This window comes from Phyllobates terribilis, unplaced genomic scaffold (genome assembly GCF_046119375.1).
Source record: "Phyllobates terribilis strain yellow unplaced genomic scaffold, ASM4611937v1 Scaffold_13__5_contigs__length_258822181, whole genome shotgun sequence".
In the NCBI taxonomy this organism is placed as follows: domain Eukaryota; kingdom Metazoa; phylum Chordata; class Amphibia; order Anura; family Dendrobatidae; genus Phyllobates; species Phyllobates terribilis.
Genome location: NW_027362773.1, coordinates 140,348,050 through 140,924,765, shown reverse-complemented (window position 1 = coordinate 140,924,765; position 576,716 = coordinate 140,348,050).

The window sequence follows — 576,716 nt, the reverse complement described above, 5'->3', positions numbered from 1 at the left end:
ACAAACAACATGGCTGCGGCATTACAGTGACTGGCTGGCAATCCCTACATGTTCTTTGGCTCTGTAAAGAGCGCCAAACGTGCAGGGCGGAGACCCGAGCTCCCGCCCGAGTAACCCGGAAATGCTCGGTGCTCGCCGAACATCCCGAGTAGTGAGATGCTCGGGCGAGTACCGAGCAGTGTCGAGCATGCTCGCTCAACGCTAATCCTCACCCACTGATCTCAGTTGTGCAATAACTTCCAGCATTGCATTTATGTGCTGTGTGAGGAGTACCATATTTTTTGGACTATAAGACACATTTTTACTAATAAAAAATCTTGCTATAAAGTGTGTGTATCTTTTAGTCCAGATGGTAACTTTCAGTAATGGAGAAGAACACTGACAAGAGTATCCTTCCTGATGACTGAGAAAACTGATCTCTCTCCTCCTGCCCTACACTGATCTAGTTGATTAGTGCACTGCAGGAGAGAAAGATACTGGGACCGGCTCATCACTAAAGCTGCACAAATGCCGCAGGTTCTAATTAACTGAAGATCTTTCAGATCATGTGATCACTCACATACAGTGGCGTACTGCCAATAGTGGCAGGCCACGGCACTACTATGGGCCCGTGAACAGGCACTGACACCGCGATACCATCCGCGCCCGCACTGCCAGCACAGAATGATGGGGTGGAAGCGTCTGCTGATGCCTACTCCTTCATTATCATTGCTTGTGCTGACGACCAGAGGGGGACTCCAGCCGTCAACGCGAGCAATGATGATGGAGAAGTGAGTGTCAGCAGATGCTTCCACTCCCTTCATTCTTCCTCGGCATCTGACGTGTCAGAGCAGCGGCATCGATGATATCATTATGGGGCCTGCTGCTCTGAGATGTGCGACGCTTCACACCAAAGGCTCAGCAGATCAGAGCATCATGTGGAACGAAGCGAGTTAAGTACTGTATTTATTTTTTTAAATCAGTGACAAAAGAGTATGGAGGACCAAGGGGGGTGTATTATATTGTATGGAGAACCATGGCGGGTGAATTATTTTGTATGGAAGACCATGGGGGTACATTATATTGTAGGGAAGACCATGGGGGTGCATTATATTGTATGGAGGACAACAAGGGTTGCGTTATATTGTATGGAGGACCATGGGGAGTGCATTACATTGTATGGAGGATTCATTATATTGTATGGAAGACCATGGGGGTGCATTATATCGTATGGAAGACCATTGGGGGTGCAGTACACTGTATGGAAGACCATGGGGGTGCATTATATTGTATGGAGGACCATGGGGGTGCATTATACTGTAGGGAAGACCATGGGGGTGCATTATATTGTATGGAGGACAACAAGGGTTGCGTTATATTGTATGGAGGACCATGGGGAGTGCATTACATTGTATGGAGGATTCATTATATTGTATGGAAGACCATGGGGGTGCATTATATCGTATGGAAGACCATTGGGGGTGCAGTACACTGTATGGAAGACCATGGGGGTGCATTATATTGTATGGAGGACCATGGGGGTGCATTATACTGTATGGAGGACCTTGGGGTGCATTATATTGTATGGAGGACCATGGAGGTGCATTATACTGTATAGAAAACCATGGGGGTGCATTATACTGTATAGAGGATCATGGGGAGTGCATTATACTGTATAGAGGACTATGGGGAGCGCATTATACTGTATGGAGGACATGGGGGGTGCATTTTATTGTATGGAGGACCATGGAGGGTGCATTATACTATATGGAGGACCATGGCGAGTCCATTATATTCTATGGAGCAGCATGAGGAGTGCATAATACTAAATGGAGGATTATCAGGGGCCATTATACTGTGTGTTGGGCTGTTTGGGGGCCATTATACTGTTTGGAGGGCTAATGCGGGTCATTATACAGTGTGGGAAGATGTGCGGCCTATTATACAATGTGGGGCCATTATACTGTATGGAGGACCATGGGGGGTGCATTTAATTGTATGGAGGACCATAGGGGTTGCATTATATTGTATGGATGACCATGGGAGGTGCATTATATTGTATGGAGGACCATGGGGGTGCATTACACTGTATGGAGGACCATGGGAGTTCATTATATTGTATGGAGGACCATGGAAGGTGCATTATATTGTATGGAGGGTGCATTATACTGTATGGAGGACCATGGGGGGTGCATTATACTGTATGGAGGACCATGGGGGGTGCATTATATTGTATGGAGGTGCATTTTACTTTATAGAGAACCATAGGGGTGCATTATACTCTATAGAGGATCATGGGGAGTGCATTATACTGTATAGAGGACTATGGGAAGTGCATTATACTGTATGGAGGACCATGGGGATGCATTTTATTGTATGAAGGACAATGGGGCGTACATTATACTATATGGAGGACCATGACAAATGCATTATGTTCTATGGAGCACCATGGGGAGTGCATTATACTTTATGGAGAATTTGAGGTGCGCATTATACTATATGGAAGACTATGTGGGGCTATTATACTGTATGCAAGCAATTATACAATGTGAAGGTTTGAGTGTGGTCCATCATACTGTGTGGAGGGCTGTGTTGGGGCCATTATACTGTTTGGAGGGCTAGAGCGGGTCATTATATAATGTGGGGCCATTATACTGTGTGGGGGCCATTATACTGTTTGGAGGGCTAGTGTGGGTTATTATACAGTGTGGGAAGGTGTGCGGGCCAGTATACAATGTGGGGCCATTATACTGTATGGAGGGCTGTGTGGGGGCTCATACTGTGTTTGGGTCACCATACTTTTCTTTGGGAGTTGAGGTGGGGTACAGTAGGGTCAGTATACTGTGCATGTGGAGGAATTCACCACGGGGGTATCATACTCTGTTTGGGGGGCACTTTTATTGGCATCATACTTTATGGGATCAATGAAAGAGGAATCTAGGACTTCAGCAGGAGGGAAATTACTATGTAAAGGCTGGAAAGTTGTGAAATCTGCTCTTCTGTGACCCCCGACAAATATTCTTTTTTTTTGGGGGGGGGGGGGGGCAATTAAAAATTTTGCTATGGGGCCCCATGATTTCTATGTATGTCCCTCCTCACATACCGGCAGGGGATTTTAGTATACTGTAATGTATACAGTGTGTGTGTTGTAGCTGAGCTGTGTGTTTTGAGGATATAGATGAGCTGATTGTGGTGTAGTTCAGCTGTGAGTGTGTTTTGATGATGTTGCTCAACTGAGTATGTTGTAGCTTAAATGTGTGTTTCAATAATATAGCTGAGCTGAGTATGTTGTAGTGGAGCTGTTTATGTTTTGATGATGTAGCTAAACTGAGAAAAGTGTAGCTGAGCTATATGTGTTTCGATGATGTAGTCGAGTTGTGTGTGTTGATGTAGAAGAGTTGTGTGTGTTTGTAGCAAAGCTGTGTGTGTACCATTGCCGTGTGTGTGCGAGCGCATGTAGCAGAGCTGTGAGTGTATAAGTACAGCTGTGTGTAAATACACACATGTGCTGTGCATGTAGCAGAATTGTGATTATTCCTGTGCCAGTAGTGTAGCTACCGGGGTAGTAGAGGGGGCGGTTGCCCCAGGCCCCACGGTCAGAGAGGCTTATCTAGAGCTACAGATACCCTTAACTGTACAGTCATGAGCAGCCCGACGATTTATAATTGGGGTCTGCGGCAGAGCAGTGAGGCACGGTCTCCCAGCACTACTGCTCAGCCTCTCAGCCACGGCAGGATGATGTTGTGGCGCCGGCACACGCATAGGATGTCAAAGTCCCGGTCACGTCTTCTCGCCGAGTCAGGACTCTGATGTCCTGTGCCTGCATCGGTTACTCAGCCACTGCCATCATCCTGCCGTGACAGACAGGCTGAGTGGTAGTGCAGAGTCATCGACACGTTGGTCCACCTAGTGAACTGATCGATATCTTGGATTAGGTGAGTATATGATGTTTTTTATTTTACTTCATACTTTTGGACTGGGAGGGGGGCTCTTACATTTTAGGGTCTAATGTGAACTGATCGATATCTTGGATTAGGTGAGTATATGATGTTTTTTATTTTACTTCATACTTTTGGACTGGGAGGGGGGCTCTTACATTTTAGGGTCTAATGTGGGGGGGGGGGCACAAAGTTTGGAGGTCATTGTACAGCATGTGAGCTAATGTGGGGGCCCTCATAAGGTTTGGTGGCTAATGTGGTGGCCATCATATGGCATGGGAATTAATGAGTGGGGCCCTCATACAGTATGGGGGTTAATGTGGGGACCATTATATGGTAGGGGCCCTCATACAATATAGGCACTTATGTGGGGTCCACCATATGGTGTGGGACCTAATGTTGAGGCCTTCATGCAGTTTGGGGGTTAATGTGGAGGCTATCATATAGTGTGTGAACTAACATTGTGGCCCTCATACAGTATGGGAATTAATGTGGGGGCCATCATATGGTGTGGGAGCTAATGAGTGGGGCCCTCGTACAGTATGGGGGCTAATGTATTATTTTAACGAATATATTGGATACTGGGCTGTGACGTGCAGTGAAACACCGCCCACAGCCCAGTCAATCAGGGGGGATGCGTGCAACTGGATCACACCTGGGTGAATCAAGGAAATCTGGAAGTTGATGTGACATCAGCAGATGTCAGCGGTGGCTGCAGCTGGGGTCAAGTGATGCGGACTGAGCAGTCAGTGATACCGCTGCTCATAGTCACCTATGGCAGCAGAAGGTATTTTCAAAAATACTTCTTTACAAGGTTTACATCGATAGGCAAATTATATATTGTAGTGGACCACTTCTTTAACTAGTTTGTACATAGAGGTATATGGGTATATAGAGCTGTATCTCTATGTACCTGTACAATGTGCCTATATAAAGAAGAATATTAAGATTTGAGAGTCCTCACTGGTTGATACCTTTTAATGGATAACTGAAAAGATGGTAACAAATTGCAAGCTTTGAGACTACTTATGCCTCTTCATCAGGCATAGAATAACACAAAATCTGAAGAATCACATATTTATACACAGCAGGGCACAAGAATAATGCAATAGATGAGACAACTGACGTGAAGCAGAACTATGAGTATGGGAGGGACGAGAAAGAGTCGTGGCCTTAAATATTGGAGCAGTTCATAGATAAGGAGTGTGATAGTTAAATTGTCCTGTGATTGAAGTCTGGTCCATGGTTATGATGATCCCACAGGTCTGAGGAGCACGTTCCTTAGCTGATGTACAATGACAAAAATCCATGCGACACATTAATTTCTGCACTGAGTGTGTCAAAGTTTGTCATGAGTTTGTATTCCCAAATTTTTCTGTCTCTCTGGGATTTGAAGTTACTTTTTAACCACTTCGCGCCAGAGCCTGTTTTTGCCTTCGTGACCGGGCCAATTTTTTCAATTCTGACCACTGTCACTTTATGAAGTAATTACTCTGGAACGCTTCAACGGATTCCCCTGATTCTGAGACTGTTTTTTCGTGACATATTTTACTTCATGATAGTGGTAAAATTTCTTCGATATCACTTGCGTTTATTTGTGAAAAAATCGGAAATTTGGCGAAAATTTTGAAAATTTAGCAATTTTAAAACTTTGAATTTTCATGCCCTTAAATCAGAGAGATATGTCACACAAAATAGTTAATAAATAACATTTCCCACATGTCTACTTTATATCAGCACAATTTTGGAAACAAAATTTTTTTTTGTTAGGAAGCTATAAGGGTTAAAAGTTGACCAGCGATTTCTCATTTTTCCAACAAAATTTACAAAAACATTTTTTTAGGGACCACATCTTATTTGAAGTGACTTTGAGGGGCCTTTATGACAGAAAATACCCAAAAGTGACACCATTCTAAAAACTGCACCCCTCAAGGTGCTCAAAACCACATTCAAGAAGTTTATTAACCCTTCAGATGTTTCACAGGAGTTTTTGGAATGTGGAAGAAAACAATGAACATTTAACTTTTTTTCACAAAAATGTTACTTTAGACCCAATTTTTTTTATTTTCACAAGGGTAACAGGAAAAAATGGCATACACAATTTGTAGTGCAATTTCTCTTGAGCGCGCTGATACCCCATATGTGAGGGAAAAACACTGGGCGCACTGCAGGGTTCGGAAGGGAAGGAGCGCCATTAGACTTTTTGAATGTAAAATTTGTTTGAATAATTAGCAGACGCCATGTTGCATTTGGAGAGCTCCTGCCAGGGGCGGAACTACCGCCCGTGCAGCCGGTTCATTGAACGGGGGCCCCGAGGGAGAGGGGGCCCCTCCAGCCTCCAGCAGGGCCGCCATCAGGGCATGTCTGCCCTGACTCCAGTGTGGGGCCCAGCCGGTAGGGGCCCCCTTGGAGCCCCGTTGGGGGCCCCCTCTTGTGAGTCTCTCTCCTCATGGGGCCCCCGGCCCCATGCTAAGCGCCGGGTCCGGGACATCTCAGCGCTGCGCTGCGCTCCTGCGGCAGCGCCTTCATGATTCCCCTGATTTCCGGTCATGTGACGGCACCGTCACATGGCCGGAAGTCAGGAGAACCTGGTGTCAGCGATTTGGACGAGCGCCAGGATTCTGCAGGGATCGCATGGGGGTAAGTATAACAAGTTTTGTTTTTTTCAAAATACAATTTACTAGGAGTGGGGGGAATGGGAGGTGTGTGTGTGTGTGATAAGAGATGCATGGGGGGGGGGGGAGATGATAAAAGATGCACATGGGGTGGGGGGGATGAGAGAGGTGCACATGTGGGGGGAGGGGGATGAGAGAGGTGCACGTGGGGGGGAGGGGGATGAGAGAGGTGCACGTGGGGGGGGGGATGATAAAAGATGCACATGGGGTGGGGGTGGTGAGAGAGGTGCACATGTGGGGGGGGGGATAAGAGATCCACATGGGGGGGAGATAAGAGATGCACATGGGGGGGAGATAAGAGATGCACATGGGGAGGGGGATAAGAGATGCACATGGGGGAGGGGGATAAGAGATGCACATGGGGGGGAGATAAGAGATGCACATGGGGGGGTGAGAGAGGTGCACATGGTGGGGATGAGAGATGCACATGGGGGGGATGAGAGAGGGGCACATGTGGGGGAGGGGGATGAGAGAGGGGCACATGTGGGGGAGGGGGATGAGAGAGGGGCACATGTGGGGGAGAGGGATGAGAGAGGGGCACATGGGGGGGTGGTGAGAGCTGCACATGGGGGGGATGAGAGAGGGGCACATGTGGGGGAGGGGGATGAGAGATGGGCACATGTGGGGGAGGGGGATGAGAGAGGGGCACATGTGGGGGAGGGGGATGAGAGATGTGCACATGGGGGGGTGGTGAGAGCTGCTCATGGGGGGGTGATAGCTGCACATGGGGGAATTGGGAGAAAATGAGCTGCACATGGGGGAATTGGGAGTAGGGGGATAATGAGCTGCACATAATGAATGTGGGGTGGGGGAGAGTAAATGATAAATGACGATGGGGTGGGGAGAGCACGGACATGATATAATGAATTGGGGCAGGGGGTGCATGTAAATAATGAATGCGGGGAGCAGGAAGTATAGAGTAGAGGTTCTAATTAAATTATATATTAAGTGCCTATTTACAGTTAATGGGGGCACCGTGGTGGATTACAATTTATATTTGGAATGGTAGGTGGCATAATAACTAACCATATATTGATGGTGGATGCACGTCTGTATTCAGCTGCGTAATGTAGAAGTTGGGGAATGTGCTCTAGATAACTGTGTTATTTTATGCAGAGACGAGTTCTGGCTGGAAGACGTGATGGCGGTCTGTGCTGGATGAAGGAGAAAAGCGTAGCTGAAGGACTTCACCTAGAGACGTCACCAGTGAGTCAGTGCATTACATGTACACTTACACTATATACTATGTACCGGGCTCCTGTGTATAATGTCACTGGTGATCACTGTATTACCTGTACACTATATACAGAGCTCCTGTGTATAATGTCACTGGTGATCACTGTATTACCTGTACACTGACACTATATACAGAGCTCCTGTGTATAATGTCACTGGTGATCACTAGATTACCTGGACACTTACATTATACATACCATGTATAGAGCTCCCGTGTATAATGACACTTATGGTAATATTAGTAATGTGGTGGTAATATTAGTAATGTGGTGGTAATATGTGGTCTGGTCATGGTGTGGCAGTTTTTCTCCCTTCTGTGTGGTATTATTCGGTCACTATGTTGTGGTAATATGTGGTCTGGTGATGGTGTGGCGGTTTTCCCTGTATGTGGTATTATTGGTCATTTAAAAAAAAAATGTATATGACACATTCCCTTAAAGAAAACTAAATAAAAATATATCTAAAAAGAGTATTGGATATTTTAAGAAAATTTTAATAGGTTATAGTAGGGCCCGGCCAGAAGAGTCTACCTTATCGTGGTGGCGGCTTTAAAAATCTTTTGGCCAAAACAAAAGCTGTTGGCTATGTATGTGGCACCGTCACATGGCCGAACGTCAGGAGAGCCTGGTGGCAGCGACGTGGACGAGCGCCAGGATTCTGCAGGGATCGCATGGGGGTAAGTATAACAAGTTTTATTTTTCTTAAATACAATTAATTAACTAGGAGTGGGGGGGATGAGAGATGCACATGGGGGGGATGAGAGATGCACATGGGGGGGATGAGAGATGCACATGGGGGGGATGAGAGATGCACATGGGGGGGATGAGAGATGCACATGGGGGGGGATGAGAGATGCACATGGGGGGGATGAGAGATGCACATGGGGGGGATGAGAGATGCACATGGGGGGGGATGAGAGATGCACATGGGGGGGATGAGAGATGCACATGGGGGGGATGAGAGATGCACATGGGGGGATGAGAGATGCACATGGGGGGGATGAGAGATGCACATGGGGGGGATGAGAGATGCACATGGGGGGGATGAGAGATGCACATGGGGGGGATGAGAGATGCACATGGGGGGGATGAGAGATGCACATGGGGGGGATGAGAGATGCACATGGGGGGGGATGAGAGATGCACATGGGGGGGATGAGAGATGCACATGGGGGGGGATGAGAGATGCACATGGGGGGGGATGAGAGATGCACATGGGGGGGATGAGAGATGCACATGGGGGGGATGAGAGATGCACATGGGGGGGATGAGAGATGCACATGGGGGGGATGAGAGATGCACATGGGGGGGATGAGAGATGCACATGGGGGGGTGAGAGATGCACATGGGGGGTGAGAGATGCACATGGGGGGGTGAGAGATGCACATGGGGGGGTGAGAGATGCACATGGGGGGGTGAGAGATGTACATGGGGGGGTGAGAGATGCACATGGGGGGGTGAGAGATGCACGGGGGGGGATGAGAGATGCATCGGGGGGGGTGAGCTGCACATGGGGGGGATGAGAGCTGCACATGGGGGGGTTATGTTTACATAACTTTGTTGCCTTATGAAGCGCAGGGGGGGGGGGCCCCCAAAAATTTCTTGCACAGGGGCCCACTACAGTCTGTGTCCGCCCCTGGCTCCTGCTGTGCCTAAACAGTGGAAACGCCCCACAAGTGACACCATTTTGGAAACTAGACCCCTTAGGGAACTTATCTAGATGTGTGGTGAGCACCTTGAACCCCAAGGTGCTTCACAGAAGTTTATAATATTGAGCTGTAAAAATAAAATTTTCACATTTTTCCCACAAAAACGTTTTTCATCCCTTAATTTTGCATTATCATAAGGGTAATAGGATAAATTGCACCATGAAGTTTGTTGTGCAATTTCTCCTGAACATGCCGATACCCCATATGTGGGGGAAAACCACTGTTTGGGCGCACGGCACAGTTTGGAAGGGAAGGAGTGCCATTTGACTTTTTGAGTGTAAAATTTGCTTGAATAATTAGCGGACTCCATGTTGCATTTGGGGAGCCCCTGATGTGCCTAAACAGTGGAAAACCCCCACAAGTGACACCATTTTGGAAACTAGACCCCTTAGGGAACTTATCTAGATGTGTGGTGAGCACCTTGCACCCCCAGGTGCTTCACAGAAGTTTTTAATATTGAGCCGTAAAAATAAAATTTTCACATTTTTCCCACAAAAAATGTTTTTCATTCCCTAATTTTGCATTATCATAAGGATAACAGGAGAAATTGCACCATGAAATTTGTTGTGCAATTTCTCCTGAGTACGCCGATACCCCATATGTGGGGGAAAACCACTGCTTTGGTGTGCGGCAGGGTTCAGAAGAGAAAGGAGCGCTATGTTGGCTGGGATAGGTTGCAGACACCATGTCACATTTGAAGAGTCGCTGACATGCCGAAACAGCAGAAACCCCCACAAGTGACCCCATTTTGTAAACTACACCTCTCAATGAATTCATCTAGGGAAGTAGTATTTTTTAATTTTTTAATTTATATCATTGGGCAGTGAAAAAAACATAATTATATTTTTACCACAAAAAATGTTTTACCCCCAGATTTTACATTTTCACACAGGGCAATGGTAAAAATGGTGCCGAAATGTGTCACACAATTTCTTCTAAAAGTGGCAATACCCCATATGTGGCTGTATCGTACCGCTTAGCCTTACGGCGAGATCTGGGAGGGACGGAGCGCTATTTGACAATTTGAGAACAAATTATTGTAGAATAGGCATTTGGATTTGGGAGCACAACATTTTCTGAATTTTTTGGGGACAAGGGCCATTTCGCTTTTCCAGAGCCTTTCTGCTACCAGTAACTTGGAATATTTTTAACAGATGACGGACCTGAGTGGGGACTAGCTTTTTTTGAGGACTGAGTTTAAGCTTTTATTGGGAATATTTTACGTAACATTTATCCGGCACTCGAGGCTGAGCACTTACATCGGGGTTTCCATCTAAATTTCCAAGTGATGTAATTCAGATGAAACCCTTGTGGGATCCATTCACTGTAATGAGGAAGCTGAGTTACTCTGGACTCTGTCTGGCCTCTGTTTAGTGGTGTCCTTTTTTTCAGAAGTGCACAAAACTGTGGCCATCTGCACTTTTATGCACGCCTAAAAAAACTGACACCGTGGGATCACAGGCCAGATGGCATCCACAGTGGCCTATATCTGCCTCATTACAGGGAATCTTCCGTCATGGGTTCCGTCTGAATCACGTACTTCAGAGATTTACACGGAAACTCTGGTGTAAGTGCTCAGCGCAGAGCGCAGGATAAATGTGAGCAGAGCCTTACTGCGATCTTTAGGAGACATAATAAACAAATCAGTAGCAGGTGAAGAATTGGTTTTATTTATTTTTTACGCCGTTCCTCGTGCGGTATAAGTGATGAGATTACTTTATTCTTCGGGTCGGTGCGATTACAGAGATACCAGATTAATATCGGGTTTTTATGATTGACAGTTGTCACACGCTAAGAGACGCTTTCTTTTGCAAAATCTAGTTTTTCCATCGCCATATTTTGAGAGCTATAATTTTTCCATATTTCGGCCGACAGAGTCATGTGATGGCTTGTTTTTTGCGGAAGGAGTTGACATTTTTATTGGTACCATTTTTGGGTACGTGACATTTTTTGATCGCTTTCTATTCCATTTTTTGGGAGGTAAAATTAACAAAAACCAACAATTCAGGAATTGTTTTTTGAGAGTTTTTTTTATGCCGTTCTGCGTGTGGTAAAAGTGATAAGGCAGCATTATTCTTCGGGTCAGTACGTTTACAGCGATACTACACTTACTGAATTTTTTTTATGTTTTGGCGCTTTTACACAATAAAACAATTTTATAGAAAAACATTTTTTTTTGCATCGCTTTATTCTGAGAGCTATAACTTTTTTATTTTTCGGCTGATTGAGCTGTATGGCAGCTTTTTTTTTGCGGAACAAGATGACGTTTTCAGCGGTACCATTTTTATTTCCATTTTGCTTTTTGACCGCATTTTTTTCCACTTTTTGTTTGGCAATATGATGAAAAAGCATAGTTTTTTGCTTCGTTTTTTATTTATTTTTATTACGGTGTGCACAGAAGGAGTTAATTAGTGTGACGGTTTTATAGATCGGATTGTTTCGGACGCGGCGATACCAAATATGTGTACTTTTTTTGTTTTTGCATAAATATACGGATTTATTGGTTTAATATTTTATTTATTTATTTTTAGTTATTTTGTGATTTTTTTTAACAGTTTCAAAACATTTTTTGGACTTTTGTTTTACATTTTTACTTAGTCCCTGTATGGGACATTCATTTTTAATTTTCTAATCACTGATCTCATGCAATGCAATAGATATGTATCTATGCTGACAGCTTCACACTGTCTGTCTCCTGCTGGACTCAGCTTGCAGGCTGAGCCTAGCAGGACACCATATATGGCAGATCTGGAGGCGGTCATGTGACCTCCAGCTGCCATAACAACGGCAGGTCCTGGAAGACATCAGGGGGCCGTCGGAGAGGTAAGTGGACGACCCCCTCTCCTCTCATTATCTTCTATATGCCGCGATCACTATAGATCGCGGCGTACAGAAGATAGCAAAGGGTTCACATCATTGAGACCTGATCCAATCAGGTCCCGATAATGTCCCCTGTTAGAGCTATCGCTCTGCACCGCACCCGCAGCGCTTGCTGAACCCTGGGGGTCCTGAGCGCTGCTGGACCGCCCACCGTTTTTAAACGTCGGCACTGCACAGAGCCCAGACAGCGCAGACGTTTATATACAGTGGGCGGCTGGGAAGAGGTTAATACCCGTAACTTCATGTCTCTGCTGTCGCAGTCCTATCTCAGATCTTCTCGGCTTGACCGTCGACGGTAGTCTCTCAGGCTTGGGGTAAGGTGATCCAGACCTCGGCTCTTGACAGGTGACGTCGGATTCCGGGAACTTACTCAGTGTGGGGCGCAGGTCCTGACTCTAATCAACCTGCACAGAACACTTCTGTGAGGAGTCCGGAGCATATCAGGCGGTGTCCGGCTCTTGTGCAACACAGGCCTCCGGCTGAGGCCTGTCGCGCTGGGCTCTGCGGTACCTCTGGAGCACGTCTGCTCCACTCTGCAACCCGGCACCAAATCTGCTTGTGGCTTGGTGCACTGGACTTTTATATCCAGGAAATCCTTCCTGGAGGTCACCTGATCAGGTCCGGCATCTGAATTTGCTCCCCCTTCAACTCTTCTAGCACAACTTGGTTCCGCTTGATTTCATCTGGCCAGCAGATGGCAATCTCTCCTCATCTCTGGCACATCCTGCAAGAGTTCTCCTGATGGTTCATTGCCTTCTACTACAGGTATGCCGATGATCAGGGCTGCCACCAGGAATTTCAGGGCCCCATGCCGGCAAAATTTTCGGATCCCCTTGAGACTCCGCCCAGGCTTCACCCCAGCCAAATCTCCGCCCCTCAACCTTCCTCTGAGTCACTGACTGCAGACTTATGAATCTTCACTTTTTATGCACTGTGAGGATTTGCCAGTATCAGAGCCGGGAACGGCGGTCACGTGATCAAGGTTTTGAAATGCAGTCTCCCAGCCATAATCCAACTTGAGGAGTACAGCCTCACTTAATGCAAGTGTATTGAGTGGGTCTGCAGCCATGTGATCACCATTACCGGCTCTGATACTGGCAAATCCTCACAGTGCAAACAATGTGAGGATTCACAAGTCTGCAGTCAGAGTGATGCAGAGAAACTGCAGACTTGTGGATTTAAACTGGACAGCACCTTTAAGGCTCATTCAGCCGTCGTTGAATATCAGTCTCCATTTGGACTGGCCACAGGTCTCCTGACCTGAGCTCAGCAGCCTCACAGCATGTATGAGGATGCGGGTCATGAGACTGGTGCCCAGTCCACGCACTGAAGGCCGAGCGCATCTAATAAAGATGTTTTCCAATCATTTATACCCACCTACATCAATCATTCCATCCCCCCTTCAAACCTACAACCAAAATTTATAAGCTACTGGAGAATCCTGAGCGCTGCTCACTGATGTTGTAATTTTGCACTGGGTCTTGCAGCAGCGTCAGGATCATCCAATAGCTTATACATTTTGGTTCAGGGATGAAAGGGGGAGGGTAGAGAATGATTGTATCCTACAATCACGTACTGAGATGATGGACAAATGAATACATGGACTTAAGTTAGCTACTCACATAGCCAGTGGCTCCGCCGCGCCCGCTGCCCAGTCAAGCTGAATCTAATGGCCGCCTTAGCCTACCCACCACCTCAGCCTGCCTACCGCCTCAGCCTGCCCACCGCCGTCGCCTCAGCCTGTGGTCATCGAATTAATAAATGTAACCAGTGTATTGTATTGCGTATATATTCACCGAATATACACCACTAAAAATATCTTTATATGTTGTGGCAAGACGACTCATTCGGACGTAGACACAGGTACGGTTACGTCTGCAGGTTTATTATGTCAGCATAAAGCACTGAAGACTTCAGCAAAAATAAACTCATCCTTCCTGGCATAAAGGTGAAACAAAAGACAAATGGAAACACAGTCCATATTTGTGCGGGTTGCCCTGCACCAGTTTGCAGCACCTTCAACTCCTCTCTGAGCTGAAGTTACACAGCCTGGAGACTTGTCTCTCAAGACTTACCAACAACAATGAAAAAAAACAGTACTGAACATTAAAACCATGCTCAGCCATACCCTGAGGGGAGGTATGGTGAATGACGTCCCTCCCGTCTCTATGTCATTCACATAAAACCACACCATTTAAAAGAGTTAACCCCCAGAATATAACATGCTGGGGGAAATACATTAGGTCTCAGTTCACGCAGGATAGCAACCTGAGTGACACATACCTCCCCTCATATATCACACCAGTGACTCTGTCACAAAGTATTCATTAAAAACCTATAAATTCTAGAATATAAATAAAAATACACCTCAAAACATGATAACTCAAAAAAGTGATGATATAAAAAAAATATCAAGTAGCCAAGAGTAAAAAGGGTGGGATCACCCGATTTTTCAACTACTCTTGTTCCTACCTTCTGGTTGGCACTCTCTTGAACGCAATCCTTGTCGACTAGCCTTTGTCATCTTAACTGCCTCCTCACCAGAATCTCCTCAGCAGCCTCCCCTCACTGACACAATCTCCTCAGCAGCCTCCCCTCACTGCCAAAATCGCCTCAGCTGCCTCCCTTCACCACCAAAATGTCCTCAGCAGCCTCCCTTCACACCAGAATCTCCTCAGCAGCCTCTCCTCCCCTCGCCAGAAACCCCTCAGCAGCCTCCCCCAGTCCTCATACATTGCCCGCTACTGCCGCCTCTTCCTCCTCACTGTAACACACACTGCCTGCCTCCGCCTAAGCCTGCCTGTCTCGGGTCCCAATAGACGTGTGGCACGCTACTGCTCTGCTCCGGAATAAAAATGAGCACGCAGCATGTCACGTGACCGGCGTCAGGACCTTGATGCACCCAGCCGCGGATTAAAGGTATAGCGGTCATTTCCGGCCGCTGGGAGCATTATGCTCTGAACTGTTGACCCTGACTCCCTGAGGCCGGTGAGTAGAAGCAAAGAGAGGGGGGTCACCTTTTTACTTCGGTTCACCGGGCCCCATACAGTAGTAAGGGCAGTAATTCCCTGATGGCGGCCTTGCCGATAATTACTGCAGGACTTGCAGCTTCTTTCTCTCAGTTGCTCAGTTTACTCTGTTGCTGGCCTCTTCTCTTACTGATCACAATTATATATTCCAGGTCCTTCAGCTTTGTGGTAGCAGGTAACAGGTTTCCCCGACACTCCATGTGGCTCACAACACACACCGCTCAGTACTCTTTATCAGTAATGTGCTATATATCATTGCTGCACCAAAGCCATTTAGAGGTCACAGTAATACATTGCAAGCAACACAACAAAGTATAACATATATTACATTACAAGAGAAAAAAAAACACCCTATATTCAGTAATTTAAAGGCAGACTGAAAAATTAAATAATTGGCAATAATAAGTGTCATTATGGGAACCTGACAGGTCCCCCATACCCTCCAAACCACCGGCATGTAAGAGACACAAAATATAATGTCCTAGAAGAGGTTATTGAAAGTAATGTAATTTAATTAACTCTTCTATGGCACTTTGATAGTCTAATAATGTATAGAACACTTTTTACTACAGACCCAGCCAATTCCAAAAAAGTGAGCAGAGCATGGGCAAGACAGGGTGTGGACGCGACCGCCTGTCCTATTCATGAAAAGTTACATCACTTTAGTTGCGTCACTCACACCAGAAAGATTAGAAACTGGAGTAATATTTCCAGCAGAATACACAGAGGCAACACCACTGAGAAGATGTGATTAATTCATTAATAAATTTGATGCATCTAACTATAAAATACTCCTTCATTAAGACTGGAGAGTAAAATGTCCATCTTAAATGGAAGGTGCCATGATTTTATTTAGGTATTAATATAATTATTAATTATATAATCAATTATTTTTAATACAAAATTAAATGCACTGGTTTAATATTTTTTAATTTATTAACTTTATCTACAGCCACAGTGGTCAGCCATATTAGTTTGCTGGTGTGTAAATGTCTGAGCACGACACTTACACACTTCAAATATGGCAGCCCCTGTACATAGGAGACTGCGTACTGTGTCCTACTGCACCTCCTGCATTGTGGCTGCCTCCTGCTGTGACCTAGGCACGCCTCCTGGGCTGTCCAGGTCACAACTGTGGGAGGAGATCAGCACTATGTTTTTTGAATCCCACAGCTGTACAGTGATCTACACTTTCCCCCTGTCACCATTCACACTGCTCAGTGCGAGCAGTGACAGGAGGCACAGGGATGCGGTGAACGCTGAGCGGAGGTCCAGGATGAGATGAGTATCGGCGGTGGTGAGCAGTGTTCTGCAGCCTGACATTAGCAGAACAATACTGCTGATCACCGCTCTCAGCCACTGTCACCGCAGTGTTCAGTAGACATATAGCAGGATAGGAAGTATTTCTGCGCTCTCCGGAATACGACACAAATGTTGGTAATAGAATTGTAGGTTTATTGTCAACGCGTTTCAGAGTTCACTGACTCCTTCCTCATGACAACCATACATAACCAGTTACAGGCATACATGGTTTAAATGCAGAAAAAATAAAAAAAATGGCGCCAAGTGCAGAGGGAGGGGTAAGTACAGTCACATGTCTAAATACCGTGTAGAAAGCTATTCTACCATTTTTCTCTTTTCCGCCATTACTAGCATCATATCTCCTAGAGTATTTACAATTTTTTAATCACTTTATTTTGAATTAGAATTAAATATAAGTATATCTTCTTGTTATTTTCTAGAAAAAAATCAATCATATAACTTTATACACGGTATTTAGACATGTGACTGTACATACAGCGGGTACGGAAAGTATTCAGACCCCTTTAAATTGTTCACTCTTTGTTTCATTGCAGCCATTTGGTAAATTCTAAATAGTTCATTTTTTTTTCATTAAAGTTCACTCTGCACCCCATCTCGACTGAAAAGAAACAGAAATGTAGAAATTTTTGCAAATTTATAAAAAAACAAACACTGAAATATCGCATGGTCATAAGTATTCAGACACCTTGCTCAGTCACTCATATCCATCCACTTCTATGAGAACAGTGGTGTAATGTGTGACCCCTCTCCATCCACTTCTATGGGAGCAGTGGTGTAATGGGCGTTAGATACACGGCTCTGGGTTGTATCACATGATTGGTGTTAGATACACGGCTCTAGGTTGTATCACATGATGGGCATTAGATACACGGCTGAGTCAGTGTGATGATTACTCTGCTGTGCTCTGAACACTGGGGTAAAGAAATGCAACAGTGCAATAGGGTCTTACCCACGTGAAAGGTTTGGTACATTTTGTTCATACATAAACAGTTACAGGCATACGATAGGTTAAATGGAGAAGAAATTCAAAAAATGGTGCCAAGTGCAGAGGGAGGGGTACAGTGGGTATGGAAAGTATTCAGACCCCTTTACATTTTTCACTCTTTGTTTCATTGCAGCCATTTGGTAAATTCTAAATAGTTCATTTTTTTCTCATTAAAGTACACTCTGCACCCCATCTTGACTGAAAAAAAGAAATGTAGAAATTTTTGCAAATTTATTATAAAAGAAAAACTGAAATATCACATGGTCATAAGTATTCAGACCCTTTGTTCAGACACTCATATTTAAGTCACATGCTGTCCATATCCTTGTGATCCTCCTTGAGATGGTTCTACTCCTTCATTGGAGTCGAGCTGTGTTTAATTAAACTGATAGGACTTGATTTGGAAAGGCACACACCTGTCTATATAAGACCTCACAGCTCACAGTGCATGTCAGACCAAATGAGAATCAGGAGCTCAAAGGAACTGCCCAAGGAGCTCAGAGACAGAATCAGAATTGTGGCAAGGCAAAGATCTGGCCAAGGTTACAAAAGAATTTCTGCATTACTCAAGGTTCCGAAGAGCACATTGGCCTCCATAATCCTTAAATGGACGAAGTTTGGGACCACCAGAAGTCTTCCTAGACCTGGCTGTCCAGCCAAACTGAGCAATCGTGGGAGAAGAGCCTTGGTGAGAGAGGTAAAGAAGAACCCCAAGATCACTGTGGCTGAGCTCCAGAGATGCAGTAGGGAGATGGGAGAAAGTTCCACAAAGTCAACTATTACTGCAGCCCTCCACCAGTTGGGCCTTTATGGCAGAGTGGCCCAACGGAAGCCTCTCCTCAGTGCAAGACATATGAAAACCCTCAGAGTTTGCTCAAAAACACATGAAGGACTCCCAGACTCCTGGTCTGATGAGATGAAGATAGAACTTTTTGGTGATAATTCTAAGCGATATGTGTGGAGAAAACCCAGGTACTGCTCATCACCTGCCCAATACAATCCCATCAGTGAAACATGGTGGTGGCAGCATCATGCTATGGGGGTGTTTTTCAGCTGCAGGGACAGGACGACTGGTTGCAATTGAAGGAAACATGAATGCGGCCAAGTACAGAGATATCCTGGATGAAAACCTCTTCCAGAGTGCTCTGGACCTCAGACTTGGCCGAAGGTTCACCTTCCAACAAGACAATTACCCTAAGCACACAGCTAAAATAACAAAGGAGTGGCTTCAGAACAACTCTGTGACCATTCTTGACTGGCCCAGCTAGAGCCCTGACCTAAACCCAATTGAGCATCTCTGGAGAGACCTAAAAATGGCTGTCCACCAACGTTCACCATCCAACCTGACGGAACTGGAGAGGATCTGCAAGGAAGAATGGCAGAGGATCTGACGCGCCCCCTGGGCCTGTGCTGCTGCTGCTGTGCAGGGGGAATACCCGGAGCCGGATCGCTGGGGGTTGTAGTTCTCCGTGGCGGTGACCCGGTCCGTGCCCAGGGTGGTCAAACCAGTGGCAGTCTATTTGTATGGTAATAAGTGTCCGACTGCGCCACCCGTGGATTGCGGTCAGTGGGGACCGCCGCTGCGCTGCAGACCGCTGAGGCTGATGTTGTTTGCGCAGCTGAGTATGGGATGACTCCCCACAGGAGAAGTATTGCCTCAGGGCAGCTAATGTGGAAGATGATGGGAGTGATGGTGTGAGGGTCCCAGTGCTAATCGTGCTGGAGCGGCAAGGAATCACAGAGACGTGAGGTGCAGTTCAGGGTCTTTACTGATGGTACAAGGCAGACCCTCCCGGGAGTACTGGCTAGTATAAGGGGCCTGGTCAGTCTGCGAGCAAGCAGGAGTTCCCCTGGTCAGGTGGAGTTGTAGGCCTCCCCGTTAATCTGCACTCTTCCTGGCTACCTTGCTGTCAGCGGTTACAAGTAGCCCACGTCCCTGAGTATACCGTGTGGTGCTCACCCGTATGGCTGGTGACTTGGGGCCTTCTGTTAGCCTCCGCTCCTGGATGGCGGCGCTGGTCCCTTCTCTGTGACTGAGCCTCCGGGCTTCTATGGCCAGAGGACCTGGAATCCCCTGCCGGCTGGTTTCTGCTGCTGGGTGTAGATCAGTCCCCACAGCCTCGGACTCCTGTGTCCGGTTTTAGTGTCCTTGTCCAGGGCGAGCTCTGCTCAGCTCCAGCCCCTGGACTTCTGCTACTGCTCCTACAGAGCTCCTAGTTCTTCCTTTCCCTCTCCAGGCTCTGACTCTGTCTCCTCTAATCCCGCCCCAGACCCAGTTTAAAAGGGCAGATTCCTCCCCTCCCAGGTCTGGGCGGACCGTGTTGCATGCTTAGGGATCCTGACCAGAGAAACCTCCCACTTGCTCTCAGACATAATATCTCTATTACTGCGGCAACCAGACCCCTGGGGTGTCGCATTCCCCCCTAGTAAATTTTAGTACTCCGGGACTAAACACATTTTTAAAGAAACATAAATACAAGGTATAACAATAACAAGACAACATATTTACAAGAAGCTTTAGTCTGGAGAGGTCACGGCGTTTCCGTGACCGGGTGTCCATATCACCCAAGGTGAAGTTTATGAAACAAAGGGGGTGTCCATGTCACCCAACAAGGCGAAGTCTTGGCACAGAATAGGGGACCTGTCCAAAGCAAACGCCTTGCGTTGTCCTTGGGCGTGGCTGCAAGGCTAGAGCTAGCTACTTTGGGCCGCAAGTAGGCCACGCCAGACAGGTTTTATCTTCCGCGGCCGTCTTCGCAAGAGGCACCAAGGTGCAACTATCTACAAAACTGTTCCGGTTATCCAGTGTCCATAACCTGTTAGTCCAAATAAATCTGCAGGGTAACTGAAAAACATAATTAGTAACAGGCAACAAACATAAACCATAAACATTTTTCAATAAACAGTCAACTTTACAGTGCATTGGTTTAGATTCTCCAGCGAGCGGGCATCTGACCTCTAGTGACTCTAGTGGACCTACGGAGCTCACTAACTGGTTCTGCACTACAGGGTGTAGGAGGTGTTATGGGCAAGCTGGGCAGCTTTCTGCGCACTCTTTGGCTCACTAGAGGCACAGCAGGCTCACTACTAGCAGAGGGTTGATCCTCCTGTACTGCTGGTGTGGACTCTTCTGCCTCTTGGGCCGGCTGCTCTTCCAGCTCTACCGGTTCCTCTGTAGGCACTTGCGGGGCTGGCTGGAGAAAGGTGAGGACGGGTACCACGACAGCGCCGTTTACTTGTGTCCAAGACCGGGGGAAGTCTCCGAGTACGGTACTGATCATTTCTTCCCTTTCCTCTGCGGGTTGAGGGTTTTCTTGATCTTCTTCAGGGCTTTGCAGCTGCTCGGGACACTTCTTCAGGTGGTCTCTGGAGACAATGGCTGTGGTTTCTCCTCCATCCTTACTGATTACGCAGATTTTTGGGTTCTCATGGCTTGATGGCAGTACGGTGTACGGGTCCTTCTCCCACTGGTCGTCCAACTTGTGGAGCCGCCTCTTCCTCTTCAAGACCTGCTCTCCAGGTACCAGGGGAACAGCGGGAGCATACTGGTTATAAGCCTTCTCTTGCCTTTCTCTAGCTTGAGACAGACTTCGCTCGACGCTCTCCTGTACTTTCCGATACTGCTGCTGCCGTTCTGTATCCCAGTCTGCCTCTGGCGAGGTGTCCTCAGGCGTCAGGACTCCCATATCCAGGTCAATAGGCAGCTTACCAGGTCTTGCTCTCATTAGGTAAGCCGGGGTACAGTTGGTGGAACCAACAGGGATGTGGTTATACAGGTCCACCAGATCGGGCAGTTTCTCAGGCCACAGACTGCGTTCTTCCAGGGGCAATGTTTTTAGCAGATCTATCACCACCTGGTTCATCTTCTCGCAGAGTCCATTGGTTTGAGGGTGATAGGGCGTTGTTCTTATCTTCTTGCAGCCATACAGGTTGCAGAACTCCTGGAAGACCTCCGCTTCGAAGGCTGGTCCTTGGTCTGTCAGCACTTGGTCCGGGTACCCGTGTGGATGGCAGAAGTGCTGCTGGAAGGCTCTAGCTGCTGTTTGAGCCGTTAAGTCCTTGACCGGGACCACCACCAGGAACCGGGAGTAATGATCTACGATTGTGAGGGCGTAGACATACCCAGATCTGCTTGGAGCCAGTTTCACATGGTCCAGGGCTACCAGTTCCAGTGGCTGTCTGGTGATGATGGGCTGCAGGGGAGTCTTCTGGCTGGTACGGTCTTTTCTTCTCAGGTGGCACAGGCCACAGTCTCTGCACCACCTCTCGATGGCTCCTCTCATGCCTACCCAGTAGAACCGTTCACGCAACAAGAACTCCAGCTTCTTCCATCCGAAGTGTCCTGCTCCGTTGTGGTATGCCTCCAGAACCATAGCCGCGTCTCGTCTTGGGACCACTACCTGCCAGGTCAACTCGTGTTCGAGAGTTAACCATTCTCCGGCACAGCTTCTCCCTGTAGAGGAACAGCTTACTTTTCTCCTTCCACAGTTGCTTGGTCTCCTCCGGAGCATCTGGGTCAAGACGGGCATCGGCCTGGGTCAGCATTTCCTTCACCAAATGGACTGCGGGATCACTGTCTTGCGTCTCCGCCCAGTTGTAGTGGGGCAAGGGATTGAACGTCACGGAGCGCCTGTCCTTCACACGGTGGGAATACAGGGTAATCCCATGACGGTGGAACGCAGGGAGCTCAACTTCTTCCAGACCTTCTGGATCTTCCCCTACGTCTGGTAAGTTCGGCATTCTAGACAGGGCATCCGCGTTGGCATTTGAGCGTCCTGCCCGGTATTTGATGGTGAATTCAAAGTTGGACAGGCGGGCCATCCATCTCTGTTCCAGGGCACCGAGCCTTGCAGTGTCCAGGTGTGTCAACGGGTTGTTATCCGTGTACACGGTGAATTTGGAGGAGGCAAGGTAATGCTTGAAACGTTCGGTCACTGCCCACACTACTGCCAGGAACTCCAGCTTGAATGAGCTATAATTCTCAGGGTTCCTCTCCGTGGGCCGTAGCTTTCGGCTGGCGTAAGCGATTACCCGTTCTTTCCCTTGCTGGATCTGGGACAGTACGGCTCCTAGCCCGATGTTGCTTGCGTCCGTGTGGAGGATAAAGGGCTGGCTGTAGTCTGGATATGCCAGGATTTCATCCCCCGTGAGGGCCATCTTCAGCTGGCAAAAGGACTCCTCTTCCAGCTTTTCCCACCTGAAGGGCGGCTTCTGGTTTTTGGCTTTCCGAGATTGACCTATCAGGAGGTCCTGCATAGGGGCTGCCATTTTGGTGAAACCGGGAATGAATCTTCAGTAGTAGCCTACCAACCCGAGGAACTGCTGCACTTCCTTTATGCTGGAGGGTCTTGGCCAGTCCTTAATTACGGTGATCTTATCAGGGTCGGGAGCCACTCCGTCAGCACTCACCACGTGTCCCAGGTACTGCACCTTTGGTTTCAGGAGGTGACACTTGGAGGGTTTCACCTTTAGGCCGTAGTTTGCCAGAGCTTCAAACACTTCTGCCAGGTGTTTCAGGTGGTCCTCATAGGTCTTGGAATAGACGATGACATCGTCCAGGTATAACAGGACCGTCTCGAAGTTCCGGTGTCCCAGACAGCATTCCATCAACCGTTGGAAGGTTCCTGGTGCGTTGCAGAGCCCGAACGGCATGCAGTTAAATTCACTGAGACCCATCGGGGTGGTGAATGCGGTCTTCTCCCGGTCCGCCTCTGCTACAGGAACCTGCCAGTACCCGCTAGTGAGATCCAAAGTAGAGAAGAAGTTAGCAGATTTTAATGCAGCTAAGGACTCTTCTATCCTTGGTAACGGGTACGCATCTTTGTGTGTGATACGGTTGACCTTCCTGTAGTCTACACACATTCTCATGGTGTTGTCTTTCTTTTTCACTAAGACTAGTGGAGCTGCCCAGGGGCTACAGCTGTCCCTGATTACCCCAGCCTCCTTCATGTCTCTAAGCATCCCCTTGGCGTGTTGGTAGTGTGCCGGGGGTACGGGTCGGTATCTCTCCTTTATGGGAGGATGGTCTCCCGTGGGGATGTGGTGTTCTACCCCCTTTACTCGCCCGAAGTCTAGCGGGTGTTTACTAAACACTCTCTCGTACTCTCGAACCACCCGATAGACTCCCTGTTTCTGGTGTGAGGGAGTGGAGTCAGTACCCAAATGCAGTTGCTGACACCAGTCCTCCATTGGTTTCTTAGAGCCGTTACCTTCCTCTGGTTGAGATGGAGGCAAGGGTTCCACGGCCTGTACAGAATTCTGGTTTATGGTGAACAATTTGGCTAGCGTGGCATACCGGGGCAGGTGTACTTCTCTCTCCCCGATATTTATGATGCGAACGGGCACCCTTCCATGGCGTACATCGACCACCCCCCGTGCTGTCAAAATGGTGGGCCTACTGTCTGAGTAGACGGGTTCTACCATTGCTTAGTAGTCTCTACCTCTTAGACCAATAGCTGCCCGGCACCAAATCATCATCTCACTTTTTGGGGGCATGGCAATAGGGAACGGGTCACACATTCTCACGCTACCTATCTCACCACCAGATAGTTCCACCTGTTGCCGCTTCATCAGTGCCCGGATCTCTTTTTGGAGCACACGCTGCTGGCCGGAACTGGCGTTCTTGGCAACCTGCTGTAAAATGAGAATCACCTCTGCAAGACAATTTTCAATCACATTAGTTCCCAAGGTTATTCTAGGGTGACTCTCATGACGGTCTATGTCCACTATTATCAGTCCTTGTGCCGCCAGTTCGACTTTACCGATCTTAATGGTCACCTCTTTGAATCCCACCTGCGGCACGGGCTGACCATTGCTGGCGATGATACTCAGGTCGTCATCTGGGTAGCGGGTTATGTCCGAGTCATTCCAGTACTGCTTGAAGAGCACGTACGGGATGGTGGTGACCTGTGACCCGGTGTCTAGTAGGGCACTCATAGGAATGCCATCCAGTACCACAGGCAAGATTGGACGTCCCCCTACGTATTTATCATGCCAGTTTGATGGGCCTGATGGTCTTATGCCTGGGGGTTGGCCCTTTACCCCAGGTTGTGCCCGTTTAAATGACAGTACCTTGCTACATGTCCGGGTTGATTGCAGCGGCGGCAGATGGGTCGTCCGTCCTCGTTGTATCTGTCGCTGGGTCTTCCTCTGGCCGGTGGGGTCCTCCTCAGTCGGCGCCACGGGACGTCCTCCGGTCCGGATGCCAGCTGGATCTTTCCTGGAGAAGAGACCTATAAAGACTGCACAGTTCTGGTTAGCGCGGCAACACTCTTAGTCAGCTCTTGGACCTGATGGTGCAGGTCTGTAGCCGGGTCACTGTTTAAAGCCTGCGCATCAGCTCCCACACGCCCTGCAGACAAGGGCGCCGTCTCCTGGTGGTAAGTGATAGCAGGGCGCCTGTGGGTCACAGCGCCACCTGGTGCCGGTTCTCGGAGCACCCGGATGGCTCTGTCCTTGAACTGTGCAAAGTCCAGGTCAGGGTCCTGTAAGGCCATTGCCCGCAACTGGGTTCGGTGGGCATTGCACAGTAGACCCTCAATAAATTGTTCAGTCAACAGCTTATCTTCATTTCCCACGCTGTCAGGGTCTGCCTGCTTAATGGCTCTCAGGGCCTCTTGTAAGTTTAAAGCATAGTCTCTTATACTCTCATGTGCTCGCTGTTTGCACCCGTAAAATCTGAGCTTTATTTCGGCTGAGGTGCGGGTGTCAAATGTGTCTTTCAGCCGGGTTAGTATGTCTCTGACAGTCCTCTTCCTCCCAGGTGGCCAGGACTTTACCTCCCTTTGGGCTGCCCCGATTAATTGGGCCACCAGGATGCTCACTTTTTGCTCTTCTGTGAGGGGGTACACCTGGAAGAGGCTATCCAGTCTTTCTCTAAAGTCATTTAGGGTATGTGACTCCCCTGAGTACTGGGGTAGCCAGGCTGCCCCCGGGATATAGGGCATGGTGAATGGCATGACTGTTGCAGCGGTTGCGCTGGCTGTGGCAGTGGAGCTCCCCTCGGTATCCGGCATCCTCCTCCCCCCTAGTGGACCGTGGCCTACCTTGTGATGCTCTTCTTCCGTAGGCCGCGGCTCCGCAGTCGATCGTCGGGGTTGAGGACCTGGCGTCGCGCTCCGATGACGTCAGCGTCGCTCTTCCTCCCTTCCAGGACCTTGCGCAGCGTCAGAGCGTGGGGCGGAGCGTGGGGCGGAGCTTCGGATCTCGCGCGCTTTCGGCGTCCACGCCCCTCTTCTTCCCGTGCGGCGTCCCGAAGATGGAGTCCGAAGGCGGGAAGCAGCTGCGGATGGCGGGAAGAAGGCAGAAGACGGCGGGAAACGGTCCAAGATGGCGTCTGATGGCGGGAATCGGCTCCGGATGGCGGGAAACTTCACCACAGGTAAGTATAAAAGTCTCTTTTTCAGGCACGCAGTACCCGGTGGTTGCGGGCACGAAATCCTGCCGACTACGCCAAAGTTGACGCGCCCCCTGGGCCTGTGCTGCTGCTGCTGTGCAGGGGGAATACCCGGAGCCGGATCGCTGGGGGTTGTAGTTCTCCGTGGCGGTGACCCGGTCCGTGCCCAGGGTGGTCAAACCAGTGGCAGTCTATTTGTATGGTAATAAGTGTCCGACTACGCCACCCGTGGATTGCGGTCAGTGGGGACCGCCGCTGCGCTGCAGACCGCTGAGGCTGATGTTGTTTGCGCAGCTGAGTATGGGATGACTCCCCACGGGAGAAGTATTGCCTCAGGGCAGCTAATGTGGAAGATGGTGGGAGTGATGGTGTGAGGGTCCCAGTGCTAATCGTGCTGAAGCGGCAAGGAATCACAGAGACGTGAGGTGCAGTTCAGGGTCTTTACTGATGGTACAAGGCAGACCCTCCCGGGAGTACTGGCTAGTATAAGGGGCCTGGTCAGTCTGCGAGCAAGCAGGAGTTCCCCTGGCCAGGTGGAGTTGTAGGCCTCCCCGTTAATCTGCACTCTTCCTGGCTACCTTGCTGTCAGCGGTTACAAGTAGCCCACGTCCCTGAGTATACCGTGTGGTGCTCACCCGTATGGCTGGTGACTTGGGGCCTTCTGTTAGCCTCCGCTCCTGGATGGCGGCGCTGGTCCCTTCTCTGTGACTGAGCCTCCGGGCTTCTATGGCCAGAGGACCTGGAATCCCCTGCCGGCTGGTTTCTGCTGCTGGGTGTAGATCAGTCCCCACAGCCTCGTACTCCTGTGTCCGGCTTTAGTGTCCTTGTCCAGGGCGAGCTCTGCTCAGCTCCAGCCCCTGGACTTCTGCTACTGCTCCTACAGAGCTCCTAGTTCTTCCTTTCCCTCTCCAGGCTCTGACTCTGTCTCCTCTAATCCCGCCCCAGACCCAGTTTAAAAGGGCAGATTCCTCCCCTCCCAGGTCTGGGCGGACCGTGTTGCATGCTTAGGGATCCTGACCAGAGAAACCTCCCACTTGCTCTCAGACATAATATCTCTATTACTGCGGCAACCAGACCCCTGGGGTGTCGCAGATCCCCAAATCCAGGTGTGAAAAACTTTTTGCATCATTTCCAAGAAGACTCATGGCTGTACTAGCTCAAAAGGGTGCTTCTACTCAATACTGAGCAAAGGGCCTGAATACTTATGACCATGTGATAGTGGGTCTGAATACTTTCCGTACCCATTTGTACCCCTCCCTCTGCACTTGCCGCCATTTTTTGAATTTCTTCTGCATTTAAACCATATATGCCTGTAGCTATTTATGTATGGTTTTACTGAGGAAGGAGTCAGTGGACTCTGAAACGCGTTGACGATAAACCTACAGTTCTATTACCAACATTTGTGTCGTATTCCAGAGAGCGCAGAAATACTTCCTATCCTGCTATTAAAATCTACTGTTTTTGGAAGCTGCTGTATAAGTGTTGTGTCTCACACAACCACACAAGGTGAGGGGTTCTGCTAATAAATACCAAGTCTTTCAGCGTGGGTAAGACCCTATTGCGCTCTTGCATTTCTTTGCACCAGTGTTCAGAGCACAGCAAAGTAATCATCACGCTGATACAATCTAGAGCCGTGTATCTAACGCCCATTACACCACTGCCCCTATATTAGTGGATGGAGCGGTGTCACACATTACACCACTGCCCCTATATTAGTGGATGGAGCGGTGTCACACATTACACCACTGTTCCCAGAGAAGTGAACGGAGCGGTGTCCCACACTTCACCACTGTTCTCATAGAAGTGGACGGAGCGGTGTCACACATTACACCACTGTTCTCATAGAAGTGGACAGAGTGGTGTCACACATTACACCACTGTTCTCATAGAAGTGAATGGAGCGGTGTCACACATTACACCACTGTTCTCATAGAAGTGGACGAAGCAGTGTCACACATTACACCACTGTTCTCATTGAAGTGGACGGAGCGGTGTCACACATTACACCACTGTTCTCATAGAAGTGAACGGAGCGGTGTCACACATTACACCACTGTTCTCATAGAAGTGGATGGAGCAGTGTCACACATTACACCACTGTTCTCATAGAAGTGGATGGAGCGGTGTCACACATTACACCACTGTTCTCATAGAAGTGAACGGAGCGGTGTCACACATTACACCACTGTTCTCATAGAAGTGGACGGAGCGGTGTCACACATTACACCACTGTTCTCATTGAAGTGGACGGAGCGGTGTCACACATTACACCACTGTTCTCATAGAAGTGGATGGAGCGGTGTCACACATTACACCACTGTTCTCATAGAAGTGGATGGAGCGGTGTCACACATTACACCACTGTTCTCATAGAAGTGAACGGAGCGGTGTCACACATTACACCACTGTTCTCATAGAAGTGGATGGAGCGGTGTCACACATTACACCACTGTTCTCATAGAAGTGGATGGAGCGGTGTCACACATTACACCACTGTTCTCATAGAAGTGAACGGAGCGGTGTCACACATTACACCACTGTTCTCATAGAAGTGGATGGAGCAGTGTCACACATTACACCACTGTTCTCATAGAAGTGGATGGAGCGGTGTCACACATTACACCACTGTTCTCATAGAAGTGAACGGAGCGGTGTCACACATTACACCACTGTTCTCATAGAAGTGGATGGAGCAGTGTCACACATTACACCACTGTTCTCATAGAAGTGGACGGAGCGGTGTCACACATTACACCACTGTTCTCATAGAAGTGGACGGAGCGGTGTCACACATTACACCACTGTTCTCATTTAAGTGGACGGAGCAGTGTCACACATTACACCACTGTTCTCATTTAAGTGGACGGAGCGGTGTCACACATTACACCACTGCACCCATAGAAGTGGATGCAGCGTGGTCACACCTTATATCAGTGCTCTCAAGTGGAAAATATGGAAACTTTTTAAATTACTTTTCATACTTTACTCTATTAACCCCTTCATGACCTTTGACGTATAGGTACGTCCAAGGTCGCGCATCTTACCCCACACATGACAGCTGATCATGTGCCTCTAACGGCTAACAGATCCGAAATACACCGCTGTTGTTAACCAGATAAATGCTGCTGTCAATCACTGACAGCGGCATTTTACACTAGCGCCAGCCGGAAGAGCATCACATGTCCCGCCCTTCGGCGCTCCTGTCACTGTGAATCTCCTATGAATGTGGCGCGTGGCCGGCATTCATTGGAGATCGCGAGTTTTGCTACAAATAGCAGAGCTGAAGCCTTGCTATGTGAAGCACAAGCGATCAGATGATCGCAGCTTCAAGTCCCCTATGAAGACTATTGAAGCAAGTAAAAAAAAAGTTTAGAAAAATATTTAAAAAATAAAAAAAACACAAACGTTCAAATCAACCCCCTTTTGCCCCATTGAAAATAACACAATTAAAAAAATAAATAAATAAACATAATTAATATCGCTGCTTTTAGAATCGCCCGATCTATCAAAATATGAAGTAAATTAATCTGATCGGTAAATGGCATAAAGAGAAAAAAATCGAAACACAAGAATTACGTTTTTTGGTCGCCACAATATTGCAATAAAATGCAGTTACGAGCGATCAAAACTTCGGATCTACCTCAAAATGGTCTCAATAAAAACGTCAGCTCTGTGCGCAAAAAATAAGCCCTCAGCCGGCCCCAGATCCCGAGAAATAGAGAAGCTATAGGTCTCTGAAAACGGCAACATAAGTACTTTTTTTTCCTTATCAATTTCAGATTTTTTTCCACCACTTAAATAAAAAAGAACCTATACATACATAGCATCTGCCAACTCGTAATGACCTGGAGAATCATAATGGCAGGTCAGTTTTAGCATTTAGTGAAGATGATTAAAAAAAGAACCACTGGTTGAATTGCACTTTTTTTTGCAATTTCACAGCCTTTGGATTTTTTTCCCCGTTTTCCAGTATACAATACGGTAAAATCAATGGCGTCGTTCAAAAGTGCAACTCGTTCCACAAAAAACTGGCCCTCGTACGGCCATATTGATGGAAGGATACAAAAGTTATGGCTCTAGGAAGAAGGGGAGCAAAAAGTGCAAAATGGAAAATCACAAGGGGTTAAAAACAAATGTTAAAATTTAAAAAAAAAATTAAAAGTAACAGCTTAGATTTTTTCAATTGTTGAAAAAATTTTGAGGGCACATTCCCTTTAATGAATGTCCTGATATGATATTTAATGAAATTTCAGTCCCTCTGTATGTAAATTAAAGCCGTGCCCTCAGATTATCTCCACAGCTTCATATTATAAGCAGAATTACAACACGCACATATGAAATACACTGCAGAGAAATAAGAGCATACTGTCCTTTTAAATTCAGTGTGTTACATAACACTGGTCAGCAGCCAATAGGATCGCTGGATTTGAATTTGAAAAAAAGCAAACTGTCATTCATCCTCAGTCTGTTACAGGACAGTGAGCGGTGAAGATGGATGTCAGTGATTGCTCCCATCCCATCATCTGATGTCACCGATTCCACCAAAATTCAAAATAGGAGAGAACGGCTGCTGTCACCTGCCACTAGGGGGAGCTATCAGTACAATATATATTTACTGGTGCACTGTGCTCCCCCTAGTGGCTGCAGGAAAGCAGAATTGTATCATTAGGTCACACAGAACACTTTGCTGCCAGTAGTATTTATTGAGGGAGTTTATGCCACTATTGTCAATGGGATGAGTGTGCTGGCACTGATAATGGGGGTTAGGCTTTATCCGCTGTTAATGAAGTCACTTTGGCAGTTATTTTTAGGGAGTTACCTGTACTTATGGGTATGAAGAACATAGAAATACATGAATGCCATATATCTTTATTTACACCCAGTAAAGGCAATGCTCCATGTGGTCATATTGACTACATATAGGAGTGTAATGAGGGTCCGATACCGGGGGGATGTTCACTATGAATATGTGTGGAAAGCTGCGCGGTTTGTGTCTTTATCAGATCTGTGACTAAGTCTTTTTTGGATTCACAGCTTTTCCTATGACTACTGCAGAAGAGGATAGCTACAGGATGGCCGCGAGCCGCAGATCTTGGGGGGTCAGCAGCTTTATTATAACCGGACCCCTTGTCCTATTCTTCATCCCTGGTGAATGATAAGTGGACACTCATTGGATTCTGTTTTCCTTAGGACGTCTACCTCCAACAGGAATGTGTCTTCGGACCTGGACTCTTCTCATGTAAGATTATTTTTTTAAATAAAAAAAAATTCCATTAATCTGAAAATATTGTGCCATTCCTTTAATCCAGCATTTGATAATGCAGACCATCTATTAGTTCAATACTGAATTGAAACACAATGTAGATTGAGCAGAAAGTCCGTTAGAAGACAGTTTCCAATAGTAGATTGTATGCTTTCTATGCTGGGAATCATTCCGCATTTAGCAGGTCACCTTGATGTTCGCAGGCTTGGACTGGCCAACAGATGAAGAGGAGAATCCTCCGGCGGGCCACCACCCTCTTATATGAGCAGTGCTCGGCACACTATACTTGAATCTCTATGTACAGACAAAGGCAGCATCTTATTCACTTAACAATCTACCCAGTTCATTGTTATATAGATTTGTGATTGAGGATAATGTTACGTTAGTTGAAAAGTGGGGTCCTGCAGTTGGTTACTGGTGGGCCGAAACTGGATGTTGGGTTAAATAAATTTACCTGTAATTTAAAGATTTGATACCTCTGGGCTTTGTATGATTTATCCCATTATCTGCTTGTTTTTTCTTTCTAGCTTGTCCAAGAACAAAAGAAGAAAGAGATCAGCAACTTCTGCTATACTGCATCAGATTCCTGCCATCTCCGATCTTCAACATGGAGGTCTCTGATCATACCGCAGATTATGCCATCCATGTTCTGTCCAAAAATCTCTTCCTTTCTTAGCGCCTCATGCCGACCAACAGAGAAGCCCAGAAGAAATATCTACCTTTTCCTTTGGATGAAGAAAAACCTGAGCCAACATCAATGATGCCAGAAGAGCCGAAAGAAGAGGAGATGAAGGAGGCAATGAAGTATTGGGAGGTAGAAGAAATGGAAGTAGATGAGACCGAAGACACCAAGGCGAAAGAAGAAGATAAGGCAGAAGATACCAAGGGGAAAAAACAAGATAAGGCAGAAGATACCAAGGGGAAAAAAGAAGAAGATAAGGCAGAAGATACCAAGGGGAGAAAAGAAGAAGATAAAGTAGAAGATACCAAGGGGAAAAGAGAAGAAGATGCTAAAAAATCAGAAGCAAAAGAAGAAAAGAACAATACCTGGGCCAGAAGAGTTGAGAACCAGCCGGCAGGAAGACACAAGATCCGCCAGCAGTCCATCCTTAAATACGTCAATACCAACCTCAGAGGAAGGAGGAACATCATCTGGACCATCCTCCTCAAATCAATGAGACGCTGATGGACTCTATGTCATCCACATTCCAGCTGTAGTAACATCGACAGCTTCAAATCTAAAAATAATAAAAATAATAGACATAAAATAGTTATTATTAGATTAAGAAAGCTTAAAAATGTAGTAAAATCATAATAAAGACTTTAATAATATTAGGAGCAGTAATAATAGCAGTAATATAATAATAATTGTGTAATAATGGTAGAGACATAAAAATAACATCAGCAGGTTTGATCCAGGGTTCTAGGACTGATCGCCTTTTCCCGGGGTCAAGAAGGAATTTCCCCCGAGACACCAATTGGCTGAATGTGTCCAGGGTTTTTTGCCTTCTTCTGGATCAACAGCTTAAGGAATAATGACCTAGGAATTAGTAAGATTATAGTAGAATTAGCACTAGTGGAGTAGTAATATAATATAGTATAAAGTGTAATATTAGTGACCATAAAACAGGAATGATGTCACTAGTAAAGTAATAATAAAATTATACTATAATATTAAAAACAAAATATTAATAATAATTATTACAATTTGAATAAGTATTGGGAGATTTGATCCAGGGTTCTAGGACTGATCGCCTTTTCCCGGGGTCAAGAAGGAAATTTTCCACCATGACACAAAATGGCCGAACGTGTCCGGGGTTTTTTGCCTTCTTCTGGATCAACATCTTTAGGAATTAGGATCCAATTTTTAGTTTTAGTAAAATATCAATACAAATGTTAGAAATAATGGTAAGAATAAAATAGCAATAATACAAAAATATCTAGAATAAAATATTAAGAGTAGAATATTAGTAATATAATAGTAATAATATCAGTAAAATAGCAGGAAAGTAAAATAACACAAAGAATAGAAATACAAAAAATAATATCTAAGGTAATGATTATAATATTTAGTAAATAACTAATATATATTAGGGTTTTGATCCAGAGTTCTAGGACTGATCGCCTTTTCTCGGTGTCAAGAAGGAATTTTTCCCCTGTGACATAAATTGGCCGAATGTGTCCAGGTTTTTTTTGCCTTCTTCTGGATCAATAACATTAGGAGTAGGATCTAATTAATAGTAACTAGAGAAATAATAGAAATATTAGTAACAATAATTATAATATTAATAGTAAGTAAAAAAATAGAAATAAAAAAAAAAAAAAATAGAGGTAGTAATAAAATAACAATATAAGTTATAATAGTATAGCATTATTAGAAATAGTATAATAATAGCATAGGATATTATTAGGCATCAGCAGGTTTGATCCAGGGTTCTAGGACTGATCGCTTTTTCCCGGGGTCGAGAAGGAATTTTTCCCCTTGACACTAATTGGCTTAATGTGTCTAGCGGTTTTTACCTTCTTCTGGATCAACAGCTTTAATTCTAGGGATCTCATAGTACTAGAATAATAATAGCAATAATAAGTATAATAATATTGTAATAATAATCAATAGATTGTGAGGATAATAATAAGAATAAGATAAATACAATAAATAGGTTAGTTTGTTAGTGTAGGGCCCCATCTGATGAGGCCGCCTTGTCGCTGGCAGATGGGCTTGCACAATTTGATCAAACTGTGCACTAAGAACCTCAAATTTATAAGTTTAAAGAATAAGGAAGTAATAAAATACAGAAGATTATGAATGTAACTTTGTCTTGCCTCCTTTATTTTCCTGTAATCAAGAAAATTTAGCACATTTTAGACATTTGTATTTATGTGTCGTAATCATAGCAGGTTAAAATCGCAATGTGACAGCATAAGAAATTGTTAGATTCTATTTTGCAATGAGGCGCACAATGTAAACGTCACCTGACACATGCCTCCATGTAACTCTAGCATAAAATGTATTAAAGTAAAATGTATTAATTTATTTCATAAACCAATAGTACACGTGAAAATAAGAAACTTTATAATATATTTTTTTAAAGAGATCTGCTTTTTTCTCCTCCTGGACTGATCATTCATTCTCAAAGTCCTTAATTCTTGGGTAAAATCTTCAGTGAATGCAGATTTTCCCATTACTGAGATAGAAGATGACAGTTGGTGCTCATTAAGTTCTATGAAGGGAGGAGGGTGGAGTTAGAGGCGGAGACAAACATTCTACTGCAAGTTCTCCTGAAACGACAATTTCACTCTAATGTGTAAATCATGATAGTTATCGTATATTTCAGACTATAAGATGCACCTAGGTTATAGAGGAGGAAAATAGGAAAATAAAAATTTATGCACAAAATGTGATTATGATGTACTGCTATGAAGGGGGGGGGGTCTGCTGCTGACACTGTTATAGGGGAAATGTACCCCAATTCTATACTAATATCCCTCATCCTGGTATGTACAGTGCGGGAAATAAGTATTTGATCCCTTGCTGTTTTTGTAAGTTTGCCCACTGACAGACATGAACAGTCTATAATTTTAAGGGTAGGTTAATTTTAACATTGAGAGACAAGATCACATACATAGCCAGCAGCTTTTGTTTTGGCCAAAAGATTTTTATAGCCGCCACCACGATATGGAGACTCTTCTGGCCGAGCCCTACTCTAACTTATTAAAAATTTCTAACAACATCCAATACTCTTTTTTCGTTTATTTTTATTTATTTTTCTTTAACCCCTTTACCCCCAGGGTGGTTTGCACGTTTATGACCAGGCCAATTTTTACAATTCTGACCACTGTCACTTTATGAGGTAATTACTCTGAAACGCTTCAACGGACCCCACTGATTCTGAGAGTGTTTTTTGTGACATATTGTACTTCATGATAGTGGTAACATTTCTTCTATATCAGCGATTTCTCATTTTTCCAACAAAATTTACAAAACCATTTTTTTAAGGACCACATCACATTTGAAGTGACTTTGAGGGGCCTTTATGACAGAAAATACCCAAAAGTGACACCATTCTAAGAAACTGCACCCCTCAAGGTGCTCAAAACCACATTCAAGAAGCTTATTAACCCTTCACGTTTCCCCCCAGAATTTTTTGGAATGGGGAAGAAAAAAATGAACATTTAACTTTTTTCACAAAAATGTTACTTTAGACCCCAATTTTTTTATTTTTGCAGGGGTAACAGGAAAAAATGGACCCCAAAATTTGTTGTGCAATTTCCCCTGAGTACGCAGATGTAACATGTTGACATGTCTTTCTGGTAATGAGCTCATATTTATGACAGTGTAAATTTCTCCTGCAATGACTTAGTCCGGCCATTAGGGGTCAGCAAGAAACAAGTAAAGAAAAAGCACGGGGATCTGTAAAAAGCCCGGGAAAACAGAGATCCAGGATGTCGAGAGAGAAGGCGACATGCGTGCGGGCTGATGCTGTTTTTGACGTTGGAGAGCTTATACCGACTGGAGCCAGACTGTGTGTTCAAGGAGCTGTGCCTTGTGAGTAACTGAGATATGTGACCGGTCACCAACTGTGTAGTCAGTAAGGGAAAGCTAGTTAGTGATTCCAGTGTGCTGAGAACTGCCTGGTGTATATCACTGCTGATGGACTGAGCAGGCTTGATCCAGAGATTGTGAAGGATCTGGTATACGAAGACTGTGCACGTGGATACTACAAAGGAGCCCTGTTGTGAACTACACTTTGAGGCTGTGTGCCCACGTAGCATTTTTCAAGCGTATATGCTGCGGAATTTCCGCAGCGTAAACGCTTGAAAAACGCATGTATATCCGCACCCCATGTTCCCCAATGGGATTCCGCAAGTTCTATGCACATGCTGCGGATTTTTCCGCAGCGTTTATGCCGTGTTCAAAAATCCGCAGCATGTCATTTAATTTTGCGTTTCCGCAAGCGGAATTGCCTTTGTCCAATGCATAAAAAACGCAAGGCAATTCCGCATGTGGAAAACGCGTGATAAACGCGCGAAAAATGCGCGATAAACGCATGCGGAATTCCGCATGCGTTTTTCCGGGAGAGGACTTGCATTTATGCAGCAGAAATTTTCTGCTGCATAAATGCAACGTGGGCACATAGCCTGAGACTGAGATTGATTCTAATTCCTGCTGACACCTGGATGTGCTGAAGAGCTTGGTGAGAAGGAGAAGCAGATCACACCCTGTGGCCGGAGATCAGGGTCTAGTTAAAGGTTTAGTTTAACTGTTTGTATATGGATTAAGTCTGAGAGATTTCTCTTTGCTCTTGTGAGAAGAGAAACTGTACACTGTATGGGTAACGCGTTGGTAAAATATATATGAGTGTTCTCTAAGGGGAAAACAAGGGTACCCAGATCTCATTGTATTAGTGTGGGAGGGGGGTGTAAGGTTATATTCCTGGGAGGACCACGTGCCACGTCCGCGGTAACTTCCTGGGTAGGTCCTGTACTGAATAAGGGTGGGAGCGGCATAGCCCAGGGGTAGTTTGGCTCATCCCCACGAGATTGGCACTTGGGCTCTCTCGGGCTGCATAACTTGTATTTTGTGTTAGTGGCTGTTGTGGCCCATATTTTGTAGAATTCTTTAACCTTGTCATTCTTGTGATCAGTAAAAAAGAAAGTGTTCTGCCACTTTACAGGGTCGGAGTCATTCATAGCAGCGCCGTATTCCTCATACACATTCGACCGGCGTTCCGGTCGTTACACACATACCCCATACGTGGGGAAAAAACACTGTTTGGGCGCACAGCAGGGCTCAGAAGGGAAGGAGCGCCATTTGACTTTTTGAATGTAAAATTTGCTTGAATAATTAGCGGACGCCATGTTGCGTTTAGAGAGCACCTGGTGTGCCTAAACAGTGGAAACCCCCCACAAGTGACACCATTTTGGAAGCTAGACCCCTCAGGGAACTTATCTAGATGTGTGGTGAGCATCTTGAACCCCCGGGTGCTTCACAGAAGTTTATAACATGGAGCCGTGAAAATAAAATTTTCACATTTTCCCACAAAAATGTTTTTCAGCCCCCAGTTTGCATTTTCATAAGGGTTACAGGAGAAATTGCACCATGCAACTTGTTGTGCAATTTCTCCTGAGTAAGCAGATACCCCATATGAGGGGGAAAACCACTGTTTGGGCGCACGGCAGGGTTCGGAAGGGAAGGAGCGCCATTTGACTTTTTGAATGTAAAATTTGCTTGAATAATTAGCGGATGTGCCCATGATGTGCCTAAACAGTGGAAACCCCCCCACAAGTTACACCATTTTGGAAACTAGACCCCAGAGGGAACTTATCTAGATGTGTGGTGAGCACCCTTAACCCTCAGGTGCTTCACAGAAGTTTAGAACATGAAGCCGTGAAAATAAAAAAATCTAACTTTTTCCACAAAAATGATCTTTTTGCCCCAATTTTTTAGTTTCACAAGGGTAAGAGGAGAAAATGAAACCTAAAAACTGTTGTGCAATTTCTCCTGAGTACGCCAATACCCCATATGTGGGGAAAATACACTGTTTGGGCGCACGTCAGGGTTCAGAAGGGAAGGAGCACAGTGTGACTTTTTGAATGCAAAATTGCCTGGAATCAAGAGCGGACACCATGTCACATTTCGGGAGCCCCTGATGTGCCGAAATAGTAGAAACCCCCCACAAGTGACCCCATTTTGGAAACTAGACCCCTCAAGAATTTTATCAAGGGGTATAGTGTACATTTTGAACCCAAAGGAACGACAGAATTTGATAACATTAGGTCATTATATTGAATAAGTTGTCATTAGTCTTGAGCACAAGTGCTCGCTACTTGAGTTTGCATCGGGTACTCGGGTATGCACCAAGTATCGAGGGAGCACGAATGACATGCTCAAGTCCCCGCCCCGCATGTTTCACGGTTGTTAGACACCCCAAAAAAAATATGCGGGGATCGCTCGTGCATGGCAGGCGATCCCAGTAACGTTTTTTTTGGCCTCGAAGCATATAGGGCAGAGACTCGAGCATGTCACTCGAGCACCCGCGATACTCAGTGCATACCCGAGTACACGATGCAAACTCAAGTAGCGAGCACTTGCGCTCAACACTGGTCGCCATATTGCCATCATTTTTTTTTTCTTTACTTTTGAAAAAACCCAACCCTAATATAACCCCAACCCTAACCCTAGCCCAACCTTAACCCTAGCACAACTGTAACCCTAGAGTTTATTTTTTTACACCATTCCTCGTGTGGTATAAGTGATTAGACGACTTTATTCTTCGGGTCGGTGTGATTACAGCAGTACCAGATTCATATTGGGTTTTTATGACTGACAGCTGTCACACACTAAAAGACGCTTTTTTGCAAAGACTAGTGTTTGCATCACTATATTTAGAAAGCTATAATTTTTCCATATTTTGGCCGACAGAGTCATGTAAGGGCTTGTTTTTTGCGGGACAAGTTGACGTTTTTATTGGTACCATTTTCGGGCACGTGACATTTTTTGATCGCTTTCTATTCTGATTTTTGGGAGGCAGAATAAACAAAAACCAACAATTCAGGAATTTTTTTTTGCGTTTTTTTTTTTTTTTTTTTTATGCCGTTTCGCGTGTGGTAAAATTGATAATGCAGCATTATTCTTCCGGTCAGTGCATTTACAGCGGTACTGCATTTATATCGTTTTTTTTATGTTTTGCCGCTTTTACACAATAAAAACGATTTTCTAGAAAAAAAAATTTTTTTGTATCGCTTTATTCTGAGAGCTGTAGCTTTTTTTTTTTCAGACAATGGAGCTGTGTGGTGGCTTGTTTTTTTGCGGGACAAGATGACGTTTTCAGCTGTACCATTTTTATTTACATTTGTCTTTTTGATCGCGTGTTATTCCATTTTTTGTTTGGCGGTATGATGATAAAGCTTTGTTTTTTGCTTGTTTTTTTTTTACCTTGTTCATTAAAGGGGTTAACTAGTGGGACAGTTTTATAGGTCAGGTCGTTGTGGACGCGGCAATACCAAATATGGGTACTTTTATTGGTTTATTTTTTTTTTCATAATAAATAAATATTATGGGTTTCATATATTTTTATTTTCGGGGGATTTTTTTTTTTTTTTTTTTTTTTTTTTTAAATTTTTTTTTTATTTTTTTTTTCATTTTTCTACATTTTTTTACTTTTACACATTGTCCCACTATGGGACTTTCACTTTTTGCAGCCTGATCGGCTGCATGGCATAGAGAGCAGCAGCTCTCTTTGTCATGCAGCCTGTCAGCGCTGCACACAGGGGAGACATTACTTTGGTCGCGCACTGCGCATGACCAAACTAACGTCCTGCCTCCTGATGACCCAGATGTTGTCATGACGACATCAGGTCATCATGGCAACATCCGGAAGCCGCCGCAGACATCGCTAGAAGCCGGCAGGAGAGGTGAGTATACCGATCACCTCCCCCCTTGCCACCGCAATGCTGCAATCGATTTCAATCGCAGCATTGCGCGGTTTAATGTGCCGGGAGAGGTGCGGGACTGCTCCCTGCATATAGCACCGGGTGTCAGCTGTGACAATCAGCTGACACCCGGCGGCGATCACCCCGCACCGCTTGTGTGCGGGCACGATCGCTGCACGCGTAATAATACGTAGCTGGTCCATAAGTCCCAGGGCACAGCTACGGACTATTACTGACATGGTCGGAAAGGGGTTAAGGGAATGTGTCATATACATTTTAAAATGACCAATAATACCACATACAAGGATCAATTACCACCACACCATGACCAGACCACATATTATCACCACATAGTGACCGAATAATACCACACACAAGGGACAAAAACCACCACACGATGACCAGACCACATATTACCACCATGTTGTCACCAAATAATACCATATACAAGGGACAAATACGGCCACACCATGACCAGACCAAATATTACCACCACATAGTGACCGAATACTACAATACTGATCATTAACAAAAAAAACACAATACTAATATTACTATAAATGCCATTATAAGCGGGAGCTCTGTACATGGTATACAGTGTATAATGTAAGTGTACAGTTAATATAGTGATCACCAGGGCCGGCTCCAGGTTTTTGTGGGCCCCGGGCGAAAGTGTCTCAGTGGGCCCCTTTAATACATACCACGATTCATGATGCACAGATACCGCAGAGAAAAAAAAAAAATATATATATATATATATATATATATATATATATATATATATAGTACAATGCAAAGATTTCACTTCTTACAGTACATGAGCGATATCTATTGTAAATTCCACAATAGCTCATAAACCGGCGAATCGCTCCACACAGAATACTGGCCCCCATATAAGGCCCCATACGGAATACTGGCCCCCATATAAGGCCCCATACGGAATACTGGCCCCCATATAAGGCCCCATACGGAATACTGGTCCCCATATAAGGCCCCATACGGAATACTGGTCCACATATAAGGCCCCATACGGACTACTGGCCCCCATATAAGGCCCCATACGGACTACTGGCCCCCATATAAGGCTCCATACGGAATACTGGCCCCCATATAAGGCTCCATACGGAATACTGGCCCCCATTTAAGGCTCCATACGGAATACTGGCCCCCATATAAGGCTCCATACGGAATACTGGCCCCCATATAAGGCTCCATATGGAATACTGGCCCCCATATAAGGCTCCATACGGAATACTGGCCCCCATATAAGGCTCCATACGGAATACTGGCCCCCATATAAGGCTCCATAGGGAATACTGGCCCCCATATAACGCTCAATACAGGATACTGGTTCCCTTATAAAGCTCCATACAGGATACTGGCCCCCATATAACGTTCCATAGAGGATACTGGTCCCCTTATAAAGCTCCATACAGGATACTGGCCCCCATATAACGCTCCATACAGGATACTGGTCCCCATATAATGCTGCATGCAGGCTGTTACCCCCCACATAATGCCCCATACAGGCTGTCCTCCCCTTATAATGCTCCATGCAGGCTGTTACCCCCCACATAATGCCCCATACAGGCTGTCCCCTTCATATAATGCTCCATGCAGGCTGCCCCCCCCCTTATAATGCCCCATGCAGGCTGTTCCCCCCTTATAATGCCCCATGCAGGCTGTCACCCCTCCTCTTCATAATGCCCCATGCAGGATGTACCCCCCCCACTTTATAAGGCCCCATGCAGGATGTCACCCCCCCTCTTTATAATGCCCCATGCAGGATGTCACCCCCTAACTTTATAATGCCCCATGCAGGTTGTCACCCCCCTCTCTTTATAATGCCCCATGCTGGATGTCACCCCCTCTCTTTATAATGCCCCATGCAGGATGTCACCCCCTCTCTTTATAATGCTCCATGCAGGATGTCACCCCCCCTCTCTTTATAATGCCCCATGCAGGATGTCACTCCCCCCTCTCTTTATAATGCCCCATGCAGGATGTTACCCACCCTCTCTTTATAATGCCCCATGCAGGATGTCACACCCCCCTCTCTTTATAATGCCCCATGCAGGATGTACCCCCCTCTTTATAAGGCCCCATGCAGGCTGTCACCCCCTCTCTCTATAATGCCCCATCCAGGATGTCACCCCCTCTCTCTATAATGCCCCCTGCCCCATGCAGGATGTCACCCCCCCCTCTCTTTATAATGCCCCATGGAGGATGTCACCCCCCTCCCTTTATAATGCCCCATGCAGGATGTCACCCCCCCTCTCTTTTTAATGCCCCATGCAGGATTTCACCCCCCCCATATTATGCCCCATGCAGGATGTCACCCCCCATATTATGCCCCATGCCTCCATACATTAAAAAAAAAAATCAAATACTCACCTCCCTCCTCCTCACCTGCTGCCCGCTGCTCGGGTCCGGACTCCAGAGTTGCCGGCGTCTTCCCGCTCTGCACTCCCTGTGACGGCTCAGGGGAGCGCTCGGTGGAAAGACATCACCGCACCCTCTGACCTGAGACGTCACAGGGAGTGCAGAGCAGGAAGACAGTGGATCTGCAGAGGCACGGGGAGAGGTAAGTATCCGGGTGCCGGGTCCCTGAGCAAGCGGGGGAGAAGGGTGGGCGCTGACACCGCTCTCCTCCGCCCATAGCCCAGCGGGGTGTGCGACCGCCAGTTGGTCCCCCTGCCTGCTCAGGGCCCCGGCACTTGCCCGCGTGCTGACGCCGGCCCTGGTGATCACCGGTGACATTATAAACAGGAGCTCTGTATATAGTGTCAATGTACAGGTAATACAGAGATCACCAGTGACATTATACATGGGAGCTCTATAGATAGTATACAGTGTATAGTGTCAGTGTTCATGTAATACACTGACTCACCGGTGACATCTCTAGGTGAAGTCCTTCATCTTCGCTTTTCTTCTTCATCCAGCACAGAACAACATCACTTCTTCCAGCCAGGACTCGTCTCTGCATAAAATAACACACAGCTATCTAGAGCACATTCCCCAATTTCTACATTACACAGCTGAATACAGACGTGCACCCACCATTAATATATAATTAGTTATTATGCAACCCACCATTCCAAATATAAATTATAATCCATCTCTGCTCCCCCACTAACTGTAAATAGCCACTTCCCCACCTAATAAATATATAAATTAATTAGAACCTGTACTCTTTCCCCCCTATTTATTACCAGTCACACTCCGTCACCCTCAACGCCCTCCATTCTGTACCTCCTGCTTCTCCGATTCATTATATTTATATGCATCCTCTGCCCCAATTCATTATGTCATGTCCACGCTCTCCCCACCTCCACCCTCTATTCATCATCATTTACTCTCCTCCACTCCCAATTCCCCATGTGCTCTTCCCACTCTCCCTCCATTCCCAATTCCCCATGTGCTCTTCCCACTCTCCCTCCATTCCCAATTCCCCATGTGCTCTTCCCACTCTCCCTCCACTCCCAATTCCCCCATGTTCTCTTCCCACCCTCCCTCCACTCCAAATTCCCCCATGTGCTCTTCCACTCTCCCTCCACTCCAAATTCCCCATGTCCTCTTCCCACCCTCCCTCCACTCCAAATTCCCCATGTGCTCTTCCCACTCTCCCTCCACTCCCAATTCCCCCTTGTGCTCTTCCACTCTCCCTCCACTCCAAATTCCCCATGTCCTCTTCCCACCCTCCCTCCACTCCCAATTCCCCATGTGCTCTTCCCACTCTCCCTCCACTCCCAATTCCCCCATGTGCTCTTCCACTCTCCCTCCACTCCAAATTCCCCATGTTCTCTTCCCACCCTCCCTCCACTCCCAATTCCCCATGTGCTCTGTGTGTGTATGTTGCTAGACTTCTGGTTTTTCAAGGTGCATAAAAGTTCACAATATGTAATGGATGACTAAAAACATAGTGCAAGCACAAATATGTTCACTGTTTGTATATATAACTTATTACATTCATATCAAACAGACCAGGGATGTGGGAACTTACAAAAATAGAACCACACGCAAGAGCTTGTCTTATGGCTATTAACTGGAAAAGAACCATATAAAAACGAAGGGTTTCTGTTGAAAAATAAGCGCTAAATAAATACAAGCAAGGAATGTACCAGCCCAAAAGGGTAGTGTATACCTGAAGCATCCCCACAATGGGCTCGACCTTTGAGAAAATCTGTATGTACAATACTGTGCAAAAGTTTCAGCCACTGGTGGAAAAAATGCTGCAAATTAAGAATACTTAAATAAAAGTGTTAATAGTTTATTTGTATCAATTAACAAAATGTAAAGTGAATGAACAAAAGAGAATTATGAATCAAATCAATATTTGATGTGACCGCCTTTTGTCTTAAAAACAAAACAGCATCAATTCTCTTTACACTTGTGCACAGTTTTTGAAGACTCTCGGCAATGAGGTTGTTCCAAACATCTTGGAGATCTAACCGCAGATCTTCTGTGGATGTCGCTTGTGTGAATCCTTCTGTCTCTTCATGTAATCCCAGACAGACTTGATGAGGTTGAGATCAAGGCTCTGTGGGGGCCATATCATCACTTCCAGGACTCCTTGTTCTTTACGCTGAAGATAGTTCTCAGTGACATTGTCTGTAGGTTTGGGGTCGTTGTCCTGTTGCAGAATAAAGTTGGAGCCTATCATTTGCCTCCCTAATGGTATTGCATGATGGATAAGTATCTGCTTGTATTACTCAGCATGTAGGACATCATTAATCCTGACCAAATCCCCAACTACATTTGCTGTTAAAAATTAGAAGAAAAATTGCTTCATGGTGAAGAGCTGACAAATAACATACATCTCACATGAGGTTGAAATGCATAGCATCTCAAGTAACATAGTCTTAATTACAATCATGTTTATCTATATATTCTCACACTGTGGCTGTGCCCCTATTTTTCTCTGCTTTTCCTGTTGGTTATTAGTTTTTGAAATTTGGTGCACCTGCATTTGCTGAAATGCAGCCCCAAACATGCAAGGAACCTCTAGGATGCTTCACGGTCGTCTGCAGATGCTCATTATTGTGCCGCTCTCGAGTCTTACGGCAATCAAACTGCCGATATTTTCCTATAACAATTTCACATTTTGATTCATCAGGCCAGAGCACTTGTTGACAATTTCCTGCACCCCAGTTCCTTTTTGAGCATGATTGTGCCACTTGTCCTTGTTTCTGTGCTGAAGATATGGTTTTATGCTGCATTTGCATGAAGACTAATTCTGGCCAGACATCTCTGAACACTAGATGGAGCCCAGTAGTAGATGCCAGTTCTCAGCTCAGGGCACTGTTGGACATCATAAGATTTTAAAGGGAAGTAAGAATGTGTCTTTCATCTGCTGCACTGCTTCCTTGGCTGACCACTGCGACTACAGTCCTCAATGTTGCCTATTTTTTGGTGCTTTCGGTACTGAAAAATACAGGCAGATCCATCATGCAATACTATCAAGGTGGTATGTGATTGGTCCCAAATTTATTTTGCAGCAGAACAACAACCCCAAACAAACAGCCAATGTCATTAAGAACTATCTTCAGCGTAAAGAAGAGCAAGGAGTTTAGATGTAATTATATGGCACAAAAGAGCCCTGAACTCATCATCATCGAGTCTGTCTGGGATTACATGAAGAGACAGGAGGATTTGCAAAAGCGACATCCACAGATCTGTGGCTACTTCTCCACGATGTTCCTTCACTGTGAGCAAGTGACAAGTAACTAGAAGAACTGATGCAGATTTTAAGAAGCCCCTGGAAGAAGTGTAGCACCCCGAGGACTCGGCTGCTACAGGAGTATTGCACCTCGAACCAGAGGTGTGGTATTCCACTCCCGGGTAAGGATGGAGTGTGGACCAGGGCTCAGTAAGCTGCATGCACCACACACACCCCATTTCCGGGGGACAGATCTACGGTACTCCCACCAGATAGATGTGCAGGTACGACAGCGTCTGTCCCTGGCTGGAGTGGGGAGGGGGGGGAGGAATATCCCAGTGGTGTAGGAGCAGAGAGCGGAGGGACTCTGGGCATAGGTAGCAGCCCATTGGGTGCTAGTCACCTGGGCTCGGGTGTCAGAAGGGAGTATATAAGGTGGGCACCATGATAGAACAGTGTGCAGTCCCGGTTAGTTCAGTTCAGAGAGGAGCTCAGCCAGAGAGGGCTGACAGGGAGCTGTGGCTCAGTCCGGGTCCAGCTCCAGAACTAGGCCTGAAGTGGAGGCCTGAGGCAGAGAGAGAGAGAGAAGGAAGAAGAAGAAGGAACAGAAAGGAACAGGAACACAGGGAAAGGCCCAGAGACGCAAGTGAAGAGGGAACCCTAAGATCCCACGAGATAACGGGTGAAGGGTTGGCAGAGCAGGGTACCGGATCCCAAACTGGTGGAGGCCAATTATCCTTAGCCAGGAACCGGAGGTCGTGGTCAAGTCTTGGCGTGACCCCTCACCATATCCACCAGGAAGGCACGCCATATAGGGTCAGGGAAATCGGGAGAGATTTCACCGCCAGAAGGCCCGAGGAAGCCGGACATAGGTGGGTCCCTGGTGGGGACGGCCAGTAGAGAGGAAGAGAAGGGAGCTCTGAACCACGCTCTGGACTTGCCTGGGAGTTGGCCGAGTCCCGTACCTGGTGGACGCAGCATGGCTCAGGTGGTCACTGCTGGCCGAAGTGATCTGAACAACAACAGTGAGTAAAGCTTTGAAAACTGCAACACACGTCTCTGAGGTTCCTTGTCGCACCAGCACCATTAGTGCGGGAACTACCACAACACCACTATCCCCATCATCCACGTCCGCAGCCCTGAGGCCCTACCCCTCCCGTTGGGGGTTATACCATCCACGCTGCACAACCGTACCACCGGCCTCAGCGGTCTGCCCTGCAGCGGCGGTTTCATAACCGCATTCAACGGGTGGCGTAGTCGAACTCTATAACATCCTATTCTAAGTTCTGCCACTTGGTTTGACACCCTGGGCACGGACCGGGTCACCGCCACGAGGACTACTACCCCTATCAGATCCGGCTCCGGGTATTCCCCGCATGCGCAACGCTACACAACATGGCCCAGGGGGCGCGTCAGAAGCATGAGGCAAAATGTCGTCGGGTGTTGGGAACACATGTCCATAGGAGCAGGAACACCAAACTAAGACCAGTCTATTAAGGTATATTACATTATTTACACATCCTTTATAGTCATTGGGTTCTTTGGCTGTATTATTCCCATCGTAGAGATATTCACAGCATGTGAATAGTGCACTTGCACTTTATTATTTATACATAAGTTTTCTGCTTGTGGTTAGACCAGGGGTCCTCAAACTATGGCCCGCAGGCCACTTGCGGCCCACGGAGGACTTTTATCCGGCCCGCCGGGCTATGAGCGGAGGAGAGGGGAGCGGTGTCAGCGCCCGCCCTTCTCCCCCGCTTGCTCAGGGCCCCGGCAGGTGGATACTTGCCTCTCCCCGTGCCTCCGCAGATCCGCTGTCTTCCTGCTCTGCGCTTCCTGTGACGTCTCAGGTCAGAGGGCGCGGTGACGTCTTTACACCGCGCCCTCCCGAGTGCCATCACAGGCAGCGCAGAGCGGGACCGCGACGCTGGAGTCCAGACCAGAGTAGAGCAGCGGCAGCAGGTGAGGAGAAGTGAGGTGAGTATTGGATTTTTTTTTTTTTATGTATGGAGGCATAGGTCATTATATGGGGGGGGTGACATCCTGCAAGGGGTATAATAAGGGGGGATGACATCCTGCATGGGCATTATATAGGGGGTGACATGCTGCATGGGGCATAATATGGGGGGTGACATGCTGCATGGAGCATAATATGGGGGGGTGACATGCTGCATGGGGCATTATATGGGGGGTGACATCCTGCATGGGGCATAATATGGGGGGGGTGACATGCTGCATGGGGCATTATATGGGGGGTGACATGCTGCATGGGGCATTATATGGGGGGGTGACATGCTGCATGGGGCATTATATGGGGGGGTGACATGCTGCATTGGGCACTTTATGGGGGGGTGACATCCTGCATGGGGCATTATATGGGGAGGGGTGACATGCTGCATGGGGCATTATATGGGGGGGTGACATCCTGCATGGGGCATTATATGGGGGGATAAGGGACATCCTGCATGGGGCATTATAAAGACAGGGGAGTGATATCTTGCATGGGGCATTATATGGTGTGAGAAAGGGACATCCTGCATGGGGCATTATATGGGGGGTGGCATCCAGCATGGGGCATTATAAGGGGGGAACAGCCTGCATATGGCATTATAAGGGGGAAACAGCCTGTCTATTGGGAACATTTACCTGCCTATTGGGGACCTATGCTGCCTATTGGGGATATTTACCTGCCTATTGGGGATATTTACCTGCCTATTGGGGACATTTACCTGCCTATTGGGGACCTATGCTGCCTATTGGGTACATTTACCTGCCTATTGGGGACCTATGCTGCCTATTGGGGATATTTACCTGCCTATTGGGGATATTTACCTGCCTATTGGGGATATTTACCTGCCTATTGGGGACATTTACCTGCCTATTGGGGACCTATGCTGCCTATTGGGTACATTTACCTGCCTTTTGGGGACCTATGCTGCCTTTTGGGGACCTATGCTGCCTATTGGGGATATTTACCTGCCTATTGGGGATATTTACCTGCCTATTGGGGACCTATGCTGCCTATTGGGGACATTTACCTGCCTATTGGGGATATTTACCTGCCTATTGGGGACCTATGCTGCCTATTGGGTACAGTTACCTACCTATTGAAATACCGGTTGATTTAACTTTACTTGTTCTTCATTTTAAATATTGTATTTGTTCCTGTATTGTTTTTTTTACTACAAAATAAGATATGTGCAGTGTGCATAGGAATTTGTTTATAGTTTTTTTTAAAAACTTTATTCCGGCCCTCCAATTGTCTGAGGGACCGTGAACTGGCCCCCTGTTTAAAAAGTTTGAGGACCCCTGGGTTAGACCATAGATGAATGTGATAAATTTAGGATTTAGATATACATTGCTATTGATTCATATATATTGATATACATTGATCTACTTTCTATTGTTTCATATCTACCATATATCCTGGCTAGCCTCCATAGGCCACATTCACCATAGACCTATTATGCATATTTTTTTGGTTCTTTTAAAAAGCACTGGCACTTTATATTTATTACTATAATGAAGTCTTTGATATTCACGTTACTCTATATATCTTGGATTGGGAGCACTATATGATTTTTTTTCATTACTTACCATCATCATACTATTGCTTATTAAATATATTTTGTGATTGCCCCAGTAATCATATCAGCTCTATTAGCTTGTCATGTGTCCCCCTTTTTTCCTTGAGGTTTACCCCTATTTTTATATATATACTGTAAGAAGGCCCCGGACATGTCCTTGAGGGGAGATATGTGTCAACGAGGTTAGTAGCTTCGGTGATGTAAACCCAGGAAAAGCATGCTCCAGCACATATAGTGCTGAGAGGGTTAATAGAGCATATCAGGGCTGTTTTTTATGAGCAGTCATAAGAGGTGGGAGGGATTGACTGCTCACATATTCCCACCCCAGGGCATTTGTCTTGCAAATAAAATGGAGACCCAGCATCTCATTCAGTGTCTGTGGCTGGAGGTGTGGAGACCTCCAGCGTGTCTGTGCTAAAGGACACTGACCGTGAGCGGGCAAACCCGCAGCACTATATGGACTGTTTATCATTCTGTTTTGTTACTTTGTGCCAGACAAGGCTGTGTATTGTTTACTTTGAAAGTGCGGTTTATGAAGTCTGAATAAACCTGCCTTGGAAATTTTTAAAGAAACCGACTCCTGTGCCTAACTCTAAAGCAGCTGAGTGAGTACCAAACCTTACAATACATATATTTTAATTATTCTCAATAAAAAAATAATTTTCAAAAATATTTTTCGCATATATCTTTTCTTTATTCTGGGATCATACATTTAGCCAGGTTGTTTTTGCTCATATGTTAATGAAGTGGTATGCACTAATTATATTTGGGACCAGTTGTTTAAATTATTAATTAAAGTATACTTGAAAATAGATTAGATTTTGGCATTACATAGATAGGCATTTAGGATGAAAATAAATTTGTGTTTTGGACCTTCCCTTAACCCCTTCACGACCTATGACGTATAGTTATGTCATAGGTCGTGTCATGGCATTTGGTGCGGGCTCCGGCACTGAGCCCGCATGTTGTCAGGCACATGACAGCTGATCTGTTCCGCTGTCATGTGTCTCTAACAGTAGCGGGTGGAATCGCGATCCACCCGCGGCTGTTAACATGTTTAATGCCGCTGTCAAATTCTAACAGCGGCATTTAACTGGTGCAAACCGGCTGCACGTCACTAGCTCCTCCCATTGGTGCCACTGTCACATGATCGTGGGGCGCCGATGGGTTGCCATGACAACCCAAAGTCTGCAGGAGACGCCTCTGGTTGTCATTGCTGATTTCCAATGAGCAGCGCCCTGTGGCCGGCGCTCATAGCAGATGCTACACATAGCAAGGCTGAAGCAGATAATGGCAGCTTCAAGTCTCCTAAAGAGACTATTGAAGCAAGTGAAAAGTAAAAAAAAATATTTTTAGAAAATATATAAAAAATTGAAAAAATATAAAAGTTCAAATGACCCCCCCTTTTGTCCCATTCAAAATAAAACAATAAATAAGACACATATTTGGTGTCGCTGCGTTCAGAAATGTCTGATCTATCAAAATTTAACAAGAATTAATCCGATCGGTAAACGGAGTATCGAAAAAAAATTAAAACGCCAGAATTACGTTTTTTTGGTCGTCACAACATTGCAATAAAATGCAATCACAGGCAATCAAAACATTGTATCTAAGCCAAAATGGTATCAATAAAAACGTCAGCTCAGGGGCAAAAAATAAGCCGTCACCCGGCCCCAGATCCCAAAAAATGGAGACGCTACAGGTCTCAGAAAATGGCGACTTTTTTCTAAAGTGCAGAACCAGAAAGACAAAGGCAGAGGCACAAATGTGTCAGGAATCACCATCCAAATACAATATACAATGTAACATTAGAAATGGTTACAAGCATATGATCATCAGGGGGTCACCTGGTCTCAGCAATTATCCCCCAAACTATACAACTGACACAAAAGTCTGTAAGGAGATGACAATGACCGGAGCGCGACTGCTGCCTGAAGTGAATCTGGCCCTGAACTACACGCCCCAAGAAAAGCTCCATGTGAATATACCCTGAAATTGGCCTAATACGGCAGCGTCCAGTGGAGCAATGCTTCATAGACTGTGAGGCGCCACCTAGTTATTATCAGGCACAGCAACGGCCGGGGGGGGGACAGCTTTCACAGCAGTGATGTCTGTCTGTTTTTGAGTTTCATTTGGACGGTGAAAATGATGCAGTAAAAATGATCTGGCAACAGGATTCTCCAGGATAGAACAATACAGTAATAGCAAACATGCCGAGGTTTTTAAACACATTTTTACTTTGATTTTTATTTTAATCCTCATAGGGAACTTGAACCTGCAAACATTTGATCACTTGTACTCTATACCATGGCAACTCATCGGCCATCCGCGATGGATTGACGGGGTCGATGGGTGCCTGGTACAGTCATTTGGGCAGAATCGCATGATTTCAATGCTGCGGTTAATGATTGACAGTGACATTTAACAGGTTAACAGCAGCAACCGGACCACGCTCTGGTCACTGCTGTTGATGCTGGCTGTGTAATACAGCCAGTATTTGCCTTGTGTGGAGCAGTATCAATCCATACACCCGCATTAACTCTATTATTTAAAGTATGTCATTGGATGGGAAGGGGTTAAACAGGCAGTTTTGATGACATCACAAAGCACATAAACATCATAGATATCATATGACATCACAATTGGAATAGAATGTACCAAGTGCAACACCTGAGCCATCTTGTGTCCCTAGAGGCAGCAGCTTGAAGAAGACAAGGCCAGGTAGGTAGCTGTTCACTGAACACTAAGGTCCCATTCACACATTGTGTAGCTGTTGGGTGTTTGTAGTGAAGTTCAGAACTGCATCATTTACCCTTAAGAAATCTCAGCAAATATCTCTGATTGACGTGATTCCTTAAATAGGATCATTAAATCCTCTTTTCTGGAATGATAGGTGTTATGTCAGCTGTAATGAAGCACAGACAGATGACGGAGGTGCAGCAGGATGGCCGAAAAGAAACAACGGAGAACGTAGCAGCTTGATGGCACCAGGAGGACCAGACCTGGAACCACTCTGTGTACAGGCTCAATAGTAAGTCTATCAGCCTGTATCCCACTCTGTGTACAGGCTCAATAGTAAGTCTATCAGCCTGTATCCCACTCTGTGTACAGGCTCAATAGAAAGTCTATCAGCCTGTATCCCACTCTGTGTACAGGCTCAATAGTAAGTCTATCAGCCTGTATCCCACTCTGTGTACAGGCTCAATAGTAAGTCTATCAGCCTGTATCCCACTCTGTGTAGAGGCTCTAAGTCTATCAGCCTGTATCCCACTCTGTGTACAGACTCAATAGTAAGTTTATCAGCCTGTATCCCACTCTGTGTACAGGCTCAATAGTAAGTCTATCAGCCTGTATCCCACTCTGTGTAGAGGCTCAATAGTAAGTCTATCAGCCTGTATCCCACTCTGTGTACAGGCTCAATAGAAAGTCTATCAGTCTGTATCCCACTCTGTATACAGGCTCAATAGTAAGTCTATCAGCCTCTATCCCACTCTGTGTACAGTCTCAATAGTAAGTCTATCAGCCTGTATCCCACTCTGTGTACAGGCTCAATAGTAAGTCTATCAGCCTGTATCCCACTCTGTGTACAGGCTCAATAGAAAGTCTATCAGCCTGTATCCCACTCTGTGTACAGGCTCAATAGTAAGTCTATCAGCCTGTATCCCACCCTGCGTAGAGGCTCAATAGTAAGTCTATCAGCCTATATCCCACTCTATCAGCCTGTATCCCACTCGGTGTACAGGCTCAATAGAAAGTCTATCAGTCTGTATCCCACTCTGTGTACAGGCTCAATAGTAAGTCTATCAGCCTGTATCCCACTCTGTGTACAGGCTTAATAGTAAGTCTATCAGCCTGTATCCCACTCTGTGTACAGGCGCAATAGAAAGTCTATCAGTCGGTATCCCACTCTGTGTACAGGCTCAATAGTAAGTCTATCAGTCGGTATCCCACTCTGTGTACAGGCTCAATAGTAAGTCTATCAGCCGGTATCCCACTCTGTGTACAGACTCAATAGTAAGTCTATCAGCCTGTATCCCACTCTGTGTATAGACTCAATAGTAAGTCTATCAGCCTGTATTCCACTCTGTGTACAGGCTCAATAGAAAGTCTATCAGCCTCTATCCCACTCTGTGTACAGACTCAATAGTAAGTCTATCAGCCTGTATTCCACTTTGTGTATAGGCTCAATAGTAAGTCTATCAGCCTGTATCCTACTCTGTGTACATACTCAATAGAAAGTCTATCAGCCTGTATCCCACTCTGTATACAGGGGCAATAGTAAGTCTATCAGCCTGTATCCCACTCTGTGTACAGGCTCAATAGTAAGTCTATCAGCCTGTATCCCACTCTGTGTACAGGCTCAATAGAAAGTCTATCAGCCTGTATCCCATTCTGTGTACAGGCTCAATAGTAAGTCTATCAGCCTGTATCATACACTGTGTACAGGCTCAATAGTAAGTCTATCAGCCTGTATCCCACTCTGTGTACAGGCTCAATAGTAAGTCTATCAGCCTGTATCCCACTCTGTGTATAGGCTCAATAGTAAGTCTATCAGCCTGTATCCCACTCTGTGTATAGGCTCAATAGTAAGTCTATCAGCCTGTATCATACACTGTGTACAGGCTTAATAGTAAGTCTATCAGCCTGTATCCCACTCTGTGTACAGGCTCAATAGAAAGTCTATCAGTCTGTATCCCACTCTGTGTACGGGCTCAGTAGTAAGTCTAATCAGCCTGTATCCCACTCTGTGTACAGGCTCAATAGTAAGTCTATCAGCCTGTATCCCACTCTGTGTACAGACTCAATAGTAAGTCTATCATCCTGTATCCCACTCTGTGTACAGGCTCAATGGTAAGTCTATCAGCCGGTATCCCACTCTGTGTACAGGCTCAATAGTACGTCTATCAGCCTGTATCCCACCATGTGTACAGGCTCAATAGAAAGTCTATCAGTCTGTATCCCACTCTGTGTACAGGCTCAATAGTAAGTCTAATCAGCCTGTATACCACTCTGTGTACAGGCTCAATAGTAAGTCTATCAGCCTGTATCCCACTCTGTGTACAGGCTCAATAGTAAGTCTATCAGCCTGTATAACACTCTGTGTACAGGCTCAATAGTACGTCTATCAGCCGGTATCCCACTCTGTGTACAGGCTCAATAGTAATTCTATTAGCCTGTATCACACTCTGTGTACAGGTCAATAGTAAGTCTATCAGCCTGTATACCACTCTGTATACAGGCTCAATAGTAAGTCTATCAGCCTGTATCCCACTCTGTGTACAGGGTCAATAGTAAGTCTATCAGCCTGTATCCCACTTTGTGTACAGGCCCAATAGCAAGTCTATCAGTTTGTATCCCACTCTGTGTACAGGCTCAATAGTAAGTCTATCAGCCTGTATCCCACTCTGTGTACAGGCTCAATAGTAAGTCTATCAGCCTGTGTCCCACTCTGTGTACAGACTCAATAGAAAGTCTATCAGCCTGTATCCCACTCTGTGTACAGGCTTAATAGTAAGTCTATCAGCCTGTATCCCACTCTGTGTACAGGCTCAATAGTAAGTCTATCAGCCTGTATCCCACTCTGTGTACAGGCTCAATAGAAAATCTATCAGCCTGTATCCCACTCTGTGTACAGGCTCAATAGTTCGTCTATCACTCTCTATCCCACTCTGTGTACAGGCTCAATAGAAAGTCTATCAGCCTGTATCCCACTCTGTGTACAGGCTCAATAGTTCGTCTATCACTCTCTATCCCGCTCTGTGTACAAGCTCAATAGTAAGTCTATCAGCCGGTATCCCACTCTGTGTACAGGCTCAATAGAAAGTCTATCAGCCTGTATCCCACTCTGTGTACAGGCTCAATAGTACATCTATCAGCCTGTATCCCACTCTGTGTACAGGCTCAATAGTAAGTCTATCAGCCTGTACCCCACTCTGTGTACAGGCTTAATAGTAAGTCTATCAGCCTGTATCCCATTCTGTGTACAGGCTCAATAGTAAGTCTATCAGCCTGTATCCCACTCTGTTTACAGGCTCAATAGTAAGTCTATCAGTCTGTATCCCACTCTGTGTACAGGCTCAATAGAAAGTCTATCAGCCTGTATCCCACTCTGTGTACAGGCTCAATAGTACATCTATCAGCCTGTATCCCACTCTGTGTACAGGCTCAATAGTAAGTCTATCAGCCTGTACCCCACTCTGTGTACAGGCTTAATAGTAAGTCTATCAGCCTGTATCCCATTCTGTGTACAGGCTCAATAGTAAGTCTATCAGCCTGTATCCCACTCTGTTTACAGGCTCAATAGTAAGTCTATCAGCCTGTATTCCACTCTGTGTACAGGCTCAATAGTAAGTCTATCAGCCTATATCCCACTCTGTATACAGGCTCAATAGTACGTCTATCAGCCTGTATCCCACTCTGTGTAAAGGCTCAATAGTAATTCTATCAGCCTGTATCCCACTCTGTGTACAGGTCAATAGTAAGTCTATCAGCCTGTATCCCACTCTGTGTATAGGCTCAATAGTAAGTCTATCAGCCTGTATTCCACTCTGTGTACAGGCTCAATAGTAAGTCTATCAGTCTGTATCCCACTCTGTGTACAGGCTCAATAGTACGTCTATCAGCCGGTATCCCACTCTGTGTACAGGCTCAATAGTAATTCTATTATCCTGTATCCCACTCTGTGTACAGGTCAATAGTAAGTCTATCAGCCTGTATACCACTCTGTATACAGGCTCAATAGTAAGTCTATCAGCCTGTATCCCACTCTGTGTACAGGGTCAATAGTAAGTCTATCAGCCTGTATCCCACTTTGTGTACAGGCCCAATAGCAAGTCTATCAGTTTGTATCCCACTCTGTGTACAGGCTCAATAGTAAGTCTATCAGTCTGTATCCCACTCTGTGTACAGACTCAATAGTAAGTCTGTCAGCCTGTATCCCTCTCTGTGTACAGGCTCAATAGAAAGTCTATCAGTCTGTATCGCACTCTGTGTACAGGCTCAATAGAAAGTCTATCAGTCTGTATCCCACTCTGTGTACAGGCTCAATAGTTCGTCTATCACTCTCTATCCCACTCTGTGTACAGGCTCAATAGTACATCTATCAGCCTGTATCCCACTCTGTGTACAGGCTCAATAGTAAGTCTATCAGCCTGTACCCCACTCTGTGTACAGGCTTAATAGTAAGTCTATCAGCCTGTATCCCATTCTGTGTACAGGCTCAATAGTAAGTCTATCAGCCTGTATCCCACTCTGTTTACAGGCTCAATAGTAAGTCTATCAGTCTGTATCCCACTCTGTGTACAGGCTCAATAGAAAGTCTATCAGCCTGTATCTCACTCTGTGTACAGGCTCAATAGTACATCTATCAGCCTGTATCCCACTCTGTGTACAGGCTCAATAGTAAGTCTATCAGCCTGTACCCCACTCTGTGTACAGGCTTAATAGTAAGTCTATCAGCCTGTATCCCATTCTGTGTACAGGCTCAATGGTAAGTCTATCAGCCTGTATCCCACTCTGTTTACAGGCTCAATAGTAAGTCTATCAGCCTGTATTCCACTCTGTGTACAGGCTCAATAGTAAGTCTATCAGCCTATATCCCACTCTGTATACAGGCTCAATAGTACGTCTATCAGCCTGTATCCCACTCTGTGTAAAGGCTCAATAGTAATTCTATCAGCCTGTATCCCACTCTGTGTACAGGTCAATAGTAAGTCTATCAGCCTGTATCCCACTCTGTGTATAGGCTCAATAGTAAGTCTATCAGCCTGTATTCCACTCTGTGTACAGGCTCAATAGTAAGTCTATCAGTCTGTATCCCACTCTGTGTACAGGCTCAATAGTACGTCTATCAGCCGGTATCCCACTCTGTGTACAGGCTCAATAGTAATTCTATTATCCTGTATCCCACTCTGTGTACAGGTCAATAGTAAGTCTATCAGCCTGTATACCACTCTGTATACAGGCTCAATAGTAAGTCTATCAGCCTGTATCCCACTCTGTGTACAGGGTCAATAGTAAGTCTATCAGCCTGTATCCCACTTTGTGTACAGGCCCAATAGCAAGTCTATCAGTTTGTATCCCACTCTGTGTACAGGCTCAATAGTAAGTCTATCAGTCTGTATCCCACTCTGTGTACAGACTCAATAGTAAGTCTCTCAGCCTGTATCCCTCTCTGTGTACAGGCTCAATAGAAAGTCTATCAGTCTGTATCGCACTCTGTGTACAGGCTCAATAGAAAGTCTATCAGTCTGTATCCCACTCTGTGTACAGGCTCAATAGTAAGTCTATCAGTCTGTATCCCACTCTGTGTACAGATTCAGTAGTACATCTATCAGCCTGTATCCCACTATGTGTACAGGCTCAATAATAAGTCTATCAGCCGGTATCCCACTCTGTGTACAGGCTCAATAGTAAGTCTATCAGCCTGTGTCCCACTCTGTGTACAGACTCAATAGAAAGTCTATCAGCCTGTATCCCACTCTGTGTACAGGCTCAATAGTAAGTCTATCAGCCTGTATCCCACTCTGTGTACAGGCTCAATAGTAAGTCTATCAGCCTGTATCCCACTCTGTGTACAGGCTCAATAGAAAATCTATCAGCCTGTATCCCACTCTGTGTACAGGCTCAATAGTAAGTCTATCACTCTCTATCCCACTCTGTGTACAGGCTCAATAGAAAGTCTATCAGCCTGTATCCCACTCTGTATACAGACTCAATAGTAAGTCTATTAGCCTGTATCCCACTCTGTGTACAGGCTCAATAGTAAGTCTATCAGCCGGTATCCCACTCTGTGTACAGGCTCAATAGTAAGTCTATCAGTCTGTATCCCACTCTGTGTACAGGCTCAATAGTAAGTCTATCAGCCTGTATCCCACTCTGTGTACATACTCAATAGAAAGTCTATCAGCTTGTATCCCACTCTGTATACAGGGGCAATAGTAAGTCTATCAGCCTGTATCCCACTCTGTGTACAGGCTCAATAGTAAGTCTATCAGCCTGTATCCCACTCTGTGTACAGGCTCAATAGAAAGTCTATCAGCCTGTATCCCATTCTGTGTACAGGCTCAATAGTAAGTCTATCAGCCTGTATCCCACTCTGTGTATAGGCTCAATAGTAAGTCTATCAGCCTGTATCCCACTCTGTGTATAGGCTCAATAGTAAGTCTATCAGCCTGTATCATACACTGTGTACAGGCTCAATAGTAAGTCTATCAGCCTGTATCCCACTCTGTGTATAGGCTCAATAGTAAGTCTATCAGCCTGTATCCCACTCTGTGTACAGGCTCAATAGTAAGTCTATCAGCCTGTATCCCACTTTGTGTACAGGCTCAATAGTAAGTCTTTCAGCCTGTATCCCACTCTGTGTACAGGCTCAATAGAAAGTCTATCAGTCTGTATCCCACTCTGTGTACGGGCTCAGTAGTAAGTCTAATCAGCCTGTATCCCACTCTGTGTACAGGCTCAATAGTAAGTCTATCAGCCTGTATCCCACTCTGTGTACAGGCTCAATAGTAAGTCTATCATCCTGTATCCCACTCTGTGTACAGGCTCAATGGTAAGTCTATCAGCCGGTATCCCACTCTGTGTACAGGCTCAATAGTACGTCTATCAGCCTGTATCCCACCATGTGTACAGGCTCAATAGAAAGTCTATCAGTCTGTAAGCCACTCTGTGTACAGGCTCAATAGTAAGTCTAATCAGCCTGTATACCACTCTGTGTACAGGCTCAATAGTAAGTCTATCAGCCTGTATCCCACTCTGTGTACAGGCTCAATAGTAAGTCTATCAGTCTGTATCCCACTCTGTGTACAGGCTCAATAGTAAGTCTATCAGCCTGTATCCCACTCTGTGTACAGGCTCAATAGTAAGTCTATCAGCCTGTGTCCCACTCTGTGTACAGACTCAATAGAAAGTCTATCAGCCTGTATCCCACTCTGTGTACAGGCTCAATAGTAAGTCTATCAGCCTGTATCCCACTCTGTGTACAGGCTCAATAGAAAGTCTATCAGCCTGTATCCCACTCTGTGTACAGGCTCAATAGTACATCTATCAGCCTGTATCCCACTCTGTGTACAGGCTCAATAGTAAGTCTATCAGCCTGTACCCCACTCTGTGTACAGGCTTAATAGTAAGTCTATCAGCCTGTATCCCATTCTGTGTACAGGCTCAATAGTAAGTCTATCAGCCTGTATCCCACTCTGTTTACAGGCTCAATAGTAAGTCTATCAGTCTGTATCCCACTCTGTGTACAGACACAATAGAAAGTCTATCAGCCTGTATCCCACTCTGTATACAGGCTCAATAGTACGTCTATCAGCCTGTATCCCACTCTGTGTAAAGGCTCAATAGTAATTCTATCAGCCTGTATCCCACTCTGTGTACAGGTCAATAGTAAGTCTATCAGCCTGTATCCCACTCTGTGTATAGGCTCAATAGTAAGTCTATCAGCCTGTATTCCACTCTGTGTACAGGCTCAATAGAAAGTCTATCAGCCTGTATCCCATTCTGTGTACAGGCTCAATAGTAAGTCTATCAGCCTGTATCCCACTCTGTGTAAAGGCTCAATAGTAATTCTATCAGCCTGTATCCCACTCTGTGTACAGGTCAATAGTAAGTCTATCAGCCTGTATCCCACTCTGTGTATAGGCTCAATAGTAAGTCTATCAGCCTGTATTCCACTCTGTGTACAGGCTCAATAGTAAGTCTATCAGTCTGTATCCCACTCTGTGTACAGGGTCAATAGTAAGTCTATCAGCCTGTATCCCACTTTGTGTACAGGCCCAATAGCAAGTCTATCAGTTTGTATCCCACTCTGTGTACAGGCTCAATAGTAAGTCTTTCAGTCTGTATCCCACTCTGTGTACAGACTCAATAGTAAGTCTATCAGCCTGTATCCCTCTCTGTGTACAGGCTCAATAGAAAGTCTATCAGTCTGTATCGCACTCTGTGTACAGGCTCAATAGAAAGTCTATCAGTCTGTATCCCACTCTGTGTACAGATTCAATAGTACATCTATCAGCCTGTATCCCACTATGTGTACAGGCTCAATAATAAGTCTATCAGCCGGTATCCCACTCTGTGTACAGGCTCAATAGTAAGTCTATCAGCCTGTGTCCCACTCTGTGTACAGACTCAATAGAAAGTCTATCAGCCTGTATCCCACTCTGTGTACAGGCTCAATAGTAAGTCTATCAGCCTGTATCCCACTCTGTGTACAGGCTCAATAGAAAGTCTATCAGCCTGTATCCCACTCTGTATACAGACTCAATAGTAAGTCTATTAGCCTGTATCCCACTCTGTGTACAGGCTCAATAGTAAGTCTATCAGCCGGTATCCCACTCTGTGTACAGGCTCAATAGTAAGTCTATCAGTCTGTATCCCACTCTGTGTACAGGCTCAATAGTAAGTCTATCAGCCTGTATCCCACTCTGTGTACATACTCAATAGAAAGTCTATCAGCTTGTATCCCACTCTGTATACAGGGGCAATAGTAAGTCTATCAGCCTGTATCCCACTCTGTGTACAGGCTCAATAGAAAGTCTATCAGCCTGTATCCCATTCTGTGTACAGGCTCAATAGTAAGTCTATCAGCCTGTATCATACACTGTGTACAGGCTCAATAGTAAGTCTATCAGCCTGTATCCCACTCTGTGTATAGGCTCAATAGTAAGTCTATCAGCCTGTATCCCACTCTGTGTACAGGCTCAATAGTAAGTCTATCAGCCTGTATCCCACTTTGTGTACAGGCTCAATAGTAAGTCTATCAGCCTGTATCCCACTCTGTGTACAGGCTCAATAGAAAGTCTATCAGTCTGTATCCCACTCTGTGTACGGGCTCAGTAGTAAGTCTAATCAGCCTGTATCCCACTCTGTGTACAGGCTCAATAGTAAGTCTATCAGCCTGTATCCCACTCTGTGTACAGGCTCAATAGTAAGTCTATCATCCTGTATCCCACTCTGTGTACAGGCTCAATGGTAAGTCTATCAGCCGGTATCCCACTCTGTGTACAGGCTCAATAGTACGTCTATCAGCCTGTATCCCACCATGTGTACAGGCTCAATAGAAAGTCTATCAGTCTGTATCCCACTCTGTGTACAGGCTCAATAGTAAGTCTAATCAGCCTGTATACCACTCTGTGTACAGGCTCAATAGTAAGTCTATCAGCCTGTATCCCACTCTGTGTACAGGCTCAATAGTAAGTCTATCAGCCTGTATAACACTCTGTGTACAGGCTCAATAGTACGTCTATCAGCCGGTATCCCACTCTGTGTACAGGCTGAATAGTAATTCTATTAGCCTGTATCACACTCTGTGTACAGGTCAATAGTAAGTCTATCAGTCTGTATCCCACTCTGTGTACAGACTCAATAGTAAGTCTATCAGCCTGTATCCCTCTCTGTGTACAGGCTCAATAGAAAGTCTATCAGTCTGTATCGCACTCTGTGTACAGGCTCAATAGAAAGTCTATCAGTCTGTATCCCACTCTGTGTACAGATTCAATAGTACATCTATCAGCCTGTATCCCACTATGTGTACAGGCTCAATAATAAGTCTATCAGCCGGTATCCCACTCTGTGTACAGGCTCAATAGTAAGTCTATCAGCCTGTGTCCCACTCTGTGTACAGACTCAATAGAAAGTCTATCAGCCTGTATCCCACTCTGTGTACAGGCTCAATAGTAAGTCTATCAGCCTGTATCCCACTCTGTGTACAGGCTCAATAGAAAGTCTATCAGCCTGTATCCCACTCTGTATACAGACTCAATAGTAAGTCTATTAGCCTGTATCCCACTCTGTGTACAGGCTCAATAGTAAGTCTATCAGCCGGTATCCCACTCTGTGTACAGGCTCAATAGTAAGTCTATCAGCCGGTATCCCACTCTGTGTACAGGCTCAATAGTAAGTCTATCAGTCTGTATCCCACTCTGTGTACAGGCTCAATAGTAAGTCTATCAGCCTGTATCCCACTCTGTGTACATACTCAATAGAAAGTCTATCAGCTTGTATCCCACTCTGTATACAGGGGCAATAGTAAGTCTATCAGCCTGTATCCCACTCTGTGTACAGGCTCAATAGAAAGTCTATCAGCCTGTATCCCATTCTGTGTACAGGCTCAATAGTAAGTCTATCAGCCTGTATCATACACTGTGTACAGGCTCAATAGTAAGTCTATCAGCCTGTATCCCACTCTGTGTATAGGCTCAATAGTAAGTCTATCAGCCTGTATCCCACTCTGTGTACAGGCTCAATAGTAAGTCTATCAGCCTGTATCCCACTTTGTGTACAGGCTCAATAGTAAGTCTATCAGCCTGTATCCCACTCTGTGTACAGGCTCAATAGAAAGTCTATCAGTCTGTATCCCACTCTGTGTACGGGCTCAGTAGTAAGTCTAATCAGCCTGTATCCCACTCTGTGTACAGGCTCAATAGTAAGTCTATCAGCCTGTATCCCACTCTGTGTACAGGCTCAATAGTAAGTCTATCATCCTGTATCCCACTCTGTGTACAGGCTCAATGGTAAGTCTATCAGCCGGTATCCCACTCTGTGTACAGGCTCAATAGTACGTCTATCAGCCTGTATCCCACCATGTGTACAGGCTCAATAGAAAGTCTATCAGTCTGTATCGCACTCTGTGTACAGGCTCAATAGAAAGTCTATCAGTCTGTATCCCACTCTGTGTACAGATTCAATAGTACATCTATCAGCCTGTATCCCACTATGTGTACAGGCTCAATAATAAGTCTATCAGCCGGTATCCCACTCTGTGTACAGGCTCAATAGAAAGTCTATCAGCCTGTATCCCACTCTGTGTACAGGCTCAATAGTAAGTCTATCAGCCTGTATCCCACTCTGTGTACAGGCTCAATAGTAAGTCTATCAGCCTGTATCCCACTCTGTGTACAGGCTCAATAGAAAATCTATCAGCCTGTATCCCACTCTGTGTACAGGCTCAATAGTAAGTCTATCACTCTCTATCCCACTCTGTGTACAGGCTCAATAGAAAGTCTATCAGCCTGTATCCCACTCTGTATACAGACTCAATAGTAAGTCTATTAGCCTGTATCCCACTCTGTGTACAGGCTCAATAGTAAGTCTATCAGCCGGTATCCCACTCTGTGCACAGGCTCAATAGTACGTCTATCAGCCTGTATCCCACTCTGTGTACAGGCTCAATAGTAAGTCTATCAGCCTGTATACCACTCTGTATACAGGCTCAATAGTAAGTCTATCAGCCTGTACCCCACTCTGTGTACAGGCTTAATAGTAAGTCTATCAGCCTGTATCCCATTCTGTGTACAGGCTCAATAGTAAGTCTATCAGCCTGTATCCCACTCTGTTTACAGGCTCAATAGTAAGTCTATCAGTCTGTATCCCACTCTGTGTACAGACACAATAGAAAGTCCATCAGCCTGTATCCCACTCTGTATACAGGCTCAATAGTACGTCTATCAGCCTGTATCCCACTCTGTGTAAAGGCTCAATAGTAATTCTATCAGCCTGTATCCCACTCTGTGTACAGGTCAATAGTAAGTCTATCAGCCTGTATCCCACTCTGTGTATAGGCTCAATAGTAAGTCTATCAGCCTGTATCCCACTCTGTGTACAGGCTCAATAGAAAGTCTATCAGTCTGCATCCCACTCTGTGTACAGGCTCAATAGTAAGTCTATCAGCCTGTATCCCACTCTGTGTACAGGCTCAATAGTACGTCTATCAGCCTGTATCCTACTCTGTGTACAGGCTCAATAGAAAGTCTATCAGCCTGTATCCCATTCTGTGTACAGACTCAATAGAAAGTCTATCAGCCTGTATCCCACTCTGTTTACAGGCTCAATAGAAAATCTATCAGCCTGTATCCCACTCTGTGTACAGGCTCAATAGTAAGTCTATCAGCCTGTATCCCACTCTGTGTACAGGCTCAATAGAAAGTCTATCAGTCTGTATCCCACTCTGTGTACAGGCTCAATAGTAAGTCTATCAGCCTCTATCCCACTCTGTGTACAGACTCAATAGTAAGTCTATCAGCCTGTATCCCACTCTGTGTACAGGCTCAATAGTAAGTCTATCAGCCTGTATCCCACTCTGTGTACAGATTCAATAGTACATCTATCAGCCTGTATCCCACTCTGTGTACAGGCTCAATAGTAAGTGTATCAGCCGGTATCCCACTCTGTGTATAGGCTCAATAGTAAGTCTATCAGCCTCTATCCCACTCTGTGTACAGGCTCAATAGTAAGTCTATCAGCCTCTATCCCACTCTGTGTATAGGCTCAATAGTACATCTATCAGTCTGTATCCCACTCTATGTACAGGCTCAATAGAAAATCTATCAGCCTGTAATCCACTCTGTGTACAGGCTCAATAGTAAGTCTATCAGCCTGTATCCCACTCTATGTACAGGCTCAATAGAAAATCTATCAGCCTGTATCCCACTCTATGTACAGGCTCAATAGAAAATCTATCATCTTGTATCCCACTCTGTGTACAGGCTCAATAGAAAATCTATCAGCCTGTATCCCACTCTGTGTACAGGCTCAATAGAAAATCTATCAGCCTGTATCCCACTCTGTGTACAGGCTCAATAGTAAGTCTATCAGTCTGTTTCCCATTCTGTGTACAGGCTCAATAGAAAATCTATCAGCCTGTATCCCACTCTGTGTACAGGCTCAATAGTAAGTCTGTCAGTCTGTATCCCATTCTGTGTACAGGCTCAATAGTAAGTCTATCAGCCTGTATCCCACTCTGTGTACAGAATCAATAGTAAGTCTGTCAGCCTGTATCCCACTCTGTGTACAGGCTCAATTGTGCGTTTATCAGCCTGTATCCCACTTTGTGTACAGGCCCAATAGAAAGTCTATCAGTCTGTATCCCACTCTGTGTACAGGCTCAATAGTGCATTTATCAGCCTGTATCCCACTCTGTGTACAGGTCAATAGTAAGTCTATCAGCCGGTATCCCACTCTGTGTACAGGCTCAATAGTACGTCTATAAGCCTGTATCCTACTCTGTGTACAGGCTCAATAGTACATCTATCAGCCTGTATCCCACTCTGTGTACAGGGTCAATAGTAAGTCTATCAGCCTGTATCCCACTCTGTGTACAGGCTCAATAGTAATTCTATCAGCCTGTATCCCACTCTGTGTACAGGCTCAATAGTAAGTCTATCAGCAGGTATCCCACTCTGTGTACAGGCTCAATAGTAAGTCTATCAGCCGGTATCCCACTCTGTGTACAGGCTCAATAGTAAGTCTATCAGCCTGTATCCCACTCTGTATACAGGCTCAATAGTAATTCTATCAGCCTGTATCCCACTCTGTGTACAGGTCAATAGTAAGTCTATTAGCCTGTATCCCACTCTGTATACAGGGTCAATAGTAAGTCTATCAGCCTGTATCCCACTCTGTGTATAGGCTCAATAGTAAGTCTATCAGCCTGTATCCCACTCTGTGTACAGATTCAATAGTACGTCTATCAGCCTGTATCCCACTCTGTGTAGAGGCTCAATAGTAAGTCTATCAGCCTGTATCCCAGTCTGTGTACAGATTCAATAGTACGTCTATCAGCCTGTATCCCACTCTGTGTACAGACTCAATAGAAAGTCTATCAGTCTGTATCCCACTCTGTGTACAGGCTCAATAGTAAGTCTATCAGCCTGTATCCCACTCTGTGTATAGGCTCAATAGTAAGTCTATCAGCCTGTATCCCACTCTGTGTATAGGCTCAATAGTAAGTCTATCAGCCTCTATCCCACTCTGTGTACAGGCTCAATAGTACATCTATCAGTCTGTATCCCACTCTGTGTACAGGCTCAAAAGAAAATCTGTCAGCCTGTATCCCACTCTGTATACAGGCTCAATAGTACGTCTATCAGCCTGTATCCCACTCCGTGTAAAGGCTCAATAGTAATTCTATCAGCCTGTATTCCACTCTGTGTACAGGCTCAATAGTAAGTCTATCAGCCTGTATCCCATTCTGTGTACAGGCACAATAGTAAGTCTATCAGTCTGTATCCCACTCTGTGTACAGGCTCAATAGTAAGTCTATCAGCCTGTATCCCACTCTGTGTACAGGCTCAATAGAAAGTCTATCAGTCTGCATCCCACTCTGTGTACAGGCTCAATAGTAAGTCTATCAGCCTGTATCCCACTCTGTGTACAGGCTCAATAGTACGTCTATCAGCCTGTATCCTACTCTGTGTACAGGCTCAATAGTACGTCTATCAGCCTGTATCCTACTCTGTGTACAGGCTCAATAGAAAGTCTATCAGCCTGTATCCCATTCTGTGTACAGACTCAATAGAAAGTCTATCAGCCTGTATCCCACTCTGTTTACAGGCTCAATAGTAAGTCTATCAGCCTGTATCCCACTCTGTGTACAGGCTCAATAGAAAATCTATCAGCCTGTATCCCACTCTGTGTACAGGCTCAATAGAAAATCTATCAGCCTGTATCCCACTCTGTATACAGGCTCAATAGAAAGTCTATCAGCCTGTATCCCACTCTGTGTACAGGCTCAATAGAAAGTCTATCAGTCTGTATCCCACTCTGTGTACAGGCTCAATAGTAAGTCTATCAGCGTCTATCCCACTCTGTGTACAGACTCAATAGTAAGTCTATCAGCCTCTATCCCACTCTGTGTACAGGCTCAATAGTAAGTCTATCAGCCGGTATCCCACTCTGTGTATAGGCTCAATAGTAAGTCTATCAGCCTGTATCCCACTCTGTGTGCAGGCTCAATAGTAAGTCTATCAGCCTGTATCCCACTTTGTGTACAGGCTCAATAGTAAGTCTATCAGCCTGTATCCCACTCTGTGTACAGGCTCAATAGAAAGTCTATCAGTCTGTATCCCACTCTGTGTACGGGCTCAGTAGTAAGTCTAATCAGCCTGTATCCCACTCTGTGTACAGGCTCAATAGTAAGTCTATCAGCCTGTATCCCACTCTGTGTACAGGCTCAATAGTAAGTCTATCATCCTGTATCCCACTCTGTGTACAGGCTCAATAGTAAGTCTATCAGCCGGTATCCCACTCTGTGTACAGGCTCAATAGTACGTCTATCAGCCTGTATCCCACCATGTGTACAGGCTCAATAGAAAGTCTATCAGTCTGTATCCCACTCTGTGTACAGGCTCAATAGTAAGTCTATCAGCCTGTATCCCACTCTGTGTACAGGCTCAATAGTAAGTCTATCATCCTGTATCCCACTCTGTGTACAGACTCAATAGTAAGTCTATCAGCCTGTATCCCACTCTGTGTGCAGGCTCAATAGTAAGTCTATCAGCCTGTGTACCACTCTGTGTACAGACTCAATAGAAAGTCTATCAGCCTGTATCCCACTCTGTGTACAGGCTCAATAGTAAGTCTATCAGCCTGTGTCCCACTCTGTGTACAGGCTCAATAGTAAGTCTATCAGCCTGTATCCCACTCTGTGTACAGGCTCAATAGAAAATCTATCAGCCTGTATCCCACTCTGTGTACAGGCTCAATAGTTCGTCTATCACTCTCTATCCCACTCTGTGTACAGGCTCAATAGAAAGTCTATCAGCCTGTATCCCACTCTGTGTACAGGCTCAATAGTTCGTCTATCACTCTCTATCCCGCTCTGTGTACAGGCTCAATAGTAAGTCTATCAGCCGGTATCCCACTCTGTGTACAGGCTAAATAGTACGTCTATCAGCCTGTATCCCACTCTGTGTACAGGCTCAATAGTACGTCTATCAGCCTGTATCCCACTCTGTGTACAGGCTCAATAGAAAGTCTATCAGCCTGTATCCCACTCTGTGTACAGGCTCAATACTACATCTATCAGCCTTTATCCCACTCTGTGTACAGGCTCAATAGTAAGTCTATCAGCCTGTACCCCACTCTGTGTACAGGCTTAATAGTAAGTCTATCAGCCTGTATCCCATTCTGTGTACAGTCTCAATAGTAAGTCTATCACCCTGTATCCCACTCTGTTTACAGGCTCAATAGTAAGTCTATCAGTCTGTATCCCACTCTGTGTACAGACACAATAGAAAGTCTATCAGCCTGTATCCCACTCTGTATACAGGCTCAATAGTACGTCTATCAGCCTGTATCCCACTCTGTGTAAAGGCTCAATAGTAATTCTATCAGCCTGTATCCCACTCTGTGTACAGGTCAATAGTAAGTCTATCAGCCTGTATCCCACTCTGTGTATAGGCTCAATAGTAAGTCTATCAGCCTGTATTCCACTCTGTGTACAGGCTCAATAGTAAGTCTATCAGTCTGTATCCCACTCTGTGTACAGGCTCAATAGTACGTCTATCAGCCGGTATCCCACTCTGTGTACAGGCTCAATAGTAATTCTATTAGCCTGTATCCCACTCTGTGTACAGGTCAATAGTAAGTCTATCAGCCTGTATACCACTCTGTATACAGGCTCAATAGTAAGTCTATCAGCCTGTATCCCACTCTGTGTACAGGGTCAATAGTAAGTCTATCAGCCTGTATCCCACTTTGTGTACAGGCCCAATAGCAAGTCTATCAGTTTGTATCCCACTCTGTGTACAGGCTCAATAGTAAGTCTATCAGTCTGTATCCCACTCTGTGTACAGACTCAATAGTAAGTCTATCAGCCTGTATCCCTCTCTGTGTACAGGCTCAATAGAAAGTCTATCAGTCTGTATCGCACTCTGTGTACAGGCTCAATAGAAAGTCTATCAGTCTGTATCCCACTCTGTGTACAGATTCAATAGTACATCTATCAGCCTGTATCCCACTATGTGTACAGGCTCAATAATAAGTCTATCAGCCGGTATCCCACTCTGTGTACAGGCTCAATAGAAAGTCTATCAGCCTGTATCCCACTCTGTGTACAGGCTCAATAGTAAGTCTATCAGCCTGTATCCCACTCTGTGTACAGGCTCAATAGTAAGTCTATCAGCCTGTATCCCACTCTGTGTACAGGCTCAATAGAAAATCTATCAGCCTGTATCCCACTCTGTGTACAGGCTCAATAGTAAGTCTATCACTCTCTATCCCACTCTGTGTACAGGCTCAATAGAAAGTCTATCAGCCTGTATCCCACTCTGTATACAGACTCAATAGTAAGTCTATTAGCCTGTATCCCACTCTGTGTACAGGCTCAATAGTAAGTCTATCAGCCGGTATCCCACTCTGTGTACAGGCTCAATAGTAAGTCTATCAGTCTGTATCCCACTCTGTGTACAGGCTCAATAGGTCGTCTATCACTCTCTATCCCACTCTGTGTACAGGCTCAATAGAAAGTCTTTCAGCCTGTATCCCACTCTGTATACAGACTCAATAGTAAGTCTATTAGCCTGTATCCCACTCTGTGTACAGGCTCAATAGTAAGTCTATCAGCCGGTATCCCACTCTGTGCACAGGCTCAATAGTACGTCTATCAGCCTGTATCCCACTCTGTGTACAGGCTCAATAGTAAGTCTATCAGCCTGTATACCACTCTGTATACAGGCTCAATAGTAAGTCTATCAGCCTGTACCCCACTCTGTGTACAGGCTTAATAGTAAGTCTATCAGCCTGTATCCCATTCTGTGTACAGGCTCAATAGTAAGTCTATCAGCCTGTATCCCACTCTGTTTACAGGCTCAATAGTACGTCTATCAGCCTGTATCCCACTCTGTGTAAAGGCTCAATAGTAATTCTATCAGCCTGTATCCCACTCTGTGTACAGGTCAATAGTAAGTCTATCAGCCTGTATCCCACTCTGTGTACAGGCTCAATAGTAAGTCTATCAGCCTGTATCCCACTCTGTGTATAGGCTCAATAGTAAGTCTATCAGCCTGTATCCCACTCTGTGTACAGGCTCAATAGTAAGTCTATCAGCCTGTATCCCACTCTGTGTACAGGCTCAATAGTACGTCTATCAGCCTGTATCCTACTCTGTGTACAGGCTCAATAGAAAGTCTATCAGCCTGTATCCTACTCTGTGTACAGGCTCAATAGAAAGTCTATCAGCCTGTATCCCAATCTGTGTACAGACTCAATAGAAAGTCTATCAGCCGGTATCCCACTCTGTTTACAGGCTCAATAGTAAGTCTATCAGCCTGTATCCCACTCTGTGTACAGGCTCAATAGAAAATCTATCAGCCTGTATCCCACTCTGTGTACAGGCTCAATAGAAAATCTATCAGCCTGTATCCCACTCTGTGTACAGGCTCAATAGTAAGTCTATCAGCCTGTATCCCACTCTGTGTACAGGCTCAATAGAAAGTCTATCAGTCTGTATCCCACTCTGTGTACAGGCTCAATAGTAAGTCTATCAGCCTCTATCCCACTCTGTGTACAGACTCAATAGTAAGTCTATCAGCCTGTATCCCACTCTGTGTACAGGCTCAATAGTAAGTCTATCAGCCGGTATCCCACTCTCTGTACAGGCTCAATAGTAAGTCTATCAGCCTGTATCCCACTCTGTGTACAGATTCAATAGTACATCTATCAGCCTGTATCCCACTCTGTGTACAGGCTCAATAGTAAGTGTATCAGCCGGTATCCCACTCTGTGTATAGGCTCAATAGTAAGTCTATCAGCCTCTATCCCACTCTGTGTACAGGCTCAATAGTAAGTCTATCAGCCTCTATCCCACTCTGTGTACAGGCTCAATAGTAAGTCTATCAGCCTGTATCCCACTCTGTGTACAGACTCAATAGAAAGTCTATCAGCCTGTATCCCACTCTGTGTACAGTCTCAATAGAAAGTCTATCAGCCTGTATCCCACTCTGTGTACAGACTCAATAGAAAGTCTATCAGCCTGTATCCCACTCTGTGTACAGGCTCAATAGTAAGTCTATCAGCCTGTATCCCACTCTGTGTATAGGCTCAATAGTAAGTCTATCAGCCTCTATCCCACTCTGTGTACAGGCTCAATAGTACATCTATCAGTCTGTATCCCACTCTATGTACAGGCTCAATAGAAAATCTATCAGCCTGTAATCCACTCTGTGTACAGGCTCAATAGTAAGTCTATCAGCCTGTATCCCACTCTATGTACAGGCTCAATAGAAAATCTATCAGCCTGTATCCCACTCTATGTACAGGCTCAATAGAAAATCTATCATCTTGTATCCCACTCTGTGTACAGGCTCAATAGAAAATCTATCAGCCTGTATCCCACTCTGTGTACAGGCTCAATAGTAAGTCTGTCAGTCTGTATCCCATTCTGTGTACAGGCTCAATAGTAAGTCTATCAGCCTGTATCCCACTCTGTGTACAGAATCAATAGTAAGTCTATCAGCCTGTATCCCACTCTGTGTACAGGCTCAATTGTGCGTTTATCAGCCTGTATCCCACTTTGTGTACAGGCCCAATAGAAAGTCTATCAGTCTGTATCCCACTCTGTGTACAGGCTCAATAGTGCGTTTATCAGCCTGTATCCCACTCTGTGTACAGGTCAATAGTAAGTCTATCAGCCTGTATCCCACTCTGTGTACAGGCTCAATAGTAAGTGTATCAGCCGGTATCCCACTCTGTGTATAGGCTCAATAGTAAGTCTATCAGCCTCTATCCCACTCTGTGTACAGGCTCAATAGTAAGTCTATCAGCCTCTATCCCACTCTGTGTACAGGCTCAATAGTAAGTCTATCAGCCTGTATCCCACTCTGTGTACAGACTCAATAGAAAGTCTATCAGCCTGTATCCCACTCTGTGTACAGTCTCAATAGAAAGTCTATCAGCCTGTATCCCACTCTGTGTACAGACTCAATAGAAAGTCTATCAGCCTGTATCCCACTCTGTGTACAGGCTCAATAGTAAGTCTATCAGCCTGTATCCCACTCTGTGTATAGGCTCAATAGTAAGTCTATCAGCCTCTATCCCACTCTGTGTACAGGCTCAATAGTACATCTATCAGTCTGTATCCCACTCTATGTACAGGCTCAATAGAAAATCTATCAGCCTGTAATCCACTCTGTGTACAGGCTCAATAGTAAGTCTATCAGCCTGTATCCCACTCTATGTACAGGCTCAATAGAAAATCTATCAGCCTGTATCCCACTCTATGTACAGGCTCAATAGAAAATCTATCATCTTGTATCCCACTCTGTGTACAGGCTCAATAGAAAATCTATCAGCCTGTATCCCACTCTGTGTACAGGCTCAATAGTAAGTCTGTCAGTCTGTATCCCATTCTGTGTACAGGCTCAATAGTAAGTCTATCAGCCTGTATCCCACTCTGTGTACAGAATCAATAGTAAGTCTATCAGCCTGTATCCCACTCTGTGTACAGGCTCAATTGTGCGTTTATCAGCCTGTATCCCACTTTGTGTACAGGCCCAATAGAAAGTCTATCAGTCTGTATCCCACTCTGTGTACAGGCTCAATAGTGCGTTTATCAGCCTGTATCCCACTCTGTGTACAGGTCAATAGTAAGTCTATCAGCCGGTATCCCACTCTGTGTACAGGCTCAATAGTACGTCTATAAGCCTGTATCCTACTCTGTGTACAGGCTCAATAGTACATCTATCAGCCTGTATCCCACTCTGTGTACAGGTCAATAGTAAGTCTATCAGCCGGTATCCCACTCTGTGTACAGGCTCAATAGTAAGTCTATCAGCCGGTATCCCACTCTGTGTACAGGCTCAATAGTAAGTCTATCAGCCGATATCCCACTCTGTGTTCAGGCTCAAAAGTACGTCTATCAGCCTGTATCCTACTCTGTGTACAGGCTCAATAGTACATCTATCAGCCTGTATCCCACTCTGTGTACAGGCTCAATAGCAATTCTATCAGCCTGTATCCCACTCTGTGTACAGGCTCAATAGTAATTCTATCAGCCTGTATCCCACTCTGTGTACAGGCTCAATAGTAAGTCTATCAGCAGGTATCCCACTCTGTGTACAGGCTCAATAGTAATTCTATCAGCCTGTATCCCACTCTGTGTACAGGCTCAATAGTAAGTCTATCAGCAGGTATCCCACTCTGTGTACAGGCTCAATAGTAAGTCTATCAGGCTGTATCCCACTCTGTGTACAGGCTCAATAGTAAGTCTATCAGCCGGTATCCCACTCTGTGTACAGGCTCAATAGTAAGTCTATCAGCCTGTATCCCACTCTGTATACAGGCTCAATAGTAATTCTATCAGCCTGTATCCCACTCTGTGTACAGGTCAATAGTAAGTCTATTAGCCTGTATCCCACTCTGTATACAGGGTCAATAGTAAGTCTATCAGCCTGTATCCCACTCTGTGTATAGGCTCAATAGTAAGTCTATCAGCCTGTATCCCACTCTGTGTACAGATTCAATAGTACGTCTATCAGCCTGTATCCCACTCTGTGTAGAGGCTCAATAGTAAGTCTATCAGCCTGTATCCCAGTCTGTGTACAGATTCAATAGTACGTCTATCAGCCTGTATCCCACTCTGTGTACAGACTCAATAGAAAGTCTATCAGTCTGTATCCCACTCTGTGTACAGGCTCAATAGTAAGTCTATCAGCCTGTATCCCACTCTGTGTATAGGCTCAATAGTAAGTCTATCAGCCTGTATCCCACTCTGTGTATAGGCTCAATAGTAAGTCTATCAGCCTCTATCCCACTCTGTGTATAGGCTCAATAGTAAGTCTATCAGCCTCTATCCCACTCTGTGTACAGGCTCAATAGAAAATCTGTCAGCCTGTATCCCACTCTGTATACAGGCTCAATAGTACGTCTATCAGCCTGTATCCCACTCTGTGTAAAGGCTCAATAGCAATTCTATCAGCCTGTATTCCACTCTGTGTACAGGCTCAATAGTAAGTCTATCAGCCTGTATCCCATTCTGTGTACAGGCTCAATAGTAAGTCTATCAGCCTGTATCCCACTCTGTGAACAGGCTCAATAGAAAGTCTATCAGTCTGTATCCCACTCTGTGTACAGGCTCAATAGTAAGTCTATCAGCCTGTATCCCACTCTGTGTACAGGCTCAATAGAAAGTCTATCAGTCTGCATCCCACTCTGTGTACAGGCTCAATAGTAAGTCTATCAGCCTGTATCCCACTCTGTGTACAGGCTCAATAGTACGTCTATCAGCCTGTATCCTACTCTGTGTACAGGCTCAATAGAAAGTCTATCAGCCTGAATCCCATTCTGTGTACAGACTCAATAGAAAGTCTATCAGCCTGTATCCCACTCTGTTTACAGGCTCAATAGTAAGTCTATCAGCCTGTATCCCACTCTGTGTACAGGCTCAATAGAAAATCTATCAGCCTGTATCCCACTCTGTGTACAGGCTCAATAGAAAATCTATCAGCCTGTATCCCACTCTGTATACAGGCTCAATAGAAAGTCTATCAGCCTGTATCCCACTCTGTGTACAGGCTCATTAGAAAGTCTATCAGTCTGTATCCCACTCTGTGTACAGTCTCAATAGTAAGTCTATCAGCCTCTATCCCACTCTGTGTACAGACTCAATAGTAAGTCTATCAGCCTCTATCCCACTCTGTGTACAGGCTCAATAGTAAGTCTATCAGCCGGTATCCCACTCTGTGTACAGGCTCAATAGTAAGTCTATTAGCCTGTATCCTACTCTGTATACTGGCTCAATAGTAAGTTTATAAGCCTGTATCCCACTCTGTGTACAGGGTCAATAGTAAGTCTATCAGCCTGTATCCCACTCTGTGTATAGGCTCAATAGTAAGTCTATCAGCCTGTATCCCACTCTGTGTACAGGCTCAATAGTAAGAATATCGGCCTGTATCCCACTCTGTGTATAGGCTCAATAGTAAGTCTATCAGCCTGTATCCCTCTCTGTGTACAGGCTCAATAGAAAGTCTATCAGTCGGTATCGCACTCTGTATATAGGCTCAATAGTAAGTCTATCAGCCTGTATCCCACTCTGTGTACAGGCTCAATAGTAAGTCTATCAGCCTGTATCCCACTCTGTGTACAGATTCAATAGTACATCTATCAGCCTGTATCCCACTCTGTGTACAGGCTCAATAGTAAGTGTATCAGCCTCTATCCCACTCTGTGTACAGGCTCAATAGTAAGTCTATCAGCCTGTGTCCCACTCTGTGTACAGACTCAATAGAAAGTCTATCAGCCTGTATCCCACTCTGTGTATAGGCTCAATAGTAAGTCTATCAGCCTGTATCCCACTCTGTGTATAGGCTCAATAGTAAGTCTATCAGCCTGTATCCCACTCTGTGTACAGACTCAATAGAAAGTCTATCAGCCTGTATCCCACTCTGTGTACAGGCTCAATAGAAAGTCTATCAGCCTGTATCCCACTCTGTGTATAGGCTCAATAGTAAGTCTATCAGCCTCTATCCCACTCTGTGTACAGGCTCAATAGTACATCTATCAGTCTGTATCCCACTCTATGTACAGGCTCAATAGAAAATCTATCAGCCTGTAATCCACTCTGTGTACAGGCTCAATAGTAAGTCTATCAGCCTGTACCCCACTCTGTGTACAGGCTCAATAGTAAGTCTATCAGTCTGTATCCCATTCTGTGTACAGGCTCAATAGTAAGTCTATCAGCCTGTATCCCACTCTGTGTACAGACTCAATAGTAAGTCTATCAGCCTGTATCCCACTCTGTGTACAGGCTAAATTGTGCGTTTATCAGCCTGTATCCCACTTTGTGTACAGGCCCAATAGAAAGTCTATCAGTCTGTATCCCACTCTGTGTACAGGCTCAATAGTGCGTTTATCAGCCTGTATCCCACTCTGTGTACAGGTCAATAGTAAGTCTATCAGCCGGTATCCCACTCTATGTACAGGCTCTATAGTACGTCTATCAGCCTGTATCCTACTCTGTGTACAGGCTCAATAGTACATCTATCAGCCTGTATCCCACTCTGTGTACAGGTCAATAGTAATTCTATCAGCCGGTATCCCACTCTGTGTACAGGCTCAATAGTAAGTCTATCAGCCTGTATCCCACTCTGTGTACAGGCTCAATAGTAATTCTATCAGCCTGTATCCCATTCTGTGTACAGGCTCAATAGTAAGTCTATCAGCAGGTATCCCACTCTGTGTACAGGCTCAATAGTAAGTCTATCAGGCTGTATCCCACTCTGTGTACAGGCTCAATAGTAAGTCTATCAGCCGGTATCCCTCTCTGTGTACAGGCTCAATAGTAAGTCTATCAGCCTGTATCCCACTCTGTATACAGGCTCAATAGTAATTCTATCAGCCTGTATCCCACTCTGTGTACAGATCAATAGTAAGTCTATTAGCCTGTATCCCACTCTGTATACAGGGTCAATAGTAAGTCTATCAGCCTGTATCCCACTCTGTGTATAGGCTCAATAGTAAGTCTATCAGCCTGTATCCCACTCTGTGTACAGATTCAATAGTACGTCTATCAGCCTGTATCCCACTCTGTGTAGAGGCTCAATAGTAAGTCTATCAGCAGGTATCCCACTCTGTGTACAGGCTCAATAGTAAGTCTATCAGCCTGTATCCCACTCTGTGTACAGACTCAATAGAAAGTCTATCAGTCTGTATCCCACTCTGTGTACAGGCTCAATAGTAAGTCTATCAGCCTGTATCCCACTCTGTGTACAGACTCAATAGAAAGTCTATCAGTCTGTATCCCACTCTGTGTACAGGCTCAATAGTAAGTCTATCAGCCTGTATCCCACTCTGTGTACAGGCTCAATAGTAAGTCTATCAGCCTGTATCCCACTCTGTGTATAGGCTCAATAGTAAGTCTATCAGCCTGTATCCCACTCTGTGTATAGGCTCAATAGTAAGTCTATCAGCCTCTATCCCACTCTGTGTACAGGCTCAATAGTACATCTATCAGTCTGTATCCCACTCTGTGTACAGGCTCAATAGTAAGTCTATCATCCTGTATCCCACTCTGTGTACAGGCTCAATGGTAAGTCTATCAGCCGGTATCCCACTCTGTGTACAGGCTCAATAGTACGTCTATCAGCCTGTATCCCACCATGTGTACAGGCTCAATAGAAAGTCTATCAGTCTGTATCCCACTCTGTGTACAGGCTCAATAGTAAGTCTAATCAGCCTGTATACCACTCTGTGTACAGGCTCAATAGTAAGTCTATCAGCCTGTATCCCACTCTGTGTACAGGCTCAATAGTAAGTCTATCAGCCTGTATAACACTCTGTGTACAGGCTCAATAGTACGTCTATCAGCCGGTATCCCACTCTGTGTACAGGCTCAATAGTAATTCTATTAGCCTGTATCACACTCTGTGTACAGGTCAATAGTAAGTCTATCAGCCTGTATACCACTCTGTATACAGGCTCAATAGTAAGTCTATCAGCCTGTATCCCACTCTGTGTACAGGCTCAATAGAAAATCTATCAGCCTGTATCCCACTCTGTGTACAGGCTCAATAGTAAGTCTATCACTCTCTATCCCACTCTGTGTACAGGCTCAATAGAAAGTCTATCAGCCTGTATCCCACTCTGTATACAGACTCAATAGTAAGTCTATTAGCCTGTATCCCACTCTGTGTACAGGCTCAATAGTAAGTCTATCAGCCGGTATCCCACTCTGTGTACAGGCTCAATAGTAAGTCTATCAGTCTGTATCCCACTCTGTGTACAGGCTCAATAGGTCGTCTATCACTCTCTATCCCACTCTGTGTACAGGCTCAATAGAAAGTCTTTCAGCCTGTATCCCACTCTGTATACAGACTCAATAGTAAGTCTATTAGCCTGTATCCCACTCTGTGTACAGGCTCAATAGTAAGTCTATCAGCCGGTATCCCACTCTGTGCACAGGCTCAATAGTACGTCTATCAGCCTGTATCCCACTCTGTGTACAGGCTCAATAGTAAGTCTATCAGCCTGTATACCACTCTGTATACAGGCTCAATAGTAAGTCTATCAGCCTGTACCCCACTCTGTGTACAGGCTTAATAGTAAGTCTATCAGCCTGTATCCCATTCTGTGTACAGGCTCAATAGTAAGTCTATCAGCCTGTATCCCACTCTGTTTACAGGCTCAATAGTACGTCTATCAGCCTGTATCCCACTCTGTGTAAAGGCTCAATAGTAATTCTATCAGCCTGTATCGCACTCTGTGTACAGGTCAATAGTAAGTCTATCAGCCTGTATCCCACTCTGTGTATAGGCTCAATAGTAAGTCTATCAGCCTGTATCCCACTCTGTGTACAGGCTCAATAGAAAGTCTATCAGTCTGCATCCCACTCTGTGTACAGGCTCAATAGTAAGTCTATCAGCCTGTATCCCACTCTGTGTACAGGCTCAATAGTACGTCTATCAGCCTGTATCCTACTCTGTGTACAGGCTCAATAGAAAGTCTATCAGCCTGTATCCTACTCTGTGTACAGGCTCAATAGAAAGTCTATCAGCCTGTATCCCATTCTGTGTACAGACTCAATAGAAAGTCTATCAGCCTGTATCCCACTCTGTTTACAGGCTCAATAGTAAGTCTATCAGCCTGTATCCCACTCTGTGTACAGGCTCAATAGAAAATCTATCAGCCTGTATCCCACTCTGTGTACAGGCTCAATAGAAAATCTATCAGCCTGTATCCCACTCTGTGTACAGGCTCAATAGTAAGTCTATCAGCCTGTATCCCACTCTGTGTACAGGCTCAATAGAAAGTCTATCAGTCTGTATCCCACTCTGTGTACAGGCTCAATAGTAAGTCTATCAGCCTCTATCCCACTCTGTGTACAGACTCAATAGTAAGTCTATCAGCCTGTATCCCACTCTGTGTACAGGCTCAATAGTAAGTCTATCAGCCGGTATCCCACTCTCTGTACAGGCTCAATAGTAAGTCTATCAGCCTGTATCCCACTCTGTGTACAGATTCAATAGTACATCTATCAGCCTGTATCCCACTCTGTGTACAGGCTCAATAGTAAGTGTATCAGCCGGTATCCCGCTCTGTGTATAGGCTCAATAGTAAGTCTATCAGCCTCTATCCCACTCTGTGTACAGGCTCAATAGTAAGTCTATCAGCCTCTATCCCACTCTGTGAACAGGCTCAATAGTAAGTCTATCAGCCTGTATCCCACTCTGTGTACAGACTCAATAGAAAGTCTATCAGCCTGTATCCCACTCTGTGTACAGTCTCAATAGAAAGTCTATCAGCCTGTATCCCACTCTGTGTACAGACTCAATAGAAAGTCTATCAGCCTGTATCCCACTCTGTGTACAGGCTCAATAGTAAGTCTATCAGCCTGTATCCCACTCTGTGTATAGGCTCAATAGTAAGTCTATCAGCCTCTATCCCACTCTGTGTACAGGCTCAATAGTACATCTATCAGTCTGTATCCCACTCTATGTACAGGCTCAATAGAAAATCTATCAGCCTGTATCCCACTCTGTGTACAGAATCAATAGTAAGTCTATCAGCCTGTATCCCACTCTGTGTACAGGCTCAATTGTGCGTTTATCAGCCTGTATCCCACTTTGTGTACAGGCCCAATAGAAAGTCTATCAGTCTGTATCCCACTCTGTGTACAGGCTCAATAGTGCGTTTATCAGCCTGTATCCCACTCTGTGTACAGGTCAATAGTAAGTCTATCAGCCGGTATCCCACTCTGTGTACAGGCTCAATAGTACGTCTATAAGCCTGTATCCTACTCTGTGTACAGGCTCAATAGTACATCTATCAGCCTGTATCCCACTCTGTGTACAGGCTCAATAGTAAGTCTATCAGCCGGTATCCCACTCTGTGTTCAGGCTCAATAGTACGTCTATCAGCCTGTATCCTACTCTGTGTACAGGCTCAATAGTACATCTATCAGCCTGTATCCCACTCTGTGTACAGGCTCAATAGCAATTCTATCAGCCTGTATCCCACTCTGTGTACAGGCTCAATAGTAATTCTATCAGCCTGTATCCCACTCTGTGTACAGGCTCAATAGTAAGTCTATCAGCAGGTATCCCACTCTGTGTACAGGCTCAATAGTAATTCTATCAGCCTGTATCCAACTCTGTGTACAGGCTCAATAGTAAGTCTATCAGCAGGTATCCCACTCTGTGTACAGGCTCAATAGTAAGTCTATCAGGCTGTATCCCACTCTGTGTACAGGCTCAATAGTAAGTCTATCAGCCGGTATCCCACTCTGTGTACAGGCTCAATAGTAAGTCTATCAGCCTGTATCCCACTCTGTATACAGGCTCAATAGTAATTCTATCAGCCTGTATCCCACTCTGTGTACAGGTCAATAGTAAGTCTATTAGCCTGTATCCCACTCTGTATACAGGGTCAATAGTAAGTCTATCAGCCTGTATCCCACTCTGTGTATAGGCTCAATAGTAAGTCTATCAGCCTGTATCCCACTCTGTGTACAGATTAAATAGTACGTCTATCAGCCTGTATCCCACTCTGTGTAGAGGCTCAATAGTAAGTCTATCAGCCTGTATCCCAGTCTGTGTACAGATTCAATAGTACGTCTATCAGCCTGTATCCCACTCTGTGTACAGACTCAATAGAAAGTCTATCAGTCTGTATCCCACTCTGTGTACAGGCTCAATAGTAAGTCTATCAGCCTGTATCCCACTCTGTGTATAGGCTCAATAGTAAGTCTATCAGCCTGTATCCCACTCTGTGTATAGGCTCAATAGTAAGTCTATCAGCCTCTATCCCACTCTGTGTACAGGCTCAATAGTACATCTATCAGTCTGTATCCCACTCTGTGTACAGGCTCAATAGAAAATCTGTCAGCCTGTATCCCACTCTGTATACAGGCTCAATAGTACGTCTATCAGCCTGTATCCCACTCTATGTAAAGGCTCAATAGCAATTCTATCAGCCTGTATTCCACTCTGTGTACAGGCTCAATAGTAAGTCTATCAGCCTGTATCCCATTCTGTGTACAGGCTCAATAGTAAGTCTATCAGCCTGTATCCCACTCTGTGAACAGGCTCAATAGAAAGTCTATCAGTCTGTATCCCACTCTGTGTACAGGCTCAATAGTAAGTCTATCAGCCTGTATCCCACTCTGTGTACAGGCTCAATAGAAAGTCTATCAGTCTGCATCCCACTCTGTGTACAGGCTCAATAGTAAGTCTATCAGCCTGTATCCCACTCTGTGTACAGGCTCAATAGTACGTCTATCAGCCTGTATCCTACTCTGTGTACAGGCTCAATAGAAAGTCTATCAGCCTGTATCCCATTCTGTGTACAGACTCAATAGAAAGTCTATCAGCCTGTATCCCACTCTGTTTACAGGCTCAATAGTAAGTCTATCAGCCTGTATCCCACTCTGTGTACAGGCTCAATAGAAAATCTATCAGCCTGTATCCCACTCTGTGTACAGGCTCAATAGAAAATCTATCAGCCTGTATCCCACTCTGTATACAGGCTCAATAGAAAGTCTATCAGCCTGTATCCCACTCTGTGTACAGGCTCATTAGAAAGTCTATCAGTCTGTATCCCACTCTGTGTACAGTCTCAATAGTAAGTCTATCAGCCTCTATCCCACTCTGTGTACAGACTCAATAGTAAGTCTATCAGCCTCTATCCCACTCTGTGTACAGGCTCAATAGTAAGTCTATCAGCCGGTATCCCACTCTGTGTACAGGCTCAATAGTAAGTCTATTAGCCTGTATCCTACTCTGTATACTGGCTCAATAGTAAGTTTATAAGCCTGTATCCCACTCTGTGTACAGGGTCAATAGTAAGTCTATCAGCCTGTTTCCCACTCTGTGTATAGGCTCAATAGTAAGTCTATCAGCCTGTATCCCACTCTGTGTACAGGCTCAATAGTAAGAATATCGGCCTGTATCCCACTCTGTGTATAGGCTCAATAGTAAGTCTATCAGCCTGTATCCCTCTCTGTGTACAGGCTCAATAGAAAGTCTATCAGTCGGTATCGCACTCTGTATATAGGCTCAATAGTAAGTCTATCAGCCTGTATCCCACTCTGTGTACAGGCTCAATAGTAAGTCTATCAGCCTGTATCCCACTCTGTGTACAGATTCAATAGTACATCTATCAGCCTGTATCCCACTCTGTGTACAGGCTCAATAGTAAGTGTATCAGCCTCTATCCCACTCTGTGTACAGGCTCAATAGTAAGTCTATCAGCCTGTGTCCCACTCTGTGTACAGACTCAATAGAAAGTCTATCAGCCTGTATCCCACTCTGTGTATAGGCTCAATAGTAAGTCTATCAGCCTGTATCCCACTCTGTGTATATACTCAATAGTAAGTCTATCAGCCTGTATCCCACTCTGTGTACAGACTCAATAGAAAGTCTATCAGCCTGTATCCCACTCTGTGTACAGGCTCAATAGAAAGTCTATCAGCCTGTATCCCACTCTGTGTATAGGCTCAATAGTAAGTCTATCAGCCTCTATCCCACTCTGTGTACAGGCTCAATAGTACATCTATCAGTCTGTATCCCACTCTATGTACAGGCTCAATAGAAAATCTATCAGCCTGTAATCCACTCTGTGTACAGGCTCAATAGTAAGTCTATCAGCCTGTACCCCACTCTGTGTACAGGCTCAATAGTAAGTCTATCAGTCTGTATCCCATTCTGTGTACAGTCTCAATAGTAAGTCTATCAGCCTGTATCCCACTCTGTGTACAGACTCAATAGTAAGTCTATCAGCCTGTATCCCACTCTGTGTACAGGCTAAATTGTGCGTTTATCAGCCTGTATCCCACTTTGTGTACAGGCCCAATAGAAAGTCTATCAGTCTGTATCCCACTCTGTGTACAGGCTCAATAGTGCGTTTATCAGCCTGTATCCCACTCTGTGTACAGGTCAATAGTAAGTCTATCAGCCGGTATCCCACTCTATGTACAGGCTCTATAGTACGTCTATCAGCCTGTATCCTACTCTGTGTACAGGCTCAATAGTACATCTATCAGCCTGTATCCCACTCTGTGTACAGGTCAATAGTAATTCTATCAGCCGGTATCCCACTCTGTGTACAGGCTCAATAGTAAGTCTATCAGCCTGTATCCCACTCTGTGTACAGGCTCAATAGTAATTCTATCAGCCTGTATCCCATTCTGTGTACAGGCTCAATAGTAAGTCTATCAGCAGGTATCCCACTCTGTGTACAGGCTCAATAGTAAGTCTATCAGGCTGTATCCCACTCTGTGTACAGGCTCAATAGTAAGTCTATCAGCCGGTATCCCACTCTGTGTACAGGCTCAATAGTAAGTCTATCAGCCTGTATCCCACTCTGTATACAGGCTCAATAGTAATTCTATCAGCCTGTATCCCACTCTGTGTACAGGTCAATAGTAAGTCTATTAGCCTGTATCCCACTCTGTATACAGGGTCAATAGTAAGTCTATCAGCCTGTATCCCACTCTGTGTATAGGCTCAATAGTAAGTCTATCAGCCTGTATCCCACTCTGTGTACAGATTCAATAGTACGTCTATCAGCCTGTATCCCACTCTGTGTACAGGCTCAATAGTAAGTCTATCAGCCTGTATCCCTGTCTGTGTACAGATTCAATAGTACGTCTATCAGCCTGTATCCCACTCTGTGTACAGGCTCAATAGTAAGTCTATCAGCAGGTATCCCACTCTGTGTACAGGCTCAATAGTAAGTCTATCAGCCTGTATCCCACTCTGTGTACAGACTCAATAGAAAGTCTATCAGTCTGTATCCCACTCTGTGTACAGGCTCAATAGTAAGTCTATCAGCCTGTATCCCACTCTGTGTACAGACTCAATAGAAAGTCTATCAGTCTGTATCCCACTCTGTGTACAGGCTCAATAGTAAGTCTATCAGCCTGTATCCCACTCTGTGTACAGGCTCAATAGTAAGTCTATCAGCCTGTATCCCACTCTGTGTATAGGCTCAATAGTAAGTCTATCAGCCTGTATCCCACTCTGTGTATAGGCTCAATAGTAAGTCTATCAGCCTCTATCCCACTCTGTGTACAGGCTCAATAGTACATCTATCAGTCTGTATCCCACTCTGTGTACAGGCTCAATAGAAAATCTGTCAGCCTGTATTCCACTCTGTGTACAGGCTCAATAGTAAGTCTATCAGCCTGTACCCCAATCTGTGTACAGGCTTAATAGAAAGTCTATCAGTCTGTATCCCACTCTGTGTACAGGCTCAATAGTAAGTCTATCAGCCTGTATCCCACTCTGTGTACAGATTCAATAGTACGTCTATCAGCCTGTATCCCACTCTGTGTACAGGCTCAATAGTAAGTCTATCAGCCGGTATCCCACTCTGTGTACAGGCTCAATAGTAAGTCTATCAGCCTGTATCCCACTCTGTGTACAGACTCAATAGAAAGTCTATCAGCCTGTATCCCACTCTGTGTACAGGCTCAATAGTAAGTCTATCAGCCTGTATCCCACTCTGTGTATAGGCTCAATAGTAAGTCTATCAGCCTGTATCCCACTCTGTGTACAGGCTCAATAGTACATCTATCAGCCTGTATCCCACTCTGTGTACAGGCTCAATAGTACATCTATCAGCCTGTATCCCACTCTGTGTACAGGCTCAATAGTAATTCTATCAGCCTGTATCCCACTCTGTGTACAGGTCAATAGTAAGTCTATCAGCCTGTATCCCACTCTGTGTACAGGCTCAATAGTAAGTCTATCAGCCGGTATCCCACTCTGTGTACAGGCTCAATAGTACGTCTATCAGCCTGTATCCTACTCTGTGTACAGGCTCAATAGAAAGTCTTATCAGCCTGTATCCCACTCTGTATACAGGCTCAATAGTACATCTATCAGCCTGTATCCCACTCTGTGTACAGGCTCAATAGTACATCTATCAGCCTGTATCCCACTCTGTGTACAGGTCAATAGTAAGTCTATTAGCCTGTATCCCACTCTGTGTATAGGCTCAATAGTAAGTCTATCAGCCTGTATCCCACTCTGTGTACAGGCTCAATAGTACGTCTATCAGCCTGTATCCTACTCTGTGTACAAGCTCAATAGAAAGTCTTATCAGACTGTATCCCACTCTGTATACAGGCTCAATAGTAATTCTATCAGCCTGTATCCCACTCTGTGTACAGGTCAATAGTAAGTCTATTAGCCTGTATCCCACTCTGTATACAGGCTCAATAGTAAGTCTATCAGCCTGTATCCCACTCTGTGTATAGGCTCAATAGTAAGTCTATCAGCCTGTATCCCACTCTGTGTATAGGCTCAATAGTAAGTCTATCAGCCTGTATCCCTCTCTGTGTACAGGTCAATAGTAAGTCTATTAGCCTGTATCCCACTCTGTATACAGGCTCAATAGTAAGTCTATCAGCCTGTATCCCACTCTGTGTACAGGCTCAATAGTAAGTCTATCAGCCTGTATCCCACTCTGTGTATAGGCTCAATAGTAAGTCTATCAGCCTGTATCCCTCTCTGTGTACAGGCTCAATAGAAAGTCTATCAGTCGGTATCGCACTCTGTGTATAGGCTCAATAGTAAGTCTATCAGCCTGTATCCCACTCTGTGTACAGATTCAATAGTACGTCTGTCTATCAGCCTGTATCCCACTCTGTGTACAGGCTCAATAGTAAGTCTATCAGCCTGTATCCCACTCTGTGTACAGATTCAATAGTACGTCTATCAGCCTGTATCCCACTCCGTGTACAGGCTCAATAGTAAGTCTATCAGCCTGTATCCCACTCTGTGTACAGACTCAATAGAAAGTCTATCAGCCTGTATCCCACTCTGTGTACAGGCTCAATAGTAAGTCTATCAGCCTGTATCCCTCTCTGTGTACAGGCTCAATAGAAAGTCTATCAGTCGGTATCGCACTCTGTGTATAGGCTCAATAGTAAGTCTATCAGCCTGTATCCCACTCTGTGTACAGATTCAATAGTACGTCTGTCTATCAGCCTGTATCCCACTCTGTGTACAGGCTCAATAGTAAGTCTATCAGCCTGTATCCCACTCTGTGTACAGATTCAATAGTACGTCTATCAGCCTGTATCCCACTCCGTGTACAGGCTCAATAGTAAGTCTATCAGCCTGTATCCCACTCTGTGTACAGGCTCAATAGTAAGTCTATCAGCCTGTATCCCACTCTGTGTATAGGCTCAATAGTAAGTCTATGAGCCTGTATCCCACTCTGTGTATAGGCTCAATAGTAAGTCTATCAGCCTGTATCCCACTCTGTGTACAGGGTCAATAGAAAGTCTATCAGCCTGTATCCCACTCTGTGTACAGGCTCAATAGTAAGTCTATCAGCCTGTATTCCACTCTGTGTACAGGCTCAATAGTAAGTTTATCAGCCTGTATCCCACTCTGTGTACAGGTCAATAGAAAGTCTATCAGTCTGTATCCCACTCTGTGTACAGGTCAATAGTAAGTCTATCAGTCTGTATCCCACTCTGTGTACAGGCTCAATAGAAAGTCTATCAGTCTGTATCCCACTCTGTGTACAGGCTCAATAGTAAGTCTATCAGCCTGTATCCCACTCTGTGTACAGGCTCAATAGTACATCTATCAGCCTGTATCCCACTCTGTGTACAGGCTCAATAGTACATCTATCAGCCTGTATCCCACTCTGTGTACAGGCTCAATAGTAATTCTATCAGCCTGTATCCCACTCTGTGTACAGGCTCAATAGTAAGTCTATCAGCCTGTATCCCACTCTGTATACAGGCTCAATAGTAATTCTATCAGCCTGTATCCCACTCTGTGTACAGGTCAATAGTAAGTCTATTAGCCTGTATCCCACTCTGTATACAGGGTCAATAGTAAGTCTATCAGCCTGTATCCCACTCTGTGTATAGGCTCAATAGTAAGTCTATCAGCCTGTATCCCACTCTGTGTACAGATTCAATAGTACGTCTATCAGCCTGTATCCCACTCTGTGTACAGGCTCAATAGTAAGTCTATCAGCCTGTATCCCTGTCTGTGTACAGATTCAATAGTACGTCTATCAGCCTGTATCCCACTCTGTGTACAGGCTCAATAGTAAGTCTATCAGCAGGTATCCCACTCTGTGTACAGGCTCAATAGTAAGTCTATCAGCCTGTATCCCACTCTGTGTACAGACTCAATAGAAAGTCTATCAGTCTGTATCCCACTCTGTGTACAGGCTCAATAGTAAGTCTATCAGCCTGTATCCCACTCTGTGTACAGACTCAATAGAAAGTCTATCAGTCTGTATCCCACTCTGTGTACAGGCTCAATAGTAAGTCTATCAGCCTGTATCCCACTCTGTGTACAGGCTCAATAGTAAGTCTATCAGCCTGTATCCCACTCTGTGTATAGGCTCAATAGTAAGTCTATCAGCCTGTATCCCACTCTGTGTATAGGCTCAATAGTAAGTCTATCAGCCTCTATCCCACTCTGTGTACAGGCTCAATAGTACATCTATCAGTCTGTATCCCACTCTGTGTACAGGCTCAATAGAAAATCTGTCAGCCTGTATTCCACTCTGTGTACAGGCTCAATAGTAAGTCTATCAGCCTGTACCCCAATCTGTGTACAGGCTTAATAGAAAGTCTATCAGTCTGTATCCCACTCTGTGTACAGGCTCAATAGTAAGTCTATCAGCCTGTATCCCACTCTGTGTACAGATTCAATAGTACGTCTATCAGCCTGTATCCCACTCTGTGTACAGGCTCAATAGTAAGTCTATCAGCCGGTATCCCACTCTGTGTACAGGCTCAATAGTAAGTCTATCAGCCTGTATCCCACTCTGTGTACAGACTCAATAGAAAGTCTATCAGCCTGTATCCCACTCTGTGTACAGGCTCAATAGTAAGTCTATCAGCCTGTATCCCACTCTGTGTATAGGCTCAATAGTAAGTCTATCAGCCTGTATCCCACTCTGTGTACAGGCTCAATAGTACATCTATCAGCCTGTATCCCACTCTGTGTACAGGCTCAATAGTACATCTATCAGCCTGTATCCCACTCTGTGTACAGGCTCAATAGTAATTCTATCAGCCTGTATCCCACTCTGTGTACAGGTCAATAGTAAGTCTATCAGCCTGTATCCCACTCTGTGTACAGGCTCAATAGTAAGTCTATCAGCCGGTATCCCACTCTGTGTACAGGCTCAATAGTACGTCTATCAGCCTGTATCCTACTCTGTGTACAGGCTCAATAGAAAGTCTTATCAGCCTGTATCCCACTCTGTATACAGGCTCAATAGTACATCTATCAGCCTGTATCCCACTCTGTGTACAGGCTCAATAGTACATCTATCAGCCTGTATCCCACTCTGTGTACAGGTCAATAGTAAGTCTATTAGCCTGTATCCCACTCTGTGTATAGGCTCAATAGTAAGTCTATCAGCCTGTATCCCACTCTGTATACAGGCTCAATAGTACGTCTATCAGCCTGTATCCTACTCTCTGTACAAGCTCAATAGAAAGTCTTATCAGACTGTATCCCACTCTGTATACAGGCTCAATAGTAATTCTATCAGCCTGTATCCCACTCTGTGTACAGGTCAATAGTAAGTCTATTAGCCTGTATCCCACTCTGTATACAGGCTCAATAGTAAGTCTATCAGCCTGTATCCCACTCTGTGTATAGGCTCAATAGTAAGTCTATCAGCCTGTATCCCACTCTGTGTATAGGCTCAATAGTAAGTCTATCAGCCTGTATCCCTCTCTGTGTACAGGTCAATAGTAAGTCTATTAGCCTGTATCCCACTCTGTATACAGGCTCAATAGTAAGTCTATCAGCCTGTATCCCACTCTGTGTACAGGCTCAATAGTAAGTCTATCAGCCTGTATCCCACTCTGTGTATAGGCTCAATAGTAAGTCTATCAGCCTGTATCCCTCTCTGTGTACAGGCTCAATAGAAAGTCTATCAGTCGGTATCGCACTCTGTGTATAGGCTCAATAGTAAGTCTATCAGCCTGTATCCCACTCTGTGTAGAGATTCAATAGTACGTCTGTCTATCAGCCTGTATCCCACTCTGTGTACAGGCTCAATAGTAAGTCTATCAGCCTGTATCCCACTCTGTGTACAGATTCAATAGTACGTCTATCAGCCTGTATCCCACTCCGTGTACAGGCTCAATAGTAAGTCTATCAGCCTGTATCCCACTCTGTGTACAGACTCAATAGAAAGTCTATCAGCCTGTATCCCACTCTGTGTACAGGCTCAATAGTAAGTCTATCAGCCTGTATCCCACTCTGTGTATAGGCTCAATAGTAAGTCTATGAGCCTGTATCCCACTCTGTGTATAGGCTCAATAGTAAGTCTATCAGCCTGTATCCCACTCTGTGTACAGGGTCAATAGAAAGTCTATCAGCCTGTATCCCACTCTGTGTACAGGCTCAATAGTAAGTCTATCAGCCTGTATTCCACTCTGTGTACAGGCTCAATAGTAAGTTTATCAGCCTGTATCCCACTCTGTGTACAGGTCAATAGAAAGTCTATCAGTCTGTATCCCACTCTGTGTACAGGTCAATAGTAAGTCTATCAGTCTGTATCCCACTCTGTGTACAGGCTCAATAGAAAGTCTATCAGTCTGTATCCCACTCTGTGTACAGGCTCAATAGTAAGTCTATCAGCCTGTATCCCACTCTGTGTACAGGCTCAATAGTACATCTATCAGCCTGTATCCCACTCTGTGTACAGGCTCAATAGTAATTCTATCAGCCTGTATCCCACTCTGTGTACAGGTCAATAGTAAGTCTATCAGCCTGTATCCCACTCTGTGTACAGGCTCAATAGTAAGTCTATCAGCCGGTATCCCTCTCTGTGTACAGGCTCAATAGTACGTCTATCAGCCTGTATCCTACTCTGTGTACAGGCTCAATAGAAAGTCTTATCAGCCTGTATCCCACTCTGTATACAGGCTCAATAGTACATCTATCAGCCTGTATCCCACTCTGTGTACAGGCTCAATAGTAATTCTATCAGCCTGTATCCCACTCTGTGTACAGGTCAATAGTAAGTCTATTAGCCTGTATCCCACTCTGTATACAGGCTCAATAGTAAGTCTATCAGCCTGTATCCCACTCTGTGTATAGGCTCAATAATAAGTCTATCAGCCTGTATCCCACTCTGTGTATAGGCTCAATAGTAAGTCTATCAGCCTGTATCCCTCTCTGTGTACAGGCTCAATAGAAAGTCTATCAGTCGGTATCACACTCTGTGTATACGCTCAATAGTAAGTCTATCAGCCTGTATCCCACTCTGTGTACAGATTCAATAGTTCCTCTATCAGCCGGTATCCCACTCTGTGTACAGGCTCAATAGTAAGTCTATCAGCCTGTATCCCACTCTGTGTACAGACTCAATAGAAAGTCTATCAGCCTGTATCCCACTCTGTGTACAGGCTCAATAGTAAGTCTATCAGCCTGTATCCCACTCTGTGTACAGACTCAATAGAAAGTCTATCAGCCTGTATCCCACTCTGTGTATAGGCTCAATAGTAAGTCTATCAGCCTGTATCCCACTCTGTGTATAGGCTCAATAGTAAGTCTATCAGCCTCTATCCCACTCTGTGTACAGGCTCAATAGTACATCTATCAGCCTGTATCCCACTCTGTGTACTGGCTCAATAGAAAATCTATCAGCCTGTATTCCACTCTGTGTACAGGCTCAATAGTAAGTCTATCAGCCTGTACCCCACTCTGTGTACAGGCTTAATAGAAAGTCTATCAGTCTGTATCCCATTCTGTGTACAGTCTCAATAGTAAGTCTATCAGCCTGTATCCCACTCTGTGTACAGGCTCAATAGTACGTCTATTAGCCTGTATCCTACTCTGTGTACAGGCTCAATAGAAAGTCTTATCAGCCTGTATCCCACTCTGTATACAGGCTCAATAGTACATCTATCAGCCTGTATCCCACTCTGTGTACAGGCTCAATAGTAATTCTATCAGCCTGTATCCCACTCTGTGTACAGGTCAATAGTAAGTCTATTAGCCTGTATCCCACTCTGTGTACAGGCTCAATAGTACATCTATCAGCCTGTATCCCACTCTGTGTACAGGCTCAATAGTAATTCTATCAGCCTGTATCCCACTCTGTGTACAGGTCAATAGTAAGTCTATCAGCCTGTATCCCACTCTGTGTACAGGCTCAATAGTAAGTCTATCAGCCGGTATCCCTCTCTGTGTACAGGCTCAATAGTACGTCTATCAGCCTGTATCCTACTCTGTGTACAGGCTCAATAGAACGTCTTATCAGCCTGTATCCCACTCTGTATACAGGCTCAATAGTACATCTATCAGCCTGTATCCCACTCTGTGCACAGGCTCAATAGTAATTCTATCAGCCTGTATCCCACTCTGTGTACAGGTCAATAGTAAGTCTATTAGCCTGTATCCCACTCTGTATACAGGCTCAATAGTAAGTCTATCAGCCTGTATCCCACTCTGTGTATAGGCTCAATAATAAGTCTATCAGCCTGTATCCCACTCTGTGTATAGGCTCAATAGTAAGTCTATCAGCCTGTATCCCTCTCTGTGTACAGGCTCAATAGAAAGTCTATCAGTCGGTATCGCACTCTGTGTATAGGCTCAATAGTAAGTCTATCAGCCTGTATCCCACTCTGTGTACAGATTCAATAGTACCTCTATCAGCCGGTATCCCACTCTGTGTACAGGCTCAATAGTAAGTCTATCAGCCTGTATCCCACTCTGTGTACAGACTCAATAGAAAGTCTATCAGCCTGTATCCCACTCTGTGTACAGGCTCAATAGTAAGTCTATCAGCCTGTATCCCACTCTGTGTACAGACTCAATAGAAAGTCTATCAGCCTGTATCCCACTCTGTGTATAGGCTCAATAGTAAGTCTATCAGCCTGTATCCCACTCTGTGTATAGGCTCAATAGTAAGTCTATCAGCCTCTATCCCACTCTGTGTACAGGCTCAATAGTACATCTATCAGCCTGTATCCCACTCTGTGTACTGGCTCAATAGAAAATCTATCAGCCTGTATTCCACTCTGTGTACAGGCTCAATAGTAAGTCTATCAGCCTGTACCCCACTCTGTGTACAGGCTTAATAGAAAGTCTATCAGTCTGTATCCCATTCTGTGTACAGGCTCAATAGTAAGTCTATCAGCCTGTATCCCACTCTGTGTACAGGCTCAATAGTACGTCTATTAGCCTGTATCCTACTCTGTGTACAGGCTCAATAGAAAGTCTTATCAGCCTGTATCCCACTCTGTATACAGGCTCAATAGTACATCTATCAGCCTGTATCCCACTCTGTGTACAGGCTCAATAGTAATTCTATCAGCCTGTATCCCACTCTGTGTACAGGTCAATAGTAAGTCTATTAGCCTGTATCCCACTCTGTATACAGGCTCAATAGTATGTCTATCAGCCTGTGTCCCACTCTGTGTACAGGGTCAATAGTAAGTCTATCAGCCTGTATCCCACTCTGTGTATAGGCTCAATAGTAAGTCTATCAGCCTGTATCCCAATCTGTGTATAGGCTCAATAGTAAGTCTATCAGCCTGTATCCCACTCTGTGTATAGGCTCAATAGTAAGTCTATCAGCCTGTATCCCACTCTGTGTACAGGCTCAATAGTAAGTCTATCAGCCTGTATCCCACTCTGTGTACAGGCTCAATAGAAAGTCTATCAGTCTGTATCCCACTCTGTGTACAGGCTCAATAGTAAGTCTATCAGCCTGTATCCCACTCTGTGTACAGGCTCAATAGAAAATCTATCAGCCTGTATCCCACTCTGTGTACAGGCTCAATAGAAAATCTATCAGCCTGTATCCCACTCTGTGTACAGGCTCAATAGTAAGTCTATCAGCCTGTATCCCACTCTGTTTACAGGCTCAATAGTAAGTCTATCAGCCTGTATCCCACTCTGTGTACAGGCTCAATAGAAAATCTATCAGCCTGTATCCCACTCTGTGTACAGGCTCAATAGAAAATCTATCAGCCTGTATCCCACTCTGTGTACAGGCTCAATAGTAAGTCTATCAGCCTGTATCCCACTCTGTGTACAGGCTCAATAGAAAGTCTATCAGTCTGTATCCCACTCTGTGTACAGGCTCAATAGTAAGTGTATCAGCCTGTATCCCACTCTGTGTACAGGCTCAATAGAAATTTTATCAGTCTGTATCCCACTCTGTGTACAGGCTCAATAGTAAGTCTATCAGCCTGTTTCCCACTCTGTGTACAGACTCAATAGAAAGTCTATCAGCCTGTATCCCACTCTGTGTACAGGCTCAATAGAAAGTCTATCAGTCTGTATCCCACTCTGTGTACAGGCTCAATAGTAAGTCTATCAGCCTGTATCCCACTCTGTGTACAGGCTCAATAGAAAGTCTATCAGTCTGTATCCCACTCTGTGTACATGCTCAATAGTAAGTCTATCAGCCTGTTTCCCACTCTGTGTACAGACTCAATAGAAAGGCTATCAGCCTGTATCCCACTCTGTGTACAGGCTTAATAGTAAGACTATCAGCCTGTATCCCTCTCTGTGTACAGGCTTAATAGTAAGACTATCAGCCTGTATCCCACTCTGTGTACAGGCTCAATAGAAAATCTATCAGCCTCTATCCCGCTCTGTGTACAGACTCAATAGTACATCTATCAGCCTGTATCCCACTCTGTGTACAGGTCAATAGTAAGTCTATTAGCCTGTATCCCACTCTGTATACAGGCTCAATAGTAAGTCTATAAGCCTGTATCCCACTCTGTGTACAGGGTCAATAGTAAGTCTATCAGCCTGTATCCCACTCTGTGTATAGGCTCAATAGTAAGTCTATCAGCCTGTATCCCACTCTGTGTACAGGCTCAATAGTAAGTCTATCAGCCTGTATCCCTCTCTGTGTACAGGCTCAATAGAAAGTCTATCAGTCGGTATCGCACTCTGTGTATAGGCTCAATAGTAAGTCTATCAGCCTGTATCCCACTCTGTGTACAGATTCAATAGTACCTCTATCAGCCGGTATCCCACTCTGTGTACAGGCTCAATAGTAAGTCTATCAGCCTGTATCCCACTCTGTGTACAGACTCAATAGAAAGTCTATCAGCCTGTATCCCACTCTGTGTACAGGCTCAATAGTAAGTCTATCAGCCTGTATCCCACTCTGTGTACAGACTCAATAGAAAGTCTATCAGCCTGTATCCCACTCTGTGTATAGGCTCAATAGTAAGTCTATCAGCCTGTATCCCACTCTGTGTATAGGCTCAATAGTAAGTCTATCAGCCTCTATCCCACTCTGTGTACAGGCTCAATAGTACATCTATCAGCCTGTATCCCACTCTGTGTACTGGCTCAATAGAAAATCTATCAGCCTGTATTCCACTCTGTGTACAGGCTCAATAGTAAGTCTATCAGCCTGTACCCCACTCTGTGTACAGGCTTAATAGAAAGTCTATCAGTCTGTATCCCATTCTGTGTACAGGCTCAATAGTAAGTCTATCAGCCTGTATCCCACTCTGTGTACAGGCTCAATAGTACGTCTATTAGCCTGTATCCTACTCTGTGTATAGGCTCAATAGAAAGTCTTATCAGCCTGTATCCCACTCTGTATACAGGCTCAATAGTACATCTATCAGCCTGTATCCCACTCTGTGTACAGGCTCAATAGTAATTCTATCAGCCTGTATCCCACTCTGTGTACAGGTCAATAGTAAGTCTATTAGCCTGTATCCCACTCTGTATACAGGCTCAATAGTATGTCTATCAGCCTGTGTCCCACTCTGTGTACAGGGTCAATAGTAAGTCTATCAGCCTGTATCCCACTCTGTGTATAGGCTCAATAGTAAGTCTATCAGCCTGTATCCCAATCTGTGTATAGGCTCAATAGTAAGTCTATCAGCCTGTATCCCACTCTGTGTATAGGCTCAATAGTAAGTCTATCAGCCTGTATCCCACTCTGTGTACAGGCTCAATAGTAAGTCTATCAGCCTGTATCCCACTCTGTGTACAGGCTCAATAGAAAGTCTATCAGTCTGTATCCCACTCTGTGTACAGGCTCAATAGTAAGTCTATCAGCCTGTATCCCACTCTGTGTACAGGCTCAATAGAAAATCTATCAGCCTGTATCCCACTCTGTGTACAGGCTCAATAGAAAGTCTATCAGTCTGTATCCCACTCTGTGTACAGGCTCAATAGTAAGTGTATCAGCCTGTATCCCACTCTGTGTACAGGCTCAATAGAAATTTTATCAGTCTGTATCCCACTCTGTGTACAGGCTCAATAGTAAGTCTATCAGCCTGTTTCCCACTCTGTGTACAGACTCAATAGAAAGTCTATCAGCCTGTATCCCACTCTGTGTACAGGCTTAATAGTAAGTCTATCAGCCTGTATCCCACTCTGTGTACAGGCTCAATAGTAAGTCTATCAGCCTGTATCCCACTCTGTGTACAGGCTCAATAGTAAGTCTATCAGCCGGTATCCCACTCTGTGTACAGGCTCAATAGTACGTCTATCAGCCTGTATCCTACTCTGTGTACAGGCTCAATAGAAAGTCTTATCAGCCTGTATCCCACTCTGTATACAGGCTCAATAGTACATCTATCAGCCTGTATCCCACTCTGTGTACAGGTCAATAGTTAGTCTATTAGCATGTATCCCACTCTGTATACAGGCTCAATAGTAAGGCTATAAGCCTGTATCCCACTCTGTGTACAGGGTCAATAGTAAGTCTATCAGCCTGTATCCCTCTCTGTGTACAGGCTCAGTAGAAAGTCTATCAGTCGGTATCGCACTCTGTATATAGGCTCAATAGTAAGTCTATCAGCCTGTATCCCACTCTGTGTACAGGCTCAATAGTAAGTCTATCAGCCTGTATCCCACTCTGTGTACAGATTCAATAGTACGTCTATCAGCCTGTATCCCACTCTGTGTACAGGCTCAATAGTAAGTCTATCAGCCTGTATCCCACTCTGTGTACAGACTCAATAGAAAGTCTATCAGCCTGTATCCCACTCTGTGTACAGGCTCAATAGTAAGTCTATCAGACTGTATCCCACTCTGTGTATAGGCTCAATAGTAAGTCTATCAGCCTGTATCCCACTCTGTGTATAGGCTCAATAGTAAGTCTATCAGCCTCTATCCCACTCTGTGTACAGGCTCAATAGTAAGTCTATCAGCCTGTATCCCACTCTGTGTAGAGACTCAATAGAAAGTCTATCAGCCTGTATCCCACTCTGTGTACAGACTCAATAGAAAGTCTATCAGCCTGTATCCCACTCTGTGTACAGACTCAATAGAAAGTCTATCAGCCTGTATGCCACTCTGTGTACAGGCTCAATAGAAAGTCTATCAGCCTGTATCCCACTCTGTGTATAGGCTCAATAGTAAGTCTATCAGCCTGTATCCCACTCTGTGTATAGGCTCAATAGTAAGTCTATCAGCCTCTATCCCACTCTGTGTACAGGCTCAATAGTACATCTATCAGTCTGTATCCCACTCTGTGTACAGGCTCAATAGAAATCTATCAGCCTGTATTCCACTCTGTGTACAGGCTCAATAGTAAGTCTATCAGCCTGTACCCCTCTCTGTGTACAGGCTTAATAGAAAGTCTATCAGTCTGTATCCCATTCTGTGTACAGGCTCAATAGTAAGTCTATCAGCCTGTATCCCACTCTGTGTACAGACTCAATAGTAAGTCTATCAGCCTGTATCCCTCTCTGTGTACAGGCTCAATAGAAAGTCTATCAGCCGGTATCCCACTCTGTATACAGGCTCAATAGTACAACTATCAGCCTGTATCCCACTCTGTGTACAGGCTCAATAGAAAGTCTATCAGTCGGTATCGCACTCTGTGTATAGGCTCAATAGTAAGTCTATCAGCCTGTATCCCACTCTGTGTACAGATTCAATAGTACGTCTATCAGCCTGTATCCCACTCTGTGTACAGGCTCAATAGTAAATCTATCAGCCTGTATCCCACTCTGTGTACAGATTCAATAGTATGTCTATCAGCCTGTATCCCACTCTGTGTACAGGCTCAATAGTAAGTCTATCAGCCTGTATCCCACTCTGTGTACAGACGCAATTGTGCGTTTATCAGCCTGTATCCCACTTTGTGTACAGGCCCAATAGAAAGTCTATCCGTCTGTATTCCACTCTGTGTACAGGCTCAATAGTGCGTTTATCAGCCTGTATGCCACTTTGTGTACAGGCCCAATGGAAAGTCTATCAGCCTGTATCCCACTCTGTGTACAGGCTGAATAGTAATTCTATCAGTCTGTATCCCACTCTGTGTATAGGCTCAATAGAAAGTCTATCAGCCTGTATCCCACTCTGTGTACAGGCTCAATAGTAAGTCTATCAGTCTGTATCCCACTCTGTGTACAGGCTCAATAGTGCGTTTATTAGCCTGTATGCCACTTTGTGTACAGGCCCAATGGAAAGTCTTATCAGCCTGTATCCCACTCTGTATACAGGCTCAATCGTACATCTATCAGCCTGTATCCCACTCTGTGTACAGGCTCAATCGTACATCTATCAGCCTGTATCCCACTCTGTGTATAGGCTCAATAGTAAGTCTATCAGCCTGTATCCCACTCTGTGTACAGGCTCAATAGTAATTCTCTCAGCCTATATCCCACTCTGTGTACAGGCTCAATAGTAAGTCTATCAGCCTCTATCCCGCTCTGTGTACAGGCTCAATAGAAAGTCTATCAGCCTGTATCCCTCTCTGTGTACAGGGTCAATAGTAAGTCTATCAGCCTGTTTCCCACTCTGTGTACAGGCTCAATAGTACGTCTATCAGCCTCTATCCCACTCTGTGTACAGACACAATAGAAAGTCTATCAGCCTGTATCCCACTCTGTATACAGGCTCAATAGTACGTCTATCAGCCTGTATCCCACTCTGTGTATAGGCTGATTAGTAAGTCTATCAGCCTCTATCCCACTCTGTGTACAGGTCAATAGAAAGTCTATCAGCTTGTATCCCACTCTGTGTATAGGCTGATTAGTAAGTCTATCAGCCTCTATCCCACTCTGTGTACAGACTCAATAGTAAGTCTATCAGCCTGTATCCCACTCTGTGTACAGGCTCAATAGTAAGTCTATCAGCCTGTATCCCACTCTGTGTACAGGCTTGATAGTAAGTCTATCAGCCTGTATCCCACTCTGTGTACAGGCTTGATAGTAAGTCTATCACTCTGTATCCCACTCTGTGTACATGCTCAATAGAAAGTCTATCAGCCTCTATCCCGCTCTGTGTACAGGCTCAATAGTAAGTCTATCAGCCTGTATCCCACTCTGTGTACAGACTCAATAGTAAGTCTATCAGCCTGTATCCCACTCTGTGTACAGGCTCAATAGTAAGTCTATCAGCCAGTATCCCACTCTGTGTACAGGCTCAATAGTACGTCTATCAGCCTGTATCCTACTCTGTGTACAGGCTCAATAGAAAGTCTTATCAGCCTGTATCCCACTCTGTATACAGGCTCAATAGTACATCTATCAGCCTGTATTCCACTCTGTGTACAGGCTCAATAGTAATTCTCTCAGCCTGTATCCCACTCTGTGTACAGGTTAATAGTAAGTCTATTAGCCTGTATCCCACTCTGTGTACAGGCTCAATAGTAAGTCTATCAGCCTGTATCCCACTCTGTGTACAGGCTCAATAGTAAGTCTATCAGCCTGTATCCCACTCTGTGTATAGGCTCAATAGTAAGTCTATCAGCCTGTATCCCACTCTGTGTACAGGCTCAATAGTAATTCTATCAGTCTGTATCCCACTCTGTGTATAGGCTCAATAGTAAGTCTATCAGCCTCTATCCCACTCTGTGTACAGGCTCAATAGTAAGTCTATCAGCCTGTATCCCACTCTGTGTACAAGCTCAATAGTAAGTCTATCAGCCGGTATCCCACTCTGTGTATAGGCTCAATAGTGAGTCTATCAGCCTGTATCCCACTCTGTGTACAGGCTCAATAGTAAGTCTATCAGCCTCTATCCCGCTCTGTGTACAGGCTCAATAGAAAGTCTATCAGCCTGTATCCCTCTCTGTGTACAGACTCAATAGTAAGTCTATCAGCCCGTATCCCACTCTGTTTACAGGCCCAATAGAAAGTCTATCAGCCTGTATCCCACTCTGTGTACAGGCTCAATAGTAAGTCTATCAGCCTGTATCCCTCTCTCTGTACAGACTCAATAGAAAGTCTATCAGCCTGTATCCCTCTCTGTGTACAGACTCAATAGTAAGTCTATCAGCCTGTATCCCTCTCTGTGTACAGACTCAATAGTAAGTCTTATCAGCTTGTATCCCACTCTGTATACAGGCTCAATAGTACATCTATCAGCCTGTATCCCACTCTGTGTACAGGTCAATAGTAAGTCTATTAGCCTGTATCCCACTCTGTATACAGGCTCAATAGTAAGTCTATCAGCCTGTATCCCACTCTGTGTACAGGCTCAATAGTAAGTCTATCAGCCTGTATCCCTCTCTGTGTACAGGCTCAATAGAAAGTCTATCAGTCGGTGTCGCACTCTGTGTATAGGCTCAATAGTAAGTCTATCAGCGTGTATCCCACTCTGTGTACAGATTCAATAGTACGTCTATCAGCCTGTATCCCACTCTGTGTACAGACTCAATAGAAAGTCTATCAGCCGGTATCCCACTCTGTGTACAGGCTCAATAGTAAGTCTATCAGTCTGTGTCCCACTCTTTGTATAGGCTCAATAGTAAGTCTATCAGCCTGTATCCCACTCTGTGTATAGGCTCAATAGTAAGTCTATCAGCCTCTATCCCACTCTGTGTACAGTCTCAATAGTACATCTATCAGTCTGTATCCCACTCTGTGTACAGGATCAATGGTAAGTCTATCAGCCTGTATCCCACTCTGTGTAAAGGCTTAATAGAAAGTCTATCAGTCTGTATCCCATTCTGTGTACAGGCTCAATAGTGCGTTTATCAGCCTGTATCCCACTTTGTGTACAGGCCCAATAGAAAGTCTATCAGTCTGTATCCCACTGTGTGTACAGGTCAATAGTAAGTCTATCAGCCTGTATCCCACTCTGTGTACAGGGTCAATAGAAAGTCTATCAGCCTGTATCCCACTCTGTGTACAGGCTCAATAGTAAGTCTATCAGCCTGTATCCCACTGTGTACAGGCTCAATAGTAATTCTATCAGTCTGTATCCCACTCTGTGTATAGGCTCAATAGTAAGTCTATCAGCCTCTATCCCACTCTGTGTACAGGCTCAATAGTAAGTCTATCAGCCTGTATCCTACTCTGTGTACAGGCTCAATAGAAAGTCTTATCAGCCTGTATCCCACTCTGTATACAGGCTCAATAGTACATCTATCAGCCTGTATCCCACTCTGTGTACAGGCTCAATAGTAAATCTATCAGCCTGTATCCCACTCTGTGTACAGGGTCAATAGTAAGTCTATCAGTCGGTACCCCACTCTGTGTACAGGCTCAATAGTAAGTCTATCAGCCTGTATCCCACTCTGTGTACAGACTCAATAGAAAGTCTATCAGCCTGTATCCCACTCTGTGTACAGGCTCAATAGTAAGTCTATCAGCCTGTATCCCACTCTGTGTATAGGCTCAATAGTAAGTCTATCAGCCTGTATCCCACTCTGTGTACAGGCTCAATAGAAAGTCTATCAGCCTGTATCCCACTCTGTGTACAGACTCAATAGTAAGTCTATCAGCCTGTATCCCACTCTGTGTACAGGCTCAATAGTAAGTCTATCAGCCGGTATCCCACTCTGTGTACAGGCTCAATAGTACGTCTATCAGCCTATATCCCACTCTGTGTACAGGCTGAATAGTACGTCTATCAGCCTGTATCCCACTCTGTGTACAGGCACAATAGTAAGTCTATCAGCCTGTATCCCACTCTGTGTACAGGCTCAATAGAAAGTCTATCAGCCTGTATCCCACTCTGTGTACAGACTCAATAGTAAGTCTATCAGCCTGTATCCCACTCTGTGTACAGGCTCAATAGTAAGTCTATCAGCCGGTATCCCACTCTGTGTACAGGCTCAATAGTACGTCTATCAGCCTATATCCCACTCTGTGTACAGGCTGAATAGAAAGTCTATCAGCCTGTATCCCTCTCTGTGTACAGACTCAATAGTAAGTCTATCAGCCTGTATCCCACTCTGTGTACAGGCTCAATAGTAAGTCTATCAGCCTGTATCCCACTCTGTATACAGGCTCAATAGTACATCTATCAGCCTGTATCCCACTCTGTGTACAGGCTCAATAGTAATTCTATCAGCCTGTATCCCACTCTGTGTGCAGGTCAATAGTAAGTCTATTAGCCTGTATCCCACTCTGTATACAGGCTCAATAGTAAGTCTATCAGCCTGTATCCCACTCTGTGTACAGACTCAATAGTAAGTCTATCGGCCCGTATCCCACTCTGTGTACAGGGTCAATAGTAAGTCTATCAGCCTGTATCCCACTCTGTGTACAGGCTCAATAGTAAGTCTATCAGCCGGTATCCCACTCTGTGTACAGGCTCAATAGTAAGTCTATCAGCCTCTATCCCACTCTGTGTACAGGCTCAATAGTAAGTCTATCAGCCTGTATCCTACTCTGTGTACAGGCTCAATAGAAAGTCTTATCAGCCTGTATCCCACTCTGTGTACAGGCTCAATAGTAAGTCTATCAGCCTGTATCCCACTCTGTGTACAGGCTCAATAGTAAGTCTATCAGCCGGTATCCCACTCTGTGTACAAGCTCAATAGTAAGTCTATCAGCCTGTATCCCACTCTGTGTACAGACTCAATAGAAAGTCTATCAGCCTGTATCCCACTCTGTGTACAGGCTCAATAGTAAGTCTATCAGCCTATATCCCACTCTGTGTATAGACTCAATAGTAAGTCTATCAGCCTGTATCCCACTCTGTGTATAGGCTCAATAGTAAGTCTATCAGCCTCTATCCCACGCTGTGTACAGGCTCAATAGAAAATCTATCAGCCTGTATCCCACTCTGTGTACAGGCTCAATAGTAAGTCTATCAGCCTGTACCCCACTCTGTGTACAGGCTTAATAGAAAGTCTATCAGTCTATATCCCATTCTGTGTACAGGCTCAATAGTAAGTCTATCAGCCTGTATCCCACTCTGTGTACAGACTCAATAGTAAGTCTATCAGCCTGTATCCCACTCTGTGTACAGGCTCAATTGTGCGTTTATCAGCCTGTATCCCACTTTGTGTACAGGCCCAATAGAAAGTCTATCAACTTGTATCCCACTCTGAGTACAGGCTTAATAGTAAGTCTATCAGCCTGTATCCCACTCTGTGTACAGGCGCAACAGAAAGTCTATCAGTCTGTATCACACTCTGTGTACAGGCTCAATAGTTCGTCTATCACTCTGTATCGCACTCTGTGTACAGGCTCAATAAAAATTCTATCAGCCTCTATCCCGCTCTGTGTACAGGCTTAATAGAAAGGCTATCAGCCTGTATCCCACTCTGTGTAGAGGCTCAATAGTAATTCTATCAGCCTGTATCCCACTCTGTGTACAGGTCAATAGTAAGTCTATCAGCCTGTATCCCACTCTGTGTACAGACTCAATAGTACGTCTATCAGCCTGTATCCCACTCTGTGTACAGGCTCAATAGAAAGTCTATCAACCTGTATCCCACTCTGTGTACAGACTCAATAGAAAGTCTATCAGCCTGTATCCCACTCTGTGTACAGGCTCAATAGTAAGTCTATCAGCCTGTATCCCACTCTGTGTATAGGCTCAATAGTAAGTCTATCAGCCTGTATCCCACTCTGTGTACAGGCTCAATAGAAAGTCTATCAGCCTGTATCCCACTCTGTGTACAGACTCAATAGTAAGTCTATCAGCCTGTATCCCACTCTGTGTACAGGCTCAATAGTAAGTCTATCAGCCGGTATCCCACTCTGTGTACAGGCTCAATAGTACGTCTATCAGCCTATATCCCACTCTGTGTACAGGCTGAATAGTACGTCTATCAGCCTGTATCCCACTCTGTGTACAGGCACAATAGTAAGTCTATCAGCCTGTATCCCACTCTGTGTACAGGCTCAATAGAAAGTCTATCAGCCTGTATCCCACTCTGTGTACAAACTCAATAGTAAGTCTATCAGCCTGTATCCCACTCTGTGTACAGGCTCAATAGTAAGTCTATCAGCCGGTATCCCACTCTGTGTACAGGCTCAATAGTACGTCTATCAGCCTATATCCCACTCTGTGTACAGGCTGAATAGAAAGTCTATCAGCCTGTATCCCTCTCTGTGTACAGACTCAATAGTAAGTCTATCAGCCTGTATCCCACTCTGTGTACAGGCTCAATAGTAAGTCTATCAGCCTGTATCCCACTCTGTATACAGGCTCAATAGTACATCTATCAGCCTGTATCCCACTCTGTGTACAGGCTCAATAGTAATTCTATCAGCCTGTATCCCACTCTGTGTGCAGGTCAATAGTAAGTCTATTAGCCTGTATCCCACTCTGTATACAGGCTCAATAGTAAGTCTATCAGCCTGTATCCCACTCTGTGTACAGACTCAATAGTAAGTCTATCGGCCCGTATCCCACTCTGTGTACAGGGTCAATAGTAAGTCTATCAGCCTGTATCCCACTCTGTGTACAGGCTCAATAGTAAGTCTATCAGCCGGTATCCCACTCTGTGTACAGGCTCAATAGTAAGTCTATCAGCCTCTATCCCACTCTGTGTACAGGCTCAATAGTAAGTCTATCAGCCTGTATCCTACTCTGTGTACAGGCTCAATAGAAAGTCTTATCAGCCTGTATCCCACTCTGTGTACAGGCTCAATAGTAAGTCTATCAGCCTGTATCCCACTCTGTGTACAGGATCAATAGTAAGTCTATCAGCCGGTATCCCACTCTGTGTACAAGCTCAATAGTAAGTCTATCAGCCTGTATCCCACTCTGTGTACAGACTCAATAGAAAGTCTATCAGCCTGTATCCCACTCTGTGTACAGGCTCAATAGTAAGTCTATCAGCCTATATCCCACTCTGTGTATAGACTCAATAGTAAGTCTATCAGCCTGTATCCCACTCTGTGTATAGGCTCAATAGTAAGTCTATCAGCCTCTATCCCACGCTGTGTACAGGCTCAATAGAAAATCTATCAGCCTGTATCCCACTCTGTGTACAGGCTCAATAGTAAGTCTATCAGCCTGTACCCCACTCTGTGTACAGGCTTAATAGAAAGTCTATCAGTCTATATCCCATTCTGTGTACAGGCTCAATAGTAAGTCTATCAGCCTGTATCCCACTCTGTGTACAGACTCAATAGTAAGTCTATCAGCCTGTATCCCACTCTGTGTACAGGCTCAATTGTGCGTTTATCAGCCTGTATCCCACTTTGTGTACAGGCCCAATAGAAAGTCTATCAACTTGTATCCCACTCTGAGTACAGGCTTAATAGTAAGTCTATCAGCCTGTATCCCACTCTGTGTACTGGCGCAACAGAAAGTCTATCAGTCTGTATCACACTCTGTGTACAGGCTCAATAGTTCGTCTATCACTCTGTATCGCACTCTGTGTACAGGCTCAATAGAAATTCTATCAGCCTCTATCCCGCTCTGTGTACAGGCTTAATAGAAAGGCTATCAGCCTGTATCCCACTCTGTGTAGAGGCTCAATAGTAATTCTATCAGCCTGTATCCCACTCTGTGTACAGGTCAATAGTAAGTCTATCAGCCTGTATCCCACTCTGTGTACAGACTCAATAGTACGTCTATCAGCCTGTATCCCACTCTGTGTACAGGCTCAATAGAAAGTCTATCAACCTGTATCCCACTCTGTGTACAGGCTCAAAAGAAAGTCTATCAACCTGTATCCCACTCTGTGTACAGGCTCAATAGAAAGTATATCAGCCTGTATCCCACTCTGTGTACAGACTCAATAGTAAGTCTATCAGCCTGTATCCCACTCTGTTTACAAGCTCAATAGTAAGTCTATCAGCCTGTATCCCACTCTGTGTACAGGCTCAATAGTAAGTCTATCAGCCTGTATCCCACTCTGTTTACAAGCTCAATAGTAAGTCTATCAGCCTGTATCCCACTCTGTGTACAGGGTCAATAGTAAGTCTATCAGCCTGTATCCCACTCTGTGTACAGGCTCAATAGTAAGTCTATCAGCCTGTATCCCACTCTGTGTATAGGCTCAATAGTAAGTCTATCAGCCTGTATCCCACTCTGTGTACAGGCTCAATAGTAATTCTATCAGTCTGTATCCCACTCTGTGTATAGGCTCAATAGTAAGTCTATCAGCCTCTATCCCACTCTGTGTACAGGCTCAATAGGAAGTCTATCAGCCTGTATCCCACTCTGTGTACAAGCTCAATAGTAAGTCTATCAGCCGGTATCCCACTCTGTGTATAGGCTCAATAGTGAGTCTATCAGCCTGTATCCCACTCTGTGTACAGGCTCAATAGTAAGTCTATCAGCCTCTATCCCGCTCTGTATACAGGCTCAATAGAAAGTCTATCAGCCTGTATCCCTCTCTGTGTACAGACTCAATAGTAAGTCTATCAGCCCGTATCCCACTCTGTGTACAGGCCCAATAGAAAGTCTATCAGCCTGTATCCCACTCTGTGTACAGGCTCAATAGTAAGTCTATCAGCCTGTATCCCTCTCTCTGTACAGACTCAATAGAAAGTCTATCAGCCTGTATCCCTCTCTGTGTACAGACTCAATAGTAAGTCTATCAGCCTGTATCCCTCTCTGTGTACAGACTCAATAGTAAGTCTTATCAGCTTGTATCCCACTCTGTATACAGGCTCAATAGTACATCTATCAGCCTGTATCCCACTCTGTGTACAGGTCAATAGTAAGTCTATTAGCCTGTATCCCACTCTGTATACAGGCTCAATAGTAAGTCTATCAGCCTGTATCCCACTCTGTGTACAGGCTCAATAGTAAGTCTATCAGCCTGTATCCCTCTCTGTGTACAGGCTCAATAGAAAGTCTATCAGTCGGTATCGCACTCTGTGTATAGGCTCAATAGTAAGTCTATCAGCGTGTATCCCACTCTGTGTACAGATTCAATAGTACGTCTATCAGCCTGTATCCCACTCTGTGTACAGACTCAATAGAAAGTCTATCAGCCGGTATCCCACTCTGTGTACAGGCTCAATAGTAAGTCTATCAGCCTGTGTCCCACTCTGTGTATAGGCTCAATAGTAAGTCTATCAGCCTGTATCCCACTCTGTGTATAGGCTCAATAGTAAGTCTATCAGCCTCTATCCCACTCTGTGTACAGTCTCAATAGTACATCTATCAGTCTGTATCCCACTCTGTGTACAGGATCAATGGTAAGTCTATCAGCCTGTATCCCACTCTGTGTAAAGGCTTAATAGAAAGTCTATCAGTCTGTATCCCATTCTGTGTACAGGCTCAATAGTGCGTTTATCAGCCTGTATCCCACTTTGTGTACAGGCCCAATAGAAAGTCTATCAGTCTGTATCCCACTGTGTGTATAGGCTCAATAGTAAGTCTATCAGCCTCTATCCCACTCTGTGTACAGGCTCAATAGTAAGTCTATCAGCCTGTATCCTACTCTGTGTACAGGCTCAATAGAAAGTCTTATCAGCCTGTATCCCACTCTGTATACAGGCTCAATAGTACATCTATCAGCCTGTATCCCACTCTGTGTACAGGCTCAATAGTAAGTCTATCAGCCTGTATCCCACTCTGTGTACAGGGTCAATAGTACGTCTATCAGCCTGTATCCCACTCTGTGTACAGGCTCAATAGTAAGTCTATCAGCCTGTATCCTACTCTGTGTACAGACTCAATAGAAAGTCTATCAGCCTGTATCCCACTCTGTGTACAGGCTCAATAGTAAGTCTATCAGCCTGTATCCCACTCTGTGTATAGGCTCAATAGTAAGTCTATCAGCCTGTATCCCACTCTGTGTACAGGCTCAATAGAAAGTCTATCAGCCTGTATCCCACTCTGTGTACAGACTCAATAGTAAGTCTATCAGCCTGTATCCCACTCTGTGTACAGGCTCAATAGTAAGTCTATCAGCCGGTATCCCACTCTGTGTACAGGCTCAATAGTTCGTCTATCAGCCTATATCCCACTCTGTGTACAGGCTGAATAGTACGTCTATCAGCCTGTATCCCACTCTGTGTACAGGCACAATAGTAAGTCTATCAGCCTGTATCCCACTCTGTGTACAGGCTCAATAGAAAGTCTATCAGCCTGTATCCCACTCTGTGTACAGACTCAATAGTAAGTCTATCAGCCTGTATCCCACTCTGTGTACAGGCTCAATAGTAAGTCTATCAGCCGGTATCCCACTCTGTGTACAGGCTCAATAGTACGTCTATCAGCCTATATCCCACTCTGTGTACAGGCTGAATAGAAAGTCTATCAGCCTGTATCCCTCTCTGTGTACAGACTCAATAGTAAGTCTATCAGCCTGTATCCCACTCTGTGTACAGGCTCAATAGTAAGTCTATCAGCCTGTATCCCACTCTGTATACAGGCTCAATAGTACATCTATCAGCCTGTATCCCACTCTGTGTACAGGCTCAATAGTAATTCTATCAGCCTGTATCCCACTCTGTGTACAGGTCAATAGTAAGTCTATTAGCCTGTATCCCACTCTGTATACAGGCTCAATAGTAAGTCTATCAGCCTGTATCCCACTCTGTGTACAGACTCAATAGTAAGTCTATCGGCCCGTATCCCACTCTGTGTACAGGGTCAATAGTAAGTCTATCAGCCTGTATCCCACTCTGTGTACAGGCTCAATAGTAAGTCTATCAGCCGGTATCCCACTCTGTGTACAGGCTCAATAGTAAGTCTATCAGCCTCTATCCCACTCTGTGTACAGGCTCAATAGTAAGTCTATCAGCCTGTATCCTACTCTGTGTACAGGCTCAATAGAAAGTCTTATCAGCCTGTATCCCACTCTGTGTACAGGCTCAATAGTAAGTCTATCAGCCTGTATCCCACTCTGTGTACAGGCTCAATAGTAAGTCTATCAGCCGGTATCCCACTCTGTGTACAAGCTCAATAGTAAGTCTATCAGCCTGTATCCCACTCTGTGTACAGACTCAATAGAAAGTCTATCAGCCTGTATCCCACTCTGTGTACAGGCTCAATAGTAAGTCTATCAGCCTATATCCCACTCTGTGTATAGACTCAATAGTAAGTCTATCAGCCTGTATCCCACTCTGTGTATAGGCTCAATAGTAAGTCTATCAACCTCTATCCCACGCTGTGTACAGGCTCAATAGAAAATCTATCAGCCTGTATCCCACTCTGTGTACAGGCTCAATAGTAAGTCTATCAGCCTGTATCCCACTCTGTGTACAGACTCAATAGTAAGTCTATCAGCCTGTATCCCACTCTGTGTACAGGCTCAATTGTGCGTTTATCAGCCTGTATCCCACTTTGTGTACAGGCCCAATAGAAAGTCTATCAACTTGTATCCCACTCTGAGTACAGGCTTAATAGTATGTCTATCAGCCTGTATCCCACTCTGTGTACAGGCGCAACAGAAAGTCTATCAGTCTGTATCACACTCTGTGTACAGGCTCAATAGTTCGTCTATCACTCTGTATCGCACTCTGTGTACAGGCTCAATAGAAATTCTATCAGCCTCTATCCCGCTCTGTGTACAGGCTTAATAGAAAGGCTATCAGCCTGTATCCCACTCTGTGTAGAGGCTCAATAGTAATTCTATCAGCCTGTATCCCACTCTGTGTACAGGTCAATAGTAAGTCTATCAGCCTGTATCCCACTCTGTGTACAGACTCAATAGTACGTCTATCAGCCTGTATCCCACTCTGTGTACAGGCTCAATAGAAAGTCTATCAACCTGTATCCCACTCTGTGTACAGGCTCAAAAGAAAGTCTATCAACCTGTATCCCACTCTGTGTACAGGCTCAATAGAAAGTATATCAGCCTGTATCCCACTCTGTGTACAGGCTCAATAGTAAGTCTATCAGCCTGTATCCCACTCTGTTTACAAGCTCAATAGTAAGTCTATCAGCCTGTATCCCACTCTGTGTACAGACTCAATAGAATATCTATCAGCCTGTATCCCACTCTGTGTACAGGCTCAATAGTAAGTCTATCAGCCTGTATCCCACTCTGTGTACAGGCTCAATAGAAAGTCTATCAGTCTGTATCCCACTCTGTGTACAGGCTCAATAGAAAGTCTATCAGTCTGTATCCCACTCTATGTACAGGCTCAATAGTAAGTCTATCAGCCTGTTTCCCACTCTGTGTACAGACTCAATAGAAAGTCTATCAGCCTGTATCCGACTCTGTGTACAGACTCAATAGAAAGTCTATCAGCCTGTATCCCACTCTGTGTACAGGCTCAATAGAAAGTCTATCAGCCTGTATCCCACTCTGTGTACAGGCTCAATAGTACGTCTATCAGCCTGTATCCCACTCTGTGTACAGGCTCAATAGTAAGTCTATCAGCCTGTATCCCACTCTGTATACAGGCTCAATAGTAAGTCTATGAGCCTGTATCCCACTCTGTGTACAGACTCAATAGTAAGTCTATCAGCCTGTATCCCACTCTGTGTACAGGCTCAATTGTGCATTTATCAGCCTGTATCCCACTTTGTGTACAGGCCCAATAGAAAGTCTATCAACCTGTATCCCACTCTGTGTACAGGCTTAATAGTAAGTCTATCAGCCTGTATCCCACTCTGTGTACAGGCGCAACAGAAAGTCTATCAGTCTGTATCACACTCTGTGTACAGGCTCAATAGTTCGTCTATCACTCTGTATCCCACTCTGTGTACAGGCTCAATAGAAAGTCTATCAGCCTGTATCCCACTCTGTGTACAGGCTCAATAGTAAGTCTATCAGCCTGTATCCAACTCTGTGTACAGGCTCAATAGAAAGTCTATCAACCTGTATCCCACTCTGTGTACAGGCTCAATAGAAAGTATATCAGCCTGTATCCCACTCTGTGTACACGCTCAATAGTAAGTCTATCAGCCTGTATCCCACTCTGTTTACAGGCTCAATAGTAAGTCTATCAGCCTGTATCCCACTCTGTGTACAGGCTCAATAGAAAATCTATCAGCCTGTATCCCACTCTGTGTACAGGCTCAATAGTAAGTCTATCAGCCTGTATCCCACTCTGTGTACAGGCTCAATAGAAAGTCTATCAGTCTGTATCCCACTCTGTGTACAGGCTCAAAAGAAAGTTTATCAGTCTGTATCCCACTCTATGTACAGGCTCAATAGAAAGTCTATCAGCCTGTATCCCACTCTGTGTACAGGCTCAATAGAAAGTCTATCAGCCTGTATCCCACTCTGTGTACAGGCTCAATAGTACGTCTATCAGCCTGTATCCCACTCTGTGTACAGGCTCAATAGTAAGTCTATCAGCCTGTATCCCACTCTGTATACAGGCTCAATACTACATCTATCAGCCTGTATCCCACTCTGTGTACAGACTCAATAGAAAGTCTATCAGCCTGTATCCCACTCTGTGTACAGGCTCAATAGTAAGTCTATCAGCCTATATCCCACTCTGTGTATAGACTCAATAGTAAGTCTATCAGCCTGTATCCCACTCTGTGTATAGGCTCAATAGTAAGTCTATCAGCCTCTATCCCACGCTGTGTACAGGCTCAATAGATAATCTATCAGCCTGTATCCCACTCTGTGTACAGGCTCAATAGTAAGTATATCAGCCTGTACCCCACTCTGTGTACAGGCTTAATAGAAAGTCTATCAGTCTATATCCCATTCTGTGTACAGGCTCAATAGTAAGTCTATCAGCCTGTATCCCACTCTGTGTACAGACTCAATAGTAAGTCTATCAGCCTGTATCCCACTTTGTGTACAGGCCCAATAGAAAGTCTATCAACCTGTATCCCACTCTGTGTACAGGCTTAATAGTAAGTCTATCAGCCTGTATCCCACTCTGTGTACAGGCGCAACAGAAAGTCTATCAGTCTGTATCACACTCTGTGTACAGGCTCAATAGTAAGTCTATCAGCCTGTATCCCACTCTGTGTACAGGCTCAATTGTGCGTTTATCAGCCTGTATCCCACTTTGTGTACAGGCCCAATAGAAAGTCTATCAACCTGTATCCCACTCTGTGTACAGGCTTAATAGTAAGTCTATCAGCCTGTATCCCACTCTGTGTACAGGCGCAACAGAAAGTCTATCAGTCTGTATCACACTCTGTGTACAGGCTCAATAGTTCGTCTATCACTCTGTATCCCACTCTGTGTACAGGCTCAATAGAAATTCTATCAGCCTCTATCCCGCTCTGTGTACAGGCTCAATAGTAAGTCTATCAGCCTGTATCCCACTCTGTGTACAGGCTTAATAGAAAGTCTATCAGTCTATATCCCATTCTGTGTACAGGCTCAATAGTAAGTCTATGAGCCTGTATCCCACTCTGTGTACAGACTCAATAGTAAGTCTATCAGCCTGTATCCCACTCTGTGTACAGGCTCAATTGTGCGTTTATCAGCCTGTATCCCACTTTGTGTACAGGCCCAATAGAAAGTCTATCAACCTGTATCCCACTCTGTGTACAGGCTTAATAGTAAGTCTATCAGCCTGTATCCCACTCTGTGTACAGGCGCAACAGAAAGTCTATCAGTCTGTATCACACTCTGTGTACAGGCTCAATAGTTCGTCTATCACTCTGTATCCCACTCTGTGTACAGGCTCAATAGAAAGTCTATCAGCCTCTATCCCACTCTGTGTACAGGCTCAATAGTAAGTCTATCAGCCTGTATCCCACTCAGTTTACAGGCTCAATAGTAAGTCTATCAGCCTGTATCCCACTCTGTGTACAGGCTCAATAGTAAGTCTATCAGCCTGTATCCCACTCTGTGTACAGGCTCAATAGAAAGTCTATCAGCCTGTATCCCACTCTGTGTACAGGCTCAATAGTACGTCTATCAGCCTGTATCCCACTCTGCATACAGGCTCAATAGTAAGTCTATCAGCCTGTATCCCACTCTGTATACAGGCTCAATAGTAAGTCTATCAGCCTGCATCCCACTCTGTGTACAGGCTCAATAGTAAGTCTATCAGCCTGTATCCCACTCTGTGTACAGGCTCAATAGTAAGTCTATCAGCCTGTATTCCACTCTGTGTACAGGCTCAATAGTAAGTCTATCAGTCTGTATCCCACTCTGTGTACAGGCTCAATAGTAAGTCTATCAGCCTGTATCCCACTCTGTGTACAGGCTCAATAGAAAATCTATCAGCCTGTATCCCACTCTGTGTACAGGCTCAATAGTAAGTCTATCAGCCTGTACCCCACTCTGTGTACAGGCTTAATAGAAAGTCTATCAGTCGGTATCGCACTCTGTGTATAGGCTCAATAGTAAGTCTATCAGCCTCTATCCCACTCTGTGTACAGGATCAATAGAAAGTCTATCAGCCTGTATCCCACTCTGTGTACAGATTCAATAGTACGTCTATCAGCCTGTATCCCACTCTGTGTACAGGCTCAATAGTAAGTCTATCAGCCGGTATCCCACTCTGTGTACAGGCTCAATAGTAAGTCTATCAGCCTGTATCCCACTCTGTGTACAGGCTCAATAGTAAGTCTATCAGCCTGTATCCCACTCTGTGTATAGGCTCAATAGTAAGTCTATCAGCCTGTATCCCACTCTGTGTATAGGCTCAATAGTAAGTCTATCAGCCTCTATCCCACTCTGTGTACAGGATCAATAGTAAGTCTATCAGCCTCTATCCCACTCTGTGTACAGACTCAATAGTAAGTCTATCAGCCTGTATCCCACTCTGTGTACAGGCTCAATGGAAAGTCTATCAGTCTGTATCCCACTCTGTGTACAGGCTCAATAGAAAGTCTATCAGTCTGTATCCCACTCTGTGTACAGGCTCAATAGTAAGTATATCAGCCTGTACCCCACTCTGTGTACAGGCTTAATAGAAAGTCTATCAGTCTATATCCCATTCTGTGTACAGGCTCAATAGTAAGTCTATCAGCCTGTATCCCACTCTGTGTACAGACTCAATAGTAAGTCTATCAGCCTGTATCCCACTCTGTGTACAGGCTCAATTGTGCGTTTATCAGCCTGTATCCCACTTTGTGTACAGGCCCAATAGAAAGTCTATCAACCTGTATCCCACTCTGTGTACAGGCTTAATAGTAAGTCTATCAGCCTGTATCCCACTCTGTGTACAGGCGCAACAGAAAGTCTATCAGTCTGTATCACACTCTGTGTACAGGCTCAATAGTTCGTCTATCACTCTGTATCCCACTCTGTGTACAGGCTCAATAGAAATTCTATCAGCCTCTATCCCGCTCTGTGTACAGGCTCAATAGTAAGTCTATCAGCCTGTATCCCACTCTGTGTACAGGCTTAATAGAAAGTCTATCAGTCTATATCCCATTCTGTGTACAGGCTCAATAGTAAGTCTATGAGCCTGTATCCCACTCTGTGTACAGACTCAATAGTAAGTCTATCAGCCTGTATCCCACTCTGTGTACAGGCTCAATTGTGCGTTTATCAGCCTGTATCCCACTTTGTGTACAGGCCCAATAGAAAGTCTATCAACCTGTATCCCACTCTGTGTACAGGCTTAATAGTAAGTCTATCAGCCTGTATCCCACTCTGTGTACAGGCGCAACAGAAAGTCTATCAGCCGGTATCCCACTCTGTGTACAGGCTCAATAGTAAGTCTATCAGCCTGTATCCCACTCTGTGTACAGGCTCAATAGTAAGTCTATCAGCCTGTATCCCACTCTGTGTATAGGCTCAATAGTAAGTCTATCAGCCTGTATCCCACTCTGTGTATAGGCTCAATAGTAAGTCTATCAGCCTCTATCCCACTCTGTGTACAGGATCAATAGTAAGTCTATCAGCCTGTATCCCACTCTGTGTACAGGCTCAATAGTAATTCTATCAGCCTGTATCCCACTCTGTGTACAGGCTCAATAGTAAGTCTATTAGCCTGTATCCCACTCTGTGTATAGGCTCAATAGTAAGTCTATCAGCCTGTATCCCACTCTGTGTATAGGCTCAATAGTAAGTCTATCAGCCTCTATCCCACTCTGTGTACAGGATCAATAGTAAGTCTATCAGCCTGTATCCCACTCTGTGTACAGACTCAATAGTAAGTCTATCAGCCTGTATCCCACTCTGTGTACAGGCTCAATGGAAAGTCTGTCAGTTTTATCCCACTCTGTGTACAGGCTCAATAGTAAGTCTATCAGCTTGTATCCCACTCTGTGTACAGGCTCAATAGAAAGTCTATCAGTCTGTATCCCACTCTGTGTACAGGCTCAATAGTAAGTCTATCAACCTGTATACCACTCTGTGTACAGGCTGAATAGTAAGTCTATCAGCCTGTATCCCACTCTGTGTACAGGCTCAATAGTAAGTCTATCAGCCTGTATCCCACTCTGTGTACAGGCTCAATAGAAAATCTATCAGCTTGTATCCCACTCTGTGTACAGGCTCAATAGTAAGTCTATCAGCCTGTATCCCACTCTGTGTACAGGCTCAATAGAAAGTCTATCAGTCTGTATCCCACTCTGTGTACAGGCTCAATAGTAAGTCTATCAGCCTGTATCCCACTCTGTGTACAGGCTCAATAGAAAGTCTACCAGCTTGTATCCCACTCTGTGTACAGACTCAATAGAAAGTCTATCAGCCTGTATCCCACTCTGTGTACAGGCTTAATAGTAAGTCTATCAGCCTGTATCCCACTCTGTGTACAGGCTCAATAGAAAGTCTATCAGTCTGTATCCCACTCTGTGTACAGGCTCAATAGTAAGTCTATCAGCCTGTTTCCCACTCTGTGTACAGACTCAATAGAAAGTCTATCAGCCTGTATCCGACTCTGTGTACAGACTCAATAGAAAGTCTATCAGCCTGTATCCCACTCTGTGTACAGGCTCAATAGAAAGTCTATCAGCCTGTATCCCACTCTGTGTACAGGCTGAATAGTACGTCTATCAGCCTGTATCCGACTCTGTGTACAGACTCAATAGAAAGTCTATCAGCCTGTATCCCACTCTGTGTACAGGCTCAATAGTAAGTCTATCAGCCTGTATCCCACTCTGTGTACAGGCTCAATAGTAAGTCTATCAGCCTGTATCCCACTCTGTGTACAGGCTCAATAGTAAGTCTATCAGCCTGTATTCCACTCTGTGTACAGGCTCAATAGTAAGTCTATCAGTCTGTATCCCACTCTGTGTACAGGCTCAATAGTAAGTCTATCAGCCTGTATCCCACTCTGTGTACAGGCTCAATAGAAAATCTATCAGCCTGAATCCCACTCTGTGTACAGGCTCAATAGTAAGTCTATCAGCCTGTACCCCACTCTGTGTACAGGCTCAATAGAAAGTCTATCAGTCGGTATCGCACTCTGTGTATAGGCTCAATAGTAAGTCTATCAGCCTCTATCCCACTCTGTGTACAGGATCAATAGAAAGTCTATCAGCCTGTATCCCACTCTGTGTACAGATTCAATAGTACGTCTATCAGCCTGTATCCCACTCTGTGTACAGGCTCAATAGTAAGTCTATCAGCCGGTATCCCACTCTGTGTACAGGCTCAATAGTAAGTCTATCAGCCTGTATCCCACTCTGTGAACAGGCTCAATAGTAAGTCTATCAGCCTGTATCCCACTCTGTGTATAGGCTCAATAGTAAGTCTATCAGCCTGTATCCCACTCTGTGTATAGGCTCAATAGTAAGTCTATCAGCCTCTATCCCACTCTGTGTACAGGATCAATAGTAAGTCTATCAGCCTCTATCCCACTCTGTGTACAGACTCAATAGTAAGTCTATCAGCCTGTATCCCACTCTGTGTACAGGCTCAATGGAAAGTCTATCAGTCTGTATCCCACTCTGTGTACAGGCTCAATAGTAAGTCTATCAGCTTGTATCCCACTCTGTGTACAGGCTCAATAGAAAGTCTATCAGTCTGTATCCCACTCTGTGTACAGGCTCAATAGAAAGTCTATCAGTCTGTATCCCGCTCTGTGTACAGGCTCAATAGTAAGTCTATCAACCTGTATCCCACTCTGTGTACAGGCTCAATAGAAAGTCTATCAGCCTGTATCCCACTCTGTGTACAGGCTCAATAGAAAATCTATCAGCCTGTATCCCACTCTGTGTACAGGATTAATAGTAAGTCTATCAGCCTGTATCCCACTCTGTGTACAGGCTCAATAGTAATTCTATCAGTCTGTATCCCACTCTGTGTATAGGCTCAATAGTAAGTCTATCAGCCTCTATCCCACTCTGTGTACAGGCTCAATAGTAAGTCTATCAGCCTGTATCCCACTCTGTGTAGAGGCTCAATAGTAAGTCTATCAGCCGGTATCCCACTCTGTGTACAGGCTCAATAGTACGTCTATCAGCCTGTATCCTACTCTGTGTACAGGCTCAATAGAAAGTCTATCAGCCTCTATCCCGCTCTGTGTACAGGCTCAATAGAAAGTCTATCAGCCTGTATCCCTCTCTGTGTACAGGCTCAATAGTAAGTCTATCAGCCCGTATCCCACTCTGTGTACAGGCTCAATAGTACGTCTATCAGCCTGTATCCCTCTCTGTGTACAGACTCAATAGAAAGTCTATCAGCCTGTATCCCTCTCTGTGTACAGACTCAATTGTAAGTCTATCAGTCTGTATCCCACTCTGTGTACAGGCCCAATAGAAAGTCTATCAGCCTGTATCCCACTCTGTATACAGGCTCAATCGTACGTCTATCAGTCTGTATCCCACTCTGTGTACAGGCTCAATTGTAAGTCTATCAGTCTGTATCCCACTCTGTGTACAGGCTCAATAGTAAGTCTATCAGCCTCTATTCCACTCTGTGTACAGGCTCAATAGTAAGTCTATCAGCCTGTATCCCACTCTGTGTACAGACTCAATAGTACATCTATCAGCCTGTATCCCACTCTGTGTACAGGCTCAATAGTAAGTCTATCAGCCGGTATCCCACTCTGTGTACAGGCTCAATAGTACGTCTATCAGCCTGTATCCTACTCTGTGTACGGGCTCAATAGAAAGTCTATCAGCCTGTATACCACTCTGTATACAGGCTCAATAGTACATCTATCAGCCTGTATCCCACTCTGTGTACAGGCTCAATAGTTATTCTATCAGCCTGTATCCCACTCTGTGTACAGGTCAATAGTAAGTCTATCAGCCTGTATCCCACTCTGTATACAGGCTCAATAGTAAGTCTATCAGCCTGTATCCCACTCTGTGTACAGGCTCAATAGTAAGTCTATCAGCCTGTATTCCACTCTGTGTACAGGCTCAATAGTAAGTCTATCAGTCTGTATCCCACTCTGTGTACAGGCTCAATAGTAAGTCTATCAGCCTGTATCCCACTCTGTGTACAGGCTCAATAGAAAATCTATCAGCCTGTATCCCACTCTGTGTACAGGCTCAATAGTAAGTCTATCAGCCTGTACCCCACTCTGTGTACAGGCTTAATAGAAAGTCTATCAGTCGGTATCGCACTCTGTGTATAGGCTCAATAGTAAGTCTTTCAGCCTGTATCCCACTCTGTGTACAGATTCAATAGTACGTCTATCAGCCTGTATCCCACTCTGTGTACAGGCTCAATAGTAAGTCTATCAGCCGGTATCCCACTCTGTGTACAGGCTCAATAGTAAGTCTATCAGCCTGTATCCCACTCTGTGTACAGGCTCACTAGTTAATCTATCAGCCTGTATCCCACTCTGTGTATAGGCTCAATAGTAAGTCTATCAGCCTGTATCCCACTCTGTGTATAGGCTCAATAGTAAGTCTATCAGCCTCTATCCCACTCTGTGTACAGGATCAATAGTAAGTCTATCAGCCTGTATCCCACTCTGTGTACAGGCTCAATAGTAAGTCTATCAGCCTGTATCCCACTCTGTGTACAGGCTCAATAGTAAGTCTATTAGCCTGTATCCCACTCTGTGTATAGGCTCAATAGTAAGTCTATCAGCCTGTATCCCACTCTGTGTATAGGCTCAATAGTAAGTCTATCAGCCTCTATCCCACTCTGTGTACAGGATCAATAGTAAGTCTATCAGCCTGTATCCCACTCTGTGTACAGACTCAATAGTAAGTCTATCAGCCTGTATCCCACTCTGTGTACAGGCTCAATGGAAAGTCTATCAGTCTGTATCCCACTCTGTGTACAGGCTCAATAGTAAGTCTATCAGCTTGTATCCCACTCTGTGTACAGGCTCAATAGAAAGTCTATCAGTCTGTATCCCACTCTGTGTACAGGCTCAATAGTAAGTCTATCAACCTGTATACCACTCTGTGTACAGGCTGAATAGTAAGTCTATCAGCCTGTATCCCACTCTGTGTACAGGCTCAATAGTAAGTCTATCAGCCTGTATCCCACTCTGTGTACAGGCTCAATAGAAAATCTATCAGCTTGTATCCCACTCTGTGTACAGGCTCAATAGTAAGTCTATCAGCTTGTATCCCACTCTGTGTACAGGCTCAATAGAAAGTCTATCAGTCTGTATCCCACTCTGTGTACAGGCTCAATAGAAAGTCTATCAGTCTGTATCCCGCTCTGTGTACAGGCTCAATAGTAAGTCTATCAACCTGTATCCCACTCTGTGTACAGGCTCAATAGAAAGTCTATCAGCCTGTATCCCACTCTGTGTACAGGCTCAATAGAAAATCTATCAGCCTGTATCCCACTCTGTGTACAGGCTCAATAATAAGTCTATCAGCCTGTATCCCACTCTGTGTACAGGATTAATAGTAAGTCTATCAGCCTGTATCCCACTCTGTGTACAGGCTCAATAGTAATTCTATCAGTCTGTATCCCACTCTGTGTATAGGCTCAATAGTAAGTCTATCAGCCTCTATCCCACTCTGTGTACAGGCTCAATAGTAAGTCTATCAGCCTGTATCCCACTCTGTGTAGAGGCTCAATAGTAAGTCTATCAGCCGGTATCCCACTCTGTGTACAGGCTCAATAGTACGTCTATCAGCCTGTATCCTACTCTGTGTACAGGCTCAATAGAAAGTCTATCAGCCTCTATCCCGCTCTGTGTACAGGCTCAATAGAAAGTCTATCAGCCTGTATCCCTCTCTGTGTACAGGCTCAATAGTAAGTCTATCAGCCCGTATCCCACTCTGTGTACAGGCTCAATAGTACGTCTATCAGCCTGTATCCCTCTCTGTGTACAGACTCAATAGAAAGTCTATCAGCCTGTATCCCTCTCTGTGTACAGACTCAATTGTAAGTCTATCAGTCTGTATCCCACTCTGTGTACAGGCCCAATAGAAAGTCTATCAGCCTGTATCCCACTCTGTATACAGGCTCAATCGTACGTCTATCAGTCTGTATCCCACTCTGTGTACAGGCTCAATTGTAAGTCTATCAGTCTGTATCCCACTCTGTGTACAGGCTCAATAGTAAGTCTATCAGCCTCTATTCCACTCTGTGTACAGGCTCAATAGTAAGTCTATCAGCCTGTATCCCACTCTGTGTACAGACTCAATAGTACATCTATCAGCCTGTATCCCACTCTGTGTACAGGCTCAATAGTAAGTCTATCAGCCGGTATCCCACTCTGTGTACAGGCTCAATAGTACGTCTATCAGCCTGTATCCTACTCTGTGTACGGGCTCAATAGAAAGTCTATCAGCCTGTATACCACTCTGTATACAGGCTCAATAGTACATCTATCAGCCTGTATCCCACTCTGTGTACAGGCTCAATAGTTATTCTATCAGCCTGTATCCCACTCTGTGTACAGGCTCAATAGTAAGTCTATTAGCCTGTATCCCACTCTGTGTATAGGCTCAATAGTAAGTCTATCAGCCTGTATCCCACTCTGTGTATAGGCTCAATAGTAAGTCTATCAGCCTCTATCCCACTCTGTGTACAGGATCAATAGTAAGTCTATCAGCCTGTATCCCACTCTGTGTACAGACTCAATAGTAAGTCTATCAGCCTGTATCCCACTCTGTGTACAGGCTCAATGGAAAGTCTATCAGTCTGTATCCCACTCTGTGTACAGGCTCAATAGTAAGTCTATCAGCTTGTATCCCACTCTGTGTACAGGCTCAATAGAAAGTCTATCAGTCTGTATCCCACTCTGTGTACAGGCTCAATAGTAAGTCTATCAACCTGTATACCACTCTGTGTACAGGCTGAATAGTAAGTCTATCAGCCTGTATCCCACTCTGTGTACAGGCTCAATAGTAAGTCTATCAGCCTGTATCCCACTCTGTGTACAGGCTCAATAGAAAATCTATCAGCTTGTATCCCACTCTGTGTACAGGCTCAATAGTAAGTCTATCAGCCTGTATCCCACTCTGTGTACAGGCTCAATAGAAAGTCTATCAGTCTGTATCCCACTCTGTGTACAGGCTCAATAGTAAGTCTATCAGCCTGTATCCCACTCTGTGTACAGGCTCAATAGAAAGTCTACCAGCTTGTATCCCACTCTGTGTACAGACTCAATAGAAAGTCTATCAGCCTGTATCCCACTCTGTGTACAGGCTTAATAGTAAGTCTATCAGCCTGTATCCCACTCTGTGTACAGGCTCAATAGAAAGTCTATCAGTCTGTATCCCACTCTGTGTACAGGCTCAATAGTAAGTCTATCAGCCTGTATCCCACTCTGTGTACAGGCTCAATAGAAAGTCTATCAGTCTGTATCCCACTCTGTGTACAGGCTCAATAGTAAGTCTATCAGCCTGTACCCCACTCTGTGTACAGGCTTAATAGAAAGTCTATCAGTCGGTATCGCACTCTGTGTATAGGCTCAATAGTAAGTCTATCAGCCTGTATCCCACTCTGTGTACAGGATCAATAGTAAGTCTATCAGCCTGTATCCCACTCTGTGTACAGGCTCAATAGTAAGTCTATCAGCCGGTATCCCACTCTGTGTACAGATTCAATAGTACGTCTATCAGCCTGTATCCCACTCTGTGTACAGGCTCAATAGTAAGTCTATCAGTCTGTATCCCACTCTGTGTACAGGCTCAATAGTAAGTCTATCAGCCTCTATCCCGCTCTGTGTACAGGCTCAATAGAAAGTCTATCAGTCTGTATCCCACTCTGTATACAGGCTCAATAGTAAGTCTATCAGCCTGTATCCCACTCTGTGTACAGGGTCAATAGTAAGTCTATCAGCCTGTATCCCACTCTGTGTATAGGCTCAATAGTAAGTCTATCAGCCTGTATCCCACTCTGTGTACAGGCTCAATAGTAAGTCTATCAGCCTGTATCCCACTCTGTGTACAGGGTCAATAGTAAGTCTATCAGCCTGTATCCCACTCTGTGTATAGGCTCAATAGTAAGTCTATCAGCCTGTATCCCACTCTGTGTACAGGCTCAATAGTAAGTCTATCAGCCTCTATCCCGCTCTGTGTACAGGCTCAATAGAAAGTCTATCAGCCTGTATCCCTCTCTGTGTACAGACTCAATAGTAAGTCTATCAGCCTGTATCCCTCTCTGTGTACAGGCTCAATAGTAAGTCTATCAGCCCGTATCCCACTCTGTGTACAGGCTCAATAGTACGTCTATCAGCCTGTATCCCACTCTGTGTAAAGACACAATAGAAAGTCTATCAGCCTGTATCCCACTCTGTATACAGGCTCAATAGTACGTCGATCAGCCTGTATCCCACTCTGTGTACAGGCTCAATAGTAATTCTATCAGCCTGTATCCCACTCTGTGTACAGGTCAATAGTAAGTCTATCAGCTTGTATCCCACTCTGTGTACAGGGTCAATAGTAAGTCTATCAGCCTGTATCCCACTCTGTGTACAGGCTCAATAGTAAGTCTATCAGCCTGTATCCCACTCTGTGTACAGGCTCAATAGTAAGTCTATCAGTCTGTATCCCACTCTGTGTACAGGCTCAATAGTAAGTCTATCAGCCAGTATCCCACTCTGTGTACAGGCTCAATAGTAAGTCTATCAGTCTGTATCCCACTCTGTGTACAGGCTCAATAGTAAGTCTATCAGTCTGTATCCCACTCTGTGTACAGGCTCAATAGAAAGTCTATCAGCCTCTATCCCGCTCTGTGTACAGGCTCAATAGAAAGTCTATCAGTCTGTATCCCACTCTGTGTACAGGCTCAATAGTAAGTCTATCAGCCTGTACCCCACTCTGTGCACAGGCTTAATAGAAAGTCTATCAGCCTGTATCCCACTCTGTGTACAGGCTCAATGGAAAGTCTATCAGTCTGTATCCCACTCTGTGTACAGGCTCAATAGTAAGTCTATCAGCCAGTATCCCACTCTGTGTACAGGCTTAATAGAAAGTCTATCAGTCTGTATCCCACTCTGTGTACAGGCTCAATAGTAAGTCTATCAGCCAGTATCCCACTCTGTGTACAGGCTCAATAGAAAGTCTATCAACCTGTATCCCACTCTGTGTACAGGCTCAATAGTAAGTCTATCAGCCTGTATCCCACTCTGTGTACAGGCTCAATAGTAAGTCTATCAGCCTGTATCCCACTCTGTGTACAGGCTCAATAGTAAGTCTATCAGTCTGTATCCCACTCTGTGTACAGACTCAATAGTAAGTCTATCAGCCAGTATCCCACTCTGTGTACAGGCTCAATAGTAAGTCTATCAGTCTGTATCCCACTCTGTGTACAGGCTCAATAGTAAGTCTATCAGTCTGTATCCCACTCTGTGTACAGGCTCAATAGAAAATCTATCAGCCTGTATCCCACTCTGTGTACAGGCTCAATAGTAAGTCTATCAGCCTGTACCCCACTCTGTGCACAGGCTTAATAGAAAGTCTATCAGCCCGCATCCCACTCTGTGTACAGACTCAATAGTGCGTCTATCAGCCTGTATCCCACTCTGTGTACAGGTTCAATAGTAAGTCTATCAGCCTTTATTCCACTCTGTGTACAGGCTCAATAGTAAGTCTATCAGTCTGTATCCCACTCTGTATACAGGCTCAATAGTACATCTATCAGCCTGTATCCCACTCTGTGTACAGGCTCAATAGTAAGTCTATCAGTCTGTATCCCACTCTGTGTACAGGCTCAATAGTAAGTCTATCAGTCTGTATCCCACTCTGTGTACAGGCTCAATAGTAAGTCTATCAGCCTTTATCCCACTCTGTGTACAGGCTCAATAGTAAGTCTGTCAGTCTGTATCCCACTCTGTATAAAGGCTCAATAGTAAGTCTACCAGCCTGTATCCCACTCTGTGTACAGGCTCAATAGTAAGTCTATCAGTCTGTATCCCACTCTGTGTACAGGCTCAATAGTAAGTCTATCAGCCTGTATCCCACTCTGTGTACAGGCTCAATAGTAAGTCTATCAGTCTGTATCCCACTCTGTGTACAGGCTCAATAGTAAGTCTACCAGCCTGTATCCCACTCTGTGTACAGGCTCAATAGTAAGTCTATCAGTCTGTATCCCACTGTGTGTACAGGCTCAATAGTAAGTCTACCAGCCTGTATCCCACTCTGTGTACAGGCTCAATAGTAAGTCAATCAGTCTGTATCCCACTCTGTGTACAGGCTCAATAGTAAGTCTATCAGTCTGTATCCCACTCTGTGTACAGGCTCAATAGTAAGTCTATCAGCCTTTATCCCACTCTGTGTACAGGCTCAATAGGAAGTCTATCAGTCTGTATCCCACTCTGTATACAGGCTCAATAGTAAGTCTATCAGCCTGTATCCCACTCTGTGTACAGGCTCAATAGTAAGTCTATCAGCCTGTATCCCACTCTGTGTACAGGCTCAATAGTAAGTCTATCAGTCTGTATCCCACTCTGTGTACAGGCTCAATAGTAAGTCTATCAGTCTGTATCCCACTCTGTGTACAGGCTCAATAGTAATTCTATCAGCCTGTATCCCACTCTGTGTACAGGATCAATAGTAAGTCTATCAGCCTGTATCCCACTCTGTGTACAGTATCAATAGTAAGTCTATCAGCCTGCATCCCACTCTGTGTACAGTATCAATAGTAAGTCTATCAGTCTGTATCCCACTCTGTGTACAGGCTCAATAGTAATTCTATCAGCCTGCATCCCACTCTGTGTACAGGCTCAATAGTAAGACTATCAGCCTGTATCCCACTCTGTGTATAGGCTCAATAGTAAGTCTATCAGCCTGTATTCCACTCTGTGTACAGGCTCAATAGTAAGTCTATCAGCCTGTATCCCACTCTGTGTACAGGCTCAATTGTAAGTCTATCAGTCTGTATCCCACTCTGTGTACAGGCTCAATAGAAAATCTATCAGCCTGTATCCCACTCTGTGTACAGGCTCAATAGTAAGTCTATCAGCCTGTACCCCACTCTGTGCACAGGCTTAATAGAAAGTCTATCAGCCCGCATCCCACTCTGTGTACAGACTCAATAGTGCGTCTATCAGCCTGTATCCCACTCTGTGTACAGGCTCAATAGTAAGTCTATCAGCCTTTATCCCACTCTGTGTACAGGCTCAATAGTAAGTCTATCAGTCTGTATCCCACTCTGTATACAGGCTCAATAGTAAGTCTACCAGCCTGTATCCCAATCTGTGTACAGGCTCAATAGTAAGTCTATCAGTCTGTATCCCACTCTGTGTACAGGCTCAATAGTAAGTCTATCAGTCTGTATCCCACTCTGTCTACAGGCTCAATAGTAAGTCTATCAAGCTGTATCCCACTCTGTGTACAGGCTCAATAGTAAGTCTATCAGCCTGTATCCCACTCTGTGTACAGGCTCAATAGTAAGTCTATCAGCCTGTATCCCACTCTGTGTACAGGCTCAATAGTAATTCTATCAGACTGTATCCCACTCTGTGTACAGGATCAATAGTAATTCTATCAGCCTGCATACCACTCTGTGTACAGGATCAATAGTAAGTCTATCAGTCTGTATCCCACTCTGTGTAGAGGCTCAATAGTAATTCTATCAGCCTGTATCCCACTCCGTGTACAGGATCAATAGTAAGTCTATCAGCCTGCATCCCACTCTGTGTACAGGATCAATAGTAAGTCTATCAGCCTGTATCCCACTCTGTGTACAGGATCAATAGTAAGTCTATCAGTCTGTATCCCACTCTGTGTACAGGCTCAATAGTAAGTCTATCAGCCTGCATCCCACTCTGTGTACAGGATCAATAGAAAGTCTATCAGCCTGTATCCCACTCTGTGTACAGGATCAATAGTAAGTCTATCAGTCTGTATCCCACTCTGTGCACAGTCTCAATAGTAAGTCTATCAGCCTGTATCCCACTCTATGTACAGGCTCAATAGTAAGTCTATCAGTCTGTATCCCACTCTGTGTACAGGCTCAATAGTAAGTCTATCAGTCTGTATCCCACTCTGTGTACAGGCTCAATAGTAAGTCTATCAGCCTGTATCCCACTCTGTGTACAGGCTCAATAGAAAGTCTATCAGTCTGTATCCCACTCTGTGTACAGGCTCAATAGTAAGTCTATCAGCCTGTATCCCACTCTGTGTACAGGCTCAATAGAAAGTCTACCAGCTTGTATCCCACTCTGTGTACAGACTCAATAGAAAGTCTATCAGCCTGTATCCCACTCTGTGTACAGGCTTAATAGTAAGTCTATCAGCCTGTATCCCACTCTGTGTACAGGCTCAATAGAAAGTCTATCAGTCTGTATCCCACTCTGTGTACAGGCTCAATAGTAAGTCTATCAGCCTGTATCCCACTCTGTGTACAGGCTCAATAGAAAGTCTATCAGTCTGTATCCAACTCTGTGTACAGGCTCAATAGAAAGTCTATCAGCCTGTATCCCACTATGTGTACAGGCTCAATAGTACGTCTATCAGCCTGTATCCCACTCTGCATACAGGCTCAATAGTAAGTCTATCAGCCTGTATCCCACTCTGTATACAGGCTCAATAGTAAGTCTATCAGCCTGTATCCCACTCTGTGTACAGGCTCAATAGTAAGTCTATCAGCCTGTATCCCACTCTGTGTACAGGCTCAATAGTAAGTCTATCAGCCTGTATTCCACTCTGTGTACAGGCTCAATAGTAAGTCTATCAGTCTGTATCCCACTCTGTGTACAGGCTCAATAGTAAGTCTATCAGCCTGTACCCCACTCTGTGTACAGGCTCAATAGAAAATCTATCAGTCGGTATCGCACTCTGTGTACAGGCTCAATAGTAAGTCTATCAGCCTCTATCCCACTCTGTGTACAGGATCAATAGAAAGTCTATCAGCCTGTATCCCACTCTGTGTACAGATTCAATAGTACGTCTATCAGCCTGTATCCCACTCTGTGTACAGGCTCAATAGTAAGTCTATCAGCCGGTATCCCACTCTGTGTACAGGCTCAATAGTAAGTCTATCAGCCTGTATCCCACTCTGTGTACAGGCTCAATAGTAAGTCTATCAGCCTGTATCCCACTCTGTGTATAGGCTCAATAGTAAGTCTATCAGCCTGTATCCCACTCTGTGTATAGGCTCAATAGTAAGTCTATCAGCCTCTATCCCACTCTGTGTACAGGATCAATAGTAAGTCTATCAGCCTCTATCCCACTCTGTGTACAGACTCAATAGTAAGTCTATCAGCCTGTATCCCACTCTGTGTACAGGCTCAATGGAAAGTCTATCAGTCTGTATCCCACTCTGTGTACAGGCTCAATAGTAAGTCTATCAGCTTGTATCCCACTCTGTGTACAGGCTCAATAGAAAGTCTATCAGTCTGTATCCCACTCTGTGTACAGGCTCAATAGAAAGTCTATCAGTCTGTATCCCGCTCTGTGTACAGGCTCAATAGTAAGTCTATCAACCTGTATCCCACTCTGTGTACAGGCTCAATAGAAAGTCTATCAGCCTGTATCCCACTCTGTGTACAGGCTCAATAGAAAATCTATCAGCCTGTATCCCACTCTGTGTACAGGCTCAATAGTAAGTCTATCAGCCTGTATCCCACTCTGTGTACAGGATTAATAGTAAGTCTATCAGCCTGTATCCCACTCTGTGTACAGGCTCAATAGTAATTCTATCAGTCTGTATCCCACTCTGTGTATAGGCTCAATAGTAAGTCTATCAGCCTCTATCCCACTCTGTGTACAGGCTCAATAGTAAGTCTATCAGCCTGTATCCCACTCTGTGTAGAGGCTCAATAGTAAGTCTATCAGCCGGTATCCCACTCTGTGTACAGGCTCAATAGTACGTCTATCAGCCTGTATCCTACTCTGTGTACAGGCTCAATAGAAAGTCTATCAGCCTCTATCCAGCTCTGTGTACAGGCTCAATAGAAAGTCTATCAGCCTGTATCCCTCTCTGTGTACAGGCTCAATAGTAAGTCTATCAGCCCGTATCCCACTCTGTGTACAGGCTCAATAGTACGTCTATCAGCCTGTATCCCTCTCTGTGTACAGACTCATTAGAAAGTCTATCAGCCTGTATCCCTCTCTGTGTACAGACTCAATTGTAAGTCTATCAGTCTGTATCCCACTCTGTGTACAGGCCCAATAGAAAGTCTATCAGCCTGTATCCCACTCTGTATACAGGCTCAATCGTACGTCTATCAGTCTGTATCCCACTCTGTGTACAGGCTCAATTGTAAGTCTATCAGCCTCTATTCCACTCTGTGTACAGGCTCAATAGTAAGTCTATCAGCCTGTATCCCACTCTGTGTACAGACTCAATAGTACATCTATCAGCCTGTATCCCACTCTGTGTACAGGCTCAATAGTAAGTCTATCAGCCGGTATCCCACTCTGTGTACAGGCTCAATAGTACGTCTATCAGCCTGTATCCTACTCTGTGTACGGGCTCAATAGAAAGTCTATCAGCCTGTATACCACTCTGTATACAGGCTCAATAGTACATCTATCAGCCTGTATCCCACTCTGTGTACAGGCTCAATAGTTATTCTATCAGCCTGTATCCCACTCTGTGTACAGGTCAATAGTAAGTCTATCAGCCTGTACCCCACTCTGTGTACAGGCTTAATAGAAAGTCTATCAGTCGGTATCGCACTCTGTGTATAGGCTCAATAGTAAGTCTTTCAGCCTGTATCCCACTCTGTGTACAGATTCAATAGTACGTCTATCAGCCTGTATCCCACTCTGTGTACAGGCTCAATAGTAAGTCTATCAGCCGGTATCCCACTCTGTGTACAGGCTCAATAGTAAGTCTATCAGCCTGTATCCCACTCTGTGTACAGGCTCACTAGTTAATCTATCAGCCTGTATCCCACTCTGTGTATAGGCTCAATAGTAAGTCTATCAGCCTGTATCCCACTCTGTGTATAGGCTCAATAGTAAGTCTATCAGCCTCTATCCCACTCTGTGTACAGGATCAATAGTAAGTCTATCAGCCTGTATCCCACTCTGTGTACAGGCTCAATAGTAAGTCTATCAGCCTGTATCCCACTCTGTGTACAGGCTCAATAGTAAGTCTATTAGCCTGTATCCCACTCTGTGTATAGGCTCAATAGTAAGTCTATCAGCCTGTATCCCACTCTGTGTATAGGCTCAATAGTAAATCTATCAGCCTCTATCCCACTCTGTGTACAGGATCAATAGTAAGTCTATCAGCCTGTATCCCACTCTGTGTACAGACTCAATAGTAAGTCTATCAGCCTGTATCCCACTCTGTGTACAGGCTCAATGGAAAGTCTATCAGTCTGTATCCCACTCTGTGTACAGGCTCAATAGTAAGTCTATCAGCTTGTATCCCACTCTGTGTACAGGCTCAATAGAAAGTCTATCAGTCTGTATCCCACTCTGTGTACAGGCTCAATAGTAAGTCTATCAACCTGTATACCACTCTGTGTACAGGCTGAATAGTAAGTCTATCAGCCTGTATCCCACTCTGTGTACAGGCTCAATAGTAAGTCTATCAGCCTGTATCCCACTCTGTGTACAGGCTCAATAGAAAATCTATCAGCTTGTATCCCACTCTGTGTACAGGCTCAATAGTAAGTCTATCAGCCTGTATCCCACTCTGTGTACAGGCTCAATAGAAAGTCTATCAGTCTGTATCCCACTCTGTGTACAGGCTCAATAGTAAGTCTATCAGCCTGTATCCTACTCTGTGTACAGGCTCAATAGAAAGTCTACCAGCTTGTATCCCACTCTGTGTACAGACTCAATAGAAAGTCTATCAGTCTGTATCCCACTCTGTGTACAGGCTCAATAGTAAGTCTATCAGCCTGTATCCCACTCTGTGTACAGGCTCAATAGAAAGTCTATCAGTCTGTATCCCACTCTGTGTACAGGCTCAATAGTAAGTCTATCAGCCTGTACCCCACTCTGTGTACAGGCTTAATAGAAAGTCTATCAGTCGGTATCGCACTCTGTGTATAGGCTCAATAGTAAGTCTATCAGCCTGTATCCCACTCTGTGTACAGGATCAATAGTAAGTCTATCAGCCTGTATCCCACTCTGTGTACAGGCTCAATAGTAAGTCTATCAGCCGGTATCCCACTCTGTGTACAGATTCAATAGTACGTCTATCAGCCTGTATCCCACTCTGTGTACAGGCTCAATAGTAAGTCTATCAGTCTGTATCCCACTCTGTGTACAGGCTCAATAGTAAGTCTATCAGCCTCTATCCCGCTCTGTGTACAGGCTCAATAGAAAGTCTATCAGCCTGTATCCCACTCTGTATACAGGCTCAATAGTAAGTCTATCAGCCTGTATCCCACTCTGTGTACAGGGTCAATAGTAAGTCTATCAGCCTGTATCCCACTCTGTGTATAGGCTCAATAGTAAGTCTATCAGCCTGTATCCCACTCTGTGTACAGGCTCAATAGTAAGTCTATCAGCCTGTATCCCACTCTGTGTACAGGGTCAATAGTAAGTCTATCAGCCTGTATCCCACTCTGTGTATAGGCTCAATAGTAAGTCTATCAGCCTGTATCCCACTCTGTGTACAGGCTCAATAGTAAGTCTATCAGCCTCTATCCCGCTCTGTGTACAGGCTCAATAGAAAGTCTATCAGCCTGTATCCCTCTCTGTGTACAGACTCAATAGTAAGTCTATCAGCCTGTATCCCTCTCTGTGTACAGGCTCAATAGTAAGTCTATCAGCCCGTATCCCACTCTGTGTACAGGCTCAATAGTACGTCTATCAGCCTGTATCCCACTCTGTGTACAGACACAATAGAAAGTCTATCAGCCTGTATCCCACTCTGTATACAGGCTCAATAGTACGTCGATCAGCCTGTATCCCACTCTGTGTACAGGCTCAATAGTAATTCTATCAGCCTGTATCCCACTCTGTGTACAGGTCAATAGTAAGTCTATCAGCTTGTATCCCACTCTGTGTACAGGGTCAATAGTAAGTCTATCAGCCTGTATCCCACTCTGTGTAGAGGCTCAATAGTAAGTCTATCAGCCTGTATCCCACTCTGTGTACAGGCTCAATAGTAAGTCTATCAGTCTGTATCCCACTCTGTGTACAGGCTCAATAGTAAGTCTATCAGCCAGTATCCCACTCTGTGTACAGGCTCAATAGTAAGTCTATCAGTCTGTATCCCACTCTGTGTACAGGCTCAATAGTAAGTCTATCAGTCTGTATCCCACTCTGTGTACAGGCTCAATAGAAAGTCTATCAGCCTCTATCCCGCTCTGTGTACAGGCTCAATAGAAAGTCTATCAGCCTGTATCCCACTCTGTGTACAGACTCAATAGTAAGTCTATCAGTCTGTATCCCACTCTGTGTACAGGCTCAATAGAAAGTCTATCAGCCTCTATCCCGCTCTGTGTACAGGCTCAATAGAAAGTCTATCAGCCTGTATCCCACTCTGTGTACAGACTCAATAGTAAGTCTATCAGCCGGTATCCCACTCTGTGTACAGACTCAATAGTAAGTCTATCAGCCTGTATCCCACTCTGTGTACAGGCTCAATGGAAAGTCTATCAGTCTGTATCCCACTCTGTGTACAGGCTCAATAGTAAGTCTATCAGCCAGTATCCCACTCTGTGTACAGGCTTAATAAAAAGTCTATCAGTCTGTATCCCACTCTGTGTACAGGCTCAATAGTAAGTCTATCAGCCAGTATCCCACTCTGTGTACAGGCTCAATAGAAAGTCTATCAACCTGTATCCCACTCTGTGTACAGGCTCAATAGTAAGTCTATCAGCCTGTATCCCACTCTGTGTACAGGCTCAATAGTAAGTCTATCAGCCTGTATCCCACTCTGTGTACAGGCTCAATAGTAAGTCTATCAGTCTGTATCCCACTCTGTGTACAGACTCAATAGTAAGTCTATCAGCCAGTATCCCACTCTGTGTACAGGCTCAATAGTAAGTCTATCAGTCTGTATCCCACTCTGTGTACAGGCTCAATAGTAAGTCTATCAGTCTGTATCCCACTCTGTGTACAGGCTCAATAGAAAGTCTATCAGCCTCTATCCCGCTCTGTGTACAGGCTCAATAGAAAGTCTATCAGCCTGTATCCCACTCTGTGTACAGACTCAATAGTAAGTCTATCAGCCGGTATCCCACTCTGTGTACAGGCTCAATAGTACGTCTATCAGCCTGTATCCTACTCTGTGTACAGGCTCAATAGAAAGTCTATCAGCCTGTATCCCACTCTGTATACAGGCTCAATAGTACATCTATCAGCCTGTATCCCACTCTGTGTACAGGCTCAATAGTAATTCTATCAGCCAGTATCCCACTCTGTGTATAGGCTCAATAGTAAGTCTATCAGCCTGTATTCCACTCTGTGTACAGGATCAATAGTAAGTCTATCAGCCTGTATCCCACTCTGTGTACAGGCTCAATAGTAAGTCTATCAGCCTGTATCCCACTCTGTGTACAGGCTCAATAGTAAGTCTATCAGTCTGTATCCCACTCTGTGTACAGGCTCAATAGAAAATCTATCAGCCTGTATCCCACTCTGTGTACAGGCTCAATAGTAAGTCTATCAGCCTGTACCCCACTCTGTGCACAGGCTTAATAGAAAGTCTATCAGCCCGCATCCCACTCTGTGTACAGACTCAATAGTGCGTCTATCAGCCTGTATCCCACTCTGTGTACAGGTTCAATAGTAAGTCTATCAGCCTTTATTCCACTCTGTGTACAGGCTCAATAGTAAGTCTATCAGTCTGTATCCCACTCTGTATACAGGCTCAATAGTACATCTATCAGCCTGTATCCCACTCTGTGTACAGGCTCAATAGTAAGTCTATCAGTCTGTATCCCACTCTGTGTACAGGCTCAATAGTAAGTCTATCAGTCTGTATCCCACTCTGTGTACAGGCTCAATAGTAAGTCTATCAGCCTTTATCCCACTCTGTGTACAGGCTCAATAGTAAGTCTATCAGTCTGTATCCCACTCTGTATACAGGCTCAATAGTAAGTCTACCAGCCTGTATCCCACTCTGTGTACAGGCTCAATAGTAAGTCTATCAGTCTGTATCCCACTCTGTGTACAGGCTCAATAGTAAGTCTATCAGCCTGTATCCCACTCTGTGTACAGGCTCAATAGTAAGTCTATCAGTCTGTATCCCACTCTGTGTACAGGCTCAATAGTAAGTCTACCAGCCTGTATCCCACTCTGTGTACAGGCTCAATAGTAAGTCTATCAGTCTGTATCCCACTCTGTGTACAGGCTAAATAGTAAGTCTACCAGCCTGTATCCCACTCTGTGTACAGGCTCAATAGTAAGTCTATCAGTCTGTATCCCACTCTGTGTACAGGCTCAATAGTAAGTCTATCAGTCTGTATCCCACTCTGTGTACAGGCTCAATAGTAAGTCTATCAGCCTTTATCCCACTCTGTGTACAGGCTCAATAGGAAGTCTATCAGTCTGTATCCCACTCTGTATACAGGCTCAATAGTAAGTCTATCAGCCTGTATCCCACTCTGTGTACAGGCTCAATAGTAAGTCTATCAGCCTGTATCCCACTCTGTGTACAGGCTCAATAGTAAGTCTATCAGTCTGTATCCCACTCTGTGTACAGGCTCAATAGTAAGTCTATCAGTCTGTATCCCACTCTGTGTACAGGCTCAATAGTAATTCTATCAGCCTGTATCCCACTCTGTGTACAGGATCAATAGTAAGTCTATCAGCCTGTATCCCACTCTGTGTACAGTATCAATAGTAAGTCTATCAGCCTGCATCCCACTCTGTGTACAGTATCAATAGTAAGTCTATCAGTCTGTATCCCACTCTGTGTACAGGCTCAATAGTAATTCTATCAGCCTGCATCCCACTCTGTGTACAGGCTCAATAGTAAGACTATCAGCCTGTATCCCACTCTGTGTATAGGCTCAATAGTAAGTCTATCAGCCTGTATTCCACTCTGTGTACAGGCTCAATAGTAAGTCTATCAGCCTGTATCCCACTCTGTGTACAGGCTCAATTGTAAGTCTATCAGTCTGTATCCCACTCTGTGTACAGGCTCAATAGAAAATCTATCAGCCTGTATCCCACTCTGTGTACAGGCTCAATAGTAAGTCTATCAGCCTGTACCCCACTCTGTGCACAGGCTTAATAGAAAGTCTATCAGCCCGCATCCCACTCTGTGTACAGACTCAATAGTGCGTCTATCAGCCTGTATCCCACTCTGTGTACAGGCTCAATAGTAAGTCTATCAGCCTTTATCCCACTCTGTGTACAGGCTCAATAGTAAGTCTATCAGTCTGTATCCCACTCTGTATACAGGCTCAATAGTAAGTCTACCAGCCTGTATCCCAATCTGTGTACAGGCTCAATAGTAAGTCTATCAGTCTGTATCCCACTCTGTGTACAGGCTCAATAGTAAGTCTATCAGTCTGTATCCCACTCTGTCTACAGGCTCAATAGTAAGTCTATCAGTCTGTATCCCACTCTGTGTACAGGCTCAATAGTAAGTCTATCAGCCTGTATCCCACTCTGTGTACAGGCTCAATAGTAAGTCTATCAGCCTGTATCCCACTCTGTGTACAGGCTCAATAGTAAGTCTATCAGCCTGTATCCCACTCTGTGTACAGGCTCAATAGTAATTCTATCAGCCTGTATCCCACTCTGTGTACAGGATCAATAGTAATTCTATCAGCCTGCATCCCACTCTGTGTACAGGATCAATAGTAAGTCTATCAGTCTGTATCCCACTCTGTGTAGAGGCTCAATAGTAATTCTATCAGCCTGTATCCCACTCTGTGTACAGGATCAATAGTAAGTCTATCAGCCTGCATCCCACTCTGTGTACAGGATCAATAGTAAGTCTATCAGCCTGTATCCCACTCTGTGTACAGGATCAATAGTAAGTCTATCAGTCTGTATCCCACTCTGTGTACAGGCTCAATAGTAAGTCTATCAGCCTGCATCCCACTCTGTGTACAGGATCAATAGAAAGTCTATCAGCCTGTATCCCACTCTGTGTACAGGATCAATAGTAAGTCTATCAGTCTGTATCCCACTCTGTGCACAGTCTCAATAGTAAGTCTATCAGCCTGTATCCCACTCTATGTACAGGCTCAATAGTAAGTCTATCAGTCTGTATCCCACTCTGTGTACAGGCTCAATAGTAAGTCTATCAGCCTGTATCCCACTCTGTGTACAGGCTCAATAGTAAGTCTATCAGTCTGTATCCCACTGTGTGTACAGGCTCAATAGTAAGTCGATCAGCCTGTATCCCACTCTGTGTACAGGCTTATAGACTTGCACAAATACACACAAACACATATATACCGTATTTTTTTGATTATAACACACTTTTTCCTCCAAATATGGGAGGAAAATGGCGGGTTCATCTTATAATCTGAAGTAAGGTTACTGGGGGGAGTCGGCGGTGGTGGAGCGGGGTCACAGGAGGCACAGTCGGTGCTTCAGGGGGCCGTCGACAAAAGGAGTGTGTCGATGCTGCAATGTCTGGACGCTCATTAGATGTCGGCGCAGATGAGTGGAGCCCCCTTTCCCAATCCTTTCCCTAAGGTGGGCTTCAGGAAAATGGTCACTAGAGGCGGCATATGCGCAGACTGAGATCTCGGCAGACGAGATCTCATTTCCTGAGAACTCAATCTGCGCTTGCGCCTCCTCCAGTTTCCATTTTCTTGAAGCCCACCTTAGGAAATTGAATGGGAAAGGGGAATCCGCTCACCTGTGGCGACATCTAATGTACATCCAGTCATCGCAGCAGCGCCCCACTTCTGCTGCCGCCGTCGGCCTCCTGAAGCGGCGATTATAAGACACACCACCAATTTATTTAAAAAAAATGTTTTCATATTCTCCACCCCAAAATTTGGTGTGTGTCTTATAGTCCGGTGCGTCTTATAATCCTCAAAATATGGGGTATATGTGTATATATGTATGAGGTCTGATTCTCACAGACTGACAGAATGGAGAGGGTGTTGAAATTTTTTTTTTCCTTCTCCATGTCCGAGAAACACTCATGCCACTCTGGCCAAACTCTTATGAAGGTCTGATCAGAGTCTGCAACTCCATTATATTATATTATATTATATATACGTCTGCAGAAGCAGGGGGCATAGGCTGCTAATATTCTCTGCAGCACATGTCCTATTTACACAGGATAATGTTCCGTTAAGAACGTTAATCGTTTTGTGCAACACAAAACATCCTTTCACCTGACAAAGGAGCGTTTTGCTCATTGATTGGTGGATCGGCAGCCTGTTTGAACACCACAATTATTGTGAGCGAGCGTCCCTAGGAAACTTGTTCGCGATAATTGTGCAGCATAATATCTAAGCTCTCAGGGGCAGCCTGTCTATTGTATATTAGATTGTAAGCTCCTTGGAGCAGGGTGTATATTAGGCCGGTTTCACACATCCATATGTTTCCGGTACAGTAAATATCCGTGTCGTGTGTATCCATTTGTCCGTGTGTATCACATTTGTGGCAACCCTGGGCCGCCCGTATGCCACATCATGATCACATGGGAATCAGTGGACAGTTAGCGCTGTTCCCAAGAGCCAGGTGCTGAACACTGCCCTCATCATGGTTCCTGCGGGCGCTGAGATCAGCACCAGCAGGGACAATGATGAGGATAGTAGTAATCTTCTCCCGCAGTGTCCTTGTGTAAAAATAAGAATAAAAAAATAAAATCCTAATACTCACCTGTCTGAAGTGTCCCTCGCTGTAATCATCTGATCACCAACGCCGAGGTGTCAGGGAGCGGGCCCCTGAGCTGCGCTCATTGAGTAACAGGACACTGCTCCTGAGCTCAGCTCCGGCCCTGCTGGTGCGGCTTATTCTCCCCGGCTCCTCGGCTTCAGTGGGACACTTCGGACAAGTGAGTATAAGGATTTTATTTTTTTAATCTTATTTTTACACAGGGACACTGTAGGAAAAGACTACTACTAACCTCATTATTGTCCTTGCTGGTGCTGATCACAGTGCCAGCAGGAACCATGATGAGGGCAGCATTCAGCACTCGGCGCTTGGGAACAGCGCTAACTGTACACTGATTCCCAGGCGCCGGTACATGTCACACTGATGATACACAGATGTTATCCGTATGTGTTCAACGGAGACACTTTTTCGAACCGTGAAACACAAAAAAACGGACCTCTCTCCGTTTGGAGCACAAGGACACATGGTCCATGGAAACACACTGACATGTGTGCAGACCCATAGATTTGAATGGGACTGTGTGTGTTAGTGTCTCCAGTACGTGTGGAAAATGTCACCACAAGGACTGGAAACACGGATGTGTGAAAGAGGCCTTAGTCTATAAGCTCTCAGGGGCAGCATGTATAGTGTATATTAGATTGTAAGCTCCTAGGAGCAGGAGGTAGATTATTCTGTAAGCTCTCAGCAGCATGTATATTGTATATTAGATTGTAAGCTCCTCTTGAGCAGGGTGTATTTATCTTTTCATTTCCAAGTCGGCTCTCCTGAGCTTATAATACATGCAGAAATACAGCAATATGCAGCAGGACAGACGTGATCCAGGGAAATATCCGATCGCCACAACTGGGGTCAGGAAGGAATTATTTCCCCCCCTGAGGCAGAACTCTCCGGGGGGTTTCTTCGCCTTCCTCTGGATCTTTGGGTCCAGTGGCTCTCAGCCGGTCCTCAATGACCACATCTAGTTCTGTGGTCTCCATGGGGTCTGACCTGAGAGTCATTGTGATCATGGTTTAATTTCTTAAAGGGCCGGTAATAGTTTTATTACAATGTTGCTTATTGCTATTTCAATAAAAAAAAAAAGAGAATGAAAGTGTCATGTGAGTTTTTTTGTCTTGACTTTTTTGTTAACACTGTTACAATGATGGGAGTGATCATTTCTACCCTCACTATTCCACAAGTACAATCAGAAATTATGGGGGATGTCATTTACAGACGGCAGACCACATGCAGTGGGGAAAATAAGCATTTGATACACTGCTGATTTTGCAAATTTTCCCACCTACAAAGAATGGATAGGTCTGTAATTTTTATCGTAGGTACACCTGTGAGAGACAGAATCTAAAAATCAAAACCGGAAAACTCCATTGTATGATTTTTACATAATTAAATTGCATTCTATTGCAAGAAATATGTATTTGATCACCTACCAACCAGCAAGACTTCTGGCTCTCACAGACCTGTTAGTTTTTCTTTAAGAAGCCCTCCTACCCTGCACTTATTACTTGTATTAATTGCACCTGTTTGAACTCATTACCTGTATAAAAGACACCTGTTCACACACTCAATCAATCACACTCCAACCTCTCCCCCATGGCCAAGACCAAAGAGCTGTCTAAGGACACCTCTGACAAAATTGTACACTGGCATAATGTTGGGATGGGCTACAGGACAAAGTAAAACAGTAAAACACTACGCCGTCATGGATTAAAATCCTGCAGGACATGCAAGGTCCCCCTGCTCACACCACCACATATCCTGGATCGTTTGAAGTTCGCCAATGACCATCTGGATGATCCAGCGGAGAAGGTCATGTGGTCAGATGAGACCAAAATATAACTTGTTGGTATCAACTCCACTCGCCGTGTTTGGAGGAAGAAGAAGGATAAGTACAACCTCAACAACACCGTCCCAACTGTGAAGCATGGTGGAGGAAACATCAAACTTTTGGGGAGCTTTTCTGCAAAGGGGACAGGACGACTGCACTGTATTCAAGGGAGGATGGATGTGGTCATGTATCGTGGGATTTTGGCCAACAACTTCTTCCCTCAGTAGTAGCATTGAAGATGGGTCGTGTCTGGGTCTTCCGGCGTGACAATGACCCGAAACAGACAGCTAGGGCAACTAAGGAGTGGCTCTGTAAGAAGCATTTCAAGGTCCTGGAGTGGCCTAGCCAGTCTCCAGACCTGAACCCGATAGAAAATCTTTGTAGGGAGCTGAAACTCAATGTTGCCCAGCGACAGCCCCGAAACCTGAAAGATCTGGAGGAGGGGCCAAAATCCCTGCTGCAGTGTGTGCAAACTTGGTCAAGGACTACAGGAAACGTCCAACCTCTGTAATTGCAAACAATGGTTTCTGTACCAAATATCAAGTTCTGTTTTTCTATTGTATCAAATACTTATTTCATGCAATTAAATGCAAATTAATTATGTAAAAATCATAAAATGTGATTTTCAGGATTGTTTTTACGATTCCGTCTCTCACAGTTGAAGAGTACCCACGATAAAAATAACAGACCTCTCCGTTCTTTGTAGGTGGGAAAGCTAGAAAAATCGGTAGTATATTAAATACTTATTTTCCCCACTGTATTTTTCCACCCATAGTGGTATCATAATCTCAACTACTGTCCCAAGTAACATTTTAAGTGTTATGGAGGCCAATCTCTGTTATGGGGTAGGGCTCTAAAATAGTATACCATATTTTGCTGACTATAAGACGAACCTTTTTCCCAAAAAATTTCGGAGGAAAATGGGGGTGCATCTCATCTTCCGAATGTAGCTTACCGAGGGTGGCGGCGGTGGAGCAGGGTTACAGCAGGCAGGAAGCCGGCAGCAGCAGAGTGGGGCGGTGCGGCGGCAGGAGTGGGGCAATGCCCCCTCTCCCCTGTAAGCTATATTCAGTCTATAAGACGGACCCCCATTTGACACATTAAAAATATTTTTTTCTTGTTTTCCCTCCTCAAAATTGGGTGCATCTTATGGTTCGGTGCGTCTTATAGTCCGCAAAATACGGTATGTCCTACACAAAAAAATACCTGATAGAAGACTGAAGACCGGGACACAGAGCCAACGATAAAAAGAGACACAAGGTTCTTGTATAAAAGTAGGAAACAGACTAAAGAGGTCTGCAACAAGTGGCCCTGGGCAATACTTAGAGGTAGGTTTTATATCTCATTCAGACATCAATGATTTTTCTTGTATACAAACAATAGTCTGAGTTTGATCGGTAGTTTTTATCAGCATGTCATCAGAGTTTGCTCCGTGTGCCATCAGTGTTTGGTCACAGTTTCAACAATTTTTCTCGGATGAAAAAAAAAAAAGAAACAATGAAGGTTTCTCGAGCTTCTCATATCAAACCACAGTGGATCAAGATTGGACATATCTCCGTGATTGTGCAGACCACTCGATCAGCAAAAAACACACAGACATGTGAACAGTTCCATGGACTATAATAGGTATGAGTTCTCTCTGTGAACAACATGGATAGAACTCGTAAGTGAAAAACTGATATCTGAATGAGGCCTAAGGCTTTGCTCAGCAATGGCCACTATTATCAGATCATGGCCAACATTTACTAAAACTAAAATATCTTATTTTATGCATCTTTTGCCAAGCTGAAGTGTTTTGTGACAAATTTATTAAAAGGCGCACCAGACTTCTGCACAATACAACTGATGGTCCCAACCCCATTTATAAGGCAAGAAATCCCACTTATTAAACCTGAGAGGGCACACCTGTGAAGTGAAAACCATTTCCGGTGACTACCTCTTGAATCTCATCAAGAGAATGCCAAGAGTGTGCAAAGCAGTCATCAAAGCAAAAGGTGGCTACTTTGAAGAACCTACAATATAAGACATATTTTCAGTTGTTTCACACTTTTGTTAAGTATATAATTCCACATGTGTTAATTCATAGTTTTCATGCCTTCAGTGTGAATGTACAATTTTCATAGTCATGAAAATACAGAAAAATCTTTAAATGAGAAGGTGTGTCCAAACTTTTGGTCTGTACTGTATGTACAAACATGCAGGTCAACAACACCTTATGCAACCGGGGGGAAATTTGAGTCCAAGTTTTTTGGGGGGGCAGAGGAGCTTTTGAACCCCCATCTGATCCCTTAGTAACTGTTTGTGACCGCTTGATGCGTTTTCCACCCTGCATCTTGTCTCCTGGCTGAACTCCACAGCGCATGTCAGCTGAAGACGTCTCTCACAGACACAGACAGGAAGGGAGTGTGGGAGATGTCATAGCTCCCAACTGTCCCGGATTCAGCAGGGCTGTCCCGATTTGAGGGCCCAGTCCCACCACTTCTAATAGTCACCTATCTCCAAAGTCATCATCGCTCTGTGGTTCCTCCTCCTCGAGGAGTGGGGCTGCATCTCTGCTCTCACATAAATTAAATAAACTATTCCCTTCTTTTGTGATCAGGATGTTGGACACTATTACTGGAAGGGGTCCAGAATGGTGAATATTCTTACTGGAAGGGGCTCAGGATGAAAGACATTATACCAGGAAGGAGCCCAGGATGGGCGACATTAGTACAGAATGGGGGACATTAGTACATTATGGGGGGGGGACACGTATGCCTTTATAGGCTTTAGATTGGCACAAGGACTAATACATCTGACCAAAATCTAGGTGGGGGCCCAGGTCCAAATTTTGTACCTGGGCCCATCGGACTGTCGTTACGCCACTGCACATAGATATGATCAAAACCGTGGCATACTGCCAATTGCGGCAGACCATGCAACCGCTATGGGGCCCGTGATTCGGGGGGGCCCGGCACCAGGCCCCTTCCTGCATCGTACTTTCAATTGTATCGGCATCCTGGTTCTGGATGACTTTACACTTTAAAACAATGATGGGAGAGGAAGCCGTCAGATGACGCTCCCTCTCCCATCATTCTCCCTCTGCGTTTGAGCTCTGTGACTTCACAGCGCAGAGGGCACGATGATGTCACTACAGAGGGTCAGAAGACGTGCTGCAGAGACCGGAGCAGTGGGGGCCATTATACAGTGTGGATGGTTATGTTGGTTCCATCATACTGAGTGGAGGGATGTGGGGTCCATTATACTGTACAGCGGCCCATTATACTGTATAGAGGGCTGTGTGGCAATCACAGTTGGGGCATCATTCTGTGTTGGGGTCACTAGACTTTTCCGGGCGGAGGGTTGAGGGGGAGGTGGGTATAGAAGGGTCATCATACCATGTGTATGGTTGGTACCAAGGAAGAATTCACTGTGGGGGTATCATACTGTGTTTCGGGGGGACACTATAGTTGGCATCATACTTTTTGAGGGCAATGAATGGGCAATCTAGGGGCTTCAATAGGAGGAAAATTACTTTGTAAGGGCTGAAAAGCTGTGAGATATACTCTTCTGTGACCCTGGCAAATATTAAGGGTTTTTTTGGGGGTGAGCCCAATTACAACTTCTGGTATGGGGCCTCAAGATTTCTGTGTACGCCCCTGGGTCTAAGCAAAGCTATGTAAAATAAATATGAACAAAGCCCCCAGCCCACAGGAGCTGCATCTAACAGCTCTTAAGAAGCTCAGCCCCATTACTGCTGTGCCCTTGTACATAATTTATAGAGACTCACTAGTGACTGGTACTGTGCCGAGCAACTGGCACAAAGCTAATATGGTGCTCATTATTAAAAAGGGATTATATATATAGGACTATGTGATGGAAAGTAAGTATTATAAGTTATAGCCAGTATGGTTTTATGAAGGACAAAAGTTGTGAAACTAAAATGATGAGCTTTTATGGAGATGTGAGTAGAAACCTGGACAGAGGGGTATATGTGAATATAGTGTTTGTAGACTTTGTAAATGCATGTGACACTGTCCCACACAGACGCTTAATGAGTAAATTAAAGTCTATCAGTTTAGAAAATAAGGATTGTAATTGGATCGAAAACTGGCACAAAGACCCAAGCATAGATTTGTGGTGTATGACTCCTATTCTGAATTTTCTCCAGTTATAAATTGTGTACCCAAAGGTTCAATGCTGGATCTGCTATTATTCAACTTATTTATTATTAATCCAAAAGATGGTATAAATAGTGGTATTTCTATTTTTTGCAGATGATCGCAAGCTATGTAGTATACTGCAGTTTACGGAGGATGTTTATAATTCACAAATCGACTTGGAGAAACTCAGTGTTTGAGCATCCAAGTGGATGATGAGGTTAAAAGTGTAGAAATCTAAAGTTATGCACCTGGGCACTAATAAAAGGTGAACATCATACATTCTAGGGATAGTAAAATTAGGAGAGTCACTTGCAGAGGAGGATCTTGGTGTACTTGTAATGACAATGTCTTCTTAGAATAATGGCATTGGGGGTCTGAGAACATTAATCCCAGGACATGAAGACTATGGTTCTAGAACTTTTTTATACAAATTGAACATCTTGACACTTTTCTCAGTCCCAGAACACTGACATAAAATTCCACCAAGATTAGATGAACTCCTTTAAAACTTCCTTACCATTTTGTGTCTGTAGCTCCATTTGAGTGTTGTTTTTTTCTTCTGCATATAGGTAATTTCATCTGAAAGGGAGTAAAGATACCCTGAGTTTGTTTGCTCTCCTTTACCACGAGTAGATAAGTGAGATGAATAAAATAAAACATTCTGCAGGTGGACATACCTTCAAAGCCGCCATAAAGCCATCCAAGCCCACAAATCTTGGTGGAACTGGCTAAACATCTGATGTGCATGTACAGTAAATTTAAAGTTACAACCCTTTTATTCTCCTGGTAGATAAGCCACCACCATAGGCTTACACTCTCTCCCCATTGGATTTAGAGTAGATACAGAGAGTTAGTTGTCGGATGATCAGCCAGCAGCCATCTAAGCTTTAGACTACTGGTGACAGAAGGAATAGCAGAATTTTATTTGCATAGTGATTTTCACTTTCATGTTGAGTAGTGTTACTTTCTTTATCTATCTTCTAACGTTCCTGAATCTTCTATCGTGACCTGATCTCATCTACAAACCTGTCTCTCTATGTTGGATGATTGTGATACAAAGTGCAAAGTAATCTAACAGAATTTTCAAACTTGTCAATTAAGTTCTGACTAAGTTTTTTGTCTTCTGGGGATTAAAAAATATTACCTACTATGGTTGTTGCTTTCATGTTGTCCCTGAAGAATTCTCTATGGCTCATTCAATATAGAAGGTTGAATAAAATGATACCGAAATATCTGCAATCCGAGGTCTTATTCCAAAGAAATCCATTGCCACGTTATTGCCAGGGACAGTGGGCACCTACTCTGTCCCTCGAGCTAGGGGAACCCTAGTCTATCCCTTGTCCCCCGGATTACTCCTGATGGCAGAGATGCCAGGGTCTCGTACCTTGCTGTGCTCCTATATTAACACTGATCTATTCCTCCCATGAGCGGAAGAAGTTAATAGGATAATACAAACCAGACAGGGGTAAACAGACAGGGATAAAAGAAAACTACAATCATACAAATACACTCACAAAACTACTGAGTGGGAAAAAGGGGAAGGTAAAGCAGGGACAAACCAAATGGGAGAGAATAAGAGGGAAAACATGCAAACCAACTCCATGCATAAATCTCCTGAAAATCACTCCAAAAACTTGCTACTAACACTGAACTTCTCCTTCAATTCCAAACCAGGAAGTGGTAAAACTATCACTGGCAAGGAAGGAAGTCAGGAGGTGGGTTTTAAAACCTGCAGGGAGTAACAAACTCTGAACAGCTAATACAATAAAGACAGAGAGAGTCCAACTAAGCAGTTTAACTCTTGCAGCAACAGAACAATGAAAGCCAGAACTGCTAATAGATCGGTGAAGCCGTTCTAACTACCGCAGGTTTATGCGTCACCGCATGCGATTGTCCGACCCCACTCTGTCGCGGTATTCCAGTGAATCCACTTTTTGTAATATGCAAATTAGCTAATAAAAATCTATGGGCCGGACATAGATCTCCCTGAGAATCAGCCTCCAGAGTTTATTTTAGATGTAATGGAGCGTTACTAGTGTGAGACATGTAATGACTGACAGTCTGCTCTTGTGATCTCACTGCGGAGCTGTATGTTATTATAACTAACACAGTACAGCAGAGCTGAACTTTGTCTCATTACAAATAAACCCTAGGGGCCTGTACTCCACTTCCCCTAGGTTGAACCAATGCTTTATGGGTATATACAGTATATTTTATTTTTATCATACTGAGCTTTTCTGTATCTGCATTTTCTTTTTTTAGCTGTTCACTTGCTGCCTTGAGACATTTGGGTATGTATCTATTGTATGCCATTTTTTGTAGGACTCTGTTCCACATTAATACAGTTAACTTGTGTCAAAAAGCAAAGGTATGTCTTTTTAATATATGTTTTTGCTTATCATATGTGATTTTCTTCCCTGAAGAAGTGGGGTTTCTTTGTTCCACACTCCAAATTGTATTCAGTTTTTAGATAAGTTGCTACTTTACTAGTAAAGATTACATATATATATATATATATATATATATATATATACACATACAGGGGTGGATTAAGAGTAGCAAGGGCCCCGGGCAGTTTAGAAGGCGCGGGCCCCCCACCCCACACACACACACCTGATGTATCACGTGACATGTCACATGATCCCCTGTGATATATCATGTGATAGTTCATGTGAAATTAATTTGGCACAATATTAATTATAATAATTTTTTTTAGGCTGTGTGCCCACTACGCGTTTTTTAAGCGTTTCCGCAGCGGCAATTCCGCTGCGGAAACGCTTAAAAAACGCTTGGTAGAAGGTCTGCCATGTTCCCCAATGATAATCCGCATGTGCTGTGCACATGCTGTGGAAATTTCCGCTGCGGATTATCATTGCGGAAAAATCCGCAGCACTAACAATTATTTTGCGGAAGCGCGGCGCTTTCGCCGCCATTGACTTGCATTGGAACGCATGTAATCCGCAAGACTGCATCTGTAGATGCAGAATCCATGCGTTTCAATGTGCGGATGGTACCCGGGTTTGGAGAAGAGGAGACTCTCCTCCGGACCCGGGTACCATAGAACCTGTAAAAAAAAGAATAAAATAAAAAATAAATATTATACTTACCTTCTGATGGCCCCCGGTGTCTTTATCTGATGCGTTCTGGCTTGCCGGCAGCTCGCGATGGTCGGAAAAGGACCTGCCGTGACGTCATTTAGTCATGTGACGGGTCACGCGACCGCTGACGTCGGCAGGACATCAGAAGGTAAGTATATATTTATTTTTTACCATTCTTTTACGGTCACACTATATAAATCCATGCTGGTTGCATGGATTTATATAGTGTGACCAAGTTGTCAAGCACTTTCCAAGTGATGCTAAAATCGCTTGGAAAGCGCTTGTCAACCCGCATGCGGAAATGCATGTGAAGAACGCTTCACATCCGCATGTCCCTGGCAGGAAAAACGCATGTACAATCCGCATGCGTTTTTTCTGCCAGGGAGATGCAGAAACGCTCAAAAAAAATCCAAAAATCCATTTCTGCATCGTGGGCACATAGCCTTACATTAATTGTCTGACTCAATATTGAGCACCCGTAGCCATCTATACACAGCAGGAGGCCGCACTGAGCCATCTATACACGGCAGGAGGCCGCACGGAGCCATCTATACATGGCAGGAGGCCGCACGGAGCCATCTATACAAAGCGGGAGGCCGCACGGAGCATTCTATACACAGCGGGAGGCCGCACGGCCCCCCCTCCAGAGACAGCCGGAGGCCGCACGGCGCCATCTATACTCAGAAGGAGGCCGCACGCAGTCACGCACACAAACATATACATACACGCATAAACACATTTGAAACACAAAAATACATATAAACAGACATCACACAATGATATCTGCCTGCACACACATACATACATACACATACACACACTCTCACACATACACACTCTCTCTCACACACACACTCACCATCCCCCGGCTCGGCTCCAGTCCTCCTGGCTCCTGTTCCTCTCCGGTGGTAAGTAGCAGTGCAGGCCAGGCGCGCACTGCGTGACGTCACAGCTAGGAGACACGGCCGCGCACAGGGCCGTGTCTCCTAGCAGTGACGCGGCCGGGCCAGCACACAAGGAAGTTAACTGCTGCAGTGCTGGCCCGGCCGAAGAAGAAGCAGCGGCCGTGCACCGCTGCTGGGGGAGTGGTCCGGGAGCCCCCGGACCGCGGGGGCTCCCGGACCGCGGGGCCGCACATATAATGAGGCCAATCCGTCCATCATTCCCCCGGAGCCCCGGGTCCTATGGAGACCCGAGGCCCCGGGCGGTAGCCCGGATTGCCCTCATTATAATCCGCCTATGTATATATATATATATACACACACATTATATTGGGTGTTTTGCTTCCATCACTTATCGTTTATTTACTGTAGTTTATTTGGGTGTATCCCTTTAAATAATTTTTGGGCCGTTCTCTTAGGGTATTGTTGCTAACAAAGGAAGAAGTGGAAAATAAAAAATCACCAGAGTGCTCCTTTAAGACACTGCTGCTTAGAATAGAAGAGCTTAAAAGTCTATAGGGAAACCAACTCTGTGTCAAAATCAGGAATGAATTACTGAGGAGCTGGAAGAAATAAGTGGTTTGTTACCGGATACACTACGACTTTCCCACCAAAAAATGTCAGACAATGAAACTACATGTGTAGAGTTCAATAGCTTTAACCCCTTTACCCCCCAAGGTGGTTTGCATGTTAATGACAAGGCCAATTTTTACAATTCTGACCACTGTCACTTTATGAGGTAATTACTCTGGAATGCTTCAACGGACCCCACTGATTCTGAGATTGTTTTTTCGTGACATATTGTACTTCATGATTTTGGTAAAATTGAATGGAAAATCGTCTCAAATTGTTAGCGGACACCATGTTGCGTTTGGAGAGCCCCTGTGTGCCCAAACATTGGATCTCCCCCACAAGTGACCCCATTTTGGAAACTAGACCCCCAAAGGCACCTATCTAGATGCATAGTGAGCACTTGGAACCCCCAGGTGCTTCACAAATTGATTCGTAAAAATGAAAAAGTGTTGTTTTTTTTTCACTTTTTCATTTTTACGAATGCAACAGCCGAAATGAGGAAGCGTATACCCATGTGTGGGTGTGAAGCGGTGCATGGGAATACACGTCCCGAAATAACACAGTGGATTTGCCTTTATGTTACTCTGCTGTCATTTGGTGGTGATGAGAAGTCTGGCCCGATCCAGCCCTTGTTCATTTTGATAAGGGTCAGCTTGTCAGCATTGTCAGTTGACAGGCGAGTGCGCTTATCAGTTATAACTCCCCCAGCGGCACTAAAAACACACTCCGATACCACGCTAGCGGCAGGGCAGGCCAGGACCTCCAAGGCGTACAGAGCGAGTTCATTCCAAGTGTCCAGCTTGGATACCCAATAATTAAAAGGCACAGAGGAATCACGGAGGATGCTGTTACGGTCAGCAAGGTACTCCCTCACCATCTTTTGAAACTTTCCACTCCTTGTGAGAGTACCCCGCGCCTCAGGGCCTGTAAGCTAGGCGGGTCTCAGAAAACTGCCCCAGAACGTTCACAGTGTTCCCCTGCCTCTGCTGGATTGGAGTTGCGTCTCTCTCACCTGGACGCCTTGGTTGGGCAACGAACTGTGACCTCTGCCGCTAGCGTGTTCAGATGGGAATTTTTTTAACAGTTCTGCAGAAAGGGCCTTTTGGTACTGCCCCATTTTTGTAGACCTCTCCACCTCAGGAATAAGAGAGTGAAAGTTCTCCTTGTAGCGAGGGTCTAAAAGTGTCACCAACCAGTAATGACTGTCACCCAACATTTTGACAACACGAGGGTCACGGTTAAGGCAGCGTAACATAAAGTCAGCCATGCGTGCCAGACTGGTAACGGGCAAGACTTCCGTGTCCTCACCAAGATGACGACTGACCATGCTCTCCTCCTCCTCCTCCCTGTCCTCAGACCACCCAAGCTGAACCGACGGTATGACAGTTGTACAGGTACTACAGTCTACAGCGCATGATACCAGCTCCTGTTCTTCCTCCTCCTCCTCTCTCTCATTGTCCCCCAATGCACGTTGGGATGAGATGAGGCTGGGCTGTGTGTAATCGCCCGCTACGGGTCTTGATCCATCTCATCATACTCTGGCTGCAATGCCTCCTCTTTAATTCTCTGCAGAGAACGTTGCAAAAGACAGACAAGTGGGATGCTGACGCTAATGATGGCGTCATCGCCACTCACCATCTTGGTGGACTCCTCAAAGTTTGTCAAGATGGTACATATGTCAGACATCCAGGTCCACTCCTGAGGTCTTATGTGTGGAGTCTGACCTGAATATCGACGGCCTTGTTACAGCTGGTACTCCACAACTGCTCTCTTCTGCTCACAAATCCTTTGCAACATGTGGAGGGTAGAGTTCCAACGTGTGGGGACATCACACACCAGTCGGTGTGCCAGAAGTTGCAAAAGCTGCTGCAACACAGCAAGGACGGCGGAAGCTGTAGCCGACTTCCGAAAATGAGCTGACAAGCGGCGTACTTTGACGAGCAGATCTGGCAACTCGGGGTACGATTTAAGAAACCGCTGAACCAAGAGGTTAAGCACATGAGCCAGGCATGGTACGTGTGGGATCTAGTCTTGCCTCAGAGCCACCACCAGGTTACGGCCATTGTGACACACGACCATGCCTGCATGTAGGTTCAGCAGTCTCAGCCACAGATCTGCCTGCTCTTTCACAGCTGTCCACAACTCACAAGCAGTGTGAGGTTTATCACCTAAGCTTATGAGTTTCAGCACAGCTTGTTGCCGCTTGGCTGAGGCAGTACTGCAGTGCTTCCAGCTTGTAACTGATGTGGTAATATCTGAGATGGCGGTTGAACATGGGGAGGAGGATGATGCGCAGGAACTGTACACTGTGGGGGCAACTCTGACTGACATAGGGCCCGCAATCCTCGGTGTGAGGAGGATGTGTTCCGTCCCAAGGTCCGACTGGGTCCCGGCTTCCACTATGTTTACCCAGTGTGCCGTCAGGGAGATGTACCGTCCCTGGCCACAAGCACTTGTCCACGTGTCCGTTGTCAGGTGGACTCTCCCAGTAACTGTGTTGTTGAGGGCACGGCAGATGTTTTGGGACACGTGCTTGTGTAGTGCGGGGATGGCACACCGGGCAAAATAGTGTCGGCTAGGGACCGAGTACCGAGGGACGGCCACTGCCATAACGTTGCGGAAGGATTCCGTCTCCACCAGCTTAAAAGGCAGCATTTCCAACGCAAGCAATCATGAAATTTGCGAATTTAGGACTGTGGCCTGTGGGGCGTTGGATGCGAATTTGCGCTTTCGTTCAAAGGTCTGGGATATGGACAATTGAACACTGTGGTGGACGTGGACGTTGATGCAGTCAGTGACACACTCAAACTGTTTTTTTTATGGAAAAAAGGCAAGCAGGTTGATAACACCCAGATTGGAACCGTGGAGGAGGAAAAACACAGTTCTAGTTCTCTGGCCTACACCAGACTCTTTTAAACAGATATATTGGTGTCTGAACAGTCAGCGAGACACTGAAAATGTTTTTTTTTATGCAAAAAAGACAAAAAAGTGGACAATACAGAGATTTGAACCGTGGAACTGCACAACCACAGTTATAATTTCGTGGTGTATACCAGACTTGTTAAAATAGATATATTGGTGTCTGAACAGTCAGCGAAACACTCAAACTGTTTTTTTTTTATGGAAAAAAGGCAAGCAGGTTGATAACACCCAGATTTGAACCGAGGAAGAGGAAAACCACAGTTCTAGTTCTCTGGCCTACACCAGACTCTTTTAAACAGATATATTTGTGTCTGAACACTCACAGACACACTCAATTTTTTTTTTTGGGGGGGGGGGAAATACCAAAAGGTTAATAAGACGGGATTTGTACAGTCTGACTGAGGGAAAAAAAAACAAAACAGGATTTAGATGAAAAAAAAAGGATTTTTCCTGGCCCCTGAGACCTAGGGCTAAGTCTAGAAATTTGACCAGCAGGAGCACACAGGACTGTAATGCAGTGTTTGCTGGTATAACCACTGCGTCTCCTATACAGCCTGCCTGATATCTGGGATGGATATTAGTCCTGAGAAGTACTGTTTGTTTGATTTGGCAGACTTTAGAGACCCTACATTAACTATTTCGCAGTATAAATCTCTCCCTAGCTCAGCAGCACTGACCCTACACTGTCTGATCCGGAGCGACTGTGTCCAAGATGGCGGCGCCCGGTTTTCAATACTCGAGGTGACGCTGTGCGGCCAGCCAATCACTGTAATGCCAACAAACAACATGGCTGCGGCATTACAGTGACTGGCTGGCAATCCCTACATGTTCTTTGGCTCTGTAAAGAGCGCCAAACGTGCAGGGCGAAGACCCGAGCTCCCGCCCGAGTAACCCGGAAATGCTCGGTGCTCGCCGAACATCCCGAGTAGTGAGATGCTCGGGCGAGTACCGAGCAGTGTCGAGCATGCTCGCTCAACGCTAATCCTCACCCACTGATCTCAGTTGTGCAATAACTTCCAGCATTGCATTTATGTGCTGTGTGAGGAGTACCATATTTTTTGGACTATAAGACACATTTTTACTAATAAAAAATCTTGCTATAAAGTGTGTGTATCTTTTAGTCCAGATGGTAACTTTCAGTAATGGAGAAGAACACTGACAAGAGTATCCTTCCTGATGACTGAGAAAACTGATCTCTCTCCTCCTGCCCTACACTGATCTAGTTGATTAGTGCACTGCAGGAGAGAAAGATACTGGGACCGGCTCATCACTAAAGCTGCACAAATGCCGCAGGTTCTAATTAACTGAAGATCTTTCAGATCATGTGATCACTCACATACAGTGGCGTACTGCCAATAGTGGCAGGCCACGGCACTACTATGGGCCCGTGAACAGGCACTGACACCGCGATACCATCCGCGCCCGCACTGCCAGCACAGAATGATGGGGTGGAAGCGTCTGCTGATGCCTACTCCTTCATTATCATTGCTTGTGCTGACGACCAGAGGGGGACTCCAGCCGTCAACGCGAGCAATGATGATGGAGAAGTGAGTGTCAGCAGATGCTTCCACTCCCTTCATTCTTCCTCGGCATCTGACGTGTCAGAGCAGCGGCATCGATGATATCATTATGGGGCCTGCTGCTCTGAGATGTGCGACGCTTCACACCAAAGGCTCAGCAGATCAGAGCATCATGTGGAACGAAGCGAGTTAAGTACTGTATTTATTTTTTTAAATCAGTGACAAAAGAGTATGGAGGACCAAGGGGGGTGTATTATATTGTATGGAGAACCATGGCGGGTGAATTATTTTGTATGGAAGACCATGGGGGTACATTATATTGTAGGGAAGACCATGGGGGTGCATTATATTGTATGGAGGACAACAAGGGTTGCGTTATATTGTATGGAGGACCATGGGGAGTGCATTACATTGTATGGAGGATTCATTATATTGTATGGAAGACCATGGGGGTGCATTATATCGTATGGAAGACCATTGGGGGTGCAGTACACTGTATGGAAGACCATGGGGGTGCATTATATTGTATGGAGGACCATGGGGGTGCATTATACTGTAGGGAAGACCATGGGGGTGCATTATATTGTATGGAGGACAACAAGGGTTGCGTTATATTGTATGGAGGACCATGGGGAGTGCATTACATTGTATGGAGGATTCATTATATTGTATGGAAGACCATGGGGGTGCATTATATCGTATGGAAGACCATTGGGGGTGCAGTACACTGTATGGAAGACCATGGGGGTGCATTATATTGTATGGAGGACCATGGGGGTGCATTATACTGTATGGAGGACCTTGGGGTGCATTATATTGTATGGAGGACCATGGAGGTGCATTATACTGTATAGAAAACCATGGGGGTGCATTATACTGTATAGAGGATCATGGGGAGTGCATTATACTGTATAGAGGACTATGGGGAGCGCATTATACTGTATGGAGGACATGGGGGGTGCATTTTATTGTATGGAGGACCATGGAGGGTGCATTATACTATATGGAGGACCATGGCGAGTCCATTATATTCTATGGAGCAGCATGAGGAGTGCATAATACTAAATGGAGGATTATCAGGGGCCATTATACTGTGTGTTGGGCTGTTTGGGGGCCATTATACTGTTTGGAGGGCTAATGCGGGTCATTATACAGTGTGGGAAGATGTGCGGCCTATTATACAATGTGGGGCCATTATACTGTATGGAGGACCATGGGGGGTGCATTTAATTGTATGGAGGACCATAGGGGTTGCATTATATTGTATGGATGACCATGGGAGGTGCATTATATTGTATGGAGGACCATGGGGGTGCATTACACTGTATGGAGGACCATGGGAGTTCATTATATTGTATGGAGGACCATGGAAGGTGCATTATATTGTATGGAGGGTGCATTATACTGTATGGAGGACCATGGGGGGTGCATTATACTGTATGGAGGACCATGGGGGGTGCATTATATTGTATGGAGGGTGCATTTTACTTTATAGAGAACCATAGGGGTGCATTATACTCTATAGAGGATCATGGGGAGTGCATTATACTGTATAGAGGACTATGGGAAGTGCATTATACTGTATGGAGGACCATGGGGATGCATTTTATTGTATGAAGGACAATGGGGCGTACATTATACTATATGGAGGACCATGACAAATGCATTATGTTCTATGGCGCACCATGGGGAGTGCATTATACTTTATGGAGAATTTGAGGTGCGCATTATACTATATGGAAGACTATGTGGGGCTATTATACTGTATGCAAGCAATTATACAATGTGAAGGTTTGAGTGTGGTCCATCATACTGTGTGGAGGGCTGTGTTGGGGCCATTATACTGTTTGGAGGGCTAGAGCGGGTCATTATATAATGTGGGGCCATTATACTGTGTGGGGGCCATTATACTGTTTGGAGGGCTAGTGTGGGTTATTATACAGTGTGGGAAGGTGTGCGGGCCAGTATACAATGTGGGGCCATTATACTGTATGGAGGGCTGTGTGGGGGCTCATACTGTGTTTGGGTCACCATACTTTTCTTTGGGAGTTGAGGTGGGGTACAGTAGGGTCAGTATACTGTGCATGTGGAGGAATTCACCACGGGGGTATCATACTCTGTTTGGGGGGCACTTTTATTGGCATCATACTTTATGGGATCAATGAAAGAGGAATCTAGGACTTCAGCAGGAGGGAAATTACTATGTAAAGGCTGGAAAGTTGTGAAATCTGCTCTTCTGTGACCCCCGACAAATATTCTTTTTTTTTGGGGGGGGGGGGGCAATTAAAAATTTTGCTATGGGGCCCCATGATTTCTATGTATGTCCCTCCTCACATACCGGGAGGGGATTTTAGTATACTGTAATGTATACAGTGTGTGTGTTGTAGCTGAGCTGTGTGTTTTGAGGATATAGATGAGCTGATTGTGGTGTAGTTCAGCTGTGAGTGTGTTTTGATGATGTTGCTCAACTGAGTATGTTGTAGCTTAAATGTGTGTTTCAATAATATAGCTGAGCTGAGTATGTTGTAGTGGAGCTGTTTATGTTTTGATGATGTAGCTAAACTGAGAAAAGTGTAGCTGAGCTATATGTGTTTCGATGATGTAGTCGAGTTGTGTGTGTTGATGTAGAAGAGTTGTGTGTGTTTGTAGCAAAGCTGTGTGTGTACCATTGCCGTGTGTGTGCGAGCGCATGTAGCAGAGCTGTGAGTGTATAAGTACAGCTGTGTGTAAATACACACATGTGCTGTGCATGTAGCAGAATTGTGATTATTCCTGTGCCAGTAGTGTAGCTACCGGGGTAGTAGAGGGGGCGGTTGTCCCAGGCCCCACGGTCAGAGAGGCTTATCTAGAGCTACAGATACCCTTAACTGTACAGTCATGAGCAGCCCGACGATTTATAATTAGGGTCTGCGGCAGAGCAGTGAGGCACGGTCTCCCAGCACTACTGCTCAGCCTCTCAGCCACGGCAGGATGATGTTGTGGCGCCGGCACACGCACAGGATGTCAAAGTCCCGGTCACGTCTTCTCGCCGAGTCAGGACTCTGATGTCCTGTGCCTGCATCGGTTATTCAGCCACTGCCATCATCCTGCCGTGACAGACAGGCTGAGTGGTAGTGCAGAGTCATGGACACGTTGGTCCACCTAGTGAACTGATCGATATCTTGGATTAGGTGAGTATATGATGTTTTTTATTTTACTTCATACTTTTGGACTGGGAGGGGGGCTCTTACATTTTAGGGTCTAATGTGAACTGATCGATATCTTGGATTAGGTGAGTATATGATGTTTTTTATTTTACTTCATACTTTTGGACTGGGAGGGGGGCTCTTACATTTTAGGGTCTAATGTGGGGGGGGGGCACAAAGTTTGGAGGTCATTGTACAGCATGTGAGCTAATGTGGGGGCCCTCATAAGGTTTGGTGGCTAATGTGGTGGCCATCATATGGCATGGGAATTAATGAGTGGGGCCCTCATACAGTATGGGGGTTAATGTGGGGACCATTATATGGTAGGGGCCCTCATACAATATAGGCACTTATGTGGGGTCCACCATATGGTGTGGGACCTAATGTTGAGGCCTTCATGCAGTTTGGGGGTTAATGTGGAGGCTATCATATAGTGTGTGAACTAACATTGTGGCCCTCATACAGTATGGGAATTAATGTGGGGGCCATCATATGGTGTGGGAGCTAATGAGTGGGGCCCTCATACAGTATGGGGGCTAATGTATTATTTTAACGAATATATTGGATACTGGGCTGTGACGTGCAGTGAAACACCGCCCACAGCCCAGTCAATCAGGGGGGATGCGTGCAACTGGATCACACCTGGGTGAATCAAGGAAATCTGGAAGTTGATGTGACATCAGCAGATGTCAGCGGTGGCTGCAGCTGGGGTCAAGTGATGCGGACTGAGCAGTCAGTGATACCGCTGCTCATAGTCACCTATGGCAGCAGAAGGTATTTTCAAAAATACTTCTTTACAAGGTTTACATCGATAGGCAAATTATATATTGTAGTGGACCACTTCTTTAACTAGTTTGTACATAGAGGTATATGGGTATATAGAGCTGTATCTCTATGTACCTGTACAATGTGCCTATATAAAGAAGAATATTAAGATTTGAGAGTCCTCACTGGTTGATACCTTTTAATGGATAACTGAAAAGATGGTAACAAATTGCAAGCTTTGAGACTACTTATGCCTCTTCATCAGGCATAGAATAACACAAAATCTGAAGAATCACATATTTATACACAGCAGGGCACAAGAATAATGCAATAGATGAGACAACTGACGTGAAGCAGAACTATGAGTATGGGAGGGACGAGAAAGAGTCGTGGCCTTAAATATTGGAGCAGTTCATAGATAAGGAGTGTGATAGTTAAATTGTCCTGTGATTGAAGTCTGGTCCATGGTTATGATGATCCCACAGGTCTGAGGAGCACGTTCCTTAGCTGATGTACAATGACAAAAATCCATGCGACACATTAATTTCTGCACTGAGTGTGTCAAAGTTTGTCATGAGTTTGTATTCCCAAATTTTTCTGTCTCTCTGGGATTTGAAGTTACTTTTTAACCACTTCGCGCCAGAGCCTGTTTTTGCCTTCGTGACCGGGCCAATTTTTTCAATTCTGACCACTGTCACTTTATGAAGTAATTACTCTGGAACGCTTCAACGGATTCCCCTGATTCTGAGATTGTTTTTTCGTGACATATTTTACTTCATGATAGTGGTAAAATTTCTTCGATATCACTTGCGTTTATTTGTGAAAAAATCGGAAATTTGGCGAAAATTTTGAAAATTTAGCAATTTTAAAACTTTGAATTTTCATGCCCTTAAATCAGAGAGATATGTCACACAAAATAGTTAATAAATAACATTTCCCACATGTCTACTTTACATCAGCACAATTTTGGAAACAAAATTTTTTTTTGTTAGGAAGCTATAAGGGTTAAAAGTTGACCAGCGATTTCTCATTTTTCCAACAAAATTTACAAAAACATTTTTTTAGGGACCACATCTTATTTGAAGTGACTTTGAGGGGCCTTTATGACAGAAAATACCCAAAAGTGACACCATTCTAAAAACTGCACCCCTCAAGGTGCTCAAAACCACATTCAAGAAGTTTATTAACCCTTCAGATGTTTCACAGGAGTTTTTGGAATGTGGAAGAAAACAATGAACATTTAACTTTTTTTCACAAAAATGTTACTTTAGACCCAATTTTTTTTATTTTCACAAGGGTAACAGGAAAAAATGGCATACACAATTTGTAGTGCAATTTCTCTTGAGCGCGCTGATACCCCATATGTGAGGGAAAAACACTGGGCGCACTGCAGGGTTCGGAAGGGAAGGAGCGCCATTAGACTTTTTGAATGTAAAATTTGTTTGAATAATTAGCAGACGCCATGTTGCATTTGGAGAGCTCCTGCTGTGCCTAAACAGTGGAAACGCCCCACAAGTGACACCATTTTGGAAACTAGACCCCTTAGGGAACTTATCTAGATGTGTGGTGAGCACCTTGAACCCCAAGGTGCTTCACAGAAGTTTATAATATTGAGCTGTAAAAATAAAATTTTCACATTTTTCCCACAAAAACGTTTTTCATCCCTTAATTTTGCATTATCATAAGGGTAATAGGATAAATTGCACCATGAAGTTTGTTGTGCAATTTCTCCTGAACATGCCGATACCCCATATGTGGGGGAAAACCACTGTTTGGGCGCACGGCACAGTTTGGAAGGGAAGGAGTGCCATTTGACTTTTTGAGTGTAAAATTTGCTTGAATAATTAGCGGACTCCATGTTGCATTTGGGGAGCCCCTGATGTGCCTAAACAGTGGAAAACCCCCACAAGTGACACCATTTTGGAAACTAGACCCCTTAGGGAACTTATCTAGATGTGTGGTGAGCACCTTGCACCCCCAGGTGCTTCACAGAAGTTTTTAATATTGAGCCGTAAAAATAAAATTTTCACATTTTTCCCACAAAAAATGTTTTTCATTCCCTAATTTTGCATTATCATAAGGATAACAGGAGAAATTGCACCATGAAATTTGTTGTGCAATTTCTCCTGAGTACGCCGATACCCCATATGTGGGGGAAAACCACTGCTTTGGTGTGCGGCAGGGTTCAGAAGAGAAAGGAGCGCTATGTTGGCTGGGATAGGTTGCAGACACCATGTCACATTTGAAGAGTCGCTGACATGCCGAAACAGCAGAAACCCCCACAAGTGACCCCATTTTGTAAACTACACCTCTCAATGAATTCATCTAGGGAAGTAGTATTTTTTAATTTTTTAATTTATACCATTGGGCAGTGAAAAAAACATAATTATATTTTTACCACAAAAAATGTTTTACCCCCAGATTTTACATTTTCACACAGGGCAATGGTAAAAATGGTGCCGAAATGTGTCACACAATTTCTTCTAAAAGTGGCAATACCCCATATGTGGCTGTATCGTACCGCTTAGCCTTACGGCGAGATCTGGGAGGGACGGAGCGCTATTTGACAATTTGAGAACAAATTATTGTAGAATAGGCATTTGGATTTGGGAGCACAACATTTTCTGAATTTTTTGGGGACAAGGGCCATTTCGCTTTTCCAGAGCCTTTCTGCTACCAGTAACTTGGAATATTTTTAACAGATGACGGACCTGAGTGGGGACTAGCTTTTTTTGAGGACTGAGTTTAAGCTTTTATTGGGAATATTTTACGTAACATTTATCCGGCACTCGAGGCTGAGCACTTACATCGGGGTTTCCATCTAAATTTCCAAGTGATGTAATTCAGATGAAACCCTTGTGGGATCCATTCACTGTAATGAGGAAGCTGAGTTACTCTGGACTCTGTCTGGCCTCTGTTTAGTGGTGTCCTTTTTTTCAGAAGTGCACAAAACTGTGGCCATCTGCACTTTTATGCACGCCTAAAAAAACTGACACCGTGGGATCACAGGCCAGATGGCATCCACAGTGGCCTATATCTGCCTCATTACAGGGAATCTTCCGTCATGGGTTCCGTCTGAATCACGTACTTCAGAGATTTACACGGAAACTCTGGTGTAAGTGCTCAGCGCAGAGCGCAGGATAAATGTGAGCAGAGCCTTACTGCGATCTTTAGGAGACATAATAAACAAATCAGTAGCAGGTGAAGAATTGGTTTTATTTATTTTTTACGCCGTTCCTCGTGCGGTATAAGTGATGAGATTACTTTATTCTTCGGGTCGGTGCGATTACAGAGATACCAGATTAATATCGGGTTTTTATGATTGACAGTTGTCACACGCTAAGAGACGCTTTCTTTTGCAAAATCTAGTTTTTCCATCGCCATATTTTGAGAGCTATAATTTTTCCATATTTCGGCCGACAGAGTCATGTGATGGCTTGTTTTTTGCGGAAGGAGTTGACATTTTTATTGGTACCATTTTTGGGTACGTGACATTTTTTGATCGCTTTCTATTCCATTTTTTGGGAGGTAAAATTAACAAAAACCAACAATTCAGGAATTGTTTTTTGAGTTTTTTTTATGCCGTTCTGCGTGTGGTAAAAGTGATAAGGCAGCATTATTCTTCGGGTCAGTACGTTTACAGCGATACTACACTTACTGAATTTTTTTTATGTTTTGGCGCTTTTACACAATAAAACAATTTTATAGAAAAACATTTTTTTTTGCATCGCTTTATTCTGAGAGCTATAACTTTTTTATTTTTCGGCTGATTGAGCTGTATGGCAGCTTTTTTTTTGCGGAACAAGATGACGTTTTCAGCGGTACCATTTTTATTTCCATTTTGCTTTTTGACCGCATTTTTTTCCACTTTTTGTTTGGCAATATGATGAAAAAGCATAGTTTTTTGCTTCGTTTTTTATTTATTTTTATTACGGTGTGCACAGAAGGAGTTAATTAGTGTGACGGTTTTATAGATCGGATTGTTTCGGACGCGGCGATACCAAATATGTGTACTTTTTTTGTTTTTGCATAAATATACGGATTTATTGGTTTAATATTTTATTTATTTATTTTTAGTTATTTTGTGATTTTTTTTAACAGTTTCAAAACATTTTTTGGACTTTTGTTTTACATTTTTACTTAGTCCCTGTATGGGACATTCATTTTTAATTTTCTAATCACTGATCTCATGCAATGCAATAGATATGTATCTATGCTGACAGCTTCACACTGTCTGTCTCCTGCTGGACTCAGCTTGCAGGCTGAGCCTAGCAGGACACCATATATGGCAGATCTGGAGGCGGTCATGTGACCTCCAGCTGCCATAACAACGGCAGGTCCTGGAAGACATCAGGGGGCCGTCGGAGAGGTAAGTGGACGACCCCCTCTCCTCTCATTATCTTCTATATGCCGCGATCACTATAGATCGCGGCGTACAGAAGATAGCAAAGGGTTCACATCATTGAGACCTGATCCAATCAGGTCCCGATAATGTCCCCTGTTAGAGCTATCGCTCTGCACCGCACCCGCAGCGCTTGCTGAACCCTGGGGGTCCTGAGCGCTGCTGGACCGCCCACCGTTTTTAAACGTCGGCACTGCACAGAGCCCAGACAGCGCAGACGTTTATATACAGTGGGCGGCTGGGAAGAGGTTAATACCCGTAACTTCATGTCTCTGCTGTCGCAGTCCTATCTCAGATCTTCTCGGCTTGACCGTCGACGGTAGTCTCTCAGGCTTGGGGTAAGGTGATCCAGACCTCGGCTCTTGACAGGTGACGTCGGATTCCGGGAACTTACTCAGTGTGGGGCGCAGGTCCTGACTCTAATCAACCTGCACAGAACACTTCTGTGAGGAGTCCGGAGCATATCAGGCGGTGTCCGGCTCTTGTGCAACACAGGCCTCCGGCTGAGGCCTGTCGCGCTGGGCTCTGCGGTACCTCTGGAGCACGTCTGCTCCACTCTGCAACCTGGCACCAAATCTGCTTGTGGCTTGGTGCACTGGACTTTTATATCCAGGAAATCCTTCCTGGAGGTCACCTGATCAGGTCCGGCATCTGAATTTGCTCCCCCTTCAACTCTTCTAGCACAACTTGGTTCCGCTTGATTTCATCTGGCCAGCAGATGGCAATCTCTCCTCATCTCTGGCACATCCTGCAAGAGTTCTCCTGATGGTTCATTGCCTTCTACTACAGGTATGCCGATGATCAGGGCTGCCACCAGGAATTTCAGGGCCCCATGCCGGCAAAATTTTCGGATCCCCTTGAGACTCCGCCCAGGCTTCACCCCAGCCAAATCTCCGCCCCTCAACCTTCCTCTGAGTCACTGACTGCAGACTTATGAATCTTCACTTTTTATGCACTGTGAGGATTTGCCAGTATCAGAGCCGGGAACGGCGGTCACGTGATCAAGGTTTTGAAATGCAGTCTCCCAGCCATAATCCAACTTGAGGAGTACAGCCTCACTTAATGCAAGTGTATTGAGTGGGTCTGCAGCCATGTGATCACCATTACCGGCTCTGATACTGGCAAATCCTCACAGTGCAAACAATGTGAGGATTCACAAGTCTGCAGTCAGAGTGATGCAGAGAAACTGCAGACTTGTGGATTTAAACTGGACAGCACCTTTAAGGCTCATTCAGCCGTCGTTGAATATCAGTCTCCATTTGGACTGGCCACAGGTCTCCTGACCTGAGCTCAGCAGCCTCACAGCATGTATGAGGATGCGGGTCATGAGACTGGTGCCCAGTCCACGCACTGAAGGCCGAGCGCATCTAATAAAGATGTTTTCCAATCATTTATACCCACCTACATCAATCATTCCATCCCCCCTTCAAACCTACAACCAAAATTTATAAGCTACTGGAGAATCCTGAGCGCTGCTCACTGATGTTGTAATTTTGCACTGGGTCTTGCAGCAGCGTCAGGATCATCCAATAGCTTATACATTTTGGTTCAGGGATGAAAGGGGGAGGGTAGAGAATGATTGTATCCTACAATCACGTACTGAGATGATGGACAAATGAATACATGGACTTAAGTTAGCTACTCACATAGCCAGTGGCTCCGCCGCGCCCGCTGCCCAGTCAAGCTGAATCTAATGGCCGCCTTAGCCTACCCACCACCTCAGCCTGCCTACCGCCTCAGCCTGCCCACCGCCGTCGCCTCAGCCTGTGGTCATCGAATTAATAAATGTAACCAGTGTATTGTATTGCGTATATATTCACCGAATATACACCACTAAAAATATCTTTATATGTTGTGGCAAGACGACTCATTCGGACGTAGACACAGGTACGATTACGTCTGCAGGTTTATTATGTCAGCATAAAGCACTGAAGACTTCAGCAAAAATAAACTCATCCTTCCTGGCATAAAGGTGAAACAAAAGACAAATGGAAACACAGTCCATATTTGTGCGGGTTGCCCTGCACCAGTTTGCAGCACCTTCAACTCCTCTCTGAGCTGAAGTTACACAGCCTGGAGACTTGTCTCTCAAGACTTACCAACAACAATGAAAAAAAACAGTACAGAACATTAAAACCATGCTCAGCCATACCCTGAGGGGAGGTATGGTGAATGACGTCCCTCCCGTCTCTATGTCATTCACATAAAACCACACCATTTAAAAGAGTTAACCCCCAGAATATAACATGCTGGGGGAAATACATTAGGTCTCAGTTCACGCAGGATAGCAACCTGAGTGACACATACCTCCCCTCATATATCACACCAGTGACTCTGTCACAAAGTATTCATTTAAAACCTATAAATTCTAGAATATAAATAAAAATACACCTCAAAACATGATAACTCAAAAAAGTGATGATATAAAAAAAATATCAAGTAGCCAAGAGTAAAAAGGGTGGGATCACCCGATTTTACAACTACTCTTGTTCCTACCTTCTCGTTGGCACTCTCTTGAACGCAATCCTTGTCGACTAGCCTTTGTCATCTTAACTGCCTCCTCACCAGAATCTCCTCAGCAGCCTCCCCTCACTGACACAATCTCCTCAGCAGCCTCCCCTCACTGCCAAAATCGCCTCAGCTGCCTCCCTTCACCACCAAAATGTCCTCAGCAGCCTCCCTTCACACCAGAATCTCCTCAGCAGCCTCTCCTCCCCTCGCCAGAAACCCCTCAGCAGCCTCCCCCAGTCCTCATACACTGCCCGCTACTGCCGCCTCTTCCTCCTCACTGTAACACACACTGCCTGCCTCCGCCTAAGCCTGCCTGTCTCGGGTCCCAATAGACGTGTGGCACGCTACTGCTCTGCTCCGGAATAAAAATGAGCACGCAGCATGTCACGTGACCGGCGTCAGGACCTTGATGCACCCAGCCGCGGATTAAAGGTATAGCGGTCATTTCCGGCCGCTGGGAGCATTATGCTCTGAACTGTTGACCCTGACTCCCTGAGGCCGGTGAGTAGAAGCAAAGAGAGGGGGGTCACCTTTTTACTTCGGTTCACCGGGCCCCATACAGTAGTAAGGGCAGTAATTCCCTGATGGCGGCCTTGCCGATAATTACTGCAGGACTTGCAGCTTCTTTCTCTCAGTTGCTCAGTTTACTCTGTTGCTGGCCTCTTCTCTTACTGATCACAATTATATATTCCAGGTCCTTCAGCTTTGTGGTAGCAGGTAACAGGTTTCCCCGACACTCCATGTGGCTCACAACACACACCGCTCAGTACTCTTTATCAGTAATGTGCTATATATCATTGCTGCACCAAAGCCATTTAGAGGTCACAGTAATACATTGCAAGCAACACAACAAAGTATAACATATATTACATTACAAGAGAAAAAAAAACACCCTATATTCAGTAATTTAAAGGCAGACTGAAAAATTAAATAATTGGCAATAATAAGTGTCATTATGGGAACCTGACAGGTCCCCCATACCCTCCAAACCACCAGCATGTAAGAGACACAAAATATAATGTCCTAGAAGAGGTTATTGAAAGTAATGTAATTTAATTAACTCTTCTATGGCACTTTGATAGTCTAATAATGTATAGAACACTTTTTACTACAGACCCAGCCAATTCCAAAAAAGTGAGCAGAGCATGGGCAAGACAGGGTGTGGACGCGACCGCCTGTCCTATTCATGAAAAGTTACATCACTTTAGTTGCGTCACTCACACCAGAAAGATTAGAAACTGGAGTAATATTTCCAGCAGAATACACAGAGGCAACACCACTGAGAAGATGTGATTAATTCATTAATAAATTTGATGCATCTAACTATAAAATACTCCTTCATTAAGACTGGAGAGTAAAATGTCCATCTTAAATGGAAGGTGCCATGATTTTATTTAGGTATTAATATAATTATTAATTATATAATCAATTATTTTTAATACAAAATTAAATGCACTGGTTTAATATTTTTTAATTTATTAACTTTATCTACAGCCACAGTGGTCAGCCATATTAGTTTGCTGGTGTGTAAATGTCTGAGCACGACACTTACACACTTCAAATATGGCAGCCCCTGTACATAGGAGACTGCGTACTGTGTCCTACTGCACCTCCTGCATTGTGGCTGCCTCCTGCTGTGACCTAGGCACGCCTCCTGGGCTGTCCAGGTCACAACTGTGGGAGGAGATCAGCACTATGTTTTTTGAAGCCCACAGCTGTACAGCGATCTACACTTTCCCCCTGTCACCATTCACACTGCTCAGTGCGAGCAGTGACAGGAGGCACAGGGATGCGGTGAACGCTGAGCGGAGGTCCAGGATGAGATGAGTATCGGCGGTGGTGAGCAGTGTTCTGCAGCCTGACATTAGCAGAACAATACTGCTGATCACCGCTCTCAGCCACTGTCACCGCAGTGTTCAGTAGACATATAGCAGGATAGGAAGTATTTCTGCGCTCTCCGGAATACGACACAAATGTTGGTAATAGAATTGTAGGTTTATTGTCAACGCGTTTCAGAGTTCACTGACTCCTTCCTCATGACAACCATACATAACCAGTTACAGGCATACATGGTTTAAATGCAGAAAAAATAAAAAAAATGGCGCCAAGTGCAGAGGGAGGGGTAAGTACAGTCACATGTCTAAATACCGTGTAGAAAGCTATTCTACCATTTTTCTCTTTTCCGCCATTACTAGCATCATATCTCCTACAGTATTTACAATTTTTTAATCACTTTATTTTGAATTAGAATTAAATATAAGTATATCTTCTTGTTATTTTCTAGAAAAAAATCAATCATATAACTTTATACACGGTATTTAGACATGTGACTGTACATACAGCGGGTACGGAAAGTATTCAGACCCCTTTAAATTGTTCACTCTTTGTTTCATTGCAGCCATTTGGTAAATTCTAAATAGTTCATTTTTTTTTCATTAAAGTTCACTCTGCACCCCATCTCGACTGAAAAGAAACAGAAATGTAGAAATTTTTGCAAATTTATAAAAAAACAAACACTGAAATATCGCATGGTCATAAGTATTCAGACACCTTGCTCAGTCACTCATATCCATCCACTTCTATGAGAACAGTGGTGTAATGTGTGACCCCTCTCCATCCACTTCTATGGGAGCAGTGGTGTAATGGGCGTTAGATACACGGCTCTGGGTTGTATCACATGATTGGTGTTAGATACACGGCTCTAGGTTGTATCACATGATGGGCATTAGATACACGGCTGAGTCAGTGTGATGATTACTCTGCTGTGCTCTGAACACTGGGGTAAAGAAATGCAACAGTGCAATAGGGTCTTACCCACGTGAAAGGTTTGGTACATTTTGTTCATACATAAACAGTTACAGGCATACGATAGGTTAAATGGAGAAGAAATTCAAAAAATGGTGCCAAGTGCAGAGGGAGGGGTACAGTGGGTATGGAAAGTATTCAGACCCCTTTACATTTTTCACTCTTTGTTTCATTGCAGCCATTTGGTAAATTCTAAATAGTTCATTTTTTTCTCATTAAAGTACACTCTGCACCCCATCTTGACTGAAAAAAAGAAATGTAGAAATTTTTGCAAATTTATTATAAAAGAAAAACTGAAATATCACATGGTCATAAGTATTCAGACCCTTTGTTCAGACACTCATATTTAAGTCACATGCTGTCCATATCCTTGTGATCCTCCTTGAGATGGTTCTACTCCTTCATTGGAGTCGAGCTGTGTTTAATTAAACTGATAGGACTTGATTTGGAAAGGCACACACCTGTCTATATAAGACCTCACAGCTCACAGTGCATGTCAGACCAAATGAGAATCAGGAGCTCAAAGGAACTGCCCAAGGAGCTCAGAGACAGAATCAGAATTGTGGCAAGGCAAAGATCTGGCCAAGGTTACAAAAGAATTTCTGCATTACTCAAGGTTCCGAAGAGCACATTGGCCTCCATAATCCTTAAATGGACGAAGTTTGGGACCACCAGAAGTCTTCCTAGACCTGGCTGTCCAGCCAAACTGAGCAATCGTGGGAGAAGAGCCTTGGTGAGAGAGGTAAAGAAGAACCCCAAGATCACTGTGGCTGAGCTCCAGAGATGCAGTAGGGAGATGGGAGAAAGTTCCACAAAGTCAACTATTACTGCAGCCCTCCACCAGTCGGGCCTTTATGGCAGAGTGGCCCAACGGAAGCCTCTCCTCAGTGCAAGACATATGAAAACCCTCAGAGTTTGCTCAAAAACACATGAAGGACTCCCAGACTCCTGGTCTGATGAGATGAAGATAGAACTTTTTGGTGATAATTCTAAGCAATATGTGTGGAGAAAACCCAGGTACTGCTCATCACCTGCCCAATACAATCCCATCAGTGAAACATGGTGGTGGCAGCATCATGCTATGGGGGTGTTTTTCAGCTGCAGGGACAGGACGACTGGTTGCAATTGAAGGAAACATGAATGCGGCCAAGTACAGAGATATCCTGGATGAAAACCTCTTCCAGAGTGCTCTGGACCTCAGACTTGGCCGAAGGTTCACCTTCCAACAAGACAATTACCCTAAGCACACAGCTAAAATAACAAAGGAGTGGCTTCAGAACAACTCTGTGACCATTCTTGACTGGCCCAGCTAGAGCCCTGACCTAAACCCAATTGAGCATCTCTGGAGAGACCTAAAAATGGCTGTCCACCAACGTTCACCATCCAACCTGACGGAACTGGAGAGGATCTGCAAGGAAGAATGGCAGAGGATCTGACGCGCCCCCTGGGCCTGTGCTGCTGCTGCTGTGCAGGGGGAATACCCGGAGCCGGATCGCTGGGGGTTGTAGTTCTCCGTGGCGGTGACCCGGTCCGTGCCCAGGGTGGTCAAACCAGTGGCAGTCTATTTGTATGGTAATAAGTGTCCGACTACGCCACCCGTGGATTGCGGTCAGTGGGGACCGCCGCTGCGCTGCAGACCGCTGAGGCTGATGTTGTTTGCGCAGCTGAGTATGGGATGACTCCCCACAGGAGAAGTATTGCCTCAGGGCAGCTAATGTGGAAGATGATGGGAGTGATGGTGTGAGGGTCCCAGTGCTAATCGTGCTGGAGCGGCAAGGAATCACAGAGACGTGAGGTGCAGTTCAGGGTCTTTACTGATGGTACAAGGCAGACCCTCCCGGGAGTACTGGCTAGTATAAGGGGCCTGGTCAGTCTGCGAGCAAGCAGGAGTTCCCCTGGCCAGGTGGAGTTGTAGGCCTCCCCGTTAATCTGCACTCTTCCTGGCTACCTTGCTGTCAGCGGTTACAAGTAGCCCACGTCCCTGAGTATACCGTGTGGTGCTCACCCGTATGGCTGGTGACTTGGGGCCTTCTGTTAGCCTCCGCTCCTGGATGGCGGCGCTGGTCCCTTCTCTGTGACTGAGCCTCCGGGCTTCTATGGCCAGAGGACCTGGAATCCCCTGCCGGCTGGTTTCTGCTGCTGGGTGTAGATCAGTCCCCACAGCCTCGGACTCCTGTGTCCGGTTTTAGTGTCCTTGTCCAGGGCGAGCTCTGCTCAGCTCCAGCCCCTGGACTTCTGCTACTGCTCCTACAGAGCTCCTAGTTCTTCCTTTCCCTCTCCAGGCTCTGACTCTGTCTCCTCTAATCCCGCCCCAGACCCAGTTTAAAAGGGCAGATTCCTCCCCTCCCAGGTCTGGGCGGACCGTGTTGCATGCTTAGGGATCCTGACCAGAGAAACCTCCCACTTGCTCTCAGACATAATATCTCTATTACTGCGGCAACCAGACCCCTGGGGTGTCGCATTCCCCCCTAGTAAATTTTAGTACTCCGGGACTAAACACATTTTTAAAGAAACATAAATACAAGGTATAACAATAACAAGACAACATATTTACAAGAAGCTTTAGTCTGGAGAGGTCACGGCGTTTCCGTGACCGGGTGTCCATATCACCCAAGGTGAAGTTTATGAAACAAAGGGGGTGTCCATGTCACCCAACAAGGCGAAGTCTTGGCACAGAATAGGGGACCTGTCCAAAGCAAACGCCTTGCGTTGTCCTTGGGCGTGGCTGCAAGGCTAGAGCTAGCTACTTTGGGCCGCAAGTAGGCCACGCCAGACAGGTTTTATCTTCCGCGGCCGTCTTCGCAAGAGGCACCAAGGTGCAACTATCTACAAAACTGTTCCGGTTATCCAGTGTCCATAACCTGTTAGTCCAAATAAATCTGCAGGGTAACTGAAAAACATAATTAGTAACAGGCAACAAACATAAACCATAAACATTTTTCAATAAACAGTCAACTTTACAGTGCATTGGTTTAGATTCTCCAGCGAGCGGGCATCTGAACTCTAGTGACTCTAGTGGACCTACGGAGCTCACTAACTGGTTCTGCACTACAGGGTGTAGGAGGTGTTATGGGCAAGCTGGGCAGCTTTCTGCGCACTCTTTGGCTCACTAGGGGCACAGCAGGCTCACTACTAGCAGAGGGTTGATCCTCCTGTACTGCTGGTGTGGACTCTTCTGCCTCTTGGGCCGGCTGCTCTTCCAGCTCTACCGGTTCCTCTGTAGGCACTTGCGGGGCTGGCTGGAGAAAGGTGAGGACGGGTACCACGACAGCGCCGTTTACTTGTGTCCAAGACCGGGGGAAGTCTCCGAGTACGGTACTGATCATTTCTTCCCTTTCCTCTGCGGGTTGAGGGTTTTCTTGATCTTCTTCAGGGCTTTGCAGCTGCTCGGGACACTTCTTCAGGTGGTCTCTGGAGACAATGGCTGTGGTTTCTCCTCCATCCTTACTGATTACGCAGATTTTTGGGTTCTCATGGCTTGATGGCAGTACGGTGTACGGGTCCTTCTCCCACTGGTCGTCCAACTTGTGGAGCCGCCTCTTCCTCTTCAAGACCTGCTCTCCAGGTACCAGGGGAACAGCGGGAGCATACTGGTTATAAGCCTTCTCTTGCCTTTCTCTAGCTTGAGACAGACTTCGCTCGACGCTCTCCTGTACTTTCCGATACTGCTGCTGCCGTTCTGTATCCCAGTCTGCCTCTGGCGAGGTGTCCTCAGGCGTCAGGACTCCCATATCCAGGTCAATAGGCAGCTTACCAGGTCTTGCTCTCATTAGGTAAGCCGGGGTACAGTTGGTGGAACCAACAGGGATGTGGTTATACAGGTCCACCAGATCGGGCAGTTTCTCAGGCCACAGACTGCGTTCTTCCAGGGGCAATGTTTTTAGCAGATCTATCACCACCTGGTTCATCTTCTCGCAGAGTCCATTGGTTTGAGGGTGATAGGGCGTTGTTCTTATCTTCTTGCAGCCATACAGGTTGCAGAACTCCTGGAAGACCTCCGCTTCGAAGGCTGGTCCTTGGTCTGTCAGCACTTGGTCCGGGTACCCGTGTGGACGGCAGAAGTGCTGCTGGAAGGCTCTAGCTGCTGTTTGAGCCATTAAGTCCTTGACCGGGACCACCACCAGGAACCGGGAGTAATGATCTACGATTGTGAGGGCGTAGACATACCCAGATCTGCTTGGAGCCAGTTTCACATGGTCCAGGGCTACCAGTTCCAGTGGCTGTCTGGTGATGATGGGCTGCAGGGGAGTCTTCTGGCTGGTACGGTCTTTTCTTCTCAGGTGGCACAGGCCACAGTCTCTGCACCACCTCTCGATGGCTCCTCTCATGCCTACCCAGTAGAACCGTTCACGCAACAAGAACTCCAGCTTCTTCCATCCGAAGTGTCCTGCTCCGTTGTGGTATGCCTCCAGAACCATAGCCGCGTCTCGTCTTGGGACCACTACCTGCCAGGTCAACTCATGTGTTCGAGAGTTAACCATTCTCCGGCACAGCTTCTCCCTGTAGAGGAACAGCTTACTTTTCTCCTTCCACAGTTGCTTGGTCTCCTCCGGAGCATCTGGGTCAAGACGGGCATCGGCCTGGGTCAGCATTTCCTTCACCAAATGGACTGCGGGATCACTGTCTTGCGTCTCCGCCCAGTTGTAGTGGGGCAAGGGATTGAACGTCACGGAGCGCCTGTCCTTCACACGGTGGGAATACAGGGTAATCCCATGACGGTGGAACGCAGGGAGCTCAACTTCTTCCAGACCTTCTGGATCTTCCCCTACGTCTGGTAAGTTCGGCATTCTAGACAGGGCATCCGCGTTGGCATTTGAGCGTCCTGCCCGGTATTTGATGGTGAATTCAAAGTTGGACAGGCGGGCCATCCATCTCTGTTCCAGGGCACCGAGCCTTGCAGTGTCCAGGTGTGTCAACGGGTTGTTATCCGTGTACACGGTGAATTTGGAGGAGGCAAGGTAATGCTTGAAACGTTCGGTCACTGCCCACACTACTGCCAGGAACTCCAGCTTGAATGAGCTATAATTCTCAGGGTTCCTCTCCGTGGGCCGTAGCTTTCGGCTGGCATAAGCGATTACCCGTTCTTTCCCTTGCTGGATCTGGGACAGTACGGCTCCTAGCCCGATGTTGCTTGCGTCCGTGTGGAGGATAAAGGGCTGGCTGTAGTCTGGATATGCCAGGATTTCATCCCCCGTGAGGGCCATCTTCAGCTGGCAAAAGGACTCCTCTTCCAGCTTTTCCCACCTGAAGGGCGGCTTCTGGTTTTTGGCTTTCCGAGATTGACCTATCAGGAGGTCCTGCATAGGGGCTGCCATTTTGGTGAAACCGGGAATGAATCTTCAGTAGTAGCCTACCAACCCGAGGAACTGCCGCACTTCCTTTATGCTGGAGGGTCTTGGCCAGTCCTTAATTACGGTGATCTTATCAGGGTCGGGAGCCACTCCGTCAGCACTCACCACGTGTCCCAGGTACTGCACCTTTGGTTTCAGGAGGTGACACTTGGAGGGTTTCACCTTTAGGCCGTAGTTTGCCAGAGCTTCAAACACTTCTGCCAGGTGTTTCAGGTGGTCCTCATAGGTCTTGGAATAGACGATGACATCGTCCAGGTATAACAGGACCGTCTCGAAGTTCCGGTGTCCCAGACAGCATTCCATCAACCGTTGGAAGGTTCCTGGTGCGTTGCAGAGCCCGAACGGCATGCAGTTAAATTCACTGAGACCCATCGGGGTGGTGAATGCGGTCTTCTCCCGGTCCGCCTCTGCTACAGGAACCTGCCAGTACCCGCTAGTGAGATCCAAAGTAGAGAAGAAGTTAGCAGATTTTAATGCAGCTAAGGACTCTTCTATCCTTGGTAACGGGTACGCATCTTTGTGTGTGATACGGTTGACCTTCCTGTAGTCTACACACATTCTCATGGTGTTGTCTTTCTTTTTCACTAAGACTAGTGGAGCTGCCCAGGGGCTACAGCTGTCCCTGATTACCCCAGCCTCCTTCATGTCTCTAAGCATCCCCTTGGCGTGTTGGTAGTGTGCCGGGGGTACGGGTCGGTATCTCTCCTTTATGGGAGGATGGTCTCCCGTGGGGATGTGGTGTTCTACCCCCTTTACTCGCCCGAAGTCTAGCGGGTGTTTACTAAACACTCTCTCGTACTCTCGAACCACCCGATAGACTCCCTGTTTCTGGTGTGAGGGAGTAGAGTCAGTACCCAAATGCAGTTGCTGACACCAGTCCTCCATTGGTTTCTTAGAGCCGTTACCTTCCTCTGGTTGAGATGGAGGCAAGGGTTCCACGGCCTGTACAGAATTCTGGTTTATGGTGAACAATTTGGCTAGCGTGGCATACCGGGGCAGGTGTACTTCTCTCTCCCCGATATTTATGATGCGAACGGGCACCCTTCCATGGCGTACATCGACCACCCCCCGTGCTGTCAAAATGGTGGGCCTACTGTCTGAGTAGACGGGTTCTACCATTGCTTAGTAGTCTCTACCTCTTAGACCAATAGCTGCCCGGCACCAAATCATCATCTCACTTTTTGGGGGCATGGCAATAGGGAACGGGTCACACATTCTCACGCTACCTATCTCACCACCAGATAGTTCCACCTGTTGCCGCTTCATCAGTGCCCGGATCTCTTTTTGGAGCACACGCTGCTGGCCGGAACTGGCGTTCTTGGCAACCTGCTGTAAAATGAGAATCACCTCTGCAAGACAATTTTCAATCACATTAGTTCCCAAGGTTATTCTAGGGTGACTCTCATGACGGTCTATGTCCACTATTATCAGTCCTTGTGCCGCCAGTTCGACTTTACCGATCTTAATGGTCACCTCTTTGAATCCCACCTGCGGCACGGGCTGACCATTGCTGGCGATGATACTCAGGTCGTCATCTGGGTAGCGGGTTATGTCCGAGTCATTCCAGTACTGCTTGAAGAGCACGTACGGGATGGTGGTGACCTGTGACCCGGTGTCTAGTAGGGCACTCATAGGAATGCCATCCAGTACCACAGGCAAGATTGGACGTCCCCCTACGTATTTATCATGCCAGTTTGATGGGCCTGATGGTCTTATGCCTGGGGGTTGGCCCTCTACCCCAGGTTGTGCCCGTTTAAATGACAGTACCTTGCTACATGTCCGGGTTGATTGCAGCGGCGGCAGATGGGTCGTCCGTCCTCGTTGTATCTGTCGCTGGGTCTTCCTCTGGCCGGTGGGGTCCTCCTCAGTCGGCGCCATGGGACGTCCTCCGGTCCGGATGCCAGCTGGATCTTTCCTGGAGAAGAGACCTGTAAAGACTGCACAGTTCTGGTTAGCGCGGCAACACTCTTAGTCAGCTCTTGGACCTGATGGTGCAGGTCTGTAGCCGGGTCACTGTTTAAAGCCTGCGCATCAGCTCCCACACGCCCTGCAGACAAGGGCGCCGTCTCCTGGTGGTAAGTGATAGCAGGGCGCCTGTGGGTCACAGCGCCACCTGGTGCCGGTTCTCGGAGCACCCGGATGGCTCTGTCCTTGAACTGTGCAAAGTCCAGGTCAGGGTCCTGTAAGGCCATTGCCCGCAACTGGGTTCGGTGGGCATTGCACAGTAGACCCTCAATAAATTGTTCAGTCAACAGCTTATCTTCATTTCCCACGCTGTCAGGGTCTGCCTGCTTAATGGCTCTCAGGGCCTCTTGTAAGTTTAAAGCATAGTCTCTTATACTCTCATGTGCTCGCTGTTTGCACCCGTAAAATCTGAGCTTTATTTCGGCTGAGGTGCGGGTGTCAAATGTGTCTTTCAGCCGGGTTAGTATGTCTCTGACAGTCCTCTTCCTCCCAGATGGCCAGGACTTTACCTCCCTTTGGGCTGCCCCGATTAATTGGGCCACCAGGATGCTCACTTTTTGCTCTTCTGTGAGGGGGTACACCTGGAAGAGGCTATCCAGTCTTTCTCTAAAGTCATTTAGGGTATGTGACTCCCCTGAGTACTGGGGTAGCCAGGCTGCCCCCGGGATATAGGGCATGGTGAATGGCATGACTGTTGCAGCGGTTGCGCTGGCTGTGGCAGTGGAGCTCCCCTCGGTATCCGGCATCCTCCTCCCCCCTAGTGGACCGTGGCCTACCTTGTGATGCTCTTCTTCCGTAGGCCGCGGCTCCGCAGTCGATCGTCGGGGTTGAGGACCTGGCGTCGCGCTCCGATGACGTCAGCGTCGCTCTTCCTCCCTTCCAGGACCTTGCGCAGCGTCAGAGCGTGGGGCGGAGCGTGGGGCGGAGCTTCGGATCTCGCGCGCTTTCGGCGTCCACGCCCCTCTTCTTCCCGTGCGGCGTCCCGAAGATGGAGTCCGAAGGCGGGAAGCAGCTGCGGATGGCGGGAAGAAGGCAGAAGACGGCGGGAAACGGTCCAAGATGGCGTCTGATGGCGGGAATCGGCTCCGGATGGCGGGAAACTTCACCACAGGTAAGTATAAAAGTCTCTTTTTCAGGCACGCAGTACCCGGTGGTTGCGGGCACGAAATCCTGCCGACTACGCCAAAGTTGACGCGCCCCCTGGGCCTGTGCTGCTGCTGCTGTGCAGGGGGAATACCCGGAGCCGGATCGCTGGGGGTTGTAGTTCTCCGTGGCGGTGACCCGGTCCGTGCCCAGGGTGGTCAAACCAGTGGCAGTCTATTTGTATGGTAATAAGTGTCCGACTACGCCACCCGTGGATTGCGGTCAGTGGGGACCGCCGCTGCGCTGCAGACCGCTGAGGCTGATGTTGTTTGCGCAGCTGAGTATGGGATGACTCCCCACGGGAGAAGTATTGCCTCAGGGCAGCTAATGTGGAAGATGATGGGAGTGATGGTGTGAGGGTCCCAGTGCTAATCGTGCTGAAGCGGCAAGGAATCACAGAGACGTGAGGTGCAGTTCAGGGTCTTTACTGATGGTACAAGGCAGACCCTCCCGGGAGTACTGGCTAGTATAAGGGGCCTGGTCAGTCTGCGAGCAAGCAGGAGTTCCCCTGGCCAGGTGGAGTTGTAGGCCTCCCCGTTAATCTGCACTCTTCCTGGCTACCTTGCTGTCAGCGGTTACAAGTAGCCCACGTCCCTGAGTATACCGTGTGGTGCTCACCCGTATGGCTGGTGACTTGGGGCCTTCTGTTAGCCTCCGCTCCTGGATGGCGGCGCTGGTCCCTTCTCTGTGACTGAGCCTCCGGGCTTCTATGGCCAGAGGACCTGGAATCCCCTGCCGGCTGGTTTCTGCTGCTGGGTGTAGATCAGTCCCCACAGCCTCGGACTCCTGTGTCCGGCTTTAGTGTCCTTGTCCAGGGCGAGCTCTGCTCAGCTCCAGCCCCTGGACTTCTGCTACTGCTCCTACAGAGCTCCTAGTTCTTCCTTTCCCTCTCCAGGCTCTGACTCTATCTCCTCTAATCCCGCCCCAGACCCAGTTTAAAAGGGCAGATTCCTCCCCTCCCAGGTCTGGGCGGACCGTGTTGCATGCTTAGGGATCCTGACCAGAGAAACCTCCCACTTGCTCTCAGACATAATATCTCTATTACTGCGGCAACCAGACCCCTGGGGTGTCGCAGATCCCCAAATCCAGGTGTGAAAAACTTTTTGCATCATTTCCAAGAAGACTCATGGCTGTACTAGCTCAAAAGGGTGCTTCTACTCAATACTGATCAAAGGGCCTGAATACTTATGACCATGTGATAGTGGGTCTGAATACTTTCCGTACCCATTTGTACCCCTCCCTCTGCACTTGCCGCCATTTTTTGAATTTCTTCTGCATTTAAACCATATATGCCTGTAGCTATTTATGTATGGTTTTACTGAGGAAGGAGTCAGTGGACTCTGAAACGCGTTGACGATAAACCTACAATTCTATTACCAACATTTGTGTCGTATTCCAGAGAGCGCAGAAATACTTCCTATCCTGCTATTAAAATCTACTGTTTTTGGAAGCTGCTGTATAAGTGTTGTGTCTCACACAACCACACAAGGTGAGGGGTTCTGCTAATAAATACCAAGTCTTTCAGCGTGGGTAAGACCCTATTGCGCTCTTGCATTTCTTTGCACCAGTGTTCAGAGCACAGCAAAGTAATCATCACGCTGATACAATCTAGAGCCGTGTATCTAACGCCCATTACACCACTGCCCCTATATTAGTGGATGGAGTGGTGTCACACATTACACCACTGCCCCTATATTAGTGGATGGAGCGGTGTCACACATTACACCACTGTTCCCAGAGAAGTGAACGGAGCGGTGTCCCACACTTCACCACTGTTCTCATAGAAGTGGACGGAGCGGTGTCACACATTACACCACTGTTCTCATAGAAGTGGACAGAGTGGTGTCACACATTACACCACTGTTCTCATAGAAGTGAATGGAGCGGTGTCACACATTACACCACTGTTTTCATAGAAGTGGACGAAGCAGTGTCACACATTACACCACTGTTCTCATTGAAGTGGACGGAGCGGTGTCACACATTACACCACTGTTCTCATAGAAGTGAACGGAGCGGTGTCACACATTACACCACTGTTCTCATAGAAGTGGATGGAGCAGTGTCACACATTACACCACTGTTCTCATAGAAGTGGATGGAGCGGTGTCACACATTACACCACTGTTCTCATAGAAGTGAACGGAGCGGTGTCACACATTACACCACTGTTCTCATAGAAGTGGATGGAGCAGTGTCACACATTACACCACTGTTCTCATAGAAGTGGATGGAGCGGTGTCACACATTACACCACTGTTCTCATAGAAGTGAACGGAGCGGTGTCACACATTACACCACTGTTCTCATAGAAGTGGATGGAGCAGTGTCACACATTACACCACTGTTCTCATAGAAGTGGATGGAGCGGTGTCACACATTACACCACTGTTCTCATAGAAGTGAACGGAGCGGTGTCACACATTACACCACTGTTCTCATAGAAGTGGATGGAGCAGTGTCACACATTACACCACTGTTCTCATAGAAGTGGACGGAGCGGTGTCACACATTACACCACTGTTCTCATAGAAGTGGACGGAGCGGTGTCACACATTACACCACTGTTCTCATTTAAGTGGACGGAGCAGTGTCACACATTACACCACTGTTCTCATTTAAGTGGACGGAGCGGTGTCACACATTACACCACTGCACCCATAGAAGTGGATGCAGCGTGGTCACACCTTATATCAGTGCTCTCAAGTGGAAAATATGGAAACTTTTTAAATTAATTTTCATACTTTACTCTATTAACCCCTTCATGACCTTTGACGTATAGGTACGTCCAAGGTCGCGCATCTTACCCCACACATGACAGCTGATTATGTGCCTCTAACGGCTAACAGATCCGAAATACACCGCTGTTGTTAACCAGATAAATGCTGCTGTCAATCACTGACAGCGGCATTTTACACTAGCGCCAGCCGGAAGAGCATCACATGTCCCGCCCTTCGGCGCTCCTGTCACTGTGAATCTCCTATGAATGTGGCGCGTGGCCGGCATTCATTGGAGATCGCGAGTTTTGCTACAAATAGCAGAGCTGAAGCCTTGCTATGTGAAGCACAAGCGATCAGATGATCGCAGCTTCAAGTCCCCTATGAAGACTATTGAAGCAAGTAAAAAAAAAGTTTAGAAAAATATTTAAAAAATAAAAAAAACACAAACGTTCAAATCAACCCCCTTTTGCCCCATTGAAAATAACACAATTAAAAAAATAAATAAATAAACATAATTAATATCGCTGCTTTTAGAATCGCCCGATCTATCAAAATATGAAGTAAATTAATCTGATCGGTAAATGGCATAAAGAGAAAAAAATCGAAACACAAGAATTACGTTTTTTGGTCGCCACAATATTGCAATAAAATGCAGTTACGAGCGATCAAAACTTCGGATCTACCTCAAAATGGTCTCAATAAAAACGTCAGCTCGGTGCGCCAAAAATAAGCCCTCAGCCGGCCCCAGATCCCGAGAAATAGAGAAGCTATAGGTCTCTGAAAACGGCAACATAAGTACTTTTTTTTCCTTATCAATTTCAGATTTTTTTCCACCACTTAAATAAAAAAGAACCTATACATACATAGCATCTGCCAACTCGTAATGACCTGGAGAATCATAATGGCAGGTCAGTTTTAGCATTTAGTGAAGATGATTAAAAAAAGAACCACTGGTTGAATTGCACTTTTTTTTGCAATTTCACAGCCTTTGGATTTTTTTCCCCGTTTTCCAGTATACAATACGGTAAAATCAATGGCGTCGTTCAAAAGTGCAACTCGTTCCACAAAAAACTGGCCCTCGTACGGCCATATTGATGGAAGGATACAAAAGTTATGGCTCTAGGAAGAAGGGGAGCAAAAAGTGCAAAATGGAAAATCACAAGGGGTTAAAAACAAATGTTAAAATTTAAAAAAAAAATTAAAAGTAACAGTTTAGATTTTTTCAATTGTTGAAAAAATTTTGAGGGCACATTCCCTTTAATGAATGTCCTGATATGATATTTAATGAAATTTCAGTCCCTCTGTATGTAAATTAAAGCCGTGCCCTCAGATTATCTCCACAGCTTCATAGTATAAGCAGAATTACAACACGCACATATGAAATACACTGCAGAGAAATAAGAGCATACTGTCCTTTTAAATTCAGTGTGTTACATAACACTGGTCAGCAGCCAATAGGATCGCTGGATTTGAATTTGAAAAAAAGCAAACTGTCATTCATCCTCAGTCTGTTACAGGACAGTGAGCGGTGAAGATGGATGTCAGTGATTGCTCCCATCCCATCATCTGATGTCACCGATTCCACCAAAATTCAAAATAGGAGAGAACGGCTGCTGTCACCTGCCACTAGGGGGAGCTATCAGTACAATATATATTTACTGGTGCACTGTGCTCCCCCTAGTGGCTGCAGGAAAGCAGAATTGTATCATTAGGTCACACAGAACACTTTGCTGCCAGTAGTATTTATTGAGGGAGTTTATGCCACTATTGTCAATGGGATGAGTGTGCTGGCACTGATAATGGGGGTTAGGCTTTATCCGCTGTTAATGAAGTCACTTTGGCAGTTATTTTTAGGGAGTTACCTGTACTTATGGGTATGAAGAACATAGAAATACATGAATGCCATATATCTTTATTTACACCCAGTAAAGGCAATGCTCCATGTGGTCATATTGACTACATATAGGAGTGTAATGAGGGTCCGATACCGGGGGGATGTTCACTATGAATATGTGTGGAAAGCTGCGCGGTTTGTGTCTTTATCAGATCTGTGACTAAGTCTTTTTTGGATTCACAGCTTTTCCTATGACTACTGCAGAAGAGGATAGCTACAGGATGGCCGCGAGCCGCAGATCTTGGGGGGTCAGCAGCTTTATTATAACCGGACCCCTTGTCCTATTCTTCATCCCTGGTGAATGATAAGTGGACACTCATTGGATTCTGTTTTCCTTAGGACGTCTACTTCCAACAGGAATGTGTCTTCGGACCTGGACTCTTCTCATGTAAGATTATTTTTTTAAATAAAAAAAAATTCCATTAATCTGAAAATATTGTGCCATTCCTTTAATCCAGCATTTGATAATGCAGACCATCTATTAGTTCAATACTGAATTGAAACACAATGTAGATTGAGCAGAAAGTCAGTTAGAAGACAGTTTCCAATAGTAGATTGTATGCTTTCTATGCTGGGAATCATTCCGCATTCAGCAGGTCACCTTGATGTTCGCAGGCTTGGACTGGCCAACAGATGAAGAGGAGAATCCTCCGGCGGGCCACCACCCTCTTATATGAGCAGTGCTCGGCACACTATACTTGAATCTCTATGTACAGACAAAGGCAGCATCTTATTCACTTAACAATCTACCCAGTTCATTGTTATATAGATTTGTGATTGAGGATAATGTTATGACGCGCCCCCTGGGCCTCTGTTGTGTAGCGTTGCGCACGCGGGGACTACCCGGAGCCGGATCTGATAGGGGTAGTAGTCCTCGTGGCGACGATCCGGTCCGTGCCCAGGGTGTCAAACCAAGTGGCAGAATTTAGTAGAAGATGTTATAGTGTTCGACTACGCCACCCGTTGAATGCGGTTATGAAGCCGCCGCTGCAGGGCAGACCGCTGAGGCCGGTGGTACGGTTGTGCAGCGTGGATAGTATAACCCCCAACGGGAGGGGTATGGCCTCAGGGCAGCGGACGTGGATGATGGGGATAGCAGAATTGCACGCAGGCACCAGGAACCACTCAGTGACGGTGCGGTGTAGTTCAGGGTCTTTACTGGTGGCAAAGGTAGACCCTCCCGGGAGTACTGGCTAGCGATCGGGGCCTGGTCAGTCCGTGAGCAGATAGGATCTCCCCCGGCCAGGCGGAGTTGTAGGCCTCCCCAACTTATTGTACTCTCCCTGGCTACCTTGCTAGAAGCGGGTAAAAGTAGCCCACGTCCCTGAGTGTACCGTGTGGTGCTCACCCGTATGGCCGGTGACTCGGGGCCTTCTGGTAGCCTCCGCTCCACAACGGCGGTGCTGGTCCCTTGCGTGTGACCGTGCCTTCGGGTTTCTTGGCCAGAGGACCTGAAATCCCCTGCCGGTCGGTTTCTGCTGCTGGGTATGGATCAGTCCCCACTGCCTCGGACTCCGTGTCCGGTGAGATCTCTTCAGTCAGGACGAGCTCTACAGCTTCCAGTCTCTGACCCCTTTTATCACTGCTCCCACAGAGCTCCTGATCTTGCTCTCCCTGTATCTGCTCCACTCCAGACCAGACTGTGTCTCTGTCTGGGACTCCTCTTCTTCTTTAACCCCGCCTCAGCCCCAGTTTATATAGGGGAAGTTCTTCCCCTCCCAGGACTGGGCAGGAAGTGTTGCATGCTTAGGGTTCCTGACCAGGAGACCTCCCACCTGCTCTCAGACGTAATATTGCTATTACTGTGGTAACCAGACCCCTGGGGTGCCACATTCCCCCCTAGTAAAATTTAGTACTCCGGGACTAAACATATTTTTGAAAACATAACAGGGTATAAACAGGAACAATACAATAAGGGAAAACACGTTAGGGCGGTCACAGCGTGTCCGCAACCGGGTGCAGTTTTTGAAGCAATAAGGGTGTCCATTTCACCAAAGAACAGGGAGCCGTAACCAGGTGGGGGTCTGTCCTACCCCGAGTCTTTAGCAGTCTTTGTCCATTCCTGGGTTACGCTCCAAACATATATACAAAGAATTCCGGTTAATCCACAAAAGACACCTATAAAATAACTGGAAAAACATAATTATTTACAAGCAACAGTAAACAGGTAAATACCAATAAAACAGTCTGAACACTTTAGATCCTCCAACGTACTGGCAACTGGCCTTTAGTGGCCCTAGTAGACCTACGGAGCTTACTGACCGGTCCTGAGCTACAGGGTGTAGGAGCTGTCAAAGGTAAGCTGGGCAGCTGTCTACGGGTTCTTTGGCTCACTAGGGGCACGGCAGGCTCACTATAAGCAGAGGGTCGATTCTCCTGGTCTGCTTGTGTGGGGTCTTCTGCCTCCTGGACCGGCTGCTCTTCCAGCTCTACCTGTTTTTCCGTAGGCACTTGGGATGCTGGCTGGAGGAAGGTGAGGACGGGTACCACAACAGCGCCATTTACTTGTGTCCAAGACCGAGGGAAGTCTCCGAGTACAGTACTGACCATTTCTTCCCTTTCCTCTGCGGGTCGAGGGTTTTCTTGATCTTCTTCAGGGTTTCGTAGCTGCTCGGGACACTTCTTCAGGTGATCTCGGGAGACAATGGCTGTGGTTTCTCCTCCATCCTTACTGATTGTGCAGATTTTTGGGTTTTCATGGCTTGATGGCAGTACGGTGTACGGGTCCTTCTCCCACTGGTCGTCCAACTTGTGGAGCCGTCTCTTCCTTTTCAAGACCTGCTCTCCAGGTACCAGGGGAACAGCGGGAGCATACTGGTTGTAAGTCTTCTCCTGTCTTTCTCTTGCTTGACAGAGACTTCGCTCAACGCTCTCCTGTACTTTCCGGTACTGCTGCTGCCTCTCTGTGTCCCAGTCTGCTTCTGGTGAAGTGTCCTCGGGTGTCAGGACTCCCATATCCAGATCAACAGGCAGCTTACCAGGTCTTGCTCTCATTAGGTAAGCCGGGGTACAGTTGGTAGAACCTACAGGGATGTGGTTGTATAGGTCCACCAGATCAGGCAGTTTCTCAGGCCACAGACTGCGTTCTTCCAGGGGCAACGTTTTCAGAAGGTCTATCACCACCTGGTTCATCTTCTCGCAGAGTCCATTGGTTTGCGGATGATAGGGTGTTGTTCTTATCTTCTGGCAGCCATACAGAGTGCAGAACTCCTGGAAGACTTCCGCTTCAAAGACAGGTCCCTGGTCCGTCAGCACCTGCTCTGGGTATCCGTGTGGACGGCAGAAGTGCTGCTGAAAGGCTCTAGCTGCTGTTTGAGCCGTTAAGTCCTTGACGGGGACTACAACCAAGAACCGGGAGTAGTGATCCACGATGGTTAACGCATAGACGTAGTCACTTCTGCTGGGGGTCAGTTTTACATGATCCAAGGCTACCAGTTCCAACGGCTGCCTGGTGACGATGGACTGCAGGGGAGTCTTCTGACTGGCACGGTCCTTCCTTCTTAGGTTGCATGGGCCACAGTCTCTGCACCACCTCTCGATGGTTCCTCTCATGCCTACCCAGTGGAACCGCCCGCGCAGCAGGAACTCCAGCTTCTTCCATCCGAAGTGCCCAGCTCCGTCGTGGTATGCCTCCAGTACCATAGTCGCGTCTCTTCTTGGCACCACTACTTGCCAGATCAGTTCATGCGTCCGGGAGTTAACCATTCTACGGCACAACTTCCCCTTGTAAAGGAACAGTCGACTCTTCTCAGCCCACAGTTGCTTGGTTTCCTCCGGAGCGTCTGGGTCAAGGCGAGCATCTGGCTGAGTCAGCATCTCCTTCACCAGTCGGACGGCGGGGTCACTGTCTTGCGTTTCCGCCCAGTTGTAATGAGGTAAGGGGTTGAACGTAGCGGATTGCTTACCCCTTACACGGTGGGAATACTGGGTAGTCCCATGACGGTGGAACGCGGGGAGTTCAACTTCTTCCAGTTCATCTGGATCTTCCCCTACGTCCGGTAGGTTTGGCATTCTGGACAAGGCATCCGCGTTGGTATTGGAGCGTCCTGCCCGGTATTTGATCGTGAATTCATAGTTGGACAGGCGGGCCATCCATCTCTGCTCCAGGGCACCGAGTCTTGCAGTGTCCAGGTGTGTCAACGGGTTGTTATCCGTGTACACGGTGAACCGGGAAGAGGCGAGGTAGTGCTTAGAGCGTTCGGTGACTGCCCACACCACTGCCAGGAACTCTAGCTTGAATGAGCTGTAATTCTCAGGGTTTCTTTCGGTGGGTCGCAGTTTTCGGCTGGCGTAAGCAATTACCCGTTCTCTCCCCTGCTGGATCTGGGACAGTACGGCTCCTAGCCCGATGTTACTTGCGTCGGTGTAGAGGATAAAGGGCTGGCTGTAATCAGGGTATGCCAGGATTTCATCCCCCGTGAGGGCCATCTTCAGCTGGCGGAAGGACTCTTCTTCCAGCTTCTCCCATCTGAAGGGCGGCTTCTGGTTCTTGGCCTTCCTGGACTGGCCTATCAGGAGGTCCTGCATAGGAGCTGCCTTTTTGGTGAAACCGGGAATGAATCTTCGGTAGTAGCCTACCAACCCGAGGAACTGCCGTACTTCCCTTACGCTGGAGGGTCTTGGCCATTCCTTAATCGCGGTGATCTTATCAGGGTCGGGAGCCACTCCGTCAGCACTCACCACGTGTCCCAGGTACTGCACTTTTGATTTTAGCAGGTGACACTTCGACGGTTTCACCTTCAGACCGTAGTTTGCCAGGGCTTCAAACACTTCCGCCAGGTGTTTCAGGTGGTCCTCGTAGGTTTTGGAATAAACTATAACATCGTCCAGGTACAGCAGGACCGTCTCAAAGTTCCGGTGTCCCAGACAGCATTCCATCAATCGTTGGAAGGTTCCTGGTGCATTGCAGAGTCCGAACGGCATGCAGGTAAACTCGCTAAGTCCCATCGGGGTGGGGAATGCGGTCTTCTCCCGGTCCGCCTCTGCTACAGGAACCTGCCAGTACCCGCTAGTGAGATCCAAAGTGGAGAAGAAGTTAGCAGATTTTAAAGCAGCCAAAGACTCCTCTATCCTTGGTAAGGGGTACGCATCTTTGTGTGTGATACGGTTGATTTTCCGGTAGTCTACACACATTCTCATGGTGTTGTCTTTCTTTTTAACCAAGACTAGTGGAGCTGCCCAGGGGCTACAGCTATCCCTGATTACCCCAGCCTCCTTCATGTCTCTAAGCATCCCCTTGGCGTGTTGGTAGTGTGCAGGGGGTACTGGACGATACCTCTCCTTTATGGGAGGATGGTCTCCCGTGGGGATGTGATGTTCCACTCCCTTTACCCGCCCGAAGTCTAGCGGGTGTTTACTGAACACTCTCTCGTATTCCTGGATCACCCGGTAGACTCCCTGCTTGTGGTGAGCGGGTGTGGAGTCAGTACCCAAATGCAGTTGCTGACACCAGTCCTCCATTTGTTGCTTAGAGCCGTTACCTTCCTCTGGATGAGATGGAGGCAAGGGTTCCACGGACTGTACAGAATTTTGGTTGATGGTATACAATTTGGCTAGCGTAGCATACCGGGGCAGGTACACTTCCCTCTTCCCGATATTTATTATGCGAACGGGCACCCTCCCATGGCGTACATCAACCACCCCCCGCGCCGTCAAAATGGTGGGCCTACTGTCTGAGTAGACTGGTTCCACCATTGCCTGGTAATCTCTACCTCTCAGACCAATAGCTGCCCGGCACCAAATCATCATTTCACTTTTCGGGGGCATGGCAATAGGGAAAGGGTCACACATTCTCACGCTACCAATCTCACCACCGGAGAGTTCCACCTGTTGCCGTCGCATCAGTGCCCGGATCTCTTTTTGGAGCACTCGCTGCTGGCCGGAACTGGCGTTCTTGGCAACCTGCTGTAAAATGAGAATCACCTCTGCAAGACAATTTTCAATCACATTAGTTCCTAGAGTTATCTTTGGGTGACTCTCGCGCTTGTCAATGTCCACAATGATCAGTCCCTGTGCTGCCAGTTCGACTTTACCGATTTTAATGGTCATCTCTTTAAATCCGATCTGTGGCACGGGCTGACCATTGCTGGCGATGATACTCAAGTCGTCGTCAGGGTAGCGGGTTATATCCGAGTCATTCCAGTACTGCTTGAAGAGCACGTACGGGATGGTGGTGACCTGTGACCCGGTGTCCAGTAGGGCACTCATAGGAATGCCATCCAGTACCACAGGCAAGACTGGACGTCCTCCCACGTATTTGTCACACCAGTTCGATGGGCCTGGTGATCTTATTCCTAGGGGTTGGCCCTCTACCCCAGGTTGTGCCAGTTTAAAGGACAGTACCTTGCCATATGTCCGGGTTGATTGCAGCGGCGGCAGATGGGTTGTCCGTCCTCGTTGTATCGGTCGCTGGGTTTTCCTCTGGCCGGTGGGGTCCTCGTTGGTCGGCGCCACGGGATGTCCTCCGGTCCGGATGCCAGCTGGATCTTCCCTGGAGTAGAAACCTGTAAAGACTGCACAGTTCGGGTTAGCGCAGCAACGCTTTTAGTTAGCTCTTGGACCTGATGGTGCAGGTCTGTAGCCGGGTCATTGTTTAAAGCCTGCGCATCAGCTCCCACAGGCCCTGCCGACAAGGGCACCGTCTCCTGGTGGTAAGTGGTAGTAGGGCGTCTGTGGGTCACAGCACCACCTGGTGCCGGTTCTCGGAGCACCCGGATGGCTCTGTCCTTGAACTGTGCAAAGTCCAGATGAGGGTCCTGTAAGGCCATTGCCCGCAACTGGGTTCGGTGGGCATTGCAATGTAGACCCTCTATAAATTGTTCAGTCAACAGCTTGTCTTCGTTTCCCACGCCGTCAGGGTCGGCCTGCTTAATGGCTCTCAGGGCCTCTTGTAGGTTTAGTGCATAGTCCCTTATATTCTCATGTGCTCGCTGCTTGCACCCGTAGAATCTAAGCTTGATCTCGGCTGAGGTACGGGTATCAAAGGTGTCCTTCAGCCGGGCTAGTATCTCTGCGACAGTCCTCCTCCTCACGAGTGGCCAGGACTTTACCTCCCTTTGGGCTGCCCCTGTTAATTGAGCCACCAGGATGCTCACTTTTTGCTCCTCTGTGAGGGGGTACACCTGGAAGAGGCTATCCAGCCTTTCTCTGAAGTCATTTAGGGTATGTGACTCCCCTGAGTACTGGGGTAGCCAGGCTGCCCCCGGGATATAGGGCATAGTGAAAGGCATGACCGCAGCAGCGGTGGCGCTGGCGGTGGCTGTGGCAGTGAAGCTCTCCTCTGTATCCGACATCCTCCTCCCCCCTAGTGGACCGTGGCCTACCTTGCGATGATCCTCTTCCATAGGCCGCGGCTCCGCAGTGGATCGTCAGGGTTGAGGACCTTCCGTCGCGCTCCTGTGACGTCGGCGTCTGCTGGGCTCCTTCCAGGACCTTACGCAACGTCCGGACGTGAGGCGGAGCTTCAGTTCTCGCGCGCTTTCGGAGTCCACGCCCCTCTTCTTCCCGCGCGGCGTCCTCAAGATGGCGTCCAATGGCGGGAAAACTCCACGGATGGCGGGAAGAAGGCAGAAGATGGCGTCGGATGGCGGGAAAACTCCACGGATGGCGGGAAGAAGGCAGAAGATGGCGTCGGATGGCGGGAATCTTCACCACAGGTAAGTTTAACAGTCTCTTTTTTTTTTTTCTTTTTTCTTTTCCAGGCACGCAGTACCCGGTGGTTGCGGGCACGGAATCCTGCCGACTACGCCAAAGTTGACGCGCCCCCTGGGCCTCTGTTGTGTAGCGTTGCGCACGCGGGGACTACCCGGAGCCTGATCTGATAGGGGTAGTAGTCCTCGTGGCGACGATCCGGTCCGTGCCCAGGGTGTCAAACCAAGTGGCAGAATTTAGTAGAAGATGTTATAGTGTTCGACTACGCCACCCGTTGAATGCGGTTATGAAGCCGCCGCTGCAGGGCAGACCGCTGAGGCCGGTGGTACGGTTGTGCAGCGTGGATAGTATAACCCCCAACGGGAGGGGTATGGCCTCAGGGCAGCGGACGTGGATGATGGGGATAGCAGAATTGCACGCAGGCACCAGGAACCACTCAGAGACGGTGCGGTGTAGTTCAGGGTCTTTACTGGTGGCAAAGGTAGACCCTCCCGGGAGTACTGGCTAGCGATCGGGGCCTGGTCAGTCCGTGAGCAGATAGGATCTCCCCCGGCCAGGCGGAGTTGTAGGCCTCCCCAACTTATTGTACTCTCCCTGGCTACCTTGCTAGAAGCGGGTAAAAGTAGCCCACGTCCCTGAGTGTACCGTGTGGTGCTCACCCGTATGGCCGGTGACTCGGGGCCTTCTGGTAGCCTCCGCTCCACAACGGCGGTGCTGGTCCCTTGCGTGTGACCGTGCCTTCGGGTTTCTTGGCCAGAGGACCTGAAATCCCCTGCCGGTCGGTTTCTGCTGCTGGGTATGGATCAGTCCCCACTGCCTCGGACTCCGTGTCCGGTGAGATCTCTTCAGTCAGGACGAGCTCTACAGCTTCCAGTCTCTGACCCCTTTTATCACTGCTCCCACAGAGCTCCTGATCTTGCTCTCCCTGTATCTGCTCCACTCCAGACCAGACTGTGTCTCTGTCTGGGACTCCTCTTCTTCTTTAACCCCGCCTCAGCCCCAGTTTATATAGGGGAAGTTCTTCCCCTCCCAGGACTGGGCAGGAAGTGTTGCATGCTTAGGGTTCCTGACCAGGAGACCTCCCAGCTGCTCTCAGACGTAATATTGCTATTACTGTGGTAACCAGACCCCTGGGGTGCCACAGTTACGTTAGTTGAAAAGTAGGGTCCTGCAGTTGGTTACTGGTGGGCCGAAACTGGATGTTGGGTTAAATAAATTTACCTGTAATTTAAAGATTTGATATCTCTGGGCTTTGTATGATTTATCCCATTATCTGCTTGTTTTTTCTTTCTAGCTTGTCCAAGAACAAAAGAAGAAAGAGATCAGCAACTTCTGCTATACTGCATCAGATTCCTGCCGTCTCCGATCTTCAACATGGAGGTCTCTGATCATACCGCAGATTATGCCATCCATGTTCTGTCCAAAAATGTAAAGGAACGTCTCAATAGACAATTGACTGAATCTCTTCCTTTCTTAGCGCCTCATGCCGACCAACAGAGAAGCCCAGAAGAAATATCTACCTTTTCCTTTGGATGAAGAAAAACCTGAGCCAACATCAATGATGCCAGAAGAGCCGAAAGAAGAGGAGATGAAGGAGGCAATGAAGTATTGGGAGGTAGAAGAAATGGAAGTAGATGAGACCGAAGACACCAAGGCGAAAGAAGAAGATAAGGCAGAAGATACCAAGGGGAAAAAACAAGATAAGGCAGAAGATACCAAGGGGAAAAAAGAAGAAGATAAGGCAGAAGATACCAAGGGGAGAAAAGAAGAAGATAAGGTAGAAGATACCAAGGGGAAAAGAGAAGAAGATGCTAAAAAATCAGAAGCAAAAGAAGAAAAGAACAATACCTGGGCCAGAAGAGTTGAGAACCAGCCGACAGGAAGACACAAGATCCGCCAGCAGTCCATCCTTAAATACGTCAATACCAACCTCAGAGGAAGGAGGAACATCATCTGGACCATCCTCCTCAAATCAATGAGACGCTGATGGACTCTATGGCATCCACATTCCAGCTGTAGTAACATCGACAGCTTCAAATCTAAAAATAATAAAAATAATAGACATAAAATAGTTATTATTAGATTAAGAAAGCTTAAAAATGTAGTAAAATCATAATAAAGACTTTAATAATATTAGGAGCAGTAATAATAGCAGTAATATAATAATAATTGTGTAATAATGGTAGAGACATAAAAATAACATCAGCAGGTTTGATCCAGGGTTCTAGTACTGATCGCCTTTTCCCGGGGTCAAGAAGGAATTTCCCCCGAGACACCAATTGGCTGAATGTGTCCAGGGTTTTTTGCCTTCTTCTGGATCAACAGCTTAAGGAATAATGACCTAGGAATTAGTAAGATTATAGTACTAGTGGAGTAGTAATATAATATAGTATAAAGTGTAATATTAGTGACCATAAAACAGGAATGATGTCACTAGTAAAGTAATAATAAAATTATACTATAATATTAAAAACAAAATATTAATAATAATTATTACAATTTGAATAAGTATTGGGAGATTTGATCCAGGGTTCTAGGACTGATCGCCTTTTCCCGGGGTCAAGAAGGAAATTTCCACCATGACACAAAATGGCCGAACGTGTCCGGGGTTTTTTGCCTTCTTCTGGATCAACATCTTTAGGAATTAGGATCCAATATTTAGTTTTAGCAAAATATCAATACAAATGTTAGAAATAATGGTAAGAATAAAATAGCAATAATACAAAAATATCTAGAATAAAATATTAAGAGTAGAATATTAGTAATATAATAGTAATAATATCAGTAAAATAGCAGGAAAGTAAAATAACACAAAGAATAGAAATACAAAAAATAATATCTAAGGTAATGATTATAATATTTAGTAAATAACTAATATATATTAGGGTTTTGATCCAGAGTTCTAGGACTGATCGCCTTTTCTCGGTGTCAAGAAGGAATTTTTCCCCTGTGACATAAATTGGCCGAATGTGTCCAGGTTTTTTTTGCCTTCTTCTGGATCAATAACATTAGGAGTAGGATCTAATTAATAGTAACTAGAGAAATAATAGAAATATTAGTAACAATAATTATAATATTAATAGTAAGTAAAAAAAATAGAAATAAAAAAAAATAAAAATAGAGGTAGTAATAAAATAACAATATAAGTTATAATAGTATAGCATTATTAGAAATAGTATAATAATAGCATAGGATATTATTAGGCATCAGCAGGTTTGATCCAGGGTTCTAGGACTGATCGCTTTTTCCCGGGGTCGAGAAGGAATTTTTCCCCTTGACACTAATTGGCTTAATGTGTCCAGCGGTTTTTGCCTTCTTCTGGATCAACAGCTTTAATTCTAGGGATCTCATAGTACTAGAATAATAATAGCAATAATAAGTATAATAATATTGTAATAATAATCAATAGATTGTGAGGATAATAATAAGAATAAGATAAATACAATAAATAGGTTAGTTTGTTAGTGTAGGGCCCCATCTGATGAGGCCGCCTTGTCGCTGGCAGATGGGCTTGCACAATTTGATCAAAATGTGCACTAAGAACCTCAAATTTATAAGTTTAAAGAATAAGGAAGTAATAAAATACAGAAGATTATGAATATAACTTTGTCTTGCCTCCTTTATTTTCCTGTAATCAAGAAAATTTAGCACATTTTAGACATTTGTATTTATGTGTCGTAATCATAGCAGGTTAAAATCGCAATGTGACAGCATAAGAAATTGTTAGATTCTATTTTGCAATGAGGCGCACAATGTAAACGTCACCTGACACATGCCTCCATGTAACTCTAGCATAAAATGTATTAAAGTAAAATGTATTAATTTATTTCATAAACCAATAGTACACGTGAAAATAAGAAACTTTATAATATATTTTTTTAAAGAGATCTGCTTTTTTCTCCTCCTGGACTGATCATTCATTCTCAAAGTCCTTAATTCTTGGGTAAAATCTTCAGTGAATGCAGATTTTCCCATTACTGAGATAGAAGATGACAGTTGGTGCTCATTAAGTTCTATGAAGGGAGGAGGGTGGAGTTAGAGGCGGAGACAAACATTCTATTGCAAGTTCTCCTGAAACGACAATTTCACTCTAATGTGTAAATCATGATAGTTATCGTATATTTCAGACTATAAGATGCACCTAGGTTATAGAGGAGGAAAATAGGAAAATAAAAATGTATGCACAAAATGTGATTATGATGTACTGCTATGAAGGGGGGGGGGTCTGCTGCTGACACTGTTATAGGGGAAATATACCCCAATTCTATACTAATATCCCTCATCCTGGTATGTACAGTGCGGGAAATAAGTATTTGATCCCTTGCTGTTTTTGTAAGTTTGCCCACTGACAAAGACATGAACAGTCTATAATTTTAAGGGTAGGTTAATTTTAACATTGAGAGACAAGATCACATACATAGCCAGCAGCTTTTGTTTTGGCCAAAAGATTTTTATAGCCGCCACCACGATATGGAGACTCTTCTGGCCGAGCCCTACTCTAACTTATTAAAAATTTCTAACAACATCCAATACTCTTTTTTGGTTTATTTTTATTTAACCCCTTTACCCCCAGGGTGGTTTGCACGTTTATGACCAGGCCAATTGTTACAATTCTGACCACTGTCACTTTATGAGGTAATTACTCTGAAACGCTTCAACGGACCCCACTGATTCTGAGAGTGTTTTTTGTGACATATTGTACTTCATGATAGTGGTAACATTTCTTCTATATCAGCGATTTCTCATTTTTCCAACAAAATTTACAAAACCATTTTTTTAAGGACCACATCACATTTGAAGTGACTTTGAGGGGCCTTTATGACAGAAAATACCCAAAAGTGACACCATTCTAAGAAACTGCACCCCTCAAGGTGCTCAAAACCACATTCAAGAAGCTTATTAACCCTTCACGTTTCCCCCCAGAATTTTTTGGAATGGGGAAGAAAAAAATGAACATTTAACTTTTTTCACAAAAATGTTACTTTAGACCCCAATTTTTTTATTTTTGCAGGGGTAACAGGAAAAAATGGACCCCAAATTTTGTTGTGCAATTTCCCCTGAGTACGCAGATGTAACATGTTGACATGTCTTTCTGGTAATGAGCTCATATTTATGACAGTGTAAATTTCTCCTGCAATGACTTAGTCCGGCCATTAGGGGTCAGCAAGAAACAAGTAAAGAAAAAGCACGGGGATCTGTAAAAAGCCTGGGAAAACAGAGATCCAGGATGTCGAGAGAGAAGGCGACATGCGTGCGGGCTGATGCTGTTTTTGACGTTGGAGAGCTTATACCGACTGCAGCCAGACTGTGTGTTCAAGGAGCTGTGCCTTGTGAGTAACTGAGATATGTGACCGGTCACCAACTGTGTAGTCAGTAAGGGAAAGCTAGTTAGTGATTCCAGTGTGCTGAGAACTGCCTGGTGTATATCACTGCTGATGGACTGAGCATGCTTGATCCAGAGATTGTGAAGGATCTGGTATACTAAGACTGTGCATGTGGATACTACAAAGGAGCCCTGTTGTGAACTACACTTTGAGACTGAGATTGATTCTAATTCCTGCTGACACCTGGATGTGCTGGAGAGCTTGGTGAGAAGGAGAAGCAGATCACACCCTGTGGCCGGAGATCAGGGTCTAGTTAAAGGTTTAGTTTGTTAACTCTTTGTATATGGATTAAGTCTGAGAGATTTCTCTTTGCTCTTGTGAGAAGAGAAACTGTACACTGTATAGGTAACGCGTTGATAAAATATATATGAGTGTTCTCTAAGGGGAAAACAAGGGTACCCAGATCTCATTGTATTAGTGTGGGAGGGGGGTGTAAGGTTATATTCCTGGGAGGACCACGTGCCACATCCGCGGTAACTTCCTGGGTAGGTCCTGTACTGAATAAGGGTGGGAGCGGCATAGCCCAGGGGTAGTTTGGCTCATCCCCGCGAGATTGGCACTTGGGCTCTCTCGGGCTGCATAACTTGTATTTTGTGTTAGTGGCTGTTGTGGCCCATATTTTGTAGAATTCTTTAACCTTGTCATTCTTGTGATCAGTAAAAAAGAAAGTGTTCTGCCACTATACAGGGTCGGAGTCATTCATAGCAGCGCCGTATTCCTCATACACATTCGACCGGCGTTCCGGTCGTTACACACATACCCCATACGTGGGGAAAAAACACTGTTTGGGCGCACAGCAGGGCTCAGAAGGGAAGGAGCGCCATTTGACTTTTTGAATGTAAAATTTGCTTGAATAATTAGCGGATGCCATGTTGCGTTTAGAGAGCACCTGGTGTGCCTAAACAGTGGAAACCCCCCACAAGTGACACCATTTTGGAAGCTAGACCCCTCAGGGAACTTATCTAGATGTGTGGTGAGCATCTTGAACCCCCGGGTGCTTCACAGAAGTTTATAACATGGAGCCGTGAAAATAAAATTTTCACATTTTCCCACAAAAATGTTTTTCAGCCCCCAGTTTGCATTTTTATAAGGGTTACAGGAGAAATTGCACCATGCAACTTGTTGTGCAATTTCTCCTGAGTAAGCAGATACCCCATATGAGGGGGAAAACCACTGTTTGGGCGCACGGCAGGGTTCGGAAGGGAAGGAGCGCCATTTGACTTTTTGAATGTAAAATTTGCTTGAATAATTAGCGGATGTGCCCATGATGTGCCTAAACAGTGGAACCCCCCCCCCCCACAAGTTACACCATTTTGCCATTTTGGAAACTAGACCCCAGAGGGAACTTATCTAGATGTGTGGTGAGCACCCTTAACCCTCAGGTGCTTCACAGAAGTTTAGAACATGAAGCCGTGAAAATAAAAAAATCTAACTTTTTCCACAAAAATGATCTTTTTGCCCCAATTTTTTAGTTTCACAAGGGTAAGAGGAGAAAATGAAACCTAAAAACTGTTGTGCAATTTCTCCTGAGTACGCCAATACCCCATATGTGGGGAAAATACACTGTTTGGGCGCACGTCAGGGTTCAGAAGGGAAGGAGCACAGTGTGACTTTTTGAATGCAAAATTGCCTGGAATCAAGAGCGGACGCCATGTCACATTTCGGGAGCCCCTGATGTGCCGAAATAGTAGAAACCCCCCACAAGTGACCCCATTTTGGAAACTAGACCCCTCAAGAATTTTATCAAGGGGTATAGTGTACATTTTGAACCCAAAGGAACGACAGAATTTGATAACATTAGGTCATTATATTGAATAAGTTGTCATTAGTCTTGAGCACAAGTGCTCGCTACTTGAGTTTGCATCGGGTACTCGGGTATGCACCAAGTATCGAGGGAGCACAAATGACATGCTCAAGTCCCCGCCCCGCATGTTTCACGGTTGTTAGACACCCCCAAAAAAATATGCGGGGATCGCTCGTGCATGGCAGGCGATCCCAGTAACGTTTTTTTAGGCCTCGAAGCATATAGGGCAGAGACTCGAGCATGTCACTCGAGCACCCGCGATACTCAGTGCATACCCGAGTACACGATGCAAACTCAAGTAGCGAGCACTTGCGCTCAACACTGGTCGCCATATTGCCATCATTTTTTTTTTCTTTACTTTTGAAAAAAAACCAACCCTAATATAACCCCAACCCTAACCCTAGCCCAACCTTAACCCTAGCACAACTGTAACCCTAGAGTTTATTTTTTTACACCATTCCTCGTGTGGTATAAGTGATTAGACGACTTTATTCTTCGGGTCGGTGTGATTACAGCAGTACCAGATTCATATTGGGTTTTTATGACTGACAGCTGTCACACACTAAAAGACGCTTTTTTGCAAAGACTAGTGTTTGCATCACTATATTTTGAGAGCTATAATTTTTCCATATTTTGGCCGACAGTCATGTAAGGGCTTGTTTTTTGCGGGACAAGTTGACGTTTTTATTGGTACCATTTTCGGGCACGTGACATTTTTTGATCGCTTTCTATTCTGATTTTTGGGAGGCAGAATAAACAAAAACCAACAATTCAGGAATTTTTTTTTGCGTTTTTTTTTTTTTTTTTTTTTATGCCGTTTCGCGTGTGGTAAAATTGATAATGCAGCATTATTCTTCCGGTCAGTGCATTTACAGCGGTACTGCATTTATATCGTTTATTTTATGTTTTGCCGCTTTTACACAATAAAAACGATTTTCTAGAAAAAAAAAATTTTTTGTATCGCTTTATTCTGAGAGCTGTAGCTTTTTTTTTTCAGACAATGGAGCTGTGTGGTGGCTTGTTTTTTTGCGGGACAAGATGACGTTTTCAGCTGTACCATTTTTATTTACATTTGTCTTTTTGATCGCGTGTTATTCCATTTTTTGTTTGGCGGTATGATGATAAAGCTTTGTTTTTTGCTTGTTTTTTTTTTACCTTGTTCATTAAAGGGGTTAACTAGTGGGACAGTTTTATAGGTCAGGTCATTGTGGACGCGGCAATACCAAATATGGGTACTTTTATTGGTTTATTTTTTTTTCATAATAAATAAATATTATGGGTTTCATATATTTTTATTTTCGGGGGATTTTTTTTTTTTTTTTTACAATTTTTTTTTTTTTTTTTTTTTTCACTTTTCTACATTTTTTACTTTTACACATTGTCCCACTATGGGACTTTCACTTTTTGCAGCCTGATCGGCTGCATGGCATAGAGAGCAGCAGCTCTCTTTGTCATGCAGCCTGTCAGCGCTGCACACAGGGGAGACATTACTTTGGTCGCGCACTGCGCATGACCAAACTAACGTCCTGCCTCCTGATGACCCAGATGTTGTCATGACGACATCAGGTCATCATGGCAACATCCGGAAGCCGCCGCAGACATCGCTAGAAGCCGGCAGGAGAGGTGAGTATACCGATCACCTCCCCCCTTGCCACCGCAATGCTGCAATCGATTTCAATCGCAGCATTGCGGGGTTTAATGTGCCGGAAGAGGTGCGGGACTGCTCCCTGCACATAGCACCGGGTGTCAGCTGTGACAATCAGCTGACACCCGGCGGCGATCACCCCGCACCGCTTGTGTGCGGGCACGATCGCTGCACGCGTAATAATACGTAGCTGGTCCATAAGTCCCAGGGCACAGCTACAGACTATTACTGACATGGTCGGAAAGGGGTTAAGGGAATGTGTCATATACATTTTAAAATGACCAATAATACCACATACAAGGATCAATTACCACCACACCATGACCAGACCACATATTACCACCACATAGTGACCGAATAATACCACACACAAGGGACAAAAAACACCACACGATGACCAGACCACATATTACCACCATGTTGTTACCAAATAATACCATATACAAGGGACAGATACGGCCACACCATGACCAGACCAAATATTACCACCACATAGTGACCGAATACTACAATACTGATCATTAACAAAAAAAACACAATACTAATATTACTATAAATGCCATTATAAGCGGGAGCTCTGTACATGGTATACAGTGTATAATGTAAGTGTACAGTTAATATAGTGATCACCAGGGCCGGCTCCAGGTTTTTCTGGGCCCCGGGCGAAAGTGTCTCAGTGGGCCCCTTTAATACATACCACGATTCATGATGCACAGATACCGCAGAGAAATATATATATATATATATATATATATATATATATATAGTACAATGCAAAGATTTCACTTCTTACAGTACATGAGCGATATCTATTGTAAATTCCACAATAGCTCATAAACCGGCGAATCGCTCCACACAGAATACTGGCCCCCATATAAGGCCCCATACGGAATACTGGCCCCCATATAAGGCCCCATACGGAATACTGGCCCCCATATAAGGCCCCATATGGAATACTGGTCCCCATATAAGGCCCCATACGGAATACTGGTCCCCATATAAGGCCCCATACGGACTACTGGCCCCCATATAAGGCCCCATACGGACTACTGGCCACCATATAAGGCTCCATACGGAATACTGGCCCCCATATAAGGCTCCATACGGAATACTGGCCCCCATATAAGGCTCCATACGGAATACTGGCCCCCATATAAGGCTCCATACGGAATCCTGGCCCCCATATAAGGCTCCATATGGAATACTGGCCCCCATATAAGGCTCCATACGGAATACTGGCCTCCATATAAGGCTCCATACGGAATACTGGCCCCCATATAAGGCTCCATACAGAATACTGGCCCCCATATAACGCTCCATACAGGATACTGGTTCCCTTATAAAGCTCCATACAGGATACTGGCCCCCATATAACGTTCCATAGAGGATACTGGTCCCCTTATAAAGCTCCATACAGGATACTGGCCCCCATATAACGATCCATACAGGATACTGGTCCCCATATAATGCTGCATGCAGGCTGTTACCCCCCACATAATGCCCCATACAGGCTGTCCCCCCCCTTATAATGCTCCATGCAGGCTGTTACCCCCCACATAATGCCCCATACAGGCTGTCCCCTTCATATAATGCTCCATGCAGGCTGTCCCCCCCCCCTTATAATGCCCCATGCAGGCTGTTCCACCCTTATAATGCCCCATGCAGGCTGTCACCCCTCCTCTTCATAATGCCCCATGCAGGATGTACCCCCCCACTTTATAAGGCCCCATGCAGGATGTCACCCCCCCTCTTTATAATGCCCCATGCAGGATGTCACCCCCTAACTTTATAATGCCCCATGCAGGTTGTCACCCCCCTCTCTTTATAATGCCCCATGCTGGATGTCACCCCCTCTCTTTATAATGCCCCATGCAGGATGTCACCCCCTCTCTTTATAATGCCCCATGCAGGATGTCACCCCCTCTCTTTATAATGCTCCATGCAGGATGTCACCCCCCCTCTCTTTATAATGCCCCATGCAGGATGTCACTCCCCCCTCTCTTTATAATGCCCCATGCAGGATGTTACCCACCCTCTCTTTATAATGCCCCATGCAGGATGTCACACCCCCCTCTCTTTATAATGCCCCATGCAGGATGTACTCCCCCTCTTTATAAGGCCCCATGCAGACTGTCACCCCCTCTCTCTATAATGCCCCATCCAGGATGTCACCCCCTCTCTCTATAATGCCCCCTGCCCCATGCAGGATGTCACCCCCCCTCTCTTTATAATGCCCCATGGAGGATGTCACCCCCCTCCCTTTATAATGCCCCATGCAGGATGTCACCCCCCCTCTCTTTTTAATGCCCCATGCAGGATTTCACCCCCCCCCATATTATGCCCAATGCAGGATGTCACCCCCCATATTATGCCCCATGCCTCCATACATTAAAAAAAAATATCAAATACTCACCTCCCTCCTCCTCACCTGCTGCCCGCTGCTCGGGTCCGGACTCCAGAGTTGCCGGCGTCTTCCCGCTCTGCACTCCCTGTGACGGCCCTCGGTGGAAAGACATCACCGCACCCTCTGACCTGAGACGTCACAGGGAGTGCAGAGCAGGAAGACAGTGGATCTGCAGAGGCACGGGGAGAGGTAAGTATCCGGGTGCCGGGTCCCTGAGCAAGCAGGGGAGAAGGGTGGGCGCTGACACCGCTCTCCTCCGCCCATAGCCCAGCGGGGTGTGCGACCGCCAGTGGGTCCCCCTGCCTGCTCAGGGCCCCGGCACTTGCCTGCGTGCTGACGCCGGCCCTGGTGATCACCGGTGACATTATAAACAGGAGCTCTGTATATAGTGTCAATGTACAGGTAATACAGAGATCACCAGTGACATTATACACAGGAGCTTTGTATATAGTGTCAGTGTACAGGTAATACAGTGATCAGCAGTGACATTATACATGGGAGCTCTATAGATAGTATACAGTGTATAGTGTCAGTGTTCATGTAATACACTGACTCACCGGTGACATCTCTAGGTGAAGTCCTTCATCTTCGCTTTTCTTCTTCATCCAGCACAGAACAACATCACTTCTTCCAGCCAGGACTCGTCTCTGCATAAAATAACACACAGCTATCTAGAGCACATTCCCCAATTTCTACATTACACAGCTGAATACAGACGTGCACCCACCATTAATATATAATTAGTTATTATGCAACCCACCATTCCAAATATAAATTGTAATCCATCTCTGCTCCCCCACTAACTGTAAATAGCCACTTCCCCACCTAATAAATATATAAATTAATTAGAACCTGTACTCTTTCCCCCCTATTTATTACCAGTCACACTCCGTCACCCTCAACGCCCCCCATTCTGTACCTCCTGCTTCTCCGATTCATTATATTTATATGCATCCTCTGCCCCAATCCCAATTCATTATGTCATGTCCACGCTCTCCCCACCTCCACCCTCTATTCATCATCATTTACTCTCCTCCACTCCCAATTCCCCATGTGCTCTTCCCACTCTCCCTCCATTCCCAATTCCCCATGTGCTCTTCCCACTCTCCCTCCACTCCCAATTCCCAATGTGCTCTTCCCACTCTCCCTCCACTCCCAATTCCCCCATGTGCTCTTCCACTCTCCCTCCACTCCAAATTCCCCATGTGCTCTTCCCACTCTCCCTCCACTCCCAATTCCCCATGTCCTCTTCCCACCCTCCCTCCACTCCCAATTCCCCATGTGCTCTTCCCACTCTCCCTCCACTCCCAATTCCCCATGTTCTCTTCCCACCCTCCCTCCACTCCCAATTCCCCATGTGCTCTTCCCACTCTCCCTCCACTCCCAATTCCCCCTTGTGCTCTTCCACTCTCCTCCACTCCAAATTCCCCCATGTGCTCTTCCACTCTCCCTCCACTCCAAATTCCCCATGTCCTCTTCCCACCCTCCCTCCACTCCAAATTCCCCATGTGCTCTTCCCACTCTCCCTCCACTCCCAATTCCCCCTTGTGCTCTTCCACTCTCCCTCCACTCCAAATTCCCCATGTCCTCTTCCCACCCTCCCTCCACTCCCAATTCCCCATGTGCTCTTCCACTCTCCCTCCACTCCAAATTCCCCATGTCCTCTTCCCACCCTCCCTCCACTCCCAATTCCCCCATGTGCTCTTCCACTCTCCCTCCACTCCCAATTCCCCCATGTGCTCTTCCACTCTCCCTCCACTCCAAATTCCCCATGTTCTCTTCCCACCCTCCCTCCACTCCCAATTCCCCATGTGCTCTGTGTGTGTGTGTTGCTAGACTTCTGGTTTTTCAAGGTGCATAAAAGTTCACAATATGTAATGGATGACTAAAAACATAGTGCAAGCACAAATATGTTCACTGTTTGTATATATAACTTATTACATTTATATCAAACAGACCAGGGCTGTGGGAACTTACAAAAATAGAACCACACGCAAGAGCTTGTCTTATGGCTATTAACTGGAAAAGAACCATATAAAAACGAAGGGTTTCTGTTGAAAAATAAGCGCTAAATAAATACAAGCAAGGAATGTACCAGCCCAAAAGGGTAGTGTATACCTGAAGCATCCCCACAATGGGCTCGACCTTTGAGAAAATCTGTATGTACAATACTGTGCAAAAGTTTCAGCCACTGGTGGAAAAAATGCTGCAAATTAAGAATACTTAAATAAAAGTGTTAATAGTTTATTTGTATCAATTAACAAAATGTAAAGTGAATGAACAAAAGAGAATTATGAATCAAATCAGTATTTGATGTGACCGCCTTTTGTCTTAAAAAACAAAACAACATCAATTCTCTTTACACTTGTGCACAGTTTTTGAAGACTCTCGGCAGGGAGGTTGTTCCAAACATCTTGGAGATCTAACAGCAGATCTTCTGTGGATGTTGCTTGTGTGAATCCTTCTGTCTCTTCATGTAATCCCAGACAGACTTGATGAGGTTGAGATCAAGGCTCTGTGGGGGCCATATCATCACTTCCAGGACTCCTTGTTCTTTACACTGAAGATAGTTCTCAGTGACATTGTCTGTAGGTTTGGGGTCGTTGTCCTGTTGCAGAATAAAGTTGGAGCCTATCATTTGCCTCCCTAATGGTATTGCATGATCGATAAGTATCTGCTTGTATTACTCAGCATGTAGGACATCATTAATCCTGACCAAATCCCCAACTACATTTGCTGTTAAAAATTAGAAGAAAAATTGCTTCATGGTGAAGAGCTGACAAATAGCATACATCTCATGATGAGGTTGAAATGCATAGCATCTCAAGTAACATAGTCTTAATTACAATCATGTTTATCTATATATTCTCACACTGTGGCTGTGCCCCTATTTTTCTCTGCTTTTCCTGTTGTTTATTCGTTTTTGAAATTTGGTGCACCTGCATTTGCTGAAATGCAGCCCCAAACATGCAAGGAACCTCTAGGATGCTTCACGGTCGTCTGCAGATGCTCATTATTGTGCCGCTCTCGAGTCTTACGGCAATCAAACTGCCGATATTTTCCTATAACAATTTCACATTTTGATTCATCAGGCCAGAGCACTTGTTGACAATTTCCTGCACCCCAGTTCCTTTTTGAGCATGATTGTGCCACTTGTCCTTGTTTCTGTGCTGAAGATATGGTTTTATGCTGCATTTGTGACTCACCCCCTGGGCCAGTGCTGTAGTGCGGCGCGATTGCGCGCGGGGGATACCCGGAGCCGGATCCGATGGGGGTAGTAGTCTTCGTGTGGCGGTGACCCGGTCCGCGCCCAGGGTGGTCAAACTAAGTGGCAGTTATTGGTATGATGGTATTAGTGTCCGACTATGCCACCCGTTGAATGCGGTTATGAAACCGCCGCTGCAGGGCAGACCGCTGAGGCCGGTGGTATAGGTGTGCAGCAATGTTGATATAACCCCCAACGGGAGAGGTATGGCCTCAGGGCAGCGGATGTGGATGATGTTGGGAGTGATGGTGTGGATGTCCCAGCACTAACGGTGCGACAAGGAAGCACGGAGACGCGAGGGTACAGTTCAGGGCCTTTACTGATGGTACAAGGCAAATTTCCCCGGGAGTACTGGCTAGTAGTTGGGGCCTGGTTAGTCTGCGAGTAAGCCGGAGTTCCCCTGGCCAGGTGGAGTTGTAGGCCTTCCCGTTAGTCTGTACCCTTCCTGGCTACCCTGCTTTCGGCGGTTACAAGTAGCCCACGTCCCTGGGTATACCGTGTGGTGCTCACCCGTATGGCTGGTGACCTGGGGCCTCCTGTTAGCCTCCGCTCCGGGATGGCGGTGCTGGTCCCTTCGTTGTGACTGAGCCTCCGGGCTTTTATGACCAGAGGACCTGGAATCCCCTGCCGGATGGATTCTGCTGCTGGGTATATCTTAGTCCCCACAGTCTCGGACTCCTGTGTCCGGTTTTAGTACCTTCTCCCAGGGCGAGCTCTGCACAGCTCCAGCCCCTGGCGCTTCTCCTTGGCTCCTACAGAGCTCCTGATGTCTATCTGTCCCTGTTTCTGCGTGTCCAGACCAGACTCCGTCTCTGTCTGGAACTCCTCTCTCTAACCCTGCCTCAGCCCCAGTTTATGTAGGGGAAGTTCTTCCCCTCCCAGGACTGGGTAGGAGGTGTGGCATACTTAGGATTCCTGCCCAGGAGACCTCCCAACTGCTCACAGACGTAATACTGCTATTACTGTGGAAACCAGACCCCTGGGGTGCCACATTCCCCCCTAGTGAAATTTAGTACTCCCGGACTAAACATATTTATTTTTTTTTTTTTTTTACAAAACATAACAGGGTATAAACAATAACAATTAAATACATGAGATGGTCACGGCGTGTCCGTAACCGGGAAGCAATAAGGGTGTCCATTTCACAAAAGAACAGGGAGCCGTAACCAGGTAGGGGTCTGTCCTGCCCCGAGTCTTTAACAGTCTTTAGTCCATTCCTGGGTTACGCTCCAAACATATTTACAACAGAGTTCCGGTTACTCACTGTCCATAACCTGTCAGTCCATATAAAGAAATCTGTAACTGAAAAACATAATTAGCAACGGCTACAACAAAACAGGTAAACATAAAATAGTTAAAGCAACTAGCCAACTTAGATTCTCCAACGTACGGGCATCTGGCCTCTGGTAACCCTAGTGGACCTACGGAGCTCACTAACTGGTCCTGCACTACAGGGTGTAGGAGGTGTTATGGGCAGGCTGGGCAGCTTTCTGCGCACTCTTTGGCTCACTAGGGGCACGGCAGGCTCACTACTAGCAGAGGGTTGATCCTCCTGTACTGCTGGTGTGGACTCTTCTGCCTCTTGGGCCGGCTGCTCTTCCAGCTCTACTGGTTCCTCTGTAGGCACTTGCGGGGCTGGCTGGAGAAAGGTGAGGACGGGTACCACGACAGCACCGTTTACTTGTGTCCAAGACCGGGGGAAGTCTCCGAGTACAGTCCTGATCATTTCTTCCCTTTCCTCTGCGGGTCGAGGGTTTTCTTGATCTTCTTCTTCAGGGTTTTGCAGCTGCTCGGGACACTTCTTCAGGTGGTCTCTGGAGACAACGGCTGTGGTTTCTCCTCCATCCTTACTGATCACGCAAATCTTTGGGTTCTCATGGCTTGATGGCAGTACGGTGTACGGGTCCTTCTCCCACTGGTCGTCCAACTTGTGGAGCCGTCTTTTCCTCTTCAAGACCTGCTCTCCAGGTACCAGGGGAACAGCGGGAGCATACTGATTATAAGCCCTCTCTTGCCTTTCTCTAGCTTGAGACAGACTTCGCTCGACGCTCTCCTGTACTTTCCGATACTGCTGCTGCCGTTCTGTATCCCAGTCTGCCTCTGGCGAGGTGTCCTCGGGCGTCAGGACTCCCATCTCCAGGTCGATAGGCAGCTTACCAGGTCTCGCTCTCATTAGGTAAGCCGGGGTACAGTTGGTAGAACCTACAGGGATGTGGTTGTATAGGTCCACCAGATCAGGCAGCTTCTCAGGCCACATACTGCGTTCTTCCAGGGGCAATGTTTTCAGGAGGTCTATCACCACCTGGTTCATCTTCTCGCAGAGTCCATTAGTTTGTGGGTGATAGGGCGTTGTTCTTATCTTCGTGCAGCCATACAGGTTGCAGAACTCCTGGAAGACTTCCGCTTCGAAGGCTGGCCCTTGGTCTGTCAGCACTTGGTCCGGGTACCCGTGTGGACGGCAGAAGTGCTGCTGGAAGGCTCTAGCTGCTGTTTGAGCCGTTAAGTCCTTGACCGGGACCACCACCAGGAACCGGGAGTAATGATCTACGATTGTGAGGGCGTAGACATACCCAGATCTGCTTGGAGCCAGTTTCACATGGTCCAGGGCTACCAGTTCCAGTGGCTGTCGAGTGATGATGGGCTGCAAGGGAGTCTTCTGGCTGGCACGGTCCTTCCTTCTTAGGTGGCACGGTCCACAGTCTCTGCACCACCTCTCGATGGCTCCTCTCATGCCTACCCAGTAGAACCGTTCACGCAATAAGAACTCCAGCTTCTTCCACCCGAAATGTCCTGCTCCGTTGTGGTACGCCTCCAGAATCATAGCCGCGTCTCGTCTGGGGACCACTACCTGCCAGGTCAACTCATGTGTTCGAGAGTTAACCATTCTCCGGCACAACTTCTCCCTGTAGAGGAACAGCCTACTTTTCTCCTTCCACAGTTGCTTAGTCTCCTCTGGGGCGTCTGGGTCCAGACTGGCATCGGCTTGGGTCAGCATTTCCTTCACCAGACGGACTGCGGGATCACTGTCTTGCGTCTCCGCCCAGTTGTAGTGGGGCAAGGGATTGAACGTCGCGGAGCGCCTGTCCTTCACACGGTGGGAATACAGGGTGATCCCATGACGGTGGAACGCAGGGAGCTCAACTTCTTCCAGATCTTCTGGATCTTCCCCTACGTCCGGTAAGTTCGGCATTCTAGACAGGGCATCCGCGTTGGCATTTGAGCTTCCTGCCCGGTATTTGATGGTGAATTCAAAGTTGGACAGGCGAGCCATCCATCTCTGTTCCAGAGCACCGAGCCTTGCAGTGTCCAGGTGTGTCAACGGGTTGTTATCCGTGTACACGATGAATTTGGAGGAGGCAAGGTAATGCTTGAAACGTTCGGTCACTGCCCACACTACTGCCAGGAACTCCAGCTTGAATGAGCTATAATTCTCAGGGTTCCTCTCGGTGGGTCGTAGCTTTCGGCTAGCGTAAGCGATTACCCGTTCTTTTCCTTGCTGGATCTGGGACAGCACGGCTCCTAGCCCGATGTTACTTGCGTCCGTGTGGAGGATAAAGGGCTGGCTGTAGTCTGGATATGCCAGGATTTCATCCCCCGTGAGGGCCATCTTCAGCTGGCAAAAGGACTCCTCTTCCAGCTTTTCCCACCTGAAGGGCGGCTTCTGGTTTTTGGCTTTTCGCGATTGACCTATCAGGAGGTCCTGCATAGGGGCTGCCATTTTGGTGAAACCGGGAATGAATCTTCGGTAGTAGCCTACCAACCCGAGGAACTGCCGCACTTCCTTTATGCTGGAGGGTCTTGGCCAGTCCTTAATCACGGTGATCTTATCAGGGTCAGGAGCCACTCCGTCAGCACTCACCACGTGTCCCAGGTATTGCACCTTTGGTTTCAGGAGGTGACACTTGGAGGGTTTCACCTTTAGGCCGTAGTTTGCCAGAGCTTCGAACACTTCTGCCAGGTGTTTCAGGTGGTCCTCGTAGGTCTTGGAATAGACGATGACATCGTCCAGGTATAACAGGACCGTCTCGAAGTTCCGGTGTCCCAGACAGCATTCCATCAACCGTTGGAAGGTTCCTGGTGCGTTTCAGAGCCCGAACGGCATACAGTTAAATTCGCTGAGACCCATCGGGGTGGTGAATGCGGTCTTCTCCCGGTCTGCCTCTGCTACAGGAACCTGCCAGTACCCGCTAGTGAGATCCAAAGTAGAGAAGAAGTTAGCAGATTTAAATGCAGCTAAGGACTCTTCTATCCTTGGTAACGGGTACGCATCTTTGTGTGTGATACGGTTGACCTTCCTGTAGTCTACACACATTCTCATAGTGTTGTCCTTCTTTTTCACTAAGACTAGTGGAGCTGCCCAGGGGCTACAGCTGTCCCTGATTACCCCAGCCTCCTTCATGTCTCTAAGCATCCCCTTGGCGTGTTGGTAGTGTGAAGGGGGTACGGGTCGGTATCTCTCCTTTATGGGAGGATGGTCTCCCGTGGGGATGTGGTGTTCTACCCCCTTTACTCGCCCGAAGTCTAACGGGTGTTTACTAAACACTCTCTCGTACTCTTGAACCACCCGATAGACTCCTTGTTTCTGGTGTGAGGGAGTGGAGTCAGTACCCAGATGTAGTTGCTGACACCAGTCCTCCACTGGTTTCTTAGAGCCGTTACCTTCCTCTGGTTGAGATGGAGGCAAGGGTTCCACGGCCTGTACAGAATTCTGGTTTATGGTGAACAATTTAGCTAGCGTGGCATACCGGGGCAGGTGTACTTCTCTCTCACCGATATTTATGATGCGAACGGGCACCCTCCCATGGCGTACATCGACCACCCCCCGTGCTGTCAAAATGGTGGGCCTACTGTCTGAGTAGACGGGTTCTACCATTGCTTGGTAGTCTCTACCTCTTAGACCAATAGCTGCCCGGCACCAAATCATCATCTCACTTTTTGGGGGCATGGCAATAGGGAACGAGTCACACATTCTCACGCTACCTATCTCACCACCAGATAGTTCCACCTGTTGCCGCTTCATCAGTGCCCGGATCTCTTTTTGGAGCACACGCTGCTGGCCGGAACTGGCGTTCTTGGCAACCTGCTGTAAAATGAGAATCACCTCTGCAAGACAATTTTCAATTACATTGGTTCCCAGGGTGATTCTAGGGTGACTCTCATGACGGTCTATGTCCACTATAATCAGCCCTTGTGCCGCCAGTTCGACTTTACCGATTTTAATGGTCACCTCCTTGAATCCCACCTGCGGCACGGGCTGACCATTGCTGGCGATGATACTCAGGTCGTCGTCTGGGTAGCGGGTTATGTCCGAATCATTCCAGTACTGCTTGAAGAGCACGTACGGGATGGTGGTGACCTGTGACCCAGTGTCTAGTAGGGCACTCATAGGAATGCCATCCAGTACCACAGGCAAGATTGGACGTCCCCCTACGTATTTATCACGCCAGTTTGATGGGCCTGATGGTCTTATGCCTGGGGGTTGGCCCTCTACCCCAGGTTGTGCCCGTTTAAATGACAGTACCTTGCCACATGTCCGGGTTGATTGCAGCGGCGGCAAATAGGTCGTCCGTCCTCGTTGTATCGATCGCTGGGTCTTCCTCTGGCCGGTGGGGTCCTCCTTGGTCGGCGCCACGGGATGTCCTCCGGTCCGGATGCCAGCTCGATCTTCCCTGCAGTAGAAACTTGTAAAGACTGCACAGTTCGGGTTAGCGCGGCAACGCTTTTAGTTAGCTCTTGGACCTGATGGTGCAGGTCTGTAGCCGGGTCACTGTTTAAAGCCTGCGCATCAGCTCCCACAGGCCCTGCAGACAAGGGCGCCGTCTCCTGGTGATAAGTGATAGCAGGGCGCCTGTGGGTCACAGCGCCACCTGGTGCTGGTTCTCGGAGCACCCGGATGGCTCCGTCCTTGAACTGTGCAAAGTCCAGGTCAGGGTCCTGTAAGGCCATTGCCCGCAACTGGGTTCGGTGGGCATTGCACAGTAGACCCTCAATGAATTGTTCAGTCAACAGCTTATCTTCATTTCCCACGCTGTCAGGGTCTGCCTGCTTAATGGCTCTCAGGGCCTCTTGTAGGTTTAGAGCATAGTCTCTTATACTCTCATGTGCCCGTTGTTTGCACCCATAAAATCTTAGTTTTATTTCGGCTGAGGTGCGGGTGTCAAATGTGTCTTTCAGCCGGGTTAGTATGTCTCTGACAGTCCTCTTCCTCCCAGGTGGCCAGGACTTTACCTCCCTTTGGGCTGCCCCGATTAATTGGGCCACCAGGATGCTCACTTTTTGCGCCTCCGTGAGGGGATACACCTGGAAGAGGCTATCCAGTCTTTCTCTGAAGTCATTTAGGGTATGTGACTCCCCTGAGTACTGGGGTAGCCAGGCTGCCCCCGGGATATAGGGCATGGTGAAAGGCATGACCGCAGCAGCGGTGGCGCTGGCGGCGGCTGTGGCGGTGAAGCTCTCCTCCGTATCCGACATCCTCCTCCCCCCTAGTGGACCGTGGCCTACCTTGCGATGATCCTCTTCCGTAGGCCGCGGCTCCGCAGTGGATCGTCAGGGTTGAGGACCTTCCGTCGCGCTCCTGTGACGTCGGCGTCTGCTGGGCTCCTTCCAGGACCTTACGCAACGTCCGGACGTGAGGCGGGGCTTCAGTTCTCGCGGGCTTTCGGAGTCCACGCCCCTCTTCTTCCTGCGCGGCGCCCTCAAGATGGCGTCCAATGGCGGGAAAACTCCACGGATGGCGGGAAGAAGGCAGAAGATGGCGTCGGATGGCGGGAATCGGCTCCAGATGGCGGGAAACGACTCCGGACGGCGGGAAACTTCACCACAGGTAAGTATAAAAGTCTCTTTTTTTTCAGGCACGCAGTACCCGGTGGTTGCGGGCACGTAATCCTGCCGACTACGCCAAAGTTGACTCACCCCCTGGGCCAGTGCTGTAGTGCGGCGCGCGTGCGCGCGGGGGATACCCGGAGCCGGATCCGATGGGGGTAGTAGTCTTCGTGTGGCGGTGACCCGGTCCGCACCCAGGGTGGTCAAACTAAGTGGCAGTTATTGGTATGATGGTATTAGTGTCCGACTACGCCACCCGTTGAATGCGGTTATGAAACCGCCGCTGCAGGGCAGACCGCTGAGGCCGGTGGTATAGGTGTGCAGCAATGTTGATATAACCCCCAACGGGAGAGGTATGGCCTCAGGGCAGCGGATGTGGATGATGTTGGGAGTGATGGTGTGGATGTCCCAGCACTAACGGTGCGACAAGGAAGCACGGAGACGCGAGGGTACAGTTCAGGGCCTTTACTGATGGTACAAGGCAAATTTCCCCGGGAGTACTGGCTAGTAGTTGGGGCCTGGTTAGTCTGCGAGTAAGCCGGAGTTCCCCTGGCCAGGTGGAGTTGTAGGCCTTCCCGTTAGTCTGTACCCTTCCTGGCTACCCTGCTTTCGGCGGTTACAAGTAGCCCACGTCCCTGGGTATACCGTGTGGTTCTCACCCGTATGGCTGGTGACCTGGGGCCTCCTGTTAGCCTCCGCTCCGGGATGGCGGTGCTGGTCCCTTCGTTGTGACTGAGCCTCCGGGCTTTTATGACCAGAGGACCTGGAATCCCCTGCCGGATGGATTCTGCTGCTGGGTATATCTTAGTCCCCACAGCCTCGGACTCCTGTGTCCGGTTTTAGTACCTTCTCCCAGGGCGAGCTCTGCACAGCTCCAGCCCCTGGCGCTTCTCCTTGGCTCCTACAGAGCTCCTGATGTCTATCTGTCCCTGTTTCTGCGTGTCCAGACCAGACTCCGTCTCTGTCTGGAACTCCTCTCTCTAACCCTGCCTCAGCCCCAGTTTATGTAGGGGAAGTTCTTCCCCTCCCAGGACTGGGCAGGAGGTGTGGCATGCTTAGGATTCCTGCCCAGGAGACCTCCCACCTGCTCACAGACGTAATACTGCTATTACTGTGGAAACCAGACCCCTGGGGTGCCACATTTGCATGAAGACTAATTCTGGCCAGACATCTCTGAACACTAGATGGAACCCATTAGTAGATGCCAGTTCTCAGCTCAGGGCACTGTTGGACATCATAAGATTTTAAAGGGAAGTAAGAATGTGTCTTTCATCTGCTGCACTGCTTCCTTGGATGACCACTGCGACTACAGTCCTCAATGTTGCCTATTTTTTGGTGCTTTCGGTACTGAAAAATACAAGCAGATCCATCATGCAATACTATCAAGGTGGTATGTGATTGGTCCCAAATTTATTTTGCAGCAGAACAACAACCCCAAACAAACAGCCAATGTCATTAAGAACTATCTTCAGCGTAAATAAGAGCAAGGAGTTTAGATGTAATTATATGGCACAAAAGAGCCCTGAACTCATCATCATCGAGTCTGTCTGGGATTACATGAAGAGACAGGAGGATTTGCAAAAGCGACATCCACAGATCTGTGGCTACTTCTCCACGATGTTCCTTCACTGTGAGCAAGTGACAAGTAACTAGAAGAACTGATGCAGATTTTAAGAAGCCCCTGGAAGAAGCATAAGGCGAAATGTCGTCGGGTGTTGGGAACACATGTCCATAGGAGCAGGAACACCAAACTAAGACCAGTCTATTAAGGTATATTACATTATTTACACATCCTTTATAGTCATTGGGTTCTTTGGCTGTATTATTCCCATCGTAGAGATATTCACAGCATGTGGATACTGCACTTGCACTTTATTATTTATACATAAGTTTTCTGCTTGTGGTTAGACCAGGGGTCCTCAAACTATGGCCCGCAGGCCACTTGCGGCCCGCGGAGGACTTTTATCCGGCCCGCCGGGCTATGAGCGGAGGAGAGGGGAGCGGTGTCAGCGCCCGCCCGCCCTTCTCCCCCGCTTGCTCAGGGCCCCGGCAGGTGGATACTTACCTCTCCCCGTGCCTCCGCAGAACCGCTGTCTTCCTGCTCTGCGCTTCCTGTGACGTCTCAGGTCAGAGGGCGCGGTGATGTCTTTACACCGCGCCCTCCCGAGTGCCGTCACAGGCAGCGCAGAGCGGGACGACGACGCCGCGACGCTGGAGTCCAGACCAGAGTAGAGCAGCGGCAGCAGGTGAGGAGAAGTGAGGTGAGTATTGGATTTTTTTTTTTTTTTATGTATGGAGGCATAGGTCATTATATGGGGGGGTGACATCCTGCAAGGGGTATAATAAGGGGGGATGACATCCTGCATGGGGCATTATATAGGGGGTGACCTATGCTGCCTATTGGGTACATTTACCTGCCTATTGGGGACCTATGCTGCCTTTTGGGGACCTATGCTGCCTATTGGGGATATTTACCTGCCTATTGGGGATATTTACCTGCCTATTGGGGACCTATGCTGCCTATTGGGGACATTTACCTGCCTATTGGGGATATTTACCTGCCTATTGGGGACCTATGCTGCCTATTGGGTACAGTTACCTACCTATTGAAATACCGGTTGATTTAACTTTACTTGTTCTTCATTTTAATATTGTATTTGTTCCTGTATTGTTTTTTTTACTACAAAATAAGATATGTGCAGTGTGCATAGGAATTTGTTTATAGTTTTTTTTAAAAACTATATTCCGGCCCTCCAATTGTCTGAGGGACCGTGAACTGGCCCCCTGTTTAAAAAGTTTGAGGACCCCTGGGTTAGACCATAGATGAATGTGATAAATTTAGGATTTAGATATACATTGCTATTGATTCATATATATTGATATACATTGAAATACTTTCTATTGTTTCATATCTACCATATATCCTGGCTAGCCTCCATAAGCCACATTCACCACAGACCTATTATGCATATTTTTTTGGTTCTTTTAAAAAGCAATGGCACTTTATATTTATTACTATAATGAAGTCTTTGATATTCACGTTACTCTATATATCTTGGATTGGGAGCACTATATGAATTTTTTTCATTACTTACCATCATCATACTATTGCTTATTAAATATATTTTGTGATTGCCCCAGTAATCATATCAGCTCTATTAGCTTGTCATGTGTCCCCCTTTTTTCCTTGAGGTTTACCCCTATTTTTATATATATACTGTAAGAAGGCCCCGGACATGTCCTTGAGGGGAGATATGTGTCAACGAGGTTAGTAGCTTCGGTGATGTAAACCCAGGAAAAGCATGCTCCAGCACATATAGTGCTGAGAGGGTTAATAGAGCATATCAGGGCTGTTTTTTACGAGCAGTCATAAGAGGTGGGAGGGATTGACTGCTCACATATTCCCACCCCAGGGCATTTGTCTTGCAAATAAAATGGAGACCCAGCATCTCATTCAGTGTCTGTGGCTGGAGGTGTGGAGACCTCCAGCGTGTCTGTGCTAAAGGACACTGACCGTGAGCGGGCAAACCTGCAGCACTATATGGACTGTTTATCTTTCTGTTTTGTTACTTTGTGCCAGACAAGGCTGTGTTTTGCTTACTTTGAAAGTGCGGTTTATGAAGTCTGAATAAACCTGCCTTGGAAATTTTTAAAGAAACCGACTCCTGTGCCTAACTCTAAAACAACTGAGTGAGTACCAAACCTTACAATACATATATTTTAATTATTCTCAATAAAAAAATAATTTTCAAAAATATTTTTCGCATATATCTTTTCTTTATTCTGGGATCATACATTTAGCCAGGTTGTTTTTGCTCATATGTTAATGAAGTGGTATGCACTAATTATATTTGGGACCAGTTGTTTAAATTATTAATTAAAGTATACTTGAAAATAGATTAGATTTTGGCATTACATAGATAGGCATTTAGGATGAAAATAAATTTGTGTTTTGGACCTTCCCTTAACCCCTTCACGACCTATGACGTATAGTTATGTCATAGGTCGTGTCATGGCATTTGGTGCGGGCTCCGGCGCTGAGCCCGCATGTTGTCAGGCACATGACAGCTGATCTGTTCCGCTGTCATGTGCCTCTAACAGTAGCGGGTGGAATCGCGATCCACCCGCGGCTGTTAACATGTTTAATGCCGCTGTCAAATTCTAACAGCGGCATTTAACTGGTGCAAACCGGCTGCACGTCACTAGCTCCTCCCATTGGTGCCACTGTCACATGATCGTGGGGCGCCGATGGGTTGCCATGACAACCCAAAGTCTGCAGGAGACGCCTCTGGTTGTCATTGCTGATTTCCAATGAGCAGCGCCCTGTGGCCGGCGCTCATAGCAGATGCTACACATAGCAGGGCTGAAGCAGATAATGGCAGCTTCAAGTCTCCTAAAGAGACTATTGAAGCAAGTGAAAAGTAAAAAAAAATATTTTTAGAAAATATATAAAAAATTGAAAAAATATAAAAGTTCAAATGACCCCCCCTTTTGTCCCATTCAAAATAAAACAATAAATAAGACACATATTTGGTGTCGCTGCGTTCAGAAATGTCTGATCTATCAAAATATAACAAGAATTAATCCGACCGGTAAACGGAGTATCGAAAAAAAATTAAAACGCCAGAATTACGTTTTTTTGGTCGTCACAACATTGCAATAAAATGCAATCACAGGCAATCAAAACATTGTATCTAAGCCAAAATGGTATCAATAAAAACGTCAGCTCAGGGGCAAAAAATAAGCCGTCACCCGGCCCCAGATCCCAAAAAATGGAGACGCTACAGGTCTCAGAAAATGGCGACTTTTTTCTAAAGTGCAGAACCAGAAAGACAAAGGCAGAGGCACAAATGTGTCAGGAATCACCATCCAAATACAATATACAATGTAACATTAGAAATGGTTACAAGCATATGATCATCAGGGGGTCACCTGGTCTCAGCAATTATCCCCCAAACTATGCAACTGACACAAAAGTCTGTAAGGAGATGACAATGGCCGGAGCGACTGCTGCCTGAAGTGAATCTGGCCCTGAACTACACACCCCAAGAAAAGCTCCATGTGAATATACCCTGAAATTGGCCTAATACGGCAGCGTCCAGTGGAGCAATGCTTCATAGACTGTGAGGCGCCACCTAGTTATTATCAGGCACAGCAACGGCCGGGGGGGGGACAGCTTTCACAGCAGTGATGTCTGTCTGTTTTTGAGTTTCATTTGGACGGTGAAAATGATGCAGTAAAAATGATCTGGCAACAGGATTCTCCAGGATAGAACAATACAGTAATAGCAAACATGCCGAGGTTTTTAAACACATTTTTACTTTGATTTTTATTTTAATCCTCATAGGGAACTTGAACCTGCAAACATTTGATCACTTGTACTCTATACCATGGCAACTCATCGGCCATCCGCGATGGATTGACGGGGTCGATGGGTGCCTGGTACAGTCATTTGGGCAGAATCGCATGATTTCAATGCTGCGGTTAATGATTGACAGTGACATTTAACAGGTTAACAGCAGCAACCGGACCACGCTCTGGTCACTGCTGTTGATGCTGGCTGTGTAATACAGCCAGTATTTGCCTTGTGTGGAGCAGTATCAATCCATACACCCGCATTAACTCTATTATTTAAAGTATGTCATTGGATGGGAAGGGGTTAAACAGGCAGTTTTGATGACATCACAAAGCACATAAACATCATAGATATCATATGACATCACAATTGGAATAGAATGTACCAAGTGCAACACCTGAGCCATCTTGTGTCCCTAGAGGCAGCAGCTTGAAGAAGACAAGGCCAGGTAGGTAGCTGTTCACTGAACACTAAGGTCCCATTCACACATTGTGTAGCTGTCGGGTGTTTGTAGTGAAGTTCAGAACTGCATCATTTACCCTTAAAAAATCTCAGCAAATATCTCTGATTGACGTGATTCCTTAAATAGGATCATTAAATCCTCTTTTCTGCAATGATAGGTGTTATGTCAGCTGTAATGAAGCACAGACAGATGACGGAGGTGCAGCAGGATGGCCGAAAAGAAACAACGGAGAACGTAGCAGCTTGATGGCACCAGGAGGACCAGACCTGGAACCACTCTGTGTACAGGCTCAATAGTAAGTCTATCAGCCTGTATCCCACTCTGTGTACAGGCTCAATAGTAAGTCTATCAGCCTGTATCCCACTCTGTGTACAGGCTCAATAGAAAGTCTATCAGCCTGTATCCCACTCTGTGTAGAGGCTCAATAGTAAGTCTATCAGCCTGTATCCCACTCTGTGTACAGACTCAATAGTAAGTCTATCAGCCTGTATCCCACTCTGTGTACAGACTCAATAGTAAGTTTATCAGCCTGTATCCCACTCTGTGTACAGGCTCAATAGTAAGTCTATCAGCCTGTATCCCACTCTGTGTACAGGCTCAATAGTAAGTCTATCAGCCTGTATAACACTCTGTGTACAGGCTCAATAGTACGTCTATCAGCCGGTATCCCACTCTGTGTACAGGCTCAATAGTAATTCTATTAGCCTGTATCCCACTCTGTGTACAGGTCAATAGTAAGTCTATCAGCCTGTATAACACTCTGTGTACAGGCTCAATAGTACGTCTATCAGCCGGTATCCCACTCTGTGTACAGGTCAATAGTAAGTCTATCAGCCTGTATCCCACTCTGTGTACAGGCTCAATAGTAAGTCTATCAGTCTGTATCCCACTTTGTGTACAGGCTCAATAGTAAGTCTATCAGCCTGTATCCCTCTCTGTGTACAGGCTCAATAGAAAGTCTATCAGTCTGTATCGCACTCTGTGTACAGGCTCAATAGAAAGTCTATCAGTCTGTATCCCACTCTGTGTACAGATTCAATAGTACATCTATCAGCCTGTATCCCACTATGTGTACAAACTCAATAGAAAGTCTATCAGCCTGTATCCCACTCTGTGTACAGGCTCAATAGTAAGTCTATCAGCCTGTATCCCACTCTGTGTACACGCTCAATAGTAAGTCTATCAGCCTGTATCCCACTCTGTGTACAGGCTCAATAGAAAATCTATCAGCCTGTATCCCACTCTGTGTACAGGCTCAATAGTTCGTCTATCACTCTCTATCCCACTCTGTGTACAGGCTCAATAGAAAGTCTATCAGCCTCTATCCCGCTCTGTGTATAGGCTCAATAGTAAGTCTATCAGCCTGTATCCCACTATGTGTACAGACTCAATAGTGCGTTTATCAGCCTGTATCCCACTCTGTGTACAGGCTCAATAGAAAATCTATCAGCCTGTATCGCACTCTGTGTACAGGCTCAATAGTAAGTCTATCAGCCTGTATCCCACTCTGTGTACAGGCTCAATAGTAAGTCTATCAACCCGTATCCCACCCTGTGTACAGGCTCAATAGTAAGTCTATCAGCCCGTATCCCACTCTGTGTACAGGCTCAATAGTACGTCTATCAGCCTGTATCCCACTCTGTGTACAGACACAATAGAAAGTCTATCAGCCTGTATCCCACTCTGTGTACAGACTCAATAGAAAGTCTATCAGCCTGTATCCCACTCTGTGTACAGGCTCAATAGTAAGTCTATCAACCCGTATCCCACCCTGTGTACAGGCTCAATAGTAAGTCTATCAGCCCGTATCCCACTCTGTGTACAGGCTCAATAGTACGTCTATCAGCCTGTATCCCACTCTGTGTACAGACACAATAGAAAGTCTATCAGCCTGTATCCCACTCTGTGTACAGACTCAATAGAAAGTCTATCAGCCTGTATCCCACTCTGTTTACAGGCTCAATAGTAAGTCTATCAGCCTGTATCCCACTCTGTGTATAGGCTCAATAGTAATTCTATCAGCCTGTATCCCACTCTGTGTACAGGCTCAATAGAAAATCTATCAGCCTGTATCCCACTCTGTGTACAGACTCAATAGTGCGTTTATCAGCCTGTATCCCACTTTGTGTACAGGCCCAATAGAAAGTCTATCAGTCTGTATCCCACTCTGTGTACAGGCTCAATAGTAAGTCTATCAGCCTGTATCCCACTCTGTGTACAGGCTCAATAGTAAGTCTATCAGCCTGTATCCCTCTCTGTGTACAGGCTCAATAGAAAGTCTATCAGTCGGTATCCCACTTTGTGTACAGGCCCAATAGAAAGTCTATCAGTCTGTATCCCACTCTGTGTACAGGCTCAATAGTAAGTCTAATCAGCCTGTATACCACTCTGTGTACAGGCTCAATAGTAAGTCTATCAGCCTGTATAACACTCTGTGTACAGGCTCAATAGTACGTCTATCAGCCGGTATCCCACTCTGTGTACAGGCTCAATAGTAATTCTATTAGCCTGTATCCCACTCTGTGTACAGGTCAATAGTAAGTCTATCAGCCTGTATCCCACTCTGTGTACAGGCTCAATAGTAAGTCTATCAGTCTGTATCCCACTCTGTGTACAGGCTCAATAGAAAGTCTATCAGCCTGTATCCCTATCTGTGTACAGGCTCAAGAGAAAGTCTATCAGTCTGTATCGCACTCTGTGTACAGGCTCAAGAGAAAGTCTATCAGTCTGTATCGCACTCTGTGTACAGGCTCAATAGAAAGTCTATCAGCCTGTATCCCACTCTGTGTACAGATTCAATAGTACATCTATCAGGCTGTATCCCACTATGTGTACAGGCTCAATAGTAAGTCTATCAGCCTGTATCCCACTCTGTGTACAGACTCAATAGAAAGTCTATCAGCCTGTATCCCACTCTGTGTACAGGCTCAATAGTAAGTCTATCAGCCTGTATCCCACTCTGTGTACAGGCTCAATAGAAAATCTATCAGCCTGTATCCCACTCTGTGTACAGGCTCAATAGTTCGTCTATCACTCTCTATCCCACTCTGTGTACAGGCTCAATAGAAAGTCTATCAGCCTCTATCCCGCTCTGTGTACAGGCTCAATAGAAAGTCTATCAGCCTCTATCCCGCTCTGTGTACAGGCTCAATAGTAAGTCTATCAGCCTGTATCCCACTATGTGTACAGACTCAATAGTGCGTTTATCAGCCTGTATCCCACTTTGTGTACAGGCCCAATAGAAAGTCTATCAGCCTGTATCCCTCTCTGTGTACAGGCTCAATAGAAAGTCTATCAGCCTGTATCCCACTCTGTGTATAGGCTCAATAGTAAGTCTATCAGCCTCTATCCCACTCTGTGTACAGGCTCAATAGTAAGTCTATCAGCCTGTATCCCACTCTGTGTACAGACTCAATAGTAAGTCTATCAGCCTGTATCCCACTCTGTGTACAGGCTCAATAGAAAGTCTATCAGTCTGTATCCCACTCTGTGTACAGTCTCAATAGTAAGTCTAATCAGCCTGTATCCCACTCTGTGTACAGGCTCAATAGTAAGTCTATCAGCCTGTATCCCACTCTGTGTACAGGCTCAATAGTAAGTCTATCATCCTGTATCCCACTCTGTGTACAGGCTCAATGGTAAGTCTATCAGCCGGTATCCCACTCTGTGTACAGGCTCAATAGTAAGTCTATCAGCCTGTATCCCACTCTGTGTACAGACTCAATAGTAAGTCTATCAGCCTGTATCCCACTCTGTGTACAGGCTCAATAGAAAGTCTATCAGTCTGTATCCCACTCTGTGTATAGGCTCAATAGTAAGTCTATCAGCCTCTATCCCACTCTGTGTATAGGCTCAATAGTAAGTATATCAGCCTCTATCCCACTCTGTGTACAGGCTCAATAGTAAGTCTATCAGCCTGTATCCCACTCTGTGTACAGACTCAATAGTAAGTCTATCAGCCTGTATCCCACTCTGTGTACAGGCTCAATAGAAAGTCTATCAGTCTGTATCCCACTCTGTGTACAGGCTCAATAGTAAGTCTAATCAGCCTGTATCCCACTCTGTGTACAGGCTCAATAGTAAGTCTATCATCCTGTATCCCACTCTGTGTACAGGCTCAATGGTAAGTCTATCAGCCGGTATCCCACTCTGTGTACAGGCTCAATAGTACGTCTATCAGCCTGTATCCCACCATGTGTACAGGCTCAATAGAAAGTCTATCAGTCTGTATCCCACTCTGTGTACAGGCTCAATAGTAAGTCTATCAGCCTGTATCCCACTCTGTGTACAGGCTCAATAGTAAGTCTATCAGCCTGTATAACACTCTGTGTACAGGCTCAATAGTACGTCTATCAGCTGGTATCCCACTCTGTGTACAGGCTCAATAGTAATTCTATTAGCCTGTATCCCACTCTGTGTACAGGTCAATAGTAAGTCTATCAGCCTGTATCCCACTCTGTGTACAGGCTCAATAGTAAGTCTATCAGTCTGTATCCCACTCTGTGTACAGGCTCAATAGTAAGTCTATCAGCCTGTATCCCTCTCTGTGTACAGGCTCAATAGAAAGTCTATCAGTCTGTATCGCACTCTGTGTACAGGCTCAATAGAAAGTCTATCAGTCTGTATCCCACTCTGTGTACAGATTCAATAGTACATCTATCAGCCTGTATCCCACTATGTGTACAGGCTCAATAGTAAGTCTATCAGCCGGTATCCCACTCTGTGTACAGGCTCAATAGAAAGTCTATCAGCCTGTATCCCACTCTGTGTATAGGCTCAATAGTAAGTCTATCAGCCTGTATCCCACTCTGTGTACAGGCTCAATAGTAAGTCTATCAGCCTGTATCCCACTCTGTGTACAGACTCAATAGTAAGTCTATCAGCCTGTATCCCACTCTGTGTACAGGCTCAATAGAAAGTCTATCAGTCTGTATCCCACTCTGTGTACAGTCTCAATAGTAAGTCTAATCAGCCTGTATCCCACTCTGTGTACAGGCTCAATAGTAAGTCTATCAGCCTGTATCCCACTCTGTGTACAGGCTCAATAGTAAGTCTATCATCCTGTATCCCACTCTGTGTACAGGCTCAATGGTAAGTCTATCAGCCGGTATCCCACTCTGTGTACAGGCTCAATAGTAAGTCTATCAGCCTGTATCCCACTCTGTGTACAGACTCAATAGTAAGTCTATCAGCCTGTATCCCACTCTGTGTACAGGCTCAATAGAAAGTCTATCAGTCTGTATCCCACTCTGTGTATAGGCTCAATAGTAAGTCTATCAGCCTCTATCCCACTCTGTGTATAGGCTCAATAGTAAGTCTATCAGCCTCTATCCCACTCTGTGTACAGGCTCAATAGTAAGTCTATCAACCTGTATCCCACTCTGTGTACAGGCTCAATGGTAAGTCTATCAGCCTCTATCCCACGTTGTGTACAGGCTCAATAGTAAGTCTATCAGCCTGTATCCCACTCTGTGTACAGGCTCAATAGAAAATCTATCAGCCTGTATCGCACTCTGTGTACAGGCTCAATAGTAAGTCTATCAGCCTGTATCCCACTCTGTGTACAGGCTCAATAGAAAGTCTATCAGTCTGTATCCCACTATGTGTACAGGCTCAATAGTAAGTCTATCAGCCTGTATCCCACTCTGTGTACAGGCTCAATAGAAAGTCTATCAGTCTGTATCCCACTCTGTGTACAGGCTCAATAGTAAGTCTATCAGCCTTTATCCCACTCTGTGTACAGACTCAATAGAAAGTCTAACAGTCTGTATCCCACTCTGTGTACAGGCTCAATAGTAAGTCTATCAACCCGTATCCCACTCTGTGTACAGGCTCAATAGTAAGTCTATCAGCCCGTATCCCACTCTGTGTACAGGCTCAAAAGTACGTCTATCAGCCTGTATCCCACTCTGTGTACAGACACAATAGAAAGTCTATCAGCCTGTATCCCACTCTGTATACAGGCTCAATAGTAAGTCTATCAGCCTGTATCCCACTCTGTGTACAGACTCAATAGAAAGTCTATCAGCCTGTATCCCACTCTGTGTACAGGCTCAATAGTAAGTCTATCAGCCTGTATCCCACTCTGTGTATAGGCTCAATAATAATTCTATCAGCCTGTATCCCACTCTGTGTACAGGCCCAATAGAAAGTCTATCAGTCTGTATCCCATTCTGTGTACAGGCTCAATAGTAAGTCTATCAGCCTGTATCCCACTCTGTGTACAGGCTCAATAGAAAGTCTATCAGTCTGTATCCCACTCTGTGTACAGGCTCAATAGTAAGTCGATCAGCCTGTATCCCACTTTGTGTACAGGCTCAATAGTAAGTCTATCAACCTGTATCCCACTCTGTGTACAGGCTCAATGGTAAGTCTATCAGCCTGTATCCCACGTTGTGTACAGGCTCAATAGTAAGTCTATCAGCCTGTATCCCACTCTGTGTACAGGCTCAATAGAAAATCTATCAGCCTGTATCGCACTCTGTGTACAGGCTCAATAGTAAGTCTATCAGCCTGTATCCCACTCTGTGTACAGGCTCAATAGAAAGTCTATCAGTCTGTATCCCACTATGTGTACAGGCTCAATAGTAAGTCTATCAGCCTGTATCCCACTCTGTGTACAGGCTCAATAGAAAGTCTATCAGTCTGTATCCCACTCTGTGTACAGGCTCAATAGTAAGTCTATCAGCCTTTATCCCACTCTGTGTACAGGCTCAATAGTAAGTCTATCAGCCCGTATCCCACTCTGTGTACAGGCTCAAAAGTACGTCTATCAGCCTGTATCCCACTCTGTGTACAGACACAATAGAAAGTCTATCAGCCTGTATCCCACTCTGTGTATAGGCTCAATAATAATTCTATCAGCCTGTATCCCACTCTGTGTACAGGCTCAATAGAAAATCTATCAGCCTGTATCCCACTCTGTGTACAGACTCAATAGTGCGTTTATCAGCCTGTATTCCACTTTGTGTACAGGCCCAATAGAAAGTCTATCAGTCTGTATCCCACTCTGTGTACAGGCTCAATAGTAAGTCTATCAGCCTGTATCCCTCTCTGTGTACAGGCTCAATAGAAAGTCTATCAGTCGGTATCCCACTCTGTGTACAGGCTCAATAGTAAGTCTATCAGCCTGTATCCCACTCTGTGTACAGGCTCAATAGTGCGTTTATCAGCCTGTATTCCACTTTGTGTACAGGCCCAATAGAAAGTCTATCAGTCTGTATCCCACTCTGTGTACAGGCTCAATAGTAAGTCTATCAGCCTGTATCCCTCTCTGTGTACAGGCTCAATAGAAAGTCTATCAGCCTGTATCCCACTCTGTGTATAGGCTCAATAGTAAGTCTATCAGCCTCTATCCCACTCTGTGTACAGGCTCAATAGTAAGTCTATCAGCCTTTATCCCACTATGTGTACAGACTCAATAGTGCGTTTATCAGCCTGTATCCCACTTTGAGTACAGGCCCAATAGAAAGTCTATCAGTCTGTATCCCACTCTGTGTACAGGCTCAATAGTAAGTCTGTCAGCCTGTATCCCTCTCTGTGTACAGGCTCAATAGAAAGTCTATCAGCCTGTATCCCACTCTGTGTATAGGTTCAATAGTAAGTCTATCAGCCTCTATCCCACTCTGTGTACAGGCTCAATAGTAAGTCTATCAGCCTGTATCCCTCTCTGTGTACAGGCTCAATAGAAAGTCTATCAGTCTGTATCGCACTCTGTGTACAGGCTCAATAGAAAGTCTATCAGTCTGTATCCCACTCTGTGTACAGATTCAATAGTACATCTATCAGCCTGTATCCCACTATGTGTACAGGCTCAATAGTAAGTCTATCAGCCGGTATCCCACTCTGTGTACAGGCTCAATAGTACGTCTATCAGCCTCTATCCCGCTCTGTGTACAGGCTCAATAGTAAGTCTATCAGCCTGTATCCCACTATGTGTACAGACTCAATAGTGCGTTTATCAGCCTGTATCCCACTTTGTGTACAGGCCCAATAGAAAGTCTATCAGTCTGTATCCCACTCTGTGTACAGGCTCAATAGTAAGTCTATCAGCCTGTATCCCACTCTGTGTACAGACTCAATAGTAAGTCTATCAGCCTGTATCCCACTCTGTGTACAGGCTCAATAGAAAGTCTATCAGTCTGTATCCCACTCTGTGTACAGGCTCAATAGTAAGTCGATCAGCCTGTATCCCACTTTGTGTACAGGCTCAATAGTAAGTCTATCAACCTGTATCCCACTCTGTGTACAGGCTCAATGGTAAGTCTATCAGCCTGTATCCCACGTTGTGTACAGGCTCAATAGTAAGTCTATCAGCCTGTATCCCACTCTGTGTACAGGCTCAATAGTAAGTCTATCAGCCTGTATCCCACTCTGTGTACAGGCTCAATAGAAAGTCTATCAGTCTGTATCCCACTATGTGTACAGGCTCAATAGTAAGTCTATCAGCCTGTATCCCACTCTGTGTACAGGCTCAATAGAAAGTCTATCAGTCTGTATCCCACTCTGTGTACAGGCTCAATAGTAAGTCTATCAGCCTTTATCCCACTCTGTGTACGGACTCAATAGAAAGTCTAACAGTCTGTATCCCACTCTGTGTACAGGCTCAATAGTAAGTCTATCAACCCGTATCCCACTCTGTGTACAGGCTCAATAGTAAGTCTATCAGCCCGTATCCCACTCTGTGTACAGGCTCAAAAGTACGTCTATCAGCCTGTATCCCACTCTGTGTACAGACACAACAGAAAGTCTATCAGCCTGTATCCCACTCTGTATACAGGCTCAATAGTAAGTCTATCAGCCTGTATCCCACTCTGTGTACAGACTCAATAGAAAGTCTATCAGCCTGTATCCCACTCTGTGTACAGGCTCAATAGTAAGTCTATCAGCCTGTATCCCACTCTGTGTATAGGCTCAATAATAATTCTATCAGCCTGTATCCCACTCTGTGTACAGGCCCAATAGAAAGTCTATCAGTCTGTATCCCATTCTGTGTACAGGCTCAATAGTAAGTCTATCAGCCTGTATCCCACTCTGTGTACAGGCTCAATAGAAAGTCTATCAGTCTGTATCCCACTCTGTGTACAGGCTCAATAGTAAGTCGATCAGCCTGTATCCCACTTTGTGTACAGGCTCAATAGTAAGTCTATCAACCTGTATCCCACTCTGTGTACAGGCTCAATGGTAAGTCTATCAGCCTGTATCCCACGTTGTGTACAGGCTCAATAGTAAGTCTATCAGCCTGTATCCCACTCTGTGTACAGGCTCAATAGAAAATCTATCAGCCTGTATCGCACTCTGTGTAGAGGCTCAATAGTAAGTCTATCAGCCTGTATCCCAGTCTGTGTACAGGCTCAATAGAAAGTCTATCAGTCTGTATCCCACTATGTGTACAGGCTCAATAGTAAGTCTATCAGCCTGTATCCCACTCTGTGTACAGGCTCAATAGAAAGTCTATCAGTCTGTATCCCACTCTGTGTACAGTCTCAATAGTAAGTCTATCAGTCTTTATCCCACTCTGTGTACAGACTCAATGGAAAGTCTAACAGTCTGTATCCCACTCTGTGTACAGGCTCAATAGTAAGTCTATCAACCCGTATCCCACTCTGTGTACAGGCTCAATAGTAAGTCTATCAGCCCGTATCCCACTCTGTGTACAGGCTCAAAAGTACGTCTATCAGCCTGTATCCCACTCTGTGTACAGACACAATAGAAAGTCTATCAGCCTGTATCCCACTCTGTGTATAGGCTCAATAATAATTCTATCAGCCTGTATCCCACTCTGTGTACAGGCTCAATAGAAAATCTATCAGCCTGTATCCCACTCTGTGTACAGACTCAATAGTGCGTTTATCAGCCTGTATTCCACTTTGTGTACAGGCCCAATAGAATGTCTATCAGTCTGTATCCCACTCTGTGTACAGGCTCAATAGTAAGTCTATCAGCCTGTATCCCTCTCTGTGTACAGGCTCAATAGAAAGTCTATCAGTCGGTATCCCACTTTGTGTACAGGCCCAATAGAAAGTCTATCAGTCTGTATCCCACTCTGTGTACAGGCTCAATAGTAAGTCTATCAGCCTGTATCCCTCTCTGTGTACAGGCTCAATAGAAAGTCTATCAGCCTGTATCCCACTCTGTGTATAGGTTCAATAGTAAGTCTATCAGCCTCTATCCCACTCTGTGTACAGGCTCAATAGTAAGTCTATCAGCCTGTATCCCACTCTGTGTACAGACTCAATAGTAAGTCTATCAGCCTGTATCCCACTCTGTGTACAGGCTCAATAGAAAGTCTATCAGTCTGTATCCCACTCTGTGTACAGGCTCAATAGTAAGTCGATCAGCCTGTATCCCACTTTGTGTACAGGCTCAATAGTAAGTCTATCAGCCTGTATCCCACTCTGTGTACAGGCTCAATAGAAAGTCTATCAGTCTGTATCCCACTCTGTGTACAGGCTCAATAGTAAGTCTATCAACCTGTATCCCACTCTGTGTACAGGCTCAATAGTAAGTCTATCAGCCTGTATCCCACTTTGTGTACAGGCTCAATATTAAGTCTATCAGCCTGTATCCCTCTCTGTGTACAGGCTCAATAGAAAATCTATCAGCCTGTATCGCACTCTGTGTACAGGCTCAATAGTAAGTTTATCAGCCTGTATCCCACTCTGTGTACAGGCTCAATAGAAAGTCTATCAGTCTGTATCCCACTATGTGTACAGGCTCAATAGTAAGTCTATCAGCCTGTATCCCACTCTGTGTACAGGCTCAATAGAAAGTCTATCAGTCTGTATCCCATTCTGTGTACAGGCTCAATAGTAAGTCTATCAGCCCGTATCCCACTCTGTGTACAGGCTCAATAGTACGTCTATCAGCCTGTATCCCACTCTGTGTACAGACACAATAGAAAGTCTATCAGCCTGTATCCCACTCTGTATACAGGCTCAATAGTAAGTCTATCAGCCCGTATCCCACTCTGTGTACAGGCTCAATAGTACGTCTATCAGCCTGTATCCCACTCTTTGTACAGACACAATAGAAAGTCTATCAGCCTGTATCCCACTCTGTATACAGGCTCAATAGTAAGTCTATCAGCCTGTATCCCACTCTGTGTATAGGCTCAATAGTAATTCTATCAGCCTGTATCCCACTTTGTGTACAGGCCCAATAGAAAGTCTATCAGTCTGTATCCCACTCTGTGTACAGGCTCAATAGTAAGTCTATCAGCCTGTATCCCTCTCTGTGTACAGGCTCAATAGAAAGTCTATCAGTCGGTATCCCACTCTGTGTACAGGCTCAATAGTAAGTCTATCAGCCTCTATCCCACTCTGTGTACAGGCTCAATAGTAAGTCTATCAGCCTGTATCCCACTCTGTGTACAGACTCAATAGAAAGTCTATCAGCCTGTATCCCACTCTGTGTACAGGCTCAATAGAAAGTCTATCAGTCTGTATCCCACTCTGTGTACAGGCTCAATAGTAAGTCGATCAGCCTGTATCCCACTTTGTGTACAGGCTCAATAGTAAGTCTATCAGCCTGTATCCCACTCTGTGTACAGGCTCAATAGAAAGTCTATCAGTCTGTATCCCACTCTGTGTATAGGCTCAATAGTAAGTCTATCAACCTGTATCCCACTCTGTGTACAGGCTCAATAGTAAGTCTATCAGCCTGTATCCCACTTTGTGTACAGGCTCAATAGTAAGTCTATCAGCCTGTATCCCTCTCTGTGTACAGGCTCAATAGAAAATCTATCAGCCTGTATCGCACTCTGTGTACAGGCTCAATAGTAAGTTTATCAGCCTGTATCCCACTCTGTGTACAGGCTCAATAGAAAGTCTATCAGTCTGTATCCCACTATGTGTACAGGCTCAATAGTAAGTCTATCAGCCTGTATCCCACTCTGTGTACAGGCTCAATAGAAAGTCTATCAGTCTGTATCCCACTCTGTGTACAGGCTCAATAGTAAGTCTATCAGCCCGTATCCCACTCTGTGTACAGGCTCAATAGTACGTCTATCAGCCTGTATCCCACTCTGTGTACAGACACAATAGAAAGTCTATCAGCCTGTATCCCACTCTGTATACAGGCTCAATAGTAAGTCTATCAGCCTGTATCCCACTCTGTGTATAGGCCCAATAGAAAGTCTATCAGTCTGTATCCCACTCTGTGTACAGGCCCAATAGAAAGTCTATCAGTCTGTATCCCACTCTGTGTACAGGCTCAATAGTAAGTCTATCAGCCTGTATCCCTCTCTGTGTACAGGCTCAATAGAAAGTCTATCAGTCGGTATCCCACTCTGTGTACAGGCTCAATAGTAAGTCTATCAGCCTGTATCCCTCTCTGTGTACAGGCTCAATAGAAAGTCTATCAGTCGGTATCCCACTCTGTGTACAGATTCAATAGTAAGTCTATCAGCCTGTATCCCACTCTGTGTATAGGCTCAATAGTAAGTCTATCAGCCTCTATCCCACTCTGTGTACCGGCTCAATAGTACATCTATCAGCCTGTATCCCACTCTGTGTACAGACTCAATAGATTTTCTATCAGCCTGTATTCCACTCTGTGTACAGGCTCAATAGTAAGTCTATCAGCCTGTACCCCACTCTGTGTACAGGCTCAATAGAAAGTCTATCAGCCTGTATCCCACTCTGTGTACAGACTCAATAGTAAGTCTATCAGCCTGTATCCCACTCTGTGTACAGGCTCAATTGTGCGTTTATCAGCCTGTATCCCACTTTGTGTACAGGCCCAATAGAAAGTCTAGCAGTCTGTATCCCACTCTGTGTACAGGCTCAATAGTACATCTATCAGTCTGTATCCCACTCTGTGTACAGACTCAATAGAAAATCTATCAGCCTGTATTCCAGTCTGTGTACAGGCTCAATAGTAAGTCTATCAGCCTGTACCCCACTCTGTGTACAGGCTCAATAGAAAGTCTATCAGCCTGTATCCCACTCTGTGTACAGGCTCAATTGTGCGTTTATCAGCCTGTATCCCACTTTGTGTACAGGCCCAATAGTAAGTCTATCAGCCTGTATCCCACTCTGTGTACAGGCTCAATAGAAAGTCTAGCAGTCTGTATCCCACTCTGTGTACAGGCTCAATAGTGAGTCTATCAGCCTGTATCCCACTCTGTGTACAGACTCAATAGAAAGTCTATCAGCCTGTATCCCACTCTGTGTACAGGCTTAATAGTAAGTCTATCAGCCTGTATCCCACTCTGTGTACAGACTCAATAGAAAGTCTATCAGCCTGTATCCCACTCTGTGTACAGGATCAATAGTAAGTCTATCAGCCTGTATCCCACTCTGTGTATAGGCTCAATAGTAAGTCTATCAGCCTCTATCCCACTCTGTGTACAGGCTCAATAGTACATCTATCAGTCTGTATCCCACTCTGTGTACAGACTCAATAGAAAATCTATCAGCCTGTATTCCACTCTGTGTACAGGCTTAATAGTAAGTCTATCAGCCTGTACCCCACTCTGTGTACAGACTCAATAGTAAGTCTATCAGCCTGTATCCCACTCTGTGTACAGGCTCAATTGTGCGTTTATCAGCCTGTATCCCACTTTGTGTACAGGCCCAATAGAAAGTCTATCGGTCTGTATCCCACTCTGTGTACAGGCTCAATAGTAAGTCTATCAGCCTGTATCCCACTCTGTGTACAGACTCAATAGTAAGTCTATCAGCCTGTATCCCACTCTGTATACAGGCTCAATTGTGCGTTTATCAGCCTGTATCCCACTTTGTGTACAGGCCCAATAGAAAGTCTAGCAGTCTGTATCCCACTCTGTGTACAGGCTCAATAGTAAGTCTATCATCCTGTATCCCACTCTGTGTACAGACTCAATAGAAAGTCTATCAGTCTGTATCCCACTCTGTGTACAGGCTCAATAGAAAGTCTATCAGCCTGTATCCCACTCTGTGTACAGACTCAATAGTAAGTCTATCAGCCTGTATCCCACTCTGTATACAGGCTCAATTGTGCGTTTATCAGCCTGTATCCCACTTTGTGTACAGGCCCAATAGAAAGTCTAGCAGTCTGTATCCCACTCTGTGTACAGGCGCAACATGAAGTCTATCAGTCTGTATCCCACTCTGTGTACAGGCTCAATAGAAAGTCTATCGGCCTGTATCCCACTCTGTTTACAGGCTCAATAGTAAGTCTATCAGTCTGTATCCCACTCTGTGTATAGGCTCAATAGTAAGTCTATCAGCCTGTATCCCACTCTCTGTACAGGCTCAATTGTGCGTTTATCAGCCTGTATCCCACTTTGTGTACAGGCCCAATAGAAAGTCTAGCAGTCTGTATCCCACTCTGTGTACAGGCTCAATTGTGCGTTTATCAGCCTGTATCCCACTTTGTGTACAGGCCCAATAGAAAGTCTATCAGTCTGTATCCCACTCTGTGTACAGGCTCAATAGTAAGTCTATCAGCCTCTATCCCGCTCTGTGTACAGGCTCAATAGAAAGTCTATCAGCCTGTATCCCATTCTGTGTATAGGCTCAATAGTAAGTCTATCGGCCTGTATCCCACTCTGTTTACAGGCTCAATAGTAAGTCTATCAGTCTGTATCCCACTCTGTGTATAGGCTCAATAGTATGTCTATCAGCCTGTATCCCACTCTGTGTACAGGCTCAATAGTAAGTCTATCAGCCTCTATCCCACTCTGTGTACAGGCTCAATAGTACATCTATCAGTCTGTATCCCACTCTGTGTACAGGCTCAATAGAAAATCTATCAGCCTGTATTCCACTCTGTGTACAGGCTCAATAGTAAGTCTATCAGCCTGTACCCCACTCTGTGTACAGGCTTAATAGAAAGTCTTTCAGTCTGTATCCCACTCTGTGTACAGGCTCAATAGTAAGTCTATCAGCCTGTATCCCACTCTGTGTATAGGCTCAATAGTAAGTCTATCAGCCTGTATCCCACTCTGTGTATAGGCTCAATAGTAAGTCTATCAGTCTGTATCCCACTCTGTGTACAGGTCAATAGTAAGTCTATTAGCCTGTATCCCACTCTGTATACAGGCTCAATAGTAAGTCTATCAGCCTGTATCCCACTCTGTGTACAGGGTCAATAGAAAGTCTATCAGCCTGTATCCCACTCTGTGTACAGGCTCAATCGTAAGTCTATCAGCCTGTATCCCACTCTGTGTATAGGCTCAATAGTAAGTCTATCAGTCTGTATCCCACTCTGTGTACAGGTCAATAGTAAGTCTATTAGCCTGTATCCCACTCTGTATACAGGCTCAATAGTAAGTCTATCAGCCTGTATCCCACTCTGTGTACAGGGTCAATAGAAAGTCTATCAGCCTGTATCCCACTCTGTGTACAGGCTCAATCGTAAGTCTATCAGTCTGTATCCCACTCTGTGTATAGGCTCAATAGTAAGTCTATCAGCCTGTTTCCCACTCTGTGTACAGGCTCAATAGTAATTCTATCAGCCTGTATCCCACTCTGTGTACAGGTCAATAGTAAGTCTATTAGCCTGTATCCCACTCTGTGTATAGGCTCAATAGTAAGTCTATCAGCCTGTATCCCACTCTGTGTACAGGCTCAATAGTACGTCTATCAGCCTGTATCCTACTCTGTGTACAGGCTCAATAGAAAGTCTTATCAGCCTGCATCCCACTCTGTATACAGGCTCAATAGTAAGTCTATCAGCCTGTATCCCACTCTGTGTACAGGCTCAATAGTAAGTCTATCAGCCTGTATCCCACTCTGTGTATAGGCTCAATAGTAAGTCTATCAGCCTGTATCCCACTCTGTGTATAGGCTCAATAGTAAGTCTATCAGCCTGTATCCCACTCTGTGTATAGGCTCAATAGTAAGTCTATCAGCCTGTATCCCACTCTGTGTACAGGCTCAGTAGTAAGTCTATCAGCCTGTATTCCACTCTGTGCACAGGCTCAATAGTAAGTCTATCAGCCTGTATCCCACTCTGTGTACAGGTCAATAGAAAGTCTATCAGTCTGTATCCCATTCTGTGTACAGGCTCAATAGTAAGTCTATCAGCCTGTATCCCACTCTGTGTATAGGCTCAATAGTAAGTCTATCAGTCTGTATCCCAATCTGTGTACAGGCTCAATAGTAAGTCTATCAGCCTGTATCCCACTCTGTGTACAGGCTCAATAGAAAGTCTATCAGCCTGTATCCCACTCTGTGTACAGGCTCAATAGTAATTCTATCAGTCTGTATCCCACTCTGTGTATAGGCTCAATAGTAACTCTATCAGCCTGTATCCCACTCTGTGTACAGGCTCAATAGTACGTCTATCAGCCTGTATCCTACTCTGTGTACAGGCTCAATAGAAAGTCTTATCAGCCTGTATCCCACTCTGTGTACAGGGTCAATAGTAAGTCTATCAGCCTGTATCCCACTCTGTGTATAGGCTCAATAGTACGTCTATCAGCCTGTATCCCACTCTGTGTACAGGCTCAATAGTAAGTCTATCAGCCTGTATCCTACTCTGTGTATAGGCTCAATAGTAAGTCTATCAGCCTGTATCCCTCTCTGTGTACAGGCTCAATAGAAAGTCTATCAGTCGGTATCGCACTCTGTGTATAGGCTCAATAGTAAGTCTATCAGCCTGTATCCCACTCTGTGTACAGGCTCAATAGTAAGTCTATTAGCCTGTATCCCACTCTGTGTACAGATTCAATACTACGTCTATCAGCCTGTATCCCACTCTGTGTACAGGCTCAATAGTAAGTCTATCAGCCGGTATCCCACTCTGTGTACAGGCTCAATAGTAAGTCTATCAGCCTGTATCCCACTCTGTGTACAGACTCAATAGTACATCTATCAGTCTGTATCCCACTCTGTGTACAGGCTCAATAGAAAATCTATCAGCCTGTATTCCACTCTGTGTACAGGCTCAATAGTAAGTCTATAAGCCTGTATCCCACTCTGTGTACAGGCTCAATAGTAAGTCTATCAGTCTGTATCCCATTCTGTGTACAGGCTCAATAGTAAGTCTATCAGCCTGTATCCCACTCTGTGTACAGGCTTAATAGTAAGACTATCAGCCTGTATCCCACGCTGTGTACAGGCGCAACAGAAAGTCTATCAGTCTGTATCACACTCTGTGTACAGGCTCAATAGTTCGTCTATCACTCTGTATCCCACTCTGTGTACAGGCTCAATAGAAAGTCTATCAGCCTCTATCCCGCTCTGTGTACAGGCTCAATAGAAACTCTATCAGTCTGTATCCCACTCTGTGTACAGGCTCAATAGTAAGTCTATCATCCGGTATCCCACTCTGTGTACAGGCTCAATAGTACGTCTATTAGTCTGTATCCTACTCTGTGTACAGGTCAATAGTAAGTCTATCAGTCGGTATCCCACTCTGTGTACAGGCTCAATAGAAAGTCTTATCAGCCTGTATCCCACTCTGTATACAGGCTCAATAGTACATCTATCAGCCTGTAACCCACTCTCTATACAGGCTCAATAGTAAGTCTATCAGCCTAAATCCCACTCTGTGTACAGGGTCAATAGTAAGTCTATCAGCCTGTATCCCACTCTGTGTATAGGCTCAATAGTAAGTCTATCAGCCTGTATCCCACTCTGTGTACAGGCTCAATAGAAAGTCTATCAGCCTGTATCCCACTCTGTGTACAGGCTCAATAGAAAGTATATCAGCCTGTATCCCACTCTGTGTACAGGCTCAATAGTAATTCTATCAGCCTGTATCCCACTCTGTTTACAGGCTCAATAGTAAGTCTATCAGCCTGTATCCCACTCTGTGTACAGGCTCAATAGTAAGTCTATCAGCCTGTATCCCACTCTGTGTACAGGCTCAATAGAAAGTCTATCAGTCTGTATCCCACTCTGTGTACAGGCTCAATAGTAAGTCTATCAGCCTGTATCCCACTCTGTGTACAGGCTCAATAGTAAGTCTATCAGCCTGTATCCCACTCTGTGTACAGGCTCAATAGAAAATCTATCAGCCTGTATCCCACTCTGTGTACAGTCTCAATAGTAAGTCTATCAGCCTGTATCCCACTCTGTGTACAGGCTCAATAGAAAGTCTATCAGTCTGTATCCCACTCTGTGTACAGGCTCAATAGTAAGTCTATCAGCCTGTATCCCACTCTGTGTACAGGCTCAATAGTAAGTCTATCAGTCTGTATCCCACTCTGTGTACAGGCTCAATAGTAAGTCTATCTGCCTGTTTCCCACTCTGTGTACAGACTCAATAGTAAGTCTATCAGCCTGTATCCCACTCTGAGTACAGGCGCAACAGAAAGTCTATCAGTCTGTATCACACTCTGTGTACAGGCTCAATAGTTCGTCTATCACTCTGTATCCCACTCTGTGTACAGGCTCAATAGAAAGTCTATCAGCCTCTATCCCGCTCTGTGTACAGGCTCAATAGTAAGTCTATCAGCCGGTATCCCACTCTGTGTACAGGCTCAATAGTACGTCTATCAGCCTGTATCCTACTCTGTGTACAGGCTCAATAGAAAGTCTTATCAGCCTGTATCCCACTCTGTATACAGGCTCAATAGTACATCTATCAGCCTGTATCCCACTCTGTGTACAGGCTCAATAGTAATTCTATCAGCCTGTATCCCACTCTGTGTACAGGTCAATAGTAAGTCTATTAGCCTGTATCCCACTCTGTATACAGGCTCAATAGTAAGTCTATCAGCCTGTATCCCACTCTGTGTACAGGGTCAATAGAAAGTCTATCAGCCTGTATCCCACTCTGTGTACAGGCTCAATAGTAAGTCTATCATCCTGTATCCCACTCTGTGTATAGGCTCAATAGTAAGTCTGTCAGCCTGTATCCCACTCTGTGTACAGGCTCAATATCAATTCTATCAGTCTGTATCCCACTCTGTGTATAGGCTCAATAGTAAGTCTATCAGCCTGTATCCCACTCTGTGTACAGGCTCAATAGTAAGTCTATCAGCCGGTATCCCACTCTGTGTACAGGCTCAAAAATACGTCTATCAGCCTGTATCCTACTCTGTGTACAGGCTCAATAGAAAGTCTTATCAGCCTGTATCCCACTCTGTATACAGGCTCAATAGTACATCTATCAGCCTGTATCCCACTCTGTGTACAGGCTCAATAGTAATTCTATCAGCCTGTATCCCACTCTGTGTACAGGTCAATAGTAAGTCTATCAGCCTGTATCCCACTCTGTGTATAGGCTCAATAGTAAGTCTATCAGCCTGTATCCCACTCTGTGTACAGGCTCAATAGTAAGTCTATCAGCCTGTATCCCACTCTGTGAACAGACTCAATAGAAAGTCTATCAGCCTGTATCCCACTCTGTGTACAGGCTTAATAGTAAGTCTATCAGCCTGTATCCCACTCTGTGTACAGGCGCAACATGAAGTCTATCAGCCTGTATCCCACTCTGTGTACAGATTCAATAGTACGTCTATCAGCCTGTATCTCACTCTGTGTACAGGCTCAATAGTAAGTCTATCAGCCGGTATCCCACTCTGTGTACAGGCTCAATAGTAAGTCTATCAGCCTGTATCCCACTCTGTGTACAGACCCAATAGAAAGTCTATCAGCCTGTATCCCACTCTGTGTACAGGATCAATAGTAACTCTATCAGCCTGTATCCCACTCTGTGTACACTCTCAATAGTAAGTTTATCAGCCTGTATCCCACTCTGTGTACAGGCTCAATAGAAAGTCTATCAGTCTGTATCCCACTATGTGTACAGGCTCAATAGTAAGTCTATCAGCCTGTATCCCACTCTGTGTACAGGCTCAATAGAAAGTCTATCAGTCTGTATCCCACTCTGTGTACAGGCTCAATAGTAAGTCTATCAGCCCGTATCCCACTCTGTGTACAGGCTCAATAGTACGTCTATCAGCCTGTATCCCACTCTGTGTACAGACACAATAGAAAGTCTATCAGCCTGTATCCCACTCTGTATACAGGCTCAATAGTAAGTCTATCAGCCTGTATCCCACTCTGTGTATAGGCTCAATAGTAATTCTATCAGCCTGTATCCCACTTTGTGTACAGGCCCAATAGAAAGTCTATCAGTCTGTATCCCACTCTGTGTACAGGCTCAATAGTAAGTCTATCAGCCTGTATCCCTCTCTGTGTACAGGCTCAATAGAAAGTCTATCAGTCGGTATCCAACTCTGTGTACAGGCTCAATAGTAAGTCTATCAGCCTGTATCCCTCTCTGTGTACAGGCTCAATAGAAAGTCTATCAGTCGGTATCCCACTCTTGTGTACAGATTCAATAGTAAGTCTATCAGCCTGTATTCCTCTCTGTGTATAGGCTCAATAGTAAGTCTATCAGCCTCTATCCCACTCTGTGTACAGGCTCAATAGTACATCTATCAGCCTGTATCCCAATCTGTGTACAGACTCAATAGATTTTCTATCAGCCTGTATTCCACTCTGTGTACAGGCTCAATAGTAAGTCTATCAGCCTGTACCCCACTCTGTGTACAGGCTCAATAGAAAGTCTATCAGCCTGTATCCCACTCTGTGTACAGACTCAATAGTAAGTCTATCAGCCTGTATCCCACCCTGTGTACAGGCTCAATTGTGCGTTTATCAGCCTGTATCCCACTTTGTGTACAGGCCCAATAGAAAGTCTAGCAGTCTGTATCCCACTCTGTGTACAGGCTCAATAGTACATCTATCAGTCTGTATCCCACTCTGTGTACAGACTCAATAGAAAATCTATCAGCCTGTACCCCACTCTGTGTACAGGCTCAATAGAAAGTCTATCAGCCTGTATCCCACTCTGTGTACAGGCTCAATTGTGCGTTTATCAGCCTGTATCCCACTTTGTGTACAGGACCAATAGTAAGTCTATCAGCCTGTATCCCACTCTGTGTACAGGCTCAATAGAAAGTCTAGCAGTCTGTATCCCACTCTGTGTACAGGCTCAATAGTGAGTCTATCAGCCTGTATCCCACTCTGTGTTCAGGCTCAATAGTAAGTCTATCAGCCTGTATCCCACTCTGTGTACAGACTCAATAGAAAGTCTATCAGCCTGTATCCCACTCTGTGTACAGGCTTAATAGTAAGTCTATCAGCCTGTATCCCACTCTGTGTACAGACTCAATAGAAAGTCTATCAGCCTGTATCCCACTCTGTGTACAGGATCAATAGTAAGTCTATCAGCCTGTATCCCACTCTGTGTATAGGCTCAATAGTAAGTCTATCAGCCTCTATCCCACTCTGTGTACAGGCTCAATAGTACATCTATCAGTCTGTATCCCACTCTGTGTACAGACTCAATAGAAAGTCTATCAGCCTGTACCCCACTCTGTGTACAGTCTCAATAGTAAGTCTATCAGCCTGTATCCCACTCTGTGTACAGGCTCAATTGTGCGTTTATCAGCCTGTATCCCACTTTGTGTACAGGCTCAATAGTAAGTCTATCAGCCTGTATCCCACTCTGTGTACAGGCCCAATAGAAAGTCTATCAGTCTGTATCCCACTCTGTGTACAGGCTCAATAGTAAGTCTATCATCCTGTATCCCACTCTGTGTACAGACTCAATAGTAAGTCTATCAGCCTGTATCCCACTCTGTATACAGGCTCAATTGTGCGTTTATCAGCCTGTATCCCACTTTGTGTACAGGCCCAATAGAAAGTCTAGCAGTCTGTATCCCACTCTGTGTACAGGCGCAACATGAAGTCTATCAGTCTGTATCCCACTCTGTGTACAGGCTCAATAGAAAGTCTATCAGCCTGTATCCCACTCTGTATACAGACTCAATAGTAAGTCTATTTGCCTGTATCCCATTCTGTGTACAGGCTCAATAGTAAGTCTATCGGCCTGTATCCCACTCTGTTTACAGGCTCAATAGTAAGTCTATCAGTCTGTATCCCACTCTGTGTATAGGCTCAATAGTAAGTCTATCAGCCTGTATCCCACTCTGTGTACAGGCTCAATTGTGCGTTTATCAGCCTGTATCCCACTTTGTGTACAGGCCCAATAGAAAGTCTAGCAGTCTGTATCCCACTCTGTGTACAGGCTCAATTGTGCGTTTATCAGCCTGTATCCCACTTTGTGTACAGGCCCAATAGAAAGTCTATCAGTCTGTATCCCACTCTGTGTACAGGCTCAATAGAAAGTCTATCAGCCTCTATCCCGCTCTGTGTACAGGCTCAATAGAAAGTCTATCAGCCTGTATCCCACTCTGTATACAGACTCAATAGTAAGTCTATTAGCCTGTATCCCACTCTGTGTACAGGCTCAATAGTAAGTCTATCAGCCTGTATCCCACTCTGTGTATAGGCTCAATAGTAAGTCTATCAGCCTGTATCCCACTCTGTGTACAGGCTCAATAGTAAGTCTATCGGCCTGTATCCCACTCTGTTTACAGGCTCAATAGTAAGTCTATCAGTCTGTATCCCACTCTGTGTATAGGCTCAATAGTATGTCTATCAGCCTGTATCCCACTCTGTGTACAGGCTCAATAGTAAGTCTATCAGCCTCTATCCCACTCTGTGTACAGGCTCAATAGTACATCTATCAGTCTGTATCCCACTCTGTGAACAGGCTCAATAGAAAATCTATCAGCCTGTATTCCACTCTGTGTACAGGCTCAATAGTAAGTCTATCAGCCTGTACCCCACTCTGTGTACAGGCTTAATAGAAAGTCTTTCAGTCTGTATCCCACTCTGTGTACAGACTCAATAGAAAGTCTATCAGCCTGTATCCCACTCTGTGTACAGGCTCAATAGTAAGTCTATCAGCCTGTATCCCACTCTGTGTATAGGCTCAATAGTAAGTCTATCAGCCTGTATCCCACTCTGTGTATAGACTCAATAGTAAGTCTATCAGTCTGTATCCCACTCTGTGTACAGGTCAATAGTAAGTCTATTAGCCTGTATCCCACTCTGTATACAGGCTCAATAGTAAGTCTATCAGCCTGTATCCCACTCTGTGTATAGGCTCAATAGTAAGTCTATCAGCCTGTATCCCACTCTGTGTACAGGCTCAATAGTAAGTCTATCAGCCTGTATCCCACTCTGTGTATAGGCTCAATAGTAAGTCTATCAGCCTGTATCCCACTCTGTGTACAGGCTCAATAGCAATTCTATCAGCCTGTATCCCACTCTGTGTACAGGTCAATAGTAAGTCTAACAGCCTGTATCCCACTCTGTGTACAGGCTCAATAGTAAGTCTATCAGCCTCTATCCCACTCTGTGTACAGGCTCAATAGTACATCTATCAGTCTGTATCCCACTCTGTGAACAGGCTCAATAGAAAATCTATCAGCCTGTATTCCACTCTGTGTACAGGCTCAATAGTAAGTCTATCAGCCTGTATCCCACTCTGTGTACAGGCTCAATCGTAAGTCTATCAGCCTGTATCCCACTCTGTGTATAGGCTCAATAGTAAGTCTATCAGCCTGTATCCCACTCTGTGTACAGGCTCAATAGCAATTCTATCAGCCTGTATCCCACTCTGTGTACAGGTCAATAGTAAGTCTAACAGCCTGTATCCCACTCTGTGTACAGGCTCAATAGTACGTCTATTAGTCTGTATCCTACTCTGTGTACAGGTCAATAGTAAGTCTATCAGTCGGTATCCCACTCTGTGTACAGGCTTAATAGTAAGACTATCAGCCTGTATCCCACGCTGTGTACAGGCGCAACAGAAAGTCTATCAGTCTGTATCACACTCTGTGTACAGGCTCAATAGTTCGTCTATCACTCTGTATCCCACTCTGTGTACAGGCTCAATAGAAAGTCTATCAGCCTCTATCCCGCTCTGTGTACAGGCTCAATAGAAACTCTATCAGTCTGTATCCCACTCTGTGTACAGGCTCAATAGTAAGTCTATCAGCCGGTATCCCACTCTGTGTACAGGCTCAATAGTACGTCTATTAGTCTGTATCCTACTCTGTGTACAGGTCAATAGTAAGTCTATCAGTCGGTATCCCACTCTGTGTACAGGCTCAATAGAAAGTCTTATCAGCCTGTATCCCACTCTGTATACAGGCTCAATAGTACATCTATCAGCCTGTAACCCACTCTCTATACAGGCTCAATAGTAAGTCTATCAGCCTAAATCCCACTCTGTGTACAGGGTCAATAGTAAGTCTATCAGCCTGTATCCCACTCTGTGTATAGGCTCAATAGTAAGTCTATCAGCCTGTATCCCACTCTGTGTACAGGCTCAATAGAAAGTCTATCAGCCTGTATCCCACTCTGTGTACAGGCTCAATAGAAAGTATATCAGCGTGTATCCCACTCTGTGTACAGGCTCAATAGTAAGTCTATCAGCCTGTATCCCACTCTGTTTACAGGCTCAATAGTAAGTCTATCAGCCTGTATCCCACTCTGTGTACAGGCTCAATAGAAAATCTATCAGTCTGTATCCCACTCTGTGTACAGGCTCAATAGTAAGTCTATCAGCCTGTATCCCACTCTGTGTACAGGCTCAATAGAAAGTCTATCAGCCTGTATCCCACTCTGTGTACAGACTCAATAGTAAGTCTATCAGCCGGTATCCCACTCTGTGTACAGGCTCAATAGTACGTCTATCAGCCTGTATCCTACTCTGTGTACAGGCTCAATAGAAAGTCTTATCAGCCTGTATCCCACTCTGTATACAGGCTCAATAGTACATCTATCAGCCTGTATCCCACTCTCTATACAGGCTCAATAGAAAGTCTATCAACCTGTATCCCACTCTGTGTACAGGCTCAATAGAAAGTATATCAGCCTGTATCCCACTCTGTTTACAGGCTCAATAGTAAGTCTATCAGCCTGTATCCCACTCTGTGTACAGGCTCAATAGAAAATCTATCAGCCTGTATCCCACTCTGTGTACAGGCTCAATAGTAAGTCTATCAGCCTGTATCCCACTCTGTGTACAGGCTCAATAGAAAGTCTATCAGCCTCTATCCCGCTCTGTGTACAGGCTCAATAGTAAGTCTATCAGCCGGTATCCCACTCTGTGTACAGGCTCAATAGAAAGTCTTATCAGCCTGTATCCCACTCTGTATACAGGCTCAATAGTACATCTATCAGCCTGTATCCCACTCTGTGTACAGGCTCAATAGTAATTCTATCAGCCTGTATCCCACTCTTTGTACAGGTCAATAGTAAGTCTATTAGCTTGTATCCCACTCTGTATACAGGCTCAATAGTAAGTCTATCAGCCTGTATCCCACTCTGTGTACAGGCTCAATAGTAAGTCTATCAGCCTGTATCCCACTCTGTGTATAGGCTCAATAGTAAGTCTATCAGCCTGTATCCCACTCTGTGTACAGGCTTAATAGTAAGTCTATCAGCTTGTATCCCACTCTGTGTACAGGCGCAACATGATGTCTATCAGTCTGTATCCCACTCTGTGTACAGGTCAATAGTAAGTCTATTAGCCTGTATCCCACTCTGTGTATAGGCTCAATAGTAAGTCTATCAGCCTGTATCCCACTCTGTGTACAGGGTCAATAGAAAGTCTATCAGCCTGTATCCCACTCTGTGTACAGGCTCAATAGTAAGTCTATCATCCTGTATCCCACTCTGTGTATAGGCTCAATAGTAAGTCTATCAGCCTGTATCCCACTCTGTGTACAGGCTCAATATCAATTCTATCAGTCTGTATCCCACTCTGTGTATAGGCTCAATAGTAAGTCTATCAGCCTGTATCCCACTCTGTGTACAGGCTCAATAGTAAGTCTATCAGCCGGTATCCCACTCTGTGTACAGGCTCAATAATACGTCTATCAGCCTGTATCCTACTCTGTGTACAGGCTCAATAGAAAGTCTTATCAGCCTGTATCCTACTCTGTGTACAGGCTCAATAGAAAGTCTTATCAGCCTGTATCCCACTCTGTATACAGGCTCAATAGTACATCTATCAGCCTGTATCCCACTCTGTGTACAGGTCAATAGTAAGTCTATCAGCCTGTATCCCACTCTGTGTATAGGCTCAATAGTAAGTCTATCAGCCTGTATCCCACTCTGTGTACAGGCTCAATAGTAAGTCTATCAGCCTGTATCCCACTCTGTGTATAGGCTCAATAGTAAGTCTATCAGCCTGTATCCCACTCTGTGTACAGGCTTAATAGTAAGTCTATCAGCCTGTATCCCACTCTGTGTACAGGCGCAACATGAAGTCTATCAGTCTGTATCCTACTCTGTGTACAGGCTCAATAGAAAGTCTTATCAGCCTGTATCCCACTCTGTATACAGGCTCAATAGTAAGTCTATCAGCCTGTATCCCACTCTGTGTACAGGGTCAATAGTAAGTCTATCAGCCTGTATCCCACTCTGTGTACAGGCTCAATAGTAAGTCTATCAGCCTGTATCCCACTCTGTGTATAGGCTCAATAGTAAGTCTATCAGCCTGTATCCCACTCTGTGTATAGGCTCAATAGTAAGTCTATCAGCCTGTATCCCACTCTGTGTACAGGTCAATAGTAAGTCTATTAGCCTGTATCCCACTCTGTGTACAGGTCAATAGTAAGTCTATTAGCCTGTATCCCACTCTGTATACAGGCTCAATAGTAAGTCTATCAGCCTGTATCCCACTCTGTGTACAGGGTCAATAGAAAGTCTATCAGCCTGTATCCCACTCTGTGTACAGGGTCAATAGTAAGTCTATCAGCCTGTATCCCACTCTGTGTACAGGGTCAATAGAAAGTCTATCAGCCTGTATCCCACTCTGTGTACAGGTCAATAGTAAGTCTATCAGCCTGTATCCCACTCTGTGTACAGGCTCAATAGTAAGTCTATCAGCCGGTATCCCACTCTGTGTACAGGCTCAATAGTACGTCTATCAGCCTGTTTCCTACTCTGTGTACAGGCTCAATAGAAAGTCTTATCAGCCTGTATCCCACTCTGTATACAGGCTCAATAGTACATTTATCAGCCTGTATCCCACTCTGTGTACAGGTCAATAGTAAGTCTATCAGCCTGTATCCCACTCTGTGTATAGGCTCAATAGTAAGTCTATCAGCCTGTATCCCACTCTGTGTACAGGTCAATAGTAAGTCTATTAGCCTGTATCCCACTCTGTGTATAGGCTCAATAGTAAGTCTATCAGCCTGTATCCCACTCTGTGTACAGGGTCAATAGAAAGTCTATCAGCCTGTATCCCACTCTGTGTACAGGCTCAATAGTAAGTCTATCATCCTGTATCCCACTCTGTGTATAGGCTCAATAGTAAGTCTATCAGCCTGTATCCCACTCTGTGTACAGGCTCAATATCAATTCTATCAGTCTGTATCCCACTCTGTGTATAGGCTCAATAGTAAGTCTATCAGCCTGTATCCCACTCTGTGTACAGGCTCAATAGTAAGTCTATCAGCCGGTATCCCACTCTGTGTACAGGCTCAATAATACGTCTATCAGCCTGTATCCTACTCTGTGTACAGGCTCAATAGAAAGTCTTATCAGCCTGTATCCTACTCTGTGTACAGGCTCAATAGAAAGTCTTATCAGCCTGTATCCCACTCTGTATACAGGCTCAATAGTACATCTATCAGCCTGTATCCCACTCTGTGTACAGGTCAATAGTAAGTCTATCAGCCTGTATCCCACTCTGTGTATAGGCTCAATAGTAAGTCTATCAGCCTGTATCCCACTCTGTGTACAGGCTCAATAGTAAGTCTATCAGCCTGTATCCCACTCTGTGTATAGGCTCAATAGTAAGTCTATCAGCCTGTATCCCACTCTGTGTACAGGCTTAATAGTAAGTCTATCAGCCTGTATCCCACTCTGTGTACAGGCGCAACATGAAGTCTATCAGTCTGTATCCTACTCTGTGTACAGGCTCAATAGAAAGTCTTATCAGCCTGTATCCCACTCTGTATACAGGCTCAATAGTAAGTCTATCAACCTGTATCCCACTCTGTGTACAGGGTCAATAGTAAGTCTATCAGCCTGTATCCCACTCTGTGTACAGGCTCAATAGTAAGTCTATCAGCCTGTATCCCACTCTGTGTATAGGCTCAATAGTAAGTCTATCAGCCTGTATCCCACTCTGTGTATAGGCTCAATAGTAAGTCTATCAGCCTGTATCCCACTCTGTGTACAGGTCAATAGTAAGTCTATTAGCCTGTATCCCACTCTGTGTACAGGTCAATAGTAAGTCTATTAGCCTGTATCCCACTCTGTATACAGGCTCAATAGTAAGTCTATCAGCCTGTATCCCACTCTGTGTACAGGGTCAATAGTAAGTCTATCAGCCTGTATCCCACTCTGTGTACAGGGTCAATAGAAAGTCTATCAGCCTGTATCCCACTCTGTGTACAGGTCAATAGTAAGTCTATCAGCCTGTATCCCACTCTGTGTACAGGCTCAATAGTAAGTCTATCAGCCGGTATCCCACTCTGTGTACAGGCTCAATAGTACGTCTATCAGCCTGTTTCCTACTCTGTGTACAGGCTCAATAGAAAGTCTTATCAGCCTGTATCCCACTCTGTATACAGGCTCAATAGTACATTTATCAGCCTGTATCCCACTCTGTGTACAGGTCAATAGTAAGTCTATCAGCCTGTATCCCACTCTGTGTATAGGCTCAATAGTAAGTCTATCAGCCTGTATCCCACTCTGTGTACAGGTCAATAGTAAGTCTATTAGCCTGTATCCCACTCTGTGTATAGGCTCAATAGTAAGTCTATCAGCCTGTATCCCACTCTGTGTACAGGTCAATAGTAAGTCTATTAGCCTGTATCCCACTCTGTGTATAGGCTCAATAGTAAGTCTATCAGCCTGTATCCCACTCTGTGTATAGGCTCAATAGTAAGTCTATCAGCCTGTATCCCACTCTGTGTACAGGGTCAATAGAAAGTCTATCAGCCTGTATCCCACTCTGTGTACAGGCTCAATAGTAAGTCTATCAGCCTGTATTCCACTCTGTGTACAGGCTCAATAGTAAGTCTATCAGCCTGTATCCCACTCTGTGTACAGGCTCAATAGTAAGTCTATCAGCCTGTATCCCACTCTGTGTATAGGCTCAATAGTAAGTCTATCAGCCTGTATCCCACTCTGTGTACAGGCTGAATAGTAATTCTATCAGTCTGTATCCCACTCTATGTATAGGCTCAATAGTAAGTCTATCAGCCTGTATCCCACTCTGTGTACAGGCTCAATAGTACATCTATCAGCCTGTATCCCACTCTGTGTATAGGCTCAATAGTAAGTCTATCAGCCTGTATCCCTCTCTGTGTACAGGCTCAATAGAAAGTCTATCAGTCGGTATCGCACTCTGTGTATAGGCTCAATAGTAAGTCTATCAGCCTGTATCCCACTCTGTGTACAGATTCAATAGTACGTCTATCAGCCTGTATCCCACTCTGTGTACAGGCTCAATAGTAAGTCTATCAGCCTGTATCCCACTCTGTGTACAGATTCAATAGTACGTCTATCAGCCTGTATCCCACTCTGTGTACAAGCTCAATAGTAAGTCTATCAGCCTGTATCCCACTCTGTGTACAGACTCAATAGAAAGTCTATCAGCCTGTATCCCACTCTGTGTATAGGCTCAATAGTAAGTCTATCAGCCTGTATCCCACTCTGTGTACAGGGTCAATAGAAAGTCTATCAGCCTGTATCCCACTCTGTGTACAGGCTCAATAGTAAGTCTATCAGCCTGTATTCCACTCTGTGTACAGGCTCAATAGTAAGTCTATCAGCCTGTATCCCACTCTGTGTACAGGCTCAATAGAAAGTCTATCAGCCTGTATCCCACTCTGTGTACAGGCGCAACATGAAGTCTATCAGGCTGTATCCCACTCTGTGTACAGGCTCAATAGTAAGTCTATCAGCCTGTATCCCACTCTGTGTACAGGCTCAATAGAAAGTCTATCAGTCTGTATCCCACTCTGTGTACAGGCTCAATAGTAAGTCAATCAGCCTGTATAACACTCTGTGTACAGGCTCAATAGTAATTCTATCAGTCTGTATCCCACTCTGTGTATAGGCTCAATAGTAACTCTATCAGCCTGTATCCCAGTCTGTGTACAGGCTCAATAGTACATCTATCAGCCTGTATCCCACTCTGTGTACAGGCTCAATAGTAATTCCATCAGCCTGTATCCCACTCTGTGTACAGGCTCAATAGTAAGTCTATCAGCCGGTATCCCACTCTGTGTACAGGCTCAATAGTACGTCTATCAGCCTGTATCCTACTCTGTGTACAGGCTCAATAGTACATCTATCAGCCTGTATCCCACTCTGTGTACAGGCTCAATAGTAAGTCTATTAGCCTGTATCCCACTCTGTGTACAGATTCAATAGTACCTCTATCAGCCTGTATCCCACTCTGTGTACAGGCTCAATAGTAAGTCTATCAGCCTGTATCCCACTCTGTGTACAGATTCAATAGTACGTCTATCAGCCTGTATCCCACTCTGTGTACAGGCTCAATAGTAAGTCTATCAGCCGGTATCCCACTCTGTGTACAGGCTCAATAGTACATCTATCAGTCTGTATCCCACTCTGTGTACAGGCTCAATAGAAAATCTATCAGCCTGTATTCCACTCTGTGTACAGGCTCAATAGTAAGTCTATCAGCCTGTACCCCACTCTGTGTACAGGCTTAATAGAAAGTCTATCAGTCTGTATCCCATTCTGTGTATAGGCTCAATAGAAAGTCTTATCAGCCTGTATCCCACTCTGTATACAGGCTCAATAGTACATCTATCAGCCTGTATCCCACTCTCTATACAGGCTCAATAGTAAGTCTATCAGCCTAAATCCCACTCTGTGTACAGGGTCATTAGTAAGTCTATCAGCCTGTATCCCACTCTGTGTATAGGTTCAATAGTAAGTCTATCAGCCTGTATCCCACTCTGTGTACAGGCTCAATAGAAAGTCTATCAGCCTGTATCCCACTCTGTGTTCAGGCTCAATAGAAAGTCTATCAACCTGTATCCCACTCTGTGTACAGGGTCAATAGAAAGTATATCAGCCTGTATCCCACTCTGTTTACAGGCTCAATAGTAAATCTATCAGCCTGTATCCCACTCTGTGTACAGGCTCAATAGAAAATCTATCAGCCTGTATCCCACTCTGTGTACAGGCTCAATAGTAAGTCTATCAGCCTGTATCCCACTCTGTGTACAGGCTCAATAGAAAGTCTATCAGTCTGTATCCCACTCTGTGTACAGGCTCAATAGTAAGTCTATCAGCCTGTATCCCACTCTGTGTACAGGCTCAATAGTAAGTCTATCAGTCTGTATCCCACTCTGTGTACAGGCTCAATAGTAAGTCTATCAGCCTGTTTCCCACTCTGTGTACAGACTCAATAGAAAGTCTATCAGCCTGTATCCCACTCTGTGTACAGGCTCAATAGTAAGTCTATCAGTCTGTATCCCACTCTGTGTACAGGCTCAATAGTAATTCTATCAGCCTGTATCTCACTCTTTGTACAGGTCAATAGTAAGTCTATTAGCCTGTATCCCACTCTGTATACAGGCTCAATAGTAAGTCTATCAGCCTTTATCCCACTCTGTGTACAGACTCAATAGTAAGTCTATCATCCTGTATCCCACTCTGTGTATAGGCTCAATAGTAAGTCTATCAGCCTTTATCCCACTCTGTGTACAGGCTCAATATCAATTCTATCAGTCTGTATCCCACTCTGTGTACAGGCTCAATAGTAAGTCTATCAGCCGGTATCCTACTCTGTGTACAGGCTCAATAGAAAGTCTTATCAGCCTGTATCCTACTCTGTGTACAGGCTCAATAGAAAGTCTTATCAGCCTGTATCCCACTCTGTATACAGGCTCAATAGTACATCTATCAGCCTGTATCCCACTCTGTGTACAGGTCAATAGTAAGTCTATCAGCCTGTATCCCACTCTGTGTATAGGCTCAATAGTAAGTCTATCAGCCTGTATCCCACTCTGTGTACAGGCTCAATAGTAAGTCTATCAGCCTGTATCCCACTCTGTGTATAGGCTCAATAGTAAGTCTATCAGCCTGTATCCCACTCTGTGTACAGGCTTAATAGTAAGTCTATCAGCCTGTATCCCACTCTGTGTACAGGCGCAACATGAAGTCTATCAGTCTGTATCCCACTCTGTGTACAGGCTCAATAGTAAGTCTATCAGTCTGTATCCCACTCTGTGTACAGGCTCAATAGTAAGTCTATCAGCCTGTTTCCCACTCTGTGTACAGACTCAATAGTAAGTCTATCAGCCTGTATCCCACTCTGAGTACAGGCGCAACAGAAAGTCTATCAGTCTGTATCACACTCTGTGTACAGGCTCAATAGTTCGTCTATCACTCTGTATCCCACTCTGTGTACAGGCTCAATAGAAAGTCTATCAGCCTCTATCCCGCTCTGTGTACAGGCTCAATAGTAAGTCTATCAGCCGGTATCCCACTCTGTGTACAGGGTCAATAGAAAGTCTATCAGCCTGTATCCCACTCTGTGTATAGGCTCAATAGTAAGTCTATCAGCCTGTATCCCACTCTGTGTACAGGCTCAATAGTACGTCTATCAGCCTGTATCCTACTCTGTGTACAGGCTCAATAGAAAGTCTATCAGCCTGTATCCCACTCTGTGTACAGACTCAATAGAAAGTCTATCAACCTGTATCCCACTCTGTGTACAGGCTCAATAGAAAGTCTATCAGTCTGTATCCCACTCTGTGTACAGGCTCAATAGTAAGTCTATCAGCCTGTATCCCACTCTGTGTACAGGCTCAATAGAAAATCTATCAGCCTGTATCCCACTCTGTGTACAGGCTCAATAGAAAATCTATCAGCCTGTATCCCACTCTGTGTACAGGCTCAATAGAAAGTCTATCAGCCTGTATCCCACTCTGTGTACAGGCTCAATAGTAAGACTATCAGCCTGTATCCCACGCTGTGTACAGGCGCAACAGAAAGTCTATCAGTCTGTATCACACTCTGTGTACAGGCTCAATAGTTCGTCTATCACTCTGTATCCCACTCTGTGTACAGGCTCAATAGAAAGTCTATCAGCCTCTATCCCGCTCTGTGTACAGGCTCAATAGAAACTCTATCAGTCTGTATCCCACTCTGTGTACAGGCTCAATAGTACGTCTATCAGCCTGTATCCTACTCTGTGTACAGGCTCAATAGAAAGTCTTATCAGCCTGTATCCCACTCTGTGTACAGGCTCAATAGTAAGTCTATCAGCCTTTATCCCACTCTGTGTATAGGCTCAATAGTAAGTCTATCAGCCTGTATCCCACTCTGTGTACAGGCTCAATATCAATTCTATCAGTCTGTATCCCACTCTGTGTATAGGCTCTATAGTAAGTCTATCAGCCTGTATCCCACTCTGTGTACAGGCTCAATAGTAAGTCTTATCAGCCTGTATCCCACTCTGTGTACAGGCTCAATAGTAAGTCTATCAGCCTGTATCCCACTTTGTGTATAGGCTCAATAGTAAGTCTATCAGCCTGTATCCCACTCTGTGTACAGGCTTAATAGTAAGTCTATCAGCCTGTATCCCACTCTGTGTACAGGCTCAATAGAAAATCTATCAGCCTGTATCCCACTCTGTGTACAGGCTCAATAGAAAATCTATCAGCCTGTATCCCATTCAGTGTACAGGTTCAATAGTAAGTCTATCAGCCTGTATCCCACTCTGTTTTACAGGCTCAATAGTAAGTCTATCAGCCTGTATCCCACTCTGTGTACAGGCTCAATAGAAAATCTATCAGCCTGTATCCCACTCTGTGTACAGGCTCAATAGAAAATCTATCAGCCTGTATCCCACTCTGTGTACAGGCTCAATAGTAAGTCTATCAGCCTGTATCCAACTCTGTGTACAGGCTCAATAGAAAGTCTATCAGTCTGTATCCCACTCTGTGTACAGGCTCAATAGTAAGTCTATCAGTCTGTATCCCACTCTATGTACAGGCTCAATAGTAAGTCTATCAGCCTGTTTCCCACACTGTGTACAGACTCAATAGAAAGTCTATCAGCCTGTATCCCACTCTGTGTACAGGCTTAATAGTAAGACTATCAGCCTGTATCCCACTCTGTGTACAGGCTTAATAGTAAGACTATCAGCCTGTATCCCACTCTGTGTACAGGCTCAATAGAAAGTCTATCAGCCTCTATCCCGCTCTGTGTACAGGCTCAATAGAAAGTATATCAGCCTGTATCCCACTCTGTGTACAGACTCAATAGTAATTCTATCAGCCTGTATCCCACTCTGTGTACAGACTCAATAGTAAGTCTATCAGCCTGTATCCCACTCTGTGTATAGGCTCAATAGTAAGTCTATCAGCCTGTATCCCACTCTGTGTACAGGCTCAATAGTAAGTCTATCAGCCTGTATCCCACTCTGTGTATAGGCTCAATAGTAAATCTATCAGCATGTATCCCACTCTGTGTACAGGCTTAATAGTTAGTCTATCAGCCTGTATCCCACTCTGTGTACAGGCGCAACATGAAGTCTATCAGTCTGTATCCCACTCTGTGTACAGGCTCAATAGTAAGTCTATCAGCCTGTATCCCTCTCTGTGCACAGGCTCAATAGAAAGTCTATCAGTCTGTATCCCACTCTGTGTACAGGCTCAATAGTAAGTCTATCAGCCTGTATCCCACTCTGTACAGGCTCAATAGAAAGTCTATCAGTCTGTATCCTTCTCTGTGTACCGGCTCAATAGAAAGTCTATCAGCCTGTATCCCACTCTGTGTACAGACTCAATAGAAAGTCTATCAGCCTGTATCCCACTCTGTGTACAGGCTCAATAGAAAGTCTATCAGTCTGTATCCCACTCTGTGTACAGGCTCAATAGTAAGTCTATCAGCCTGTATCCCACTCTGTGTACAGGCTCAATAGAAAGTCTATCAACCTGTATCCCACTCTGTGTACAGGCTCAATAGAAAGTATATCAGCCTGTATCCCACTCTGTGTACAGGCTCAATAGTAAGTCTATCAGCCTGTATCCCACTCTGTTTACAGGCTCAATAGTAAGTCTATCAGCCTGTATCCCACTCTGTGTACAGGCTCAATAGAAAATCTATCAGCCTGTATCCCACTCTGTGTACAGGCTCAATAGAAAATCTATCAGCCTGTATCCCACTCTGTGTACAGGATCAATAGAAAGTCTATCAGCCTGTATCCCACTCTGTGTACAGGCTCAATAGTAAGACTATCAGCCTGTATCCCACGCTGTGTACAGGCGCAACAGAAAGCCTATCAGTCTGTATCCCACTCTGTTTACAGGCTCAATAGTAAGTCTATCATCCTGTATCCCACTCTGTGTACAGGCTCAATAGTACGTCTATCAGCCTGTATCCTACTCTGTGTACAGGCTCAATAGAAAGTCTTATCAGCCTGTATCCCACTCTGTGTACAGGCTCAATAGTAAGTCTATCAGCCTGTATCCCACTCTGTGTATAGGCTCAATAGTAAGTCTATCAGCCTGTATCCCACTCTGTGTACAGGCTCAATATCAATTCTATCAGTCTGTATCCCACTCTGTGTATAGGCTCAATAGTAAGTCTATCAGCCTGTATCCCACTCTGTGTACAGGCTCAATAGTAAGTCTATCAGCCGGTATCCCACTCTGTGTACAGGCTCAATAATACGTCTATCAGCCTGTATCCTACTCTGTATACAGGCTCAATAGAAAGTCTTATCAGCCTGTATCCCACTCTGTATACAGGCTCAATAGTACATCTATCAGCCTGTATCCCACTCTGTGTACAGGCTCAATAGTAATTCTATCAGCCTGTATCCCACTCTGTGTACAGGTCAATAGTAAGTCTATCAGCCTGTATCCCACTCTGTGTATAGGCTCAATAGTAAGTCTATCAGCCTGTATCCCACTCTGTGTACAGGCTCAATAGTAAGTCTATCAGCCTGTATCCCACTCTGTGTATAGGCTCAATAGTAAGTCTATCAGCCTGTATCCCACTCTGTGTACAGGCTTAATAGTAAGTCTATCAGCCTGTATCCCACTCTGTGTACAGGCGCAACATGAAGTCTATCAGTCTGTATCCCACTCTGTGTACAGGCTCAATAGTAAGTCTATCAGCCTGTATCCCTCTCTGTGTACAGGCTCAATAGAAAGTCTATCAGTCTGTATCCCACTCTGTGTACAGGCTCAATAGTAAGTCTTTCAGCCTGTATCCCACTCTGTGTACAGGCTCAATAGTAAGTCTATCAGCCTGTATCCCACTCTGTGTACAGGCTCAACAGAAAGTCTATCACCCTGTATCCCACTCTGTGTACAGGCTCAATAGAAAGTATATCAGCCTGTATCCCACTCTGTGTACAGGCTCAATAGTAAGTCTATCAGCCTGTATCCCACTCTGTGTACAGGCTCAATAGAAAATCTATCAGCCTGTATCCCACTCTGTGTACAGGCTCAATAGAAAATCTATCAGCCTGTATCCCACTCTGTGTACAGGCTCAATAGTAAGTCTATCAGCCTGTATCCAACTCTGTGTACAGGCTCAATAGAATGTCTGTCAGTCTGTATCCCACTCTGTGTACAGGCTCAATAGTAAGTCTATCAGCCTGTATCCCACTCTGTGTACAGGCTCAATAGAAATTTTATCAGTCTGTATCCCACTCTGTGTACAGGCTCAATAGTAAGTCTATCAGCCTGTTTGCCACTCTGTGTACAGACTCAATAGAAAGTCTATCAGCCTGTATCCCACTCTGTGGACAGGCTCAATAGAAAGTCTATCAGTCTGTATCCCACTCTGTGTACAGGCTCAATAGTAAGTCTATCAGCCTGTATCCCACTCTGTGTACAGGCTCAATAGAAAGTCTATCAGTCTGTATCCCACTCTATGTACAGGCTCAATAGTAAGTCTATCAGCCTGTTTCCCACTCTGTGTACAGACTCAATAGAAAGTATATCAGCCTGTATCCCACTCTGTGTACAGGCTTAATAGTAAGACTATCAGCCTGTATCCCACTCTGTGTACAGGCTTAATAGTAAGACTATCAGCCTGTATCCCACTCTGTGTACAGGCTCAATAGAAAGTCTTATCAGCCTGTATCCCACTCTGTATACAGGCTCAATAGTACATCTATCAGCCTGTATCCCACTCTGTGTACAGGTCAATAGTAAGTCTATTAGCCTGTATCCCACTCTGTATACAGGCTCAATAGTAAGTCTATCAGCCTGTATCCCACTCTGTGTATAGGCTCAATAGTAAGTCTATCAGCCTGTATCCCACTCTGTGTACAGGCTCAATAGTAAGTCTATCAGCCTGTATCCCACTCTGTGTATAGGCTCAATAGTAAGTCTATCAGCCTGTATCCAACTCTGTGTACAGGCTCAATAGAATGTCTGTCAGTCTGTATCCCACTCTGTGTACAGGCTCAATAGTAAGTCTATCAGCCTGTATCCCACTCTGTGTACAGGCTCAATAGAAATTTTATCAGTCTGTATCCCACTCTGTGTACAGGCTCAATAGAAAGTCTATCAGTCGGTATCGCACTCTGTATATAGGCTCAATAGTAAGTCTATCAGCCTGTATCCCACTCTGTGTACAGGCTCAATAGTAAGTCTATCAGCCTGTATCCCACTCTGTGTACAGAGTCAATAGTACGTCTATCAGCCTGTATCCCACTCTGTGTACAGGCTCAATAGTAAGTCTATCAGCCGGTATCCCACTCTGTGTACAGGCTCAATAGTAAGTCTATCAGCCTGTATCCCACTCTGTGTACAGACTCAATAGTAAGTCTATCAGCCTGTATCCCACTCTGTGTACAGATTCAATAGTACGTCTATCAGCCTGTATCCCACTCTGTGTACAGGCTCAATAGTAAGTCTATCAGCCTATATCCCACTCTGTGTACAGGCTCAATAGAAAGTCTATCAGCCTGTATCCCACTCTGTGTATAGGCTCAATAGTAAGTCTATCAGCCTGTATCCCACTCTGTGTATAGGCTCAATAGTAAGTCTATTAGCCCGTATCCCACTCTGTGTACAGGCTCAATAGTAAGTCTATCAGCCTGTATCCCACTCTGTGTAGAGACTCAATAGAAAGTCTATCAGCCTGTATCCCATTCTGTGTACAGACTCAATAGAAAGTCTATCAGCCTGTATCCCACTCTGTGTACAGGCTCAATAGAAAGTCTATCAGCCTATATCCCACTCTGTGTATAGGCTCAATAGTAAGTCTATCAGCCTGTATCCCACTCTATGTATAGGCTCAATAGTAAGTCTATCAGCCTCTATCCCACTCTGTGTACAGGCTTAATAGTACATCTATCAGTCTGTATCCCTCTCTGTGTACAGGCTCAATAGAAAGTCTATCGGCCGGTATCCCACTCTGTATACAGGCTCAATAGTACATCTATCAGCCTGTATCCCACTCTGTGTACAGATTCAATAGTACGTCTATCAGCCTGTATCCCACTCTGTGTACAGGCTCAATAGTAAATCTATCAGCCTGTATCCCACTCTGTGTACAGATTCAATAGTACGTCTATCAGCCTGTATCCCACTCTGTGTACAGGCTCAATAGTAAGTCTATCAGCCGGTATCCCACTCTGTGTACAGGCTCAATAGTAAGTCTATCAGCCTGTATCCCACTCTGTGTACAGACTCAATAGAAAGTCTATCAGCCTGTATCCCACTCTGTGTACAGGCTCAATTGTGCGTTTATCAGCCTGTATCCCACTTTGTGTACAGGCCCAATAGAAAGTCTATCAGTCTGTATCTCACTCTGTGTTCAGGCTCAATAGTGCGTTTATCAGCCTGTATGCCACTTTGTGTACAGGCCCAATGGAAAGTCTATCAGCCTGTATCCCACTCTGTGTACAGGCTCAATAGTAATTCTATCAGTCTGTATCCAACTCTGTGTATAGGCTCAATAGTAAGTCTATCAGCCTCTATCCCACTCTGTGTACAGGCTCAATAGTAAGTCTATCAGCCTGTATCCCACTCTGTGTACAGGCTCAATAGTACGTCTATCAGCCGGTATCCCACTCTGTGTACAGGCTCAATAGTACGTCTATCAGCCTGTATCCTACTCTGTGTACAGGCTCAATAGAAAGTCTTATCAGCCTGTATCCCACTCTGTGTACAGGCTTAATAGTAAGTCTATCAGCCTGTATCCCACTCTGTGTACAGGCGCAACATGAAGTCTATCAGTGTGTATCCCACTCTGTGTACAGATTCAATAGTACGTCTATCAGCCTGTATCCCACTCTGTGTACAGGCTCAATAGTAAGTCTATCAGCCGGTATCCAACTCTGTGTACAGGCTCAATAGTAAGTCTATCAGCCTGTATCCCACTCTGTGTATAGGCTCAATAGTAAGTCTATCAGCCTGTATCCCACTCTGTGTATAGGCTCAATAGTAAGTCTATCAGCCTCTATCCCACTCTGTGTACAGGCTCAATAGTACATCTATCAGTCTGTATCCCACTCTGTGTACAGGCTCAATAGAAAATCTATCAGCCTGTATTCCACTCTGTGTACAGGCTCAATAGTAAGTCTATCAGCCTGTACCCCACTCTGTGTACAGGCTTAATAGAAAGTCTATCAGTCTGTATCCCTCTCTGTGTACAGGCTCAATAGTAAGTCTATCAGCCTGTATCCCACTCTGTGTACAGATTCAATAGTACGTCTATCAGCCTGTATCCCACTCTGTGTACAGGCTCAATGGAAAGTCTATCAGCCGGTATCCCACTCTGTGTACAGGCTCAATAATAAGTCTATCAGCCTGTATCCCACTCTGTGTACAGTCTCAATAGAAAGTCTATCAGCCTGTATCCCACTCTGTGTACAGGCTCAATAGTAAGTCTATCAGCCTGTATCCCACTCTGTGTGTAGGCTCAATAGTAAGTCTATCAGCCTGTATCCCACTCTGTGTATAGGCTCAATAGTAAGTCTATCAGTCTGTATCCCACTCTGTGTACAGGTCAATAGTAAGTCTATTAGTCTGTATCCCACTCTGTATACAGGCTCAATAGTAAGTCTATCAGCCTGTATCCCACTCTGTGTACAGGGTCAATAGAAAGTCTATCAGCCTGTATCCCACTCTGTGTACAGGCTCAATAGTAAGTCTATCAGCCTGTATCCCACTCTGTGTATAGGCTCAATAGTAAGTCTATCAGCCTGTATCCCACTCTGTGTACAGGCTCAATAGTAATTCTATCAGTTTGTATCCCACTCTGTGTATAGGCTCATTAGTAAGTCTATCAGCCTCTATCCCACTCTGTGTACAGGCTCAATAGTAAGTCTATCAGCCGGTATCCCACTCTGTGTACAAGCTCAATAGTACGTCTATCAGCCTGTATCCTACTCTGTGTACAGGCTCAATAGAAAGTCTTATCAGCCTGTATCCCACTCTGTATACAAGCTCAATAGTACATCTATCAGCCTGTATCCCACTCTGTGTACAGGCTCAATAGTAATTCTATCAGCCTGTATCCCACTCTGTGTACAGGTCAATAGTAAGTCTATTAGCCTGTATCACACTCTGTATACAGGCTCAATAGTAAGTCTATCAGCCTGTATCCCACTCTGTGTACAGAGTCAATAGTACATCTATCAGCCTGTATCGCACTCTGTGTATAGGCTCAATAGTAAGTCTATCAGCCGGTATCCCACTCTGTGTACAGGCTCAATAGTAAGTCTATCAGCCTGTATCCCACTCTGTGTACAGACTCAATAGAAAGTCTATCAGCCTGTATCCCACTCTGTGTATAGGCTCAATAGAAAGTCTATCAGCCTGTATCCCACTCTGTGTATAGGCTCAATAGTAAGTCTATCAGTCTGTATCCCACTCTGTGTACAGGTCAATAGTAAGTCTATTAGCCTGTATCCCACTCTGTATACAGGCTCAATAGTACGTCTATCAGCCTGTATCCTACTCTGTGTACAGGCTCAATAGAAAGTCTTATCAGCCTGTATCCCACTCTGTGTACAGGCTCAATAGTACGTCTATCAGCCTGTATCCCACTCTGTGTACAGGCTCAATAGAAAGTCTATCAGCCTGTATCCCACTCTGTGTACAGGCTCAATAGTACATCTATCAGCCTGTATCCCACTCTGTGTATAGGCTCAATAGTAAGTCTATCAGCCTGTATCCCACTCTGTGTACAGGGTCAATAGTAAGTCTATCAGCCTGAATCCCACTCTGTGTATAGTCTCAATAGTAAGTCTATCAGCCTGTATCCCACTCTGTGTACAGGCTCAATAGTAAGTCTATCAGCCTGTATCCCACTCTGTGTATAGGCTCAATAGTAAGTCTATCAGCCTGTATCCCTCTCTGTGTACAGGCTCAATAGAAAGTCTATCAGTCGGTATCGCACTCTGTGTATAGGCTCAATAGTAAGTCTATCAGCCTGTATCCCACTCTGTGTACAGGGTCAATAGAAAGTATATCAGCCTGTATCCCACTCTGTGTACAGGCTCAATAGTAAGTCTATCAGCCTGTATCCCACTCTGTTTACAGGCTCAATAGTAAGTCTATCAGCCTGTATCCCACTCTGTGTACAGGCTCAATAGAAAGTCTATCAGCCTCTATCCCACTCTGTGTACAGGCTCAATAGTAAGTCTATCAGTCTGTATCCCACTCTGTGTACAGACTCAATGGAAAGTCTATCAGCCTGTATCCCACTCTGTGTACAGGCTTAATAGTAAGACTATCAGCCTGTATCCCACGCTGTGTACAGGCGCAACAGAAAGTCTATCAGTCTGTACCACACTCTGTGTACAGGCTCAATAGAAATTCTATCAGCCTCTATCCCGCTCTGTGTACAGGCTCAATAGTAAGTCTATCAGCCGGTATCCCACTCTGTGTACAGGCTCAATAGAAAGTCTATCAGCCTGTATCCCTCTCTGTGTACAGACTCAATAGTAAGTCTATCAGCCTCTATCCCACTCTGTGTACAGGCTCAATAGTAAGTCTATCAGCCCGTATCCCACTCTGTGTACAGGCTCAATAGTACGTCTATCAACCCGTATCCCACTCTGTGTACAGACACAATAGAAAGTCTATCAGCCTGTATCCCACTCTGTTTACAGGCTCAATAGTAATTCTATCAGCCTGTATCCCACTCTGTGTACAGGTCAATAGAAAGTCTATCAGCTTGTATCCCACTCTGTGTATAGGCTGAATAGTAAGTCTATCAGCCTCTATCCCACTCTGTGTACAGGCTCAATACTAAGTCTATCAGCCTATATCCCACTCTGTGTACAGGCTCAATAGAAAGTCTATCAGTCTGTATCCTACTCTGTGTATAGGCTCAATAGTAAGTCTATCAGCCTGTATCCCACTCTGTGTACAGGCTCAATAGTAAGTCTATCAGTCTGTATCCCACTCTGTGTACACGCTCAATAGTAAGTCTATCAGCCTGTATCCCACTCTGTGTACAGGCTTGATAGTAAGTCTATCACTCTGTATCCCACTCTGTGTACATGCTCAATAGAAAGTCTATCAGCCTCTATCCCCCTCTGTGTACAGGCTCAATAGAAAGTCTATCAGTCTGTATCACACTCTGTGTACAGGCTCAATAGTTCGTCTATCACTCTGTATCCCACTCTGTGTACAGGCTCAATAGAAAGTCTATCAGCCTCTATCCCGCTCTGTGTACAGGCTCAATAGAATTACTATCAGCCTGTATCCCAGTCTGTGGACAGGCTCAATAGAAAGTCTATCAGTCTGTATCCCACTCTGTGTACAGGCTCAATAGTAAGTCTATCAGCCTGTATCCCACTCTGTGTACAGGCTCAATAGAAAGTCTATCAGTCTGTATCCCACTCTATGTACAGGCTCAATAGTAAGTCTATCAGCCTGTTTCCCACTCTGTGTACAGACTCAATAGAAAGTCTATCAGCCTGTATCCCACTCTGTGTACAGGCTTAATAGTAAGACTATCAGCCTGTATCCCACTCTGTGTACAGGCTTAATAGTAAGACTATCAGCCTGTATCCCACTCTGTGTACAGGCTCAATAGAAACTCTATCAGCCTCTATCCCGCTCTGTGTACAGGCTCAATAGAAAGTATATCAGCCTGTATCCCACTCTGTGTACAGACTCAATAGTAATTCTATCAGCCTGTATCCCACTCTGTGTACAGACTCAATAGTAAGTCTATCAGCCTGTATCCCACTCTGTGTACAGGCTCAATAGTAAGTCTATCAGCCGGTATCCCACTCTGTGTAAAGGCTCAATAGTACGTCTATCAGCCTGTATCCTACTCTGTGTACAGGCTCAATAGAAAGTCTTATCAGCCTGTATCCCACTCTGTATACAGGCTCAATAGTACATCTATCAGCCTGTATCCCACTTTGTGTACAGGTCAATAGTAAGTCTATTAGCCTGTATCCCACTCTGTATACAGGCTCAATAGTAAGTCTATCAGCCTGTATCCCACTCTGTGTATAGGCTCAATAGTAAGTCTATCAGCCTGTATCCCACTCTGTGTACAGGCTCAATAGTAAGTCTATCAGCCTGTATCCCACTCTGTGTATAGGCTCAATAGTAAGTCTATCAGCCTGTATCCCTCTCTGTGTACAGGCTCAATAGTAAGTCTATCAGCCGGTATCCCACTCTGTGTACAGATTCAATAGTACGTCTATCAGCCTGTATCCCACTCTGTGTACAGGCTCAATAGTAAGTCTATCAGCCGGTATCCCACTCTGTGTACAGGCTCAATAGTAAGTCTATCAGCCTGTATCCCACTCTGTGTACAGACTCAATAGAAAGTCTATCAGCCTATATCCCACTCTGTGTACAGGCTCAATAGAAAGTCTATCAGCCTGTATCCCACTCTGTGTGCAGACTCAATAGAAAGTCTATCAGCCTGTATCCCACTCTGTGTACAGGCTCAATAGAAAGTCTATCAGCCTGTATCCCACTCTGTGTACAGGCTCAATAGTAAGTCTATCAGCCTGTATTCCATTCTGTGTACAGACTCAATAGAAAGTCTATCAGCCTGTTTCCCACTCTGTGTGCAGACTCAATAGAAAGTCTATCAGCCTGTATCCCACTCTGTGTACAGGCTCAATAGAAAGTCTATCAGCCTGTATCCCACTCTGTGTATAGGCTCAATAGTAAGTCTATCAGCCTGTATCCCACTCTATGTATAGGCTCAATAGTAAGTCTATCAGCCTCTATCCCACTCTGTGTACAGGCTCAATAGAAAGTCTATCAGCCGGTATCCCACTCTGTATACAGGCTCAATAGTACATCTATCAGCCTGTATCCCACTCTGTGTACAGATTCAATAGTACGTCTATCAGCCTGTATCCCACTCTGTGTACAGGCTCAATAGTAAGTCTATCAGCCGGTGTCCCACTCTGTGTACAGGCTCAATAGTAAGTCTATCAGCCTGTATCCCACTCTGTGTACAGACTCAATAGAAAGTCTATCAGTCTGTATCCCACTCTGTGTACAGGCTCAATAGTGCGTTTATCAGCCTGTATGCCACTTTGTGTACAGGGCCAATGGAAAGTCTATCAGCCTGTATCCCACTCTGTGTATAGGCTCAATAGTAATTCTATCAGTCTGTATCCCACTCTGTGTATAGGCTCAATAGTAATTCTATCAGTCTGTATCCCACTCTGTGTACAGGCTCAATAGTAATTCTATCAGTCTGTATCCCACTCTGTGTATAGGCTCAATAGTAAGTCTATCAGCCTCTATCCCACTCTGTGTACAGGCTCAATAGTAAGTCTATCAGCCTGTATCCCACTCTGTGTACAGGCTCAATAGTAAGTCTATCAGCCGGTATCCCACTCTGTGTACAGGCTCAATAGTACGTCTATCAGCCTGTATCCTACTCTGTGTACAGGCTCAATAGAAAGTCTTATCAGCCTGTATCCCACTCTGTGTACAGGCTTAATAGTAAGTCTATCAGCCTGTATCCCACTCTGTGTACAGGCGCAACATGAAGTCTATCAGTCTGTATCCCACTGTGTGTACAGGCTCAATAGTAAGTCTATCAGCCTGTATCCCACTCTGTGTACAGGTCAATAGTAAGTCTATTAGCCTGTATCCCACTCTGTATACAGGGTCAATAGTAAGTCTATCAGCCTGTATCCCACTCTGTGTATAGGCTCAATAGTAAGTCTATCAGCCTGTATCCCACTCTGTGTACAGGCTCAATAGTAAGTCTATCAGCCTGTATCCCTCTCTGTGTACAGGCTCAATAGTAAGTCTATCAGCCTGTATCCCACTCTGTGTATAGGCTCAATAGTAAGTCTATCAGCCTGTATCCCACTCTGTGTATAGGCTCAATAGTAAGTCTATCAGCCTCTATCCCACTCTGTGTACAGGCTCAATAGTACATCTATCAGTCTGTATCCCACTCTGTGTACAGGCTCAATAGTAAGTCTATCAGCCTGTACCCCACTCTGTGTACAGGCTTAATAGAAAGTCTATCAGTCTGTATCCCACTCTGTGTACAGGCTCAATAGTAAGTCTATCAGCCTGTATCCCACTCTGTGTACAGATTCAATAGTACGTCTATCAGCCTGTATCCCACTCTGTGTACAGGCTCAATAGAAAGTCTATCAGCCGGTATCCCACTCTGTGTACAGGCTCAATAATAAGTCTATCAGCCTGTATCCCACTCTGTGTACAGTCTCAATAGAAAGTCTATCAGCCTGTATCCCACTCTGAGTACAGGCTCAATAGTAAGTCTATCAGCCTGTATCCCACTCTGTGTGTTGGCTCAATAGTAAGTCTATCAGCCTGTATCCCACTCTGTGTATAGGTTCAATAGTAAGTCTATCAGTCTGTATCCCACTCTGTGTACAGGTCAATAGTAAGTCTATTAGCCTGTATCCCACTCTGTATACAGGCTCAATAGTAAGTCTATCAGCCGGTATCCCACTCTGTGTACAAGCTCAATAGCACGTCTATCAGCCTGTATCCTACTCTGTGTACAGGGTCAATAGAAAGTCTATCAGCCTGTATCCCACTCTGTGTACAGGCTCAATAGTAAGTCTATCAGCCTGTATCCCACTCTGTGTATAGGCTCAATAGTAAGTCTATCAGCCTGTATCCCACTCTGTGTACAGGCTCAATAGTAATTCTATCAGTTTGTATCCCACTCTGTGTATAGGCTCAATAGTAAGTCTATCAGCCTCTATCCCACTCTGTGTACAGGCTCAATAGTAAGTCTATCAGCCGGTATCCCACTCTGTGTACAAGCTCAATAGTACGTCTATCAGCCTGTATCCTACTCTGTGTACAGGCTCAATAGAAAGTCTTATCAGCCTGTATCCCACTCTGTATACAGGCTCAATAGTACATCTATCAGCCTGTATCCCACTCTGTGTACAGGCTCAATAGTAAGTCTATCAGCCTGTATCCCACTCTGTGTACAGAGTCAATAGCACATCTATCAGCCTGTATCGCACTCTGTGTATAGGCTCAATAGTAAGTCTATCAGCCTGTATCCCACTCTGTGTACAGACTCAATAGAAAGTCTATCAGCCTGTATCCCACTCTGTGTACAGGGTCAATAGAAAGTCTATCAGCCTGTATCCCACTCTGTGTACAGGCTCAATAGTAAGTCTATCAGCCTGTATCCCACTCTGTGTATAGGCTCAATAGTAAGTCTATCAGCCGGTATCCCACTCTGTGTACAGGCTGAATAGTAAGTCTATCAGTCTGTATCCCACTCTGTGTACAGGCTCAATAGTAATTCTATCAGTCTGTATCCCACTCTGTGTATAGGCTCAATAGAAAGTCTATCAGCCTCTATCCCACTCTGTGTATAGGCTCAATAGTAATTCTATCAGTCTGTATCCCACTCTGTGTATAGGCTCAATAGTAAGTCTATCAGCCGGTATCCCACTCTGTGTACAGGCTCAATAGTAAGTCTATCAGTCTGTATACCACTCTGTGTACACGCTCAATAGTAAGTCTATCAGTCTGTATCCCACTCTGTGTACACGCTCAATAGTAAGTCTATCAGCCTGTATCCTCCTCTGTGTACAGGCTCAATAGAAAGTCTTATCAGCCTGTATCCCACTCTGTATACAGGCTCAATAGTACATCTATCAGCCTGTATCCCACTCTGTGTATAGGCTCAATAGTAAGTCTATCAGCCTGTATCCCACTCTGTGTACAGGGTCAATAGTAAGTCTATCAGCCTGAATCCCACTCTCTGTATAGGCTCAATAGTAAGTCTATCAGCCTGTATCCCACTCTGTGTACAGGCTCAATAGTAAGTCTATCAGCCTGTATCCCACTCTGTGTATAGGCTCAATAGTAAGTCTATCAGCCTGTATCCCTCTCTGTGTACAGGCTCAATAGAAAGTCTATCAGTCGGTATCGCACTCTGTGTATAGGCTCAATAGTAAGTCTATCAGCCTGTATCCCACTCTGTGTACAGATTCAATAGTACGTCTATCAGCCTGTATCCCACTCTGTGTACAGGCTCAATAGTAAGTCTATCAGCCTGTATCCCACTCTGTGTACAGATTCAATAGTACGTCTATCAGCCTGTATCCCACTCTGTGTACAGGCTCAATAGTAAGTCTATCAGCCGGTATCCCACTCTGTGTACAGGCTCAATAGTAAGTCTATCAGCCTGTATCCCACTCTGTGTACAGACTCAATAGAAAGTCTATAAGCCTGTATCCCACTCTGTGTACAGGCTCAATAGTAAGTCTATCAGCCTGTATCCCACTCTGTGTATAGGCTCAATAGTAAGTCTATCAGCCTGTATCCCACTCTGTGTATAGTCTCAATAGTAAGTCTATCAGCCTGTATCCCACTCTGTGTACAGATTCAATAGTACGTCTATCAGCCTGTATCCCACTCTGTGTACAGGCTCAATAGTAAGTCTATCAGCCGGTATCCCACTCTGTGTACAGGCTCAATAGTAAGTCTATCAGCCTGTATCCCACTCTGTGTACAGACTCAATAGAAAGTCTATCAGCCTGTATCCCACTCTGTGTACAGGCTCAATAGTACATCTATCAGTCTGTATCCCACTCTGTGTACAGGCTCAATAGAAAATCTATCAGCCTGTATTCCACTCTGTGTACAGGCTCAGTAGTAAGTCTATCAGCCTGTATCCCACTCTGTGTACAGGCTCAATAGTAAGTCTATCAGCCTGTATCCCACTCTGTGTACAGACGCAACCGAAAGTCTATCAGTCTGTATCACACTCTGTGTACAGGCTCAATAGTTCGTCTATCACTCTGTATCCCACTCTGTGTACAAGCTCAATAGTAAGTCTATCAGCCGGTATCCCACTCTGTGTACAGGCTCAATAGTACGTCTATCAGCCTGTATCCCACTCTGTGTACAGGCTCAATAGTACGTCTATCAGCCTGTATCCCACTCTGTGTACAGGCTCAATATAAAGTCTATCAGCCTGTATCCCACTCTGTGTACAGGCTCAATAGTACATCTATCAGCCTGTATCCCACTCTGTGTACAGGCTCAATAGTAATTCTATCAGCCTGTATCCCACTCTGTGTACAGGTCAATAGTAAGTCTATCAGCCTGTATCCCACTCTGTATACAGGCTCAATAGTAAGTCTATCAGCCTGTATCCCACTCTGCGTACAGGCTCAATAGAAAGTCTATCAGTCTGTATCCCACTCTGTGTACAGGCTCAATAGTAAGTCTATCAGCCTGTATCCCACTCTGTGTACAGGCTCAATAGAAAGTCTATCAACCTGTATCCCACTCTGTGTACAGGTTCAATAGAAAGTATATCAGCCTGTATCCCACTCTGTGTACAGGCTCAATAGTAAGTCTATCAGCCTGTATCCCACTCTGTTTACAGGCTCAATAGTAAGTCTATCAGCCTGTATCCCACTCTGTGTACAGGCTCAATAGAAAGTCTATCAGCCTGTATCCCACTCTGTGTACAGGCTCAATAGTAAGTCTATCAGCCTGTATCCCACTCTGTGTACAGGCTCAATAATAAGTCTATCAGCCTGTATCCCACTCTGTGTACAGTCTCAATAGAAAGTCTATTAGCCTGTATCCCACTCTGAGTACAGGCTCAATAGTAAGTCTATCAGCCTGTATCCCACTCTGTGTGTTGGCTCAATAGTAAGTCTATCAGCCTGTATCCCACTCTGTGTATAGGTTCAATAGTAAGTCTATCAGCCTGTATCCCACTCTGTATACAGGCTCAATAGTAAGTCTATCAGCCTGTATCCCACTCTGTGTACAGGCTCAATAGTAAGTCTATCAGCCTATATCCCACTCTGTGTATAGGCTCAATAGTAAGTCTATCAGCCTGTATCCCACTCTGTGTACAGGCTCAATAGTAATTCTATCAGTTTGTATCCCACTCTGTGTATAGGCTCAATAGTAAGTCTATCAGCCTCTATCCCACTCTGTGTACAGGCTCAATAGTAAGTCTATCAGCCGGTATCCCACTCTGTGTACAAGCTCAATAGTACGTCTATCAGCCTGTATCCTACTCTGTGTACAGGCTCAATAGAAAGTCTTATCAGCCTGTATCCCACTCTGTATACAGGCTCAATAGTACATCTATCAGCCTGTATCCCACTCTGTGTACAGGCTCAATAGTAAGTCTATCAGCCTGTATCCCACTCTGTGTACAGAGTCAATAGCACATCTATCAGCCTGTATCGCACTCTGTGTATAGGCTCAATAGTAAGTCTATCAGCCTGTATCCCACTCTGTGTACAGACTCAATAGAAAGTCTATCAGCCTGTATCCCACTCTGTGTACAGGGTCAATAGAAAGTCTATCAGCCTGTATCCCACTCTGTGTACAGGCTCAATAGTAAGTCTATCAGCCTGTATCCCACTCTGTGTATAAGCTCAATAGTAAGTCTATCAGCCTGTATCCCACTCTGTGTACAGGCTCACTAGTAATTCTATCAGCCTGTATCCCACTCTGTGTACAGACTCAATAGAAAGTCTATCAGCCTGTATCCCACTCTGTGTACAGGCTCAATAGTACATCTATCAGTCTGTATCCCACTCTGTGTACAGGCTCAATAGAAAATCTATCAGCCTGTATTCCACTCTGTGTACAGGCTCAATAGTAAGTCTATCAGCCTGTATCCCACTCTGTGTACAGGCTCAATAGTAAGTCTATCAGCCTGTATCCCACTCTGTGTACAGACGCAACAGAAAGTCTATCAGTCTGTATCACACTCTGTGTACAGGCTCAATAGTTCGTCTATCACTCTGTATCCCACTCTGTGTACAAGCTCAATAGTAAGTCTATCAGCCGGTATCCCACTCTGTGTACAGGCTCAATAGTACGTCTATCAGCCTGTATCCCACTCTGTGTACAGGCTCAATAGTACGTCTATCAGCCTGTATCCCACTCTGTGTACAGGCTCAATATAAAGTCTATCAGCCTGTATCCCACTCTGTGTACAGGCTCAATAGTACATCTATCCGCCTGTATCCCACTCTGTGTACAGGCTCAATAGTAATTCTATCAGCCTGTATCCCACTCTGTGTACAGGTCAATAGTAAGTCTATCAGCCTGTATCCCACTCTGTATACAGGCTCAATAGTAAGTCTATCAGCCTGTATCCCACTCTGCGTACAGGCTCAATAGAAAGTCTATCAGTCTGTATCCCACTCTGTGTACAGGCTCAATAGTAAGTCTATCAGCCTGTATCCCACTCTGTGTACAGGCTCAATAGAAAGTCTATCAACCTGTATCCCACTCTGTGTACAGGTTCAATAGAAAGTATATCAGCCTGTATCCCACTCTGTGTACAGGCTCAATAGTAAGTCTATCAGCCTGTATCCCACTCTGTTTACAGGCTCAATAGTAAGTCTATCAGCCTGTATCCCACTCTGTGTACAGGCTCAATAGAAAGTCTATCAGCCTGTATCCCACTCTGTGTACAGGCTCAATAGTAAGTCTATCAGCCTGTATCCCACTCTGTGTACAGGCTCAATAATAAGTCTATCAGCCTGTATCCCACTCTGTGTACAGTCTCAATAGAAAGTCTATTAGCCTGTATCCCACTCTGAGTACAGGCTCAATAGTAAGTCTATCAGCCTGTATCCCACTCTGTGTGTTGGCTCAATAGTAAGTCTATCAGCCTGTATCCCACTCTGTGTATAGGTTCAATAGTAAGTCTATCAGCCTGTATCCCACTCTGTATACAGGCTCAATAGTAAGTCTATCAGCCTGTATCCCACTCTGTGTACAGGCTCAATAGTAAGTCTATCAGCCTATATCCCACTCTGTGTATAGGCTCAATAGTAAGTCTATCAGCCTGTATCCCACTCTGTGTACAGGCTCAATAGTAATTCTATCAGTTTGTATCCCACTCTGTGTATAGGCTCAATAGTAAGTCTATCAGCCTCTATCCCACTCTGTGTACAGGCTCAATAGTAAGTCTATCAGCCGGTATCCCACTCTGTGTACAAGCTCAATAGTACGTCTATCAGCCTGTATCCTACTCTGTGTACAGGCTCAATAGAAAGTCTTATCAGCCTGTATCCCACTCTGTATACAGGCTCAATAGTACATCTATCAGCCTGTATCCCACTCTGTGTACAGGCTCAATAGTAAGTCTATCAGCCTGTATCCCACTCTGTGTACAGAGTCAATAGCACATCTATCAGCCTGTATCGCACTTTGTGTATAGGCTCAATAGTAAGTCTATCAGCCTGTATCCCACTCTGTGTACAGACTCAATAGAAAGTCTATCAGCCTGTATCCCACTCTGTGTACAGGGTCAATAGAAAGTCTATCAGCCTGTATCCCACTCTGTGTACAGGCTCAATAGTAAGTCTATCAGCCTGTATCCCACTCTGTGTATAAGCTCAATAGTAAGTCTATCAGCCTGTATCCCACTCTGTGTACAGGCTCACTAGTAATTCTATCAGTCTGTATCCCACTCTGTGTATAGGCTCAATAGAAAGTCTATCAGCCTCTATCCCACTCTGTGTATAGGCTCAATAGTAATTCTATCAGTCTGTATCCCACTCTGTGTATAGGCTCAATAGTAAGTCTATCAGCCGTTATCCCACTCTGTGTACAGGCTCAATAGTAAGTCTATCAGTCTGTATCCCACTCTGTGTAAACGCTCAATAGTAAGTCTATCAGTCTGTATCCCACTCTGTGTACACGCTCAATAGTAAGTCTATCAGCCTGTATCCTCCTCTGTGTACAGGCTCAATAGAAAGTCTTATCAGCCTGTATCCCACTCTGTATACAGGCTCAATAGTACATCTATCAGCCTGTATCCCACTCTGTGTATAGGCTCAATAGTAAGTCTATCAGCCTGTATCCCACTCTGTGTACAGGGTCAATAGTAAGTCTATCAGCCTGAATCCCACTCTCTGTATAGGCTCAATAGTAAGTCTATCAGCCTGTATCCCACTCTGTGTACAGGCTCAATAGTAAGTCTATCAGCCTGTATCCCACTCTGTGTATAGGCTCAATAGTAAGTCTATCAGCCTGTATCCCTCTCTGTATACAGGCTCAATAGAAAGTCTATCAGTCGGTATCGCACTCTGTGTATAGGCTCAATAGTAAGTCTATCAGCCTGTATCCCACTCTGTGTACAGATTCAATAGTACGTCTATCAGCCTGTATCCCACTCTGTGTACAGGCTCAATAGTAAGTCTATCAGCCTGTATCCCACTCTGTGTACAGATTCAATAGTACGTCTATCAGCCTGTATCCCACTCTGTGTACAGGCTCAATAGTAAGTCTATCAGCCGGTATCCCACTCTGTGTACAGGCTCAATAGTAAGTCTATCAGCCTGTATCCCACTCTGTGTACAGACTCAATAGAAAGTCTATAAGCCTGTATCCCACTCTGTGTACAGGCTCAATAGTAAGTCTATCAGCCTGTATCCCACTCTGTGTATAGGCTCAATAGGAAGTCTATCAGCCTGTATCCCACTCTGTGTATAGTCTCAATAGTAAGTCTATCAGCCTGTATCCCACTCTGTGTACAGATTCAATAGTACGTCTATCAGCCTGTATCCCACTCTGTGTACAGGCTCAATAGTAAGTCTATCAGCCGGTATCCCACTCTGTGTACAGGCTCAATAGTAAGTCTATCAGCCTGTATCCCACTCTGTGTACAGACTCAATAGAAAGTCTATCAGCCTGTATCCCACTCTGTGTACAGGCTCAATAGTACATCTATCAGTCTGTATCCCACTCTGTGTACAGGCTCAATAGAAAATCTATCAGCCTGTATTCCACTCTGTGTACAGGCTCAATAGTAAGTCTATCAGCCTGTATCCCACTCTGTGTACAGGCTCAATAGTAAGTCTATCAGCCTGTATCCCACTCTGTGTACAGACGCAACAGAAAGTCTATCAGTCTGTATCACACTCTGTGTACAGGCTCAATAGTTCGTCTATCACTCTGTATCCCACTCTGTGTACAAGCTCAATAGTAAGTCTATCAGCCGGTATCCCACTCTGTGTACAGGCTCAATAGTACGTCTATCAGCCTGTATCCCACTCTGTGTACAGGCTCAATAGTACGTCTATCAGCCTGTATCCCACTCTGTGTACAGGCTCAATAGTACGTCTATCAGCCTGTATCCCACTCTGTGTACAGGCTCAATATAAAGTCTATCAGCCTGTATCCCACTCTGTGTACAGGCTCAATAGTACATCTATCAGCCTGTATCCCACTCTGTGTACAGGCTCAATAGTAATTCTATCAGCCTGTATCCCACTCTGTGTACAGGTCAATAGTAAGTCTATCAGCCTGTATCCCACTCTGTATACAGGCTCAATAGTAAGTCTATCAGCCTGTATCCCACTCTGTGTACAGGCTCAATAGAAAGTCTATCAGTCTGTATCCCACTCTGTGTACAGGCTCAATAGTAAGTCTATCAGCCTGTATCCCACTCTGTGTACAGGCTCAATAGAAAGTCTATCAACCTGTATCCCACTCTGTGTACAGGTTCAATAGAAAGTATATCAGCCTGTATCCCACTCTGTGTACAGGCTCAATAGTAAGTCTATCAGCCTGTATCCCACTCTGTTTACAGGCTCAATAGTAAGTCTATCAGCCTGTATCCCACTCTGTGTACAGGCTCAATAGAAAGTCTATCAGCCTGTATCCCACTCTGTGTACAGGCTCAATAGTAAGTCTATCAGCCTGTATCCCACTCTGTGTACAGGCTTAATAGTAAGACTATCAGCCTGTATCCCACGCTGTGTACAGGCGCAACAGAAAGTCTATCAGTCTGTATCACACTCTGTGTACAGGCTCAATAGAAATTCTATCAGCCTCTATCCCGCTCTGTGTACAGGCTCAATAGTAAGTATATCAGCCGGTATCCCACTCTTTGTACAGGCTCAATAGAAAGTCTATCAGCCTGTATCCCTCTCTGTGTACAGACTCAATAGTAAGTCTATCAGCCTCTATCCCACTCTGTGTACAGGCTTAATAGAAAGTCTATCAGTCTGTATCCCACTCTGTGTAGAGGCTCAATAGTAAGTCTATCAGCCTGTGTCCCACTCTGTGTATAGGCTCAATAGTAAGTCTATCAGCCTGTATCCCACTCTGTGTATAGGCTCAATAGTAAGTCTATCAGCCTCTATCCCACTCTGTGTACAGTCTCAATAGTACATCTATCAGTCTGCATCCCACTCTGTGTACAGGATCAATAGTAAGTCTATCAGCCTGTACCCCACTCTGTGTACAGGCTTAATAGAAAGTCTATCAGTCTGTATCCCACTCTGTGTACAGGGTCAATAGTAAGTCTATCAGCCTGTATCCCACTCTGTGTACAGGCTCAATAGTAAGTCTATCAGTCGGTACCCCACTCTGTGTACAGGCTCAATAGTTCGTCTATCACTCTGTATCCCACTCTGTGTACAGGCTCAATAGAAAGTCTATCAGCCTCTATCCCGCTCTGTGTACAGGCTCAATAGTAAGTCTATCAGCCTGTATCCCACTCTGTGTACAGACTCAATAGTACGTCTATCAGCCTGTATCCCACTCTGTGTACAGACTCAATAGAAAGACTATCAGCCTGTATCCCACTCTGTGTACAGGCTCAATAGTACATCTATCAGCCTGTATCCCACTCTGTGTACAGGCTCAATAGTAATTCTATCAGCCTGTATCCCACTCTGTGTACAGGTCAATAGTAAGTCTATCAGCCTGTATCCCACTCTGTATACAGGCTCAATAGTAAGTCTATCAGCCTGTATCCCACTCTGTGTATAGGCTCAATAGTAAGTCTATCAGCCTGTATCCCACTCTGTGTACAGGCTCAATAGTAATTCTATCAGCCTGTATCCCTCTCTGTGTACAGGTCAATAGGAAGTCTATCAGCCTAAATCCCACTCTGTGTACAGGGTCAATAGTAAGTCTATCAGCCTGTATCCCACTCTGTGTATAGGCTCAATAGTAAGTCTATCAGCCTGTATCCCACTCTGTGTACAGGCTCAATAATAAGTCTATCAGCCTCTTTCCCGCTCTGTGTACAGGCTCAATAGAAAGTCTATCAGCCTGTATCCCTCTCTCTGTACAGACTCAATAGTAAGTCTATCAGCCCGTATCCCACTCTGTGTACAGACACAATAGAAAGTCTATCAGCCTGTATCCCACTCTGTATACAGGCTTAATAGTACGTCTATCAGCCTGTATCCCACTCTGTGTACAGGCTCAATAGTAATTCTATCAGCCTGTATCCCACTCTGTGTACAGGCTCAATAGAAAGTCTATCAGTCTGTATCCCACTCTGTGTACAGGCTCAATAGTAAGTCTATCAGCCTGTATCCCACTCTGTGTACAGGCTCAATAGAAAGTCTATCAACCTGTATCCCACTCTGTGTACAGGCTCCATAGAAAGTCTATCAGCCTGTATCCCACTCTGTGTACAGGCTCAATAGTACATCTATCAGCCTGTATCCCACTCTGTGTACAGGCTCAATAGTAATTCTATCAGCCTGTATCCCACTCTGTGTTCAGGTCAATAGTAAGTCTATCAGCCTGTATCCCACGCTGTATACAGGCTCAATAGTAAGTCTATCAGCCTGTATCCCACTCTGTGTACACAGTCAATAGTAAGTCTATCAGCCTCTATCCCGCTCTGTGTACAGGCTCAATAGAAAGTCTATCAGCCTGTATCCCTCTCTGTGTACAGACTCAATAGTAAGTCTATCAGCCCGTATCCCACTCTGTGTACAGACACAATAGAAAGTCTATCAGCCTGTATCCCACTCTGTATACAGGCTCAATAGTACGTCTATCAGCCTGTATCCCACTCTGTGTACAGGCTCAATAGAAAGTCTATCAGCCTCTATCCCGCTCTGTGTACAGGCTTAATAGTAAGTCTATCAGCCTGTATCCCACTCTTTGTACAGGCTCAATAGTAAGTCTATCAGCTGGTATCCCACTCTGTGTACAGGCTCAATAGTATGTCTATCAGCCTGTATCCCACTCAGTGTACAGGCTCAATAGTCCTTCTATCAGCCTGTATCCCACTCTGTGTACAGGCTCAATAGAAAGTCTATCAGCCTGTATCCCACTCTGTGTTCAGGCTCAATAGTACATCTATCAGCCTGTATCCCACTCTGTGTACAGGCTCAATAGTAATTCTATCAGCCTGTATCCCACTCTGTGTACAGGTCAATAGTAAGTCTATCAGCCTGTATCCCACTCTGTATACAGGCTCAATAGTAAGTCTATCAGCCCGTATCCCACTCTGTGTACAGACACAATAGAAAGTCTATCAGCCTGTATCCCACTCTGTATACAGGCTCAATAGTACGTCTATCAGCCTGTATCCCACTCTGTGTACAGGCTCAATAGTAATTCTATCAGCCTGTATCCCACTCTGTGTACAGGCTCAATAGAAAGTCTATCAGTCTGTATCCCACTCTGTGTACAGGCTCAATAGTAAGTCTATCAGCCGGTATCCCACTCTGTGTACAGGCTCAATAGTAAGTCTATCAGCCTGTATCCCAATCTGTGTATAGGCTCAATAGTAAGTCTATCAGACTCTATCCCACTCTGTGTACAGGCACAATAGAAAGTCTATCAGCCTCTATCCCGCTCTGTGTACAGGCTCAATAGTAAGTCTATCAGCCTGTATCCCACTCTGTGTACAGGCTTAATAGAAAGTCTATCAGTCTATATCCCATTCTGTGTACAGGCTCAATAGTAAGTCTATGAGCCTGTATCCCACTCTGTGTACAGACTCAATAGTAAGTCTATCAGCCTGTATCCCACTTTGTGTACAGGCCCAATAGAAAGTCTATCAACCTGTATCCCACTCTGTGTACAGGCTTAATAGTAAGTCTATCAGCCTGTATCCCACTCTGTGTACAGGCTCAATAGTACATCTATCAGCCTGTATCCCACTCTGTGTACAGGACAATAGTAAGTCTATCAGCCTGTATCCCACTCTGTATACAGGCTCAATAGTATGTCTATCAGCCTGTATCCCACTCTGTGTACAGGGTCAATAGTAAGTCTATCAGCCTCTATCCCGCTCTGTGTACAGGCTCAATAGAAAGTCTATCAGCCTGTATCCCTCTCTGTGTACAGACTCAATAGTAAGTCTATCAGCTTGTGTCCCACTCTGTGTACCGGGTCAATAGTAAGTCTAACAGCCTGTATCCCACTCTGTGTATAGGCTGAATAGTAAGTCTATCAGCCTGTATCCCACTCTGTGTACAGACTCAATAGTAAGTCTATCAGCCTGTATCCCACTCTGTGTACAGGCTCAATAGTAAGTCTATCAGCCTGTATCCCACTTAGTGTACAGGCTCAATAGTAAGTCTATCAGCCTGTATCCCACTCTGTGTACAGGCTCAATAGAAAGTCTATCAGTCTGTATCCCACTCTGTGTACAGGCTCAATAGTAAGTCTGTCAGACTGTATCCCACTCTGTGTACAGGCTCAAAAGAAAGTCTATCAGTCTGTATCCCACTCTGTGTACAGGCTCAATATTAAGTCTATCAACCTGTATCTCACTCTGTGTACAGGCTCAATAGTAAGTCTATCAGCCTGTATCCCACTCTGTGTACAGGCTCAATAGAAAATCTATCAGCCTGTATCCCACTCTGTGTACAGGCTCAATAGTAAGTCTATCAGTCTGTATCCCACTCTGTGTACAGGCTCAATAGTAAGTCTATCAGCCTGTATCCCACTCTGTGTACAGGCTTGATAGTAAGTCTATCAGCCTGTATCCCACTCTGTGTACAGGCTCAATAGAAAGTCTATCACTCTGTATCCCACTCTGTGTACAGGCTCAATAGAAAGTCTATCAGCCTGTATCCCACTCTGTGTACAGGCTCAATAGTAAGTCTATCAGCCTGTATCCCACTCTGTGTATAGGCTCAATAGTAAGTCTATCAGCCTGTATCCCACTCTGTGTACAGGCTCAATAGTAATTCTATCAGTCTGTATCCCACTCTGTGTATAGGCTCAATAGTAAGTCTATCAGCCTCTATCCCACTCTGTGTACAGGCTCAATAGTAAGTCTATCAGCCTGTATCCCACTCTGTGTACAGGCTCAATAGTAAGTCTATCAGCCTCTATCCCACTCTGTGTACAGGCTCAATAGTAAGTCTATCAGCCTGTATCCCACTCTGTGTATAGGCTCAATAGTAAGTCTATCAGCCTGTATCCCACTCTGTGTACAGGCTCAATAGTAATTCTATCAGTCTGTATCCCACTCTGTGTATAGGCTCAATAGTAAGTCTATCAGCCTCTATCCCACTCTGTGTACAGGCTCAATAGTAAGTCTATCAGCCTGTATCCTACTCTGTGTACAGGCTCAATAGAAAGTCTTATCAGCCTGTATCCCACTCTGTATACAGGCTCAATAGTACATCTATCAGCCTGTATCCCACTCTGTGTACAGGCTCAATAGTAATTCTATCAGCCTGTATCCCACTCTGTGTACAGGTCAATAGTAAGTCTATCAGCCTGTATCCCACTCTGTGTACAGGCTCAATAGTAAGTCTATCAGCGTGTATCCCACTCTGTGTACAGGCTCAATAGTAAGTCTATCAGCCTGTATCCCACTCTGTGTACAGGCTCAATAGTAAGTCTATCAGCCTCTATCCCGCTCTGTGTACAGGCTCAATAGAAAGTCTATCAGCCTGTATCCCTCTCTGTGTACAGACTCAATAGTAAGTCTATCAGCCTGTATCCCACTCTGTGTACAGGCTCAATAGTAAGTCTATCAGCCCGTATCCCACTCTGTGTACAGGCTCAATAGTACGTCTATCAGCCTGTATCCCACTCTGTATACAGGCTCAATAGTACGTCTATCACCCTGTATCCCACTCTGTGTACAGGCTCAATAGTAAGTCTATCAGCCTGTATCCCACTTAGTGTACAGGCTCAATAGTAAGTCTATCAGCCTGTATCCCACTCTGTGTACAGGCTCAATAGAAAGTCTATCAGTCTGTATCCCACTCTGTGTACAGGCTCAATAGTAAGTCTGTCAGACTGTATCCCACTCTGTGTACAGGCTCAATAGAAAGTCTTATCAGCCTGTATCGCACTCTGTATACAGGCTCAATAGTACATCTATCAGCCTGTATCCCACTCTGTGTACAGGCTCAATAGTAATTCTATCAGCCTGTATCCCACTCTGTTTACAGGTCAATAGTAAGTCTATCAGCTTGTGTCCCACTCTGTGTACAGGGTCAATAGTAAGTCTATCAGCCTGTATCCCACTCTGTGTATAGGCTGAATAGTAAGTCTATCAGCCTGTATCCCACTCTGTGTACAGACTCAATAGTAAGTCTATCAGCCTGTATCCCACTCTGTGTACAGGCTCAATAGTAAGTCTATCAGCCTGTATCCCACTTAGTGTACAGGCTCAATAGTAAGTCTATCAGCCTGTATCCCACTCTGTGTACAGGCTCAATAGAAAGTCTATCAGTCTGTATCCCACTCTGTGTACAGGCTCAATAGTAAGTCTGTCAGACTGTATCCCACTCTGTGTACAGGCTCAAAAGAAAGTCTATCAGTCTGTATCCCACTCTGTGTACAGGCTCAATAGTAAGTCTATCAACCTGTATCTCACTCTGTGTACAGGCTCAATAGTAAGTCTATCAGCCTGTATCCCACTCTGTGTACAGGCTCAATAGAAAATCTATCAGTCTGTATCCCACTCTGTGTACAGGCTCAATAGTAAGTCTATCAGCCTGTATCCCACTCTGTGTACAGACTCAATAGAAAGTCTATCAGCCTGTATCCCACTCTGTGTACAGGCTTGATAGTAAGTCTATCAGCCTGTATCCCACTCTGTGTACAGGCTCAATAGAAAGTCTATCACTCTGTATCCCACTCTGTGTACAGGCTCAATAGAAAGTCTATCAGCCTCTATCCCGCTCTGTGTACAGGCTCAATAGAAAGTGTATCAGTCTGTATCACACTCTGTGTACAGGCTCAATAGTTCGTCTATCACTCTGTATCTCACTCTGTGTACAGGCTCAATAGAAAGTCTATCAGCCTCTATCCCGCTCTGTGTACAGGCTCAATAGTAAGTCTATCAGCCGGTATCCCACTCTGTGTACAGGCTCAATAGTAAGTCTATCAGTCTGTATCCCGCTCTGTGTACAGGCTTATTAGTAAGTCTATGAGCCTGTATCCCACTCTGTGTATAGGCTCAATAGAAAGTCTATCAGCCTGTATCCAACTCTGTGTACAGGCTCAATAGTAAGTCTATCAGTCGGTATCCCACTCTGTGTACAGGCTCAATAGTACGTCTATCAGCCTGTATCCTACTCTGTGTACAGGCTCAATAGAAAGTCTTATCAGGCTGTATCCCACTCTGTATACAGGCTCAATAGTAAGTCTATCAGCCGGTATCCCACTCTGTGTACAGGCTCAATAGTACGTCTATCAGCCTGTATCCTACTCTGTGTACAGGCTCAATAGAAAGTCTATTAGCCTGTATCCCACTCTGTATACAGGCTCAATAGGAAGTCTATCAGCCTGTATCCCACTCTGTGTACAGGCTCAATAGTAAGTCTATCAGCCGGTATCCCACTCTGTGTACAGGCTCAATAGTATGTCTATCAGCCTGTATCCTACTCTGTGTACAGGCTCAATAGAAAGTCTTATCAGCCTGTATCCCACTCTGTATACATCCTCAATAGTACATCTATCAGCCTGTATCCCACTCTGTGTACAGGCTCAATAGTAATTCTATCAGCCTGTATCCCACTCTGTGTACAGGTCAATAGTAAGTCTATTAGCCTGTATCCCATTCTGTATACAGGCTCAATAGTAAGTCTATCAGCCTGTATCCCACTCTGTGTACAGGCTCAATTGTAAGTCTATCAGCTTGTATCCCACTCTGTGTATAGGCTCAATAGTAAGTCTATCAGCCTGTATCCCACTCTGTGTACAGGCTCAATAGTAAGTCTATCAGCCTGTATCCCACTCTGTGTATAGGCTCAATAGTAAGTCTATCAGCCTGTATCCCACTCTGTGTACAGGCTCAATAGTAAGTCTATCAGCCTCTATCCCGCTCTGTGTACAGGCTCAATAGAAAGTCTATCAGCCTGTATCCCTCTCTGTGTACAGACTCAATAGTAAGTCTATCAGCCGGTATCCCACTCTGTGTACAGGCTCAATAGTAAGTCTATCAGTCTGTATCCCACTCTGTGTACAGGCTCAATAGTAAGTCTATCAGCCTCTATCCCACTCTGTGTATAGGCTCAATAGTAAGTCTATCAGCCTGTATCCCACTCTGTGTACAGGCTCAATAGTAAGTCTATCAGCCTCTATCCCGCTCTGTGTACAGGCTCAATAGAAAGTCTATCAGCCTGTATCCCTCTCTGTGTACAGACTCAATAGTAAGTCTATCAGCCGGTATCCCACTCTGTGTACAGGCTCAATAGTAAGTCTATCAGTCTGTATCCCGCTCTGTGTACAGGCTTATTAGTAAGTCTATGAGCCTGTATCCCACTCTGTGTATAGGCTCAATAGTAAGTCTATCAGCCTGTATCCCACTCTGTGTACAGGCTCAATAGTAAGTCTATCAGCCTGTATCCCACTCTGTGTGTAGGCTCAATAGTAAGTCTATCAGCCTGTATCCCACTCTGTGTACAGGCTCAATAGTAAGTCTATCAGCCTCTATCCCGCTCTGTGTACAGGCTCAATAGAAAGTCTATCAGCCTGTATCCCTCTCTGTGTACAGACTCAATAGTAAGTCTATCAGCCGGTATCCCACTCTGTGTACAGGCTCAATAGTAAGTCTATCAGTCTGTATCCCGCTCTGTGTACAGGCTTATTAGTAAGTCTATGAGCCTGTATCCCACTCTGTGTATAGGCTCAATAGAAAGTCTATCAGCCTGTATCCCACTCTGTGTACAGACTCAATAGTAATTCTATCAGCCTGTATCCCACTCTGTGTACAGGCTCAATAGTAATTCTATCAGTCTGTATCCCACTCTGTGTATAGGCTCAATAGTAAGTCTATCAGCCTCTATCCCACTCTGTGTACAGGCTCAATAGTAAGTCTATCAGCTGGTATCCCACTCTGTGTACAGGCTCAATAGTACGTCTATCAGCCTGTATCCCACTCTGTATACAGGCTCAATAGTTATTCTATCAGCCTGTATCCCACTCTGTGTACAGGCTCAATAGTAAGTCTATCAGCCTGTATCCCACTCTGTGTATAGGCTCAATAGTAAGTCTATCAGCCTGTATCCCACTCTGTGTACAGGCTCAATAGTAAGTCTATCAGCCTCTATCCCGCTCTGTGTACAGGCTCAATAGAAAGTCTATCAGCCTGTATCCCTCTCTGTGTACAGACTCAATAGTAAGTCTATCAGCCCGTATCCCACTCTGTGTACAGGCTCAATAGTAAGTCTATCAGCCTGTATCCCACTCTGTGTACAGTCTCAATAGTACGTCTATCAGCCTGTATCCCACTCTGTGTACAGGCTCAATAGAAAATCTATCAGCCTGTATCCCACTCTGTGTACAGGCTCAATAGTACGTCTATCAGCCTGTATCCCACTCTGTGTACAGGCTCAATAGAAAGTCTATCAGTCTGTATCCCACTCTGTGTACAGGCTCAATAGTACGTCTATCAGCCTGTATCTCTCTCTGTGTACAGACTCAATAGAAAGTCTATCAGCCTGTATCCCTCTCTGTGTACAGACTCAATTGTAAGTCTATCAGTCTGTATCCCACTCTGTGTACAGGCCCAATAGAAAGTCTATCAGCCTGTATCCCACTCTGTATACAGGCTCAATAGTACGTCTATCAGTCTGTATCCCACTCTGTGTGCAGGCTCAATTGTAAGTCTATCAGTCTGTATCCCACTCTGTGTACAGGCTCAATAGTACATCTATCAGCCTGTATCCCACTCTGTGTACAGGCTCAATAGTAAGTCTATCAGCCGGTATCCCACTCTGTGTACAGGCTCAATAGTACGTCTATCAGCCTGTATCCTACTCTGTGTACGGGCTCAATAGAAAGTCTATCAGCCTGTATCCCTCTCTGTATACAGACTCAATAGTACATCTATCAGCCTGTATCCCACTCTGTTTACAGGCTCAATAGTTATTCTATCAGCCTGTATCCCACTCTGTGTACAGGTCAATAGTAAGTCTATCAGCCTGTATCCCACTCTGTATACAGGCTCAATAGTAAGTCTATCAGCCTGTATCCCACTCTGTGTACAGGCTCAATAGTAAGTCTATCAGCCTGTATCCCACTCTGTGTACAGGCTCAATAGTAAGTCTATCAGCCTGTATTCCACTCTGTGTACAGATTCAATAGTAAGTCTATCAGTCTGTATCCCACTCTGTGTACAGGCTCAATAGTAAGTCTATCAGCCTGTATCCCACTCTCTGTACAGGCTCAGTAGTAAGTCTATCAGCCTGTATCCCACTCTGTGTACAGGCTCAATAGTAAGTCTATCAGCCTGTACCCCATTCTGTGTACAGGCTCAATAGAAAATCTATCAGCCTGTATCCCACTCTGTGTACAGGCTCAATAGTAAGTCTATCAGCCTGTACCCCATTCTGTGTACAGGCTCAATAGTAAGTCTATCAGCCTGTATCCCACTCTGTGTACAGATTCAATAGTACGTCTATCAACCTGTATTCCACTCTGTGTACAGGCTCAATAGTAAGTCTATCAGCCGGTATCCCACTCTGTGTACAGGGTCAATAGTAAGTCTATCAGCCTGCATCCCACTCTGTGTACAGGCTCAATAGTAAGTCTATCAGCCTGTATCCCACTCTGTGTATAGGCTCAATAGTAAGTCTATCAGCCTGTATCCCACTCTGTGTACAGGATCAATATTAAGTCTATCAGCCTGTATCCCACTCTGTGTACAGACTCAATAGTAAGTCTATCAGCCTGTATCCCACTCTGTGTACAGGCTCAATGGAAAGTCTATCAGTCTGTATCCCACTCTGTGTACAGGCTCAATAGTAAGTCTATCAGCTTGTATGCCACTCTGTGTACAGGCTCAATAGAAAGTCTATCAGTCTGTATCCCACTCTGTGTACAGGCTCAATAGTAAGTCTATCAACCTGTATCCCACTCTGTGTACAGGCTCAATAGTAAGTCTATCAGCCTGTATCCCACTCTGTGTACAGGCTCAATAGTAAGTCTATCAGCCTGTATCCCACTCTGTGTACAGGCTCAATAGAAAATCTATCAGCCTGTATCCCACTCTGTGTACAGGCTCAATAGAAAATCTATCAGCCTGTATCCCACTCTGTGTACAGGCTCAATAGTAAGTCTATAAGCCTGTATCCCACTCTGTGTACAGGCTCAATAGAAAGTCTATCAGTCTGTATCCCACTCTGTGTACAGGCTCAATAGTAAGTCTATCAGCCTGTATCCCACTCTGTGTACAGGCTCAATAATAAGTCTATCCGCCTGTATCCCACTCTGTGTACAGACTCAATAGAAAGTCTATCAGCCTGTATCCCACTCTGTGTACAGGCTTAATAGTAAGTCTATCAGCCTGTATCCCACTCTGTGTACAGGCTCAATAGTAATTCTATCAGTCTGTATCCCACTCTGTGTATAGGCTCAATAGTAAGTCTATCAGCCTCTATCCCACTCTGTGTACAGGCTCAATAGTAAGTCTATCAGCCTGTATCCCACTCTGTGTACAGGCTCAAAAGTAAGTCTATCAGCCGGTATCCCACTCTGTGTACAGGCTCAATAGTAAGTCTATCAGCCTGTATCCCACTCTGTGTACAGGCTCAATAGTAAGTCTGTCAGCCCGTATCCCACTCTGTGTACAGGCTCAATAGTACGTCTATCAGCCTGTATCCCTCTCTGTGTACAGACTCAATAGAAAGTCTATCAGCCTGTATCCGTCTCTGTGTACAGACTCAATTGTAAGTCTATCAGTCTGTATCCCACTCTGTGTACAGGCCCAATAGAAAGTCTATCAGTCTGTATCCCACTCTGTGTACAGGCTCAATAGTACATCTATCAGCCTGTATCCCACTCTGTGTACAGGCTCAATAGTAAGTCTATCAGCCGGTATCCCACTCTGTATACAGGCTCAATAGTACATCTATCAGCCTGTATCCCACTCTGTGTACAGGCTCAATAGTTATTCTATCAGCCTGTATCCCACTCTGTGTACAGGTCAATAGTAAGTCTATCAGCCTGTATCCCACTCTGCATACAGGCTCAATAGTAAGTCTATCAGCCTGTATCCCACTCTGTGTACAGGCTCAATAGTAAGTCTATCAGCCTGTATCCCACTCTGTGTACAGGCTCAATAGTAAGTCTATCAGCCTGTATTCCACTCTGTGTACAGATTCAATAGTAAGTCTATCAGCCTGTATCCCACTCTGTGTACAGGCTCAATAGAAAATCTATCAGCCTGTATCCCACTCTGTGTACAGGCTCAATAGTAAGTCTATCAGCCTGTACCCCATTCTGTGTACAGGCTCAATAGAAAATCTATCAGCCTGTATCCCACTCTGTGTACAGGCTCAATAGTAAGTCTATCAGCCTGTACCCCATTCTGTGTATAGGCTTAATAGAAAGTCTATCAGTCGGTATCGCACTTGTGTATAGGCTCAATAGTAATTCTATCAGCCTGTATCCCACTCTGTGTACAGGCTCAATAGTAAGTCTATCAGCCTGTATCCCGCTCTGTGTACAGGCTCAATGGAAAGTCTATCAGCCTGTATCCCTCTCTGTGTACAGACTCAATAGTAAGTCTATCAGCCTGTATCCCACTCTGTGTACAGGCTCATTAGTAAGTCTATCAGCCCGTATCCCTCTCTGTGTACAGGCTCAATAGTACGTCTATCAGCCTGTATCCATCTCTGTGTACAGACTCAATATTAAGTCTATCAGCCTGTATCCCTCTCTGTGTACAGACTCAATAGTAAGTCTATCAGTCTGTATCCCACTCTGTGTACAGGCCCAATAGATAGTCTATCAGCCTGTATCCCACTCTGTGTACAGGCCCAATAGATAGTCTATCAGCCTGTATCCCACTCTGTATACAGGCTCAATAGTACGTCTATCAGCCTGTATCCCATTCTGTGTAGAGGCTCAATAGTAATTCTATCAGCCTGTATCCCACTCTGTGTACAGGTCAATAGTAAGTCTATCAGCCTGTATCCCACTCTGTGTACAGACTCAATAGTACGTCTATCAGCCTGTATCCCACTCTGTGTACAGGCTCAATAGAAAGTCTATCAGTCTGTATCCCACTCTGTGTACAGGCTCAATAGTAAGTCTATCAGCCTGTATCCCACTCTGTGTACAGGCTCAATAGAAAGTCTATCAGTCTGTATCCCACTCTGTGTACCGCCTCAATAGTAAGTCTATCAGCCTGTATCCCACTCTGTGTACAGGCTCAAAAGAAAGTTAATTAGTCTGTATCACACTCTGTGTACAGGCTCAATAGTAAGTCTATCAACCTGTATCCCACTCTGTGTACAGGCTCAATAGTAAGTCTATCAGCCTGTATCCCACTCTGTGTACTGGCTCAATAGAAAATCTATCAGCCTGTATCCCACTCTGTGTACAGGCTCAATAGTAAGTCTATCAGTCTGTATCCCACTCTGTGTACAGGCTCAATAGTAAGTCTATCAACCTGTATCCCACTCTGTGTACAGGCTTAATAGTAAGTCTATCAGCCTGTATCCCACTCTGTGTACAGGTCAATAGTAAGTCTATTAGCCTGTATCCCACTCTGTATACAGGCTCAATAGTAAGTCTATCAGCCTGTATCCCAGTCTGTGTACAGGGTCAATAGTAAGTCTATCAGCCTGTATCCCACTCTGTGTACAGGCTCAATAGAAAGTCTATCAGTCTGTATCCCACTCTGTGTACAGGCTCAATAGTAAGTCTATCAGCCTGTATCCCACTCTGTGTACAGGCTCAATAGAAAGTCTATCAGTCTGTATCCCACTCTGTGTACCGCCTCAATAGTAAGTCTATCAGCCTGTATCCCACTCTGTGTACAGGCTCAAAAGAAAGTTAATTAGTCTGTATCACACTCTGTGTACAGGCTCAATAGTAAGTCTATCAACCTGTATCCCACTCTGTGTACAGGCTCAATAGTAAGTCTATCAGCCTGTATCCCACTCTGTGTACTGGCTCAATAGAAAATCTATCAGCCTGTATCCCACTCTGTGTACAGGCTCAATAGTAAGTCTATCAGTCTGTATCCCACTCTGTGTACAGGCTCAATAGTAAGTCTATCAACCTGTATCCCACTCTGTGTACAGGCTTAATAGTAAGTCTATCAGCCTGTATCCCACTCTGTGTACAGGTCAATAGTAAGTCTATTAGCCTGTATCCCACTCTGTATACAGGCTCAATAGTAAGTCTATCAGCCTGTATCCCAGTCTGTGTACAGGGTCAATAGTAAGTGTATCAGCCTGTATCCTACTCTGTGTATAGGGTCAATAGTAAGTGTATCAGCCTGTATCCTACTCTGTGTATAGGCTCAATAGTAAGTCTATCAGCCTGTATCCCACTCTGTGTACAGGATCAATAGTAAGTCTATCAGCCTGTATCCCACTCTGTATACAGGCTCAATAGTAAGTCTATCAGCCTGTATCCCACTCTGTGTACAGGCTCAATAGTAATTCTATCAGCCTGTATCCCACTCTGTGTACAGGTCAATACTAAGTCTATCAGCTTGTATCCCAATCTGTGTACAGGGTCAATAGTAAGTCTATCAGCCTGTATCCCACTCTGTGTATAGGCTCAATAGTAAGTCTATCAGCCTGTATCCCACTCTGTGTACAGGCTCAATAGTAAGTCTATCAGCCTGTATCCCACTCTGTGTATAGGCTCAATAGTAAGTCTATCAGCCTGTATCCCTCTCTGTGTACAGGCTCAATAGAAAGTCTATCAGTCGGTATCGCACTCTGTGTATAGGCTCAATAGTAAGTCTATCAGCCAGTATCCCACTCTGTGTACAGGCTCAATAGTAAGTCTATCAGCCTGTATCCCACTCTGTGTACAGGCTCAATAGTAAGTCTATCAGCCAGTATCCCACTCTGTGTACAGGCTCAATAGAAAGTTTATCAACCTGTATACCACTCTGTGTACAGGCTCAATAGTAAGTCTATCAGCCTGTATCCCACTCTGTGTACAGGCTCAATAGTAAGTCTATCAGCCTGTATCCCACTCTGTGTACAGGCTCAATAGTAAGTCTATCAGTCTGTATCCCACTCTGTGTACAGACTCAATAGTAAGTCTATCAGCCAGTATCCCACTCTGTGTACAGGCTCAATAGAAAGTCTATCAACCTGTATCTCACCCTGTGTACAGGCTCAATAGTATTTCTATCAGCCTGTATCCCACTCTGTGTACAGGCTCAATAGTAAGTCTATCAGTCTGTATCCCACTCTGTGTACAGGCTCAATAGTAAGTCTATCAGTCTGTATCCCACTCTGTGTACAGGCTCAATAGAAAGTCTATCAGCCTGTATCCCACTCTGTGTACAGGCTCAATAGAAAGTCTATCAGCCTGTATCCCACTCTGTGTACCGACTCAATAGTAAGTCTATCAGCCGGTATCCCACTCTGTGTACAGGCTCAATAGTACGTCTATCAGCCTGTATCCTACTCTGTGTACAGGCTCAATAGAAAGTCTATCAGCCTGTATCCCACTCTGTATACAGGCTCAATAGTACATCTATCAGCCTGTATCCCACTCTGTGTACAGGCTCAATAGTAATTCTATCAGCCTGTATCCCACTCTGTATACAGGCTCAATAGTAAGTCTATCAGCCTGTATCCCACTCTGTGTATAGGCTCAATAGTAAGTCTATCAGTCTGTATCCCACTCTGTATACAGGCTCAATAGTAAGTCTACCAGCCTGTATCCCACTCTGTGTACAGGCTCAATAGTAAGTCTATCAGTCTGTATCCCACTCTGTGTACAGGCTCAATAGTAAGTCTATCAGCCTGTATCCCACTCTGTATACAGGCTCAATAGTAAGTCTATCAGCCTGTATCCCACTCTGTATACAGGCTCAATAGTAAGTCTACCAGCCTGTATCCCACTCTGTGTACAGGCTCAATAGTAAGTCTATCAGCCTTTATCCCACTCTGTGTGCAGGCTCAATAGTAAGTCTATCAGTCTGTATCCCACTCTGTATACAGGCTCAATAGTAAGTCTACCAGCCTGTATCCCACTCTGTGTACAGGCTCAATAGTAAGTCTATCAGTCTGTATCCCACTCTGTGCACAGGCTCAATAGTAAGTCTATCAGTCTGTATCCCACTCTGTATACAGGCTCAATAGTAAGTCTATCAGTCTGTATCCCACTCTGTGTACAGGCTCAATAGTAAGTCTATCAGTCTGTATCCCACTCTGTGTACAGGCTCAATAGTAAGTCTATCAGTCTGTATCCCACTCTGTGTACAGGCTCAATAGTAAGTCTATCAGCCTTTATCCCACTCTGTGTGCAGGCTCAATAGTAAGTCTATCAGACTGTATCCCACTCTGTATACAGGCTCAATAGTAAGTCTACCAGCCTGTATCCCACTCTGTGTACAGGCTCAATAGTAAGTCTATCAGTCTGTATCCCACTCTGTGTACAGGCTCAATAGTAAGTCTATCAGCCTGTATCCCACTCTGTGTACAGGCTCAATAGTAAGTCTATCAGCCTGTATCCCACTCTGTGTACAGGCTCAATAGAAAATCTATCAGCCTGTATCCCACTCTGTGTACAGGCTCAATAGTAAGTCTATCAGCCTGTATCCCACTCTGTGTACAGGCTCAATAGAAAGTCTATCAGTCTGTATCCCACTCTGTGTACAGGCTCAATAGTAAGTCTATCAGCCTGTATCCCACTCTGTGTACAGGCTCAATAGTAAGTCTATCCGCCTGTATCCCACTCTGTGTACAGACTCAATAGAAAGTCTATCAGCCTGTATCCCACTCTGTGTACAGGCTTAATAGTAAGTCTATCAGCCTGTATCCCACTCTGTGTACAGGCTCAATAGTAATTCTATCAGTCTGTATCCCACTCTGTGTATAGGCTCAATAGTAAGTCTATCAGCCTCTATCCCACTCTGTGTACAGGCTCAATAGTAAGTCTATCAGCCTCTATCCCACTCTGTGTACAGGCTCAAAAGTAAGTCTATCAGCCTGTATCCCACTCTGTGTACAGGCTCAATAGTTATTCTATCAGCCTGTATCCCACTCTGTGTACAGGTCAATAGTAAGTCTATCAGCCTGTATCCCACTCTGTATACAGGCTCAATAGTAAGTCTATCAGCCTGTATCCCACTCTGTATACAGGCTCAATAGTACGTCTATCAGCCTGTATCCCACTCTGTGTACAGGCTCAATAGAAAGTCTATCAGTCTGTATCCCACTCTGTGTACAGGCTCAATAGTAAGTCTATCAGCCTGTATCCCACTCTGTGTACAGGCTCAATAGAAAGTCTATCAGTCTGTATCCCACTCTGTGTACAGGCTCAATAGTAAGTCTATCAGCCTGTATCCCACTCTGTGTACAGGCTCAAAAGAAAGTCTATCAGTCTGTATCCCACTCTGTGTACAGGCTCAATAGTAAGTCTATCAACCTGTATCCCACTCTGTGTACAGGCTCAATAGTAAGTCTATCAGCCTGTATCCCACTCTGTGTACTGGCTCAATAGAAAATCTATCAGCCTGTATCCCACTCTGTGTACAGGCTCAATAGTAAGTCTATCAGTCTGTATCCCACTCTGTGTACAGGCTCAATAGTAAGTCTATCAGCCTGTATCCCACTCTGTGTACAGGCTCAATAGAAAGTCTATCAGTCTGTATCCCACTCTGTGTACAGGCTCAATAGTTATTCTATCAGCCTGTATCCCACTCTGTGTACAGGTCAATAGTAAGTCTATCAGCCTGTATCCCACTCTGTATACAGGCTCAATAGTAAGTCTATCAGCCTGTATCCCACTCTGTGCACAGGCTCAATAGTAAGTCTATCAGTCTGTATCCCACTCTGTGTACAGGCTCAATAGTAAGTCTATCAACCTGTATCCCACTCTGTTTACAGGCTCAATAGTAATTCTATCAGTCTGTATTCCACTCTGTGTACAGGCTCAATAGTAAGTCTATCAGCCTGTATCCCACTCTGTGTACAGATTCAATAGAAAATCTATCAGCCTGTATCCCAATCTGTGTACAGGCTCAATAGTAAGTCTATCAGCCTGTATCCCACTCTGTGTACAGGCTCAATAGAAAGTCTATCAGTCTGTATCCCACTCTGTGTACAGGCTCAATAATAAGTCTATCAGCCTGTATCCCACTCTGTGTACAGGCTCAATAGTAAGTCTATCAGCCTGTATCCCACTCTGTGTACAGGCTCAATAGTAAGTCTATCAGTCTGTATCCCACTCTGTGTACAGACTCAATAGAAAGTCTATCAGCCTGTATCCCACTCTGTGTACAGGCTTAATAGTAAGTCTACCAGCCTGTATCCCACTCTGTGTACAGGCTCAATAGTAAGTCTATCAGCCTTTATCCCACTCTGTGTGCAGGCTCAATAGTAAGTCTATCAGTCTGTATCCCACTCTGTATACAGGCTCAATAGTAAGTCTACCAGCCTGTATCCCACTCTGTGTACAGGCTCAATAGTAAGTGTATCAGTCTGTATCCCACTCTGTATACAGGCTCAATAGTAAGTCTATCAGTCTGTATCCCACTCTGTGTACAGGCTCAATAGTAAGTCTATCAGTCTGTATCCCACTCTGTGTACAGGCTCAATAGTAAGTCTATCAGTCTGTATCCCACTCTGTGTACAGGCTCAATAGTAAGTCTATCAGCCTTTATCCCACTCTGTGTGCAGGCTCAATAGTAAGTCTATCAGTCTGTATCCCACTCTGTATACAGGCTCAATAGTAAGTCTACCAGCCTGTATCCCACTCTGTGTACAGGCTCAATAGTAAGTCTATCAGTCTGTATCCCACTCTGTGTACAGGCTCAATAGTAAGTCTATCAGCCTGTATCCCACTCTGTGTACAGGCTCAATAGTAAGTCTATCAGCCTGTATCCCACTCTGTGTACAGGCTCAATAGAAAATCTATCAGCCTGTATCCCACTCTGTGTACAGGCTCAATAGTAAGTCTATCAGCCTGTATCCCACTCTGTGTACAGGCTCAATAGAAAGTCTATCAGTCTGTATCCCACTCTGTGTACAGGCTCAATAGTAAGTCTATCAGCCTGTATCCCACTCTGTGTACAGGCTCAATAGTAAGTCTATCAGCCTGTATCCCACTCTGTGTACAGGCTCAATAGTAATTCTATCAGTCTGTATCCCACTCTGTGTATAGGCTCAATAGTAAGTCTATCAGCCTCTATCCCACTCTGTGTACAGGCTCAATAGTAAGTCTATCAGCCTCTATCCCACTCTGTGTACAGGCTCAAAAGTAAGTCTATCAGCCTGTATCCCACTCTGTGTACAGGCTCAATAGTTATTCTATCAGCCTGTATCCCACTCTGTGTACAGGTCAATAGTAAGTCTATCAGCCTGTATCCCACTCTGTATACAGGCTCAATAGTAAGTCTATCAGCCTGTATCCCACTCTGTATACAGGCTCAATAGTACGTCTATCAGCCTGTATCCCACTCTGTGTACAGGCTCAATAGAAAGTCTATCAGTCTGTATCCCACTCTGTGTACAGGCTCAATAGTAAGTCTATCAGCCTGTATCCCACTCTGTGTACAGGCTCAATAGAAAGTCTATCAGTCTGTATCCCACTCTGTGTACAGGCTCAATAGTAAGTCTATCAGCCTGTATCCCACTCTGTGTACAGGCTCAAAAGAAAGTCTATCAGTCTGTATCCCACTCTGTGTACAGGCTCAATAGTAAGTCTATCAACCTGTATCCCACTCTGTGTACAGGCTCAATAGTAAGTCTATCAGCCTGTATCCCACTCTGTGTACTGGCTCAATAGAAAATCTATCAGCCTGTATCCCACTCTGTGTACAGGCTCAATAGTAAGTCTATCAGTCTGTATCCCACTCTGTGTACAGGCTCAATAGTAAGTCTATCAGCCTGTATCCCACTCTGTGTACAGGCTCAATAGAAAGTCTATCAGTCTGTATCCCACTCTGTGTACAGGCTCAATAGTTATTCTATCAGCCTGTATCCCACTCTGTGTACAGGTCAATAGTAAGTCTATCAGCCTGTATCCCACTCTGTATACAGGCTCAATAGTAAGTCTATCAGCCTGTATCCCACTCTGCGCACAGGCTCAATAGTAAGTCTATCAGTCTGTATCCCACTCTGTGTACAGGCTCAATAGTAAGTCTATCAACCTGTATCCCACTCTGTGTACAGGCTCAATAGTAATTCTATCAGTCTGTATTCCACTCTGTGTACAGGCTCAATAGTAAGTCTATCAGCCTGTATCCCACTCTGTGTACAGGGTCAATAGTAAGTGTATCAGCCTGTATCCTACTCTGTGTATAGGCTCAATAGTAAGTCTATCAGCCTGTATTCCGCTCTGTGTACAGGCTCAATAGTAAGTCTATCAGTCTGTATCCCACTCTGTGTACAGGATCAATAGTAAGTCTATCAGCCTGTATCCCACTCTGTATACAGGCTCAATAGTAAGTCTATCAGCCTGTATCCCACTCTGTGTACAGGCTCAATAGTAATTCTATCAGCCTGTATCCCACTCTGTGTACAGGTCAATAGTAAGTCTATCAGCTTGTATCCCACTCTGTGTACAGGGTCAATAGTAAGTCTATCAGCCTGTATCCCACTCTGTGTATAGGCTCAATAGTAAGTCTATCAGCCTGTATCCCACTCTGTGTACAGGCTCAATAGTAAGTCTATCAGCCTGTATCCCACTCTGTGTACAGGCTCAATAGTAAGTCTATCAGCCGGTATCCCACTCTGTGTACAGGCTCAATAGTACGTCTATCAGCCTGTATCCTACTCTGTGTACAGGCTCAATAGAAAGTCTTATCAGCCTGTATCCCACTCTGTATACAGGCTCAATAGTACATCTATCAGCCTGTATCCCACTCTGTGTACAGGCTCAATAGTAATTCTATCAGTCTGTATTCCACTCTGTGTACAGGCTCAATAGTAAGTCTATCAGCCTGTATCCCACTCTGTGTACAGGCTCAATAGTAAGTCTATCAGCCCGTATCCCACTATGTGTACAGGCTCAATAGTACGTCTATCAGCCTGTATCCCTCTCTGTGTACAGACTCAATAGTAAGTTTATCAGTCTGTATCCCACTCTGTGTACAGGCCTAATAGAAAGTCTATCAGCCTGTATCCCACTCTGTATACAGGCTCAATAGTACGTCTATCAGCCTGTATCCCACTCTGTGTAGAGGCTCAATAGTAATTCTATCAGCCTGTATCCCACTCTGTGTACAGGTCAATAGAAAGTCTATCAGTCTGTATCCCACTCTGTGTACAGGCTCAATAGTAAGTCTATCAACCTGTATCCCACTCTGTGTACAGGCTCAATAGTAAGTCTATCAGTCTGTATCCCACTCTGTGTACAGGCTCAATAGTAAGTCTATCAACCTGTATCCCACTCTGTGTAGAGGCTCAATAGTAATTCTATCAGCCTGTATCCCACTCTGTGTACAGGTCAATAGAAAGTCTATCAGTCTGTATTCCACTCTGTGTACAGGCTCAATAGTAAGTCTATCAGTCTGTATCCCACTCTGTGTACAGGCTCAATAGTAAGTCTATCAGTCTGTATCCCACTCTGTGTACAGGCTCAATAGTAAGTCTATCAGCCTGTATCCCACTCTGTGTACAGGCTCAATAGAAAATCTATCAGCCTGTATCCCACTCTGTGTACAGGCTTAATAGAAAGTCTATCAGCCTGTACCCCACTCTGTGTACAGGCTTAATAGAAAGTCTATCAGCCTGTATCCCACTCTGTGTATAGGCTCAATAGTAAGTCTATCAGCCTGTATCCCACTCTGTGTACAGGCTCAATAGTAAGTCTATCAGCCTGTATCCCACTCTGTGTACAGGCTCAATAGAAAATCTATCAGCCTGTATCCCACTCTGTGTACAGGCTCAATAGTAAGTCTATCAGCCTGTATCCCACTCTGTGTACAGGCTCAATAGAAAGTCTATCAGTCTGTATCCCACTCTGTGTACAGGCTCAATAGTAAGTCTATCAGCCTGTATCCCACTCTGTGTACAGGCTCAATAGAAAGTCTATCAGTCTGTATCCCACTCTGTGTACAGGCTCGATAGTAAGTCTATCAGCCTTTATCCCACTCTGTGTACAGACTCAATAGAAAGTCTATCAGCCTGTATCCCACTCTGTGTACAGGCTTAATAGTAAGTCTATCAGCCTGTATCCCACTCTGTGTACAGGCGCAACAGAAAGTCTATCAGTTTGTATCACACTCTGTGTACAGGCTCAATAGTTCGTCTATCACTCTGTATCCCACTCTGTGTACAGACTCAATAGAAAGTCTATCAGCCTCTATCCCGCTCTGTGTACAGGCTCAATAGAAAGTCTATCAGCCTGTATCCCACTCTGTGTACAGACTCAATAGTAAGTCTATCAGCCTGTATCCCACTCTGTGTACAGGCTCAATAGTAAGTCTATCAGCCGGTATCCCACTCTGTGTACAGGCTCAATAGTACATCTATCAGCCTGTATCCTACTCTGTGTACAGGCTCAATAGAAAGTCTATCAGCCTGTATCCCACTCTGTATACAGGCTCAATAGTACATCTATCAGCCTGTATCCCACTCTGTGTACAGGCTCAATAGTAATTATATCAGCCTGTATCCCACTCTGTGTACAGGTCAATAGTAAGTCTATCAGCCTGTATCCCACTCTGTATACAGGCTCAATAGTAAGTCTATCAGCCTGTATTCCGCTCTGTGTACAGGCTCAATAGTAAGTCTATCAGTCTGTATCCCGCTCTGTGTACAGGATCAATAGTAAGTCTATCAGCCTGTATCCCACTCTGTATACAGGCTCAATAGTAAGTCTATCAGTCTGTATCCCACTCTGTGTACAGGCTCAATAGTAAGTCTATCAACCTGTATCCCACTCTGTGTACAGGCTCAATAGTAAGTCTATCAGCCTGTCTCCCACTCTGTGTACAGGCTCAATAGTAAGTCTATCAGCCTATATCCCACTCTGTGTACAGGCTCAATAGAAAATCTATCAGCCTGTATCCCACTCTGTGTACAGGCTCAATAGTAAGTCTATCAGCCTGTATCCCACTAAGTGTACAGGCTCAATAGAAAGTCTATCAGTCTGTATCCCACTCTGTGTACAGGCTCAATAGTAAGTCTATCAGCCTGTATCCCACTCTGTGTACAGGCTCAATAGAAAGTCTATCAGTCTGTATCCCACTCTGTGTACAGTCTCAACAGTAAGTCTATCAGCCTGTATCCCACTCTGTGTACAGACTCAATAGAAAGTCTATCAGCCTGTATCCCACTCTGTGTACAGGCTTAATAGTAAGTCTATCAGCCTGTATCCCACTCTGTGTACAGACTCAAAAGAAAGTCTATCAGCCTGTATCCCACTCTGTGTACAGACTCAATAGTAAGTCTATCAGCCTGTATCCCACTCTGTGTACAGGCTCAATAGTACGTCTATCAGCCTGTATCCTACTCTGTGTACAGGCTCAATAGAAAGTCTATCAGCCTGTATCCCACTCTGTATACAGGCTCAATAGTACATCTATCAGCCTGTATCCCACTCTGTGTACAGGCTCAATAGTAATTCTATCAGCCTGTATCCCACTCTGTGTACAGGTCAATAGTAAGTCTATTAGCCTGTATCCCACTCTGTATACAGGCTCAATAGTAAGTCTATCAGCCTGTATCCCACTCTGTGTACAGGGTCAATAGTAAGTGTATCAGCCTGTATCCTACTCTGTGTATAGGCTCAATAGTAAGTCTATCAGCCTGTATTCCGCTCTGTGTACAGGCTCAATAGTAAGTCTATCAGTCTGTATCCCACTCTGTGTACAGGATCAATAGTAAGTCTATCAGCCTGTATCCCACTCTGTATACAGGCTCAATAGTAAGTCTATCAGCCTGTATCCCACTCTGTGTACAGGCTCAATAGTAATTCTATCAGCCTGTATCCCACTCTGTGTACAGGTCAATAGTAAGTCTATCAGCTTGTATCCCACTCTGTGTACAGGGTCAATAGTAAGTCTATCAGCCTGTATCCCACTCTGTGTATAGGCTCAATAGTAAGTCTATCAGCCTGTATCCCACTCTGTGTACAGGCTCAATAGTAAGTCTATCAGCCTGTATCCCACTCTGTGTATAGGCTCAATAGTAAGTCTATCAGCCTGTATCCCTCTCTGTGTACAGGCTCAATAGAAAGTCTATCAGTCGGTATCGCACTCTGTGTATAGGCTCAATAGTAAGTCTATCAGCCAGTATCCCACTCTGTGTACAGGCTCAATAGTAAGTCTATCAGCCTGTATCCCACTCTGTGTACAGGCTCAATAGTAAGTCTATCAGCCAGTATCCCACTCTGTGTACAGACTCAATAGTAAGTCTATCAGCCTGTATCCCACTCTGTGTACAGACTCAATAGTAAGTCTATCAGCCTGTATCCCACTCTGTGTACAGGCTCAATAGTAAGTCTATCAGCCTGTATCCCACTCTGTGTACAGACTCAATAGTAAGTCTGTCAGCCTGTATCCCACTCTGTGTACAGGCTCAATGGAAAGTCTATCAGTCTGTATCCCACTCTGTGTACAGGCTCAATAGTAAGTCTATCAGCCAGTATCCCACTCTGTGTACAGGCTCAATAGAAAGTCTATCAGTCTGTATCCCACTCTGTGTACAGGCTCAATAGTAAGTCATCAGCCAGTATCCCACTCTGTGTACAGGCTCAATAGAAAGTCTATCAACCTGTATCCCACTCTGTGTACAGGCTCAATAGTAAGTCTATCAGCCTGTATCCCACTCTGTGTACAGGCTCAATAGTAAGTCTATCAGCCTGTATCCCACTCTGTGTACAGGCTCAATAGTAAGTCTATCAGCCTGTATCCCACTCTGTGTACAGGCTCAATAGTAAGTCTATCAGTCTGTATCCCACTCTGTGTACAGACTCAATAGTAAGTCTATCAGCCAGTATCCCACTCTGTGTACAGGCTCAATAGAAAGTCTATCAACCTGTATCTCACTCTGTGTACAGGCTCAATAGTATTTCTATCAGCCTGTATCCCACTCTGTGTACAGGCTCAATAGTAAGTCTATCAGTCTGTATCCCACTCTGTGTACAGGCTCAATAGTAAGTCTATCAGTCTGTATCCCACTCTGTGTACAGGCTCAATAGAAAGTCTATCAGCCTGTATCCCACTCTGTGTACAGGCTCAATAGAAAGTCTATCAGCCTGTATCCCACTCTGTGTACAGACTCAATAGTAAGTCTATCAGCCGGTATCCCACTCTGTGTACAGGCTCAATAGTACGTCTATCAGCCTGTATCCTACTCTGTGTACAGGCTCAATAGAAAGTCTATCAGCCTGTATCCCACTCTGTATACAGGCTCAATAGTACATCTATCAGCCTGTATCCCACTCTGTGTACAGGCTCAATAGTAATTCTATCAGCCTGTATCCCACTCTGTATACAGGCTCAATAGTAAGTCTATCAGCCTGTATCCCACTCTGTGTATAGGCTCAATAGTAAGTCTATCAGCCTGTATCCCACTCTGTGTACAGGCTCAATAGTAAGTCTATCAGCCTGTATCCCACTCTGTATACAGGCTCAATAGTAAGTCTACCAGCCTGTATCCCACTCTGTGTACAGGCTCAATAGTAAGTCTATCAGTCTGTATCCCACTCTGTGTACAGGCTCAATAGTAAGTCTATCAGTCTGTATCCCACTCTGTGTACAGGCTCAATAGTAAGTCTATCAGTCTGTATCCCACTCTGTGTGCAGGCTCAATAGTAAGTCTATCAGCCTTTATCCCACTCTGTGTGCAGGCTCAATAGTAAGTCTATCAGTCTGTATCCCACTCTGTATACAGGCTCAATAGTAAGTCTACCAGCCTGTATCCCACTCTGTGTACAGGCTCAATAGTAAGTCTATCAGTCTGTATCCCACTCTGTGTACAGGCTCAATAGTAAGTCTATCAGCCTGTATCCCACTCTGTGTACAGGATCAATAGTAAGTCTATCAGCCTGCATCCCACTCTGTGTACAGTATCAATAGTAAGTCTATCAGTCTGTATCCCACTCTGTGTACAGGCTCAATAGTAATTCTATCAGCCTGTATCCCACTCTGTGTACAGGCTCAATAGTAAGTCTATCAGCCTGTACCCCACTCTGTGTACAGGCTTAATAGAAAGTCTATCAGTCTGTATCCCACTCTGTGTACAGGCTCAATAGAAAGTCTATGAGCCTCTATCCCCGCTCTGTGTACAGGCTCAATAGAAAGTCTATCAGCCTGTATCCCACTCTGTGTACAGGCTCAATAGAAAGTCTATCAGCCTGTATCCCACTCTGTGTACAGACTCAATAGTAAGTCTATCAGCCTGTATCCCACTCTGTGTACAGGCTCAATAGTAAGTCTATCAGCCTGTATCCCACTCTGTGTACAGGCTCAATAGTAAGTCTATCAGCCTGTATCGCACTCTGTGTACAGGCTCAATAGTACGTCTATCAGCCTGTATCCTACTCTGTGTACAGGCTCAATAGTAAGTCTATCAGCCTGTATCCCACTCTGTATACAGGCTCAATAGTACATCTATCAGCCTGTATCCCACTCTGTGTACAGGCTTAATAGTAATTCTATCAGCCTGTATCCCACTCTGTATACAGGCTCAATAGTAAGTCTATCAGCCTGTATCCCACTCTGTGTACAGGGTCAATAGTAAGTCTATCAGCCTGTATTCCACTCTGTGTATAGGCTCAATAGTAAGTCTATCAGCCTGTATTCCACTCTGTGTACAGGCTCAATAGTAAGTCTATCAGTCTGTATCCCACTGTGTGTACAGGCTCAATAGTAAATCTATCAGCCTGTATCCCACTCTGTGTACAGGCTCAATAGTAATTCTATCAGCCTGTATCCCACTCTGTGTACAGGCTCAATAGTAAGTCTATCAGCCAGTATCCCACTCTGTGTACAGACTCAATAGTAAGTCTATCAGCCTGTATCCCACTCTGTGTACAGGCTCAATAGTAAGTATATCAGCCTGTATCCCACTCTGTGTACAGGCTCAATAGTAAGTCTATCAGCCTGTATCCCACTCTGTGTACAGGCTCAATAGTAAGTCTATCAGCCAGTATCCCACTCTGTGTACAGACTCAATAGTAAGTCTATCAGCCTGTATCCCACTCTGTGTACAGACTCAATAGTAAGTCTATCAGCCTGTATCCCACTCTGTGTACAGGCTCAATAGTAAGTCTATCAGCCTGTATCCCACTCTGTGTACAGACTCAATAGTAAGTCTGTCAGCCTGTATCCCACTCTGTGTACAGGCTCAATGGAAAGTCTATCAGTCTGTATCCCACTCTGTGTACAGGCTCAATAGTAAGTCTATCAGCCAGTATCCCACTCTGTGTACAGGCTCAATAGAAAGTCTATCAGTCTGTATCCCACTCTGTGTACAGGCTCAATAGTAAGTCTATCAGCCAGTATCCCACTCTGTGTACAGGCTCAATAGAAAGTCTATCAACCTGTATCCCACTCTGTGTACAGGCTCAATAGTAAGTCTATCAGCCTGTATCCCACTCTGTGTACAGGCTCAATAGTAAGTCTATCAGCCTGTATCCCACTCTGTGTACAGGCTCAATAGTAAGTCTATCAGTCTGTATCCCACTCTGTGTACAGGCTCAATAGTAAGTCTATCAGTCTGTATCCCACTCTGTGTACAGGCTCAATAGAAAGTCTATCAGCCTGTATCCCACTCTGTGTACAGGCTCAATAGAAAGTCTATCAGCCTGTATCCCACTCTGTGTACAGACTCAATAGTAAGTCTATCAGCCGGTATCCCACTCTGTGTACAGGCTCAATAGTACGTCTATCAGCCTGTATCCTACTCTGTGTACAGGCTCAATAGAAAGTCTATCAGCCTGTATCCCACTCTGTATACAGGCTCAATAGTACATCTATCAGCCTGTATCCCACTCTGTGTACAGGCTCAATAGTAAGTCTATCAGCCTGTATCCCACTCTGTATACAGGCTCAATAGTAAGTCTACCAGCCTGTATCCCACTCTGTGTACAGGCTCAATAGTAAGTCTATCAGTCTGTATCCCACTCTGTGTACAGGCTCAATAGTAAGTCTATCAGTCTGTATCCCACTCTGTGTACAGGCTCAATAGTAAGTCTATCAGTCTGTATCCGACTCTGTGTGCAGGCTCAATAGTAAGTCTATCAGCCTTTATCCCACTCTGTGTGCAGGCTCAATAGTAAGTCTATGAGTCTGTATCCCACTCTGTATACAGGCTCAATAGTAAGTCTACCAGCCTGTATCCCACTCTGTGTACAGGCTCAATAGTAAGTCTATCAGTCTGTATCCCACTCTGTGTACAGGCTCAATAGTAAGTCTATCAGCCTGTATCCCACTCTGTGTACAGGCTCAATAGTAAGTCTATCAGCCTGTATCCCACTCTGTGTACAGGATGAATAGTAAGTCTATCAGCCTGCATCCCACTCTGTGTACAGTATCAATAGTAAGTCTATCAGTCTGTATCCCACTCTGTGTACAGGCTCAATAGTAATTCTATCAGCCTGTATCCCACTCTGTGTACAGGCTCAATAGAAAGTCTATCAGCCTGTATCCCACTCTGTGTACAGACTCAATAGTAAGTCTATCAGCCTGTATCCCACTCTGTGTACAGGCTCAATAGTAAGTCTATCAGCCTGTTTCCCACTCTGTGTACAGGCTCAATAGTAAGTCTATCAGCCTGTATCGCACTCTGTGTACAGGCTCAATAGTACGTCTATCAGCCTGTATCCTACTCTGTGTACAGGCTCAATAGTAAGTCTATCACCCTGTATCCCACTCTGTATACAGGCTCAATAGTACATCTATCAGCCTGTATCCCACTCTGTGTACAGGCTTAATAGTAATTCTATCAGCCTGTATCCCACTCTATATACAGGCTCAATAGTAAGTCTATCAGCCTGTATCCCACTCTGTGTACAGGGTCAATAGTAAGTCTATCAGCCTGTATTCCACTCTGTGTATAGGCTCAATAGTAAGTCTATCAGCCTGTATTCCACTCTGTGTACAGGCTCAATAGTAAGTCTATCAGTCTGTATCCCACTGTGTGTACAGGCTCAATAGTAAGTCTATCAGCCTGTATCCCACTCTGTGTACAGGCTCAATAGTAATTCTATCAGCCTGTATCCCACTCTGTATACAGGCTCAATAGTAAGTCTACCAGCCTGTATCCCACTCTGTGTACAGGCTCAATAGTAAGTCTATCAGTCTGTATCCCACTCTGTGTACAGGCTCAATAGTAAGTCTATCAGTCTGTATCCCACTCTGTGTACAGGCTCAATAGTAAGTCTATCAGCCTTTATCCCACTCTGTGTGCAGGCTCAATAGTAAGTCTATCAGTCTGTATCCCACTCTGTGTACAGGCTCAATAGTAAGTCTATCAGTCTGTATCCCACTCTGTGTACAGGCTCAATAGTAAGTCTATCAGCCTGTATCCCACTCTGTGTACAGGCTCAATAGTAAGTCTATCAGCCTGTATCCCACTCTGTGTACAGGCTCAATAGTAAGTCTATCAGCCTGTATCCCACTCTGTGTACAGGCTCAATAGTAAGTCTATCAGCCTGCATCCCACTCTGTGTACAGGATCAATAGTAAGTCTATCAGCCTGTATCCCACTCTGTGTACAGGATCAATAGTAAGTCTATCAGTCTGTATCCCACTCTGTGTACAGGCTCAATATTAAGTCTATCAGCCTGTACCCCACTCTGTGTACAGGCTCAATAGTAAGTCGATCAGCCTGTATCCCACTCTGTGTACAGGCTTATAGATTTGCACAAATACACACAAACACATATATACCGTATTTTTTTGATTATAACACACAGTTTTTCCTCCAAATATGGGAGGAAAATGGCGGGTTCATCTTATATTCTGAAGTAAGGTTACTGGGGGGAGTCGGCGGTGGTGGAGCGGGGTCACAGGAGGCACAGTCGGTGCTTCAGGGGGCCGTCGACAAAAGGAGTGTGTCGATGCTGCAATGTCTGGACGCTCATTAGATGTCGGCGCAGATGAGTGGAGCCCCCTTTCCCAATCCTTTCCCTAAGCTGGGCTTCAGGAAAATGGTCACTAGAGGCGGCATATGCGCAGATTGAGATCTCGGCAGACGAGATCTCATTTCCTGAGAACTCAATCTGCGCTTGCACCTCCTCCAGTTTCCATTTTCTTGAAGCCCACCTTAGGAAATTGAATGGGAAAGGGGAATCCGCTCACCTTTGGCGACATCTAATGTACATCCAGTCATCGCAGCAGCGCCCCACTTCTGCTGCCGCCGTCGGCCTCCTGAAGTGGCAATTATAAGACACACCACCAATTTATTTAAAAAAAATGTTTTCATATTCTCCACCCCAAAATTTGGTGTGTGTCTTATAGTCCGGTGCGTCTTATAATCCTCAAAATATGGGGTATATGTGTATATATGTATGAGGTCTGATTCTCACAGACTGACAGAATGGAGAGGGTGTTGAAATTTTTTTTTTCCTTCTCCATGTCCGAGAAACACTGATGCCACTCTGGCCAAACTCTTATGAAGGTCTGATCAGAGTCTGCAACTCCATTATATTATATTATATTATATTATATATACGTCTGCAGAAGCAGGGGGCATAGGCTGCTAATATTCTCTGCAGCACATGTCCTATTTACACAGGATAATGTTCCGTTAAGAACGTTAATCGTTTTGTGCAACACAAAACATCCTTTCACCTGACAAATGAGCGTTTTGCTCATTGATTGGTGGATCGGCAGCCTGTTTGAACACCACAATTATTGTGAGCGAGCGTCCCTAGGAAACTTGTTCACGATAATTGTGCAGCATAATATCTAAGCTCTCAGGGGCAGCCTGTCTATTGTATATTAGATTGTAAGCTCCTTGGAGCAGGGTGTATATTAGGCCGGTTTCACACATCCATATGTTTCCGGTACAGTAAATATCCGTGTCGTGTGTATCCATTTGTCCGTGTGTGTCACATTTGTGGCAACCCTGGGCCGCCTGTATGCCACATCATGATCACATGGGAATCAGTGGACAGTTAGCGCTGTTCCCAAGCGCCAGGTGCTGAACACTGCCCTCATCATGGTTCCTGCGGGCGCTGAGATCAGCACCAGCAGGGACAATGATGAGGATAGTAGTAATCTTCTCCCGCAGTGTCCTTGTGTAAAAATAAGAATAAAAAAATAAAATCCTAATACTCACCTGTCTGAAGTGTCCCTCGCTGTAATCATCTGATCACCAACGCCGAGGTGTCAGGGAGCGGGCCCCTGAGCTGCGCTCATTGAGTAACAGGACACTGCTCCTGAGCTCAGCTCCGGCCCTGCTGGTGCGGCTTATTCTCCCCGGCTCCTCGACTTCAGTGGGACACTTCGGACAAGTGAGTATAAGGATTTTATTTTTTTAATCTTATTTTTACACAGGGACACTGTAGGAAAAGACTACTACTAACCTCATTATTGTCCTTGCTGGTGCTGATCACAGTGCCAGCAGGAACCATGATGAGGGCAGCATTCAGCACTCGGCGCTTGGGAACAGCGCTAACTGTACACTGATTCCCAGGCGCCGGTACATGTCACACTGATGACACACAGACGTTATCCGTATGTGTTCAACGGAGACACTTTTTCGAACCGTGAAACACAAAAAAACGGACCTGTCTCCGTTTGGAGCACAAGGACACATGGTCCATGGAAACACACTGACATGTGTGCAGACCCATAGATTTGAATGGGACTGTGTGTGTTAGTGTCTCCAGTACGTGTGGAAAATGTCACCACAAGGACTGGAAACACGGATGTGTGAAAGAGGCCTTAGTCTATAAGCTCTCAGGGGCAGCATGTATAGTGTATATTAGATTGTAAGCTCCTAGGAGCAGGAGGTAGATTATTCTGTAAGCTCTCAGCAGCATGTATATTGTATATTAGATTGTAAGCTCCTCTTGAGCAGGGTGTATTTATCTTTTCATTTCCAAGTCGGCTCTCCTGAGCTTATAATACATGCAGAAATACAGCAATATGCAGCAGGACAGACGTGATCCAGGGAAATATCCGATCGCCACAACTGGGGTCAGGAAGGAATTATTTCCCCCCCTGAGGCAGAACTCTCCGGGGGGTTTCTTCGCCTTCCTCTGGATCTTTGGGTCCAGTGGCTCTCAGCCGGTCCTCAATGACCACATCTAGTTCTGTGGTCTCCATGGGGTCTGACCTGAGAGTCATTGTGATCATGGTTTAATTTCTTAAAGGGCCGGTAATAGTTTTATTACAATGTTGCTTATTGCTATTTCAATAAAAAAAAAAAGAGAATGAAAGTGTCATGTGAGTTTTTTTGTCTTGACTTTTTTGTTAACACTGTTACAATGATGGGAGTGATCATTTCTACCCTCACTATTCCACAAGTACAATCAGAAATTATGGGGGGTGTCATTTACAGACGGCAGACCACATGCAGTGGGGAAAATAAGCATTTGATACACTGCTGATTTTGCAAATTTTCCCACCTACAAAGAATGGATAGGTCTGTAATTTTTATCGTAGGTACACCTGTGAGAGACAGAATCTAAAAATCAAAACCGGAAAACTCCATTGTATGATTTTTACATAATTAAATTGCATTCTATTGCAAGAAATATGTATTTGATCACCTACCAACCAGCAAGACTTCTGGCTCTCACAGACCTGTTAGTTTTTCTTTAAGAAGCCCTCCTACTCTGCACTCATTACTTGTATTAATTGCACCTGTTTGAACTCATTACCTGTATAAAAGACACCTGTTCACACACTCAATCAATCACACTCCAACCTCTCCCCCATGGCCAAGACCAAAGAGCTGTCTAAGGACACCTCTGACAAAATTGTACACTGGCTTAATGTTGGGATGGGCTACAGGACACAGTAAAACAGTAAAACACTACGCCGTCATGGATTAAAATCCTGCAGGACATGCAAGGTCCCCCTGCTCACACCACCACATGTCCTGGATCGTTTGAAGTTCGCCAATGACCATCTGGATGATCCAGCGGAGAAGGTCATGTGGTCAGATGAGACCAAAATATAACTTGTTGGTATCAACTCCACTCGCCGTGTTTGGGGGAAGAAGAAGGATAAGTACAACCTCAACAACACCGTCCCAACTGTGAAGCATGGTGGAGGAAACATCAAACTTTTGGGGAGCTTTTCTGCAAAGGGGACAGGACGACTGCACTGTATTCAAGGGAGGATGGATGTGGTCATGTATCGTGGGATTTTGGCCAACAACTTCTTCCCTCAGTAGTAGCATTGAAGATGGGTCGTGGCTGGGTCTTCCGGCGTGACAATGACCCGAAACAGACAGCTAGGGCAACTAAGGAGTGGCTCTGTAAGAAGCATTTCAAGGTCCTGGAGTGGCCTAGCCAGTCTCCAGACCTGAACCCGATAGAAAATCTTTGTAGGGAGCTGAAACTCAATGTTGCCCAGCGACAGCCCCGAAACCTGAAAGATCTGGAGGAGGGGCCAAAATCCCTGCTGCAGTGTGTGCAAACTTGGTCAAGGACTACAGGAAACGTCCAACCTCTGTAATTGCAAACAATGGTTTCTGTACCAAATATCAAGTTCTGTTTTTCTATTGTATCAAATACTTATTTCATGCAATTAAATGCAAATTAATTATGTAAAAATCATAAAATGTGATTTTCAGGATTGTTTTTACGATTCCGTCTCTCACAGTTGAAGAGTACCCACGATAAAAATAACAGACCTCTCCGTTCTTTGTAGGTGGGAAAGCTAGAAAAATCGGTAGTATATCAAATACTTATTTTCCCCACTGTATTTTTCCACCCATAGTGGTATCATAATCTCAACTACTGTCCCAAGTAACATTACAAGTGTTATGGAGGCCAATCTCTGTTATGGGGTAGGGCTCTAAAATAGTATACCATATTTTGCTGACTATAAGACGAACCTTTTTCCCAAAAAATTTCGGAGGAAAATGGGGGTGCATCTCATCTTCCGAATGTAGCTTACCGAGGGTGGCGGCGGTGGAGCAGGGTTACAGCAGGCAGGAAGCCGGCAGCAGCAGAGTGGGGCGGTGCGGCGGCAGGAGTGGGGCAGTGCCCCCTCTCCCCTGTAAGCTATATTCAGTCTATAAGACGGACCCCCATTTGACACATTAAAAATATTTTTTTCTTGTTTTCCCTCCTCAAAATTGGGTGCATCTTATGGTTCGGTGCGTCTTATAGTCCGCAAAATACGGTATGTCCTACACAAAAAAATACCTGATAGAAGACTGAAGACCGGGACACAGAGCCAACGATAAAAAGAGACACAAGGTTCTTGTATAAAAGTAGGAAACAGACTAAAGAGGTCTGCAACAAGTGGCCCTGGGCAATACTTAGAGGTAGGTTTTATATCTCATTCAGACATCAATGATTTTTCTTGTATGCAAACAATAGTCTGAGTTTGATCGGTAGTTTTTATCAGCATGTCATCAGAGGTTGGTCCGTGTGCCATCAGTGTTTGGTCACAGTTTCAACAATTTTTCTCGGATGAAAAAAAAAAAAGAAACCATGAAGGTTTCTCGAGCTTCTCATATCAAACCACAGTGGATCAAGATTGGACATATCTCCGTGATTGTGCAGACCACTCGATCAGCAAAAAACACACAGACATGTGAACAGTTCCATAGACTATAATAGGTATGAGTTCTCTGTGTGAACAACATGGATAGAACTCGTAAGTGAAAAACTGATATCTGAATGAGGCCTAAGGCTTTGCTCAGCAATGGCCACTATTATCAGATCATGGCCAACATTTACTAAAACTAAAATATCTTATTTTATGCATCTTTTGCCAAGCTGAAGTGTTTTGTGACAAATTTATTAAAAGGCGCACCAGACTTCTGCACAATACAACTGATGGTCCCAACCCCATTTATAAGGCAAGAAATCCCACTTATTAAACCTGAGAGGGCACACCTGTGAAGTGAAAACCATTTCCGGAGACTACCTCTTGAATCTCATCAAGAGAATGCCAAGAGTGTGCAAAGCAGTCATCAAAGCAAAAGGTGGCTACTTTGAAGAACCTACAATATAAGACATATTTTCAGTTGTTTCACACTTTTTTGTTAAGTATATAATTCCACATGTGTTAATTCATAGTTTTCATGCCTTCAGTGTGAATGTACAATTTTCATAGTCATGAAAATACAGAAAAATCTTTAAATGAGAAGGTGTGTCCAAACTTTTGGTCTGTACTGTATGTACAAACATGCAGGTCAACAACGCCTTATGCAACCGGGGGGAAATTTGAGTCCAAGTTTTTTGGGGGGCAGAGGAGCTTTTGAACCCCCATCTGATCCCTTAGCAGCTGTTTGCGACCGCTTGATGCGTTTTCCACCCTGCATCTTGTCTCCTGGCTGAATTCCACAGCGCATGTCAGCTGAAGACGTCTCTCACAGACACAGACAGGAAGGGAGTGTGGGAGATGTCATAGCTCCCAACTGTCCCGGATTCAGCGGGGCTGTCCCGATTTGAGGGCCCAGTCCCACCACTTCTAATACTCACCTATCTCCAAAGTCATCATCGCTCTGTGGTTCCTCCTCCTCGAGGAGTGGGGCCGCATCTCTGCTCTCACATAAATTAAATAAACTATTCCCTTCTTTTGTGATCAGGATGTTGGACACTATTACTGGAAGGGGTCCAGAATGGTGAATATTCTTACTGGAAGGGGCTCAGGATGGAAGACATTATACCAGGAAGGAGCCCAGGATGGGCGACATTAGTACAGAATGGGGGACATTAGTACATTATGGGGGGGGGGACACACATATGCCTTTATAGGCTTTAGATTGGCACAAGGACTAATACATCTGACCAAAATCTAGGTGGGGGCCCAGGTCCAAATTTTGCACCTGGGCCCATCGGACTGTAGTTACGCCACTGCACATAGATATGATCAAAACCGTGGCATACTGCCAATTGCGGCATACCATGCAACCGCTATGGGGCCCGTGATTCGGGGGGGCCCGGCACCAGGCCCCTTCCTGCATCGTACTTTCAACTGTATCGGCATCCTGGTTCTGGATGACTTTACACTTTAAAACAATGATGGGAGAGGAAGCCGTCAGATGACGCTCCCTCTCCCATCTTTCTCCCTCTGCGTTTGAGCTCTGTGACTTCACAGCGCAGAGGGCACGATGATGTCACTACAGAGGGTCAGAAGACGTGCTGCAGAGACCGGAGCAGTGGGGGCCATTATACAGTGTGGATGGTTATGTTGGTTCCATCATACTGAGTGGAGGGATGTGGGGTCCATTATACTGTACAGCGGCCCATTATACTGTATAGAGGGCTGTGTGGCAATCACAGTTGGGGCATCATTCTGTGTTGGGGTCACTAGACTTTTCCGGGCGGAGGGTTGAGGGGGAGGTGGGTATAGAAGGGTCATCATACCATGTGTATGGTTGGTACCAAGGAAGAATTCACTGTGGGGGTATCATACTGTGTTTCGGGGGGACGCTATAGTTGGCATCATACTTTTTGAGGGCAATGAATGGGCAATCTAGGGGCTTCAATAGGAGGAAAATTACTTTGTAAGGGCTGAAAAGCTGTGAGATATACTCTTCTGTGACCCTGGCAAATATTAAGGTTTTTTTTGGGGGTGAGCCCAATTACAACTTCTGGTATGGGGCCTCAAGATTTCTGTGTACGCCCCTGGGTCTAAACAAAGCTATGTAAAATAAATATGAACAAAGCCCCCAGCCCAGAGGAGCTGCATCTAACAGCTCTTAAGAAGCTCAGCCCCATTACTGCTGTGCCCTTGTACATAATTTATAGAGACTCACTAGTGACTGGTACTGTGCCGAGCAACTGGCACAAAGCTAATATGGTGCTCATTATTAAAAAGGGATTATATATATAGGACTATGTGATGGAAAGTAAGTATTATAAGTTATAGCCAGTATGGTTTTATGAAGGACAAAAGTTGTGAAACTAAAATGATTAGCTTTTATGGAGATGTGAGTAGAAACCTGGACAGAGGGGTATATGTGAATATAGTGTTTGTAGACTTTGTAAATGCATGTGACACTGTCCCACACAGACGCTTAATGAGTAAATTAAAGTCTATCAGTTTAGAAAATAAGGATTGTAATTGGATCGAAAACTGGCACAAAGACCCAAGCATAGATTTGTGGTGTATGACTCCTATTCTGAATTTTCTCCAGTTATAAATTGTGTACCCAAAGGTTCAATGCTGGATCTGCTATTATTCAACTTATTTATTATTAATCCAAAAGATGGTATAAATAGTGGTATTTCTATTTTTTGCAGATGATCGCAAGCTATGTAGTATACTGCAGTTTACGGAGGATGTTTATAATTCACAAATCGACTTGGAGAAACTCAGTGTTTGAGCATCCAAGTGGATGATGAGGTTAAACGTGTAGAAATCTAAAGTTATGCACCTGGGCACTAATAAAAGGTGAACATCATACATTCTAGGGATAGTAAAATTAGGAGAGTCACTTGCAGAGGAGGATCTTGGTGTACTTGTAATGACAATGTCTTCTTAGAATAATGGCATTGGGGGTCTGAGAACATTAATCCCAGGACATGAAGACTATGGTTCTAGAACTTTTTTATACAAATTGAACATCTTGACACTTTTCTCAGTCCCAGAACACTGACATAAAATTCCACCAAGATTAGATGAACTCCTTTAAAACTTCCTTACCATTTTGTGTCTGTAGCTCCATTTGAGTGTTGTTTTTTTCTTCTGCATATAGGTAATTTCATCTGAAAGGGAGTAAAGATACCCTGAGTTTGTTTGCTCTCCTTTACCACGAGTAGATAAGTGAGATGAATAAAATAAAACATTCTGCAGGTGGACATACCTTCAAAGCCGCCATAAAGCCATCCAAGCCCACAAATCTTGGTGGAACTGGCTAAACATCTGATGTGCATGTACAGTAAATTTAAAGTTACAACCCTTTTATTCTCCTGGTAGATAAGCCACCACCATAGGCTTACACTCTCTCCCCATTGGATTTAGAGTAGATACAGAGAATTAGTTGTCGGATGATCAGCCAGCAGCCATCTAAGCTTTAGACTACTGGTGACAGAAGGAATAGCAGAATTTTATTTGCATAGTGATTTTCACTTTCATGTTGAGTAGTGTTACTTTCTTTATCTATCTTCTAACGTTCCTGAATCTTCTATCGTGACCTGATCTCATCTACAAACCTGTCTCTCTATGTTGGATGATTGTGATACAAAGTGCAAAGTAATCTAACAGAATTTTCAAACTTGTCAATTAAGTTCTGACTAAGTTTTTTGTCTTCTGGGGATTAAAAGATATTACCTACTATGGTTGTTGCTTTCATGTTGTCCCTGAAGAATTCTCTATGGCTCATTCAATATAGAAGGTTGAATAAAATGATACCGAAATATCTGCAATCCGAGGTCTTATTCCAAAGAAATCCATTGCCACGTTATTGCCAGGGACAGTGGGCACCTACTCTGTCCCTCGAGCTAGGGGAACCCTAGTCTATCCCTTGTCCCCCGGATTACTCCTGATGGCAGAGATGCCAGGGTCTCGTACCTTGCTGTGCTCCTATATTAACACTGATCTATTCCTCCCATGAGCGGAAGAAGTTAATAGGATAATACAAACCAGACAGGGGTAAACAGACAGGGATAAAAGAAAACTACAATCATACAAATACACTCACAAAACTACTGAGTGGGAAAAAGGGGAAGGTAAAGCAGGGACAAACCAAATGGGAGAGAATAAGAGGGAAAACATGCAAACCAACTCCATGCATAAATCTCCTGAAAATCACTCCAAAAACTTGCTACTAACACTGAACTTCTCCTTCAGTTCCAAACCAGGAAGTGGTAAAACTATCACTGGCAAGGAAGGAAGTCAGGAGGTGGGTTTTAAAACCTGCAGGGAGTAACAAACTCTGAACAGCTAATACAATAAAGACAGAGAGAGTCCAACTAAGCAGTTTAACTCTTGCAGCAACAGAACAATGAAAGCCAGAACTGCTAATAGATCGGTGAAGCCGTTCTAACTACCGCAGGTTTATGCGTCACCGCATGCGATTGTCCGACCCCACTCTGTCGCGGTATTCCAGTGAATCCACTTTTTGTAATATGCAAATTAGCTAATAAAAATCTATGGGCCGGACATAGATCTCCCTGAGAATCAGCCTCCAGAGTTTATTTTAGATGTAATGGAGCGTTACTAGTGTGAGACATGTAATGACTGACAGTCTGCTCTTGTGATCTCACTGCGGAGCTGTATGTTATTATAACTAACACAGTACAGCAGAGCTGAACTTTGTCTCATTACAAATAAACCCTAGGGGCCTGTACTCCACTTCCCCTAGGTTGAACCAATGCTTTATGGGTATATACAGTATATTTTATTTTTATCATACTGAGCTTTTCTGTATCTGCATTTTCTTTTTTTAGCTGTTCACTTGCTGCCTTGAGACATTTGGGTATGTATCTATTGTATGCCATTTTTTGTAGGACTCTGTTCCACATTAATACAGTTAACTTGTGTCAAAAAGCAAAGGTATGTCTTTTTAATATATGTTTTTGCTTATCATATGTGATTTTCTTCCCTGAAGAAGTGGGGTTTCTTTGTTCCACACTCCAAATTGTATTCAGTTTTTAGATAAGTTGCTACTTTACTAGTAAAGATTACATATATATATATATATATATATATATATATATATATATATATATATATATATATACACATACAGGGGTGGATTAAGAGTAGCAAGGGCCCCGGGCAGTTTAGAAGGCGCGGGCCCCCCACCCCACACACACACACCTGATGTATCACGTGACATGTCACATGATCCCCTGTGATATATCATGTGATAGTTCATGTGAAATTAATTTGGCACAATATTAATTATAATAATTTTTTTTAGGCTGTGTGCCCACTACGCGTTTTTTAAGCGTTTCCGCAGCGGCAATTCCGCTGCGGAAACGCTTAAAAAACGCTTGGTAGAAGGCCTGCCATGTTCCCCAATGATAATCCGCATGTGCTGTGCACATGCTGTGGAAATTTCCACTGCGGATTATCATTGCGGAAAAATCCGCAGCACTAACAATTATTTTGCGGAAGCGCGGCGCTTTCGCCGCCATTGACTTGCATTGGAACGCATGTAATCCGCAAGACTGCATCTGTAGATGCAGAATCCATGCGTTTCAATGTGCGGATGGTACCCGGGTTTGGAGAAGAGGAGACTCTCCTCCGGACCCGGGTACCATAGAACCTGTAAAAAAAAGAATAAAATAAAAAATAAATATTATACTTACCTTCTGATGGCCCCCGGTGTCTTTATCTGATGCGTTCTGGCTTGCCGGCAGCTCGCGATGGTCGGAAAAGGACCTGCCGTGACGTCATTTAGTCATGTGACGGGTCACGCGACCGCTGACGTCGGCAGGACATCAGAAGGTAAGTATATATTTATTTTTTACCATTCTTTTACGGTCACACTATATAAATCCATGCTGGTTGCATGGATTTATATAGTGTGACCAAGTTGTCAAGCACTTTCCAAGTGATGCTAAAATCGCTTGGAAAGCGCTTGTCAACCCGCATGCGGAAATGCATGTGAAGAACGCTTCACATCCGCATGTCCCTGGCAGGAAAAACGCATGTACAATCCGCATGCGTTTTTTCTGCCAGGGAGATGCAGAAACGCTCAAAAAAAATCCAAAAATCCATTTCTGCATCGTGGGCACATAGCCTTACATTAATTGTATGACTCAATATTGAGCACCCGTAGCCATCTATACACAGCAGGAGGCCGCACTGAGCCATCTATACACGGCAGGAGGCCGCACGGAGCCATCTATACATGGCAGGAGGCCGCACGGAGCCATCTATACAAAGCGGGAGGCCGCACGGAGCATTCTATACACAGCGGGAGGCCGCACGGCCCCCCCTCCAGAGACAGCCGGAGGCCGCACGGCGCCATCTATACTCAGAAGGAGGCCGCACGCAGTCACGCACACAAACATATACATACACGCATAAACACATTTGAAACACAAAAATACATATAAACAGACATCACACAATGATATCTGCCTGCACACACATACATACTGTAGTGCCGGCGTCCCTGCCCTCTGCTAGGCAGGGACGCTGCTCCCCTCACCGCTCTGCCCCGTGCCCGGCGTCCCTCTCCCGCTCTGCTGTCAGCGCGCGCTCCTTCCCGGCGTCCTCCTCCCGCTCTGCTCTCAGCGCGCGCTCCTTCCCGGCCCCTGTGCTTAGGGCGCGCGCGCGCTCCCCTCCTCTTAAAGGGGCCGCGCGCGTCGTCCTAAGGAGTCCCCGGCCAATGGCTGGAGGACTTCATCATATATAAGGCACCTCCTCCAAAATGGAGGTGCCCGAGCAATGTTGTTTGCACCTGTGTCTCACCTGTGCTTCAGCCCTCAGGTCCCGTTACCAGTTACCTGCCAGTTACCTGTCAGATTCCTGCCTGATTACTTGCTACCTGTCTGCTAGTCTGAGGTCCGACGGTCTGCCTTACTACTCCTGTCAGTCTGTCTAAGGACCAGCCTGCCCGCTCACCTGGGAGCGCTTCTCCGCTACCTGCCTGCTTGCCTACCTGGAGGCTCCGCTGTCACGTGCTGTGACCACCAGCTATTCCAGAGACTCTTGCCCGCTCACCTGGGAGCGCACATCAGCTACCTGCCTGCCTGCCTGAGGTCCGACGGTCTGCCTACCAACTCCTGTCAGTCTGTCTATGGACCAGCTTGCCCGCTCACCTGGGAGCGCACATCTGCTATCTGCCTGCTAGCCTACCTGGAGGCTCCGCCGTCACGTGCTGTGACCACCTGCCTGTCCAGTGACTCCTGCCCGCTCACCTGGGAGCGCTCATCTGCTACCTGTCTGTCTGCCTACCCGGAGGCTCTGCCGTCACGTGCTGTGACCACCCGCCTGTCCAGAGACTTCTGCCCGCTCACCTGGGAGCGCTCATCTGTCGCCTGTCCGCTGGTCTTCCTGGAGCCTCCGCCGTCACATGCTGTGACCACCCGTTCATCCAGAGACTCTCGCCTGCTCACCTGGGAGCTCTCGTCTATCTTCAGCCGCCACAGGTCGTACCAACCCTATACCTAGAGACTGCCCCGGTCACTTGCCGTGACCTCCAGCCCCGTTCACTCAGAGACTGTCCCGTTCACTCAGAGACTGTCCCGTTCACTCAGAGACTGTCCAGGTCACCTCCTGTGACTGCCTGCCTGGTCGCCACCCGCTCCCTTACAAGGACCGCCCCCTTGTATTGTAGCCCAGAGGTTCCGCCTCCCAGACCCGTTACAGTTTGCTCGGGCCATGGAACCCGGTGGCACCCAAGCTCCCTCGCTCTCGGACCTGTGTCATGAACTGTCCCGTCAAAGGTCCCAACAGGAGTCCATCCTGGGTCACCTGCGGAATGTCAATACTCGCCTGGATACTCTGACTGCTCCACCGACAACCTCCGCCAGTGCCATGTCTCGCAATCCGGCAGCTCCGCTGCCCACTAATACCATGGTATCCTACCCCGGACCCCGGCTTTCTGCACCTCCTCGCTTCGGAGGCGACTCCGTCCAGGCTCGGGGCTTCATATATCAGTGCACCCTGCACTTTGAACTATTGTCCCACCAGTTTAACTCCGACCGAGCCAAAATTGCATTCATCATGTCCCATCTCACCGGGGAGGCTCTGGCCTGGCTAAATCCTCTATGGGAGAGAGGAGACCCCCTGGTGTCCAACTTGCCTGCTTTTCTCACGGCTTTCCGGAAAGTCTTCGACGAACCCGGACGGAGGACCTCATCCGCATCATCATTGCTACGCCTCCGTCAGGAAAGCCTCACCGTGGGCCAATATGCCCTACGGTTCCGTACCCTTGCCTCGGAGCTGGCCTGGGATAACGACGCTCTGGTTTCCGTCTTCTGGGAGGGTCTGTCCGGCCGTATTAAAGATGAACTTGCCGGTCGGGACATTCCTACCACTCTCGATGACTTAATAACTCTTGCCACCCGGATTGACCTACGGTTCCAGGAGCGTGCCAGAGAGGTCACCCGTGAGAGGAGGTTACTACGTTTAGCTCCTACTTTTCAGAAACCCGTCACTCCTTCTGTCTCTAACCAGGTACACCCTCCTGAGCCTATGCAGGTCGACCAGACCAAGATGGTCAAGACCCGTCAGGACTTACGCCGTGCCGAGGGGACCTGCTTCTACTGTGGCAGTAAGGAGCACCGGATCCGTGCCTGCCCGGAGAGGTCGGGAAACGCCTGTGTCTAGGTTCGCTCAGAGAGGTCCACCTAGACAAGAATAAATCCTCTCCATCCCTGCTGTTGTCAGTTTCAATCGTCTACGGGGAGAACCGTTATTTCGAACTAGCCCAACTGGACTCTGGAGCAGCCGGGAATCTTATTTCACAGTCCCTGGTAGAGAAATACCGCATCCCCACCAAACCTCTGGCTGTACCTTGTCTGTGGCTGCCGTGGATGGGGGGCTCTTACCACGCCCCATCCAACTCATCACCGAATCCATTACTCTGCAGGTGGGAATGCTGCATTCTGAAAGTATCTCCTTTCATGTTCTGCCTGGACTCTCTCACGCCCTCTTGCTAGGTCTGCCTTGGCTCCAGAGACATGCACCCGTGCTTGACTGGCAAACCGGAGAAGTCCTTCGCTGGGGACAAGACTGTCATAAGACCTGCCTGGTTCCCGTCCATCCCGTCCGTCCCTCTCCTACCCCAGCTAATCTACCTGGACTTCCGATTCCTTATTGGTCTTATGCTGATGTCTTTAATAAAAAGGAGGCAGAGACATTACCCCCTCATAGACCATACGACTGTCCCATCGACCTGTTACCCGGTACTACTCCTCCCCGTGGGCGTATTTATCCTTTATCCGCTGCTGAGACCCGGTCGATGTCCGAATATATTGAGGAGAATCTGGCCAGGGGATTCATCCGGAAATCTACCTCCCCAGCGGGAGCAGGCTTCTTTTTCGTCAAAAAGAAGGACGGCTCTCTCCGTCCCTGTATAGACTATAGAGGCCTAAACCAGATCACGGTGAAGAATAAGTACCCCCTTCCGCTCATTCCAGAATTATTTGATCGTCTGAGGGGGGCTAGAATCTTCACCAAACTAGACCTCCGTGGGGCGTACAACCTGGTTCGTATCCGTCAGGGGGATGAATGGAAGACGGCATTCAACACCCGGGACGGCCACTATGAATACCTGGTAATGCCCTTTGGTCTCTGTAACGCTCCTGCCGTCTTTCAAGAGTTGGTCAATGACATCTTCCAGGACCTTCTCTACTCCTGCGTAGTGGTGTACCTGGACGACATCTTGGTCTTCTCTCCGGATCTCCAGACTCACCGGAGGGACGTTCGTCAGGTCCTGCTCAGGCTCAGGCAGAATCACCTCTTCGCTAAATACGAGAAGTGCCTCTTTGAGCAGACCTCGCTTCCGTTTTTGGGCTACATTATTTCTCAGACCGGCCTACGAATGGATCCAGAGAAACTGTCTGCCATCGAGAAATGGCCCCGACCGGAGGGGTTGAAAGCCATTCAGCGGTTCCTGGGCTTCGCCAACTACTACCGCCTCTTCATACCACACTTCTCTTCCCGGACTGCCCCAATTTCCGCGCTCACCCGTAAGGGTACTAATCCCAAACAGTGGCCGCCCGAAGCAGAAGAAGCCTTTCTTTCCTTAAAACAGGCCTTCTCTTCCGCCCCGGTGCTGCATCGCCCGGACGGCAACAAGCAGTTCTTCCTGGAAGTGGACGCCTCCTCCTCTGGAGCTGGAGCGGTACTTACTCAAAAATCTTCTTCCGGGAGGATGGTAACTTGCGGCTTCTTCTCTAAACTCTTCTCCTCCTCAGAGCGCAATTATTCCATAGGAGATCGAGAGTTATTGGCCATCAAACTGGCATTGGAGGAGTGGCGTTACCTGCTTGAGGGGGCTCTTCACCCGGTAATAATTTACACTGACCACAAGAACTTGGCTTACCTCCAGCATGCCCAGAGACTTAACCCGCGCCAAGCCCGGTGGTCCTTGTTTTTTGCTCGTTTTGATTTTGTCCTTCATTTTCGCCCGGCTGACAAAAACGTCAAGGCGGACGCCTTGTCTCGATCCTTTCTGGTATCTGATCTCGAGGAAGATCCGAAACACATCATCGATCCCGCCAGAGTAATGCAGGTGGCTCCCGTGAGTCTAAATCGTCTCCCTCCCGGAAAGACGTTCGTATCAGTACCTGATCGGGAGAAGATCCTTCACTGGGGTCACTCGTCTAAACTGGCTGGCCACGCTGGTCAGAAGAAGACCCTCCAGCTTATTTCCCGTCACTACTGGTGGCCTACCCTGCACAAGGATGTAATAGACTTTATTTCTGCCTGTGTGTCCTGCGCCCGCAACAAGGTTCCGAGACATCTGCCAGCCGGTCGCCTCCTTCCACTCCCAGTACCTGCTGCCCCCTGGCAGCATATTGCAATGGACTTCATAACTGACCTCCCACTCTCTGCCGGTTGTACGGTCATTTGGGTGGTCGCTGACCGCTTCTCCAAGATGGCTCATTTCGTTCCCCTACCAGGCCTCCCGTCTGCACCCGAGCTAGCTAGAGACTTTATTCGTCACATCTTCCGTCTTCATGGCCTGCCCCTCCACATCGTGTCGGATCGTGGGGTACAGTTCACCTCACGCTTCTGGAGAGCCACTTGTAAACTACTAGACGTCACCCTGGACTTCTCTTCCGCTTACCACCCACAGTCCAATGGTCAAGTGGAGCGGATCAATCAGAACCTGACCAGTTACCTCCGGCACTTCGTTAATGCCCACCATTCTGACTGGGTGGATCTCCTACCATGGGCCGAGTTCTCTTACAATAATCACGAGAGCGAATCCTCCTCCAAATCCCCGTTTTTTGTAGTCTTTGGTCAGCATCCTCAGATTCCTTTTCCTGTCTCCACCTCGGTGGACAACCCGGCTGCGGAATCTCTCGTTAGCAAATTTTCCTCCATCTGGGAGAGTACCCGATCTGCACTCCTTCAGTCGTCCGAACGGATGAAAAGACACGCTGACAAAAAACGCCTGGATCCTCCTCAATTTCGTCCAGGAGATAAGGTCTGGCTCTCATCTAAATATGTTCGACTCAAGATACCTTCTTACAAGTTAGGGCCTCGGTTCATCGGACCTCTGGAGGTCACCAGTCAGATCAACCCGGTGGCCTATAAATTGAAACTCCCGGCCAACTTACGGATCCCTAACTCCTTCCATGTATCTCTCCTCAAACCTGTGGTACTTAACTCTTTTTCCAAGTCTACAGGTACGCCTCCTGCTCCGGTTTCCGCTGAGGACGAGTTTGAGGTAGAGAACATTCTTGCCACCAAAAGGGTAAGAGGAAAGACCTTTTTTCTGGTAGATTGGAAGGGGTTTGGTCCTGAGGAGAGAACGTGGGAGCCCCGGGAGAACATCCATGCCCCTCTCATCCTAGCTAAATTTCTGTCTGGCCTAAAAAAGGGGGGGCCTAAAGGGGGGGGTACTGTAGTGCCGGCGTCCCTGCCCTCTGCTAGGCAGGGACGCTGCTCCCCTCACCGCTCTGCCCCGTGCCCGGCGTCCCTCTCCCGCTCTGCTGTCAGCGCGCGCTCCTTCCCGGCGTCCTCCTCCCGCTCTGCTCTCAGCGCGCGCTCCTTCCCGGCCCCTGTGCTTAGGGCGCGCGCGCTCCCCTCCTCTTAAAGGGGCCGCGCGCGTCGTCCTAAGGAGTCCCCGGCCAATGGCTGGAGGACTTCATCATATATAAGGCACCTCCTCCAAAATGGAGGTGCCCGAGCAATGTTGTTTGCACCTGTGTCTCACCTGTGCTTCAGCCCTCAGGTCCCGTTGCCAGTTACCTGCCAGTTACCTGTCAGATTCCTGCCTGATTACTTGCTACCTGTCTGCTAGTCTGAGGTCCGACGGTCTGCCTTACTACTCCTGTCAGTCTGTCTAAGGACCAGCCTGCCCGCTCACCTGGGAGCGCTTCTCCGCTACCTGCCTGCTTGCCTACCTGGAGGCTCCGCTGTCACGTGCTGTGACCACCAGCTATTCCAGAGACTCTTGCCCGCTCACCTGGGAGCGCACATCAGCTACCTGCCTGCCTGCCTGAGGTCCGACGGTCTGCCTACCAACTCCTGTCAGTCTGTCTATGGACCAGCTTGCCCGCTCACCTGGGAGCGCACATCTGCTATCTGCCTGCTAGCCTACCTGGAGGCTCCGCCGTCACGTGCTGTGACCACCTGCCTGTCCAGTGACTCCTGCCCGCTCACCTGGGAGCGCTCATCTGCTACCTGTCTGTCTGCCTACCCGGAGGCTCTGCCGTCACGTGCTGTGACCACCCGCCTGTCCAGAGACTTCTGCCCGCTCACCTGGGAGCGCTCATCTGTCGCCTGTCCGCTGGTCTTCCTGGAGCCTCCGCCGTCACATGCTGTGACCACCCGTTCATCCAGAGACTCTCGCCTGCTCACCTGGGAGCTCTCATCTATCTTCAGCCGCCACAGGTCGTACCAACCCTATACCTAGAGACTGCCCCGGTCACTTGCCGTGAGCTCCAGCCCCGTTCACTCAGAGACTGTCCCGTTCACTCAGAGACTGTCCCGTTCACTCAGAGACTGTCCAGGTCACCTCCTGTGACTGCCTGCCTGGTCGCCACCCGCTCCCTTACAAGGACCGCCCCCTTGTATTGTAGCCCAGAGGTTCCGCCTCCCAGACCCGTTACACATACATACACATACACACACTCTCACACATACACACTTTCTCTCACACACACACTCACCATCCCCCGGCTCGGCTACAGTCCTCCTGGCTCCTGTTCCTCTCCGGTGGTAAGTAGCAGTGCAGGCCAGGCACGCACTGCGTGACGTCACAGCTAGGAGACACGGCCGCGCACAGGGCCGTGTCTCCTAGCAGTGACGCGGCCGGGCCAGCACACAAGGAAGTTAACTGCTGCAGTGCTGGCCCGGCCGAAGAAGAAGCAGCGGCCGTGCACCGCTGCTGGGGGAGTGGTCCGGGAGCCCCCGGACCGCGGGGGCTCCCGGACCGCGGGGCCGCACATATAATGAGGCCAATCCGTCCATCATTCCCCCGGAGCCCCGGGTCCTATGGAGACCCGAGGCCCCGGGCGGTAGCCCGGATTGCCCTCATTATAATCCGCCTATGTATATATATATATATATACACACACATTATATTGGGTGTTTTGCTTCCATCACTTATCGTTTATTTACTGTAGTTTATTTGGGTGTATCCCTTTAAATAATTTTTGGGCCGTTCTCTTAGGGTATTGTTGCTAACAAAGGAAGAAGTGGAAAATAAAAAATCACCAGAGTGCTCCTTTAAGACACTGCTGCTTAGAATAGAAGAGCTTAAAAGTCTATAGGGAAACCAACTCTGTGTCAAAATCAGGAATGAATTACTGAGGAGCTGGAAGAAATAAGTGGTTTGTTACCGGATACACTACGACTTTCCCACCAAAAAATGTCAGACAATGAAACTACATGTGTAGAGTTCAATAGCTTTAACCCCTTTACCCCCCCAAGGTGGTTTGCATGTTAATGACAAGGCCAATTTTTACAATTCTGACCACTGTCACTTTATGAGGTAATTACTCTGGAATGCTTCAACGGACCCCACTGATTCTGAGATTGTTTTTTCGTGACATATTGTACTTCATGATTTTGGTAAAATTGAATGGAAAATCGTCTCAAATTGTTAGCGGACACCATGTTGCGTTTGGAGAGCCCCTGTGTGCCCAAACATTGGATCTCCCCCACAAGTGACCCCATTTTGGAAACTAGACCCCCAAAGGCACCTATCTAGATGCATAGTGAGCACTTGGAACCCCCAGGTGCTTCACAAATTGATTCGTAAAAATGAAAAAGTGTTGTTTTTTTTTCACTTTTTCATTTTTACGAATGCAGCAGCCGAAATGAGGAAGCGTATACCCATGTGTGGGTGTGAAGCGGTGCATGGGAATACACGTCCCGAAATAACACAGTGGATTTGACTTTATGTTACTCTGCTGTCATTTGGTGGTGATGAGAAGTCTGGCCCGATCCAGCCCTTGTTCATTTTGATAAGGGTCAGCTTGTCAGCATTGTCAGTTGACAGGCGAGTGCGCTTATCAGTTATAACTCCCCCAGCGGCACTAAAAACACACTCCGATACCACGCTAGCGGCAGGGCAGGCCAGGACCTCCAAGGCGTACAGAGCGAGTTCATTCCAAGTGTCCAGCTTGGATACCCAATAATTAAAAGGCACAGAGGAATCACGGAGGATGCTGTTACGGTCAGCAAGGTACTCCCTCACCATCTTTTGAAACTTTCCACTCCTTGTGAGAGTACCCCGCGCCTCAGGGCCTGTAAGCTAGGCGGGTCTCAGAAAACTGCCCCAGAACGTTCACAGTGTTCCCCTGCCTCTGCTGGATTGGAGTTGCGTCTCTCTCACCTGGACGCCTTGGTTGGGCAACGAACTGTGACCTCTGCCGCTAGCGTGTTCAGATGGGAATTTTTTTAACAGTTCTGCAGAAAGGGCCTTTTGGTACTGCCCCATTTTTGTAGACCTCTCCACCTCAGGAATAAGAGAGTGAAAGTTCTCCTTGTAGCGAGGGTCTAAAAGTGTCACCAACCAGTAATGACTGTCACCCAACATTTTGACAACACGAGGGTCACGGTTAAGGCAGCGTAACATAAAGTCAGCCATGCGTGCCAGACTGGTAACGGGCAAGACTTCCGTGTCCTCACCAAGATGACGACTGACCATGCTCTCCTCCTCCTCCTCCCTGTCCTCAGACCACCCAAGCTGAACCGACGGTATGACAGTTGTACAGGTACTACAGTCTACAGCGCATGATACCAGCTCCTGTTCTTCCTCCTCCTCCTCTCTCTCATTGTCCCCCAATGCACGCTGGGATGAGATGAGGCTGGGCTGTGTGTAATCGCCCGCTACGGGTCTTGATCCATCTCATCATACTCTGGCTGCAATGCCTCCTCTTTAATTCTCTGCAGAGAACGTTGCAAAAGACAGACAAGTGGGATGCTGACGCTAATGATGGCGTCATCGCCACTCACCATCTTGGTGGACTCCTCAAAGTTTGTCAAGATGGTACATATGTCAGACATCCAGGTCCACTCCTGAGGTCTTATGTGTGGAGTCTGACCTGAATATCGACGGCCTTGTTACAGCTGGTACTCCACAACTGCTCTCTTCTGCTCACAAATCCTTTGCAACATGTGGAGGGTAGAGTTCCAACGTGTGGGGACATCACACACCAGTCGGTGTGCCAGAAGTTGCAAAAGCTGCTGCAACACAGCAAGGACGGCGGAAGCTGTAGCCGACTTCCGAAAATGAGCTGACAAGCGGCGTACTTTGACGAGCAGATCTGGCAACTCGGGGTACGATTTAAGAAACCGCTGAACCAAGAGGTTAAGCACATGAGCCAGGCATGGTACGTGTGGGATCTAGTCTTGCCTCAGAGCCACCACCAGGTTACGGCCATTGTGACACACGACCATGCCTGCATGTAGGTTCAGCAGTCTCAGCCACAGATCTGCCTGCTCTTTCACAGCTGTCCACAACTCACAAGCAGTGTGAGGTTTATCACCTAAGCTTATGAGTTTCAGCACAGCTTGTTGCCGCTTGGCTGAGGCAGTACTGCAGTGCTTCCAGCTTGTAACTGATGTGGTAATATCTGAGATGGCGGCTGAACATGGGGAGGAGGAGGAGGATGATGCGCAGGAACTGTACACTGTGGGGGCAACTCTGACTGACATAGGGCCCGCAATCCTCGGTGTGAGGAGGATGTGTTCCGTCCCAAGGTCCGACTGGGTCCCGGCTTCCACTATGTTTACCCAGTGTGCCGTCAGGGAGATGTACCGTCCCTGGCCACAAGCACTTGTCCACGTGTCCGTTGTCAGGTGGACTCTCCCAGTAACTGTGTTGTTGAGGGCACGGCAGATGTTTTGGGACACGTGCTTGTGTAGTGCGGGGATGGCACACCGGGCAAAATAGTGTCGGCTAGGGACCGAGTACCGAGGGACGGCCACTGCCATAACGTTGCGGAAGGATTCCGTCTCCACCAGCTTAAAAGGCAGCATTTCCAACGCAAGCAGTCATGAAATTTGCGAATTTAGGACTGTGGCCTGTGGGGCGTTGGATGTGAATTTGCGCTTTCGTTCAAAGGTCTGGGATATGGACAATTGAACACTGTGGTGGACGTGGACGTTGATGCAGTCAGTGACACACTCAAACTGTTTTTTTTATGGAAAAAAGGCAAGCAGGTTGCAAAAAAGACAAAAAAGTGGACAATACAGAGATTTGAACCGTGGAACTGCACAACCACAGTTATAATTTTGTGGTGTATACCAGACTTGTTAAAATAGATATATTGGTGTCTGAACAGTCAGCGAAACACTCAAACTGTTTTTTTTTATGGAAAAAAGGCAAGCAGGTTGATAACACCCAGATTTGAACCGTGGAAGAGGAAAACCACAGTTCTAGTTCTCTGGCCTACACCAGACGCTTTTAAACAGATATATTGGTGTCTGAACAGTCAGCGAGACACTGAAAATGTTTTTTTTTATGAAAAAAAGACAAAAAAGTGGATAATACAGAGATTTGAACCGTGGAACTGCAAAACCACAGTTATAATTTCCTGTTGTATACCAGACTTGTTAAAATAGATATATTGGTTTCTGAACAGTCAGCGACACACTCAAACTGTTTTTTTTTTATGGAAAAAAGGCAAGCAGGTTGATAACACCCAGATTTGAACCGAGGAAGAGGAAAACCACAGTTCTAGTTCTCTGGCCTACACCAGACTCTTTTAAACAGATATATTTGTGTCTGAACACTCACAGACACACTCAATTTTTTTTTTGGGGGGGGGGAAATACCAAAAGGTTAATAAGACGGGATTTGTACAGGATTTAGATGAAAAAAAAAGGATTTTTCCTGGCCCCTGAGACCTAGGGCTAAGTCTAGAAATTTGACCAGCAGGAGCACACAGGACTGTAATGCAGTGTTTGCTGGTATAACCACTGCGTCTCCTATACAGCCTGCCTGATATCTGGGATGGATATTAGTCCTGAGAAGGACTGTTTGTTTGATTTGGCAGACTTTAGAGACCCTACATTAACTATTTCGCAGTATAAATCTCTCCCTAGCTCAGCAGCACTGACCCTACACTGTCTGATCCGGAGCGACTGTGTCCAAGATGGCGGCGCCCGGTTTTCAATACTCGAGGTGACGCTGTGCGGCCAGCCAATCACTGTAATGCCAACAAACAACATGGCTGCGGCATTACAGTGACTGGCTGGCAATCCCTACATGTTCTTTGGCTCTGTAAAGAGCGCCAAACGTGCAGGGCGGAGACCCGAGCTCCCGCCCGAGTAACCCGGAAATGCTCGGTGCTCGCCGAACATCCCGAGTAGTGAGATGCTCGGGCGAGTACCGAGCAGTGTCGAGCATGCTCGCTCAACGCTAATCCTCACCCACTGATCTCAGTTGTGCAATAACTTCCAGCATTGCATTTATGTGCTGTGTGAGGAGTACCATATTTTTTGGACTATAAGACACATTTTTACTAATAAAAAATCTTGCTATAAAGTGTGTGTATCTTTTAGTCCAGATGGTAACTTTCAGTAATGGAGAAGAACACTGACAAGAGTATCCTTCCTGATGACTGAGAAAACTGATCTCTCTCCTCCTGCCCTACACTGATCTAGTTGATTAGTGCACTGCAGGAGAGAAAGATACTGGGACCGGCTCATCACTAAAGCTGCACAAATGCCGCAGGTTCTAATTAACTGAAGATCTTTCAGATCATGTGATCACTCACATACAGTGGCGTACTGCCAATAGTGGCAGGCCACGCCACTACTATGGGCCCGTGAACAGGCACTGACACCGCGATACCATCCGCGCCCGCACTGCCAGCACAGAATGATGGGGTGGAAGCGTCTGCTGATGCCTACTCCTTCATTATCATTGCTTGTGCTGACGACCAGAGGGGGACTCCAGCCGTCAACGCGAGCAATGATGATGGAGAAGTGAGTGTCAGCAGATGCTTCCACTCCCTTCATTCTTCCTCGGCATCTGACGTGTCAGAGCAGCGGCATCGATGATATCATTATGGGGCCTGCTGCTCTGAGATGTGCGACGCTTCACACCAAAGGCTCAGCAGATCAGAGCATCATGTGGAACGAAGCGAGTTAAGTACTGTATTTATTTTTTTAAATCAGTGACAAAAGAGTATGGAGGACCAAGGGGGGTGTATTATATTGTATGGAGAACCATGGCGGGTGAATTATTTTGTATGGAAGACCATGGGGGTACATTATATTGTAGGGAAGACCATGGGGGTGCATTATATTGTATGGAGGACAACAAGGGTTGCACTATATTGTATGGAGGACCATGGGGAGTGCATTACATTGTATGGAGGATTCATTATATTGTATGGAAGACCATGGGGGTGCATTATATCGCATGGAAGACCATTGGGGGTGCAGTACACTGTATGGAAGACCATGGGGGTGCATTATATTGTATGGAGGACCATGGGGGTGCATTATACTGTAGGGAAGACCATGGGGGTGCATTATATTGTATGGAGGACAACAAGGGTTGCGTTATATTGTATGGAGGACCATGGGGAGTGCATTACATTGTATGGAGGATTCATTATATTGTATGGAAGACCATGGGGGTGCATTATATCGTATGGAAGACCATTGGGGGTGCAGTACACTGTATGGAAGACCATGGGGGTGCATTATATTGTATGGAGGACCATGGGGGTGCATTATACTGTATGGAGGACCTTGGGGTGCATTATATTGTATGGAGGACCATGGAGGTGCATTATACTGTATAGAAAACCATGGGGGTGCATTATACTGTATAGAGGATCATGGGGAGTGCATTATACTGTATAGAGGACTATGGGGAGCGCATTATACTGTATGGAGGACATGGGGGGTGCATTTTATTGTATGGAGGACCATGGAGGGTGCATTATACTATATGGAGGACCATGGCGAGTCCATTATATTCTATGGAGCAGCATGAGGAGTGCATAATACTAAATGGAGGATTATCAGGGGCCATTATACTGTGTGTTGGGCTGTTTGGGGGCCATTATACTGTTTGGAGGGCTAATGCGGGTCATTATACAGTGTGGGAAGATGTGCGGCCTATTATACAATGTGGGGCCATTATACTGTATGGAGGACCATGGGGGGTGCATTTAATTGTATGGAGGACCATAGGGGTTGCATTATATTGTATGGATGACCATGGGAGGTGCATTATATTGTATGGAGGACCATGGGGGTGCATTACACTGTATGGAGGACCATGGGAGTTCATTATATTGTATGGAGGACCATGGAAGGTGCATTATATTGTATGGAGGGTGCATTATACTGTATGGAGGACCATGGGGGGTGCATTATACTGTATGGAGGACCATGGGGGGTGCATTATATTGTATGGAGGTGCATTTTACTTTATAGAGAACCATAGGGGTGCATTATACTCTATAGAGGATCATGGGGAGTGCATTATACTGTATAGAGGACTATGGGAAGTGCATTATACTGTATGGAGGACCATGGGGATGCATTTTATTGTATGAAGGACAATGCGGCGTACATTATACTATATGGAGGACCATGACAAATGCATTATGTTCTATGGCGCACCATGGGGAGTGCATTATACTTTATGGAGAATTTGAGGTGCGCATTATACTATATGGAAGACTATGTGGGGCTATTATACTGTATGCAAGCAATTATACAATGTGAAGGTTTGAGTGTGGTCCATCATACTGTGTGGAGGGCTGTGTTGGGGCCATTATACTGTTTGGAGGGCTAGAGCGGGTCATTATATAATGTGGGGCCATTATACTGTGTGGGGGCCATTATACTGTTTGGAGGGCTAGTGTGGGTTATTATACAGTGTGGGAAGGTGTGCGGGCCAGTATACAATGTGGGGCCATTATACTGTATGGAGGGCTGTGTGGGGGCTCATACTGTGTTTGGGTCACCATACTTTTCTTTGGGAGTTGAGGTGGGGTACAGTAGGGTCAGTATACTGTGCATGTGGAGGAATTCACCACGGGGGTATCATACTCTGTTTGGGGGGCACTTTTATTGGCATCATACTTTATGGGATCAATGAAAGAGGAATCTAGGACTTCAGCAGGAGGGAAATTACTATGTAAAGGCTGGAAAGTTGTGAAATCTGCTCTTCTGTGACCCCCGACAAATATTCTTTTTTTTTGGGGGGGGGGGGCAATTAAAAATTTTGCTATGGGGCCCCATGATTTCTATGTATGTCCCTCCTCACATACCGGGAGGGGATTTTAGTATACTGTAATGTATACAGTGTGTGTGTTGTAGCTGAGCTGTGTGTTTTGAGGATATAGATGAGCTGATTGTGGTGTAGTTCAGCTGTGAGTGTGTTTTGATGATGTTGCTCAACTGAGTATGTTGTAGCTTAAATGTGTGTTTCAATAATATAGCTGAGCTGAGTATGTTGTAGTGGAGCTGTTTATGTTTTGATGATGTAGCTAAACTGAGAAAAGTGTAGCTGAGCTATATGTGTTTCGATGATGTAGTCGAGTTGTGTGTGTTGATGTAGAAGAGTTGTGTGTGTTTGTAGCAAAGCTGTGTGTGTACCATTGCCGTGTGTGTGCGAGCGCATGTAGCAGAGCTGTGAGTGTATAAGTACAGCTGTGTGTAAATACACACATGTGCTGTGCATGTAGCAGAATTGTGATTATTCCTGTGCCAGTAGTGTAGCTACCGGGGTAGTAGAGGGGGCGGTTGCCCCAGGCCCCACGGTCAGAGAGGCTTATCTAGAGCTACAGATACCCTTAACTGTACAGTCATGAGCAGCCCGACGATTTATAATTAGGGTCTGCGGCAGAGCAGTGAGGCACGGTCTCCCAGCACTACTGCTCAGCCTCTCAGCCACGGCAGGATGATGTTGTGGCGACGGCACACGCATAGGATGTCAAAGTCCCGGTCACGTCTTCTCGCCGAGTCAGGACTCTGATGTCCTGTGCCTGCATCGGTTACTCAGCCACTGCCATCATCCTGCCGTGACAGACAGGCTGAGTGGTAGTGCAGAGTCATCGACACGTTGGTCCACCTAGTGAACTGATCGATATCTTGGATTAGGTGAGTATATGATGTTTTTTATTTTACTTCATACTTTTGGACTGGGAGGGGGGCTCTTACATTTTAGGGTCTAATGTGAACTGATCGATATCTTGGATTAGGTGAGTATATGATGTTTTTTATTTTACTTCATACTTTTGGACTGGGAGGGGGGCTCTTACATTTTAGGGTCTAATGTGGGGGGGGGGGCACAAAGTTTGGAGGTCATTGTACAGCATGTGAGCTAATGTGGGGGCCCTCATAAGGTTTGGTGGCTAATGTGGTGGCCATCATATGGCATGGGAATTAATGAGTGGGGCCCTCATACAGTATGGGGGTTAATGTGGGGACCATTATATGGTAGGGGCCCTCATACAATATAGGCACTTATGTGGGGTCCACCATATGGTGTGGGACCTAATGTTGAGGCCTTCATGCAGTTTGGGGGTTAATGTGGAGGCTATCATATGGTGTGTGAACTAACATGGTGGCCCTCATACAGTATGGGAATTAATGTGGGGGCCATCATATGGTGTGGGAGCTAATGAGTGGGGCCCTCGTACAGTATGGGGGCTAATGTATTATTTTAACGAATATATTGGATACTGGGCTGTGACGTGCAGTGAAACACCGCCCACAGCCCAGTCAATCAGGGGGGATGCGTGCAACTGGATCACACCTGGGTGAATCAAGGAAATCTGGAAGTTGATGTGACATCAGCAGATGTCAGCGGTGGCTGCAGCTGGGGTCAAGTGATGCGGACTGAGCAGTCAGTGATACCGCTGCTCATAGTCACCTATGGCAGCAGAAGGTATTTTCAAAAATACTTCTTTACAAGGTTTACATCGATAGGCAAATTATATATTGTAGTGGACCACTTCTTTAACTAGTTTGTACATAGAGGTATATGGGTATATAGAGCTGTATCTCTATGTACCTGTACAATGTGCCTATATAAAGAAGAATATTAAGATTTGAGAGTCCTCACTGGTTGATACCTTTTAATGGATAACTGAAAAGATGGTAACAAATTGCAAGCTTTGAGACTACTTATGCCTCTTCATCAGGCATAGAATAACACAAAATCTGAAGAATCACATATTTATACACAGCAGGGCACAAGAATAATGCAATAGATGAGACAACTGACGTGAAGCAGAACTATGAGTATGGGAGGGACGAGAAAGAGTCGTGGCCTTAAATATTGGAGCAGTTCATAGATAAGGAGTGTGATAGTTAAATTGTCCTGTGATTGAAGTCTGGTCCATGGTTATGATGATCCCACAGGTCTGAGGAGCACATTCCTTAGCTGATGTACAATGACAAAAATCCATGCGACACATTAATTTCTGCACTGAGTGTGTCAAAGGTTGTCATGAGTTTGTATTCCCAAATTTTTTCTGTCTCTCTGGGATTTGAAGTTACTTTTTAACCACTTCGCGCCAGAGCCTGTTTTTGCCTTCGTGACCGGGCCAATTTTTTCAATTCTGACCACTGTCACTTTATGAAGTAATTACTCTGGAACGCTTCAACGGATTCCCCTGATTCTGAGATTGTTTTTTCGTGACATATTTTACTTCATGATAGTGGTAAAATTTCTTCGATATCACTTGCGTTTATTTGTGAAAAAATCGGAAATTTGGCGAAAATTTTGAAAATTTAGCAATTTTAAAACTTTGAATTTTCATGCCCTTAAATCAGAGAGATATGTCACACAAAATAGTTAATAAATAACATTTCCCACATGTCTACTTTACATCAGCACAATTTTGGAAACAAAATTTTTTTTTGTTAGGAAGCTATAAGGGTTAAAAGTTGACCAGCGATTTCTAATTTTTCCAACAAAATTTACAAAAACATTTTTTTAGGGACCACATCTTATTTGAAGTGACTTTTAGGGTCCTTTATGACAGAAAATACCCAAAAGTGACACCATTCTAAAAACTGCACCCCTCAAGGTGCTCAAAACCACATTCAAGAAGTTTATTAACCCTTCAGATGTTTCACAGGAGTTTTTGGAATGTGGAAGAAAACAATGAACATTTAACTTTTTTTCACAAAAATGTTACTTTAGACCCAATTTTTTTTATTTTCACAAGGGTAACAGGAAAAAATGGAATACACAATTTGTAGTGCAATTTCTCTTGAGCGTGCTGATACCCCATATGTGAGGGAAAAACACTGTTTGGGCGCACTGCAGGGTTCGGAAGGGAAGGAGCGCCATTAGACTTTTTGAATGTAAAATTTGTTTGAATAATTAGCAGACGCCATGTTGCATTTGGAGAGCTCCTACTGTGCCTAAACAGTGGAAACGCCCCACAAGTGACACCATTTTGGAAACTAGACCCCTTAGGGAACTTATCTAGATGTGTGGTGAGCACCTTGAACCCCAAGGTGCTTCACAGAAGTTTATAATATTGAGCTGTAAAAATAAAATTTTCTAATTTTTCCCACAAAAACGTTTTTCATCCCTTAATTTCGCATTATCATAAGGGTAATAGGATAAATTGCACCATGAAGTTTGTTGTGCAATTTCTCCTGAACATGCCGATACCCCATATGTGGGGGAAAACCACTGTTTGGGCGCACGGCACAGTTTGGAAGGGAAGGAGTGCCATTTGACTTTTTGAGTGTAAAATTTGCTTGAATAATTAGCGGACTCCATGTTGCATTTGGGGAGCCCCTGATGTGCCTAAACAGTGGAAACCCCCCACAAGTGACACCATTTTGGAAACTAGACCCCTTAGGGAACTTATCTAGATGTGTGGTGAGCACCTTGCACCCCCAGGTGCTTCACAGAAGTTTTTAATATTGAGCCGTAAAAATAAAATTTTCACATTTTTCCCACAAAAAATGTTTTTCATTCCCTAATTTTGCATTATCATAAGGATAACAGGAGAAATTGCACCATGAAATTTGTTGTGCAATTTCTCCTGAGTACGCCGATACCCCATATGTGGGGGAAAACCACTGCTTTGGTGTGCGGCAGGGTTCAGAAGAGAAAGGAGCGCTATGTTGGCTGGGATAGGTTGCAGACACCATGTCACATTTGAAGAGTCGCTGACATGCCGAAACAGCAGAAACCCCCACAAGTGACCCCATTTTGTAAACTACACCTCTCAATGAATTCATCTAGGGAAGTAGTATTTTTTAATTTTTTAATTTATACCATTGGGCAGTGAAAAAAACATAATTATATTTTTACCACAAAAAATGTTTTACCCCCAGATTTTACATTTTCACACAGGGCAATGGTAAAAATGGTGCCGAAATGTGTCACACAATTTCTTCTAAAAGTGGCAATACCCCATATGTGGCTGTATCGTACCGCTTAGCCTTACGGCGAGATCTGGGAGGGACGGAGCGCTATTTGACAATTTGAGAACAAATTATTGTAGAATAGGCATTTGGATTTGGGAGCACAACATTTTCTGAATTTTTTGGGGACAAGGGCCATTTCGCTTTTCCAGAGCCTTTCTGCTACCAGTAACTTGGAATATTTTTAACAGATGACGGACCTGAGTGGGGACTAGCTTTTTTTGAGGACTGAGTTTAAGCTTTTATTGGGAATATTTTACGTAACATTTATCCGGCACTCGAGGCTGAGCACTTACATCGGGGTTTCCATCTAAATTTCCAAGTGATGTAATTCAGATGAAACCCTTGTGGGATCCATTCACTGTAATGAGGAAGCTGAGTTACTCTGGACTCTGTCTGGCCTCTGTTTAGTGGTGTCCTTTTTTTCAGAAGTGCACAAAACTGTGGCCATCTGCACTTTTATGCACGCCTAAAAAAACTGACACCGTGGGATCACAGGCCAGATGGCATCCACAGTGGCCTATATCTGCCTCATTACAGGGAATCTTCCGTCATGGGTTCCGTCTGAATCACGTACTTCAGAGATTTACACGGAAACTCTGGTGTAAGTGCTCAGCGCAGAGCACAGGATAAATGTGGGCAGAGCCTTACTGCGATCTTTAGGAGACATAATAAACAAATCAGTAGCAGGTGAAGAATTGGTTTTATTTATTTTTTACGCCGTTCCTCGTGCGGTATAAGTGATGAGATTACTTTATTCTTCGGGTCGGTGCGATTACAGAGATACCAGATTAATATCGGGTTTTTATGATTGACAGCTGTCACACACTAAGAGACGCTTTCTTTTGCAAAATCTAGTTTTTCCATCGCCATATTTTGAGAGCTATAATTTTTCCATATTTCGGCCGACAGAGTCATGTGATGGCTTGTTTTTTGCGGAAGGAGTTGACATTTTTATTGGTACCATTTTTGGGTACGTGACATTTTTTGATCGCTTTCTATTCCATTTTTTGGGAGGTAAAATTAACAAAAACCAACAATTCAGGAATTGTTTTTTGAGAGGTTTTTTTATGCCGTTCTGCGTGTGGTAAAAGTGATAAGGCAGCATTATTCTTCGGGTCAGTACGTTTACAGCGACACTACACTTACTGAATTTTTTTTATGTTTTGGCGCTTTTACACAATAAAACAATTTTATAGAAAAACATTTTTTTTTGCATCGCTTTATTCTGAGAGCTATAACTTTTTTATTTTTCACCTGATGGAGCTGTATGGCAGCTTTTTTTTGCGGAACAAGATGACGTTTTCAGCGGTACCATTTTTATTTCCATTTTGCTTTTTGACCGCATTTTTTTCCACTTTTTGTTTGGCAATATGATGAAAAAGCATAGTTTTTTGCTTCGTTTTATATTTATTTTTATTACGGTGTGCACAGAAGGAGTTAATTAGTGTGACGGTTTTATAGATCGGATTGTTTCGGACGCGGCGATACCAAATATGTGTACTTTTTTTGTTTTTGCATAAATATACGGATTTATTGGTTTAATATTTTATTTATTTATTTTTAGTTATTTTGTGATTTTTTTTAACAGTTTCAAAACATTTTTTGGACTTTTATTTTACATTTTTACTTAGTCCCTGTATGGGACATTCATTTTTATTTTTCTAATCACTGATCTCATGCAATGCAATAGATATGTATCTATGCTGACAGCTTCACACTGTCTGTCTCCTGCTGGACTCAGCTTGCAGGCTGAGCCTAGCAGGACACCATATATGGCAGATCTGGAGGCGGTCATGTGACCTCCAGCTGCCATAACAACGGCAGGTCCTGGAAGACATCAGGGGGCCGTCGGAGAGGTAAGTGGACGACCCCCTCTCCTCTCATTATCTTCTATATGCCGCGATCACTATAGATCGCGGCGTACAGAAGATAGCAAAGGGTTCACATCATTGAGACCTGATCCAATCAGGTCCCGATAATGTCCCCTGTTAGAGCTATCGCTCTGCACCGCACCCGCAGCGCTTGCTGAACCCTGGGGGTCCTGAGCGCTGCTGGACCGCCCACCGTTTTTAAACGTCGGCACTGCACAGAGCCCAGACAGCGCAGACGTTTATATACAGTGGGCGGCTGGGAAGAGGTTAATACCAGTAACTTCATGTCTCTGCTGTCGCAGTCCTATCTCAGATCTTCTCGGCTTGACCGTCGACGGTAGTCTCTCAGGCTTGGGGTAAGGTGATCCAGACCTCGGCTCTTGACAGGTGACGTCGGATTCCGGGAACTTACTCAGTGTGGGGCGCAGGTCCTGACTCTAATCAACCTGCACAGAACACTTCTGTGAGGAGTCCGGAGCATATCAGGCGGTGTCCGGCTCTTGTGCAACACAGGCCTCCGGCTGAGGCCTGTCGCGCTGGGCTCTGCGGTACCTCTGGAGCACGTCTGCTCCACTCTGCAACCTGGCACCAAATCTGCTTGTGGCTTGGTGCACTGGACTTTTATATCCAGGAAATCCTTCCTGGAGGTCACCTGATCAGGTCCGGCATCTGAATTTGCTCCCCCTTCAACTCTTCTAGCACAACTTGGTTCCGCTTGATTTCATCTGGCCAGCAGATGGCAATCTCTCCTCATCTCTGGCACATCCTGCAAGAGTTCTCCTGATGGTTCATTGCCTTCTGCTACAGGTATGCCGATGATCAGGGCTGCCACCAGGAATTTCAGGGCCCCATGCCGGCAAAATTTTCGGATCCCCTTGAGACTCCGCCCAGGCTTCACCCCAGCCAAATCTCCGCCCCTCAACCTTCCTCTGAGTCACTGACTGCAGACTTATGAATCTTCACTTTTTATGCACTGTGAGGATTTGCCAGTATCAGAGCCGGGAACGGCGGTCACGTGATCAAGGTTTTGAAATGCAGTCTCCCAGCCATAATCCAACTTGAGGAGTACAGCCTCACTTAATGCAAGTGTATTGAGTGGGTCTGCAGCCATGTGATCACCATTACCGGCTCTGATACTGGCAAATCCTCACAGTGCAAACAATGTGAGGATTCACAAGTCTGCAGTCAGAGTGATGCAGAGAAACTGCAGACTTGTGGATTTAAACTGGACAGCACCTTTAAGGCTCATTCAGCCGTCGTTGAATATCAGTCTCCATTTGGACTGGCCACAGGTCTCCTGACCTGAGCTCAGCAGCCTCACAGCATGTATGAGGATGCGGGTCATGAGACTGGTGCCCAGTCCACGCACTGAAGGCCGAGCGCATCTAATAAAGATGTTTTCCAATCATTTATACCCACCTACATCAATCATTCCATCCCCCCTTCAAACCTACAACCAAAATTTATAAGCTACTGGAGAATCCTGAGCGCTGCTCACTGATGTTGTAATTTTGCACTGGGTCTTGCAGCAGCGTCAGGATCATCCAATAGCTTATACATTTTGGTTCAGGGATGAAAGGGGGAGGGTAGAGAATGATTGTATCCTACAATCACGTACTGAGATGATGGACAAATGAATACATGGACTTAAGTTAGCTACTCACATAGCCAGTGGCTCCGCCGCGCCCGCTGCCCAGTCAAGCTGAATCTAATGGCCGCCTTAGCCTACCCACCACCTCAGCCTGCCTACCGCCTCAGCCTGCCCACCGCCGTCGCCTCAGCCTGTGGTCATCGAATTAATAAATGTAACCAGTGTATTGTATTGCGTATATATTCACCGAATATACACCACTAAAAATATCTTTATATGTTGTGGCAAGACGACTCATTCGGAAGTAGACACAGGTACGGTTACGTCTGCAGGTTTATTATGTCAGCATAAAGCACTGAAGACTTCAGCAAAAATAAACTCAGCCTTCCTGGCATAAAGGTGAAACAAAAGACAAATGGAAACACAGTCCATATTTGTGCGGGTTGCCCTGCACCAGTTTGCAGCACCTTCAACTCCTCTCTGAGCTGAAGTTACACAGCCTGGAGACTTGTCTCTCAAGACTTACCAACAACAATGAAAAAAAACAGTACTGAACATTAAAACCATGCTCAGCCATACCCTGAGGGGAGGTATGGTGAATGACGTCCCTCCCGTCTCTATGTCATTCACATAAAACCACACCATTTAAAAGAGTTAACCCCCAGAATATAACATGCTGGGGGAATTACATTAGGTCTCAGTTCACACAGGATAGCAACCTGAGTGACACATACCTCCCCTCATATATCACACCAGTGACTCTGTCACAAAGTATTCATTAAAAACCTATAAATTCTAGAATATAAATAAAAATACACCTCAAAACATGATAACTCAAAAAAGTGATGATATAAAAAAAATATCAAGTAGCCAAGAGTAAAAAGGGTGGGATCACCCGATTTTTCAACTACTCTTGTTCCTACTTTCTGGTTGGCACTTTCTTGAACGCAATCCTTGTCGACTAGCCTTTGTCATCTTAACCGCCTCCTCACCAGAATCTCCTCAGCAGCCTCCCCTCACTGACACAATCTCCTCAGCAGCCTCCCCTCACTGCCAAAATCGCCTCAGCTGCCTCCCTTCACCACCAAAATGTCCTCAGCAGCCTCCCTTCACACCAGAATCTCCTCAGCAGCCTCTCCTCCCCTCGCCAGAAACCCCTCAGCAGCCTCCCCCAGTCCTCATACACTGCCCGCTACTGCCGCCTCCTCCTCCTCACTGTAACACACACTGCCTGCCTCCGCCTAAGCCTGCCTGTCTCGGGTCCCAATAGACGTGTGGCACGCTACTACTCTGCTCCGGAATAAAAATGAGCACGCAGCATGTCACGTGACCGGCGTCAGGACCTTGATGCACCCAGCCGCGGATTAAAGGTATAGCGGTCATTTCCGGCCGCTGGGAGCATTATGCTCTGAACTGTTGACCCTGACTCCCTGAGGCCGGTGAGTAGAAGCAAAGAGAGGGGGGTCACCTTTTTACTTCGGTTCACCGGGCCCCATACAGTAGTAAGGGCAGTAATTCCCTGATGGCGGCCTTGCCGATGATTACTGCAGGACTTGCAGCTTCTTTCTCTCAGTTGCTCAGTTTACTCTGTTGCTGGCCTCTTCTCTTACTGATCACAATTATATATTCCAGGTCCTTCAGCTTTGTGGTAGCAGGTAACAGGTTTCCCCGACACTCCATGTGGCTCACAACACACACCGCTCAGTACTCTTTATCAGTAATGTGCTATATATCATTGCTGCACCAAAGCCATTTAGAGGTCACAGTAATACATTGCAAGCAACACAACAAAGTATAACATATATTACATTACAAGAGAAAAAAAAACACCCTATATTCAGTAATTTAAAGGCAGACTGAAAAATTAAATAATTGGCAATAATAAGTGTCATTATGGGAACCTGACAGGTCCCCCATACCCTCCAAACCACCAGCATGTAAGAGACACAAAATATAATGTCCTAGAAGAGGTTATTGAAAGTAATGTAATTTAATTAACTCTTCTATGGCACTTTGATAGTCTAATAATGTATAGAACACTTTTTACTACAGACCCAGCCAATTCCAAAAAAGTGAGCAGAGCATGGGCAAGGCAGGGTGTGGACGCGACCGCCTGTCCTATTCATGAAAAGTTACATCACTTTAGTTGCGTCACTCACACCAGAAAGATTAGAAACTGGAGTAATATTTCCAGCAGAATACACAGAGGCAACACCACTGAGAAGATGTGATTAATTCATTAATAAATTTGATGCATCTAACTATAAAATACTCCTTCATTAAGACTGGAGAGTAAAATGTCCATCTTAAATGGAAGGTGCCATGATTTTATTTAGGTATTAATATAATTATTAATTATATAATCAATTATTTTTAATACAAAATTAAATGCACTGGTTTAATATTTTTTAATTTATTAACTTTATCTACAGCCACAGTGGTCAGCCATATTAGTTTGCTGTTTTGTAAATGTCTGAGCACGACACTTACACACTTCAAATATGGCAGCCCCTGTACATAGGAGACTGCGTACTGTGTCCTACTGCACCTCCTGCATTGTGGCTGCCTCCTGCTGTGACCTAGGCACGCCTCCTGGGCTGTCCAGGTCACAACTGTGGGAGGAGATCAGCACTATGTTTTTTGAAGCCCACAGCTGTACAGCGATCTACACTTTCCCCCTGTCACCATTCACATTGCTCAGTGCGAGCAGTGACAGGAGGCACAGGGATGCGGTGAACGCTGAGCGGAGGTCCAGGATGAGATGAGTATCGGCGGTGGTGAGCAGTGTTCTGCAGCCTGACATTAGCAGAACAATACTGCTGATCACCGCTCTCAGCCACTGTCACCGCAGTGTTCAGTAGACATATAGCAGGATAGGAAGTATTTCTGCGCTCTCCGGAATACGACACAAATGTTGGTAATAGAATTGTAGGTTTATTGTCAACGCGTTTCAGAGTTCACTGACTCCTTCCTCATGACAACCATACATAACCAGTTACAGGTATACATGGTTTTAAAAAAATGGCGCCAAGTGCAGAGGGAGGGGTAAGTACAGTCACATGTCTAAATACCGTGTAGAAAGCTATTCTACCATTTTTCTCTTTTCCGCCATTACTAGCATCATATCTCCTAGAGTATTTACAATTTTTTAATCACTTTATTTTGAATTAGAATTAAATATAAGTATTTCTTCTTGTTATTTTCTAGAAAAAATTCAATCATATAACTTTATACACGGTATTTAGACATGTGACTGTACATACAGCGGGTACGGAAAGTATTCAGACCCCTTTAAATTGTTCACTCTTTGTTTCATTGCAGCCATTTGGTAAATTCTAAATAGTTCATTTTTTTCTCATTAAAGTACACTCTGCACCCCATCTCGACTGAAAAGAAACAGAAATGTAGAAATTTTTGCAAATTTATAAAAAAACAAACAAACACTGAAATATCGCATGGTCATAAGTATTCAGACACCTTGCTCAGTCACTCATATCCATCCACTTCTATGAGAACAGTGGTGTAATGTGTGACCCCCCTCTCCATCCACTTCTATGGGAGCAGTGGTGTAATGGGCGTTAGATACACGGCTCTGGGTTGTATCACATGATTGGTGTTAGATACACGGCTCTAGGTTGTATCACATGATGGGCATTAGATACACGGCTGAGTCAGTGTGATGATTACTCTGCTGTGCTCTGAACACTGGGGTAAAGAAATGCAACAGTGCAATAGGGTCTTACCCACGTGAAAGGTTTGGTACATTTTGTTCATACATAAACAGTTACAGGCATACGATAGGTTAAATGGAGAAGAAATTCAAAAAATGGTGCCAAGTGCAGAGGGAGGGGTACAGTGGGTATGGAAAGTATTCAGACCCCTTTACATTTTTCACTCTTTGTTTCATTGCAGCCATTTGGTAAATTCTAAATAGTTCATTTTTTTCTCATTAAAGTACACTCTGCACCCCATCTTGACTGAAAAAAAGAAATGTAGAAATTTTTGCAAATTTATTATAAAAGAAAAACTGAAATATCACATGGTCATAAGTATTCAGACCCTTTGTTCAGACACTCATATTTAAGTCACATGCTGTCCATATCCTTGTGATCCTCCTTGAGATGGTTCTACTCCTTCATTGGAGTCGAGCTGTGTTTAATTAAACTGATAGGACTTGATTTGGAAAGGCACACACCTGTCTATATAAGACCTCACAGCTCACAGTGCATGTCAGACCAAATGAGAATCAGGAGCTCAAAGGAACTGCCCAAGGAGCTCAGAGACAGAATCAGAATTGTGGCAAGGCAAAGATCTGGCCAAGGTTACAAAAGAATTTCTGCATTACTCAAGGTTCCTAAGAGCACATTGGCCTCCATAATCCTTAAATGGACGAAGTTTGGGACCACCAGAAGTCTTCCTAGACCTGGCTGTCCAGCCAAACTGAGCAATCGTGGGAGAAGAGCCTTGGTGAGAGAGGTAAAGAAGAACCCCAAGATCACTGTGGCTGAGCTCCAGAGATGCAGTAGGGAGATGGGAGAAAGTTCCACAAAGTCAACTATTACTGCAGCCCTCCACCAGTCGGGCCTTTATGGCAGAGTGGCCCAACGGAAGCCTCTCCTCAGTGCAAGACATATGAAAACCCTCAGAGTTTGCTCAAAAACACATGAAGGACTCCCAGACTCCTGGTCTGATGAGATGAAGATAGAACTTTTTGGTGATAATTCTAAGCGATATGTGTGGAGAAAACCCAGGTACTGCTCATCACCTGCCCAATACAATCCCATCAGTGAAACATGGTGGTGGCAGCATCATGCTATGGGGGTGTTTTTCAGCTGCAGGGACAGGACGACTGGTTGCAATTGAAGGAAACATGAATGCGGCCAAGTACAGAGATATCCTGGATGAAAACCTCTTCCAGAGTGCTCTGGACCTCAGACTTGGCCGAAGGTTCACCTTCCAACAAGACAATTACCCTAAGCACACAGCTAAAATAACAAAGGAGTGGCTTCAGAACAACTCTGTGACCATTCTTGACTGGCCCAGCTAGAGCCCTGACCTAAACCCAATTGAGCATCTCTGGAGAGACCTAAAAATGACTGTCCACCAACGTTCACCATCCAACCTGACGGAACTGGAGAGGATCTGCAAGGAAGAATGGCAGAGGATCTGACGCGCCCCCTGGGCCTGTCCTGCTGCTGCTGTGCAGGGGGAATACCCGGAGCCGGATCGCTGGGGGTTGTAGTTCTCCGTGGCGGTGACCCGGTCCGTGCCCAGGGTGGTCAAACCAGTGGCAGTCTATTTGTATGGTAATAAGTGTCCGACTACACCACCCGTGGATTGCGGTCAGTGGGGACCGCCGCTGCGCTGCAGACCGCTGAGGCTGATGTTGTTTGCGCAGCTGAGTATGGGATGACTCCCCACAGGAGAAGTATTGCCTCAGGGCAGCTAATGTGGAAGATGATGGGAGTGATGGTGTGAGGGTCCCAGTGCTAATCGTGCTGGAGCGGCAAGGAATCACAGAGATGTGAGGTGCAGTTCAGGGTCTTTACTGATGGTACAAGGCAGACCCTCCCGGGAGTACTGGCTAGTATAAGGGGCCTGGTCAGTCTGCAAGCAAGCAGGAGTTCCCCTGGCCAGGTGGAGTTGTAGGCCTCCCCGTTAATCTGCACTCTTCCTGGCTACCTTGCTGTCAGCGGTTACAAGTAGCCCACGTCCCTGAGTATACCGTGTGGTGCTCACCCGTATGGCTGGTGACTTGGGGCCTTCTGTTAGCCTCCGCTCCTGGATGGCGGCGCTGGTCCCTTCTCTGTGACTGAGCCTCTGGGCTTCTATGGCCAGAGGACCTGGAATCCCCTGCCGGCTGGTTTCTGCTGCTGGGTGTAGATCAGTCCCCACAGCCTCGGACTCCTGTGTCCGGTTTTAGTGTCCTTGTCCAGGGCGAGCTCTGCTCAGCTCCAGCCCCTGGACTTCTGCTACTGCTCCTACAGAGCTCCTAGTTCTTCCTTTCCCTCTCCAGGCTCTGACTCTGTCTCCTCTAATCCCGCCCCAGACCCAGTTTAAAAGGGCAGATTCCTCCCCTCCCAGGTCTGGGCGGACCGTGTTGCATGCTTAGGGATCCTGACCAGAGAAACCTCCCACTTGCTCTCAGACATAATATCTCTATTACTGCGGCAACCAGACCCCTGGGGTGTCGCATTCCCCCCTAGTAAATTTTAGTACTCCGGGACTAAACACATTTTTAAAGAAACATAAATACAAGGTATAACAATAACAAGACAACATATTTACAAGAAGCTTTAGTCTGGAGAGGTCACGGCGTTTCCGTGACCGGGTGTCCATATCACCCAAGGTGAAGTTTATGAAACAAAGGGGGTGTCCATGTCACCCAACAAGGCGAAGTCTTGGCACAGAATAGGGGACCTGTCCAAAGCAAACGCCTTGCATTGTCCTTGGGCGTGGCTGCAAGGCTAGAGCTAGCTACTTTGGGCCGCAAGTAGGCCACGCCAGACAGGTTTTATCTTCTGCGGCCGTCTTCGCAAGAGGCACCAAGGTGCAACTATCTACAAAACTGTTCCGGTTATCCAGTGTCCATAACCTGTTAGTCCAAATAAATCTGCAGGGTAACTGAAAAACATAATTAGTAACAGGCAACAAACATAAACCATAAACATTTTTCAATAAACAGTCAACTTTACAGTGCATTGGTTTAGATTCTCCAGCGAGCGGGCATCTGACCTCTAGTGACTCTAGTGGACCTACGGAGCTCACTAACTGGTTCTGCACTACAGGGTGTAGGAGGTGTTATGGGCAAGCTGGGCAGCTTTCTGCGCACTCTTTGGCTCACTAGGGGCACAGCAGGCTCACTACTAGCAGAGGGTTGATCCTCCTGTACTGCTGGTGTGGACTCTTCTGCCTCTTGGGCCGGCTGCTCTTCCAGCTCTACCGGTTCCTCTGTAGGCACTTGCGGGGCTGGCTGGAGAAAGGTGAGGACGGGTACCACGACAGCGCCGTTTACTTGTGTCCAAGACCGGGGGAAGTCTCCGAGTACGGTACTGATCATTTCTTCCCTTTCCTCTGCGGGTTGAGAGTTTTCTTGATCATCTTCAGGGCTTTGCAGCTGCTCGGGACACTTCTTCAGGTGGTCTCTGGAGACAATGGCTGTGGTTTCTCCTCCATCCTTACTGATTACGCAGATTTTTGGGTTCTCATGGCTTGATGGCAGTACGGTGTACGGGTCCTTCTCCCACTGGTCGTCCAACTTGTGGAGCCGCCTCTTCCTCTTCAAGACCTGCTCTCCAGGTACCAGGGGAACAGCGGGAGCATACTGGTTATAAGCCTTCTCTTGCCTTTCTCTAGCTTGAGACAGACTTCGCTCGACGCTCTCCTGTACTTTCCGATACTGCTGCTGCCGTTCTGTATCCCAGTCTGCCTCTGGCGAGGTGTCCTCAGGCGTCAGGACTCCCATATCCAGGTCAATAGGCAGCTTACCAGGTCTTGCTCTCATTAGGTAAGCCGGGGTACAGTTGGTGGAACCAACAGGGATGTGGTTATACAGGTCCACCAGATCGGGCAGTTTCTCAGGCCACAGACTGCGTTCTTCCAGGGGCAATGTTTTTAGCAGATCTATCACCACCTGGTTCATCTTCTCGCAGAGTCCATTGGTTTGAGGGTGATAGGGCGTTGTTCTTATCTTCTTGCAGCCATACAGGTTGCAGAACTCCTGGAAGACCTCCGCTTCGAAGGCTGGTCCTTGGTCTGTCAGCACTTGGTCCGGGTACCCGTGTGGACGGCAGAAGTGCTGCTGGAAGGCTCTAGCTGCTGTTTGAGCCGTTAAGTCCTTGACCGGGACCACCACCAGGAACCGGGAGTAATGATCTACGATTGTGAGGGCGTAGACATACCCAGATCTGCTTGGAGCCAGTTTCACATGGTCCAGGGCTACCAGTTCCAGTGGCTGTCTGGTGATGATGGGCTGCAGGGGAGTCTTCTGGCTGGCACGGTCTTTTCTTCTCAGGTGGCACAGGCCACAGTCTCTGCACCACCTCTCGATGGCTCCTCTCATGCCTACCCAGTAGAACCGTTCACGCAACAAGAACTCCAGCTTCTTCCATCCGAAGTGTCCTGCTCCGTTGTGGTATGCCTCCAGAACCATAGCCGCGTCTCGTCTTGGGACCACTACCTGCCAGGTCAACTCATGTGTTCGAGAGTTAACCATTCTCCGGCACAGCTTCTCCCTGTAGAGGAACAGCTTACTTTTCTCCTTCCACAGTTGCTTGGTCTCCTCCGGAGCATCTGGGTCAAGACGGGCATCGGCCTGGGTCAGCATTTCCTTCACCAAATGGACTGCGGGATCACTGTCTTGCGTCTCCGCCCAGTTGTAGTGGGGCAAGGGATTGAACGTCACGGAGCGCCTGTCCTTCACACGGTGGGAATACAGGGTAATCCCATGACGGTGGAACGCAGGGAGCTCAACTTCTTCCAGACCTTCTGGATCTTCCCCTACGTCTGGTAAGTTCGGCATTCTAGACAGGGCATCCGCGTTGGCATTTGAGCGTCCTGCCCGGTATTTGATGGTGAATTCAAAGTTGGACAGGCGGGCCATCCATCTCTGTTCCAGGGCACCGAGCCTTGCAGTGTCCAGGTGTGTCAACGGGTTGTTATCCGTGTACACGGTGAATTTGGAGGAGGCAAGGTAATGCTTGAAACGTTCGGTCACTGCCCACACTACTGCCAGGAACTCCAGCTTGAATGAGCTATAATTCTCAGGGTTCCTCTCCGTGGGCAACCAGACCCCTGGGGTGTCGCAGATCCCCAAATCCAGGTGTGAAAAACTTTTTGCATCATTTCCAAGAAGACTCATGGCTGTACTAGCTCAAAAGGGTGCTTCTACTCAATACTGATCAAAGGGCCTGAATACTTATGACCATGTGACAGTGGGTCTGAATACTTTCCGTACCCATTTGTACCCCTCCCTCTGCACTTGCCGCCATTTTTTGAATTTCTTCTGCATTTAAACCATATATGTGTAGCACCCTGAGGATTCGGCTGCTACAGGGGTATTGCACCTCAGGCCAGAGGTGTGGTATTCCACTCCCGGGTAAGGATGGAGTGTGGAACTGAGCTCAGTAGGCTGCATGCACTACATACATCCCATTTCCAGGGGACAGACCAATGGTACTCCCACTAGAGAAATGTGCAGGTACGACAGTGTCTGTCCCTGGCTGGAGTGGGAGGGGGGGTGGAACATCCCAGTAGTGTAGGGGCAGATAGGGGGAGCAGTCTGGGTAATGATAGGAGCTCATTGGGTGCTGGTCACCTGAGCTCACACATAGAGGGAGTATATAAGGTGGGAACCATCTTAGATCAGGGTCAGTCTGTCAGAGTTGAGTCAGAGAAACAGAGCAGCTCAGCCAGCTCCAAGGCCAAGAGAGAGAGAGAGAGGAGAAAGAAGGACCCAGAGGGGGAGAAGACGGAACTCCAAGAACCCAAAATTAGATCAGAGGGTGAAGAGTTGGCACAAAGGGTACCGGATCCCAAGCTGGTGGAGGGCCCTAATCCTTAGCCAGAGACCGGAGGTCGTGGGCAGGATCTGCCACGACCACCCACTAAATCCACCCGGAAGGCAAACCAAGCATAGGGTCAGGGAACCCAGAGACAAGGGTTTTACCAATAAGAGGCCCGAGGGAGCCGGACTTAGGTGGATCCCTGGTGGGGAAGGCCAGAGAGGAGGACAAGTCAGAAAGGGAGCTCAGGACCACGCTCCAGAATCACCTGGGGGTTGGCCGAGTCCAGGACCTGGTGGACGCAGCACGGCTCGGGTGGTCACTCAAGGCCGGAGTGACCAGCACAACTGCAGTAAGTAAAAACCCTGAACTGCACAGCCCGACTCTGAGTCTCATTACCATCCTCACTGCACCTCCACAACCACCATCCTCTGCAACTGACCCCCTGAGGCTATACCCCTCCCGTTGGGGGTTATACTATCAGAGCTGCACAAACACCACCAGCCTCAGCGGACCCTGCTGCAGCGGCGGCCGTATTGACCGCAAATCAACGGGTGGCGAAGTCGACACAAAGAACATCCAGCAACATCTGTAAGGACTGCCACACACTGAGCTTGACACCCTGGGCACGGACCGGGTCACCGCCACTCGGAGACTACAACCCCCATCTGATCCGGCTCCGGGTATCCCCCAAACAACACTGGCCCAGGGGGCGCGTCATATGCCTGTAGCTATTTATGTATGGTTTTACTGAGGAAGGAGTCAGTGGACTCTGAAACGCGTTGACGATAAACCTACAGTTCTATTACCAACATTTGTGTCGTATTCCAGAGAGCGCAGAAATACTTCCTATCCTGCTATTAAAATCTACTGTTTTTGGAAGCTGCTGTATAAGTGTTGTGTCTCACACAACCACACAAGGTGAGGGGTTCTGCTAATAAATACCAAGTCTTTCAGCGTGGGTAAGACCCTATTGCGCTCTTGCATTTCTTTGCACCAGTGTTCAGAGCACAGCAAAGTAATCATCACGCTGATACAATCTAGAGCCGTGTATCTAACGCCCATTACACCACTGCCCCTATATTAGTGGATGGAGCGGTGTCACACATTACACCACTGTTCCCAGAGAAGTGAACGGAGCGGTGTCCCACACTTCACCACTGTTCTCATAGAAGTGGACGCAGCGGTGTCACACATTACACCACTGTTCTCATAGAAGTGGATGGAGCAGTGTCACACATTACACCACTGTTCTCATTTAAGTGGACGGAGCAGTGTCACACATTACACCACTGTTCTCATTTAAGTGGACGGAGCGGTGTCACACATTACACCACTGCACCCATAGAAGTGCATGCAGCGTGGTCACACCTTATATCAGTGCTCTCAAGTGGAAAATATGGAAACTTTTTAAATTACTTTTCATACTTTACTCTATTAACCCCTTCATGGCCTTTGACGTATAGGTACGTCCAAGGTCGCGCATCTTACCCCACACATGACAGCTGATTATGTGCCTCTAACGGCTAACAGATCCGAAATACACCGCTGTTGTTAACCAGATAAATGCTGCTGTCAATCACTGACAGCGGCATTTTACACTAGCGCCAGCCGGAAGAGCATCACATGTCCCGCCCTTCGGCGCTCCTGTCACTGTCAATCTCCTATGAATGTGGCGCGTGGCCGGCATTCATTGGAGATCGCGAGTTTTGCTACAAATAGCAGAGCTGAAGCCTTGCTATGTGAAGCACAAGCGATCAGATGATCGCAGCTTCAAGTCCCCTATGAAGACTATTGAAGCAAGTAAAAAAAAAGTTTAGAAAAATATTTTAAAAATAAAAAAAACACAAACGTTCAAATCAACCCCCTTTTGCCCCATTGAAAATAACACAATTAAAAAAATAAATAAATAAACAATTAATATCGCTGCTTTTAGAATCGCCCGATCTATCAAAATATGAAGTAAATTAATCTGATCGGTAAATGGCATAAAGAGAAAAAAATCGAAACACAAGAATTACGTTTTTTGGTCGCCACAATATTGCAATAAAATGCAGTTACGAGCGATCAAAACTTCGGATCTACCTCAAAATGGTCTCAATAAAAACGTCAGCTCGGTGCGCCAAAAATAAGCCCTCAGCCGGCCCCAGATCCCGAGAAATAGAGAAGCTATAGGTCTCTGAAAACGGCAACATAAGTACTTTTTTTTCCTTATCAATTTCAGATTTTTTTCCACCACTTAAATAAAAAAGAACCTATACATACATAGCATCTGCCAACTCGTAATGACCTGGAGAATCATAATGGCAGGTCAGTTTTAGCATTTAGTGAAAATGATTAAAAAAAGAACCACTGGTTGAATTGCACTTTTTTTTGCAATTTCACAGCCTTTGGATTTTTTTCTCCGTTTTCCAGTATACAATACAGTAAAATCAATGGCGTCGTTCAAAAGTGCTACTCGTCCCACAAAAAACTGGCCCTCGTACGGCCATATTGATGGAAGGATACAAAAGTTATGGCTCTAGGAAGAAGGGGAGCAAAAAGTGCAAAACGGAAAATCACAAGGGGTTAAAAACAAATGTTAAAATGTAAAAAACAATTAAAAGTAACAGTTTAGATTTTTTCAATTGTTGAAAAAATTTTGAGGGCACATTCCCTTTAATGAATGTCCTGATATGATATTTAATGAAATTTCAGTCCCTCTGTATGTAAATTAAAGCCGTGCCCTCAGATTATCTCCACAGCTTCATAGTATAAGCAGAATTACAACACGCACATATGAAATACACTGCAGAGAAATAAGAGCGTTCTGTCCCTTTAAATTCAGTGTGTTACATAACACTGGTCAGCAGCCAATAGGATCGCTGGATTTGAATTTGAAAAAAAGCAAACTGTCATTCATCCTCAGTCTGTTACAGGACAGTGAGCGGTGAAGATGGATGTCGGTGATTGCTCCCATCCCATCATCTGATGTCACCGATTCCACCAAAATTCAAAATAGGAGAGAACGGCTGCTGTCACCTGCCACTAGGGGGAGCTATCAGTACAATATATATTTACTGGTGCACTGTGCTCCCCCTAGTGGCTGCAGGAAAGCAGAATTGTATCATTAGGTCACACAGAACACTTTGCTGCCAGTAGTATTTATTGAGGGAGTTTATGCCACTATTGTCAATGGGATGAGTGTGATGGCACTGATAATGGGGGTTAGGCTTTATCCGCTGTTAATGAAGTCACTTTGGCAGTTATTTTTAGGGAGTTACCTGTACTTATGGGTACGAAGAACATAGAAATACATGAATGCCATATATCTTTATTTACACCCAGTAAAGGCAATGCTCCATGTGGTCATATTGACTACATATAGGAGTGTAATGGGGGTCCAATACCGGGGGGATGTTCACTATGAATATGTGTGGAAAGCTGCGCGGTTTGTGTTTTTATCCGATCTGTGACTAAGTCTTTTTTGGATTCACAGCTTTTCCTATGACTACTGCAGAAGAGGATAGCTACAGGATGGCCGCGAGCCGCAGATCTTGGGGGGTCAGCAGCTTTATTATAACCGGACCCCTTGTCCTATTCTTCATCCCTGGTGAATGATAAGTGGACACTCATTGGATTCTGTTTTCCTTAGGACGTCTACTTCCAACAGGAATGTGTCTTCGGACCTGGACTCTTCTCATGTAAGATTATTTTTTTAAATAAAAAAAAATTCCATTAATCTGAAAATATTGTGCCATTCCTTTAATCCAGCATTTGATAATGCAGACCATCTATTAGTTCAATACTGAATTGAAACACAATGTAGATTGAGCAGAAAGTCAGTTAGAAGACAGTTTCCAATAGTAGATTGTATGCTTTCTATGCTGGGAATCATTCCGAATTCAGCAGGTCACCTTGATGTTCGCAGGCTTGGACTGGCCAACAGATGAAGAGGAGAATCCTCCGGAGGGCCACCACCCTCTTATATGAGCAGTACTCGGCACACTATACTTGAATCTCTATGTACAGACAAAGGCAGCATCTTATTCACTTAACAATCTACCCAGTTCATTGTTATATAGATTTGTGATTGAGGATAATGTTACGTTAGTTGAAAAGTGGGGTCCTGCAGTTGGTTACTGGTGGGCCGAAACTGGATGTTGGGTTAAATAAATTTACCTGTAATTTAAAGATTTGATACCTCTGGGCTTTGTATGATTTATCCCATTATCTGCTTGTTTTTTCTTTCTAGCTTGTCCAAGAACAAAAGAAGAAAGAGATCAGCAACTTCTGCTATACTGCATCAGATTCCTGCTGTCTCCGATCTTCAATATGGAGGTCTCTGATCATACCGCAGATTATGCCATCCATGTTTTGTCCAAAAATGTAAAGGAACGTCTCAATAGACAATTGACTGAATCTCTTCCTTTCTTAGCGCCTCATGCCGACCAACAGAGAAGCCCAGAAGAAATATCTACCTTTTCCTTTGAATGAAGAAAAACCTGAGCCAACATCAATGATGCCAGAAGAGCCGAAAGAAGAGATGAAGGAGGCAATGAAGTATTGGGAGGTAGAAGAAATGAAAGTAGATGAGACCGAAGACACCAAGGCGAAAGAAGAAGATAAGGCAGAAGATACCAAGGGGAAAAAACAAGATAAGGCAGAAGATACCAAGGGGAAAAAAGAAGAAGATAAGGCAGAAGATACCAAGGGGAGAAAAGAAGAAGATAAGGCAGAAGATACCAAGGGGAGAAAAGAAGAAGATAAGGTAGAAGATACCAAGGGGAAAAGAGAAGAAGATGCTAAAAAATCAGAAGCAAAAGAAGAAAAGAACAATACCTGGGCCAGAAGAGTTGAAAACCAGCCGGCAGGAAGACACAAGATCCGCCAGCAGTCCATCCTTAAATACGTCAATACCAACCTCAGAGGAAGGAGGAACATCATCTGGACAATCCTCTTCAAATCAATGAGACGCTGATGGACTCTATGGCATCCACATTACAGCTGTACGAACATCGACAGCTTCAAATCTAAAATTAATAAAAATAATAGACATAAAATAGTTATTATTAGATTAAGAAAGCTTAAAAATGTAGTAAAATCATAATAAGACTTTAATATAATATTAGGAGCAGTAATAATAGCAGTAATATAATAATAATTGTGTAATAATGGTAGAGACATAAAAATAACATCAGCAGGTTTGATCCAGGGTTCTAGGACTGATCGCCTTTTCCCGGGGTCAAGAAGGAATTTCCCCCCTGAGACACCAATTGGCTGAATGTGTCCAGGTGTTTTTGCCTTCTTCTGGATCAACAGCTTTAATTCTAGGGATCTCATAGTACTAGAGTAATAATAGCAATAATAAGTATAATAATATTGTAATAATAATCAATAGATTGTGAGGATAATAATAAGAATAAGATAAATACAATAAATAGGTTAGTTTGTTAGTGTAGGGCCCCATCTGATGAGGTCGCCTTGTCGCTGGCACATAGGCCTGCACAATTTGATCAAAATGTGCACTAAGAACCTCAAATTTATAAGTTTAAAGAATAAGGAAGTAATAAAATACAGAAGATTATGAATATAACTTTGTCTTGCCTCCTTTATTTTCCTGTAATCAAAAAAATTTAGCACATTTTAGACATTTGTATCTCTGTGTCGTAATCATAGCAGGTTAAAATCGCAATGTGACAGCACAAGAAATTGTTAGATTCTATTTTGCAATGAGGCGCACAATGTAAACGTCACCTGACACATGCCTCCATGTAACTCTAGCATAAAATGTATTAAAGTAAAATGTATTAATTTCTTTCATAAACCAATAGTACATGTGAAAATAAGAAACTTTATAACATATTTTTTTAAAGAGATCTGCTTTTTTCTCCTCCTGGACTGGTCATTCATTCTCAAAGTCCTTAATTCTTGGGTAAAATCTTCAGTGAATACAGATTTTCCCATTACTGAGATAGAAGATGACAGTTGGTGCTCATAAAGTTCTATGGAGGGAGGAGGGTGGAGTTAGAGGCAGAGACAAACATTCTACTGCAAGTTCTCCTGAAATGACAATTTCACTCTAATGTGTAAATCATGATAGTTATCGTATATTTCAGACTATAAGACACACCTAGGTTATAGAGGAGGAAAATAGGAAAATAAAAATGTAAGCACAAAATGTGATCATGATGTACTACTATGAAGGGGGGGGGGGTCTGCTGCTGACACTGTTATAGGGGAAATGTACCCCAATTCTATACTAATATCCCTCATCCTCGTAGGTACAGTGCGGGAAATAAGTATTTGATCCCTTGCTGTTTTTGTAAGTTTGCCCACTGACAAAGACATGAACAGTCTATAATTTTAAGGGTAGGTTAATTTTAACATTGAGAGATCGAATATCCCCCCCAAAAAATCAAGAAAATCACATTGTTTAAATTAATATTTTTTTTTGCATTTTGCTGTGAGAAATAAGTATTTGATCCCTCTGGCAAACAACACTCAATACTTGGTGGCAAAACCCTTGTTGGCAAGCACAGCAGTCAGATGTTTTTTGTAGTTGATGATGAGGTTTGCGCACATGTCAGGGGGAATTTTGGTCCACTCCTTTTTGCAGATCATCTCTAAATCATTCAGATTTTGAGACTGTCGCTTGGCAACTCGGAGCTTCAACTCCCTCCATAATTTTTCTATGGGATTAAGGTCTGGCTGTAAGCCATAATCATCAACATTAACAGAAATAAACACGTGAAATAGATCACTCTGTTTGTAATGACTCTATATAATATATGAGTTTCACTTTTTTTATTGAAGAACTGAAATAAATTTACTTTTTGATGATATTCTAATTTTTTGAGATGCACCTCTGTATACACTGTTCTATTGCACACATATCAATTTCATATGAAATAATATTTAAAAATGAAAACTGCTGCCACTCACAGTCTTCTGAGATCCAGTAAAGAGTCTGATGGCATTAGCTGCAGAAGATGGAGGAAGTCCGGGCAGCTGCTGCATGCTGGGCAACAGGGCTGCCACCAGGAATTTCAGGGCCCCATACTGGCAAAATTTTCGGGCCTCCTTGAGACTCCGCCAGGCTCCACCCCAGCTCTGCCTCCATCCCACGAACCTTCTACTGTGACACCCCAGGGGTCTGGTTGCCACAGTGATAGAGATGTTATGTCTGAGAGCAGGTGGGAGGTCCTTTGGTCAGGGATCCTGTGCATGCCACACCTCCTGCCCAGTCTTGGGAGGGGAAGGACTTCCCCTATATAAACCCGGGGCTGAAGCAGGGTTAGGAGTCAAGGAGAGTAGAGACAAGAAACAGTCATAGGAAGAAACAGCTGGAGCTCAGTGGGAGCAATACTACTACGAGTCAGGGGCTGGCAGCTGCAGAGCTCGCCCTGACTGAGAAGCTTTCTTACCGGACCCGGCGTCCGAGGCTGTGGGGACTAACTCTTACCCAGCAGCAGAAGCCGACCGGCAGGGGATTTCAGGTCCTCAGGCCCAGAAACCCGAAGGCACGGTCACACGTGAGGGACCAGCACCGCCATCGTGGAGCGGAAGCCAATAGAAGGCCCCGAGTCACCGGCCATACGGGTGAGCACCACACGGTACACTCAGGGACGTGGGCTACTTATATCCGCTTCTAGCAAGGTAGCCAGAAGAGTACAGTCAGTTTGGGAGGCCTACAACTCCGCCTGGCCAGGGGAGATCCCATCTGCTCAAGGACTGACCAGGCCCCGTTCGCTAGCAAGTACTCCGGGAGGGTCTATCGTTGTTACCAGTAAAGACCCTGAATTACACCGCACCGTCTCTGAGTGGTTCCTGCTACCCCCATCTTCCACGTCGGCTGCCCTGAGGCCATACCCCTCCCGTTGGGGGTTATACTATCACGCTGCACAATTCTACACCGGCCTCAGCGGTCTGCCCTGCAGCGGCAGCTCCATAGCTGCAAATCAACGGGTGGCGTAGTCGACACTCAAATAACATCTATCAAGACTGCCACACACGGAGTTTGACTCCCTGGGCACGGACCGGGTCCCCGCCACTTGGAGACTACAACCCTCATCTGATCCGGTTCCAGGTAAGCCCCCGTGCGCGAGACGCTGCGCGACACAGCAGGCCCAGGGGCGCGTCAACTTTGGCGTAGTCGGCAGGATTTCGTGCCCGCAACCACCGGGTACTGCGTGCCTGAAAAGCAAAGACTGTTCAAACTTACCAGTGGTGAGGTTTCCCGCCATCCGGCGCCATCTTCTGCCTTCTTCCCGCCATCCGCGAAGTTTTCCCGCCATCCGGCGCCATCTTCGGCCTTCTTCCCGCCATCCGTGGAGTTTTCCCGCCATTGGACGCCATCTTGAGGACGCCGCGCGGGAAGAAGAGGGGCGTGGACTTCGAAAGCGCGCGAGAACTGAAGCCCCGCCTCACGTCCGGACGTTGCGTAAGGTCCTGGAAGGAGCCCAGCAGACGCCGACGTCACCGGAGCGCGACGGAAGGTCCTCAACCCTGACGATCTACTGCGGAGCCGCGGCCTACGGAACAGGATCATCGCAAGGTAGGCCACGGTCCACTAGGGGGGAGGAAGATGTCGGATACGGAGGAGAGCTTCACTGCCTCAACCCCCGCCAGCGCCACCGCTGCTGCAGTTATGCCCTTCACCATGCCCTATATCCCGGGAGCAGCTTGGCTACCCCAGTACTCAGGGGAGTCACATACCCTGCATGACTTTAGAGAAAAGCTGGATAGCCTCTTCCAGGTGTACCCCCTCACAGAAGAGCAAAAAGTGAGCATCCTGGTGGCCCAACTAACCGGGGCAGCTAAAAGGGAAGTAAAATCCTGGCCACCTGGGAGGAAGACTGTCGCAGGGATACTAACCCGGCTGAAGGATACCTTTGATACCCGCACCTCAGCCGAGATTAAGCTTAGATTCTACGGGTGCAAGCAGCGAGCGCATGAGAGTATAAGGGACTATGCACTAAACCTACAAGAGGCCCTGAGGGCCATTAAGCAGACCGACCCTGATGGAGTGGGAAACGAGGACAGGCTGTTGACTGAACAATTTATAGAGGGACTGTATTGTAATGCCCACCGAACCCAGTTGCGGGCGATGGCCTTACAGGATCCCCATCTGGGCTTTGCACAGTTCAAGGACAGAGCCATCCGGGTGCTCCGAGAACCGGCACCGGGTGGCGTTATGACCCACAGGCGCCCAGCTATTACTTACCACCAGGAGGCGGCGCCCTTGTCGGCAGGGCCTGTGGGAGCTGATGCGCAGGCTTTGGACAATGACCCGGCTCCAGACCTACACCATCAGGTCCAAGAGCTAGCTAAGAGCGTTGCTGCGCTAACCCGAACTGTGCAGTCTTTACAGGTTTCCACCCCAGGAAAGATCCAGCTGGCATCCGGACCGGAGGACATCCCGTGGCGTCGACCAAGGAGGACCCCACCGGCCAGAGGAAGACCCAGTGACCGATACAGCGAGGACGGACGACCCATCTGCCGCCGCTGCAATCAACCCGGACATATGGCAAGGTACTGTTCTTTAAACGGGCACAACCTGGGGTAGAGGGCCAACCCCCAGGAAAAAGATCACCAGGCCCATCGAACTGGCGCGACAGATATGTGGGAGGACGTCCAGTCTTGCCTGTGGTACTGGATGGCATTCCCATGAGTGCCCTACTGGACACCGGGTCACAGGTCACCACCATCCCGTACGTGCTCTTTAAGCAGTACTGGAATGACTCGGATATTACCCGCTACCCTGACGACGACTTGAGTATCATCGCCAGCAATGGCCAGCCCGTGCCACAGATCGGATTTAAAGAGGTGACCATCAAAATCGGTAGAGTCGAACTGTCAGCACAGGGACTGATCATTGTAGATATTGACAAACATGAGAGTCACCCAAAAATAACTCTAGGAACTAATGTAATTGAAAATTGTCTTGCAGAGGTGATTTTCCTTTTACAGCAGGTTGCCAAGAACGCCAGCTCCGGCGAGCAGCGGGTGCTCCAGAAAGAGATCCGGGCACTGATGCGACGGCAACAGGTGGAACTCTCCGGCGGTGAGATTGGTAGCGTAAGAATGTGTGACCCTTTTCCTATTGCCATGCCCCCAAAAAGTGAAATGATGATTTGGTGCCGGGCAGCTATTGGTCTGAGAGGTAGGGATTACCAGGCAATGGTAGAACCAGTTTACTCAGACAGTAGGCCCACCATTTTGACAGCACGGGGGGTGGTTGATGTACGCCATGGGAGGGTGCCCGTTCGCATAATAAATATCGGGGAGAGGGAAGTGTACCTGCCCCGGTATGCCAAGCTAGCCAAATTATATACCATTAACCAAAATTCTATACAATCTGTGGAACCCTTGCCTCCATCTCACCCGGAGGAAGGTAACGGCTCTAAGAAAAATATGGAGGACTGGTGTCAGCAACTACATCTGGGTACTGACTCCACTCCCTCACACCAGAAACAAGGAGTCTATCGGGTGGTTCAGGAGTACGAGAGAGTGTTCAGTAAACACCCGTTAGACTTCGGGCGAGTCAAGGGGGTAGAACACCACATCCCCACGGGAGACCATCCTCCTATAAAAGAGAGGTATCGACCCGTACCCCCTGCCCACTACCAACACGCCAAGGGGATGCTTAGAGACATGAAGGAGGCTGGGGTGATCAGGGATAGCTGTAGCCCCTGGGCAGCTCCACTAGTCTTAGTCAGAAAAAAAGACAACACCATGAGGATGTGTGTAGATTACCGGAAAATCAACCGTATCACACACAAGGATGCGTACCCCTTACCAAGGATAGAGGAGTCATTGGCTGCTTTAAGATCTGCTAACTTCTTCTCTACCTTGGATCTCACTAGCGGGTACTGGCAGGTTCCTGTAGCAGAGGCGGACCGGGAGAAGACCGCATTCACCACCCCGATGGGACTTAGCGAGTTCACCTGCATGCCGTTCGGACTCTGCAACGCACCAGGAACCTTCCAACGACTAATGGAGTGTTGTCTGGGCCACAGAAACTTCGAGACGGTCCTGTTGTACCTGGACGATGTCATCGTATATTCCAAGACGTATGAGGACCACCTGAAACACCTGGCGGAAGTGTTCGAAGCTCTGGCGAGTTACGGCCTAAAGGTGAAACCCTCCAAGTGTCACCTCCTGAAACCAAAGGTGCAGTACCTGGGACACGTGGTGAGCGCTGACGGAGTGGCTCCCGACCCTGATAAGATCACCGCAATTAAGGAATGGCCAAGCCCCTCCAGCGTAAAAGAAGTGCGGCAGTTCCTCGGGTTGGTAGGCTACTACCGAAGGTTTATTTCCGGTTTCACCAAAAAGGCAGCACCTATGCAGGACCTCCTGATAGGCCAGTCCCGGAAGGCCAAGAACCAGAAGCCGCCCTTCAAATGGGAGGATCTGGAAGAAGAGTCCTTCCGCCAGCTGAAGATGGCCCTCACGGGGGACGAAATCCTGGCGTACCCGGATTATAGCCAGCCCTTTATCCTCTACACCGACGCCAGTAACATCGGGCTAGGAGCCGTACTGTCCCAGATCCAGCAGGGGAAGGAACGAGTAATCGCCTACGCCAGCCGAAAACTGCGACCCACCGAAAGGAACCCCGAGAATTACAGCTCATTTAAGCTAGAGTTCCTGGCCGTAGTATGGGCAGTCACCGAGCGCTTTAAGCATTACCTCGCTTCTTCCCGGTTCACCGTGTACACGGATAACAACCCGTTGACACACCTGGACACGGCAAGACTCGGTGCCCTGGAGCAGAGGTGGATGGCCCGTCTGTCCAACTACGAGTTCACAATCAAATACCGGGCCGGACGCTCCAATACCAACACGGATGCCCTGTCCAGGATGCCCAACCTGCCGGACGAAGGAGAAGATCCGGAGGGACTGGAAGAAGTTGAACTCCCTGCGTTCCACCGTCATGGGACTATCCAGTATTCCCACCGGGTAAGGAGTAAGCAGGCTGCTACGTTGAACCCCTTACCTCACTACAACTGGGCGGAAACGCAAGACAGCGACCCTGCCGTCCGACTGGTGAAGGAGATGCTGACTCGCCCGGAGGCTTGCCTTGAACCAGACGCTCCGGAGGAAGCCAAACAACTATGGGCAGAGAAGAGTCGACTGTTCCTTTACAAGGGGAAGTTGTGCCGCAGAATGGTTAACTCCCGGACGCATGAACTACTCTGGCAAGTAGTGGTGCCACGAAGAGACGCAGCCATGGTGATGGAGGCATACCACGACGGAGCTGGACACTTCGGGTGGAAGAAGCTGGAGTTCCTGCTGCGCGAGCGATTCCACTGGGTAGGCATGAGGGGAACCATTGAGAAGTGGTGCAGAGACTGTGGCCCGTGCAACCTGAGAAGGAAGGACCGTGCCAGCCAGAAGACTCCCCTGCAGTCCATCGTCACCCGGCAACCGTTGGAACTGGTAGCCTTGGATCATGTAAAACTGACCCCAAGCAGAAGTGGCTACGTCTACGCGTTAACCATCGTGGATCATTACTCCCGGTTCTTGGTTGTCGTCCCCGTCAAGGACTTAACGGCTCAAACAGCAGCTAGAGCCTTCCAGCAGCACTTTTGTCGTCCACACGGGTACCCGGACCAAGTGCTGACGGACCAGGGACCTGCCTTTGAAGCGGAGGTCTTCCAGGAATTCTGCAATCTGTATGGCTGCCGGAAGATAAGGACGACACCCTACCATCCGCAAACTAATGGACTTTGTGAGAAAATGAACCAGGTGGTAATGGATCTTTTAAAAACGTTGCCCCTGGAAGAACGCAGTCTGTGGCCTGAGAAGTTGCCCGATCTGGTGGACCTATACAACCACATCCCGGTAGGTTCCACCAACTGTACCCCGGCTTACCTAATGAGGGCAAGACCTGGTAAGTTACCTGTTGACCTGGAAATGGGAGTCCTGACACCCGAGGACACTTCACCAGAAACAGACTGGGACACAGAGAGGCAGCAGCAGTACAGGAGAGCGTGGAGCGAAGTCTCTGTCAGGCTAGGGAAAGACAAGAGAAAACTTACAACCAGTATGCTCCCGCTGTTCCCCTGGTACCCGGAGAGCAGGTCTTGAAGAGGAAGAGACGGCTCCACAAGTTGGACGACCAGTGGAAAAAGGACCCGTACACCGTACTGCCCTCAAGCCACAAGAACCCGAAGGTTTGTACCATCAGTAAAGACGGAGGGGAAACCACAGCTATTGTATCCCGGGACCACCTGAAGAAGTGTCCCGAACAACTGAGGAACCCTGAAGAGGAACAAGAAGACCATCGACCCGTAGAGGAAAGGGAAGATATGGTTAGTACTGTGCTCGGGGACTTCCCTCGGTCTTGGACTCAAGTCAATGGTGCAGTTGTGGTACCCGTACTCACCTTCCTCCAACCAGCATCCCAAGCACCTACGGAGCAACAGGTAGATCTGGAAGAACAGCCGGTCCAGGAGGCAGAAGACCCCACACCCGCAGACCAGGAGGATCAACCCTCTGCTTGCAGTGAGCCTGCCATATCCCTAGTGAGCCAAAGAGCCGGTAGACAGCTGCCCAGTTTACCCTTGACCGCTCCTACACCCTGTAGTTCAGGGCTAGGCAGTCAGCTCCGTAGGTCCACTAGGGCCACTAGAGGCCAGTTACCCGCACGGTGGAGGATTTGAAGTGTATAAATTGTTTTATTTATGTTTACCTGTGTATTGTTGCTTGTGTATAATTTTGTGTTTCTAGTTATTTGTAGGAGTCCTTGGCGGATTTACCGGGAATCCTTGTACATAGTTGGAGCGTAACCCAGGACGGACTAAAGACTGTTAAGGACTCGGGGTAGGACAAACCCCTACCTGGTTACGTCTCCCTGTTTTGGTGAAATGGACACCTTGCTTTTCTTCAAAGACTGCACCCGGTTACGGACATGCCGTAACCATCTTATATGTTTTTCTTATTGTATTATTATTGTTTTTATCTTGTTATGTTTTTCTAAAATATATTTAGTCCCGGAGTACTAAATTTCACTAGGGGGGAATGTGACACCCCAGGGGTCTGGTTGCCACAGTGATAGAGATGTTATGTCTGAGAGCAGGTGGGAGGTCCTTTGGTCAGGGATCCTGTGCATGCCACACCTCCTGCCCAGTCTTGGGAGGGGAAGGACTTCCCCTATATAAACCCGGGGCTGAAGCAGGGTTAGGAGTCAAGGAGAGTAGAGACAAGAAACAGTCATAGGAAGAAACAGCTGGAGCTTAGTGGGAGCAATACTACTACGAGTCAGGGGCTGGCAGCTGCAGAGCTCGCCCTGACTGAGAAGCTTTCTTACCGGACCCGGCGTCCGAGGCTGTGGGGACTAACTCTTACCCAGCAGCAGAAGCCGACCGGCAGGGGATTTCAGGTCCTCAGGCCCAGAAACCCGAGGGCACGGTCACACGTGAGGGACCAGCACCGCCATCGTGGAGCGGAAGCCAATAGAAGGCCCCGAGTCACCGGCCATACGGGTGAGCACCACACGGTACACTCAGGGACGTGGGCTACTTATATCCGCTTCTAGCAAGGTAGCCAGAAGAGTACAGTCAGTTTGGGAGGCCTACAACTCCGCCTGGCCAGGGGAGATCCCATCTGCTCAAGGACTGACCAGGCCCCGTTCGCTAGCAAGTACTCCGGGAGGGTCTATCGTTGTTACCAGTAAAGACCCTGAATTACACCGCACCGTCTCTGAGTGGTTCCTGCTACCCCCATCTTCCACGTCGGCTGCCCTGAGGCCATACCCCTCCCGTTGGGGGTTATACTATCACGCTGCACAATTCTACACCGGCCTCAGCGGTCTGCCCTGCAGCGGCAGCTCCATAGCTGCAAATCAACGGGTGGCGTAGTCGACACTCAAATAACATCTATCAAGACTGCCACACACGGAGTTTGACTCCCTGGGCACGGACCGGGTCCCCGCCACTCGGAGACTACAACCCTCATCTGATCCGGTTCCGGGTAAGCCCCCGTGCGCGAGACGCTGCGCGACACAGCAGGCCCAGGGGCGCGTCACTACCACCGCCCACTCGTGGAAAAACTCCACTTCTGCACCACGTCCTCACCAATCACACATTACCAGTACCCAGTGAAGACAAGATCACATACATAGCCAGCAGCTTTTGTTTTGGCCAAAAGATTTTTATAGCCGCCACCACGATATGGAGACTCTTCTGGCCGAGCCCTACTCTAACTTATTAAAAATTTCTAACAACATCCAATACTCTTTTTTGGCTTATTTTTATTTATTTTTCTTTAACCCCTTTACCCCCAGGGTGGTTTGCACGTTTATGACCAGGCCAATTTTTACAATTCTGACCACTGTCACTTTATGAGGTAATTACTCTGAAACGCTTCAACGGACCCCACTGATTCTGAGAGTGTTTTTTATGACATATTGTACTTCATGATAGTGGTAACATTTCTTCTATATCAGCGATTTCTCATTTTTCCAACAAAATTTACAAAACCATTTTTTTAAGGACCACATCACATTTGAAGCGACTTTGAGGGGCCTTTATGACAGAAAATACCCAAAAGTGACACCATTCTAAGAAACTGCACCCCTCAAGGTGCTCAAAACCACATTCAAGAAGCTTATTAACCCTTCACGTTTCCCCCCAGAATTTTTTGGAATGGGGAAGAAAAAAATGAACATTTAACTTTTTTCATAAAAATGTTACTTTAGACCCCAATTTTTTTATTTTTGCAGGGGTAACAGGAAAAAATGGACCCCAAAATTTGTTGTGCAATTTCCCCTGAGTACGCAGATGTAACATGTTGACATGTCTTTCTGGTAATGAGCTCATATTTATGACAGTGTAAATTTCTCCTGCAATGACTTAGTCCGGCCATTAGGGGTCAGCAAGAAACAAGTAAAGAAAAAGCACGGGGATCTGTAAAAAGCCCGGGAAAACAGAGATCCAGGATGTCGAGAGAGAAGGCGACATGCGTGCGGGCTGATGCTGTTTTTGACGTTGGAGAGCTTATACCGACTGGAGCCAGACTGTGTGTTCAAGAAGCTGTGCCTTGTGAGTAATTGAGATATGTGACCGGTCACCAACTGTGTAGTCAGTAAGGGAAAGCTAGTTAGTGATTCCAGTGTGCTGAGAACTGCCTGGTGTATATCACTGCTGATGGACTGAGCAGGCTTGATCCAGAGATTGTGAAGGATCTGGTATACTAAGACTGTGCACGTGGATACTACAAAGGAGCCCTGTTGTGAACTACACTTTGAGACTGAGATTGATTCTAATTCCTGCTGACACCTGGATGTGCTGAAGAGCTTGGTGAGAAGGAGAAGCAGATCACACCCTGTGGCCGGAGATCAGGGTCTAGTTAAAGGTTGAGCTTGTTAACTGTTTGTATATGGATTAAGTCTGAGAGATTTCTCTTTGCTCTTGTGAGAAGAGAAACTGTACACTGTATAGGTAACGCGTTGGTAAAATATATATGAGTGTTCTCTAAGGGGAAAACAAGGGTACCCAGATCTCATTGTATTAGTGTGGGAGGGGGGGTGTAAGGTTATATTCCTGGGAGGACCACGTGCCACGTCCGCGGTAACTTCCTGGGTAGGTCCTGTACTGAATAAGGGTGGGAGCGGCATAGCCCAGGGGTAGTTTGGCTCATCCCCGCGAGATTGGCACTTGGGCTCTCTCGGGCTGCATAACTTGTATTTTGTGTTAGTGGCTGTTGTGGCCCATATTTTGTAGAATTCTTTAACCTTGTCATTCTTGTGATCAGTAAAAAAGAAAGTGTTCTGCCACTATACAGGGTCGGAGTCATTCATAGCAGCGCCGTATTCCTCATACACATTCGACCGGCGTTCCGGTCGTTACACACATACCCCATACGTGGGGAAAAAACACTGTTTGGGCGCACAGCAGGGCTCAGAAGGGAAGGAGCGCCATTTGACTTTTTGAATGTAAAATTTGCTTGAATAATTAGCGGACGCCATGTTACGTTTAGAGAGCACCTGGTGTGCCTAAACAGTGGAAACCCCCCACAAGTGACACCATTTTGGAAGCTAGACCCCTCAGGGAACTTATCTAGATGTGTGGTGAGCATCTTGAACCCCCGGGTGCTTCACAGAAGTTTATAACATGGAGCCGTGAAAATAAAATTTTCACATTTTCCCACAAAAATGTTTTTCAGCCCCCAGTTTGCATTTTCATAAGGGTTACAGGAGAAATTGCACCATGCAACTTGTTGTGCAATTTCTCCTGAGTAAGCAGATACCCCATATGAGGGGGAAAACCACTGTTTGGGCGCACGGCAGGGTTCGGAAGGGAAGGAGCGCCATTTGACTTTTTGAATGTAAAATTTGCTTGAATAATTAGCGGATGTGCCCATGATGTGCCTAAACAGTGGAAACCCCCCCCACAAGTTACACCATTTTGGAAACTAGACCCCAGAGGGAACTTATCTAGATGTGTGGTGAGCACCCTTAACCCTCAGGTGCTTCACAGAAGTTTAGAACATGAAGCCGTGAAAATAAAAAAATCTAACTTTTTCCACAAAAATGATCTTTTTGCCCCAATTTTTTAGTTTCACAAGGGTAAGAGGAGAAAATGAAACCTAAAATCTGTTGTGCAATTTCTCCTGAGTACGCCAATACCCCATATGTGGGGAAAATACACTGTTTGGGCGCACGTCAGGGTTCAGAAGGGAAGGAGCACTGTGTGACTTTTTGAATGCAAAATTGCCTGGAATCAAGAGCGGACGCCATGTCACATTTCGGGAGCCCCTGATGTGCCGAAATAGTAGAAACCCCCCACAAGTGACCCCATTTTGGAAACTAGACCCCTCAAGAATTTTATCAAGGGGTATAGTGTACATTTTGAACCCAAAGGAACGACAGAATTTGATAACATTAGGTCATTATATTGAATAAGTTGTCATTAGTCTTGAGCACAAGTGCTCGCTACTTGAGTTTGCATCGGGTACTCGGGTATGCACCAAGTATCGAGGGAGCACGAATGACATGCTCAAGTCCCCGCCCCGCATGTTTCACGGTTGTTAGACACCCCAAAAAAAATATGCGGGGATCGCTCGTGCATGGCAGGCGATCCCAGTAACGTTTTTTTTGGCCTCGAAGCATATAGGGCAGAGACTCGAGCATGTCACTCGAGCACCCGCGATACTCAGTGCATACCCGAGTACCCGATGCAAACTCAAGTAGCGAGCACTTGCGCTCAACACTGGTCGCCATATTGCCATCATTTTTTTTTTCTTTACTTTTGAAAAAAACCCAACCCTAATATAACCCCAACCCTAACCCTAGCCCAACCTTAACCCTAGCACAACTGTAACCCTAGAGTTTATTTTTTTACACCATTCCTCGTGTGGTATAAGTGATTAGACGACTTTATTCTTCGGGTCGGTGTGATTACAGCAGTACCAGATTCATATTGGGTTTTTATGACTGACAGCTGTCACACACTAAAAGACGCTTTTTTGCAAAGACTAGTGTTTGCATCACTATATTTTGAGAGCTATAATTTTTCCATATTTTGGCCGACAGAGTCATGTAAGGGCTTGTTTTTTGCGGGACAAGTTGACGTTTTTATTGGTACCATTTTCGGGCACGTGACATTTTTTGATCGCTTTCTATTCTGATTTTTGGGAGGCAGAATAAACAAAAACCAACAATTCAGGAATTTTTTTTTGCGTTTTTTTTTTTTTTTTATGCCGTTAAGCGTGTGGTAAAATTGATAATGCAGCATTATTCTTCCGGTCAGTGCATTTACAGCGGTACTGCATTTATATCGTTTTTTTATGTTTTGCCGCTTTTACACAATAAAAACGATTTTCTAGAAAAAAAAATTTTTTTGTATCGCTTTATTCTGAGAGCTGTAGCTTTTTTTTTTTCAGACAATGGAGCTGTGTGGTGACTTGTTTTTTTGCGGGACAAGATGACGTTTTCAGCTGTACCATTTTTACTTACATTTGTCTTTTTGATCGCGTGTTATTCCATTTTTTGTTTGGCGGTATGATGATAAAGCTTTGTTTTTTGCTTGTTTTTTTTTTACCTTGTTCATTAAAGGGGTGAATTAGTGGGACAGTTTTATAGGTCAGGTCGTTGTGGACGCGGCAATACCAAATATGGGTACTTTTATTGGTTTATTTTTTTTTCATAATAAATAAATATTATGGGTTTCATATATTTTTATTTTCGGGGGATTTTTTTTTTTTTTCACTTTTCTACATTTTTTTACTTTTACACATTGTCCCACTATGGGACTTTCACTTTTTGCAGCCTGATCGGCTGCATGGCATAGAGAGCAGCAGCTCTCTTTGTCATGCAGCCTGTCAGCGCTGCACACAGGGGAGACATTACTTTGGTCGCGCACTGCGCATGACCAAACTAACGTCCTGCCTCCTGATGACCCAGATGTTGTCATGACGACATCAGGTCATCATGGCAACATCTGGAAGCCGCCGCAGACATCGCTAGAAGCCGGCAGGAGAGGTGAGTATACCGATCATCTCCCCCCTTGCCACCGCAATGCTGCAATCGATTTCAATCGCAGCATTGCGGGGTTTAATGTGCCGGGAGAGGTGCGGGACTGCTCCCTGCACATAGCACCGGGTGTCAGCTGTGACAATCAGCTGACACCCGGCGGCGATCACCCCGCACCGATTGTGTGCGGGCACGATCGCTGCACGCGTAATAATACATAGCTGGTCCATAAGTCCCAGGGCACAGCTACGGACTATTACTGACATGGTCGGAAAGGGGTTAAGGGAATGTGTCATATACATTTTAAAATGACCAATAATACCACATACAAGGATCAATTACCACCACACCATGACCAGACCACATATTACCACCACATAGTGACCGAATAATACCACACACAAGGGACAAAAAACACCACACGATGACCAGACCACATATTACCACCATGTTGTCACCAAATAATACCATATACAAGGGACAAATACGGCCACACCATGACCAGACCAAATATTACCACCACATAGTGACCGAATACTACAATACTGATCATTAACAAAAAAAACACAATACTAATATTACTATAAATGCCATTATAAGCGGGAGCTCTGTACATGGTATACAGTGTATAATGTAAGTGTACAGTTAATATAGTGATCACCAGGGCCGGCTCCAGGTTTTTCTGGGCCCCGGGCGAAAGTGTCTCAGTGGGCCCCTTTAATACATACCACGATTCATGATGCACAGATACCGCAGAGAAATATATATATTATATATATATATATATATATATATATATATATATATATATATATATATATAGTACAATGCAAAGATTTCACTTCTTACAGTACATGAGCGATATCTATTGTAAATTCCACAATAGCTCATAAACCGGCGAATCGCTCCACACAGAATACTGGCCCCCATATAAGGCCCCATACGGAATACTGGCCCCCATATAAGGCCCCATACGGAATACTGGCCCCCATATAAGGCCCCATACGGAATACTGGCCCCCATATAAGGCCCCATACGGAATACTGGTCCCCATATAAGGCCCCATACGGAATACTGGTCCCCATATAAGGCCCCATACGGACTACTGGCCCCCATATAAGGCCCCATACGGACTACTGGCCCCCATATAAGGCTCCATACGGAATACTGGCCCCCATATAAGGCTCCATACGGAATACTGGCCCCCATATAAGGCTCCATACGGAATACTGGCCCCCATATAAGGCTCCATACGGAATACTGGCCCCCATATAAGGCTCCATATGGAATACTGGCCCCCATATAAGGCTCCATACGGAATACTGGCCTCCATATAAGGCTCCATACGGAATACTGGCCCCCATATAAGGCTCCATACAGAATACTGGCCCCCATATAACGCTCAATACAGGATACTGGTTCCCTTATAAAGCTCCATACAGGATACTGGCCCCCATATAACGTTCAATAGAGTATACTGGTCCCCTTATAAAGCTCCATACAGGATACTGGCCCCCATATAACGCTCCATACAGGATACTGGTCCCCATATAATGCTGCATGCAGGCTGTTACCCCCCACATAATGCCCCATACAGGCTGTCCCCCCCCTTATAATGCTCCATGCAGGCTGTTACCCCCCACATAATGCCCCATATAGGCTGTCCCCTTCATATAATGCTCCATGCAGGCTGTCCCCCCCCCTTATAATGCCCCATGCAGGCTGTTCCCCCCTTATAATGCCCCATGCAGGCTGTCACCCCTCCTCTTCATAATGCCCCATGCAGGATGTCACCCCCCCTACTTTATAAGGCCCCATGCAGGATGTCACCCCCCCTCTTTATAATGCCCCATGCAGGATGTCACCCCCTAACTTTATAATGCCCCATGCAGGTTGTCACCCCCCTCTCTTTATAATGCCCCATGCTGGATGTCACCCCCTCTCTTTATAATGCCCCATGCAGGATGTCACCCCCTCTCTTTATAATGCCCCATGCAGGATGTCACCCCCTCTCTTTATAATGCTCCATGCAGGATGTCACCCCCCCTCTCTTTATAATGCCCCATGCAGGATGTCACTCCCCCCTCTCTTTATAATGCCCCATGCAGGATGTTACCCACCCTCTCTTTATAATGCCCCATGCAGGATGTCACACCCCCCTCTCTTTATAATGCCCCATGCAGGATGTACCCCCCCTCTTTATAAGGCCCCATGCAGGCTGTCACCCCCTCTCTCTATAATGCCCCATCCAGGATGTCACCCCCTCTCTCTATAATGCCCCCTGCCCCATGCAGGATGTCACCCCCCCTCTCTTTATAATGCCCCATGGAGGATGTCACCCCCCCTCCCTTTATAATGCCCCATGCAGGATGTCACCCCCCCTCTCTTTTTAATGCCCCATGCAGGATTTCACCCCCCCCATATTATGCCCCATGCAGGATGTCACCCCCCATATTATGCCCCATGCCTCCATACATTAAAAAAAAATATCAAATACTCACCTCCCTCCTCCTCACCTGCTGCCCGCTGCTCGGGTCCGGACTCCAGAGTTGCCGGCGTCTTCCCGCTCTGCACTCCCTGTGACGGCTCAGGGGAGCGCTCGGTGGAAAGACATCACCGCACCCTCTGACCTGAGACGTCACAGGGAGTGCAGAGCAGGAAGACAGTGGATCTGCAGAGGCACGGGGAGAGGTAAGTATCCGGGTGCCGGTCCCTGAGCAAGCGGGGGAAAAGGGTGGGCGCTGACACCGCTCTCCTCCGCCCATAGCCCAGCGGGGTGTGCGACCGCCAGTGGGTCCCCCTGCCTGCTCAGGGCCCCGGCACTTGCCCGCGTGCTGACGCCGGCCCTGGTGATCACCGGTGACATTATAAACAGGAGCTCTGTATATAGTGTCAATGTACAGGTAATACAGAGATCACCAGTGACATTATACACAGAAGCTTTGTATATAGTGTCAGTGTACAGGTAATACAGTGATCAGCAGTGACATTATACATGGGAGCTCTATAGATAGTATACAGTGTATAGTGTCAGTGTTCATGTAATACACTGACTCACCGGTGACATCTCTAGGTGAAGTCCTTCATCTTCGCTTTTCTTCTTCATCCAGCACAGAACAACATCACTTCTTCCAGCCAGGACTCGTCTCTGCATAAAATAACACACGGCTATCTAGAGCACATTCCCCAATTTCTACATTACACAGCTGAATACAGACGTGCACCCACCATTAATATATAATTAGTTATTATGCAACCCACCATTCCAAATATAAATTGTAATCCATCTCTGCTCCCCCACTAACTGTAAATAGCCACTTCCCCACCTAATAAATATATAAATTAATTAGAACCTGTACTCTTTCCCCCCTATTTATTACCAGTCACACTCCGTCACCCTCAACGCCCCCCATTCTGTACCTCCTGCTTCTCCGATTCATTATATTTATATGCATCCTCTGCCCCAATTCATTATGTCATGTCCACGCTCTCCCCACCTCCACCCTCTATTCATCATCATTTACTCTCCTCCACTCCCAATTCCCCATGTGCTCTTCCCACTCTCCCTCCATTCCCAATTCCCCATGTGCTCTTCCCACTCTCCCTCCATTCCCAATTCCCCATGTGCTCTTCCCACTCTCCCTCCACTCCCAATTCCCAATGTGCTCTTCCCACTCTCCCTCCACTCCCAATTCCCCATGTGCTCTTCCCACTCTCCCTCCACTCCCAATTCCCCATGTCCTCTTCCCACCCTCCCTCCACTCCCAATTCCCCATGTGCTCTTCCCACTCTCCCTCCACTCCAAATTCCCCCATGTTCTCTTCCACTCTCCCTCCACTCCAAATTCCCCATGTCCTCTTCCCACCCTCCCTCCACTTCAAATTCCCCATGTGCTCTTCCCACTCTCCCTCCACTCCCAATTCCCCCTTGTGCTCTTCTACTCTCCCTCCACTCCAAATTCCCCATGTCCTCTTCCCACCCTCCCTCCACTCCCAATTCCCCATGTGCTCTTCCCACCCTCCACTCCCAATTCCCCCATGTGCTCTTCCCACCCTCCACTCCCAATTCCCCCATGTGCTCTTCCACTCTCCCTCCACTCCAAATTCCCCATGTTCTCTTCCCACCCTCCCTCCACTCCCAATTCCCCATGTGCTCTGTGTGTGTGTGTGGCTAGACTTCTGGTTTTTCAAGGTGCATAAAAGTTCACAATATGTAATGGATGACTAAAAACATAGTGCAAGCACAAATATGTTCACTGTTTGTATATATAACTTATTACATTCATATCAAACAGACCAGGGCTGTGGGAACTTACAAAAATAGAACCACACGCAAGAGCTTGTCTTATGGCTATTAACTGGAAAAGAACCATATAAAAACGAAGGGTTTCTGTTGAAAAATAAGCGCTAAATAAATACAAGCAAGGAATGTACCAGCCCAAAAGGGTAGTGTATACCTGAAGCATCCCCACAATGGGCTCGACCTTTGAGAAAATCTGTATGTACAATACAGTGTAAAAGTTTCAGCCACTGGTGGAAAAAATGCTGCAAATTAAGAATACTTAAATAAAAGTGTTAATAGTTTATTTGTATCAATTAACAAAACGTAAAGTGAATGAACAAAAGAGAATTATGAATCAAATCAATATTTGATGTGACCGCCTTTTGTCTTAAAAAACAAAACAACATCAATTCTCTTTACACTTGTGCACAGTTTTTGAAGACTCTCGGCAGGGAGGTTGTTCCAAACATCTTGGAGATCTAACAGCAGATCTTCTGTGGATGTTGCTTGTGTGAATCCTTCTGTCTCTTCATGTAATCCCAGACAGACTTGATGAGGTTGAGATCAAGGCTCTGTGGGGGCCATATCATCACTTCCAGGACTCCTTGTTCTTTACGCTGAAGATAGTTCTCAGTGACATTGTCTGTAGGTTTGGGGTCGTTGTCCTGTTGCAGAATAAAGTTGGAGCCTATCATTTGCCTCCCTAATGGTATTGCATGATGGATAAGTATCTGCTTGTATTACTCAGCATGTAGGACATCATTAATCCTGACCAAATCCCCAACTACATTTGCTGTTAAAAATTAGAAGAAAAATTGCTTCATGGTGAAGAGCTGACAAATAGCATACATCTCACGATGAGGTTGAAATGCGTAGCATCTCAAGTAACATAGTCTTAATTACAATCATGTTTATCTATATATTCTCACACTGTGGCTGTGCCCCTATTTTTCTCTGCTTTTCCTGTTGTTATTAGTTTTTGAAATTTGGTGCACCTGCATTTGCTGAAATGCAGCCCCAAACATGCAAGGAACCTCTAGGATGCTTCACGGTCGTCTGCAGATGCTCATTATTGTGCCGCTCTCGAGTCTTACGGCAATCAAACTGCCGATATTTTCCTATAACAATTTCACATTTTGATTCATCAGGCCAGAGCACTTGTTGACAATTTCCTGCACCCCAGTTCCTTTTTGAGCATGATTGTGCCACTTGTCCTTGTTTCTGTGCTGAAGATATGGTTTTATGCTGCATTTGCATGAAGACTAATTCTGGCCAGACATCTCTGAACACTAGATGGAACCCATTAGTAGATGCCAGTTCTCAGCTCAGGGCACTGTTGGACATCATAAGATTTTAAAGGGAAGTAAGAATGTGTCTTTCATCTGCTGCACTGCTTCCTTGGCTGACCACTGCGACTACAGTCCTCAATGTTGCCTATTTTTTGGTGCTTTCGGTACTGAAAAATACAGGCAGATCCATCATGCAATACTATCAAGGTGGTATGTGATTGGTCCCAAATTTATTTTGCAGCAGAACAACAACCACAAACAAACAGCCAATGTCATTAAGAACTATCTTCAGCGTAAAGAAGAGCAAGGAGTTTAGATGTAATTATATGGCACAAAAGAGCCCTGAACTCATCATCATCGAGTCTGTCTGGGATTACATGAAGAGACAGGAGGATTTGCAAAAGCGACATCCACAGATCTGAGGTTACTTCTCCACGATGTTCCTTCACTGTGAGCAAGTGACAAGTAACTAGAAGAACTGATGCAGATTTTAAGAAGCCCCTGGAAGAAGCATGAGGCGAAATGTCGTCGGGTGTTGGGAACACATGTCCATAGGAGCAGGAACACCAAACTAAGACCAGTCTATTAAGGTATATTACATTATTTACACATCCTTTATAGTCATTGGGTTCTTTGGCTGTATTATTCCCATCGTAGAGATATTCACAGCATGTGAATAGTGCACTTGCACTTTATTATTTATACATAAGTTTTCTGCTTGTGGTTAGACCAGGGGTCCTCAAACTATGGCCCGCAGGCCACTTGCGGCCCACGGAGGACTTTTATCCGGCCCGCCGGGCTATGGGCGGAGGAGAGGGGAGCGGTGTCAGCGCCCGCCCTTCTCCCCCGCTTGCTCAGGGCCCCGGCAGGTGGATACTTGCCTCTCCCCGTGCCTCCGCACATCCGCTGTCTTCCTGCTCTGCGCTTCCTGTGACGTCTCAGGTCAGAGGGCGCGGTGACGTCTTTACACCGCGCCCTCCCGAGTGCCGTCACAGGCAGCGCAGAGCGGGACGACGACGCCGCGACGCTGGAGTCCAGACCAGAGTAGAGCAGCGGCAGCAGGTGAGGAGAAGTGAGGTGAGTATTGGATTTTTTTTTTTTTTTTTATGTATGGAGGCATAGGTCATTATATGGGGGGGTGACATCCTGCAAGGGGTATAATAAGGGGGGATGACATCCTGCATGGGGCATTATATAGGGGGTGACATGCTGCATGGGGCATAATATGGGGGGTGACATGCTGCATGGGGCATAATATGGGGGGTGACATGCTGCATGGAGCATAATATGGGGGGTGACATGCTGCATGGGGCATAATATGGGATGGGGGGTGACATGCTGCATGGGGCATTATATGGGGGGGTGACATGCTGCATGGGGCATTATATGGGGGGGTGACATGCTGCATGGGGCATTTTATGGGGGGGTGACATGCTGCATGGGGCATTATATGGGGGGGTGACATCCTGCATGGGGCATTATATGGGGGGATAAGGGACATCCTGCATGGGGCATTATAAAGACAGGGGAGTGATATCTTGCATGGGGCATTATATGGTGTGAGAAAGGGACATCCTGCATGGGGCATTATATGGGGGGTGGCATCCAGCATGGGGCATTATAAGGGGGGAACAGCCTGCATATGGCATTATAAGGGGGAAACAGCCTGTCTATTGGGAACATTTACCTGCCTATTGGGGACCTATGCTGCCTATTGGGGATATTTACCTGCCTATTGGGGATATTTACCTGCCGATTGGGGACATTTACCTGCCTATTGGGGACCTATGCTGCCTATTGGGTACATTTACCTGCCTATTGGGGACCTATGCTGCCTATTGGGGATATTTACCTGCCTATTGGGGATATTTACCTGCCTATTGGGGATATTTACCTGCCTATTGGGGACATTTACCTGCCTATTGGGGACATTTACCTGCCTATTGGGGATTTTTACCTGCCTATTGGGGACATTTACCTGCCTATTGGGGACCTATGCTGCCTATTGGGTACATTTACCTGCCTATTGGGGACCTATGCTGCCTATTGGGGATATTTACCTGCCTATTGGGGACATTTACCTGCCTATTGGGGACCTATGCTGCCTATTGGGTACATTTACCTGCCTATTGGGGATATTTACCTGCCTATTGGGGATATTTACCTGCCTATTGGGGACATTTACCTGCCTATTGGGGACCTATGCTGCCTATTGGGTACATTTACCTGCCTATTGGGGACCTATGCTGCCTATTGGGGATATTTACCTGCCTATTGGGGATATTTACCTGCCTATTGGGGACCTATGCTGCCTATTGGGGACATTTACCTGCCTATTGGGGACATTTACCTGCCTATTGGGGATATTTACCTGCCTATTGGGGATATTTACCTGCCTATTGGGTACAGTTACCTACCTATTGAAATACCGGTTGATTTAACTTTATTTGTTCTTCATTTTAAATATTGTATTTGTTCCTGTATTGTTTTTTTTTACTACAAAATAAGATATGTGCAGTGTGCATAGGAATTTGTTTATAGTTTTTTTTAAAAACTATATTCCGGCCCTCCAATTGTCTGAGGGACCGTGAACTGGCCCCCTGTTTAAAAAGTTTGAGGACCCCTGGGTTAGACCATAGATGAATGTGATAAATTTAGGATTTAGATATACATTGCTATTGATTCATATATATTGATATACATTGAAATACTTTCTATTGTTTCATATCTACCATATATCCTGGCTAGCCTCCATAAGCCACATTCACCACAGACCTATTATGCATATTTTTTTGGTTCTTTTAAAAAGCACTGGCACTTTATATTTATTACTATAATGAAGTCTTTGATATTCACGTTACTCTATATATCTTGGATTGGGAGCACTATATGAATTTTTTTCATTACTTACCATCATCATACTATTGCTTATTAAATATATTTTGTGATTGCCCCAGTAATCATATCAGCTCTATTAGCTTGTCATGTGTCCCCCTTTTTTCCTTGAGGTTTACCCCTATTTTTATATATATACTGTAAGAAGGCCCCGGACATGTCCTTGAGGGGAGATATGTGTCAACGAGGTTAGTAGCTTCGGTGATGTAAACCCAGGAAAAGCATGCTCCAGCACATGTAGTGCTGAGAGGGTTAATAGAGCATATCAGGGCTGTTTTTTACGAGCAGTCATAAGAGGTGGGAGGGATTGACTGCTCACATATTCCCACCCCAGGGCATTTGTCTTGCAAATAAAATGGAGACCCAGCATCTCATTCAGTGTCTGTGGCTGGAGGTGTGGAGACCTCCAGCGTGTCTGTGCTAAAGGACACTGACCGTGAGCGGGCAAACCCGCAGCACTATATGGACTGTTTATCTTTCTGTTTTGTTACTTTGTGCCAGACAAGGCTGTGTTTTGTTTACTTTGAAAGTGCGGTTTATGAAGTCTGAATAAACCTGCCTTGGAAATTTTTAAAGAAACCGACTCCTGTGCCTAACTCTAAAGCAGCTGAGTGAGTACCAAACCTTACAATACATATATTTTAATTATATTTGGGACCAGTTGTTTAAATTATTAATTAAAGTATACTTGAAAATAGATTAGATTTTGGCATTACATAGATAGGCATTTAGGATGAAAATAAATTTGTGTTTTGGACCTTCCCTTAACCCCTTCACGACGTATGACGTATATTTATGTCATAGGTCGTGTCATGGCATTTGGTGTGGGCTCCGGCGCTGAGCCCGCATGTTGTCAGGCACATGACAGCTGATCTGTTCCGCTGTCATGTGCCTCTAACAGTAGCGGGTGGAATCGCGATCCACCCGCGGCTGTTAACATGTTTAATGCCGCTGTCAAATTCTAACAGCGGCATTTAACTGGTGCAAACCGGCTGCACGTCACTAGCTCCTCCCATTGGTGCCACTGTCACATGATCGTGGGGCGCCGATGGGTTGGCATGACAACCCAAAGTCTGCAGGAGACGCCTCTGGTTGTCATTGCTGATTTCCAATGAGCAGCGCCCTGTGGCCGGCGCTCATAGCAGATGCTACACATAGCAGGGCTGAAGCAGATAATGGCAGCTTCAAGTCTCCTAAAGAGACTATTGAAGCAAGTGAAAAGTAAAAAAAAATATTTTTAGAAAATATAAAAAAAATTGAAAAAATATAAAAGTTCAAATGACCCCCCCTTTTGTCCCATTCAAAATAAAACAATAAATAAGACACATATTTGGTGTCGCTGCGTTCAGAAATGTCTGATCTATCAAAATATAACAAGAATTAATCCGAACGGTAAACGGAGTATCGAAAAAAAATTAAAACGCCAGAATTACGTTTTTTTGGTCGTCACAACATTGCAATAAAATGCAATCACAGGCAATCAAAACATTGTATCTAAACCAAAATGGTATCAATAAAAACGTCAGCTCAGGGGCAAAAAATAAGCCGTCACCCGACCCCAGATCCCAAAAAATGGAGACGCTACAGGTCTCAGAAAATGGTGACTTTTTTCTAAAGTGCAGAACCAGAAAGACAAAGGCAGAGGCACAAATGTGTCAGGAATCACCATCCAAATACAATATACAATGTAACATTAGAAATGGTTACAAGCATATGATCATCAAGGGGTCACCTGGTCTCAGCAATTATCCCCCAAACTATGCAACTGACACAAAAGTCTGTAAGGCGATGACAATGGCCGGAGCGACTGCTGCCTGAAGTGAATCTGGCCCTGAACTACACACCCCAAGAAACGCTCCATGTGAATATACCCTGAAATTGGCCTAATATGGCAGCGTCCAGTGGAGCAATGCTTCATAGACTGTGAGGCGCCACCTAGTTATTATCAGGCACAGCAACGGCCGGGGGGGGGACAGCTTTCACAGCAGTGATGTCTGTCTGTTCTTGAGTTTCATTTGGACGGTGAAAATGATGCAGTAAAAATGATCTGGCAACATGATTCTCCAGGATAGAACAATACAGTAATAGCAAACATGCCGAGGTTTTTAAACACATTTTTACTTTGATTTTTATTTTAATCCTCATAGGGAACTTGAACCTGCAAACATTTGATCGCTTGTACTCTATACCATGGCAACTCATCGGCCATCCGCGATGGATTGACGGGGTCGATGGGTGCCTGGTACAGTCATTTGGGCAGAATCGCATGATTTCAATGCTGCGGTTAATGATTGACAGTGACATTTAACAGGTTAACAGCAGCAACCGGACCACGCTCTGGTCACTGCTGTTGATGCTGGCTGTGTAATACAGCCAGTATTTGCCTTGTGTGGAGCAGCATCAATCCATACACCCGCATTAACTCTATTATTTAAAGTATGTCATTGGATGGGAAAGGGTTAAACAGGCAGTTTTGATGACATCACAAAGCACATAAACATCATAGATATCATATGACATCACAATTGGAATAGAATGTACCAAGTGCAACACCTGAGCCATCTTGTGTCCCAAGAGGCAGCAGCTTGAAGAAGACAAGCCCAGGTAGGTAGCTGTTCACTGAACACTAAGGTCCCATTCACACATTGTGTAGCTGTCGGGTGTTTGTGGTGAAGTTCAGAACTGCATCATTTACCCTTAAAAAATCTCAGCAAATATCTCTGATTGACGTGATTCCTTAAATAGGATCATTAAATCCTCTTTTCTGCAATGATAGGTGTTATGTCAGCTGTAATGAAGCACAGACAGATGACGGAGGTGCAGCAGGATGGCCGAAAAGAAACAACGGAGAACGTAGCAGCTTGATGGCACCAGGAGGACCAGACGTGGAACCACTCTGTGTACAGGCTCAATAGTAAGTCTATCAGCCTGTATCCCACTCTGTGTACAGGCTCAATAGTAAGTCTATCAGCCTGTATCCCACTCTGTGTACAGGCTCAATAGTAAGTCTATCAGCCTGTATACCACTCTGTATACAGGCTCAATAGTAAGTCTATCAGCCTGTATCCCACTCTGTGTACAGGCTCAATAGTAAGTCTATCAGCCTGTATCCCACTCTGTGTATAGACTCAATAGTAAGTCTATCAGCCTGTATTCCACTCTGTGTACAGGCTCAATAGAAAGTCTATCAGTCGGTATCCCACTCTGTGTACAGACTCAATAGTAAGTCTATCAGCCGGTATCCCACTCTGTGTACAGACTCAATAGTAAGTCTATCAGCCTGTATCCCACTCTGTGTATAGACTCAATAGTAAGTCTATCAGCCTGTATTCCACTCTGTGTACAGGCTCAATAGAAAGTCTATCAGCCTCTATCCCACTCTGTGTACAGACTGAATAGTAAGTCTATCAGCCTGTATTCCACTCTGTGTATAGGCTCAATAGTAAGTCTATCAGCCTGTATCCCACTCTGTGTACATACTCAATAGAAAGTCTATCAGCCTGTATCCCACTCTGTATACAGGCTCAATAGAAAGTCTATCAGCCTGTATCCCACTCTGTGTACAGGCTCAATAGAAAGTCTATCAGCCTGTATCCCACTCTGTATACAGGCTCAATAGAAAGTCTATCAGCCTGTATCCCATTCTGTGTACAGGCTCAATAGTAAGTCTATCAGCCTGTATCATACACTGTGTACAGGCTCAATAGTAAGTCTATCAGCCTGTATCCCACTCTGTGTACAGGCTCAATAGTAAGTCTATTAGCCTGTATCCCACTCTGTGTATAGGCTCAATAGTAAGTCTATCAGCCTGTATCCCACTCTGTGTATAGGCTCAATAGTAAGTCTATCAGCCTGTATCATACACTGTGTACAGGCTCAATAGTAAGTCTATCAGCCTGTATCCCACTCTGTGTATAGGCTCAATAGTAAGTCTATCAGCCTGTATCCCACTCTGTGTACAGGCTCAATAGTAAGTCTATCAGCCTGTATCCCACTCTGTGTACAGGCTCAATAGTAAGTCTATCAGCCTGTATACCACTCTGTATACAGGCTCAATAGTAAGTCTATCAGCCTGTATCCCACTCTGTGTACAGGCTCAATAGTAAGTCTATCAGCCTGTATCCCACTCTGTGTATAGACTCAATAGTAAGTCTATCAGCCTGTATTCCACTCTGTGTACAGGCTCAATAGAAAGTCTATCAGTCGGTATCCCACTCTGTGTACAGACTCAATAGTAAGTCTATCAGCCGGTATCCCACTCTGTGTACAGACTCAATAGTAAGTCTATCAGCCTGTATCCCACTCTGTGTATAGACTCAATAGTAAGTCTATCAGCCTGTATTCCACTCTGTGTACAGGCTCAATAGAAAGTCTATCAGCCTCTATCCCACTCTGTGTACAGACTGAATAGTAAGTCTATCAGCCTGTATTCCACTCTGTGTATAGGCTCAATAGTAAGTCTATCAGCCTGTATCCCACTCTGTGTACATACTCAATAGAAAGTCTATCAGCCTGTATCCCACTCTGTATACAGGCTCAATAGAAAGTCTATCAGCCTGTATCCCACTCTGTGTACAGGCTCAATAGAAAGTCTATCAGCCTGTATCCCACTCTGTATACAGGCTCAATAGAAAGTCTATCAGCCTGTATCCCATTCTGTGTACAGGCTCAATAGTAAGTCTATCAGCCTGTATCATACACTGTGTACAGGCTCAATAGTAAGTCTATCAGCCTGTATCCCACTCTGTGTACAGGCTCAATAGTAAGTCTATTAGCCTGTATCCCACTCTGTGTATAGGCTCAATAGTAAGTCTATCAGCCTGTATCCCACTCTGTGTATAGGCTCAATAGTAAGTCTATCAGCCTGTATCATACACTGTGTACAGGCTCAATAGTAAGTCTATCAGCCTGTATCCCACTCTGTGTATAGGCTCAATAGTAAGTCTATCAGCCTGTATCCCACTCTGTGTACAGGCTCAATAGTAAGTCTATCAGCCTGTATCCCACTTTGTGTACAGGCTCAATAGTAAGTCTATCAGCCTGTATCCCACTCTGTGTACAGGCTCAATAGAAAGTCTATCAGTCTGTATCCCACTCTGTGTACGGGCTCAATAGTAAGTCTAATCAGCCTGTATCCCACTCTGTGTACAGGCTCAATAGTAAGTCTATCAGCCTGTATCCCACTCTGTGTACAGGCTCAATAGTAAGTCTATCATCCTGTATCCCACTCTGTGTACAGGCTCAATGGTAAGTCTATCAGCCGGTATCCCACTCTGTGTACAGGCTCAATAGTACGTCTATCAGCCTGTATCCCACCATGTGTACAAGCTCAATAGAAAGTCTATCAGTCTGTATCCCACTCTGTGTACAGGCTCAATAGTAAGTCTATCAGCCTGTATCCCACTCTGTGTACAGGCTCAATAGAAAGTCTATCAGCCTGTATCCCATTCTGTGTACAGGCTCAATAGTAAGTCTATCAGCCTGTATCATACACTGTGTACAGGCTCAATAGTAAGTCTATCAGCCTGTATCCCACTCTGTGTACAGGCTCAATAGTAAGTCTATCAGCCTGTATCCCACTTTGTGTACAGGCTCAATAGTAAGTCTATCAGCCTGTATCCCACTTTGTGTACAGGCTCAATAGTAAGTCTATCAGCCTGTATCCCACTCTGTGTACAGGCTCAATAGAAAGTCTATCAGCCTGTATCCCACTCTGTGTACAGGCTCAATAGAAAGTCTATCAGCCTGTATCCCACTCTGTGTACAGGCTCAATGGAAAGTCTATCAGCCTGTATCCCATTCTGTGTACAGGCTCAATAGTAAGTCTATCAGCCTGTATCATACACTGTGTACAGGCTCAATAGTAAGTCTATCAGCCTGTATCCCACTCTGTGTATAGGCTCAATAGTAAGTCTATCAGCCTGTATCCCACTCTGTGTACAGGCTCAATAGTAAGTCTATCAGCCTGTATCCCACTTTGTGTACAGGCTCAATAGTAAGTCTATCAGCCTGTATCCCACTCTGTGTACAGGCTCAATAGAAAGTCTATCAGTCTGTATCCCACTCTGTGTACGGGCTCAATAGTAAGTCTAATCAGCCTGTATCCCACTCTGTGTACAGGCTCAATGGTAAGTCTATCAGCCGGTATCCCACTCTGTGTACAGGCTCAATAGTACGTCTATCAGCCTGTATCCCACTTTGTGTACAGGCTCAATAGTAAGTCTAATCAGCCTGTATACCACTCTGTGTACAGGCTCAATAGTAAGTCTATCAGCCTGTATCCCACTTTGTGTACAGGCTCAATAGTAAGTCTAATCAGCCTGTATACCACTCTGTGTACAGGCTCAATAGTAAGTCTATCAGCCTGTATCCCACTCTGTGTACAGGCTCAATAGTAAGTCTATCAGCATGTATCCCACTCTGTATACAGGGGCAATAGTAAGTCTATCAGCCTGTATCCCACTCTGTGTACAGGCTCAATAGTAAGTCTATCAGCCTGTATCCCACTCTGTGTACAGGCTCAATGGAAAGTCTATCAGCCTGTATCCCATTCTGTGTACAGGCTCAATAGTAAGTCTATCAGCCTGTATCATACACTGTGTACAGGCTCAATAGTAAGTCTATCAGCCTGTATCCCACTCTGTGTACAGGCTCAATAGTAAGTCTATCAGCCTGTATCCCACTCTGTGTATAGGCTCAATAGTAAGTCTATCAGCCTGTATCCCACTCTGTGTATAGGCTCAATAGTAAGTCTATCAGCCTGTATCATACACTGTGTACAGGCTCAATAGTAAGTCTATCAGCCTGTATCCCACTCTGTGTATAGGCTCATTAGTAAGTCTATCAGCCTGTATCCCACTCTGTGTACAGGCTCAATAGTAAGTCTATCATCCTGTATCCCACTCTGTGTACAGGCTCAATGGTAAGTCTATCTGCCGGTATCCCACTCTGTGTACAGGCTCAATAGTAAGTCTATCAGCCTGTATCCCACTCTGTGTACAGGCTCAATAGAAAGTCTATCAGTCTGTATCCCACTCTGTGTACGGGCTCAATAGTAAGTCTAATCAGCCTGTATCCCACTCTGTGTACAGGCTCAATGGTAAGTCTATCAGCCGGTATCCCACTCTGTGTACAGGCTCAATAGTACGTCTATCAGCCTGTATCCCACCATGTGTACAGGCTCAATAGAAAGTCTATCAGTCTGTATCCCACTCTGTGTACAGGCTCAATAGTAAGTCTAATCAGCCTGTATACCACTCTGTGTACAGGCTCAATAGTAAGTCTATCAGCCTGTATCCCACTCTGTGTACAGGCTCAATAGTAAGTCTATCAACCTGTATAACACTCTGTGTACAGGCTCAATAGTACGTCTATCAGCCGGTATCCCACTCTGTGTACAGGCTCAATAGTAATTCTATTAGCCTGTATCCCACTCTGTGTACAGGTCAATAGTAAGTCTATCAGCCTGTATACCACTCTGTATACAGGCTCAATAGTAAGTCTATCAGCCTGTATCCCACTCTGTGTACAGGGTCAATAGTAAGTCTATCAGCCTGTATCCCACTTTGTGTACAGGCCCAATAGCAAGTCTATCAGTTTGTATCCCACTGTGTGTACAGGCTCAATAGTAAGTCTATCAGTCTGTATCCCACTCTGTGTACAGGCTCAATAGTAAGTCTATCAGCCTGTATCCCACTCTGTGTACAGGCTCAATAGTAAGTCTATCAGCCTGTGTCCCACTCTGTGTACAGACTCAATAGAAAGTCTATCAGCCTGTGTCCCACTCTGTGTACAGACTCAATAGAAAGTCTATCAGCCTGTATCCCACTCTGTGTACAGGCTCAATAGTAAGTCTATCAGCCTGTATCCCACTCTGTGTACAGGCTCAATAGAAAATCTATCAGCCTGTATCCCACTCTGTGTACAGGCTCAATAGTTCGTCTATCACTCTCTATCCCACTCTGTGTACAGGCTCAATAGAAAGTCTATCAGCCTGTATCCCACTCTGTGTACAGGCTCAATAGTTCGTCTATCACTCTCTATCCCGCTCTGTGTACAGGCTCAATAGAAAGTCTATCAGCCTGTATCCCACTCTGTATACAGACTCAATAGTAAGTCTATTAGCCGGTATCCCACTCTGTGTACAGGCTCAATAGTACGTCTATCAGCCTGTATCCCACTCTGTGTACAGGCTCAATAGTACGTCTATCAGCCTGTATCCCACTCTGTGTACAGGCTCAATATAAAGTCTATCAGCCTGTATCCCACTCTGTGTACAGGCTCAATAGTACATCTATCAGCCTGTATCCCACTCTGTGTACAGGCTTAATAGTAAGTCTATCAGCCTGTATCCCATTCTGTGTACAGGCTCAATAGTAAGTCTATCAGCCTGTATCCTACTCTGTTTACAGGCTCAATAGTAAGTCTATCAGTCTGTATCCCACTCTGTGTACAGACACAATAGAAAGTCTATCAGCCTGTATCCCACTCTGTATACAGACTCAATAGTACGTCTATCAGCCTGTATCCCACTCTGTGTAAAGGCTCAATAGTAATTCTATCAGCCTGTATCCCACTCTGTGTACAGGTCAATAGTAAGTCTATCAGCCTGTATCCCACTCTGTGTATAGGCTCAATAGTAAGTCTATCAGCCTGTATTCCACTCTGTGTACAGGCTCAATAGTAAGTCTATCAGTCTGTATCCCACTCTGTGTACAGGCTCAATAGTACGTCTATCAGCCGGTATCCCACTCTGTGTACAGGCTCAACAGTAATTCTATTAGCCTGTATCCCACTCTGTGTACAGGTCAATAGTAAGTCTATCAGCCTGTATACCACTCTGTATACAGGATCAATAGTAAGTCTATCAGCCTGTATCCCACTCTGTGTACAGGGTCAATGGTAAGTCTATCAGCCTGTATCCTACTTTGTGTACAGGCCCAATAGCAAGTCTATCAGTTTGTATCCCACTCTGTGTACAGGCTCAATAGTAAGTCTATCAGTCTGTATCCCACTCTGTGTACAGATTCAATAGTACATCTATCAGCCTGTATCCCACTATGTGTACAGGCTCAATAGTAAGTCTATCAGCCGGTATCCCACTCTGTGTACAGGCTCAATAGTAAGTCTATCAGCCTGTGTCCCACTCTGTGTACAGACTCAATAGAAAGTCTATCAGCCTGTATCCCACTCTGTGTACAGGCTCAATAGTAAGTCTATCAGCCTGTATCCCACTCTGTGTACAGGCTCAATAGTAAGTCTATCAGCCTGTATCCCACTCTGTGTACAGGCTCAATAGTAAGTCTATCAGCCTGTATCCCACTCTGTGTACAGGCTCAATAGAAAATCTATCAGCCTGTATCCCACTCTGTGTACAGGCTCAATAGTTCGTCTATCACTCTCTATCCCACTCTGTGTACAGGCTCAATAGAAAGTCTATCAGCCTGTATCCCACTCTGTGTACCGACTCAATAGTAAGTCTATTAGCCTGTATCCCACTCTGTGTACAGGCTCAATAGTAAGTCTATCAGCCTGTATACCACTCTATATACAGGCTCAATAGTAAGTCTATCAGCCTGTATCCCATTCTGTGTACAGGCTCAATAGTAAGTCTATCAGCCTGTATCCCACTCTGTTTACAGGCTCAATAGTAAGTCTATCAGTCTGTATCCCACTCTGTGTACAGACACAATAGAAAGTCTATCAGCCTGTATCCCACTCTGTATACAGGCTCAATAGTACGTCTATCAGCCTGTATCCCACTCTGTGTAAAGGCTCAATAGTAATTCTATCAGCCTGTATCCCACTCTGTGTACAGGTCAATAGTAAGTCTATCAGCCTGTATCCCACTCTGTGTATAAGCTCAATAGTAATTCTATCAGCCTGTATCCCACTCTGTGTACAGGTCAATAGTAAGTCTATCAGCCTGTATCCCACTGTGTATAGGCTCAAAAGTAAGTCTATCAGCCTGTATTCCACTCTGTGTACAGGGTCAATAGTAAGTCTATCAGTCTGTATCCCACTCTGTGTACAGGCTCAATAGTACGTCTATCAGCCTGTATTCCACTCTGTGTACAGGCTCAATAGAAAGTCTATCAGCCTGTATCCCACTCTGTGTACAGGCTCAATAGAAAGTCTATCAGCCTGTATCCCACTCTGTGTACAGGCTCAATGGAAAGTCTATCAGCCTGTATCCCATTCTGTGTACAGGCTCAATAGTAAGTCTATCAGCCTGTATCATACACTGTGTACAGGCTCAATAGTAAGTCTATCAGCCTGTATCCCACTCTGTGTATAGGCTCAATAGTAAGTCTATCAGCCTGTATCCCACTCTGTGTATAGGCTCAATAGTAAGTCTATCAGCCTGTATCCCACTCTGTGTACAGGCTCAATAGTAAGTCTATCAGCCTGTATCCCACTCTGTGTACAGATTCAATAGTACATCTATCAGCCTGTATCCCACTCTGTGTACAGGCTCAATAGTAAGTCTATCAGCCTGTATCCCACTCTGTGTACAGGCTCAATAGAAAGTCTATCAGCCTGTATCCCACTCTATGTACAGGCTCAATAGTAAGTCTATTAGCCTCTATCCCACTCTGTGTACAGGCTCAATAGTACATCTATCAGCCTGTATCCCACTCTGTGTACAGGCTCAATAGTAAGTCTATCAGTCTGTATCCCATTCTGTGTACAGACTCAATAGTAAGTCTATCAGCCTGTATCCCACTCTGTGTACAGACTCAATAGTAAGTCTATCAGCCTGTATCCCACTCTGTGTACAGGCTCAATTGTGCATTTATCAGCCTGTATCCCACTTTGTGTACAGGCCCAATAGAAAGTCTATCAGTCTGTATCCCACTCTGTGTACAGGCTCAATAGTACGTCTATCAGCCTGTATCCCACTCTGTGTACAGGCTCAATAGTGCGTTTATCAGCCTGTATCCCACTCTGTGTACAGGTCAATAGTAAGTCTATCAGCCGGTATCCCACTCTGTGTACAGGCTCAATAGTACGTCTATCAGCCTGTATCCTACTGTGTACAGGCTCAATAGTACATCTATCAGCCTGTATCCCACTCTGTGTACAGGTCAATAGTAAGTCTATCAGCCGGTATCCCACTCTGTGTACAGGCTCAATAGTAAGTCTATCAGCAGGTATCCCACTCTGTGTTCAGGCTCAATAGTTCGTCTATCAGCCTGTATCCTACTCTGTGTACAGGCTCAATAGTACATCTATCAGCCTGTATCCCACTCTGTGTACAGGCTCAATAGTAATTCTATCAGCCTGTATCCCACTCTGTGTACAGGTCAATAGTAATTCTATCAGCCGGTATCCCACTCTGTGTACAGGCTCAATAATAAGTCTATCAGCCTGTATCCCACTCTGTGTACAGACTCAATAGAAAGTCTATCAGTCTGTATCCCACTCTGTGTACAGGCTCAATAGTAAGTCTATCAGCCTGTATCCCACTCTGTGTACAGGCTCAATAGTAAGTCTATCAGCCTGTATCCCACTCTGTGTATAGGCTCAATAGTAAGTCTATCAGCCTATATCCCACTCTGTTTATAGGCTCAATAGTAAGTCTATCAGCCTCTATCCCACTCTGTGTACAGGCTCAATAGTACATCTATCAGTCTGTATCCCACTCTGTGTACAGGCTCAATAGAAAATCTGTCAGCCTGTATTCCACTCTGTGTACAGGCTCAATAGTAAGTCTATCAGCCTGTATCCCACTCTGTGTACAGATTCAATAGTACGTCTATCAGCCTGTATCCCACTCTGTGTACAGGCTCAATAGTACATCTATCAGCCTGTATCCCACTCTGTGTACAGGCTCAATAGTAATTCTATCAGCCTGTATCCCACTCTGTGTACAGGTCAATAGTAAGTCTATCAGCCTGTATCCCACTCTGTGTACAGCCTCAATAGTAAGTCTATCAGCCTGTATCCTACTCTGTGTACAGGCTCAATAGAAAGTCTTATCAGCCTGTATCCCACTCTGTATACAGGCTCAATAGTACATCTATCAGCTTGTATCCCACTCTGTGTACAGGCTCAATAGTACATCTATCAGCCTGTATCCCACTCTGTGTACAGGTCAATAGTAAGTCTATTAGCCTGTATCCCACTCTGTGTATAGGCTCAATAGTACGTCTATCATCCTGTATCCTACTCTGTGTACAGGCTCAATAGAAAGTCTTATCAGCCTGTATCCCACTCTGTATACAGGCTCAATAGTAATTCTATCAGCCTGTATCCCACTCTGTGTACAGGTCAATAGTAAGTCTATTAGCCTGTATCCCACACTGTGTATAGGCTCAATAGTAAGTCTATCAGCCTGTATCCCACTCTGTGTACAGGCTCAATAGTACGTCTATCAGCCTGTATCCTACTCTGTGTACAGGCTCAATAGAAAGTCTTATCAGCCTGTATCCCACTCTGTATACAGGCTCAATAGTAAGTCTATCAGCCTGTATCCCACTCTGTGTATAGGCTCAATAGTAAGTCTATCAGCCTGTATCCCACTCTGTGTACAGGCTCAATAGTAAGTCTATCAGCCTGTATCCCACTCTGTGTATAGGCTCAATAGTAAAGTCTATCAGCCTGTATCCCTCTCTGTGTACAGGCTCAATAGAAAGTCTATCAGTCGGTATCGCACTCTGTATATAGGCTCAATAGTAAGTCTATCAGCCTGTATCCCACTCTGTGTACAGGCTCAATAGTAAGTCTATCAGCCTGTATCCCACTCTGTGTACAGACTCAATAGAAAGTCTATCAGCCTGTATCCCACTCTGTGTATAGGCTCAATAGTAAGTCTATCAGCCTGTATCCCACTCTGTGTATAGGCTCAATAGTAAGTCTATCAGCCTGTATCCCACTCTGTGTATAGGCTCAATAGTAAGTCTATCAGCCTGTATCCCACTCTGTGTATAGGCTCAATAGTAAGTCTATCAGCCTCTATCCCACTCTGTGTACAGGCTCAATAGTACATCTATCAGTCTGTATCCCACTCTGTGTACACGCTCAATAGAAATCTATCAGCCTGTATTCCACTCTGTGTACAGGCTCAATAGTAAGTCTATCAGCCTGTACCCCACTCTGTGTACAGGCTTAATAGAAAGACTATCAGTCTGTATCCCATTCTGTGTACAGGCTCAATAGTAAGTCTATCAGCCTGTATCCCACTCTGTGTACAGACTCAATAGTAAGTCTATCAGCCTGTATCCCTCTCTGTATACAGGCTCAATAGTACATCTATCAGCCTGTATCCCACTCTGTGTACAGGCTCAATAGAAAGTCTATCAGTCGGTATCGCACTCTGTGTATAGGCTCAATAGTAAGTCTATCAGCCTGTATCCCACTCTTTGTACAGATTCAATAGTACGTCTATCAGCCTGTATCCCACTCTGTGTACAGGCTCAATAGTAAGTCTATCAGCCGGTATCCCACTCTGTGTACAGGCTCAATAGTAAGTCTATCAGCCTGTATCCCACTCTGTGTACAGACTCAATAGAAAGTCTATCAGCCTGTATCCCACTCTGTGTACAGACTCAATTGTGCGTTTATCAGCCTGTATCCCACTTTGTGTACAGGCCCAATAGTAATTCTATCAGCCTGTATCCCACTCTGTGTACAGGTCAATAGTAAGTCTATCAGCCTGTATCCCACTGTGTATAGGCTCAAAAGTAAGTCTATCAGCCTGTATTCCACTCTGTGTACAGGGTCAATAGTAAGTCTATCAGTCTGTATCCCACTCTGTGTACAGGCTCAATAGTACGTCTATCAGCCTGTATTCCACTCTGTGTACAAGCTCAATAGAAAGTCTATCAGCCTGTATCCCACTCTGTGTACAGGCTCAATAGAAAGTCTATCAGCCTGTATCCCACTCTGTGTACAGGCTCAATGGAAAGTCTATCAGCCTGTATCCCATTCTGTGTACAGGCTCAATAGTAAGTCTATCAGCCTGTATCATACACTGTGTACAGGCTCAATAGTAAGTCTATCAGCCTGTATCCCACTCTGTGTATAGGCTCAATAGTAAGTCTATCAGCCTGTATCCCACTCTGTGTACAGGCTCAATAGTAAGTCTATCAGCCTGTATCCCACTTTGTGTACAGGCTCAATAGTAAGTCTATCAGCCTGTATCCCACTCTGTGTACAGGCTCAATAGAAAGTCTATCAGTCTGTATCCCACTCTGTGTACGGGCTCAATAGTAAGTCTAATCAGCCTGTATCCCACTCTGTGTACAGGCTCAATGGTAAGTCTATCAGCCGGTATCCCACTCTGTGTACAGGCTCAATAGTACGTCTATCAGCCTGTATCCCACTTTGTGTACAGGCTCAATAGTAAGTCTAATCAGCCTGTATACCACTCTGTGTACAGGCTCAATAGTAAGTCTATCAGCCTGTATCCCACTTTGTGTACAGGCTCAATAGTAAGTCTAATCAGCCTGTATACCACTCTGTGTACAGGCTCAATAGTAAGTCTATCAGCCTGTATCCCACTCTGTGTACAGGCTCAATAGTAAGTCTATCAGCCTGTATCCCACTCTGTATACAGGGGCAATAGTAAGTCTATCAGCCTGTATCCCACTCTGTGTACAGGCTCAATAGTAAGTCTATCAGCCTGTATCCCACTCTGTGTACAGGCTCAATGGAAAGTCTATCAGCCTGTATCCCATTCTGTGTACAGGCTCAATAGTAAGTCTATCAGCCTGTATCATACACTGTGTACAGGCTCAATAGTAAGTCTAATCAGCCTGTATACCACTCTGTGTACAGGCTCAATAGTAAGTCTATCAGCCTGTATCCCACTCTGTGTACAGGCTCAATAGTAAGTCTATCAGCCTGTATCCCACTCTGTATACAGGGGCAATAGTAAGTCTATCAGCCTGTATCCCACTCTGTGTACAGGCTCAATAGTAAGTCTATCAGCCTGTATCCCACTCTGTGTACAGGCTCAATGGAAAGTCTATCAGCCTGTATCCCATTCTGTGTACAGGCTCAATAGTAAGTCTATCAGCCTGTATCATACACTGTGTACAGGCTCAATAGTAAGTCTATCAGCCTGTATCCCACTCTGTGTACAGGCTCAATAGTAAGTCTATCAGCCTGTATCCCACTCTGTGTATAGGCTCAATAGTAAGTCTATCAGCCTGTATCCCACTCTGTGTATAGGCTCAATAGTAAGTCTATCAGCCTGTATCATACACTGTGTACAGGCTCAATAGTAAGTCTATCAGCCTGTATCCCACTCTGTGTATAGGCTCAATAGTAAGTCTATCAGCCTGTATCCCACTCTGTGTACAGGCTCAATAGTAAGTCTATCATCCTGTATCCCACTCTGTGTACAGGCTCAATGGTAAGTCTATCTGCCGGTATCCCACTCTGTGTACAGGCTCAATAGTAAGTCTATCAGCCTGTATCCCACTCTGTGTACAGGCTCAATAGAAAGTCTATCAGTCTGTATCCCACTCTGTGTACGGGCTCAATAGTAAGTCTAATCAGCCTGTATCCCACTCTGTGTACAGGCTCAATGGTAAGTCTATCAGCCGGTATCCCACTCTGTGTACAGGCTCAATAGTACGTCTATCAGCCTGTATCCCACCATGTGTACAGGCTCAATAGAAAGTCTATCAGTCTGTATCCCACTCTGTGTACAGGCTCAATAGTAAGTCTAATCAGCCTGTATACCACTCTGTGTACAGGCTCAATAGTAAGTCTATCAGCCTGTATCCCACTCTGTGTACAGGCTCAATAGTAAGTCTATCAGCCTGTATAACACTCTGTGTACAGGCTCATTGGTACGTCTATCAGCCGGTATCCCACTCTGTGTACAGGCTCAATAGTAATTCTATTAGCCTGTATCCCACTCTGTGTACAGGTCAATAGTAAGTCTATCAGCCTGTATACCACTCTGTATACAGGCTCAATAGTAAGTCTATCAGCCTGTATCCCACTCTGTGTACAGGGTCAATAGTAAGTCTATCAGCCTGTATCCCACTTTGTGTACAGGCCCAATAGCAAGTCTATCAGTTTGTATCCCACTCTGTGTACAGGCTCAATAGTAAGTCTATCAGTCTGTATCCCACTCTGTGTACAGGCTCAATAGTAAGTCTATCAGCCTGTATCCCACTCTGTGTACAGGCTCAATAGTAAGTCTATCAGCCTGTGTCCCACTCTGTGTACAGACTCAATAGAAAGTCTATCAGCCTGTGTCCCACTCTGTGTACAGACTCAATAGAAAGTCTATCAGCCTGTATCCCACTCTGTGTACAGGCTCAATAGTAAGTCTATCAGCCTGTATCCCACTCTGTGTACAGGCTCAATAGAAAATCTATCAGCCTGTATCCCACTCTGTGTACAGGCTCAATAGTTCGTCTATCACTCTCTATCCCACTCTGTGTACAGGCTCAATAGAAAGTCTATCAGCCTGTATCCCACTCTGTGTACAGGCTCAATAGTTCGTCTATCACTCTCTATCCCGCTCTGTGTACAGGCTCAATAGAAAGTCTATCAGCCTGTATCCCACTCTGTATACAGACTCAATAGTAAGTCTATTAGCCGGTATCCCACTCTGTGTACAGGCTCAATAGTACGTCTATCAGCCTGTATCCCACTCTGTGTACAGGCTCAATAGTACGTCTATCAGCCTGTATCCCACTCTGTGTACAGGCTCAATATAAAGTCTATCAGCCTGTATCCCACTCTGTGTACAGGCTCAATAGTACATCTATCAGCCTGTATCCCACTCTGTGTACAGGCTTAATAGTAAGTCTATCAGCCTGTATCCCATTCTGTGTACAGGCTCAATAGTAAGTCTATCAGCCTGTATCCTACTCTGTTTACAGGCTCAATAGTAAGTCTATCAGTCTGTATCCCACTCTGTGTACAGACACAATAGAAAGTCTATCAGCCTGTATCCCACTCTGTATACAGGCTCAATAGTACGTCTATCAGCCTGTATCCCACTCTGTGTAAAGGCTCAATAGTAATTCTATCAGCCTGTATCCCACTCTGTGTATAGGCTCAATAGTAAGTCTATCAGCCTGTATTCCACTCTGTGTACAGGCTCAATAGTAAGTCTATCAGTCTGTATCCCACTCTGTGTAAAGGCTCAATAGTACGTCTATCAGCCGGTATCCCACTCTGTGTACAGGCTCAACAGTAATTCTATTAGCCTGTATCCCACTCTGTGTACAGGTCAATAGTAAGTCTATCAGCCTGTATACCACTCTGTATACAGGATCAATAGTAAGTCTATCAGCCTGTATCCCACTCTGTGTACAGGGTCAATAGTAAGTCTATCAGCCTGTATCCCACTTTGTGTACAGGCCCAATAGCAAGTCTATCAGTTTGTATCCCACTCTGTGTACAGGCTCAATAGTAAGTCTATCAGTCTGTATCCCACTCTGTGTACAGATTCAATAGTACATCTATCAGCCTGTATCCCACTATGTGTACAGGCTCAATAGTAAGTCTATCAGCCGGTATCCCACTCTGTGTACAGGCTCAATAGTAAGTCTATCAGCCTGTGTCCCACTCTGTGTACAGACTCAATAGAAAGTCTATCAGCCTGTATCCCACTCTGTGTACAGGCTCAATAGTAAGTCTATCAGCCTGTATCCCACTCTGTGTACAGGCTCAATAGTAAGTCTATCAGCCTGTATCCCACTCTGTGTACAGGCTCAATAGTAAGTCTATCAGCCTGTATCCCACTCTGTGTACAGGCTCAATAGAAAATCTATCAGCCTGTATCCCACTCTGTGTACAGGCTCAATAGTTCGTCTATCACTCTCTATCCCACTCTGTGTACAGGCTCAATAGAAAGTCTATCAGCCTGTATCCCACTCTGTGTACCGACTCAATAGTAAGTCTATTAGCCTGTATCCCACTCTGTGTACAGGCTCAATAGTAAGTCTATCAGCCTGTATCCCACTCTGTGTACAGGCTCAATAGTAAGTCTATCAGCCTGTATACCACTCTGTATACAGGCTCAATAGTAAGTCTATCAGCCTGTATCCCATTCTGTGTACAGGCTCAATAGTAAGTCTATCAGCCTGTATCCCACTCTGTTTACAGGCTCAATAGTAAGTCTATCAGTCTGTATCCCACTCTGTGTACAGACACAATAGAAAGTCTATCAGCCTGTATCCCACTCTGTATACAGGCTCAATAGTACGTCTATCAGCCTGTATCCCACTCTGTGTAAAGGCTCAATAGTAATTCTATCAGCCTGTATCCCACTCTGTGTACAGGTCAATAGTAAGTCTATCAGCCTGTATCCCACTCTGTGTATAGGCTCAATAGTAAGTCTATCAGCCTGTATTCCACTCTGTGTACAGGCTCAATAGTAAGTCTGTCAGTCTGTATCCCACTCTGTGTACAGGCTCAGTAGTAAGTCTATCAGCCTGTATCCCACTCTGTGAACAGGCTCAATAGAAAGTCTATCAGTCTGTATCCCACTCTGTGTACAGGCTCAATAGTAAGTCTATCAGCCTGTATCCCACTCTGTGTACAGGCTCAATAGAAAGTCTATCAGTCTGCATCCCACTCTGTGTACAGGCTCAATAGTACGTCTATCAGCCTGTATCCTACTCTGTGTACAGGCTCAATAGAAAGTCTATCAGCCTGTATCCCATTCTGTGTACAGACTCAATAGTAAGTCTATCAGCCGGTATCCCACTCTGTGTACAGGCTCAATAGTAAGTCTATTAGCCTGTATCCTACTCTGTATACTGGCTCAATAGTAAGTCTATAAGCCTGTATCCCACTCTGTGTACAGGGTCAATAGTAAGTCTATCAGCCTGTATCCCACTCTGTGTATAGGCTCAATAGTAAGTCTATCAGCCTGTATCCCACTCTGTGTACAGGCTCAATAGTAAGTCTATCGGCCTGTATCCCACTCTGTGTATAGGCTCAATAGTAAGTCTATCAGCCTGTATCCCACTCTGTGTACAGGCTCAATAGAAAGTCTATCAGTCGGTATCGCACTCTGTATATAGGCTCAATAGTAAGTCTATCAGCCTGTATCCCACTCTGTGTACAGATTCACTAGTACATCTATCAGCCTGTATCCCTCTCTGTGTACAGGCTCAATAGAAAGTCTATCAGTCGGTATCGCACTCTGTATATAGGCTCAATAGTAAGTCTATCAGCCTGTATCCCACTCTGTGTACAGGCTCAATAGTAAGTCTATCAGCCTGTATCCCACTCTGTGTACAGATTCAATAGTACATCTATCAGCCTGTATCCCACTCTGTGTACAGGCTCAATAGGAAGTCTATCAGCCTGTATCCCACTCTGTGTACAGGCTCAATAGAAAGTCTATCAGCCTGTATCCCACTCTATGTACAGGTTCAATAGTAAGTCTATTAGCCTCTATCCCACTCTGTGTACAGGCTCAATAGTACATCTATCAGCCTGTATCCCACTCTGTGTACAGGCTCAATAGTAAGTCTATCAGTCTGTATCCCATTCTGTGTACAGACTCAATAGTAAGTCTATCAGCCTGTATCCCACTCTGTGTACAGACTCAATAGTAAGTCTATCAGCCTGTATCCCACTCTGTGTACAGGCTCAATTGTGCATTTATCAGCCTGTATCCCACTTTGTGTACAGGCCCAATAGAAAGTCTATCAGTCTGTATCCCACTCTGTGTACAGGCTCAATAGTACGTCTATCAGCCTGTATCCCACTCTGTGTACAGGCTCAATAGTGCGTTTATCAGCCTGTATCCCACTCTGTGTACAGGTCAATAGTAAGTCTATCAGCCGGTATCCCACTCTGTGTACAGGCTCAATAGTACGTCTATCAGCCTGTATCCTACTGTGTACAGGCTCAATAGTACATCTATCAGCCTGTATCCCACTCTGTGTACAGGTCAATAGTAAGTCTATCAGCCGGTATCCCACTCTGTGTACAGGCTCAATAGTAAGTCTATCAGCAGGTATCCCACTCTGTGTTCAGGCTCAATAGTTCGTCTATCAGCCTGTATCCTACTCTGTGTACAGGCTCAATAGTACATCTATCAGCCTGTATCCCACTCTGTGTACAGGCTCAATAGTAATTCTATCAGCCTGTATCCCACTCTGTGTACAGGTCAATAGTAATTCTATCAGCCGGTATCCCACTCTGTGTACAGGCTCAATAATAAGTCTATCAGCCTGTATCCCACTCTGTGTACAGACTCAATAGAAAGTCTATCAGTCTGTATCCCACTCTGTGTACAGGCTCAATAGTAAGTCTATCAGCCTGTATCCCACTCTGTGTACAGGCTCAATAGTAAGTCTATCAGCCTGTATCCCACTCTGTGTATAGGCTCAATAGTAAGTCTATCAGCCTGTATCCCACTCTGTTTATAGGCTCAATAGTAAGTCTATCAGCCTCTATCCCACTCTGTGTACAGGCTCAATAGTACATCTATCAGTCTGTATCCCACTCTGTGTACAGGCTCAATAGAAAATCTGTCAGCCTGTATTCCACTCTGTGTACAGACTCAATAGAAAGTCTATCAGTCTGTATCCCACTCTGTGTACAGGCTCAATAGTAAGTCTATCAGCCTGTATCCCACTCTGTGTACAGCCTCAATAGTAAGTCTATCAGCCTGTATCCTACTCTGTGTACAGGCTCAATAGAAAGTCTTATCAGCCTGTATCCCACTCTGTATACAGGCTCAATAGTACATCTATCAGCTTGTATCCCACTCTGTGTACAGGCTCAATAGTACATCTATCAGCCTGTATCCCACTCTGTGTACAGGTCAATAGTAAGTCTATTAGCCTGTATCCCACTCTGTGTATAGGCTCAATAGTACGTCTATCATCCTGTGTCCTACTCTGTGTACAGGCTCAATAGAAAGTCTTATCAGCCTGTATCCCACTCTGTATACAGGCTCAATAGTAATTCTATCAGCCTGTATCCCACTCTGTGTACAGGTCAATAGTAAGTCTATTAGCCTGTATCCCACACTGTGTATAGGCTCAATAGTAAGTCTATCAGCCTGTATCCCACTCTGTGTACAGGCTCAATAGTACGTCTATCAGCCTGTATCCTACTCTGTGTACAGGCTCAATAGAAAGTCTTATCAGCCTGTATCCCACTCTGTATACAGGCTCAATAGTAAGTCTATCAGCCTGTATCCCACTCTGTGTATAGGCTCAATAGTAAGTCTATCAGCCTGTATCCCACTCTGTGTACAGGCTCAATAGTAAGTCTATCAGCCTGTATCCCACTCTGTGTATAGGCTCAATAGTAAAGTCTATCAGCCTGTATCCCTCTCTGTGTACAGGCTCAATAGAAAGTCTATCAGTCGGTATCGCACTCTGTATATAGGCTCAATAGTAAGTCTATCAGCCTGTATCCCACTCTGTGTACAGGCTCAATAGTAAGTCTATCAGCCTGTATCCCACTCTGTGTACAGACTCAATAGAAAGTCTATCAGCCTGTATCCCACTCTGTGTATAGGCTCAATAGTAAGTCTATCAGCCTGTATCCCACTCTGTGTATAGGCTCAATAGTAAGTCTATCAGCCTGTATCACACTCTGTGTATAGGCTCAATAGTAAGTCTATCAGCCTGTATCCCACTCTGTGTATAGGCTCAATAGTAAGTCTATCAGCCTCTATCCCACTCTGTGTACAGGCTCAATAGTACATCTATCAGTCTGTATCCCACTCTGTGTACACGCTCAATAGAAATCTATCAGCCTGTATTCCACTCTGTGTACAGGCTCAATAGTAAGTCTATCAGCCTGTACCCCACTCTGTGTACAGGCTTAATAGAAAGACTATCAGTCTGTATCCCATTCTGTGTACAGGCTCAATAGTAAGTCTATCAGCCTGTATCCCACTCTGTGTACAGACTCAATAGTAAGTCTATCAGCCTGTATCCCTCTCTGTATACAGGCTCAATAGTACATCTATCAGCCTGTATCCCACTCTGTGTACAGGCTCAATAGAAAGTCTATCAGTCGGTATCGCACTCTGTGTATAGGCTCAATAGTAAGTCTATCAGCCTGTATCCCACTCTTTGTACAGATTCAATAGTACGTCTATCAGCCTGTATCCCACTCTGTGTACAGGCTCAATAGTAATTCTATCAGCCTGTATCCCACTCTGTGTACAGGTCAATAGTAAGTCTATCAGCCTGTATCCCACTCTGTGTACAGCCTCAATAGTAAGTCTATCAGCCTGTATCCTACTCTGTGTACAGGCTCAATAGAAAGTCTTATCAGCCTGTATCCCACTCTGTATACAGGCTCAATAGTACATCTATCAGCTTGTATCCCACTCTGTGTACAGGCTCAATAGTACATCTATCAGCCTGTATCCCACTCTGTGTACAGGTCAATAGTAAGTCTATTAGCCTGTATCCCACTCTGTGTATAGGCTCAATAGTACGTCTATCATCCTGTGTCCTACTCTGTGTACAGGCTCAATAGAAAGTCTTATCAGCCTGTATCCCACTCTGTATACAGGCTCAATAGTAATTCTATCAGCCTGTATCCCACTCTGTGTACAGGTCAATAGTAAGTCTATTAGCCTGTATCCCACACTGTGTATAGGCTCAATAGTAAGTCTATCAGCCTGTATCCCACTCTGTGTACAGGCTCAATAGTACGTCTATCAGCCTGTATCCTACTCTGTGTACAGGCTGAATAGAAAGTCTTATCAGCCTGTATCCCACTCTGTATACAGGCTCAATAGTAAGTCTATCAGCCTGTATCCCACTCTGTGTATAGGCTCAATAGTAAGTCTATCAGCCTGTATCCCACTCTGTGTACAGGCTCAATAGTAAGTCTATCAGCCTGTATCCCACTCTGTGTATAGGCTCAATAGTAAAGTCTATCAGCCTGTATCCCTCTCTGTGTACAGGCTCAATAGAAAGTCTATCAGTCGGTATCGCACTCTGTATATAGGCTCAATAGTAAGTCTATCAGCCTGTATCCCACTCTGTGTACAGGCTCAATAGTAAGTCTATCAGCCTGTATCCCACTCTGTGTACAGACTCAATAGAAAGTCTATCAGCCTGTATCCCACTCTGTGTATAGGCTCAATAGTAAGTCTATCAGCCTGTATCCCACTCTGTGTATAGGCTCAATAGTAAGTCTATCAGCCTGTATCCCACTCTGTGTATAGGCTCAATAGTAAGTCTATCAGCCTGTATCCCACTCTGTGTATAGGCTCAATAGTAAGTCTATCAGCCTGTATCCCACTCTGTGTATAGGCTCAATAGTAAGTCTATCAGCCTCTATCCCACTCTGTGTACAGGCTCAATAGTACATCTATCAGTCTGTATCCCACTCTGTGTACACGCTCAATAGAAATCTATCAGCCTGTATTCCACTCTGTGTACAGGCTCAATAGTAAGTCTATCAGCCTGTACCCCACTCTGTGTACAGGCTTAATAGAAAGACTATCAGTCTGTATCCCATTCTGTGTACAGGCTCAATAGTAAGTCTATCAGCCTGTATCCCACTCTGTGTACAGACTCAATAGTAAGTCTATCAGCCTGTATCCCTCTCTGTATACAGGCTCAATAGTACATCTATCAGCCTGTATCCCACTCTGTGTACAGGCTCAATAGAAAGTCTATCAGTCGGTATCGCACTCTGTGTATAGGCTCAATAGTAAGTCTATCAGCCTGTATCCCACTCTTTGTACAGATTCAATAGTACGTCTATCAGCCTGTATCCCACTCTGTGTACAGGCTCAATAGTAAGTCTATCAGCCGGTATCCCACTCTGTGTACAGGCTCAATAGTAAGTCTATCAGCCTGTATCCCACTCTGTGTACAGACTCAATAGAAAGTCTATCAGCCTGTATCCCACTCTGTGTACAGACTCAATTGTGCGTTTATCAGCCTGTATCCCACTTTGTGTACAGGCCCAATAGAAAGTCTATCAGTCTGTATCCCACTCTGTGTACAGGCTCAATAGTGCGTTTACCAGCCTGTATGCCACTTTGTGTACAGGCCCAATGGAAAGTCTATCAGCCTGTATCCCACTCTGTGTACAGGCTCAATAGTAATTCTATCAGTCTGTATTCCACTCTGTGTATAGGCTCAATAGAAAGTCTTTCAGCCTGTATCCCACTCTGTGTACAGGCTCAATAGTAAGTCTATCAGCCTGTATCCCACTCTGTGTACAGGCTCAATAGTGCGTTTATTAGCCTGTATGCCACTTTGTGTACAGGCCCAATGGAAAGTCTATTAGCCGGTATCCCACTCTGTGTATAGGCTCAATAGTAAGTCTATCAACCTGTATCCCACTCTGTGTACAGGCTTAATAGTAAGACTATCAGCCTGTATCCCACTCTGTGTACATGCGCAACAGAAAGTCTATCAGTCTGTATCCCACTCTGTGTACATCCTCAATAGTAAGTCTATCAGCCGGTATCCCACTCTGTGTACAGGCTCAATAGTACGTCTATCAGCCTGTATCCCACTCTGTGTACAGGCTCAATAGTACGTCTATCAGCCTGTATCCCACTCTGTGTACAGGCTCAATAGTACGTCTATCATCCTGTATCCCACTCTGTGTACAGGCTCAATAGTAAGTCTATCAGCCTGTATCCCACTCTGTATACAGGCTCAATAGAAAGTCTATCAGCCTGTATCCCACTCTGTGTACAGGCTCAATAGTACATCTATCAGCCTGTATCCCACTCTGTGTACAGGCTCAATAGTAATTCTTTCAGCCTGTATCCCACTCTGTGTACAGGTCAATAGTAAGTCTATCAGCCTGTATCCCACTCTGTATACAGGCTCAATAGTAAGTCTATCAGCCTAATTCCCACTCTGTGTACAGGGTCAATAGTAAGTCTATCAGCCTGAATCCCACTCTGTGTATAGGCTCAATAGTAAGTCTATCAGCCTGTATCCCACTCTGTGTACAGGCTCAATAGTAAGTCTATCAGCCTGTATCCCACTCTGTGTACAGGCTCAATAGAAAATCTATCAGCCTGTATCCCACTCTGTGCACAGGCTCAATAGAAAATCTATCAGCCTGTATCCCACTCTGTGTACAGGCTCAATAGTAAGTCTATCAGCCTGTATCCCACTCTGTGTACAGGCTCAATAGAAAGTCTATCAGTCTGTATCCCACTCTGTGTACAGGCTCAATAGTAAGTCTATCAGCCTGTATCCCACTCTGTGTACAGGCTCAATAGTAAGTCTATCAATCTGTATCCCACTCTGTGTACAGGCTCAATAGTAACTCTATCAGCCGGTATCCCACTCTGTGTACAGGCTCAATAGTACGTCTATCAGCCTGTATCCTACTCTGTGTACAGGCTCAATAGAAAGTCTTATCAGCCTGTATCCCACTCTGTATACAGGCTCAATAGTACATCTATCAGCCTGTATCCCACTCTGTGTACAGGTCAATAGTAAGTCTATTAGCCTGTATCCCACTCTGTGTACAGGCTCAATAGTAAAGCTATAAGCCTGTATCCCACTCTGTGTACAGGGTCAATAGTAAGTCTATCAGCCTGTATCCCACTCTGTGTATAGGCTCAATAGTAAGTCTATCAGCCTGTATCCCACTCTGTGTACAGGCTCAATAGTAAGTCTATCAGCCTGTATCCCACTCTGTGTATAGGCTCAATAGTAAAGTCTATCAGCCTGTATCCCTCTCTGTGTACAGGCTCAATAGAAAGTCTATCAGTCGGTATCGCACTCTGTATATAGGCTCAATAGTAAGTCTATCAGCCTGTATCCCACTCTGTGTACAGGCTCAATAGTAAGTCTATCAGCCTGTATCCCACTCTGTGTACAGATTCAATAGTACGTCTATCAGCCTGTATCCCACTCTGTGTACAGGCTCAATAGTAATTCTATCAGCCTGTATCCCACTCTGTGTACAGACTCAATAGAAAGTCTTATCAGCCTGTATCCCACTCTTTGTACAGGCTCAATAGTACGTCTATCAGCCTGTATCCCACTCTGTGTACAGGCTCAATAGTAAGTCTATCAGCCTGTATCCCACTCTGTTTACAGGCTCAATAGTAAGTCTATCAGCCTGTATCCCACTCTGTGTACAGGCTCAATAGAAAATCTATCAGCCTGTATACCACTCTGTGCACAGGCTCAATAGTAAGTCTATCAGCCTGTATCCCACTCTGTGTACAGGCTCAATAGAAAGTCTATCAGTCTGTATCCCACTCTGTGTACAGGCTCAATAGTAAGTCTATCAGCCTGTATCCCACTCTGTGTACAGGCTCAATAGAAATTTTATCAGTCTGTATCCCACTCTGTGTACAGGCTCAATAGTAAGTCTATCAGCCTGTTTCCCACTCTGTGTACAGACTCAATAGAAAGTCTATCAGCCTGTATCCCACTCTGTGTACAGGCTTAATAGTAAGACTATCAGCCTGTATCCCACTCTGTGTACAGGCTTAATAGTAAGACTATCAGCCTGTATCCCACTCTTTGTATAGATTCAATAGTACGTCTATCAGCCTGTATCCCACTCTGTGTACAGACTCAATAGTAATTCTATCAGCCTGTATCCCACTCTGTGTACAGACTCAATAGTAAGTCTATCAGCCTGTATCCCACTCTGTGTACAGACTCAATAGTAAGTCTATCAGCCTGTATCCCACTCTGTGTACAGACTCAATAGAAAGTCTATCAGCCTGTATCCCACTCTGTGTACAGACTCAATTGTGCGTTTATCAGCCTGTATCCCACTTTGTGTACAGGCCCAATAGAAAGTCTATCAGTCTGTATCCCACTCTGTGTACAGGCTCAATAGTGCGTTTACCAGCCTGTATGCCACTTTGTGTACAGGCCCAATGGAAAGTCTATCAGCCTGTATCCCACTCTGTGTACAGGCTCAATAGTAATTCTATCAGTCTGTATCCCACTCTGTGTATAGGCTCAATAGAAAGTCTATCAGCCTGTATCCCACTCTGTGTACAGGCTCAATAGTAAGTCTATCAGCCTGTATCCCACTCTGTGTACAGGCTCAATTGTGCGTTTATCAGCCTGTATCCCACTTTGTGTACAGGCCCAATAGAAAGTCTATCAGTCTGTATCCCACTCTGTGTACAGGCTCAATAGTGCGTTTATTAGCCTGTATGCCACTTTGTGTACAGGCCCAATGGAAAGTCTATTAGCCTGTATCCCACTCTGTGTATAGGCTCAATAGTAAGTCTATCAACCTGTATCCCACTCTGTGTACAGGCTTAATAGTAAGACTATCAGCCTGTATCCCACTCTGTGTACATGCGCAACATAAAGTCTATCAGCCTGTATCCCACTCTGTATACAGGCTCAATAGAAAGTCTATCAGCCTGTATCCCACTCTGTGTACAGGCTCAATAGTACATCTATCTGCCTGTATCCCACTCTGTGTACAGGCTCAATAGTAATTCTTTCAGCCTGTATCCCACTCTGTGTACAGGTCAATAGTAAGTCTATCAGCCTAATTCCCACTCTGTGTACAGGGTCAATAGTAAGTCTATCAGCCTGTATCCCACTCTGTGTATAGGCTCAATAGTAAGTCTATCAGCCTGTATCCCACTCTGTGTACAGGCTCAATAGAAAGTCTTATCAGCCTGTATCCCACTCTGTATACAGGCTCAATAGTACATCTATCAGCCTGTATCCCACTCTGTGTACAGGTCAATAGTAAGTCTATTAGCCTGTATCCCACTCTGTGTACAGGCTCAATAGTAAGTCTATAAGCCTGTATCCCACTCTGTGTACAGGGTCAATAGTAAGTCTATCAGCCTGTATCCCACTCTGTGTATAGGCTCAATAGTAAGTCTATCAGCCTGTATCCCACTCTGTGTACAGGCTCAATAGTAAGTCTATCAGCCTGTATCCCACTCTGTGTACAGGCTCAATAGAAAGTCTATCAGTCTGTATCCCACTCTGTGTACAGGCTCAATAGTAAGTCTATCAGCCTGTATCCCACTCTGTGTACAGGCTCAATAGAAATTTTATCAGTCTGTATCCCACTCTGTGTACAGGCTCAATAGTAACTCTATCTGCCTGTTTCCCACTCTGTGTACAGACTCAATAGAAAGTCTATCAGCCTGTATCCCACTCTGTGTACAGGCTCAATAGAAAGTCTATCAGTCTGTATCCCACTCTGTGTACAGGCTCAATAGTAAGTCTATCAGCCTGTATCCCACTCTGTGTACAGGCTCAATAGAAAGTCTATCAGTCTGTATCCCACTCTGTGTACAGGCTCAATAGTACATCTATCAGCCTGTATCCCACTCTGTGTACAGGTCAATAGTAAGTCTATTAGCCTGTATCCCACTCTGTATACAGGCTCAATAGTAAGGCTATAAGCCTGTATCCCACTCTGTGTACAGGGTCAATAGTAAGTCTATCAGCCTGTATCCCACTCTGTGTACAGGCTCAATAGTAAGTCTATCAGCCTGTATCCCACTCTGTGTACAGGCTCAATAGTAAAGTCTATCAGCCTGTATCCCACTCTGTGTACAGGCTCAATAGAAAGTCTATCAGTCGGTATCGCACTCTGTATATAGGCTCAATAGTAACTCTATCAGCCTGTATCCCACTCTGTGTACAGGCTCAATAGTAAGTCTATCAGCCTGTATCCCACTCTGTGTACAGACTCAATAGAAAGTCTATCAGCCTGTATCCCACTCTGTGTACAGGCTCAATAGAAAGTCTATCAGCCTGTATCCCACTCTGTGTATAGGCTCAATAGAAAGTCTATCAGCCTGTATCCCACTCTGTGTATAGGCTCAATAGTATGTCTATCAGCCTGTATCCCACTCTGTGTATAGGTTCAATAGTAAGTCTATCAGCCTCTATCCCACTCTGTGTACAGGCTCAATAGTACATCTATCAGTCTGTATTCCACTCTGTGTACAGGCTCAATAGTAAGTCTATCAGCCTGTACCCCACTCTGTGTACAGGCTTAATAGAAAGTCTATCAGTCGGTATCGCACTCTGTGTATAGGCTCAATAGTAAGTCTATCAGCCTGTATCCCACTCTGTGTACAGATTCAATAGTACGTCTATCAGCCTGTATCCCACTCTGTGTACAGGCTCAATAGTAAGTCTATCAGCCTGTATCCCACTCTGTGTACAGACTCAATAGAAAGTCTATCAGCCTGTATCCCACTCTGTGTACAGACTCAATTGTGCGTTTATCAGCCTGTATCCCACTTTGTGTACAGGCCCAATAGAAAGTCTATCAGTCTGTATCCCACTCTGTGTACAGGCTTAATAGTGCGTTTACCAGCCTGTATGCCACTTTGTGTACAGGCCCAATGGAAAGTCTATCAGCCTGTATCCCACTCTGTGTACAGGCTCAATAGTAATTCTATCAGTCTGTATCCCACTCTGTGTATAGGCTCAATAGAAAGTCTATCAGCCTGTATCCCACTCTGTGTACAGGCTCAATAGTAAGTCTATCAGCCTGTATCCCACTCTGTGTACAGGCTCAATTGTGCGTTTATCAGCCTGTATCCCACTTTGTGTACAGGCCCAATAGAAAGTCTATCAGTCTGTATCCCACTCTGTGTACAGGCTCAATAGTGCGTTTATTAGCCTGTATGCCACTTTGTGTACAGGCCCAATGGAAAGTCTATTAGCCTGTATCCCACTCTGTGTATAGGCTCAATAGTAAGTCTATCAGCCTGTATCCCACTCTGTGTACATGCGCAACAGAAAGTCTATCAGTCTGTATCACACTCTGTGTACAGGCTCAATAGTTCGTCTATCACTCTGTATCCCACTCTGTGTACAGGCTCAATAGTAAGTCTATCAGCCGGTATCCCACTCTGTGTACAGGCTCAATAGTACGTCTATCAGCCTGTATCCCACTCTGTGTACAGGCTCAATAGTACGTCTATCAGCCTGTATCCCACTCTGTGTACAGGCTCAATAGTACGTCTATCAGCCTGTATCCCACTCTGTGTACAGGCTCAATAGTACGTCTATCATCCTGTATCCCACTCTGTGTACAGGCTCAATAGTAAGTCTATCAGCCTGTATCCCACTCTGTATACAGGCTCAATAGAAAGTCTATCAGCCTGTATCCCACTCTGTGTACAGGCTCAATAGTACATCTATCAGCCTGTATCCCACTCTGTGTACAGGCTCAATAGTAATTCTTTCAGCCTGTATCCCACTCTGTGTACAGGTCAATAGTAAGTCTATCAGCCTGTATCCCACTCTGTATACAGGCTCAATAGTAAGTCTATCAGCCTAATTCCCACTCTGTGTACAGGGTCAATAGTAAGTCTATCAGCCTGTATCCCACTCTGTGTATAGGCTCAATAGTAAGTCTATCAGCCTGTATCCCACTCTGTGTACAGGCTCAATAGAAAGTCTTATCAGCCTGTATCCCACTCTGTATACAGGCTCAATAGTACATCTATCAGCCTGTATCCCACTCTGTGTACAGGTCAATAGTAAGTCTATTAGCCTGTATCCCACTCTGTGTACAGGCTCAATAGTAAGTCTATAAGCCTGTATCCCACTCTGTGTACAGGGTCAATAGTAAGTCTATCAGCCTGTATCCCACTCTTTTTATAGGCTCAATAGTAAGTCTATCAGCCTGTATCCCACTCTGTGTACAGGCTCAATAGTAAGTCTATCAGCCTGTATCCCACTCTGTGTACAGGCTCAATAGAAAGTCTATCAGTCTGTATCCCACTCTGTGTACAGGCTCAATAGTAAGTCTATCAGCCTGTATCCCACTCTGTGTACAGGCTCAATAGAAATTTTATCAGTCTGTATCCCACTCTGTGTACAGGCTCAATAGTAACTCTATCTGCCTGTTTCCCACTCTGTGTACAGACTCAATAGAAAGTCTATCAGCCTGTATCCCACTCTGTGTACAGGCTCAATAGAAAGTCTATCAGTCTGTATCCCACTCTGTGTACAGGCTCAATAGTAAGTCTATCAGCCTGTATCCCACTCTGTGTACAGGCTCAATAGAAAGTCTATCAGTCTGTATCCCACTCTGTGTACAGGCTCAATAGTACATCTATCAGCCTGTATCCCACTCTGTGTACAGGTCAATAGTAAGTCTATTAGCCTGTATCCCACTCTGTATACAGGCTCAATAGTAAGGCTATAAGCCTGTATCCCACTCTGTGTACAGGGTCAATAGTAAGTCTATCAGCCTGTATCCCACTCTGTGTACAGGCTCAATAGTAAGTATATCAGCCTGTATCCCACTCTGTGTATAGGCTCAATAGTAAAGTCTATCAGCCTGTATCCCACTCTGTGTACAGGCTCAATAGAAAGTCTATCAGTCGGTATCGCACTCTGTATATAGGCTCAATAGTAACTCTATCAGCCTTTATCCCACTCTGTGTACAGGCTCAATAGTAAGTCTATCAGCCTGTATCCCACTCTGTGTACAGACTCAATAGAAAGTCTATCAGCCTGTATCCCACTCTGTGTACAGGCTCAATAGAAAGTCTATCAGCCTGTATCCCACTCTGTGTATAGGCTCAATACAAAGTCTATCAGCCTGTATCCCACTCTGTGTATAGGCTCAATAGTAAGTCTATCAGCCTGTATCCCACTCTGTGTATAGGTTCAATAGTAAGTCTATCAGCCTCTATCCCACTCTGTGTACAGGCTCAATAGTACATCTATCAGTCTGTATCCCACTCTGTGTACAGGCTCAATAGAAATCTATCAGCCTGTATTCCACTCTGTGTACAGGCTCAATAGTAAGTCTATCAGCCTGTACCCCACTCTGTGTACAGGCTTAATAGAAAGTCTATCAGTCGGTATCGCACTCTGTGTATAGGCTCAATAGTAAGTCTATCAGCCTGTATCCCACTCTGTGTACAGATTCAATAGTACGTCTATCAGCCTGTATCCCACTCTGTGTACAGGCTCAATAGTAAGTCTATCAGCCTGTATCCCACTCTGTGTACAGACTCAATAGAAAGTCTATCAGCCTGTATCCCACTCTGTGTACAGACTCAATTGTGCGTTTATCAGCCTGTATCCCACTTTGTGTACAGGCCCAATAGAAAGTCTATCAGTCTGTATCCCACTCTGTGTACGGGCTTAATAGTGCGTTTACCAGCCTGTATGCCACTTTGTGTACAGGCCCAATGGAAAGTCTATCAGCCTGTATCCCACTCTGTGTACAGGCTCAATAGTAATTCTATCAGTCTGTATCCCACTCTGTGTATAGGCTCAATAGAAAGTCTATCAGCCTGTATCCCACTCTGTGTACAGGCTCAATAGTAAGTCTATCAGCCTGTATCCCACTCTGTGTACAGGCTCAATTGTGCGTTTATCAGCCTGTATCCCACTTTGTGTACAGGCCCAATAGAAAGTCTATCAGTCTGTATCCCACTCTGTGTACAGGCTCAATAGTGCGTTTATTAGCCTGTATGCCACTTTGTGTACAGGCCCAATGGAAAGTCTATTAGCCTGTATCCCACTCTGTGTATAGGCTCAATAGTAAGTCTATCAGCCTGTATCCCACTCTGTGTACATGCGCAACAGAAAGTCTATCAGTCTGTATCACACTCTGTGTACAGGCTCAATAGTTCGTCTATCACTCTGTATCCCACTCTGTGTACAGGCTCAATAGTAAGTCTATCAGCCGGTATCCCACTCTGTGTACAGGCTCAATAGTACGTCAATCAGCCTGTATCCCACTCTGTGTACAGGCTCAATAGTACGTCTATCAGCCTGTATCCCACTCTGTGTACAGGCTCAATAGTAAGTCTATCAGCCTGTATCCCACTCTGTATACAGGCTCAATAGAAAGTCTATCAGCCTGTATCCCACTCTGTGTACAGGCTCAATAGTACATCTATCAGCCTATATCCCACTCTGTGTACAGGCTCAATAGTAATTCTTTCAGCCTGTATCCCACTCTGTGTACAGGTCAATAGTAAGTCTATCAGCCTGTATCCCACTCTGTATACAGGCTCAATAGTAAGTCTATCAGCCTAATTCCCACTCTGTGTACAGGGTCAATAGTAAGTCTATCAGCCTGTATCCCACTCTGTGTATAGGCTCAATAGTAAGTCTATCAGCCTGTATCCCACTCTGTGTACAGGCTCAATAGAAAGTCTATCAGTCTGTATCCCACTCTGTGTACAGGCTCAATAGTAAGTCTATCAGCCTGTATCCCACTCTGTGTACAGGCTCAATAGTAAGTCTATCAACCTGTATCCCACTCTGTGTACAGGTTCAATAGAAAGTATATCAGCCTGTATCCCACTCTGTGTACAAGCTCAATAGTAAGTCTATCAGCCTGTATCCCACTCTGTGTACAGGCTCAATAGAAAGTCTATCAGCCTCTATCCCACTCTGTGTACAGGCTCAATAGTAAGTCTATCAGTCTGTATCCCACTCTGTGTACAGGCTCAATAGTAAGTCTATCAGCCTGTTTCCCACTCTGTGTACAGACTCAATAGAAAGTCTATCAGCCTGTATCCCACTCTGTGTACAGGCTTAATAGTAAGACTATCAGCCTGTATCCCACGCTGTGTACAGGCGCAACAGAAAGTCTATCAGTCTGTATCACACTCTGTGTACAGGCTCAATAGTTCGTCTATCACTCTGTATCCCACTCTGTGTACAGGCTCAATAGAAATTCTATCAGCCTCTATCCCGCTCTGTGTACAGGCTCAATAGTAAGTCTATCAGTCTGTATCCCACTCTGTGTACAGGCTCAATAGTAAGTCTATCAGCCGGTATCCCACTCTGTGTACAGGCTCAATAGTACGTCTATCAGCCTGTATCCTACTCTGTGTACAGGCTCAATAGAAAGTCTTATCAGCCTGTATCCCACTCTGTATACAGGCTCAATCGTACATCTATCAGCCTGTATCCCACTCTGTGTACAGGCTCAATAGTAATTCTATCAGCCTGTATCCCACTCTGTGTACAGGTCAATAGTAAGGCTATTAGCCTTTATCCCACTCTGTATACAGGCTCAATAGTAAGTCTATCAGCCTGTATCCCACTCTGTGTATAGGCTCAATAGTAAGTCTATCAGCCTATATCCCGCTCTGTGTACAGGCTCAATAGAAAGTCTATCAGCCTGTATCCCTCTCTGTGTACAGACTCAATAGTAAGTCTATCAGCCTGTTTCCCACTCTGTGTACAGACTCAATAGTAAGTCTATCAGCTTGTATCCCACTCTGTGTATAGGCTGATTAGTAAGTCTATCAGCCTCTATCCCACTCTGTGTACAGGCTCAATACTAAGTCTATCAGCCTATATCCCACTCTGTGTACAGACTCAATAGTAAGTCTATCAGCCTGTATCCCACTCTGTGTACAGGCTCAATAGTAAGTCTATCAGCCTGTATCCCACTCTGTGTACAGGCTCAATAGAAAGTCTATCAGTCTGTATCCTACTCTGTGTACAGGTTTGATAGTAAGTCTATCAGCCTGTATCCCACTCTGTGTACAGGCTTGATAGTAAGTCTATCACTCTGTATCCCACTCTGTGTACATGCTCAATAGAAAGTCTATCAGCCTCTATCCCGCTCTGTGTACAGGCTCAATAGAAAGTCTATCAGCCTGTATCCCACTCTGTGTACAGACTCAATAGTAATTCTATCAGCCGGTATCCCACTCTGTGTACAGGTCAATAGAAAGTCTATCAGCTTGTATCCCACTCTGTGTATAGGCTGATTAGTAAGTCTATCAGCCTCTATCCCACTCTGTGTACAGGTCAATAGAAAGTCTATCAGCTTGTATCCCACTCTGTGTATAGGCTGATTAGTAAGTCTATCAGCCTCTATCCCACTCTGTGTACAGGCTCAAAAGAAAGTCTATCAGTCTGTATCCCACTCTGTGTGCAGGCTCAATAGTAAGTCTATCAGCCTGTATCCCACTCTGTGTACAGGCTTGATAGTTAGTCTATCACTCTGTAGCCCACTCTGTGTACATGCTCAATAGAAAGTCTATCAGCCTGTATCCCACTCTGTGTACAGGCTCGATAGTAAGTCTATCAGCCGGTATCCCACTCTGTGTACAGGCTCAATAGAAAGTCTATCAGCCTGTATCCCACTCTGTGTACACACTCAATAGTAAGTCTATCAGCCTGTATCCCACTCTGTGTATAGGCTTAATAGTAAGTCTATCAGCCTGTATCCCACTCTGTGTACAGGCTCAATAGTAAGTCTATCAGCCTGTATCCCACTCTGTGTACAAGCTCAATAGTAAGTCTATCAGCCGGTATCCCACTCTGTGTATAGGCTCAATAGTAAGTCTATCAGCCTGTATCCCACTCTGTGTACAGGCTCAATAGTAAGTCTATCAGCCTCTATCCCGCTCTGTGTACAGGCTCAATAGAAAGTCTATCAGCCTGTATCCCTCTCTGTGTACAGACTCAATAGTAAGTCTATCAGCCCGTATCCCACTCTGTGTACAGGCCCAATAGAAAGTCTATCAGCCTGTATCCCACTCTGTATACAGGCTCAATAGTACGTTTATCAGCCTGTATCCCACTCTGTGTACAGGCTCAATAGTAAGTCTATCAGCCTGTATCCCTCTCTCTGTACAGACTCAATAGAAAGTCTATCAGCCTGTATCCCTCTCTGTGTACAGACTCAATAGTAAGTCTATCAGCCTGTATCCCTCTCTGTGTACAGGTCAATAGTAAGTCTATTAGCCTGTATCCCACTCTGTATACAGGCTCAATAGTAAGTCTATCAGCCTGTATCCCTCTCTGTGTACAGGCTCAATAGAAAGTCTATCAGTCGGTATCGCACTCTGTGTATAGGCTCAATAGTAAGTCTATCAGCCGGTATCCCACTCTGTGTACAGGCCCAATAGAAAGTCTATCAGTCTGTATCCCACTCTGTGTACAGGTCAATAGTAAGTCTATCAGCCTGTATCGCACTCTGTGTACAGGGTCAATAGAACGTCTATCAGCCTGTATCCCACTCTGTGTACAGGCTCAATAGTAAGTCTATCAGCCTGTATCCCACTCTGTGTATAGGCTCAATAGTAAGTCTATCAGCCTGTATCCCACTCTGTGTACAGGCTCAATAGTAATTCTATCAGTCTGTATCCCACTCTGTGTATAGGCTCAATAGTAAGTCTATCAGCCTGTATCCCACTCTGTGTACAGGCTCAATAGTAATTCTATCAGTCTGTATCCCACTCTGTGTATAGGCTCAATAGTAAGTCTATCAGCCTGTATCCCACTCTGTATACAGGCTCAATAGTACATCTATCAGCCTGTATCCCACTCTGTGTACAGGCTCAATAGTAAGTCTATCAGCCTGTATCCCACTCTGTGTACAGGGTCAATAGTAAGTCTATCAGTCGGTACCCCACTCTGTGTACAAGCTCAATAGTAAGTCTATCAGCCTGTATCCCACTCTGTGTACAGACTCAATAGAAAGTCTATCAGCCTGTATCCCTCTCTGTGTACAGACTCAATAGTAAGTCTATCAGCCTGTATCCCTCTCTGTGTACAGGTCAATAGTAAGTCTATTAGCCTGTATCCCACTCTGTATACAGGCTCAATAGTAAGTCTATCAGCCTGTATCCCTCTCTGTGTACAGGCTCAATAGAAAGTCTATCAGTCGGTATCGCACTCTGTGTATAGGCTCAATAGTAAGTCTATCAGCCGGTATCCCACTCTGTGTACAGGCCCAATAGAAAGTCTATCAGTCTGTATCCCACTCTGTGTACAGGTCAATAGTAAGTCTATCAGCCTGTATCGCACTCTGTGTACAGGGTCAATAGAACGTCTATCAGCCTGTATCCCACTCTGTGTACAGGCTCAATAGTAAGTCTATCAGCCTGTATCCCACTCTGTGTATAGGCTCAATAGTAAGTCTATCAGCCTGTATCCCACTCTGTGTACAGGCTCAATAGTAATTCTATCAGTCTGTATCCCACTCTGTGTATAGGCTCAATAGTAAGTCTATCAGCCTGTATCCCACTCTGTGTACAGGCTCAATAGTAATTCTATCAGTCTGTATCCCACTCTGTGTATAGGCTCAATAGTAAGTCTATCAGCCTGTATCCCACTCTGTATACAGGCTCAATAGTACATCTATCAGCCTGTATCCCACTCTGTGTACAGGCTCAATAGTAAGTCTATCAGCCTGTATCCCACTCTGTGTACAGGGTCAATAGTAAGTCTATCAGTCGGTACCCCACTCTGTGTACAAGCTCAATAGTAAGTCTATCAGCCTGTATCCCACTCTGTGTACAGACTCAATAGAAAGTCTATCAGCCTGTATCCCACTCTGTGTACAGGCTCAATAGTAAGTCTATCAGCCTGTATCCCACTCTGTGTATAGGCTTAATAGTAAGTCTATCAGCCTGTATCCCACTCTGTGTACAGGCTCAATAGAAAGTCTATCAGCCTGTATCCCACTCTGTGTACACACTCAATAGTAAGTCTATCAGCCTGTATCCCACTCTGTGTACAGGCTCAATAGTAAGTCTATCAGCCTGTATCCCACTCTGTGTACAGGCTCAATAGTAAGTCTATCAGCCGGCATCCCACTCTGTGTACAGGCTCAATAGTACGTCTATCAGCCTATATCCCACTCTGTGTACAGGCTCAATAGTACGTCTATCAGCCTGTATCCCACTCTGTGTACAGGCTCAATAGAAAGTCTATCAGCCTGTATCCCACTCTGTGTACACACTCAATAGTAAGTCTATCAGCCTGTATCCCACTCTGTGTACAGGCTCAATAGTAAGTCTATCAGCCGGCATCCCACTCTGTGTACCAGCTCAATAGTACGTCTATCAGCCTATATCCCACTCTGTGTACAGGCTCAATAGTACGTCTATCAGCCTGTATCCCACTCTGTGTACAGGCTCAATAGAAAGTCTATCAGCCTGTATCCCACTCTGTGTACAGGCTCAATAGTACATCTATCAGCCTGTATCCCACTCTGTGTACAGGCTCAATAGTAAGTCTATCAGCCTGTATCCCACTCTGTGTACAAGCTCAATAGTAAGTCTATCAGCCTGTATCCCACTCTGTGTACAGGCTCAATAGTAAGTCTATCAGCCTGTATCCCACTCTGTGTACAGGCTTGATAGTAAGTCTATCACTCTGTATCCCACTCTGTGTACATGCTCAATAGAAAGTCTATCAGCCTGTATCCCACTCTGTGTACAGACTCAATAGTAAGTCTATCAGCCTGTATCCCACTCTGTGTACAGGCTCGATAGTAAGTCTATCAGTCTGTATCCCACTCTGTGTACAGGCTCAATAGTAAGTCTATCAGCCTGTTTCCCACTCTGTGTACAGACTCAATAGAAAGTCTATCAGCCTGAATCCCAATCTCTGTGTACAGGCTTAATAGTAAGACTATCAGCCTGTATCCCACGCTGTGTACAGGCGCAACAGAAAGTCTATCAGTCTGTATCACACTCTGTGTACAGGCTCAATAGTACGTCTATCAGCCTGTATCCTACTCTGTGTACAGGCTCAATAGAAAGTCTTATCAGCCTGTATCCCACTCTGTATACAGGCTCAATCGTACATCTATCAGCCTGTATCCCACTCTGTGTACAGGTCAATAGTAAGTCTATTAGCCTTTATCCCACTCTGTATACAGGCTCAATAGTAAGTCTATCAGCCTGTATCCCACTCTGTGTACAGGGTCAATAGAAAGTCTATCAGCCTGTATCCCACTCTGTGTACAGGCTCAATAGTAAGTCTATCAGCCTGTATCCCACTCTGTGTATAGGCTCAATAGTAATTCTATCAGTCTGTATCCCACTCTGTGTACAGGCTCAATAGTAAGTCTATCAGCCTGTATCCCACTCTGTGTATAGGCTCAATAGTAAGTCTATCAGCCTGTATCCCACTCTGTGTATAGGCTCAATAGTAAGTCTATCAGCCTCTATCCCGCTCTGTGTACAGGCTCAATAGTAAGTCTATCAGCCTGTATCCCACTCTGTGTACAGGCTCAATAGAAAGTCTATCAGCCTCTATCCCACTCTGTGTACAGACACAATGGAAAGTCTATCAGCCTGTATCCCACTCTGTATACAGGCTCAATAGTACGTCTATCAGCCTGTATCCCACTCTGTGTACAGGCTCAATAGTAATTCTATCAGCCGGTATCCCACTCTGTGTACAGGTCAATAGAAAGTCTATCAGCTTGTATCCCACTCTGTGTATAGGCTGATTAGTAAGTCTATCAGCCTCTATCCCACTCTGTGTACAGGCTCAATACTAAGTCTATCAGCCTATATCCCACTCTGTGTACAGACTCAATAGTAAGTCTATCAGCCTGTATCCCACTCTGTGTACAGGCTCAATAGAAAGTCTATCAGTCTGTATCCTACTCTGTGTACAGGCTTGATAGTAAGTCTATCAGCCTGTATCCCACTCTGTGTACAGGCTTGATAGTAAGTCTATCACTCTGTATCCCACTCTGTGTACATGCTCAATAGTAATTCTATCAGCCGGTATCCCACTCTGTGTACAGGTCAATAGAAAGTCTATCAGCTTGTATCCCACTCTGTGTATAGGCTGATTAGTAAGTCTATCAGCCTCTATCCCACTCTGTGTACAGGTCAATAGAAAGTCTATCAGCTTGTATCCCACTCTGTGTATAGGCTGATTAGTAAGTCTATCAGCCTCTATCCCACTCTGTGTACAGGCTCAAAAGAAAGTCTATCAGTCTGTATCCCACTCTGTGTACAGGCTCAATAGTAAGTCTATCAGCCTGTATCCCACTCTGTGTACAGGCTTGATAGTAAGTCTATCACTCTGTATCCCACTCTGTGTACATGCTCAATAGAAAGTCTATCAGCCTGTATCCCACTCTGTGTACAGACTCAATAGTAAGTCTATCAGCCTGTATCCCACTCTGTGTACAGGCTCGATAGTAAGTCTATCAGCCGGTATCCCACTCTGTGTACAGGCTCAATAGAAAGTCTTATCAGCCTGTATCCCACTCTGTATACAGGCTCAATAGTACATCTATCAGCCTGTATTCCACTCTGTGTACAGGCTCAATAGTAATTCTCTCAGCCTGTATCCCACTCTGTGTACAGGTCAATAGTAAGTCTATTAGTTGTATCCCACTCTGTGTACAGGGTCAATAGTAAGTCTATCAGCCTGTATCCCACTCTGTGTACAGGCTCAATAGTAAGTCTATCAGCCTGTATCCCACTCTCTGTATAGGCTCAATAGTAAGTCTATCAGCCTGTATCCCACTCTGTGTACAGGCTCAATAGTAATTCTATCAGTCTGTATCCCACTCTGTGTATAGGCTCAATAGTAAGTCTATCAGCCTCTATCCCACTCTGTGTACAGGCTCAATAGTAAGTCTATCAGCCTGTATCCCACTCTGTGTACAAGCTCAATAGTAAGTCTATCAGCCGGTATCCCACTCTGTGTACAGGCTCAATAGTAAGTCTATCAGCCTGTATCCCACTCTGTGTACAGGCTCAATAGTAAGTCTATCAGCCTCTATCCCGCTCTGTGTACAGGCTCAATAGAAAGTCTATCAGCGTGTATCCCTCTCTGTGTACAGACTTAATAGTAAGTCTATCAGCCCGTATCCCACTCTGTGTACAGGCCCAAAAGAAAATCTATCAGCCTGTATCCCACTCTGTGTATAGGCTCAATAGTACGTCTATCAGCCTGTATCCCACTCTGTGTATAGGCTCAATAGTAAGTCTATCAGCCTGTATCCCTCTCTGTGTACAGACTCAATAGTAAGTCTATCAGCCTGTATCCCACTCTGTGTACAGATTCAGTAGTACGTCTATCAGCCTGTATCCCACTCTGTGTACAGACTCAATAGAAAGTCTATCAGCCTGTATCCCTCTCTGTGTACAGACTCAATAGTAAGTCTATCAGCCTGTATCCCACTCTGTATACAGGCTCAATAGTACATCTATCAGCCTGTATCCCACTCTGTGTACAGGTCAATAGTAAGTCTATTAGCCTGTATCCCACTCTGTATACAGGCTCAATAGTAAGTCTATCAGCCTGTATCCCACTCTGTGTACAGGCTCAATAGTAAGTCTATCAGCCTGTATCCCTCTCTGTGTACAGGCTCAATAGAAAGTCTATCAGTCGGTATCGCACTCTGTGTATAGGCTCAATAGTAAGTCTATCAGCCTGTATCCCACTCTGTGTACAGATTCAGTAGTACGTCTATCAGCCTGTATCCCACTCTGTGTACAGACTCAATAGAAAGTCTATCAGCCGGTATCCCACTCTGTGTACAGGCTCAATAGAAAGTCTATCAGCCTGTGTCCCACTCTGTGTATAGCCTCAATAGTAAGTCTATCAGCCTGTATCCCACTCTGTGTATAGGCTCAATAGTAAGTCTATCAGCCTCTATCCCACTCTGTGTACAGTCTCAATAGTACATCTATCAGTCTGTATCCCACTCTGTGTACAGGATCAATAGTAAGTCTATCAGCCTGTACCCCACTCTGTGTAAAGGCTTAATAGAAAGTCTATCAGTCTGTATCCCATTCTGTGTACAGGCTCAATAGTGCGTTTATCAGCCTGTATCCCACTTTGTGTACAGGCCCAATAGAAAGTCTATCAGTCTGTATCCCACTCTGTGTACAGGTCAATAGTAAGTCTATCAGCCTGTATCCCACTCTGTGTACAGGCTCAATAGAAAGTCTATCAGTCTGTATCCCACTCTGTGTACAGGCTCAATAGTAAGTCTATCAGCCTGTATCCCACTCTGTGTACAGGCTCAATAGAAAGTCTATCAGTCTGTATCCCACTCTGTGTACAGGCTCAATAGTAAGTCTATCAGCCTCTATCCCACTCGGTGTACAGACTCAATAGAAAGTCTATCAGCCTGTATCCCACTCTGTGTACAGGCTTAATAGTAAGTCTATCAGCCTGTATCCCACTCTGTGTACAGGCTCAATAGTAATTCTATCAGTCTGTATCCCACTCTGTGTATAGGCTCAATAGTAAGTCTATCAGCCGGTATCCCACTCTGTGTACAGGCTCAATAGTACGTCTATCATCCTGTATCCTACTCTGTGTACAGGCTCAATAGAAAGTCTTATCAGCCTGTATCCCACTCTGTATACAGGCTCAATAGTACATCTATCAGCCTGTATCCCACTCTGTGTACAGGCTCAATAGTAATTCTATCAGCCTGTATCCCACTCTGTGTACAGGTCAATAGTAAGTCTATTAGCCTGTATCCCACTCTGTGTACAGACTCAATAGAAAGTCTATCAGCCTGTATCCCTTTGTGTACAGACTCAATAGTAAGTCTATCAGTCTGTATCCCACTCTGTGTACAGGCCCAATAGAAAGTCTATCAGCTCTGTATACAGGCTCAATAGTACGTCTATCAGCCTGTATCCCACTCTGTGTAGAGGCTCAATAGTAATTCTATCAGCCTGTATCCCACTCTGTGTACAGGTCAATAGTAAGTCTATCAGCCTGTATCCCACTCTGTGTACAGACTCAATAGTACGTCTATCAGCCTGTATCCCACTCTGTGTACAGACTCAATAGAAAGTTTATCAGTCTGTATCCCACTCTGTGTACAGACTCAATAGAAAGTCTATCAGTCTGTATCCCACTCTGTGTACAGGCTCAATAGTAAGTCTATCAGCCTGTATGCCACTCTGTGTACAGGCTCAATAGTAAGTCTATCAGCCTGTATCCCACTCTGTGTACTGGCTCAATAGAATATCTATCAGCCTGTATCCCACTCTGTGTACAGGCTCAATAGTAAGTCTATCAGTCTGTATCCCACTCTGTGTACAGGCTCAATAGTAAGTCTATCAGCCTGTATCCCACTCTGTGTACAGGCTCAATAGAAAGTCTATCAGTCTGTATCCCACTCTGTGTACAGGCTCAATAGTAATTCTATCAGCCTGTATCCCACTCTGTGTACAGGTCAATAGTAAGTCTATCAGCCTGTATCCCACTCTGTGTACAGGCTCAATAGTACGTCTATCAGCCTGTATCCCACTCTGTGTACAGGTCAATAGAAAGTCTATCAGCTTGTATCCCACTCTGTGTATAGGCTGATTAGTAAGTCTATCAGCCTCTATCCCACTCTGTGTACAGGTCAATAGAAAGTCTATCAGCTTGTATCCCACTCTGTGTACAGGCTCAATAGAAAGTCTATCAGTCTGTATCCCACTCTGTGTACAGGCTCAAAAGAAAGTCTATCAGTCTGTATCCCACTCTGTGTACAGGTCAATAGAAAGTCTATCAGCTTGTATCCCACTCTGTGTACAGGCTCAATAGAAAGTCTATCAGCCTCTATCCCACTCTGTGTACAGGCTCAAAAGAAAGTCTATCAGTCTGTATCCCACTCTGTGTACAGGCTCAATAGTAAGTCTATCAGCCTGTATCCCACTCTGTGTACAGGCTTGATAGTAAGTCTATCACTCTGTATCCCACTCTGTGTACATGCTCAATAGAAAGTCTATCAGCCTGTATCCCACTCTGTGTACAGACTCAATAGTAAGTCTATCAGCCTGTATCCCACTCTGTGTACAGGCTCGATAGTAAGTCTATCAGCCGGTATCCCACTCTGTGTACAGGCTCAATAGAAAGTCTTATCAGCCTGTATCCCACTCTGTATACAGGCTCAATAGTACATCTATCAGCCTGTATTCCACTCTGTGTACAGGCTCAATAGTAATTCTCTCAGCCTGTATCCCACTCTGTGTACAGGTCAATAGTAAGTCTATTAGCTTGTATCCCACTCTGTGTACAGGGTCAATAGTAAGTCTATCAGCCTGTATCCCACTCTGTGTACAGGCTCAATAGTAAGTCTATCAGCCTGTATCCCACTCTGTGTATAGGCTCAATAGTAAGTCTATCAGCCTCTATCCCACTCTGTGTACAGGCTCAATAGTAAGTCTATCAGCCTGTATCCCACTCTGTGTACAAGCTCAATAGTAAGTCTATCAGCCGGTATCCCACTCTGTGTACAGGCTCAATAGTAAGTCTATCAGCCTGTATCCCACTCTGTGTACAGGCTCAATAGTAAGTCTATCAGCCTCTATCCCGCTCTGTGTACAGGCTCAATAGAAAGTCTATCAGCGTGTATCCCTCTCTGTGTACAGACTCAATAGTAAGTCTATCAGCCCGTATCCCACTCTGTGTACAGGCCCAATAGAAAGTCTATCAGCCTGTATCCCACTCTGTGTATAGGCTCAATAGTACGTCTATCAGCCTGTATCCCACTCTGTGTATAGGCTCAATAGTAAGTCTATCAGCCTGTATCCCTCTCTGTGTACAGACTCAATAGTAAGTCTATCAGCCTGTATCCCTCTCTGTGTACAGACTCAATAGTAAGTCTATCAGCCTGTATCCCACTCTGTATACAGGCTCAATAGTACATCTATCAGCCTGTATCCCACTCTGTGTACAGGTCAATAGTAAGTCTATTAGCCTGTATCCCACTCTGTATACAGGCTCAATAGTAAGTCTATCAGCCTGTATCCCACTCTGTGTACAGGCTCAATAGTAAGTCTATCAGCCTGTATCCCTCTCTGTGTACAGGCTCAATAGAAAGTCTATCAGTAGGTATCGCACTCTGTGTATAGGCTCAATAGTAAGTCTATCAGCCTGTATCCCACTCTGTGTACAGATTCAATAGTACGTCTATCAGCCTGTATCCCACTCTGTGTACAGACTCAATAGAAAGTCTATCAGCCGGTATCCCACTCTGTGTACAGGCTCAATAGAAAGTCTATCAGCCTGTGTCCCACTCTGTGTATAGCCTCAATAGTAAGTCTATCAGCCTGTATCCCACTCTGTGTATAGGCTCAATAGTAAGTCTATCAGCCTCTATCCCACTCTGTGTACAGTCTCAATAGTACATCTATCAGTCTGTATCCCACTCTGTGTACAGGATCAATAGTAAGTCTATCAGCCTGTACCCCACTCTGTGTAAAGGCTTAATAGAAAGTCTATCAGTCTGTATCCCATTCTGTGTACAGGCTCAATAGTGCGTTTATCAGCCTGTATCCCACTTTGTGTACAGGCCCAATAGAAAGTCTATCAGTCTGTATCCCACTCTGTGTACAGGTCAATAGTAAGTCTATCAGCCTGTATCCCACTCTGTGTACAGGCTCAATAGAAAGTCTATCAGTCTGTATCCCACTCTGTGTACAGGCTCAATAGCAAGTCTATCAGCCTGTATCCCACTCTGTGTACAGGCTCAATAGAAAGTCTATCAGTCTGTATCCCACTCTGTGTACAGGCTCAATAGTAAGTCTATCAGCCTCTATCCCACTCGGTGAACAGACTCAATAGAAAGTCTATCAGCCTGTATCCCACTCTGTGTACAGGCTTAATAGTAAGTCTATCAGCCTGTATCCCACTCTGTGTACAGGCTCAATAGTAATTCTATCAGTCTGTATCCCACTCTGTGTATAGGCTCAATAGTAAGTCTATCAGCCGGTATCCCACTCTGTGTACAGGCTCAATAGTACGTCTATCATCCTGTATCCTACTCTGTGTACAGGCTCAATAGAAAGTCTTATCAGCCTGTATCCCACTCTGTATACAGGCTCAATAGTACATCTATCAGCCTGTATCCCACTCTGTGTACAGGCTCAATAGTAATTCTATCAGCCTGTATCCCACTCTGTGTACAGGTCAATAGTAAGTCTATTATCCTGTATCCCACTCTGTGCACAGACTCAATAGAATGTCTATCAGCCTGTATCCCTCTCTGTGTACAGACTCAATAGTAAGTCTATCAGTCTGTATCCCACTCTGTGTACAGGCCCAATAGAAAGTCTATCAGCTCTGTATACAGGCTCAATAGTACGTCTATCAGCCTGTATCCCACTCTGTGTAGAGGCTCAATAGTAATTCTATCAGCCTGTATCCCACTCTGTGTACAGGTCAATAGTAAGTCTATCAGCCTGTATCCCACTCTGTGTACAGACTCAATAGTACGTCTATCAGCCTGTATCCCACTCTGTGTACAGACTCAATAGAAAGTTTATCAGTCTGTATCCCACTCTGTGTACAGACTCAATAGAAAGTCTATCAGTCTGTATCCCACTCTGTGTACAGGCTCAATAGTAAGTCTATCAGCCTGTATCCCACTCTGTGTACAGGCTCAATAGTAAGTCTATCAGCCTGTATCCCACTCTGTGTACTGGCTCAATAGAATATCTATCAGCCTGTATCCCACTCTGTGTACAGGCTCAATAGTAAGTCTATCAGTCTGTATCCCACTCTGTGTACAGGCTCAATAGTAAGTCTATCAGCCTGTATCCCACTCTGTGTACAGGCTCAATAGAAAGTCAAAGTCTATCAGTCTGTATCCCACTCTGTGTACAGGCTCAATAGTTATTCTATCAGCCTGTATCCCACTCTGTGTACAGGCTCAATAGTAAGTCTATCAGCCTGTATCCCACTCTGTATACAGGCTCAATAGTAAGTCTATCAGCCTGTCTCCCACTCTGTGTACAGGCTCAATAGTAAGTCTATCAGCCTCTATCCCACTCTGTGTACAGGCTCAATAGTAAGTCTATCAGCCTGTATCCCTCTCTGTGTACAGACTCAATAGTAAGTCTATCAGCCCGTATCCCACTTTGTGTACAGGCTCAATAGAAAGTCTTATCAGCCTGTATCCCACTCTGTATACAGGCTCAATAGTACATCTATCAGCCTGTATCCCACTCTGTGTACAGGCTTAATAGTAAGTCTATCAGCCTGTATCCCACTCTGTGTACAGGCGCAACAGAAAGTCTATCAGTCTGTATCACACTCTGTGTACAGGCTCAATAGTTCGTCTATCACTCTGTATCCCACTCTGTGTACAGGCTCAATAGAAATTCTATCAACCTCTATCCCGCTCTGTGTACAGGCTCAATAGTAAGTCTATCAGTCTATATCCTATTCTGTGTACAGGCTCAATAGTAAGTCTATGAGCCTGTATCCCATTCTGTGTACAGGCTCAATAGTAAGTCTATGAGCCTGTATCCCTCTCTGTGTACAGACTCAATAGTAAGTCTATCAGCCTGTATCCCACTCTGTGTACAGGCTCAATTGTGCGTTTATCAGCCTGTATCCCACTTTGTGTACAGGCCCAATAGAAAGTCTATCAGCCTGTATCCCACTCTGTTTACAGGCTCAATAGTTAGTCTATCAGCCTGTATCCCACTCTGTGTACAGGCTCAATAGAAAATCTATCAGCCGGTATCCCACTCTGTGTACAGGCTCAATAGTAAGTCTATCAGCCTGTATCCCACTCTGTGTACAGGCTCAATAGAAAGTCTATCAGTCTGTATCCCACTCTGTGTACAGGCTCAATAGAAAGTCTATCAGTCTGTATCCCACTCTATGTACAGGCTCAATAGTAAGTCTATCAGCCTGTTTCCCACTCTGTGTACAGACTCAATAGAAAGTCTATCAGCCTGTATCCGACTCTGTGTACAGACTCAATAGAAAGTCTATCAGCCTGTATCCCACTCTGTGTACAGGCTCAATAGAAAGTCTATCAGCCTGTATCGCACTCTGTGTACAGGCTCAATAGTACGTCTATCAGCCTGTATCCCACTCTGTGTACAGGCTCAATAGTAAGTCTATCAGCCTGTATCCCACTCTGTATACAGGCTCAATAGTAAGTCTATGAGCCTGTATCCCACTCTGTGTACAGACTCAATAGTAAGTCTATCAGCCTGTATCCCACTCTGTGTACAGGCTCAATTGTGCGTTTATCAGCCTGTATCCCACTTTGTGTACAGACCCAATAGAAAGTCTATCAACCTGTATCCCACTCTGTGTACAGGCTCAATAGTAAGTCTATCAGCCTGTATCCCACTCTGTGTACAGGCTCAATAGTAAGTCTATCAGTCTGTATCCCACTCTGTGTACATGCTCAATAGTAAGTCTATCAGTCTGTATCCCACTCTGTGTACAGGCTCAATAGAAAGTGTATCAGTCTGTATCCCGCTCTGTGTACAGGCTCAATAGAAAATCTATCAGCCTGTATCCCACTCTGTGTGCAGGCTCAATAGTAAGTCTATCAGCCTGTATCCCACTCTGTGTACAGATCAATAGTAAGTCTATCAGCCGGTATCCCACTCTGTATACAGGCTCAATAGTACATCTATCAGCCTGTATCCCACTCTGTGTACAGACTCAATAGTAATTCTATCAGCCTGTATCCCACTCTGTATACAGGCTCAATAGTAAGTCTATGAGCCTGTATCCCACTCTGTGTACAGGCCCAATAGAAAGTCTATCAGCCTGTATCCCACTCTGTATACAGGCTCAATAGTACGTCTATCAGCCTGTATCCCACTCTGTGTAGAGGCTCAATAGTAATTCTATCAGCCTGTATCCCACTCTGTGTACAGGTCAATAGTAAGTCTATCAGCCTGTATCCCACTCTGTGTACAGACTCAGCAGTACGTCTATCAGCCTGTATCCCACTCTGTGTACAGGCTCAATAGAAAGTCTATCAGTCTGTATCCCACTCTGTGTACAGGCTCAATAGTAAGTGTATCAGCCTCTATCCCACTCGGTGTACAGACTCAATAGAAAGTCTATCAGCCTGTATCCCACTCTGTGTACAGGCTTAATAGTAAGTCTATCAGCCTGTATCCCACTCTGTGTACAGGCTCAATAGTAATTCTATCAGTCTGTATCTCACTCTGTGTATAGGCTCAATAGTAAGTCTATCAGCCTCTATCCCACTCTGTGTACAGGCTCAATAGTAAGTCTATCAGCCTGTATCCCACTCTGTGTACAGGCTCAATAGTAAGTCTATCAGCCGGTATCCCACTCTGTGTACAGGCTCAATAGTAAGTCTATCAGCCGGTATCCCACTCTGTGTACAGGCTCAATAGTAAGTCTATCAGCCGGTATCCCACTCTGTGTACAGGCTCAATAGTACGTCTATCATCCTGTATCCTACTCTGTGTACAGGCTCAATAGAAAGTATTATCAGCCTGTATCCCACTCTGTGTACAGGCTCAATAGTAATTCTATCAGCCTGTATCCCACTCTGTGTACAGGTCAATAGTAAGTCTATTAGCCTGTATCCCTCTCTGTGTACAGACTCAATAGTAAGTCTATCAGTCTGTATCCCACTCTGTGTACAGGCCCAATAGAAAGTCTATCAGCTCTGTATACAGGCTCAATAGTACGTCTATCAGCCTGTATCCCACTCTGTGTAGAGGCTCAATAGTAATTCTATCAGCCTGTATCCCACTCTGTGTACAGGTCAATAGTAAGTGTATCAGCCTGCATCCCACTCTGTGTACAGGCTCAATAGAAAGTCTATCAGTCTGTATCCCACTCTGTGTACAGGCTCAATAGTAAGTCTATCAGCCTGTATCCCACTCTGTGTACTGGCTCAATAGAAAATCTATCAGCCTGTATCCCACTCTGTGTACAGGCTCAATAGAAAGTCTATCAGTCTGTATCCCACTCTGTGTACAGGCTCAATAGTTATTCTATCAGCCTTTATCCCACTCTGTGTACAGGCTCAATAGTAAGTCTATCAGCCTGTATCCCTCTCTGTGTACAGACTCAATAGTAAGTCTATCAGCCCGTATCCCACTCTGTGTACAGACACAATAGAAAGTCTATCAGCCTGTATCCCACTCTGTATACAGGCTCAATAGTACGTCTATCAGCCTGTATCCCACTCTGTGTACAGGCTCAATAAAAATTCTATCAGCCTGTATCCCACTCTGTGTACAGATTCAATAGTACGTCTATCAGCCTGTATCCCACTCTGTGTACAGGCTCAATAGTAAGTCTATCAGCCGGTATCCCACTCTGTGTACAGGCTCAATAGTAAGTCTATCAGCCTGTATCTCACTCTGTGTACAGGCTCAATAGAAAGTCTATCAACCTGTATCCCACTCTGTGTACAGGCTCAATAGTACGTCTATCAGCCTGTATCCCACTCTGTGTACAGGCTCAATAGAAAGTCTATCAGTCTGTATCCCAATCTCTGTACAGGCTCAATAGAAAGTCTATCGGCCTCTATCCCGCTCTGTGTACAGGCTCAATAGAAAGTCTATCAGCCTGTATCCCTCTCTGTGTACAGGCTCAATAGTAAGTCTATCAGCCCGTATCCCACTCTGTGTACAGGCTCAATAGTACGTCTATCAACCTGTATCCCTCTCTGTGTACAGACTCAATAGAAAGTCTATCAGACTGTATCCCTCTCTGTGTACAGACTCAATTGTAAGTCTATCAGCCTCTATTCCACTCTGTGTACAGGCTCAATAGTAAGTCTATCAGCCTGTATCCCACTTAGTGTACAGGCTCAATAGTAAGTCTATCTGCCTGTATCCCACTCTGTGTACAGGCTCAATAGAAAGTCTATCAGTCTGTATCCCACTCTGTGTACAGGCTCAATAGTAAGTCTATCAGCCTGTATCCCACTCTGTGTACAGGATCAAAAGAAAGTCTATCAGTCTGTATCCCACTCTGTGTACAGGCTCAATAGTAAGTCTATCAACCTGTATCCCACTCTGTGTACAGGCTCAATAGCAAGTCTATCAGCCTGTATCCCACTCTGTGTACTGGCTCAATAGAAAATCTATCAGCCTGTATCCCACTCTGTGTACAGGCTCAATAGTAAGTCTATCAGTCTGTATCCCACTCTGTGTACAGGCTCAATAGTAAGTCTATCAGCCTGTATCCCACTCTGTGTACAGTCTCAATAGAAAGTCTATCAGTCTGTATCCCACTCTGTGTACAGGCTCAATAGTAAGTCTATCAGCCTGTATCCCACTCTGTGTATAGGCTCAATAGTAAGTCTATCAGTCTGTATCCCACTCTGTGTACAGGCTCAATAGAAAATCTATCAGCCTGTATCCCACTCTGTGTACAGGCTCAATAGTAAGTCTATCAGCCTGTACCCCACTCTGTGTACAGGCTTAATAGAAAGTCTATCAGTCGGTATCGCACTCTGTGTATAGGCTCAATAGTAAGTCTATCAGCCTGTATCCCACTCTGTGTACAGATTCAATAGTACGTCTATCAGCCTGTATCCCACTCTGTGTACAGGCTCAATAGTAAGTCTATCAGCCGGTATCCCACTCTGTGTACAGGCTCAATAGTAAGTCTATCAGCCTGTATCCCACTCTGTGTACAGGCTGAATAGTAAGTCTATCAGCCTGTATCCCACTCTGTGTATAGGCTCAATAGTAAGTCTATCAGCCTGTATCCCACTCTGTGTACAGGCTCAATAGTAAGTCTATCAGCCTCTATCCCGCTCTGTGTACAGGCTCAATAGAAAGTCTATCAGCCTGTATCCCTCTCTGTGTACAGACTCAATAGTAAGTCTATCAGCCTGTATCCCACTCTGTGTACAGGCTCAATAGTAAGTCTATCAGCCCGTATCCCACTCTGTGTACAGGCTCAATAGTAAGTCTATCAGCCCGTATCCCACTCTGTGTACAGGCTCAATAGTAAGTCTATCAGCCCGTATCCCACTCTGTGTACAGGCTCAATAGTAAGTCTATCAGTCTGTATCCCACTCTGTGTACAGGCCCAATAGAAAGTCTATCAGCCTGTATCCCACTCTGTATACAGGCTCAATAGTACGTCTATCAGCCTGTATCCCACTCTGTGTAGAGGCTCAATAGTAAGTCTATCAGCCTGTATCCCACTCTGTGTACAGGTCAATAGTAAGTCTATCAGCCTGTATCCCACTCTGTATACAGGCTCAATAGTAAGTCTATCAGCCTGTATCCCACTCTGTGTACAGACTCAATAGAAAGTCTATCAGCCTGTATCCCTCTCTGTGTACAGACTCAATAGTAAGTCTATCAGTCTGTATCCCACTCTGTGTACAGGCCCAATAGAAAGTCTATCAGCCTGTATCCCACTCTGTATAAAGGCTCAATAGAACGTCTATCAGCCTGTATCCCACTCTGTGTAGAGGCTCAATAGTAATTCTATCAGCCTGTATCCCACTCTGTGTACAGGTCAATAGTAAGTCTATCAGCCTGTATCCCACTCTGTGTACAGACTCAATAGTACGTCTATCAGCCTGTATCCCACTCTGTGTACAGGCTCAATAGAAAGTCTATCAGTCTGTATCCCACTCTGTGTACAGGCTCAACAGTAAGTCTATCAGCCTCTATCCCACTCGGTGTACAGACTCAATAGAAAGTCTATCAGCCTGTATCCCACTCTGTGTACAGGCTTAATAGTAAGTCTATCAGCCTGTATCCCACTCTGTTTACAGGCTCAATAGTAATTCTATCAGTCTGTATCCCACTCTGTGTATAGGCTCAATAGTAAGTCTATCAGCCTCTATCCCACTCTGTGTACAGGCTCAATAGTAAGTCTATCAGCCTGTATCCCACTCTGTGTACAGGCTCAATAGTAAGTCTATCAGCCGGTATCCCACTCTGTGTACAGGCTCAATAGTACGTCTATCATCCTGTATCCTTCTCTGTGTACAGGCTCAATAGAAAGTCTTATCAGCCTGTATCCCACTCTGTATACAGGCTCAATAGTACATCTATCAGCCTGTATCCCACTCTGTGTACAGGCTCAATAGTAATTCTATCAGCCTGTATCCCACTCTGTGTACAGGTCAATAGTAAGTCTATTAGCCTGTATCCCACTCTGTGTACAGACTCAATAGAAAGTCTATCAGCCTGTATCCCTCTCTGTGTACAGACTCAATAGTAAGTCTATCAGTCTGTATCCCACTCTGTGTACAGGCCCAATAGAAAGTCTATCAGCTCTGTATACAGGCTCAATAGTACGTCTATCAGCCTGTATCCCACTCTGTGTAGAGGCTCAATAGTAATTCTATCAGCCTGTATCCCACTCTGTGTACAGGTCAATATTAAGTCTATCAGCCTGTATCCCACTCTGTGTACAGACTCAATAGTACGTCTATCAGCCTGTATCCCACTCTGTGTACAGGCTCAATAGAAAGTCTATCAGTCTGTATCCCACTCTGTGTACACGCTCAATAGTAAGTCTATCAGCCTGTATCCCACTTAGTGTACAGGCTCAATAGTAAGTCTATCAGCCTGTATCCCACTCTGTGTACAGGCTCAATAGAAAGTCTATCAGTCTGTATCCCACTCTGTGTACAGGCTCAATAGTAAGTCTATCAGCCTGTATCCCACTCTGTGTACTGGCTCAATAGAAAATCTATCAGCCTGTATCCCACTCTGTGTACAGGCTCAATAGTAAGTCTATCAGTCTGTATCCCACTCTGTGTACAGGCTCAATAGTAAGTCTATCAGCCTGTATCCCACTCTGTGTACAGGCTCAATAGAAAGTCTATCAGTCTGTATCCCAATCTGTGTACAGGCTCAATAGTAAGTCTATCAGCCTGTATCCCACTCTGTGTACAGGCTCAATAGAAAGTCTATCAGCCTCTATCCCGCTCTGTGTACAGGCTCAATAGAAAGTCTATCAGCCTGTATCCCTCTCTGTGTACAGGCTCAATAGTACGTCTATCAGCCTGTATCCCTCTCTGTGTACAGACTCAATTGTAAGTCTATCAGTCTGTATCCCACTCTGTGTACAGGCCCAATAGAAAGTCTATCAGCCTGTATCCCACTCTGTATACAGGCTCAATCGTACGTCTATAAGTCTGTATCCCACTCTGTGTACAGGCTCAATTGTAAGTCTATCAGTCTGTATCCCACTCTGTGTACAGGCTCAATAGTAAGTCTATCAGCCTGTATCCCACTCTGTGTACAGACTCAATAGTACATCTATCAGCCTGTATCCCACTCTGTGTACAGGCTCAATAGTAAGTCTATCAGCCGGTATCCCACTCTGTGTACAGGCTCCATAGTACGTCTATCAGCCTGTATCCTACTCTGTGTACGGGCTCAATAGAAAGTCTATCAGCCTGTATCCCACTCTGTGTACAGGTCAATAGTAAGTCTATTACCTGTATCCCACTCTGTATACAGGCTCAATAGTAAGTCTATCAGCCTGTATCCCACTCTGTGTACAGGCTCAATAGAAAGTCTATCAGTCTGTATCCCACTCTGTGTACAGGCTCAATAGTAAGTCTATCAGCCTGTATCCCACTCTGTGTACAGGCTCAATAGAAAGTCTATCAGTCTGTATCCCACTCTGTGTACAGGCTCAATAGTAGGTATATCAGCCTGTATCCCACTTAGTGTACAGGCTCAATAGAAAGTCTATCAGTCTGTATCCCACTCTGTGTACAGGCTCAATAGTAAGTCTATCAGTCTGTATCCCACTCTGTGTACAGGCTCAATAGTAAGTCTATCAGCCTGTATCCCACTCTGTGTACAGGCTCAATAGAAAATCTATCAGCCTGTATCCCACTCTGTGTACAGGCTCAATAGTAAGTCTATCAGCCTGTACCCCACTCTGTGTACAGGCTTAATAGAAAGTCTATCAGTCGGTATCGCACTCTGTGTATAGGCTCAATAGTAAGTCTATCAGCCTGTATCCCACTCTGTGTACAGATTCAATAGTACGTCTATCAGCCTGTATCCCACTCTGTATACAGGCTCAATAGTAAGTCTATCAGCCGGTATCCCACTCTGTGTACAGGCTCAATAGTAAGTCTATCAGCCTGTATCCCACTCTGTGTACAGGCTCAATAGTAAGTCTATCAGCTTGTATCCCACTCTGTGTACAGGCTCAATAGTAAGTCTATCAACCTGTATCCCACTCTGTGTACAGGCTCAATAGTAAGTCTATCAGCCTGTATCCCACTCTGTGTACAGGCTCAATAGTAAGTCTATCAGCCTGTATCCCACTCTGTGTACAGGCTCAATAGAAAGTCTATCAGTCTGTATCCCACTCTGTGTACAGGCTCAATAGTAAGTCTATCAGCCTGTATCCCACTCTGTGTACAGGCTCAATAGAAAGTCTATCAGTCTGTATCCCACTCTGTGTACAGGCTCAATAGTAAGTCTATCCGCCTGTATCCCACTCTGTGTACAGACTCAATAGAAAGTCTATCAGCCTGTATCCCACTCTGTGTACAGGCTTAATAGTAAGTCTATCAGCCTGTATCCCACTCTGTGTACAGGCTCAATAGTAATTCTATCAGTCTGTATCCCACTCTGTGTATAGGCTCAATAGTAAGTCTATCAGCCTCTATCCCACTCTGTGTACAGGCTCAATAGTAAGTCTATCAGCCTCTATCCCACTCTGTGTACAGGCTCAATAGTAAGTCTATCAGCCTGTATCCCACTCTGTGTACAGGCTCAATAGTAAGTCTATCAGCCGGTATCCCACTCTGTGTACAGGCTCAATAGTACGTCTATCAGCCTGTATCCTACTCTGTGTACAGGCTCAATAGAAAGTCTTATCAGCCTGTATCCCACTCTGTATACAGGCTCAATAGTACATCTATCAGCCTGTATCCCACTCTGTGTACAGGCTCAATAGTAATTCTATCAGTCTGTATTCCACTCTGTGTACAGGCTCAATAGTAAGTCTATCAGCCTGTATCCCACTCTGTGTACAGGGTCAATAGTAAGTCTATCAGCCAGTATCCCACTCTGTGTATAGGCTCAATAGTAAGTCTATCAGCCTGTATCCCACTCTGTGTACATGCTCAATAGTAAGTCTATCAGCCTGTATCCCACTCTGTGTACAGGCTCAATAGTAATTCTATCAGTCTGTATTCCACTCTGTGTACAGGGTCAATAGTAAGTCTATCAGCCAGTATCCCACTCTGTGTATAGGCTCAATAGAAAGTCTATCAGCCTGTATCCCTCTCTGTGTACAGGCTCAATAGTAAGTCTATCAGCCCGTATCCCACTCTGTGTACAGGCTCAATAGTACGTCTATCAGCCTGTATCCATCTCTGTGTACAGACTCAATAGAAAGTCTATCAGCCTGTATCCCTCTCTGTGTACAGACTCAATAGTAAGTCTATCAGTCTGTATCCCACTCTGTATACAGGCTCAATAGTACGTCTATCAGCCTGTATCCCACTCTCTGTAGAGGCTCAATAGTAAGTCTATCAGCCTGTATCCCACTCTGTGTACAGACTCAATAGAAAGTCTATCAGTCGGTATCGCACTCTGTGTATAGGCTCAATAGTAAGTCTATCAGCCTGTATCCCACTCTGTGTACAGGCTTAATAGTAAGTCTATCAGCCTGTATCCCACTCTGTGTACAGGCGCAACAGAAAGTCTATCAGTCTGTATCACACTCTGTGTACAGGCTCAATAGTTCGTCTATCACTCTGTATCCCACTCTGTGTACAGACTCAATAGAAAGTCTATCAGCCTGTATCCCACTCTGTGTACAGGGTCAATAGTAAGTCTATCAGCTTGTATCCCACTCTGTGTATAGGCTCAATAGTAAGTCTATCAGCCTGTATTCCGCTCTGTGTACAGGCTCAATAGTAAGTCTATCATTCTGTATCCCACTCTGTGTACAGGGTCAATAGTAAGTCTATCAGCCAGTATCCCACTCTGTGTATAGGCTCAATAGTAAGTCTATCAGCCTCTATCCCGCTCTGTGTACAGGCTCAATAGAAAGTCTATCAGCCTGTATCCCTCTCTGTGTACAGACTCAATAGTAAGTCTATCAGCCTGTATCCCACTCTGTGTACAGGCTCAATAGTAAGTCTATCAGCCCGTATCCCACTCTGTGTACAGGCTCAATAGTACGTCTATCAGCCTGTATCCATCTCTGTGTACAGACTCAATAGAAAGTCTATCAGCCTGTATCACTCTCTGTGTACAGACTCAATAGTAAGTCTATCAGTCTGTATCCCACTCTGTGTACAGGCCCAATAGAAAGTCTATCAGCCTGTATCCCACTCTGTATACAGGCTCAATAGTACGTCTATCAGCCTGTATCCCACTCTCTGTAGAGGCTCAATAGTAAGTCTATCAGCCTGTATCCCACTCTGTGTACAGGTCAATAGTACGTCTATCAGCCTGTATCCCACTCTGTGTACAGACTCAATAGTACGTCTATCAGCCTGTATCCCACTCTGTGTACAGGCTCAATAGAAAGTCTATCAGTCTGTATCCCACTCTGTGTACAGGCTCAATAGTAAGTCTATCAGCCTGTATCCCACTCTGTGTACAGGCTCAATAGAAAGTCTATCAGTCTGTATCCCACTCTGTGTACAGGCTCAATAGTAAGTCTATCAGCCTGTATCCCACTCTGTGTACAGGCTCAAAAGAAAGTCTATCAGTCTGTATCCCACTCTGTGTACAGGCTCAATATTAAGTCTATCAGCCTGTATCCCACTCTGTGTACAGGCTCAATAGAAAGTCTATCAGTCTGTATCCCACTCTGTGTACAGGCTCAATAGTTATTCTATCAGCCTGTATCCCACTCTGTGTACAGGTCAAGAGTAAGTCTATCAGCCTGTATCCCACTCTGTATATAGGCTCAATAGTAAGTCTATCAGCCTGTATCCCACTCTGTGTACAGGCTCAATAGTAAGTCTATCAGCCTGTATCCCACTCTGTGTACAGGCTCAATAGTAAGTCTATCAGCCTGTATTCCACTCTGTGTACAGGCTCAATAGTAAGTCTATCAGTCTGTATCCCACTCTGTGTACAGGCTCAATAGTAAGTCTATCAGCCTGTATCCCACTCTGTGTACAGGCTCAATAGAAAATCTATCAGCCTGTATCCCACTCTGTGTACAGGCTCAATAGTAAGTCTATCAGCCTGTACCCCACTCTGTGTACAGGCTTAATAAAAAGTCTATCAGTCGGTATCGCACTCTGTGTATAGGCTCAATAGTAAGTCTATCAGCCTGTATCCCACTCTGTGTACAGATTCAATAGTACGTCTATCAGCCTGTATCCCACTCTGTGTACAGGCTCAATAGTAAGTCTATCAGCCGGTATCCCACTCTGTGTACAGGCTCAATAGTAAGTCTATCAGCCTGTGTCCCACTCTGTGTACAGGCTCAATAGTAAGTCTATCAGCCTGTATCCCACTCTGTGTACAGGCTCAATAGAAAATCTATCAGCCTGTATCCCACTCTGTGTACAGGCTCAATAGTAAGTCTATCAGCCTGTATCCCACTCTGTGTACAGGCTCAATAGAAAGTCTATCAGTCTGTATCCCACTCTGTATACAGGCTCAATAGTAAGTCTATCAGCCTGTATCCCACTCTGTGTACAGGCTCAATAGAAAGTCTATCAGTCTGTATCCCACTCTGTGTACAGGCTCAATAGTAAGTCTATCAGCCTGTATCCCACTCTGTGTACAGACTCAATAGAAAGTCTATCAGCCTGTATCCCACTCTGTGTACAGGCTTAATAGTAAGTCTATCAGCCTGTATCCCACTCTGTGTACAGGCGCAACAGAAAGTCTATCAGTCTGTATCACACTCTGTGTACAGGCTCAATAGTTCGTCTATCACTCTGTATCCCACTCTGTGTACAGACTCAATAGAAAGTCTATCAGCCTGTATCCCACTCTGTGTACAGGTCAATAGTAAGTCTATCAGCCTGTATCCCACTCTGTATACAGGCTCAATAGTAAGTCTATCAGCCTGTATCCCACTCTGTGTACAGGGTCAATAGTAAGTCTATCAGCCTGTATTCCGCTCTGTGTACAGGCTCAATAGTAAGGCTATCAGTCTGTATCCCACTCTGTGTACAGGATCAATAGTAAGTCTATCAGCCTGTATCCCACTCTGTGTATAGGCTCAATAGTAAGTCTATCAGCCTCTATCCCACTCTGTGTACAGGCTCAATAGTAAGTCTATCAGCCTGTATCCCACTCTGTGTACAGACTCAATAGTAAGTCTATCAGTCTGTATCCCACTCTGTGTACAGGCTCAATAGTAAGTCTATCAGCCTGTATCCCACTCTGTTTACAGACTCAATAGAAAGTCTATCAGCCTGTATCCCACTCTGTGTACAGGCTTAATAGTAAGTCTATCAGCCTGTATCCCACTCTGTGTACAGGCGCAACAGAAAGTCTATCAGTCTGTATCACACTCTGTGTACAGGCTCAATAGTTCGTCTATCACTCTGTATCCCACTCTGTGTACAGACTCAATAGAAAGTCTATCAGCCTCTATCCCGCTCTGTGTACAGGCTCAATAGAAAGTCTATCAGCCTATATCCCACTCTGTGTACAGACTCAATAGTAAGTCTATCAGCCTGTATCCCACTCTGTATACAGGCTCAATAGTAAGTCTATCAGCCGGTATCCCACTCTGTGTACAGGCTCAATAGTACGTCTATCAGCCTGTATCCTACTCTGTGTACAGGCTCAATAGAAAGTCTATCAGCCTGTATCCCACTCTGTATACAGGCTCAATAGTACATCTATCAGCCTGTATCCCACTCTGTGTACAGGCTCAATAGTAATTCTATCAGCCTGTATCCCACTCTGTGTACAGGCTCAATAGTAATTCTATCAGCCTGTATCCCACTCTGTGTACAGGTCAATAGTAAGTCTATTAGCCTGTATCCCACTCTGTATACAGGCTCAATAGTAAGTCTATCAGTCTGTATCCCACTCTGTGTACAGGGTCAATAGTAAGTCTATCAGCCTGTATCCCACTCTGTGTATAGGCTCAATGGTAAGTCTATCAGCCTGTATCCCACTCTGTGTACAGGCTCAATAGTAAGTCTATCAGCCTGTATCCCACTCTGTGTACAGGCTCAATAGAAAATCTATCAGCCTGTACCCCACTCTGTGTACAGGCTCAATAGAAAGTCTATCAGTCGGTATCGCACTCTGTGTATAGGCTCAATAGTAAGTCTATCAGCCTGTATCCCTCTCTGTGTACAGGCTCAATAGAAAGTCTATCAGTCGGTATCGCACTCTGTGTATAGGCTCAATAGTAAGTCTATCAGCCAGTATCCCACTCTGTGTACAGGCTCAATAGTAAATCTATCAGTCGGTATCCCACTCTGTGTACATACTCAATAGAAATTCTATCAGTCGGTATCGCACTCTGTGTATAGGCTCAATAGTAAGTCTATCAGTCTGTATCCCACTCTGTGTACAGACTCAATGGTAAGTCTATCAGCCTGTATCCCACTCTGTGTACAGGGTCAATAGTAAGTCTATCAGCCAGTATCCCACTCTGTGTATAGGCTCAATAGTAAGTCTATCAGCCTGTATCCCACTCTGTGTACATGCTCAATAGTAAGTCTATCAGCCTGTATCCCACTCTGTGTACAGGCTCAATAGTAATTCTATCAGTCTGTATTCCACTCTGTGTACAGGGTCAATAGTAAGTCTATCAGCCAGTATCCCACTCTGTGTATAGGCTCAATAGAAAGTCTATCAGCCTGTATCCCTCTCTGTGTACAGGCTCAATAGTAAGTCTATCAGCCCGTATCCCACTCTGTGTACAGGCTCAATAGTACGTCTATCAGCCTGTATCCATCTCTGTGTACAGACTCAATAGAAAGTCTATCAGCCTGTATCCCTCTCTGTGTACAGACTCAATAGTAAGTCTATCAGTCTGTATCCCACTCTGTATACAGGCTCAATAGTACGTCTATCAGCCTGTATCCCACTCTCTGTAGAGGCTCAATAGTAAGTCTATCAGCCTGTATCCCACTCTGTGTACAGACTCAATAGAAAGTCTATCAGTCGGTATCGCACTCTGTGTATAGGCTCAATAGTAAGTCTATCAGCCTGTATCCCACTCTGTGTACAGGCTTAATAGTAAGTCTATCAGCCTGTATCCCACTCTGTGTACAGGCGCAACAGAAAGTCTATCAGTCTGTATCACACTCTGTGTACAGGCTCAATAGTTCGTCTATCACTCTGTATCCCACTCTGTGTACAGACTCAATAGAAAGTCTATCAGCCTGTATCCCACTCTGTGTACAGGGTCAATAGTAAGTCTATCAGCTTGTATCCCACTCTGTGTATAGGCTCAATAGTAAGTCTATCAGCCTGTATTCCGCTCTGTGTACAGGCTCAATAGTAAGTCTATCATTCTGTATCCCACTCTGTGTACAGGGTCAATAGTAAGTCTATCAGCCAGTATCCCACTCTGTGTATAGGCTCAATAGTAAGTCTATCAGCCTCTATCCCGCTCTGTGTACAAGCTCAATAGAAAGTCTATCAGCCTGTATCCCTCTCTGTGTACAGACTCAATAGTAAGTCTATCAGCCTGTATCCCACTCTGTGTACAGGCTCAATAGTAAGTCTATCAGCCCGTATCCCACTCTGTGTACAGGCTCAATAGTACGTCTATCAGCCTGTATCCATCTCTGTGTACAGACTCAATAGAAAGTCTATCAGCCTGTATCACTCTCTGTGTACAGACTCAATAGTAAGTCTATCAGTCTGTATCCCACTCTGTGTACAGGCCCAATAGAAAGTCTATCAGCCTGTATCCCACTCTGTATACAGGCTCAATAGTACGTCTATCAGCCTGTATCCCACTCTCTGTAGAGGCTCAATAGTAAGTCTATCAGCCTGTATCCCACTCTGTGTACAGGTCAATAGTACGTCTATCAGCCTGTATCCCACTCTGTGTACAGACTCAATAGTACGTCTATCAGCCTGTATCCCACTCTGTGTACAGGCTCAATAGAAAGTCTATCAGTCTGTATCCCACTCTGTGTACAGGCTCAATAGTAAGTCTATCAGCCTGTATCCCACTCTGTGTACAGGCTCAATAGAAAGTCTATCAGTCTGTATCCCACTCTGTGTACAGGCTCAATAGTAAGTCTATCAGCCTGTATCCCACTCTGTGTACAGGCTCAAAAGAAAGTCTATCAGTCTGTATCCCACTCTGTGTACAGGCTCAATATTAAGTCTATCAGCCTGTATCCCACTCTGTGTACAGGCTCAATAGAAAGTCTATCAGTCTGTATCCCACTCTGTGTACAGGCTCAATAGTTATTCTATCAGCCTGTATCCCACTCTGTGTACAGGTCAAGAGTAAGTCTATCAGCCTGTATCCCACTCTGTATATAGGCTCAATAGTAAGTCTATCAGCCTGTATCCCACTCTGTGTACAGGCTCAATAGTAAGTCTATCAGCCTGTATCCCACTCTGTGTACAGGCTCAATAGTAAGTCTATCAGCCTGTATTCCACTCTGTGTACAGGCTCAATAGTAAGTCTATCAGTCTGTATCCCACTCTGTGTACAGGCTCAATAGTAAGTCTATCAGCCTGTATCCCACTCTGTGTACAGGCTCAATAGAAAATCTATCAGCCTGTATCCCACTCTGTGTACAGGCTCAATAGTAAGTCTATCAGCCTGTACCCCACTCTGTGTACAGGCTTAATAAAAAGTCTATCAGTCGGTATCGCACTCTGTGTATAGGCTCAATAGTAAGTCTATCAGCCTGTATCCCACTCTGTGTACAGATTCAATAGTACGTCTATCAGCCTGTATCCCACTCTGTGTACAGGCTCAATAGTAAGTCTATCAGCCGGTATCCCACTCTGTGTACAGGCTCAATAGTAAGTCTATCAGCCTGTGTCCCACTCTGTGTACAGGCTCAATAGTAAGTCTATCAGCCTGTATCCCACTCTGTGTACAGGCTCAATAGAAAATCTATCAGCCTGTATCCCACTCTGTGTACAGGCTCAATAGTAAGTCTATCAGCCTGTATCCCACTCTGTGTACAGGCTCAATAGAAAGTCTATCAGTCTGTATCCCACTCTGTATACAGGCTCAATAGTAAGTCTATCAGCCTGTATCCCACTCTGTGTACAGGCTCAATAGAAAGTCTATCAGTCTGTATCCCACTCTGTGTACAGGCTCAATAGTAAGTCTATCAGCCTGTATCCCACTCTGTGTACAGACTCAATAGAAAGTCTATCAGCCTGTATCCCACTCTGTGTACAGGCTTAATAGTAAGTCTATCAGCCTGTATCCCACTCTGTGTACAGGCGCAACAGAAAGTCTATCAGTCTGTATCACACTCTGTGTACAGGCTCAATAGTTCGTCTATCACTCTGTATCCCACTCTGTGTACAGACTCAATAGAAAGTCTATCAGCCTGTATCCCACTCTGTGTACAGGTCAATAGTAAGTCTATCAGCCTGTATCCCACTCTGTATACAGGCTCAATAGTAAGTCTATCAGCCTGTATCCCACTCTGTGTACAGGGTCAATAGTAAGTCTATCAGCCTGTATTCCGCTCTGTGTACAGGCTCAATAGTAAGGCTATCAGTCTGTATCCCACTCTGTGTACAGGATCAATAGTAAGTCTATCAGCCTGTATCCCACTCTGTGTATAGGCTCAATAGTAAGTCTATCAGCCTCTATCCCACTCTGTGTACAGGCTCAATAGTAAGTCTATCAGCCTGTATCCCACTCTGTGTACAGACTCAATAGTAAGTCTATCAGTCTGTATCCCACTCTGTGTACAGGCTCAATAGTAAGTCTATCAGCCTGTATCCCACTCTGTTTACAGACTCAATAGAAAGTCTATCAGCCTGTATCCCACTCTGTGTACAGGCTTAATAGTAAGTCTATCAGCCTGTATCCCACTCTGTGTACAGGCGCAACAGAAAGTCTATCAGTCTGTATCACACTCTGTGTACAGGCTCAATAGTTCGTCTATCACTCTGTATCCCACTCTGTGTACAGACTCAATAGAAAGTCTATCAGCCTCTATCCCGCTCTGTGTACAGGCTCAATAGAAAGTCTATCAGCCTATATCCCACTCTGTGTACAGACTCAATAGTAAGTCTATCAGCCTGTATCCCACTCTGTATACAGGCTCAATAGTAAGTCTATCAGCCGGTATCCCACTCTGTGTACAGGCTCAATAGTACGTCTATCAGCCTGTATCCTACTCTGTGTACAGGCTCAATAGAAAGTCTATCAGCCTGTATCCCACTCTGTATACAGGCTCAATAGTACATCTATCAGCCTGTATCCCACTCTGTGTACAGGCTCAATAGTAATTCTATCAGCCTGTATCCCACTCTGTGTACAGGCTCAATAGTAATTCTATCAGCCTGTATCCCACTCTGTGTACAGGTCAATAGTAAGTCTATTAGCCTGTATCCCACTCTGTATACAGGCTCAATAGTAAGTCTATCAGTCTGTATCCCACTCTGTGTACAGGGTCAATAGTAAGTCTATCAGCCTGTATCCCACTCTGTGTATAGGCTCAATGGTAAGTCTATCAGCCTGTATCCCACTCTGTGTACAGGCTCAATAGTAAGTCTATCAGCCTGTATCCCACTCTGTGTACAGGCTCAATAGAAAATCTATCAGCCTGTACCCCACTCTGTGTACAGGCTCAATAGAAAGTCTATCAGTCGGTATCGCACTCTGTGTATAGGCTCAATAGTAAGTCTATCAGCCTGTATCCCTCTCTGTGTACAGGCTCAATAGAAAGTCTATCAGTCGGTATCGCACTCTGTGTATAGGCTCAATAGTAAGTCTATCAGCCAGTATCCCACTCTGTGTACAGGCTCAATAGTAAATCTATCAGTCGGTATCCCACTCTGTGTACATACTCAATAGAAATTCTATCAGTCGGTATCGCACTCTGTGTATAGGCTCAATAGTAAGTCTATCAGTCTGTATCCCACTCTGTGTACAGACTCAATGGTAAGTCTATCAGCCAGTATCCCACTCTGTGTACAGGCTCAATAGTAAGTCTATCAGTCTGTATCCCACTCTGTGTACAGACTCAATGGTAAGTCTATCAGCCAGTATCCCACTCTGTGTACAGGCTCAATAGTAAGTCTATCAGTCTGTATCCCACTCTGTGTACAGGCTCAATAGTAAGTCTATCAGTCTGTATCCCACTCTGTATACAGGCTCAATAGTACATCTATCAACCTGTATCCCACTCTGTGTAGAGGCTCAATAGTAATTCTATCAGCCTGTATCCCACTCTGTGTACAGTCTCAATGGAAAGTCTATCAGTCTGTATCCCACTCTGTGTACAGGCTCAATAGTAAGTCTATCAGCCAGTATCCCACTCTGTGTACAGGCTCAATAGAAAGTCTATCAGTCTGTATCCCACTCTGTGTACAGACTCAATAGTAAGTCTATCAGCCAGTATCCCACTCTGTGTACAGGCTCAATAGAAAGTCTATCAACCTGTATCCCACTCTGTGTACAGGCTCAATAGTAAGTCTATCAGCCTGTATCCCACTCTGTGTACAGGCTCAATAGTAAGTCTATCAGCCTGTATCCCACTCTGTGTACAGGCTCAATAGTAAGTCTATCAGTCTGTATCCCACTCTGTGTACAGACTCAATAGTAAGTCTATCAGCCAGTATCCCACTCTGTGTACAGGCTCAATAGTAAGTCTATCAGTCTGTATCCCACTCTGTGTACAGGCTCAATAGTAAGTCTATCAGTCTGTATCCCACTCTGTATACAGGCTCAATAGTACATCTATCAACCTGTATCCCACTCTGTGTAGAGGCTCAATAGTAATTCTATCAGCCTGTATCCCACTCTGTGTACAGGTCAATAGTAAGTCTATCAGCCTGTATCCCACTCTGTATACAGGCTCAATAGTAAGTCTATCAGCCTGTATCCCACTCTGTGTACAGGGTCAATAGTAAGTCTATCAGCCTGTATCCCACTCTGTGTATAGGCTCAATAGTAAGTCTATCAGCCTGTATCCCACTCTGTGTACAGGCTCAATAGTAAGTCTATCAGCCTGTATCCCACTCTGTGTACAGGGTCAATAGTAAGTCTATCAGCCTGTATCCCACTCTGTGTATAGGCTCAATAGTAAGTCTATCAGCCTCTATCCCACTCTGTGTACAGTCTCAATGGAAAGTCTATCAGTCTGTATCCCACTCTGTGTACAGGCTCAATAGTACATCTATCAGTCTGTATCCCACTCTGTGTACAGGCTCAATAGTAAGTCTATCAGCCTCTATCCCGCTCTGTGTACAGGCTCAATAGAAAGTCTATCAGCCTGTATCCCACTCTGTGTACAGACTCAATAGTAAGTCTATCAGCCTGTATCCCTCTCTGTGTACAGGCTCAATAGTACGTCTATCAGCCCGTATCCCACTCTGTGTACACGCTCAATAGTACGTCTATCAGCCTGTATCCCACTCTGTATACAGGCTCAATAGTACGTCGATCAGCCTGTATCCCACTCTGTGTACAGGCTCAATAGTAATTCTATCAGCCTGTATCCCACTCTGTGTACAGGTCAATAGTAAGTCTATCAGCTTGTATCCCACTCTGTGTACAGGCTCAATAGTAAGTCTATCAGCCTGTATCCCACTCTGTGTATAGGCTCAATATTAAGTCTATCAGCCTGTATCCCACTCTGTGTACAGGCTCAATAGTAAGTCTATCAGCCTGTATCCCACTCTGTGTACAGGCTCAATAGAAAATCTATCAGCCTGTACCCCACTCTGTGTACAGGCTCAATAGAAAGTCTATCAGTCGGTATCGCACTCTGTGTATAGGCTCAATAGTAAGTCTATCAGCCAGTATCCCACTCTGTGTACAGGCTCAATAGTAAGTCTATCAGTCTGTATCCCACTCTGTGTACATACTCAATGGAAATTCTATCAGTCTGTATCCCACTCTGTGTACAGGCTCAATAGTAAGTCTATCAGCCAGTATCCCACTCTGTGTACAGGCTTAATAGAAAGTCTATCAGTCTGTATCCCACTCTGTGTACAGGCTCAATAGTAAGTCTATCAGCCAGTATCCCACTCTGTGTACAGGCTCAATAGAAAGTCTATCAACCTGTATCCCACTCTCTGTACAGGCTCAATAGTAAGTCTATCAGCCAGTATCCCACTCTGTGTACAGGCTCAATAGTAAGTCTATCAGTCTGTATCCCACTCTGTGTACAGGCTCAATAGAAAGTCTATCAGCCTCTATCCCGCTCTGTGTACAGGCTCAATAGAAAGTCTATCAGCCTGTATCCCACTCTGTGTACAGACTCAATAGTAAGTCTATCAGCCGGTATCCCACTCTGTGTACAGGCTCAATAGTACGTCTATCAGCCTGTATCCTACTCTGTGTACAGGCTCAATAGAAAGTCTATCAGCCTGTATCCCACTCTGTATACAGGCTCAATAGTAATTCTATCAGCCAGTATCCCACTCTGTGTATAGGCTCAATAGTAAGTCTATCAGCCTGTATTCCACTCTGTGTACAGGCTCAATAGTAAGTCTATCAGTCTGTATCCCACTGTGTGTACACGCTCAATAGTAAGTCTATCAGCCTGTATCCCACTCTGTGTACAGGCTCAATAGTAAGTCTATCAGCCTGTATCCCACTCTGTGTACAGGCTCAATAGTAAGTCTATCAGTCTGTATCCCACTGTGTGTACACGCTCAATAGTAAGTCTATCAGCCTGTATCCCACTCTGTGTACAGGCTCAATAGTAAGTCTATCAGCCTGTATCCCACTCTGTGTACAGGCTCAATAGTAAGTCTATCAGCCTGTATCCCACTCTGTGTACAGGCTCAATAGAAAATCTATCAGCCTGTATCCCACTCTGTGTACAGGCTCAATAGTAAGTCTATCAGCCTGTACCCCACTCTGTGCACAGGCTTAATAGAAAGTCTATCAGCCCACATCCCACTCTGTGTACAGACTCAATAGTGCGTCTATCAGCCTGTATCCCACTCTGTGTACAGGATCAATAGTAAGTCTATCAGCCTTTATCCCACTCTGTGTACAGGCTGAATAGTAAGTCTATCAGTCTGTATCCCACTCTGTATACAGGCTCAATAGTAAGTCTACCAGCCTGTATCCCACTCTGTGTACAGGCTCAATAGTAAGTCTATCAGTCTGTATCCCACTCTGTGTACAGGCTCAATAGTAAGTCTATCAGTCTGTATCCCACTCTGTGTACAGGCTCAATAGTAAGTCTATCAGCCTTTATCCCACTCTGTGTACAGGCTCAATAGTAAGTCTATCAGTCTGTATCCCACTCTGTATACAGGCTCAATAGTAAGTCTACCAGCCTGTATCCCACTCTGTGTACAGGCTCAATAGTAAGTCTATCAGTCTGTATCCCACTCTGTGTACAGGCTCAATAGTAATTCTATCAGCCTGTATCCCACTCTGTGTGCAGGATCAATAGTAAGTCTATCAGCCTGCATCCCACTCTGTGTACATTATCAATAGTAAGTCTATCAGTCTGTATCCCACTCTGTGTACAGGCTCAATAGTAATTCTATCAGCCTGTATCCCACTCTGTGTACAGGCTCAATAGTAAGTCTATCAGCCTGTACCCCACTCTGTGTACAGGCTTAATAGAAAGTCTATCAGTCTGTATCCCACTCTGTGTACAGGCTCAATAGAAAGTCTATGAGCCTCTATCCCCGCTCTGTGTACAGGCTCAATAGAAAGTCTATCAGCCTGTATCCCACTCTGTGTACAGGCTCAATAGTACGTCTATCAGCCTGTATCCTACTCTGTGTACAGGCTCAATAGTAAGTCTATCAGCCTGTATCCCACTCTGTATACAGGCTCAATAGTAAGTCTATCAGCCGGTATCCCACTCTGTGTACAGGCTCAATAGTACGTCTATCAGCCTGTATCCTACTCTGTGTACAGGCTCAATAGAAAGTCTATCAGTCTGTATCCCACTCTGTATACAGGCTCAATAGTAAGTCTATCAGCCTGTATCCCACTCTGTATACAGGCTCAATAGTAAGTCTATCAGCCTGTATCCCACTCTGTGTACAGGCTCAATAGTAATTCTATCAGCCTGTATCCCACTCTGTATACAGGCTCAATAGTAAGTCTATCAGCCTGTATTCCACTCTGTGTACAGGCTCAATAGTAAGTCTATCAGTCTGTATCCCACTCTGTATACAGGCTCAATAGTAAGTCTACCAGCCTGTATCCCACTCTGTGTACAGGCTCAATAGTAAGTCTATCAGTCTGTATCCCACTCTGTGTACAGGATCAATAGTAAGTCTATCAGTCTGTATCCCACTCTGTGTACAGGCTCAATAGAAAGTCTATCAGCCTGTATCCCACTCTGTGTACAGGATCAATAGTAAGTCTATCAGCCTGCATCCCACTCTGTGTACAGGATCAATAGTAAGTCTATCAGCCTGTATCCCACTCTGTGTACAGGCTCAATAGTAAGTCTATCAGCCTGTATCCCACTCTGTGTACAGGCTCAATAGTAAGTCTATCAGCCTGTATCCCACTCTGTGTACAGGCTCAATAGTACGTGTATCAGTCTGTATCCCACTCTGTGTACAGGCTCAATAGTAAGTCGATCAGCCTGTATTCCACTCTGTGTACAGGCTTATAGACTTGCACAAATACACACAAACACATATATACCGTATTTTTTTGATTATAACACACACTTTTTCCTCCAAATATGGGAGGAAAATGGCGGGTTCATCTTATAATCTGAAGTAAGGTTACTGGGGGGAGTCGGCGGTGGTGGAGCGGGGTCACAGGAGGCACAGTCGGTGCTTCAGGGGGCCGTCGACAAAAGGAGTGTGTCGATGCTGCAATGTCTGGACGCTCATTAGATGTCGGCGCAGATGAGTGGAGCCCCCTTTCCCAATCCTTTCCCTAAGGTGGGCTTCAGGAAAATGGTCACTAGAGGCGGCATATGCGCAGATTGAGATCTCGGCAGACGAGATCTCATTTCCTGAGAACTCAATCTGCGCTTGCGCCTCCTCCAGTTTCCATTTTCTTGAAGCCCACCTTAGGAAATTGAATGGGAAAGGGGAATCCGCTCACCTGTGGCGACATCTAATGTACATCCAGTCATCGCAGCAGCGCCCCACTTCTGCTGCCGCCGTCGGCCTCCTGAAGCGGCGATTATAAGACACACCACCAATTTATTTAAAAAAAATGTTTTCATATTCTCCACCCCAAAATTTGGTGTGTGTCTTATAGTCCGGTGCGTCTTATAATCCTCAAAATATGGGGTATATGTGTATATATGTATGAGGTCTGATTCTCACAGACTGACAGAATGGAGAGGGTGTTGAAATTTTTTTTTTCCTTCTCCATGTCCGAGAAACACTGATGCCACTCTGGCCAAACTCTTATGAAGGTCTGATCAGAGTCTGCAACTCCATTATATTATATTATATTATATATACGTCTGCAGAAGCAGGGGGCATAGGCTGCTAATATTCTCTGCAGCACATGTCCTATTTACACAGGATAATGTTCCGTTAAGAACGTTAATCGTTTTGTGCAACACAAAACATCCTTTCACCTGACAAATGAGCGTTTTGCTCATTGATTGGTGGATCGGCAGCCTGTTTGAACACCACAATTATTGTGAGCGAGTGTCCCTAGGAAACTTGTTCGCCATAATTGTGCAGCATAATATCTAAGCTCTCAGGGGCAGCCTGTCTATTGTATATTAGATTGTAAGCTCCTTGGAGCAGGGTGTATATTAGGCCGGTTTCACACATCCATATGTTTCCGGTACAGTAAATATCCGTGTCGTGTGTATCCATTTGTCCGTGTGTGTCACATTTGTGGCAACCCTGGGCCGCCCGTATGCCACATCATGATCACATGGGAATCAGTGGACAGTTAGCGCTGTTCCCAAGCGCCAGGTGCTGAACACTGCCCTCATCATGGTTCCTGCGGGCGCTGAGATCAGCACCAGCAGGGACAATGATGAGGATAGTAGTAATCTTCTCCCGCAGTGTCCTTGTGTAAAAATAAGAATAAAAAAATAAATTCCTAATACTCACCTGTCTGAAGTGTCCCTCGCTGTAATCATCTGATCACCAACGCCGAGGTGTCAGGGAGCGGGCCCCTGAGCTGCGCTCATTGAGTAACAGGACACTGCTCCTGAGCTCAGCTCCGGCCCTGCTGGTGCGGCTTATTCTCCCCGGCTCCTCGGCTTCAGTGGGACACTTCGGACAAGTGAGTATAAGGATTTTATTTTTTTAATCTTATTTTTACACAGGGACACTGTAGGAAAAGACTACTACTAACCTCATTATTGTCCTTGCTGGTGCTGATCACAGTGCCAGCAGGAACCATGATGAGGGCAGCATTCAGCACTCGGCACTTGGGAACAGCGCTAACTGTACACTGATTCCCAGGCGCCGGTACATGTCACACTGATGACACACAGATGTTATCCGTATGTGTTCAACCGTGACACTTTTTCGAACCGTGAAACACAAAAAAACGGACCTCTCTCCGTTTTGAGCACAAGGACACATGGTCCATGGAAACACACTGACATGTGTGCAGACCCATAGATTTGAATGGGACTGTGTGTGTTAGTGTCTCCAGTACGTGTGGAAAATGTCACCACAAGGACTGGAAACACGGATGTGTGAAAGAGGCCTTAGTCTATAAGCTCTCAGGGGCAGCATGTATAGTGTATATTAGATTGTAAGCTCCTAGGAGCAGGAGGTAGATTATTCTGTAAGCTCTCAGCAGCATGTATATTGTATATTAGATTGTAAGCTCCTCTTGAGCAGGGTGTATTTATCTTTTCATTTCCAAGTCGGCTCTCCTGAGCTTATAATACATGCAGAAATACAGCAATATGCAGCAGGACAGACGTGATCCAGGGAAATATCCGATCGCCACAACTGGGGTCAGGAAGGAATTATTTCCCCCCCTGAGGCAGAACTCTCCGGGGGGTTTCTTCGCCTTCCTCTGGATCTTTGGGTCCAGTGGCTCTCAGCCGGTCCTCAATGACCACATCTAGTTCTGTGGTCTCCATGGGGTCTGACCTGAGAGTCATTGTGATCATGGTTTAATTTCTTAAAGGGCCAGTAATAGTTTTATTACAATGTTGCTTATTGCTATTTCAATAAAAAAAAAAAGAGAATGAAAGTGTCATGTGAGTTTTTTTGTCTTGACTTTTTTGTTAACACTGTTACAATGATGGGAGTGATCATTTCTACCCTCACTATTCCACAAGTACAATCAGAAATTATGGGGGATGTCATTTACAGACGGCAGACCACATGCAGTGGGGAAAATAAGCATTTGATACACTGCTGATTTTGCAAATTTTCCCACCTACAAAGAATGGATAGGTCTGTAATTTTTATCGTAGGTACACCTGTGAGAGACAGAATCTAAAAATCAAAACCGGAAAACTCCATTGTATGATTTTTACATAATTAAATTGCATTCTATTGCAAGAAATATGTATTTGATCACCTACCAACCAGCAAGACTTCTGGCTCTCACAGACCTGTTAGTTTTTCTTTAAGAAGCCCTCCTACCCTGCACTCATTACTTGTATTAATTGCACCTGTTTGAACTCATTACCTGTATAAAAGACACCTGTTCACACACTCAATCAATCACACTCCAACCTCTCCCCCATGGCCAAGACCAAAGAGCTGTCTAAGGACACCTCTGACAAAATTGTACACTGGCATAATGTTGGGATGGGCTACAGGACACAGTAAAACAGTAAAACACTACGCCGTCATGGATTAAAATCCTGCAGGACATGCAAGGTCCCCCTGCTCACACCACCACATATCCTGGATCGTTTGAAGTTCGCCAATGACCATCTGGATGATCCAGCGGAGAAGGTCATGTGGTCAGATGAGACCAAAATATAACTTGTTGGTATCAACTCCACTCGCCGTGTTTGGAGGAAGAAGAAGGATAAGTACAACCTCAACAACACCGTCCCAACTGTGAAGCATGGTGGAGGAAACATCAAACTTTTGGGGAGCTTTTCTGCAAAGGGGACAGGACGACTGCACTGTATTCAAGGGAGGATGGATGTGGTCATGTATCGTGGGATTTTGGCCAACAACTTCTTCCCTCAGTAGTAGCATTGAAGATGGGTCGTGGCTGGGTCTTCCGGCGTGACAATGACCCGAAACAGACAGCTAGGGCAACTAAGGAGTGGCTCTGTAAGAAGCATTTCAAGGTCCTGGAGTGGCCTAGCCAGTCTCCAGACCTGAACCCGATAGAAAATCTTTGTAGGGAGCTGAAACTCAATGTTGCCCAGCGACAGCCCCGAAACCTGAAAGATCTGGAGGAGGGGCCAAAATCCCTGCTGCAGTGTGTGCAAACTTGGTCAAGGACTACAGGAAACGTCCAACCTCTGTAATTGCAAACAATGGTTTCTGTACCAAATATCAAGTTCTGTTTTTCTATTGTATCAAATACTTATTTCATGCAATTAAATGCAAATTAATTATGTAAAAATCATAAAATGTGATTTTCAGGATTGTTTTTACGATTCCGTCTCTCACAGTTGAAGAGTACCCACGATAAAAATAACAGACCTCTCCGTTCTTTGTAGGTGGGAAAGCTAGAAAAATCGGTAGTATATCAAATACTTATTTTCCCCACTGTATTTTTCCACCCATAGTGGTATCATAATCTCAACTACTGTCCCAAGTAACATTTTAAGTGTTATAGAGGCCAATCTCTGTTATGGGGTAGGGCTCTAAAATAGTATACCATATTTTGCTGACTATAAGACGAACCTTTTTCCCAAAAAATTTCGGAGGAAAATGGGGGTGCATCTCATCTTCCGAATGTAGCTTACCGAGGGTGGCGGCGGTGGAGCAGGGTTACAGCAGGCAGGAAGCCGGCAGCAGCAGGAGTGGGGCGGTGCTGTGGCAGGAGTGGGGCAGTGCCCCCTCTCCCCTGTAAGCTATATTCAGTCTATAAGACGGACCCCCATTTGACACATTAAAAATATTTTTTTCTTGTTTTCCCTCCTCAAAATTGGGTGCATCTTATGGTTCGGTGCGTCTTATAGTCCGCAAAATACGGTATGTCCTACACAAAAAAATACCTGATAGAAGACTGAAGACCGGGACACAGAGCAAACGATAAAAAGAGACACAAGGTTCTTGTATAAAAGTAGGAAACAGACTAAAGAGGTCTGCAACAAGTGGCCCTGGGCAATACTTAGAGGTAGGTTTTATATCTCATTCAGACATCAATGATTTTTCTTGTATACAAACAATAGTCTGAGTTTGATCGGTAGTTTTTATCAGCATGTCATCAGAGTTTGCTCCGTGTGCCATCAGTGTTTGGTCACAGTTTCAACAATTTTTCTCGGATGAAAAAAAAAAAAAAGAAACAATGAAGGTTTCTCGAGCTTCTCATATCAAACCACAGTGGATCAAGATTGGACATATCTCCGTGATTGTGCAGACCACTCGATCAGCAAAAAACACACAGACATGTGAACAGTTCCATAGACTATAATAGGTATGAGTTCTCTGTGTGAACAACATGGATAGAACTCGTAAGTGAAAAACTGATATCTGAATGAGGCCTAAGGCTTTGCTCAGCAATGGCCACTATTATCAGATCATGGCCAACATTTACTAAAACTAAAATATCTTATTTTATGCATCTTTTGCCAAGCTGAAGTGTTTTGTGACAAATTTATTAAAAGGCGCACCAGACTTCTGCACAATACAACTGATGGTCCCAACCCCATTTATAAGGCAAGAAATCCCACTTATTAAACCTGACAGGGCACACCTGTGAAGTGAAAACCATTTCCGGTGACTACCTCTTGAATCTCATCAAGAGAATGCCAAGAGTGTGCAAAGCAGTCATCAAAGCAAAAGGTGGCTACTTTGAAGAACCTACAATATAAGACATATTTTCAGTTGTTTCACACTTTTTTGTTAAGTATATAATTCCACATGTGTTAATTCATAGTTTTCATGCCTTCAGTGTGAATGTACAATTTTCATAGTCATGAAAATACAGAAAAATCTTTAAATGAGAAGGTGTGTCCAAACTTTTGGTCTGTACTGTATGTACAAACATGCAGGTCAACAACACCTTATGCAACCGGGGGGAAATTTGAGTCCAAGTTTTTTGGGGGGCAGAGGAGCTTTTGAACCCCCATCTGATCCCTTAGCAGCTGTTTGCGACCGCTTGATGCGTTTTCCACCCTGCATCTTGTCTCCTGGCTGAATTCCACAGCGCATGTCAGCTGAAGACGTCTCTCACAGACACAGACAGGAAGGGAGTGTGGGAGATGTCATAGCTCCCAACTGTCCCGGATTCAGCGGGGCTGTCCCGATTTGAGGGCCCAGTCCCACCACTTCTAATACTCACCTATCTCCAAAGTCATCATCGCTCTGTGGTTCCTCCTCCTCGAGGAGTGGGGCTGCATCTCTGCTCTCACATAAATTAAATAAACTATTCCCTTCTTTTGTGATCAGGATGTTGGACACTATTACTGGAAGGGGTCCAGAATGGTGAATATTCTTACTGGAAGGGGCTCAGGATGAAAGACATTATACCAGGAAGGAGCCCAGGATGGGCGACATTAGTACAGAATGGGGGACATTAGTACATTATGGGGGGGGGGACACGTATGCCTTTATAGGCTTTAGATTGGCACAAGGACTAATACATCTGACCAAAATCTAGGTGGGGGTCCAGGTCCAAATTTTGTACCTGGGCCCATCGGACTGTAGTTACGCCACTGCACATAGATATGATCAAAACCGTGGCATACTGCCAATTGCGGCATACCATGCAACCGCTATGGGGCCCGTGATTCGGGGGGGCCCGGCACCAGGCCCCTTCCTGCATCGTACTTTCAATTGTATCGGCATCCTGGTTCTGGATGACTTTACACTTTAAAACAATGATGGGAGAGGAAGCCGTCAGATGACGCTCCCTCTCCCATCATTCTCCCTCTGCGTTTGAGCTCTGTGACTTCACAGCGCAGAGGGCACGATGATGTCACTACAGAGGGTCAGAAGACGTGCTGCAGAGACCGGAGCAGTGGGGGCCATTATACAGTGTGGATGGTTATGTTGGTTCCATCATACTGAGTGGAGGGATGTGGGGTCCATTATACTGTACAGCGGCCCATTATACTGTATAGAGGGCTGTGTGGCAATCACAGTTGGGGCATCATTCTGTGTTGGGGTCACTAGACTTTTCCGGGCGGAGGGTTGAGGGGGAGGTGGGTATAGAAGGGTCATCATACCATGTGTATGGTTGGTACCAAGGAAGAATTCACTGTGGGGGTATCATACTGTGTTTCGGGGGGACACTATAGTTGGCATCATACTTTTTGAGGGCAATGAATGGGCAATCTAGGGGCTTCAATAGGAGGAAAATTACTTTGTAAGGGCTGAAAAGCTGTGAGATATACTCTTCTGTGACCCTGGCAAATATTAAGGGTTTTTTTGGGGGTGAGCCCAATTACAACTTCTGGTATGGGGCCTCAAGATTTCTGTGTACGCCCCTGGGTCTAAGCAAAGCTATGTAAAATAAATATGAACAAAGCCCCCAGCCCAGAGGAGCTGCATCTAACAGCTCTTAAGAAGCTCAGCCCCATTACTGCTGTGCCCTTGTACATAATTTATAGAGACTCACTAGTGACTGGTACTGTGCCGAGCAACTGGCACAAAGCTAATATGGTGCTCATTATTAAAAAGGGATTATATATATAGGACTATGTGATGGAAAGTAAGTATTATAAGTTATAGCCAGTATGGTTTTATGAAGGACAAAAGTTGTGAAACTAAAATGATGAGCTTTTATGGAGATGTGAGTAGAAACCTGGACAGAGGGGTATATGTGAATATAGTGTTTGTAGACTTTGTAAATGCATGTGACACTGTCCCACACAGACGCTTAATGAGTAAATTAAAGTCTATCAGTTTAGAAAATAAGGATTGTAATTGGATCGAAAACTGGCACAAAGACCCAAGCATAGATTTGTGGTGTATGACTCCTATTCTGAATTTTCTCCAGTTATAAATTGTGTACCCAAAGGTTCAATGCTGGATCTGCTATTATTCAACTTATTTATTATTAATCCAAAAGATGGTATAAATAGTGGTATTTCTATTTTTTGCAGATGATCGCAAGCTATGTAGTATACTGCAGTTTACGGAGGATGTTTATAATTCACAAATCGACTTGGAGAAACTCAGTGTTTGAGCATCCAAGTGGATGATGAGGTTAAACGTGTAGAAATCTAAAGTTATGCACCTGGGCACTAATAAAAGGTGAACATCATACATTCTAGGGATAGTAAAATTAGGAGAGTCACTTGCAGAGGAGGATCTTGGTGTACTTGTAATGACAATGTCTTCTTAGAATAATGGCATTGGGGGTCTGAGAACATTAATCCCAGGACATGAAGACTATGGTTCTAGAACTTTTTTATACAAATTGAACATCTTGACACTTTTCTCAGTCCCAGAACACTGACATAAAATTCCACCAAGATTAGATGAACTCCTTTAAAACGTCCTTACCATTTTGTGTCTGTAGCTCCATTTGAGTGTTGTTTTTTTCTTCTGCATATAGGTAATTTCATCTGAAAGGGAGTAAAGATACCCTGAGTTTGTTTGCTCTCCTTTACCACGAGTAGATAAGTGAGATGAATAAAATAAAACATTCTGCAGGTGGACATACCTTCAAAGCCGCCATAAAGCCATCCAAGCCCACAAATCTTGGTGGAACTGGCTAAACATCTGATGTGCATGTACAGTAAATTTAAAGTTACAACCCTTTTATTCTCCTGGTAGATAAGCCACCACCATAGGCTTACACTCTCTCCCCATTGGATTTAGAGTAGATACAGAGAGTTAGTTGTCGGATGATCAGCCAGCAGCCATCTAAGCTTTAGACTACTGGTGACAGAAGGAATAGCAGAATTTTATTTGCATAGTGATTTTCACTTTCATGTTGAGTAGTGTTACTTTCTTTATCTATCTTCTAACGTTCCTGAATCTTCTATCGTGACCTGATCTCATCTACAAACCTGTCTCTCTACGTTGGATGATTGTGATACAAAGTGCAAAGTAATCTAACAGAATTTTCAAACTTGTCAATTAAGTTCTGACTAAGTTTTTTGTCTTCTGGGGATTAAAAGATATTACCTACTATGGTTGTTGCTTTCTTGTTGTCCCTGAAGAATTCTCTATGGCTCATTCAATATAGAAGGTTGAATAAAATGATACCAAAATATCTGCAATCCGAGGTCTTATTCCAAAGAAATCCATTGCCACGTTATTGCCAGGGACAGTGGGCACCTACTCTGTCCCTCGAGCTACGGGAACCCTAGTCTATCCCTTGTCCCCCGGATTACTCCTGATGGCAGAGATGCCAGGGTCTCGTACCTTGCTGTGCTCCTATATTAACACTGATCTATTCCTCCCATGAGCGGAAGAAGTTAATAGGATAATACAAACCAGAGAGGGGTAAACAGACAGGGATAAAAGAAAACTACAATCATACAAATACACTCACAAAACTACTGAGTGGGAAAAAGGGGAAGGTAAAGCAGGAACAAACCAAATGGGAGAGAATAAGAGGGAAAACATGCAAACCAACTCCATGCATAAATCTCCTGAAAATCACTCCAAAAACTTGCTACTAACACTGAACTTCTTCAATTCCAAACCAGGAAGTGGTAAAACTATCACTGGCAAGGAAGGAAGTCAGGAGGTGGGTTTTAAAACCTGCAGGGAGTAACAAACTCTGAACAGCTAATACAATAAAGACAGAGAGAGTCCAACTAAGCAGTTTAACTCTTGCAGCAACAGAACAATGAAAGCCAGAACTGCTAATAGATCGGTGAAGCCGTTCTAACTACCGCAGGTTTATGCGTCACCGCATGCGATTGTCCGACCCCACTCTGTCGCGGTATTCCAGTGAATCCACTTTTTGTAATATGCAAATTAGCTAATAAAAATCTATGGGCCGGACATAGATCTCCCTGAGAATCAGCCTCCAGAGTTTATTTTAGATGTAATGGAGCGTTACTAGTGTGAGACATGTAATGACTGACAGTCTGCTCTTGTGATCTCACTGCGGAGCTGTATGTTATTATAACTAACACAGTACAGCAGAGCTGAACTTTGTCTCATTACAAATAAACCCTAGGGGCCTGTACTCCACTTCCCCTAGGTTGAACCAATGCTTTATGGGTATATACAGTATATTTTATTTTTATCATACTGAGCTTTTCTGTATCTGCATTTTCTTTTTTTAGCTGTTCACTTGCTGCCTTGAGACATTTGGGTATGTATCTATTGTATGCCATTTTTTGTAGGACTCTGTTCCACATTAATACAGTTAACTTGTGTCAAAAAGCAAAGGTATGTCTTTTTAATATATGTTTTTGCTTATCATATGTGATTTTCTTCCCTGAAGAAGTGGGGTTTCTTTGTTCCACACTCCAAATTGTATTCAGTTTTTAGATAAGTTGCTACTTTACTAGTAAAGATTACATATATATATATATATATATATATATACACATACAGGGGTGGATTAAGAGTAGCAAGGGCCCCGGGCAGTTTAGAAGGCGCGGGCCCCCCACCCCACACACACACACCTGATGTATCACGTGACATGTCACATGATCCCCTGTGATATATTGTTATGCACACGCCCGGGCTAAGCGGCGTGTGCGTGTGATTGGTAGTGATTCCACTGGACCGTGCCGGAGAGTGAATGCCTGGAGGGGCGTGACTAAGTATTCACCCGATCCGACCAGGGTCGCACGACGGCATACGACGCCAGTGCACCAAGGAGGAACCGAGCAGAGGGACCAGGTGCTACTCCAGGACAGACCCCGGACACGGCTGTTGACCCACACAGGGGAATACAGGAACAGGCTGGTAGGCTGGCACACAGACTGGTGGGTATAGGCAGGCACGACTGGTATGCAGGCAGGCGGGTATGCAGGCAGGGGGGTAAAGGCAAGCACAGCTAGAGTGCAGACAGGGGGGCACTAGCAGGTAGGAACACAGGCGGGATAGGACCCAGTACACACTGGGACTCAGGAATAATACAGGCAGAGGGGTACAGGCAAGCACGGCTAGAGTGCAGACAAGGCAGAGCAGGGAGGACAGGGCTCTGTTCACACGGAACAGACAGGAAGGGAAAGGCAGAGCCAGACACCCACAGGGTACTTGCAGTGAAGTAGCGAGTGGACCACAAACTCACAAACGGGAGTACAGAGACAACTGGCAGGAGTTAGGTACGAGTTCAGACTCTGCAGAAAAAGGAAGGGAACGGACATAGAGGCAAAACAGGTAAAGGATAGGAGAGAGTTCAGACTGGAACTGAGTGTACGGAGGAGACCGACACTGCAGCGGGATACAGGAGCGGGTCTGGGAATACTGCCCCCAGAGAGGCAGGACGAACAGGCAAGGAGCGTGTTCAGACAGGACAGACAAGATACAGGAGCGGGTCTAGGTAATCGGCCCCTAGAAGGCGGGAGGAACAGGCTAGGAGCGTGTTCAGACAGGTCAGACAAGATACAGGAACGGGTCTAGGTAATCGGCCCCTAGAAGGCAGGAGGAACAGGCTAGGAGCGTGTTCAGACAGGACAGACAAGAGAACACAGAAAGGACTCAGTTCAGACACGGGAACTAATACCGAAAAGCAGGAGACATACAGGACTCAGTTCAGACACGGGAGCTGATACCGCAAAGCAGGAGACATACAGGACTCAGTTCAGACAGGGGAGCTGATACCGCAAAGCAGAAGACATACAGGACTCAGTTCAGACAGGCCTGGAAATACAGCCTCCAGGAAAGGCAGACAAGGAAACAAAGAACGGGACCTGGCACCTTCAGAGTGCAAGCACACACTGAAGGAAACACTATGCTCAGGCAGGGATAGAAGGGAGCTGCTGAGCTATATACCAAGTGTAAGACAGCAATAGGCTGAGGACGCACAAGGGGTGTGACCCACAGCAGGTACAAAAAGCAGGAAGTGATCGGGCGCCGCCCTTAGGCAGCAGAGACAGACACAAACAGACAGCATGGAGGGAAGCCAGAGAGACATTCTGGACAGGAGATCAAGTGCGCGCTCCTGCACAGTGGGAGATGGACCACTATGCAAGGACGCCGCCAGGTATGTTACAGTACCTCCCCCCTTACGCCCCCTCTTCTTCAGGCCTGCCAGAATCTTCCGCAGGGAATTCGAGGACCAGTCGTTCACTGGGTTGGAGGGGGACAGAGACTTGAGGGTAATCTCTGCTTCGAGGTACATCTTGTCAAGCTCACAGGAAAAAATAGACGGGTTATCAGGTACATAATGAGGAAAAGTCACTGTCTCTTTGTTATCTGGTGGTATCCCGGAGGATTCAGGAAACAACTGGAGGTCCTCCGCCGGGTCAGAAGAGTGCAGAGGCTCAGAGAAAACAACTGCTTCAGAGTACACTAGGTCGGACTCACTGGAGGAAGCAGGCGAGGTATCGGGTACCGAGTATAGGAAAGTCTCTGTCCATTCACCACCAGGTGGCACCCCGAAGGGTTCTGAACACAACTGGAGGTCCTCCGCCTGGTCGGAGGGGTGTAGAGACTCAGGAGTAACCTCTGCTTCGGAGTACACTAGGTTGGACTTACTGGACGAAGCGAGCGAGGTATCAGGTACCGAGTATAGGAAAGTCTCTGTCCATTCACCACCAGGTGGCACCCCGAAGGGTTCTGAACACAACTGGAGGTCCTCCGCCTGGTCGGAGGGGTGTAGAGACTCAGGAGTAACCTCTGCTTCGGAGTACACTAGGTTGGACTCACTGGACGAAGCGAGCGAGGTATCAGGTACAGAGTATAGGAGAGTCTCTGTCCTTTCGCTACCAGGTAGCACCCCGAAGGGTTCAGGAGACAACTGGAGATCCTCCGCCTGGTCGGAGGGGTGTAGAGACTCGGAGGTAACTACCACTTTGGGGTACCCATTGTCAGGCTCACAGGACGAAGCGGACAAAGTATTGAGTACCGGGTGTAGAGAAGTCTCTCTCCATTTGTCATCGAGTGGTATCCCGGAGGGTTCAGGAGGCAACAGGGGATCCTCCGCCAGGTAGTAGAGGTGCACAGACTCTGAGGTAACCACAGCTTTGGAGCATCCTTGGACATGCACACCGGTTAAAGAGAAAGAAGCATCTGATGCCGGGTGCAGGAAGTTCTCCTGTGTGGAGTCTGGATGGGCAGAAGTCTCTTCGGCCAGGAGAACTGGTGCACTACCCACGCACATTACCCATTGGGGTTTCTCCGGGATACAGGGAGATGAAGCTTCAGTAGGGACTTCAAGGTTGGGGTCAGGAGGTCTCAGGGAGGACAGACCCTGGCGTGACGGCTTGCCTCTAAGTCTAGCACGTCTGGACTGCCTCTTGAGGTTGAGAGAAGTATTCCGGAAAGCGTAGTCACCCTGTGAGGATTCTGGGTGGGCAGTAGTCTCATTGGGCTGGAGGACTATTGCGCTACCCACACACATTACCCGTCGGGGCTGCTCCGGGATATTGGGAAGTGAAGCTTCAGCAGGGGCTTCAGAGTTAGGGTCCTCGAAGACCATACGAAAGGCCACCAGGAAGGCCTGCAGGTCAAGGATGACAGGATCCCATGCTTCCCATAGGGGGGTGACCCATTTCAAGGCATCACCCGCTAGGTAGTCAATCATAAAGGCCACTTTAGCCCAATCGGAAGGAAAATAGAGAGGGTAGGCCTTAAAGTGTAGCATGCATTGCTCCACAAATGCACGACACTGTCTTGGATCCCCATAGTAACGTGGCGGATCCGCAGGAACGAGGGCTGATAGATCCATCTGGACGGGTGCGTAATTCGCCTGGAACTCAGCTAAAGGGGGGAAAAAAAATTTATTTATTTTATTTTAATGCATGTATTCGCTGGAAAAACTTCTCAAAGAGCGAAGGCCGTGGGGCTCAACGGGAACCATGGCCTGAGCATGCTGTTATGCACACGCCCGGGCTAAGCGGCGTGTGCGTGTGATTGGTAGTGATTCCACTGGACCGTGCCGGAGAGTGAATGCCTGGAGGGGCGTGACTAAGTATTCACCCGATCCGACCAGGGTCGCACGACGGCATACGACGCCAGTGCACCAAGGAGGAACCGAGCAGAGGGACCAGGTGCTACTCCAGGACAGACCCCGGACACGGCTGTTGACCCACACAGGGGAATACAGGAACAGGCTGGTAGGCTGGCACACAGACTGGTGGGTATAGGCAGGCACGACTGGTATGCAGGCAGGCGGGTATGCAGGCAGGGGGGTAAAGGCAAGCACAGCTAGAGTGCAGACAGGGGGGCACTAGCAGGTAGGAACACAGGCGGGATAGGACCCAGTACACACTGGGACTCAGGAATAATACAGGCAGAGGGGTACAGGCAAGCACGGCTAGAGTGCAGACAAGGCAGAGCAGGGAGGACAGGGCTCTGTTCACACGGAACAGACAGGAAGGGAAAGGCAGAGCCAGACACCCACAGGGTACTTGCAGTGAAGTAGCGAGTGGACCACAAACTCACAAACGGGAGTACAGAGACAACTGGCAGGAGTTAGGTACGAGTTCAGACTCTGCAGAAAAAGGAAGAGAACGGACATAGAGGCAAAACAGGTAAAGGATAGGAGAGAGTTCAGACTGGAACTGAGTGTACGGAGGAGACCGACACTGCAGCGGGATACAGGAGCGGGTCTGGGAATACTGCCCCCAGAGAGGCAGGACGAACAGGCAAGGAGCGTGTTCAGACAGGACAGACAAGATACAGGAGCGGGTCTAGGTAATCGGCCCCTAGAAGGCGGGAGGAACAGGCTAGGAGCGTGTTCAGATAGGTCAGACAAGATACAGGAACGGGTCTAGGTAATCGGCCCCTAGAAGGCAGGAGGAACAGGCTAGGAGCATGTTCAGACAGGACAGACAAGAGAACACAGAAAGGACTCAGTTCAGACACGGGAACTAATACCGAAAAGCAGGAGACATACAGGACTCAGTTCAGACACGGGAGCTGATACCGCAAAGCAGGAGACATACAGGACTCAGTTCAGACAGGGGAGCTGATACCGCAAAGCAGAAGACATACAGGACTCAGTTCAGACAGGCCTGGAAATACAGCCTCCAGGAAAGGCAGACAAGGAAACAAAGAACGGGACCTGGCACCTTCAGAGTGCAAGCACACACTGAAGGAAACACTATGCTCAGGCAGGGATAGAAGGGAGCTGCTGAGCTATATACCAAGTGTAAGACAGCAATAGGCTGAGGACGCACAAGGGGTGTGACCCACAGCAGGTACAAAAAGCAGGAAGTGATCGGGCGCCGCCCTTAGGCAGCAGAGACAGACACAAACAGACAGCATGGAGGGAAGCCAGAGAGACATTCTGGACAGGAGATCAAGTGCGCGCTCCTGCACAGTGGGAGATGGACCACTATGCAAGGACGCCGCCAGGTATGTTACATATATCATGTGATAGTTCATGTGAAATTAATTTGGCACAATATTAATTATAATAATTTTTTTTAGGCTGTGTGCCCACTACGCGTTTTTTAAGCATTTCCGCAGCGGCAATTCCGCTGCGGAAACGCTTAAAAAACGCTTGGTAGAAGGTCTGCCATGTTCCCCAATGATAATCCGCATGTGCTGTGCACATGCTGTGGAAATTTCCGCTGCGGATTATCATTGCGGAAAAATCCGCAGCACTAACAATTATTTTGCGGAAGCGCGGCGCTTTCGCCGCCATTGACTTGCATTGGAACGCATGTAATCCGCAAGACTGCATCTGTACATGCAGAATCCATGCGTTTCAATGTGCGGATGGTACCCGGATTTGGAGAAGAGGAGACTCTCCTCCGGACCCGGGTACCATAGAACCTGTAAAAAAAAAGAATAAAATAAAAAATAAATATTATACTTACCTTCTGATGGCCCCCGGTGTCTTTATCTGATGCGTTCTGGCTTGCCGGCAGCTCGCGATGGTCGGAAAAGGACCTGCCGTGACGTCATTTAGTCATGTGACGGGTCACGCGACCGCTGACGTCGGCAGGCCATCAGAAGGTAAGTATATATTTATTTTTTACCATTCTTTTACGGTCACACTATATAAATCCATGCTGGTTGCATGGATTTATATAGTGTGACCAAGTTGTCAAGCACTTTCCAAGTGATGCTAAAATCGCTTGGAAAGCGCTTGTCAACCCGCATGCAGAAATGCATGTGAAGAACGCTTCACATCCGCATGTCCCTGGCAGGAAAAACGCATGTACAATCCGCATGCGTTTTTTCTGCCAGGGAGATGCAGAAACGCTCAAAAAAAATCCAAAAATCCATTTCTGCATCGTGGGCACATAGCCTTACATTAATTGTATGACTCAATATTGAGCACCCGTAGCCATCTATACACAGCAGGAGGCCGCACTGAGCCATCTATACACGGCAGGAGGCCACACGGAGCCATCTATACATGGCAGGAGGCCGCACGGAGCCATCTATACAAAGCGGGAGGCCGCACGGAGCATTCTATACACAGCGGGAGGCCGCACGTAGCCATCTATACACGGCAGGAGACCGCACGGAGCGATCTATACAAAGCGGGAGGCCGCACGGAGCCATCTATACACGGCAGGAGGCCGCAAATAGCCATCTATACAAAGCGGGAGACCGCACGGAGCCATCTATACACAGCGGGAGGCCGCACGTAGCCATCTATACACAGCGGGAGGCCGCACGTAGCCATCTATACACAGCGGGAGGCCGCACGTAGCCACCTATACACAGCGGGAGGCCGCACGTAGCCATCTGTACACAACAGGAGGCCGCACGGAGCCATCTATACACAGCGGGAGGCCGCACGGAGCCATCTATACACAGCGGGAGACCACACGGAGACATCTATACACAGCGGGAGGCCACACGTAGCCATCTATACACAGCGGGAGGCCACACGTAGCCATCTATACACAGCGGGAGGCCGCACGTAGCCATCTATACAGAGTGGGAGGCCGCACGGCGCCATCTATACACAGCGGGAGGCCGCACAGAGCCATCTAGACACAGTGGGAGGCCACACGGAGCCATCTAGACACAGTGGGAGGCCGCACGGAGCCATCTAGACACAGTGGGAGGCCGCACGGAGCCATCTAGACACAGCAGGGAGCCCGCACGGAGCCATCTAGACACAGCAGGAGGCCGCACTGTGCCATCTATACACAGCAGGGAGCCGCACTGTGCCATCTATACACAGCGGGAGGCCGCACGGTGCCATCTATACACAGCGGGAGGCCGCACGGAGCCATGTAGACACAACGGGAGGCCGCACGGAGCCATCTAGACACAGCGGGAGGCCACACGGCGCCATCTATACACAGCGGGAGGCCGCACTGTGCCATCTATACACAGTGGGAGGCCGCACGGCGCCATCTATGCACAGCGGGAGGCCGCACGGCCCCCCCTCCAGAGACAGCCGGAGGCCGCACGGCGCCATCTATACTCAGAAGGAGGCCGCACGCAGTCACGCACACAAACATATACATACACGCATAAACACATTTGAAACACAAAAATACATATAAACAGACATCACACAATGATATCTGCCTGCACACACATACATACATACACATACACACACTCTCACACATACACACTCTCTCTCACACACACACTCACCATCCCCCGGCTCGGCTCCAGTCCTCCTGGCTCCTGTTCCTCTCCGGTGGTAAGTAGCAGTGCAGGCCAGGCGCGCACTGCGTGACGTCACAGCTAGGAGACACGGCCACGCACAGGGCCGTGTCTCCTAGCAGTGACGCGGCCGGGCCAGCACACAAGGAAGTTAACTGCTGCAGTGCTGGCCCGGCCGAAGAAGAAGCAGCGGCCGTGCACCGCTGCTGGGGGAGTGGTCCGGGAGCCCCCGGACCGCGGGGGCTCCCGGACCGCGGGGCCGCACATATAATGAGGCCAATCTGGCCATAGCCCCCCCGGAGCCCCGGGTCCTATGGAGACCCCAGGCCCCGGGCGGTAGCCCGGATTGCCCTCATTATAATCCGCCTATGTATATATATATACACACACATTATATTGGGTGTTTTGCTTCCATCACTTATCGTTTATTTACTGTAGTTTATTTGGGTGTATCCCTTTAAATAATTTTTGGGCCGTTCTCTTAGGGTATTGTTGCTAACAAAGGAAGAAGTGGAAAATAAAAAATCAACAGAGTGCTCCTTTAAGACACTGCTGCTTAGAATAGAAGAGCTTAAAAGTCTATAGGGAAACCAACTCTGTGTCAAAATCAGGAATGAATTACTGAGGAGCTGGAAGAAATAAGTGGTTTGTTACCGGATACACTACGACTTTCCCACCAAAAAATGTCAGACAATGAAACTACATGTGTAGAGTTCAATAGCTTTAACCCCTTTACCCCCCCAAGGTGGTTTGCATGTTAATGACAAGGCCAATTTTTACAATTCTGACCACTGTCACTTTATGAGGTAATTACTCTGGAATGCTTCAACGGACCCCACTGATTCTGAGATTGTTTTTTCGTGACATATTGTACTTCATGATTTTGGTAAAATTGAATGGAAAATCGTCTCAAATTGTTAGCGGACACCATGTTGCGTTTGGAGAGCCCCTGTGTGCCCAAACATTGGATCTCCCCCACAAGTGACCCCATTTTGGAAACTAGACCCCCAAAGGCACCTATCTAGATGCATAGTGAGCACTTGGAACCCCCAGGTGCTTCACAAATTGATTCGTAAAAATGAAAAAGTGTTGTTTTTTTTTCACTTTTTCATTTTTTTACGAATGCAACAGCCGAAATGAGGAAGCGTATACCCATGTGTGGGTGTGAAGCGGTGCATGGGAATACACGTCCCGAAATAACACAGTGGATTTGACTTTATGTTACTCTGCTGTCATTTGGTGGTGATGAGAAGTCTGGCCCGATCCAGCCCTTGTTCATTTTGATAAGGGTCAGCTTGTCAGCATTGTCAGTTGACAGGCGAGTGCGCTTATCAGTTATAACTCCCCCAGCGGCACTAAAAACACACTCCGATACCACGCTAGCGGCAGGGCAGGCCAGGACCTCCAAGGCGTACAGAGCGAGTTCATTCCAAGTGTCCAGCTTGGATACCCAATAATTAAAAGGCACAGAGGAATCACGGAGGATGCTGTTACGGTCAGCAAGGTACTCCCTCACCATCTTTTGAAACTTTCCACTCCTTGTGAGAGTACCCCGCGCCTCAGGGCCTGTAAGCTAGGCGGGTCTCAGAAAACTGCCCCAGAACGTTCACAGTGTTCCCCTGCCTCTGCTGGATTGGAGTTGCGTCTCTCTCACCTGGACGCCTTGGTTGGGCAACGAACTGTGACCTCTGCCGCTAGCGTGTTCAGATGGGAATTTTTTTAACAGTTCTGCAGAAAGGGCCTTTTGGTACTGCCCCATTTTTGTAGACCTCTCCACCTCAGGAATAAGAGAGTGAAAAAGTTCTCCTTGTAGCGGGGGTCTAAAAGTGTCACCAACCAGTAATGACTGTCACCCAACATTTTGACAACACGAGGGTCACGGTTAAGGCAGCGTAACATAAAGTCAGCCATGCGTGCCAGACTGGTAACGGGCAAGACTTCCGTGTCCTCACCAAGATGACGACTGACCATGCTCTCCTCCTCCTCCTCCCTGTCCTCAGACCACCCAAGCTGAACCGACGGTATGACAGTTGTACAGGTACTACAGTCTACAGCGCATGATACCAGCTCCTGTTCTTCCTCCTCCTCCTCTCTCTCATTGTCCCCCAATGCACGTTGGGATGAGATGAGGCTGGGCTGTGTGTAATCGCCCGCTACGGGTCTTGATCCATCTCATCATACTCTGGCTGCAATGCCTCCTCTTTAATTCTCTGCAGAGAACGTTGCAAAAGACAGACAAGTGGGATGCTGACGCTAATGATGGCGTCATCGCCACTCACCATCTTGGTGGACTCCTCAAAGTTTGTCAAGATGGTACATATGTCAGACATCCAGGTCCACTCCTGAGGTCTTATGTGTGGAGTCTGACCTGAATATCGACGGCCTTGTTACAGCTGGTACTCCACAACTGCTCTCTTCTGCTCACAAATCCTTTGCAACATGTGGAGGGTAGAGTTCCAACGTGTGGGGACATCACACACCAGTCGGTGTGCCAGAAGTTGCAAAAGCTGCTGCAACACAGCAAGGACGGCGGAAGCTGTAGCCGACTTCCGAAAATGAGCTGACAAGCGGCGTACTTTGACGAGCAGATCTGGCAACTCGGGGTACGATTTAAGAAACCGCTGAACCAAGAGGTTAAGCACATGAGCCAGGCATGGTACGTGTGGGATCTAGTCTCGCCTCAGAGCCACCACCAGGTTACGGCCATTGTGACACACGACCATGCCTGCATGTAGGTTCAGCAGTCTCAGCCACAGATCTGCCTGCTCTTTCACAGCTGTCCACAACTCACAAGCAGTGTGAGGTTTATCACCTAAGCTTATGAGTTTCAGCACAGCTTGTTGCCGCTTGGCTGAGGCAGTACTGCAGTGCTTCCAGCTTGTAACTGATGTGGTAATATCTGAGATGGCGGCTGAACATGGGGAGGAGGAGGAGGATGATGCGCAGGAACTGTACACTGTGGGGGCAACTCTGACTGACATAGGGCCCGCAATCCTCGGTGTGAGGAGGATGTGTTCCGTCCCAAGGTCCGACTGGGTCCCGGCTTCCACTATGTTTACCCAGTGTGCCGTCAGGGAGATGTACCGTCCCTGGCCACAAGCACTTGTCCACGTGTCCGTTGTCAGGTGGACTCTCCCAGTAACTGTGTTGTTGAGGGCACGGCAGAAGTTTTGGGACACGTGCTTGTGTAGTGCGGGGATGGCACACCGGGCAAAATAGTGTCGGCTAGGGACCGAGTACCGAGGGACGACCACTGCCATAACGTTGCGGAAGGATTCCGTCTCCACCAGCTTAAAAGGCAGCATTTCCAACGCAAGCAGTCATGAAATTTGCGAATTTAGGACTGTGGCCTGTGGGGCGTTGGATGCGAATTTGCGCTTTCGTTCAAAGGTCTGGGATATGGACAATTGAACACTGTGGTGGACGTGGACGTTGATGCAGTCAGTGACACACTCAAACTGTTTTTTTTATGGAAAAAAGGCAAGCAGGTTGATAACACCCAGATTGGAACCGTGGAGGAGGAAAAACACAGTTCTAGTTCTCTGGCCTACGCCAGACTCTTTTAAACAGATATATTGGTGTCTGAACAGTCAGCGAGACACTGAAAATGTTTTTTTTTATGCAAAAAAGACAAAAAAGTGGACAATACAGAGATTTGAACCGTGGAACTACACAACCACAGTTATAATTTCGTGGTGTATACCAGACTTGTTAAAATAGATATATTGGTGTCTGAACAGTCAGCGAAACACTCAAACTGGTTTTTTTTTATGGAAAAAAGGCAAGCAGGTTGATAACACCCAGATTTGAACCGAGGAAGAGGAAAACCACAGTTCTAGTTCTCTGGCCTACACCAGACTCTTTTAAACAGATATATTTGTGTCTGAACACTCACAGACACACTCAATTTTTTTTTTTTGGGGGGGGGGGGGATACCAAAAGGTTAATAAGACGGGATTTGTACAGTCTGACTGAGGGAAAAAAAAACAAAACAGGATTTAGATGAAAAAAAAAGGATTTTTCCTGGCCCCTGAGACCTAGGGCTAAGTCTAGAAATTTGACCAGCAGGAGCACACAGGACTGTAATGCAGTGTTTGCTGGTATAACCACTGCGTCTCCTATACAGCCTGCCTGATATCTGGGATGGATATTAGTCCTGAGAAGGACTGTTTGTTTGATTTGGCAGACTTTAGAGACCCTACATTAACTATTTCGCAGTATAAATCTCTCCCTAGCTCAGCAGCACTGACCCTACACTGTCTGATCCGGAGCGACTGTGTCCAAGATGGCGGCGCCCGGTTTTCAATACTCGAGGTGACGCTGTGCGGCCAGCCAATCACTGTAATGCCAACAAACAACATGGCTGCGGCATTACAGTGACTGGCTGGCAATCCCTACATGTTCTTTGGCTCTGTAAAGAGCGCCAAACGTGCAGGGCGGAGACCCGAGCTCCCGCCCGAGTAACCCGGAAATGCTCGGTGCTCGCCGAACATCCCGAGTAGTGAGATGCTCGGGCGAGTACCGAGCAGTGTCGAGCATGCTCGCTCAACGCTAATCCTCACCCACTGATCTCAGTTGTGCAATAACTTCCAGCATTGCATTTATGTGCTGTGTGAGGAGTACCATATTTTTTGGACTATAAGACACATTTTTACTAATAAAAAATCTTGCTATAAAGTGTGTGTATCTTTTAGTCCAGATGGTAACTTTCAGTAATGGAGAAGAACACTGACAAGAGTATCCTTCCTGATGACTGAGAAAACTGATCTCTCTCCTCCTGCCCTACACTGATCTAGTTGATTAGTGCACTGCAGGAGAGAAAGATACTGGGACCGGCTCATCACTAAAGCTGCACAAATGCCGCAGGTTCTAATTAACTGAAGATCTTTCAGATCATGTGATCACTCACATACAGTGGCGTACTGCCAATAGTGGCAGGCCACGCCACTACTATGGGCCCGTGAACAGGCACTGACACCGCGATACCATCCGCGCCCGCACTGCCAGCACAGAATGATGGGGTGGAAGCGTCTGCTGATGCCTACTCCTTCATTATCATTGCTTGTGCTGACGACCAGAGGGGGACTCCAGCCGTCAACGCGAGCAATGATGATGGAGAAGTGAGTGTCAGCAGATGCTTCCACTCCCTTCATTCTTCCTCGGCATCTGACGTGTCAGAGCAGCGGCATCGATGATATCATTATGGGGCCTGCTGCTCTGAGATGTGCGACGCTTCACACCAAAGGCTCAGCAGATCAGAGCATCATGTGGAACGAAGCGAGTTAAGTACTGTATTTATTTTTTTAAATCAGTGACAAAAGAGTATGGAGGACCAAGGGGGGTGTATTATATTGTATGGAGAACCATGGCGGGTGAATTATTTTGTATGGAAGACCATGGGGGGTACATTATATTGTAGGGAAGACCATGGGGGTGCATTATATTGTATGGAGGACAACAAGGGTTGCGTTATATTGTATGGAGGACCATGGGGAGTGCATTACATTGTATGGAGGATTCATTATATTGTATGGAAGACCATGGGGGTGCATTATATCGTATGGAAGACCATTGGGGGTGCAGTACACTGTATGAAAGACCATGGGGGTGCATTATATTGTATGGAGGACCATGGGGGTGCATTATACTGTATGGAGGACCTTGGGGTGCATTATATTGTATGGAGGACCATGGAGGTGCATTATACTGTATAGAAAACCATGGGGGTGCATTATACTGTATAGAGGATCATGGGGAGTGCATTATACTGTATAGAGGACTATGGGGAGCGCATTATACTGTATGGAGGACATGGGGGTGCATTTTATTGTATGGAGGACCATGGAGGGTGCATTATACTATATGGAGGACCATGGCGAGTCCATTATATTCTATGGAGCAGCATGAGGAGTGCATAATACTAAATGGAGGATTATCAGGGGCCATTATACTGTGTGTTGGGCTGTTTGGGGGCCATTATACTGTTTGGAGGGCTAATGCGGGTCATTATACAGTGTGGGAAGATGTGCGGCCTATTATACAATGTGGGGCCATTATACTGTATGGAGGACCATGGGGGGTGCATTTAATTGTATGGAGGACCATAGGGGTTGCATTATATTGTATGGATGACCATGGGAGGTGCATTATATTGTATGGAGGACCATGGGGGTGCATTACACTGTATGGAGGACCATGGGAGTTCATTATATTGTATGGAGGACCATGGAAGGTGCATTATATTGTATGGAGGGTGCATTATACTGTATGGAGGACCATGGGGGGTGCATTATACTATATGGAGGACCATGGGGGTGCATTATATTGTATGGAGGTGCATTTTACTTTATAGAGAACCATGGGGGTGCATTATACTCTATAGAGGATCATGGGGAGTGCATTATACTGTATAGAGGACTATGGGAAGTGCATTATACTGTATGGAGGACCATGGGGGTGCATTTTATTGTATGAAGGACAATGGGGCGTACATTATACTATATGGAGGACCATGACAAATGCATTATGTTCTATGGCGCACCATGGGGAGTGCATTATACTTTATGGAGAATTTGAGGTGCGCATTATACTATATGGAAGACTATGTGGGGCTATTATACTGTATGCAAGCAATTATACAATGTGAAGGTTTGAGTGTGGTCCATCATACTGTGTGGAGGGCTGTGTTGGGGCCATTATACTGTTTGGAGGGCTAGAGCGGGTCATTATATAATGTGGGGCCATTATACTGTGTGGGGGCCATTATACTGTTTGGAGGGCTAGTGTGGGTTATTATACAGTGTGGGAAGGTGTGCGGGCCAGTATACAATGTGGGGCCATTATACTGTATGGAGGGCTGTGTGGGGGCTCATACTGTGTTTGGGTCACCATACTTTTCTTTGGGAGTTGAGGTGCGGTACAGTAGGGTCAGTATACTGTGCATGTGGAGGAATTCACCACGGGGGTATCATACTCTGTTTGGGGGGCACTTTTATTGGCATCATACTTTATGGGATCAATGAAAGAGGAATCTAGGACTTCAGCAGGAGGGAAATTACTATGTAAAGGCTGGAAAGTTGTGAAATCTGCTCTTCTGTGACCCCCGACAAATATTCTTTTTTTTGGGGGGGGGGGGGGGCAATTAAAAATTTTGCTATGGGGCCCCATGATTTCTATGTATGTCCCTCCTCACATACCGGGAGGGGATTTTAGTATACTGTAATGTATACAGTGTGTGTGTTGTAGCTGAGCTGTGTATTTTGAGGATATAGATGAGCTGATTGTGGTGTAGTTCAGCTGTGAGTGTGTTTTGATGATGTTGCTCAACTGAGTATGTTGTAGCTTAAATGTGTGTTTCAATAATATAGCTGAGCTGAGTATGTTGTAGTGGAGCTGTTTATGTTTTGATGATGTAGCTAAGCTGAGAAAAGTGTAGCTGAGCTATATGTGTTTCGATGATGTAGTCGAGTTGTGTGTGTTGATGTAGAAGAGTTGTGTGTGTTTGTAGCAAAGCTGTGTGTGTACCATTGCCGTGTGTGTGCGAGCGCATGTAGCAGAGCTGTGAGTGTATAAGTACAGCTGTGTGTAAATACACACATGTGCTGTGCATGTAGCAGAATTGTGATTATTCCTGTGCCAGTAGTGTAGCTACCGGGGTAGTAGAGGGGGCGATTGCCCCAGGCCCCACGGTCAGAGAGGCTTATCTAGAGCTACAGATACCCTTAACTGTACAGTCATGAGCAGCCCGACGATTTATAATTAGGGTCTGCGGCAGAGCAGTGAGGCACGGTCTCCCAGCACTACTGCTCAGCCTCTCAGCCACGGCAGGATGATGTTGTGGCGCCGGCACACGCATAGGATGTCAAAGTCCCGGTCACGTCTTCTCGCCGAGTCAGGACTCTGATGTCCTGTGCCTGCATCGGTTACTCAGCCACTGCCATCATCCTGCCGTGACAGACAGGCTGAGTGGTAGTGCAGAGTCATGGACACGTTGGTCCACCTAGTGAACTGATCGATATCTTGGATTAGGTGAGTATATGATGTTTTTTATTTTACTTCATACTTTTGGACTGGGAGGGGGGCTCTTACATTTTAGGGTCTAATGTGAACTGATCGATATCTTGGATTAGGTGAGTATATGATGTTTTTTATTTTACTTCATACTTTTGGACTGGGAGGGGGGCTCTTACATTTTAGGGTCTAATGTGGGGGGGGCACAAAGTTTGGAGGTCATTGTACAGCATGTGAGCTAATGTGGGGGCCCTCATAAGGTTTGGTGGCTAATGTGGTGGCCATCATATGGCATGGGAATTAATGAGTGGGGCCCTCATACAGTATGGGGGTTAATGTGGGGACCATTATATGGTAGGGCCCTCATACAATATAGGCACTTATGTGGGGTCCACCATATGGTGTGGGACCTAATGTTGAGGCCTTCATGCAGTTTGGGGGTTAATGTGGAGGCTATCATATGGTGTGTGAACTAACATGGTGGCCCTCATACAGTATGGGAATTAATGTGGGGGCCATCATATGGTGTGGGAGCTAATGAGTGGGGCCCTCGTACAGTATGGGGGCTAATGTATTATTTTAACGAATATATTGGATACTGGGCTGTGACGTGCAGTGAAACACCGCCCACAGCCCAGTCAATCAGGGGGAATGCGTGCAACTGGATCACACCTGGGTGAATCAAGGAAATCTGGAAGTTGATGTGACATCAGCAGATGTCAGCGGTGGCTGCAGCTGGGGTCAAGTGATGCGGACTGAGCAGTCAGTGATACCGCTGCTCAAAGTCACCTATGGCAGCAGAAGGTATTTTCAAAAATACTTCTTTACAAGGTTTACATCGATAGGCAAATTATATATTGTAGTGGACCACTTCTTTAACTAGTTTGTACATAGAGGTATATGGGTATATAGAGCTGTATCTCTATGTACCTGTACAATGTGCCTATATAAAGAAGAATATTAAGATTTGAGAGTCCTCACTGGTTGATACCTTTTAATGGATAACTGAAAAGATGTTAACAAATTGCAAGCTTTGAGACTACTTATGCCTCTTCATCAGGCATAGAATAACACAAAATCTGAAGAATCACATATTTATACACAGCAGGGCACAAGAATAATGCAATAGATGAGACAACTGACGTGAAGCAGAACTATGAGTATGGGAGGGACGAGAAAGAGTCGTGGCCTTAAATATTGGAGCAGTTCATAGATAAGGAGTGTGATAGTTAAATTGTCCTGTGATTGAAGTCTGGTCCATGGTTATGATGATCCCACAGGTCTGAGGAGCACGTTCCTTAGCTGATGTACAATGACAAAAATCCATGCGACACATTAATTTCTGCACTGAGTGTGTCAAAGTTTGTCATGAGTTTGTATTCCCAAATTTTTCTGTCTCTCTGGGATTTGAAGTTACTTTTTAACCACTTCGCGCCAGAGCCTGTTTTTGCCTTCGTGACCGGGCCAATTTTTTCAATTCTGACCACTGTCACTTTATGAAGTAATTACTCTGGAACGCTTCAACGGATTCCCCTGATTCTGAGATTGATTTTTCGTGACATATTTTACTTCATGATAGTGGTAAAATTTCTTCGATATCACTTGCGTTTATTTGTGAAAAAATCGGAAATTTGGCGAAAATTTTGAAAATTTAGCAATTTTAAAACTTTGAATTTTCATGCCCTTAAATCAGAGAGATATGTCACACAAAATAGTTAATAAATAACATTTCCCACATGTCTACTTTACATCAGCACAATTTTGGAAACAAAATTTTTTTTTGTTAGGAAGCTATAAGGGTTAAAAGTTGACCAGCGATTTCTAATTTTTCCAACAAAATTTACAAAAACATTTTTTTAGGGACCACATCTTATTTGAAGTGACTTTGAGGGGCCTTTATGACAGAAAATACCCAAAAGTGACACTATTCTAAAAACTGCACCCCTCAAGGTGCTCAAAACCACATTCAAGAAGTTTATTAACCCTTCAGATGTTTCACAGGAGTTTTTGGAATGTGGAAGAAAACAATGAACATTTAACTTTTTTTCACAAAAATGTTACTTTAGACCCAATTTTTTTTATTTTCACAAGGGTAACAGGAAAAAATGGAATACACAATTTGTAGTGCAATTTCTCTTGAGCGCGCTGATACCCAATATGTGAGGGAAAAACACTGTTTGGGCGCACTGCAGGGTTCGGAAGGGAAGGAGCGCCATTAGACTTTTTGAATGTAAAATTTATTTGAATAATTAGCAGACGCCATGTTGCATTTGGAGAGCTCCTACTGTGCCTAAACAGTGGAAACGCCCCACAAGTGACACCATTTTGGAAACTAGACCCCTTAGGGAACTTATCTAGATGTGTGGTGAGCACCTTGAACCCCAAGGTGCTTCACAGAAGTTTATAATATTGAGCTGTAAAAATAAAATTTTCACATTTTTCCCACAAAAACGTTTTTCATCCCTTAATTTTGCATTATCATAAGGGTAATAGGATAAATTGCACCATGAAGTTTGTTGTGCAATTTCTCCTGAACATGCCGATACCCCATATGTGGGGGAAAACCACTGTTTGGGCGCACGGCACAGTTTGGAAGGGAAGGAGTGCCATTTGACTTTTTGAGTGTAAAATTTGCTTGAATAATTAGCGGACTCCATGTTGCATTTGGGGAGCCCCTGATGTGCCTAAACAGTGGAAAACCCCCACAAGTGACACCATTTTGGAAACTAGACCCCTTAGGGAACTTATCTAGATGTGTGGTGAGCACCTTGCACCCCCAGGTGCTTCACAGAAGTTTTTAATATTGAGCCGTAAAAATAAAATTTTCACATTTTTCCCACAAAAAATGTTTTTCATTTCCTAATTTTGCATTATCATAAGGATAACAGGAGAAATTGCACCATGAAATTTGTTGTGCAATTTCTCCTGAGTACGCCGATACCCCATATGTGGGGGAAAACCACTGCTTTGGTGTGCGGCAGGGTTCAGAAGAGAAAGGAGCGCTATGTTGGCTGGGATAGGTTGCAGACACCATGTCACATTTGAAGAGTCGCTGACATGCCGAAACAGCAGAAACCCCCACAAGTGACCCCATTTTGTAAACTACACCTCTCAATGAATTCATCTAGGGAAGTAGTATTTTTTAATTTTTTAATTTATACCATTGGGCAGTGAAAAAAACATAATTATATTTTTACCACAAAAAATGTTTTACCCCCAGATTTTACATTTTCACACAGGGCAATGGTAAAAATGGTGCCGAAATGTGTCACACAATTTCTTCTAAAAGTGGCAATACCCCATATGTGGCTGTATCGTACCGCTTAGCCTTACGGCGAGATCTGGGAGGGACGGAGCGCTATTTGACAATTTGAGAACAAATTATTGTAGAATAGGCATTTGGATTTGGGAGCACAACATTTTCTGAATTTTTTGGGGACAAGGGCCATTTCGCTTTTCCAGAGCCTTTCTGCTACCAGTAACTTTGAATATTTTTAACAGATGACGGACCTGAGTGGGGACTAGCTTTTTTTGAGGACTGAGTTTAAGCTTTTATTGGGAATATTTTACGTAACATTTATCCGGCACTCGAGGCTGAGCACTTACATCGGGGTTTCCATCTAAATTTCCAAGTGATGTAATTCAGATGAAACCCTTGTGGGATCCATTCACTGTAATGAGGAAGCTGAGTTACTCTGAACTCTGTCTGGCCTCTGTTTAGTGGTGTCCTTTTTTTCAGAAGTGCACAAAACTGTGGCCATCTGCACTTTTATGCACGCCTAAAAAAACTGACACCGTGGGATCACAGGCCAGATGGCATCCACAGTGGCCTATATCTGCCTCATTACAGGGAATCTTCCGTCATGGGTTCCGTCTGAATCACGTACTTCAGAGATTTACACGGAAACTCTGGTGTAAGTGCTCAGCGCAGAGCGCAGGATAAATGTGAGCAGAGCCTTACTGCGATCTTTAGGAGACATAATAAACAAATCAGTAGCAGGTGAAGAATTGGTTTTATTTATTTTTTACGCCGTTCCTCGTGCGGTATAAGTGATGAGATTACTTTATTCTTCGGGTCGGTGCGATTACAGAGATACCAGATTAATATCGGGTTTTTATGATTGACAGCTGTCACACACTAAGAGACGCTTTCTTTTGCAAAATCTAGTTTTTCCATCGCCATATTTTGAGAGCTATAATTTTTCCATATTTCGGCCGACAGAGTCATGTGATGGCTTGTTTTTTGCGGAAGGAGTTGACATTTTTATTGGTACCATTTTTGGGTACGTGACATTTTTTGATCGCTTTCTATTCCATTTTTTGGGAGGTAAAATTAACAAAAACCAACAATTCAGGAATTGTTTTTTGAGAGGTTTTTTTATGCCGTTCTGCGTGTGGTAAAAGTGATAAGGCAGCATTATTCTTCGGGTCAGTACGTTTACAGCGATACTACACTTACTGAATTTTTTTTATGTTTTGGCGCTTTTACACAATAAAACAATTTTATAGAAAAACATTTTTTTTTGCATCGCTTTATTCTGAGAGCTATAACTTTTTTATTTTTCGCCTGATGGAGCTGTATGGCAGCTTTTTTTTTGCGGAACAAGATGACGTTTTCAGCGGTACCATTTTTATTTCCATTTTGCTTTTTGACCGCATTTTTTTCCACTTTTTGTTTGGCAATATGATGAAAAAGCATAGTTTTTTGCTTCGTTTTTTATTTATTTTTATTACGGTGTGCACAGAAGGAGTTAATTAGTGTGACGGTTTTATAGATCGGATTGTTTCGGACGCGGCGATACCAAATATGTGTACTTTTTTTGTTTTTGCATAAATATACGGATTTATTGGTTTAATATTTTATTTATTTATTTTTAGTTATTTTGTGATTTTTTTTAACAGTTTCAAAACATTTTTTGGACTTTTGTTTTACATTTTTACTTAGTCCCTGTATGGGACATTCATTTTTAATTTTCTAATCACTGATCTCATGCAATGCAATAGATATGTATCTATGCTGACAGCTTCACACTGTCTGTCTCCTGCTGGACTCAGCTTGCAGGCTGAGCCTAGCAGGACACCATATATGGCAGATCTGGAGGCGGTCATGTGACCTCCAGCTGCCATAACAACGGCAGGTCCTGGAAGACATCAGGGGGCCGTCGGAGAGGTAAGTGGACGACCCCCTCTCCTCTCATTATCTTCTATATGCCGCGATCACTATAGATCGCGGCGTACAGAAGATAGCAAAGGGTTCACATCATTGAGACCTGATCCAATCAGGTCCCGATAATGTCCCCTGTTAGAGCTATCACTCTGCACCGCACCCGCAGCGCTTGCTGAACCCTGGGGGTCCTGAGCGCTGCTGGACCGCCCACCGTTTTTAAACGTCGGCACTGCACAGAGCCCAGACAGCGCAGACGTTTATATACAGTGGGCGGCTGGGAAGAGGTTAATACCCGTAACTTCATGTCTCTGCTGTCGCAGTCCTATCTCAGATCTTCTCGGCTTGACCGTCGACGGTAGTCTCTCAGGCTTGGGGTAAGGTGATCCAGACCTCGGCTCTTGACAGGTGACGTCGGATTCCGGGAACTTACTCAGTGTGGGGCGCAGGTCCTGACTCTAATCAACCTGCACAGAACACTTCTGTGAGGAGTCCGGAGCATATCAGGCGGTGTCCGGCTCTTGTGCAACACAGGCCTCCGGCTGAGGCCTGTCGCGCTGGGCTCTGCGGTACCTCTGGAGCACGTCTGCTCCACTCTGCAACCTGGCACCAAATCTGCTTGTGGCTTGGTGCACTGGACTTTTATATCCAGGAAATCCTTCCTGGAGGTCACCTGATCAGGTCCGGCATCTGAATTTGCTCCCCCTTCAACTCTTCTAGCACAACTTGGTTCCGCTTGATTTCATCTGGCCAGCAGATGGCAATCTCTCCTCATCTCTGGCACATCCTGCAAGAGTTCTCCTGATGGTTCATTGCCTTCTACTACAGGTATGCCGATGATCAGGGCTGCCACCAGGAATTTCAGGGCCCCATGCCGGCAAAATTTTCGGATCCCCTTGAGACTCCGCCCAGGCTTCACCCCAGCCAAATCTCCGCCCCTCAACCTTCCTCTGAGTCACTGACTGCAGACTTATGAATCTTCACTTTTTATGCACTGTGAGGATTTGCCAGTATCAGAGCCGGGAACGGCGGTCACGTGATCAAGGTTTTGAAATGCAGTCTCCCAGCCATAATCCAACTTGAGGAGTACAGCCTCACTTAATGCAAGTGTATTGAGTGGGTCTGCAGCCATGTGATCACCATTACCGGCTCTGATACTGGCAAATCCTCACCGTGCAAACAATGTGAGGATTCACAAGTCTGCAGTCAGAGTGATGCAGAGAAACTGCAGACTTGTGGATTTAAACTGGACAGCACCTTTAAGGCTCATTCAGCCGTCGTTGAATATCAGTCTCCATTTGGACTGGCCACAGGTCTCCTGACCTGAGCTCAGCAGCCTCACAGCATGTATGAGGATGCGGGTCATGAGACTGGTGCCCAGTCCACGCACTGAAGGCCGAGCGCATCTAATAAAGATGTTTTCCAATCATTTATACCCACCTACATCAATCATTCCATCCCCCCTTCAAACCTACAACCAAAATTTATAAGCTACTGGAGAATCCTGAGCGCTGCTCACTGATGTTGTAATTTTGCACTGGGTCTTGCAGCAGCGTCAGGATCATCCAATAGCTTATACATTTTGGTTCAGGGATGAAAGGGGGAGGGTAGAGAATGATTGTATCCTACAATCACGTACTGAGATGATGGACAAATGAATACATGGACTTAAGTTAGCTACTCACATAGCCAGTGGCTCCGCCGCGCCCGCTGCCCAGTCAAGCTGAATCTAATGGCCGCCTTAGCCTACCCACCACCTCAGCCTGCCTACCGCCTCAGCCTGCCCACCGCCGTCGCCTCAGCCTGTGGTCATCGAATTAATAAATGTAACCAGTGTATTGTATTGCGTATATATTCACCGAATATACACCACTAAAAATATCTTTATATGTTGTGGCAAGACGACTCATTCGGACGTAGACACAGGTACGGTTACGTCTGCAGGTTTATTATGTCAGCATAAAGCACTGAAGACTTCAGCAAAAATAAACTCATCCTTCCTGGCATAAAGGTGAAACAAAAGACAAATGGAAACACAGTCCATATTTGTGCGGGTTGCCCTGCACCAGTTTGCAGCACCTTCAACTCCTCTCTGAGCTGAAGTTACACAGCCTGGAGACTTGTCTCTCAAGACTTACCAACAACAATGAAAAAAAACAGTACTGAACATTAAAACCATGCTCAGCCATACCCTGAGGGGAGGTATGGTGAATGACGTCCCTCCCGTCTCTATGTCATTCACATAAAACCACACCATTTAAAAGAGTTAACCCCCAGAATATAACATGCTGGGGGAAATACATTAGGTCTCAGTTCACGCAGGATAGCAACCTGAGTGACACATACCTCCCCTCATATATCACACCAGTGACTCTGTCACAAAGTATTCATTAAAAACCTATAAATTCTAGAATATAAATAAAAATACACCTCAAAACATGATAACTCAAAAAAGTGATGATATAAAAAAAATATCAAGTAGCCAAGAGTAAAAAGGGTGGGATCACCCGATTTTTCAACTACTCTTGTTCCTACCTTCTGGTTGGCACTCTCTTGAACGCAATCCTTGTCGACTAGCCTTTGTCATCTTAACTGCCTCCTCACCAGAATCTCCTCAGCAGCCTCCCCTCACTGACACAATCTCCTCAGCAGCCTCCCCTCACTGCCAAAATCGCCTCAGCTGCCTCCCTTCACCACCAAAATGTCCTCAGCAGCCTCCCTTCACACCAGAATCTCCTCAGCAGCCTCTCCTCCCCTCGCCAGAAACCCCTCAGCAGCCTCCCCCAGTCCTCATACATTGCCCGCTACTGCCGCCTCTTCCTCCTCACTGTAACACACACTGCCTGCCTCCGCCTAAGCCTGCCTGTCTCGGGTCCCAATAGACGTGTGGCACGCTACTGCTCTGCTCCGGAATAAAAATGAGCACGCAGCATGTCACGTGACCGGCGTCAGGACCTTGATGCACCCAGCCGCGGATTAAAGGTATAGCGGTCATTTCCGGCCGCTGGGAGCATTATGCTCTGAACTGTTGACCCTGACTCCCTGAGGCCGGTGAGTAGAAGCAAAGAGAGGGGGGTCACCTTTTTACTTCGGTTCACCGGGCCCCATACAGTAGTAAGGGCAGTAATTCCCTGATGGCGGCCTTGCCGATAATTACTGCAGGACTTGCAGCTTCTTTCTCTCAGTTGCTCAGTTTACTCTGTTGCTGGCCTCTTCTCTTACTGATCACAATTATATATTCCAGGTCCTTCAGCTTTGTGGTAGCAGGTAACAGGTTTCCCCGACACTCCATGTGGCTCACAACACACACCGCTCAGTACTCTTTATCAGTAATGTGCTATATATCATTGCTGCACCAAAGCCATTTAGAGGTCACAGTAATACATTGCAAGCAACACAACAAAGTATAACATATATTACATTACAAGAGAAAAAAAAACACCCTATATTCAGTAATTTAAAGGCAGACTGAAAAATTAAATAATTGGCAATAATAAGTGTCATTATGGGAACCTGACAGGTCCCCCATACCCTCCAAACCACCGGCATGTAAGAGACACAAAATATAATGTCCTAGAAGAGGTTATTGAAAGTAATGTAATTTAATTAACTCTTCTATGGCACTTTGATAGTCTAATAATGTATAGAACACTTTTTACTACAGACCCAGCCAATTCCAAAAAAGTGAGCAGAGCATGGGCAAGACAGGGTGTGGACGCGACCGCCTGTCCTATTCATGAAAAGTTACATCACTTTAGTTGCGTCACTCACACCAGAAAGATTAGAAACTGGAGTAATATTTCCAGCAGAATACACAGAGGCAACACCACTGAGAAGATGTGATTAATTCATTAATAAATTTGATGCATCTAACTATAAAATACTCCTTCATTAAGACTGGAGAGTAAAATGTCCATCTTAAATGGAAGGTGCCATGATTTTATTTAGGTATTAATATAATTATTAATTATATAATCAATTATTTTTAATACAAAATTAAATGCACTGGTTTAATATTTTTTAATTTATTAACTTTATCTACAGCCACAGTGGTCAGCCATATTAGTTTGCTGGTGTGTAAATGTCTGAGCACGACACTTACACACTTCAAATATGGCAGCCCCTGTACATAGGAGACTGCGTACTGTGTCCTACTGCACCTCCTGCATTGTGGCTGCCTCCTGCTGTGACCTAGGCACGCCTCCTGGGCTGTCCAGGTCACAACTGTGGGAGGAGATCAGCACTATGTTTTTTGAATCCCACAGCTGTACAGTGATCTACACTTTCCCCCTGTCACCATTCACACTGCTCAGTGCGAGCAGTGACAGGAGGCACAGGGATGCGGTGAACGCTGAGCGGAGGTCCAGGATGAGATGAGTATCGGCGGTGGTGAGCAGTGTTCTGCAGCCTGACATTAGCAGAACAATACTGCTGATCACCGCTCTCAGCCACTGTCACCGCAGTGTTCAGTAGACATATAGCAGGATAGGAAGTATTTCTGCGCTCTCCGGAATACGACACAAATGTTGGTAATAGAATTGTAGGTTTATTGTCAACGCGTTTCAGAGTTCACTGACTCCTTCCTCATGACAACCATACATAACCAGTTACAGGCATACATGGTTTAAATGCAGAAAAAATAAAAAAAATGGCGCCAAGTGCAGAGGGAGGGGTAAGTACAGTCACATGTCTAAATACCGTGTAGAAAGCTATTCTACCATTTTTCTCTTTTCCGCCATTACTAGCATCATATCTCCTACAGTATTTACAATTTTTTAATCACTTTATTTTGAATTAGAATTAAATATAAGTATATCTTCTTGTTATTTTCTAGAAAAAAATCAATCATATAACTTTATACATGGTATTTAGACATGTGACTGTACATACAGCGGGTACGGAAAGTATTCAGACCCCTTTAAATTGTTCACTCTTTGTTTCATTGCAGCCATTTGGTAAATTCTAAATAGTTCATTTTTTTTTCATTAAAGTTCACTCTGCACCCCATCTCGACTGAAAAGAAACAGAAATGTAGAAATTTTTGCAAATTTATAAAAAAACAAACACTGAAATATCGCATGGTCATAAGTATTCAGACACCTTGCTCAGTCACTCATATCCATCCACTTCTATGAGAACAGTGGTGTAATGTGTGACCCCTCTCCATCCACTTCTATGGGAGCAGTGGTGTAATGGGCGTTAGATACACGGCTCTGGGTTGTATCACATGATTGGTGTTAGATACACGGCTCTAGGTTGTATCACATGATGGGCATTAGATACACGGCTGAGTCAGTGTGATGATTACTCTGCTGTGCTCTGAACACTGGGGTAAAGAAATGCAACAGTGCAATAGGGTCTTACCCACGTGAAAGGTTTGGTACATTTTGTTCATACATAAACAGTTACAGGCATACGATAGGTTAAATGGAGAAGAAATTCAAAAAATGGTGCCAAGTGCAGAGGGAGGGGTACAGTGGGTATGGAAAGTATTCAGACCCCTTTACATTTTTCACTCTTTGTTTCATTGCAGCCATTTGGTAAATTCTAAATAGTTCATTTTTTTCTCATTAAAGTACACTCTGCACCCCATCTTGACTGAAAAAAAGAAATGTAGAAATTTTTGCAAATTTATTATAAAAGAAAAACTGAAATATCACATGGTCATAAGTATTCAGACCCTTTGTTCAGACACTCATATTTAAGTCACATGCTGTCCATATCCTTGTGATCCTCCTTGAGATGGTTCTACTCCTTCATTGGAGTCGAGCTGTGTTTAATTAAACTGATAGGACTTGATTTGGAAAGGCACACACCTGTCTATATAAGACCTCACAGCTCACAGTGCATGTCAGACCAAATGAGAATCAGGAGCTCAAAGGAACTGCCCAAGGAGCTCAGAGACAGAATCAGAATTGTGGCAAGGCAAAGATCTGGCCAAGGTTACAAAAGAATTTCTGCATTACTCAAGGTTCCGAAGAGCACATTGGCCTCCATAATCCTTAAATGGACGAAGTTTGGGACCACCAGAAGTCTTCCTAGACCTGGCTGTCCAGCCAAACTGAGCAATCGTGGGAGAAGAGCCTTGGTGAGAGAGGTAAAGAAGAACCCCAAGATCACTGTGGCTGAGCTCCAGAGATGCAGTAGGGAGATGGGAGAAAGTTCCACAAAGTCAACTATTACTGCAGCCCTCCACCAGTCGGGCCTTTATGGCAGAGTGGCCCAACGGAAGCCTCTCCTCAGTGCAAGACATATGAAAACCCTCAGAGTTTGCTCAAAAACACATGAAGGACTCCCAGACTCCTGGTCTGATGAGATGAAGATAGAACTTTTTGGTGATAATTCTAAGCGATATGTGTGGAGAAAACCCAGGTACTGCTCATCACCTGCCCAATACAATCCCATCAGTGAAACATGGTGGTGGCAGCATCATGCTATGGGGGTGTTTTTCAGCTGCAGGGACAGGACGACTGGTTGCAATTGAAGGAAACATGAATGCGGCCAAGTACAGAGATATCCTGGATGAAAACCTCTTCCAGAGTGCTCTGGACCTCAGACTTGGCCGAAGGTTCACCTTCCAACAAGACAATTACCCTAAGCACACAGCTAAAATAACAAAGGAGTGGCTTCAGAACAACTCTGTGACCATTCTTGACTGGCCCAGCTAGAGCCCTGACCTAAACCCAATTGAGCATCTCTGGAGAGACCTAAAAATGGCTGTCCACCAACGTTCACCATCCAACCTGACGGAACTGGAGAGGATCTGCAAGGAAGAATGGCAGAGGATCTGACGCGCCCCCTGGGCCTGTGCTGCTGCTGCTGTGCAGGGGGAATACCCGGAGCCGGATCGCTGGGGGTTGTAGTTCTCCGTGGCGGTGACCCGGTCCGTGCCCAGGGTGGTCAAACCAGTGGCAGTCTATTTGTATGGTAATAAGTGTCCGACTACGCCACCCGTGGATTGCGGTCAGTGGGGACCGCCGCTGCGCTGCAGACCGCTGAGGCTGATGTTGTTTGCGCAGCTGAGTATGGGATGACTCCCCACAGGAGAAGTATTGCCTCAGGGCAGCTAATGTGGAAGATGATGGGAGTGATGGTGTGAGGGTCCCAGTGCTAATCGTGCTGGAGCGGCAAGGAATCACAGAGACGTGAGGTGCAGTTCAGGGTCTTTACTGATGGTACAAGGCAGACCCTCCCGGGAGTACTGGCTAGTATAAGGGGCCTGGTCAGTCTGCGAGCAAGCAGGAGTTCCCCTGGTCAGGTGGAGTTGTAGGCCTCCCCGTTAATCTGCACTCTTCCTGGCTACCTTGCTGTCAGCGGTTACAAGTAGCCCACGTCCCTGAGTATACCGTGTGGTGCTCACCCGTATGGCTGGTGACTTGGGGCCTTCTGTTAGCCTCCGCTCCTGGATGGCGGCGCTGGTCCCTTCTCTGTGACTGAGCCTCCGGGCTTCTATGGCCAGAGGACCTGGAATCCCCTGCCGGCTGGTTTCTGCTGCTGGGTGTAGATCAGTCCCCACAGCCTCGGACTCCTGTGTCCGGTTTTAGTGTCCTTGTCCAGGGCGAGCTCTGCTCAGCTCCAGCCCCTGGACTTCTGCTACTGCTCCTACAGAGCTCCTAGTTCTTCCTTTCCCTCTCCAGGCTCTGACTCTGTCTCCTCTAATCCCGCCCCAGACCCAGTTTAAAAGGGCAGATTCCTCCCCTCCCAGGTCTGGGCGGACCGTGTTGCATGCTTAGGGATCCTGACCAGAGAAACCTCCCACTTGCTCTCAGACATAATATCTCTATTACTGCGGCAACCAGACCCCTGGGGTGTCGCATTCCCCCCTAGTAAATTTTAGTACTCCGGGACTAAACACATTTTTAAAGAAACATAAATACAAGGTATAACAATAACAAGACAACATATTTACAAGAAGCTTTAGTCTGGAGAGGTCACGGCGTTTCCGTGACCGGGTGTCCATATCACCCAAGGTGAAGTTTATGAAACAAAGGGGGTGTCCATGTCACCCAACAAGGCGAAGTCTTGGCACAGAATAGGGGACCTGTCCAAAGCAAACGCCTTGCGTTGTCCTTGGGCGTGGCTGCAAGGCTAGAGCTAGCTACTTTGGGCCGCAAGTAGGCCACGCCAGACAGGTTTTATCTTCCGCGGCCGTCTTCGCAAGAGGCACCAAGGTGCAACTATCTACAAAACTGTTCCGGTTATCCAGTGTCCATAACCTGTTAGTCCAAATAAATCTGCAGGGTAACTGAAAAACATAATTAGTAACAGGCAACAAACATAAACCATAAACATTTTTCAATAAACAGTCAACTTTACAGTGCATTGGTTTAGATTCTCCAGCGAGCGGGCATCTGACCTCTAGTGACTCTAGTGGACCTACGGAGCTCACTAACTGGTTCTGCACTACAGGGTGTAGGAGGTGTTATGGGCAAGCTGGGCAGCTTTCTGCGCACTCTTTGGCTCACTAGAGGCACAGCAGGCTCACTACTAGCAGAGGGTTGATCCTCCTGTACTGCTGGTGTGGACTCTTCTGCCTCTTGGGCCGGCTGCTCTTCCAGCTCTACCGGTTCCTCTGTAGGCACTTGCGGGGCTGGCTGGAGAAAGGTGAGGACGGGTACCACGACAGCGCCGTTTACTTGTGTCCAAGACCGGGGGAAGTCTCCGAGTACGGTACTGATCATTTCTTCCCTTTCCTCTGCGGGTTGAGGGTTTTCTTGATCTTCTTCAGGGCTTTGCAGCTGCTCGGGACACTTCTTCAGGTGGTCTCTGGAGACAATGGCTGTGGTTTCTCCTCCATCCTTACTGATTACGCAGATTTTTGGGTTCTCATGGCTTGATGGCAGTACGGTGTACGGGTCCTTCTCCCACTGGTCGTCCAACTTGTGGAGCCGCCTCTTCCTCTTCAAGACCTGCTCTCCAGGTACCAGGGGAACAGCGGGAGCATACTGGTTATAAGCCTTCTCTTGCCTTTCTCTAGCTTGAGACAGACTTCGCTCGACGCTCTCCTGTACTTTCCGATACTGCTGCTGCCGTTCTGTATCCCAGTCTGCCTCTGGCGAGGTGTCCTCAGGCGTCAGGACTCCCATATCCAGGTCAATAGGCAGCTTACCAGGTCTTGCTCTCATTAGGTAAGCCGGGGTACAGTTGGTGGAACCAACAGGGATGTGGTTATACAGGTCCACCAGATCGGGCAGTTTCTCAGGCCACAGACTGCGTTCTTCCAGGGGCAATGTTTTTAGCAGATCTATCACCACCTGGTTCATCTTCTCGCAGAGTCCATTGGTTTGAGGGTGATAGGGCGTTTTTCTTATCTTCTTGCAGCCATACAGGTTGCAGAACTCCTGGAAGACCTCCGCTTCGAAGGCTGGTCCTTGGTCTGTCAGCACTTGGTCCGGGTACCCGTGTGGACGGCAGAAGTGCTGCTGGAAGGCTCTAGCTGCTGTTTGAGCCGTTAAGTCCTTGACCGGGACCACCACCAGGAACCGGGAGTAATGATCTACGATTGTGAGGGCGTAGACATACCCAGATCTGCTTGGAGCCAGTTTCACATGGTCCAGGGCTACCAGTTCCAGTGGCTGTCTGGTGATGATAGGCTGCAGGGGAGTCTTCTGGCTGGCACGGTCTTTTCTTCTCAGGTGGCACAGGCCACAGTCTCTGCACCACCTCTCGATGGCTCCTCTCATGCCTACCCAGTAGAACCGTTCACGCAACAAGAACTCCAGCTTCTTCCATCCAAAGTGTCCTGCTCCGTTGTGGTATGCCTCCAGAACCATAGCCGCGTCTCGTCTTGGGACCACTACCTGCCAGGTCAACTCATGTGTTCGAGAGTTAACCATTCTCCGGCACAGCTTCTCCCTGTAGAGGAACAGCTTACTTTTCTCCTTCCACAGTTGCTTGGTCTCCTCCGGAGCATCTGGGTCAAGACGGGCATTGGCCTGGGTCAGCATTTCCTTCACCAAATGGACTGCGGGATCACTGTCTTGCGTCTCCGCCCAGTTGTAGTGGGGCAAGGGATTGAACGTCACGGAGCGCCTGTCCTTCACACGGTGGGAATACAGGGTAATCCCATGACGGTGGAACGCAGGGAGCTCAACTTCTTCCAGACCTTCTGGATCTTCCCCTACGTCTGGTAAGTTCGGCATTCTAGACAGGGCATCCGCGTTGGCATTTGAGCGTCCTGCCCGGTATTTGATGGTGAATTCAAAGTTGGACAGGCGGGCCATCCATCTCTGTTCCAGGGCACCGAGCCTTGCAGTGTCCAGGTGTGTCAACGGGTTGTTATCCGTGTACACGGTGAATTTGGAGGAGGCAAGGTAATGCTTGAAACGTTCGGTCACTGCCCACACTACTGCCAGGAACTCCAGCTTGAATGAGCTATAATTCTCAGCGTTCCTCTCCGTGGGCCGTAGCTTTCGGCTGGCGTAAGCGATTACCCGTTCTTTCCCTTGCTGGATCTGGGACAGTACGGCTCCTAGCCCGATGTTGCTTGCGTCCGTGTGGAGGATAAAGGGCTGGCTGTAGTCTGGATATGCCAGGATTTCATCCCCCGTGAGGGCCATCTTCAGCTGGCAAAAGGACTCCTCTTCCAGCTTTTCCCACCTGAAGGGCGGCTTCTGGTTTTTGGCTTTCCGAGATTGACCTATCAGGAGGTCCTGCATAGGGGCTGCCATTTTGGTGAAACCGGGAATGAATCTTCGGTAGTAGCCTACCAACCCGAGGAACTGCCGCACTTCCTTTATGCTGGAGGGTCTTGGCCAGTCCTTAATTACGGTGATCTTATCAGGGTCGGGAGCCACTCCGTCAGCACTCACCACGTGTCCCAGGTACTGCACCTTTGGTTTCAGGAGGTGACACTTGGAGGGTTTCACCTTTAGGCCGTAGTTTGCCAGAGCTTCAAACACTTCTGCCAGGTGTTTCAGGTGGTCCTCATAGGTCTTGGAATAGACGATGACATCGTCCAGGTATAACAGGACCGTCTCAAAGTTCCGGTGTCCCAGACAGCATTCCATCAACCGTTGGAAGGTTCCTGGTGCGTTGCAGAGCCCGAACGGCATGCAGTTAAATTCACTGAGACCCATCGGGGTGGTGAATGCGGTCTTCTCCCGGTCCGCCTCTGCTACAGGAACCTGCCAGTACCCGCTAGTGAGATCCAAAGTAGAGAAGAAGTTAGCAGATTTTAATGCAGCTAAGGACTCTTCTATCCTTGGTAACGGGTACGCATCTTTGTGTGTGATACGGTTGACCTTCCTGTAGTCTACACACATTCTCATGGTGTTGTCTTTCTTTTTCACTAAGACTAGTGGAGCTGCCCAGGGGCTACAGCTGTCCCTGATTACCCCAGCCTCCTTCATGTCTCTAAGCATCCCCTTGGCGTGTTGGTAGTGTGCCGGGGGTACGGGTCGGTATCTCTCCTTTATGGGAGGATGGTCTCCCGTGGGGATATGGTGTTCTACCCCCTTTACTCGCCCGAAGTCTAGCGGGTGTTTACTAAACACTCTCTCGTACTCTCGAACCACCCGATAGACTCCCTGTTTCTGGTGTGAGGGAGTGGAGTCAGTACCCAAATGCAGTTGCTGACACCAGTCCTCCATTGGTTTCTTAGAGCCGTTACCTTCCTCTGGTTGAGATGGAGGCAAGGGTTCCACGGCCTGTACAGAATTCTGGTTTATGGTGAACAATTTGGCTAGCGTGGCATACCGGGGCAGGTGTACTTCTCTCTCCCCGATATTTATGATGCGAACGGGCACCCTTCCATGGCGTACATCGACCACCCCCCGTGCTGTCAAAATGGTGGGCCTACTGTCTGAGTAGACGGGTTCTACCATTGCTTAGTAGTCTCTACCTCTTAGACCAATAGCTGCCCGGCACCAAATCATCATCTCACTTTTTGGGGGCATGGCAATAGGGAACGGGTCACACATTCTCACGCTACCTATCTCACCACCAGATAGTTCCACCTGTTGCCGCTTCATCAGTGCCCGGATCTCTTTTTGGAGCAGACGCTGCTGGCCGGAACTGGCGTTCTTGGCAACCTGCTGTAAAATGAGAATCACCTCTGCAAGACAATTTTCAATCACATTAGTTCCCAAGGTTATTCTAGGGTGACTCTCATGACGGTCTATGTCCACTATTATCAGTCCTTGTGCCAGTTCGACTTTACCGATCTTAATGGTCACCTCTTTGAATCCCACCTGCGGCACGGGCTGACCATTGCTGGCGATGATACTCAGGTCGTCATCTGGGTAGCGGGTTATGTCCGAGTCATTCCAGTACTGCTTGAAGAGCACGTACGGGATGGTGGTGACCTGTGACCCGGTGTCTAGTAGGGCACTCATAGGAATGCCATCCAGTACCACAGGCAAGATTGGACGTCCCCCTACGTATTTATCATGCCAGTTTGATGGGCCTGATGGTCTTATGCCTGGGGGTTGGCCCTCTACCCCAGGTTGTGCCCGTTTAAATGACAGTACCTTGCTACATGTCCGGGTTGATTGCAGCGGCAGCAGATGGGTCATCCGTCCTCGTTGTATCTGTCGCTGGGTCTTCCTCTGGCCGGTGGGGTCCTCCTCAGTCGGCGCCACGGGACGTCCTCCGGTCCGGATGCCAGCTGGATCTTTCCTGGAGAAGAGACCTGTAAAGACTGCACAGTTCTGGTTAGCGCGGCAACACTCTTAGTCAGCTCTTGGACCTGATGGTGCAGGTCTGTAGCCGGGTCACTGTTTAAAGCCTGCGCATCAGCTCCCACACGCCCTGCAGACAAGGGCGCCGTCTCCTGGTGGTAAGTGATAGCAGGGCGCCTGTGGGTCACAGCGCCACCTGGTGCCGGTTCTTGGAGCACCCGGATGGCTCTGTCCTTGAACTGTGCAAAGTCCAGGTCAGGGTCCTGTAAGGCCATTGCCCGCAACTGGGTTCGGTGGGCATTGCACAGTAGACCCTCAATAAATTGTTCAGTCAACAGCTTATCTTCATTTCCCACGCTGTCAGGGTCTGCCTGCTTAATGGCTCTCAGGGCCTCTTGTAAGTTTAAAGCATAGTCTCTTATACTCTCATGTGCTCGCTGTTTGCACCCGTATAATCTGAGCTTTATTTCGGCTGAGGTGCGGGTGTCAAATGTGTCTTTCAGCCGGGTTAGTATGTCTCTGACAGTCCTCTTCCTCCCAGATGGCCAGGACTTTACCTCCCTTTGGGCTGCCCCGATTAATTGGGCCACCAGGATGCTCACTTTTTGCTCTTCTGTGAGGGGGTACACCTGGAAGAGGCTATCCAGTCTTTCTCTAAAGTCATTTAGGGTATGTGACTCCCCTGAGTACTGGGGTAGCCAGGCTGCCCCCGGGATATAGGGCATGGTGAATGGCATGACTGTTGCAGCGGTTGCGCTGGCGGTGGCTGTGGCAGTGGAGCTCCCCTCGGTATCCGGCATCCTCCTCCCCCCTAGTGGACCGTGGCCTACCTTGTGATGCTCTTCTTCCGTAGGCCGCGGCTCCGCAGTCGATCGTCGGGGTTGAGGACCTGGCGTCGCGCTCCGATGACGTCGGCGTCGCTCTTCCTCCCTTCCAGGACCTTGCGCAGCGTCAGAGCGTGGGGCGGAGCTTCGGATCTCGCGCGCTTTCGGCGTCCACGCCCCTCTTCTTCCCGTGCGGCGTCCCGAAGATGGAGTCCGAAGGCGGGAAGCAGCTGCGGATGGCGGGAAGAAGGCAGAAGACGGCGGGAAACGGTCCAAGATGGCGTCTGATGGCGGGAATCGGCTCCGGATGGCGGGAAACTTCACCACAGGTAAGTATAAAAGTCTCTTTTTCAGGCACGCAGTACCCGGTGGTTGCGGGCACGAAATCCTGCCGACTACGCCAAAGTTGACGCGCCCCCTGGGCCTGTGCTGCTGCTGCTGTGCAGGGGGAATACCCGGAGCCGGATCGCTGGGGGTTGTAGTTCTCCGTGGCGGTGACCCGGTCCGTGCCCAGGGTGGTCAAACCAGTGGCAGTCTATTTGTATGGTAATAAGTGTCCGACTACGCCACCCGTGGATTGCGGTCAGTGGGGACCGCCGCTGCGCTGCAGACCGCTGAGGCTGATGTTGTTTGCGCAGCTGAGTATGGGATGACTCCCCACGGGAGAAGTATTGCCTCAGGGCAGCTAATGTGGAAGATGATGGGAGTGATGGTGTGAGGGTCCCAGTGCTAATCGTGCTGGAGCGGCAAGGAATCACAGAGACGTGAGGTGCAGTTCAGGGTCTTTACTGATGGTACAAGGCAGACCCTCCCGGGAGTACTGGCTAGTATAAGGGGCCTGGTCAGTCTGCGAGTAAGCAGGAGTTCCCCTGGCCAGGTGGAGTTGTAGGCCTCCCCGTTAATCTGCACTCTTCCTGGCTACCTTGCTGTCAGCGGTTACAAGTAGCCCACGTCCCTGAGTATACCGTGTGGTGCTCACCCGTATGGCTGGTGACTTGGGGCCTTCTGTTAGCCTCCGCTCCTGGATGGCGGCGCTGGTCCCTTCTCTGTGACTGAGCCTCCGGGCTTCTATGGCCAGAGGACCTGGAATCCCCTGCCGGCTGGTTTCTGCTGCTGGGTGTAGATCAGTCCCCACAGCCTCGGACTCCTGTGTCCGGTTTTAGTGTCCTTGTCCAGGGTGAGCTCTGCTCAGCTCCAGCCCCTGGACTTCTGCTACTGCTCCTACAGAGCTCCTAGTTCTTCCTTTCCCTCTCCAGGCTCTGACTCTGTCTCCTCTAATCCCGCCCCAGACCCAGTTTAAAAGGGCAGATTCCTCCCCTCCCAGGTCTGGGCGGACCGTGTTGCATGCTTAGGGATCCTGACCAGAGAAACCTCCCACTTGCTCTCAGACATAATATCTCTATTACTGCGGCAACCAGACCCCTGGGGTGTCGCAGATCCCCAAATCCAGGTGTGAAAAACTTTTTGCATCATTTCCAAGAAGACTCATGGCTGTACTAGCTCAAAAGGGTGCTTCTACTCAATACTGATCAAAGGGTCTGAATACTTATGACCATGTGACAGTGGGTCTGAATACTTTCCGTACCCATTTGTACCCCTCCCTCTGCACTTGCCGCCATTTTTTGAATTTCTTCTGCATTTAAACCATATATGCCTGTAGCTATTTATGTATGGTTTTACTGAGGAAGGAGTGAGTGGACTCTGAAACGCGTTGACGATAAACCTACAATTCTATTACCAACATTTGTGTCGTATTCCAGAGAGCGCAGAAATACTTCCTATCCTGCTATTAAAATCTACTGTTTTTGGAAGCTGCTGTATAAGTGTTGTGTCTCACACAACCACACAAGGTGAGGGGTTCTGCTAATAAATACCAAGTCTTTCAGCGTGGGTAAGACCCTATTGCGCTCTTGCATTTCTTTGCACCAGTGTTCAGAGCACAGCAAAGTAATCATCACGCTGATACAATCTAGAGCCGTGTATCTAACGCCCATTACACCACTGCCCCTATATTAGTGGATGGAGCGGTGTCACACATTACACCACTGTTCCCAGAGAAGTGAACGGAGCGGTGTCCCACACTTCACCACTGTTCTCATAGAAGTGGACGGAGCGGTGTCACACATTACACCACTGTTCTCATAGAAGTGGATGGAGCAGTGTCACACATTACACCACTGTTCTCATAGAAGTGGATGGAGCGGTGTCACACATTACACCACTGTTCTCATAGAAGTGGACGACGCAGTGTCACACATTACACCACTGTTCTCATAGAAGTGGACGGAGTGGTGTTACACATTACACCACTGTTCTCATAGAAGTGAATGGAGCGGTGTCACACATTACACCACTGTTCTCATAGAAGTGGCCGAAGCAGTGTCACACATTACACGACTGTTCTCATTGAAGTGGACGGAGCGGTGTCACACATTACACCACTGTTCTCATAGAAGTGAACGGAGCGGTGTCACACATTACACCACTGTTCTCATAGAAGTGGATGGAGCAGTGTCACACATTACACCACTGTTCTCATAGAAGTGGATGGAGCGGTGTCACACATTACACCACTGTTCTCATAGAAGTGAACGGAGCGGTGTCACAAATTACACCACTGTTCTCATAGAAGTGGACGGAGCGGTGTCACACATTACACCACTGTTCTCATTGAAGTGGACGGAGCGGTGTCACACATTACACCACTGTTCTCATAGAAGTGGATGGAGCAGTGTCACACATTACACCACTGTTCTCATAGAAGTGGATGGAGCGGTGTCACACATTACACCACTGTTCTCATAGAAGTGAACGGAGCGGTGTCACACATTACACCACTGTTCTCATAGAAGTGGATGGAGCGGTGTCACACATTACACCACTGTTCTCATAGAAGTGGACGACGCAGTGTCACACATTACACCACTGTTCTCATAGAAGTGGACGGAGTGGTGTTACACATTACACCACTGTTCTCATAGAAGTGAATGGAGCGGTGTCACACATTACACCACTGTTCTCATAGAAGTGGCCGAAGCAGTGTCACACATTACACGACTGTTCTCATTGAAGTGGACGGAGCGGTGTCACACATTACACCACTGTTCTCATAGAAGTGAACGGAGCGGTGTCACACATTACACCACTGTTCTTATAGAAGTGGATGGAGCAGTGTCACACATTACACCACTGTTCTCATAGAAGTGGATGGAGCGGTGTCACACATTACACCACTGTTCTCATAGAAGTGAATGGAGCGGTGTCACAAATTACACCACTGTTCTCATAGAAGTGGACGGAGCGGTGTCACACATTACACCACTGTTCTCATTGAAGTGGACGGAGCGGTGTCACACATTACACCACTGTTCTCATAGAAGTGGATGGAGCAGTGTCACACATTACACCACTGTTCTCATAGAAGTGGATGGAGCGGTGTCACACATTACACCACTGTTCTCATAGAAGTGAACGGAGCGGTGTCACACATTACACCACTGTTCTCATAGAAGTGGATGGAGCAGTGTCACACATTACACCACTGTTCTCATAGAAGTGGATGGAGCGGTGTCACACATTACACCACTGTTCTCATAGAAGTGAACGGAGCGGTGTCACACATTACACCACTGTTCTCATAGAAGTGGACGGAGTGGTGTTACACATTACACCACTGTTCTCATAGAAGTGGATGGAGCGGTGTCACACATTACACCACTGTTCTCATAGAAGTGAACGGAGCGGTGTCACACATTACACCACTGTTCTCATAGAAGTGGATGGAACGGTGTCACACATTACACCACTGTTCTCATAGAAGTGGATGGAGCGGTGTCACACATTACACCACTGTTCTCATAGAAGTGAACGGAGCGGTGTCACACATTACACCACTGTTCTCATAGAAGTGGATGGAACGGTGTCACACATTACACCACTGTTCTCATAGAAGTGGATGGAGCGGTGTCACACATTACACCACTGTTCTCATAGAAGTGGACGGAGCGGTGTCACACATTACACCACTGTTCTCATAGAAGTGGACGCAGCGGTGTCACACATTACACCACTGTTCTCATTTAAGTGGACGGAGCAGTGTCACACATTACACCACTGTTCTCATTTAAGTGGACGGAGCGGTGTCACACATTACACCACTGTTCTCATTTAAGTGGACGGAGCGGTGTCACACATTACACCACTGCACCCATAGAAGTGGATGCAGCGTGGTCACACATTACACCACTGCACCCATAGAAGTGCATGCAGCGTGGTCACACCTTATATCAGTGCTCTCAAGTGGAAAATATGAAACTTTTTAAATTACTTTTCATACTTTACTCTATTAACCCCTTCATGACCTTTGACGTATAGGTACGTCCAAGGTCGCGCATCTTACCCCACACATGACAGCTGATTATGTGCCTCTAACGGCTAACAGATCCGAAATACACCGCTGTTGTTAACCAGATAAATGCTGCTGTCAATCACTGACAGCGGCATTTTACACTAGCGCCAGCCGGAAGAGCATCACATGTCCCGCCCTTCGGCGCTCCTGTCACTGTGAATCTCCTATGAATGTGGCGCGTGGCCGGCATTTATTGGAGATCGCGAGTTTTGCTACAAATAGCAGAGCTGAAGCCTTGCTATGTGAAGCACAAGCGATCAGATGATCGCAGCTTCAAGTCCCCTATGAAGACTATTGAAGCAAGTAAAAAAAAAGTTTAGAAAAATATTTAAAAAATAAAAAAAACACAAACGTTCAAATCAACCCCCTTTTGCCCCATTGAAAATAACACAATTAAAAAAATAAATAAATAAACATAATTAATATCGCTGCTTTTAGAATCGCCCGATCTATCAAAATATGAAGTAAATTAATCTGATCGGTAAATGGCATAAAGAGAAAAAAATCGAAACACAAGAATTACGTTTTTTGGTCGCCACAATATTGCAATAAAATGCAGTTACGAGCGATCAAAACTTCGGATCTACCTCAAAATGGTCTCAATAAAAACGTCAGCTCTGTGCGCAAAAAATAAGCCCTCAGCCGGCCCCAGATCCCGAGAAATAGAGAAGCTATAGGTCTCTGAAAACGGCAACATAAGTACTTTTTTTTCCTTATCAATTTCAGATTTTTTTCCACCACTTAAATAAAAAAGAACCTATACATACATAGCATCTGCCAACTCGTAATGACCTGGAGAATCATAATGGCAGGTCAGTTTTAGCATTTAGTGAAGATGATTAAAAAAAGAACCACTGGTTGAATTGCACTTTTTTTTGCAATTTCACAGCCTTTGGATTTTTTTCCCCGTTTTCCAGTATACAATACGGTAAAATCAATGGCGTCGTTCAAAAGTGCTACTCGTCCCACAAAAAACTGGCCCTCGTACGGCCATATTGATGGAAGGATACAAAAGTTATGGCTCTAGGAAGAAGGGGAGCAAAAAGTGCAAAACGGAAAATCACAAGGGGTTAAAAACAAATGTTAAAATTTAAAAAAAAAATTAAAAGTAACAGTTTAGATTTTTTCAATTGTTGAAAAAATTTTGAGGGCACATTCCCTTTAATGAATGTCCTGATATGATATTTAATGAAATTTCAGTCCCTCTGTATGTAAATTAAAGCCGTGCCCTCAGATTATCTCCACAGCTTCATAGTATAAGCAGAATTACAACACGCACATATGAAATACACTGCAGAGAAATAAGAGCGTTCTGTCCCTTTAAATTCAGTGTGTTACATAACACTGGTCAGCAGCCAATAGGATCGCTGGATTTGAATTTGAAAAAAAGCAAACTGTCATTCATCCTCAGTCTGTTACAGGACAGTGAGCGGTGAAGATGGATGTCGGTGATTGCTCCCATCCCATCATCTGATGTCACCGATTCCACCAAAATTCAAAATAGGAGAGAACGGCTGCTGTCACCTGCCACTAGGGGGAGCTATCAGTACATTATATATTTACTGGTGCACTGTGCTCCCCCTAGTGGCTGCAGGAAAGCAGAATTGTATCATTAGGTCACACAGAACACTTTGCTGCCAGTAGTATTTATTGAGGGAGTTTATGCCACTATTGTCAATGGGATGAGTGTGATGGCACTGATAATGGGGGTTAGGCTTTATCCGCTGTTAATGAAGTCACTTTGGCAGTTATTTTTAGGGAGTTACCTGTACTTATGGGTATGAAGAACATAGAAATACATGAATGCCATATATCTTTATTTACACCCAGTAAAGGCAATGCTCCATGTGGTCATATTGACTACATATAGGAGTGTAATGAGGGCCCGATACCGGGGGGATGTTCACTATGAATATGTGTGGAAAGCTGCGCGGTTTGTGTCTTTATCAGATCTGTGACTAAGTCTTTTTTGGATTCACAGCTTTTCCTATGACTACTGCAGAAGAGGATAGCTACAGGATGGCCGCGAGCCGCAGATCTTGGGGGGTCAGCAGCTTTATTATAACCGGACCCCTTGTCCTATTCTTCATCCCTGGTGAATGATAAGTGGACACTCATTGGATTCTGTTTTCCTTAGGACGTCTACTTCCAACAGGAATGTGTCTTCGGACCTGGACTCTTCTCATGTAAGATTATTTTTTTAAATAAAAAAAAATTCCATTAATCTGAAAATATTGTGCCATTCCTTTAATCCAGCATTTGATAATACAGACCATCTATTAGTTCAATACTGAATTGAAACACAATGTAGATTGAGCAGAAAGTCAGTTAGAAGACAGTTTCCAATAGTAGATTGTATGCTTTCTATGCTGGGAATCATTCCGCATTCAGCAGGTCACCTTGATGTTCGCAGGCTTGGACTGGCCAACAGATGAAGAGGAGAATCCTCCGGCGGGCCACCACCCTCTTATATGAGCAGTGCTCGGCACACAATACTTGAATCTCTATCTACAGACAAAGGCAGCATCTTATTCACTTAACAATCTACCCAGTTCATTGTTATATAGATTTGTGATTGAGGATAATGTTATGACGCGCCCCCTGGGCCTCTGTTGTGTAGCGTTGCGCACGCGGGGACTACCCGGAGCCGGATCTGATAGGGGTAGTAGTCCTCGTGGCGACGATCCGGTCCCTGCCCAGGGTGTCAAACCAAGTGGCAGAATTTAGTAGAAGATGTTATAGTGTTCGACTACGCCACCCGTTGAATGCGGTTATGAAGCCGCCGCTGCAGGGCAGACCGCTGAGGCCGGTGGTACGGTTGTGCAGCATGGATAGTATAACCCCCAACGGGAGGGGTATGGCCTCAGGGCAGCGGACGTGGATGATGGGGATAGCAGAATTGCACGCAGGCACCAGGAACCACTCAGAGACGGTGCGGTGTAGTTCAGGGTCTTTACTGGTGGCAAAGGTAGACCCTCCCGGGAGTACTGGCTAGCGATCGGGGCCTGGTCAGTCCGTGAGCAGATAGGATCTCCCCCGGCCAGGCGGAGTTGTAGGCCTCCCCAACTTATTGTACTCTCCCTGGCTACCTTGCTAGAAGCGGGTAAAAGTAGCCCACGTCCCTGAGTGTACCGTGTGGTGCTCACCCGTATGGCCGGTGACTCGGGGCCTTCTGGTAGCCTCCGCTCCACAACGGCGGTGCTGGTCCCTTGCGTGTGACCGTGCCTTCGGGTTTCTTGGCCAGAGGACCTGAAATCCCCTGCCGGTCGGTTTCTGCTGCTGGGTATGGATCAGTCCCCACTGCCTCGGACTCCGTGTCCGGTGAGATCTCTTCAGTCAGGACGAGCTCTACAGCTTCCAGTCTCTGACCCCTTTTATCACTGCTCCCACAGAGCTCCTGATCTTGCTCTCCCTGTATCTGCTCCACTCCAGACCAGACTGTGTCTCTGTCTGGGACTCCTCTTCTTCTTTAACCCCGCCTCAGCCCTAGTTTATATAGGGGAAGTTCTTCCCCTCCCAGGACTGGGCAGGAAGTGTTGCATGCTTAGGGTTCCTGACCAGGAGACCTCCCACCTGCTCTCAGACGTAATATTGCTATTACTGTGGTAACCAGACCCCTGGGGTGCCACATTCCCCCCTAGTAAAATTTAGTACTCCGGGACTAAACATATTTTTGAAAACATAACAGGGTATAAACAGGAACAATACAATAAGGGAAAACACGTTAGGGCGGTCACAGCGTGTCCGCAACTGGGTGCAGTTTTTGAAGCAATAAGGGTGTCCATTTCACCAAAGAACAGGGAGCCGTAACCAGGTGGGGGTCTGTCCTACCCCGAGTCTTTAGCAGTCTTAGTCCATTCCTGGGTTACGCTCCAAACATATATACAAAGAATTCCGGTTAATCCACAAAAGACACCTATAAAATAACTGGAAAAACATAATTATTTACAAGCAACAGTAAACAGGTAAATACCAATAAAACAGTCTGAACACTTTAGATCCTCCAACGTACTGGCAACTGGCCTTTAGTGGCCCTAGTAGACCTACGGAGCTTACTGACCGGTCCTGAGCTACAGGGTGTAGGAGCTGTCAAAGGTAAGCTGGGCAGCTGTCTACGGGTTCTTTGGCTCACTAGGGGCACGGCAGGCTCACTATAAGCAGAGGGTCGATTCTCCTGGTCTGCTTGTGTGGGGTCTTCTGCCTCCTGGACCGGCTGCTCTTCCAGCTCTACCTGTTTTTCCGTAGGCACTTGGGATGCTGGCTGGAGGAAGGTGAGGACGGGTACCACAACAGCGCCATTTACTTGTGTCCAAGACCGAGGGAAGTCTCCGAGTACAGTACTGACCATTTCTTCCCTTTCCTCTGCGGGTCGAGGGTTTTCTTGATCTTCTTCAGGGTTTCGTAGCTGCTCGGGACACTTCTTCAGGTGATCTCGGGAGACAATGGCTGTGGTTTCTCCTCCATCCTTACTGATTGTGCAGATTTTTGGGTTTTCATGGCTTGATGGCAGTACGGTGTACGGGTCCTTCTCCCACTGGTCGTCCAACTTGTGGAGCCGTCTCTTCCTTTTCAAGACCTGCTCTCCAGGTACCAGGGGAACAGCGGGAGCATACTGGTTGTAAGTCTTCTCCTGTCTTTCTCTTGCTTGACAGAGACTTCGCTCAACGCTCTCCTGTACTTTCCGGTACTGCTGCTGCCTCTCTGTGTCCCAGTCTGCTTCTGGTGAAGTGTCCTCGGGTGTCAGGACTCCCATATCCAGATCAACAGGCAGCTTACCAGGTCTTGCTCTCATTAGGTAAGCCGGGGTACAGTTGGTAGAACCTACAGGGATGTGGTTGTATAGGTCCACCAGATCAGGCAGTTTCTCAGGCCACAGACTGCGTTCTTCCAGGGGCAACGTTTTCAGAAGGTCTATCACCACCTGGTTCATCTTCTCGCAGAGTCCATTGGTTTGCGGATGATAGGGTGTTGTTCTTATCTTCCGGCAGCCATACAGAGTGCAGAACTCCTGGAAGACTTCCGCTTCAAAGGCCGGTCCCTGGTCCGTCAGCACCTGCTCTGGGTATCCGTGTGGACGGCAGAAGTGCTGCTGAAAGGCTCTAGCTGCTGTTTGAGCCGTTAAGTCCTTGACGGGGACTACAACCAAGAACCGGGAGTAGTGATCCACGATGGTTAACGCATAGACGTAGCCACTTCTGCTGGGGGTCAGTTTTACATGATCCAAGGCTACCAGTTCCAACGGCTGCCTAATGACGATGGACTGCAGGGGAGTCTTCTGACTGGCACGGTCCTTCCTTCTTAGGTTGCATGGGCCACAGTCTCTGCACCACCTCTCGATGGTTCCTCTCATGCCTACCCAGTGGAACCGCCCGCGCAGCAGGAACTCCAGCTTCTTCCATCCGAAGTGCCCAGCTCCGTCGTGGTATGCCTCCAGTACCATAGTCGCGTCTCTTCTTGGCACCACTACTTGCCAGATCAGTTCATGCGTCCGGGAGTTAACCATTCTACGGCACAACTTCCCCTTGTAAAGGAACAGTCGACTCTTCTCAGCCCACAGTTGCTTGGTTTCCTCCGGAGCGTCTGGGTCAAGGCGAGCATCTGGCTGAGTCAGCATCTCCTTCACCAGTCGGACGGCGGGGTCACTGTCTTGCGTTTCCGCCCAGTTGTAATGAGGTAAGGGGTTGAACGTAGCGGATTGCTTACCCCTTACACGGTGGGAATACTGGGTAGTCCCATGACGGTGGAACGCGGGGAGTTCAACTTCTTCCAGTTCCTCTGGATCTTCCCCTACGTCCGGTAGGTTTGGCATTCTGGACAAGGCATCCGCGTTGGTATTGGAGCGTCCTGCCCGGTATTTGATCGTGAATTCATAGTTGGACAGGCGGGCCATCCATCTCTGCTCCAGGGCACCGAGTCTTGCAGTGTCCAGGTGTGTCAACGGGTTGTTATCCGTGTACACGGTGAATCGGGAAGAGGCGAGGTAGTGCTTAAAGCGTTCGGTGACTGCCCACACCACTGCCAGGAACTCTAGCTTGAATGAGCTGTAATTCTCAGGGTTTCTTTCGGTGGGTCGCAGTTTTCGGCTGGCGTAAGCAATTACCCGTTCTCTCCCCTGCTGGATCTGGGACAGTACGGCTCCTAGCCCGATGTTACTTGCGTCGGTGTAGAGGATAAAGGGCTGGCTGTAATCAGGGTATGCCAGGATTTCATCCCCCGTGAGGGCCATCTTCAGCTGGCGGAAGGACTCTTCTTCCAGCTTCTCCCATCTGAAGGGCGGCTTCTGGTTCTTGGCCTTCCTGGACTGGCCTATCAGGAGGTCCTGCATAGGAGCTGCCTTTTTGGTGAAACCGGGAATGAATCTTCGGTAGTAGCCTACCAACCCGAGGAACTGCCGTACTTCCCTTACGCTGGAGGGTCTTGGCCATTCCTTAATCGCGGTGATCTTATCAGGGTCGGGAGCCACTCCGTCAGCACTCACCACGTGTCCCAGGTACTGCACTTTTGGTTTTAGCAGGTGACACTTCGACGGTTTCACCTTCAGACCGTAGTTTGCCAGGGCTTCAAACACTTCCGCCAGGTGTTTCAGGTGGTCCTCGTAGGTTTTGGAATAAACTATAACATCGTCCAGGTACAGCAGGACCGTCTCAAAGTTCCGGTGTCCCAGACAGCATTCAATCAATCGTTGGAAGGTTCCTGGTGCGTTGCAGAGTCCGAACGGCATGCAGGTAAACTCGCTAAGTCCCATCGGGGTGGTGAATGCGGTCTTCTCCCGGTCCGCCTCTGCTACAGGAACCTGCCAGTACCCGCTAGTGAGATCCAAAGTGGAGAAGAAGTTAGCAGATTTTAAAGCAGCCAAAGACTCCTCTATCCTTGGTAAGGGGTACGCATCTTTGTGTGTGATACGGTTGATTTTCCGGTAGTCTACACACATTCTCATGGTGTTGTCTTTCTTTTTAACCAAGACTAGTGGAGCTGCCCAGGGGCTACAGCTATCCCTGATTACCCCAGCCTCCTTCATGTCTCTAAGCATCCCCTTGGCGTGTTGGTAGTGTGCAGGGGGTACTGGACGATACCTCTCCTTTATGGGAGGATGGTCTCCCGTGGGGATGTGATGTTCCACTCCCTTTACCCGCCCGAAGTCTAGCGGGTGTTTACTGAACACTCTCTCGTATTCCTGGATCACCCGGTAGACTCCCTGCTTGTGGTGAGCGGGTGTGGAGTCAGTACCCAAATGCAGTTGCTGACACCAGTCCTCCATTTGTTGCTTAGAGCCGTTACCTTCCTCTGGATGAGATGGAGGCAAGGGTTCCACGGACTGTACAGAATTTTGGTTGATGGTATACAATTTGGCTAGCGTAGCATACCGGGGCAGGTACACTTCCCTCTTCCCGATATTTATTATGCGAACGGGCACCCTCCCATGGCGTACATCAACCACCCCCCGCGCCGTCAAAATGGTGGGCCTACTGTCTGAGTAGACTGGTTCCACCATTGCCTGGTAATCTCTACCTCTCAGACCAATAGCTGCCCGGCACCAAATCATCATTTCACTTTTCGGGGGCATGGCAATAGGGAAAGGGTCACACATTCTCACGCTACCAATCTCACCACCGAAGAGTTCCACCTGTTGCCGTCGCATCAGTGCCCGGATCTCTTTTTGGAGCACTCGCTGCTGGCCGGAACTGGCGTTCTTGGCAACCTGCTGTAAAATGAGAATCACCTCTGCAAGACAATTTTCAATCACATTAGTTCCTAGAGTTATCTTTGGGTGACTCTCGCGCTTGTCAATGTCCACAATGATCAGTCCCTGTGCTGCCAGTTCGACTTTACCGATTTTAATGGTCATCTCTTTAAATCCGATCTGTGGCACGGGCTGACCATTGCTGGCGATGATACTCAAGTCGTCGTCAGGGTAGCGGGTTATATCCGAGTCATTCCAGTACTGCTTGAAGAGCACGTACGGGATGGTGGTGACCTGTGACCCGGTGTCCAGTAGGGCACTCATAGGAATGCCATCCAGTACCACAGGCAAGACTGGACGTCCTCCCACGTATTTGTCACACCAGTTCGATGGGCCTGGTGATCTTATTCCTAGGGGTTGGCCCTCTACCCCAGGTTGTGCCAGTTTAAAGGACAGTACCTTGCCATATGTCCGGGTTGATTGCAGCGGCGGCAGATGGGTTGTCCGTCCTCGTTGTATCGGTCGCTGGGTTTTCCTCTGGCCGGTGGGGTCCTCCTTGGTCGGCGCCACGGGATGTCCTCCGGTCCGGATGCCAGCTGGATCTTCCCTGGAGTAGAAACCTGTAAAGACTGCACAGTTCGGGTTAGCGCAGCAACGCTTTTAGTTAGCTCTTGGACCTGATGGTGCAGGTCTGTAGCCGGGTCATTGTTTAAAGCCTGCGCATCAGCTCCCACAGGCCCTGCCGACAAGGGCGCCGTCTCCTGGTGGTAAGTGGTAGTAGGGCGTCTGTGGGTCACAGCACCACCTGGTGCCGGTTCACGGAGCACCCGGATGGCTCTGTCCTTGAACTGTGCAAAGTTCAGATGAGGGTCCTGTAAGGCCATTGCCCGCAACTGGGTTCGGTGGGCATTGCAATGTAGACCCTCTATAAATTGTTCAGTCAACAGCTTGTCTTCGTTTCCCACGCCGTCAGGGTCGGCCTGCTTAATGGCTCTCAGGGCCTCTTGTAGGTTTAGTGCATAGTCCCTTATATTCTCATGTGCTCGCTGCTTGCACCCGTAGAATCTAAGCTTGATCTCGGCTGAGGTACGGGTATCAAAGGTGTCCTTCAGCCGGGCTAGTATCTCTGCGACAGTCCTCCTCCTCCCGAGTGGCCAGGACTTTACCTCCCTTTGGGCTGCCCCTGTTAATTGAGCCACCAGGATGCTCACTTTTTGCTCCTCTGTGAGGGGGTACACCTGGAAGAGGCTATCCAGCCTTTCTCTGAAGTCATTTAGGGTATGTGACTCCCCTGAGTACTGGGGTAGCCAGGCTGCCCCCGGGATATAGGGCATAGTGAAAGGCATGACCGCAGCAGCGGTGGCGCTGGCGGTGGCTGTGGCAGTGAAGCTCTCCTCTGTATCCGACATCCTCCTCCCCCCTAGTGGACCGTGGCCTACCTTGCGATGATCCTCTTCCGTAGGCCGCGGCTCCGCAGTGGATCGTCAGGGTTGAGGACCTTCCGTCGCGCTCCTGTGACGTCGGCGTCTGCTGGGCTCCTTCCAGGACCTTACGCAACGTCCGGACGTGAGGCGGAGCTTCAGTTCTCGCGCGCTTTCGGAGTCCACGCCCCTCTTCTTCCAGCGCGGCGTCCTCAAGATGGCGTCCAATGGCGGGAAAACTCCACGGATGGCGGGAAGAAGGCAGAAGATGGCGTCGGATGGCGGGAAAACTCCACGGATGGCGGGAAGAAGGCAGAAGATGGCGTCGGATGGCGGGAATCTTCACCACAGGTAAGTTTAACAGTCTCTTTTTTTTTTTTTTTCTTTTTTTCCAGGCACGCAGTACCCGGTGGTTGCGGGCACGGAATCCTGCCGACTACGTCAAAGTTGACACGCCCCCTGGGCCTCTGTTGTGTAGCGTTGCGCACGCGGGGACTACCCGGAGCCGGATCTGATAGGGGTAGTAGTCCTCGTGGCGACGATCCGGTCCGTGCCCAGGGTGTCAAACCAAGTGGCAGAATTTAGTAGAAGATGTTATAGTGTTCGACTACGCCACCCGTTGAATGCGGTTATGAAGCCGCCGCTGCAGGGCAGACCGCTGAGGCCGGTGGTACGGTTGTGCAGCGTGGATAGTATAACCCCCAACGGGAGGGGTATGGCCTCAGGGCAGCGGACGTGGATGATGGGGATAGCAGAATTACACGCAGGCACCAGGAACCACTCAGAGACGGTGCGGTGTAGTTCAGGGTCTTTACTGGTGGCAAAGGTAGACCCTCCGGGGAGTACTGGCTAGCGATCGGGGCCTGGTCAGTCCGTGAGCAGATAGGATCTCCCCCGGCCAGGCGGAGTTGTAGGCCTCCCCAACTTATTGTACTCTCCCTGGCTACCTTGCTAGAAGCGGGTAAAAGTAGCCCACGTCCCTGAGTGTACCGTGTGGTGCTCACCCGTATGGCCGGTGACTCGGGGCCTTCTGGTAGCCTCCGCTCCACAACGGCGGTGCTGGTCCCTTGCGTGTGACCGTGCCTTCGGGTTTCTTGGCCAGAGGACCTGAAATCCCCTGCCGGTCGGTTTCTGCTGCTGGGTATGGATCAGTCCCCACTGCCTCGGACTCCGTGTCCGGTGAGATCTCTTCAGTCAGGACGAGCTCTACAGCTTCCAGTCTCTGACCCCTTTTATCACTGCTCCCACAGAGCTCCTGATCTTGCTCTCCCTGTATCTGCTCCACTCCAGACCAGACTGTGTCTCTGTCTGGGACTCCTCTTCTTCTTTAACCCCGCCTCAGCCCCAGTTTATATAGGGGAAGTTCTTCCCCTCCCAGGACTGGGCAGGAAGTGTTGCATGCTTAGGGTTCCTGACCAGGAGACCTCCCACCTGCTCTCAGACGTAATATTGCTATTACTGTGGTAACCAGACCCCTGGGGTGCCACAGTTACGTTAGTTGAAAAGTGGGGTCCTGCAGTTGGTTACTGGTGGGCCGAAACTGGATGTTGGGTTAAATAAATTTACCTGTAATTTAAAGATTTGATATCTCTGGGCTTTGTATGATTTTTCCCATTATCTGCTTGTTTTTTCTTTCTAGCTTGTCCAAGAACAAAAGAAGAAAGAGATCAGCAACTTCTGCTATACTGCATCAGATTCCTGCCGTCTCCGATCTTCAACATGGAGGTCTCTGATCATACCGCAGATTATGCGATCCATGTTCTGTCCAAAAATGTAAAGGAACGTCTCAATAGACAATTGACTGAATCTCTTCCTTTCTTAGCGCCTCATGCCGACCAACAGAGAAGCCCAGAAGAAATATCTACCTTTTCCTTTGGATGAAGAAAAACCTGAGCCAACATCAATGATGCCAGAAGAGCCGAAAGAAGAGGAGATGAAGGAGGCAATGAAGTATTGGGAGGTAGAAGAAATGGAAGTAGATGAGACCGAAGACACCAAGGCGAAAGAAGAAGATAAGGCAGAAGATACCAAGGGGAAAAAACAAGATAAGGCAGAAGATACCAAGGGGAAAAAAGAAGAAGATAAGGCAGAAGATACCAAGGGGAGAAAAGAAGAAGATAAGGTAGAAGATACCAAGGGGAAAAGAGAAGAAGATGCTAAAAAATCAGAAGCAAAAGAAGAAAAGAACAATACCTGGGCCAGAAGAGTTGAGAACCAGCCGGCAGGAAGACACAAGATCCGCCAGCAGTCCATCCTTAAATACGTCAATACCAACCTCAGAGGAAGGAGGAACATCATCTGGACCATCCTCCTCAAATCAATGAGACGCTGATGGACTCTATGGCATCCACATTCCAGCTGTAGTAACATCGACAGCTTCAAATCTAAAAATAATAAAAATAATAGACATAAAATAGTTATTATTAAAAATGTAGTAAAATCATAATAAAGACTGTAATAATATTAGGAGCAGTAATAATAGCAGTAATATAATAATAATTGTGTAATAATGGTAGAGACATAAAAATAACATCAGCAGGTTTGATCCAGGGTTCTAGGACTGATCGCCTTTTCCCGGGGTCAAGAAGGAATTTCCCCCGAGACACCAATTGGCTGAATGTGTCCAGGGTTTTTTGCCTTCTTCTGGATCAACAGCTTAAGGAATAATGACCTAGGAATTAGTAAGATTATAGTAGAATTAGCACTAGTGGAGTAGTAATATAATATAGTATAAAGTGTAATATTAGTGACCATAAAACAGGAATGATGTCACTAGTAAAGTAATAATAAAATTATACTATAATATTAAAAACAAATTATTAATAATAATTATTACAATTTGAATAAGTATTGGGAGATTTGATCCAGGGTTCTAGGACTGATCGCCTTTTCCCGGGGTCAAGAAGGAAATTTTCCACCATGACACAAATTGGCCGAACGTGTCTGGGGTTTTTTGCTTTCTTCTGGATCAACATCTTTAGGAATTAGGATCCAATATTTAGTTTTAGCAAAATATCAATACAAATGTTAGAAATAATGGTAAGAATAAAATAGCAATAATACAAAAATATCTAGAATAAAATATTAAGAGTAGAATATTAGTAATATAATAGTAATAATATCAGTAAAATAGCAGGAAAGTAAAATAACACAAAGAATAGAAATACAAAAAATAATATCTAAGGTAATGATTATAATATTTAGTAAATAACTAATATATATTAGGGTTTTGATCCAGAGTTCTAGGACTGATCGCCTTTTCTCGGTGTCAAGAAGGAATTTTTCCCCTGTGACATAAATTGGCCGAATATGTCCAGGTTTTTTTTGCCTTCTTCTGGATCAATAACATTAGGAGTAGGATCTAATTAATAGTAACTAGAGAAATAATAGAAATATTAGTAACAATAATTATAATATTAATAGTAAGTAAAAAAATAGAAATAAAAAAAAATAAAAATAGAGGTAGTAATAAAATAACAATATAAGTTATAATAGTATAGCATTATTAGAAATAGTATAATAATAGCATAGGATATTATTAGGCATCAGCAGGTTTGATCCAGGGTTCTAGGACTGATCGCTTTTTCCCGGGGTCGAGAAGGAATTTTTCCCCTTGACACTAATTGGCTTAATGTGTCCAGCGGTTTTTGCCTTCTTCTGGATCAACAGCTTTAATTCTAGGGATCTCATAGTACTAGAATAATAATAGCAATAATAAGTATAATAATATTGTAATAATAATCAATAGATTGTGAGGATAATAATAAGAATAAGATAAATACAATAAATAGGTTAGTTTGTTAGTGTAGGGCCCCATCTGATGAGGCCGCCTTGTCGCTGGCAGATGGGCTTGCACAATTTGATCAAAATGTGCACTAAGAACCTCAAATTTATAAGTTTAAAGAATAAGGAAGTAATAAAATACAGAAGATTATGAATATAACTTTGTCTTGCCTCCTTTATTTTCCTGTAATCAAGAAAATTTAGCACATTTTAGACATTTGTATTTATGTGTCGTAATCATAGCAGGTTAAAATCGCAATGTGACAGCATAAGAAATTGTTAGATTCTATTTTGCAATGAGGCGCACAATGTAAACGTCACCTGACACATGCCTCCATGTAACTCTAGCATAAAATGTATTAAAGTAAAATGTATTAATTTATTTCATAAACCAATAGTACACGTGAAAATAAGAAACTTTATAATATATTTTTTTAAAGAGATCTGCTTTTTTCTCCTCCTGGACTGATCATTCATTCTCAAAGTCATTAATTCTTGGGTAAAATCTTCAGTGAATGCAGATTTTCCCATTACTGAGATAGAAGATGACAGTTGGTGCTCATTAAGTTCTATGAAGGGAGGAGGGTGGAGTTAGAGGCGGAGACAAACATTCTATTGCAAGTTCTCCTGAAACAACAATTTCACTCTAATGTGTAAATCATGATAGTTATCGTATATTTCAGACTATAAGATGCACCTAGGTTATAGAGGAGGAAAATAGGAAAATAAAAATGTATGCACAAAATGTGATTATGATGTACTGCTATGAAGGGGGGGGGTCTGCTGCTGACACTGTTATAGGGGAAATGTACCCCAATTCTATACTAATATCCCTCATCCTGGTATGTACAGTGCGGGAAATAAGTATTTGATCCCTTGCTGTTTTTGTAAGTTTGCCCACTGACAGACATGAACAGTCTATAATTTTAAGGGTAGGTTAATTTTAACATTGAGAGACAAGATCACATACATAGCCAGCAGCTTTTGTTTTGGCCAAAAGATTTTTATAGCCGCCACCACGATATGGAGACTCTTCTGGCCGAGCCCTACTCTAACTTATTAAAAATTTCTAACAACATCCAATACTCTTTTTTGGTTTATTTTTATTTATTTTTCTTTAACCCCTTTACCCCCAGGGTAGTTTGCACGTTTATGACCAGGCCAATTTTTACAATTCTGACCACTGTCACTTTATGAGGTGTGATGAAAGCCGGCCGGTGGGTGCAGCTCTCTGGCGCCCCCTTACCTCTCAGGTCAGTCAAGGTACTGCACCTAGAGAAAGTAGTGCCAGGTAGCTGCAACCAGCGCAGGGAACACGGTAGTGTGTTATCCCTTCAACGTCACTAAACCGTAACGTCACTACACAGCACAACTCGCTAGCGCCCTCTTAGCCTCAGGTCAGTCAAGGAACTGCACCTAGGATAAGCGGTCGCCAGGGAGACTGTCCTGTAACCTACTGGGTATCGGGGCCCTCTGTAGTGAGGGCGGTATATATATCTTCCTTGGCCGCGCCAGGAATATATATATCTGAACCTCCGACCGTCACTACCAGCCTTCCCCAATCCCCAGTTGGTATGCTGCCACCAGTCCCTATTTTAGATATACGCCCAGTCCGTGAATGGGCCTATATCGGGTCAGGAACCAACCCTGGGTAGCGTTTTTGGCTTGAGCCGAGCTCACACGGACGTGCGTTCGTTATGCAGAATAAAAGGCAGGCCCACAATTACTTGAGGTAATTGATTATAATAATACACTAGACACACGATATACAACTAAATATACACAGGTATAAGGTCAGGCTAAACTATACAACAATGGAATACAACACACAGAATCACCACAGCATATCAGTTACCGGTTTCTTGATTTTCTTGTGACGCAGGGAGAGGATTCTGCGGTCGCAGGCACGGTTCTTTGTTACAGGCTGAGGCCTACCACCGCATGGTCAAACTGCTCCTCCCCTTGGTGGCCTCAGCTGGTGCTCAGATGTTCAGCACACCACTCTTGGGTCAAGACTGACTTATCTCTTGTCTGTCCTGCTATCTTACCTGCCCCGTCCCGCCCACTGCTGGTGAGGTCAGCTGGCTCAGTCTCCACCCTCAGGTCTAACTTCGATCAGAAGCCCAAATTCTATGGAACCCAATAACTTCTTCTGGGATGGTCTCATGATACCCCCAGGGGTTCCCATGGATTCGGGCCGCCGTAACCGACCTTTTGATATCAATTATGATACCATACGGTCCTCAGGAATGGCTCCGCGCTATATCTTGGCTTCCAGAGCACGTACAAACGTCTACCGCGGAGGCTTGTGTGCGCAATGGCTCCGGGACGCCGTGATATTTTTTTATTGGCCCATCCCACGCAACATGCGTGTACTATTCATGTTTCTATATCTTATGCCTCCATGCTTGTGACAGACAAAGAAACTAGTCCTATGGGACAAATGGTCAGGTACAGATAGACGAAGCACCCCCCCCTGCTGGCTGTGTTTCCTCTCGAAGTCTTTGAAGCTCCTAGCATTCAAGTGTTAAGTAGGCTTCTTATCTTACAGGAGCCTGGATGGGGGGAAACTATCTAGTTGACGTTTTAACAGAAGGTCCCAAGGGTGGGGGCTGCTGAAGTGTGGCCATCCCTGGATATGATTTATCATTACCAAGATGGCGGCTACAGGTTCATCACACCTCCCCCTATACGAGGGCGCGAGGGGGTAGCACATTCCTGTGTTCCCCCGTGCGTCCTTCTGCACCCTCCCCTTGCCGGGATAACCCGTCAGCGTTACCGTGGTCACGGCCTCTTCTGTGGCGAATGGAGAAGTGGTACTGCTGGAGAGCGAGGCTCCAGCGTAGCAACCTGCCATTCGACCCAGAGACCGTGTGTAACCAGCTGAGGGGGTTGTGGTCCGTCTCCACGGTGAAATGGCTCCCGTACAAGTAGGGCTGCAGACGCTGCAGGGCCCATACAATTGCCAGGCATTCTTTTTCCACCGTGGAGTAAGCCACCTCCCGGGGCAGTAGCTTCCTGCTCAGGTACAAGACAGGATGTTCCTGGCCTGTCGTGTTGACCTGACTTAGCACAGCACCGAGGCCAAAGTCACTGGCGTCGGTCTGTACCACAAACGGCCGGTCGAAGTCGGCAGCTTGCAGTACAGGGGAGCTACTTAGGGCGGCCTTGAGTGCCCCGAAAGCTGTCTCGCAGGCGACTGTCCAGTCGACTGCGACGGGCAGCTTCTTCTTGGTGAGGTCCGTCAGGGGCTTGGCCAGGGTGCTATAGTGTGGGACGAACCTCCTATAGTACCCGGCGGTCCCCAAGAAGGACATCACCTGCTTTTTGGTCCTAGGAGTGGGCCAGGATGCGATGGCATCCACTTTCCCCGGTTCTGGCTTCAGAACCCCCCCGCCTACCCGGTGACCCAGGTAGAGGACCTCACTCATGCCCAGCTGGCACTTTTCCGGCTTGATGGTCAAGCCTGCCCGGTGGATCTGACCGAGCACCTGCCGCAGGTGCTCTAGGTGATCCTCCCAAGTGGGACTGAAGACTGCAATATCGTCCAAGTACGCAGCCGCGTACCCTTCAAGTCCCTCAAGCAGCGTATTGACCATCCGCTGAAAAGTGGCAGGGGCATTCTTCATGCCGAATGGCATCACTGTGGACTCGTACAGTCCAAAAGGGGTGATAAAGGCAGAGCGTTCCCTTGCCGCGGGGGTCAGAGGAATCTGCCAGTACCCCCGGCTCAGATCCATGATGGTCAGGTACTTAGCCCCGGCCATCCGATCGAGCAGGTCATCGATGCGTGGTATGGGCAACGCATCGGTGGCCGTTACAGCGTTGAGCCCCCGGTAGTCCACGCAGAACCGTGTAGTTCGGTCCTTCTTTGGTACGAGGACTACAGGCGAGGCCCACGCGCTGCTGGATGCCTGGATCACCCCCAGCTTCAGCATCTCGTCTATCTCTTGGCGCATGTTTCCCTGCACCTCGAAAGAGACCCGATATGCTGAACGCCGGATCGGCGGGTGATCGCCAGTGTCCACGTCGTGGACAGCCATCTCAGTCCTTCCGGGCAGGCTGCTGAACAGCCCCCGGAAGGGGTGCAGGGTGGTCCCCAGCTGGGACCGTTGGTCCTCCGTGAGCTGGTGGCCAACCCCCACATCCTCGATGGACCCACCCGCCTTGGCTTGGGTGAGCAGATCCAGGAGGGTTTCTACCTCTCCTTCCTCGGGAAGGTTGCACACTGGGTGGGCAGTCGCTTCCCGCTCATGATGAGCCTTCATCATGTTCACGTGGAAGGCCTTCCTCCTTCCACGGGCGTGATCCAGGGTGACCAGATAGGTGACGGCGTTGAGTTTCTGGTGCACGAAGTAGGGACCTTCCCAGGCTGCCTGAAGCTTGTTCTGTGGTACGGGGACCAGTACCCACACCTTTTGACCCACCTGGTAGGTCCTTTCACAAGCATTCTGGTCGTACCACCGCTTCTGGTCGGCCTGGGCCTGGGCCATATTGTCCTGCACCAGCTTTGCCAAGGCCATCATCCTGTCCCGGTGGCGCACGACATACTCGATGACCGACACCTCGGGGGTGGCCAAATCCCCTTCCCATGCTTCCTTCACCAGAGCCAGGGGGCCCCGTACCCGTCGCCCGTACAGGAGCTCAAAGGGGGAGAACCCCGTTGAGGCCTGCGGAACCTCCCGGTAAGCAAATAGGAGGTGTGGGAGGTAACGCTCCCAGTCTCTCCCGTGGGAGTCGACCAACATCTTAAGCATCTGCTTTAAGGTGCCATTGAACCGCTCACACAGGCCATTAGTCTGTGGGTGATACGGGCTGGCCACCAGATGTTGCACCTGCATTTGCATACAGAGGGACTCCATCAGCCGCGACATGAACTGGGTCCCTCGGTCGGTGAGCATTTCCTGGGGGAAACCCACTCTGGAGAAGATCTCCAGTAAGGCGGTAGCCACCTTGTCGGCCCGAATGGACGACAAAGCTACCGCTTCCGGGTACCGGGTGGCATAGTCCACTACCGTGAGTATGAAGCATTTCCCGAAGTGGCTGGGAGTGGACAGAGGTCCAATAAGATCCACAGCAACCCTCGAGAAAGGCTCTTCGATGATTGGCAGAGTTACCAGTGGGGCTTTGGGGCGCGGCCCCGCCTTCCCCACCCTCTGACAGGTGTCACACGAACGGCAGTAGGCACCCACCGCGGCTCCCATCCCAGGCCAGTAGAAATGCTGAGCTATCCTGGCCTTGGTTTTAGCGATCCCTAGGTGTCCGGCCATCGGAATCTCGTGTGCGATCCGCAACAATTCCGCCCTGAACGGATAGGGTACCACTAACTGTCGGTCCCTGGGCCACGCCTCCGGTGAACCCTGCTGGACCGTTACCCGGTACAGCCGTCCCTGGTCCCAGACCACCCGCTCGCAGTCCGACTCCATGGGAGGCTGTGCCGCCTGTTCCTTGAGAGCTTTCAGGCTGTCGTCTGCTTCCAACGCAGCCTGAAATTCCTGACTTGATGTGGCCAGAATCGACGAAACTGCCACATCCTCTGTCAGCCCCTCCGGGCATGTCACCTGGCCGCTGTCTGACCCGGCAGACAATTGGTCAGAAGTGGGGAAGCCGTCGGACCTCTGCAAGGCTCCTTGGGCTCCGGCGCTCCCACTCCTGGTGACAGCGGCTATGACCGCTGTGACCGTGGGTAGTGCCTGCTTCCCCTCTGTTTCTGACCAAGCCGCCCGATCAGGCAGGCTTCCTAGGCCTTTGGACATCTCGGATGTGGGGAACTCCTGCCCTGGGGTCTTACCTGGCGGCTCCTCTCTTGGGACACCCCCACCTCCCATGGCCTGTTCCTCCCCCTGCAGTGGGCCTATACTCAGCAGCCTGGATACCCCTGGGAGCCCTACACTGCCGGTAGCTGCCCCCCTCTCCATCCCTGAGCTTCCCTCTACAGAATCCTGCCCGCCCCCTCCCTCACCGGAGGACAAGAGGTCACGGCACGCCGGCTGAGCACCTCTGCGGGCATCCCCACACTCCCCACCTGCTTTCACTAACCCTGTTTGTGTTGTGCCTGTGCAGGTGTTACCCTCAGGTTTCACTCCCTCCTCCTCAGCAGGACACACACTACATACAACATGGTTGGCATTAGCAGCAGACAAATCAATACACTCTTGGGGGGCCGAAGTTGGGGGTTCAGAGGGTACATACTGCGATACTAGACGCCCCAAGTCGGTCCCTAATAAAACATTTGCGGGAATATTTGGCGTTACTCCCACCTCCCGCATCCCCCTTCCGGCACCCCAGTCCAAATACACCATGGCAACGGGAAGTGCCGGCTCCACGCCTCCAACCCCGGAGACGGAAAGAGTCTTTCCTGGTACCAAGTCCTGGGGGGACACCACCTCAGGCCGTACCAGTGTTCGTTCAGCGCCCGTGTCCCGCAGTCCCATGACCGCAGAACGGCCTATGGTGACGGGTTGGATGTTGTCCAGGGACCTACCACCACCCCCTCCCACACACAAAACATTGGGCGCTCTCTGGGACTGGGATGGGGTCTTTTGGCGCTGGGGACACTCAGCCCTAAAGTGTCCTGGTTTGTTGCATAGATGACAACGTCTTACGTCTGGTCCTTGCCTGGAGAGGGCAACAGGGGGATACACCCCTTGTGTTCTAGGGGCCGGGGAAACAGGGGCATGACTGGGCTTACCCCCTCTCCAGGTGCTGCTGGCAGACTTCTTCAGCTCAGGCGCCCTGTTATTGGCATACTCGTCTGCCAGGGCGGCTGTAGCAGAAGCCCCTGTTGGTTTTCGGTCACGGAGGAACTGTCGGAGGTCCTCTGGGCAGTTCCACAAGAACTGCTCCGTGACGAACAGTTCCTGGACCTCCTGGCGGGTAGTAAGCGCTAGACCCGAGGTCCAGTGCTCTGCGGCTCTCAACAGCGCCCGCATATGATCGGTCCAGGTGTCCTTGGGGCCACGCAGCAGGCTCCGGAACTTCTGGCGGTACGACTCGGGAGTGAGGTTGTACTGCCGGATCAGGGCCCGCTTGATGCAGTCGTAGTTCTGTACCTCCCCGGCAGGTAAGTCCCCCAAGGCATCCAGGGACTTACCCCTCAAACGGGGGGTCAGGTATCTGGCCCACTGATCCCGGGCCAGATGGTGCTGAAGACAGGTCCGTTCAAATGCCACCAGAAAGGAGTCCAGGTCCCCATCCTTCTCCAGTAGAGGGAAGTCCTCAGCTCGGACTTTGGACGACTTGGTCTCCTGATGGGTTGGTTGCTCTAGCGGAAGCCCCCGCTGGGCCAGGTCCAGTTGGTGCTGGCGCTCCGCAGCTCGCTCTGCACGCTCCGCAACCTCCCGGCGCTCTGCAGCTTCACGCTCCGCAGCCTCCCGGCGCTCTGCAGCTTCACGCTCCGCAGCCCGCTCCGCAGCCCGCTCCGCAGCCCGCTCTGCACGCTCCTCCTCCGCTGCCTTCTCTGATGCTGCCAGGAGGGTTTTGTAGACGGCATCGCCATGAGACTGGAGACTTGCCATAGCCGCTTGTAAAAGGGCTTGTGATCTGGACAGGCTGGGCTGGGTAGGTGGTGGGCAGCCCACTGCGGGACCGTATACTGGGGACTGGCTCCCTGAGGTGCCCGGGCTGGACTCCTCCTCGCCATGAGTAACAATGTCCTCCCCTCCTGCCACACGGACCGTAGCATTAGACTCCTGCAGGGTCTTGCTCCTGGTGCCGTCTGCCATCTTGGTAACCGACACCGCTGCAACCCTGAGTTTGCACACACCTTGTTATACTTTTAGCCTGACCGTCTAACGTTGGGCTGACCTTAAGACTCCAGCAGTGGAAGTTACCACTGGCAGTCTTTAGTGCCTGGGAGTAGGGGTCCCACAACACTATTATTCTGCAATCCCACCGCTCTGCCACCAATGTGATGAAAGCCGGCCGGTGGGTGCAGCTCTCTGGCGCCCCCTTACCTCTCAGGTCAGTCAAGGTACTGCACCTAGAGAAAGTAGTGCCAGGTAGCTGCAACCAGCGCAGGGAACACGGTAGTGTGTTATCCCTTCAACGTCACTAAACCGTAACGTCACTACACAGCACAACTCGCTAGCGCCCTCTTAGCCTCAGGTCAGTCAAGGAACTGCACCTAGGATAAGCGGTCGCCAGGGAGACTGTCCTGTAACCTACTGGGTATCGGGGCCCTCTGTAGTGAGGGCGGTATATATATCTTCCTTGGCCGCGCCAGGAATATATATATCTGAACCTCCGACCGTCACTACCAGCCTTCCCCAATCCCCAGTTGGTATGCTGCCACCAGTCCCTATTTTAGATATACGCCCAGTCCGTGAATGGGCCTATATCGGGTCAGGAACCAACCCTGGGTAGCGTTTTTGGCTTGAGCCGAGCTCACACGGACGTGCGTTCGTTATGCAGAATAAAAGGCAGGCCCACAATTACTTGAGGTAATTGATTATAATAATACACTAGACACACGATATACAACTAAATATACACAGGTATAAGGTCAGGCTAAACTATACAACAATGGAATACAACACACAGAATCACCACAGCATATCAGTTACCGGTTTCTTGATTTTCTTGTGACGCAGGGAGAGGATTCTGCGGTCGCAGGCACGGTTCTTTGTTACAGGCTGAGGCCTACCACCGCATGGTCAAACTGCTCCTCCCCTTGGTGGCCTCAGCTGGTGCTCAGATGTTCAGCACACCACTCTTGGGTCAAGACTGACTTATCTCTTGTCTGTCCTGCTATCTTACCTGCCCCGTCCCGCCCACTGCTGGTGAGGTCAGCTGGCTCAGTCTCCACCCTCAGGTCTAACTTCGATCAGAAGCCCAAATTCTATGGAACCCAATAACTTCTTCTGGGATGGTCTCATGATACCCCCAGGGGTTCCCATGGATTCGGGCCGCCGTAACCGACCTTTTGATATCAATTATGATACCATACGGTCCTCAGGAATGGCTCCGCGCTATATCTTGGCTTCCAGAGCACGTACAAACGTCTACCGCGGAGGCTTGTGTGCGCAATGGCTCCGGGACGCCGTGATATTTTTTTATTGGCCCATCCCACGCAACATGCGTGTACTATTCATGTTTCTATATCTTATGCCTCCATGCTTGTGACAGACAAAGAAACTAGTCCTATGGGACAAATGGTCAGGTACAGATAGACGAAGCACCCCCCCCTGCTGGCTGTGTTTCCTCTCGAAGTCTTTGAAGCTCCTAGCATTCAAGTGTTAAGTAGGCTTCTTATCTTACAGGAGCCTGGATGGGGGGAAACTATCTAGTTGACGTTTTAACAGAAGGTCCCAAGGGTGGGGGCTGCTGAAGTGTGGCCATCCCTGGATATGATTTATCATTACCAAGATGGCGGCTACAGGTTCATCACATGAGGTAATTACTCTGAAACGCTTATGCGGGGGCATTTATGCATACTTTATCGAAGTGCCATAATTTAGCAAAGTGCCCTGGCAGTTAGAAAATGGCATTGCTAATATTCATCTTTCTTCTCTTCTTACAGGTATATATTTTTCACTGCTTGTGTGATCTGTCCTGAAAACTGCATTATATCTCCATGCAATGCTCTGCAGCCTATCAATTTCTGGTATATATTTTTCACTGCTTGTGTGATCTGTCCTGAAAACTGCATTATATCTCCATGCAATGCTCTGCAGCCTATCAATTTCTGGTATATATTTTTCACTGCTTGTGTGATCTGTCCTGAAAACTGCATTATATCTCCATGCAATGCTCTGCAGCCTATCAATTTCTGGTATATATTTTTCACTGCTTGTGTGATCTGTCCTGAAAACTGCATTATATCTCCATGCAATGCTCTGCAGCCTATCAATTTCTGGTATATATTTTTTCACTCCTCTAGCTTTTTTATTCCATGATACTTAAAGGTCATCACACTTACTTTAAGAGTTTATGATCCATGCCGAGTTTACTAGTCTTTTTTTCCCTGCACTTTATGGTCTCCTGTTGTCTTTTAAGCTAGTGATTGATTGTTAATGAGTTAAATCTGTGCAGATCTAAGCAGATACGTCCCTATATATTGAGACTTGGTTAAGGGGAGGCATTTATGCGGGGGCATTTATGCATACTTTATCGAAGTGCCATAATTTAGCAAAGTGCCCTGGCAGTTAGAAAATGGCAGTTGGACAGGGCAGGAGACAGGTAAGACATGCAAGACAATTAAACAAACTTGCTTCCAGGTCATCTTTTTGGCAAACAGTATTCACCATTTGTATCTGTGCCATTTATACTCTGGTTGCTACAATCATCCACATTCACCGTTCTCCCACAAATGCGGCACACTTCATCCATATTAATCCCTCACTCCTCTCTTCTCCTATGTACAGTTGTCATGCTCTCTTCACAATGTTATACCACGCAGATCCATTCATTCCCACCATACAACGCAGGAAACGCTCTCACAAATCACTCAATCATCTGCTCACTCTCTGTATCTTCCTTCTATTAGTCGCAGGTGATATTTCTCCCAACCCAGGACCCTCCAGTAATAATAACACTAACTCTTTCCCTGTTACATTCAGAAACCCTGCTAATCTCATTAATATTCCCTGCATATCTTCTGTCTCATTCAACTGTGCCCTTTGGAATGCACGCTCAGCTTGTAATAAACTCTCTTACATCCATGACTTTTTCCTCTCTAATTCCCTCAACCTTCTGGCTCTCACTGAAACCTGGATCCAGCAGTCGGACACCACCGCCGCTGCAGCTCTCTCCTATGGTGGCCTATATTTCTCTCATACCCCGCGACCTGACAACAGATCAGGTGGAGGTGTTGGTCTGCTTCTTTCAACAAAATGTACTTTTCAGGTTATCCCCCCTGTACCCTCCCTTATCTTCCCGTCCTTTGAGGCCCACACAGTCAGACTCTACCGGCCCTTCTCCCTGCGAGTGGCTGTTGTCTATCGCCCCCCAGGTCCCCTCCGTCAATTCCTGGATCACTTTGCTGCCTGGCTTACAAATTTTCTATCCTGCGACATCCCCACGATAATCATGGGAGACTTTAACATCCCAATTGGCGATCCTCTTTCCCCATCTGCCACGCATCTTTTATCATTAACCTCCTCCTTCGGCCTTTCACAGCTTGCTAATTCTCCTACACATGAGGACGGGAACACATTGGACCTGATCTTCTCCCGGCTTTGCTCAGTACATGACTTTACTAACTCTCCCCTTCCACTCTCTGACCATAATCTTCTTTCATTCTCTGTCAAGAACTGTGACTCTACTCAAGACACTCCCACCGTCCACACTTATAGAAATTTACGCGCCATTAACACCCAGAAATTTATAAAAAAGTTGCAATCATCATTGGCCCCAATCTCCTCCCTCTCATGTCCCGAATCTGCATTGAAGCATTATAACAAAATAATGCTATGCGCCCTGGATGAAGCCGCACCTCCTACACAAAGAACAATTCGGCATAGACGGCGACAACCCTGGCACACGCCTCAAACACGTCTTCTCCAGAGGTACTCCAGGTGCGCTGAACGGCTGTGGAGAAAATCAAATCTGCCCGAAGATTTCCTCCACTATAAATTTATGCTGAAAACATATAACTCTGCCCTTCACCTCTCCAAACAAACCTACTTTAACAACCTCATCATCTCACTTTCCAATAATCCTAAACGACTCTTTGACACGTTTCATTCTCTCCGCAATCAAACAGCACAGGCCCCGACCACCGACCTCAGCGCTGACGATCTGGCTAACTATTTCAAAGAAAAAATTGACCATATCCGACAGGAAATTTTCTCCCAATCCCCAAATGTTATGCATGCTCCCCCCCGCCACATTGTATCTTGCTCATTTTCTGACTTCGAACCAGTCACGGAAGATGAAGTGATCAGGCTCCTTGCATCTTCTCGCCCTACCACCTGCACCAGCGACCCTATTCCCTCACATCTCCTTCAGTCCCTTGCTCCAGCTGTCACCTCTCACCTAACTAAAATTTTCAACCTTTCCCTCTCATCTGGTATCTTTCCCTCTTCTTTTAAACACGCCAGCATACAACCATTACTTAAAAAACCATCCCTCGACCAGAACTGCACGGCCAACTACAGACCTGTTTCCAATCTTCCCTTTATCTCTAAACTCCTGGAACGCCTGGTCCACTCCCGTCTAATCCGCTATCTCTCAGACAACTCTCTTCTTGACCCTTTACAATCTGGTTTCCGCTCTTTACATTCTACTGAAACTGCCCTCACTAAAGTCTCTAATGATCTACTAACAGCTAAATCTAATGGTCACTACTCCCTGCTGATTCTCCTGGATCTCTCTGCAGCATTCGACACTGTGGATCATCAGCTCCTCCTCACTATGCTCCGCACTATTGGCCTCAAGGACACGGTTCTCTCCTGGTTCTCCTCTTATCTCTCTGACCGCTCCTTCTCTGTGTCTTTTGCCGGCTCCTCCTCCTCCCTACTTCCTCTTACTGTCGGGGTTCCTCAAGGATCAGTCCTCGGCCCCCTTCTTTTCTCCTTATACACCGCTCCTATTGGACAAACAATCAGTAGATTCGGTTTTCAGTACCATCTCTATGCTGATGACACCCAATTATACACCTCTGCTCCGGACATCACCCCTGCATTACTACAAAAGACCAGTGATTGTCTTTCTGCTGTGTCTAACATTATGTCCTCCCTCTACCTAAAACTGAATCTGTCAAAAACTGAACTACTCGTCTTTCCTCCCTCCATTAATCTACCTGTGCCCGATATTGCCATCTCCGTTTGTGGCTCAACCATTACTCCCCAGCTACAAGCCCGCTGTCTTGGGGTCATTTTTGATTCAGATCTTTCTTTCACTCCTCACATCAAATCACTCGCTCGTTCATGTCATCTACACCTCAAAAACATCTCAAGAATCAGGACTTTTCTCACCTTTGACTCGGCAAAAACTCTTACTGTTGCTCTTATTCATTCTCGTCTTGACTATTGCAACGCTCTACTAATCGGTCTCCCTCTTACTAAACTCTCCCCTCTCCAATCCGTCCTGAACGCAGCAGCCAGGATCATATTCCTCGCCAACCGCTACTCAGATGCCTCTTCCCTGTGCCAGTCATTGCATTGGTTGCCCATCCAATATAGAGTTCGTTTTAAACTTATCACGCTTACCCACAAAGCGCTCCATGCTTCAGTACCCCCCTACATCTCCTCCCTTGTCTCAGTCTACCACCCTACACGTGCCCTCCGTTCTGCAAATGACTTGAAACTAAAATCCTCCACAATCCGAACTTCCCACTCCCGTCTCCAAGATTTCTCGCGTGCTGCGCCAATTCTCTGGAATGCACTACCCAGGACAGTTCGATTAATTCCCAATACCCACAGTTTCAAGCGAACCCTAAAAACACATTTCTTTAGACTGGCGTATCACCTAAACACACTCTGTCCATCCCAGCTTTCCCCCATATTAAAATCTTCTTCAACTTCGGGTTCAAACCAACCATGCACATAAAAGCCTCTGTCAGGACTGCACACATACTGGCTGGCGACCAGTCCATGTATTATTATTTATCCTATTCAGTATATCAAGGCTGCATTATACAATATATGTACTTTTTACCTTTTGTGTCTCCCCCACTTCCTCATAGACTGTAAGCTCGCGAGCAGGGCCCTCACTCCGTTCGATATGAGATATGCTTATTCTGTATTGTCTGTATAAGTCCCCCCTAAAATTTGTAAAGTGCTGCGGAATATGTTGGCGCTATAAAAATAAACTATTATTATTATTATTATTATTATAACGGACCCCACTGATTCTGAGAGTGTTTTTTGTGACATATTGTACTTCATGATAGTGGTAACATTTCTTCTATATCAGCGATTTCTCATTTTTCCAACAAAATTTACAAAACCATTTTTTTAAGGACCACATCACATTTGAAGTGACTTTGAGGGGCCTTTATGACAGAAAATACCCAAAAGTGACACCATTCGAAGAAACTGCACCCCTCAAGGTGCTCAAAACCACATTCAAGAAGCTTATTAACCCTTCACGTTTCCCCCCAGAATTTTTTGGAATGGGGAAGAAAAAAATGAACATTTAACTTTTTTCACAAAAATGTTACTTTAGACCCCAATTTTTTTATTTTTGCAGGGGTAACAGGAAAAAATGAACCCCAAAATTTGTTGTGCAATTTCCCCTGAGTACGCAGATGTAACATGTTGACATGTCTTTCTGGTAATGAGCTCATATTTATGACAGTGTAAATTTCTCCTGCAATGACTTAGTCCGGCCATTAGGGGTCAGCAAGAAACAAGTAAAGAAAAAGCACGGGGATCTGTAAAAAGCCCGGGAAAACAGAGATCCAGGATGTCGAGAGAGAAGGCGACATGCGTGCGGGCTGATGCTGTTTTTGACGTTGGAGAGCTTATACCGACTGGAGCCAGACTGTGTGTTCAAGAAGCTGTGCCTTGTGAGTAATTGAGATATGTGACCGGTCACCAACTGTGTAGTCAGTAAGGGAAAGCTAGTTAGTGATTCCAGTGTGCTGAGAACTGCCTGGTGTATATCACTGCTGATGGACTGAGCAGGCTTGATCCAGAGATTGTGAAGGATCTGGTATACTAAGACTGTGCACGTGGATACTACAAAGGAGCCCTGTTGTGAACTACACTTTGAGACTGAGATTGATTCTAATTCCTGCTGACACCTGGATGTGCTGAAGAGCTTGGTGAGAAGGAGAAGCAGATCACACCCTGTGGCCGGAGATCAGGGTCTAGTTAAAGGTTTAGTTTGTTAACTGTTTGTATATGGATTAAGTCTGAGAGATTTCTCTTTGCTCTTGTGAGAAGAGAAACTGTACACTGTATAGGTAACGCGTTGGTAAAATATATATGAGTGTTCTCTAAGGGGAAAACAAGGGTACCCAGATCTCATTGTATTAGTGTGGGAGGGGGGTGTAAGGTTATATTCCTGGGAGGACCACGTGCCACGTCCGCGGTAACTTCCTGGGTAGGTCCTGTACTGAATAAGGGTGGGAGCGGCATAGCCCAGGGGTAGTTTGGCTCATCCCCGCGAGATTGGCACTTGGGCTCTCTCGGGCTGCATAACTTGTATTTTGTGTTAGTGGCTGTTGTGGCCCATATTTTGTAGAATTCTTTAACCTTGTCATTCTTGTGATCAGTAAAAAAGAAAGTGTTCTGCCACTATACAGGGTCGGAGTCATTCATAGCAGCGCCGTATTCCTCATACACATTCGACCGGCGTTCCGGTCGTTACACACATACCCCATACGTGGGGAAAAAACACTGTTTGGGCGCACAGCAGGGCTCAGAAGGGAAGGAGCGCCATTTGACTTTTTGAATGTAAAATTTGCTTGAATAATTAGCGGACGCCATGTTACGTTTAGAGAGCACCTGGTGTGCCTAAACAGTGGAAACCCCCCACAAGTGACACCATTTTGGAAGCTAGACCCCTCAGGGAACTTATCTAGATGTGTGGTGAGCATCTTGAACCCCCGGGTGCTTCACAGAAGTTTATAACATGGAGCCGTGAAAATAAAATTTTCACATTTTCCCACAAAAATGTTTTTCAGCCCCCAGTTTGCATTTTCATAAGGGTTACAGGAGAAATTGCACCATGCAACTTGTTGTGCAATTTCTCCTGAGTAAGCAGATACCCCATATGAGGGGGAAAACCACTGTTTGGGCGCACGGCAGGGTTCGGAAGGGAAGGAGCGCCATTTGACTTTTTGAATGTAAAATTTGCTTGAATAATTAGCGGATGTGCCCATGATGTGCCTAAACAGTGGAAACCCCCCCCACAAGTTACACCATTTTGGAAACTAGACCCCAGAGGGAACTTATCTAGATGTGTGGTGAGCACCCTTAACCCTCAGGTGCTTCACAGAAGTTTAGAACATGAAGCCGTGAAAATAAAAAAATCTAACTTTTTCCACAAAAATGATCTTTTTGCCCCAATTTTTTAGTTTCACAAGGGTAAGAGGAGAAAATGAAACCTAAAAACTGTTGTGCAATTTCTCCTGAGTACGCCAATACCCCATATGTGGGGAAAATACACTGTTTGGGCGCACGTCAGGGTTCAGAAGGGAAGGAGCACTGTGTGACTTTTTGAATGCAAAATTGCCTGGAATCAAGAGCGGACGCCATGTCACATTTCGGGAGCCCCTGATGTGCCGAAATAGTAGAAACCCCCAACAAGTGACCCCATTTTGGAAACTAGACCCCTCAAGAATTTTATCAAGGGGTATAGTGTACATTTTGAACCCAAAGGAACGACAGAATTTGATAACATTAGGTCATTATATTGAATAAGTTGTCATTAGTCTTGAGCACAAGTGCTCGCTACTTGAGTTTGCATCGGGTACTCGGGTATGCACCAAGTATCGAGGGAGCACGAATGACATGCTCAAGTCCCCGCCCCGCATGTTTCACGGTTGTTAGACACCCCAAAAAAAATATGCGGGGATCGCTCGTGCATGGCAGGCGATCCCAGTAACGTTTTTTTTGGCCTCGAAGCATATAGGGCAGAGACTCGAGCATGTCACTCGAGCACCCGCGATACTCAGTGCATACCCGAGTACCCGATGCAAACTCAAGTAGCGAGCACTTGCGCTCAACACTGGTCGCCATATTGCCATCATTTTTTTTTTCTTTACTTTTGAAAAAACCCCAACCCTAATATAACCCCAACCCTAACCCTAGCCCAACCTTAACCCTAGCACAACTGTAACCCTAGAGTTTATTTTTTTACACCATTCCTCGTGTGGTATAAGTGATTAGACGACTTTATTCTTCGGGTCGGTGTGATTACAGCAGTACCAGATTCATATTGGGTTTTTATGACTGACAGCTGTCACACACTAAAAGACGCTTTTTTGCAAAGACTAGTGTTTGCATCACTATATTTTGAGAGCTATAATTTTTCCATATTTTGGCCGACAGAGTCATGTAAGGGCTTGTTTTTTGCGGGACAAGTTGACGTTTTTATTGGTACCATTTTCGGGCACGTGACATTTTTTGATCGCTTTCTATTCTGATTTTTTGGGAGGCAGAATAAACAAAAACCAACAATTCAGGAATTTTTTTTTGCGTTTTTTTTTTTTTTTATGCCGTTTCGCGTGTGGTAAAATTGATAATGCAGCATTATTCTTCCGGTCAGTGCATTTACAGCGGTACTGCATTTATATCGTTTTTTTATGTTTTGCCGCTTTTACACAATAAAAACGATTTTCTAGAAAAAAAAAATTTTTACTTACATTTGTCTTTTTGATCGCGTGTTATTCCATTTTTTGTTTGGCGGTATGATGATAAAGCTTTGTTTTTTGCTTGTTTTTTTTTTACCTTGTTCATTAAAGGGGTTAACTAGTGGGACAGTTTTATAGGTCAGGTCGTTGTGGACGCGGCAATACCAAATATGGGTACTTTTATTGGTTTATTTTTTTTTCATAATAAATAAATATTATGGGTTTCATATATTTTTATTTTCGGGGGATTTTTTTTTTTTTTTCACTTTTCTACATTTTTTTACTTTTACACATTGTCCCACTATGGGACTTTCACTTTTTGCAGCCTGATCGGCTGCATGGCATAGAGAGCAGCAGCTCTCTTTGTCATGCAGCCTGTCAGCGCTGCACACAGGGGAGACATTACTTTGGTCGCGCACTGCGCATGACCAAACTAACGTCCTGCCTCCTGATGACCCAGATGTTGTCATGACGACATCAGGTCATCATGGCAACATCCGGAAGCCGCCGCAGACATCGCTAGAAGCCGGCAGGAGAGGTGAGTATACCGATCACCTCCCCCCTTGCCACCGCAATGCTGCAATCGATTTCAATCGCAGCATTGCGGGGTTTAATGTGCCGGGAGAGGTGCGGGACTGCTCCCTGCACATAGCACCGGGTGTCAGCTGTGACAATCAGCTGACACCCGGCGGCGATCACCCCGCACCGCTTGTGTGCGGGCATGATCGCTACACGCGTAATAATACATAGCTGGTCCATAAGTCCCAGGGCACAGCTACGGACTATTACTGACATGGTCGGAAAGGGGTTAAGGGAATGTGTCATATACATTTTAAAATGACCAATAATACCACATACAAGGATCAATTACCACCACACCATGACCAGACCACATATTTCCACCACATAGTGACCGAATAATACCACACACAAGGGACAAAAAACACCACACGATGACCAGACCACATATTACCACCATGTTGTCACCAAATAATACCATATACAAGGGACAAATACGGCCACACCATGACCAGACCAAATATTACCACCACATAGTGACCAAATACTACAATACTGATCATTAACAAAAAAAACACAATACTAATATTACTATAAATGCCATTATAAGCGGGAGCTCTGTACATGGTATACAGTGTATAATGTAAGTGTACAGTTAATATAGTGATCACCAGGGCCGGCTCCAGGTTTTTCTGGGCCCCGGGCGAAAGTGTCTCAGTGGGCCCCTTTAATACATACCACGATTCATGATGCACAGATACCGCAGAGAAATATATATATTATATATATATATATATATATATATATATATATATAGTACAATGCAAAGATTTCACTTCTTACAGTACATGAGCGATATCTATTGTAAATTCCACAATAGCTCATAAACCGGCGAATCGCTCCACACAGAATACTGGCCCCCATATAAGGCCCCATACGGAATACTGGCCCCCATATAAGGCCCCATACGGAATACTGGCCCCCATATAAGGCCCCATACGGAATACTGGTCCCCATATAAGGCCCCATACGGAATACTGGTCCCCATATAAGGCCCCATACGGACTACTGGCCCCCATATAAGGCCCCATACGGACTACTGGCCCCCATATAAGGCTCCATACGGAATACTGGCCCCCATATAAGGCTCCATACGGAATACTGGCACCCATATAAGGCTCCATACGGAATACTGGCCCCCATATAAGGCTCCATACGGAATACTGGCCCCCATATAAGGCTCCATATGGAATACTGGCCCCCATATAAGGCTCCATACGGAATACTGGCCTCCATATAAGGCTCCATACGGAATACTGGCCCCCATATAAGGCTCCATACAGAATACTGGCCCCCATATAAGGCTCCATACAGAATACTGGCCCCCATATAACGCTCAATACAGGATACTGGTTCCCTTATAAAGCTCCATACAGGATACTGGCCCCCATATAACGTTCAATAGAGGATACTGGTCCCCTTATAAAGCTCCATACAGGATACTGGCCCCGATATAACGCTCCATACAGGATACTGGTCCCCATATAATGCTGCATGCAGGCTGTTACCCCCCACATAATACCCCATACAGGCTGTCCCCCCCTTATAATGCTCCATGCAGGCTGTTACCCCCCACATAATGCCCCATATAGGCTGTCCCCTTCATATAATGCTCCATGCAGGCTGTCCCCCCCCTTATAATGCCCCATGCAGGCTGTTCCCCCCTTATAATGCCCCATGCAGGCTGTCACCCCTCCTCTTCATAATGCCCCATGCAGGATGTACCCCCCCACTTTATAAGGCCCCATGCAGGATGTCACCCCCCCTCTTTATAATGCCCCATGCAGGATGTCACCCCCTAACTTTATAATGCCCCATGCAGGTTGTCACCCCCCTCTCTTTATAATGCCCCATGCTGGATGTCACCCCCTCTCTTTATAATGCCCCATGCAGGATGTCACCCCCTCTCTTTATAATGCCCCATGCAGGATGTCACCCCCTCTCTTTATAATGCTCCATGCAGGATGTCACCCCCCCTCTCTTTATAATGCCCCATGCAGGATGTCACTCCCCCCTCTCTTTATAATGCCCCATGCAGGATGTTACCCACCCTCTCTTTATAATGCCCCATGCAGGATGTCACACCCCCCTCTCTTTATAATGCCCCATGCAGGATGTACCCCCCCTCTTTATAAGGTCCCATGCAGGCTGTCACCCCCTCTCTCTATAATGCCCCATCCAGGATGTCACCCCCTCTCTCTATAATGCCCCCTGCCCCATGCAGGATGTCACCCCCCCCCCTCTCTTTATAATGCCCCATGGAGGATGTCACCCCCCCTCCCTTTATAATGCCCCATGCAGGATGTCACCCCCCCTCTCTTTTTAATGCCCCATGCAGGATTTCACCCCCCCCATATTATGCCCCATGCAGGATGTCACCCCCCATATTATGCCCCATGCCTCCATACATTAAAAAAAAATATCAAATACTCACCTCCCTCCTCCTCACCTGCTGCCCGCTGCTCGGGTCCGGACTCCAGAGTTGCCGGCGTCTTCCCGCTCTGCACTCCCTGTGACGGCTCAGGGGAGCGCTCGGTGGAAAGACATCACCGCACCCTCTGACCTGAGACGTCACAGGGAGTGCAGAGCAGGAAGACAGTGGATCTGCAGAGGCACGGGGAGAGGTAAGTATCCGGGTGCCGGTCCCTGAGCAAGCGGGGGAGAAGGGTGGGCGCTGACACCGCTCTCCTCCGCCCATAGCCCAGCGGGGTGTGCGACCGCCAGTGGGTCCCCCTGCCTGCTCAGGGCCCCGGCACTTGCCCGCGTGCTGACGCCGGCCCTGGTGATCACCGGTGACATTATAAACAGGAGCTCTGTATATAGTGTCAATGTACAGGTAATACAGAGATCACCAGTGACATTATACACAGGAGCTTTGTATATAGTGTCAGTGTACAGGTAATACAGTGATCAGCAGTGACATTATACATGGGAGCTCTATAGATAGTATACAGTGTATAGTGTCAGTGTTCATGTAATACACTGACTCACCGGTGACATCTCTAGGTGAAGTCCTTCATCTTCGCTTTTCTTCTTCATCCAGCACAGAACAACATCACTTCTTCCAGCCAGGACTCGTCTCTGCATAAAATAACACACAGCTATCTAGAGCACATTCCCCAATTTCTACATTACACAGCTGAATACAGACGTGCACCCACCATTAATATATAATTAGTTATTATGCAACCCACCATTCCAAATATAAATTGTAATCCATCTCTGCTCCCCCACCAACTGTAAATAGCCACTTCCCCACCTAATAAATATATAAATTAATTAGAACCTGTACTCTTTCCCCCCTATTTATTACCAGTCACACTCCGTCACCCTCAACGCCCCCCATTCTGTACCTCCTGCTTCTCCGATTCATTATATTTATATGCATCCTCTGCCCCAATTCATTATGTCATGTCCACGCTCTCCCCACCTCCACCCTCTATTCATCATCATTTACTCTCCTCCACTCCCTATTCCCCATGTGCTCTTCCCACTCTCCCTCCATTCCCAATTCCCCATGTGCTCTTCCCACTCTCCCTCCACTCCCAATTCCCAATGTGCTCTTCCCACTCTCCCTCCACTCCCAATTCCCCCATGTGCTCTTCCACTCTCCCTCCACTCCAAATTCCCCATGTGCTCTTCCCACTCTCCCTCCACTCCCAATTCCCCATGTCCTCTTCCCACCCTCCCTCCACTCCCAATTCCCCATGTTCTCTTCCCACTCTCCCTCCACTCCCAATTCCCCATGTTCTCTTCCCACCCTCCCTCCACTCCAAATTCCCCCATGTGCTCTTCCACTCTCCCTCCACTCCAAATTCCCCATGTCCTCTTCCCACCCTCCCTCCACTCCTCTTCCCACTCTCCCTCCACTCCCAATTCCCCCTTGTGCTCTTCCACTCTCCCTCCACTCCAAATTCCCCATGTCCTCTTCCCACCCTCCCTCCACTCCAAATTCCCCATGTGCTCTTCCCCCTCTCCCTCCACTCCCAATTCCCCCTTGTGCTCTTCCACTCTCCCTCCACTCCAAATTCCCCATGTCCTCTTCCCACCCTCCCTCCACTCCCAATTCCCCATGTGCTCTTCCACTCTCCCTCCACTCCAAATTCCCCATGTCCTCTTCCCACCCTCCCTCCACTCCCAATTCCCCATGTGCTCTTCCCACTCTCCCTCCACTCCCAATTCCCCCATGTGCTCTTCCACTCTCCCTCCACTCCAAATTCCCCATGTTCTCTTCCCACCCTCCCTCCACTCCCAATTCCCCATGTGCTCTTCCCACCCTCCCTCCACTCCCAATTCCCCATGTGCTCTTCCCACTCTCCCTCCACTCCCAATTCCCCCATGTGCTCTTCCACTCTCCCTCCACTCCAAATTCCCCATGTTCTCTTCCCACCCTCCCTCCACTCCCAATTCCCCATGTGCTCTGTGTGTGTGTGTGGCTAGACTTCTGGTTTTTCAAGGTGCATAAAAGTTCACAATATGTAATGGATGACTAAAAACATAGTGCAAGCACAAATATGTTCACTGTTTGTATATATAACTTATTACATTCATATCAAACAGACCAGGGCTGTGGGAACTTACAAAAATAGAACCACACGCAAGAGCTTGTCTTATGGCTATTAACTGGAAAAGAACCATATAAAAACGAAGGGTTTCTGTTGAAAAATAAGCGCTAAATAAATACAAGCAAGGAATGTACCAGCCCAAAAGGGTAGTGTATACCTGAAGCATCCCCACAATGGGCTCGACCTTTGAGAAAATCTGTATGTACAATACAGTGTAAAAGTTTCAGCCACTGGTGGAAAAAATGCTGCAAATTAAGAATACTTAAATAAAAGTGTTAATAGTTTATTTGTATCAATTAACAAAATGTAAAGTGAATGAACAAAAGAGAATTATGAATCAAATCAATATTTGATGTGACCGCCTTTTGTCTTAAAAAACAAAACAACATCAATTCTCTTTACACTTGTGCACAGTTTTTGAAGACTCTCGGCAGGGAGGTTGTTCCAAACATCTTGGAGATCTAACAGCAGATCTTCTGTGGATGTTGCTTGTGTGAATCCTTCTGTCTCTTCATGTAATCCCAGACAGACTTGATGAGGTTGAGATCAAGGCTCTGTGGGGGCCATATCATCACTTCCAGGACTCCTTGTTCTTTACGCTGAAGATAGTTCTCAGTGACATTGTCTGTAGGTTTGGGGTCGTTGTCCTGTTGCAGAATAAAGTTGGAGCCTATCATTTGCCTCCCTAATGGTATTGCATGATGGATAAGTATCTGCTTGTATTACTCAGCATGTAGGACATCATTAATCCTGACCAAATCCCCAACTACATTTGCTGTTAAAAATTAGAAGAAAAATTGCTTCATGGTGAAGAGCTGACAAATAACATACATCTCATGATGAGGTTGAAATGCATAGCATCTCAAGTAACATAGTCTTAATTACAATCATGTTTATCTATATATTCTCACACTGTGGCTGTGCCCCTATTTTTCTCTGCTTTTCCTGTTGTTATTAGTTTTTGAAATTTGGTGCACCTGCATTTGCTGAAATGCAGCCCCAAACATGCAAGGAACCTCTAGGATGCTTCACGGTCGTCTGCAGATGCTCATTATTGTGCCGCTCTCGAGTCTTACGGCAATCAAACTGCCGATATTTTCCTATAACAATTTCACATTTTGATTCATCAGGCCAGAGCACTTGTTGACAATTTCCTGCACCCCAGTTCCTTTTTGAGCATGATTGTGCCACTTGTCCTTGTTTCTGTGCTGAAGATATGGTTTTATGCTGCATTTGCATGAAGACTAATTCTGGCCAGACATCTCTGAACACTAGATGGAACCCATTAGTAGATGCCAGTTCTCAGCTCAGGGCACTGTTGGACATCATAAGATTTTAAAGGGAAGTAAGAATGTGTCTTTCATCTGCTGCACTGCTTCCTTGGCTGACCACTGCGACTACAGTCCTCAATGTTGCCTATTTTTTGGTGCTTTCGGTACTGAAAAATACAGGCAGATCCATCATGCAATACTATCAAGGTGGTATGTGATTGGTCCCAAATTTATTTTGCAGCAGAACAACAACCCCAAACAAACAGCCAATGTCATTAAGAACTATCTTCAGCGTAAAGAAGAGCAAGGAGTTTAGATGTAATTATATGGCACAAAAGAGCCCTGAACTCATCATCATCGAGTCTGTCTGGGATTACATGAAGAGACAGGAGGATTTGCAAAAGCGACATCCACAGATCTGAGGCTACTTCTCCACGATGTTCCTTCACTGTGAGCAAGTGACAAGTAACTAGAAGAACTGATGCAGATTTTAAGAAGCCCCTGGAATAAGCATAAGGCGAAACGTCGTCAGGGGGTTGGGAACACATGTCCATAGGAGCAGGAACACCAAACTAAGACCAGTCTATTAAGGTATATTACATTATTTACACATCCTTTATATTCATTGGGTTCTTTGGCTGTATTATTCCCATCGTAGAGATATTCACAGCATGTGGATAGTGCACTTGCACTTTATTATTTATACATAAGTTTTCTGCTTGTGGTTAGACCAGGGGTCCTCAAACTATGGCCCGCAGGCCACTTGCGGCCCGCGGAGGACTTTTATCCGGCCCGCCGGGCTATGGGCGGAGGAGAGGGGAGCGGTGTCAGCGCCCGCCCTTCTCCCCCGCTTGCTCAGGGCCCCGGCAGGCGGATACTTACCACTCCCCGTGCCTCCGCACATCCGCTGTCTTCCTGCTCTGCGCTTCCTGTGACGTCTCAGGTCAGAGGGCGCGGTGACGTCTTTACACCGCGCCCTCCCGAGTGCCGTCACTGGCAGCGCAGAGCGGGACGACGACGCCGCGACGCTGGAGTCCAGACCAGAGTAGAGCAGCGGCAGCAGGTGAGGAGAAGTGAGGTGAGTATTGGATTTTTTTTTTTTTTTTATGTATGGAGGCATAGGTCATTATATGGGGGGGTGACATCCTGCAAGGGGTATAATAAGGGGGGATGACATCCTGCATGGGGCATTATATAGGGGGTGACATGCTGCATGGGGCATAATATGGGGGGTGACATGCTGCATGGAGCATAATATGGGGGGGTGACATGCTGCATGGGGCATTATATGGGGGGTGACATCCTGCATGGGGCATAATATGGGGGGGGTGACATGCTGCATGGGGCATTATATGGGGGGGTGACATGCTGCATGGGGCATTATATGGGGGGGTGACATGCTGCATGGGGCATTATATGGGGGGGTTGACATGCTGCATGGGGCATTATATGGGGGGGGTTGACATGCTGCATGGGGCATTTTATGGGGGGGTGACATGCTGAATGGGGCATTATATGGGGGGGTGACATCCTGCATGGGGCATTATATGGGGGGGATAAGGGACATCCTGCATGGGGAATTATAAAGACAGGGGAGTGATATCTTGCATGGGGCATTATATGGTGTGAGAAAGGGACATCCTGCATGGGGCATTATATGGGGGGTGGCATCCAGCATGGGGCATTATAAGGGGGGAACAGCCTGCATATGGCATTATAAGGGGGAAACAGCCTGTCTATTGGGAACATTTACCTGCCTATTGGGGACCTATGCTGCCTATTGGGGATATTTACCTGCCTATTGGGGATATTTACCTGCCTATTGGGGACATTTACCTGCCTATTGGGGACCTATGCTGCCTATTGGGTACATTTACCTGCCTATTGGGGACCTATGCTGCCTTTTGGGGACCTATGCTGCCTTTTGGGGACCTATGCTGCCTATTGGGGATATTTACCTGCCTATTGGGGACCTATGCTGCCTATTGGGGACATTTACCTGCCTATTGGGGATATTTACCTGCCTATTGGGGACCTATGCTGCCTATTGGGTACAGTTACCTACCTATTGAAATACCGGTTGATTTAACTTTACTTGTTCTTCATTTTAATATTGTATTTGTTCCTGTATTGTTTTTTTTACTACAAAATAAGATATGTGCAGTGTGCATAGGAATTTGTTTATAGTTTTTTTTAAAAAACTTTATTCCGGCCCTCCAATTGTCTGAGGGACCGTGAACTGGCCCCCTGTTTAAAAAGTTTGAGGACCCCTGGGTTAGACCATAGATGAATGTGATAAATTTAGGATTTAGATATACATTGCTATTGATTCATATATATTGATATACATTGAAATACTTTCTATTGTTTCATATCTACCATATATCCTGGCTAGCCTCCATAAGCCACATTCACCACAGACCTATTATGCATATTTTTTTGGTTCTTTTAAAAAGCACTGGCACTTTATATTTATTACTATAATGAAGTCTTTGATATTCACGTTACGCTATATATCTTGGATTGGGAGCACTATATGATTTTTTTCATTACTTACCATCATCATACTATTGCTTATTAAATATATTTTGTGATTGCCCCAGTAATCATATCAGCTCTATTAGCTTGTCATGTGTCCCCCTTTTTTCCTTGAGGTTTACCCCTATTTTTATATATATACTGTAAGAAGGCCCCGGACATGTCCTTGAGGGGAGATATGTGTCAACGAGGTTAGTAGCTTCGGTGATGTAAACCCAGGAAAAGCATGCTCCAGCACATGTAGTGCTGAGAGGGTTAATAGAGCATATCAGGGCTGTTTTTTACGAGCAGTCATAAGAGGTGGGAGGGATTGACTGCTCACATATTCCCACCCCAGGGCATTTGTCTTGCAAATAAAATGGAGACCCAGCATCTCATTCAGTGTCTGTGGCTGGAGGTGTGGAGACCTCCAGCGTGTCTGTGCTAAAGGACACTGACCGTGAGCGGGCAAACCTGCAGCACTATATGGACTGTTTATCTTTCTGTTTTGTTACTTTGTGCCAGACAAGGCTGTGTTTTGCTTACTTTGAAAGTGCGGTTTATGAAGTCTGAATAAACCTGCCTTGGAAATTTTTAAAGAAACCGACTCCTGTGCCTAACTCTAAAACAACTGAGTGAGTACCAAACCTTACAATACATATATTTTAATTATTCTCAATAAAAAAATAATTTTCAAAAATATTTTTCGCATATATCTTTTCTTTATTCTGGGATCATACATTTAGCCAGGTTGTTTTTGCTCATATGTTAATGAAGTGGTATGCACTAATTATATTTGGGACCAGTTGTTTAAATTATTAATTAAAGTATACTTGAAAATAGATTAGATTTTGGCATTACATAGATAGGCATTTAGGATGAAAATAAATTTGTGTTTTGGACCTTCCCTTAACCCCTTCACGACCTATGACGTATATTTATGTCATAGGTCGTGTCATGGCATTTGGTGCGGGCTCCGGCGCTGAGCCCGCATGTTGTCAGGCACATGACAGCTGATCTGTTCCGCTGTCATGTGCCTCTAACAGTAGCGGGTGGAATCGCGATCCACCCGCGGCTGTTAACATGTTTAATGCCGCTGTCAAATTCTAACAGCGGCATTTAACTGGTGCAAACCGGCTGCACGTCACTAGCTCCTCCCATTGGTGCCACTGTCACATGATCGTGGGGCGCCGATGGGTTGGCATGACAACCCAAAGTCTGCAGGAGACGCCTCTGGTTGTCATTGCTGATTTCCAATGAGCAGCGCCCTGTGGCCGGCGTTCATAGCAGATGCTACACATAGCAGGGCTGAAGCAGATAATGGCAGCTTCAAGTCTCCTAAAGAGACTATTGAAGCAAGTGAAAAGTAAAAAAAAATGTTTTTAGAAAATATATAAAAAATTGAAAAAATATAAAAGTTCAAATGACCCCCCCTTTTGTCCCATTCAAATTAAAACAATAAATAAGACACATATTTGGTGTCGCTGCGTTCAGAAATGTCTGATCTATCAAAATATAAAAAGAAATAATCCGACCGGTAAACGGAGTATCGAAAAAAAATTAAAACGCCAGAATTACGTTTTTTTGGTCGTCACAACATTGCAATAAAATGCAATCACAGGCAATCAAAACATTGTATCTAAACCAAAATGGTATCAATAAAAACGTCAGCTCAGGGGCAAAAAATAAGCCGTCACCCGGCCCCAGATCCCAAAAAATGGAGACGCTACAGGTCTCAGAAAATGGCGACTTTTTTCTAAAGTGCAGAACCAGAAAGACAAAGGCAGAGGCACAAATGTGTCAGGAATCACCATCCAAATACAATATACAATGTAACATTAGAAATGGTTACAAGCATATGATCATCAGGGGGTCACCTGGTCTCAGCAATTATCCCCCAAACTATGCAACTGACACAAAAGTCTGTAAGGAGATGACAATGGCCGGAGCGACTGCTGCCTGAAGTGAATCTGGCCCTGAACTACACACCCCAAGAAAAGCTCCATGTGAATATACCCTGAAATTGGCCTAATACGGCAGCGTCCAGTGGAGCAATGCTTCATAGACTGTGAGGCGCCACCTAGTTATTATCAGGCACAGCAACGGCCGGGGGGGGGACAGCTTTCACAGCAGTGATGTCTGTCTGTTCTTGAGTTTCATTTGGACGGTGAAAATGATGCAGTAAAAATGATCTGGCAACAGGATTCTCCAGGATAGAACAATACAGTAATAGCAAACATGCCGAGGTTTTTAAACACATTTTTACTTTGATTTTTATTTTAATCCTCATAGGGAACTTGAACCTGCAAACATTTGATCGCTTGTACTCTATACCATGGCAACTCATCGGCCATCCGCGATGGATTGAGGGGGTCGATGGGTGCCTGGTACAGTCATTTGGGCAGAATCGCATGATTTCAATGCTGCGGTTAATGATTGACAGTGACATTTAACAGGTTAACAGCAGCAACCGGACCACGCTCTGGTCACTGCTGTTGATGCTGGCTGTGTAATACAGCCAGTATTTGCCTTGTGTGGAGCAGCATTAATCCATACACCCGCATTAACTCTATTATTTAAAGTATGTCATTGGATGGGAAAGGGTTAAACAGGCAGTTTTGATGACATCACAAAGCACATAAACATCATAGATATCATATGACATCACAATTGGAATAGAATGTACCAAGTGCAACACCTGAGCCATCTTGTGTCCCCAGAGGCAGCAGCTTGAAGAAGACAAGCCCAGGTAGGTAGCTGTTCACTGAACACTAAGGTCCCATTCACACATTGTGTAGCTGTCGGGTGTTTGTGGTGAAGTTCAGAACTGCATCATTTACCCTTAAAAAATCTCAGCAAATATCTCTGATTGACGTGATTCCTTAAATAGGATCATTAAATCCTCTTTTCTGCAATGATAGGTGTTATGTCAGCTGTAATGAAGCACAGACAGATGACGGAGGTGCAGCAGGATGGCCGAAAAGAAACAACGGAGAACGTAGCAGCTTGATGGCACCAGGAGGACCAGACCTGGAACCACTCTGTGTACAGGCTCAATAGTAAGTCTATCAGCCTGTATCCCACTCTGTGTACAGGCTCAATAGTAAGTCTATCAGCCTGTATCCCACTCTGTGTAGAGACTCAATAGTAAGTCTATCAGCCTGTATCCCACTCTGTGTACAGACTCAATAGTAAGTTTATCAGCCTGTATCCCACTCTGTGTATAGGCTCAATAGTAAGTCTATCAGCCTGTATCATACACTGTGTACAGGCTCAATAGTAAGTCTATCAGCCTGTATCCCACTCTGTGTATAGGCTCAATAGTAAGTCTATCAGCCTGTATCCCACTCTGTGTATAGGCTCAATAGTAAGTCTATCAGCCTGTATCATACACTGTGTACAGGCTCAATAGTAAGTCTATCAGCCTGTATCCCACTCTGTGTATAGGCTCAATAGTAAGTCTATCAGCCTGTATCCCACTCTGTGTACAGGCTCAATAGTAAGTCTATCAGCCTGTATCCCACTCTGTGTACAGGCTCAATAGTAAGTCTATCAGCCTGTATCCCACTCTGTGTACAGGCTCAATAGTAAGTCTATCAGCCTGTATCCCACTCTGTGTACAGGCTCAATAGTAAGTCTATCAGCCTGTATCCCACTCTGTGTACAGGCTCAATAGTAAGTCTATCAGCCTGTATCCCACTCTGTGTACAGGCTCAATAGTAAGTCTATCAGTCTGTATCCCACCTCTGTGTACAGACTCAATAGTAAGTCTATCAGCCTGTATCCCACTCTGTGTACAGGCTCAATAGTAAGTCTATCAGCCTGTATCCCACTCTGTGTACAGGCTCAATAGAAAGTCTATCAGCCTGTATCCCACTCTGTGTACAGGCTCAATAGAAAGTCTATCAGCCTGTATCCCACTCTGTGTACACGCTCAATAGTACGTCTATCAGTCTGTATCCCACTCTGTGTATAGGCTCTATAGTAAGTCTATCAGCCTGTATCCCACTCTGTGTACAGGCTCAATGGTAAGTCTATCAGCCTGTATCCCACTCTGTGTACAGGCTCAATAGTAAGTCTATCAGCCTGTATCCCACTCTGTGTACAGGCTCAATAGAAAGTCTATCAGCCTGTATCCCACCCTGTGTAGAGGCTCAATAGTAAGTCTATCAGCCTGTATCCCACCCTGTGTAGAGGCTCAATAGTAAGTCTGTAAGCCTGTATCCCACTCTGTGTACAGGCTCAATAGTAAGTCTATCAGTTTGTATCCCACTCTGTGTACAGGCTCAATAGTAAGTCTATCAGCCTGTATCCCACTCTATGTACAGGCTCAATAGTAAGTCTATCAGCCTGTATCCCACTCTGTGTACAGGCTCAATAGTAAGTCTATCAGCCTGTATCCCACTCTGTGTACAGGCTCAATAGTAAGTCTATCAGCCTGTATACCACTCTGTGTACAGACTCAATAGAAAGTCTATCAGCCTGTATCCCACTCTGTGTACAGGCTCAATAGAAAGTCTATCAGTCTGTATCCCACTCTGTGTATAGGCTCAATAGTAAGTCTATCAGCCTGTATCCCACTCTGTGTACAGGCTCAATAGTAAGTCTATCAGCCTGTATCCCACTCTGTGTACAGGCACAATAGAAAGTCTATCAGCCTGTATCCCACTCTGTGTACAGGCTCAACAGTAAGTCTATCAGCCGGTATCCCACTCTGTGTACAGGCTCAATAGAAAGTCTATCAGTCTGTATCCCACTCTGTGTATAGGCTCAATAGTAAGTCTATCAGTCTGTATCCCACTCTGTATACAGGCTCAATAGTAAGTCTATCAGCCTCTATCCCACTATGTATACAGGCTCAATAGTAAGTCTATCAGCCTCTATCCCACTCTGTGTACAGTCTCAATAGTAAATCTATCAGCCGGTATCCCACTCTGTGTACAGGCTCAATAGAAAGTCTATCAGCCGGTATCCCACTCTGTGTACAGGCTCAATAGAAAGTCTATCAGCCTGTATCCCACTCTGTGTACAGGCTCAATAGTAAGTCTATCAGCCTCTATCCCACTCTATGTACAGGCTCAATAGTAAGTTTATCAGCCTGTATCCCACTCTGTGTACAGACTCAATAGTAAGTCTATCAGCCTGTATCCCACCCTGCGTAGAGGCTCAATAGTAAGTCTATCAGCGTATATCCCACTCTATCAGCCTGTATCCCATTCTGTGTACAGGCTCAATAGTAAGTCTATCAGCCTGTATACCACTCTGTGTACAGACTCAATAGAAAGTCTATCAGCCTGTATCCCACTCTGTGTACAGGCTCAATAGAAAGTCTATCAGCCTGTATCCCACTCTGTGTACAGGCTCAATAGTAAGTCTATCAGCCTGTATCCCACTCTGTGTACAGGCACAATAGAAAGTCTATCAGCCTGTATCCCACTCTGTGTACAGGCTCAACAGTAAGTCTATCAGCCTGTATCCCACTCTGTGTACAGGCTCAATAGAAAGTCTATCAGTCTGTATCCCACTCTGTGTATAGGCTCAATAGTAAGTCTATCAGCCTGTATCCCACTCTGTGTACAGGCTCAATAGTAAGTCTATCAGACGGTATCCCACTCTGTGTACAGGCTCAATAGAAAGTCTATCAGCCTGTATCCCACCCTGTGTACAGGCTCAATAGAAAGTCTATCAGTCTGTATCCCACTCTGTATACAGGCTCAATAGTAAGTCTATCAGCCTCTATCCCACTATGTATACAGGCTCAATAGTAAGTCTATCAGCCTCTATCCCAATCTGTGTACAGTCTCAATAGTAAATCTATCAGCCGGTATCCCACTCTGTGTACAGGCTCAATAGAAAGTCTATCAGTCTGTATCCCACTCTGTGTACAGGCTCAATAGAAAATCTATCAGCCTGTATCCCACTCTGTGTACAGGCTCAATAGTAAGTCTATCAGCCTCTATCCCACTCTATGTACAGGCTCAATAGTAAGTCTATCAGCCTGTATCCCACTCTGTGTACAGGCTCAATAGAAATTCTATCAGTCTGTATCCCACTCTGTCTACAGGCTCAATAGTAAGTCTATCAGTCTGTATCCCACTCTGTGTACAGACTCAATAGAAAGTCTATCAGCATGTATCCCACTCTGTGTACAGACTCAATAGTAAGTCTATCAGCCTGTATCCCACTCTGTGTACAGACTCAATAGAAAGTCTATCAGCCTGTATCCCACTCGGTGTACAGGCTCAATAGAAAGTCTATCAGTCTGTATCCCACTCTGTGTACAGGCTCAATAGAAAGTCTATCAGCCTCTATCCCGCTCTGTGTACAGGCTCAATAGTAAGTCTATCAGCCTGTATCCCACTATGTGTACAGACTCAATAGTGCGTTTATCAGCCTGTATCCCACTTTGTGTACAGGCCCAATAGAAAGTCTATCAGACTGTATCCCACTCTGTGTACAGATTCAATAGTAAGTCTATCAGCCTGTATCCCTCTCTGTGTACAGGCTCAATAGAAAGTCTATCAGCCTGTATCCCACTCTGTGTATAGGCTCAATATTAAGTCTATCAGCCTGTATCCCACTCTGTGTACAGGCTCAATAGTAAGTCTATCAGCCGGTATCCCACTCTGTGTACAGGCTCAATAGTAAGTCTATCAGCCTGTATCCCACTCTGTGTACAGGCTCAATAGAAAGTCTATCAGTCTGTATCGCACTCTGTGTACAGGCTCAATATTAAGTCTATCAGCCTGTATCCCACTCTGTGTACAGGCTCAATAGTAAGTCTATCAGTCTGTATCCCACTCTGTGTACAGGCTCAATAGAAAGTCTATCAGTCTGTATTCCACTCTGTGTATAGGCTCAATATTAAGTCTATCAGCCTGTATCCCACTCTGTGTACAGGCTCAATAGTAAGTCTATCAGCCGGTATCCCACTCTGTGTACAGGCTCAATAGTAAGTCTATCAGCCTGTATCCCACTCTGTGTACAGGCTCAATAGAAAGTCTATCAGTCTGTATCCCACTCTGTGTACAGGCTCAATAGTAAGTCGATCAGCCTGTATCCCACTTTGTGTACAGGCTCAATAGTAAGTCTATCAGCCTGTATCCCACTCTGTGTACAGGCTCAATAGAAAGTCTATCAGTTTGTATCCCACTCTGTGTACAGGCTCAATAGTAAGTCTATCAACCTGTATCCCACTCTGTGTACAGGCTCAATAGAAAGTCTATCAGCCTGTATCCCACTCGGTGTACAGGCTCAATAGAAAGTCTATCAGTCTGTATCCCACTCTGTGTACAGGCTCAATAGTAAGTCTATCAGCCGGTATCCCACTCTGTGTACAGGCTCAATAGTAAGTCTATCAGCCTGTATCCCACTCTGTGTACAGGCTCAATAGAAAGTCTATCAGTTTGTATCCCACTTTGTGTACAGGCTCAACAGTAAGTCTATCAGCCTGTATCCCACTCTGTGTACAGGCTCAATAGAAAATCTATCAGCCTGTATCGCACTCTGTGTACAGGCTCAATAGTAAGTCTATCAGCCTGTATCCCACTCTGTGTACAGGCTCAATAGAAAATCTATCAGCCTGTATCGCACTCTGTGTACAGGCTCAATAGTAAGTCTATCAGCCTGTATCCCACTCTGTGTACAGGCTCAATAGAAAGTCTATCAGTCGGTATCCCACTTTGTGTACAGGCTCAATAGTAAGTCTATCAGCCTCTATCCCACTCTGTGTACAGGCTCAATAGTAAGTCTATCAGCCTGTATCCCTCTCTGTGTACAGGCTCAATAGAAAGTCTATCAGCCTGTATCCCACTCTGTGTATAGGCTCAATAGTAAGTCTATCAGCCTCTATCCCACTCTGTGTACAGGCTCAATAGTAAGTCTATCAGCCTGTATCCCACTATGTGTACAGACTCAATAGTGCGTTTATCAGTCTGTATCCCACTCTGTGTACAGACTCAATAGTAAGTCTATCAGCCTGTATCCCTCTCTGTGTACAGGCCCAATAGAAAGTCTATCAGCCGGTATCCCACTCTGTGTACAGGCTCAATAGTACGTCTATTAGCCTGTATCCTACTCTGTGTACAGGCTCAATAGAAAGTCTTATCAGCCTGTATCCCACTCTGTATACAGGCTCAATAGTACATCTATCAGCCTGTATCCCACTCTGTATACAGGCTTAATAGTAAGTCTATCAGCCTGTATCCCACTCTGTGTATAGGCACAATAGTAAGTCTATCAGCCTGTATCCCACTCTGTGTATAGGCTCAATAGTAAGTCTATCAACCTGTATCCCACTCTGTGTACAGGCTCAATAGAAAGTCTATCAGCCTGTATCCCACTCTGTGTACAGGCTCAATAGTAAGTCTATCAGCCTGTATCCCACGCTGTGTACAGGCGCAACAAAAAGTCTATCAGTCTGTATCACACTCTGTGTACAGGCTCAATAGTTCGTCTATCACTCTGTATCCCACTCTGTGTACAGGCTCAATAGAAAGTCTATCAGCCTCTATCCCGCTCTGTGTACAGGCTCAATAGAAACTCTATCAGTCTGTATCCCACTCTGTGTACAGGCTCAATAGTACGTCTATTAGCCTGTATCCCACTCTGTATACAGGCTCAATAGTACATCTATCAGCCTGTTTCCCACTCTGTATACAGGCTCAATAGTAAGTCTATCAGCCTAAATCCCACTCTGTGTACAGGGTCAATAGTAAGTCTATCAGCGTGTATCCCTCTCTGTGTATAGGCTCAATAGTAAGTCTATCAGCCTGTATCCCACTCTGTGTACAGGCTCAATAGAAAGTCTATCAGCCTGTATCCCACTCTGTGTACAGGCTCAATAGAAAGTCTATCAACCTGTATCCCACTCTGTGTACAGGCTCAATAGAAAGTCTATCAGCCTGTATCCCACTCTGTGTACAGGCTCAATAGTAAGTCTATCAGCCTGTATCCCACTCTGTTTACAGGCTCAATAGTAAGTCTATCAGCCTGTATCCTACTCTGTGTACAGGCTCAATAGAAAATCTATCAGCCTGTATCCCACTCTGTGTACAGGCTCAATAGTAAGTCTATCAGCCTGTATCCCACTCTGTGTACAGGCTCAATAGTAAGTCTATCAGCCTGTATCCCACTCTGTGTACAGGCTCAGTAGAAAGTCTATCAGTCTGTATCCCACTCTGTGTACAGGCTCAATAGTAAGTCTATCAGCCTGTATCCCACTCTATGTACAGGCTCAATAGAAAGTCTATCAGCCTGTATCCCACTCTGTGTACAGGCTCAATAGTAAGTCTATCAGTCTGTATCCCACTCTGTGTACAGGCTCAATAGTAAGTCTATCAGCCTGTTTCCCACTCTGTGTACAGACTCAATAGAAAGTCTATCAGCCTGTATCCCACTCTGTGTACAGGCTTAATATTAAGACTATCAGCCTGTATCCCACGCTGTGTACAGGCGCAACAGAAAGTCTATCAGTCTGTATCACACTCTGTGTACAGGCTCAATAGTTCGTCTATCACTCTGTATCCCACTCTGTGTACAGGCTCAATAGAAAGTCTATCACCCTCTATCCCGCTCTGTGTACAGGCTCAATAGTAAGTCTATCAGCCTGTATCCCACTCTGTGTACAGGCTCAATAGTAAGTCTATCAGCCTGTATACCACTCTGTGTACAGGCTCAATAGTTCGTCTATCACTCTCTATCCCACTCTGTGTACAGGCTCAATAGAAAATCTATCAGCCTCTATCCCGCTCTGTGTACAGGCTCAATAGTAAGTCTATCAGCCGGTATCCCACTCTGTGTACAGGCTCAATAGTAAGTCTATCAGCCGGTATCCCACTCTGTGTACAGGCTCAATAGTAAGTCTATCAGCCTGTATCCCACTCTGTGTACAGGCTCAATAGAAAGTCTATCAGTCTGTATCCCACTCTGTGTACAGGCTCAATAGTAAGTCTATCAGCCTGTATCCCACTCTGTGTACAGGCTCAATAGAAAGTCTATCAGCCTGTATCCCACTCTGTGTACAGGCTCAATAGTAAGTCTATCAGCCTGTATCCCACTCTGTGTACAGGCTCAATAGAAAGTCTATTAGTCGGTATCCCACTTTGTGTACAGGCTCAATAGTAAGTCTATCAGCCTCTATCCCACTCTGTGTACAGGCTCAATAGTAAGTCTATCAGCCTGTATCCCTCTCTGTGTACAGGCTCAATAGAAAGTCTATCAGCCTGTATCCCACTCTGTGTATACGCTCAATAGTAAGTCTATCAGCCTCTATCCCACTCTGTGTACAGGCTCAATAGTAAGTCTATCAGCCGGTATCCCACTCTGTGTACAGGCTCAATAGTACGTCTATTAGCCTGTATCCTACTCTGTGTACAGGCTCAATAGAAAGTCTTATCAGCCTGTATCCCACTCTGTATACAGGCTCAATAGTACATCTATCAGCCTGTATCCCACTCTGTATACAGGCTCAATAGTAAGTCTATCAGCCTAAATCCCACTCTGTGTACAGGGTCAATAGTAAGTCTATCAGCCTGTATCCCACTCTGTGTATAGGCTCAATAGTAAGTCTATCAGCCTGTATCCCACTCTGTGTACAGGCTCAATAGAAAGTCTATCAGCCTGTATCCCACTCTGTGTACAGGCTCAATGGTAAGTCTATCAGCCTGTATCCCACGCTGTGTACAGGCGCAACAAAAAGTCTATCAGTCTGTATCACACTCTGTGTACAGGCTCAATAGTTCGTCTATCACTCTGTATCCCACTCTGTGTACAGGCTCAATAGAAAGTCTATCAGCCTCTATCCCGCTCTGTGTACAGGCTCAATAGAAACTCTATCAGTCTGTATCCCACTCTGTGTACAGGCTCAATAGTAAGTCTATCAGCCGGTATCCCACTCTGTGTACAGGCTCAATAGTACGTCTATTAGCCTGTATCCTACTCTGTGTACAGGCTCAATAGAAAGTCTTATCAGCCTGTATCCCACTCTGTATACAGGCTCAATAGTACATCTATCAGCCTGTATCCCACTCTGTGTATAGGCTCAATAGTAAGTCTATCAGCCTGTATCCCACTCTGTGTACAAGCTCAATAGAAAGTCTATCAGCCTGTATCCCACTCTCTGTACAGGCTCAATAGAAAGTCTATCAACCTGTATCCCACTCTGTGTACAGGCTCAATAGAAAGTATATCAGCCTGTATCCCACTCTGTGTACAGGCTCAATAGTAAGTCTATCAGCCTGTATCCCACTCTGTTTACAGGCTCAATAGTAAGTCTATCAGCCTGTATCCCACTCTGTGTACAGGCTCAATAGAAAATCTATCAGCCTGTATCCCACTCTGTGTACAGGCTCAATAGTAAGTCTATCAGCCTGTATCCCACTCTGTGTACAGGCTCAATAGTAAGTCTATCAGCCTGTATCCCACTCTGTGTACAGGCTCAATAGAAAGTCTATCAGTCTGTATCCCACTCTGTGTACAGGCTCAATATTAAGTCTATCAGCCTGTATCCCACTCTATGTACAGGCTCAATAGAAAGTCTATCAGCCTGTATCCCACTCTGTGTACAGGCTCAATAGTAAGTCTATCAGTCTGTATCCCACTCTGTGTACAGGCTCAATAGTAAGTCTATCAGCCTGTTTCCCACTCTGTGTACAGACTCAATAGAAAGTCTATCAGCCTGTATCCCACTCTGTGTACAGGCTTAATAGTAAGACTATCAGCCTGTATCCCACGCTGTGTACAGGCGCAACAGAAAGTCTATCAGTCTGTATCACACTCTGTGTACAGGCTCAATAGTTCGTCTATCACTCTGTATCCCACTCTGTGTACAGGCTCAATAGAAAGTCTATCAGCCTCTATCCCGCTCTGTGTACAGGCTCAATAGTAAGTCTATCAGCCTGTATCCTACTCTGTGTACAGGCTCAATAGAAAGTCTTATCAGCCTGTATCCCACTCTGTATACAGGCTCAATAGTACATCTATCAGCCTGTATCCCACTCTGTGTACAGGCTCAATAGTAATTCTATCAGCCTGTATCCCACTCTGTGTACAGGTCAATAGTAAGTCTATTAGCCTGTATCCCACTCTGTATACAGGCTCAATAGTAAGTCTATCAGCCTGTATCCCACTCTGTGTACAGGGTCAATAGAAAGTCTATCAGCCTGTATCACACTCTGTGTACAGGCTCAATAGTAAGTCTATCAGCCTGTATCCCACTCTGTGTATAGGCTCAATAGTAAGTCTATCAGCCTGTATCCCACTCTGTGTACAGGCTCAATATCAATTCTATCAGTCTGTATCCCACTCTGTGTACAGGCTCAATAATACGTCTATCAGCCTGTATCCCACTCTGTGTACAGGCTCAATAGAAAGTCTATCAACCTGTATCCCACTCTGTGTACAGGCTCAATAGTAAGTCTATCAGCCTGTATCCCACTCTGTTTACAGGCTCAATAGTAAGTCTATCAGCCTGTATCCCACTCTGTGTACAGGCTCAATAGAAAATCTATCAGCCTGTATCCCACTCTGTGTACAGGCTCAATAGAAAATCTATCAGCCTGTATCCCACTCTGTGTACAGGCTCAATAGTAAGTCTATCAGCCTGTATCCCACTCTGTTTACAGGCTCAATAGTAAGTCTATCAGCCTGTATCTCACTCTGTGTACAGGCTCAATAGAAAATCTATCAGCCTGTATCCCACTCTGTGTACAGGCTCAATAGAAAATCTATCAGCCTGTATCCCACTCTGTGTACAGGCTCAATAGTAAGTCTATCAGCCTGTATCCCACTCTGTGTACAGGCTCAATAGAAATTTTATCAGTCTGTATCCCACTCTGTGTACAGACTCAATAGAAAGTCTATCAGTCTGTATCCCACTCTGTGTACAGGCTCAATAGTAAGTCTATCAGCCTGTATCCCACTCTGTGTACAGGCTGAATAGAAAGTCTATCAGGCGGTATCCCACTCTGTGTACAGGCTCAATAGTACGTCTATCAGCCTGTATCCTACTCTGTGTACAGGCTCAATAGAAAGTCTTTTCAGCCTGTATCCCACTCTGTATACAGGCTCAATAGTACATCTATCAGCCTGTATCCCATTCTGTGTACAGGTCAATAGTAAGTCTATTAGCCTGTATCCCACTCTGTATACAGGCTCAATAGTAAGTCTATAAGCCTGTATCCCACTCTGTGTACAGGGTCAATAGTAAGTCTATCAGCCTGTATCCCACTCTGTGTATAGGCTCAATAGTAAGTCTATCAGACTGTATCCCACTCTGTGTACAGGTTCAATAGTAAGTCTATCAGCCTGTATCCCACTCTGTGTATAGGCTCAATAGTAAGTCTATCAGCCTGTATCCCTCTCTGTGTACAGGCTCAATAGAAAGTCTATCAGTCGGTATTGCACTCTGTATATAGGCTCAATAGTAAGTCTATCAGCCTGTACCCCACTCTGTGTACAGGCTCAATAGTAAGTCTTTCAGCCTGTATCCCACTCTGTGTACAGACTCAATAGTAAGTCTATCAGCCTGTACCCCACTCTGTGTACAGGATCAATAGTAAGTCTATCAGTCTGTATCCCTCTCTGTGTACAGGCTCAATAGTAAGTCTATCAGCCTGTATCCCACTCTGTGTACAGACTCAATAGTAAGTCTATCAGCCTGTACCCCACTCTGTGTACAGGATCAATAGTAAGTCTATCAGCCTGTATCCCACTCTGTGTACAGACTCAATAGTAAGTCTATCAGCCTGTACCCCACTCTGTGTACAGGATCAATAGTAAGTCTATCAGTCTGTATCCCTCTCTGTGTACAGGCTCAATAGTAAGTCTATCAGCCTGTATCCCACTCTGTGTACAGACTCAATAGTAAGTCTATCAGCCTGTACCCCACTCTGTGTACAGGATCAATAGTAAGTCTATCAGTCTGTATCCCTCTCTGTGTACAGGCTCAATAGTAAGTCTATCAGCCTGTATCCCACTCTGTGTACAGGCTCAATAGAAAGTCTATCAGCCGGTATCCCACTCTGTATACAGGCTCAATAGTACATCTATCAGCCTGTATCCCACTCTGTGTACAGGCTCAATAGAAAGTCTATCAGTCAGTATCGCACTCTGTGTATAGGCTCAATAGTAAGTCTATCAGCCTGTATCCCACTCTGTGTACAGATTCAATAGTACGTCTATCAGCCTGTATCCCACTCTGTGTACAGGCTCAATAGTAAGTCTATCAGCCGGTATCCCACTCTGTGTACAGGCTCAATAGAAAGTCTATCAGCCTGTATCCCACTCTGTGTACAGACTCAATAGAAAGTCTATCAGCCTGTATCCCACTCTGTGTACAGGCTCAATTGTGCGTTTATCAGCCTGTATCCCACTTTGTGTACAGGCCCAATAGAAAGTCTATCAGTCTGTATCCCACTCTGTGTACAGGCTCAATAGTGCGTTTATCAGGCTGTATGCCACTTTGTGTACAGGCCCAATGGAAAGTCTATCAGCCTGTATCCCACTCTGTGTACAGGCTCAATAGTTATTCTATCAGTCTGTATCCCACTCTTTGTATAGGCTCAATAGTAAGTCTATCAGCCTCTATCCCACTCTGTGTACAGGCTCAATAGTAAGTCTATCAGCCTGTATCCCACTCTGTGTACAGGCTCAATAGGAAGTCTATCAGCCGGTATCCCACTCTGTGTACAGGCTCAATAGTACGTCTATCAGCCTGTATCCTACTCTGTGTACAGGCTCAATAGAAAGTCTTATCAGCCTGTATCCCACTCTGTATACAGGCTCAATAGTAATTCTATCAGCCTGTATCCCACTCTGTGTACATTTCAATAGTAAGTCTATCAGTCTGTATCCCACTCTGTGTACAGGCTCAATAGTAAGTCTATCAGCCTGTATCCCACTCTGTGTACAGGCTCAATAGTAATTCTATCAGTCTGTATCCCACTCTGTGTATAGGCTCAATAGTAACTCTATCTGCCTGTATCCCACTCTGTGTACAGGCTCAATAGTACATCTATCAGCCTGTATCCCACTCTGTGTACAGGCTCAATAGTAATTCTATCAGCCTGTATCCCACTCTGTGTACAGGCTCAATAGAAAGTCTATCAGTCTGTATCCCACTCTGTGTACAGGCTCAATAGTAAGTCTCTCAGCCTGTATCCCACTCTGTGTACAGGCTCAATAGTAATTCTATCAGTCTGTATCCCACTCTGTGTATAGGCTCAATAGTACATCTATCAGCCTGTATCCCACTCTGTGTACAGGCTCAATAGTAATTCTATCAGCCTGTATCCCACTCTGTGTACAGGTCAATAGTAAGTCTATCAGCCTGTATCCCACTCTGTGTACAGGCTCAATAGTAAGTCTATCAGCCGGTATCCCACTCTGTGTACAGGCTCAATAGTACGTCTATCAGCCTGTATCCTACTCTGTGTACAGGCTCAATAGAAAGTCTTATCAGCCTGTATCCCACTCTGTATACAGGCTCAATAGTACATCTATCATTCTGTATCCCACTCTGTGTACAGGCTCAATAGTAATTCTATCAGCCTGTATCCCACTCTGTGTACAGGTCAATAGTAAGTCTATTAGCCTGTATCCCACTCTGTATACAGGCTCAATAGTAAGTCTATCAGCCTGTATCCCACTCTGTGTACAGGGTCAATAGTAAGTCTATCAGCCTGTATCCCACTCTGTATATAGGCTCAATAGTAAGTCTATCAGCCTGTATCCCACTCTGTGTACAGGCTCAATAGTAAGTCTATCAGCCTGTATCCCACTCTGTGTATAGGCTCAATAGTAAGTCTATCAGCCTGTATCCCTCTCTGTGTACAGGCTCAATAGAAAGTCTATCAGTCGGTATCGCACTCTGTGTATAGGCTCAATAGTAAGTCTATCAGCCTGTATCCCACTCTGTGTACAGATTCAATAGTACCTCTATCAGCCTGTATCCCACTCTGTGTACAGGCTCAATAGTAAGTCTATCAGCCTGTATCCCACTCTGTGTACAGATTCAATAGTACGTCTATCAGCCTGTATCCCACTCTGTGTACAGGCTCAATAGTAAGTCTATCAGCCGGTATCCCACTCTGTGTACAGGCTCAATAGTAAGTCTATCAGCCTGTATCCCACTCTGTGTACAGACTCAATAGAAAGTCTATCAGCCTGTATCCCACTCTGTGTACAGGCTCAATAGTAAGTCTATCAGCCTGTATCCCACTCTGTGTATAGGCTCAATAGTAAGTCTATCAGCCTGTATCCCACTCTGTGTATAGGCTCAATAGTAAGTCTATCAGCCTCTATCCCACTCTGTGTACAGGCTCAATAGTACATCTATCAGTCTGTATCCCACTCTGTGTACAGGCTCAATAGAAAATCTATCAGCCTGTATTCCACTCTGTGTACAGGCTCAATAGTAAGTCTATCAGCCTGTATCCCACTCTGTGTATAGGCTCAATAGTAAGTCTATCAGCCTGTATCCCACTCTGTGTACAGGCTCAATAGAAAGTCTATCAGCCTGTATCCCACTCTGTGTACAGGGTCAATAGTAAGTCTATCAGCCTGTATCCCACTCTGTGTATAGGCTCAATAGTAAGTCTATCAGTCTGTATCCCACTCTGTGTACAGGCTCAATAGAAAGTCTATCAGCCTGTATCCCACTCTGTGTACAGGCTCAATAGAAAGTCTATCAACCTGTATCCCACTCTGTTTACAGGCTCAATAGTAAGTCTATCAGCCTGTATCCCACTCTGTGTACAGGCTCAATAGAAAATCTATCAGCCTGTATCCCACTCTGTGTACAGGCTCAATAGTAAGTCTATCAGCCTGTATCCCACTCTATGTACAGGCTCAATAGAAAGTCTATCAGTCTGTATCACACTCTGTGTACAGGCTCAATAGTTCGTCTATCACTCTGTATCCCACTCTGTGTACAGGCTCAATAGAAAGTCTATCAGCCTCTATCCCGCTCTGTGTACAGGCTCAATAGTAAGTCTATCAGCCGGTATTCCACTCTGTGTACAGGCTCAATAGTACGTCTATCAGCCTGTATCCTACTCTGTGTACAGGCTCAATAGAAAGTCTTATCAGCCTGTATCCCACTCTGTATACAGGCTCAATAGTACATCTATCAGCCTGTATCCCACTCTGTGTACAGGCTCAATAGTAATTCTATCAGCCTGTATCCCACTCTGTGTACAGGTCAATAGTAAGTCTATTAGCCTGTATCCCACTCTGTATACAGGCTCAATAGTAAGTCTATCAGCCTGTATCCCACTCTGTGTACAGGGTCAATAGAAAGTCTATCAGCCTGTATCCCACTCTGTGTACAGGCTCAATAGTAAGTCTATCAGCCTGTATCCCACTCTGTGTATAGGCTCAATAGTAAGTCTATCAGCCTGTATCCCACTCTGTGTACACGCTCAATATCAATTCTATCAGTCTGTATCCCACTCTGTGTATAGGCTCAATAGTAAGTCTATCAGCCTGTATCCCACTCTGTGTACAGGCTCAATAGTAAGTCTATCAGCCGGTATCCCACTCTGTGTACAGGCTCAATAATACGTCTATCAGCCTGTATCCTACTCTGTGTACAGGCTCAATAGAAAGTCTTATCAGCCTGTATCCCACTCTGTGTACAGGCTCAATAGAAAGTCTATCAGTCTGTATCCCACTCTGTGTACAGGCTCAATAGTAAGTCTATCAGCCTGTATCCCACTCTGTGTACAGACTCAATAGAAAGTCTATCAGCCTGTATCCCACTCTGTGTACAGGCTTAATAGTAAGACTATCAGCCTGTATCCCACGCTGTGTACAGGCGCAACAGAAAATCTATCAGTCTGTATCCCACTCTGTGTACAGGCTCAATAGTTCGTCTATCACTCTGTATCCCACTCTGTGTACAGGCTCAATAGTACGTCTATCAGCCTGTATCCTACTCTGTGTACAGGCTCAATAGAAAGTCTTATCAGCCAGTATCCCACTCTGTATACAGGCTCAATAGTACATCTATCAGCCTGTATCCCACTCTGTGTACAGGCTTAATGGAAAGTCTATCAGTCTGTATCCCATTCTGTGTACAGGCTCAATAGTAAGTCTATCAGCCTGTATCCCACTCTGTGTACAGGCTCAATAGTAAGTCTATCAGTCTGTATCCCACTCTGTGTACAGGCTCAATAGTAAGTCTATCAGCCTGTATCCCACTCTGTGTACAGGCTTAATAGTAAGACTATCAGCCTGTATCCCACGCTGTGTACAGGCGCAACACAAAGTCTATCAGTCTGTATCACACTCTGTGTACAGGCTCAATAGTTCGTCTATCACTCTGTATCCCTCTCTGTGTACAGGCTCAATAGAAAGTCTATCAGCCTCTATCCCGCTCTGTGTACAGGCTCAATAGAAACTCTATCAGTCTGTATCCCACTCTGTGTACAGGCTCAATAGTAAGTCTATCAGCCGGTATCCCACTCTGTGTACAGGCTCAATAGTACGTCTATTAGCCTGTATCCTACTCTGTGTACAGGCTCAATAGAAAGTCTTTTCAGCCTGTATCCCACTCTGTATACAGGCTCAATAGTACATCTATCAGCCTGTATCCCATTCTGTGTACAGGTCAATAGTAAGTCTATTAGCCTGTATCCCACTCTGTATACAGGCTCAATAGTAAGTCTATAAGCCTGTATCCCACTCTGTGTACAGGGTCAATAGTAAGTCTATCAGCCTGTATCCCACTCTGTGTATAGGCTCAATAGTAAGTCTATCAGACTGTATCCCACTCTGTGTACAGGTTCAATAGTAAGTCTATCAGCCTGTACCCCACTCTGTGTACAGGCTCAATAGTAAGTCTTTCAGCCTGTATCCCACTCTGTGTACAGACTCAATAGTAAGTCTATCAGCCTGTACCCCACTCTGTGTACAGGATCAATAGTAAGTCTATCAGTCTGTATCCCTCTCTGTGTACAGGCTCAATAGTAAGTCTATCAGCCTGTATCCCACTCTGTGTACAGACTCAATAGTAAGTCTATCAGCCTGTACCCCACTCTGTGTACAGGATCAATAGTAAGTCTATCAGCCTGTATCCCACTCTGTGTACAGACTCAATAGTAAGTCTATCAGCCTGTACCCCACTCTGTGTACAGGATCAATAGTAAGTCTATCAGTCTGTATCCCTCTCTGTGTACAGGCTCAATAGTAAGTCTATCAGCCTGTATCCCACTCTGTGTACAGACTCAATAGTAAGTCTATCAGCCTGTACCCCACTCTGTGTACAGGATCAATAGTAAGTCTATCAGTCTGTATCCCTCTCTGTGTACAGGCTCAATAGTAAGTCTATCAGCCTGTATCCCACTCTGTGTACAGGCTCAATAGAAAGTCTATCAGCCGGTATCCCACTCTGTATACAGGCTCAATAGTACATCTATCAGCCTGTATCCCACTCTGTGTACAGGCTCAATAGAAAGTCTATCAGTCAGTATCGCACTCTGTGTATAGGCTCAATAGTAAGTCTATCAGCCTGTATCCCACTCTGTGTACAGATTCAATAGTACGTCTATCAGCCTGTATCCCACTCTGTGTACAGGCTCAATAGTAAGTCTATCAGCCGGTATCCCACTCTGTGTACAGGCTCAATAGAAAGTCTATCAGCCTGTATCCCACTCTGTGTACAGACTCAATAGAAAGTCTATCAGCCTGTATCCCACTCTGTGTACAGGCTCAATTGTGCGTTTATCAGCCTGTATCCCACTTTGTGTACAGGCCCAATAGAAAGTCTATCAGTCTGTATCCCACTCTGTGTACAGGCTCAATAGTGCATTTATCAGGCTGTATGCCACTTTGTGTACAGGCCCAATGGAAAGTCTATCAGCCTGTATCCCACTCTGTGTACAGGCTCAATAGTAATTCTATCAGTCTGTATCCCACTCTTTGTATAGGCTCAATAGTAAGTCTATCAGCCTCTATCCCACTCTGTGTACAGGCTCAATAGTAAGTCTATCAGCCTGTATCCCACTCTGTGTACAGGCTCAATAGGAAGTCTATCAGCCGGTATCCCACTCTGTGTACAGGCTCAATAGTACGTCTATCAGCCTGTATCCTACTCTGTGTACAGGCTCAATAGAAAGTCTTATCAGCCTGTATCCCACTCTGTATACAGGCTCAATAGTAATTCTATCAGCCTGTATCCCACTCTGTGTACATTTCAATAGTAAGTCTATCAGTCTGTATCCCACTCTGTGTACAGGCTCAATAGTAAGTCTATCAGCCTGTATCCCACTCTGTGTACAGGCTCAATAGTAATTCTATCAGTCTGTATCCCACTCTGTGTATAGGCTCAATAGTAACTCTATCTGCCTGTATCCCACTCTGTGTACAGGCTCAATAGTACATCTATCAGCCTGTATCCCACTCTGTGTACAGGCTCAATAGTAATTCTATCAGCCTGTATCCCACTCTGTGTACAGGCTCAATAGAAAGTCTATCAGTCTGTGTCCCACTCTGTGTACAGGCTCAATAGTAAGTCTCTCAGCCTGTATCCCACTCTGTGTACAGGCTCAATAGTAATTCTATCAGTCTGTATCCCACTCTGTGTATAGGCTCAATAGTACATCTATCAGCCTGTATCCCACTCTGTGTACAGGCTCAATAGTAATTCTATCAGCCTGTATCCCACTCTGTGTACAGGTCAATAGTAAGTCTATCAGCCTGTATCCCACTCTGTGTACAGGCTCAATAGAAAATCTATCAGCCTGTATCCCACTCTGTGTACAGGCTCAATAGTAAGTCTATCAGCCTGTATCCCACTCTATGTACAGGCTCAATAGAAAGTCTATCAGTCTGTATCACACTCTGTGTACAGGCTCAATAGTTCGTCTATCACTCTGTATCCCACTCTGTGTACAGGCTCAATAGAAAGTCTATCAGCCTCTATCCCGCTCTGTGTACAGGCTCAATAGTAAGTCTATCAGCCGGTATCCCACTCTGTGTACAGGCTCAATAGTACGTCTATCAGCCTGTATCCTACTCTGTGTACAGGCTCAATAGAAAGTCTTATCAGCCTGTATCCCACTCTGTATACAGGCTCAATAGTACATCTATCAGCCTGTATCCCACTCTGTGTACAGGCTCAATAGTAATTCTATCAGCCTGTATCCCACTCTGTGTACAGGTCAATAGTAAGTCTATTAGCCTGTATCCCACTCTGTATACAGGCTCAATAGTAAGTCTATCAGCCTGTATCCCACTCTGTGTACAGGGTCAATAGAAAGTCTATCAGCCTGTATCCCACTCTGTGTACAGGCTCAATAGTAAGTCTATCAGCCTGTATCCCACTCTGTGTATAGGCTCAATAGTAAGTCTATCAGCCTGTATCCCACTCTGTGTACACGCTCAATATCAATTCTATCAGTCTGTATCCCACTCTGCGTATAGGCTCAATAGTAAGTCTATCAGCCTGTATCCCACTCTGTGTACAGGCTCAATAGTAAGTCTATCAGCCGGTATCCCACTCTGTGTACAGGCTCAATAATACGTCTATCAGCCTGTATCCTACTCTGTGTACAGGCTCAATAGAAAGTCTTATCAGCCTGTATCCCACTCTGTGTACAGGCTCAATAGAAAGTCTATCAGTCTGTATCCCACTCTGTGTACAGGCTCAATAGTAAGTCTATCAGCCTGTATCCCACTCTGTGTACAGACTCAATAGAAAGTCTATCAGCCTGTATCCCACTCTGTGTACAGGCTTAATAGTAAGACTATCAGCCTGTATCCCACGCTGTGTACAGGCGCAACAGAAAATCTATCAGTCTGTATCCCACTCTGTGTACAGGCTCAATAGTTCGTCTATCACTCTGTATCCCACTCTGTGTACAGGCTCAATAGTACGTCTATCAGCCTGTATCCTACTCTGTGTACAGGCTCAATAGAAAGTCTTATCAGCCTGTATCCCACTCTGTATACAGGCTCAATAGTACATCTATCAGCCTGTATCCCACTCTGTGTACAGGCTTAATAGAAAGTCTATCAATCTGTATCCCATTCTGTGTACAGGCTCAATAGTAAGTCTATCAGCCTGTATCCCACTCTGTGTACAGGCTCAATAGTAAGTCTATCAGTCTGTATCCCACTCTGTGTATAGGCTCAATAGTAAGTCTATCAGCCTGTATCCCACTCTGTGTACAGGCTTAATAGTAAGACTATCAGCCTGTATCCCACGCTGTGTACAGGCGCAACAGAAAGTCTATCAGTCTGTATCACACTCTGTGTACAGGCTCAATAGTTCGTCTATCACTCTGTATCCCTCTCTGTGTACAGGCTCAATAGAAAGTCTATCAGCCTCTATCCCGCTCTGTGTACAGGCTCAATAGAAACTCTATCAGTCTGTATCCCACTCTGTGTACAGGCTCAATAGTAAGTCTATCAGCCGGTATCCCACTCTGTGTACAGGCTCAATAGTACGTCTATTAGCCTGTATCCTACTCTGTGTACAGGCTCAATAGAAAGTCTTATCAGCCTGTATCCCACTCTGTATACAGGCTCAATAGTACATCTATCAGCCTGTATCCCACTCTGTATACAGGCTCAATAGTAAGTCTATCAGCCTAAATCCCACTCTGTGTACAGGGTCAATAGTAAGTCTATCAGCCTGTATCCCACTCTGTGTATAGGATCAATAGAAAGTCTATCAACCTGTATCCCACTCTGTTTACAGGCTCAATAGTAAGTCTATCAGCCTGTATCCCACTCTGTGTACAGGCTCAATAGAAAATCTATCAGCCTGTATCCCACTCTGTATACAGTCTCAATAGTAAGTCTATCAGCCTGTATCCCACTCTGTGTACAGGCTCAATAGTAAGTCTATCAGCCTGTATCCCACTCTGTGTACAGGCTCAATAGCAATTCTATCAGTCTGTATCCCACTCTGTGTACAGGCTCAATAGTAAGTCTATCAGCCTGTATCCCACTCTATGTACAGGCTCAATAGAAAGTCTATCAGCCTGTATCCCACTCTGTGTACAGGCTTAATAGTAAGACTATCAGCCTGTATCCCACGCTGTGTACAGGCGCAACAGAAAGTCTATCAGTCTGTATCACACTCTGTGTACAGGCTCAATAGTTCGTCTATCACTCTGTATCCCACTCTGTGTACAGGGTCAATAGAAAGTCTATCAGCCTGTATCCCACTCTGTGTACAGGCTCAATAGTAAGTCTATCAGCCTGTATCCCACTCTGTGTATAGGGTCAATAGTAAGTCTATCAGCCTGTATCCCACTCTGTGTACAGGCTCAATATCAATTCTATCAGTCTGTATCCCACTCTGTGTATAGGCTCAATAGTAAGTCTATCAGCCTGTATCCCACTCTGTGTACAGGCTCAATAGAAAGACTATCAGTCTGTATCTCACTCTGTGTACAGGCTCAATAGTAAGTCTATCAGCCTGTATCCCACTCTGTGTACAGGCTCAATAGTAAGTCTATCAGCCTGTATCCCACTCTGTGTACAGGCTCAATAGAAAGTCTATCAACCTGTATCCCACTCTGTGTACAGGCTCAATAGAAAGTATATCAGCCTGTATCCCACTCTGTGTACAGGCTCAATAGTAAGTTTATCAGCCTGTATCCCACTCTGTTTACAGGCTCAATAGTAAGTCTATCAGCCTGTATCCCACTCTGTGTACAGGCTCAATAGAAAATCTATCAGCCTGTATCCCACTCTGTGTACAGGCTCAATAGAAAATCTATCAGCCTGTATCCCACTCTGTGTACAGGCTCAATAGTAAGTCTATCAGCCTGTATCCCACTCTGTTTACAGGCTCAATAGTAAGTCTATCAGCCTGTATCCCACTCTGTGTACAGGCTCAATAGAAAATCTATCAGCCGGTATCCCACTCTGTGTACAGGCTCAATAGAAAATCTATCAGCCTGTATCCCACTCTGTGTACAGGCTCAATAGTAAGTCTATCAGCCTGTATCCCACTCTGTGTACAGGCTCAATAGAAAGTCTATCAGTCTGTATCCCACTCTGTGTACAGGCTCAATAGTAAGTCTATCAGCCTGTATCCCACTCTGTGTACAGGCTCAATAGAAATTTTATCAGTCTGTATCCCACTCTGTGTACAGGCTCAATAGTAAGTCTATCAGCCTGTATCCCACTCTGTGTACAGGCTCAATAGAAAGTCTATCAGTCTGTATCCCACTCTGTGTACAGGCTCAATAGTAAGTCTATCAGCCTGTATCCCACTCTGTGTACAGGCTCAATAGAAAGTCTATCAGTCTGTATCCCACTCTGTGTACAGGCTCAATAGTAATTCTATCAGTCTGTATCCCACTCTGTGTATAGGCTCAATAGTAAGTCTATCAGCCTCTATCCCACTCTGTGTACAGGCTCAATAGTAAGTCTATCAGCCTGTATTCCACTCTGTGTACAGATTCAATAGTAAGTCTATCAGCCTGTATCCCACTCTGTGTACAGGCTTAATAGAAAGTCTATCAGCCTGTATCCCACTCTGTGTACAGATTCAATAGTAAGTCTATCAGCCTCTATCCCACTCTGTGTACAGGATCAATAGTAAGTCTATCATCCTGTATCCCACTCTGTGTACAGGCTCAATGGAAAGTCTATCAGTCTGTATCCCACTCTGTGTACAGGCTCAATAGTAAGTCTATCAGCTTGTATCCCATTCTGTGTACAGGCTCAATAGAAAGTCTATCAGTCTGTATCCCACTCTGTGTACAGGCTCAATAGTAAGTCTATCAACCTGTATCCCACTCTGTGTACAGGCTCAATAGTAAGTCTATCAGCCTGTATCCCACTCTGTGTACAGGCTTAATAGTAAGTCTATCAGCCTGTATCCCACTCTGTGTACAGGCTCAATAGTAATTCTATCAGTCTGTATCCCACTCTGTGTATAGGCTCAATAGTAAGTCTATCAGCCTCTATCCCACTCTGTGTACAGGCTCAATAGTAAGTCTATCAGCCTGTATCCCACTCTGTGTACAGGCTCAATAGTAAGTCTATCAGCCGGTATCCCACTCTGTGTACAGTCTCAATAGTACGTCTATCAGCCTGTATCCTACTCTGTGTACAGGCTCAATAGAAAGTCTTATCAGCCTGTATCCCACTCTGTATACAGGCTCAATAGTACATCTATCAGCCTGTATCCCACTCTGTGTACAGGCTCAATAGTAATTCTATCAGCCTGTATCCCACTCTGTGTACAGGTCAATAGTAAGTCTATCAGCCTGTATCCCACTCTGTGTACAGACTCAATAGTACGTCTATCAGCCTGTATCCCACTCTGTGTACAGGCTCAATAGTAAGTCTATCAGCCTGTATCCCACTTAGGGTGCAGGCTCAATAGTAAGTCTAACAGCCTGTATCCCACTCTGTGTACAGGCTCAATAGAAAGTCTATCAGTCTGTACCCACTCTGTGTACAGGCTCAATAGTAAGTCTATCAGCCTGTATCCCACTCTGTGTACAGGCTCAATAGTAAGTCTATCAGCCTGTATCCTACTCTGTATACAGGCTCAATAGTAAGTCTATCAGCCTGTCTCCCACTCTGTGTACAGGCTCAATAGTAAGTCTATCAGCCTGTATCCCTCTCTGTGTACAGACTCAATAGTAAGTCTATCAGCCTGTATCCCACTCTGTGTACAGGCTCAATAGAAAGTCTATCAGTCTGTATCCCACTCTGTGTACAGGCTCAATAGTAAGTCTATCAGCCTGTATCCCACTCTGTGTACAGGCTCAATGGAAAGTCTATCAGTCTGTATCCCACTCTGTGTACAGGCTCAATAGTAAGTCTATCAGCCTGTTTCCCACTCTGTGTACAGACTCAATAGAAAGTCTATCAGCCTGTATCCCACTCTGTGTACAGGGTCAATAGAAAGTCTATCAGTCTGTATCCCACTCTGTGTACAGGCTCAATAGTACGTCTATCAGCCTCTATCCCGCTCTGTGTACAGGCTCAATAGAAAGTCTATTAGCCTCTATCCCGCTCTGTGTACAGGCTCAATAGTAAGTCTATCAGCCCGTATCCCACTCTGTGTACAGGCTCAATAGTAAGTCTATCAGCCTGTATCCCACTCTGTATACAGGCTCAATAGTAAGTCTATCAGTCTGTCTCCCACTCTGTGTACAGGCTCAATAGTAAGTCTTTCAGCCTGTATCCCTTTCTGTGTACAGACTCAATAGTAAGTCTATCAGCCCGTATCCCATTCTGTGTACAGACACAATAGAAAGTCTATCAGACTGTATCCCACTCTGTATACAGGCTCAATAGTACGTCTATCAGCCTGTATCCCACTCTGTGTACAGGCTCAATAAAAATTCTATCAGCCTGTATCCCACTCTGTGTACAGGCTCAATAGAAAGTCTATCAGCCTGTATCCCACTCTGTGTACAGGCTCAATAGTAAGTCTATCAGCCTGTATCCCACTCTGTGTACAGGCTCAATAGAAAGTCTATCAACATGTATCCCACTCTGTGTAAAGGCTCAATAGAAAGTATATCAGCCTGTATCCCACTCTGTGTACAGGCTCAATAGTAAGTCTATCAGTCTGTATCCCACTCTGTTTACAGGCTCAATAGTAAGTCTATCAGCCTGTATCCCACTCTGTGTACAGGCTCAATAGAAAATCTATCAGCCTGTATCCCACTCTGTGTACAGGCTTAATAGTAAGTCTATCAGCCTGTATCCCACGCTGTGTACAGGCTCAATAGAAAGTCTATCAGTCTGTATCCCACTCTGTGTACAGGCTCAATAGTAAGTCTATCAGCCTGTATCCCACTCTGTGTACAGGCTCAATAGAAAGTCTATCAGTCTGTATCCCACTCTGTGTACAGGCTCAATAGTAAGTCTATCAGCCTGTTTCCCACTCTGTGTACAGACTCAATAGAAAGTCTATCAGCCTGTATCCCACTCTGTGTACAGACTCAATAGAAAGTCTATCAGCCTGTATCCCACTCTGTGTACAGGCTCAATAGAAAGTCTATCAGCCTGTATCCCACTCTGTGTACAGGGTCAATAGAAAGTCTATCAGCCTGTATCCCACTCTGTGTACAGGGTCAATAGAAAGTCTATCAGCCTGTATCCCACTCTGTGTACAGGCTCAATAGTAAGTCTATCAGCCTGTATCCCACTCTGTGTATAGGCTCAATAGTAAGTCTATCAGCCTGTATCCCACTCTGTGTACAGGCTCAATAGTAAGTCTATCAGCCTCTATCCCGCTCTGTGTACAGGCTCAATAGAAAGTCTATCAGCCCGTATCCCTCTCTGTGTACAGGCTCAATAGTAAGTCTATCAGCCCGTATCCCACTCTGTGTACAAGCTCAATAGTACGTCTATCAGCCTGTATCCCTCTCTGTGTACAGACTCAATAGAAAGTCTATCAGCCTGTATCCCTCTCTGTATACAGACTCAATTGTAAGTCTATCAGTCTGTATCCCACTCTGTGTACAGGCCCAATAGAAAGTCTATCAGCCTGTATCCCACTCTGTATACAGGCTCAATAGTACATCTATCAGCCTGTATCCCACTCTGTGTACAGGCTCAATAGTTATTCTATCAGCCTGTATCCCACTCTGTGTACAGGTCAATAGTAAGTCTATCAGCCTGTATCCCACTCTGTATACAGGCTCAATAGTAAGTCTATCAGTCTGTATCCCACTCTGTGTACAGGCTCAATAGTACGTCTATCAGCCTCTATCCCGCTCTGTGTACAGGCTCAATAGAAAGTCTATTAGCCTCTATCCCGCTCTGTGTACAGGCTCAATAGTAAGTCTATCAGCCCGTATCCCACTCTGTGTACAGGCTCAATAGTAAGTCTATCAGCCTGTATCCCACTCTGTATACAGGCTCAATAGTAAGTCTATCAGTCTGTCTCCCACTCTGTGTACAGGCTCAATAGTAAGTCTGTCAGCCTCTATCCCTTTCTGTGTACAGACTCAATAGTAAGTCTATCAGCCCGTATCCCATTCTGTGTACAGACACAATAGAAAGTCTATCAGACTGTATCCCACTCTGTATACAGGCTCAATAGTACGTCTATCAGCCTGTATCCCACTCTGTGTACAGGCTCAATAAAAATTCTATCAGCCTGTATCCCACTCTGTGTACAGGATCAATAGAAAGTCTATCAGCCTGTATCCCACTCTGTGTACAGGCTCAATAGTAAGTCTATCAGCCTGTATCCCACTCTGTGTACAGGCTCAATAGAAAGTCTATCAACATGTATCCCACTCTGTGTAAAGGCTCAATAGAAAGTATATCAGCCTGTATCCCACTCTGTGTACAGGCTCAATAGTAAGTCTATCAGTCTGTATCCCACTCTGTTTACAGGCTCAATAGTAAGTCTATCAGCCTGTATCCCACTCTGTGTACAGGCTCAATAGAAAATCTATCAGCCTGTATCCCACTCTGTGTACAGGCTTAATAGTAAGTCTATCAGCCTGTATCCCACGCTGTGTACAGGCTCAATAGAAAGTCTATCAGTCTGTATCCCACTCTGTGTACAGGCTCAATAGTAAGTCTATCAGCCTGTATCCCACTCTGTGTACAGGCTCAATAGAAAGTCTATCAGTCTGTATCCCACTCTGTGTACAGGCTCAATAGTAAGTCTATCAGCCTGTTTCCCACTCTGTGTACAGACTCAATAGAAAGTCTATCAGCCTGTATCCCACTCTGTGTACAGACTCAATAGAAAGTCTATCAGCCTGTATCCCACTCTGTGTACAGGCTCAATAGAAAGTCTATCAGCCTGTATCCCACTCTGTGTACAGGGTCAATAGAAAGTCTATCAGCCTGTATCCCACTCTGTGTACAGGGTCAATAGAAAGTCTATCAGCCTGTATCCCACTCTGTGTACAGGCTCAATAGTAAGTCTATCAGCCTGTATCCCACTCTGTGTATAGGCTCAATAGTAAGTCTATCAGCCTGTATCCCACTCTGTGTACAGGCTCAATAGTAAGTCTATCAGCCTCTATCCCGCTCTGTGTACAGGCTCAATAGAAAGTCTATCAGCCCGTATCCCTCTCTGTGTACAGGCTCAATAGTAAGTCTATCAGCCCGTATCCCACTCTGTGTACAAGCTCAATAGTACGTCTATCAGCCTGTATCCCTCTCTGTGTACAGACTCAATAGAAAGTCTATCAGCCTGTATCCCTCTCTGTATACAGACTCAATTGTAAGTCTATCAGTCTGTATCCCACTCTGTGTACAGGCCCAATAGAAAGTCTATCAGCCTGTATCCCACTCTGTATACAGGCTCAATAGTACATCTATCAGCCTGTATCCCACTCTGTGTACAGGCTCAATAGTTATTCTATCAGCCTGTAACCCACTCTGTGTACAGGTCAATAGTAAGTCTATCAGCCTGTATCCCACTCTGTATACAGGCTCAATAGTAAGCCTATCAGCCTGTATCCCACTCTGTGTATAGGCTCAATAGTAAGTCTATCAGCCTGTATCCCTCTCTGTGTACAGGCTCAATAGAAAGTCTATCAGTCGGTATCGCACTCTGTGTATAGGCTCAATAGTAAGTCTATCAGCCTGTATCCCACTCTGTGTACAGATTCAATAGTACCTCTATCAGCCTGTATCCCACTCTGTGTACAGGCTCAATAGTAAGTCTATCAGCCTGTATCCCACTCTGTGTACAGATTCAATAGTACATCTATCAGCCTGTATCCCACTCTGTGTACAGGCTCAATAGTAAGTCTATCAGCCGGTATCCCACTCTGTGTACAGGCTCAATAGTAAGTCTATCAGCCTGTATCCCACTCTGTGTACAGACTCAATAGAAAGTCTATCAGCCTGTATCCCACTCTGTGTATAGGCTCAATAGTAAGTCTATCAGCCTGTATCCCACTCTGTGTATAGGCTCAATAGTAAGTCTATCAGCCTGTATCCCACTCTGTGTACAGGCTCAATAGTAAGTTTATCAGCCTGTATCCCACTCTGTTTACAGGCTCAATAGTAAGTCTATCAGCCTGTATCCCACTCTGTGTACAGGCTCAATAGAAAATCTATCAGCCTGTATCCCACTCTGTGTACAGGCTCAATAGAAAATCTATCAGCCTGTATCCCACTGTGTGTACAGGCTCAATAGTAAGTCTATCAGCCTGTATCCCACTCTGTTTACAGGCTCAATAGTAAGTCTATCAGCCTGTATCCCACTCTGTGTACAGGCTCAATAGAAAATCTATCAACCGGTATCCCACTCTGTGTACAGGCTCAATAGAAAATCTATCAGCCTGTATCCCACTCTGTGTACAGGCTCAATAGTAAGTCTATCAGCCTGTATCCCACTCTGTGTACAGGCTCAATAGAAAGTCTATCAGTCTGTATCCCACTCTGTGTACAGGCTCAATAGTAAGTCTATCAGCCTGTATCCCACTCTGTGTACAGGCTCAATAGAAATTTTATCAGTCTGTATCCCACTCTGTGTACAGGCTCAATAGTAAGTCTATCAGCCTGTATCCCACTCTGTGTACAGGCTCAATAGAAAGTCTATCAGTCTGTATCCCACTCTGTGTACAGGCTCAATAGTAAGTCTATCAGCCTGTATCCCACTCTGTGTACAGGCTCAATAGAAAGTCTATCAGTCTGTATCCCACTCTGTGTACAGGCTCAATAGTAAGTCTATTAGCCTGTTTCCCACTCTGTGTACAGACTCAATAGAAAGTCTATCAGCCTGTATCCCACTCTGTGTACAGGCTTAATAGTAAGACTATCAGCCTGTATCCCACTCTGTGTACAGGCTTAATAGTAAGACTATCAGCCTGTATCCCACTCTGTGTACAGGTCAATAGTAAGTCTATTAGCCTGTATCCCACTCTGTGTACAGGGTCAATAGTAAGTCTATCAGCCTGTATCCCACTCTGTGTACAGGCTCAATAGTAAGTCTATCAGCCTGTATCCCACTCTGTGTACAGGCTCAATAGAAAATCTATCAGCCTGTATCCCACTCTGTGTACAGGCTCAATAGAAAATCTATCAGCCTTTATCCCACTGTGTGTACAGGCTCAATAGTAAGTCTATCAGCCTGTATCCCACTCTGTTTACAGGCTCAATAGTAAGTCTATCAGCCTGTATCCCACTCTGTGTACAGGCTCAATAGAAAATCTATCAGCCGGTATCCCACTCTGTGTACAGGCTCAATAGAAAATCTATCAGCCTGTATCCCACTCTGTGTACAGGCTCAATAGTAAGTCTATCAGCCTGTATCCCACTCTGTGTACAGGCTCAATAGAAAGTCTATCAGTCTGTATCCCACTCTGTGTACAGGCTCAATAGTAAGTCTATCAGCCTGTATCCCACTCTGTGTACAGGCTCAATAGAAATTTTATCAGTCTGTATCCCACTCTGTGTACAGGCTCAATAGTAAGTCTATCAGCCTGTATCCCACTCTGTGTACAGGCTCAATGGAAAGTCTATCAGTCTGTATCCCACTCTGTGTACAGGCTCAATAGTAAGTCTATCAGCCTGTATCCCACTCTGTGTACAGGCTCAATAGAAAGTCTATCAGTCTGTATCCCACTCTGTGTACAGGCTCAATAGTAAGTCTATTAGCCTGTTTCCCACTCTGTGTACAGACTCAATAGAAAGTCTATCAGCCTGTATCCCACTCTGTGTACAGGCTTAATAGTAAGACTATCAGCCTGTATCCCACTCTGTGTACAGGCTTAATAGTAAGACTATCAGCCTGTATCCCACTCTGTGTACAGGTCAATAGTAAGTCTATTAGCCTGTATCCCACTCTGTGTACAGGGTCAATAGTAAGTCTATCAGCCTGTATCCCACTCTGTGTACAGGCTCAATAGTAAGTCTATCAGCCTGTATCCCACTCTGTGTATAGGCTCAATAGTAAGTCTATCAGCCTGTATCCCACTCTGTGTACAGGTTCAATAGTAATTCTATCAGTCTGTATCCCACTCTGTGTATAGGCTCAATAGTAAGTCTATCAGCCTCTATCCCACTCTGTGTACAGGCTCAATAGTAAGTCTATCAGCCGGTATCCCACTCTGGGTACAGGCTCAATAGTACGTCTATCAGCCTGTATCCTACTCTGTGTACAGGCTCAATAGAAAGTGTTATCAGCCTGTATCCCACTCTGTATACAGGCTCAATAGTGAATCTATCAGCCTGTATCCCACTCTGTGTACAGGCTCAATAGTAATTCTATCAGCCTGTATCCCACTCTGTGTACAGGTCAATAGTAAGTCTATTAGCCTGTATCCCACTCTGTATACAGGCTCAATAGTAAGTCTATCAGCCTGTATCCCACTCTGTGTACAGACTCAATAGAAAGTCTATCAGCCTGTATCCCACTCTGTGTACAGACTCAATAGAAAGTCTATCAGCCTGTATCCCACTCTGTGTACAGTCTCAATAGAAAGTCTATCAGCCTGTATCCCACTCTGTGTACAGGGTCAATAGAAAGTCTATCAGCCTGTATCCCACTCTGTGTACAGGCTCAATAGTAAGTCTATCAGTCTGTATCCCACTCTGTGTATAGGCTCAATAGTAAGTCTATCAGCCTGTATCCCACTCTGTGTACAGGCTCAATAGTACGTCTATCAGCCTCTATCCCGCTCTGTGTACAGGCTCAATAGAAAGTCTATTAGCCTCTATCCCGCTCTGTGTACAGGCTCAATAGTAAGTCTATCAGCCCGTATCCCACTCTGTGTACAGGCTCAATAGTAAGTCTATCAGCCTGTATCCCACTCTGTGTACAGGATCAATAGTAAGTCTTTCAGCCTGTATCCCTTTCTGTGTACAGACTCAATAGTAAGTCTATCAGCCCGTATCCCATTCTGTGTACAGACACAATAGAAAGTCTATCAGACTGTATCCCACTCTGTATACAGGCTCAATAGTACGTCTATCAGCCTGTATCCCACTCTGTGTACAGGCTCAATAAAAATTCTATCAGCCTGTATCCCACTCTGTGTACAGGCTCAATAGAAAGTCTATCAGCCTGTATCCCACTCTGTGTACAGGCTCAATAGTAAGTCTATCAGCCTGTATTCCACTCTGTGTACAGGCTCAATAGAAAGTCTATCAACCTGTATCCCACTCTGTGTAAAGGCTCAATAGAAAGTATATCAGCCTGTATCCCACTCTGTGTACAGGCTCAATAGTAAGTCTATCAGTCTGTATCCCACTCTGTTTACAGGCTCAATAGTAAGTCTATCAGCCTGTATCCCACTCTGTGTACAGGCTCAATAGAAAATCTATCAGCCTGTATCCCACTCTGTGTACAGGCTTAATAGTAAGTCTATCAGCCTGTATCCCACGCTGTGTACAGGCTCAATAGAAAGTCTATCAGTCTGTATCCCACTTTGTGTACAGGCTCAATAGTAAGTCTATCAGCCTGTATCCCACTCTGTGTACAGGCTCAATAGAAAGTCTATCAGTCTGTATCCCACTCTGTGTACAGGCTCAATAGTAAGTCTATCAGCCTGTTTCCCACTCTGTGTACAGACTCAATAGAAAGTCTATCAGCCTGTATCCCACTCTGTGTACAGACTCAATAGAAAGTCTATTAGCCTGTATCCCACTCTGTGTACAGGCTCAATAGAAAGTCTATCAGCCTGTATCCCACTCTGTGTACAGGGTCAATAGAAAGTCTATCAGCCTGTATCCCACTCTGTGTACAGGGTCAATAGAAAGTCTATCAGCCTGTATCCCACTCTGTGTACAGGCTCAATAGTAAGTCTATCAGCCTGTATCCCACTCTGTGTATAGGCTCAATAGTAAGTCTATCAGCCTCTATCCCGCTCTGTGTACAGGCTCAATAGAAAGTCTATCAGCCCGTATCCCTCTCTGTGTACAGGCTCAATAGTAAGTCTATCAGCCCGTATCCCACTCTGTGTACAGGCTCAATAGTACGTCTATCAGCCTGTATCCCTCTCTGTGTACAGACTCAATAGAAAGTCTATCAGCCTGTATCCCTCTCTGTGTACAGACTCAATTGTAAGTCTATCAGTCTGTATCCCACTCTGTGTACAGGCCCAATAGAAAGTCTATCAGTCTGTATCCCACTCTGTGTACAGGCCCAATAGAAAGTCTATCAGCCTGTATCCCACTCTGTATACAGGCTCAATAGTACATCTATCAGCCTGTATCCCACTCTGTGTACAGGCTCAATAGTTATTCTATCAGCCTGTATCCCACTCTGTGTACAGGTCAATAGTAAGTCTATCAGCCTGTATCCCACTCTGTATACAGGCTCAATAGTAAGTCTATCAGCCTGTATCCCACTCTGTGTACAGGCTTAATAGAAAGTCTATCAGTCGGTATCGCACTCTGTGTATAGGCTCAATAGTAAGTCTATCAGCCTGTATCCCACTCTGTGTACAGATTCAATAGTTCGTCTATCAGCCTGTATCCCACTCTGTGTACAGGCTCAATAGTAAGTCTATCTGCCTGTATCCCACTCTGTGTACAGGCTCAATAGTAAGTCTATCAGCCTGTATCCCACTCTGTGTACAGGCTCAAATGTAAGTCTATCAGCCTGTATCCCACTCTGTGTACAGGCTCAATAGTACGTCTATCAGCATGTATCCTACTCTGTGTACAGGCTCAATAGAAAGTCTTATCAGCCTGTATCCCACTCTGTATACAGGCTCAATAGTACATCTATCAGCCTGTATCCCACTCTGTGTACAGGCTCAATAGTAATTCTATCAGCCTGTATCCCACTCTGTGTACAGGCTCAAATGTAAGTCTATCAGCCTGTATCCCACTCTGTGTACAGGCTCAATAGTAAGTCTATCAGCCGGTATCCCACTCTGTGTACAGGCTCAATAGTACGTCTATCAGCATGTATCCTACTCTGTGTACAGGCTCAATAGAAAGTCTTATCAGCCTGTATCCCACTCTGTGTACAGGGTCAATAGTAAGTCTATCAGCCTGTATCCCACTCTGTGTATAGGCTCAATAGTAAGTCTATCAGCCTGTATCCCACTCTGTGTACAGGCTCAATAGTAATTCTATCAGTCTGTATCCCACTCTGTGTATAGGCTCAATAGTAAGTCTATCAGCCTCTATCCCACTCTGTGTACAGGCTCAATAGTAAGTCTATCAGCCTGTATCCTACTCTGTGTACAGGCTCAATAGAAAGTCTTATCAGCCTGTATCCCACTCTGTATACAGGCTCAATATTACATCTATCAGCCTGTATCCCACTCTGTATACAGTTAATAGTAAGTCTATTAGCCTGTATCCCACTCTGTATACAGGCTCAATAGTAAGTCTATCAGCCTGTATCCCACTCTGTGTACAGTTAATAGTAAGTCTATTAGCCTGTATCCCACTCTGTATACAGGCTCAATAGTAAGTCTATCAGCCTGTATCCCACTCTGTGTACAGGGTCAATAGTAAGTCTATCAGCCTGTATCCCACTCTGTGTATAGGCTCAATAGTAAGTCTATCAGCCTGTATCCCACTCTGTGTACAGGCTCAATAGTAAGTGTATCAGCCTGTATCCCACTCTGTGTATAGGCTCAATAGTAAGTCTATCAGCCTGTATCCCACTCTGTGTACAGGCTCAATAGTAAGTCTATCAGCCTCTATCCCGCTCTGTGTACAGGCTCAATAGAAAGTCTATCAGCCTGTATCCCTCTCTGTGTACAGACTCAATAGTAAGTCTATCAGCCGGTATCCCACTCTCTGTACAGGCTCAATAGTAAGTATATCAGTCTGTATCCCGCTCTGTGTACAGGCTTATTAGTAAGTCTATGAGCCTGTATCCCACTCTGTGTATAGGCTCAATAGAAAGTCTATCAGCCTGTATCCCACTCTGTATACAGGCTCAATAGTACATCTATCAGCCTGTATTCCACTCTGTGTACAGGCTCAATAGTAATTCTATCAGCCTGTATCCCACTCTGTGTACAGGTCAATAGTAAGTCTATTAGCCTGTATCCCACTCTGTGTACAGGGTCAATAGTAAGTCTATCAGCCTGTATCCCACTCTGTGTACAAGCTCAATAGTAAGTCTATCAGCCTGTATCCCACTCTGTGTATAGGCTCAATAGTAAGTCTATCAGCCTGTATCCCACTCTGTGTACAGGTTCAATAGTAATTCTATCAGTCTGTATCCCACTCTGTGTATAGGCTCAATAGTAAGTCTATCAGCCTCTATCCCACTCTGTGTACAGGCTCAATAGTAAGTCTATCAGCCGGTATCCCACTCTGTGTACAGGCTCAATAGTACGTCTATCAGCCTGTATCCCTCTCTGTGTACAGACTCAATAAAAAGTCTATCAGCCTGTATCCCACTCTGTGTACAGGCTCAATAGTAAGTCTATCAGCCTCTATCCCGCTCTGTGTACAGGCTCAATAGAAAGTCTATCAGCCTGTATCCCTCTCTGTGTACAGACTCAATAGTAAGTCTATCAGCCTGTATCCCACTCTGTGTACAGGCTCAATAGAAAGTCTTATCAGCCTGTATCCCACTCTGTATACAGGCTCAATAGTGAATCTATCAGCCTGTATCCCACTCTGTGTACAGGCTCAATAGTAATTCTATCAGCCTGTATCCCACTCTGTGTACAGGTCAATAGTAAGTCTATTAGCCTGTATCCCACTCTGTATACAGGCTCAATAGTAAGTCTATCAGCCTGTATCCCACTCTGTGTACAGGGTCAATAGTAAGTCTATCAGCCTGTATCCCACTCTGTGTATAGGCTCAATAGTAAGTCTATCAGCCTGTATCCCACTCTGTGTACAGGCTCAATAGTAAGTCTATCAGCCTGTATCCCACTCTGTGTACAGGCTCAATAGTACGTCTATCAGCCTGTATCCCTCTCTGTGTACAGACTCAATAAAAAGTCTATCAGCCTGTATCCCACTCTGTGTACAGGCTCAATAGTAAGTCTATCAGCCTCTATCCCGCTCTGTGTACAGGCTCAATAGAAAGTCTATCAGCCTGTATCCCTCTCTGTGTACAGACTCAATAGTAAGTCTATCAGCCTGTATCCCACTCTGTGTACAGGCTCAATAGTAAGTCTATCAGCCCGTATCCCACTCTGTGTACAGGCTCAATAGTACGTCTATCAGCCTGTATCCCTCTCTGTGTACAGACTCAATAAAAAGTCTATCAGCCTGTATCCCTCTCTGTGTACAGACTCAATTGTAAGTCTATCAGTCTGTATCCCACTCTGTGTACAGGCCCAATAGAAAGTCTATCAGCCTCTATCCCACTCTGTATACAGGCTCAATAGTACGTCTATCAGTCTGTATCCCACTCTGTGTACAGGCTCAATTGTAAGTCTATCAGTCTGTATCCCACTCTGTGTACAGGCTCAATAGTACATCTATCAGCCTGTATCCCACTCTGTGTACAGGCTCAATAGTAAGTCTATCAGCCTGTATCCCACTCTGTGTACAGGCTCAATAGAAAGTCTATCAGTCTGTATCCCACTCTGTGTACAGGCTCAATAGTAAGTCTATCAGCCTGTTTCCCACTCTGTGTACAGACTCAATAGAAAGTCTATCAGCCTGTATCCCACTCTGTGTACAGACTCAATAGAAAGTCTATCAGCCTGTATCCCACTCTGTGTACAGGCTCAATAGAAAGTCTATCAGCCTGTATCCCACTCTGTGTACAGGGTCAATAGAAAGTCTATCAGCCTGTATCCCACTCTGTGTACAGGGTCAATAGAAAGTCTATCATCCTGTATCCCACTCTGTGTACAGGCTCAATAGTAAGTCTATCAGCCTGTATCCCACTCTGTGTATAGGCTCAATAGTAAGTCTATCAGCCTGTATCCCACTCTGTGTACAGGCTCAATAGTAAGTCTATCAGCCTCTATCCCGCTCTGTGTACAGGCTCAATAGAAAGTCTATCAGCCCGTATCCCTCTCTGTGTACAGGCTCAATAGTAAGTCTATCAGCCCGTATCCCACTCTGTGTACAAGCTCAATAGTACGTCTATCAGCCTGTATCCCTCTCTGTGTACAGACTCAATAGAAAGTCTATCAGCCTGTATCCCTCTCTGTATACAGACTCAATTGTAAGTCTATCAGTCTGTATCCCACTCTGTGTACAGGCCCAATAGAAAGTCTATCAGCCTGTATCCCACTCTGTATACAGGCTCAATAGTACATCTATCAGCCTGTATCCCACTCTGTGTACAGGCTCAATAGTTATTCTATCAGCCTGTATCCCACTCTGTGTACAGGTCAATAGTAAGTCTATCAGCCTGTATCCCACTCTGTATACAGGCTCAATAGTAAGCCTATCAGCCTGTATCCCACTCTGTGTATAGGCTCAATAGTAAGTCTATCAGCCTGTATCCCTCTCTGTGTACAGGCTCAATAGAAAGTCTATCAGCCTGTATCCCACTCTGTTTACAGGCTCAATAGTAAGTCTATCAGCCTGTATCCCACTCTGTGTACAGGCTCAATAGAAAATCTATCAACCGGTATCCCACTCTGTGTACAGGCTCAATAGAAAATCTATCAGCCTGTATCCCACTCTGTGTACAGGCTCAATAGTAAGTCTATCAGCCTGTATCCCACTCTGTGTACAGGCTCAATAGAAAGTCTATCAGTCTATATCCCACTCTGTGTACAGGCTCAATAGTAAGTCTATCAGCCTGTATCCCACTCTGTGTACAGGCTCAATAGAAATTTTATCAGTCTGTATCCCACTCTGTGTACAGGCTCAATAGTAAGTCTATCAGCCTGTATCCCACTCTGTGTACAGGCTCAATAGAAAGTCTATCAGTCTGTATCCCACTCTGTGTACAGGCTCAATAGTAAGTCTATCAGCCTGTATCCCACTCTGTGTACAGGCTCAATAGAAAGTCTATCAGTCTGTATCCCACTCTGTGTACAGGCTCAATAGTAAGTCTATTAGCCTGTTTCCCACTCTGTGTACAGACTCAATAGAAAGTCTATCAGCCTGTATCCCACTCTGTGTACAGGCTTAATAGTAAGACTATCAGCCTGTATCCCACTCTGTGTACAGGCTTAATAGTAAGACTATCAGCCTGTATCCCACTCTGTGTACAGGTCAATAGTAAGTCTATTAGCCTGTATCCCACTCTGTGTACAGGGTCAATAGTAAGTCTATCAGCCTGTATCCCACTCTGTGTACAGGCTCAATAGTAAGTCTATCAGCCTGTATCCCACTCTGTGTACAGGCTCAATAGAAAATCTATCAGCCTGTATCCCACTCTGTGTACAGGCTCAATAGAAAATCTATCAGCCTTTATCCCACTGTGTGTACAGGCTCAACAGTAAGTCTATCAGCCTGTATCCCACTCTGTTTACAGGCTCAATAGTAAGTCTATCAGCCTGTATCCCACTCTGTGTACAGGCTCAATAGAAAATCTATCAGCCGGTATCCCACTCTGTGTACAGGCTCAATAGAAAATCTATCAGCCTGTATCCCACTCTGTGTACAGGCTCAATAGTAAGTCTATCAGCCTGTATCCCACTCTGTGTACAGGCTCAATAGAAAGTCTATCAGTCTGTATCCCACTCTGTGTACAGGCTCAATAGTAAGTCTATCAGCCTGTATCCCACTCTGTGTACAGGCTCAATAGAAATTTTATCAGTCTGTATCCCACTCTGTGTACAGGCTCAATAGTAAGTCTATCAGCCTGTATCCCACTCTGTGTACAGGCTCAATAGAAAGTCTATCAGTCTGTATCCCACTCTGTGTACAGGCTCAATAGTAAGTCTATCAGCCTGTATCCCACTCTGTGTACAGGCTCAATAGAAAGTCTATCAGTCTGTATCCCACTCTGTGTACAGGCTCAATAGTAAGTCTATTAGCCTGTTTCCCACTCTGTGTACAGACTCAATAGAAAGTCTATCAGCCTGTATCCCACTCTGTGTACAGGCTTAATAGTAAGACTATCAGCCTGTATCCCACTCTGTGTACAGGCTTAATAGTAAGACTATCAGCCTGTATCCCACTCTGTGTACAGGTCAATAGTAAGTCTATTAGCCTGTATCCCACTCTGTGTACAGGGTCAATAGTAAGTCTATCAGCCTGTATCCCACTCTGTGTACAGGCTCAATAGTAAGTCTATCAGCCTGTATCCCACTCTGTGTATAGGCTCAATAGTAAGTCTATCAGCCTGTATCCCACTCTGTGTACAGGTTCAATAGTAATTCTATCAGTCTGTATCCCACTCTGTGTATAGGCTCAATAGTAAGTCTATCAGCCTCTATCCCACTCTGTGTACAGGCTCAATAGTAAGTCTATCAGCCGGTATCCCACTCTGGGTACAGGCTCAATAGTACGTCTATCAGCCTGTATCCTACTCTGTGTACAGGCTCAATAGAAAGTGTTATCAGCCTGTATCCCACTCTGTATACAGGCTCAATAGTGAATCTATCAGCCTGTATCCCACTCTGTGTACAGGCTCAATAGTAATTCTATCAGCCTGTATCCCACTCTGTGTACAGGTCAATAGTAAGTCTATTAGCCTGTATCCCACTCTGTATACAGGCTCAATAGTAAGTCTATCAGCCTGTATCCCACTCTGTGTACAGACTCAATAGAAAGTCTATCAGCCTGTATCCCACTCTGTGTACAGACTCAATAGAAAGTCTATCAGCCTGTATCCCACTCTGTGTACAGTCTCAATAGAAAGTCTATCAGCCTGTATCCCACTCTGTGTACAGGGTCAATAGAAAGTCTATCAGCCTGTATCCCACTCTGTGTACAGGCTCAATAGTAAGTCTATCAGTCTGTATCCCACTCTGTGTATAGGCTCAATAGTAAGTCTATCAGCCTGTATCCCACTCTGTGTACAGGCTCAATAGTACGTCTATCAGCCTCTATCCCGCTCTGTGTACAGGCTCAATAGAAAGTCTATTAGCCTCTATCCCGCTCTGTGTACAGGCTCAATAGTAAGTCTATCAGCCCGTATCCCACTCTGTGTACAGGCTCAATAGTAAGTCTATCAGCCTGTATCCCACTCTGTATACAGGCTCAATAGTAAGTCTATCAGTCTGTCTCCCACTCTGTGTACAGGCTCAATAGTAAGTCTTTCAGCCTGTATCCCTTTCTGTGTACAGACTCAATAGTAAGTCTATCAGCCCGTATCCCATTCTGTGTACAGACACAATAGAAAGTCTATCAGACTGTATCCCACTCTGTATACAGGCTCAATAGTACGTCTATCAGCCTGTATCCCACTCTGTGTACAGGCTCAATAAAAATTCTATCAGCCTGTATCCCACTCTGTGTACAGGCTCAATAGAAAGTCTATCAGCCTGTATCCCACTCTGTGTACAGGCTCAATAGTAAGTCTATCAGCCTGTATTCCACTCTGTGTACAGGCTCAATAGAAAGTCTATCAACCTGTATCCCACTCTGTGTAAAGGCTCAATAGAAAGTATATCAGCCTGTATCCCACTCTGTGTACAGGCTCAATAGTAAGTCTATCAGTCTGTATCCCACTCTGTTTACAGGCTCAATAGTAAGTCTATCAGCCTGTATCCCACTCTGTGTACAGGCTCAATAGAAAATCTATCAGCCTGTATCCCACTCTGTGTACAGGCTTAATAGTAAGTCTATCAGCCTGTATCCCACGCTGTGTACAGGCTCAATAGAAAGTCTATCAGTCTGTATCCCACTTTGTGTACAGGCTCAATAGTAAGTCTATCAGCCTGTATCCCACTCTGTGTACAGGCTCAATAGAAAGTCTATCAGTCTGTATCCCACTCTGTGTACAGGCTCAATAGTAAGTCTATCAGCCTGTTTCCCACTCTGTGTACAGACTCAATAGAAAGTCTATCAGCCTGTATCCCACTCTGTGTACAGACTCAATAGAAAGTCTATTAGCCTGTATCCCACTCTGTGTACAGGCTCAATAGAAAGTCTATCAGCCTGTATCCCACTCTGTGTACAGGGTCAATAGAAAGTCTATCAGCCTGTATCCCACTCTGTGTACAGGGTCAATAGAAAGTCTATCAGCCTGTATCCCACTCTGTGTACAGGCTCAATAGTAAGTCTATCAGCCTGTATCCCACTCTGTGTATAGGCTCAATAGTAAGTCTATCAGCCTGTATCCCACTCTGTGTACAGGCTCAATAGTAAGTCTATCAGCCTCTATCCCGCTCTGTGTACAGGCTCAATAGAAAGTCTATCAGCCCGTATCCCTCTCTGTGTACAGGCTCAATAGTAAGTCTATCAGCCCGTATCCCACTCTGTGTACAGGCTCAATAGTACGTCTATCAGCCTGTATCCCTCTCTGTGTACAGACTCAATAGAAAGTCTATCAGCCTGTATCCCTCTCTGTGTACAGACTCAATTGTAAGTCTATCAGTCTGTATCCCACTCTGTGTACAGGCCCAATAGAAAGTCTATCAGTCTGTATCCCACTCTGTGTACAGGCCCAATAGAAAGTCTATCAGCCTGTATCCCACTCTGTATACAGGCTCAATAGTACATCTATCAGCCTGTATCCCACTCTGTGTACAGGCTCAATAGTTATTCTATCAGCCTGTATCCCACTCTGTGTACAGGTCAATAGTAAGTCTATCAGCCTGTATCCCACTCTGTATACAGGCTCAATAGTAAGTCTATCAGCCTGTATCCCACTCTGTGTACAGGCTTAATAGAAAGTCTATCAGTCGGTATCGCACTCTGTGTATAGGCTCAATAGTAAGTCTATCAGCCTGTATCCCACTCTGTGTACAGATTCAATAGTTCGTCTATCAGCCTGTATCCCACTCTGTGTACAGGCTCAATAGTAAGTCTATCTGCCTGTATCCCACTCTGTGTACAGGCTCAATAGTAAGTCTATCAGCCTGTATCCCACTCTGTGTACACTCTCAAATGTAAGTCTATCAGCCTGTATCCCACTCTGTGTACAGGCTCAATAGTACGTCTATCAGCATGTATCCTACTCTGTGTACAGGCTCAATAGAAAGTCTTATCAGCCTGTATCCCACTCTGTATACAGGCTCAATAGTACATCTATCAGCCTGTATCCCACTCTGTGTACAGGCTCAATAGTAATTCTATCAGCCTGTATCCCACTCTGTGTACAGGCTCAAATGTAAGTCTATCAGCCTGTATCCCACTCTGTGTACAGGCTCAATAGTAAGTCTATCAGCCGGTATCCCACTCTGTGTACAGGCTCAATAGTACGTCTATCAGCATGTATCCTACTCTGTGTACAGGCTCAATAGAAAGTCTTATCAGCCTGTATCCCACTCTGTGTACAGGGTCAATAGTAAGTCTATCAGCCTGTATCCCACTCTGTGTATAGGCTCAATAGTAAGTCTATCAGCCTGTATCCCACTCTGTGTACAGGCTCAATAGTAATTCTATCAGTCTGTATCCCACTCTGTGTATAGGCTCAATAGTAAGTCTATCAGCCTCTATCCCACTCTGTGTACAGGCTCAATAGTAAGTCTATCAGCCTGTATCCTACTCTGTGTACAGGCTCAATAGAAAGTCTTATCAGCCTGTATCCCACTCTGTATACAGGCTCAATATTACATCTATCAGCCTGTATCCCACTCTGTATACAGTTAATAGTAAGTCTATTAGCCTGTATCCCACTCTGTATACAGGCTCAATAGTAAGTCTATCAGCCTGTATCCCACTCTGTGTACAGTTAATAGTAAGTCTATTAGCCTGTATCCCACTCTGTATACAGGCTCAATAGTAAGTCTATCAGCCTGTATCCCACTCTGTGTACAGGGTCAATAGTAAGTCTATCAGCCTGTATCCCACTCTGTGTATAGGCTCAATAGTAAGTCTATCAGCCTGTATCCCACTCTGTGTACAGGCTCAATAGTAAGTGTATCAGCCTGTATCCCACTCTGTGTATAGGCTCAATAGTAAGTCTATCAGCCTGTATCCCACTCTGTGTACAGGCTCAATAGTAAGTCTATCAGCCTCTATCCCGCTCTGTGTACAGGCTCAATAGAAAGTCTATCAGCCTGTATCCCTCTCTGTGTACAGACTCAATAGTAAGTCTATCAGCCGGTATCCCACTCTCTGTACAGGCTCAATAGTAAGTATATCAGTCTGTATCCCGCTCTGTGTACAGGCTTATTAGTAAGTCTATGAGCCTGTATCCCACTCTGTGTATAGGCTCAATAGAAAGTCTATCAGCCTGTATCCCACTCTGTGTACAGACTCAATAGTAATTCTATCAGCCTGTATCCCACTCTGTGTACAGACTCAATAGTAAGTCTATTAGCCTGTATCCCACTCTGTGTACAGGCTCAATAGTAAGTCTATCAGCCTGTATCCTACTCTGTGTACACGCTCAATAGAAAGTCTTATCAGCCTGTATCCCACTCTGTATACAGGCTCAATAGTACATCTATCAGCCTGTATTCCACTCTGTGTACAGGCTCAATAGTAATTCTATCAGCCTGTATCCCACTCTGTGTACAGGTCAATAGTAAGTCTATTAGCCTGTATCCCACTCTGTGTACAGGGTCAATAGTAAGTCTATCAGCCTGTATCCCACTCTGTGTACAAGCTCAATAGTAAGTCTATCAGCCTGTATCCCACTCTGTGTATAGGCTCAATAGTAAGTCTATCAGCCTGTATCCCACTCTGTGTACAGGTTCAATAGTAATTCTATCAGTCTGTATCCCACTCTGTGTATAGGCTCAATAGTAAGTCTATCAGCCTCTATCCCACTCTGTGTACAGGCTCAATAGTAAGTCTATCAGCCGGTATCCCACTCTGTGTACAGGCTCAATAGTACGTCTATCAGCCTGTATCCCTCTCTGTGTACAGACTCAATAAAAAGTCTATCAGCCTGTATCCCACTCTGTGTACAGGCTCAATAGTAAGTCTATCAGCCTCTATCCCGCTCTGTGTACAGGCTCAATAGAAAGTCTATCAGCCTGTATCCCTCTCTGTGTACAGACTCAATAGTAAGTCTATCAGCCTGTATCCCACTCTGTGTACAGGCTCAATAGAAAGTCTTATCAGCCTGTATCCCACTCTGTATACAGGCTCAATAGTGAATCTATCAGCCTGTATCCCACTCTGTGTACAGGCTCAATAGTAATTCTATCAGCCTGTATCCCACTCTGTGTACAGGTCAATAGTAAGTCTATTAGCCTGTATCCCACTCTGTATACAGGCTCAATAGTAAGTCTATCAGCCTGTATCCCACTCTGTGTACAGGGTCAATAGTAAGTCTATCAGCCTGTATCCCACTCTGTGTATAGGCTCAATAGTAAGTCTATCAGCCTGTATCCCACTCTGTGTACAGGCTCAATAGTAAGTCTATCAGCCTGTATCCCACTCTGTGTACAGGCTCAATAGTACGTCTATCAGCCTGTATCCCTCTCTGTGTACAGACTCAATAAAAAGTCTATCAGCCTGTATCCCACTCTGTGTACAGGCTCAATAGTAAGTCTATCAGCCTCTATCCCGCTCTGTGTACAGGCTCAATAGAAAGTCTATCAGCCTGTATCCCTCTCTGTGTACAGACTCAATAGTAAGTCTATCAGCCTGTATCCCACTCTGTGTACAGGCTCAATAGTAAGTCTATCAGCCCGTATCCCACTCTGTGTACAGGCTCAATAGTACGTCTATCAGCCTGTATCCCTCTCTGTGTACAGACTCAATAAAAAGTCTATCAGCCTGTATCCCTCTCTGTGTACAGACTCAATTGTAAGTCTATCAGTCTGTATCCCACTCTGTGTACAGGCCCAATAGAAAGTCTATCAGCCTCTATCCCACTCTGTATACAGGCTCAATAGTACGTCTATCAGTCTGTATCCCACTCTGTGTACAGGCTCAATTGTAAGTCTATCAGTCTGTATCCCACTCTGTGTACAGGCTCAATAGTACATCTATCAGCCTGTATCCCACTCTGTGTACAGGCTCAATAGTACGTCTATCAGCCTGTATCCTACTCTGTGTACGGGCTCAATAGAAAGTCTATCAGCCTGTATCCCACTCTGTATACAGGCTCAATAGTACATCTATCAGCCTGTATACCACTCTGTGTACAGGCTCAATAGTTATTCTATCAGCCTGTATCCCACTCTGTGTACAGGTCAATAGTAAGTCTATTAGCCTGTATCCCACTCTGTATACAGGCTCAATAGTAAGTCTATCAGCCTGTATCCCACTCTGTGTACAGGCTCAATAGTAAGTCTATCAGCCTGTATCCCACTCTGTGTACAGGCTCAATAGTAAGTCTATCAGCCTGTATCCCACTCTGTGTACAGATTCAATAGTAAGTCTATCAGCCTGTATCCCACTCTGTGTACAGATTCAATAGTAAGTCTATCATCCTGTATCCCACTCTGTGTACAGGCTCAATAGTAAGTCTATCAGCTTGTATCCCACTCTGTGTACAGGCTCAATAGAAAGTCTATCAGTCTGTATCCCACTCTGTGTACAGGCTCAATAGTAAGTCTATCAACCTGTATCCCACTCTGTGTACAGGCTCAATAGTAAGTCTATCAGCCTGTATCCCACTCTGTGTACAGGCTCAATAGTAAGTCTATCAGCCTGTATCCCACTCTGTGTACAGGCTCAATAGAAAATCTATCAGCCTGTAACCCACTCTGTGTACAGGCTCAATAGTAATATCAGTCTGTATCCCACTCTGTGTACAGGCTCAATAGAAAGTCTATCAGTCTGTATCCCACTCTGTGTACAGGCTCAATACTAAGTCTATCAGCCTCTATCCCACTCGGTGTACAGACTCAATAGAAAGTCTATCAGCCTGTATCCCACTCTGTGTACAGGCTTAATAGTAAGTCTATCAGCCTGTATCCCACTCTGTGTACAGGTCAATAGTAAGTCTATCAGCCTGTATCCCACTCTGTGTACAGACTCAATAGTACGTCTATCAGCCTGTATCCCACTCTGTGTACAGGCTCAATAGAAAGTCTATCAGTCTGTATCCCACTCTGTGTACAGGCTCAATAGTAAGTCTATCAGCCTGTATCCCACTCTGTGTACAGGCTCAATAGTAAGTCTATCAGCCTGTATCCCCACTCTGTGTACAGGCTCAATAGTAAGTCTATCAGCCTGTATCCCACTCTGTGTACAGGTCAATAGTAAGTCTATCAGCCTGTATCCTACTCTGTATACAGGCTCAATAGTAAGTCTATCAGCCTGTCTCCCACTCTGTGTACAGGCTCAATAGTAAGTCTATCAGCCTGTATCCCTCTCTGTGTACAGACTCAATAGTAAGTCTATCAGCCTGTATCCCACTCTGTGTACAGGCTCAATAGAAAGTCTATCAGTCTGTATCCCACTCTGTGTACAGGCTCAATAGTAAGTCTATCAGCCTGTATCCCACTCTGTGTACAGGCTCAATAGAAAGTCTATCAGTCTGTATCCCACTCTGTGTACAGGCTCAATAGTAAGTCTATCAGCCTGTATCCCACTCTGTGTACAGGCTCAATAGAAAGTCTATCAGTCTGTATCCCACTCTGTGTACAGGCTCAATAGTAAGTCTATCAGCCTGTTTCCCACTCTGTATACAGACTCAATAGAAAGTCTATCAGCCTGTATCCCACTCTGTGTACAGACTCAATAGAAAGTCTATCAGCCTGTATCCCACTCTGTGTACAGGCTCAATAGAAAGTCTATCAGCCTGTCTCCCACTCTGTGTACAGGGTCAATAGAAAGTCTATCAGCCTGTATCCCACTCTGTGTACAGGCTCAATAGTAAGTCTATCAGCCTGTATCCCACTCTGTGTACAGGCTCAATAGTAAGTCTATCAGCCTCTATCCCGCTCTGTGTACAGGCTCAATAGAAAGTCTATCAGCCTCTATCCCGCTCTGTGTACAGGCTCAATAGTAAGTCTATCAGCCTCTATCCCGCTCTGTGTACAGGCTCAATAGAAAGTCTATAAGCCTGTATCCCTCTCTGTGTACAGGCTCAATAGTAAGTCTATCAGCCTGTATCCCACTCTGTGTACAGGCTCAATAGTACGTCTGTCAGCCTGTATCCCTCTCTGTGTACAGACTCCATAGAAAGTCTATCAGCCTGTATCCCTCTCTGTGTACAGACTCAATTGTAAGTCTATCAGTCTGTATCCCACTCTGTGTACAGGCCCAATAGAAAGTCTATCAGCCCGTATCCCACTCTGTATACAGGCTCAATAGTACATCTATCAGCCTGTATCCCACTCTGTGTACAGGTCAATAGTAAGTCTATCAGCCTGTATCCCACTCTGTATACAGGCTCAATAGTAAGTCTATCAGCCTGTATCCCACTCTGTATACAGGCTCAATAGTAAGTCTATCAGCCTGTATTCCACTCTGTGTACAGGCTCAGTAGTAAGTCTATCAGCCTGTATCCCACTCTGTGTACAGGCTTAATAGAAAGTCTATCAGTCGGTATCGCACTCTGTGTATAGGCTCAATAGTAAGTCTATCAGCCTGTATCCCACTCTGTGTACAGATTCAATAGTACGTCTATCAGCCTGTATCCCACTCTGTGTACAGGCTCAATAGTAAGTCTATCAGCCTGTATCCCACTCTGTGTACAGGCTCAATCGTAAGTCTATCAGCCTGTATCCCACTCTGTGTACAGGCTCAAATGTAAGTCTATCAGCCTGTATCCCACTCTGTGTATAGGCTCAATAGTAAGTCTATCAGCCTGTATCCCACTCTGTATACAGGCTCAATAGTACATCTATCAGCCTGTATCCCACTCTGTGTACAGGCTCAATAGTAAGTCTATCAGCCTGTATCCCACTCTGTGTACAGGCTCAATAGAAAATCTATCAGCCTGTACCCCACTCTGTGTACAGGCTTAATAGAAAGTCTATCAGTCGGTATCGCACTCTGTGTATAGGCTCAATAGTAAGTCTATCAGCCTGTATCCCACTCTGTGTACAGATTCAATAGTACGTCTATCAGCCTCTATCCCACTCTGTGTACAGGCTCAATAGTAAGTCGATCAGCCTGTATCCCACTCTGTGTACAGGCTTATAGACTTGCACAAATACACACAAACACATATATACCGTATTTTTTTGATTATAACACACACTTTTTCCTCCAAATATGGGAGGAAAATGGCGGGTTCATCTTATAATCTGAAGTAAGGTTACTGGGGGGAGTCGGCGGTGGTGGAGCGGGGTCACAGGAGGCACAGTCGGTGCTTCAGGGGGCCGTCGACAAAAGGAGTGTGTCGATGCTGCAATGTCTGGACGCTCATTAGATGTCGGCGCAGATGAGTGGAGCCCCCTTTCCCAATCCTTTCCCTAAGGTGGGCTTCAGGAAAATGGTCACTAGAGGCAGCATATGCGCAGATTGAGATCTCGGCAGACGAGATCTCATTTCCTGAGAACTCAATCTGCGCTTGCACCTCCTCCAGTTTCCATTTTCTTGAAGCCCACCTTAGGAAATTGAATGGGAAAGGGGAATCCGCTCACCTGTGGCGACATCTAATGTACATCCAGTCATCGCAGCAGCGCCCCACTTCTGCTGCCGCCGTCGGCCTCCTGAAGCGGCGATTATAAGACACACCACCAATTTATTTAAAAAAAATGTTTTCATATTCTCCACCCCAAAATTTGGTGTGTGTCTTATAGTCCGGTGCGTCTTATAATCCTCAAAATATGGGGTATATGTGTATATATGTATGAGGTCTGATTCTCACAGACTGACAGAATGGAGAGGGTGTTGAAATTTTTTTCCTTCTCCATGTCCGAGAAACACTGATGCCACTCTGGCCAAACTCTTATGAAGGTCTGATCAGAGTCTGCAACTCCATTATTTTATATTATATTATATATACGTCTGCAGAAGCAGGGGGCATAGGCTGCTAATATTCTCTGCAGCACATGTCCTATTTACACAGGATAATGTTCCGTTAAGAACGTTAATCGTTTTGTGCAACACAAAACATCCTTTCACCTGACAAATGAGCGTTTTCCTCATTGATTGGTGTATCGGCAGCCTGTTTGAACACCACAATTATTGTGAGCGAGCGTCCCTAGGAAACTTGTTCGCGATAATTGTGCAGCATAATATCTAAGCTCTCAGGGGCAGCCTGTCTATTGTATATTAGATTGTAAGCTCCTTGGAGCAGGGTGTATATTAGGCCGGTTTCACACATCCATATGTTTCCGGTACAGTAAATATCCGTGTCGTGTGTATCCATTTGTCCGTGTGTGTCACATTTGTGGCAACCCTGGGCCGCCCGTATGCCACATCATGATCACATGGGAATCAGTGGACAGTTAGCGCTGTTCCCAAGCGCCAGGTGCTGAACACTGCCCTCATCATGGTTCCTGCGGGCGCTGAGATCAGCACCAGCAGGGACAATGATGAGGATAGTAGTAATCTTCTCCCGCAGTGTCCTTGTGTAAAAATAAGAATAAAAAAAATAAAATCCTAATACTCACCTGTCTGAAGTGTCCCTCGCTGTAATCATCTGATCACCAACGCCGAGGTGTCAGGGAGCGGGCCCCTGAGCTGCGCTCATTGAGTAACAGGTCACTGCTCCTGAGCTCAGCTCCGGCCCTGCTGGTGCGGCTTATTCTCCCCGGCTCCTCGGCTTCAGTGGGACACTTCGGACAAGTGAGTATAAGGATTTTATTTTTTTAATCTTATTTTTACACAGGGACACTGTAGGAAAAGACTACTACTAACCTCATTATTGTCCTTGCTGGTGCTGATCACAGTGCCAGCAGGAACCATGATGAGGGCAGCATTCAGCACTCGGTGCTTGGGAACAGCTCTAACTGTACACTGATTCCCAGGCGCCGGTACATGTCACACTGATGACACACAGATGTTATCCGTATGTGTTCAACGGAGACACTTTTTCGAACCGTGAAACACAAAAAAACGGACCTGTCTCCGTTTGGAGCACAAGGACACATGGTCCATGGAAACACACTGACATGTGTGCAGACCCATAGATTTGAATGGGACTGTGTGTGTTAGTGTCTCCAGTACGTGTGGAAAATGTCACCACAAGGACTGGAAACACGGATGTGTGAAAGAGGCCTTAGTCTATAAGCTCTCAGGGGCAGCATGTATAGTGTATATTAGATTGTAAGCTCCTAGGAGCAGGAGGTAGATTATTCTGTAAGCTCTCAGCAGCATGTATATTGTATATTAGATTGTAAGCTCCTCTTGAGCAGGGTGTATTTATCTTTTCATTTCCAAGTCGGCTCTCCTGAGCTTATAATACATGCAGAAATACAGCAATATGCAGCAGGACAGACGTGATCCAGGGAAATATCCGATCGCCACAACTGGGGTCAGGAAGGAATTATTTCCCCCCCTGAGGCAGAACTCTCCGGGGGGTTTCTTCGCCTTCCTCTGGATCTTTGGGTCCAGTGGCTCTCAGCCGGTCCTCAATGACCACATCTAGTTCTGTGGTCTCCATGGGGTCTGACCTGAGAGTCATTGTGATCATGGTTTAATTTCTTAAAGGGCCAGTAATAGTTTTATTACAATGTTGCTTATTGCTATTTCAATAAAAAAAAAAAGAGAATGAAAGTGTCATGTGAGTTTTTTTGTCTTGACTTTTTTGCTAACACTGTTACAATGATGGGAGTGATCATTTCTACCCTCACTATTCCACAAGTACAATCAGAAATTATGGGGGATGTCATTTACAGACGGCAGACCACATGCAGTGGGGAAAATGAGCATTTGATACACTGCTGATTTTGCAAATTTTCCCACCTACAAAGAATGGATAGGTCTGTAATTTTTATCGTAGGTACACCTGTGCGAGACAGAATCTAAAAATCAAAACCGGAAAACTCCATTGTATGATTTTTACATAATTAAATTGCATTCGATTGCAAGAAATATGTATTTGATCACCTACCAACCAGCAAGACTTCTGGCTCTCACAGACCTGTTAGTTTTTCTTTAAGAAGCCCTCCTACCCTGCACTCATTACTTGTATTAATTGCACCTGTTTGAACTCATTACCTGTATAAAAGACACCTGTTCACACACTCAATCAATCACACTCCAACCTCTCCCCCATGGCCAAGACCAAAGAGCTGTCTAAGGACACCTCTGACAAAATTGTACACTGGCATAATGTTGGGATGGGCTACAGGACACAGTAAAACAGTAAAACACTACGCCGTCATGGATTAAAATCCTGCAGGACATGCAAGGTCCCCCTGCTCACACCACCACATGTCCTGAATCGTTTGAAGTTCGCCAATGACCATCTGGATGATCCAGCGGAGAAGGTCATGTGGTCAGATGAGACCAAAATATAACTTGTTGGTATCAACTCCACTCGCCGTGTTTGGAGGAAGAAGAAGGATAAGTACAACCTCAACAACACCGTCCCAACTGTGAAGCATGGTGGAGGAAACATCAAACTTTTGGGGAGCTTTTCTGCAAAGGGGACAGGATGACTGCACTGTATTCAAGGGAGGATGGATGTGGTCATGTATCGTGGGATTTTGGCCAACAACTTCTTCCCTCAGTAGTAGCATTGAAGATGGGTCGTGGCTGGGTCTTCCGGCGTGACAATGACCCGAAACAGACAGCTAGGGCAACTAAGGAGTGGCTCTGTAAGAAGCATTTCAAGGTCCTGGAGTGGCCTAGCCAGTCTCCAGACCTGAACCCGATAGAAAATCTTTTTAGGGAGCTGAAACTCAATGTTGCCCAGCGACAGCCCCGAAACCTGAAAGATCTGGAGGAGGGGCCAAAATCCCTGCTGCAGTGTGTGCAAACTTGGTCAAGGACTACAGGAAACGTCCAACCTCTGTAATTGCAAACAATGGTTTCTGTACCAAATATCAAGTTCTGTTTTTCTATTGTATCAAATACTTATTTCATGCAATTAAATGCAAATTAATTATGTAAAAATCATAAAATGTGATTTTCAGGATTGTTTTTACGATTCCGTCTCTCACAGTTGAAGAGTACCCACGATAAAAATAACAGACCTCTCCGTTCTTTGTAGGTGGGAAAGCTAGAAAAATCGGTAGTATATCAAATACTTATTTTCCCCACTGTATTTTTCCACCCATAGTGGTATCATAATCTCAACTACTGTCCCAAGTAACATTTTAAGTGTTATGGAGGCCAATCTCTGTTATGGGGTAGGGCTCTAAAATAGTATACCATATTTTGCTGACTATAAGACGCACCTTTTTCCCAAAAAATTTCGGAGGAAAATAGGGGTGCATCTCATCTTCCGAATGTAGCTTACCGAGGGTGGCGGCGGTGGAGCAGGGTTACAGCAGGCAGGAAGCCGGCAGCAGCAGGAGTGGGGCGGTGCTGTGGCAGGAGTGGGGCAGTGCCCCCTCTCCCCTGTAAGCTATATTCAGTCTATAAGACGGACCCCCATTTGACACATTAAAAATATTTTTTTCTTGTTTTCCCTCCTCAAAATTGGGTGCATCTTATGGTTCGGTGCGTCTTATAGTCCGCAAAATACGGTATGTCCTACACAAAAAAATACCTGATAGAAGACTGAAGACCGGGACACAGAGCCAACGATAAAAAGAGACACAAGGTTCTTGTATAAAAGTAGGAAACAGACTAAAGAGGTCTGCAACAAGTGGCCCTGGGCAATACTTAGAGGTAGGTTTTATATCTCATTCAGACATCAATGATTTTTCTTGTATGCAAACAATAGTCTGAGTTTGATCGGTAGTTTTTATCAGCATGTCATCAGAGTTTGCTCCGTGTGCCATCAGTGTTTGGTCACAGTTTCAACAATTTTTCTCGGATGAAAAAAAAAAAAGAAACAATGAAGGTTTCTCGAGCTTCTCATATCAAACCACAGTGGATCAAGATTGGACATATCTCTGTGATTGTGCAGACCACTCGATCAGCAAAAAACACACAGACATGTGAACAGTTCCATAGACTATAATAGGTATGAGTTCTCTGTGTGAACAACATGGATAGAACTCGTAAGTGAAAAACTGATATCTGAATGAGGCCTAAGGCTTTGCTCAGCAATGGCCACTATTATCAGATCATGGCCAACATTTACTAAAACTAAAATATCTTATTTTATGCATCTTTTGCCAAGCTGAAGTGTTTTGTGACAAATTTATTAAAAGGCGCACCAGACTTCTGCACAATACAACTGATGGTCCCAACCCCATTTATAAGGCAAGAAATCCCACTTATTAAACCTGAGAGGGCACACCTGTGAAGTGAAAACCATTTCCGGTGACTACCTCTTGAATCTCATCAAGAGAATGCCAAGAGTGTGCAAAGCAGTCATCAAAGCAAAAGGTGGCTACTTTGAAGAACCTACAATATAAGACATATTTTCAGTTGTTTCACACTTTTGTTAAGTATATAATTCCACATGTGTTAATTCATAGTTTTCATGCCTTCAGTGTGAATGTACAATTTTCATAGTCATGAAAATACAGAAAAATCTTTAAATGAGAAGGTGTGTCCAAACTTTTGGTCTGTACTGTATGT